This window comes from Hippocampus guttulatus, chromosome 14 (assembly GCF_054856545.1).
Source record: "Hippocampus guttulatus isolate MCC_2025c chromosome 14, RoL_Hgut_1.0, whole genome shotgun sequence".
Taxonomy (NCBI): domain Eukaryota; kingdom Metazoa; phylum Chordata; class Actinopteri; order Syngnathiformes; family Syngnathidae; genus Hippocampus; species Hippocampus guttulatus.
Genome location: NC_141274.1, coordinates 11,270,291 through 11,825,620, shown reverse-complemented (window position 1 = coordinate 11,825,620; position 555,330 = coordinate 11,270,291). Strand labels below are relative to the sequence as shown.

The 555,330-nt window shown below is 43.5% G+C and overlaps 45 protein-coding genes, 4 long non-coding RNA genes and 2 other non-coding genes across 84 annotated transcripts; 27 read left to right on the top strand and 24 right to left on the bottom strand.

The window, feature by feature from the left end:
* Positions 1 to 9,567: 9,567 nt before the first annotated feature.
* On the top strand, positions 9,568 to 13,579 carry camk2n2a (calcium/calmodulin-dependent protein kinase II inhibitor 2a). The gene is made up of 2 exons (XM_086129976.1): positions 9,568 to 9,992; positions 10,646 to 13,579. Exons 1-2 carry the CDS (start codon positions 9,824 to 9,826, stop codon positions 10,714 to 10,716), a joined length of 240 nt encoding a protein of 79 aa, XP_085986102.1. The 5' UTR covers positions 9,568 to 9,823; the 3' UTR covers positions 10,717 to 13,579.
* A 3,453-nt stretch (positions 13,580 to 17,032) lies between these two features.
* LOC147195110 (uncharacterized) lies at positions 17,033 to 24,179 on the top strand. The gene is made up of 3 exons (XR_015102908.1): positions 17,033 to 17,180; positions 21,726 to 21,837; positions 22,221 to 24,179. It is a non-coding gene; the product is annotated as an uncharacterized LOC147195110 (long non-coding RNA).
* A 37,545-nt stretch (positions 24,180 to 61,724) lies between these two features.
* crsp7 (cofactor required for Sp1 transcriptional activation, subunit 7) lies at positions 61,725 to 68,775 on the bottom strand. The gene is made up of 3 exons (XM_086129958.1): positions 68,329 to 68,775; positions 67,271 to 67,345; positions 61,725 to 65,694 (listed from the first exon to the last, which is right to left on the bottom strand). Exons 1-3 carry the CDS (start codon positions 68,398 to 68,400, stop codon positions 64,042 to 64,044), a joined length of 1,800 nt encoding a protein of 599 aa, XP_085986084.1. The 5' UTR covers positions 68,401 to 68,775; the 3' UTR covers positions 61,725 to 64,041.
* A 3,097-nt stretch (positions 68,776 to 71,872) lies between these two features.
* cnn2 (calponin 2) lies at positions 71,873 to 77,925 on the top strand. The gene is made up of 7 exons (XM_086129786.1): positions 71,873 to 72,041; positions 74,606 to 74,727; positions 74,802 to 74,868; positions 75,240 to 75,377; positions 75,672 to 75,788; positions 76,185 to 76,331; positions 76,624 to 77,925. Exons 1-7 carry the CDS (start codon positions 71,988 to 71,990, stop codon positions 76,921 to 76,923), a joined length of 945 nt encoding a protein of 314 aa, XP_085985912.1. The 5' UTR covers positions 71,873 to 71,987; the 3' UTR covers positions 76,924 to 77,925.
* A 524-nt stretch (positions 77,926 to 78,449) lies between these two features.
* Positions 78,450 to 80,514, top strand: myl12.2 (myosin, light chain 12, genome duplicate 2). The gene is made up of 3 exons (XM_086130032.1): positions 78,450 to 78,819; positions 78,882 to 79,043; positions 79,446 to 80,514. Exons 1-3 carry the CDS (start codon positions 78,636 to 78,638, stop codon positions 79,616 to 79,618), a joined length of 519 nt encoding a protein of 172 aa, XP_085986158.1. The 5' UTR covers positions 78,450 to 78,635; the 3' UTR covers positions 79,619 to 80,514.
* On the bottom strand, positions 79,209 to 82,977 carry bag1 (BCL2 associated athanogene 1). Of its 2 annotated transcripts, none has more exons than XM_086130030.1 (7): positions 82,838 to 82,977; positions 82,199 to 82,327; positions 82,048 to 82,130; positions 81,853 to 81,966; positions 81,512 to 81,619; positions 80,908 to 80,970; positions 79,209 to 80,824 (listed from the first exon to the last, which is right to left on the bottom strand). In XM_086130030.1, exons 1-7 carry the CDS (start codon positions 82,872 to 82,874, stop codon positions 80,720 to 80,722), a joined length of 639 nt encoding a protein of 212 aa, XP_085986156.1. In that variant the 5' UTR covers positions 82,875 to 82,977; the 3' UTR covers positions 79,209 to 80,719. The 2 variants fall into 2 exon arrangements, with proteins under 2 accessions (XP_085986156.1, XP_085986157.1); XM_086130031.1 differs by having other exon boundaries at positions 79,209 to 80,809.
* A 207-nt stretch (positions 82,978 to 83,184) lies between these two features.
* trnar-ucu (transfer RNA arginine (anticodon UCU)) lies at positions 83,185 to 83,277 on the top strand. Its single transcript has 2 exons — positions 83,185 to 83,221; positions 83,242 to 83,277. It is a non-coding gene; the product is annotated as a tRNA-Arg (tRNA).
* A 664-nt stretch (positions 83,278 to 83,941) lies between these two features.
* On the bottom strand, positions 83,942 to 86,262 carry LOC147195104 (charged multivesicular body protein 5-like). The gene is made up of 8 exons (XM_086130029.1): positions 86,090 to 86,262; positions 85,685 to 85,789; positions 85,554 to 85,600; positions 85,167 to 85,260; positions 85,001 to 85,072; positions 84,736 to 84,844; positions 84,363 to 84,478; positions 83,942 to 84,262 (listed from the first exon to the last, which is right to left on the bottom strand). The coding sequence occupies exons 1-8, from the start codon at positions 86,156 to 86,158 to the stop codon at positions 84,212 to 84,214; spliced, it is 663 nt and encodes a 220-aa protein (XP_085986155.1). The 5' UTR covers positions 86,159 to 86,262; the 3' UTR covers positions 83,942 to 84,211.
* A 950-nt stretch (positions 86,263 to 87,212) lies between these two features.
* Positions 87,213 to 91,642, bottom strand: oprk1 (opioid receptor, kappa 1). Its single transcript, XM_086130034.1, has 3 exons — positions 91,350 to 91,642; positions 90,357 to 90,709; positions 87,213 to 90,156 (listed from the first exon to the last, which is right to left on the bottom strand). The coding sequence occupies exons 1-3, from the start codon at positions 91,619 to 91,621 to the stop codon at positions 89,624 to 89,626; spliced, it is 1,158 nt and encodes a 385-aa protein (XP_085986160.1). The 5' UTR covers positions 91,622 to 91,642; the 3' UTR covers positions 87,213 to 89,623.
* A 4,482-nt stretch (positions 91,643 to 96,124) lies between these two features.
* atp6v1h (ATPase H+ transporting V1 subunit H) lies at positions 96,125 to 109,566 on the bottom strand. Of its 2 annotated transcripts, XM_086130027.1 has the most exons (14): positions 109,448 to 109,566; positions 108,565 to 108,726; positions 108,128 to 108,227; positions 107,950 to 108,039; positions 107,277 to 107,390; positions 105,151 to 105,255; positions 104,537 to 104,596; positions 103,546 to 103,643; positions 102,756 to 102,948; positions 99,975 to 100,153; positions 99,665 to 99,790; positions 98,400 to 98,501; positions 98,215 to 98,328; positions 96,125 to 96,394 (listed from the first exon to the last, which is right to left on the bottom strand). In XM_086130027.1, the coding sequence occupies exons 2-14, from the start codon at positions 108,666 to 108,668 to the stop codon at positions 96,325 to 96,327; spliced, it is 1,455 nt and encodes a 484-aa protein (XP_085986153.1). In that variant the 5' UTR covers positions 108,669 to 108,726; positions 109,448 to 109,566; the 3' UTR covers positions 96,125 to 96,324. The 2 variants fall into 2 exon arrangements, with proteins under 2 accessions (XP_085986153.1, XP_085986154.1); XM_086130028.1 differs by lacking the exon at positions 104,537 to 104,596.
* Positions 109,567 to 109,723: 157 nt separating this feature from the next.
* On the top strand, positions 109,724 to 119,137 carry rgs20 (regulator of G protein signaling 20). Of its 2 annotated transcripts, none has more exons than XM_086129448.1 (5): positions 109,724 to 110,083; positions 115,230 to 115,396; positions 116,131 to 116,205; positions 116,276 to 116,510; positions 116,745 to 119,137. In XM_086129448.1, the coding sequence occupies exons 1-5, from the start codon at positions 109,895 to 109,897 to the stop codon at positions 116,931 to 116,933; spliced, it is 855 nt and encodes a 284-aa protein (XP_085985574.1). In that variant the 5' UTR covers positions 109,724 to 109,894; the 3' UTR covers positions 116,934 to 119,137. The 2 variants fall into 2 exon arrangements, with proteins under 2 accessions (XP_085985574.1, XP_085985575.1); XM_086129449.1 differs by lacking the exon at positions 109,724 to 110,083 and adding an exon at positions 113,227 to 113,335.
* Positions 119,138 to 120,493: 1,356 nt separating this feature from the next.
* On the bottom strand, positions 120,494 to 125,367 carry tcea1 (transcription elongation factor A (SII), 1). Of its 2 annotated transcripts, none has more exons than XM_086129447.1 (10): positions 125,126 to 125,367; positions 124,678 to 124,740; positions 124,056 to 124,161; positions 123,564 to 123,660; positions 123,325 to 123,470; positions 122,759 to 122,815; positions 122,522 to 122,676; positions 121,933 to 122,079; positions 121,762 to 121,833; positions 120,494 to 121,053 (listed from the first exon to the last, which is right to left on the bottom strand). In XM_086129447.1, the coding sequence occupies exons 1-10, from the start codon at positions 125,198 to 125,200 to the stop codon at positions 121,045 to 121,047; spliced, it is 927 nt and encodes a 308-aa protein (XP_085985573.1). In that variant the 5' UTR covers positions 125,201 to 125,367; the 3' UTR covers positions 120,494 to 121,044. The 2 variants fall into 2 exon arrangements, with proteins under 2 accessions (XP_085985573.1, XP_085985572.1); XM_086129446.1 differs by having other exon boundaries at positions 123,325 to 123,473; positions 125,126 to 125,366.
* Positions 125,368 to 126,307: 940 nt separating this feature from the next.
* LOC147195099 (uncharacterized) lies at positions 126,308 to 135,384 on the top strand. The gene is made up of 4 exons (XM_086130120.1): positions 126,308 to 126,391; positions 127,119 to 127,796; positions 128,069 to 128,228; positions 128,947 to 135,384. The coding sequence occupies exons 2-4, from the start codon at positions 127,128 to 127,130 to the stop codon at positions 134,859 to 134,861; spliced, it is 6,744 nt and encodes a 2,247-aa protein (XP_085986246.1). The 5' UTR covers positions 126,308 to 126,391; positions 127,119 to 127,127; the 3' UTR covers positions 134,862 to 135,384.
* Positions 135,385 to 139,387: 4,003 nt separating this feature from the next.
* Positions 139,388 to 146,367, top strand: LOC147195097 (vimentin-like). Its single transcript, XM_086129465.1, has 9 exons — positions 139,388 to 139,990; positions 141,154 to 141,214; positions 143,458 to 143,553; positions 143,707 to 143,871; positions 144,401 to 144,526; positions 144,598 to 144,818; positions 145,738 to 145,781; positions 145,852 to 145,937; positions 146,010 to 146,367. The coding sequence occupies exons 1-9, from the start codon at positions 139,443 to 139,445 to the stop codon at positions 146,049 to 146,051; spliced, it is 1,389 nt and encodes a 462-aa protein (XP_085985591.1). The 5' UTR covers positions 139,388 to 139,442; the 3' UTR covers positions 146,052 to 146,367.
* LOC147195098 (uncharacterized) lies at positions 141,499 to 143,460 on the bottom strand. The gene is made up of 2 exons (XR_015102868.1): positions 142,943 to 143,460; positions 141,499 to 142,375 (listed from the first exon to the last, which is right to left on the bottom strand). It is a non-coding gene; the product is annotated as an uncharacterized LOC147195098 (long non-coding RNA).
* Positions 146,368 to 148,479: 2,112 nt separating the features above from the next.
* pde1cb (phosphodiesterase 1C, calmodulin-dependent b) lies at positions 148,480 to 214,328 on the top strand. 5 transcript variants are annotated; one of them, XM_086129334.1, is made up of 19 exons: positions 148,480 to 148,780; positions 161,766 to 161,816; positions 162,623 to 162,788; positions 175,316 to 175,342; positions 194,843 to 194,956; positions 196,208 to 196,390; positions 197,049 to 197,115; positions 197,280 to 197,396; positions 197,927 to 198,067; positions 201,225 to 201,325; positions 202,247 to 202,375; positions 203,034 to 203,135; positions 204,683 to 204,803; positions 206,447 to 206,528; positions 206,887 to 207,007; positions 208,428 to 208,603; positions 210,028 to 210,237; positions 210,532 to 210,594; positions 210,876 to 214,328. In XM_086129334.1, the coding sequence occupies exons 1-19, from the start codon at positions 148,537 to 148,539 to the stop codon at positions 210,893 to 210,895; spliced, it is 2,235 nt and encodes a 744-aa protein (XP_085985460.1). In that variant the 5' UTR covers positions 148,480 to 148,536; the 3' UTR covers positions 210,896 to 214,328. The 5 variants fall into 5 exon arrangements, with proteins under 5 accessions (XP_085985460.1, XP_085985462.1, XP_085985459.1 ...); XM_086129336.1 differs by lacking the exon at positions 175,316 to 175,342; XM_086129333.1 differs by lacking the exon at positions 210,876 to 214,328 and having other exon boundaries at positions 210,532 to 210,865.
* On the top strand, positions 176,896 to 179,112 carry LOC147195096 (uncharacterized). Its single transcript, XR_015102851.1, has 3 exons — positions 176,896 to 178,417; positions 178,844 to 178,900; positions 178,973 to 179,112. It is a non-coding gene; the product is annotated as an uncharacterized LOC147195096 (long non-coding RNA).
* A 270-nt stretch (positions 214,329 to 214,598) lies between the features above and the next one.
* On the top strand, positions 214,599 to 223,137 carry neurod6b (neuronal differentiation 6b). Of its 3 annotated transcripts, XM_086129180.1 has the most exons (4): positions 214,599 to 215,989; positions 217,473 to 217,559; positions 221,071 to 221,341; positions 221,508 to 223,137. In XM_086129180.1, exon 4 carries the CDS (start codon positions 221,516 to 221,518, stop codon positions 222,536 to 222,538), a length of 1,023 nt encoding a protein of 340 aa, XP_085985306.1. In that variant the 5' UTR covers positions 214,599 to 215,989; positions 217,473 to 217,559; positions 221,071 to 221,341; positions 221,508 to 221,515; the 3' UTR covers positions 222,539 to 223,137. The 3 variants fall into 3 exon arrangements, with proteins under 3 accessions (XP_085985306.1, XP_085985307.1, XP_085985308.1); XM_086129182.1 differs by lacking the exons at positions 214,599 to 215,989; positions 217,473 to 217,559 and adding an exon at positions 220,467 to 220,550; XM_086129181.1 differs by lacking the exons at positions 214,599 to 215,989; positions 217,473 to 217,559 and having other exon boundaries at positions 220,419 to 221,341.
* A 20,101-nt stretch (positions 223,138 to 243,238) lies between these two features.
* wls (Wnt ligand secretion mediator) lies at positions 243,239 to 258,182 on the bottom strand. The gene is made up of 12 exons (XM_086130191.1): positions 257,871 to 258,182; positions 254,277 to 254,549; positions 251,198 to 251,322; positions 250,905 to 251,066; positions 250,264 to 250,400; positions 248,459 to 248,627; positions 248,269 to 248,366; positions 247,987 to 248,050; positions 247,093 to 247,236; positions 245,936 to 246,019; positions 245,657 to 245,825; positions 243,239 to 244,027 (listed from the first exon to the last, which is right to left on the bottom strand). Exons 1-12 carry the CDS (start codon positions 257,974 to 257,976, stop codon positions 243,918 to 243,920), a joined length of 1,641 nt encoding a protein of 546 aa, XP_085986317.1. The 5' UTR covers positions 257,977 to 258,182; the 3' UTR covers positions 243,239 to 243,917.
* An 828-nt stretch (positions 258,183 to 259,010) lies between these two features.
* On the bottom strand, positions 259,011 to 273,526 carry scinlb (scinderin like b). The gene is made up of 17 exons (XM_086130190.1): positions 273,380 to 273,526; positions 271,101 to 271,288; positions 268,452 to 268,606; positions 266,531 to 266,692; positions 265,850 to 265,999; positions 264,764 to 264,853; positions 264,553 to 264,685; positions 264,301 to 264,389; positions 263,900 to 264,115; positions 263,427 to 263,548; positions 263,233 to 263,323; positions 262,346 to 262,516; positions 262,090 to 262,264; positions 261,181 to 261,296; positions 261,029 to 261,106; positions 260,858 to 260,918; positions 259,011 to 259,617 (listed from the first exon to the last, which is right to left on the bottom strand). Exons 2-17 carry the CDS (start codon positions 271,279 to 271,281, stop codon positions 259,457 to 259,459), a joined length of 2,151 nt encoding a protein of 716 aa, XP_085986316.1. The 5' UTR covers positions 271,282 to 271,288; positions 273,380 to 273,526; the 3' UTR covers positions 259,011 to 259,456.
* On the bottom strand, positions 273,423 to 289,284 carry ccdc18 (coiled-coil domain containing 18). 3 transcript variants are annotated; one of them, XM_086130189.1, is made up of 24 exons: positions 288,831 to 289,284; positions 288,423 to 288,576; positions 287,979 to 288,088; positions 287,678 to 287,806; positions 287,382 to 287,478; positions 287,007 to 287,128; positions 286,645 to 286,933; positions 286,419 to 286,506; positions 285,933 to 286,150; positions 285,699 to 285,809; positions 285,195 to 285,326; positions 284,811 to 284,924; positions 284,649 to 284,726; positions 283,873 to 283,989; positions 283,360 to 283,527; positions 282,439 to 282,581; positions 281,756 to 281,919; positions 280,907 to 281,120; positions 280,073 to 280,172; positions 279,861 to 279,992; positions 279,485 to 279,598; positions 279,248 to 279,385; positions 277,161 to 277,758; positions 273,423 to 273,564 (listed from the first exon to the last, which is right to left on the bottom strand). In XM_086130189.1, the coding sequence occupies exons 2-23, from the start codon at positions 288,552 to 288,554 to the stop codon at positions 277,174 to 277,176; spliced, it is 3,495 nt and encodes a 1,164-aa protein (XP_085986315.1). In that variant the 5' UTR covers positions 288,555 to 288,576; positions 288,831 to 289,284; the 3' UTR covers positions 273,423 to 273,564; positions 277,161 to 277,173. The 3 variants fall into 3 exon arrangements, 2 of the variants coding, with proteins under 2 accessions (XP_085986315.1, XP_085986314.1); XM_086130188.1 differs by lacking the exon at positions 273,423 to 273,564 and having other exon boundaries at positions 274,628 to 277,758; XR_015102948.1 differs by lacking the exon at positions 273,423 to 273,564 and having other exon boundaries at positions 277,610 to 277,758; positions 279,489 to 279,598.
* A 513-nt stretch (positions 289,285 to 289,797) lies between these two features.
* On the bottom strand, positions 289,798 to 298,723 carry mtf2 (metal response element binding transcription factor 2). Of its 3 annotated transcripts, XR_015102909.1 has the most exons (16): positions 298,521 to 298,723; positions 297,296 to 297,482; positions 296,670 to 296,751; positions 295,746 to 295,856; positions 295,577 to 295,677; positions 294,693 to 294,811; positions 294,490 to 294,585; positions 294,055 to 294,123; positions 293,267 to 293,390; positions 292,783 to 292,850; positions 292,523 to 292,684; positions 292,126 to 292,225; positions 291,920 to 291,978; positions 291,662 to 291,763; positions 290,456 to 291,417; positions 289,798 to 290,248 (listed from the first exon to the last, which is right to left on the bottom strand). XR_015102909.1 is itself a non-coding variant. In XM_086129886.1 (15 exons), the coding sequence occupies exons 1-15, from the start codon at positions 298,523 to 298,525 to the stop codon at positions 291,042 to 291,044; spliced, it is 1,761 nt and encodes a 586-aa protein (XP_085986012.1). In that variant the 5' UTR covers positions 298,526 to 298,723; the 3' UTR covers positions 289,798 to 291,041. The 3 variants fall into 3 exon arrangements, 2 of the variants coding, with proteins under 2 accessions (XP_085986012.1, XP_085986013.1); XM_086129886.1 differs by having other exon boundaries at positions 289,798 to 291,417; XM_086129887.1 differs by having other exon boundaries at positions 289,798 to 291,417; positions 294,693 to 294,808.
* Positions 298,724 to 299,537: 814 nt separating this feature from the next.
* dipk1aa (divergent protein kinase domain 1Aa) lies at positions 299,538 to 306,962 on the top strand. 2 transcript variants are annotated; one of them, XM_086129085.1, is made up of 7 exons: positions 299,539 to 299,654; positions 299,907 to 300,031; positions 302,731 to 302,865; positions 303,302 to 303,409; positions 303,851 to 304,027; positions 304,139 to 304,270; positions 304,451 to 306,962. In XM_086129085.1, the coding sequence occupies exons 2-7, from the start codon at positions 299,978 to 299,980 to the stop codon at positions 305,129 to 305,131; spliced, it is 1,287 nt and encodes a 428-aa protein (XP_085985211.1). In that variant the 5' UTR covers positions 299,539 to 299,654; positions 299,907 to 299,977; the 3' UTR covers positions 305,132 to 306,962. The 2 variants fall into 2 exon arrangements, with proteins under 2 accessions (XP_085985210.1, XP_085985211.1); XM_086129084.1 differs by having other exon boundaries at positions 299,538 to 300,031.
* A 257-nt stretch (positions 306,963 to 307,219) lies between these two features.
* Positions 307,220 to 310,508, bottom strand: rpl5a (ribosomal protein L5a). Its single transcript, XM_086129086.1, has 8 exons — positions 310,423 to 310,508; positions 310,093 to 310,162; positions 309,285 to 309,400; positions 309,077 to 309,211; positions 308,719 to 308,921; positions 307,924 to 308,101; positions 307,559 to 307,650; positions 307,220 to 307,381 (listed from the first exon to the last, which is right to left on the bottom strand). The coding sequence occupies exons 1-8, from the start codon at positions 310,423 to 310,425 to the stop codon at positions 307,279 to 307,281; spliced, it is 900 nt and encodes a 299-aa protein (XP_085985212.1). The 5' UTR covers positions 310,426 to 310,508; the 3' UTR covers positions 307,220 to 307,278.
* Positions 310,509 to 316,098: 5,590 nt separating this feature from the next.
* Positions 316,099 to 320,480, top strand: gfi1aa (growth factor independent 1A transcription repressor a). Of its 2 annotated transcripts, XM_086129373.1 has the most exons (6): positions 316,099 to 316,222; positions 316,321 to 316,497; positions 318,334 to 318,701; positions 319,079 to 319,216; positions 319,332 to 319,497; positions 320,095 to 320,480. In XM_086129373.1, exons 1-6 carry the CDS (start codon positions 316,111 to 316,113, stop codon positions 320,271 to 320,273), a joined length of 1,140 nt encoding a protein of 379 aa, XP_085985499.1. In that variant the 5' UTR covers positions 316,099 to 316,110; the 3' UTR covers positions 320,274 to 320,480. The 2 variants fall into 2 exon arrangements, with proteins under 2 accessions (XP_085985499.1, XP_085985498.1); XM_086129372.1 differs by having other exon boundaries at positions 319,079 to 319,497.
* A 1,100-nt stretch (positions 320,481 to 321,580) lies between these two features.
* Positions 321,581 to 329,218, bottom strand: rpap2 (RNA polymerase II associated protein 2). Its single transcript, XM_086128892.1, has 12 exons — positions 329,137 to 329,218; positions 329,022 to 329,067; positions 328,474 to 328,588; positions 328,230 to 328,328; positions 328,086 to 328,151; positions 327,897 to 327,985; positions 327,410 to 327,445; positions 325,926 to 326,874; positions 325,288 to 325,385; positions 325,094 to 325,174; positions 324,037 to 324,105; positions 321,581 to 321,807 (listed from the first exon to the last, which is right to left on the bottom strand). The coding sequence occupies exons 1-12, from the start codon at positions 329,177 to 329,179 to the stop codon at positions 321,663 to 321,665; spliced, it is 1,836 nt and encodes a 611-aa protein (XP_085985018.1). The 5' UTR covers positions 329,180 to 329,218; the 3' UTR covers positions 321,581 to 321,662.
* Positions 329,219 to 329,237: 19 nt separating this feature from the next.
* Positions 329,238 to 335,753, top strand: glmna (glomulin, FKBP associated protein a). The gene is made up of 19 exons (XM_086128889.1): positions 329,238 to 329,301; positions 329,532 to 329,609; positions 330,293 to 330,418; positions 330,695 to 330,808; positions 330,877 to 330,985; positions 331,144 to 331,438; positions 331,525 to 331,624; positions 332,022 to 332,203; positions 332,672 to 332,725; positions 332,977 to 333,007; positions 333,157 to 333,246; positions 333,347 to 333,388; positions 333,607 to 333,680; positions 333,924 to 334,008; positions 334,092 to 334,201; positions 334,394 to 334,457; positions 335,195 to 335,330; positions 335,393 to 335,463; positions 335,544 to 335,753. Exons 2-19 carry the CDS (start codon positions 329,571 to 329,573, stop codon positions 335,631 to 335,633), a joined length of 1,812 nt encoding a protein of 603 aa, XP_085985015.1. The 5' UTR covers positions 329,238 to 329,301; positions 329,532 to 329,570; the 3' UTR covers positions 335,634 to 335,753.
* Positions 335,754 to 335,812: 59 nt separating this feature from the next.
* On the bottom strand, positions 335,813 to 340,265 carry cdc7 (cell division cycle 7 homolog (S. cerevisiae)). Of its 2 annotated transcripts, XM_086128890.1 has the most exons (12): positions 340,007 to 340,264; positions 339,855 to 339,933; positions 339,483 to 339,569; positions 339,216 to 339,351; positions 339,012 to 339,105; positions 338,762 to 338,904; positions 338,359 to 338,671; positions 337,762 to 337,860; positions 337,401 to 337,564; positions 337,235 to 337,317; positions 336,619 to 336,768; positions 335,813 to 336,548 (listed from the first exon to the last, which is right to left on the bottom strand). In XM_086128890.1, exons 2-12 carry the CDS (start codon positions 339,931 to 339,933, stop codon positions 336,187 to 336,189), a joined length of 1,710 nt encoding a protein of 569 aa, XP_085985016.1. In that variant the 5' UTR covers positions 340,007 to 340,264; the 3' UTR covers positions 335,813 to 336,186. The 2 variants fall into 2 exon arrangements, with proteins under 2 accessions (XP_085985016.1, XP_085985017.1); XM_086128891.1 differs by having other exon boundaries at positions 339,855 to 340,265.
* A 99-nt stretch (positions 340,266 to 340,364) lies between these two features.
* Positions 340,365 to 350,929, bottom strand: hfm1 (helicase for meiosis 1). 2 transcript variants are annotated; one of them, XM_086128887.1, is made up of 37 exons: positions 350,633 to 350,929; positions 350,047 to 350,088; positions 349,648 to 349,718; positions 349,446 to 349,578; positions 349,145 to 349,296; positions 348,981 to 349,058; positions 348,662 to 348,817; positions 348,378 to 348,578; positions 348,198 to 348,286; positions 348,060 to 348,103; positions 347,839 to 347,940; positions 347,552 to 347,697; positions 347,356 to 347,450; positions 347,132 to 347,265; positions 346,986 to 347,033; positions 346,650 to 346,730; positions 346,429 to 346,520; positions 346,207 to 346,313; positions 345,880 to 345,927; positions 345,678 to 345,775; positions 345,459 to 345,593; positions 345,296 to 345,381; positions 344,102 to 344,185; positions 343,815 to 343,972; positions 343,630 to 343,733; positions 343,356 to 343,541; positions 343,215 to 343,280; positions 342,985 to 343,109; positions 342,741 to 342,820; positions 342,560 to 342,657; positions 342,405 to 342,482; positions 342,247 to 342,284; positions 341,997 to 342,180; positions 341,858 to 341,903; positions 341,498 to 341,570; positions 340,973 to 341,100; positions 340,365 to 340,863 (listed from the first exon to the last, which is right to left on the bottom strand). In XM_086128887.1, exons 1-37 carry the CDS (start codon positions 350,850 to 350,852, stop codon positions 340,809 to 340,811), a joined length of 3,861 nt encoding a protein of 1,286 aa, XP_085985013.1. In that variant the 5' UTR covers positions 350,853 to 350,929; the 3' UTR covers positions 340,365 to 340,808. The 2 variants fall into 2 exon arrangements, with proteins under 2 accessions (XP_085985013.1, XP_085985014.1); XM_086128888.1 differs by lacking the exons at positions 349,145 to 349,296; positions 349,648 to 349,718; positions 350,047 to 350,088; positions 350,633 to 350,929 and having other exon boundaries at positions 340,389 to 340,863.
* A 4,719-nt stretch (positions 350,930 to 355,648) lies between these two features.
* On the top strand, positions 355,649 to 362,009 carry znf644a (zinc finger protein 644a). Its single transcript, XM_086129009.1, has 5 exons — positions 355,649 to 358,061; positions 358,911 to 359,486; positions 359,847 to 359,972; positions 360,417 to 360,519; positions 361,150 to 362,009. Exons 1-5 carry the CDS (start codon positions 355,649 to 355,651, stop codon positions 361,352 to 361,354), a joined length of 3,423 nt encoding a protein of 1,140 aa, XP_085985135.1. The 3' UTR covers positions 361,355 to 362,009.
* On the bottom strand, positions 361,757 to 367,615 carry LOC147195081 (uncharacterized). 2 transcript variants are annotated; one of them, XM_086129010.1, is made up of 11 exons: positions 367,494 to 367,609; positions 367,074 to 367,201; positions 366,462 to 366,555; positions 365,155 to 365,635; positions 364,715 to 364,790; positions 364,353 to 364,419; positions 363,509 to 363,656; positions 362,851 to 362,911; positions 362,505 to 362,635; positions 362,322 to 362,411; positions 361,757 to 362,198 (listed from the first exon to the last, which is right to left on the bottom strand). In XM_086129010.1, exons 1-11 carry the CDS (start codon positions 367,595 to 367,597, stop codon positions 362,178 to 362,180), a joined length of 1,401 nt encoding a protein of 466 aa, XP_085985136.1. In that variant the 5' UTR covers positions 367,598 to 367,609; the 3' UTR covers positions 361,757 to 362,177. The 2 variants fall into 2 exon arrangements, with proteins under 2 accessions (XP_085985136.1, XP_085985137.1); XM_086129011.1 differs by lacking the exon at positions 366,462 to 366,555 and having other exon boundaries at positions 367,494 to 367,615.
* Positions 367,616 to 368,329: 714 nt separating this feature from the next.
* lrrc8da (leucine rich repeat containing 8 VRAC subunit Da) lies at positions 368,330 to 373,804 on the bottom strand. Its single transcript, XM_086129575.1, has 2 exons — positions 373,530 to 373,804; positions 368,330 to 372,375 (listed from the first exon to the last, which is right to left on the bottom strand). Exon 2 carries the CDS (start codon positions 372,371 to 372,373, stop codon positions 369,866 to 369,868), a length of 2,508 nt encoding a protein of 835 aa, XP_085985701.1. The 5' UTR covers positions 372,374 to 372,375; positions 373,530 to 373,804; the 3' UTR covers positions 368,330 to 369,865.
* An 816-nt stretch (positions 373,805 to 374,620) lies between these two features.
* Positions 374,621 to 378,101, top strand: gtf2b (general transcription factor IIB). The gene is made up of 7 exons (XM_086129576.1): positions 374,621 to 374,698; positions 375,522 to 375,634; positions 376,098 to 376,231; positions 376,456 to 376,602; positions 376,747 to 376,876; positions 377,186 to 377,467; positions 377,650 to 378,101. Exons 1-7 carry the CDS (start codon positions 374,682 to 374,684, stop codon positions 377,781 to 377,783), a joined length of 957 nt encoding a protein of 318 aa, XP_085985702.1. The 5' UTR covers positions 374,621 to 374,681; the 3' UTR covers positions 377,784 to 378,101.
* A 449-nt stretch (positions 378,102 to 378,550) lies between these two features.
* pkn2a (protein kinase N2a) lies at positions 378,551 to 403,150 on the bottom strand. Of its 3 annotated transcripts, none has more exons than XM_086128518.1 (23): positions 403,007 to 403,150; positions 395,948 to 396,112; positions 395,482 to 395,617; positions 392,114 to 392,268; positions 387,556 to 387,685; positions 387,316 to 387,461; positions 386,923 to 387,136; positions 386,297 to 386,482; positions 385,854 to 385,963; positions 385,606 to 385,749; positions 385,428 to 385,503; positions 385,148 to 385,304; positions 384,923 to 385,052; positions 384,669 to 384,826; positions 384,168 to 384,243; positions 383,936 to 384,027; positions 383,666 to 383,842; positions 382,105 to 382,167; positions 381,922 to 381,998; positions 381,524 to 381,666; positions 381,332 to 381,439; positions 380,872 to 380,952; positions 378,551 to 380,668 (listed from the first exon to the last, which is right to left on the bottom strand). In XM_086128518.1, the coding sequence occupies exons 1-23, from the start codon at positions 403,025 to 403,027 to the stop codon at positions 380,465 to 380,467; spliced, it is 2,949 nt and encodes a 982-aa protein (XP_085984644.1). In that variant the 5' UTR covers positions 403,028 to 403,150; the 3' UTR covers positions 378,551 to 380,464. The 3 variants fall into 3 exon arrangements, with proteins under 3 accessions (XP_085984644.1, XP_085984643.1, XP_085984645.1); XM_086128517.1 differs by lacking the exon at positions 403,007 to 403,150 and adding an exon at positions 398,848 to 399,091; XM_086128519.1 differs by lacking the exons at positions 395,482 to 395,617; positions 395,948 to 396,112; positions 403,007 to 403,150 and adding an exon at positions 393,323 to 393,784.
* Positions 394,375 to 412,299, top strand: LOC147195077 (uncharacterized). 2 transcript variants are annotated; one of them, XR_015102773.1, is made up of 6 exons: positions 394,375 to 394,626; positions 396,029 to 396,137; positions 402,990 to 403,145; positions 405,224 to 405,387; positions 405,464 to 405,593; positions 412,171 to 412,299. It is a non-coding gene; the product is annotated as an uncharacterized LOC147195077 (long non-coding RNA). The 2 variants fall into 2 exon arrangements; XR_015102774.1 differs by lacking the exon at positions 405,224 to 405,387 and having other exon boundaries at positions 394,377 to 394,626.
* Positions 407,248 to 431,591, bottom strand: hs2st1a (heparan sulfate 2-O-sulfotransferase 1a). 2 transcript variants are annotated; one of them, XM_086128521.1, is made up of 8 exons: positions 431,430 to 431,590; positions 431,151 to 431,260; positions 414,386 to 414,639; positions 414,151 to 414,236; positions 413,420 to 413,558; positions 413,238 to 413,335; positions 412,158 to 412,315; positions 407,248 to 409,507 (listed from the first exon to the last, which is right to left on the bottom strand). In XM_086128521.1, the coding sequence occupies exons 2-8, from the start codon at positions 431,254 to 431,256 to the stop codon at positions 409,284 to 409,286; spliced, it is 1,065 nt and encodes a 354-aa protein (XP_085984647.1). In that variant the 5' UTR covers positions 431,257 to 431,260; positions 431,430 to 431,590; the 3' UTR covers positions 407,248 to 409,283. The 2 variants fall into 2 exon arrangements, with proteins under 2 accessions (XP_085984647.1, XP_085984646.1); XM_086128520.1 differs by having other exon boundaries at positions 431,151 to 431,591.
* Positions 431,592 to 433,119: 1,528 nt separating this feature from the next.
* selenof (selenoprotein F) lies at positions 433,120 to 437,848 on the top strand. Its single transcript, XM_086130026.1, has 5 exons — positions 433,120 to 433,209; positions 433,943 to 434,110; positions 435,868 to 435,931; positions 436,749 to 436,798; positions 437,097 to 437,848. Exons 1-5 carry the CDS (start codon positions 433,162 to 433,164, stop codon positions 437,226 to 437,228), a joined length of 462 nt encoding a protein of 153 aa, XP_085986152.1. The 5' UTR covers positions 433,120 to 433,161; the 3' UTR covers positions 437,229 to 437,848.
* Positions 437,849 to 439,379: 1,531 nt separating this feature from the next.
* On the bottom strand, positions 439,380 to 440,265 carry LOC147195074 (transcription factor Sox-14). The gene has a single exon (XM_086129422.1). It carries the CDS (start codon positions 440,135 to 440,137, stop codon positions 439,469 to 439,471), a length of 669 nt encoding a protein of 222 aa, XP_085985548.1. The 5' UTR covers positions 440,138 to 440,265; the 3' UTR covers positions 439,380 to 439,468.
* Positions 440,266 to 445,250: 4,985 nt separating this feature from the next.
* trnap-ugg (transfer RNA proline (anticodon UGG)) lies at positions 445,251 to 445,322 on the bottom strand. Its single transcript has one exon. It is a non-coding gene; the product is annotated as a tRNA-Pro (tRNA).
* Positions 445,323 to 445,685: 363 nt separating this feature from the next.
* septin2 (septin 2) lies at positions 445,686 to 453,958 on the top strand. 2 transcript variants are annotated; one of them, XM_086128401.1, is made up of 13 exons: positions 445,686 to 445,849; positions 446,787 to 446,828; positions 447,558 to 447,672; positions 448,622 to 448,708; positions 448,807 to 448,930; positions 449,150 to 449,284; positions 449,407 to 449,524; positions 449,947 to 450,048; positions 450,164 to 450,309; positions 450,463 to 450,546; positions 452,522 to 452,582; positions 452,782 to 452,868; positions 453,074 to 453,958. In XM_086128401.1, the coding sequence occupies exons 2-12, from the start codon at positions 446,805 to 446,807 to the stop codon at positions 452,857 to 452,859; spliced, it is 1,074 nt and encodes a 357-aa protein (XP_085984527.1). In that variant the 5' UTR covers positions 445,686 to 445,849; positions 446,787 to 446,804; the 3' UTR covers positions 452,860 to 452,868; positions 453,074 to 453,958. The 2 variants fall into 2 exon arrangements, with proteins under 2 accessions (XP_085984527.1, XP_085984526.1); XM_086128400.1 differs by having other exon boundaries at positions 450,463 to 450,585.
* A 134-nt stretch (positions 453,959 to 454,092) lies between these two features.
* Positions 454,093 to 458,386, bottom strand: stk25b (serine/threonine kinase 25b). Of its 2 annotated transcripts, none has more exons than XM_086128398.1 (11): positions 457,952 to 458,386; positions 457,190 to 457,423; positions 457,057 to 457,113; positions 456,855 to 456,963; positions 456,464 to 456,621; positions 456,017 to 456,202; positions 455,450 to 455,595; positions 455,146 to 455,251; positions 454,982 to 455,053; positions 454,379 to 454,515; positions 454,093 to 454,307 (listed from the first exon to the last, which is right to left on the bottom strand). In XM_086128398.1, exons 1-11 carry the CDS (start codon positions 457,979 to 457,981, stop codon positions 454,268 to 454,270), a joined length of 1,275 nt encoding a protein of 424 aa, XP_085984524.1. In that variant the 5' UTR covers positions 457,982 to 458,386; the 3' UTR covers positions 454,093 to 454,267. The 2 variants fall into 2 exon arrangements, with proteins under 2 accessions (XP_085984524.1, XP_085984525.1); XM_086128399.1 differs by having other exon boundaries at positions 457,190 to 457,420; positions 457,952 to 458,385.
* LOC147195070 (mitochondrial fission factor homolog A-like) lies at positions 457,778 to 463,296 on the top strand. Of its 2 annotated transcripts, none has more exons than XM_086128403.1 (7): positions 457,778 to 457,927; positions 459,990 to 460,211; positions 460,347 to 460,522; positions 460,921 to 461,006; positions 461,119 to 461,289; positions 461,810 to 461,885; positions 462,097 to 463,296. In XM_086128403.1, exons 2-7 carry the CDS (start codon positions 459,995 to 459,997, stop codon positions 462,226 to 462,228), a joined length of 858 nt encoding a protein of 285 aa, XP_085984529.1. In that variant the 5' UTR covers positions 457,778 to 457,927; positions 459,990 to 459,994; the 3' UTR covers positions 462,229 to 463,296. The 2 variants fall into 2 exon arrangements, with proteins under 2 accessions (XP_085984529.1, XP_085984528.1); XM_086128402.1 differs by lacking the exon at positions 457,778 to 457,927 and adding an exon at positions 459,025 to 459,197.
* A 527-nt stretch (positions 463,297 to 463,823) lies between these two features.
* Positions 463,824 to 468,447, top strand: LOC147195069 (putative flap endonuclease 1 homolog). Of its 3 annotated transcripts, none has more exons than XM_086128450.1 (11): positions 463,824 to 463,935; positions 464,697 to 464,763; positions 464,895 to 464,997; positions 465,291 to 465,345; positions 465,825 to 465,886; positions 465,981 to 466,117; positions 466,403 to 466,463; positions 466,738 to 466,869; positions 466,951 to 467,096; positions 467,180 to 467,324; positions 467,703 to 468,447. In XM_086128450.1, exons 1-11 carry the CDS (start codon positions 463,854 to 463,856, stop codon positions 467,757 to 467,759), a joined length of 1,047 nt encoding a protein of 348 aa, XP_085984576.1. In that variant the 5' UTR covers positions 463,824 to 463,853; the 3' UTR covers positions 467,760 to 468,447. The 3 variants fall into 3 exon arrangements, with proteins under 3 accessions (XP_085984576.1, XP_085984575.1, XP_085984577.1); XM_086128449.1 differs by having other exon boundaries at positions 464,679 to 464,763; XM_086128451.1 differs by having other exon boundaries at positions 463,862 to 463,935; positions 464,250 to 464,763.
* A 683-nt stretch (positions 468,448 to 469,130) lies between these two features.
* agfg1b (ArfGAP with FG repeats 1b) lies at positions 469,131 to 478,926 on the top strand. Of its 4 annotated transcripts, none has more exons than XM_086128446.1 (12): positions 469,131 to 469,297; positions 471,455 to 471,548; positions 471,796 to 471,911; positions 472,654 to 472,792; positions 472,891 to 473,047; positions 473,155 to 473,262; positions 473,660 to 473,798; positions 474,458 to 474,537; positions 474,998 to 475,090; positions 475,630 to 475,791; positions 477,218 to 477,312; positions 477,834 to 478,926. In XM_086128446.1, exons 1-12 carry the CDS (start codon positions 469,131 to 469,133, stop codon positions 477,879 to 477,881), a joined length of 1,398 nt encoding a protein of 465 aa, XP_085984572.1. In that variant the 3' UTR covers positions 477,882 to 478,926. The 4 variants fall into 4 exon arrangements, with proteins under 4 accessions (XP_085984572.1, XP_085984571.1, XP_085984574.1 ...); XM_086128445.1 differs by having other exon boundaries at positions 473,152 to 473,262; XM_086128448.1 differs by lacking the exon at positions 473,155 to 473,262.
* A 102-nt stretch (positions 478,927 to 479,028) lies between these two features.
* On the top strand, positions 479,029 to 480,824 carry fbxo36b (F-box protein 36b). The gene is made up of 4 exons (XM_086128453.1): positions 479,029 to 479,246; positions 479,683 to 479,791; positions 480,042 to 480,214; positions 480,547 to 480,824. Exons 1-4 carry the CDS (start codon positions 479,151 to 479,153, stop codon positions 480,805 to 480,807), a joined length of 639 nt encoding a protein of 212 aa, XP_085984579.1. The 5' UTR covers positions 479,029 to 479,150; the 3' UTR covers positions 480,808 to 480,824.
* A 1,566-nt stretch (positions 480,825 to 482,390) lies between these two features.
* Positions 482,391 to 489,709, top strand: grk7a (G protein-coupled receptor kinase 7a). Its single transcript, XM_086128444.1, has 4 exons — positions 482,391 to 483,179; positions 484,440 to 484,895; positions 486,572 to 486,852; positions 487,767 to 489,709. Exons 1-4 carry the CDS (start codon positions 482,583 to 482,585, stop codon positions 488,104 to 488,106), a joined length of 1,674 nt encoding a protein of 557 aa, XP_085984570.1. The 5' UTR covers positions 482,391 to 482,582; the 3' UTR covers positions 488,107 to 489,709.
* Positions 489,710 to 496,527: 6,818 nt separating this feature from the next.
* On the bottom strand, positions 496,528 to 505,123 carry atp1b3a (ATPase Na+/K+ transporting subunit beta 3a). The gene is made up of 7 exons (XM_086129579.1): positions 504,553 to 505,123; positions 502,456 to 502,584; positions 502,141 to 502,239; positions 501,413 to 501,603; positions 500,760 to 500,810; positions 500,166 to 500,252; positions 496,528 to 499,489 (listed from the first exon to the last, which is right to left on the bottom strand). Exons 1-7 carry the CDS (start codon positions 504,662 to 504,664, stop codon positions 499,322 to 499,324), a joined length of 837 nt encoding a protein of 278 aa, XP_085985705.1. The 5' UTR covers positions 504,665 to 505,123; the 3' UTR covers positions 496,528 to 499,321.
* A 2,926-nt stretch (positions 505,124 to 508,049) lies between these two features.
* Positions 508,050 to 515,985, bottom strand: gk5 (glycerol kinase 5). The gene is made up of 17 exons (XM_086129601.1): positions 515,882 to 515,985; positions 515,404 to 515,692; positions 515,231 to 515,324; positions 515,074 to 515,149; positions 514,886 to 514,979; positions 514,356 to 514,487; positions 513,944 to 514,019; positions 513,751 to 513,812; positions 513,597 to 513,670; positions 513,209 to 513,269; positions 512,366 to 512,492; positions 512,184 to 512,288; positions 511,074 to 511,168; positions 510,579 to 510,682; positions 510,433 to 510,492; positions 510,076 to 510,209; positions 508,050 to 509,625 (listed from the first exon to the last, which is right to left on the bottom strand). The coding sequence occupies exons 2-17, from the start codon at positions 515,554 to 515,556 to the stop codon at positions 509,462 to 509,464; spliced, it is 1,611 nt and encodes a 536-aa protein (XP_085985727.1). The 5' UTR covers positions 515,557 to 515,692; positions 515,882 to 515,985; the 3' UTR covers positions 508,050 to 509,461.
* Positions 514,376 to 519,653, top strand: LOC147195063 (nucleolin-like). 3 transcript variants are annotated; one of them, XM_086129603.1, is made up of 12 exons: positions 514,376 to 514,499; positions 516,655 to 516,721; positions 516,911 to 516,982; positions 517,057 to 517,180; positions 517,265 to 517,428; positions 517,606 to 517,732; positions 517,832 to 517,989; positions 518,269 to 518,395; positions 518,516 to 518,649; positions 518,892 to 519,018; positions 519,096 to 519,256; positions 519,355 to 519,653. In XM_086129603.1, exons 3-12 carry the CDS (start codon positions 516,964 to 516,966, stop codon positions 519,360 to 519,362), a joined length of 1,149 nt encoding a protein of 382 aa, XP_085985729.1. In that variant the 5' UTR covers positions 514,376 to 514,499; positions 516,655 to 516,721; positions 516,911 to 516,963; the 3' UTR covers positions 519,363 to 519,653. The 3 variants fall into 3 exon arrangements, with proteins under 3 accessions (XP_085985729.1, XP_085985728.1, XP_085985730.1); XM_086129602.1 differs by lacking the exon at positions 514,376 to 514,499 and adding an exon at positions 516,004 to 516,100; XM_086129604.1 differs by lacking the exons at positions 514,376 to 514,499; positions 516,655 to 516,721 and adding an exon at positions 516,043 to 516,100.
* Positions 519,654 to 521,576: 1,923 nt separating this feature from the next.
* LOC147195062 (polyamine-transporting ATPase 13A3-like) lies at positions 521,577 to 538,147 on the top strand. Its single transcript, XM_086129961.1, has 32 exons — positions 521,577 to 521,671; positions 522,923 to 522,986; positions 523,138 to 523,311; positions 526,239 to 526,430; positions 526,554 to 526,624; positions 526,778 to 526,861; positions 527,311 to 527,380; positions 527,477 to 527,611; positions 528,008 to 528,080; positions 528,770 to 528,901; positions 528,986 to 529,153; positions 529,601 to 529,758; positions 530,171 to 530,359; positions 530,970 to 531,031; positions 531,275 to 531,413; positions 531,851 to 531,928; positions 532,041 to 532,191; positions 532,275 to 532,395; positions 533,195 to 533,319; positions 533,415 to 533,572; positions 533,715 to 533,828; positions 533,911 to 533,990; positions 534,094 to 534,136; positions 534,409 to 534,518; positions 534,690 to 534,786; positions 535,606 to 535,678; positions 535,795 to 535,966; positions 536,051 to 536,232; positions 536,639 to 536,727; positions 537,128 to 537,208; positions 537,437 to 537,526; positions 537,734 to 538,147. The coding sequence occupies exons 2-32, from the start codon at positions 522,936 to 522,938 to the stop codon at positions 537,914 to 537,916; spliced, it is 3,645 nt and encodes a 1,214-aa protein (XP_085986087.1). The 5' UTR covers positions 521,577 to 521,671; positions 522,923 to 522,935; the 3' UTR covers positions 537,917 to 538,147.
* A 5,596-nt stretch (positions 538,148 to 543,743) lies between these two features.
* LOC147195061 (transcription factor HES-1-like) lies at positions 543,744 to 546,258 on the top strand. Its single transcript, XM_086129387.1, has 4 exons — positions 543,744 to 544,276; positions 544,361 to 544,456; positions 544,554 to 544,641; positions 545,455 to 546,258. Exons 1-4 carry the CDS (start codon positions 544,184 to 544,186, stop codon positions 545,883 to 545,885), a joined length of 708 nt encoding a protein of 235 aa, XP_085985513.1. The 5' UTR covers positions 543,744 to 544,183; the 3' UTR covers positions 545,886 to 546,258.
* Positions 546,259 to 555,330: the final 9,072 nt, after the last annotated feature.

The following is a 555,330-nucleotide window of genomic DNA, read 5'->3' as shown; positions in this document are numbered from 1 at the left end:
AAGCCCAATAACGGTGATACATTTGACTGATTTGACTTACGATGTTGAGATAATACTTTAGCTCGTGTGTGAATGTAATTTGTGTGACAAGAAAAATCAGTAAAGATTGCTAGCGGGTAAATCAAATGACTTGTAGGTATTTCCCTATCAACTTTGACGACAGGTGGAAGTGTTTTAAGTATTCTGCTCATAAAACAAAATCAATCTTTTCAATGCTAGCCTTCAGTGTTTATTTGATCCCATAATACAAAGGGACGGAAAAAAACTTTTTAAAAAAACCCTCACACACGGTCCAAAATCCTGTTGCACTTACCCCAAAAAACTCTCACCCAAAAAAAAAAAACGAGTGAATGAAAAATGGTCATGAAAGTACATCCAATAGTTCGAGCGTGTTCCCCCCCCCCCCCCCCCCCTCCTTTGTGGTTTCTTTCTGACTTCCGGGTTGAGTGAACGCTGGCGCGTCTGGCTGCCGCTGCTCAACCCGTTCTGTGTTTTATTGTTTTTGTTCCTGATTGTAAAGTGTCCTTGCGTGTCTTGAAAGGCGCTTATAAATAAAATGTATTATTATTATTATTATTATCCCTGAAAACTCAAGATAGTTCCACATGAAAATGATTAAGTGAGAAATGAAATCGCTCTCCTCTCCTACCACTAGGTGGCAGCTTTTCTTCATATTAGAGTGAAACAACCTGTCAGGGAGAAGCCAATGGAGGCTTTCCAGCCGAGTCGCATTTAATTTATCTCCACTTTGAAACGCTCTTTAATTCCGTCTGATGGCTGACAAACAGTTTGGACGACGTGATTATTCTCTAATGTGGAGCAGCTTCACGGCCGTACACCGTAAATTCGTATTGACGGTGGCAGTGCGGGCGGTGGCAATTACCCAGTCAGCAAAGGCATCTGGCCCGGATTCAGCTTGAAGCTGGCACAGCTGGCCTTGAGTCGGCACTGGCATAATGCATGTGGGCCGAACACGGCCCAGGAGTGGCAAAGGAGGCACTGGCTTGACTCTGGCGAACCAGATGAGGGCCAGTTGTGGAGTGAAGTATTTGGGACAGAAATCAATTTACAACTGTGGCCCGTATATGGCCAGCCAGTATTGAGCCACCCTTAAATGCAGTTTCAGATTTATTTTTTCAACTGCACACCGATGCGGAATTCCATTCATCACAGACAGACACACACACACACACGCGCGCGCGCGCAAGGTTCAATCAGGCCCGCAGGATAATTTAAAAATGAAAAAAATGCATAAAAGACACAGAATTAATATTTTTAATAAGGTGCAATTCATTGAGTATCCGCTAAGGGACACTGTTTTGACCAGAGAAGAAGACAACAGCCACCTCAGTCCGACACTGAGACAGACCCATGACAGCAGACGCTATCAATAGCACTCTCACATTTACACATTTAATAGCACTCTCCTTAGTTTGTAAGGTGTAGGCAGGGATTACATTTAGATTTTATATGCACGTGTAAACTTCCTTTCTTTATAAATCTTGTTTAATCATAAAGTGCATTAGTATATGAAAGGACACTTTGATCCTCTCCTCTTTCATCTATAACTGCTTCAGACAACAAAGTGTATGCAGAAAAGTGGTGAAGATTGCACGACTGTCTGTGTCCTATGTGTTGTGTAGTGTTATTTTTGTGATTTTGACTTCAAAATGGCGCCGCGAGAGTGGCTGCCTTTCCAGCAGCTCCTATATTTTGTTGTTCTACTTCTTCCTTTCATAACTTTGCTGCTGTGAATTGGGAATTTCTCCATTGCGAGACTAATAAAGGTTTTTCTTATGTTATTTTTCAATACCAATCAGTGGGATCAGTTGCAATGCATATATGTAATGCATATATGTGAATGATAAAAGTAAATTGCACATTTGTTGAAGGAAATGTAAGGTGCTTCATGAAATGTTTTGTAAAAGATATAGTACGTTCATTAAATTTCAACATTTTCCAAATGTTCTCGTGCTTCTTTATACCAAAACAAAGGAAAGACATATTGTTTTGGTTGTTACTAGCAAAGTATGGTATCATTTTAATGGTCCGGCCCACTTGACATCTACTGAGGCCGTATGTGGCCCACCATGTGAAATGAGTTTGACACCAGTGATGTATAGTAAGGCGTTTTTAGCTGAAAAAATTACCATGTGTAGTAAGATGTTTTTAGCCGAAAAAAAATGACCATATATATAGTAAGGTGTTTTTAGCCGAAATAAACCCAGACCATGTATAGTAAGGCGTTTTTAGACGAAACAAACGATCATGTATACTAGGGCGTTTTTCGACCAAAAAAAGACAATGTATAGTTAGGCGTTTTTAGCCGAAAAAACCGACCATGTATAGTAAGGCGTTTTTCAATGAAAAAAACGACCATGTATAGTAAGGCGTTTTTAGCCGAAAAAAACGACCATGTATATATAGTAAGGCGTTTTTAGCCGAAACAAACGACCGAAAAAAACGACCACGAATAGTAAGGCGTTTTTAGCCAGAAAAAACGAGCATGTATAGTAAGGCGTTTTTAGCCCAAAAAAACGACTATATGTAGTCAGGCGTTTCTAGCCGAAAAAAACAACCATGAAAAAAACGACCATGTATAGTAAGGCGTTTTTAGCCGAAAAAAACGACCATGTATAGGGAGGCGTTTTTAGCCGAAAAAAACGACCATGTATAGGGAGGCGTTCTTAGCCGAAAAAACGACCATGTATAGTAAGGCGTTTTTAGCCGAAAAAAACGACCATGTATAGTAAGGCGTTTTTAGCCGAAAAAAACGACCATGTATAGTAAGGCGTTTTTAGCCGAAAAAAACAACCATGTATAGTAAGGCGTTTTTAGCCAAAAAAAACGACCATGTATAGTAAGGCGTTTTTAGCCGAAAAAAACGACCATGAATAGTAAGGAGTTTTTAGCTGAAAAAAACGACCATGTATAGTAAGGCGTTTTTAGCCGAAAAAAACGACCATGTATAGAAAGGCGTTTTTAGCCGAAAAAAACGACCATGAATAGTAAGGCGTTTTTAGCCGAAAAAAACGACCATGTATAGAAAAGGCGTTTTTAGCCGAAAAAAACGACCATGTATAGGAAGGCGTTTTTAGCCGAAAAAAAACAACAATGTATAGTAAGGCGTTTTTAGCCGAAAAAAAACGACCGAAAAAAACGACCACGTATAGTAAGCCGTTTTTAGCCGAAAAAAACGACCATGTATAGTAAGGCGTTTTTAGCCAAAAAAAACGACCATGAATAGTAAGGCGTTTTTAGCCCAAAAAAACGACCATATATAGTCAGGCGTTTTTAGCCGAAAAAACGACCATGTATAGTAAGGCGTTTTTAGCCCAAAAAACGACCATGAATAGTAAGGCGTTTTTAGCCGAAAAAAACGACCATGTATAGTAAGGCGTTTTTAGCCGAAAAAAAACAACCGAAAAAAACGACCATGTATAGGAAGGCGTTTTTAGCCGAAAAAAACGACCATGTATAGAAAGGCGTTTTTAGCTGAAAAAAACGACCATGTATAGTAAGGCGTTTTTAGCCCAAAAAAACGACCATGAATAGTAAGGCGTTTTTAGCCGAAAAAAAGACCATGTAGAGTAAGGCGTTTTTAGCCGAAAAAAACGACCAAGTATAGTAAGGCGTTTTTAGCCGAAAAAAACGACCATGTATAGTAAGCCGTTTTTAGCCGAAAAAAACAACCATGTATAGTAAGGCGTTTTTAGCCGAAAAAAACGACCATGTATATATAGAAAGGCGTTTTTAGCCGAAAAAAACGACCATGAATAGTAAGGCGTTTTTAGCCAAAAAAAACGACCATGTATAGTAAGGCGTTTTTAGCCGAAAAAAACGCCTTCCTATACATGGTCGTTTTTTTCGGCTAAAAATGCCTTAATATTCATGGTCTTTTTTTTGGCTAAAAACACCTTACTATACGTGGTCGGTTTTTTTCGGCTAAAAATGCCTTACTATACGTGGTCATTTTTTTCGTATAAAAACGCCTTACTATACTGTACATGGCCGTTGTTTTCGGCTCAAAACACCTTACTATTCGTGGTCGTTTTTTTCGTCGAAAAACGCCTTACTATTATACATGGTCGTTTTTTGGGGCTAAAAACGCCTTACTATACATGGTCGTTTTTTTCGGCTCAAAACACCTTACTATTCATGGTCGTTTTTTTCGTCGAAAAACGCTTTACTACACATGGTCGTTTTTTTCGTATAAAAACGCCTTACTATACATGGTCGGTTTTTTCGGCTCAAAACACCTTACTATTCATGGTCGTTTTTTTCGTCGAAAAACGCTTTACTACACATGGTCGTTTTTTTCATCGAAAAACGCCTTACTATATATACATGGTCATTTTTTTCTCGGCTAAAAACACCTTACTATACATGGTCGTTTTTTTTCGGCTAAAAACGTCTTCCTACACATGGTTGTTTTTTTCGGCTAAAAACGCCTTTCTATACATGGTTGTTTTTTTCGTCGAAAAACGCCTTACCATACATGGTAGTTTTTTTTGTCTAAAAACGGCTTACTTTACATGTCTTTTTTTTTGGCTAAAAACACCTTACTATACGTGGTCGTTTTTTTTCCGGCTAAAAACGCCTTACTATACATGGTCGTTTTTTTCAGCTCAAAACACCTTACTATTTATGGTAGTTTTTTTTCGGCTAGAAACGCCTTTCTATACATGGTTGTTTTTTTTCGTCGAAAAACGCCTTACCATACATGGTCGTTTTTTTTGTCTAAAAACGGCTTTTTTTACATGTCTTTTTTTTGGCTAAAAACACCTTACTATACGTGGTCGTTTTTTTCCCCGGCTAAAAACGGCTTACTATACATGGTCGTTTTTTTCAGCTCAAAACACCTTACTATTCATGGTCGTTTTTTTTCATCGAAAAACTCCTTACTACACATGGTCGTTTTTTTTCGTCGAAAAACGGTGGTCGTTTTTTTCAGCAAAAAACACCTTACTATACATGGTCGTTTTTATCGGCTAAAAACACCTTACTATACATGGTCTTTTTTTTTTTGTTAAAACGCCTTACTATTCATGGTCATTTTTTTTCGTCGAAAAATGCCTTACTATACATGGTCGTTTTTTTCGTCTAAAAACGGCTCATCGTTCACTTGTACCGTCTCATTCGCGACCGACATATCACTTGTGAAAATGTTGGTGATTGAACAGTCAGAGGTGCTGCCAAAAAGAACCCTTTCTGCACTGAAATACAATGAAATTAATTTTGATTCCGTTTGCTGCAATACAAACCGGATACTTCATACTTGACCATAAAGTTAATTTAAAACTTAGTACCTCAATTCAAAAACAAAATCTGACGTTGAAAAAAACATCGTTTTGTATTCGTAAGACTGAATATGAAAATAAACAGAATTTAATTTTCAGTGAGGATCAAATACAGCTTCAAAGAAAAAAAAGTCTATCGTTTCAAATTCAGATTGTACAATTCAGATTCAGTTATTCAATATGGGAGTAAAATATCAGAGTAAAATATACAAATCCATCCATTATCCGAGCCACTGACCTTCAATTCACGTCATTCAAATTCAGTATAAACTATTTAAAAGTTATTAAAGTTTAGTTTTTGGTGGCAAATATTCTGCCCCACAGCGTCACATCTAGTTTAGTTTTGGTTGTAAAGTGTCCTTGAGTGTCTTGAAAGACGCTTATAAATGAAATGTATTATTATTATTATTATTATAAGAAATTTCAGGGGTTATTTTTACTGACCATTCATTGTTCATGACATGTACAAATGTTTGTTTTCCTAACACACTGTCCATTCTTGTTTTCTTACAGTTCTTACAGGTGCTGTGAGACCTAACAGCCTAACATCTTGGGCCTTAGACCAGGAAATTGATGTCACAATCAAAAGATGGCTACATCTGGCTCCTGATGGGAATGGTGACAGGAAGGAGAGCATGAGAAGAAAAGAGGACATGGAGAGCGCAACAATTTGATGGACAGAAAAATACCGTTCAAGAGTAAGCTGCATCCCAAGTTGGACTTTGTGTTCACTGTTAAATAAAGAAAAGTGCATTTTCTAGTGTATGTGTAGTTATATGTGAGGTTCACAAATTATGACAATAAAGATATTTTTATAAGAGTCGTTTTTGAGACTTTTTATTTTATTTTAATGTGAGTCAAATATGGCTCATGAAAGATGTGGCTTAGTTGAGGTTAAATTCAGGCTGATATCATGAACCTGTTCTGGCCCAGCGTCGGGCCGGAGTAGGGCCAGATATGGTTTTACAATGCGGCTCAGATCTGGGCCGAATGCGGCCCACATCATGGATGCCAGACGTGGGCCACTGCAGGACCGTCATTCATTGAGGTATGTGGGCCGAGTGTACGTGCCGTGTCTGCCCCAGAGCTGGGCCAGACCAATTTTGCTGACTGGGTAATAAGTGTGCTCCTCTGGGCCATTTAGCTTGGTGGGAGATTAATTGCCGTTGGAAAAAGTTCTGGATTTGGATTTGTGCCGCAGAACAATAAACATTCGCGATGCCAGGCCATTAACAAACAAGCAAAGCATTTAATTTAAGATGGGAGTGATGACGACTTTAAGGACCTGTGACTGACAGGGCCCTTTTGGAAAAACGAATTTTTAATTTGCCTTGTATTATGGACGGATGGATGGATGGAGGGAGGGATGGATGGAGGCATGGATGGAGGGATGGAGGGATGATGTTATGTGTTTTCAGGTCAACATGACAAACCGTTGCTACAGATACGCAGAATGAGGTGGAAAAAAAATCACGCGTCATGCATTGTCAACTGGACTAAAATCACCATCACTGTGCGTGTGCTCGTGCGTCTGTGTGTGACAGTGCAGGGGCGGATGTTTGACAGCATCAGCAGACGCTTTGACAGAGTTGCCGCGTGCCTCTAGAGAATGACAGCGAGAGAGAGAAAGAGAGAGAGAGAGGCACCAAGGCATGCCTGCCAGTCTGATGCCAATTGCCGGTGTCAGCCATGTGGTGAGGGCGTGCGATGAGACGTGGGATGAGGTGACCTACTTTAAACACAAAACCTTTGTCAACAAACCGAGACGGCATTGGCCTCCCTCTAGGCCTTCACACTGGGCTTCATTTTGAAGAACATTGTAGAATTATCGAAGTGCCTTCTGGACACAAATGCTCCTGCTGCAAAGGAAATCACAGGCATGACTACAATAGTAGTGTTCCCCCTTGGAGTCACCTCACAAATTCCCCTGTTCACTCACAGAGTAAGAATGAATAAAAGTATTGCTTTTGGTGTCATCTTGGTGCCAAGGAAGTATGTTGCATTTAGTTTAAATGCTTCGTTTGGACAAAAGTAGTGCTTTCCCCCAATGTTGTGGCATCTTGGTGCCAAGGAACCCTGTTGAAGTGAGTTGAGGAGCATTCAGTAGTGCTTCGTCACCTTTTTAATGTCTATAAACTATGTTGAAGTGAGTTGAAGACCTTCATTTGGACAAAAGCAGTACACCTCCACCATTTTATGGCATCTAGAGGTAATTATGAATCTTTTGGAGATGAGGCCATCCATTCATGGCGGATTTTTACTATTCGCAGCAGGGCTCAGTCCCATCACGATGCAGCAATATTAGCCCATGCAAAGATTCATTGCCTTACAGTGAGTGTGACTTTTTTTTTGGTTTATGAAGGGCAATGATTCGGTGGTAGCTCCCCTACAAGATTTATGGTTCCATAGCGGGTTTCTTACTCCCGATGCTGAATTATTGTCACATTGTCACTAAGACCATTGATCATCGTGTGCCGTTGGGTGAATGAGGCAACTTTGTCAGAGAGTATCTTCAAAGTAGCAAAGTATTCGCAGCATGATAGCTTGCAGTTGCACACCACTTCACCCACCATAAGAAAGACCATTAGGGCCATTAGGAGTGGCTTTTTCTGTAAAAAAAAAATGCTTACCTCACTTGGTGATAATTCTACTGTGTCAGTTCCCCCCCCCCCCCCGAAACTCCTCCCCCATCCAACCCTGCAATGTAAGCCTATATAATGGCACATACTCTCAGGATTGAACTTGGCTCACCCTCTTGGCTTGTTATTGCTGGTTTTTTTCCTCAGCCTTTAGAACAGAAACGTTCGTGTACGTGTGTGTATGTGTGTGTGTGCGTGCGTGTGTGTGTGTGCGCGCGCACGCTAACACCTCAATAGAAAGGGGGGGAGACTTGGGTAGTGACTCAGCATGTCGGTGATTCATTTGGAATTGGAGGCAATGATTCGAGAGCACACACACACACACACATTCTTGTTCCTTGTCAGAGTTGTGCACTGCTGATTGAGTGAGTTGGATCATTACGTGTACTGCTTGCCAAAGTGGAAGCAGAGAAGCTGGGGAGTAAATCACAGAGACTCTGACTGAGTCCAATAAAAATGGAACTGACGTAGGTTTTTGTTTTCCAGAGCAGCAAAGGTACACAGGTGAGCAAGGATGCCTGTGGCACCAAGCAGGTCAACATCTTCCCTGCTCTCCTATGCACGGCATGCATCTCATACCGATGACATCATCACACCCGCCCCTTGTTTGAACCTGGCATGAATCAAGTGCTGGTTGGCAGCTGGAGGCTGGGGTTTGCTGTCCAAGTGGAGGCAATAGTGTGTCATCTCTGAGAGATATGGTGTATCATCAAAAAAAAAAAAAAAAAAGCATTGTGGTCTGAAATGTTGGTTAATGCATCTCTGAAGCAATCCCAAGATGCCGTGCCATCGGGGGGGGGGGGGGGGGGGGGCTATCTGCAGCATTGCCGTATAGGCATGACATCAGGGCTAGCAAACTGGACGGTGTTGAAGTGATATGATCTTCCAGCATCTTATTTCAGAAGCAAGCAGTGTTTGAATTGCCTCAAACTGACACTGAAAACACCGAACCAGTCCAACAGCATTCAACAAGTACCTGTACTATGGAAAACGAGAAAGGAAGGGTTACTATATGCTTCTTGACAGATCAGTTTTAAGTCCCATAATGGCCTTAGTAAGTTTGTTATTTTGTACAATTGAATGAATTCCGCATACTTGCAGCTCCGCATCCGTCGATTCACCTATTTGCTGACCCCGCCCCCCCCACACACACATTTTTAATCCATCCAACCATTTCCTCATGAAAAACAGATTAAGAGGCTGGAACGGATTAGTGGCATTTCCATTTATACCAATGGGGAACAAAGATTTGAGATACAAGTGTTTCGGGTTACATGGTCAGAAAAAAAAATTAAATGTGTATCTCAGGACACACCAGTATTTCCCCTGGAGTCTAACTGCAATAGGCTCTGGCCTACGTGCAACCCTAACATGGGCAAGCAGTATAGAAAATGGATGGATGGGTAAAATCATGAGCATAAATGCATCAGCATTGATTTGTTTTGACACAGCAAAGCCTCAACAGAACTGCTTGAAATCCTCCCTTTCCTTCTGCAGTTCCATTTCTCGCCTTTTGAAGGCACTGTTGCACCGCCACAACCCAGACTCACACGCACACGCACACACACAAACCCGGATGGATGAGTTCACAGCTCCGCCTGGGTTTCCTTTATGATCCCGGGATGTTCCTCCTCTCTCACTAGACATCAGCCAGCAACGGAGGAGAGCGCACACACGCACTCCACGTCCACGCATCTTCCAACTGCAGCTGCAAACGAGGGGCTACCCAACTCACATCTGCAATCGAACCTCGGGTCTTCCATCAGGACTTCCACCCCCCCTAAAACAAACAAACAAACAAATCCAATAGATCATCCCTGCCACGACGGGATCTAAGGCTTGCAAAAGAGGACAACGCGAACCTACTTGTTGCCGCCAGCCAACATGTCCGAGGTGCTGCCATACAACGAGGGGAAAATGAGCGGCTACGGGGCGGACAGCGAGGTCAGCCAAATGTCCTTTAGCTGCGGACTGCAGGACACAAGCGCCTTTTTCGCCGGCTCGCAGGGCAAGAGACCCCCGAAGCTCGGCCAGATCGGCAGAGCCAAGCGAGGTAAACGGGCGTCAGGTTGCTTTTTTTTTTGTTCGCGGTTCACATGCGATCTTGGAAAGCATTATAAATATTTGACCGATTTACTATTTGTCAAATGAATTACAAATACAAAAATCCAAGTGAACAAATGTGTTTACAATGTGGACCGGCAACATTTTAAACAAAACTGGCCATTTTTTAAATTTTTTGTCACGATCTTTATATGCGATTTTGTGATGCCTTCAGGAACAAGCATCATGTATTTTTTTTATTTTAACGTGGCCACTTGATTATCATACAATACAAGCGACCTCGTATTTGGGAACATGAGACCAGCTTTTTTTAATGTTGTCACGTAATTGTTTATCATGCTGTTTCCATTCGATCTCGTGATGCATTCAAGTTCCGGGAAATTTTGTCTTTAAATGTCACTTGGACTGTTTGTCAGATTCCTCACACGTGATGCATTTAAAGACCAGCCGAGTGTATTTATTGAGTGGCTGATTTTTTCATACTTATGCCTGTGATGCAGTCAACATTAAACTGGGGGAGTCCCATTGCAGTTGTTTTTAAGATTCCCTTCCCCATTTTATTGAAGCGTCTTGGAATCAATCATGATAATAATAAAAAAAAAAGATATAGCAAATAAAATGCAGTTTCTTCCCCCTCCACAGTGGTGATCGAAGACGACCGAATAGATGAGGTCCTCAAGGGGATGACAGACAAGTCGTCGCCCGGCGTTTAAAGACCCCCCCCCCCCCCCCATTGAGCGATGCCTTGCAGACTCTTTTCATTTTGATCACCCGATTTGAAGCACTTGTCGGCTGTGCATGTTCGAGGATTGCAGAGGGAGAAGTAGAAGAAGACGACGGCGACACAACGCATTGAGGATGACGACGATAGGGATGAAACGCGGCGGAGGAAAAGCGAGCTCAAGAGGAGGATGGAAGAGGAAGAGAGGAAAGATTCGTCGTGGAATATTGCTGGCAATCCTCCAAAACCGAGTACCGCTTTTTGTTTTCTTTTTCGAGAAGAAGAAAATCCCCCCCCCCACCAACGCCCCCCCCCGGCAGATACCGAGACGACGGCTGTGGGGTCTCGACATGCGCTGACTTTGTTCTGAAAGGTGATGGATGAACTTGTCATTATAACAAACACCACCACCCGCCGCTATGTCCTTGCCAACCCCCCCCCCCCCCAACCCTCCCCGCGCCAGACGCAAGCAAAAACAAGCGTCGGAATGAAACTCGACGTTGTGCAGTAGGCTCAGCTTGCAGATCGATTAGCAGCCCACCCCCCCTCACCCCTCACACTTCCTTGTCCATGGTGCATTCAGGGGAGCTGTCCTTTCAGCACCCCTCCAATGCATTCCTGTTGCTGCTCTACTGCTTTGGTATCCCCGCACCTCCTCCCCACTTTTGTTTTTCCCCAACAGACCAACAAAACTTTCAAGTCTCCTTCTTATTTAAAGGAGACCAGATTGTATGTAAAAAAACATTTATCCGAAGACGGTGCAATTTTTTCTGAAAGTGGAACGCCAATTGTTTTTTGGGCCGCGGGTTTTCTTTCTGGCTTTAGCGCTCCCAGTGGTTAAAGTGGCAGGTTCATGTAGCTGCACCTGCACATATCTTTGACGAAAATATAAACGCAACACTTGTTGAGGCAGTTGTTTTTTCTTTTTTATGCGCTCAACCGAAAGATGTAAGACTTATTCTATGAACGCAAAAAAAAAAAAAAAAGGCCGGTCGCTCTCAAAAATTGTTCACAAAGCTGTTTAAATTTAGTGAGCACTTCTCTTTTAATCCGGTCACCTGACATGTGTGGCATATCAAGATGCTAATTAGATGCACAGTTTTATTCAATTGGATTGGACGATTTTGGCAAAAAAGAAGCGCTTGCTCACAGATTTAGACCGATCTGGGAGACCATTTGAGAGAACCGCGCCTTTCGTATGCATAGAAAAAGTCTCGGATGTTTCGGTTCGGCTCCTGAAAAATGGAAGCAAAAACGAAATATTGCATTGCTATTTTTATTTTTTTTTGTTCAGCATATTTATGATTTATAATTATTTGCATTTGATCATGGAACAAACACGAACCAAATTGTGGAGAATGAAGACAATATCTAAAATAATACGCAGAACACGTATTCGTTCGTTACAGTGGTACCTCGAGTAACAACCGGTATACAAATGTTTCACGTTACAAAGCCATCGCTTGGTCCATTTATGTATTTATTTATTTAATTGTTGCACCTGAGTTGCGAGCAAGTTCACACAGGTGGGGGGGATGGAAATATTGAATAAAATTGAAAGCACCTATGAGGTGAGGTCATACACACTCACATGAAGTGGCAGTTCTCATCTGCCAAATGCAACTGCCCCCCCCCACCCCACCCCAACGTCAAAGTGTTGAGATGATATCAGCGTTCGTGAGGAACAAGGTCTATTTTCATATCCTCGCACCAAGACAAAAGATTATCTTAGGTCATCATTATTTTTTGTTTTTGGTTTTTTTTCTTCTTCCAATGGACTGTTAATGCCTTCGCATGTGGGCAAGGAGAGCCACTTCAAGGAACTGGGCAGTCAAACACAGAAATGCAAAATGAGCTCCCAAGGACCGGCAAACCTGACGTCAGCTCACAAGGCCCCGCCCCTTAAAAGCACACTTCCAACATTACGACAGTACTTCGTGTAAATGACACTTGACGTTCTCTTGTGTTATTTTATACATTGCAGCACCCTTTTTTGCATCAATGGCATTTTAATTTCATACAGTAGCTGAAAATTAATTTGATAAATGAATAAATTGAGTTACAGGCTTGCTCACTGAACACATTCAACTTGTAAGTCAAGGTGCCACTGTACTTTGGATATTTTTTCATTTTGCAATTAATGGTATTTTACGTCATGCATGAATACTCACTCCGGTGCCAACGCAGGTGCCACCACGCTTAGCCCCCCCACACCCTCACACCACCCCGGCACGCTTGTTTTTAAACAGAAAGGTCATATTTGTATTTTTATATCTAAATATTTGTTATTTAAATGATATGCTCGTATATGGTCTTACAGTTCATCAACAACAACAACAAAAAAAAAGTTTCTACTCGAGAGAGGACGCAGGGAACGAGACGCCGTTCATTTTTGCTCGACAGCTCTTATCGGAGCTTGGAGGTTTTTTAAAGACTAACTGAATGTGTCTGGGTTTTTGCACACATCGATGTTCAACTATTAGTAAGAAATTGTATACTGTGACTTGAGCTACGTTGATGAATTTGTTAGAAAATGGCAGTTTTAGAGTATATTGCACTGTTTACGAGTATGATCAAATAACGTCGTTATTTGACCCATTTTGAACATTTCAGTTTCTTTTTGTGTTTTTGTTCTTTTTTAAGTTGGTTTATTTTGTACTATCATTTTGAAGAAACTGGATATGGTTTGTTGTGCATGAATCCTTAATATTTTCAATAACGAAAAATCATTTTATGAAGCAAAAAATAAAAAATAAATCTACAAAAATGTCATGACATTCTAAGAATGAGTCATTGTATATTATGATGCCATTTTCACTGTATTTGGTGAACTAATAAATGGTGAAAGAATGAAATGGGATTGTGTCTGCTTTTTTTTCTTCCCGCAATATCAAATCATATTTCAGTCGCCAGCCAGATGCATTTCGGCAATCGCACGAGAAGGCAGAAGCAGCTACAGTGGAAATAAAAAGTCTACACACCCCTGTGCATTGATACATCTTTTCAAGGGGGGAAGTAAAATGATCAACGGAGCTAATTGGGTTGCAAAAGTCTGCACACCCACCTATAACTGGGATTTGACTGTTTTCAGACTGAACTGATCACTTCAAATAGCCCACACCAGGCACCATTTAAAGTGGCACTGATTAACCCAGAATAAAGTTCTGATGTTCTGCTAGGCTTCCTTTGCCATTTTCTTGGCCTTTTTCTTTTTTTTTAGACTGACTGCTATTTGGAACTGTTCATAATTCCCTCCACCTCTTCTATGGCCTCAGTTTCAGATAAGGGAAAACAAGCCCAAAGCATGCTTCCCTATGAATGTGGTGTTTTGACAGCGTTGGAAAAAATAAGAACGTTTGATTCATGTTTGTCCTCCTACAGAAACAAACAAACAAATCAAACACATTTTGAAAAAGCTCCAGGGAGCCACTAGGGCGGCGCTAAAGAGCAGGTTGCCAACCCCCCCCCCCGGTCTAGAGACTAAAAGTAGGGCTTCACACTTCTGGTCTATGACCTAATATCTTTCGTGAGGGAACTCATTAGGGCAGTGCCATCATATTCCATTATCAAGGCCGTGTTTGGTTATGATCTTTTTTTAAAACGATTAAATAATTATAAAGTGAAAAGAAGAGGGGAAAATTGCAGCAAGCTTTTGCTAGCCACATGAAAAGATGTGTGGGGGTAGAACGTGGCCTTGGGTGTTTCAACGGTTTTCCGTGTGGCCTATGCGCCACAAAATGTCTACGTTCCACGCGGTGTGTGGGTTTTCGAACAAACTGCAATGAAAACGAGAACAGACGTGTTTTCCTTTTTCCATTTTCACGTTCCTTGAATACATCGAACAACGGTTCCGAGCACTTGAGTGTTAGCTTGTACATTTCAAGTCCCGTCAAGCTTAAGCGAGCGCAACATGTGGTTGCCATCACCAAACAATTGGCGTGGGAAACCATCGTGTTGCCTGTTACCCATTTCCCTCCGGTATTCACATGTTTCCATTCCATTGACAAAGCACACTGGATTTTCCCATCGCTTTGTCAGACTTTTGTGGACAAAGACGAAGGGCATTTTTAGACTGTAAATTCAATTCTTATAGCAGAGGTCCCCAAGCCCCGGGCTGCGGACTGGTACCGGTCTGCGTGTCATTTGATACTGGGCCACACAAAAATAATAAATAACTCACATAACAACAACTTACTTTTTATTTATTTCGGGATCTGACAGATGTTTTATTCTGAAATTTTACCGGATTCTCTGTTACATCCGTCTATAGTATGTCACTCTTGACTCAGGTAAAGGCGCGCGCTTCTCGGTCACGTGATAGATTACCGCTAAAATGAAAGCCAGGAACTAGCAAAATGAGTAAAAAACAAAAGTCTTTGGAAAGTTTCTTTGGGAAGGTGCAAAGGCCCAGCCAGGAGACAGAAGAGCAGCCTACGATTTTCAAGAAAAAGAAGGCTACATTTCATTGACGCTATCAGGAGTCTTACTTAAAATACGGATTTATCTCAACGGGAGATTCCCACGCAACAAGCCCACTCTGCAGAATATGCGGCAATGGTGAGTCGTATTTTTCATGCACTTTTTTATTTGCCGTTTATCTTATTTTGAAGGCACTTTTAAACATTACCATAGCGACCAGAGTGTTGCAGCCAGATAGGACGTTCCTTGTGTCTTGATTCGTGTTTATGTTTTGAAAATACCACAGTTTTTATGCAGGTCATATCATATTATTTTGTTGTATTTATTTGTCACGCCTTAAAGTAAATATTGTCTGACATTAAACCGGTCCGTGGAGCAAAAAAGGTTGGGCACCACTATCTTATAAAGTGTTGAAATGTGTTTATAGCATATAGGAGCGGTACAGTTATTTAAAAAAAAAAAAAAAAGAGATGGCCACTTTATTGTTGACTTTTACCTATTGTAGGTCTGGGATGTTTGCTGTACACCATTTCAGTGGTTCATCAGCCGAGCATTGCCCCTTCTGGAAATGTTAAGCGTCACTGTAGTCCGTGGGGTCATGCCTCCAATATACACAAAAGCCTTTTCTCAGTTCTTGGCTGGAAGTGAGCGCAAGCTTGGATCTGATTCCACTTTAACCCCCCACTGGGCGAGCGGCCTTCCATTAATATTCCTCCCCCCAGTTACATAAGCACGGCATACAGTATATTATGCCATTATGCTGCCCCGAGGGAGAGACGGGCAGCTATGCGGCAATGTTTTGCTGCCGGTCCCCACTGCATCTAATGGCTTCCCATTTTGCGATCCGCTTCATGTTATCTACTCTCCTCGAGCAACCTACTACAAGGCCTGTGAGAACATTTGCAACCTCCAGGGCTGATTCTTGTGTAGTTGTGGGCACATTTAAATAGGATTTAAGTTAACATTGTACAGGTCATTCTTCTGGATCACAGACGGCAAGTTTGTCACTAATAATAGTCTGCTTCTTAGATTTGTTGTTGATAAAAAGGATGGGTGGGTGGGGGGGGCAGCGTGCTTATTGCTTGCATTTATTCAACGGCAGTAATCAGGAACCATTCTTACAGGATTTGTAAATAGGGTTTGTTAACACTTTACAATGACACAGTCAGCGAAGGATGAAAACAGAAAATGTATCCAATTGATGACTCTTATTATGTCTAAGTGGCTCCTTATCTGTTGTACCAGAAAAAAGAAAGGTTTACATTTAAGGAAAGAAATGAACTCACAGATGAAAAAAAAGTGAGCTGGAGCTATCACCTGATTTTTGGACTGGTCGCCAGCCTGGTTATTATAGTTCATGAAAAGTAGTGAAATAACTCTATGGGTAAATTAAAATGAAAAAAAAACCCCACACATTTGTTCCCGGAGTAAAATAAAAACAAGAGTGATTTAAAAAAAAAAAAAAAAAGAACTTAAACTACAGTTTTTACACAGTTTAAACGAGACATGTGACAGAGGAGGGTTAAAAAAACTTTTGGGTCGAGCATGCGATGGTTTCGTTTGACTGGTGTGAGTGCTAACACGCGCGCACGCAACGGAGGCACTCAGGCCAATCAATCGGGAGAGAAGCGGGGGGCAGCCGAGTGAGAAGAAGAGCGATGGAGTGAGCGAGGCATCGAGCTTGCGGTAGATTAGTGCTGTCGCTACCGCCCTTGGCCTGCAGAGCATGAAGGACAATTGGCAAAGGGGTGGGGTGGGGGGGTATTCAGTTTTTTCTTATTATATTCATTTTATATATACTGTACATAGGTCCTGTGGGAGGTCATAATTTCCTTAGATTTACTTCTGCCGTCTCATTTTAACCGTGTGCATACTTGTTTGTTTAGTATTTTTAAATTCCTCTTTTTACATCGGTTGAAGTCATTTTTTTTCTTTTTCTAAAAAAAACCTAACTCGACTCACAGGTCTTATATTCTTTATCCTCTGCGAGGAGCTGAGACAAGTTGAGAGGAACTGGCCATTCATTCGGCGCAAAAGGTGACAAAAACTCTAATTCTTTTTAACTATTATTTAATGAGGTCATTTCCGTTGTGTTTTTGTATTATTTTATTCTGTTTGCAAAAGTGTCCACACCCTCATGTACTGTAACTGGAATGTGGTTGTGTTTAGAATGAACATTCAAATTCACACTTGCCAGGAGTTAAAGAGCCTCTGATTTATCCCAAATAATTTTCAAATGTTCTAGTAGGTTTGTCCGGATCTATTTTTATTTATTTATTTTTTCATGATGTTGATTTTGACCAAAAAGTTCAACTTCGGTTTCTATCCGAAATCAGTTTTTTTTTTTTTATAGCACAAACATCTGCCATTTGAACAGGAGGGAGTAGACTTAATATCCACTGTATTTTTTTTGTTCAGCCTGGTATCGGTCCACAACCCGGTGGTTGGAGATCACTTCTTAAAATAAAGTGCACAAGGCCTACTCTGCCATTACATAATGCGAGTCCGGTCAAGTTAAACGTCTCTCAACCGCCCTCTGTCATTGTGCATCAGTCATCCCATCCCACCTCATCCCATCCCATCCCAAAGTTTCAAAACTGTATGTACAAATATGTGGAGGGAACGATGAAATCTAGATGAGGGATAAAAGCAAGAGGAACCGCAGTGCATGACTACAACTGCAGAATAAATACAAGTTGCATTGTTGGTCACTCTGTGGTTGTATCACCCCCCCAGGAGCAGTGACTTACATAATCCCCCCCCCACCCCCTCCTGGCAGTCCTGCCTGCCTTAATAGAGTCAAGCTGATTTTCAACCTTCAACGGCTTTGTGCCCATTTGTAACCATGGAAACCAGACAGTAGCCAAACTTTCCAGTGAACTCTTTGCAAAAAAAAATCTTTGAACTTTTTGGCTTGCAAAGGCTTGTTACTGGGGCGCTACCCTTAAATGTCCAGCGTTTGTGTCCTTGAGAACATTTTGGAAAACTTTAGAGCTCATTTTGTCATCTAGTGGAAGAGCATTTGATTGTTTGGATAGATAAATTAACACACACTGTTTTGTATTGTTAAATAATTTTGGGCGGTAAAAATAATTAACATGAGAACTTCCTGCGGTGTGCCAATTTGCTAGGGCACATGCCAGGGTTGAGATTCACTGATTTAAAGGTTTAAAGCACTGCAACATAGGTGCTATTTAGTATTAGCATGAAGCTAGCAGACTTACATGCTGAACCATGTGGTTGTTTTGAATACACATGGTGGAATTCTCTTTGTTTTATGTTTAGTTTGACAGTAAATTTCATTTGGAAGTTGTTCACGATCTGCCAAACTGCTTCTTGTTGCAAAGTGAGTTGAGCCACATACAACCATGTAAAGAAAAGCAGTATTTGGTTACAAATAGGCCCTCCCACTGTCATGTCAGACCCAGGGAAGAAAACAATACTTTTAGAGATATGATGTGATGGTCCTTTTATTGTTGTGTTCAGTCAATACATACCGGGGTGATGCACATTCCTCCACAAACTTCAACAACTGTTCATATCATCTTGAAAGGGGAGGAGAGCCGCATGAAAAATCACAGCCCGGTTTTAAAAATAGCCCGTAATTACATCTCGGTTGGGAATTAAAAATAAATGATTTCTCCTTTATTAATGCGCACCCTAGTCACCACACATCCTGTCCGTCTGTCTGCACTGTCTAAATACCAAAGCCGCCCCTGGAGACTTATTTCTCAAGCGCTCACAACTATTCTGTGTTTGCATGTGTGCGCGCGAGCCCGTAGGCTAGCATCAGGGGGGTGTGACAGGTGTGTCAGCCGCGGCATTCCTCCATATGCAGCGCTTGTCTGGAAGGCTGACAGACCATCACCGAAGCTTGAATAGGTGACTTTGTAAATTGTGAACTGCAGGGGTTAATAGTAATCATATATTTGTTACCAATGGTCAGAATTCATCAATCTACGAAACCACTGAAGTATCTCACTGAGCTGAGGCTTGCGAGTGTATGCGCACGTAGCAAATATTTCGTCAGGGTTCGTTCAAGGTTGCAAAGACGTTCGCAAACAGCTTTAACAGTCGCAAACAGTTTGCCGGGTTTCCGGAAAGGTTCCGGACAGAATTGGGATTCCACGATCATAGAGACAGAAAAAGTTTAAGACAAAGTACGACGAATGACACTGGTAACAAAGAACCAGGAAATGGCGAGAACAAATGCTGCAAAAGGCAAGGAACGAGAAAAACGTAAATTGCTTGTCAACTCAAAGGACAGGAGAATCCAATGCACAAGAATACAATCAGAACATACAACAAGAAAATACTTATATGAAAAATACTAGGAACTAACATGTTGAAAAGCTATGAGGGGGAAAAAAAATGTCAAGAACGTCTAGAAAATGTAAGCATTTGGGAGTCGTGAGCAAGGGTTAATAATCCGACAGCCAGTTGTCGGTGTGGCATGGCTTTTTAAGGCAGCTCGGTAACGAGGATGGTGAGTGTCAGGTGCGGCTCACGAGGATCATGAAAAGTTTTTCCTTGGCGCAAACATGCTCAAAATTTGACGGTTATAACAAACGCTGTTTGCGAGCATGAAAACAAGACAGCACCACAGAAAATAACGTTTGCACAGGCGCTGATGCTTGTACAGCTCATTTTCAGTCACAACATGATAACTCAGCTTTTTCGGGTGCATTTTTTTTTCCCAATTGGCAATCGAAAATGAAAAGAAAAAAACTCGGATTCATGTGTGGCCTCCACACTCATCTCACAGGAGCACGCTGGCCCCGCCCCCTACTCCGTCCTGGGCAGCACCAAGGGAGGAGACAAGCACGTGAATGCTTTCCACTCACATGATTTATCTGCACCGTGATGTAGCCTGAATATGAATTATTTACGCATCACTGTGGCAGGGAAAAAAAGTGAGGGGGGGGGGGTGTCAAATGAACGATGTCATGCACAAAAAAGGGACAGGGCCAGTTGGAAGGGGGGGTAGCGTTATGTCAACTAGAATTGACTGCACACATTTATTAGCTACGTTCCTTGCCAAAAGCGTAAGAACAGCGGCACTACTTCCTTTGTTGGTGTAGACGGAAAAAAAAAGGTTTTGACATCAGGAGATGAAGATGAATTCTATTTTCAGGTATTTGCATGATCGCATTATTTGTAACAACAGATTTTTCAAAACTAAACTATTGGAACATGTGAAATTACAATAGATTTAGTTTTGAGGGGTGAGATGGGGGGGGGGGGTTGCTCCCTGAAGTCTCCTGTTTAGCAGGCTAAATGCATGCTCAATAGGGTTTATGTCTGGAGATTGAATTGTGATTGATCAGTGTAACAGCAGTCTTATGTCATCAGCGGCTGGAAGCACGTCGACACTGAAGTACAGCAAACAAATGATTGGAGCGGTTATGACGGTTGTAAACTGACACACTGACACATTAGCACACCCCGTTTTGTTCTCACATTCAGCAAGCAAAAACAATGAAAATGTGCTCGGCGATGAGTACATTGAGTCATATTTTCACGCAACTTTGTTTCTGTGTACTGCCACTTTTCCACCCACACTTGAACAACCTAAGAAATTGTGTGTGTTTTCTTTTTTAAATCAAAGATCAAATATATGTGATGCTCTCATTCTGTGGCAAAAATGAGGCACCAAAGAGGGACAACCAAAAAAAAAAATCTCACTAGGACATTATCCACATGAATTAGCCCAATCTACGGGATGGATTTGACATGCACAACTTGCTTTGCCGAGACTGGCACATGCGACATTGTGGCCTTTCGTCAATTATTCAGCAAGGTGGTGGAAGCTTGTGTGCGGGTGAGCTGACCTGTCTTAGTGCACAGCAATGTGGGTAAGATGAGATCCTCATTAAAAATGACCCAGGAGGATTCCTTGGTCGTCCCGCTGCCATGTGACAACATTGAAATAAGGCAATTTGGGGAGTTCGAAATGTGAGCGACAGGTCACAAGTTTAATTCCATAAACCAGTGCTTCTCAAAGTGGATTTTAAAAATGTAGCAAAGTATAGTTTTTAAGATCAAGATTAAGATATCCTTTATTTGTCCCACACTGGGGAAATTTACAGTCTACAGCAGCAAGATTGTGGGTAGAAAGAAAAAAGAAGAAAAAAAACAAACACCGTTCAATCAAGTGCAATATAAATACAAAATGGATAAGTCGCAGTGCTATTTACAATTGTTTTTCACATCATCTAATTATTATTTATTTATTTTATTTTTTTATTCAGCAGCCGGTAGTTTTACTGTCAGTACTGACTTTTTTTTGGCAGCCCACGCATTCTAAAATGTTGCTCCTCATGAACGTCAAACTTGAAATTTTACCGTGAAATTTCTTCAAACTGGAGTTCCAATTGAAACAGGATCTAAAGAATAAAGTGAGACCAGTTTACCAGTTTTCAATGTCCCGCTGCTAATCTAATGGCAAATACGCCATTCTGTTCGGCTCCTGAATTTGCAAACCTGACTCTGCCTCACCGGCCACGAACCCTCGCCACATATCACGTCTGCGGGTGCACGCCTGTTTATATTTGACTCACTTTCCTCAAACGTGTGACGCAGTGAGACCAGGGGGTGAGGACAACAATGGGGGACTATCTCTGGACAGCAGACCCGCACGGCCCACAGCAGACTGTGCTTTAGAGATACCACGACGCCATAGAAAACACACACAGTGAGTCGTAAGGCTATTTGTCTTTGTACTTGAGAGTGCGCGCGCGGACACACGTGCACAAAAGCGCAGAGGTAGACGCCAACGGAGGAGGTGCAGGTGTTATTTGGGTCAAACTCTCATGTCGTATTTCATAAATCTGCCTCCTGTCTTCTTCGCGCTTGTTTACTGGTCAAACGTATCACGCCGGCCGCCCACCTCCCCTGAAGGAGCGCGCGCTCAGCATTAGCCGACTCGCTTTCTGTTTCACCTCACTCGTAGCCCGCGGCCAGGCATGTGCATGGCGGAAACGTGCTGAAGAGGGAGGGGAAAAAAAGGGAGGGGGGGGACGGGGGGGTGAGGTCTCTGCGAACCAAGCTTATCTCTTCTTCTGCTCTTCCCTTCAGGGCTTGCTCCAGCTTGCTTTGTTTTCTCTTCACTCCTGCCGAGAAGAGCAAACTGCATAGACGTCTACGAGGCCTCCTCGGCCCCGAAGATGATTTCTTTGGTGCGAGCGCACGTGTGAATTTGTGAGTAAGTGTCTCAGACATGTCCTGAAGTGAAATTGGAATTCATGTGCACAAGTGTAACAAGCATACATAATCCTGATCACGCTGATCCGCTGGGAGATTTATACACGTTGACACAGTGATGGATAACGGGGGGGTTGTTGGATTCCCACTCGCCTTCTCCTCTCCTCACCCAAGTCACACTTCATCTCTACTGCCCACCCACTGCACGAATCAATTATACATCTAAAACCTTCCCTCCTTTTCTTTTCCCCTCAACATCACGTCAGCCCTTGCCTTGCCGGGAACGAACAGGCAATGGAGAGTTGTCACAATATTAAGCACAATATAAATACAGTTTACTGCCTATACTTTTCTGATCTGACCTCAAGTTATATGAAGAGGTCTCTTTTGGCTGAAGATGACAAAGGAAAGGGGCAAAATACTGTCTGTCGATCAAATATGCCAAAAATCGCCATTTTCTTACACTACCTGGGCCACAACTTAGACCTGGTTTCTCCTGGTCCAAAGTCAAGTTGACTTTCTTTCATTAAATTGTCTTGCGGCATTGGCGTGCCAAAGAAAATGACCTCGGTCCGCCACAACGCCCGAGTGAGGCATAGCACGGTCTGCCACATTCGCAAACACAACAAAGTAGATTTGTTTTTGCAAAGAGGGCATCGTCATACGTGCATCTGGCTCACAAAGTTCAAGTCAAGATCGAGTCTTTCCTAACTTTTTGCCGACCAAGTCTCAAGTCATAAAATCAGCGATTTGAACTAACTGCAGTCCAAGCCATACTCCTCAAGTCCCCCAACTCTGAAAATGCACATGCGGGGAAGACCCTCCATTCCAACCCAGGCTAAACTTAACTCCTCCCTGACATACAAAGATGTTCCTCTCTCTTTGAAGATGTATCACTTTGATGTATTTGCTTGACACCAATTACTGCATTTTGTGGCCACATGCATCGCAAGCACAAAAATTCACAACTAGGGTGAGGGCTTTTCAGTGGACACCGTTGAATAAACTGCACAGAAAAACCCCATCAGACATGATCAGGGATTTATTTTCATTGAAGAATCATTAACCATTTGACCAAAATGTTCTAGCTTATTTGAAATCGAAGCGACATTGTATATATTTTGTCCCGTATTGAGCTCCCAATTACAGTTCTGAATATGTAATACATATGGCTCGTGATCACGTTCCGCAACGCTAAGACGCTAACCCTCCAGCTATCACCCGTGACTTCTCAGAGTGCAAGTTGTGTGGGCTTGTCAGCAGCACGCTGTGGAGGCGCACAACAACATCCAGTCTTTCAAGTTGCCGCATCCCTCTCCCACCCTTCGTACCACACGTTTCCATAGAGACAACCCCCCACCCCTCCCACACACGCACAAAAATACAAGTTTGGCGCCGGTCACGATAATGTATGTAGGTCAGAACAAGGGAGCGCTCCAAACAGTAACCACGGGCAGCAGAAGAGTGGAAGTCTCGCCTTCGTTAGCTCGGAAAGTTTTATTAACAAGCCGAGTTGAAATCCTTACAGTGGGGAGAAGCGGGAATGTGTCGAGCAGTGGCAAAAAAAAAAAAGAAAGTGTGCCGTCGCAGCCTAATTGGTGTGTAGGCTTCAGGTGGGTATTGAAGAGGGTAAAGGGGTTTGTATTTGAGGTCACTAAACGTAGCTCAGAATTGGGTCGAGGTGGTGCTTTTTTTCAACGTCAACAAAACTGAAAGCTTTGCCTGGGTCGGATCCGTCGAAATGAAAACGGGGAAGGCGTGGCTTCAGGCCATTCTCTCTCTCTCTCTCTCTCTCTCTCTCTCTCTCCTCAAAATAAATCAAAATACCCACATTGCTCCGTCACACTCAAGCAGAACGCTTATGGCGATCGGACACGGCAAGATGAAAAGGGTAGAAGGGGTTTTCATTTTATCAAAAATAACCGGCTTTTATCTGTGTTCCTTTGGTTATCTCACCCCCCCCCCTCTTACCCTCCCCCAAATTGCTGAAGCACTTTTCACACAGAGACACACTTCAAAACATCCACCCTCTCCCGGACTGGCAGGCTCCACATAACCTTCCCACACGCCCGTGTTCTGTTTGCGCGATTCTTGACTTCACGGTCAAAGCGGTGTCCAAATTTTGGACAATTATGCCGAATCCATTTAAATTCAGAAGCGTTTGCTATTCTTGGATGCTGAAAAGATGATGCGCAACTTGGAAAGTTGGAGGCGTTTGCTGTGGGCAGTCAGCAAAAGTGTAATTAATAATCTCATCGGGTGTTCGGAGCCACTGAAGGATCCCCAACGCACAAAAAGTGGAGCGGAATGTGAGCGGTTGGTACAGTGACACGTTTGGCACAGTTTCGCATCAGCATTTTCTGCTCCCCTTTGTGTGCGTGTGTGTGTGCACGTCTGTGACTACATGACCTTTCATTGCCACAAACACTTATTATATATATGTATGTATATGTAATTATCTAGTTCGGTCTTAGTCTTGCAAAATGTGGGTGTGATTAGTTTATTGTTGTCATGTTGTGTATGGCGGCCCAGTGGTCCAGTGGTTAGTGCGTCGACTTCACAGCGCGGGTCTATTTAGCCCACTGTACCTAAAAGAAAAAAAAAAAAGATAGGATAGCGATGACGGTGGAGCCACTCAAGGAGTACAGTTCAGAATTGTTCTGCCAAAAATACACCCCTGATGTTGCAAAAACCTCGCCTGCAGTCAAGCGGTGAGTCACACTCAATCTCAAAGCATCCAAAGATTAACTCCGGCTGTTTGTTTTACTCTTTGTTTTCGAGGCTTCATTGGAAACTCAAACAAACCACGCGTGTTGCCTAAGACATCAGCGTCCTTAACAAAGCTCACTTCATCAAACTCAGCCTTATGGGACCCCGAAATTGATTGAAATTGCAGGAGAAGGGGGTGGGGGGTAGGGACACCTTGGTTACACTAAATCTGAATCAGATTTAGGATAAAGAGCAGAAATGTTTGGTTCATACGCGGTATGCATTTTGATGCGACTTTCGCGAATTTACTTTTATGCTTGCGAGAGAAGCTGTAGTCGAAACCCTTGTACACAATGCTGCAGACTTCTCCAGATCAGTTTCCATAACAACCTGCTAAAAGACATTTAAAAAAGAAAAATCCCTTATCGAGGTTTAATAGTCTGCTCCAATCTGCGCTCCATTGATAAACATTTACATAACGCACATCTGCAACCTCTTCTAAATACTTGAGGTTTGTCTAAATCACTTTCCATGCATGTGTGTGTTCCCCGTGCGGCAATGAAAGACGGGAAGAGACAATTAGTGTCAATCTTTCTGCTGGACAGAACGCACTGCAGTCATTTAGGCCTGAGTGAAGGTTCAATACAGTCAGTAACCAGCAGTATGTTGTTTACACCAGAGGTCAGGCAAGGACTATTTCCTGGTGAATACGGCTTTTTAAAATAAACTGGGCCAACCTCGGTTTGTTTATTTGTCTAAATGTTTTCATCCATCTTCAAAATAAAGATGTCCTCGGCGCAACTTTACACCTTCGACTAAGAACCGCCACCTCAAATCCGAAACTGCTCATGCTTCCCCCCCCCTCGCCAGACGCTGAAAAATGTCAGAGCTGTACACTCCATGGCTACAAATGAACCACATTCCCCTTTTTTTTCTGACAGCGCAGTGTCCAAGGGGTAGCAGCTGATGTTTACGACACGAAGCTGTGATGCTATATTTTACACCCTACCCCCACAAAAAAAAAAATGGAGACATGCAACCCAAGGAGGAAAGGCAGATTGCATTCACTCAGCCTCACTGCAGAGTGAGTGATACGCTGGAGTCTGCCCTTGTCCTTGGCTGCAGTGCAGCAGATGGTGACAGAGCGGGTGAGGAAAGACTCCATTATGGCTTTGTAAAAAAAAAAAAAAAAAAAATGCACTATCATTGTGACTAGTTGGTGGAACCGTCGCACAAAGTAGATCATCTCTGTTGATAGGGGCCTGAATACTGAAGTTGATTGAGGTCAGGGGTCTCAAGTTCTGTCGTACCAATCTCATCCAAGCATGCCTTAATGGACCTTGCTTTGCGAACTGGGAATGCACTTTCCGAAATTGCTCCCAAGAGGTTGAAATGGATTGGCAAAATACAGAATACATGTTCAGAGGGAGTTGACAAAAATAGATTGCGTTGTACAGTTGGGGATGTCTGCCTTTATTTTAAGTGCAAGCACAAGTGTTCTCTTTTAACTCATTGAGTACCAGCCAATTCTGGACCAAGTCTGAAAAGACGTGTAAAAACGTCTTTGGGAGTGAATGAGTTAAAAGCAGACTGCAATGCCTTTTTTTTTTTTTAATTAAATCGCTGACATCAAAAATGTCGAGCACCTTCAACAGTATTTCTCCAATCTCACAGGGGAACAAAGGCCCATCAGCGCTGGTGAGTGAGACACTGCATGAACAATGGGGGGGGGGGGGGGGGGGGGGGGGGGAGAAACAAACAAAAAGCACCAGCAGCATCTAAATAAAGAACTTGGAAAAACAAAACCTACCTCACTCTCTTCTTTTTTTTTTTTTTTGATATCTGTGGCCCATCCAGTTAAATCACCGTGGTCAACAATCAAAGACCCACTGCTGGGAGCTGCATTGTCCAACCCAGAACTGTCACAAGCAATTTAGCAGTCACTCAATAAATTCGTCACTTGGGTTAAAAAAGAGCGAGATGCTATTTTGGAGTTATTTTTCACGATGCCAGTCCTGGGACAAAAGAGACGTGCTGTGCTACAAAGTAAGTCAGCTCACCTCCGTTTCACTCCCCTGTAGTGGGGGGAAGAAACAAAGTACAAATACTTTGTTATTGTACTCGAGTAGACATTTGGGTCTCTGAAAATAACAACCACTATGCTTTGTCTTAGTGATGTCAGTTTAGCTGAATGCTAACAAACAATGCCATCGACAGGCTAACAAGTAGCATTGTTACTGAGAAAATTCAACTTGTTCTTTTTTTTTTTTGGAATTATTACCTTGTTGCAGTGCAACAGTGTGATCCGGGTCAAATGGGCGCGCTTAAAGTGTTTGGTTTTTCTCAATATGTGTCCCAGATTTGGATCGACAGAGGAGCATTTAGAGTACTCGAGTTCTAACCGAGCTGAACACGTTGGACTTCCTCCCTCCCTCAGTCCCTCACAGTGCACGCGAGGAGCTTTGTTATCTTTTCTCCATTCCTAGATTGAAGGCAACAGAAAAAGAACTTTTATCTCCGCGTGCCGTTATTTCGAGCGAAGAATCCGGTGGCCCAAGGCAACAGAAAGTTTCAGCTTGTGAGAAAATAAATCGCCATATTAACTCATTCAGTACCAGCCAAATCTAGACCAAGTCTGAAAAGACGTTTAAAAACGTCGTTGGGAGTGAATGAGTTAAGAGGGGTGAAAGACTAATTTCCCTCAGAGGCCACATGGTAGTTATGATTTCCTCAGAGGACATTTATAACGGTGAAAATCATATACAGTAAATGTACCATCTAATCATACTTCATCATAAGATGCTGCTCCAATTAAATATTACAGTGGACAACTTACACTTTAGCTTCTTTTTTGAAGTGTGAAAAGATCCCAAACTTGGGGTATTGTCTTTCTTTTAACGCAATCTTTGCCCCTGGTTTGCGCTTACTGCTAATCTGCAAGTCGGCAAAATCTAAACGTTACAGTGAAAAATCCGCGATTGAATAGTAATCATATTGAAAAATCGGTGATCGTGAGATGGCAAAAACTGGACTGAGATATGGCGAGCGAAAAGTGCAATTTACGGACAGACTTTCTGCCAAACTGAAACAAACACACCAACTGAGCAAAAAATAAATAAAAAATCATGTAGACAAATTTGCTTTAGTGGACCACCCAAAAATTATGTGCGGGCCGGGTGCCTTATAAGATTTGTAGCGTATACATGTCATCCAATTAATCAATTTAAATGTTCTAAGTCAACCTTAAACTGTTTTATGACAGGTTGACAGCTGAAAGTGGGAAAGCATGATATTATCATGACTTCGCTCATTAAACGCAATGCAGTCCTCCGAACACGCAAAATAAAATGTGACGTATAATCGAAATCTTCACCTCGGCAAACATAGCGACTCAAAAAAAAAAAAAAGGAAACTTTCCCTCCTTAAACACCTTCCGTCTGCATTAAGGAGACAGGATACGCCGCACTGTCATCCAGTTTCCATGGTAACCGTTGCTATGGAAACAGGGCCTGGAAGAGACTCGGCGGAGAAGCGCGGCGAGGAGAGCGCGGCAAGGAAAATGGAAACCACGGAAGCTCGTTCATGCTTAACCCCTCGGTCATATCAAGCGGTAACACACTTCCTTGTATGACGGGCTGAAGGATACGTTTCGAGACAGATTCTCTGTCGCATGGGCGTCAAAACGAGGAGATGCACGAGCTCCCGAACATTTGAGTGAAGGAGGGAGTCGCCTCATTAGCATGCGTCTCACTCGTCTGGTGGCGATGTACAGCAAACATTACATAACCACCACCAAGGCTGCCCCAACAGCAAACATTGAGGATGTCTGTGTGCGTGCGTGTGTGTGTGTGTGTGTGTGTGTTTTCTGCAATATAAAGAGACCACATTATGAAGAGAAGAATAAAACATTTAAAAAATTGAGTTGGGCGGCCCGGTAGTCCAGTGGTTAGCACGTCGGCTTCACAGTGCAGAGGTACCGGGTTCGATTCCAGCTCCGGCTTCCCTGTGTGGAGTTTGCATGTTCTCCGGGTGCTCCGGTTTCCTCCCACATTCCAAAAACATGCATGTCAGGCTGTTTGGACGCTCTAAATTGTCCCTAGGTGTGAGTGTGGGCGTGGATGGTTGTTCGTCTCTGTGTGCCCTGCGATTGGCTGGCAACTGATTCAGGGTGTCCCCCGCCTACTGCCCGGAGATGGCTGGGATAGGCTCCGGCACCCCCCGCGACCCTAGTGAGGATCAAGCGGTTCGGAAAATGGATGGATGGAAAAATTGAGTTGTCACAAAAGCAAATAATGTTAGCATCCAAGTCACGCTTTCCACAAAGAGCTTGTTCGATCCGCTTTTTGGTCAGAAATCCGTCTTTTTGGTGAAAGCAAACAGATGCGCTCCTGCTGACTACTTCAAACTCAATTGGGCTTGAAATTCTAGCAACAAGTTGGAAGTTTTCTTTCACAGAGGAGCGAGGCCATAAATTGACGTCATCTTCCAAAGTAAAAATGTCAGCCCGACATTTGTACAAGGACAGAATCAGAACAGAACGGCTCTTTTTAGAGCTTAAGGAAGCGACTTGATGGCGCATCAAGAGTGTAATTGAACACTTAAGACCAAAGTGATTTTTTTTTTTAATCGCTAAAGATGCAAAACCTGCTGATGACTGCATATTTGACACCTTTTCTTGGACTCAATCTCTGTATTTATACCAAGCATATTTTCCCTTATGCAGACCAAAGTGTGTGTGTGTGTGTGTGTGTGTACACGCGTGTGTGTGCGAGAGAAGTGTTTTCCTGCCAACGCCTGCTGCCGACAGCTGCTGGATGCTACGCTGCTGGTAGGTGTCACTTAAATAAACAGCGAGCTTGTCAAGAAGTAGTTGTTATGATGCCAAAGCCGCCTGACCCACTGAATCAACAAACCTGTGAACAAATAGAAAGGCCTTAACATGATCATTGGAATTGGATTAGTGGTTCTTAACCTGGGTTGGATCGAACCCGAGGGGTTCGGTGAACCAGTCTCAGGGGTTCGACAGAGCCTCTGCCGTGGAGGTTAAGACACATCCGACTCAAGATGTCAATTAGTTATGACGCGCCCGCTTGGCCATCACTGGCTGCAGATGATCACATTACATTGCTTGGAATGTGGGAGGAAACCGGAGTACCCGGAGAAAACCCGCGCAGGCCCGAGGACGACATGCAAACTCCACACAGGAAGGCCGGAGCCAGGATTGAACCCACGACCTTTGCCCTGTGAGGTTGACTCACTAACCACTGGACCACCGGGCCGCCAATATTACGTCATACAGTTTAAAAATAATAATAATATATATACTGTATATATATATATATATATATATATATATATATATATACACTTAGGCCATGTAATTTTATTTTGTTTTTTCTGATTTAAATAAATGTGTTTTTTAATGTCTTGAATTGATCAAAAGAAATCTCATTTTTATTGTTCACTAATGTTTGGTGAATGTGCATATGAACCGGTTGGGTTCGGTACCTCTAACAAGGTTAAGAACCACTGACTTGGATTCAAATTTGAATCCATGAGAAGATTGAGACAATTTGGGAGCACTCTGTCTAAAAGCATTGCAGAGGTATCGGATCAGCGGTATCGCGACACCATGTGATCGGGACATCCCAAGTATATTCCAAGTTTGGCGAGCGGTGACTCCTCAAATGTCAGGCGAGTTTTCACTGTCGGATAAATGACATCAGGCAAATAGCTGTCGACACGTGTGGAGTCGTGACACTCGACGGCACGCGATGACATGCCTCGTTATTGATTTGATTTGTGTTCTCGTATGCTTGTGAGAAAGCACGTTTGCTCGTTAATGCATGCCTCGGCAACCGGGGGCCCAGATGTTCCGCGGTGGAATCCCTGCACAGCTGTCCGCGTGCGTTTGCGAGGCGGGATGTGCCACGCGGCACACTGCGAGGTGGATGAAGATTATCAGAGGAGAGCGGGGCGGTTGACAGAAGGCCGCAGAATATGAAAAGATGATGGATTTACCCCCGGTGAACGAGATGGAATCGAAATAGACGATCGGGGATGTGAGCTAGATGAGGAGAATAAGTGCGGACAGATGCGCGCGCACGCTCCTCGGGATGCTGTGCGGCAGAGAAGGGTTCACGCCAGATTATTAAGCACTTTTTCAAGGAGGTTAATCTATTCGGGAGACATAAAAACACATCAGCAGCTTTGCCGCTCGGCCTTGATGGAGTGGAGGTGAAGAAGAACACCACCACGTGGCCTCGCGTCCATTAGGATTTGTAATACACGGCGGGAATGGGTTAGCAATGCAAATTCATTCATTCATTTTGCGATCCACTTATCCTCACAAAGGACGTGGGGGGTGCTGGAGCCTATCCCAGCTGTTTTCGGGCAGCAGGCGGGGAACACCCTGAACCGGTCGCCAGCCAATCGCAGGGCACACACAGTCGAACAACCATCCATGCTCACACTCACACCAAGGGAACATTTCGAGTCTTCAATCAGCCTGCCACGCATGTTTTTGGAATGTGGGAGGAAACCGGAGTACCCGGAGAAAACCCACGCAGGCCCCGGGAGAACATGTAAACTCCACACCAGGAGGCAGGAGCTGGAACCGAACCCGGTACCTCTGCACTGTGAGGTCGACGGACTAACCACTGGACCACCGGGCCGCCCGCAATGCAAATTATGAGACGAATTAAAAGTAATCCAATCTGTTTGCGGTTCATGACGGAAAGTCGGTATGCCGAAATGTATTTCGCAACTCAGCTGTGAAGAGGGATGACAACGGACAGGTCACATGATCCGTTTGTACCCGCGTATCAGGAAACAGGTCTATTTCTGGCGAGAGGGGAGATCCTCCGGGGTCCAAATCAGCGGCCCCTCCTTGCCCCCGTCCATGCCTTCGGGTAGCAAATTGCTGTAAGCGGAGGCTGGCTGCCAGTAGCTCCAAGCAGGAAGGTCATTTTGGTCACTTGATATGGATTCGGCTTTGTCTTGTATGGATCGAAGCCAACATTCACTTCAAGCAGTTCGACGTTTTTTTGCTCTCGGACTTCCCTTTCAGATGTGAAGTGTATTTCATTCCAAGCCACGATCGGAAATGAGAAGTTCGCCGAGACTATCTCTGCGTTACCATTCTAGACTGACTGACTCCAGGTAATCTTGAAATTGTTGGAATTAAACACAAGCTAAAAATGGCAAAGCCCGCTGTAAAATCCAAATAAGAATCCGAATTTCTCCTCCACAAAATCATCAGGCAGTCACAATACAAAGCGGGGAAATAATTCCAGCTCTGTGGTTGCCCGTTATGTCAGAGTGATGTTTTTCATTAAATTGGATGAGGGAGTTTTCCATGCAACCGAATGCTGCCGCCGCACTCGGGAGTAATTATCCCCCCCCCCCCCTCCCTGACCCCCAAGTCTCGCATTAAAGCCAAAAGAAGACCAACAAAACATGAACAAATAGATGCGAGCACTACTCGAATGCCAGCCATTTTTTTCCGACCTCCTTCTGTTGAGATGAGGGCAAATGCGATAATATTGTACCGATTATCGAAACTATTAATTTAGTCGTCATCTACAGAAAAAAACAAAACACAATTGCATGTATTATTTTTATTCACTCGGGTTACCAGCGTTGCATTCCACTGTAGCGTTTGCGGCATTAAAAGGTGGCACATATTCTGGTGAGTGACATGGGTGTCAGCAAATGCCAATGGCTGTTCAATAAAATGATTAAATATGCATAATATGGTGCGCACGGTACTTGACCACTTGCGGCAGCAACAATACGTTCTCACAATATTAAATCAGGTAACAGCAACATGAAACATTCATCATTATTACTTGTTACTCCTAACTTTGAACAAGGCGCTGTATGTGCGCACTTGCACTAGAGAATATGTGAATATTTACCCGCTTTGCCATCCTATATTTCACACAGGCAGCAGATTTATGGACAGTGTATTTTTTTCCCCCATAATAAAAACAGCTCTTTTGTTTTATATTAAAAAAAGATCAGACCGGCCTGCTGAGTTATTTACTTCACTTCCAAGTTATTGCTGTCGAAAGCTCCTTTGAGCTATAAGCACATATGCACCGCCCTCCTTGCCCCCGCCGCACACACACATGCACACACAAACACACACACACTAATACACCATCTTACCATATTGTAATCTCTGTAAAAACATTTTGTTGCATGTGTTGCGAAAAGAAAATCTCCCAGCACTGTTGCTCCCATCAGTGGCTGTGGCTGTCCTTGCCAACCTGGGAGTATTTCATTATTTGTGTGTGTGTGTATGTGTGTGTGTGTTTAATGACAAGCTTTGTCTTGCAACTCAAAGCAAAAAAAAAAAAAAAAAAAGAGGAAAAACTGAAACTGAATTGGATCAAGCAACGGTCCGTAACTTGAAAAACATTTGACTGTTTTCCAAAACCTTCTCCTACAGTATTTGCTTCGCTTCAAAACTGATTAAACACTGCAAATTGTCCCTAAGCGTGAGTGTGAGCGCGGATGGTTGTTTGTCTGTGTGTTCCCTGCGACTGGCTGGCAAACCGGTTCAGGGTGTCCCCCGCCTACGGCCCGAAGACAGCTAGGATAGGCTCCAGCACACCCTGCGACCCTTGTGAGGATAAAGAAGATCGGAATATGGATGGATGGATTTTACTCACATTATAGAAAAAGATACATTCTGAAAAGACTGAGAACTACCCAGTTCTGAATTGTGGCTGTTTCATGATTCCACTTTCCTGATTTGTTTGGGTGTGGCAAAAATGGCACCCAGTGACGCGCTATACTGGAGCATCAGTGGCCCCACCGCCACTATGCAAGAACTTGAGCACCTTAGTAGTTAATCAGTACAGTTGATGACTTGGTTATAATTACAGGCCCATTTCTACCAATAGAGCGTGCAGTTAGCGAGCGACGCCTACACCCCGAAAATGTCCATCACGGTCCTGGAGTGGATTGTGTCACAGATTCCACTGTCCCCACGAAAAATGGAATCAATTGAGTTTCTCACTTTTTCTAGTCAAGTAATTATCTTTAGCAAACAGTCGAAGCTTTCAGGGTGAAAGGCAAAAGCAGGTTTTGATTTGCAATGATGACTCCATCGCATCGCATTATCATCTATAAAATGAAAGTTATTTTAATGAGCGCAATCTTTATATTTGTTCGAAGCGTGTATGCATTTTTTTGAGCCAGTGTGCAAATCCAAATACATAAAAAAAATGTAAAAAACAGAAAAAGATGCTGTGCCAGTATGAACATATTGCTCACGCAGTCTTTCATCCCTCCCTTGGATGTGGGCGCATGCGCGGAGACAAGTGCAATAATCCACGCTCTCGCCGGCTCACGTGTGCTCCACTGCTCTACTTTCCCCTTGCTGGAGCTGTGGGAGGGAAGGGCTGCTTGGGCAAAACTCACACCCACACCATCTCTGTCATGCACACACACACACACACACACACGCACACACAAATTATGACACGGTCACACACTCATACACACTCTCACAGAGAGTGCGCACATGTAGGTTGGAGATGCGCAGTGCGTGTATGAGCAGCCACACATGTAGAAAAAAAAAACGCACGACACGACAAAGGCGCTGATGTAAAAATAGACTTTTGCCCTTAATATTAATTACGCTTTAACCGATTCCCAGACTTCGCCCCAGGGGATTTCTGGGAAAATGCTGCAGCGTTAGCTCTCTTTCTTTTACCTCCGTACAGCACCAAATTAGTCAAAATGCATCAACGCTGTGTTTGTAGCAACAAACAACCAAAAGATCTTTAAGCATTATGTACAAAATAGTCTGCTACGAAGGCAAATGGAATATTCTGTGTGATTTAAAAAAAAATTCAATTATTATTATTATTATCACAAGATACATTTAGAAGACAGCGCGAGGTAAGCAGTGAAAGCAAATGTGTGAAACTAGACTCAAAGAGAATTAAGTGGATTAAGGTAATCCACTTTATCCGAGTACAAAAGGTTCAAACAGCAATGAAACGGGGCCAGCTTGTTTATCCATGTAGCCGGAGCCTTGGAAAAATGAAAAATATACGAGGTGTGTCAGAAAGGCTCCAGGGCCGGTGTTGTGTCAAACAAATACCAATTCCAATCAAGTTGGAACATTCTGTAAAACCTCAATAAAAACAGAATACAATGAGTTGCAAATCCTTTTCAACCAGCATTTCAGCGACTAAACGACCATGAAAAGGTATTTATTGTTCAAACTAATGAATAGCTTCACTCATTTTGATGTGGATGCCTGTAACACGTTCCAAAACTGTGTTACATTACCGCTTCTTTTAACAACACTCAGTATGCGTTTCGGGAGCAAAGAACACAAATTGTTGACGTTTTATTTATTTTTTTCCCCATTCTTGCCGGATGAAGTCACCTGCTCAACTTTTTCAACAGGAGACAGGTCTGGACTGCTGGCACTTTGTTAACCGCAGGTATCAGGTCAATAGGGAAGGATCTCGCAAAGGTGACCTCACAAATGAGTTGAAATACTTTCATGAAACATCCTGACATCGTGCGACTGGGTGTGCGAGTAATAAAAATGTTCCCATGGGCCCACGTCCAAGCTTTCAAGGACTGTCCACCGCGCAACCCACAGACAACCGATCAATGTCAATGAACGCCTTTTTCCCCTGTCTCTCTCTCTCTCTCTGCATTACACTGGCTGAAGATGATGTCATGGCACCATTATGTCTTGTGGGTGCCAACACTGTACTTAACAAGACAAAAATTGACCCTTGATGGTGTTTGACAAAAGTATTGGGCCACCGACATTGGACGTAAGTCTCTGTTCTATTTTACCCCAAAGATGTTTAGGAGCCAGCAAGTCTTTAAATTGTCAAATGTATTCCTTGAATATGTGTTCACCATCATAGTCTCATGGCTGCGCTGCTTTCAGCATGTGAACGCTAGATTAAAAAAAAAGAAAAAATTCTGCATCCAATCAGAAATCAGTCTCGATGTGTTGCCATGTCAAAATAACATGATCACACTCTTCAGAATCAGTAGTTCTGCAAATTAAATTTTAACTACGGTATCGATGACTGATCTGATTTCAAATTTGTCCTCACTCTCTCAATGGTGTAATTCACTCATGTAAATGCGTGAATTCAGGTTTTGTTTTGTTTTTGTTATGTTATTAGAAGGCGGCCCGGTGGGGCAGTGGTTAGCGCGTCGACCTCACAGTGCAGACGTACCGGGTTCAATCCCGGCTCTGGCCTTCCTGTGTGGCGTTTGCATGTTCTCCCCATGGCTGCGTGGATTTTGTCCGAGTATTTCGCTTTCCTCCCACCTTCCAAAAACATGCGTGGCGGGCTGATTGAACACTCCAAATTTGTCCCTAGGTGTGAGGGTAGGCGTGGATGTTTGTCTCTGTGTGCCCTACGATTGGTTGGCAACCGGTTCTGGTTGTCCCCCGCCTACTGCCCGAAGACAGCTGGGATAGGCTCCAGTACCCCCCGCGACCCTTGTGAGGATAAAGCGGACCGGAAAATGAATGAATGAATTCTTAGAACGAAAGTAAAGATTTTTAACTGCTGCAGTTGATGTACGTGGCGCGCATGTTTGCTATTATACTACGTTTTGTGGTTTCCAGAATTGCAATAGCGGTGGTATTAAGTGTTGAATTCGGTTGCGTAAATCCACGCAGAAAATGTCACGACTGAACCCAACCACCCGCTGAAGTTATTCCGACTTCCGCAAAGTTGGAAATACAGAATTGTCTTTCATGCCTTGTTAAGATGCGGAATGAAATGGCCAAGGCCAGCCCTTGAAAATGAAAGTTTATAAAGACAAAGTGAATGGCCAATGCCTAAGGGCAATCGGACTGAATGAATCACATTCATTTCATAATGAAGAGGGCTTGTGTCCTTGCATGATTCAGCATCCTTGCTCACGTCTACCATCATCTCACTGTACACTCTGAGCGATGTGAAAGACCAAATTTTGGCATGCGCCATCAAAGACTCCTTTAAGGACAATTAAAGTCTCCTCGCAAGCTGCCCACATGATCTCAGTCTCGTTTTTTTGGTCCCTTTAAAGCGCCACCCCCTCCCAAAAAGAAAAGTTAGTAATTAAAAGTGTTGATGATATCCAATGATAGTTTCCATAGCAACAGGAAGAGTGATTCACAGTCAGGCTGTGAGATAAATTTCACACCTCGGCGTGCCACCACCGCTAACGTGAGCTTCTATTTGCGTGTGCGCGTTAGCAACCGAGCTAAAAGCGAGTATGTGGGGACGCTTTGTCCTTCACAAGATTTTCAGCTCAGGAAAGGAAATGTGGACTGTTGCTCTTATCTATTCTCATGCGTGAGATGCAAATCTGGTTTTTGGACCAGAGTGCTTCTGTTTGCAAAAATGTTAAAAGCAGGTTTTAAATTAAAGCGGGCTCCCACTTAACTTCCCTCTCACATATACGAGCTGCTCGTTAGGCTGCTGTTTCCTTCGTTTTCTCTCCGTTTTTGCGCCGTCACACGTTTTTTTTTTGTCCTCTTTCTCTCGCCTCATCCCCTCTTGTTCCTGATGTTGAGACTCCCTCCTTTTTCTTTTTCTAACTCCCTTCACCACTCAGGGAGATTTTTCTCCCCTGTTGGGTGCCCTCCTCCACTTCCTCCCACTTCTCTCATATCTGTGTCAGTTCTTTTTATTTAAAAATAAATAAATACATTTTTAAAAAATGCTTGAACACAGCCTCAGCATTGCCGCAAAAACACACTGGAATCGTGACTGCGGCGCACATAAGCGAGAACACGGCATCTTACCGACACCATCTCATTGACGAGAGCAGGCGAGAGCGGACAAAAGTGGAAATGAGGAGTTCAAAAAGAAGTGTCAAAAAAGACGACGGAGAGAAGCGGGTGTCGACGAGAAAGGAGGAAGTTGACTCTCTCGCAAATTGCTCTGCACATCTTTTGAAAAGGGAGTCAAATCCACCCATGTGTCATCCCAACACACTGATCTTCCATTGAAACTCCATGCATGAGTGTTCACGGAAACATGCGATCCGTGTAATGACTTTGTGGATCAATAAGCTGCAGTATTAAAATGTTCCAATAATTCTTCAAAAAAAAATGTTGTATACAAATAAATAGTTGGAGTCAATGCTTATCTTTTGTTGAGCTGAATGGAATATTTCCAAAATTCAGTCTGGCAGTCATTCTGAATGTGACTCCTTGCGCCACATCCACAGATCTGCAGACTAATTCAATGTGTAATGTGAAATGGGAGTGTTGTGGAATTTTTGTAATGTGTAATTTGGCGGATCAGCAATGAAGTGCTGCTATGTTAATTTGACAAAATTTTAACAAGGCACTTGGGAACTTTTTTTTTTTAAATGAAAAGATGACCATATTTCCTTCAAGAAATTAGTCGAATAGGATGTACACAAAAGCCCAGCAACCACGGGGGGAACATGCAAATTCCACATAGGAAAGCCGAAGCCGGAATCGAACCCTGGACCTCTGCATTGTGAGGCAGACGTGCTAACCAATCGTGCGCCGTGCCGCCCCTATGAAAGCTCTTATAAAATATTCAAGCAAAAATGCAGCACCACACTTTCAGTATAACTGGCAAGAAGGTCATCATCCACTCGATTTATTCACTATGAATAAATATTAGCTGAACTTCTCCCCAGTAGAAGCCTCCAATAAAATGATTCACTCCATTTTGACCTTTTTTGCACTGTTGCTTTTACTGCAATTACATATTCAGGCATCGTACTTGAATCAGCCAAATGCAAGTGAACTTTCACACTTTCAGTTCAAACTAACACAGCGGCGCGGCGGCGAGTCACTCCTGCCGATTCGCAGCACGCGGGTCAACGAGCGCGTTTTGGCTGATGCCGGCGTTCCCTGTTATTGTGTCAAGGTCAAGCGTGGGGAAACACGGCGTTTGCCGCAGAGATTAGAGGTGCTCGGCGTCACGCGAGTCATCCGAGTGGATGTGAAGTGCCACTAACGGTGATTTTGATGCTGAGAGCCACTCACGCATCAATTCCATCACTGTGCTGCAGTGAAGTCACAGTGTGGCGCCTCAGGTTTTGGACTCCATGCATAAACAGTTTTTTTCCGAGTCATGGAATTACTTTAGCAGAGCATTTGCAGCATAAGAACACATTTGGATAGCAAGAGAATTAATTGGGGAAGGAAATAGTGTGTAAATATTGGAATATTTTAATCTTAAGGAAATGAACTCATATTCAAAGAAGTGGACTCGTAACCATGCCAGGGGTCACCACTCAAAGATCGAAGGCTCTATTTTTGTGACCGGGGGAAATCCAGCACAGCGTGTGGTATAACTGCACAGAGGCGGGTTAGACCCGATGCTGGTAATTTCGCAGGTGAGTACAGGGCAGCCGATCTGTGAGAGGAAGGGCTGCGCCGGTATGGGAGTGGTGACAGCCAAATTCAATCATGGCCAATCAAAGCGGCTCCTTGTTTTCTCTTGAAATGTAGCACATTCCCCTCCACATACTTGTGCCACCTAGTGGAATGATTTATAAAAAATTAATTCCATGAGAGCTTGATACCCTCTGTTCACTTATAGCTATGAATCACATACGGCGTATTAGACAAGCTGTGGTGCAGATAAAGGCACATAAGGATGATTCAAATGCTGCATATGTTTTTTCCGTGTGACGCATGATTAAAACAGCTCGCAAGCACAACTGCTCCGGTGGACGTGACGGGCGCAAATGCACTCTTTGATCGAGTCTCCATGGGGGGGCTAGTGGTGGGCACAAGCTGCTTGATTGGTGTCATGAGATTTGGAGGGACCTTGGCGAGGAGGAAGATGCAGCAAGGCACATTTAAGATCAGATGACTCACAGAAAGCGGAGGAAGGAGAGGTGGAGAGGGAAGAGTAGGAGGAGGAGGAAGAAAAGGCCGACGGGCAAGAGGAGGACGACATATTGTACATGATATTTATGTTATGAATGCTACTGGATGTGTTCATCTTCTATCCCGGAATGTTTTGATTCAAATATTGATCTCTGACGAGCGCGTGCTTTTGGTGGGACAAAATATACATCACCATAGAAATACATCAAATTCAATGTCACGCATCAATACTGTTGCTGGAAATCGCAGTTCACCGGCCACGGCCCCGCAAAATCACTTTTTTGTGGCCTCTCTTTTTTTGTGAATTTTTTCCTACTTCAGGTCTAAGAAGGGCTATTTATGATTTTGTTGTTTTTTTTCCCGATACAGGGGGTGAGACAGGTGGGGCTGTCACATCCATCGATATTGACACCTTGGCTGTAAACGTGCGGCGATGCTTGTTATCACTTTGACGCTTCTATTCATTGCCACCCTTTTTAATCACACGCCGGCGTGAGAGTGGGACTCTAACGCACACACGCGAATACACACTTTGAAGTATTTCTGCTCACATACGACAATAACGGGAAAGGAGAGTTGAGGCAGGAATAAAAACACACTCGAAATTTAGAGAAGATAGAGGGAATTATGAGCAGTGCCAAATAGCAGTCAGAAATGTCAGGAAAAGCTTACTAAGCCATCTGAAATGTATTTATTCACCTTGAGAGGCACTTTGAACAGCGGCAGGTGTGCGATGACTCCCAATGAACATGAGTTTGAATGTGATTCATGTTAATTCTTAGCACACTGCAGCTTATAAGCGGGGGTGCACACTTGTGCAAACACATGATTTCAGTTTAGATTTTACTTGCCCCCATACAACTTTTTTTTTTCAGTAGAGTTGCGCAGCAGATAGCTCCCAATAATGAAAAACATTTTGAAATGATTTATCTTTATAACAAAAAAACTGGCATTTGAAAAAGGGTGTGTAGACTTTTTAGACCCACTTTATGTCGTGAACAATATTCAAGTGCACGCTGGAAATAATGTGCAACATTTATACTGTCATCTACGAATCTAGTCAGTGAATGAGGACACTAAGGCGAGTTTGGATGCACGCTATATGCGGTACTCCCAGACCACCTCGGAACTCCGCTCATTGTTTCCAAAGGGATTTCCCAGATAACACTGCCGCATGTGTGCGCGTGTGTGTGTTTATCCCCGTGCTCCACAGGGAGGAAGGGGGAATCACATTTAGGCTCGTTCAAGCAGGTCGTCGCGACAATTTTGGTTGCCATGCACCCAAGGGTACTAAGCGTGTTTTATGTCTATGGCCTGCAAGCAAACGCAAACACGCACTATAACTCAACAGACGCTCCCTGCACAATTGTTTGGACATTCAATCGAAACCTTGATCAAAAATCTGGATAATGACACCGCAGAGATGTATTGCCAGGACAATGTGTATATTATTATAGTTGTAATTTGTAGCAATATAGAGCTGCATTGTGTCAAACTACGATCCTATAAAGTAACCAAAAACAGAGTACTGAATCGAGTGTGCATGTAATTAAAACAACATCTCCAGTGTACAGTATGTAAAATGTGCATGTAAAGCCTTTAGCTTCTCAGATGCCAGCATGGAAGTTAAGCCTCTTGATGGGCCAAGAGTGCATCATAACAGGATTACCTTGAGGAGAGAGACTCAAGTTAGAGGTGTCATATCGCCATTTGAAAATGCATCCCTGTGAAGAGATGGAAAATGTGAAAAGTTAGATCACTCACCACTTTGGCAACAACTAACTGGGGAACATCGACCTCCTCTGCCACAGTGTTTTTATTGGTTCAGGGGGTATTTGATTTAGTTTTCTCAAGTGTACCCTGCAAGTATTTTTTGGGTGAATATATTTTGTTCAGTCCATTCTGCTCCTCCTGCCTACCTGCTTTTTGCGGTCCTCAGCCTACCATCATGCAAAACGTGACATTAAAAAAAGTTTTGGAATTCAATAAAAAAGCTCCAATGAATGAGATCACTTTTTTGCAACATGTTAGAACTGCGTTCGATGAGCCCATTGAGCTATCAAATGCCCCCCCCTCCCCCCCACACAGCTGCTCGAAAGCCCATCTATGGTCAGTAGGTGGGTGGGGAACCCCTGCAAGCGAGCCAGTCATGTGAAATATCAAAGCTGCTATCTCTCAGGTCAGCCAAGCCAGCCGCAGTGGAAACTCCATGATGTCAGAGGCACACTGGGTATTTATGCCTGTCCAAGATTGCTTTAGGTCCATAGTAGAGGGGAGAGCGAGGAGGCCAGGGCTGATGAAAGATGATGTTCACATGCAACTAAGCTGCAAGGTGTGGACTTGCCCTCTGCTAAACTGATGCAACCAGTGCGAATGACAACAACTATACGATCAAACCCTCGGTTTGTATGCATGTAAATTGGTGAAGGTAAAACCGCACCTATCAACGGGGCTAATCGCGTTATTTATTTATTTTTTTTGAACAACAAAAACATGGCGTGATTGTCATGGAAGAAGATTGCTGCATAGAGAGAAAACGGGCGACAATAAAGGAGAGTGTAGATAGTTTGAGAGGGTATTGGCAATGATCAATCACCCCATTAACAGACTGCGCCCATGCATTTTGCCACCACACATGCTTTGTTTTGTAGTCAAGTATTATTGAAAAGTATGAATATTTGAAGGTGTATTTTTACCAAGGCTGTTTTTTTTAACACAAATAATTGTATTTTTATTCACTTCTATTAGAGAATGGGGCGTGATGAACCACCTAAGTGACACATGAGTCAAAGTAGTGCAGTGAAAAGAATAAGCAAATTGAGGATAAAGGGAAAAACAATGTCAAAATAAACAAATTATGGATTTTTTTTTGTTTTTATTTTAATCAAGAACGGGACAACTGCAAGACACAAAAGAAAGTTGAAGTAAAAAGCAGAGTTGACTGCATTGTGCTTTTAGTGCGGGCGTTTGATCCTCGAACAGCAACCCCAAATCTCTCATTTTAAACTTTTTCAAGGTATTTCAGTTGCTCCAGACAGGTTGCGTCAGCGACGAGGTCACATGAAATTCTCTCAAAAGCATCAAAATGAATTTCTGCCCCTTCAAAACGCAACCTCAGTTACACAACCAGGTATGCAAGATAATCAGAGACTGAATAATTAAGTGGGCCCTGTGACAGCGACTGCCTGAGTGTGTGTGTGTGTGTGAGTGTGTGTGTGTGTGTGTGTGTGTGTGTGTGTGTGTGTGTGTGCCTTTGAGGGTACATTTGGAAGGACTCCATTGTATGAATCACCCTCTGTGTAGTGCCTCAAGCTCGCCTTGGATCCAAAAAGAGCATGTCACAGAGACAAGGCTGGAATAAATGCCAATAAGAGAAAAGAGCTACATTTCTCTTTTTTTTTTTCACCAGCAAAGAAAGGTTTTGAAAGCCACCCACATTTGGATTGATGCGTTCTTGACTGGCAAATTTTGAAAAACTGAGAGTCAAACATTTGCAGCACTTCTCTATTTTGTGTTCCCCCCCCCCCCCCATTTGTGTGCTATTTCTATTTTTGTCGATGGCTAACATTGAAAAAAAAATGCATTGAAACACTAAGTTGGAATCTGTTGTCCTCGTGTGCGTGTGTGTGTGTGTGTGCGTGTGCGTGCGGTGCACGGAATCTGAAATCAACACAGCGCCGATCAATAAGCTTCTGGCAGAGTTGAGGCTCAATACTGGAGTCAAATGCACCGTGTTGGTTTCCAGTCCAAAGGAGATTTCGAATGCGCTGACGGGAAGGCCAATCTAAAAATGAAATGTTAGCTTGACATGGCCATCACTACTCTATTACGAGTTAAAATGGAAAAATATATGAAGTTAGTCTCCACTTTGCATAACAGCTTTCACTCTGGGTAGACTGAGGCCACCACACCACGTCGGCCAGGGACGCAGGGCTGGTCGATCTCGTTTTGGTTGAGTGAAAAGTAGTCCGTGTGTTTATGCCAGTTTTCGGTGATGAAGAGGAAGTCCGGGTTATTGTCGGTTATTAATTTGTGTCAGACGAGTGCTTTGTTGTTGAGTGAGCAGGTGTTAAAGAGTCAGTTTGAGGATGTTCTGATGTATGGGAGGCAGTGAGGAATGGGGGGAGTGGGCGGAGATTTTGTTTTGGCACTTTGAAATATTTTCTCTCATTATTGTAAGGGCGGACGGATCTGGCTGTGATGATGGACCGAATGGGGTAGATGGCAGCAAGAGGAGACAGTGACAGGGACAGTTGGGGCCTGTAGGGGGAGCCGTGGCAGGGGGACGTGCTGTGAAGTGGTAGAGTAGAGGAAGAGGAAGATGCGGGTGTGTGATTTGTAAAATTCTGTGGGGTGATGAACAGCGTGTTTGATGTTCTGCTGCCCAGCTTGTTGGGGTGAAAAAAGTCGGCCTTTAGGAGGGACGGATGGGCCCAGAATAAATTTAAATTGTCGATGAGGCCCAAGCTGTGCATCCTGCAGGGGGTTTGGAGCCAAGTGGTTTTTATCCATAGATCATTTCTCACTCATGTACTTTTGACAGGCCCTACTGACAGTTTTAACAAACATGTAAAAAGGACTTTAAAAAAAAAAAAACGTTTCACACCGCACGTTAAATTTTCCCCATAGTCATCACAGAACGTATGCTCATCCCAATTACCCTTTGAGGTCACACAATGTACACAAGGTACGATGCATACCATTTGCTTACACAGTTGTGTCAACAGCTTCCTCTTTGTCTCGCTGTCCTATTCATGACAAGCACTCGGAGTCGCTGACAGAGCTACCCTCGATGTATTTTTCCATCAAACCTTTTCCAACAAAGGCCGTGTGCCGCCGCACTCTCTGTCTAACTCGGGCTTTTTTTGTTTTTGGGGTTTTTTTTGAGTGGCAGTGTTTTCATCTAACAGTCAATCAATGAGGCAGCAGCCCAGGAAGGGCATGATTCAGCAAGAAACTGATTGTATCAACGTGTCCTTCATTTAATCTGTGATTAATTTAGGAATATAGCCTTCTTGCTTCAATGACGGACTATATGAGGCCACGCATCCGCATCGGGGTAACGCGATTGAAATGAATGAAAGGAAAAGATGCAGGCAAGTACAACAACTGATCTGCAAATTTGTCCGCATTTTATATTATCGGCACAATCGATGACTGTAGATCACAGATGACAATGAAGACAAAATTAAGGAGAGATTCTGGAGTCGAAAAATTGATCCAGACGTTGGTTGCTTAACGCCCGTCCTGTTTGTCCTTCAAGCTGCCAGCCACTAAAATGTCACTGGCTTTCCTGTCTGACCTTGGCGTGATCATCCAGTTTAACGGATGGGGGACGTTCCCGCTCTGGGAGCTTTCTGGGCGATCAAGCATATTGATCCGTACAAGAGGAAAAGATCTCGACTCTGCGCAGTGACATTGACACGGCCTGAACATCACAGTCAAGCAGCAAACCTTGGCTCCCCTTAAAAAAAAAATACTCACATGCCTTGAACCCGCACAGAAAGCATATTATTGGACTGCTGTAGTTAGCATTGCAAAAATGTCTGGTAGGATACGACGCTTGGTAATAGCTTGGGGCACTGCGAATGATGTGAGCGCGGCATCTTCTCATAAGGCTTGTCCCTGCTTGCCTTTAACCGGAAACGCTTGTGGCTCAACTACGTAACGATAAACCTAAAAAGTCCAACAGTCCCACAATTCTGGAGGAGTGTTTTGTTTCGTAAGTAGCTTTCCTTTTGCAAGACTTTTATATAAAGATCTTGACAAGGCCTAGCCGCTCGCATTATGTAATGCGGTACGAGAGGCCAACAGGCATAATGACTGGGCTCAGGACAAGACTAATTCCACTGGCATTCACCTCCACCTCAATTTGAACCAGACGTGGGAGCTGTTTTGCATTACTCAGTAAATTGCCTTTGCAACGACCAGCTCATCAAAATAAACTCGTGGATGACATAACAGTTAAGTGGGTATATGCAGACACGAGGTAAACAGGCGAGGGGCATTCTCTCAAACCGAAAACCTACCAGTGTTTTCTCGCTTGGTTCAAAAGCACTTTTCCACTAAGAACGGTTTGATTCCTATGTAAAAAGTATGCTTTTTTGGGGGTTTGTACTATTCCACTTTTCAGTAAACTTTCATTGAGTCTAGTCTTAGTTTTATGTAAACCATGCTTGAATAGGGCGGAGCTTCACCAACATTGGCATCCGTTGATTAGTTGGCAGAATTGTCACTTCCGTATTACAATGAAATACAACAATAAAATGGAAGTGTAAGAGTTTTTTTTTTTTTTTAAATAATTTATCGCTCAATGCTTTTAGATGTATAATCAAATGACTCGTGTGACTCTGCAAGGACTTGATTTACGTACATAGCGTGCAATCAAAGTAGTTTATCATGCTGAAGAGTCCAGCTTGTTCCTGTTCACAGGCTTGAAGTTAAGATACCGGCCTCAGGACGATACACCTGTGACACATACACAGCTGCTATCACACACCAAACTTCCGCAGTGTGTGTTTCCCTACCCGTTTCGACGTTTGTGTATTAGGACACTCCCTCAGACACATGTGTCAAACTCAAGGCCCGGGGGCCAGATCTGGCCCTATAATACAATAAAAAGGGGGAGACGAGCAAAGTGTTTCTTGAGCTATTCGGAGAATATATTGGAATACATTCGTTCAATCTCCTTGTGCACAAGTTAAAAGACAACTCTGCTTGACTCCTAGTCTCTCTTGTGTTTTAAAGTTTGTCCGATTGCCCGATAGACTTGACAGGAAGTAAAACAAAAGCTGCCATTTCCAAAATGAACTGAAGACGATTTAAGTTTGAGTAGCTGATGAATGGATTATGTCACCATGCAGCAATACAGAGATTATACTTGTGGGGTCGCGGGGAGTCTATGGAAACAAAGGGGAAACGTATCAAAAGCATACAAGATTTTACAAATGCAAGCCACAGCGAAGTGAACTGAACTGAAGCGTACCACTTGGTGGGAATGTGGCTTGACAAAAGCCTTTGAGCGTGATCTCCCACGTTGGTTCACAAATCTGCACATTAGCCTCGCATTCGCAAAACGGCGTCAAATCTTGCTACGCGCCTCTTTGTTGCAATGATTTGATACACGAATGCCCATTTGGAAGCGGCACAAGCCGACAGGTGGTCCAAAACAGTACAGTGAGTCTGCACTGACATGATCCTGTGTTTTGCAGCCTGCGCCAGTGAGCAGCTGACAGCAGCGGAGCTGCTCATAAAGAGTGAGTCAGCCTCTGAGACGGGGTGGTGAGATGAGGACGGTGATTAATGTTGCATGCTTTATTTCCCTCCACTGGTCCGCTTGCAATATTGCCAATGCGTTATCGCTACTTTCCGTCTTTCTTTGACAAGCTCGAATCATCCCACCTTGCAACGCCGTATTGACCGCTTCAGAGTAAACAAATTCTTTATGATTTGCGATTTGCTTTTGTCGTCGCTCAAAGGGTATGGGAGGGTTATGTCACAGGCTCTCGGAGAGGGTGTACAAACTCAACTCAGATGATGTTGTCAATCATGTTCAATCCATATTTAATTGAATGCACGTCAAAGATATTTAATGTTCAAACTTATAAACCTGATTGTGTTTTGCAAATAATCATTAATGTTGAATTTCATGGCTGGAACACGTTGCAAAAAAAAGGTGGCACAGGGTCTTGTTTACCACTGCGTTACATCACCCTTTTGACAACGTTTGAACTGAGGACACTAATTGTTGACGCTTTATAGGTGCAATTCTTTCCCATTCTTGCTCCATGTACAGCTTCAGCTGTTCAACAGTCTCTGTTGTCATATTTCACATTTCATCGTGCGCCACATATTTTGAATGGAAGACCGGTCTGGACTTTAGGCAGGCCAGTCTACTACCTGGACTCGTTTAGTATGACGCTATGCTGTTGTAAGAATGTGATTTGGCATTGTGTTGCTGAAATACGCACGGGCATCCGCGAGAAAGACGTTTGCTAGGATGGCAGCATGTTTCCCCCAAACCTGTATGTACCTTTCAGGATTAATGGTGTCCTCACAGATGTTACCCAAGTTATCCAGCCCCATACCATCACAGATGTTGGCTTTTGAACTTGGCGTCCATACGAGTCTGGATGTTTGGGGGGGGGTTTTCGCTTTGGCCCGGAGGAAATGACATCCACAATTTTCCAAAACAATTTGAAATGCGGACTCGTCAGACCACAGAACACTTTTGCACTTTGCATCAATCCATCTTAGATGAGCTCGGGCCCAGAGAAGCCGGCGTTGCGGCCATAAAATTCAAAGTCAAAGATCATTTGCTAAAAACAATACAGTTAATCCGTTTGAACTTTAAATATCTTGTCTTTGGAGCACATTCCATTAATATGATTTACAAATCATTGTATTTATTCAACACAATGTGCCAACGTCGTCGGAATTGTTTGTCAACAATTATGTCTGTCCTCACTGAGTCAAGACTATTTCCAATTTGGCGGGGACTTAATATCGCTCAGGCTGAGAGAGATGTCAGGCTTCCCTCTCAACACCATTTAATCTTCACCTTTTCAGGAAAATAAATACATGTGACTTTTCACCAAATGGTTTCAGGGGCAACCGCCAAACGAGAGGCCGTGGACACTCATGCAATAAAACATCAGGCTGTTTGAGAAGACCTGTCATGTGGGGAGAGCAGCCACACCTTCAATGCGGGCGGCTGCTGGAAAAAGGAAGGGAGGTATGAATGACATTCAATTTGGTGGCGAGCGAGTTATGTGAACGGCTGCCTTGGCGAATGAAGGAAACGGTGGAGGAATTTAGAATGCGGGATCCAAGTGAAAAGCAAAGGAACGGGCCAAGATAGACGTACAGGAGTGAGTTAATTGACCAGCGCAAAGATGAAGACGAGAGGCTGGAAGTGAGCCTGCGATCTGACGTCTGTGGAGTCTTTCTCTCACACTCGCTCCCTGATTCCTCTATTAGGCTGCAGCACGGACTCCGACTGCATTCTTAATGAGGGAGTTACCACGGGCCCAAAATGTCACCATACAGAACATCGAGCGCACTGAACGGCTAACGTGGGATGACTCACGCAGGCAAACAACATGGCGATTTCCAGAGGGGGGGGGTTTCGCTCATTCAAATATTTGATGAACTAGTATGAATGCGCACAACTAAGCCTGACTGACTCACGCACAGGCATATGACAACAATCTTCGTCATAGGACACACGCTCGGTACAACAAACACAGAAGGCGGCAAAACAAGAAATGACAGAATGTAACTAAAACCTTCTGTTCATTATTCAAGTAATTAGCAGGCGGTTCGAGTTGCTGTTTTAACCTTGCGAAATAGCATTTCATGGCAAGGCGGACAATCAAGTCATCAAGTAGTGATGTCATGGCATTGTTTCAAAGCAGTCACTACTGCTGTAACTTTTCCAGTGTACGAATACACAATCAGCTATTGTTGTTCCATTTATCAATATGTCTGTAACTCGGGATTATTTTGTCACTTTATGACCTTTAAAATTTGAGTTGTTGTTTGGTATGTTTGTTTTTTAATCCAATCTTTTTCAGGCGATACCTATCAGCTGAAAATTATATGATTTTGAGGCAGTTGGATGGGTGCAATTTTACCCTACAAAAAATAGTAAGAATTGGTTTCAAGCAATTCTGAAGGTGAGTTAAGAGGACAGTGCGCACAGCATGTTCCCTAACTCATTCACTCCCAAAGACGTTTTTAAACGTCTTTTCAGACTTGGTCTACAATTGGCTGGTACTGAATGAGTTAATGAAATATAGGTGATGCATGGATAGTGGAATGTTGCCCCTTCTTCTGGGCTGCGAAAGGCCACTGGCCATCTGTAGTTGTCACTTGACTGGGTAACGCAAAATAATGCCTCAATACTGTCTTAAGGCCATACCGCTGGAGCACAAAATCATCTGGGGACATTCCCAAAACCCATCCCCTAAACCTATTTAGTTTGAGTGAACTAGTGCTGGGAATGGCATTAGGAACAAGATTAAGACTTTTAATACGGATGGCAGTCTGTGAGGGAGGCACAGCTCAGAAAAATGAAGAATATAATGCTCAGCGTGGTGGGGGAGAGTCTGCTGCCAAAAAAAGTGGTTACATCATCGCAGGTCAACAAGGCAAAGTGTAATCATGACAGAGATGATCAAGTTGGGGATGTGGGGAAGACTCGAGGGGGGGTTCCAGATGTCTGCTCCTGAAGATGAAAATGCATTTGGCAGGCTTTTATGCTTGCACAGAGAGAACGTGAAAGGGGAAAAGGATGAGATAGGAGGTGCGTTATTGCATCCAATTGTACGAATCTAAATATTGCAGGTCAATTGCGATGACAATTAATTGTTGCATTGTGCCACACGACGACTGTTAGGACAGATGACAAGATAAAGTTTCCTCTTCCCAGCACCATTTACCGCCACTGCACCCCTCCCTTATGTACAGTAGATTGCATAACCTGCACCACACTTTTCTGGAAAGGAGGGGCGCGATGGATGGAGAGGAAACGACAGGAGGTGGAAAACGGGAAAAGCATTTACAGAACGTAGAAAAGAGAAAAGATATTGATATTTGGATGCAATGCCCTGTTTCTTCTGACCTTTTCACTCGTCTTAACTAGAGTCCAGATTAAAATGTTAACACTTACAGCAAAAGAAGCAAGAATACAGGTAGAACAGAGTCATAAAATGAAGGTACAATCCAACTTCAATTTACCCAATCGGTGGCAGAACGAGCTAGCGGTCAGTGATTTCTGTCACAAAACACAGACAATTTGTAACAGCAGCTCTGCTCTGATTTAAGACGCATACTTTCCAGTCAACCTCAGAGGTGGCAAGCATGTTGTGGCACGATATGGTACTACACCTGAGATGCGTAGTTTTAAATTAGGACTTGCTTACTATGTACTGTAAAAACCTACAACATCCAAAATGGCTTCATTGAGGGAGGCACAGTGTGGCCGAAAAGTTTTTTTTTTTAAAACATACAAATGCAACAATGCATATTTGAAAAAAAAACCAGCATGCTCGTCAGCATCTCGTGGCATCAGATAATTATGCAAGCGAGCACCCATCAGCCTTCACGTCGCTTCATGCAAGAGCAAAACCTTTAACAGGAAGTGCATTTAGCATCCCAAAACAATGCACAGTAGTCAAACGGGACTGGGGCTCTCGAGTTAGGAGCCGCGTCTTGTTAAGAGGAGGGTGTGTGGGGAGCAATTTGTGTGCGAGTGTGGGTTTGCGTGCGTGTAGGATTTAATCCGTATCGGAACACGAGGTTTGGAAAGACTCCCAATAACAGGATTTGTGAAAATCTGTAGTTAAAATGTTTGCTCCCAATCATTTCGTTTTTTTCATGCCACCTTTTTGTCCTCACTGGACCTAAACCTGCTAAAATATAGTTGATGAGCTCAAGGGGACAAACTGCATTTTACGGGCCATAAGGCGCACTTAAAATCCTTTCATTGTTTCAAAAATTGTAATGCGCTGCACCCTTTTGCTGTGGATGGATGACGACTTTTCTGTTTGTTAGCTTTAGTCAAATCTCTTCCTATTACGTTTGCGTTGTCATTTGCGGACTATTTCCAGATTCTGTGTCGAAGAATTATGGGAAATGTAGCCCTACTAGTCTCGTGCTGTGCTTTTCTGGCTGCGCCTTTCCAATGTTAAAATGTGACATACTGTAATATCATTGCGGTCTGTCGAACCGAGAATGAAACGTAAAGTTAAATTCTGTCCTATTTACTTTCACCTTCATATTTGGGGAAAAAACGCCCTCCCCCCAAAAAACCCAAAGACTTGCTTAAACTGGATATATATGCTGTGTTTTCTATGCTATTGCTAATTTGTTATATTTATTCCACAAAGATATTGCTAATGCAATATTTTATATTGCACTTATATTGAACTGTGTACAGTTCTTTTCTGAAACATTTATTTTGTGCAATGAAACACTTTTGGTTTTTTTTTTCTCCCCACCCCCCTCAATTTTGCTGCTGTAGACTGCAAATTTCCCCAGTGTGGGACAAATAAAGGTCATCTTATCTTATCTTAACATACAGAGCTTGTCTCTCAATGGAAGTTTATCACTTCGACATTCTAACTTGACATGAATTACTGTGCAGTACTACCGTCCTATTAAGACAGAGCTTTTATTGGGTGAGTACTACACATACAGTGTGAGTGTCTTGCACCAACATGGCATGTCAGTCTTTCCCACTCAATAGAGACACAACACGGGTACAAGAGCATACTGTTAACAGTAAAATAATCCCTTAAAGCTGTTTTTAAATTAACATTGTCTTGAGAGCGGGTTGTCATGACAACAGGCAGAGGATCAGACTCCGCAAAGGCAGCTCGGGTTCATCTCTCGGCGCTCTTAAACAACTTCAACGTGATTTAATACTGCAGGAATGCGAGGGAATGTCATAGAAAATGGAGTTGCCAAAAATCCAGAACTCAAACTCACATACCGCTGCCACCAGTATCACTTTCATTAGGATGAAAGCATTTTTACAGAGGCACACTCATGCTGACGTTTGTAACTCTCCAAGATGGCACCATGGCACCACTGGGGGTGCTCGGTTTTCGACAGAATTACATTCCTATGATGTGACCAAATCTGAAGATGCGCTAGTTTTTACGCCTCTCTGTGAAAATAGAGCCCCAAAGAGTCACTTCTCCTCTTTATTATGCTCACATCTTAAAAATCTGTGCTGCAACGCTTAAGTCAGGCGTCACAATGAACAGTTTGTGCCACAGATTTAATCAAGTAGCTTTGTTATTAATTTGCACGCTGTGTAGAAGTGAGGAACGGCCACGCCACCTCCTCCCTCACAATAGCCTTGTTATTATCGTAAGGCAATGAGTCAGTGATGGTGTACGTGTGTGCGTGTGTGTCTGTGTGTTTTGTCCCCACAATTCACCTGCACCAGGCCTCTGAGCAAGGGCATATAGTGTCATTGAGAGACAAACCGTGTGCTGGGAAAACAACACCAGTACGGCAAATCCAAAACCTCAGAAATACACAAACATCACTGCAGGTCGGAAGAAGCTTGATAATAATTGTCCCCGAACAAAGAAACTCCCACTGCGACACCAGACACCCAGTGACACACAAAACACACAGGCACTTTTGCGCCGTGCTCTGTTTATCAGGGCCGAGCCCATCCATCATCTGAAGCTGGTTGCCAAGGTAACCCTGTTATTATTCCAAGCACGGAGCTTTGCACAGGAAACCAAATGTGCGTGTGTGTGTGTACTTTGCCTGTGAGCCAGTTGGGAATCTCCCCTACCTGACTAACACACACATTCACACACACAGCTCTAAAAGGGACAATTCCATTAAGGTGTGGCTGTTCAAATTCTCCGTTCCCCTTCTTTGTCTCCTTCAATTTCCCGCCACCCTTCAATGCATTTCATTCACGTCAGAAAAGCCCCCCCCCCCCACTCCCCCCGTTCTTCCGACAAGACCCCATCCGCTCCCTCCATCTCTTATTTTTCATTCATATCCTGCAGCCCGCATACTCATTCACAAACACCACCACAACTTACAGCGGCAAAAAGCGGCGTGGACGGAAGCGGGAGGAGGTGGCGGGAGGTGGCACCCCTCCTGACTGCAGCACACTGAGGGCTCACCGAAAAGCCAAAACATCCAATCGGGAGGCACAGAGTTGTTGGGGAGGAATTGGGGCCTAATTTGAATTGATGATAGGACTCAAATTTGAAGCCCTTTTTGTCTTTACTTCATTCAGACATTCTTCACCACTGCCGCCATTAATTCAGCAATTCGGTTTCATATTCACAAAGTGGTTTGGTTTCGGTCAGGAGAGAACCAAAAACTTGGATCATGTCCATTTAAACAGTAACAAGCCAAGAAAATATAAGATGGGCTTTCTAAATGATGACTTGGATTAAAGTATAAGAAATGATTGTGCGTTGACACGACAGCGGCCACCTTTGCATTTGAAAACTTTCCTGTAAAGACGAGTAACGTGCATACCGGGCCTGTTTTGTCCTCCCAAACCATCTCATGAAGATCGTTTGCCATATAAACAGTTACAATAGAAGCTTAACAAAATACATACTGAAATCAACTGAGCGACAGTATTTGTTTTGAAACAAAGTTTAACCATTAGTCCAGGTGTCAGTTCTACAGTCGGATGATCAAACTGAGATGACTGTGTGATCTCGAAACATTACAGCTAAGCAGCAACTGCAGTAAAAAGAGTCGCCTTAAACAATGTCATAAACACCTCGGCTCCAGTTATTGCTGCTGAAGCCGGCTCGACGCTGGCAGCTGTTTCCCAAGTACACTGCTCCACTTTTTTTTTTAAAAAGGCGGAGGCGTAATCAGAATAGTGCGACTCAAAGTCAGTCCCACTTCCGGCATGTCAACTTGTCCGGTTAGGAAGCAATAATCATTGCGAATCATCTTCACAAACAACAGGTGGAAAGGAAGGAGATTCCCGTCTTATTTCGACATTCGCCGCTCGTGATAGCCTACATACTTTTTTTTTGCGAGTGCACCTTCTCCAGTATCCATACAAAACTTGGCAAGAAGGTTGACCACGTCTGCCAGCACAAAGTGAAGAGTGTTGAAGAGATACCAGGGCACAGGAATTTACACCAGACCGATGGTAACAAGCCAAAAGCAGGACCGACAACGCTGTCGGAGCTCGACGCATTGACCTCCAGCAGGCCACTTGTGGTCATGTTTCCGGCCAGGCTGTCATCAACAGACTCTGTGACGTTGGCATGAGGTCCACAATCGGGGTCTGGCCACTGTGCAACCAGATTGGCATTTGCCAGAGAACACCAGAAGTGGCAGATCGGCGACTGGCGCATTGTTGTCACAAATGGGAGCCGGCTCAAACCCAGGGAATGATTTAGTCAGATCCCAAGTAGCGGGCACTAAATCGTCTGTTGTTGGGCAACAGGTGTAAAAATGGCTGCAAAACTAAACAGTCGATGCAAGAGAAGAGGTAACAGTCGGAATGTTCCTCACAAACATGAGCACAGTTTATTTTTCCTCCGTTTATGGTGAGTTCACGTGTATATTACTCTTCAGACAAGTCATGAGTTCTCCTGGGATGACCGAAGGCCGTTTTATTAGGGAATTGCAGGCCAAGAGGACAGCAGACTGGCTTGTCGTCACTATGAAACGTCCCAACAGCTCATATTCCTTATTTCAAAGAGAGTTTTGGATGCCATGGAACATTTGAGAGAGCACTACAAGTGTAAAACGAAGTTTGAAGTGTTCGCGGGCGAGGCAAACAAACGTAGCAAAATCCATCGATTCGATTATTTTTGATATAGCAAGAGTCCTTCTTGTGACTTGCTCCAAGTCAGCCCTTCGATCATTCAGAAGTTCTGAAATTTTAGAAAATCAAGCCCTCGGAGTCAATAGTCCAAAAAAATAAAAAATAAAAAAAATCTCGTGAACTAAAAGCTCCTCCTAATTTCAGGTCAAAATGCAGGTTTTAATACAAAGTCCCCACAAAACCAAAGAAGAGTGCTGGAGTCAAAACCTCCAGGGAGCTTTTATGCAAGTACACGATGACGAAAGGAGGGAAGAATTTTCCGAGGTGTTAAATTGCTGCTGGTATGTTGTAATGTTCTTCATCAAATGCACGGTAGTCAAGAGACCCACATAGACACGGTTACAACAGATGGCTGTGTGATCTTTGGCGAATAAATGCTGCTTACATCACCCGTAGGACATGAAGGAACCTAAGAAGAAGCGGCGGGCCAAAGAAGTCAGGGGCTAAGCTTAAAACAGGAAGCAAGATATTTACACCATTTGTGCACATGCGCAGGTAAGCCTTCTGCCTGGGAGTGACGCATCCCGCACTGTGTACTGATTAGAAAATTAGAACACAGGAGGCAGCCTTACACACATCAAGGAGGACACTGACGAAACAGTGGCGGACGGCAGAGCCATTACATCGTTAGCCTCGGGGAGCGAGACTCGAACGCTGACCACCGCGAGACCACGTGCGGTGTGGGGTTCATTACGTCAGATCTTAAAGAAGGAGCTGTGATTGTGTGGCAGGCAGCAACAGGGTTTTTGTGTACGTGTGACACACACACACGCATAGGTCAGGTGGAGGGTCGCGGAAACGTTTGATGTGGCGACGCAAACACACACAGGCTTACCATGCAGCTGGCCCAGATCGTAATGACCATTGTTACGCAAAAATATGCCGCGTTATTATTATTATTAAAAAGTAGATGATGAACACGTTAGGTACTGTCGTATTTCTGTTAAGTCTACACAGAAGTGGCAAAAGTAGTCACGTACTCGGTATTTAAGTAAAAGTACAGATGCTAAAAAATGAGACTTCAGTAAAAGGAGAAGTCCTGATTCAAGTGCAGTGCTGAAGCAAAAGTTAGACAGACTTCGAAGTCCTGAAAACTAATTGAATTTAAAAAATGCGAACGAAACGCATCGAACCACAGTATTGTAACCCTGGTCAGAACACACCGGACCGTGTCAAAAATTTACGCTAACATAGCAACAAAGTCATTCACAAATTCAACTCAACTCAAACGTATTTATAGAACACTTTCAAACAGCCATCGCTGCACACAAAGCGCTGTACATGGAGCAACTAACATATACAACAGTAAAGCAACAAATCAGTAACAAAGACGGTAGAGAGCACCAAACAGAATAACTAAGATCAGAATTTGGGTCATGCTGAGAAATTCAAGTAAATATTTGTCTGAAAAACACTTTTAGGCTCTAAATGAACAACAGTAAGTGTGGCAATAACGCTGCGCACTCAAAATGCAGTGTGACGGAGTTTACAATCATAAAATGCTTCCTGGAATGTGTAACCCAACAAGGTTAATGTGTTATTTCGACTTTTACAGTCCCAGACAAGTGCATGCGTGGATGTATGAGGAGCCCACTGAACTCTTTCACACCGCCACTGCCCAGACTATCCTGGAAAACTGACCTCCATTTCAGATGGCAACAAAGATCTGTTTGCTTACTTCCCTTCCTAAAAAGTCTCGTGAACGTTTCATCTTTTTTTTTGTTTTGTTTTGTTCAACTCATCATAAACACGCCTGCAATTTGCCCTCCTCTTCCTTCCCCCTGCCAAGTCATATCGCGGTTCCCCACTCTGGTGACACTAATTCATTGTGTCGTCTTCTTCGACCCAATGGTCTCTCCAGATTTACGGCCTCGACAAGCGAGACTAGCCGTGAAATGCATGCGAGCCGGGCTGGCACTTATCCAACTTAGCGTGATGATATTTGAGTGCAGTTTAAGAGCTCCTCATGTTTGCGAGACACGTGAGCACGTCTTTACAGTAGGATTCCCCATATAGCTGCTGATGTGGACGGGCTGGAGAAGGAGCCCGCAAACACGTGCCGGTGACAGGAGCGTGTGATTTCACCATTTGCCCTCTGAGAGGAGAGCTCTCAGGAGATGAAAATAAAGGCTCACTCTTTGTTCTAATGAGTGGTGTACCGTGATGTTGCCTGCCACAGTGCATTGCAGATATATCAGCACCTAAGCCCACTCACGGCTCTGCTGTAGGTGAGTCTCAGATGAACATATCCGAGTTCTCATTTGAATTCAATTCCAATTTGGAAGCACCAAAAATATATATATATTTGGCCCTGGCATTTTGGCGGGCTAAGACCACAAAAAACATGCATTTGAAAAGCGGTATGTAGACTTTTTAAAGTCTATGTAGAGAGACCATGAAAAAAATGTTTGCTAGGCTTACTGCACCACATGTTGAACATTATTAAAACACTTCTTAAACATCCATCCATCCATCCATTTTCCGAACCGCTTGATCCTCACTAGGGTCGCGGGGGGTGCTGGAGCCTATCCCAGCCATCCCCGGGCAGTAGGCGGGGGACACCCTGAATCAGTTGCCAGCCAATCGCAGGGCACACAGAGACGAACAACCATCCACGCCCACACTCACACCTAGGGACAATTTAGAGCGTCCAATCAGCCTGACATGCATGTTTTTGGAATGTGGGAGGAAACCGGAGCACCCGGAGAAAACCCACGCAAGCCCGGGGAGAACATGCAAACTCCACACAGGGAGGCCGGAGCTGGAATCGAACCCGGTACCTCTGCACTGTGAAGCCGACGGATATAAAAGAGATAATACCGTCTGTTAGTGTGTCTGTGCCTTTAAGAGGCGGGGCCTGTTGAGGTGGCATTGCCCGCGGTCAACAAGACTTCTTGTGTGAGTGCGCTCATTGTGTTTGCGTGTTTCACTGATCTCCCGCTATTTGCCTTTGACTAAATTTGCTTGATTGATTCAAATGAGGAATTAATATATGTATTGTTTTCTGTACATTTTACTGCAAAGGAAGACACTAATGAAATTTTCTGAACATCTGTTTCTAAAGCAAGTATTGTATTGAGCAGAATGATGTTGGGTGGATTTGCGACATCGCTGAGGTCTGCGTAGCCATAGCTCAATTTAACTGACATCATGTTGCCCTTCTTCAGTCAGTAAACATTTGAGATTGAAGCAACAGCGCCTCTCCTGGAGACAGACAAGTAGTGCTCTCAATTTGACCGAAATTGTTTCCAAGGCACTTCAGCAATCAATTCCACTTTTACAAATCACAAGATGACCGCAGATGGACTCTACGCAGATTTGTGAGATAATGTGCGTGCAGGCGTCGCATTCCAACGTGTTTCTGGAAAGGGACCGCTGCACCTGTGCGGCGGAAGAGAACCTGCCGCAAAGTTTCATGGAAATCGGTTGTGTTTTTTGCGTAAACCCACTAAGGCGCTCGTTTACAAACATTTTGTATGTCCTACAGACATTTGTGACAGGTGAAGAGCAAGCAAATCCCCCTTTTCATTTCACCACAGCACATGCAGAAACAAAAGTACCCATTACTAAATACAATCATGGACCACCACAGTCCCCTATGCTTGTGTTGAGGTATGACAGGCAAATAACAAAGGAGTTTTAAATTAATCCATCAACTGTAGAGTATGTCGTTATGTTGAAGCCAACATTTTAGTACATGTGCTTGAAAACGTTTACCTTTGAATACAATGAAAGCGTGAGAAGCTAAGCTTTTCATAATCCACCAACGAACTCGATGGAAGAGCTGGATGGAAGAAAAATGTTTCAAATATCTTTTGGGAGCTTGTTTTTCAGTCGGAAAGTGGCTGGAGTTCTTTTTTAGGGATACACTGACACCTTGTGGCCAAATGCACAAGACACAAGAAACATGGAATAAGATAAGACAAACCTTTATTTGTCCCACACTGGGGAAATTTGTCTACAGCAGCAAAATGGGGGGGAGATAAGGCAAAGTAAAATATTTCAACCAACCGACCTCACGCGATCGACCCGCTACCGTACGTGCACGCATACACACACGCATGCCATGATGAGCAACAGAACATGAAGAAAACAGACAAATAAAAGAGCTTGTAAGTTTGTAAAAAGGAATCAGCGCCTACCTTAATCGAGACCTGACGCAGCAGCATGGGACGCACTTTGGCAGCGTCTTCAGTGCAACAACGTCACTATCGTAGCTCACGTGTACCGTTTTAAAATGCTTCTCTTGGCGCTCCAAATTCCCATTTTTTTGCCAGTGCCATCGGTAAATTGTACATCAAAAAACTTTGAATGAGAATAATAAATGTAAAAAAGTTATGAGGCAACATTTATGATCGCAAGCTACAATTGCAGACAGCTGATCGTTAACAACTTCCGGTGATGCAGGTCACGAGTCGCCATAGGTTAAAGGTTACCTGCTTTGTTAATTTATTTTAGTTTTTAAACATTTTTTGTGAACGTGACACTGAGAGGATGCTTAAGGTGCAGTCTGTACTAACACAAAAATATATAATATAGAGAGTGAGTACTTTCGCCACCTTCAAAGGTGTCACATTCCTTTTCTTTATTGACACTTCTATTTCGACACAGAATGTGACCACTTCGGCCACCACTGAAGAAGTAGAATCGGCACTTCTACTTTGACCGGTCTCTTATTTACACAAGTATGTGTACTTGAGTGTTTTTTGCCACCGCTGACAGAAGTCAAATCCGCACTTGTACTCGTCTCCATCCGTCTCTCTGTCGCTCTCCATATCTCTCTAGTTCATACTCTGTACTTTTCTTAAGTGGAGTATGAATGCCCCACCCACTCATTTAATTTGAGCCTCCTTATGCACACACATATCTGTACTTCTACTCAAGTACAGAGTGAGAGTACTTTTTTTAACCATCTCTGAAGGAGTCGAATCGTCGGCACTTCTACCTACCTGCACTACAACAGTGTCCTTTTTCTTCACGCAAGTATTTGTACTTCTTCCTATGGACAAAGTGTGAAGGCTTTTTCTATCCGCCCCCATGAAGGGGTTAAAAGAGGCAGTGATTTTGAGGCAGTTGGATCAGTACAGTTTTAGTGGTGTTGCGGCCACGGTCACCGATGTAGAGGCTTGAGTGGAGCCTCACTAATATTGGCATGTCAGGATGTTTCTGCACACGCGCAGCCGCTGGTGACGTCATCCAGGTGTGCGTGCACAGGGCTGACTCAGAGTAAACACCTGCCGGGAAAGTCATGAGCGGGTGTCTGCGAGTAGCAGACGTCAGCTCATTGACTAATAGAAGAGAGTGACACGCGAGCAACTTTATATCAGACTGTTGACATTTTGGAGGTGCTGAAAGCAGTTGGTAGACGTCAGCTTAAAAAAAAAACCTGAAGTTGTGGATCCCTTACTTGTGAGGCACAAGTACGAGTATAGTCTTATCCTAACTAGAAAAAGAAAAAAAAATCACTCCTTGTGCCACTTTTGGCCTACTAGTACACACTTCCATCTTACTACAAGGTTGAAACGAGTAGGCATGTTTCACAGACTAGGAGCCCCCTGGAGTCGACTAGTAGTTGTCCAACTATTGTGCCAGAGTTATCCTACTTGTGTAGAGAAATGCAATACAGTTGTGAGAAAAAACTTTTCTACAAGTGCACCAAGTACCAATGAGCACATGAGCAATACCTAAAAATTAGGCCAGTATCGGCCGAATACAGTACCGACACCTGCTATTGGTACACACCCATGCATCGGAAAATTCTACTCAATTCACATTAAAACTCTTCACAAAGAAGTGACATCCGATTCCACTAGTTAACAGAAAGTGGTTCATTTGTAGGACGAGTAGCACACGGTTGTCAACTTCTTCTGTTGTGGTTGCATGTACTTGTTAGAAATGTCAGTAGAGGAGTGAACAGGTTTACTAGGTCAAAGGTGGCACTAGTAGTGGTAAAAGACACAATAGTTCCGTTATCCATCGTCCAAATTGATTATCCTCACAAGGCTAGCGCACTGAAGTATCTTACTGGTGAGGACCAAGTGTGTACTGGGACGTAGACCTTTAGTGGGACAAAGGATCGAAGAGCCATATTGGGAGCTTATCTTTAGGTCACACTCCAAGGCCAACAGCGGCACTAGTAATGGAGGATTAAAAAAAAAACATTCTCTTCGTGCCATGAACTCTCTTACGAGTGGTGAGCATATTTCATCTGTGCTGTATGTTACACATTTGACAATAAGGTTGTACTTGATACTTGACACAAGCAAATGGAGCTGGATGCTGGCCATCAAATATTCCAACGGTTTTCCATACGTCCAAACGGAGCAAGCGCACCCCCTTGTGGACGAGTTCATAACACATTTCAGAATACTTCCAACATTCAACGTTGCTCCTTCAATCACATGACCGTAAATTGGCAGAATCCTACGGACACACAATCAAACGGCCGAGATGAAGAATTAGATCATTTTATTTGTCAAACAATTGAGAGATGTTAAACACTGAACAAAGACGCCCCAGTCAAAACTACAGAAAACATTCTGAACATTATCAATCTGGTGGAGCACTTTTATTGCCAGCTGTGGTGTGCACTTCTTCGCCTTCTGCGTTTGCAGCCTCACAAAAATTCTGTGTAACCGCCCGCCCCCAAAAACAAAAAAAACCCAAAACGGTGCATATACCAGCTTCACCCTGATCACAGGATTCAGAGCTCTCTTGACAAATAACCCGGCTGCAAGGTCAGGCCTTCGCAAGCGGAAGCAAATGCAGATTTTCAATTTAGCAAAGGCACATTGGTAGGGAAGAGTGAGCAAGTGCACCAGCCAAAGCGACGTGTGCAGGGATGATGGTGAAGGATGAGTGTAAAGGGAACACCAAATCAAAAATGCTCTGCCTCTGGGCTCTCTCGCCATGGACATTTTGTTTGGCTTGACAATTGACAAAATGCTTCAGGGAGTTGAAGTTACAATCTCAAAATCGGAATAAACCACCAGTACCTGTTTCGGGATGCATTGATTAAAGCCTATCTGGGGGGGATTTAAAAAAAAAAAAAAAAGAAAAGAAAAAAGTTTATGAGGCTCCCTATAAATACAGCGGTGCCTTGAGATCCTCATTCCCTGTTGCAATAAATGGAAATAGTTTTAATCTGTTGCAGGCCCACGATAGAGCCCCCCCCCTCCATCCCATATTTTAATGTGTATTTTAGTTAAGGGGGAAAAATAGCTCCCTGTAAAATTGTACTTAAAAACATACAATAATGACAAATGTCAAGAATGAATCCGTTTTTGTCACAGCTTCTGCTTGAGTTCTACGGTCATCGTGCTACTCCTTGTTGTGTGAGCCTGGATGCGACATACACACATTCATTTGGCTGCCACATCAAACTCAGCAGTCAAAGTAGTTGTTCTTCATGGGGGATAAAGACTATGCATCTACGTGCATTGGGTTAACATGTCAGATTTCAAAGGTTAGGCTATGTGGTTGTCTTCAACGCATGGAATTATTATTTAATTATGAGAGTAAACCGGTTGAAGACTTTTCTAAAAACAAATGACTAATTCTATCGGCCGAACTGCAGCTTGTTGTGAAGTGAGTCAAGTTCACAGCCACCATGCAGCGCTTGTATCAACTTTGCACTGAAAGCAAAAAAAAAAAAAAAACTATTTTAAAAGGGGGCATACGAGTCGTAAACCGGGTCACACGTATTTCAAGGCACCACCATACCTAAACTCGGAGCGATTCCGTAACCCGCAACATACAGTACTAACTTTGTGTCATTTCTGCATTTGTAGGTTCAGTAGAAATTCGGCAGTAGTTCGAATTTACAAACTTGAAAGCAAATTTCCAAAACACACTTATTTTCTAGTGTCGGAGACAACGCAGTAATGTGAAAAAGTATGGAATGTGTCGCCCAAAGAAAGTGACGATCAATTTAGACGCAAATAAGAAAAAAAAAGGAAACAAAAGAAAGTTCTTGAAACATGGTGGGAGTGACAACACTGCGACAGAAAGAAAAACAAAACCAAAAAGGGGGCCAGGGGGTATGGAAGAAAACCAGGATGTTTGGAAACATCACAAAGGAAGTCCTGTAAAATGTACAAGCCGAAATAAATAGATGTGTACATGACAAGAACTCTATAATTTACTCTTTTATAATTCACATAAAGCTTGTGGTAACCGCCAGTACTTGAGACGAGAGATGGGTTCATATTCTTGAACATAGTAGTAGATCGACACCAATACGACGGCCTGAAGGGGACAGCTCAACACCAGCCCACCCTCATACTGAACCTTAGATGGCAGAAGTCAAAAAAGGTCAGGGGGAAGGGAAAAAAAAACAAACATACAAAACAAAACAAAAAAAACAGCCGCAGTAACAACCCTGTGAGCCTCAAATCTCGGTGGCGTTTCCTGCTACTCGGCCTCATTTTGCCCTCTTGTCTGTCTTCTGCGCTTCGTAGCTGCAATTTCGGGGGCCTCCACCTTTACTGTGGCTTTCAGCTTGAAAAATAAACACAAAAGCAGCCCTTGGTATCACAAACTCAAACATTCTTTTTAATTTAATTTCTCATCTTTTTTTTTTTTTTTGGTACCAAAATCTCAATCACAGAAAGAGGAGGAGGCATGGGAGAGAGGAGGGAGCTGAGCAGGTCTGGACTTGGCCAAACAAGATACTACATGATCTCATCTACGTCGTTGGGAGATGGGCACGGGGGGAAAGGGAACAAAACAAAACAAAAAGAAACAAATGAGGAGCTGAAAAACAGCCCTCAGTCGAGGCAAACGTACGGCAGGATATTCAGCTTGCTTTCGTCCCCGTGAGGGTCCAACGATATGCACTCTGTCCAGTCATACCAGGTGTCGTTGGTGTCCAAACAGCCATTGACCCCGGGCCAGTGCCGGTTGTGTATCCTGTCCAGGTCCTCGCCCTCCACGTCCCGGCCGACGCCCGGCAACTCCGCCGCCGGGCTATCGGCCCGCAAAACGTGCGTTTGCCTCGACTCCTTCACTTGCCGCTCTTCCCTTTTCAGATACTGGGCCATGAAAAAGTGTGCGCTCGGGGCCTGCACCCCGGACGAGGTGAGCATGTTGCTCTGAAGGTTCAAGTAGGACTGGATGATTTCGTTTCTGGACAGCTCCTTCCAGTTTGTCTGGTGAAAAGGGTTGGGGGTGTGGGTGGGGGCGGGGGCGGGCCCCGCCGCCATGGCCGTGGCCTGCGGCGCAGCGACCTCAGTTCTCCGCCTGGGCTCGGGAGCGGGGGCTTCCTCCGACTGAGAAGGCTCTTTATGGATGAGGGGCTTGATCTGACGCGTGACGGGGTCGAACGTCAGCCTGCGTTCTTTTAACCGGACCGGCTTAGTGGGGTCCTCGATTTTCTGGCCGTCCAAGTTGACAGAGTAGTCTCGAGAGCGGTATTTCCTCCTCTTATGCTCCGAGGCGGAAGTCAGCGAGCCGTCCGCGTCCTCCCAGACGGCCGCGGCGGCGGGCCGGTGGACTTCCGAGTTGTGTTGCGGGCGAGGGGGCGCGGGCGAGAGCGAGGGGGATTCCAGTTTGGCGGCTAAGTCTTGCGGCGGGCAACGGGGGGGCACCTCCGGTGAGCTCGCCCAGTGCGCCGAGGACCTCTGGGAAGAGTGAGCGCCTTGGGCCAAGGGGGACGGGGGCCGGGTCAGAGGCGAAGGCGAATCGCCGGACGAAGGGCTGGGGAGCGACGCGGGCATTTGTGCGTGTGCCGCGGAGCGCTTGCTCGCGGCGTCCTGCTTTGTGCTCCTCGGACTGGTGGAAAGGCCCCGGGGGCTTCTGGCGGGATAGGGCCCGCCGCCCACCCCGCCGTCGTCCGCCCTGGCCTGCTGCTGCATGACGGCGACCTTGATTAAAGACGAAGTGCTCGGGAGTTTGGCCAAAGCGGGCGAGCTGGGCCGAGGCTTGACGGCATTGACGGGGATCCGGCCCATTTTCTCATTGTCGAGGTGCTCTATCCGAGATCGGTCGGGAGACGGGACGACCTCCTGGTCCGGCGGGGCGTCCGGGCTGCCCGCGATCCCGTTGCTGGGCGGCGGGGACGCAGAGTTGTCGTAGGGAGGCAACTTGGACATTTTCTCCGGCAGGTGCACGCCGCCGTCTCTGTGCTCCGCCCGGCGCTTGCGGCCGCCCGATTTTTCGGCCTTCGGCGAGTACGTGTTGTGAACGTCGTTTCGGACTTTCAACTCGGGGACTCCCTTCGCCGGCGGAGAGATGTCGGGCGGCGAGGCTTCCGTCCTGCAGGGGTGAGAGCTGCCATTGGTGGAGCCGGGAGCGCAGGCGACGGCGGGCCCGGGTTCGATCAGCTTTTGCCAGTTTCGCAACAGCTTCTTGGCCCGCTTGGCGAGGTCTTCGTCCTTGGTCTTCTTCCGTACATCGTTGATCAGCTTCCCAAGTCTGGTTTCCTATTGCAAATGGGCGTTAGGGAGACATCTGAACTCGCAATGACCACATTTCCACTGCACGGCTCAGCTTTCCTCACTTCGGTTCGGGGCGGCTGATTTTGCGCTTAAGAATCACGTTGCGTCAGTCGGAACGAGGCAAGCTAACAAGCAGTGTGAGGACAGACATCTCATGCATATTAGCGGTTGACTCTTCTCCATTTTTTTCTTTCCCTGCCCACCTACGATGCCGCGAGGTGGCACCAAAGCCCGGTCTCAATATGAATCGCGCCAAAGTAAGCAAGCTCTGGTTTAGCCTGGGTTGTTACGGAGAGTCTTGGCCACGTGTGCTTGCGCAGCCGTGTTACGCGATTAGGAAAACAAGTCATTAGTAATGCAGTGACTAATGACTTGGGCTGACGTTCTACCATGATTCCAAATAACTACATTTTTGGGATCACGGTTCATGGGATATTTACCGTGCGTGTCTCAGTTTTGAGTGGGCCTTCACTTGTCTCTCGCTTATCTACTCGCACGAGCGTGGACACTGTCGTCTCCTTCCCCCGCTTTTGCAGTTTGAAGTGTCGCAAAGAAACAAGATCGCCGTCCGAGCCAGGCTGGGCCATGTGGCTGAAAACTGTAGCGGGGGCTAAGTGTGTCATAGCAGCCAGTAACCGTCTTCTTTCTTGTCTTTTCACTTTTCCCAAATAAGGACCCGGCAAAAAAAAGGTCGAATTGGGGCCATTTGATTGGAATATTTCACCTTTAATACACGGCAAAGAAAAATTCAAAGAAACTGGTCATTCGAAAGATTCAATAAACTCCGTGGCCGATCATAGCGGTGGATAGAGATAATAGATTTGGATTCTTTTTTTTTACCCCATCGATTCTGATTTACCCACTGTTCCGCTGGACACGTTTATGTACAAAGCGTTCCCTTTCTCTGTTGGTCAAAAAGGGGTGATTTTAAGCCAACCTTTGTTCTTCTCCTGATGACTAAGAAACAGAAAAGGGTAGAAAAACATTCTTCCTGGTAGAGAGTCTCCTCTCTTTTGGTCCTTCAAAAGTGAAAAAAAAAAAACCCTCTCTCTAAAAAGGCTGATTGGGATTTCCGCTTTGAAAATTGCTGGCAGGGAATTCGGTTAATCGAGGCTTTGATCCACAATTGGGGGGTCAAGCACTCACTGGATTTCAGTGTCCGAAGCACCCACAAATAGCCGGCGGGGATGACTGCATTACTTCTAAACACCTAGCTGTTGGCCTCGGGTAAGTGGACACATTTTGTTCAGAGGCGACAGGCGGCGAAAGGACGCAAGAGAACATTATATGCAAGAGGGGCCGTATCAAATATATGCCTGTTTGTGACATTTCTAGCAGGGTATCAGCAGGACCGGTGAGCAACTACCAGTAGTTTTAAGTGACTCTTGATGGGACCGGACCGACTTGGAACGGCATTCGGGGCACTCGAACCCCAAAGTGCGTGGTTCTGCTTGTGGGAAAGTGTTCATCCCGACCGAGTACAGCCATGCCATGACGATTGGGCACTGTGCAGTAGGAAACGGGCAAAATTTTGCATTGAAAAAGTGTGCATTTCTCTCACCTCAAGTGCTTCTTTGGTGATAGGATACTTCTCAAGACAGGTAATCACCTCAAGTACAACCACCATGTTGCATATCTGCAATAAAAACAATGAGCATTTGTTACTCTTCAAAAATGGTGTGAATTAGCACACGTGTAGAATCGATTGCCATTTATTTTAGATAGGTGGACAGACAGGCTGAATTTCGGGGAAACTAATTTTACGGTAATAGCAGGGTGTGTAACGGGACAAATTAGCAACGACCAATGGACATTACCTTCAAAGTAATAATAGGGTCGTTGAAAAGTACTCGGCAATGTGTCAACCGAGAGAAGGGGGTAAAAGACTTGACTGAGGCAAACATGAAAGCGAACTAGCGTGTAAAGCAAGAGAAGGCGAACTAGCGTGTAAAGCAAGAGATGGCGAACTAGCGTGTAAAGCAAGAGGCAGTACGTCGTTTGTTAAAACGAAAGGAGACGTTTATTTTTTAGAAAACCAAAGCCAACCGGCGTGCGCGAAGATTTACCTGCGTTAACGTTAGCCGAGCGTGCTTAATGCTACCAAGTGGAGTCGGAAGAGTCGCTCTTGTCTAGCTAGCGTCCCCGAGCTACGAGTTCGCTAGCCGCAGCCGACGCTTGTTTAACGGGGAAACGCGAGCGTCTTGCGGTCGGCAGCCAAACTTTTGCCAGCTCGATGTATTTGGACGATGTTTCCGAAACGTTCGGGTTCACCGAGGGCGCGTCTATTAGTGTTATTCCGCCGTGATGCTAAAAAAATGCTACTTCCGAGCTTTGGTGTTAGGGCTAGCATGCTAACGGACTCGGAGGGTCTAATCAGGCGAGGTGGTCAGAGCCAGCCACTGTTGCTAAATTAGCTTCCGAGCTGTCAACTCGTCCCTTCAGTTTCGGACACATTCGCCATCGCCAGTGACAACCGACGACGGCGGGCCGCGCTGCTTTTCGAGCAAATGGCCACAAACTGCCGACGTGAGAGAGTTGGGAGCGTGTGCCGGATTGGCATGTAAACATGCTAACGTTAGCAGCTTCCAGCCCCGCGATAGCCGTTTTAGCTTGACTCACATTGCTCTGACTGTCGATGGCCTGCAGCAGCCGGTCCCTCATCTGCTGCGGGGTTGCCGAGACCGTTGTCATTGCCCGGAGGATGGAGGGAGGAATCCTCCAAAATGGCAACCGACAGACAATCGTGACTCAAACGCCGCCGCGGTGACTCAACGGACGTCCGCGCAGCATTTTTTCTCTGTCGCCTGGAAGGTAGACAAGTCAGTCTCCTCCTCCCCGGTTGGGATCATGTACGTGCTGCGCTGTGCTGTGTGGAGCACGGGAGGGTTGCTGCCTGCCTTGCCTTTCTCGGCGTGGTGGTGACTGGCGAGACTCACTACCAGCTGCGGGAGCTCTCGACGGCCTCGCGGTGCATGCTGGGCGCTCGCTTTCTCGCTCGCTCGTTCGCACGCACGCTCTGACGTCCGCGCCGCCGACGCCGAGGAAGCATCCGCACCACGCGTGCCCCCTCGTTCCCCGGCCTGCCTCCTTTGTGCGCCGCGCTACCCGGCCCCTCTTGCCCCACACCCCCATGTGGTTGAAGTACACGTTAAGTGGACGTCCCGAACAAGAGAAGTCACAGGTGGCAAAAAGATTCCGCGTTTACTTCAAAAGAGAGCCCGTGGCAAGACAACCGAGTTCAAGTTGAAGCACCGATCGGACTCCTCCAGAGGTGGCATTCGTGCTCAACACTGTCCTTAATGAGGCACCTCCTGGAATCTAGCGAATGAGCATTTGATTGTGCTGCCTGTCATTCTTTGTGATGCTATATTCCTGGAACCACCCATTAAATCGTTTAGGATGAATCTAATACAATAAATCAATGAACTCTATGTAACTGCAAAATTATGGATAGAATTTAAACTTATATAGCATTAATTTCGCCCAACACTCAGAACACAAGAAGGAACAAACCTAAGGGATTTTTGTGTCATTGTGCCTTTTAAGTCAACGTACTGAAAAATGTCTGGCGACGCCGCTGCCCCCGGATACGTTTTTGTAAGGCATACATAATTCATACCAATTAACTCAAAGTGGGTAACTACCGCCTACATCACGTCTTTTTTCAAATTCTGTGTGTGAAGTTATCAAAACAGTCCTTCTACTCTTACTCGTCTTTTTTCTTTCTTCACGCAAGTATGTGTGCCTAGTTTATACTTGTACAAAAGTAGAGTGGAAGTGCTTTGCCACCTGTGCTCGTGTCTTGTGAAGAAATATTCATGTCGCCTGTACTTTGGGAATTTCGGATGTGGCGCCGACATTACGTCAGCTCGGTAGCTCGATGCGCTTTTTTTTTTAAACAACAGTGAGTCAAAGTGGGTCTACTGAAGTCCAACTTTCTGGGAAGCTAAGCAGGGAGGCTGCCCCGGGCAACAGAGTCCGACCCTTCAGGAATTCGGGAAGTTTCCTTCCATATATGGACTTTTTCATATTAATCGGCACCGAACGAACGAAAGAGGGGGAAGGATTTGGGATCGATTGACGAAGAGTGCGTGCTAAGGCAAGATGGTACACCTTCTGCACGTGTCTACTTCATCGGCCTAATGTTCGGTGGCAAGTCCACGGAGCAGCAGGCTTTGACCGTTGTCATTATGAAGAAACAGTCCTCCTTCACGTCTTGCACTTCCCTTTATGAGGCTTCATCGGAGTGCAGATTTTCCTACTTCATCGTAGTACTTTGCTTTTTTGTTTATTTTTCTCCCACGGACAGTTACTCCACAGCAAGAAGTACAAGCAAGGAGAAAAGAGTGTGTACAAGACGGAGAATGTCCAAAATATGCGATCATTTCACATTTAAACAAAGAAGCGGAAGTCCAAAATGTCTCATACAAAGCGCAACTGTCTTAAATTACAAACGGTAACAAAATACAGTCAAAAACCAAACGACATATCTCGATGGCTTACTGATGGCCTCAACTGATGTTTAGCTAGTTAACAGCCAGGCCAGGACCGCCTCTAAAGCTACAAACACATTCAACGTCTCAGACACTGCAGTGTAGAACATCAGAATGGTGATGCAAAATAAACAAAAACATGACCTCCACCTCAAATATATTTGGATGTTACTTGCATTACCATCTCTCTCTCTCTCTCTTTATAAAGATAAAGACAGATAGATAGAGCTAAATTTGCTCTTGACCAGTTTGCGCAGCAGCGACTACCATGCACACATTAGAATTGATTTGAATCAAATCAGAGTAATACAAAAAAATAAAAATAAAATAGTATTGCAAGAAAATCAGTTTATTTTATTAGTTTTAAAAACCACCAGCAGCAATTTTAAATGTTTTTTTTTTGTGTGCGTGTTTCAGTATCATGGAGCCAAACAGCCAAATACAGTAAATATTCCCATCCCCGGAATTCTATAGAAAGGAATATCCTTCACCCGGAATAAAAACCTATGCATTAACATTTTGACTACGATATTACATGTTACCGGAAGTTGCGTATGCGGAAATTTCACTACCCGTTTTACTGTAATTGTGAATGATTTTAACTTTATTCACTTACGTCCTGTAGAACGCGGCACTAGCTTAAAAGCAGCACCCACTCGACACGACCGAAGAAACGTGTTCGCTTCGCCGTTTTCATTCATCAGATTCGAAACGAAGACGTGTAAGCGACTTTTTATTGGCGTGCGTTTTACTGTAATTGCGAAAGATTTTAACTTTATTCACTTACGTCGTGTAGATCATCGCATCGAAACGTAGAACTGTAACAACTGGAGCGGAGCAAGTGAAATGCGTACGTTTGAGCGAGGCTGGACACAAAGTTAAAAAGATCCAGCAGACACTTGGAGTCGGAAAGACGCAAATCTACGAAACTTTAAAAAACAAGGCATCGTTTCAACTGATGACAAGCCACCATCCAGCAAGGAAGCAATGCAAATGGCAACAAAAATCCTTCAGTATGCACAAGAATTACCAGACATCGGTGATCAACGGGACAGTTACTTGCAACTCGCAAGAAAACTGTATGACACGCAGGCAAACATTGTCATAAACCAAAGAATGCATCCAACAAAACAATCCAAAATACATATTTTTTTCCCAAGACAGAAAAAAATAAACATTAAAATACTGTACGTATTTTACTGTTGTGAGTTTTTCTTGGATACACCTGTATTGCAGTTTTTGTTATATAAACCGTTTTTGGACAGTATATTTTTGTATTTTATTGATTGTGTTGTTACATGTGCATTTTGTTCATAAAGGACATGTACCATGCTCATTTCCCAAATGAGGAATTTCTGTTATCAGGACAAATTGGACAGAGCAAACACGAGTCCGTACTAGAGAATATTTACTGTACATAACATAACAAATACAGAAGTAGTATCTCATTAAAAAAGTGGTTGAATTGGGCCAATCAAATAATATGATGCTCGATGATTATCTATTTTTCTTGTAAACAAAAATCATCAATTCAACGGTCCGGTTTTGTAGAACGGTGGTGCCTTCAGTGTCCTTTAGAAAAGCCACAAAGTGTAAGCATGGTGGGAATTCTCTTGTCTCTCCAAGTCTTACTCTTTGGATGAAGCCCTGAGAGCTTTCCAATTGGCGGTCGTCAAAGAGAAAAGGAAGCATTTCGTCCAGCCTCCGGACGCGGCCAAGTTATTTTCCTTACTTTTGAACTCGCCAACGGGTCATTTTCAACCGATTGACGCACAAAATCTCACGATGAGCTTCAACAGAGGTCCTTCTTACGGCTTAACCGCGGAAGTCAGAAACAAGGTACGTGAAGTTGTTGTTTGGCTGTCAAAACGAAATCGATGCAAGTCTCCTGAAAGTTTTTTTTTTTTGCATCTTTTTGCGCTCTTCTGGAGACACACGGCTGCGCAGCCTCCATTTTGATGCGCCACTTTAGCTGAGGTGGGTGGCAAACTAAAGTCGCCACAGCACCCCAAACTATTGGTAGATAAAAAATAAATAAAAATAAACCACTTTTAAAAAAACATCAAGTTACTCGCTAAAATCGATGCGCGAGTATGTTGCAATAATGTTTCGGCGAGTTTGAAAATGCCGCAACCATAAAAACAGTACTCTTAAAAAAAATCTAAACAAGTCGCGCAGGAGTTTGTACAAAGCAGACTTTGGGCGTTGTCGCTCTCTCACTCTCTCGCTCGCAAAGAAGTGTCCGTGTGGCAGATTTCAAATCACTCTCGAATATTTTCGAGCCTATGCACAAATTTGCACGTCCGCATTGCGACTCACATTATGAGCGCATCATGCGATTCGGCCATTAGACCGATTATAGTTTTCTTGTCATTAAGAGTTCATGGAAAGTTCTACCGTTTAACATTTAAAAGTCCAGCTCTTTACTTTTCCTGGTGAGCACATCATTTTACGACTACTTTATCGTGATTATTAATATTTGTTTCCTCGGCGATTGCATTTCAATGAGGACCTAGTGTGGAATGTGTCTCCCAAATGACCTCGCTTGTTCGAAACTTCTGGAGAAAAATAGTGCGTTTGTGTGGAGAAAGTGTGCTAAACCCGCCCCCGACCCCCACCCCGAGCATCCGGATCCACTTAAAATACCAAAGTCGATACCGGAGATAGCCACCCTGTGAGACGTTCTTATTGAATAGTACCAAGAATATGCACTTGCCATTTGAGAGAGAGAGAACAGACAGTCAGAGAAAAAAAGGGTGCCTAAAGTCATGCATGTTTGTAACGTACAGTGATTATTGAACACATAAATGCACAAAAAAAAACATCGCAAGCATAATCTTGTGTCTGTGTTGGATATGCGCCTTTATGAGGCCAGGCCTGGCGGACTGACATCTGTGTGAGTGTTGGAGTCTGAGCTGTGGCTGACAGCAGCTCCTGCTTTCGAGAACTCTTTGTGTTGATTAACCCCCAACCCCGTTCAATAAATTACCCCCCCCCCCCCGACCCCCCAAAAAAGGGCATTGCGGACTCTGGTTCTCCTTTTGCACATTTGAGGGCATCACTGTCAGTAAATACAGTGCCCCAACGTATGATTTACCCTGTTCAAAGGCACACCCAACACATGAATGCTACAGGAGAACATTTCTAAAGCCTCTCTCTCTCTCTCTCTCTCTCTCTCTGTTTTTATACATTAAAATGACACAAATTAATTTTTTTGGGGGGGGGTGGAATGGATTAATGTCAATTTCAATCATTTCAACTCCGCCCCTTAACTCATTCACTCCCAAAGACGTTTTTAAACGTCTTTTCAGACTTGGTCTAGAATTGGCTGGTACTGAATGAGTTAAACTGCCGATTAAGTGCTTCTAGTTTGATGCTTGATCCATCCAGAAGAGGAAATCCACTGACAGCCGCCGTTGTGCATGCGTGCATTGTTGACAGTATGTCGGAGAAAATGCATGTTTTGTCCTCCCCAAATATGCACAAAGCGGAAGACCTTTAAAGTGTGCTTGCAACCTTGAAGGGAGGAGGCCTGTCACTGCTGACTTTGGTATTTCCTGCCATCGGTGAGGTGAGGTAGCAGTCGTGCTTGTAAAATGTAAGCACTTCAACTCCTCCTCCTCCCTCTCGGCCTTCTTTTTGTTCAAGCCACTCTTGACAAGTTTCCAAGAGCATCCGATTGCTCTTAGGAGCCGCGTTGGTCGCATTCCTCACATTCCGCATGGCTCTGGAAATGGCATCGGGATCTGGAGGGCCCCTTGACAATACAGTAGCCAATGTTGGTTTTCTTGTCAGGGCCCACTCTCTCGTTTCCTTTGGGTCTCCGAGAGAGATCGACAGATTGCTTTATTGTCCTTCACGTCCGAGGTGGGGATGGGCAGAAGAAAAGGATAACCGGCTCAACGTTGCCAATGCTTCCCATGAATGGTTCTCTTGTGTCCTCGCGACAAGTTTCGATTCGACTTTGGGGAGGGTTTAGCTGTTTTGTAAACAGGATATCCTTTCGTGTGTGTGTGTGTGTAGTCAACGTCACATTTTTCGTCCTTTTTTTAGGGCCGCACAATTCATCAAATTGCAGTCGACTTCTCCATGTAGCAGAATGCAGTTTTGAAATTGCAAAGGCTGCCCAACTTTGCGTCGCGGATGTATATGTCATGTATTTCCCATGCGCAAGTTCAGTGCTTCGGTCCAAGTCTTATCGTAATCTCCTCAAAATATTTTTGAATTTCACAGACATAAACTGAACTTTTGTGTATCAAATGCATCTTCATGACCTTGCCCTCGCCTTGAATCAACATGGTGACAAGAACTATTTGAAATCAAGAGGGGAAGGGGGAGGGGAGGGGAGGTCACTAGGTAAGGATTTGCAATGGCCTCTTGACCCGTCCGTCTTTCTTGGACAGATTGCAATGAAATACGACCTCCAGAAGGAGGAGGAGCTGAGGATCTGGATCGAGGATCTGACCGGCGCCACCATCGGCTCCGACTTCCAGAACGGCCTCAAAAGTGGAGTCATTCTGTGCCAGTAAGCCAAGATGACTAAACCTCCCTGCCGTGGTCTTTTGCGACGCTTCTAAATACATTTCTGTTCTCACTCAGGCTGATTAACAAACTCCGACCTGGGTCTGTGAAAACAATCAACCACTCGTTGCGCAACTGGCACCAGGTGAGTGGCCGCATGATGAATTTTCGTATTCATGAGGGTGTGGAGATGTTAACTCATTCGCTCCCAAAGACGTTTTTAAACGTCTTTTCAGACTTGCTCTAGAATTGGCCGGTACTGAATGAGTTAATTGCGTTAATGACCTCACTGCGTCTTGTGTGAGGTCTATTGTATGTTAATACACAGCTGTAGCTTCTTGTAAAAGTCCATCAATTTGAAAAAAAGCAAATAACAGCAAAAACGTTTGCGGTGCCGAGATTGAATTTAGGACTGCTTTTGAGGCCTCCCCAAAATGGGCTCCAATGGCCCATCTTGCAGAGAGAAGCAGATTGCACAGTCCACGCTCACCTTCATCCTTTCCTTTTGACTCTCAGCTGGAGAACTTGACCAACTTCATAGCGGCGATCAAAGCCTACGGCCTGAAGCCCCACGACACCTTTGAAGCCAACGACCTTTTCGAGAATGGCAACAAGACGCAGTTGCAGACCACGCTGCTGGCGTTGGCCAGCATGGTAAGTGGCGCCGCTTTGCCAGCGTCTGTGTGCTGCCATTGTGACCCGCGCTCACTGGCGCGGGTCACAATGCACCTCCTTGAAATCAAATCAATGGATCATTTTTTAAATGAGTGAGTGCATATCAACATCAGCCGATGGACCTTACGTAATCATCCTTTTCAAGATGTGCCATTTGGGGGGGGGGGGGGGGCGACCGACACGCGAACAGCGCGACAATGACGAGTGATTCCCAACACGGCTGACGTCATAACTCGCCGAGTGATGCGCTGCGGCCTTGTCGTCTTTGTGCAGGCCAAGACCAACGGCGCCCAGTCACGGGTCGACATTGGCGTGAAATATGCAGACAAGCAGAAGCGGACGTTCGACGAGGAGAAGCTGAAGGCTGGGCAGTGTGTTATCGGCCTCCAGGTACACTTCATTTTGTCTTTAAGACCCCGACAACTGGTCGCCTATATTAACTCATTTCATGCCGAAATGTAAAAATACGTTTGCAAAAGCCCTCTAATTTAGTGCTAGAATGTATCAATATTGTTGGTTTTTAATGAATAAAGGGCCTCGTGCCGCTCCCCAGTCAGTGTGCTTTGTCCTTTCAAGTCGTTGGGACAACCTTTTGCCAAATGCGTTCGTCTGTTTCCCCGATGCCGTCGGGTCATCTTGACGTGTTGCTAAGCGGAGGCATTTCACGGTTCTACGCCAGTGGCCTAGATCAAGAAATAAACACGGATGCATTCCTTTGTGGCAAATGAGGATTTAAAAAACAAATTTTTTTTTTGAATTGAGGATTTTGGTGTTTGCCCTTTGTAGATGGGGACCAACAAGTGTGCCAGCCAGGCAGGTATGAACGCGTACGGCACCAGGAGGCATTTGTATGACCCCAAATGTCCAATGCTGCCCCCGAGGGACAACACCACCATCAGTCTTCAAATGGGAACCAACAAGGGGGCAAGCCAGGTATGGGCGGGGAATCATCCCACCACCATCGTAAATGACCGAGAATGTCCACAAGTGTGGCAGAATTTCACACTTAAAGAAAAAAAAAAAGTGCAAAGTGCCTCATGCAAAGCACAACTAACAGCCTGTCGGCGCTTTCCGACACAAGATATCACCGTGAGCTAATTTCACGCGGCCCACCCCACGAGCACACATTTGTCAACCGTCAATGAGCAACGCAGTCAAGAATATGGGGAGGGGGGGGGGGGCACCGGTGTACTTGAGGGGACTTACCGTTGCATTTTTGTTTTAGGCCGGGATGACCGCGCCGGGGACGAGACGCGCCATCTATGACCAGAAACTGGGCACGGACAAGTGTGACAACAGCACCATGTCCCTCCAGATGGGCTACAGCCAGGGAGCCAATCAGAGCGGCCAGAACTTTGGCCTGGGCCGGCAGATCTACGACGCCAAGTACTGTACCAAGGGCGGCGAGGTCGCAGAGGAAACTAATGGCGCCAGCGGAGCCTACATCCCAGACTACCAAGATGAGGGTTATCAGGGTTACCAAGAGGAGGAGCAGGTGTACAGGGAGGATGGGACGGATTACTAGAGGAAGACGCTGGCCGATGAGGTGTGCCCTGCGGAGAAAAAAAAAAGAAGAAAAAAAACACTCGAGGCAGATGTTTTTAGTTTTATATCCCAAGGATGCTGCATCTTCCCAGTGTCACCCATCTCCTTATAGTCGAGTTTCTCTTACCCCGTGATTGTTACACATATCAAAATGAACTGTATTCGTGTGATTTATTATTTTTTTTAATCTGGAGAGAGGCTCCAAAAGCTTTAGATGCTGTTTTGTATCCCTGGGAGTTATTGTTGGTGTGCCAAATGTCCTTTCCTCCAGTGCTTCATATCACAGGGAGATGTTAAGGACAGCGTATTTTTCTTGGAAATCAGTACCTTCGATTCAAACACCCACACATCCAAATTGAATTGCAGCGAATTTGACAGAGTTAGCCGACAAATCATAGCTTTTGCTCACACAGTTTGCCTTTTCTTATGTTATACGTATTACAGTACAGTCAACATTTGCATCGACTGCATAACCAGTCCAACTTGTTTGACAGAAGAAGGGGGCGGGGAGTTGACATTAATCAATCCCTGTTTTGAACAGTCCAAGTATGAATACTGGAAATGTTGTATCAAGTGAATCATTCCTTTTACATTGTTTATCGTGTAAACCAATTGCTCAATTCTGTTTTATTTATACAATATTTTGTGACTTTTTTTTTCTTTCCAACAATGACTCGTGAATTACATTTATAGTACCATGTTTGTTTGATATTTAACTCTGGCGTTTATTGCTGCCGATGGAAAAACAAATTGACCCATAAATTTAACCTGCTAATTTATGAAGTACACCTCGGGGTGGGTGGGGGGGGGGGACTACAACAGCTCCTAATTGGCTTTTAATGTTTTAGTTAATCTGAGAAAATATGAGCATCGTAGTCTCTGTTGCGGTATTATGCTGCTTTTTAGTTTTGTCTACGTGTACAGAATAAAGTAGAAGTGTAGTTGTTTTTGTTGATGTATTGTAATAAATATGTATTCATTATCTGGTGTAGTTGTGTTGCGGTGTCCCTGCAGATACTATGTCGTACTCTTCTATGATGCTCGTTCCTTTGTCCCATCTCATGAAACCGATAGAGAATGAAGGGAAGTTTGCAGGTTTCTCAGGGAGGACTAGCAAGACATTTTTGGTTCTTGTTTTGCACCTTACATTTCATGCTGTCACACTTTGACGACATTCAGATGATTGTTTTCAGTCATGACCGTTGAAATGTCTGCCGTGTGCCAGGTGTCATCGATAAGAACTTGGAGCTCTGGAACTAGACGGTCATGAATCTCTGACGGTGGAATCTCAATCTGTGTGGACGCTGAGCGTCGACCGCTCGGACGATGGGCGTCTCGAGCATTCAAATGAGACAAGTCATTGGTTAAATGCTGGTTTTGTCCCGCCCATTGGACGCTCAACGTATCAAGGAGTCTCTGTCCAGTGGGCGTGCAGAAGCTCAGTTTTTCTTCATGATGATTGGATGATCTCGCTGGGGGTGAATCCTTATTGATTGACAGCGAATGAGCCAATGATCTTATTATGGTGAAGGCATCCTTTCGGCGTTTAGGAAAAGGAACGGAGAGTAGAATTCATGTAAAAATAAACGGACACATTTTATGATGTAGGCCGAAATCGAGCTTCCTCTCCTTGACAGATCGGTGATATTTTGCGTTCCAGGAGGAGGCGGAGTGGACTTTAGAGTCGGCAACATGTCGAGCAAAAGGGCCAAGGGCAAGAACACTAAGAAGCGCCCTCAGCGCGCCACCTCCAATGTGTTTGCAATGTTCGACCAGTCCCAGATCCAGGAGTTCAAGGAGGCCTTCAACATGATTGACCAAAACAGGGACGGCTTCATCGACAAGGAGGACCTGCACGACATGTTGGCCTCTCTAGGTAGACCAGCAACACAAAAACAACAGGATTTTCTGACCAGTTACCACTTTGTTTTTCTTCAGGTAAAAACCCCACTGATGACTACCTAGAGGCCATGATGAACGAAGCCCCGGGTCCGATCAACTTCACCATGTTCCTCACCATGTTCGGGGAGAAGCTGAACGGCACCGACCCCGAGGACGTCATCCGAAATGCCTTTGCCTGCTTTGACGAGGAAGGCACCGGTGAGTGCCTTTTGAAGCCACGTGTCGAATGCTCTGACCGTGCTGCAAAAACAATTGGTACTGGACAGATGTGTTATTTTTTTAGTTTCAACTTCTTGGATCTTTGTTTCTCTGTTTATATGTTCGGGCCGCCCACCAGAAATCCCATCAAGGAGACAAGGAGAATTAGATGAGACAGCCTTTATTATAGTCCCAATGTACAGTAAAATTACCCACTTCATTTGTTCAGGTACAAATCTGATGTTCAGAAAATAGCTTTTTGTCAGTGTACAAAGGAGGGATAAAAAATAAAATGTGAAAAGTTGCCAGAATTTTAAGAAGGAAGTACAGTTTATGGAATATTGTACTGCTGTTACAATACATGACCGAGTGTAACAAGTGTGTCTCTTGTGGCGACGGCAGGAATGATCCAGGACGAACAGCTCCGTGAGCTGTTGACCACCATGGGCGACAGGTTCACGGACGAGGAAGTGGATGAGCTCTTCCGGGAGGCGCCCATCGACAAGAAGGGCAACTTCAACTACATGGCGTTCACGCGTATCCTCAAGCACGGCGCCAAGGACAAGGACAATTAGCCCCGGACCCGACCCACCGCCGCAGGAGTGCAAATTATCGTTGTGTGTTTTGTGTAGCCCGCCGTAAGGCTGTCATGTAGCTGCTTCCTGCTCATTTGCACATCACTAAGAGTATGTGTTCAAGTATTAAAAACTTGAATTTATGTAATGTATCTGTTAAAGACGGTGCATGTGTTACCGTGACTGATGATCATTAATTCGCGATCACCTCTTGATACAGTCGGCATTTAGCCAATAGAAGCGGAACATTGCCACATTGAAACAAACCACTGGTTATTTATTACTTTTTTTTTTACAGTCTTAAACTGCCAGCATCCTTTCTTGACTAAGACATGCATGCCATGTTCAATAACATTTGAATTGTCATGAAAGTGTTGAAAAAAAAATTTCATTGTTTGGTTCAGGTTTAGACAGTCACCTTCATAAAACGTCAGTTTTTAGTTGCATTTGCATTTTTTTCCCCAAACTGCTTCAACATCTGAATTTTATCTTGTTAAAAAAAATATGCACTCACTTCAACAAGTTAATGACTAATCTAAAAGTAAAAGGATGGACTCATTTTGTTTCAGCTGCAAACTGTTGCCCCTTTCAAACAAATCTGCAGTGAAATGTTTTTAAGTCATTTCAATTAAAAAAAAAAATTTGAATGCTGCAAAAAAAAAAAAAACAATGCTGTTTTAAGTTACATAACTCAATACAAGAGTAAAATAGGGACAATTTGAAATGAAATGAAGTAAAACTATGAACCGATTCCATGAATTGTTCAGATGATCCTGATAGGAAATATTCAAAATGTCTTCCATTTAATAAAAAAAAAAACAGGGACATGGATCGAATAGAAATTGCAGAATTGTGATTGTATTTGAAGTCTGCAAAATAAAACTAAAATGACTGAATTCCTTTCTTTTGTTATCTTTCTGTGACATTCTTTTAGGCAAGATTCCAACTCATACAAGCGTTAACTATCAATTCAGAGCTTTTAAATGTGTTTTAATAAAAAAACACCACAATAGTAATAAATAGAGATAATGCAGGTGCTTTCTGTACACAGCACAGTAGTTGCTCACAGAGCAATAACAACGGTATGAGTACAGGACGTCTTCAATCTGCCAGGGCCAGATTTTTAGACTGGATCTTTGTCAGGTGGTCTGATATGCAAGCCTCCATCTTGTCACACTGGGCCAATAAGTCCTGATGCGAGGACATCTTGTGAGCAACACCGTTTTTGGGTTTTTTTTATTTGCCAGAGTTTCATTGAATGGCAGAGGAAATGTGAGTCAAGCACTTACCTGCACCGTCTTCACAAGGCCCTTTTTCTTGTGCCGGCAGTCATTGAAGTTCTCCGGGACGTTCTGAGGGCAAAGGCACACATTTTAATCACTTTATTACACAATCTGAAAACCGAGCATAAAACAGTTATTTTATATTCTTCATCTTGAATAGTACTGTATTGCAGTTTATGTATTACACTGCCCCCTTGTGGCCAATATGTACGCACCAGAATATGAGCAGCACAGTGCCCATGGAATGAGCATGATGAACAAACTGTCTGATTCTTTACATTCCATTACGTTATGTCAATGTTATGTTTTATACGGTACAATCCTGCAGAGTGATGCTTTTCTTACAAAAAAAAAAAAAACACAAAAATTGGGTTGTACTTCATGGGGAGCTGTTACAGATTAATGGTATTTATCTTCATTTCACTACGGAAAGAAGATTTGAGATACAAGTGTTTTTAGTTATGGATATGGCCCGAAATAAACTCACATACCAAGGCAACACTGTACTACTGTTTTGTTTTTTTCCCCCATGGATTAAGATAAGATAAGATAAGAAAACCTTTATTAGTCTAGCAATGGAGAAATTCCCGATTAAGGTGAAAGAGATTACCAGAGCATCGATCTGCTCCAGGATCTTCATAAACTGTTCGGCTGCGACTTTCACACGATGGTCAAGTTTGCCCAGAGCGTCAGCCTGAAGATCTTTGGCCAGGAAGCCCTGTTAAAAAAATGTCACAAAGTATTTTATACAATCTTTTAGACCTGAGATCGGATCAACTGAAAATAACGTGACTAGTTATGAACCCATCGCAAAAAAAAAAATTCCACTCAAAGTCATATCTTAGGGTTTTGTCTTTATTTTGAGCAGAATATTCATACTCCTTGGTGTTTTTATGCTGACTTTGACATGAACAGAGCAAGAGGTATGCAGGAAAAGATAAACTAACGTACATTCTTCAGTCCAGTCAACTCCCCGTCAACCTTCTCCAACTTTTTTGCCATCTGCTCCACTGATTTTTCGATGTCTTTCAGCTTCTTCAGCTCAGCTTCCTCCTCGGGACTGTTCTGTTGGCAGAGTCCGCCTTCATACACGGTAACACACACACACACACACACACACACATATTCAAAGTTTTAAAGCCTCACCCTCTTTCCAATCATCATGAGCTTGCATCCGTCACTTATCCCGTAGCTGGACAGTGTCTGTTCCATGTCCTTCAGCGACTTCCCTGTAATGTCAGCAAAATTGCAATGAGGGAAACAATCGCACCGACAGCCGTCCAAAAACGACTCTTACCCTTGAAGATGAGCTTCTGAGAGGCTTGAGGGACTCCCGTGAGCTGTGTGAGACAATCTGACAGGTCTTTGACAGTGGGACTCTTGCCATCCTCCTGAGTGGTCACCTTGATATTGTGCTTCGTAGAACCTGGAATGGGGAATTATCAGGAATAACAAACGTCGATCCTTGCATCAATTTGTATAGCGTTTGTCCATATTAACACTTATAGCCTTAAAAAAACAACGCAAACATATTTGGGTAAAAATCACTAGTCACAACTTCAGAACTGTGAGGCAGACGTGACAATCACGAGTCGACCGTGGTGCCGGTGAGCCACACACTTTGCTGAAGCTGAATCCAATGACAAACACAAAGCAGCATGTGATCACTGTTGAAATGTACGCCCCTAAGTAAGCTTACACTGCAATTAACACGGCAAAGCAGCCTACTTGAATATGGCGGTCACTGCTCTAAAACATTGAGTAAAGCAGAATAACATTCACGCTTTGCTACAAGGCTTGTTATGCTCTTCTGTTTACCCCGATAGCAAGCACGCTAGCAAGCCATTTATTTCCGCCGACTGTAATTCACGTACGACATAAAACATAACAAATGTTATTCGAATATCTTCTGATAATTAGAAGGTTATAATATTACCGTAAGCGACTAACACGGTGATAGCTTGCGCCGACATGTTTAAATATCGCCGTTTACATTAATCGTGGCATGAATAACTATGCTAAAAGCTAATGGCAAGTTAACTGTTTCCGGGTAAAACCAGAAGCAGTTCATTTGACCGAATTAACGACAGGGTGATTTTATTTGAACAATACTTGAAACTGTGTTTCCGAAATGGTGTTCCTATGAACAATCCCATATTACAATAATAAATAAAATTGAATTAAATAATTCAATCGCATTTAAAAACACAATCCCAGAGCTAGACCTATGCAAACGTTCTTTTCTTTTTAGCGTGATTAAAATCTGATACAAAACGCAATAGTGGCTCTGTGGCGCAATGGATAGCGCATTGGACTTCTAGCACTCACACGGGGGAAGTGATTCAAAGGTTGTGGGTTCGAGTCCCACCAGAGTCGGGTTTTGGTAAACAGCTCTATTGTTAGTTCCCCGAAGCCTTTGGTCCGTTCACTTTTTGTTCAATGGGGAATGTGCGAGTAAACTTTACTTTGAGAAAACTGATTTTAGATACATTTAAAATGTTATACAGTACTTCGAAGACCTATTTTGTAAACTTGTATTATTCATAATTAGAATTAAACAAAATCCTAACACACACACATACACGCACGCACGCACACACACACATACATACACGCACACATGCGCGCGCGCACACACACACACACAGAAGAACTTTACTAACCAATTTAATAAAAGAAAAACTGCACATTTATAAACAGTACTTACTAACACGGTTTTTAGAATAAATATACCAATTACTTAATAAAATACACTTACAATACGGACTCTATATGTCACCGTATTTCTATTTTATCATTTAACTTCCAACGAACCAGTTGCAGAATCATTTTATGAAATCTAGAAATGGATAAGTGTATTTTGATAGAAGGCAATAAATATTATAGCATGTAAATGCAAGTTGAGCTACTGTAGATTCAAGAATGGAGCGATTCATATGGGACCCCCGGGGCAAACTGTGCCCACCCTTTCTCTAAGGTATTCCAATATATTTTGGTAATTTCTCCTCTAACTGAAAGAAGTGACACAGATGAGCTCTAATAACCAACAAATCAACATTTAATTCAAACATTCAATCTGCAGACACTCTCAATGCCCCTCACAAATCACAAAAACAATACAGTACTGAAAAATCAATACCTTCAATAACTTCCGAGCTTCCGATGAAATGATGATATTTGAATGGAATTAAAAACAAGTATGTTACAGTAGTAGTCACCAATCACATGTACTTCTGTTCATCTACAGTACATTAAAAAATAAGTAATAAATATTAAGTGGTTTCAGTTAAAGTGCAGCTGACACGTGCATTTAAGTGGCGGGAATTTGCGGGAGGCCAAACTCGTCCACCAAAACGCCGTCCTGCAATTGGAAGAAAGATATGAGTATCATTTGAAAAAAAACAACAACAAAAAACATAGAAATAATCTAAAAATGAATAGCAGACATTTGGTGTCTCGACCTTGTCTGTCTTGCTTTCTCCAGGCATGCCCTCAGGGATAGAGGGAGCGGCCGACGCATCGTCCAGGTAAGAGGTGTCTTCGTCTAGCAGGAGCTCATCACCGAGTGCGTCCAGCTCTGACAGCCCGCAAAAGCAACAGAATGTCCTTCACGACTTTCACATCAAATCTCCCGTGTCTACAGTGATTTTCCTCGCATCATCTTCCACGGAAATAACACAAGTATAGATGTTGTTTTTTCTTCACATTAAATTAGAAAAATATCCATTTTGACAAAACACGTCGAGTTATAAATTTACATTCAAAACCTTCAACGTTCGAACGTAAAATGGGTTGTCACACTGCACAAGTTGCTGAGCTGCTGCTTGAGCATACCTGCTTCCAAGTCATCCTCGTCAATATCGGGAGTGCCGTAGCTACGACTCATGGCCTCCTGAACCTCGTTGGCATCCTCCATCAGGTCCTCCAGTTGGTCCTGCAGGTCCTGAAAGATTATGTAGGCAGACATAAGATATGAATATTGGAAAATATGGATGGATGCATCCTTTATTTGTCCCACACTGGAGAAATCTACTGTCTACAGCAGCAAGATTGTGGGTAGAAAGAAGAAAGAAGAAAAAAAACAAACACTTTGACATACATCAATCTGGTCCACTTTGACTTCCTTGTAGGCCCTTTTCATTTCCTTGGCACTAATCTTCATGGCATCCACCTGGCCAAAGAACAACAAGGGCGATGTCCTCGTTTGCGAGGAAGGAAGAGCAAAGATTGCACAGCACGCATGCACAGAAGGCAGCAAATGTTACGGTCGACTTGGTGTCCTTGAGCGTCTGCAGGGTGTAGTTGGCCTGCTCCATGTTGAAAGACTGCTGAGCCAGCTGCTCTCGCTGACCCTCGTACCTGTGTGACAGCAAATAATAAGTACCGCGGTAAAAATGGGACTGGAATCTCTCCATGTGGCTCGTCGGTGCTGCTGTTTTGGTTCTCAGTGAGTTGTGAATTGAATTTTCAACTTTAGTTTCAATCCTAAATTTATATTTGCTTGTGTTTTATTTTAGAATTTAATTGTCTATTGCAGGGTGAATGTTCTGGGTTCTATACTGATATCGTTCTGGTCTCAGGAATTTATTTAAGGGCAACGTTCTCATTTTAAAGTGTCTGAGAGTGAAAGTGTACTTTCTGTGTGTACTCACATCTTCTTCTGTTTGAGCACTCGCATGGCCTTCTGTTTCACCATGTTCTACAACAACAAAAAAATGAAATAACGAAGACCGACCACGTCTGGTGAATTTAGTTCTGATTGATTTCGTTTAGTATTTTTCACCTTGGAGGGCCCATCCTTCAGCTTTTTCATCTGCTCCTTGTACTTAAAAAGCTCTGCGTCCAGCATGCTGATCTTCTTCTCGATAGACTCACCCCTGGCGTCCACCTGGAACGTCATATAACGTTAATTTACCCCCTCTCACCCATAATTTTATGGCTACTGGGACGCCTTGATTTAGACTAAAATGGCTCCCCCACTTTGAGCTACTGATTATCATCGGTCTTGATATAAGGGTGGCCAGAGCATGTTAAAAACAACCCAAACAACACATAAATAACAATGTTTTTCGATGTTGATTACACCGAATGCAATAAACAATTACAAATAGCATGGCGAGTTGTCGCCAGACGAGAAAAATAACGGAAAGTATAACAATAAACAACAAACATGTCTGGTACTACTCACATTGCCGATACACTCTGACAGATCTGGGGCAGGCGCTCTTGGTTTACTTCGACCGAATAGTCTGTTCATTGTTTTTACGTGGGGGAACGTTAATTTTACTTCCAAAACACAATATTGCCCGTTAAACGGGAAAGGATTTCTCCATTGAAGACACCCGGAAGTGAAAGGCGGGGATGAAAGGTTGCGATTGGTTTGTGTAAGAACAGCCAGCCAATGAGCGTTTATGTGAGTTTCGGTACTGCAGCCTATTGTCCCTTTGCTTCTGTTCCCTTTCGCTTTGTTTGACATCATAACAGCTGAAATGACATTCTTCTTTGCTGTTGGTGCATTTTTTTCAGACGAATATCATAAAGTTGCATTTTTAAAAAATATTTTCATCTTATTACGTGAAATAATTACTCATGCACACGTGTATTTGATATATTCTAGAGCTGAACTATGCACCAAAGTAAATAACAATTTAGCCGGCTGTTGGAGGAATTATATCTGGTGACAGTGAGCCCTGAAGCAGCACGGCAGGGCGATGGCCCTGGCTGTCACCCTCGAGAATTATTCTACCTCCATGGTGATACATCTCTGGGGGCTGCCATTTGGGCCAATAGCGCCCTCTGCTGTTGAAATAATTTGACGCGAAATTGCCATCACGGATCACCTATTTTCTGAGTTTGGTCATGTGACGTCCGCAACGCGCGCCTGAGGACAGTTGCTTCTAGAAATTCATTGTGTAATTAATAAAAACAAATACATAAAATGTGAATTAAAAATAAAGTAATAATCTTACATTTTGAAAATGTTGCTCTCGGTAAAAAAAGGTTCTACTCTGTTTTACAGGCAGTGTCAAAGGGGCTTTGGTGAACTTTTGTATTTGGTTTAGGATTAATTAAACACGTGTCATCATTATCACCATCATTGACTGAAGCACATCCTGACAGTTTCCTCCACAAGGCCAAATGACAGGGAGGGGTGAAAAAGTGTCTGAAAAGTGCTTTTCAGTCTGTAGCGTCGTCATGGAAACGCTGCGTCTTTGTGTCTCAGGTGAAGAGCAGCGTTGCTCGGTTATTGACGATGAACAAGCCGCGAGGTTAAAAGTCCACTTGGTGACCACGAAATGGGTGAAACAGTCTCGAGGGGCAAATTTATTGTTGCATATATGGCACAGTCACACATTGATACAGCAAAGAACAAAGAGTTTAATATATACAATCACAATTTATATTTTAATATGTCACAATATGACATATGAAGGATCAATTCTTTTTTTTTTACGATACAAACTGATGGGAGCATATTGATCTGGTCCTAGAAGCTCATATACAGCATGCATGAGACCATCCAGCAGTCATTTAAGTGCTTTAATGCAGACTCTTTCCATTTGTTTCATGCCCACCCTAACAACGCAAAACACTCAAAATGAGGGTAGTTCGAGCGTGGGTTTTTTTCTCCCTCTCTCCCTCCCCTGTGGTTTCTTTCTGACCTTCGGGTTGAGTGAACGCAGGCGCGTTTTGGCTGCCGCTGCTCAACCCGTATTGTTTTGTGTTTTTTGTTATTGTAAAGTGTCCTTGGGTGTCTTGAAAGGCGCTTATAAATAAAATGTATTATTATTATTATTATTACTCATATCTCAAATTCTCTTTGGCCCCCCTTTTACAAGTAACAGAGTGGTGAATCTGTTGCAAAATTGATATGTATGAATAAAACAATGCCTCATTTTGCTCTTAGCGCCGTTTTTGGAATCATTTCTGTGTTTGTCTGATTGTGTTCCTGATTACTCTTTTTTTTTTTGCAACCCTTTTCCCCAATGAAACAGTCTCGGAGATGTGAGTACCAGTATAGATTATTATTATTTTTTTTAATCGGCCTTGTACACGTGAATTCTGCCCAGCAACAAAGAAAAAAATGTATTTTGTACTTCCTCAAATTGTGTACTAAAACAACACATTTACTGAGCGGATGCCTTTATACTGTATTTACACACAAAAAGAATACTGATACCACAATCTAGCATAAATGTCTTTTTTTTCAGCCACGTCTGCTTTGCAGGTGCTGTATATTGCAGGAAAGAAATCAACTGGGACGCACGGTTCTACCAAGGGTCAGAGTGAAGCTAATTACAGCCACCATGTTATTTTTCCCAAGGTGAAATGGGGAGACACAAGTGATTAATTGAGGTGTTAAATCAACGGTGGTGTTTTGACCAGGATATTCGTCTATGTCACAACCAAGCCACCGTGGTGACATCACAATTGGTAGACCACCGTGGTTGATATCACAGCTTGTGAACCATCATTGCAGACCACGATAATGACATCACAAGTGGATTAACACGGGCGACATATTGAGCTGCAAACCGCCAGGCACATCTCCGGTATGACGACGTCACAATTAACGGACCACCATGGTTGATACTACAAGTGGCTGACCACCCTATGGAGTCATCACAAACAGACTGCCGGATGACATTACAAGTCGAACACTGCGGTGACATCATCACTATGGTGACCAAGGGGAGATTGAAGTTGCGGACCACCATGGTGGCATGACAAGTGGACCATCGTGTCTTGCGCCTGTAATGGGCAGCATTTTTCACAGCCCCACTTTGTTCAGCGGAGAGATCGGTGCTGTTGAACGGTCTGCGGCTGGATGGATGTAAGTCTTGAGGAGCCGACGATGAGAAGAAAGGAGCGTTAGCGCGGAGCGCCAATGCGGATTTGGAACTGGGAGTCGCGGCTTGGAGTTTGAAGCGGATTACGTGGGACAGGAGAAGTGAACTCATCTCTTTTCGTCAATGGACGCTACAGCTTCGTGTTTGCTTTCAAAACTTAGCTTGTAGCAGACGTGTGCACATTTTCAGCATGACGTCTCTGATCCACTGGTGAAAGGACACTTTGATCCTCTCCTCTTTCATCTAGAACTGCTTCAGACAACAAAGTGTATGCAGAAAAGTGGTGAAGATTGCATGACTGTGTCCTATGTGTTGTGTTGTGTTATTTTTGTTATTTTGACTTCAAAATGGCGCCGCGTGAGTGGCTGCCTTTCCAGCAGCTCCTATATTTTGTTGTTCTACTTCTTCCTTTCATAACTTTGCTGCTGTGAATTGAGAATTTCTCCATTGCGAGACTAATAAAGGTTTCTTATCTTATCTTAGTGACATCACAAGTTCCCGATCACCATAGGTGATCATTAGTGTGTCATGTCATCACAGGGGGACCGCTGCGGTGACATCACAATTGGTGATCCACCATGGCCACGCCGCCACCGAGGTGACTTCACAAGTGGACCACTGGTGACATCACCGGTTGTGGACCACCATGGTGACATGATGATCATGGTGTCATCACAAGCAGACCACAACGTGTCTACACAGGTTGTGGACCCCCAGAATGAGGTTAAGAAATGTCATCTATGCTGCATGTCATACGTAAGCATATTTGACAATAAAGATGACCTTGACCTTCAGACAGCGGTGGTGACTTGCGTCAAGCACAATTCGTTGGAGTCCTCGAGCCCCAGCACAGAGGACCTGTCCCCGGCTAGTCATACTGGCCTGGCCTGCCTGGGGTCTCCGCGGTTGTCCGGGGGACACGAGTGGTCCCTCAGAGTGCTCCTGACCCGGCTCACCCCCTGGCAATCCCTCCGGGAGCCGGGGCAGCAAAAGTCTCGGAAGCATCTCTTGAAGTTCTCGTCCAGGAATGCGTAGAGGATGGGGTTGAGACTGCTGTTGGTGTAGCCCAGCGCCACGCAGAAGAAGTAAGCGGCCATGACGGGCGTGGTCTCGGGCACGTGGGGCGACAGGGCCTTGACCAGGATGAAAATGTGGATGGGGGTCCAGCACACCACAAAGACAGCCACCACCACCAGAACCAGGCGGGTGATACGCCGCAAGTTGCGGTCCTTCTCGCGTGAGCCGGACAACAGGCGGACGCTCTTGAGGCGTAGGATCATCAGCGTGTAGCACATGCTGATGATGACGACGGGCACCACAAAGGCAAAGATGAACACGCAGATCTTCATCAGCGTGTCCCAGTAACTGTACGGCTCGGGGAACTGGAGAGTGCATTCTGTTGTCCCTGGTGGTCAGAAACAACAATATGAGTAGCTCCACATTTTGGAGATACTGTACGTGTCCCTGCCCTAACCAGCCGGTCAAATGTGGATCCTCAAACTTAAGGCGATGCATTTCCAAACCAGTATCGTATCTGCACATTTTCAGAAATACAAGTCCTCGCCCAATTCTCCAGTGAAAACAACAGCAACTTTGCAGACCTACCATTGTTGGTCTTGGTGCCACCCAGAATCATAGCAGGCATGCCGGCGGTGGACGACAGCACCCAGATGAGCACATTGATGACTTTGGCTTTGACAGGTGTGCGGAAGTCAAGGGCCTTGACAGGGTGGCACACGGCCACGTAACGGTCCACGCTCATCATGGTGAGCGTGAAGATGCTGGTGAACATGTTGTAGTAGTCAATTGAGATGAACACCTTGCACGCCACCTCACCAAAAGGCCACGAGCTGAGCAGGAAATCGGTGCTCTGGAAGGGTATGGTGGTGGTCACCAGTGCGTCCGCCACCGCTAGGTTCAGGATGTAGATGTTGGTGGCTGTCTTCATCTTTGTGTACCTGATGCGCACGTAAAGTAAACATACAATACTCGTACCGATTGCACTTTGTTGTTGTCGATCACCCTTTTTTTTCTTGTTAAGAAGTGTGTGTGTGTGTGTTGGGGATGCAACAATTGTTGCCTTCATAAATTGAGACTGAGCCCCCCCGTGACCATTTTGACTCTTTATCAACTTGAGCCAAAGTGTGTTGCACTGGTATAATAGTTTCGGATTCATGAAAGGGGTCATGTGTTGTTTTAATTGACTCTTTGTTTTAACGTTGTCATAATAAATCCCACTGAATTCCAATCCATGTTCTTGCTGCTATGAATGAAAAAGACATTTTGTTTTGTATAGTACAGTATAACCACACGTGGCCTGACCGACCTCGAAAACTGCATGGGCCTTTGATTTATTGTGAAGAATTCTTTGCGAACCTTTGGTGTTTGCACTTGAGCGCACGTGGTCTCCATTATTAATCTGATAAAACGTTACAAGACTGCCACCCAGTGGCTATGATGAAATGACACCCTATCCATTCGCCTTCTTTTTGGATCTCCGAATTGATGTCCAGCAATTCAAGTTTTCAAGAAAGCAGCAAGACTTTCATGATAACATTTTCTCATCCATGAAAACGTACAATTGTAAAATGAACTGACCTGATGATGACGTACATGACCAGGCAGTTGCCCACCAGGCCCACCACGAACACTAGCGAGTACACGGCCACGATGACCGGGTGAATGGGCGACATAGGCTCGGCGTCGTCGGCTTCCCCATCCCACGTCCCGTTCAAGGCGTCCAAGGACGAGGAGGAGGCGGCGGAAGTCGCCCAGGTGCACCCCGCAGCCGCCGGCTCTCCCTCCCCGTCCCAGGGACACATGCCCTCGGGCCCTCCTCCTCGGTGGATGTGCAACACGCTGGTATCCATGCGTTCTTGATCGCTGCTATTAAGACAAACAAACAAACACGCAGCCACCATGGCATTTATAGATGTTTACCACAATAAAAGCACCACAAGCTAAAAAAAAAAAATTGCAATTGAACATGAGCAAAAATATTCACCTGCAACCTATTTCTATGCGAATTCATTTGGAGGTGTGTCGCGTGTCGTTTATTGCATATTGACATGAAATGGATGCCAAATTCTCGACCTTGACCAGCAAAAAAATGATTCGTTTTAAAGACTTCTTTGACAGTATAGAAAGAAATTGCATGAGTTTTAAAGACATTGTGTAAACGTGGTCTCCGGTGTAATTTGATCGGACAGAGACAAAAGCCTTTTTCAAGACATGTTTGTGACATATAACATATTTTGAGCGACTAAAAGCAAAAATAGCGAGATATATTGCCATTCCTGCGATTTAAAAAAAGGGCGTTAAAATGCAAAATACAAGAAATACAACGAATTTGATTAAGATTACAATATTAAAGCCGTTATGGTGGAAAAGGTGCGCTCAACTGTTCGGCAATAAAGGTACAAACGCTTATTGGAGATATTTGCGGCAGTTCAAACAGCATGGATGTCGTAATTCTGCAATGATATCCGCATCTAAGAAAATCCTGTAGTGAGACCCCTGATGAGAATCTATGCAAAAAAAACCCGAGCATTTCATCCATTTTGGCGACAAAAAAGCAAAAACAATCTACTGAACAGGCACGACACCACAGTGACACACAGCATCAACACGAGCTTACCTTAATTGTCCCAGCTTCCTAAAAAGTTGATACAAATAACACAAAGCTGACAAAGAGTGATTGAAAACGCTAATGAAACGATTCGCAATAATGTTTGAGGCTTATTATTACTGTGGAGAAGAAACAGATGGAGTGAGCTTGGCTCATTGTGCAGCTTGCTTAAGCGCTGACGCTCCGGTGACGTCATCGCCGGCTTGACAACCAACCCACCTTTTATTAATATATTCTTACTTTTATAAACTGTTGCATATCAAGCCAGCGTAATACCGCCACATCAGGAAACATCTATATCACGTTATAAGGTGATAAATGTGAACTTTTAATGCCATAGGTTTCATGTTTTCACATGCCAAGTTTCACGTTTTGACGTGGTAAGATTCCCGCAGGAACGTGATAAATTCGGCTTCTGCATTTACCTTGACGAAATGAAGCAATTCTTTCCGGCTCAGGTCACTGGTGAGAATCCCTAACTTGTTTTTAACATCTTAAATCTTGTCAAACATTTTCAAACATTTGGCCTCGCTCTTTTTTTTTTTACAGGAGACTTTAGAGCAGGGGTGTCCAAAGTCGGTCCTCGCGGGCCGCTGTCCTGCCTGTTTTCCAGCTTTCCCAGGAGCAACACACCTGATTCAAATAATCAGGATTGTTCTAATGCTGCTTCAGAGCTGGCTGATGAGCTGATCATCTGAATCAGGTGTGTTGCAGCCCAGAGAGATGGAAAACAGGCAGGACAGTGGCCCTCCAGGACCGGAGCTGGACATGCCTGCTTTAGAGTGTTATAGTTTTATGTGTCTCACTGTGCTATTTTAGATAGCAGCCTTGGGACTATGGCTGAAAACTGTACCCAATATTGTGCAAAGTGAATTTACTTCCGACATTTTTTGCCTGCAGGCCACACAAACATAGTAAAGCACAATAAGCAATGAACAAAACCCTGACACGGCCACATAAAAGAATGATGTTGAGACTGTTAACTTGGTACAAGTTCTGCCACCTTGTAACAGCAGCAATCCTGTAAAGAAGAAAATAGCCAATAAGACTTGTTTTCTTCTTGCCAATGGGATGTTGATAATAAGCATTGATGAAACCAAACCTACTGTACCATTATCACGGTTGCTGTAGCTGTGTTAATGACGCTTGAAAAAAAAACGTGTGTCGATATTTTGTTTTTGTTTTCCTTTTAGGGATATGGCTAAAACCAAAAATACATTGCTGTTATGACGAGTTAGCTAGTGGCTAATGTCAGCTATATTTTAAAAGCAGGTCACATATTGTTCTTTGTTTTTGTTTCATTCACATGGGTAAAAATAACAATAGATGCTGCAGCTAAAATGATTAGCAGTAATGCTAGCGGCTTATATCAGTAAACTTATTTTCTTATATTCAACCATGTGCTATAAAAAATATCCACTGAGAAATAAAGAAGAGAAATAAACAGTTTGTGCATCATGTTCACTTGCCGTATGTACAAAAGCCAGTCGATGCTAGCGGCTGGCATTATCATCTTATCATCGTCGTCCAAGACTGGCAGTGTGCAATTTTGTCACTGAAATGAAAATATAATCAAAAGAGCTGTGTCCTCTGTTCAAATGTTCGCATGCAAAATGTACATTATGAACGCTTGCTGACAACCATGAGTTGACTAAATAGCAGTGAACATGTTTAGTAGTGATCCATTAGCCATCATGTTCTAGCACGGCGCGACCCTAGTGACGATAAATGGTTCAGAAAATGGATGGATATATTATGTAATAGTTTTAGATATTTTATTGTATATGTTTAAATAATTATATATATATATATATATATATATATATATATATGTGTGTGTATATTACAAGACATTTCTAATATGATTTTTTTTCCCCTTTTTGAAATAATTTCTGGAACCTGTGTTCTCCCCCCTCAACCTCATCTTGCATTCACCCAATGTAAAGCACACAAAACAAACATTCAAATAAACATTGCCTCGAATGTGTTAGGCTGCCCGAATGCATTATGAACTGTACCGGAGGAAGCGGACATAGCCGAGACAACGTGGGGACTTTGACTGAAAATAATAAAACATGTAACTGCTTTCATGTGACCCTGACCACCAAATGTTGGTACCATTAGAATAAAGCTACACTGGATGGGCACACCATCTGTTTGAGGGGCCAGAGTTCACCACTGTAAATAGCACTCGAAGAGCAGAGCGGCAGCCAGAATCTATGATTCTCTTGAACAATATTGACACTCTCTCAGTGTGTGTGCGCGTAGGCGCACCTTTCACACCTCAACGCATCAAGGATGAGCGCTGCAACAGGGAGCTGCTCGTCATTCTTTTTTTTTTGTGGTTATGATTGTATGATATTAAATTATTGTCAGTTTTATGTGTTGTGTTGTATTACGGTTAATATTTTTATGGGTGGTGTAAAATGCTTTATTACAGCTGCATCTGTTGTGAAAGCGTTATAAAGATGTATTGTATTGTTTAATGCCGAATACTGCTAAGATGGCCGACGCAGTGACAGGCATGCACTTGTAAACATGGCCGACGAAAAAAAAAAAGGCAATCAGCAAATTGACACCATTCAATTTAAATACAGGTTATACGTGATTTGGAAATCATTATATTCAGTTTTTATTTATATTTAAAGCAACGTCCTGAACTTCATTAGAATTGGGTTTGTGCATTGGTACCTCAAGATACGACTTTAATTCGTTCCGTGAACACGGTTGCAACTACAAGCATAATTGTATGAAGTCACACTAATCTGTTTACCTATTTGTATACATGTGTTGTTCCACCATTTGTGTCCAAATACCGCTTGCTTTAAGGATTGTAAAACTGCGACTATCGATGAAAAAGGTCAACAACTTTCATGTAATTATTGAGAATATAAAGATTGAAGCTTCCAATGTTCTTACCTGCCTGCCATGAAGTCCACGTTATTTTTTTCCTCAGAAATGAAACGCGTGAGACTTTGAGACCTCCTCCCTGGTGACCTTCAAAATACAAGCCTATATTTGATTATTATATTGGCTTTCCACACACACTTGGCTCGCATCTCGTCATCCTTGTCATTCAACAGCAACGCTAACCTTTCCAAAACACCTTTCTTTATTTTTCTCTTTTTATTACAACATGAGAAACAACTCTTTTGCATTTGAAGTGACATTTTAAAGTGAGACTTTTAATGAATCCTGGGCGAGACGAAATGGGCCTCCGTCATTGGGTGTGCGTAATTAAACTCCTATTACTTTTCCTCAGCATCCCTCTTCTTGACAGTTTTGTGACTTCAATTCCAGAGATGGACATTGGCATTGATCGGGGTTTGTTTTGATTTCCAATCATGTTAACTGACTATCTGGAGACCTTCATGGCAGTATCCGCAGCACACATTTGTTTGGGTCAGTTTGGATTTGGGACAGATTGACTAGCCACAGAGTTTGGATTTGTTTTTTTCCGAGACAAAAGACGATGTGTACAGTCGCATCACTTTACCCAAGCCTGCATTCATGCGGATTAGTTTAGATTTTCGCCAAATTCAAAGCGACTTTGGACATATTGCTCAGGTCTTTGCGTTATATATTGTAGCGGAAAGAGAACTTCACAACCTCCGTCGTGCTCCACACTCGAAATGCAGTTAAACCTAAGCTGACTGGGAAATTCATTCACCTTAAAAGGTAGCACCTCCTGTCGCCGTAGCAACAGCTCAAGTGCGGACAATGGAAGCGCCGAAGCACACAGAAGCGGCGTCCTTCATGGCCTTTATTGAGGGGGAAAAAGCAAAAAATCTGACATCTATAACAGGTAAGACTGAACGTTTTATACATTTAATTACAGATATCGCACAACACGACACAAGAGGCTAATTAGGAATGATGCCTTGCTTCATCATGTGAGTCGTTAAATAGAGAACACACACCCGCACGCACACACACAAGGACAATTCAGCTTCGAGCCGCCACAGCCGGAGCTTGTTGCTGGTCGCCGGACTGCAGCTGCCTGCCAAGGTACTCCCTGAGAAACAAAGCCATCCAACTAATTAGCAATCAGCATCAGAATTAACGCGGCAACTGAATTTCATTGGCCTCATGTGCCAGCAAGAAAGGGGTAGCCGAGTACGGTACGGTTAACAAGTTGACGAGTTGCACTCGACATTTAACGCACAGTTCCGCCAAACCAACAAAAATGTTTTTTTTTTAATGCACCACGAAACATGAAGTCGCTTACTGACACTTTGAACATGATGTCTATTTCCATTATTTCCCAATGGGAAACATTTTGGACATCATACGTTGCCCAACAGTCGATCCTTCAAACGCCTGCTATTTGAATGTATTCGATTTGATACCCCATCTGCCAGTCACCAGGTGTCGAACTTTATGCAATTTTTGAGAGCTGACTTCCTTTTGCTCTCTTCTTCCCGGCGAGTAACATTTGCATGAGTGGCTCGATGACATTCACCTCGCCGCCACTAGAAATATCAAATGTCTCGAGCGACCCTCAAGAAAGCCGAGGTTGGGGGAATGTCTCTGCTCTGGAAGATCTGGCATTTATCCGCCTCCATCCTACCTCTTGTTATGCTTCTGATACTTCCTGAGACCAAGGGGGAAATGACCGACTTCCCCCAGCGTGTGTGAAACTTTTGCAAATGACAAGTCCTGTATGCACCTCCACGCTTTACGGCTTTTCAATGGCATACAGTGGATATGAAAAATTATTTGAACAATGACCGGTCTATTTTTTGGCGTACGACTGTTGATTGACTTTGATAAACCCCAAAGAAAGCTCTGATGTTCTAATAGGCTTTTCCTGACAAACAGGGGGAACCATATTATTGCAGCTGTTTATTTTTTGCGTCTCTCGCTAAAATATTTCTTTTTTTTTGTCTGTGCCATTTTCGATGTAATCTATTTGTCAGGGGTTGGGGGGGAGATTTTTTTAAAAATGAATTATTCACACCTAGTTTTTTTGTTGGTGTTAACCACATGACAATTATCTGCACACGGGCATAGGGCACCATATTTTTTCTTTGTTTGTATTACCGCATAACCTATTCTTGTACTAACATGAAATAAGTCAAAATATACGGAGACCGAGGCATAGATAGTTTTTTTTAAAAAGGTCTTTCGACTCCCTTTTGTAAAGTGTGCTCGACGATGACTGTTGATGTGCTTTCTCTTCTCTGAAAATCCTTGTTTTTTTTTATACTTTCTATAATAACACCTTAGACGTTATATTTATACGTTCAATAAGAATTTTTTTTTCCAAGACACGTCACCCAGAGAAAGTGGGTCTCTCTGAGACTTTGAAAAGAAGAGCTTCAGGACACAGACAGATTGTCACAACAGACGCTTAAGTCCTGAATCTCAAAACAAACCAAACCTCCAGAAAGAAAAGACAGCTTAAGTCTTAAATCTTAGATATTGGTACGCTTGGCAAGCGGATCGACTTTGCACGGTGTGAGGCGATGCCACTATGTGTTTGATGATAGTAATCTGCAAATAAAGTGAAGCGCCCATCCATTTTTTTTTCCCTGTTCAATGATTGTAGGCACAGCTACAATTTTCAATGTAGAATCTTCTGCTCACACCATGGTGGGGTGACAACAATAGTAGCCGGTATTCATTAAAAGGTGTTATGACACCTTTTACTTTTGTAAAAGGTGCAATGGAGCCAAGCCACAAAAAGTGAATTGCGACACAGCGAAGGTACGAGTGTTGTGCACTCACACGACACGGGCCAGATTGACCAGTCTTTTGGTGTCAAGAAGGCATAAATCCGGCATAGATTGCCTGGTGTGAGTCTGCCCTGAATGGCTGTCAGTATGTTCGTACCAGTTATGGACCATGAGCTTCTGCACGGCCAGCAGGGCGTTGTAGCGCACAAGCTGGTCCTCGTGGTGCATGTGATTCATCACTAGCTGCTTCCCGCCAAGCTGCTCAATCACCCTGAAAGGCAAGAGGAAAAAAAAAAAGGTGAGGCCACAGGACGGGAAGGAAGGCTAAAGTCAACGTCTTACCGTTTGCCGCGCGGGTAGTGGCGCACGTACTCGCCCACATCATGGGCCGCCACTGCTATGACTTGAGGATCATCGGACACTTCCAGGAGCCTGGTTAAGATCCTGAAGGGGGAGAACAAGTACTTAACATTTGGCCACTCACCGATACCGAGTATGGATACTTGGAAATCCCATCATGCCTTGCAAACTTGATGAAAAAAATGATTTTGATGAAGTATTGTTCAAAAACCCAATTTTACTGAACGAGGAATAAATACATTTCACTCAACAATGACAATTCATTTCTTCTTATTTTGACATGACTGCTGTTACTATTTCTTCTATTTTACGTTTGACGCTCACCTTTTTTTTTTTTGCAGTGCTTTATTACAGCCGCAGTTTGCTTTTCAAAGTTAAAAATAAAATTAAGTTGAGAGGATGCAGGTAACACACATTTTATTACTGGTATCGTGTGTCCAAGTATCGGGAGTATTTTTAAGAGTACAATTACAGTTGTATGATACCAGTGCATCCCTATTCCGACCTTTTTACCCCCCTAACCCGTCTGAGGATGCCGGAGGGAGAGACTAACCACAGGTGCTCATTCAGAGAAGGGAATCATTAGGAGGCCAAACCAGAAACAAGAACAATGCAAATTGATGTTTTTATGACTCATATGAGAGTTTTTCCGAACAAATGCAGAAACACATAAAGCAAAAAGAGTAAAGATGGTTCTAAGAGATGAGCACCATGCGTTTTATTTGTTTGGAAAACAGCACTGGGTTCAATTTTCTCGACCAGACAAATCTGACACGCTTTCGAACTGCCCTGATACGCTGCTCTATTTTATACCAGAGGGCTATATTAAAATCATAACAGTACAAAACACGGGAGATGTGCTGCTCGTGCCAAGCAAGAGTCCATTAAAATTTGGTCAAAATCTGGATATAGCCGCGTCGAGTGGTATGAAATCTTCTTCCACTCCATTAAGCAGGAAGTAGCCTGCCAACTAAAAAACAGGTCTCGAACATACACAACATCGAACTTTTTTTTAAACACTTTCTTTAGAGCAGGCACACAAATGTCAGCTGGAATAGGCTCAAGTTCATCCGCAACGCCGCTGAGGACAAGCACTACAGAAAATGGATGCATGGAAAGACGAAGCACTCTATGGCTAATTGTAGATGAGAGCAGCTATTTGCAGAAATGGGCTACTTATATTTCAAACAGTCGCAGGACGAAAAAAACAAACCCCAAAAGGGTTCAGAGTATGCATTTGGCCTTACTTGAGCAGCTCATAATTCTTCTCATTGAGGCGAACGGCATTCTCCCGCCAGAACTTCTCAGACTTGTGCACCGGGCTCCATTCCAGGCGGCCTGATTTGAGTTCGGAGCTGTACTCGTCAAACGAGCTGTTTACATAAAATGGCAGAAGTATAGCAGAAGTGGGAGTTGTCACTTATGTGTAAGCCCCAAGTCAAGTCTGAACCTTCACGTTGCCAAAAAGTCCCAAATTACAGTGGCAAAACTCCAGCAAGTCCCCACTAAATTCTATCCTGACTTGGGTAAAGCAAAGTATAAGTCAAGTTATGGTACCTGAGATCCTGCACGCTTTCCCCGAGTCTCTCCAGCAGAAACTTGATGTCCTCCGTGATGTCCTCGTCATCGTACTTCTGCTGCTCGAGGTTCTCCAGCTGCTTCAGCACTTTACACTGGATCATAGCCAGCGCGTACTCCTGGCGGGTCTCCCTCTCCGACGACTTCTCCAGGAGATTCTGCCGGTGGACAAAAGCCCCGGGAATGAATAGATGCTCAGGCCACTGATGCATTGTGGGTGACATGGTAGCAATCTACACATGGAAACATTCACAAAGTACGTAGGTACATACTTATAATATACTAACAACGCACCAGAAAAAAACAAAACAGGTAACTATGTTGCTCATCAAAATGGCAGCGCTTAAAGCGTGTCAGCGGGCTGTTAGCCATCATCGTAAAAAATATATAATCCTGAAATATTTCACTCTGTGTGGTGAATATATATAACCGTATTTTCCACACTAAAAGGCGCACCGGATTATGAGGTGCACCTTCAATGAATGGCCTATTTTGTCTTTTTTTTTCCATACATTTGGCGCACCGCGTTGTAAGACGCAATCTACAATGCATCCACTAGATGGAGCGACGCTCAAGGAAACGCCAACAGAACGATCAGATGTCGGTAAAACTTATTTCATCAAGCAGCGACACAGTTCACTTAACCAATGACAAGTTATAACATTGACTCGTTAACGTTGAACTCTCTTGCCGCTGCTCTATTTCCGTGTTCAACTGCGCAACCCGATCGCCTTAAGTTTGAACTCTGCGTTGTCAGCATGTCTCGAGCAAGGAGCCATTTTGGGGTCAAAATATTACCGTAATAGCCATACACAAGGCGCATCGGATTTTAAGGAGTTGTTATAATTGTTGACTCACTGGTGGTATGAAAACTGGCTTCGGTAGAGAAACTGGATCGAACGGGATCCTTTCTACTGACTGAATATGATACAATACAGAACTGGAATGAAGGCGGTGGCCAGACAGCAGGACAGTTTTTGCCCGTACATGATGATGGGCCTTGCGGTCTCAGTCGGCTCATCCGCTAATGAGGACATTTGGGAGAATCAGCGATACATGCAGAGGAGCATTTGGATGGGAAGAATTCAGAGAGCCCTGCGGTCTCTCCACTCCCCTTCCCCCCAAAAATATATTTTTGTAAGGGAGAGACACAATGAGCTATCCTTCTGTTCACAACACACTGAGAAGAACATCTGCTCGGTCTCCATTTGCCGCCCGCCTTCGCTTTTAATGAGCCGCGGTACGTCAGTCATAATGCAAACATCCCTCGGTGTCTCTCTTGTGGATACATCGCTGAAAAGGAATCGAAGGCGTGATGGAAGTGCTGCTGCTTGTGTCATTGAGTGTTCACATCCAGCCATCAAATGCGGTTCGGCTCCAACTCCGTCACATAATCATGCGCTATTCATACCCGGCTTTTGTGCTTCGCGCGACAGGGTCGTCCGGACAAAGCTCGCAAATAAGCACGGCCTTTCCCATTCGGAAAAATTCAAAATGCAAGTCTTTCTTATTTAGCCTGTGATTTGATTTAGCGGGCAATCAACTTGCAGCATACTGATTTTTGAGCAGCCTTGTGATGCGGTGGACAGGCATTAATGAGAAAAAAAAAATCGAATGATTTGGAAGCAAACAACCTGTTGGGAGAATCCTCGGTTGAGAAACACAATCATTATTGTGGGAATGAGGCAGGACTGCCAATGAGGTGAAAGAGGAGAGATGCTATTTTAAAGTAGCCTCGGTGTTGGGGGAACGCACAGTCCGTTTAGCCCTCAGGCTTTATAACAGCACTCATCACCAAAAGAACACCATAACGACATTGAAGCGTGGTGGTTGGCGGCTGCATGCTTTGGGGCTGTTTGACTTCAGCTGCAGCTGGTGGCTTCGACAAGGTGGAAGGAATGAGGAGTCATTATTAATGCAAAACCTTCAGGATTTTGATCGGGGGCTCGTAGTCCGATGTTTTGCTCTTCGCTTTGGGTCATTATCCTGCTGCAAAACCCACGTCCTGACTTGCGACTGAGACCGTGCAGTTGACGTGCCTCGCTCGGTGCTGCCATTTTGATTAGCAACAGAGTTCAAATGCACTCAGCGCTCTAATGTTCATGTATAGCGGGGTCTATAAACTTTGCTTTTCTGAATGGAAAAATGATATTTTCATTATTAGAAGAAATCGCGTAGGTCATGTGGAATTTCTGACCCCCCCCCCCCCCAAAAAGGCACTAGGGTTCAAATTAGCCCGGTTTGAGATTATTATGTGTAATGAGTTGTTTTTGAGATTCAAGGCCATTGATGGACTTGAGTAATATACAGTACAATATATTGCATGTGGAAAGTAAGTGATTATGCATGCCATTGATTTTTTATTTGTGTGTGTGTTGTTGTTTAATGGTTGCATGCTTGGAGGGCAGAGCACAGCGGGCAGTCGAACCATTTGACTTGAATATATTTTGTCTTTTGCAAATTTTGGGGTATTTTTGCTCCCCGAAAACGGTTCGTCGTGAAATATTCATGGCCCATATGGAGCAATGACAGCAGGCAGCTGACCGAGCGGCGTGGCCACATAGATCGTATTTATGTATCTTTTATGGACTGGAATTTCTTTTATCGCCTTCCTCTGTTGTTTAATCGAATCATTTCAGTCTGCCTCCCCAGAGGCGATGAAGCACAAGACCCAATTACAAGTTAAAAGTGCTGCGTGAGACTTGAGGAATATTTCGTCACACTTTATGGAGGTGAAAAGTTGTGGATTGCCACACATACCCTGAAGGCGGCGAGAATGATCCGGGTGACCTTCTCCTTGACAGATTCCTGGAGGATGTCGGAGAGCGCGGGCACCACATTGTAGCGCCGCAGCTGCTCGCACAGCTGCGGGCTAAAGGCCAGGAGCCACACGCAGAAGATCATCTGGTACTGGAGCTGGAAGCCGCACTTGTTGCTCAGCACGGCCGTTATGCTGCAGAGAGAGAGAGGCGGAGGGGGATGAGCAACAAAAACAAATGCTGATGAGCCTTTTCTAATGGCCGAGGTCCGCGGCGCTGCGCCTCCATGCTGCCGGGCCCATTACGCCTAATGATGGAGCGGGAACACGATGTGCAGACAGGCCACATGGATTTGGACGCAAATGCAAATGAAACAGCGGGACTGCTGGCGGTCTTCGTAACGAAACTGAACTGGGATCAAGCCACAGAAACAGTGTCCGGCATATTTTATGACTGAAGGTCTACAGACAAATCAATGCTTGGGGTGTGCTTTGACATGCACTGTTGGACCTTCTGAAAACATTCGCTCGGTTTTGCCAGTCGTGCCCACTCAAGTGAATTTGCCACAGTTGGACTAAAATAAAGCTGTAGAAACATTTTAAGCAATCTTTATTGTCCATCAACACCATTCCAGCCGTCACTCATCGAGGAAGTGTTTCTTTTTGCATTTTACGGTGGTTAACTTATTTTTGCACTTGCATAACAGTTAAGAATGTCATAGCATCGGAGGAAAAAAAGTTGCCAATATAATCAAATAAAAGTTTTATGATGTCAAAATGGGCATCGCTCACCAGTTAACCCCGTCGGCCTCCACCCAGGCAAACCTGTACTCGTTGACCCTCAGCATCAGCTGAAGGCAGCCGGCCACGCACTGGACATACTGAGAGCTCTGCAGAGAAGAGAACAAACAGCAAACGTTTACCCGGGTTCTACATCGGGAGTCTACTCCGGGTGAATCGAGGAAGAGCTTTTTTTTGTTTTGTTAGAAAGTCAATACAGGTTGAGAGACACTGAGAAGCAAAAGGGGGAAAAAAGAGCACAGCGGAACCTCCACAAGTTAAACATTTGAATGCTCATGAGACTCCATCCCTGGATTCATACTCTTTTTTTTTTTTTTTTTTGCTCTGCTTATTTTGGAGGCTCCGCTGTACAAAAACTTCCACCACCGGCATCATGCAGTCTGTCAGTGTACTGTACATCCTTAGCACATGCATGAACAGGCGGCAGAGAGGAAGCATGGACCAAGAGTCCCATCACACCTGAGCGAGAATCACATCAATAGAGATCAGAAGAGGAAAAGGAAGACGCTCCTGTTAATTGGGTGAATAAAAGCAAAACCAGTCCAGCCAGGAGATGAGGACAGAAGGATGGCGGAGTGGAGGCCGCCCGGCTGTAAAACATTGGTTAAGAGACACATCTTGCGTGTGTTTCACAGAAGGCACTACTGGGGGGTGGGGAGGTTGGGGGTTGCGGTACAGTCATCGGCAGAAAAATCAACTGATGGATGCTGCTGCCGCTGCCACGCTAAGTGCTACTCCAATTCAAAATGTCATGCTCGTTGACGTGACTTTTTACAGCATGCACCGTTAAAAGCAACCAGCAGCAGCAAACATCATGCAGGCGACACAGAGGACCCCCAGCCGGGTTGCCGTAGACAGAGTCAACGCCCCTGCAATCTGGAATCGTTGATGGAGAGAGTGAGACCGTGGGATGGCGAAGAGGTGAAAGTCCCGAGGCGTGAGGAAGGCAGATTTTTTTTCGATGCACCTCGCTCATACTCACTTCACTGGGGGAAATGGTTCCTGCTCCCGAGCTTGTGTCCGGACCTGTACCGTGTAGGTTCTAAGAGATAAACAAAATCAACAAAAAAGAAGCAATCGATGGCATGGAGCCGAGTGTGCTGCTGAAAGCAGAAGTGAGAAGTAAATTATAAACAAGCTGAAAAAGGTCATCAACAGCCAATGCCGAGTAACATCCTGCTTCGTCTGATTGTGAGGGGAAAGTACAATTCCTATGAGGACACAAGCCCTTACAGGAACAGATACAGCACACAGCAATCATGGAAAAGACACAAAATGACTTTATGTGGAGCATATGCACCCCAGCCCCCACCCCCAAGTCAAAGTATGTTATAAATTCTGTTAAATACAGCCTACGCTGTGGAGATGAGGAAAAAGACATTTTCATTCATGCAATGCGTACTACTGGACTCATCACCTGTGCAGATTCTGATCAAATTGTTTGTTTGTTTTTCATTTCGTGATTAAATGAGGTGATATTGGCATATAACCACGTTAAATTCAGTTTGGAAAATGTCATGTTTTAAGCAGACAATATGATGAGCACTTGTACAATCCAATGGGATCCAATATTTTTCGTGATTTCGGTTCTCGGACCTGTGAGCTCAGCTGGCTTTTGATCCAGTTGAAATAGTAGTTCAGGTCACTCCCTTCCATCAGGTCCCGGCCCCAAGCGGCCAACTTGGCGATGATCCTCGCTGCCTGGGTGATCAGAGATCGAGATCAAGGGTGAGAGAAGACAAATATACACTACATGGAAAAACTACCTACAATCAAGTTATGTTGGTTGTTTTTTTTTTTTTTAAAGAGGGGTCCCAATAATTTTGACCACATGTGCAAATTAGCTAACATTGGCCGAATTGGCAATGGTAGATTTGCGGTTGCAGGATACATTGCACTTAACTTTGAACACTCTCTCACAAATTCTTTCCTACTTAGCTTGCTGCATCGCACGCCATTTCTGCAGGGAGTGCTGTGTGTATGCGGCTGCAGTAAAATGAGTCTGTGGGGGAAAAAAATTATCCCTGCCAAGCTTCGAAGTAAAGACTGTGCTTGCACCTTTCTCTGTAATCAAATCATTCAAGCCATTCCATTAAATGTTGCAGCGCTAGATCAATACAGAGTTGATGTGATCTACATACAGATTGGCTCAGAACAGACTTGAAACACATTAAAATCGCAACGGCTGCAAATCTTAGGTGAAAGCACTCCCGTGACAGAATAGACAATTAAATAGGGTCTAATTTATTCGACATTACATTGTGTACCTAATTATGACGCAAGTGATGCTTTTCTCAGGTTTTGGCAACTAGTGCATGCAAATGGGAACAAAGCATCATCTTCAAGTCGTCAAATGTCTGAGAATAATTTCACATTTTTCATCAAACCTCCCCATGATTATGGTATGTTTTCTTCCCAAAATAGAAGAAACGTGTTTTTGGTTCAAATGCACTGCTCCAAGTCTTGCATCCATTGAACTTGTGAAATTTTTTGGGACAGCTTGTGCTTGAATTTCTTTCCAGGATCTCAGAATAGCCTCCCAGAGCTGCTGTTTCACAACCTCATTGATCTTTTGCTACTGCCTCCTACCCTCATAACCATTTACTGAAGGATGCTACAAAGGTTCCTCAGTAGGGTTGATCATCAGGAGGTCATGGGGGGCCACACACAAGTGCCTCTTCTTGTATGCCCATAGCAGCCCATTGGTGCTTTCCTGCTGCATTGTCATGCATAGAGGTGACTTTGTTTTCCCAGTTCTGTTCTTAAAGGGCCGGTGTCATTTTATTTGAAGCTTTCTGCGGTTAACTCTCGGCGAATGGAACTCGGCCTATTGAGATGTTCAGGTGGTTCAATTGGAATTGCTTTTGATTTCAGCAAATGCCATCTTGTCATGCGAAAGATTCAACAAATGACTCTTCTCGGTTCTTCACAACCTATAAATCAATTTGCAATAGTGCATTTGAACAAAAACGACATTTTCATTTTTGAAACAATTGGGAGGTTTGTTGAAAAACATTCACATGATTCTCAAACGGATGATGACTTGGAAGATTATGCTGAGTTGCATTTTCATACACGAGTTATAAAAATTTGCGTGTGTGTGGGTGGGTGGGGGGGGGGGGGGTAAAAACATGGTTTGCATCATAATGTGGAAGGCGGTATCGAGGAGTGCCCACAATTAAATGAGCTCAATAAGAGAGGATCGCAGCCAGCGGAGTAAAGTGCGAGTCGCACTCAAGTCAACCCTGTCCAACTGGACTCCAGGAAGAATTGCGACGGTGTCTGCCAAAACCAATGGAGATACTAGTCAATGACATGAAATCTGATATGCGTCTCCTAAAACGTACGTGAAGCAAAACAGGCTACGGTGTCGGCATTTCATGAGACTCCAGCACATCCAGTTTCAATCATTAAAGCGTGTGCGGGATGGTGTTTCTAATGACTGTATGCCGTGGGCGTCTTATCTTAGCGCAGGCTGTGATCTCGCGGGGTGGTCCTTGGCCATTTCTAAAGGTTGCCAGGGTAACATCACATTAATGGCCTGTTTTTGACAAGAGGTTATGTTTAGTGAGGAATTATTAATGGCCGGATGATTAGGAAGGCTCAACGGTTTGATTCGGGCGGTGGTTAAAGGTTAATTTGCCACAAATGGCTGATAAAGACGTTTTGGATGAAGGCTGGCCTAGCAGGCTCTTGTTATCGAAGATAAACGACGAACTCACCATGTGGACGGTGAAGAGGTCCTGGCGATTCAGCATGGGGAGAAAATAGGACCAGGCCGTGTTCTTTGTCTTCTTTGCGTAGTCGAAGAAGATGCTTACCCTCTGATGATTCTCCTGCGCCACATTCAAGATTTTAATCAGCACCCATTTAATCTAGTCTGTAGTTTATGTTGAGAAGTATTTGGACAAATACGTTACTTCAATTGTTGAGAAGTATTTGGACAAATACGCTACTTCAATTGGATTCATATCACTGATATCGCCCTCAGTTTGATATCTTGAATGCTGATATCTCCATTGAGATACGATAACGATATATCGTCCAGCCATATCTGCCATATTAGTAGAAACAGTGCTTAACGTTTACCACACTTTATGTTCGAATTTAATTTATACAAAAATGTATTCAAATTATTCAAAGAATACCCCATAATAACAATGTAAAAATGTTTTGCTTTGGTTTTTTTTAGATTTGTGTAACTTTAAAAATTCCATGTAGCTAAGCATTCATAGTCTTATGTTTTCATGATGAATCTTGAGGAAAGTAATGAATTTATTCCATTTCAAAATAAGACGGTTGCATAACAGGACGTAAGGGCGGGGGGAATGAGGCACTATAAAGATTTTACGGATGAGATTGTTGAAATATTTTGTCCCTAGGTGCTCACAACACCTGCAGAGTGTCATCAATGAGGGTCAAGATGTACTGGACGGTCTGCTCTTTGGAGATGTGCGCCATCAAGTTCAGAAACGTCTTTGCACACTGTAAGGGAATAAAAAATTAAATAAAAATAACGAGAACCCCAAACGATACAGCACATGTGTGTCTTAAGTCGCGCAAACCCATATACCTGATGTCCTTCATTTGTCAGGATGACCTGCTTTTCCTCAGAGTTGGCCACCTCAAACTTCTTGATGAACTCACAGTCCTCTGCAGAGATCATCTGACTTCTTAAAAAAAAAAAGTGAGAAGTTGTCAAACATGGGAAGTTAGACAGACGAAAAGTGCAGCGGAACCTCCAAAGTCTCTGACACTTGAACACAAATGTTTGTCTGGGAAAATAATGCAAATTGACAATTATATTATATATGGATAGAGATATAATTGCATTTGACTTCGGATACTCTATTCTATTGTATGATAGACGATAGACTGAAACTTGTGCCGGAGGCCAATATTCGTGTGGCTGTCCGTCGCAATTCCAATAATAACAGAAAGAGTATGTGCGCCTCAAGACTGTGACTTTTTTGACCATTTATTGTAACTGTGTCAATGTGTGTGACTTACTGCAGGTATGACTGCCAGTTGACCAGATTAGCGCGAACCTCCGCTGCCTTGGCAGCGATGATGTTCGTGGGGACGGCGGCGTCCACGGCTCCGCGGATGTCCATCCTCAGCGGCTGCTAGATGCACTTTTTTTGTCGAGACAGAATATGAGGTAGACACCACCTGGATGGAAATGCCAAGGCAACACATATGAAGGCATTTTTTTGCTATTTTACTCTTCTGTAGGGTAAAACATTGCAGATTTTGAAAACACCAGTATGTAAAAACACACAACGAATTTGGTTGGGGATTCACAAAAGAAAAAGTCTTCCATTTCTCAATGAGCACATATAATCGCTTGGAAAGCCTCACCGTATTTAGAGGTTAGCTACTGTCAAGACTTTTCCCCAATACAGTATAGTTACTATGCCTTTAGTACTGCGTTAGCGTAGGGTAGTGAAAGAGTACATATTCCGACTTACGTACAGTACAGTATCTTTTTCGTCACCACGTCGTAGGCCGAGTACCACTTGTTCAGTGTCTCGTGTTACTGACCTCCTCATCGTATGTTATCGTTCGATGAGAGCCTCGCAGAAATTCAAATTAGCAAACATAAGAAAGCTAAAATACTAGTGTCAGCGTTTTACGTAGTTTGCCTTCACTTATTAAAGAACTAGATAAACGATATTCCATAAAGGAAAAGAACTGTGAAAAAGGGTTATTAGCGTACCGGCGAGGCAGTTAGCAAAACAAGCGAAGAATGCTGATCCCTAACATTCTCGTGCCAGGCCAGCCTAATTTGCGATACCAACAATAAATTGAGCACTCGGTGACATAATACAATATAATGGTGCAAAATATAATTCGAATCTTATCGGTTTAAAAAAAAAGATGCATCACTTACCCGACTAGCTCCTTTGCTCAGCTGACAGCGGTGACGTCAGATTGAATCACATGACTGGCAACTGCGAGTAGTCACGTGCGCAGCGGCAGAAGGACATACGATGAAAAAAAATGGTGCCGTTTTTGTTTTTAATTGCCTTCATAATTGATCTTAAATATACATTTTAGTATGAGATAGTTTTTTTTATTTGAAGGATAAAACTGAGACTATCGTACCGTGACGTAATCAAGTGTCACGTGAATCTCACTCGTCTTCCTCCTGCGTTAATCTGTCCCAACATTGTCCTAATCCCCATCTGCGCTCCATTTCCCCCACAAACACTTTCCTTCATTCAACCTCTCTTCCATCATCGCTCTGCACAGCAGTACGCATCCCGGCCTCAGACATGCCACGGGCAATGTGGATTTCCTATGATGACGAGAGGCGCGGGGGCCTCGCTCCGGGAGAATGCCGCGCCCTAGAGGGGCCGAGTGTTGGGAGGTCAGGCCCACGTCGGCACTGAGGGGGGTCAGACGTCGCCGCGCCCTCATGTGGCATCGTATACAGAGACTAACCCGGGCGTGCCGCCGAGGCATTGGCTGCGCCGTCACCTACAATGAACACGACCATGATGAGCAGGATATGGTGTGCCTTGAGGTACGCACCCATGACACGCGACCGGCCTACTCCCCTACCTACCTACCTTCCTCCAACCTATCTACCTTGCGACCCTCCAACAACCTACAACCAACAACAACCCCAACAAACCTATAACAGTGCCTACTGCCTACCAACAATATATACCTTGTTCCTTCAATACCCACTTACCATCAACCCACTCACCTTACCTTCCTATCTGCCTACCTGTCTACATACCAATTTACCACCCTACCCATCTACCCAACCACCACTTAATTCCTATAATACCTCCCCGCCTACAGACGACATACAATACATAATTACCTACCCAACTGCCTATAATAATGTACCCATACCTACAATTAATATCCATCAATATCTACCTAACAATTTATCTACCTATACTGTAGGTCCCTAGCTTCATATTTATCTACTCACCCACTTCAATACTCATCGACCCACTTTCGACCAATTTATTGACATTTTTACCCAATTTACCTATGATGTAATTAATTTATAGCTATCTGCGATTGGCTGGCAAACAGTTCAGGTGTCCCTGTTCTGTCAGTGCCTTAGCGGTAGCCTGGCTGGCAACTGTGGCTTCCCATCAAATGTCTATTTGTGGCGACTAAAGCACGTCTGACTGGAGGCTTAGGAAGATTAAAAGAGAAAGTTGTTGTGTCTCCAGATAGCTGATGTCATTTCCACAAGATGAGGTACACCTGCGCAATCTAATGGCAACACTGGACTGTATGGGCCATTTCGCTGGTGAATATGGAACACCAAAACATCCAAAGTTCGTGCTGTGATGGCTCCTCACTCATTCATAAAACAAATCATGTTTCCCCATTGAAACCAATGAATATGCCACTAATCCGTTGCAGCAGTTTAGTTATGAAGGAAGTGCCACATTTACAGTACTGACAAGTTCAATTATATGCAAGTAAAATGGCAACAAGAATTTAACTGCATCATACCCTCTCAAACTGAGCCCTACCATATTGAATCGAATTGTAATCCCACCGAATCCAAAGCGTTCCACTTCAAAATCCAACTGTCCTTGAATCATATTGCACCGTGTGTCGTGAAGATATGTACCAAATCAAGATGCACACTCCAAGTGAGTCATTTGACTTTATTATCATCTCATTCGGCTTTCCAATACAGCGGTAGTCCTCTTTACTCTTGTACACTTCCCATTACTGCCTGATTCAAGCTGCCGTGACCTTCTTCCTGTGAGACGCCAGTGCTAATCACTCACTGCCCAACTTCACCATCAAAAAATATATACAACATTCATTCTCTATAAGCCCATTCCCCCCAAACCTGGCAATCCTGCTTTCATCACACACTCACCGGTTTTCATTATTCTACACTCGGACCCAAATCCGCTCCAACACACACACACACACACACACACACACATAGGAGTCAGAGAGTATGGTGCACGGTCACGTGGCCAGTTTGTCGTCCGGCGTTGCGTAACGCCGTGAAGGGTCAAGTGTTAAATGAAGTGTTGTCGAGCAGGTCACATGTTCACGTCTCTGGGGGCCCAGATGCAACTACTGCATCTTGGCAGAAGGGACTTTTGAGTTTTTACAGCAGTAGCAATTTGGTCGACATGGCCACATGCTTCTAACATCATTCCAAACATCATTTTAACTATTCTGTGCATTAAAAAAAAAAGAAGTAAAGACACAGCAGTTGAGTGCCATCTGGTGCTTATGTACAGCAAAACATCAAGTCCAGCTGCAATTATAAACTACTGTACTCACTTGTATTCCAGTCTGTCACAGTGTTGTACAATACAATAGTATTCAGGGAGGGGAGGGGGAATCTTTTTACTATTTCCACACTAAATTCATGAAAATTGATCGATTTTATTATATTTTATGAGCATTGGTGTGTAACAGCTGCTCCGAGACTTGCATAGACACGCTTGTATTATTGTAATTTTTGGGATAAATTATGAAAATTGAATGATATCAAAATAAAGGTATATCTTTGTATTTATGTATGTTTTTATTTTTACGGTAGGGGTTCACATATATAAAATACCTTTAATAATTTATTTTTTAAAATATATTAGATGTTTTATAAATACCAACGTTTATTTAAAATGTAATAATATCTTATAAATATTTGGCACTGCATCAAAAACCCACATGGGCTCAGGAACATTTCAGAAAATTAATAGTTATTTGCGAATAACAATAACGTTTATCAGTTTGAACATTAAATGTCTAGTATATTCAATCGAATGTAGGTTTACATTATTTGCAAATCCTTGTTTTCTAGTTTTAGGTTTCCCATCCCGTTAGAGTAAAAATACGATGGAAAAGGCTTTTCAAATCAATAAATAATAGAGATGTACTGCGAACGACTCTAAAAGGGAGACATCGTTTCTGTACTTAATTTTACCTCTAGATGTCAGTGTTGCCCCTGCTTCGTCTCGGCTGTCAAAGGGCTTTGAGATTTGCACGTCACAACACGGACGCGCGCCCATTTCCCCCCCGAAGACTAATACAGTCAAATTTGAATATCGCTATACTACAATTACAAGCAAATTTACAACACTTTCGACTATTTTTTAAATATTTTTTTTCGTATATAATCTTACAATTAAATATACACTGCAATAATATGTGCAAAATATTGAAATGATCATGACATTGACACATATATAATTTACAACATGGTCATATTTTCATTGTTAATATTTTGATATTTTATAAAACAAACATTTTGTAACGTATAGAAATATAATAATAGCATTTTTGCATTTAAATTGTAGGTGTTATTTGAATTAATTTGTTTCAGTGTGTATTTTATTGCTTTGCTCTATAGAATTACTGTCATCACGTTTTTTTAAAGTCTATTAATCTATTATCTGTTAAGTTTTTTTCCTCAAGGGTTTTAACAAAGGAAAAACACGAATAAAGCAAAAAAAAAATCCCTCAAATGTATTTCTATTTATAAGTTGAGAAAAAGAGAACACATATAATTGTGCAGGGAGTCAAGTTAAGTTCACCAACGTACGAGCCGACGTACACTTTCTGAAACAGCTTTCGGCTGATCCGAGTCGAGAGAATGCGCATGCGCAGTGACTCGCAGCAGCCGGTCCGGGAGGAGGTGGAGGTGGCGAGGAGAGGGGAGCGGGGGGCAAAAGAAGAAGCGCTTTGAACATCGGATGTAATCAAGAGCGGCGTGTCCTTTTCTACATATTATCTGCTTTTTAACCGCTTGTCGCTGTGCATACATGGTGGAATTGTAAGTATGGCCCGTCCCGTGTGTGTGTGTGTGCGCGCGCTATGAATGGAGGATGCTGGATTGAAGAAGAGGAGGAGTGCGGAGGAGTGGGGGTATTATACCCCCCCCCCCCCACTCCGCTTTTTTTTTTTGCGGGGATTTGCGATTTAGAAAAGAATCATTTGCTTGCAATAATCAAACCAGAGTGCAGTGTGGTGGATACCCCCGCCAACCACCCCCTCCTCTTTTTCCCTCCTCTTCACCATTCAATCGGTTTTGGAGATCTGCACGCATACATTTTTTTCAAACAGAGAAAAGACGAAATCTTGTATCATCAGTTGCGTCAAAATACATACATCTATCTTTTCCGACAATCTATTCACCACCACCCCGCCCCCCTTGTGTCAGGTACGGTGTGTGTGTGTGTGTGTTACATAAATGATATGACAGGATTTGTTAGTACTGTCTGACCTGCTGATGACACCTTTTGTTGGCACATTAAGACCTTGCACTGCATGCATCTGCTAACACACACACACACATTAAAAATATTGACATCATTATTGATAAGATACAGTGGCGCGACACGAGTGCTGCAAGGTAGTAGCGAACTCCCTTCACCATAATCAAATATGTAACAATTCATCAAAAAAAGAGTCTGCCAGCTTGTTGATGCCGCTGCCAGTTGAAGTTTACTGTCAAACCAAACATAAGCAGTCATAAACAAAGAAAAGCATACTTTGCATAAACAAACACATAGTTTAGCCTTTCAGGCTGCTCGCTTCATGGCTTCACGCCAACGGTAATTAGCATTTATGTTGGGTGCTATAACAATTCAAGCAACGGATTGAACACAAATGCTGCGATTGGCTGGCAACCGGTTCACAGTGTACCCCGTCTACTGCCCGAAGACAGCTGGGATAGGCTCCGGCACTTCCCGCAACCCTTGTGATGATAAAGTGGATCAGAAAATGCACTGAACACAAACGATGCAGTAACACACGTACAAATGATGTAAAAGTACTTACGTTTATTCTTTATCATCTGCATAGATTGAAAATTATTCGTGCTGTACTGATGAGCTGAGAGAATTTGAAATGTCTCAATGAATAGCGGTGGCACGGATGTCGACTGGTTAGCACATCCGCCTCACAGTGTAGAGGTGCGGGGTTCAATTCCGGCCCCGGCCTTCCTGTGTAGAGTTTGCATGTTCTCCCCGTGCCTCCGTGGGTTTTCTCCGGGTACTCCGGTTCCCTCCCACTTTCCCAAAACATGAACTTCAAATACAATATTGGGATTTTTCAGTTTTTTGGTACAAAATCTTGACGCTCAAAACTTTTTGTATTTTCATTTTATTATTCAATTACATTTCAAGAATAGTTTTATATTTATTTTGAATGAACTGATTTCTTAAATCACTGTATTTTTCTAAGGGATAAGTAAATTAAAACAAGTAAAACTATTCTATTAATTTTGATCAGTTCAAAGAAACATGACATGTTTCTGCTTTTGGTTTTCCTCTAGGGAATCGATAAAGTTCAAAAAATACTGTATATGTCCGTAAAAATGCGATTTTGTAAATGATTATGAAATACAAACATATTTAATAATTTTGATTTCTTACAGGTAAGCTTTTGTTTCCATTTTTCCTGTTGGCGATTCATTGAAATAATGTAATAAATACTGTACATATACATACAATTATCTACTTTTACTTGCATGTGATATACATAACATGCATCAATTTTTATTGATTTATTTACTTTTTTTAATCGACAGTGCAAGTGAAAAGCCGTTCCGCTTTTTTTCCCCTCTTCTCTGTCCTCCACTCATTTGCGACATGAGCCAAAAGTCAAGACTAAAAGTGTCAATAATTGTGCTTCCCATAAAACGTCCTACTGTCCCCTCCCCGCAGCCCATGGGATCAGAGCCGATGGAGATGCGAAAGAGGCAGATGTCGGTGCAGCAGGAGTCGGCAGCGGGGGGGACTGCACCGGCCCACCAGGGCCAGCAGGGCCAGGCCAACCCGCGGGGGTCCAACGCCTGCTGCTTCTGTTGGTGCTGCTGCTGTAGCTGCTCCTGGTAGGCTCCTGCCCCCCCCCCCCCCCCACACACACACCAGTAGCAAATCATAAGGATCACAAAAATACCACGTTGAATGCCGTTTGCCTTTTTGACCCTCGGGGGCTGCGGTCACGGTATTTCTGCTTGGAACTGACGATGCACAGCGAACCTTAAAACAGCTCATCCAATTTTCGTCAATGGGCTTGTTGCAAACCCCACCGACCACGAGTAGTCCAGTATTGGGCCTTTTTGACCCTTTGGGGCCACCATACTTTCAGCTCATTTTCCAATGTTCATTTTGGGAAGCACTACGCTGATCTACTAACCCTCAATGTACAAAATGTTGTAAAAAGAAGCAAAAAAAAAAAAAGAACTAGCCTTACGTCATGTCAGGGCGGCCCGGTGTCCAGTGGTTAGCGCATCGATCTCACAGTGCACAGGTCGTGGGTTCAATTCTGGCTCCAGCCTCCCTGTGTGGAGTTTGCATGTTATCCCTGTGTGGGTTTTCTCCGGGTACTCCGGTTTTGTCCCACATTCCAAAAACATGTATGGCAGGCTGAGTGAACACTCTAAATTGTCCTTTGGCGTGAGTGTGAGCGTGGATAGTTGTTTGTCTGCGTGTGCCCTATGATTGGCTGGCAACCGGTTCAGGGGGTCCCCCGCCTACTGCCCGATAGGCTCCAGCACCCAGGATTAAGCGGATTGGAAAACGGATGGACGTCATGTCATACTTACATGTCTGTTGTTCTCAGGAACGAGGACAGAGACGAGAGAAACCGGAAGGCATCGTACGACGTCAAGGAAGAGACCGCGGACTGTGAAGATTGGTGGGTGGAAAGTCATCTCGTTGTTTGTCATCCGTGAAAGCGGCATCTTGATTTTTTGGGGTTTTTGCAGTCCTAGGCCCACGCTGGAGGAGGTGCACTCTTGGGCCCAGTCCTTTGACAAGCTCATGAGCTGCCCGGCCGGACGCAATTCCTTCCGTCAGTTCCTGCGCACCGAGTTCAGCGAGGAGAACATGCTCTTCTGGCTCGCCTGCCAAGAATTCGCCAAGGAGAGCAACAAGGGCGCCGTGGAGGAGAAGGCCCGGGTCATCTACGAGGACTACATCTCCATCCTCTCCCCGAAAGAGGTCTACCTACCTGCCACACTTTATCGTATGACTGATATCTGCGCAAATTGTCTCAATGTAAAATTATGAACACAACCAGGTTCCTGACCCTGTTGCTATTAGCGCCATGAAAGACATCATCATCTCCCACGATCATATCTTAATGTCGTAGCGATCTAATCGTATTGCCACAGCTACAGTACCCTCACAATTAAATGTTTTTTTTCTGAAGTGCTTGTTTTTCGTCCCACTCAGGTGAGCTTGGACTCCCGGGTGCGTGAATCCATCAACCGGAACATGCAGGAGCCCACCTCGCACACCTTTGATGATGCCCAGCTGCAGATCTACACACTCATGCAAAGAGACTCGTACCCACGATACATGAACTCCTCGGCATACAAAAACTTGCTCAACGCTCTGTCCGAGCAGTCGCCCGAATCATAAAAAAAAAAAAAAGACCTGTGATCCACTACCCTCTTTTTTTGGTGTGTAACCCCCCACCCCCACCCCCGCCCTCTCTCTAGTGTTCAGTGCAGGATTTACGCCGACCAAGCGGGCAGCCTCAACACTCGGGGACACTCAGGTCTCAGCATCTTGCGAGGGCTCCACATCACAAGTACTGCTCACACTCCAACATAGCGACACAACATTCCAAAGGAACTTCTCTTACTTTGACTCCTTTCTTTTCAAAGAACTAATCTATTTTAGTTGACAATTTAAAAAATGGTTTATGCTCAATGGACAGGAAGGGGTAAATGATTCCTACTTGATTATATATATATATATATATATATACACACACATTCTGAAGTATATATTATTTTAATAATCAATTTGTCTGTCAATTATTTTGTGTGTGTGAATATGTAAATAGTACAAATGGAACTATGGGTATTTTCTGTGGAGATATTGAACTGCGTGACAAGAATCAAGTTCAAAGGCAATGGCAACACACGAGCTCCACCTTGCAGGTAGCTTCCTCAGTGGGGGCTGGGGGGTGGGGATGGAGTGTGTAGCAGCCTTTGACCTTGGTTTCACCTTGCTTTTTATTTATTTTATTTTTAATAATCTAGTCTAACTCTTGGGTTTGCGTGACTTGGCAACTCCTTTTGTGTGACGTTAGTAATTGTGACTTTTTTTCTACTGTGTTTACTCGCCCAAACTCTTATTTTGGAATACAATTTAGATTAGGTTGAGAAAGTAATATAAAATATTGACGATTATTTTAGGCACCTTATTTACGATGAAATGTCAAACAGTGTTTTATCTCGTATCACTAAATAACTGTCATTGAGGACAGTGTAAGTTATGCTAACTAGAAAATGAAATGAAGACATTTCTTTAGCATCTCAAAAGTTTTAAATGTACAACTCATCTGACATTGAAGGATTATTTATTTCATTACCTTCCAATGAAGTTGGAGAAACAAGCTTTGTCGTAACTTACAAAATACACAAACAAAAGCAACCATTTCTAGTCAGACGCTATGCGACACTAGTATCCCAATTTGGACTGCGAGACAAAAGCATAAAAGCGACCTTTGCCGCATTACACTTCACTTTTTGGCTTTATATCACATCATTATAATTTTATGTTGCAAATGTTATACTATGTTGCGGGTTTTCGCTGTGATTATTTTTCTAAACTATTTCTGCAGAGCAATACGCGTGATAGGGCAGGAGGTAAGAGTGTGTAAAACGGAGATGTCCAAAGTTTGGGGAAAATGTCACACTAATAAAAGAAGCTCAAGTGCAACGTGCCGATTGTGACAGTCTTGAGTTCCATAACTGCACGTCTGCGCTAGAGTAAACTTCTTTGGACAATTAGGCTAGTAGTCTCAAATTGTGGTGATATGCGTTTTATTGTAGAGCAAGAATAAAATGGAGATATAAAATCTAAACAACGTTTTCGGTTAACAGTTAATGTTTCTTTTTAGCCAAAATAGGAAGAACCTGTTTTTCAGATATTTTTTTTTTGTGGAGATGCATTTTTGTAGGAGAGTGACAATCTGATAATTTATGACAAATTACTTCAGTTTCTTAAAACTCCACATTAATTTTTTTTTTTAAATATAAAGAAATGTTTTTTTCGCATTCGAAAAAAGTCACAAAATGAACATGATTTTTGAGAGTGTACTTTTTCTTAAATGATTCATTATATTTCCAACTGCTTGTGGACAATGTAAGACTGCATTGAACGACTGTTGACCTAATCAGATGGCAGTCGTACAGTGAACACGCCACTTCGCAAGTCAGCGGGCAGATTTGATACGATTGCTAGTCGTGGGTTGGCATTCACGGCAAGCATCCTTTTGTCGCTACGATCGAAGTTGCCAAGTGTCTGATGCTTTTGTGTGTTCCTTTTTGACTTTTGTTGCTTTCATGACCGTGTTGCTCGAAAGGATGGGCGGGTGGGTTGGGCGGTATGGGAAGTGCCTTGACATTCCGTTTGGGCGACATCTTTCTCACGGGCAAACTCTCGCTATAAAGGTGCTTTGTTCTATTTGTTGGACCCGAGCACAACAGCCAGCTGAGCGGAACAATGCCCCCCCCCCCCCGCATCGGTCGACCTCGATGCGTTTCCGATGTTTTTTTTTTTTTGTTGTTGTTGTGGCGACTACCAAACAAGATGTCGGGGGGGGGGGGGGGGGGGGGGGGGTTCCAACCCGGCTGGCTGATCGACGTCTTTGCCGAGTGCAGATCAACCTCAAACGCACCAAATTGCGGTTTTGGCGCGACGCCTATTAATTATAGTTTTTTTTCTTCTGTTTACGATATATGAAATGTGTTCATTTTTGCGCTGCGTTTACTGAGAGAAAAAGATGACCTTTTTAAATAATTAAAAAAACAAAACAAAACAATGTCAACGTTTACAGTGTATGGTTTTAGTTTTCAGGTTTTATGCTATTCTCCAAGAACATGATACCTTGTGGGCATTTTGATTGAGACAAAATAAAGCACAATGATTTTAAAACACTCTCAAATGTTTCTTTTGTAAAATGTGTTCTTAGTCTGGTGAAAAATCAATTGATCAGTCTCACGATATGTCTTTCTGAGTATTGATTATTTACATTTAGAAACAAATGTGAGTGCAGTGCCTGGTACTGTTGATTTGGTCTCAACTAGTTTGCTGTTTGAAGAGGAGTTACATGCACGTCTGACATGACTCTTTTGATCACGTACAAAGAACCAGGAGTTGAGAACATTCAGACTATCCCATATTTTAAAAACGAAGAAAAGTGATTTATTGGTGGTTTCACTGCCTCATCGTTTACGTTCACTATCCTCAGCTGCAACAGTTCAACGTTTACAAACTGTTAATAGTCCAGCCGCTACGATGATGCCACGACGTTGCCTCAAAACCTTTGCTTCGTGGCTGATTAGATACCGCTCAGAGCCAGCGGGGGGCATGTTTGCGCAGTCTCTGCAGCATTGACTTTCTCATGAGAGATGAACTCAACTCAACTTGGTTTCGTGGGACGGAAGGTCAAGAAGCTACAGCCACACTCTGACATGACTCTTTTGAGCAGCATGAGAGCCTCGGGGTACGGTTAATAAATATATAAAATACACTTGGGGATTAATTGATGGTTAATTTACCTCATGATTTATTCAAGTGCGTGTTTCTCAGCCCAAATTGAGTTGTTGTGGTGCTTCGACGCAAAATTGCCTCGACTCGGTTTTCAGAATATTCTGAGCTATATTCTGAGTATTCTTAAAATTAATTCAAAAGAAAACAGCATAAATTCTCCACCCTCATGTATTTATGACACAAGGACGGCATTGCTTCAATGTGGAGATCAGAACTTTAAGAGTGTTCATTTGTGACCTCTTTAAAATCACCCCCCCCCCCCCCCCCCCCCAAAAGATGAAATCTAACCTAGCATCCAAACAATTGAACTACCGGTACATCCATATACACCCCTTTGTGTTGCTGTCTTGCATTGTTCGAAATATAAATTGTCGGTTCACATTTCATAAAACAAAATTTGTAAATCAAGTCACTCGTATTTTAAGGCACAATTGTATTCATAATTGCTCAATATAATCCGGATTCAGTTTCATGTGATGCACTTGAATTCATCAAAATTGTCATCAAATCATAGGTTGTTTGTTTTATAATCAAATGGACTACACTTTATTGGGAAATTAAATAAACAATGCAGTGTTGTTGTGGAGGGAAAGCATAACAACACTGTCCAGCGTGTTAAATCTACATATATAAAAAAAATTGCTGATAAAAGAACGAGTCAAGCTTGATTGCATACATCTAAGTGGGGAAATGACTATTCACAATAGTAAAAGATTGCATTTTGACGGTGCTGGGAGGCAGAGAGGGTAGGGCTTACAATTAGCTCAAACTATGAACAGAAGAGTTTAGTCCATTCCAAAGCCAAGTGGCATTCTTTACAGTGTTTGGTGTACCGTCTGTACACCACATGATAAAAAAAGGAAAAGAAAAAAAATATTAAACGCTCCAATTTGCGGCCCATTGACATGATCTGGTCCGGGAATTTTGCTACTCAGCCAAGCGCCAAAGGAAGATGCCTGCACACTCAACAGAACTAAGACAAACACATCGAAAAAGTCCATATCATTGCAGCTGAAAATTTTCACGCACAAAATGAAACAAGCCACCAAAAAAAAAAAAAAAAAAAAAAAAAAAAAAAAAAAAAAACTCACATTTGTGTCAACAAATAAGTTTTGGCATTATTTAAATAAATAAAAAATTATGATAAATAAATAAAGGATTCATTGGCAATACAAATGATACCAATGAATAAGAACAACAAAAATATCCATAAATATCCCAAAAATCATTAGATGTGTTTTTCTATGTATACTTACTTCTCCAGAGATAGGCATGAAATAACAATTATGCGGGGTACTTGTGGACCAAATATTGGGGCTACTTTGTGCATTTTTCCCGTCTTCTGATCAAAGTACCGGTAAGTAAAAACTCGATCAAATATTTTTGACAAATTACCCTTCACGACTATCCTGTGGCGTGGGGTGCGTTAAGAGTGATTCCCCCCACACGCCTATCTGTTTGGAAAATGATTGGGGGCTGACAATCCGAAATGTGAAACTTGTGCGAGGCCAGCGGGACCTCCGTAGATTGTTGTCGAGTCTGACAGGTGCCGTATGCGATGTAAGCAAAAGTGGAGCGGCCATGCCATGCTACGGCTAAGCTAATAGCTAACAGCGGGGATTAAAAACAAAAAAACAAAAACAATTATCGTGCATCCCTTGTGTCTATTAAAGCAACATACCTTCCATCTATTTCCGCACTCATTGCAGAAGACAAACGTGGTCATGGGCTCATCAGCACTGCGAGTTTGAACCTGCGGAAAACGCAAACGGGAGCAATTGAACCGTGACCAGACGAAACGAGTCGAAGCGGCAAAAGCGGAGCGAAACCTATCGTGCTGATGCTAAGGTACCTGTGTGTAGGTGCAGCATTTGCCTTTGCATTTGCCACAGGTGAAGAGATCTGTCTGCGTGCCCCCCGTGGTGGCCATCTGGTGGTCTCTGACTGCCTCTTTGGTCAAGTTCTTCCTCATCTCTTTCAGCTCGTCACTGGCCATTTCCTGCGCGGAGGAGGAATAACAACATGAATGCAATGAATAGCCCTTTCCGAAGTGAGCTGGAAAATACACAAGGGGAGATGCGGAATCAGCGTAAAAAAAATCAATAAGTGTGCCTGCATCTGATTAAAACAATTAGCAAAAATGTGTTGAGCAGTGTCATTTATACATACGGTCGGTGCCTTTAAGTCGAATTTATTTCGTGACCGTGCTTGCAAATCAAAGCATTGAAATCATCTGTCCCCAATGAAATTAATGGAAAGGCCATTAATTGGTTGTGGCCCCCTTTCCAGAAAATAAAAAGTATGACCAAGGAAAAATTGCACTCAGACTATAAACCATGTTGAAAAGAGTTTAAAGTGAGTGGCGCTGTATGACAAATATGGAAAACAGTTTCACACACTGATCTGAGAACAATTAGGATCAATTTGGGTGGTGAATGCACCTCTGCGGTCATCTTGGCCATGCGCTCGGGGGTGACGCTTCCGCACAGCACCGTCCTCCTCAAGTTGGGATTCTTCATGTCCTTAAGGTTGGAGATTCGGCTGCGCACGCGATTCTTGTACTTCATGTCCGTGTTCTTAAACTCTTGGAATATGCGTGAGGAGCGGCGGTCAAGGAAAAACAACTCTGGATTGGCTTAATTTTTTTTTTAAAGCCACTTTTTCACGGCAAAGGATATATTCCTCAATCTGCGCCCCAAGCTCATCGCAGTCGGCACCGATGGCGATGTAGTCGTCTGTAAGGGAAGGGAGAAGTGACGGTCTGAATGGAATCAACAGAGGAATCTCCTACTACGAGTACCACTGCAACTACAACCGCTGCGGGTATGACTACCACTGTTAGAGCTACTAACGGAACTCTGCACGGCAGCTCGTGGCGTATTTCCAGCAGAAAATACGGAGGTGTATGAGCATCCGTTTTTTGTTTATTCCAAGTGACCGGGGTGCCATCTGGAGCAAAAATAACTTCCTTCTTTAAAATTGTACATAGGTCCATTCTATAGCACGGAGCTGGTGCTGAAATTGTGACTTTTTAAAGACGGAGGAATCCCCTCCTCCTGCAAACTCTGCGGGGTGCCGGCCATTAGGGTCAGCTTTTTATTTACAACACCAATGAGTCAGTACTACCACACACACACACACACACACACACACACACACACACACACACACACACACACACACACACACACACACGCACCACCGCTACTACAAATGGTAATGGCAGTAACACTAATCTTGATACCTCCGGCCTGGAGAGCGTTGGACAGCATTTCTCTGCACTTGATCCGTATGGAGTCAGCGGTGCCGGGAGCACGAGGGAAGGTGTTGATTAACGAATTGGTGGAGACGTCGGCATGCTCGCTCTTGCCGCTGGAGTTACTGCTGGAGCTGCTAACGTAAAGCAACACAGCAACGTCAATACGAACGCGCAAGGAAAGAAAACAAGCAGATAATAGGACTCAAGAGAGGACAGTTTGTTACCTTTCTTCCTTTGCCTCCGGACTTCCCTGCGAGGGAGATACGGGGGCCGTATCTTTCCTTTTGTCGTCTGAAGATTTGTCTCCACTGGCAGGCTCATCTGCAAATACCAAGACGGACAAATAACTTCGCAACAGGTGCGTGATGAAAGATTCCAATAGAAATCAGACAGCCAGAGATTGAATTCAAGGAGGTAAATTCTCACGATGATGCAAAGAAAGCTGCGGATCACTATCTGCAGTGGTGGATGTTAACAGTCGTTCTGCTGCTAACAGATACAGCAGTTGCTTAATTTAAGCCCAACTACAAACAAAGAGTTGTCTGCGATATAGATATGATTGAACATGAGCATCTATGTATCATTGAGTCAAAAGTGTAGTAAAATAGCTAATAGGAAGATGGTCAACGTGGTACTGTAGTGACTTCCCAGCAGCCGATCCAACATAAAAACAGCACGGGCCAAGGAGGTTGTTTTATAAATGGATGTTTACTTACCCAAAAGCTTCTTCCATGATTTAATCAAAGACTTGGCAAGGGATGTCACCTCCTCATCGGTACTCTGCTTTCGGATGGCGTTGACAGACATTCCAATTCTGGTCGACTGTGATGGAAAACCCAGACTTTTTTTATTTTTATATATATATAGCTAACAGCTAGCCTATATATATATATATATATATATATAGCTAACAGCTAGCCTATATATATATATATATATATATATATATATATATATATATATATATATGAGTTTTTTTTAAAGGATCCATAATTTGAATTTACAACGGTGCTTTGTGATAGATTGTAATTGCTGGCACTTCAATGGAGTATTATCATCATCTTTTATATGATTGCATTATTCATATAAAATAGCAGGCCATTCTTCAGGGAATGTCGTGTGATTGTTGTAAACACATACAACAGCGTAATTGTCTTTGTTTGTTTGGTTAACAGTAAAATTAAGATGCCTCTTTTGGAAGAAGTGTTCACTATTTACCAAACTGCTGCTGAGTGCAAGATTTCTGGGAATGTCACCTATTGTGAAAAACTCGCAAGTAGGCTCACTCGGATCTCAAGGCACCACCGTCTTGCACTACTTTGCGCTTTTTCAGGCTACCTGAAGTAGTTCCAGGGTCATCGGGACGTTGCGTAGCTCCTTGAGCAGGTCCAAAGCACCAGACTGTGAGGCAAAAACACAAGACAACTATTAAAAACGCAGTCACACATGTCGATATGCCACGAAGCTCCATTTGTCAACATTGCACCCCGTTGTGGGGGTTCGGTGACGGTTTGAGCGCCGTTGTTGTTGCTAGCGGCTAACAGCTAGCCTATAGTTTAGCATTAAAACATAACAGGTACATTAGCCCCTACCGAGGCGTCTTTTTAGCCATCGTTGGACGCTGAACGTTGAGCGAAAGGGTCCAACACTGGCGAAAAAGTCACCGTAGAGGATCGTTTTGTTGAAAGAGAGACACTTTTTTTCTTTCTAGCTAACCGTTTCCATCAGCGTCCGTTTAGCCTGGCTGGCATTCATTCACATCACATTGCATTGCAACGCCGCTCACCCCGTTTTTCTTCTGCGCCATTTTGTCCATTTTCTTGGCGATTCTAATGATCTCCTCCTCCTCCCGCTTGCCCATGGCGACAGGGAAGCCGAACACGAAGCGCGCTGAGAGAGGGCAGTGGAAAGACAAAGAAGGAAAAGGCAATCCCAGATGGGGAGCACGCCACTCCGATGAAAGCAGCGGCGCTCGAGCGGCGAGGCGGCGGATCCCCGAGCCTCCGCTGTGTAGCAGACCTGACTAATCGATGCCCCATGGACGAAGGGGGAGATAATCGAGACGGATAAACAAACCAACGACTCCGGAGTCCGAACGGCTTTTCTCAGTTTTGGTATAGTTACTCTTTTTTTTGGGGGGGGGGGGTAATATTTACAGTTGAGGTGTTTGATTAATGTTGTAGATTATTTGTAATATTTTAAAATAAACTAAATCATGGAAAACAGCACTCCTTATATTTTATAAATACTGTAATGGCTTAGTGGTGTAGCTATCATTATCTATCATTACTTATCCAGCACTTTCACAACAGTTGTAGCTGTAACAAAGCGCTTTAGACAACATTTGACATTGTTTGAGAACCACTGTTCCATAGTATCAATTAACTATGAAAGAAGGGCTTAGATTTTGCTTATAAATGTCGGTGACCCATTCATCAGGTGGTTTTATCCCATGCTCTGACTTTTTTTCTACCTCGAGCTAGTGCGCAAAAATCTTCCAGCTAATCCCTATTAGGCCTGAGAAATCTCCAATCTGATTATGCAGCCTACTTGTCAATGGTAACTGTTCAAGTCACCTCTGCTGTCTCCTGGTCAAGAGAGTGGGTTCCTGAATAGCATTGTTTGAGCTGAGAATAATGTTCACATCGCAAATTGCCCGTCTTAACTTTATGCTAGCTTTTTGTGGCCAGTGAGTCCAAAGATGAGATTTCTTTATTTTTATCGTGCTACATAATTGGGTAACTAAACCATCCCACCCTGCCAAAACAAGTATACAGTACATGTCAGACAATTTCTTTTGACATGATTCTATGCTTTGTGTTACCTTATACTGAGCAAAGATTAAGCAAATTGGCCGCTGTGCTGACAGTCTTAAAATACCCTTCGCACGCACACACACACACACACACACACACACACACACACACACACACACACACACACACACACACACACACACACACACACACACACACACACACACACGGCTGAGAGGCTTTCTCTGAAGCTCCGACAAGGACTAATATACACTCTTTCAAATGTGAGAAATAAGGTAAGATCTTTGCATTTATACCCGTGGTCATGTCAGTAGATGTCCTTGAGTACCTGAAGGCCTCTTTTGTACCACTTACCTTTTATTTGGTCTTTATTTGTTTGTTTCTTTTGAGGGTTGTTGAATTGGTCGAGGTAGCGGAGGTGGTTATCATTTCCAAGTCAGATGGGGTCGGCTTTAAAACACTACAGAGCAGTACTTCTCGCTTTTCACACCAAGTTCCACCTCCAAAAGTGAGAAGTTTCATTCCTAAAAAGTAAATATGAGGTTTATTGAAGATGCTCTAACATCTTTGAACAATAAAAATGCGCCAAAATAAAGGGAAAAGTACTTAAATAATGATTCAATTAAAATGCGTTGAACATAAAAGCACAGAAAAATTATTTCTATTGCGGCACAGTGGTCGACTGGTTAGCACGTCCGCCTCAGTGCAGAGTTTCCTGCGTAGGTTTTCTCTGAGTACTCCGGTTTCCTCACACATTCCAAAAACATGCTTGGTCGATTGGTCAAATGGTCTATCTATAGTATCTATCTATATCTATATCTATATCTATATCGATATCCATATACTGTATATCTATCTATCTATCTATCTATCTATCTATCTATCTATCTATCTATCTATCTATCTATCTATCTATCTATCTATCTATCTATCTATCTATCTATCTATCTATCTATCTATCTTATCATTTGAAATATCCCTTACTTTGTGTCTTCTCCACAGTCACTCACCATGAGCAACACACCCATCCAGGAGAAGCCCATCCAGGCAGGCTCTCCAGCCAGCGGGCCTATGCAACCCTCCCAATCAGTACAGCCGATGTTCGACCCCTCAGTGCCAAAGCGTTTATGCTTCTACAAAAGTGGCGATCATACGTTCGGCGGGCACCGCGTGGTTATCAATGCCCGCACCTTTAAGACCTTTGATGCCCTCCTGGATGCCCTTTCCAAAAAAGTGCCTCTTCCCTTTGGCGTGCGGACTATCACCACACCCCGAGGAACCCACCTGGTGAAGGGATTGGATGATTTACAAGATGGGGGATCCTACCTGTGCTCCGACCAGAAGCGAGTCAAGCCGGTTAATTTGGAGGAGGTAAACCGGCGGCAGGTGCCCTGGAACATGCCCAGAGCCTTCAGTGTGGGCCGGCGGAGGCGCCAGGGACTCCAGTTTGGTTCCCTCGGGATAGCAGACGATAGCAGCAGCAGGCCAGTGAAGGTGTCGGAACGAGTGGTCGTCAGGACGCCGAGGAGGCTGGTGGTCATCAAGAACAAGGATCCCGACGTGAGACGCACAATTGTGCTGCAGAAAAGGACAGCACCCACCTTTGATGCATTGCTGGACTACCTCTCGCAGATTCTTCAATTTCCAGTGCTCAAACTCTACTCTATTGACGGAAGAAGAGTGAGTACTTGACTAATTTAGATGTTGATGCTTGAAGGGAGTAATTAAGGCCCGACAACGAGACGAGTCTTTTGAGCTTGAAAACTCACCAATTTTTTAAACTTAATTTGACCTTCTTGATGCGATTGAACGCACACGGTTCAACAGAAAAAGACTCCTACCCTAACATGTTAATTTTAGTGGAGTCAGTATTATTCTGTTGCTGACTTGCTTGAGTTGTCACAACAGAGGCTGTTGGTGCTCATGTTGTAAAATATCTCCTTGTCTTGCAGATTGGAGGTCTCGCTGCTCTAATCTTGTGCTCTGGATTCCTAGTGGCAGGGGGCAATGAGCCTTTTAGGCTCGACAACCACAGTTTCCAAAGGACAAACCAGACGGCCCAGGCAATGTCCATGGAAACAGGACATCCATCCATGCTGCAGCATCAAGCTTGTAAGTGTTCAAGTTGGGCAAGTTGGTCATTTAAAAAAATAAAAATAAAAAAACAGCTGACACTAAGGCCACAGCACTGTTGTGCAGTCACAGTTGTCCTCACAACCAAGTCTTACTGTGTATCTTGTTTAAAGCCACATGCTAATCTCAGTATCAAGTAATCAACGCCTTCATTTGTAATGCAGATGTGTTAAAGAACACATTTTAGGTATCTTTTTTCCTAAAAAAAAAAGAAAAGTTCATTGGTGTCTTAATAATAGGAATACTGTGTGCTTTTGTCAAATATCCAGGGACGTGCTAGGAACAAAATTTGGCCCGGAAATAAATAATTGTTGACAGCAGCCGTCACTTACAGAAAAATAATTGATGATGACACAGTGTGTGTGTGTGGGGGGGGGGGGGCGTCATCTGTTGAAAAGTTGTTGTCGATGGGCCGTCATGTCCACTGTTGCATAACGGTGGTTCAGAGATGCATAGCAGTTCACTAACCAAAAAAGGAAGAAAACTAAAGATTTGGACTTTCACACCCAATAGGTAGGCAGGCACTCCAGAGAGTACACAAGTAATCAAAAAGCCAATTTTACATCATGACGTACATCTCTTTTAAATTAGAGCCCTCAGTAACCATCTTCCTTAAAATGTCATATAACTGAAGACAAAGTAGAATGACCTTACCACCTGAGTAATAATGATCTTTCCCATCTTTCTGTCCCTGAAGACAACCACAAATCAGCCTCCAGTGGAAGATGTTCCAGGAATTTTTCGTCCTCATCCGAGCAGTATATCATCAACGAGATTAACAAGTCTCGGAAAGGAAGTGCAAACAGTCACACTAGATCGCCTGAATTCAACCCGACTTGCATGGAGACATGCGGATCCGCCACAGCGGCCGGCCAGCGCAACGCTTGCCTTTTACCTCAGGACGACGACATCGAGAAATCCTTCCGGGTGAACCGAGACGGCAGCATGACCGTCGAGATGAAAGTGCGTCTTACCATCAAAGAGGAGGAAATGCTCCACTGGACTACCACAGTCAGCCGCTCCAGCCTTAGTAGGAGGACACTTGGTGCCTCAGTCGCCGAGTCAGGCAACAGCTCACCTGACTCAAACATCTATGTCGCCAAAGGAACCTCTCACTTATGTGAAGATGAGGCAAAAAAGGCCAACCAGCTTCCTGCAACTGAAGCAAAGCTCAGCTTTAATAACGTGGGAGAAGCAAGAAAAAGGTTAAGATGTGCCCAAACCCCAGGCTCTCATCGTGTAATGAAGGAGGCGTCTTTTGAGACAGTGAAGATGCTGACAGAATCTGGGGTCCAAGGGAGCACCCTTGGCCACTATTCATATTTGGAGAGGACTACTGAAGGAGACACAATGGAGGGATACTGCAGGGTCAGACACAGCAGCAGCAGCAGCAGCCAACCCGTCCCAAACCCTCGGAAAACTATTCTGAAAGGCAATACCACTTCCCTCCTGAAATCCTCAGGAGTAGCCGAGGTCCTCAAGATAGAAAATGATGGTACGGAGGTTCGGGAGACTGTGATGCGTATTTATGAGAGACAGGGCAGCTCCAACAATTGCCTTGCAAATGAGGGCGCAGATGATACACCTTTGCATCATTCCACTCCGGAACCTCAAAGCCACCAATCCACAGCCTCAGGGCCTTGTTCATCCAGCAATGACATTGATTTTAGCTTGCAGCAGCCTACTGCTGATTCACTCCAAAGACAGAAAGAGGAGATGTTGTCTTTGTCGTCAGAGCCAATGTCTCCAGCACTTGAGGTGGCAAACAGACCACCTTCAGTGCCTAAGAATGTCGCCAAAATAGAGAAAAACTCGCCAACTCCACTCCAGAAAAAGATAAAGACAAAAAAAAATTCCCAGTCAAGGTTAATGGATAAAAAGTATCAACAATCATCAGCAGACAAACACAATAGCGACACTCATACCGGAAAAAAAAGCCTCAGTTCGACAGAAAGTACACACCGAAGGCTGGGTGAAAAAATGCACACGAACACTTCAGCGAGACATGGAAGAGAATCAGAAACATTAGTTAGAACCTCAATCAGGGAAAAAAATAGGAATAAAGCAGCTTCTAAATATAACCACAATGTAAATACCCCATCTGTCAGGCCTCCCATGAAGAAGAATGTGTCTGATCTTTTAAAACTCCAACAATATTCAAGAAAAAAGACAAGCAGCAAGTACATAACCATGATTGACAACAAGCTGTCATCCACAGAGTTGGCTCAACAAAGTCTTTCAAAGATTTCCCTCAACCGGTCCCCCGCTGAAATCCAACAATACGTTGAGAACTGGTTGGAGGAGGTCATTCCAGACCCCGTGGTGTACATGGTCACCTCAGATGGACCAGAACCACCAACAAAGGTTTTATTTCAGATTGGTTGTGAGTCAGAAACTGAGGAAAAGACTGAAACAAAGGAAATAGAAGATTACTGTCAGACTCCCTCTGATAGTTTGAGGATGACAGCTTCTTGTCTCTCGGTCCCCCTCACGGCCAAAGAAGAGACACCGACAAATGTTTCGATGGCAAAGGTTGAACCCACTCACCAGCAAACTTGTGTATGGTCAAAAAACTCATCGGAATCAAACAATGAATCACCTTCATCTCAAATACACATTTTAAGCCCCAAAGCAAAGCTAAAACCGGTCTTGCAGGAAATTTGTTCGTCAATTCAGTCAATACAAATGACATCTGACCAATCAAGTAGTCCTCTTGATTTTTCATACCATGTGGCTTCGGTGTTTGGCTCTTCTTGTAAAAGCGTCCTCTCGTTTTTGTCGGTGATGGCTCTGAGAGATAGTCTAACGAGCGACAGCACAGATTCAATGAATGTCTCTGAAGCCATGCTCCTCTTGAAGTTCCTGCAGAACATTTCTGCCATCGAGGACCATGACGAGCAACGGGCAAGTTTGATTGATTTGCACAGTGGAGCGTCTCCCCAGTTCATGAAGTGCTGGATGGATTTCCAAACCTGGAGGGAAAAGCTGGAGACGGAATCACTCACTCCGAAATTTCAAGACACACAAGAATCAATTAGGGTTCAGGGTGTAATTGTTGACCAGCTAATGAAGGAGTTTAATATGCCGTATGACCTCAGAAGGGAGATTTCCTCAGCACTTCAACAGGCTCCTGGAGAAGAATGCACTGTTCTCGAGCCTGACAAAAACTACTTGGAATCAGCAGATGTGGAGCAGGTTGTGCAGGACCCAGACTTAAAACAATTCTGTGATAATGTTTGCATTCATGAAAGCACAAATGATAAGGGTGATCGCTCATCATGGGCTGGAGGGACGGAAGAAGAACCTCCTAAGGAAACAGGCTGCGAAAGTAAAGAACCAAACGTGTCATTGGTAGACACAGGGGAAATCCAAGTTCGAGAAGAAAATATAAAGGGTGCAGAGGATCACATAGAGGAGTCAAAGGAAGCTTTGGATGAAGGGGAGATGAAACAGAAAGGAAGTGAGGAGGGCACGGAGGAGGAAGCAGTGTTGAAAGAAGAGGGGGAAGAAGAGGAACTTTGCAAGGAAGGGACAAAGAACAAGGAAAGTGAGGAAAAAAGCAAAGTAGTTGAAGAAGCAGGTCATAAAAAGATAGGTGAACGCCAAGGAGCAAGACAAGATGGAGCAGAGACAGATTTGAGTAAAGGTAATGAGGAAGATGTGGTCGAAGAAGATGAAGACAATGGGACAGAGAAAATCACTAAGGAGAAGTCTCATCATGAAGATGTCAAGGAGAAAGGAGCAAGAGAACTTGTTGAGAAGAATGAAGAAATGGACAAAGAAGGGGAGGAGAATAATATAGAAGAGGAAAAGAAAGACAAAGATGATGCTGATGAAAATGTGGAAAAGGAAGCAACAGAGGTCTTAAGTTTTGACAACAAGGAGGGTAATGCAGACATGCCTGAACTTACTACAGACAAGCAACAAGTAGGTCTTGAAGAACAGTCAGAGAAGCTGGAAGAGAATAAGGAGGGCACTCGAGATATTAATCCAGAAGAATCTGTAGATCAAGTGGAGATGGTTGGCGGGATAAAGGATGAAACAGAAAGTGATTACAATTTAGGATGTTACCAAAAACCAAATCCAGTGGTAGAAGTTACAGCAAATGAACTCGATGAGGGCCTTAAAGCAGTGGCCAATGATAAGGAGGATGATGATAACATTGAGGAAAACATGGAAGCAGAAGGAACAGAAGTCCTAAATGAGGACAGCAATGAAAAGGATCATGTAGACATACCTGAACCTCTTCTGGAATGGGATCTGGTCAAACAGACAAAGAAGTTGGAGGAGGAGAGTCGAGACATTTGTGCAGAGGAAGAATCTTTAGACAAAGTGGCTGGTCGTACACGGGATGAAGTGGATAGTGAAGACATCTCAGGATGGTCCCTAGAACCAAACCCAGAGGTGGAAGGAATAGCAAGTGTCCCATTTGAGGGAAAACAGGATGATAATGTTGAGAAAAACATGGAGGAGGGAGGAACTGAGGTCTTAAGTGAAGACAAAAACCAGAAGGGTAATAATGATGCAGACATACACGACCCTACTACAGATGAGGAAAAAATTGATGAAATAGGACTGCTAGAGAAGCGAGAGAAGAATGAGAAGGACACTCGAGAAACGAGTCCAAAGGAAGTATTTGTAGACCAAGTGGAGATGCCTGATCGGCAACGAGCTGAAGCAGAGAGTGAGGATGACTTGGGATGCTCCCTGAAAGTAAATACAGAGGTAGAGGATACGGCAAGTCCTCATGAAGAAGGAAGTGAAGAAATTGAAGAAGTGCACGAGAAGGGGGATGATAGTGAAGATGAAAAGGACCAAGATAGAATTGTGGAAAATATGCAAACAGAAGGAACAGACGTCTTGAGTGAAATGAACAATGAGGAAGGTGTTCTTGCCATCCCTGAACCTGCTATGCACACGAAACAAGTAAATCTAAATGAGCAGACAGGGAAGCTTGAGGAGGAGGAGGAGGGCACTTATCCGAAGGAAGAATCTGGAGAGAAGGTGGAGGAGCCAAAGGAGACACCAACTGAAACAAAGAGTGAAAATGGCTTGGGGTTTCAAGAACCCAAACCAGAGGTTGAGGGTTCATCAAGTGCCCCCAGTGAGAGTTTTGAAGAAGTGGTCAACGAGAAAGATGTGGCTGTGGAGGATGAAGATCAGGAAAAGGATGACATTGAGGACAATATGGAAGGGGAAAGTACAGAGGTCTTAAGTGAGGACAACAACGTAAAGGGTTATGGTGATGATGTAGTTGTACCCGAACCTACTGCAGATGCGGAACAAGAAAATCTAACAGAACAGATAGAGAAGCTGGATGAGGAGGACACCTGTCCTGAGAAAGAGTCTGGAGAAGAAGACCTTACAGCCAGTATTCCTGACGAGACCTTAGGTACAAACCCGGAGAATGAGTCAGATGAGAAAGACAATTTAAACACGGGCCATGGCACCGAATCACCACTGGAGTATTTGTCTGATGAGCGCTTTGAGGAGAACAAGGCTCATGAAAACAAGGCAGAGATCCACCCTCACGATCGAAGGAACACCCTCAGCCACCCGGTGGAAATATCACAAGAACTCCTGGACTTTGTAAACTCTGCACTCCAGTCTTCCTCGCTCATATTTACGTATGACGATCACGGCAACATTAGAATAGAACCGGATCGTGCTCAAATCACAGAAATTAAGACTACCCTCCACCCAGCGATCCAAAGTGATTGCACATATGGTTCGAAATGCCTCCAGAGCCCGATCACCTCAGACTTATCAGACTACAGACCAGAAAGTTTCGAAAGCGGTCCATATCAAAGCCAAGACTCTGAGGCTATCACTTCAGAGAACAACGAAGATGCTTCGGAGAGCTTCCCAGAAGGCTTGACTGAAAGAACAAATCCGGAGTCAGCTACCTCCAAAATATCGAAAAGTCATTCCGAAGGTGGGAGTTTCTCTTCAAGTGATTCCCTTACAAAAGGATCAAGAGAGGTTTTATCTTGCTGCAAAAAGGGTGACAATGACCAATCCTCTCCGACAGAACAGAATCCGGAACCCGGTAACGGCATTTTGATTGACCGAGGTCGATGGTTACTCAAGGAAAACCATTTGATAAGGAATTCACCGCCAATCTCTGAGGGCATGTACAGATATTTGGACACTACCTCTGAAGACATGGGGAACTCCAGTGAGGAGTCCCAGACTCACAACATAAGACAGCACACGCTACTTGCAGCTATATCCTCATCTGATCTAGAAGAACTGGCCAAGCCTCAACCCCCAAGGTGCAGCTACTTCACCATGCCACACGGAAGCGACTCAGACCCATTCCCGGACGACACTAGCAACCAAAGTCGGAGCAAAGACACAAATTGTGCGAAAGGAAGAGGCTTCAGGGTGTCGCCTGTGACTGACACCTCCAAAACGTTAGCCAACAAAAATTGCAGCCTTTCATCTTTCGCATCGGTGGAGTTTAAAATAGTGGACAGAAAAGTGTACCCTGAGGGAGGAGAGTCCACGGCCGGGGTGGAAGCACGAGGGATCCCTGGTGACCGGCACCAGTCACAAGACTCCGCAGATGCAATAAATGTCAGGTGCGGACAGTATTGTCAAATTCTCTAACTGGTATAAGTTAGCGAGGTACACACATACGCATTTTTAACATTGTAGCTGGATTTTAAAATGTAAGGATTTGCGAGTGTAAATTTTTACCGGTCAAACAAACATTTATGTTGGCTAACCCTGAGCATTTTGGGAAGGAATAATTCATTCATAGGATAATGTTTCAGAGCCGTCCGACAAAATTACGCCGACGCTGACATTGATTGCAAGAAGGAAATTTTTTTCTCGAACATCTGTGTGGATCCCGCTTGACCTGTAATTCTTTCTCATCAATGACTAAATGAAAGTACCTCACATTTTATGTTCCTTCAATTGATTTTCTGCCAATACAAGAGGTGTTATAGTTTGCTCGTTTCATGTACTGTACGATACTGCCTTTTTTCCCCCAATGCACAATATAGTGAACAGTGGTTTATCAGACCATTTTCAACAATTTTTGAAGTGACTGAATTGTGACAAAATGCTGCACAAATATGTAAATAAGTCAATAAAATATTTTTCTATTTGTACACACTGAGATTTCTCAATTTGAACAGACTGTATTTTTTTTTTCCATATCAGAATACAAGATGAGTTATTGTAGAAATATAGTCTCCAGCAAATCCCGCGACACTGGGGAGGATAAGTAGTTCGGAGAATGGATGGATTGAATGACTACTGCCTTCAGCAACCTTTGAGGACTCATGACTTTCACAAGGTTAGTAGCTAGCGGACATGTGACTTTCATTTGTCTTTATTCCTGTTCATGAAAAACACTTCGCGGAAAAGTGAAAACATCTCGATGTAGAAAGGAAAATTTATTAACATTTTTTTCTGCCATAATAGAAAACTACAGCATTGGCCAAAGACAAAAATATTTGAATAATTGGAGAAATAGGGAAAAATCCTACCCCAAATTATAAAACGATACACAAAAATAATACAAAATATAATGCAAAAAACAGTCATTTCCGATGAAAAATACACAAGCATTCACTATGCAGTGTTGAAAATATTGAAAAAAAATACACGAATACTGTACTAGAAAAAATACTGGACAAAAATTCACCGTGAGCCAGAACCTCAGGACAGTGAGCCAGCTGTAACCACCACAACCACGCTGCCCTGAAAACATTTATTTGAATTGTGGCAGTATTTAGTATCTTCACACTTAACTGAAGGGCAGGGTGGGGGTGTCATCTGCAGTTGTCACCGGCTCAGGGTGGATGATGCTCCCTGATGCTGTCAGACACGTGCAATTGACATTTAACATGAGCACCAATTGGGAAGGTTAACCCATTTGGCGCTAGCGCTCATGCTAGCGCCTCCCTCACACACACCCATACTCACAAAAAAAACGGGGGCTGGCGTTCATTATAAAGTGACCCTTTTGGATTCCTTCCAAGGTTTTAGTCTGTCACTATGGTGATTTAGAGAAAAGCCCTCATTCATCTTTTGTTGTGACGGTCAAAAAAGTGGACCAGAGAAGCTCGAAATGAACACTCGTTTTCACTCTGACATGGGGGGAAAAAAACCCTTCACTTTCCTGTATAAAGATGAAAAAGAGGAATTCCTTGCCATAATTGTCCGTACATCACAAAAGCAAACCGTGTGGAGTGGCATGGCTCTTGGATTTACACCCTTTTAGATCCTCACTTTTAGATCCCCCCTCCCTCACTTTGAATGTGCTCTGTGCAGTTTCAACAATGTTGAGGGTGATCGCTATGACAAACCGGCACACGGGTGGGTGCTGATTTCCCATCATGGGAGATGAAACAAAGAGCGGCTTTTTGCAAGGCCCAAGGACTGCGGTTTTGAAGTCACATCGTGGAAGGGAAGTCAAATGTGACATTTCTTGCAGATCTTATGAGGTGGTACCATAGCCGAGCCGAACAATGGTGTTAAGTTTAACATTTGACTATCCAATGGCATTTTCAAAAGATACTGACGTCACTGGATTATTTGATTGAGTTATTATGTAAAAGCGCCTTTGCTGGATTCCGTGTGAAAGACAAACATGCGTTAAAATAGTTCTGTTCATTTTGCAGGATCTGTGTGTGAAAGATGCCTGCTAAAACTAGAAGGCTATGCTCCAGTGAATGAAAGGAACAAAAGTGGCACTCAATTGAGCACAGACCTCCCAATAGGCTGAGCTACAGGATACACACTGGCATCAGCTCTGTTTTGACTGAAGTTGTTTTGCAACGTCATGCATTATTCAATGCAAATGAGAGGAAAATGACATAAAGAAAAAAAATTATCTTCAGCAAATTCTTATTCTTAGTTTTATTATACATAAAACCAATTTGGACAGAATGGGATTGGACAAAAAAAAACAGGACAGTAAGGGGTAGTGAGGCACGCAGTGCTGTACCTAGTGTGAGAAGAATGCCACAAGTAACAAATAGGACAGGATAGGACAGCAAAGCGGTCGTGAGCCCGACAAAAGTACACTTTGTGAGAAAGGGTTGTGACAGGACAGCACAGGACAAGATGGAACTGGGCATGGGTAGGGAGCCAGGCAAAACGACATCCTGTGATGAAGACTGTGACATGGAGTGACGATTAAAGGACAAGAAAGGACAGTGGTAGTGTGCTAGGCAGCGCCCGGTGTGCAATGGACGAGGTTTTGGAGTGCCAATCACTCCTGTCAAGAATTTGAGTGCAAATGAGAGGACAGCCCACAGAGATAAGTCATTCCAAGGGGTGTGTATATTAATTCTAGAGTGGCCACAAGCCTGACAACTAAATCTCCTCAGCGAGTGTCTCAGGAGACCTGCCGGTGAATCAACACGCTGTTGCATTATTATCATGATTTTATTTTTCAAACAAGCAATACGAAACCCCAATTCCTGGCACAAGTGGGACAGATGCTTCATTAGGCGATGATTGAACAGTTCACAAAAACAATCTCCTTGGCAGAGGTGAACCCGTGATTCAATCCCGTGCGGAATGAAAACAATTTGGCCCAAACAGTGACAACGGCAAATATCGGTGGGGGCCCGACAAACAATAATTAGCGCCGACTGTCTGCATTCTGCTCGCTGACAAGTCAGCAATACACAATCCCTGCCTGGCTGCTTCATAAAGAGTCCTGGGAGCAGGAATTTTTACATCAACACATCCCCCCGACGTCCCCTCACTCCCTCCCTGCTTCCAAGTGAGTTGATCATGTGAATGTCCACTGTCACTTCCAGTGAAGGGGCTCCACTGTTTACTCACTTTGAGGCCCTTAGGCGGCAAATTTTTACTTCAGCGTTGTTCATTTTTCAACCACACTAACTATATCCACTCAAATACTAACACCGATATTGTTCGTCTTTGCACATAATAGACCAGTAGTTCTCAATTGCTGTCGCCCTGGGACCCGCATTTTTCAATTGTTGAACTCGGTATTCAAAAAAACATGCAAATTACAAGACATATTTTATTTTACAAAGTGAAAATAAACATGAATGTGCAGACAAGACGACTTGTACGCCCCAGATCACCTTTGATAGCTGCGCATTGCAAAACTCATTCATAACCCCCCCACACTTCAATTAATCCTGGAGGCTGTTTTCATGCTTCGGTGCTGCTGTTTGGGTTAGCAACAGAGTTGAAAATGGGCTCAAGCGATAAAATAGGAAACCACATAGGTGAACAGTAGCATTTCCAGTAGGAACGGAGGGATCTGTTTTTCCAAAACTAGGTTATTATTGTTAGAACGAAAACTAAAATTGAAAAAAACCTTTTCGTTCAGGAAATTTTAAAAACTACAAGTGCTTTCCAAAAAAACTGGGGTCTGAACTTGTTTGACAATATGTGTGTGCATGTTGAGTACATGTGGCAAACCATACATCAGTGCAATCATTTGCAAAACATTATTTTGGGCAAGACTGTGTTGACATTATTCCTCTTTCCTAATTTTACTGTCACTATAGGAGAAGTGAATCTTATGAACGAGCAGTTACTTTATTGCGAGCCAGTATTCTTTGCACATCGCCAGCAAAAACAATCTTCGTTAGTATAAGAATGGATGATAACTAAAATATGTTATTATTCCTTCGTTGGTCTTAGCCCGAGGGTGAACATCTCCAGCTAAGCAGTTTTATGGAATGCAACATCGTTAACAATAAGATTAGGCAGGCCGCACTTCCATCTAAATCAGCGGCTACCATTCACAATGATTTGAAGGTACTTGTGGAACATTTGAGTCATCCATTTGTTCCTTTCTTCCTTTGCACAAATTAAAAGTCCAGCAACTGAGGGACTCTAGCGCACAGACATTGCCAGAAGGCAAAAATGTGAAAAGGTTGCTTGAAAGAAGCGTTTGTGCGCCCAACAAACACGATGAAACTCAACAAAATTCCCCTTTGACTGGGATTAGATTTGTTCGTTTTGAATGCAAGATGAATAATTGAGGGTGGACCTCCATAAAGACCCAGAATGGAAAATGGGGCGGATGGCGGGGTGAGTGCTTGGACCTAAGACCTGATTGGACGCTTCCACTGTCGCTCCAAACACGCAGCTCATTTGCATAGGGACGAGACTATAATTAAGCAGGCGCGAGTCCGGTGACGTTGTCCGGACTTGCGAGCGGCACAGATCTCAACTTGCGGCATGTCTAGTTTCAGAGCAGCAACTTCTCAGTCCTCCTATAGGAAGATGTTCGGCGGGGATAGAACCGTGAGAAGCAGCTACTCCACCCGCCAATATTCCCCTCCCATGCGCACCACCCGGGTGTTGTCGTTCGGGGCGCCCGGGGGCGCCGGCGGCGGCGTCGTTTACGCCACCAAGACGCAGCGTCTGCGCAGCAGCAACGCCGCGGCCATGCCCCGGCTCGCCTCGGAGCAGCTGGACTTCACGCTGTCCGACGCCATCAACAGCGAGTTCATCGCCAACCGCACCAGCGAGAAGGCGCAGATGCAGTCGCTCAACGACCGCTTCGCCAGCTACATCGAGAAGGTGCGCTTCCTGGAGCAGCAGAATAAAATCCTGTTGGCCGAGCTGGAGCAGCTCCGCGGCAAGGGCACGTCGCGAGTCGGCGACCTGTACGAGGATCAGATGCGGGAGCTGAGGCGCCAGGTGGACCAGCTGACCAACGAGAAGGCCCGGGTGGAGGTGCACCGGGACAACCTGGCCGACGACATCGGGAGGCTCAGAGACAAGTAGGCTCACTCACACGGTCACTTCATTAGGTACACCGCCAAAACTCGAGCTGGGGGCCGCCGCGTGGTTCGGAAACTTTTTACACCTCAAATACTTTGGTTTGTGTTCTTCACGCTTCCTTCCAAGTTACCAAAACAAGTATGTAACGGGTAGTATAAGACGCTAAATTGTACTTTTGGGTGTGAATTTGAGTGCGAATAGTTCCTTTGTCTACATGTGCCCTGCAGTTGGTTGGCGACCAGTCCAGGGTGTATAACCTGCTTCTTGCCCAATCAACTGACCTTAGTGAGGATCAGTGGGAGGCAAAGCGGATAAATGAATGAACATTTTCACAATGCACTATCGGGAAAAATGGACCTTCATAATGATTCACTCAAGTTATTTAAAAATTGCACATTAACAAATGTTTTAATGTATGGACCTTAGAGTTAAACTTTAACAATTGTATTGCACTCGATTAAAAACAACTTCAAGAGGACTCTTAACACGATGCCGTTTGAACATTTAAATCATTGCTTCTGCGCGTACCGCTAGAGGGAGCTCGTGTAACATGAGCATTACACGTACCACACTTGGAGAAGCACCACCACAGTCTTAAAAAAACATTCCTATTTAAAGATATAGCAGACTCAAAAACGCTAGAATCGTTCAAACTTGTGCAATTCAATGAAAATGTATTCGTATTTTGTAGGTCCGAACACAACACCCCAAAACTCTTGCAGTGCCACCCCCTGGAGAGTGACCAAAAAACACCAGTTTGATCAGTTTCGCTGATCAACATAACGAGTTGCAAACTCAGCCACAGACCGAACACGTATGTCAAGTTACTACTGTAAACTGAAATATTGATGATCTTGTTACACCATACACATTTTAAAATACAGTCGCATAGGAGGCCCAAGTGTTCTTCAAAAAAGGAAGCAGAGGATTTCTATTTGCAGATAAAATGTCTGTGGCATTTTTAGTTTTGCCGGTTATTTTTTAAGTGAAGTCAAGACATTAAAGAAATCCAAGTTACTGGTATTTTCTCACCTAAGAAGCCAAAACACGTATTTCAACAAAACATTATGATGGCATTACATTTTGCAGGTGTACATAATGAAGTCTCCAGAGGCTTGAACATGTTCAAACTCCTTGCCTAATGTATCGTCTGTCATGTTAGGTTGCAGGATGAGATGTCCCTGAGGGAAGAGGCCGAGGCAAACATGCAGAGCTTCCGACAGGTAATAGTATGACCCCAACCATTGCACTCCTTGTTTTGAGTAAAAATTGATACACAAGTGTAATGTTGAGCCGTTCAACTTTCAAGGTTCCACTGGAAGGTGATTTAAAACCGATGCTGACATACTAAATGGTCACGAGTCTCCCATTCGTCTCTATGACTGTTTCCTTTCTCCCCAGCGAGACAGGAATGCGCCCCTGTGGTGGCACAACAGCGGATTGTAGCCATGATCCCAAACGGCCGCAGAGCAGGGCCCGCTAGGACAAGACAGGGTTGTATGCTTGGTTGGTTGGCTGGCTGGCACTAATGTGCTCAATCAGGCCTGCCAGGAGAGGAGATCTTTTTAAGTCTGACTGGTCACGCTGAATGAGACTTAAGCAACAACAGTGTGAGCGCAATGTGGTTATCAGAGCGAGAGGGCAAGCCACCGTGAGATATGTCCGCCGAGCAACGGAATCCGTTACGTGGATGGTGATTAATGTCAAGTCAATGGCATCATGCCGATGAGTCATGCGAGTAGCAGCGACGATATTAGTTAGCAGCTGTTTCAAACCGAAATGAAAATGGCAGACCTCCTGTTCAGTTTCATGTATGGGTCCCCAGACTTTTTTTGTACGTTCTGTTATGATTTACGTGTCCACCCAATTAGGAAGATTGTGTGCGGGAGGGGTTGGGGGTGTAATCTTTTTCATGGCGAATCCTTGAGATGATCATTAAACTTTGCCGCCGTGTGCCCTGCCCACATTTAAAGGCATCGGAAAATAATCGCTCATCTGTGTAGTATGGTATGTTATGGTAATGACTGATAATGCTTATGGAAATGAATTAAGCAAGAATGAAACAATGACGGCGGCACGGTGGGTTGCTAGTTAGCACGGCGGACTCAGAGTGCAGAGGTGGAGGGGTCGATTCCGGCGCCGGCCTTCCTGTGTGGAGTTTGCATGTTCCTCCCGTGCCTGCGTGGGTTTTTTCCCCGAGTACTCCGGTTTCCTCACACATTACAAAAACATGCATGGCGGGTTTATGGAACACTCTAAATTGTGCCAAGGTGTAGATGGTTGTTCGTCTTTGTGTGCCTCTGCGACTGGCTGGCAAACAGTTCAGGTTGTCCCCCGGCTACTGCCCGAAGACAGCTGGGATAGGCTCCAGTACACCCGCGACCCTTGTGAGAAAAAAACGGATTTGAAAATGGATGGATGAAACAATGACTCAAGCAAGTAGGCTACAGCTATCGATATACAATACTTTATTTCTGCAGCTCTCTGTTTATATATTTCTAAAAAAAAAATCGTGGAAATTACAATGTCCCACCACTTGTGAGCTGTTTTTAGAATGGGCCTTTGTGCTACTCATGTGGTCTTTTGGCGCTAACTGGTGCCCACGGGCACCGTACTGGTGACCCTGTTGTTGGTAATACTGATCATGGAAAAAAGATGATTTTGGTGTCTTTTACACAGCTGTGTGTAGACACTTTTACATCGACCTCTATATATAATGTTGGCAGTGGATTCTTGTGTGGGCAGTCCATGCACTATGTTTTATAAGAATGGCAGGAAGGAACTCGGTGTGTCATGCCAACAATGAGGCATTCGCCGCCTGCATGCTGGCCCGCTCAGTCAGGCAGACATTCACCCTCCTAGCCCCCCCGGCCCGTTTGGGATACCCGGGCTGAATAGCGCGCTTTGTTTGTAGCATTAGCGCCGAGCAAAGCCGCTTCATTTGCTGATACCTCATTTGACGACCTGCCAAAATGGGGAGGACAAAGCTTGGCAGTGTGACGTCACCAGGAGAACTACAAAACAAATAAATACAAATGAATAATCGTTCAAATATGTGTTGTGTTAAAAAAGTTCAAGCCGGTGTAAAATAATGCAGAATGTGAACATTGAATTCAGTGTTTCTGTCACATACCACAAGAGAGAGCCTGTGCACCACTACTGATACTAAGCGCATTTTGAGAATCACTGGAGAAGACCGTCAGACAAGGCTAAATGACACGTTTGCCGTTTGACCTTGACGCATGGGCTTGGCAGCCAAGTTTGATCACTCGCCATCAAAAGCAAAGGAACTCTTACAAAACTCAATTTCGGGAAGTCAGAGCTGGATCAAACATGTGTGTGATGAAAGTTACCACAATTATGAGGAGGAGCTAAAGGAGGCTGGAAAGCGTCCCGTGGTGCAAGATATAATTCATGTCACCTGAAAGCACACTTATGAGGTCAGCTTGTGGGTATCATGGTGCAGGATGTGGACAACGCTGCCCTCGCCAGACTGGACCTAGAGAGGAAGGTGGAATCTCTCCAGGACGAAATTGACTTCCTCAAGAAGCTGCATGATGAGGTAAGCCTCTTTTTTGCGTGGCAACTGAGGATATACTGCCCACGTACTCACAAGGGATCTCTTTTTTTAATCCGCTGAGGGGGTCAAAGCAATACAGGAATAGAAATTCATATGTGACATGAGCACATACTGGTTCCATGGCTTGCTTGACAGGAAATGCTGGAGCTGCAGAACCAGATCCACATGCAGCAGCATGTGCAGGTTGACATGGAAGTGGCTAAGCCAGACCTGACTGCCGCCCTGAGGGACGTCCGTTTGCAGTATGAGAACCTGGCCTCCAAAAACATCCAGGAGTCTGAGGATTGGTACAAGTCCAAGGTTAGGATTTTAGATCGCATCGCTGGAATGCATTCACGCACAAAAAGCAGCCTCCTCTTCTGTGTATAATTTATTTAATATTTGTTGTCGTTTTGCATTGTTGCACATCTCACACTAAAACAGTCAGAAATGGAATAATTTTGCAAGAGCAACGTTGTGTACAATATAGTACTCCTTCACTCTACCATGGTTCACTTATCATGGCTTCACTTCTTCGCGGCTAGTTTTATCATATTTACACGGCTAATTTGTCGCGATGTCACGGGATTTTCTGCCCAATATTTTTGCACACGGACTCTTACTGCAGAGCAATACGTGGAAGCCAGGAGGAAAATGTGCTTACAAGGCAAAGAATGTCCAAAGTTTTGGATCAGGTGGTATCAACTGCAGGTTTTACCCAAAAGTTAGCTTTTACCGCCCCCTGTGGAAACAAGGGAGTACTGCAGTTTAAAGTGCTCTCACTCTCTCACAAAGACCAAAAAGCACCTTTCATTGTTTCCTCTCTTTGTACTGGCTCATTTCCTCTCAGTTTGCCGATCTCACTGAAGCGGCCGCCCGCAACAACGAAGCTCTGAGGCTGGCCAAGCAGGAGGCCAACGACTACCGACGCCAGATTCAGGCTCTTACCTGTGAGGTGGATGCCCTCAAGGGAACCGTGAGTAGCCCGTCTATCGTTACCTTCAAGCTTACGATGGAAGCTCCGACGCTCGCTCGCTTTCTCCCCAGAACGAGTCGCTGGAGCGGCAGATGCGAGAGATGGAGGACAACTTCTCGGCGGAGACAACGGGCTATCAGGAATCGGTGGCGCGGCTGGAGGACGACATTCACAACATAAAGGATGAGATGGCTCGCCACCTGCGGGAGTACCAGGACCTCCTCAACGTCAAAATGGCCCTGGACATCGAGATCGCCACCTACAGGAAGCTGCTGGAAGGAGAGGAAAACAGGTGACTATGTTGAATTCACTGTATTGTGTTTTATTTTTTTGTTGTAGTTGTGCATATTTCATTTGTTATTTTGGGGCAAATATCTGAGTTTTTTCTTATATCTCTCCTTTAAAATAAAATAGTTGTGTATTCCTCCTGCAATATTTTGGGCTTTTTTTTTTTCAAATGTTTTGATATTTTTTTCCTCATAGTTTATATTTTGTAATATCTCACAGTATATTTTGTAATATTAAAAGTTGCAATTTCCCACCCTTGGATTAAGTAACGAAGGTCGTATGGTGTTGGTGTCATATTTTTGTCTTTGTCTATAAATCTTATTTTCAAAGCATTTGAATAATTTTCATGTTTTTTTGTTTTGGTTTGTGCATGTTTCTGTAAAACAGTATATCATTGTCCCTTTTTCAAATATTTGTGTATTTATTTCAAATAATTCTCTGGTCTTCCAATATCTGAATACATTTCAGCTAGTATGCTGGTATTTTGCGTGTAAAGTTGTATTAGTTTATCACATTTTTAATAATGTTGTTGGATTTCCTGTCAAATCTTTCTAATTTTCCCCTAAAACTTTGGCAATATTTTAAAAATGTTTCGAGTATTTGTTGGTGTTTGGTCAAATACTTTCATATGGTATTTTTTTTCAAAGATTTTTGTATTTTAGGTTGAATACAGTGGTGCCCTGAGATATGAGTTTAATTTGTTGAAATGAATGGAAATGTGATGAATCAGTTCCGATCTTCCATTGAAAAAGTCAGTGGAGCCACTCGTATCTCACGGCACAACTACATGATGTATTTTTCTAATTGGAAGCTTACTTCAACATTTTGCCAAAGCTAAATACACTTGTAACCAACCACGTCGACACAGCATGGCATCGAAGCAATCACTTGTGTATTCATACTGGCATTTACCTCATTTACAGAATCTCCACCCCAATGCCGAATTTTTCCTCCCTCAACCTGAGAGGTCGGTTTACCCTGACACATTTTTTCCACCATTCACATCGCTTCGATAATTAACATTGCATTCTTTACAGAAACCATGATCGATTACAAACCTCAAGTGGAAACCACAACCACCAAGAAGGTTCTCATCAAGACCATAGAGACCAGAGACGGTCAGGTACAAAACGCACGTTCTTCGTAATGACGTTGGAATGACGATTTACATGTACTCTAACGTGTCTCCGTTAAGGTGATCAACGAGTCAACCCAGAACCACGATGACATGGAGTAATAAGGCCACACACAACCGATACGCTGTTCACTGGCTCTGCACTCAATGACACTCTTAGCTTTGAAAAGTGCCTTTTATATGTCATGATTTGGTGGGCGAGTTAGTTTGAAACAATGTGTTGAGCTTCCATTTCTCTTCTCTTTTTTTTTGGTCTCAGACACAATAATTAACAATAAAAATAGCATTCCTGGACACACATAGTCATACAAAGCATCTCACTTGTAGTCAACCTTTTGCTAGATTCAGTTTGTACACAACCAAATGCTAAACGCGTCACCGTTGCCTTATCTTCAGCAATAAACTAATAAGACTGTGAGCGAGGTGTGATGCTTCGGGGGTGCACTTTCATTGTCAAATGCTAATAATGAATGAACTCGTCATCGAATGCGCTCACGTTTTCCCTAAGCAACTGTTCCTAATGGTTTCCTTCCTCATTAACACCTGTATCGTCCCCACAGTGTCAAGTCAAAATGTGTTAAACCACTAAATGATGAAGACTGCACGAAACATGTGAAAGCCTGCTGAAAAGTTAAACGAGCATTATAATTATCTCATGATTGGGGTTGGTTGGTCTTACAGTAGTGATTCCCAACCAGTGTGTCGTATTACTACTCATTAGTATCCATCCATCCATTTTCCGAACCGCTTAATCCTCACTAGGGTCGCGGGGGGTGCTGGAGCCTATCCCAGCCATCTTCGGGCAGTAGGCGGGGGACACCCTGAACCAGTTGCCAGCCAATCGCAGGGCACACAGAGACGAACAACCATGCACGCGCACACTCACACCTAGGGACAATTTAGAGTGTTCAATTAGCCTGCCATGCATGTTTTTGGAACGTGGGAGGAAACCGGAGCACCCGGAGAAAACCCACGCAGGCCCGGGGAGAACATGCAAACTCCACACAGGGAGGCCGGAGCTGGAATTGAACCCGGAACCTCTGCACTGTGAAGCCGACGTGCTAACCACTGGACTACCGGGCCGCCCGTTTACTCATTAGTAGTGTTGCGGAAATTATCCAATGTCACTTATTTGGATGAAAAGAGGAAATACATTGGTGCCTTGAGATACAAGTTAAATCCCGACCAGCCTGAAGATATCACCTATGTTATATGTTTAGCTTAAAACTTTGTATCATAGACAGGTCGACCTTGACTATTAGGTCTCTGTCCTGAACATCCGCTACTTCAAACAAAGAATGTAGTTTGAAGCTGGGGTCCTATTTCCCCTTGAGTGATTAACAGCCCCCCAAGTGTTTTCTTTTGCGTCTCCCACCTTGGGAAAGTTCCTGAAGGCTGTCAAGTTCCCTAGAGGAGGAACTCTTGTCTCGAGATTTATGGACCAGCAGATATGGTCTGTACTTTGTCAAAATGCCAAGATTGAACTACATTGACCTTTCTTTGTTTCTGATTTTTACATAAGGGGAAGGACTGCCCGCCCCTAATTAATATAATTAACATACTATGCCTATATGTACGTGTGACTGTAGTTGCTCGGGGCTTCCTGATGAAATCTGAGACTCACAGGAGCCCGAATCGATTCGTGTTGTGCCCTGAACGTTCAGTAAAACATCTTGCAAGAACTTCTCCATTTCCAGCCTCTGACTTTTGCACATCAACTCAGCCCGAATCAAACGAACATGCGGAGGACCTGGGGAAGTGGAGAACGGTCAAGGGATCCCGCCGTGTCGACAACAACACGCTTCCCCCTGTTTGATCATCCTCCAACAAGCCCCACCCGCATTTTGGGCTAAATCTGGTCGGCCCACGTGAAAATTGTGTTGTGTATGGGTCATCCAAACGTGTCCAAATTTAGTGTCCAAAAATAGTCATCGACAACTAGGTTGTGTTCTACCCCATTCAATGTGAAATAAAAAAAAATCAAATTATTTAGCTACCTATGATATTTTATTCATACATCTTTATTTGTATAGCGCTTTTTGTACTTTTCCAATGTTTCTGTCCAATTATAATATGTATTTTTGATCTCGATTTTCTTTCTCGGTATCGGAGAGACTGGTTTTATATCTGCGTGAATACAAATCTCAATTGAAGGCGAGCCAAGTCTCGCGATGTCTTCCGAAAACGAGACATGTCCTAATCAATAAACGTCAGTCTCCTACAACCCCACCTGTGGTCAAATAAAGTCGTGTTTAAGAATTGTCGCGTTCATGTAAACAATAACAGTAACCACCGCCGGATTAAAATGGCTCGCTTCCGGAGCGGGGTGCCCCCTTGAGAGCGGGGTTCGTTGACGGGGCAACTTTCTCCGCGAGTGACGCGTATGCGGTGGAAAAGCACACCGAGGGAGACGCCGTCATGACCCGAATGAACTCTCTTGTGCCTTGGTTGAAATAACGCTTCGCCGCCATTGAAGGAAAAATATCACACGCCGCGGGGTTGAAATAACATCTCAGGTGAAGACTTGGACCCCAAGTGTTTTAGCTAAAAGCGGGCATTCCCCTCCCCACCACCTCCCTCCCCGGCGATGGGCTCCGTGACTTCCGCCCTGACGAGGACACGCCACGCGCTGGTCAAAGTGGGCTCGGAGCCGGAGAGTCACGACCCGGAGAGGAGCCACTCGGCGCCTGAGTCTGCCAGGAAAAGGAGTCACAAGTCGCACAGCCAAGTCGCTCGGAACACTTCCCGGCAGTTGCTCGCGGAGGTCCTGAGCCGGCAGGACTCGGACGGAGCCAAGAAGTCAGCCGAGGTCCACCCGAACAAATCGAGCGGTGAGTACTTGGAACCACGTCCACCTGTTGCCCTCGAAAGCTCGACTCAAGATCCATCGCTCTCGAGCGGAGGAAGGCAAAGTCTTCATACTCATCATAATATTTTTATATGTTAGGCTTAATTTATTCACAATTCATCAATTACGTCATTGAATTTAAAATTTAGATGCCAAATTACTTTATTCACGTTTTATTTGATAAATAATGTTTGATGTACAGTGGTTCCTTGAGATACGAGTTTAATTTGTTACATGAGCGCACGCACACACACACTGATCTTATTAGTCTTTAAAGTTCTTTTCTTTTCTCTTCTTCTTTCTTTATATCACACCGACAACAGGTGTTTATTTTGTCCTAATTTGTGTGGTGCGATCGGATAATCTCACACATAAAGAATCTGTTCCATATTTTGTTGATTTTGATCACGAAATCTCCTGTTATCATGTGGTCTCCTCAAAATAAAGAAAAGTGGAAACGTATGGGCGCCAGTAAATGTTACACAAGTGTTTGACTGACTCCTTTGGAATTGGATAGTATATGAACCCAAATTAGAAGATGAGCCTTCTGGTATATTTCAATTTTGAATTGAATTGAAACATTTGTTTCCAAAGCTTCTAATAATGCTTCAATCAATTCCACACCGTTCAACGATGTGATGGGTAGGAAAAACAATAGTATTTATAAAAGGTCAAGTTCATTGTTTTTTTCTGTCTTTTTAAAAAAGTAAATGGAAGAGATCGCAGTGGAGTCCTGGTCGCCTCACAGAGTTTGGATACCGTTCAAGGTTTTGTCCTTAGCTCTGTCGGCGAGTGCTTGCTCCTGCAGGGTTCAGTTGTTTTTTCTTTTGTATGTACTGGACAGTATATCATGTAATCAGACTGGTCCTTGACCTGCTTGTTGTGTAAATTACCTTGATATAACATCTGTTGTGGATTGCCATTATGCAAATAAAATGGACTTGACCCATATTTGGGAATTTTGTGGAAACCTGATAACTATCCCTTGTGCCTTTCACCTCAAAGGTCGGTATGTAGCCCACGTTATGTGTTTTGGACTGTGCTGAATTGCACAATGGCATCATCTTTTCATTTGCAAAGACTGCTGGGATGATTTTAAAAAGGGCCAGCATTCTCTCTCTCTCCCTCTCTCTCTCTCTCTCTCTCTCAAGGAGGAAATGATGCTCGAGTACGCAGCACTTCCATGTTTTTGTTGGATACTCATCAGTTGAAGGTCATGCGGAGGTTTGTCTTCAAGCGAAAGCATCACAATTACTGAATGCCAAAACTGTTATCATGGAAACGGGAAAAGGAGCCTCTGGGGAGGGGGGGGACAAGGCCAAAGGCTCCTTTGCACTCCAATTGTCACTTTGTAAAAAAGAAAAAGAAAAAGAAAAGACATTCTTTCTAGACATTACACATTTTGGAGGGGCATTCTGTTCCTCCTGCACACAGCTGTTGTGTTATTTCCTGTGGATGTCTGGTTGCGTGCTTGCATCTGGGGATGAGAGCGAGTGGTCACATCAGAGGTATTATTTTGCATATTCTCCTTGAAAGTAGCGGTTCACTGGATGAATATCCCGCTCCTTTGAAGGCCAACCTCAATACATTCAACATATCTCCACTTGCGCTCGCCGCAGCTGTGTCCCTGAGACTTGAATAAGCACGACCGCCACTCTGCGCGCACTCTTGTATGCTTGTAAAGTTAGAGAAGGGAAGTTGAGCTGGTGTGCTACTGCTAACTTGAAAGGCGTCGATTATCCAAATTGTTGGGTTGCAATTGTCGGTTTAGGGTAATCTCTCTGTGAATCTTCTGAACCACTGTTTGCAGGAATTGTTGCATTGTATGGGATTTTGTGGATGCTAGGTATATCGGATTTTGACGTGTATAATCAACTTGAGCCAAAATATTGCAGTTTTGCGAGACTGCAATTAGAGCTCGAAAATGTAGTAACGGTAGTTTGACATGTTTGGGTGATTGTCTTTTTGCCAGTGAACACTATATAGAAGAATTTGGTACATGAGTAATCATAAAAATAAAATAAACAACCGAAGAGAGTTGTGGCTTGAGATAAGAGTGACCCAATGTAGGAGGTTTCATTAGATACGAGACAGCAATCAATTATTAAAAAATTCTTTAAAACATTTGTATGTACTTTCATTTATTTGCCTGGTCGTGCAAGCTCAAACTTGTAATATCAGCACTATAGCAACTGCACCCACCTCACAATAGAAGCATTTTGGCAAATAGTGAACAAATAATCTACAAATAGGCTTTAAGCTGAAGTTGACTGGCAAATCACACAAAACAAAGTCAGTTACCCTTTTTGGATGGAAAACAACCATAGCTGAGCCTTTCAGACTTCCATCTTAATGCTAATACTAATTAGTATCAAGCTTGCGGTTCTTTTAACCCTTTGACACGTGGATTGAAAACAAATGGTGCAGCAACATGGCTAATATTGCATTGCTCACATTCACATATCCCTTTTCCTTGGTGTAGAATGACTAATAAGTGCTGCACAGATGAGCTGAGCGAAGAGTGGAGGCGTTCTGAACCCCACCTACTAGACAGGACACAACTTACAGTGATTGGATGCTGCAACCGAGCAGGACTGCAGGCGGGCAAGATGGGCACAGCAGGATGAGCAGCATTCCAACACATAACATAAAACACGGACAGTCGTGCAGTCCTAACCATTTTTCCGTCACACGCTTTGTTGTTTGAAGCAGTTTGAGATGAAAGAGGAGAGAATCAAAGTGTCCTTTAACCAGTGGATCAGAGACGTCATGCTCAAAATGTGCACAGGTCGGCTACAAGCTATGTTTCAAAGTCAACAAGAAGCTGTAGCATCCATTGATGAAAAAAAGAGATTGGTTCACTTCTCCTGTCCCATGGAAATCCATTTCAATTCCAAGCGGCGACTCTCTGTTCCAAATATGCATAGGCGCTCTGCGCCAACGCACCACTCTCCTCATCCTCAACTTTAGCAGCCATCCATCCAGCCGCACCAACGCGGACTGTCCAACAGCGCCGACATCTCCACTGAACAAAACGGGGTTGTGATAAATGCTGCCCATTACAGGTGCAAAAAACACAAGCGCATTTCTATTCATTTCAGTTGGAAAAAATTATTTGAGACACGAGTGTTTTCAGGGAGGGACTGTCCTCCGAGACAAGTTTCTCCCATGGGAGACCTAATAAAAAGTCAAATCAAATCAAATCAGTGACAAGCGTCATTACGGAACACACTCGTATTTCAAAGCACTGCTGTGTGACAACATGTGTCCTTTCAATCGAAAATGATCTTGTCTTATTGATCCCTTCAACTTCTCCTCCACACTCTTAGGACCACCGCTCCTTGTTTACAACCCACTTGCTCGATTGCTGCTACCTCAAATGCACTTAAGGCCTCGAAGGGAAGACCTTTCCCCCGTATGATTCCAAAAATATAGTCTCTGCAGCGGCGTTTCCATGACTGTGTCAGAGCATAGTTTACCCTCCTGACTTTGCCCTCCCCTCAGACTGGTGAGGCTTGCGTGCTGAGGTGTCTTCTTCCTGACTCTGTGTCAGACAGTCCCTGTAGTCTCTTAATCATAATGGGGAAAGATGATTTGAAATTTCTTTCGTAACTAGAGGCAATATTTTCCCATTGAGGCGTTTTGTAACTTGAAAATTTCATAGGAAGAGGCGTTCGTAAGTAGAGGTACCACTGTATGGTAAATCATGTCACAGCCTCATACATTTGTTTTGCTTCCTGAATAAATTATATCTCGGCCTATAGCAGGGAAATGACTTTGATGATGACATATTGTATTTAGTCTGCAAGGACTTGAAAGATTGATATGGTCAAAGTCAAGTTGACACCGTGCCGAAATTGTGGTGCGGGACTTAATTGCCTCTGTGTGAGCCCAAAACAAATGATTTCAACAGATATACTGCAGTCTCCTTAAGTAGAGTCCCAGGGGTGTTTTGTTGAAAATGGAAAAAAATAAAACGCACTTGAATGGTTTGACGGAAAATCGAACATCACTCGGCAAGTCAGGCGTGGTAATAACACAAACAAAATTGTCAATGCACCACGACATTGGTACCTGTCCAGCTGAAAAACACCCCCCTCCCAGAAGTCTGGAAAAAGCATTTTGGTTTTCTGACTGGATTTAAATACTGTCCAATAAGTGGACACTCTGCTCCCAAAATGCCCTCAGAGGGCTAAAAAGCAGTGCAGGAGATGGAAGAAACCCATGGAGCAGCCCACCCTCTAGTGGCCAGATTGTTCCTTCAGGGGTTGATCAAGACCAAAAGCAACTATGAATGGTTACAGTAAGAAGTGGCAATCACCTCAAATGAAACGATGAAGCTCTTCTGATTCCGTTTTTTTTGTTGTTGTTTTGAACGCCGTTTTTTTGGACGTCGCATACCTGCGTGTTCTTAACATGTAGCATCTTCTGTGGAACTGTTACTGTTGTTGGTTAAAAATATCAAAATGAGCAGTTTGTGGTGGAAGCCTTTCTGGGGAAATGCTTCTGCTCATTAGCCAGACGGTTTTAGTGTCATCCAAACGTGACGGATTAAGTCCGCTGGGAAGGAAATGGGCCATGCTGTGGCAGACTCCCATTTCCAATCAACGTGTTTTATTTTGTGTGTGTGTGTTGGCCCAACGTTACTGGCCGACCCCCCTACCCACCCTTAAAATAAATAAATAAATCACTAGCCATCCTTGACAATTGCTGCTTGTCAGCCAGTTCCCTCAGGTTCCCAACATTACCTTTTTTTTTTTTTTAAAGTACCTCCTTAATGAGCATTTAGCATAGGAAAAGGAAGGTGCCGCTCTCTCTGTGTCTTAATTACAAGACTCTCACTGTGGTGACAGCGGCTTGGTGACCGAAAAGGCCCCGTATCAGTCCACAGTTTTGCAGAAACATCTAATGAGCTTGTTTTTGCTGTTTGATTGTATTATTGTCCTATTGTAAACATAATCGCTTAAAAAAAAAAACTACCAGTCAATTTCTGGATGAACTCACATGTTTGTACTTGGGACTCCAATAATGTTTTTCGAGTAACAACAATAATAAACCAGCCTTAGACGTGAGTTAATACATTTTAAAAGAGACAAATCACATTTGTTTGTGTTTTCCGAATGTTATTTCAAAAAAATAAAAATAAATAAATGAAATAATCTACACGAACTGCTCACTATGTACTGTCAAGTGCAAGGAAAATACACAAAAACTACCAGCCAGGGGATATACGTCATAATAAAGAAAAATGACCATACACAGCTTTAATAAACAAGAGTTTATGAGAGAACAGCACATGTATAATAACATGGGATTTATAGCTTTGTCTGAGCTGAAACACTTGGTTGAGCTGAAACATTGAAGTGGGACTGTAGATATGGTAAGAGAGCCACCCTGCCCACCCCCCCAAAAAATCCATTCTCAAATACTGTTTACATGTAAATTTTACACAGATCAGTTTTGCTGAGAGAAATTTCTTTTTAGGATTTTTTTCCCCAAAATTACATTTGGTGTTTGTCCTCATCTCTTGAGATTTTATTTTTTAAAATTCAATTATTTTGGTAAATGGTATTTCACAAAAACTGAAGGGTTTAGAAATTACATAACTTGTTTCATCTATGCCAAAAAAAAAAAACAGCAGGCAAGAAGAAAAAATTAAATAAATCAAAAGCTAAAACAAGCAGGTGTGTGTGTTTGTGTGTTTGCGCTAACAATTTCGATATGGGCTGAATGTGTTTCGTCACAGTCGTTCTGCTCATTGCCGCTGATGTCACAGAGGGGAAGTATCAACACTGTCTGTTCTGTACAAACACACAGTCTAATAAGTGCCGTGTGCCACACGAACCCCTTGTCACTGTCCTAGTGTAGTACATGAGCTGTGGCAGGAAGGCCCCGCCGTTGCCTAGAAACAGCAACGGTTGCCCTCTCTGTAATGACCCTTGCAAAAAAAAAAAAGGATCTTAACAAGGATTCGGCAGATGTACAGCAGCAGGCGACCCCTCTCTGAGCAACTTGCGTACAGCATGCTTTTCAAAACCTGGACCTAGGAATTAAAGACAATTAATGGGTCGAACTGCATGGTAGTAGATTAGCTATTATTTGGGTGCCCCTGCATCGATAGAGCATTTTTTTCCTGATTAATGTACTGTAGAAGTTCTAAAGTTTTGTTTCAATGCCATTGTCGTTGTCAGCCCAATATCGCCCAGATGGGTTTTGCGATTGTGTAAATGTAGGTGAGCTTCACATTCGGTGAAACCTTGAATATTTTGTCACATCCTGGTGCTAAGGAACTATGTTAAAGTGAGGGGAGGAGCTTTATTTCGTCAGGACATGTCCTCGTCTAACATTAAAAAAAAAACAAAAAAACGCTTTGCCACACACTGGGGTGTCCAAGCTTTTTCTGGGTGAGCATCAATGACTTGCGGATTTTCACATTTCCCAATTACAGTTAATTATCAAGGGAAACAACAAGGTAGTTTATTGTTCCTTATCGAGGAAAGTGAAGCCTCGCTGCTGTATTTGTATGATACATGCCTGCATAGTCACAGTTCAGATTTACTACACATCTTGCAGTTGACTAAAGCATGATGGAAAAAGAAAAAAAACAAAAAGGAGAGAGAGAGAGACACAGTCTCTTAGTTGAATGCATTATGCAATGCCCTCTGCAACTTCCAAAATGCATTGCATAATGCCAAATGCATAGGATTGGGAATATGCACAGGTCAATATACTGTCTACAATACACTAGTGCGTAGGCATCATCTGGTGTCTGTGGTCTTGTTTAATGTTATGATTATGACTCTATTGTTCCCCTCTGACATGTGTTAATGTTGTTTCATAGTTGCTTATCACTCACACGACACCAGGCACGGCTTCTACGCGGATGCTGCTTTCTCACTGAGAGCCCACCAAATTTGCCCTAAAAGAACAGCCATCGTTGACGGGGGTTCCTCGGTTTTCAACAAGGTTCCGTTCTTATAGAATGCTCAGGATCATTAACCTATGCTAACCCAGTACAGTAGTCAATTCAAAACTGCAGAAAATGAAAAACAACCAAATGAAAAAGAGGACGAGGTGGGGTGGAAGTTTTGTACAAAGAAATTTTCAATACTATATTGCGTGGATCACACTTGAAAATAGATTCTTAAAATAAAATAAAAAGGACTTTGGAGAATCAGTATTCTACTGGATGATTCTTAAAGGTGTATTTTCCGCATAACAGATCAATCTTTTTATTTTTCTTTACTCCACACTTTTCTGTTTGCGTGGGAGACCGAGTGCTGTTTTGGTTAAATGGACTCGGTGGCTCAGTCTTATCAATCAACGAAAGCTTCTCTGAACGGAGGTCATTATTTCATGACGTTTCTTGATAATTGTCTATATTTAGGGAGGTGTTTATCTCAAGTGGAATATGCACCGGATGACCCCGAACGTATATTTGAGAGAACGCAATGTCATACAAGTTCTCAGTTGAAGCGAATCATTTGGTTTTAGGCCCATACTAAATGACGACGTATATTTGGAACCTTGAAACGTGAATTCCTTAATATGAAGTGACATTAAAGAGATATCGCATGACTTATACCTTCTGCTATTAGCATCTCGGCTGAAAGGAAAAGTGCAAAGATGACACGGATTGGGGAGGGGGAAAAAAAAATTCTGGAGCTAAATGTCAGACGGTGTTAATAAGGAGAGCATTATATTCTTTGGTGATTCAGCGTGTGTGTGTATGTGTGTGCACATGTGCGCACTTTATTTAAAGCAAAGCTAGTTCAAACAAACACAAAAGGATGATATCTTCCAGATAGTAGTAGAAAAGTAATAAAGGAAGCCCTGTCCTTGCTCCGATGAGAATTCATTGTGGGTGGCCTTTTGTGTACCCTTACAAATACTGTATAACCATTGAAGCGGGAACACTGTGTATTCCACAAAACAGAGCTTTTGTGTGTGCGTGCGCGCACGTGCACGTCTGCTCATAATGGGCTTCGCCTTTCTGTGCCTGGATAAATAAAGCGTCTACAAAATGAAAAGGCAGGGGCATTGATTCAGTGACTCGCCGGGACTCCATACACATAATCAGTCCTGTTCTGTTTGCCATGACATCTTAACGTTTGACATCACTTGATACTATCTTTTTAAATATATATATTTTTAGACATTTTTAGCCAGCAAAACAAGAATAGATTTTGACAGAAGTTTGTCATGCCAACTCTGAGCCTACGACACTGAAAATTCTCCCTAGTAGGAAGAGTCATGTGCTTTAAAATATCTCTAGAGATGTCCTACCCCCTCGTCCGCCCACTATACACCTACCGTACCTCTTAGGGGGGAGAGAGAGAGCGCGAGAGAGAGAGAGAGAGAGTCAAGAGCCATAGGTTGAAATGAGCTTGTTGAGGTGTGAGGAAACGTCGAGAGAGAGGGAGGAAAATAAAGTCAGGGTGGGGTGGTGGAAATGGAGAGGAAGGTCTATGCCTGAAAAGGTGGTCACTGTCAGAGTTCCCTGCTAGCACTGAGCACCAAGTGCAGTCCGCCGACTGGTTTTTTTTTTTTTGTTTATTTTAGTTTTTTGTTTTTTATACTTCATGAACTGAGGGGGAAAATACTCAACAACTGAGAGAGCAGACTGAGAGCTGCCTGAGCGATGGAGGCAAACTCCAAGAAGCATCGCTTCCGAAAGGGTCGCAGCGCCACTTTCAGCATCGACGGCTTTAACATCACGATCGGTAAGACTTTGTGTGCATGTCACATCCGAGACCGGCCGCTCAACTTGGCGCATTACTCCAGTCGGCTTAAGTTGATGCTTGACGCTGCGCTGCGAGCCCTCCATGGAAACAAGTGAGCTTTCAAACTGCCGCTGACGTCACCTGGGATTCATGCTATTGTCCTGACAACCCGAGTGTGGATGAACTTATGTGCTTGGGGGAGAAAATAGCAGGAAACAAACAAAAACAGACAAACAAAACTGCTGTGATTAAATATGGTGTCAGTTCAAAAGGAAGATGTTTTGTCACACGCGGCACTTTAACTGTTGGTAAGCAGGGTCAACTTGCCTGTGTTTGTGGGGAGAAAAAAAAGTGTGTCAATATTCCAGGACTGGTGTTGGTCAAAGATTGTTGTTGGGTTTGTTGTTGTTTATTATTATTATTTTTTTCACTATGCGTTTTTCCATTCAACCAGAACGTCTACAAAGAGATCCTGTGGCGCTTGCTTCAGTCAGTGAGTGACAAGAGGCAAGAGCTGTGGCTGGAAAACTCGTGACTGCTTCACAGTGACAAGTATAAAAATTATTCGGGGAACAAGTACGCCAATTATTCCCATACAGAGTGAGAGGAGGAGGATTGTTATTATTTTTTTTCCCCTGGTCGGTTCCGAGACAGGGTGGCTGGGGGCAAGCAGGTGATGTGCTCGGGCACAAGGTCATGGTCTCCCTGGCGCTGGAGAATGACCCGCAGAGCCGTCTATCCAAACACCGGCATGAGGCCAGAGGTTCCCCGATGGCGTGTCGCGGCTGCCCGTTGGTATGGTGGTGGTGGTGGTGGTTTTTATGGGCCATTGATAAAAACATCGAGTCTAAATATTGTTCCAACATGACTGATGTTCATTGGGAGGTGTGCGCACGGCTCGCTCTCAGCAGCTCCGATCTGGACTCCATCCCTTGGCTGATTCCATTCAGCGCACATCATCATTGTGCGACTCCCTATTCAATATGGCAGCCACTCAGAGTGAAGGCGCTATGAAAAAGTGTCAATGCTAACGGCCGCCTACCTGAAATGTCCATGTTTTGCTTCTTTTTCTCAACGATTGTCAGCCCTGTAGCATTTCAAAATGTTATGCTCAGCCTGGCAACTTCTTGCGGCGTTGACATTTGAACTAGTATCCGGGGTGAGGTTCCGGGATCAACATGCGCTTTTGGTTTGCTTTAAGTTGAATGAGTGGAGAAGATTTGCAGGCTGCCATGAAAAGATTCAAAGCATCATCAAAAGAACATCGGGTATGATTTAGTGTGTCTGGACTCCATACACATTCCCTTAAGATGTGTCAACTTGCGTTCCCACATGGTTTTAGTCCAAAGAAAGTGGACATCGCGCTCACAGTTATGGTTGCAGTGACGTCACACCATCTGATCAGAGTCCGTAAATTATGATTTCATTTTTTTCATTTGCCACACCCACTCGTATGAATGTCCAAATGGCCATGTATTTGTGCACAGCACTCATGTTTATATACATATATATATATATATATATATATAAAATTGTTAAGCGGCACACTGTACCTACCAGTCACAGGGCACACAGGCAAATAAGCATTCACACTCGGACTCACAGTCATGGGTATGCAAGTCTGTTTTGCTCTTTTGGGAGTCTGCCTGGGGTGCCTGGATCAAACTCATGCAAGGATAGGGAAAACAAGTCTGCCCGTTCTCAGACTGAGAACACCAGAAATGTGAGGCATGTTTGTCAGCCATTAGCCCCCTGTACTACCTTAGTCTACATTCTGTATATTTGCTCAAATCAGAAAGGACCTCATCTTTTGGAGATTTGGTCAAAGATAACTCACGGTGAGCATGTAACATGCTCTCAAATAATCTCCAGGTATCCCGCTCAAGAGGCCATAAACACACCCCAGAGCGTTTATGGTCTTGTGAAAATGGACTTTCTGTTGACATTGGAGTAGATCTCAAAATCCGCTCTTGTCACATGTGGCCTATATTTCAATTCTGCGCTCTCGGAAAGCATGGACAGTTGCCATGGCAACCCAGGAGAATCACAATCAATGGCTTCGCAGGGTCAGGGTTCTCGGTGCACGCGGTTCGCCAATCACCTCCTCTGAAGCGTGACGGCGAAGCACCGCTCCCTCGTTGCCCCTCATGTCCAGTACGGTGTTAAATGTGGAGTCTCGCCACTGATGTTTGGACTCCCGTCTGTGGCGCTTTGTCGCGAGTCGAGCTTGTTAGCGTCGCAGTGCCTCTGTTGATGATACACTGCCATGTAAACACATTTGACCGTCACCGCTGGCCCATCACGGTAAAGAAAAACAGTTTTTTTTGTTTTGTGTGTTTCTGAGAATCATTTTTAATCTTTCACTTTTATGGGAGGGGGCGGGGGCTTAAGACCATGTCACTTTTCTTTTTCACATCTGAATATAACAAGTAGCGCTGTGTATGTACGTGCCCGTTTTTAACGTGTTCAAGTCGTAGAGAAGAGTTGTGTTAACTTCCCTGCTGAATTTGAACGAAAATACAAATTGCCAAGTATACAAAATGAGTTTTCCAAATCATGTCCACTCAACTGTCCGCGGTCAATCAAATAGCTCTCCAATGACCTGAAAAACAAATGCGAATTTGTCTAGCATCTTTATTATACCTCGAGCTATGAAGATTGATCAGATTAAATCCTCCGGTGACTGGAGTATATTTCACCGAGTCGTTTCGTGACTTCTCCGTGCCACAGGAACAAATGCTGTACAGCATGATGGAGCCCCTGTCTTCACACTGACTTTCAAGTCGGACAATTTAACCCTGCTTTTTATGATAGTTTTGTCAGAAACATCAAGTGACTTTGGTGGGGTCATTTCAACTTGGTGTCAGTCGTCATGTGTAAGTATGATCTACCACCACCTGGTTGTTGACCCTCTCCCCAAGGAGGGGATACTGCCCCCTCTTTCATCTGCTTTTCAACTGCAGATGGTCACATCCACCCAGGATTTACATCCTGCAGTCGGTCAAGCTAAGAGCCGGAGTTCACCAACGGAGGAAGCAACGGGGGGGAGCATCTGTCATCATTCGGATGCAATTTAATGGTAGGACTCGAGTCCAGGACTTCTGGTTTCAACCCAGTGGTAGTTGTTGAAAGCAGCGGGCAACCTGACAATTGCATTGTATACATTTGGGGAGCTTTCAAACCTGTATTTGCTTTACGTCACATTAGTTAATGGGTTTATAAAGATGGCGTGTTTGTTCCATGGTTAGGTTTCTTGTCATTTGGTTAGAAGAATAAATAAAAATTGTCATGCAACAATTAATCTTGTCCCACAGCGGTGTGCAGAAATGCAGAGCCACTCGAGATTTCAATCACTGTTAATGGTGAGAGGGAAGAAGCTGCTGGAATGTCTGCTGGTTTTGGTGCGCATGGTTCGATAGCGCTTACCCATAGGGAAAGCTGGAAGAGGTGGTGGGCAGGGTGTTGGGGGGGGGGGGGGGGTCCAATAGAATGTGCCATGCCCTTGTCTTGGTTCTTGCGGTGTCTTCGAGAGTGGGTATTGAGTCTTGAACTGACCTAGCATCTATGTTTTTAGCAGGTGGGAAAGAACCAGCAGTACCCAGAGAACATGAAAATTCTTATTCGAACCCAGATCCTCTCGACTGTGTAGAATATTATGGCTGATTCCACACATACACGAATGTCTTTAAAAACAAATTTAAACTTGTTTAAATACCTTCATTGGCTCTCAATACAAAACCTGTTGGATTTCACCTTTTTTTTTTAAACCTCTTTCTCTTAGGATCATGACACACACACACACCAAAAAAAACCCACATCTCACTGCCCCCTTGCCCTCAAAATGTTATACTCCTGTTCCAAAACACACTGAAATTGCCTGGAGATATGTTGTGATGAACCTGCCACTTCAGGTGCGTGTTGTCTTTGTAGAAAGCTGGCTGGCTCACTTTCCAGCGAGCCACATCACCATGGAAACTTAAGCTTCTGGCTTAAGATGTTCCGCAATGGGTTAAAATGTGGAAGAAAAAAAAGAGAACATTGTCGGGTAGCTAATTAGTTTTCCTCAATAACCTTTCACGATACGATCATTTAAACCAAAGTAAATGACACGGTCACTGCAATATTGCACAACTTTGTCAGTTTTCTGACACGTTTCATTATTTTCTTTCTTTCTTTCTTTTTTTTTCGTGCTCCCAAATGAGTTCTCGCAATTGGCTTCATCATTTTTGTTTTTCTTCTTTCCAGTGGCAAACGAAGATGGAGAAAGCTCGAGTCGACCACAGGCCAGTTTTGCACGTAAGTGTATGATCTGAACGCTCATTCATAAGCTGTCCACTACTGGGAAGGTGAAAACATCAATATGCTCAATCATGTGCAATCGATATACTTGAGCTACCAAGAGTGGAGCACATTAGGCAAGCCATCGTGCAAATTGTGATTCAAGAAACGTCATATGGTATGTGTGTTCCTAATAGGTCACTTTTTCAGGAAAAATTGCTAGCCCAGAATAGAAATCAATTAGGCAGCCATTGCCTAATTGATACAACACAAAAGTGTTGTATCTCCCTATTTGACCATTTTGGTAATAATGTAACTAGCATTAGAAATATAAAGAGTAACGTTGCACAATGGTGAATATGTCAATCTCTTTTTGACTATGCCAAATTGTTATTTCTGAAATATGGGCTCGCTGCGCCTTTTTTTATTTTTTGATATGCTCGGTCACATGTTATGTTGGAGATATGCAAACATTTTCATCATCGTGTCGGTATTTTTGTATCGTGGTGTGCCGTGAGATTTGTCTTGCATAAAATTATGGCCTCGACCCATTCAAGGTTGTGAAACACTGCTACAAACGCCATTCAAAATGAACAGATTTCCCATCCAAATTAGTTTTATGTTTAATACATGTCATTGTGGGACAAAATTGATGGAATCTAATGGGGGTTTTTTTTGGTGTCACTTTTGGCCGTGTTACATCACACACCCACACGATGGCAGCATTAGAATGAGACTCCGATCCCCTCAATGGACTGAGCTTGGGTGCCACTCACCAGTAAACAAATTAAGCCCACATCATGCATCTGTTATCGGAATTGCAGGCTCCAAGTCCCAAAGTGCTTTATGGAACGCCATCACAGCAGGAATGGGCATCAAAGGCAAAGAGCAAAAGCCCCCCAAGAATGACCCCCGGACTCCTGAGGAGATTCTGGCAGATGAGCTCCCCCTGACGGACGAGGCGGACGCCACTGAGAGGACTGCAATCAGGTTTGATGCTTACTGGATCTCTTGAGTGTGAGGCCAGCCATACTGATCAGGGTCTCAACACGCTTATTCCAAGTACACATCCATCAATTTTCCGTTTTGTATGGCACGTGTCCTTATTAATGTTAGGGCAAGAAGTGGGGTACACCTTGGACTCCTCACCAACCAATCAAAAGGGCACATGCTGTATTCATTCACATGTATGGACAATTTGTGTGTTCAATTAACCTAGCATGCCTGTTTTTGGGATGGAAGCTGGAGCTCCCGTGGAAAACCCTCGCAAGCTAGGCTAAACATACAAACCCAACATACGCTACCAGGAGTGTGAGACTTTTAAGATAACAAGAAAAATGTATTCATTCAGTGGGCCGGCCCTTCATCGTCCTTTTGTGCTGTTGGCTGCAGAACGCACTCCACTCCAATTTCCGAATGTAACTGTTTACTCTGCACTCCCTGGACTGGGCTCTGTTTTTCGGAGCACTTATGAATAAACTTAACATCACATTTGAACAATGCTCTGAGTTTCCAAACAGCTCTGAGTGAAGCGGCACACTCGGAACGTATTTCCAAACAAACCCACGATGAGGGGACTTGGAATTGGAGGATGTTGTGTTGTCTAATGGTTTTTGGAAAACAAACCACCCCCCTACCTTCCCCCGGAAGAAAAATAGCGAGAAAATCTGCAAAATGGCAAGGTTATAGATGAAAACCTGCGATGGAATGAAGCCGCATTAACTGAACCGCAAATAACAAGGGAGCGCCTTACACTGACATATCAGTTGAATACAATAATTGGATCCTGGCAAAATTGGATTGATTTTAAAATCCCTGCCTGAACAGTTTATGAGAGTCTGTTTTAAGTAATTCACTTGACCAAACCTCCGATGGGAAATCGACTCTGAAGGTTCCACTGTGTATTTTTTAGCAGTGCGCTGCTCCCTTATGTCAGTCATGTGACACTTGAGCACATTCACCGGAGTGATAATAGATACAGGAGAAGCGTACTTAGCGACTGTTTGGCTCTCATTTGCATCGGGTCAATGCACCATGGTCACCGTGTGCGCATTCAGTAAGTTTTCAATGCTGCTTGGCATTCTGTGCTCATTTTGTGTTGTTTTTTTTTTTTTTTTTTGAATTGATGTGCCACCATTTGAAGAAGAACTTTGCTCGCTGTATAAAGATAAGCAATCTGACATTTAATCCTTGCTGCACACGCACGCACGTACCCGCGCACGCGACTGTGCTAATTGCTATGTATGGACGCTGACCTCAAGGGATGCGGCCGAGATTGATTCCACCTTGATAACAAGGACTTCAAACAACCATTAACATAATGCCTTGTCACTTTTGCAATATTGAACTTCTTTTATCCGTCTGATTCCAATTAACCTTGATGGCTCCGGAGACGAAATTGCCGCAGGTGGCGCGACGCGGGTGTTTCCAGGCGCATGGTCGAAATGCATTTTGATGATTGTATGCAACATTTGAATTGGAGATGAGGTCATTTTGTTTCTTACCCTTCCAGTGCCTCTGTTTGTGTTTGCTCTCTCAAAATACAGGGCTATTGTTGAGGCCAATAATCGATGTCTCTGTGACACAAATACTCATTTCACTGGAAAAAAAAGAAGTTATTTTGTTGCTGAGACTGAGAATTGCTCTCGTATGATTTTAACTCCCCGTACCTCCAAAACTTGTGAACCTGGCCTCTTCTATCTCAAGGCCCCAGTGGAGTAGGGAGTGATTAAATGAGCACGGTATTATTATTTTTTTCAGTAATCCATATAGCGAAGTCACTGCCGTGTCACCTCCGAGGCCCGAGTTGTTTGTTTTCCTCTGGGGCAACGAGAATGAGTTTTTATGCAAGGTGGGAGTGTTGGCATGAACTACAGCTGGCAGGACAGGAGTATTAGCCTTTGACTTCCCCGAATTGAACAAAGTTAAAGGAGGGCTTGGAGGTGTGTATTGCACATTTGAAAAACTGCTGTTGCGCGAGCGGCTGAAAATGTCCTAAGAGTCGTTCGTCCTCGCCGCATGTTCAAGTGCATCAATGAGTCACCGTGAACAATATGGAGCCATTGGTGTCTTCGTACTCGCTGACTCATCTGCCCAACTGGTGTCATGCTCCTCTTGCCTTTTTATGTTTTTAAGAGCCGGGCAGTGACTCAGTGGCCTTTTGCCGAAGGTGAAAACGGGAGCGTTTGTCAATGGCGTTGGCGTATGTACTGTACCACGAGTGACCCGCAGTTTTGCGCACGGTATCATTCCTCAGCTTGTAACGACTGTGGGAGGCATTTAAAATGTCACTTTTTGATTCCAAAATGATAGCTTTGCCGCGTTGTCATTGTGTGGGTAAAACACAACCGTACATGAATAAGCATTTCATAAAATTAGTTTGTAGTTGAGTTCCGCCTACTTCCACTTCGGCACCTGCAGATTTGTTTTTTCTTTTTTTTTTTTCCCCCAACTCAATATTTTAAAAATAGTTTTATATTGATTTTTTCCCATAGTACAGCATGACTGGTTCTGTGACTTATACTCAGGTATGCCTTGTATATATTTAAGTTAGAGCTCGGACCAGCACCCAATATCCCCATTTCCTCATGTTGACGGCAACAGAGAAGTTCTGGTTGGATTCCACATTTGGATTCCACATTTCCACGTTTTTCTTACTTTCTTTCAACTTTGTAGTTTAAAACGTCTTCCCTTAACTAGAATCCTGCATCCCTTTGTGGCCTCTTGGCTTGTTATGGAGAAAAATCCCAACACGTACGTTTATGCACTTTACATTTGAACATATATGGTAGTGCAGTGTTGTTGTATTATTTTTTTTTGTGGTTACGCAAAAGAAAAGCACTTCTACGCCTGGCATTTTGGTCTTTCTCACAGTGAACCAAATCATGAGCTTAACACTGACATACATAATCAACCTCTCGCCGTACCATGACATCTTTCATTTTTCACCATCCTGGCCAACTTCATTCCATTCATGACCTCGTCCATCCTAGTTCCAGTTCATGTTTAGCTAGCTTTATACACACCTCCTTTAAAATGGACAAAAGTTTGCAACTTCTCATTCCAATTTGATTTCGACAACATCCAGTTTAGGGAGCAGACATTAGATTGAGTCGATTTGACATCATCATCAACATCCAATTCAAAGCATCGCGCCGTTGCAGACTTGAAATTCACACGGCCGCGCGTTTGACTTTCAAGCCTCGCATGGCTTCTGCGGTCAGTGCTGTGATTTATCTGCCTGCTAATTGGACCCCGCTCAGCGCAGTTGATTAAAGCGGCCACCTCTGTGGCAGCCCCCCGTTTCGTGGAACGGCCCCTCCTCTGTCTACCGCTGCTTTCATCGCAAGCCCTACGAAGCGGCTAATGAGCCTCCGCTGATGTGCGAGTGTGAGCGTGCGTGAGCGAGAGTGACCCGAGAGTGCTCGGACATCGACCGAATGCGGCGTCGCCTCGCAGTCGTGACGTTGTAACTGCCCGCCTGAGGCCGCATCATTTTGGCTTTGGCTTTTAATACATTTGCGCTGCATTAACGGGCCGCGTTGCCGTGCCGAGGTTGCCAAAACACCCACGCTTGCTATTGTGTTGTGTATATTACATAAATGTCATCAATGTTATTGGAAAAAGGCTTTTAACCTTTGCTTAAATCAATATGTTTGTCCCTTTTCAAGTAGCCCCTAAAGCCCTGCTAATTACATTTTGGTAACAGATTGAAAGTACACATCAGTAGAGCCTTTTTGAATTTTTTTTCAGACACCTCAGTTGGTAAACACGCCGTACGCAACACATTGGTTAGACGTAGACGGTAGTCTGTATGATAATGTTACTTTTGGATTTGTTCTCAAATGTAAAGGAAGCGTAAATCGCGTGAGACATGAGAAACTGAGAATCCAATTATAAGTTTGTGGATTTGATTTAGTTTCTTGCCCAAGTCCCAAGTTTGTTTTTGCTCCTGTCAACGGCACTTGGGCATCCAACATCCCTGGAAAGGAGGCACGACAGGTGAAGGTGTAATTCCGCCGGGAGCTTTGTCACTTTTACATGTTTGAGTTACCGCCAGCCGCTTGCCAAAGCCTTGACCCTGAAGTGAACTCCAGGAAACAGAAAATGGCCACGCGTCACCGCCCGGGAGAGCGTTAAGTGTTGACAACAGAGAGATGCGCCAGGAGGGGGATGCCCGGCTCAAAACCGACTACAATATAGGCAAATACCGACTGTTGCCTTTTACAGGTCCCGCTCAACAAGATTAAAGGGATAGAGAAAAGCACATGACCTCCATTTAAAGCGCCTGTACTCTTAGTGAAAGATGTCACGCTTGCAGTTTTTGCTGCCATCTTGGAGATGGCCATAATCAAACTCCTCCAAGCAACGTTAATCTGAGGACTGTGACACTAGCGTCAAACGAGCGCTGAATGTTCAAGGAGAGATTCTCCCAACCTTTTAATAACATTTCAAATCAAGGAAATGAAGTCACATATCCGTTTGTCCTCGTTGGGGGGGGGGGGACAAACTTGATTCAAAACGGACAGATTTGTGCAGTAAACGTTTTGTTATTCTTATACATCACAGGCAATTTGTTTCTCGCCTGAAGTGTGATTTGCTTGCATTGTTGCGACTGTAATTTGTCATCTCCATCCACCCTCAGCCTAAAAGTGCCAATAGGAATGAAATCTGCAGGGGATCACGGTACTCATTCGGACCCTGTCGCAATCGATGTTTCGTCTTCTGACGAATGAATGATCTTTTCGGTGGCCTCCACGTGCCACTAAACACACCGGCTTTTTGCCAGTTGAGTGTTGCTTTGAGACACGAGAGATTCGACGTAGGTCGTTTTCAAGACGAGAGCTGTCATCCGGCTAATTGTTTTTGCTATCGCGAGCGTGAACTTGGAGTATAGGGACGCAACTGAACTCCTCTTGCGGGAGTCGGCACTTTGCGTTGCATTTTTATGGATGGAAAAGCCTGATAATCATGAAGTTTTATTGGCTTGGATTGAAAAGGTCTCAAGGAACATTGAACAGGAACTTGTCCGTTTGTTATGGCCTGCTGGCGGCTTTAATTTTCATGATCATTTCGCAAATAAATTAGTCCAGTCGATGTTTGTTTTTTGGGGTATGTTGCCCCCCTGCGTTCTTTTGAAATAGAACATACAGTAGCTCGATGCTCATGCAACCTTGGACTCTTCCCCCCTCATCCAATGCAAAAAGAGAAGTGCTGCCTTGATGGGAAATGACGTTTTATGATGGATCGTGATACCAAAGTGTGACTATTACCGGCGCCCGCGATTGCTATTTCGATGCGTAGATATCCTTATCGACTTGCTTGGAAATCTTAATGAGATCTGAATTTTTTATGTACCTCCAAATGGCCGCCGTCGTTAATGTCGTGATTGCGATACAAAAGCTTGAAGGCGCCCGGGTGCTGCGACCAGAATAGCTTTAGCCCGAGTGCAGTGGTCACGATGACGAGCAAATCTTAGCCCGGCGGCATTTTGAGCCTTTGTCGTTGTCTTTTGAGCATTTCATTTTCGGACATCTTGATTGTTGTCTTTTTTGTAACCGGTTACTGTGACAGTTATTTAATTCTGAAGGCGAAAACAAATCATGTCAATTCCACTCTGTCATCATAACTCACTTGGATATTATGCCACATGGTGCCCTTCAAGGCCAGACTTTGATTCATCTGGCAATGTGAGTGCTTCACGTATACTTTAGTTCAGTTCAGTCTCCCTGTGACAGTATCATTTTTAACGTTAAGTTCCTTGAGAATATTTAATGTTATGGTCAAAGCCACAGGCAGAAATGTAACAACAACAACTTGTTAGCAAAGGTTTGAATGTAGCCTCATTTCACCCTCTCCCCCGCTTGCGTCTCTGCCCAAGCAAACGGCGCGATGTTAAAACTGTTTAACTCCCCATTGTGGCTGAACCGGGAAGTCTATTTATTAGTTCATGGACCAACAGTTGTGAATTTAGCTGTTTTTCGAAAAGAAGAACATTGTACACTTGCTCATGTGCATTCAAATTCATGTGCATGTTTACCTGTCATGGTTATAGTGCATTAAAAAAAAATCTAGATATCCCAACATTTTCGTGAGTAGTGTATTTGTGGAAATCCGTTTTATCAGATGCCAATGTCAGTGTGCTATATGACATCAACAGTTGGAAGACGCACTTCTGCCATCACAGCTCGCACTCAATTCAGAGAGCTGACCTTTCGGGACCTTCCAAGCTTTTTTCGACATAGCCGTTGTCATATTTACACATCCCTGCGACCTTGCGATCCAGTTCCCGGGTGTGCAAACCCGCCAACGGCAAACGGTGAAATTGCTGCGCCGTAGGTGTCGACGCTTTCCCCTCTCTCTGACCCGCAGTGTCCCGCCGGCCGCTGCGGGTCCCCCGACAGGACGTCATAGTTTCGCAAAAAGCCCAGATGAAGAGTGCATTTAGGCAAGAGAAAAAAATAAGACGGCAGAGCAGACACCGGCGCACCTTTGAAGAGAACACCGGCAGGCTTCTTGATGCCCGGCTGAACCTCTTGCACCAGAGCCATCACCGCAGATGAAAGTAAGAGACGCGTTTGAGGTGGTGCCCCGGCTTTATCCAGGCATCGTGCATCAAGTAATTGAAAGGCCGCAGAGTGTGGCAGGGGGGGGGGGGGGGGGGGCGCTGAGGAAGCGCTTGAGTCATTCTTGCAAGTTTCGGAAAAAAGAACGGAGCTTTTTCTGTACTTCTCATCTGGTTTGTTGCCAGAGACAAGAGGAAAATATACTCGTCTCGTCTTTTTTTTTTTCCTCGCATCGGAAATAATGTACAGTGAATACTGGACCATTTAGGTTTTGCTATTATTATTCGGCTGAGAGCAGTTTGAAATCTCATTTTATTGGAAAAATATTTGCCGATGTTACGTGTCAAACTACTGCTAGTAGTGAAATGAGTTGAGTCACCTACCGCCAGAAACTTCTCGCCGCTCAAGTTTGTGCTTGCACATCAAAGCAAAAAATAAAAAATAAAAAAATGGCAGATTGATGGTTTGAATCTAGAAAATTTCCTAAATCTCATCACATCTCAAGATCCCAATGTGGTCACTGTAAAATTGGTTATAATAAGCAACAACAGAACACTGAGCCCTCATCCCACTGCCCTAAATTTCCCCCATTGTGCTGTATTTGCAATCACTGTCAAAAGTGAGAAGAGAAGGGAGCGACATGATTTCGCGCCACAGTGCCGCTTGCGTTGGGGTTGCCCATGTGGCATGCGGAGATGCTCTCATTGCATCAACGTAATCTCGGTCAATTCAGTGTCAACGCCGCTGTCCGCATGCTATTTAATCCGGCTCTGCTCTTCGTTTAATATTCGACGTTGCAAATGTGTTACTCTATTCATATTTCAAAATATGTTTTTGTTTGTTTGTTTTTTGGTACATTTTGTATGGTTCCAACATCTGTGCTGCCGAAGGACTGGAATGTTTTCATATCTTCCTTTGACTGTGAGTTGTTGTTGTTGTTGTTGTCATCCTGTGAACATTTTCATCGTAATCCCGCTCATTCGTACCGTCATCCGCTCTTCTTTTATCCCCCCTCCCTCCTCGCTTGCCAGCGGATGAAACGCGCAACACGGTTTCTCATTATCAGCCTTGACTCCTCCCTCTTTGACTGCCGCCGTTCCTCCTCTCCCTCCCCCGGTGTGTGTGAAGAGCTCGGCAGTAGTGTGCATTAATCCCGGATTGCGCTGCCCTGCCGTCTGCGTCCCGTCATTGCTGAGCGAGCATGGCACGGCTCCAGGACCCCTGCGCTAGCGCGGGAGACGACGAGTGAGCCTCCCAGACAGTTGGGAAAGGCGCACGACTTCCACAGCTTTTAGAACTCTCTCACAGAATTGAGCAAGAGGTGACGGAAGAGATTAAAAAGGGGGGTGGGTGGGGGGGGAAGACGGAACCATGCCGGCCGGCGCATCACAGCTGAGGGCGCCAGTGTGAAAGAAGAAAGAGGCGACCCCGGGTCACACTTGGCTCATCTCGCTCCTCTCTCGCACGTGAGGGATTAAAGTTTTTCTTCTTCTCCGTTTATCTACCGTTGGCACGGGTGTTGTCACTCGTGCGTGCGTGTGTGCGTGCATGTGTGTGTCATGGAGTCTCCTACCAAAGAAATTGAGGAGTTTGAAAGCACAGCCCTTCAGTACCTGCAGCCGGAACAAATTGAGAAGATTTGGCTCAGGCTCAGAGGATTGTAAGTACAACCACTTTTACTCTTGTCAACAAGTGTGTGTGTGTGTGTGTGTGTGTGTGTGTGTGTGTGTGTGCGTGTGTGTGTGAGAGCGTGTGTCAGTTACGTTTGAATAATGCCAGACGGAGCTCACGAATCATAACAAACAATTGTGATGAATAACAGAGTGTGTTTAGGGTGACGCACCATAGGTAGGTTGGGGAGCGTGTCGGGATTTTAGGAAAAAGCTCGGAGACGTTGACGTGTTTTTATCGCCGGTCTGTGACGCTTAAACCTGCAGGAGGTTGAGCGATCCACAGATCTCGGATAGTCTCCTAAACCCTGAATCACATTAAAAATCCTCTGTTCCATTGCGCGCACTCATCATTCCACCTCTGAAGCCAGGCAATTCGTGGCATACCCTCACGCGTCTCGTTGCCACGCATTTTCACAAACGCGCTCTGAAAAAAGGAAGAAAAAAATGTTGGCTTTGACGGACAAAAGTCAAGGAGTGATTGTTTGAAGCGCCGGTCATGTCGAATGAAGAAATTAAGGTCACAAATGGTTGACGCCTTATTGACATATCAGCCAAGTATCAGGAATTTCCTCCATCAAGCTGGGCTTTTTACTCAACCACCCCGTGTTGAGGCTTCCCGCAAACATACCATCTTTTCACGACCATACGGCGCACCGTATTAAAAAGCGTAGTGTCAGTTACGGGTGCGATTTCAATATGTAACACGTACACAAGACGCATTGTATAGTTGAGGGCGGGCATAGTAAAACGTATGCTAGTTTAAAAAACATGGAAATATGCATGCACGCTAGCATATGGTTATTACAAAGGCAGCGGAGGCATAACTAAGCTCGGTTGTACTTTATTGAAGTATTTAGCAACGTCATGAAAATACGTAAATTAGATGCGTGATAGCGTCAATTTCTGCTGAAGCAAAACTTGAGACGGTTGTTCTGGCATTGCGGAATGCGCCATCTCTGTTAGGACTGCGAGACTGCTTCTGAATGAGATAAACTGCACACGCGAAAGGGCACACGTAGCGAGCGTCGGATGTTCAACTTGAAATCCCGGTCTTTCCTTTCTGCGATTCCCTCACAGACAATTGTCATCCAAACTTGGGAGCTGCAAAATCTTTCCATCTTGGTGCCTTTGCCACAAAACGGCAACAAAGACAAAAGCCAGCTTTAAGAGGCAGGGTGACAAGGCGCTCATGAAGGTCCGCTTTCCTGTTGAGCAGAATCAGGATCGTCAGCCGCTCTCCTATTGCGCAATGGTGACGCAGGAAGTATGAGTGACTGCCTGCTCGCTTCGCCCTCCTCTCCTTTTTGTGCCATTTTCTCCTTTGATGACACATAAAAGCAGAGACCTCAGAGCGTTGACGTTTTTACAAGATATTTTAAAACCCATCCCGTTTGCCAACCAATCGACACCTTTCCCGGCTCCCTAGAACTCGCCGGCGTTCTCTCCGCCCAAAATGAAGTGGCAATTAGCTTTTAATGTGCGCGAGTTCTCGTCATTGTGACCCACAAACGGGGAATGCTAAGCTTTTGTCATGCTACTGTGGCCTTGTCCTCAAGAGTTATCACGCTATCATTAAGGTTGGTTGCATTTGCTACTTTATTGCCATTCTGTGGTCAATTCCTTATTTCCTTTCAGCGACCTCTTCCAGCCGCTGCCACGTTGAGTTTTCTTGGCCGACTTCCGTTTTGTCGCCGTCCTAAATTTGCTATTACGACTGTCTGTCCTGTCCGGATGTTTGACACTGGATGGTCGGCCCCGATGATGATCCGCGTGGGTCCTCGGAGTGTTCTGGAGGCGCGTCAGACATCACAATAGTCTAGTGTCTGACGTAAGGGCGCACCAGATGTTGACGAGGTGTCAGTGGACTCAATGCACATGTGGACAGCGGTGTTATTGTTGAAACCACATAAACCAAGACAAGAGTCTAGAAGAAGACCAGCACTGAGAGGCACGGCCTGACAATTTGCTATTTTTGGTTACGGCTGATCTTAATATAGTTTCCCCAATGTTTGAGTCTGACACAAGAACGACTTCAACGATAATTGATTCAGAGCCCAAAGTGGTCTTAAAGGAGACATATTGTGTGTTTTCCCCTAAGTATCCCTATAAGTAGCTTTTTGTCAAAATATGGCACACTATTTTTATAATTATTATTTTTTTACTCTGGCACTCAACTGAGTTGTCCGTCCTATCTTAACGCTTTTAAAATTCTCTCATAGAGTCCTATCTTACGCTGGCCCCTCAACTACGGGGCCAGTGCCAAGTACAGCTTTCACGACAAGGACGACCAAGGGCAGAGCTACGGGGTTACGACAATTTATTACTCGAAAGCAATTGCGTTGTCAGCTGTGGAGGAACTGCTTGATCACCAAGCTGCTGTATTACCGGTACATTCCGTGCCTGGGGCGGATGCAGCGAACACATTCCCAAATACATAAAATTGAACCGAACATTGAAGTATGTGCAAGATTCTCACACAGGCGCTGCTTTTGGCCATAAATCACCGTCGGACACTCGTACGCAGACTCGCTGATGTCGCCCACTACCCAACTAAGCCCCGCCTTCTAAAGGCACATGTACGCTGACACTAAAGTACTGAGAGTACTTTTTAGAAGCTTGGAAAAAAAAAATTCTTTCTTCAAATACGTTGACATTGTGTTTAACAAGTGTGTCTTAAGTTAAAATGTAAATTGAAAAGAAGTTGCAATTCAATTTCAATGACTATACACCAATGGCGTGAGGGTATCCTCCACAAGAAACGCACTGTTCACTGCGCCAGCAATTGAAAGGTCAACGTGACTACATATGTCTCCTTTAAATCCAAGGCTCATCTCAACAATTGTGGTCGTGTGGCTGTTTTGTCATGTCTCCATGGCGACACGATGACATTTACTGTATGCACCGTAAGCTGCCATACGACGACGTGATTGGTACGCCTGTCATGACACCGAGTGTCCCAGAGGGCGCACCAATCACCCGTAGACGGTGAGCGCGTTGGCTTTCGACATTTTTTCTCCACAGTCAATTACAGCGTTCCCAGAGAGCACGTTGCGCTTTACTACTCCTCTATACTCCCCCCCCCCCCCCCGATCGACAAATAGCTCCTTTATGCTTCTGCATTGGTTCCAATGGATTTCCATAAATAAATTAATTTAGACGTCTGCCACGGATCGACCTCGCTGTCGCCTCCCCTGATTAAAGGAAATGAATGGGTTATTTAATCACTTCATCAAGAGTTCATCGCGGAAGGCTCCCTGAAGATAGAGGCGACTTTTGCCCTCGGTGGAAGACCACCGGATGACAGCGTCAAATAATCATTTGCAAACCTTACCCCCAAGAAATATATATACGACCAAAACATACTCATGACTTAAGATGAAATGTGTAAGTCCAGTCATTGGTGGGATTTCAACCCACATTTTGAAACTCGATGAGAAGGTTGAAGGCCGGGATGGTCATTTTTATTTCTTCCCGCTTACCCATCGTCTTCCCCTTCTTTAAGTATCATCTAACCTCTGTCACAACTCAAACAGGCTTTGCCACCATAAACACGACAGGGACCGTACTTTCATCCCTGTGGTTTTAATCGCTGGACGCAGGCCAGATAAGAGACCATTTTTTTTTCTTTCCTGTGGAGTTCCTCAGCTCCAGAATGAAGCGCTACCTTGAAGGATTGAGAAACAAATCACACTAAGTGCCGTCAATTGTGCCCGAGCAGCATTTCAATTCAAGCCCACGTTTTTTTTGGACTGAAGTGGGGACCCCTCCCCCACCCCTGCACTCCCCGATGACAAGTGCCTTAAGTGTGTGTTTGGATTCAGCTTTTAGAGGCACCGCTGTAGGCACCTGGCGAAGGCGTGGGTGTTTGTTTTCGGGCCAAATGTTAGCATGAGTGATAGTAGGTGTGTGTGGGCTCCCCGTTGTATGAAAGTAGGCAAGATGTCAGAGGGTGGAGTGGATGTGTGCACGCGTTTGTGTGAGCGAATGCTCATGTTTTATTCATGCCGTTCTCCTAAATTATCTGCCTAAGTAATTGCACTGTCGTTGAGTTTACTGTGTCTGCTTGACAAGCTGATGCTATTTCGGTGATATCGATAAATTACTCTCAATAAATGTCACACGGAATTGCTTTTGTGTTCTTAGCATTAACCCCCATTTGAAGTCTGTTGATTATTGCATTGTCATATCGATATCTTTTGTCATTTGCCTTAAGTAGAGGTACACTTAGAAGTACGTTTCAGTCAATCCAAATCTAATTTGGTGTTTATATCTCTGGCAGGCGCAAGTACAAGAAGACGTCCCAGAGGTAAGACTTGACGACGGAGCATTGGAATACCATCATCGCATTCCAGATGATTTGCCCTCCATCACTTTGTTACCAAGGAATGTCGGGGACCACAAAGAAAATATACGACTATAGATGCAACGTTACAGGCATCAAGCCATTATTTTAGATTTGAATAAAATTGTAGTGTCGGCCTGAAGAATAAAAAGCTTGCCATCCACCCTATTTTCTTTCGCTTAATGGGAGTCGGGTGACGGGGCAGCAGCTTCAGCAGGGAAGGCCACACTTCCCTCTCTCCACCCAGTTTGTCCAGTATTTCTGGCGGATCTCGAAACGTTCCCAGGCCGGCCCGAAAAGGCTCTTCGGCCTGTCCTGGGGTAGCCCCAGGGCCTCCCTATTGGTGGATGTGCCCGGAACACACCACCAGGGAGCATCTTAAACAGATAATCGAGCCACCTCATCTGGGTCCCCTGTAACTGAGGGAAAGAAATGTGGGGGGAAAAAATGTCCCTATTCCGTAGCACTCTATGATTGCAACAACAAGTGCAGTTAGAATAAAAAAGGGCCACGACATGTTTACCTGCTTACTGCGTGGCGTTTGTTTGCTCTTCCCATTCTTGCTTTGACCACCCCTATTCGTGCCGGGCTGTTACCTGAGTCAAATATATACGATCGCACTTGTATGAATGCTGAATCACTTTGTCTTAACCTACCCCCTTGTCTCCATTCAACACCCCCTTGTGATGGATGGCTCCTTGTTGGGCAGACATTCAAGAGACCGTATTTATCGAACAACCCCACCCATCCGTGACAAATAACTCTCATGCCACATTATCGACGCCGGGATGAAACGATCATTTATTTGCCCTCTGTTGGACATGCCCGGGGGGAAATCGGGCCCTCTATTAACTTGACTTAAATGCATTGTGTTACAAGCACAATTGTGAAGGCTTTAATTAATGCCACAGAATGAGCGGGTAATGATATGTAAGTGTCATTTATCAGGGCTGTCTTTTTTAGTGATGACAAACATGCCATCGGTGGCCATCATTCTTTTATTTTCGCTCGGGAACACAACTTCATGTCGGGCAAAGCATACACACAGTTGTTAGGAAATTCGGAGGTTTCGGCATTACACATAAAAGCTTTTCCCACTCATTTCAGTGGAGAACGATGATTTCAAATACGAATGTTTTTGAGTTACAGGCGTGGTCACGGAACAGAGTAGACGCGTATCCCAAGTCACCCACGCTTGGCCATCGCATGTGAAGTTACCAACTTATATTGTACATAGCATAACCATCCGACTGATATTCCATTGTTGTTTTGCTGCCGTTACAAATTGAATCTGCTGCCGGCTGCCATCTGTGGAGTGCGTTGGCACAAAACGCATTAAGCGAGTAAACAGGACATCGCAAGCAGCCCATAAAGCTGGCTGCAAACAAACCAAGGTTTGCGAGCCAGGGCACCACTCCGATTTCAAGGCGAGCCGTGGGATTGCTCGCGCCGTTAAGAGTAATTGAGCGACGCGGTGCTGGTCGGCACGGTCTGTGGTCTCACTCTCTCTCTTGGTGGCGGGAGGGGCGGGTGGTCGAGTTCCTGTGTGGAGGAGCGGCGTGATTGACAGCTCCGCATGTGTCCGTGTAATTACGGCCGGGCTAATTGGCAGAGAGGAACACTGGGACGTTGTCATTACCGACACACCAGGAAAGCCTCTCATGCAGACATAGAAAGAGAAAGAGAGAAGGAGAGAGAGCACTTCTTGCAGCGATGGAAAGAAAGAGATGGTGATTTGTGCGGGGTTCTATGTGGGTTGGGCGTTGGTGGAACAGAAACTGTTTATCGGTTGCTATTCTGGATCGCATTTGATCTCATGGTCACTGTTATTGTCACATGGGTTTATTATTTAACAGTTTTCAAAGCCCATGGAATTGTGTGTAATGCAGACCATGGCAGTCGAGTACAGTGCATTGTTATTATTTGTATTTATGTTTTTGCCCTTTATGAATCTAGATGAGGCTATTGAGACTGTCGGATCTACAGTATGTCCCACTGAGCGAAAAAGACGCTTTCTCATTGAGGCCGCTTTTATCCTGTCTGGAGGAAATCAAGACTTGGATGGCACTAAATTTCTTGACCTGGCTGCCCATCTTTAAAACTCATCTGATAACTCATTTTTATTCTTTGGCTTTTGACAGTGCATGAGACTTGATTTTTTTATGTTCATGGGGCTGACTAGAAGCGGCCTTTCCATTGACTCAGTACGGAAACGCTTCGCTGTTAACTCATTTACACCCTTTGACGTATAAATACGTCAATTTGCGCATAGCCGTTCCCTCCCCATGACGTATTAATACGTCAATCATGTGTTTTCATGGGGGAGGGTGCAAGAGAGTCCGATGCAACTTCTCACCACAGGATTAGGCTTGACGGCAATGTTAAATTGCAAAAAAATGGCCATCGGCTGGCAGTGGTGCAAAAATCAACCAGGATCACGCAGCAGAAGTAGTAGAAAGGGCGTACAGTGAAGGAGGGGCATATGTGGATAGTGGATTGGAACATTAGCAACTAGCAACGATGGAGAAAAGGAAATAACTAACTAAAAATGATTTTTTTTCGGTATAAAAGCGTCCTCGAAACAAAACAACAAAGGAGATGGTGTTTGTGTGGAAGAGAAAATGACGCTTCGGTCACTAATCGAAAGCGGCACCCGTCAAACGAACGTCGGCCTGCACAAACATGGCGTGCTACACGCAGCCCGCATAGCTCACGCCGAGTTTCGAGTTCATCTGATGAAGATGAACTTGCTCCACGTCAGCGATCATCGCTTGGCAGAGCATTTTGTGCCTCCCGATGCCCCACGTCGCCCACAAATCGTCTCCCCGGCGACTTCCAGCGATGCCGGCAAAGAGGCTGCATTGCTTCGCATGGCCGACGCCGGGCACACGTCAGCGATTCGTTGGAATCGTCTCGTAAAGACGACGGCGAAAACGATGAATTGGAGAGCGATTTGGATCCCGATGTCGGACGAATATGTGCCTTCGGACATAACGGAAAGCAGCTGAGAGTCCTCGCCAGAGCCGCTGGAACGAGGAGGTAACTGCTGACTAGCTTGCAAGTTCCCATTCAAAACTTCATCACTTCTTATGCCTCCTCAGTCACTTTTATGTACCGCTACATTCCCCGCTATACTATGAAGTTGCCAGTAACACTCATCATTTATGTACGGTTGATGCGTCTCGTAGATGTGGATGAAAATATGCGCCGTAAATGCGCTGAATTGCATGTCGCCATAGGTTTTCAAAAAACAAACAAACAAAAAAAAACAGGACACATTTGGTCCGCTCAGCTCTGCTAAAACCACTAGTGTTAAATTCATATTCCATTTAATTTCAAATTGGATGCTGAGCAACGTGGAATGAATGGTGTAAATAGCAGTGTGCGAGCATGTATGTGTGTGTGTGAGAGATGCTGAAATGTAAGTGGAAAGCAACAATAAAAAAAATAGAAAGTACATTACAGATTGTCCAACCAGAAGCCAAAAGATGACGACTCCTCGCTTTGGTGGTGGAAAGAAAGGTAAATAAAATGATTGTACCTCACTCTGCAGCAAGATATCTTTGCAACTTTTTATGTTTCTATAATTTATAGGTCATGCATCTGGACGTGGTGGGATGAATCGATGTGGTGACAAACTGGATGGAAGCCAAAAACCATCTTCTCCACAGCTGCACTTTTGTTCATAGTTCAATAGTTTTGTTGTGTGCAAATAAATTATTTTGCGACAAAAACATTATTTGTAATGTTCTTTTGTAGGAGGAACACATTATTGAGGTATTTGAGCTACCACAAAAGCAAAAAATAGTGTAAAACTTGAAATGATGCTTGAAATGCATGCTTTTACAAAAAGCTCATTTTCTCTGGATTTCTGCAGAAAATCGGCATTTTCCATCAAACTTAGCATTTTTCTAATGCTGATTGCCAACGAATGGAGAAAGCTAGAAACAAACTTTTTTTTCTGCTGAAAGAAGAGAGTCTCACCTTTCTTTTGACAGGTTGCATGTATATATAGCCATAGGACAGAAAATTCTGTGGGCCTTGCAAATCAGTCGAAATTCAGTAGATTGAGGGGGTTGCTCCAGTGAAAGGGGGTGGTATTCAATGAGTTAACCGCTGTTGATCGTTAAAAAGTTTCTGCAGTAAAAGAAGCAAAAGGGATAAAACAAATACAACCCCAAAAGTACTTTAAAATGCAGTCTGTCTGGACGTGATCGAAGACATCCATGAACAAGCTGAAACTGGTTGTCAAATCGAACAAATGACTGATGGTTAAAAGGTTTTATTTACATTTTTAAAAATTGCCTTTCAGATTTTATATTGGCGATAGTCTGGAGAAAAATGTTGCTCAGAGTGAACCTTTTTCAAGATATTTCCCCACCAGTCAACTTTGTGAATGGTTTTCTTTGTATGCTGCACACCAAATGACACGGTCGGTATGCTTTCAATAAAAGTGTTTTGACAGTACAGCCATGTTAGCTTGCAACCTGCGAGAGGGGTTTTGTATCTGCTCAGCCAGCCTCCACTGGGCTGCCAATGTCATTTCACAGTGGTGACAACTTTATTTTATTTTATTTTTAAACAGAGGCAGTCGTGACTCTGCTCTCTGGCATTTCCAGTCGGCCTCACTCCATCTTTGTAATTATGACTCTACGCGGGCAGCGATATATTGAGACGTGGAGGTGTGCGTTTCAGCGTGTGATTTTGTCTTTGACATTTGAGCCGACGCAATTGCGTCCGTGTCAAGTGGCGTCGAAACAAATGAAGCCAAGCGCCTTTCAAACAAAGTCAGATTGCAAGCCACGTTTTCATTTTGCTAGATTTATTTCCACTTCGATGTCCAATCGTGATGCTAATGTAGTCTGATTCCCAACCTCAATTGAGCCAAGGCAAAATATTTTCCATTAGAAAAAATCTCATAACAAATCAGATATGAAAGTTTAAATTGGCCAGTGCAATGTGTTATTACCAATCAATAAATACTCACACCCACTTTCTTTCTCTCGCTGTGGCAAATGTTTACACTGGATGACTAACATTTGTTTACTTATTGTTTACTTATTTTTACTTAAGACCACATAATGTGTTGTGTTGTGTTATTTTTGTTATTTTGACTTCAAACTGGCGCCGCGAGAGTGGCTGCCTTTCCAGCAGCTCCTATATTTTGTTGTTCTACTTCTTCCTTTCATAACTTTGCTGCTGTGAATTGGGAATTTCTCCGTTGCGAGACTAATAAAGGTTTAGAGAGAGATTGTGTCATCAGCAACGAGTATTAATTGTAATTTTCCCGATGTATTTGCGATATCGTTAAGGTAGATAAGAAAAGATTTCGGATCCAACACTGATCCTTGGAGTACGCCGCATTTTTTCGGTCAATCATCGGCAGTACCTATACACCAGCTTAGAAATAGTTGCCTGTTCTGCACAATGTGAAGAAAAACCTTAAAAAAAAAATAGCAACTTTTATTTCACCATGGAGCATTTCGCTTTTCAGCATGCGATTAGTATATAAATAGCAACAAGAGAGCACAATGAATAAATCAAGACGTTGACAGAGACGAGTGACGGGAGAGCAGGAAAGCAACTCACTGGGGAGAATTGAACTCTGGCTAATGTCAGTAATCAGGCAGAAAATCTTGCAGGCATTGGCTGCCTTCAAGAGCAGCCTATTAGATGCTATTACCCAATGCCTCTTGTGTCTCCTCGCCATTCGTCAGTCACCGCAGCTACCGAGGCTATTTACTGGAGAGTATTCATGAACACTGCCATGCTGTCTTGATTTCGTTCTCTCGTTGGAATTAGCTGGCAGCACCGGCCAATGCGGCAATTGTCGTAAAGCAAATAAGCGCTTGCCGTCAATTACTTGTGTTATAGACGATGATACGCGCCATTAACTAATGAGAGAATTCGCATGATGCGTATGTTTTTTTAAATTGAAATATATTCACCCTCTGCCCACTCGGCTGGATGACGTACCTTGAGTTATGTTTAATTTCTTCCGTGATCATGCTCGATAACTGTCATAACTGCAAATACTCATATCCCAAATCATGTTTTCCCATTGAAGCGATGGTAATATCCCTAATCCGTTCCAGCATTAACCTAAAAACACCAAAATTTGTTGTAACGTGTATTTTAGTGAAGAGAAATAGCACCCCAGTATATTGTACTTTCTGAAATACACAAACTAATACCATAATTACATATTTAAATTGAATATTTCAAAGTAAACCAAACCCGTCTTTGTCACGCCTACATCAGTTGGATGGCCATTACCCGGATTCGTTCTGGTGTTCCCATAGACTGTTGACTAAAATGCCTCAATTTATGAGCTGCCTTTTTGATTTATATTTTTGAAAGCGAGGTTCCCCAAGCAGGACAAGTTAGCAACTGCATCCTTGGAAAATGTGATACTGTGATGCCACGTTTTAGGCCATTGGAAATTATTATAAAATATTAATTAAAGACACCAGTGTGTCATTTATTCTCTTGTTCTATAAATTGCATGTGAGGCGCAAAGGAAAACCAGTTAAGGAAGCTCAAGACCTCAATTTCAACCATGACTGACATTGTCCTTTCTGCAATTGTGCTAATAAATAATGGAAGTGTTTGGGTCTTGCACTGAGTCCACATTATTTTTCTATTTTATTTTTAGCCCATGCGTAATAGTCTTACTGCGGTAAATGCTTTGATCTTCTTTTTTTTTCTGTTTGAACTCCTGAATGCTTTATTGTGGCGAAAAAACGTGTTTTCCCATGGCTCACAGGACTGATTAGAACTCCTGGCTGTTGTTTCTTTTGTCGCCTTTGTCTTTCTCCATTTCTTTCTTCCTCCTATTACCACGTCCCCGATCCTCTCCCCTACCACCTGATGATTACTGGGGTAATTGCCCTGTTCACACCAATCTCAGAGCTCCTGCTAATTATGTAGTTCCCCCTCCCTTAGTCCCCATTTATCCTCCTCCCCTTCATTTTATTTTCCCATATTTTCACACTGCATACTAGGTAGGTGAAAAGAGTGGCTGTGCCACAGAAAGCAAGGATTCTGGCTGGGAGTCAGTTGTGATATGTGACCTCTCAGGAGGTCTGGCCATCACTCATAATCTCATTTTTCATTCTAATATAATGATACGATGCATCGCAATATCGATATGTCCTTCCTCTAACATGGATGTTGAACCGCAACACTATTGATACTTGATGTTGGTGTATCAATACTGTTCCGGTAAGAGATAACAAATTAATACCTTTTCATATCAATGTTTTGTCCCACCCCAACTTGGCGAGATGGTGTGAAATTATATCATACGTTGAAATAAAGATATCTTGTTTCAGAGGTCATTTGGACAGCAACATAGTGGATACCAAACGTATCATAGCGATACTGTGCCATTAGCGATAATGATACCATTCATATATTCCAGGCTGGTGTCGCAATTTAGCACCCAAAGAGTGCACCGTCTTCCCACGCTTCAGTGCGTCTCTAAGTATGCACAAGTATTTGCAATCCCTCCCGCTGCTGATTGCTACCACGCTGATCATTTTCCCCTCTTTAGCCAGCCTCAGAAAGCATTATCGAGCCTAATGTATGCCGCCGTTCCCGTGATTGATTCTGAGGCTTTCAAGTGTTCATCCCCGAGTTTAGGCTATGCCCGGCGATAATAAAACATCACAGGCCGCGCTTGGTGCTGGTCCAGCTCTCTGAGCTTCCCCTTCCTGTCGCCTGCAGCAGATAATATTGCAGATTTATAGTGGAGATTGTCTCCTTAATCTGGTTGTTTATATCCGCCAACCCCTGCTTCTCCATCCCTTTACCACTGCAGGTCCCCGCTAGCTGTTTGTCCACAGTTTATTACCCCTGGAACACATGCAGATAGATGCAGGTGAAGGAATTAGGGTCAGAAGGATGAGTTTTTATTTGAGCAAAACCAAGAAATACCTGTTACGGATATAGTATTGGGGTGCTTGCAGTTCTTGTTTCGTATGCTGTGTGTGTGTGTGTGTGTGTGTGTGTGTGTGTGTGTGTGTGTGTGTGTGTGTGTGTGTGTGTGTGTGTGTGTGTGTGTGTGTGTGTGTGTGTGAGATGCCCGGCAGCCATCTGCTTGCATGTGTGTTTCCATTCAGCTATCTGTCAGCTCACCTCATTCATCTCCAGCTAGCCCAGTGCTTTCAGTCCTAGTCGGAGTCGCAGCTCCACATATAGTGTATTCAAATAGCTCGGCTTCTGTGCCTTCAAAATTGGATGAATGCATGCAAGAAGAACGCAGGAGGACTCTCTGATGCATTTTCATGCGATGGGGGGAAAAAAAAGCAAACTCACAGTCAGAAGACTTAGAATGGCTGCTTTATTCCTTGGTTTTATGTTCATCAAAAGCAAATAAGTGTCACTCTTATTTATACATTTCCTGGGCTTCCTTCCAAAAACAAACAAAAAAAAACCCCACACATTTGTACTGACCACTCATTTCATCGATTTTTAAGTGTCACGGTTTTTTTTTTTGGCAAGTGGAGGTCATGTTCTTTATTCCCAGACAAGACACTGTGCCTCCCACCCCACCAAACCCTAATTTCACTCCCAACCATAATCTCATCCTAATTTAACACCTCACATTGTAACCCAAACCCATAATCCGATTGGACCATCTACCTTCACCCTCACCTTAAACCTTAAAACACAACCATATGCCCCAGATACTTAAAAAAAGCCACTAACCCATTGAGGGGCCAACAATTGCGACTGTTGGGCATATATTCTTTATCCTCTATGAAGAATGACGAACATTAGCCGAGTCCCGAGGACAGTATATCTGTATGGTATTACCCTGAGTGGCCAAAGCCTGCACACCAGAATGAGCAGCCCAATGAGCATTGTAGGAGAAGGTTTTAAGGTTCCATTCATGGTGGCAGGCTGCCTTTTTGAGTGATTCTGGCCATGTAGCACAATAGATGTGGTCACTCTCCCGCCAATGCTTTACCTCTCCCAATCGCACGACGACGTGAAATTGGAGAGGAGGTCGTCAGCGTTCTCAACGACGCTCTCATCCCTTGTGCACGTTCCTGAAGAGTGTAATGAAGCGGTACGGAGACATACATGCAACATTTACTTTGGAGTCCTCTCTCGGGATCACCCCGTTATGAGTTCGCCTATCTCGCTCGTGTTGTGAGGAACGTTCCTCTACTTTGCAACGAAGCAATCATATTCAGTAGGATGGAAATATCTTGGCGGAGAACGTGACAAATGGGGCCCACTTGGCTCTGGCTCATTAGCTGAGTTTAATTTAGTGGCAATTTTGCAATTTCTGGAGTTAATTTATCTTTCTTTCCCCGAATATGTGAAGCTCCGAACAATAGCTCTTCTTCGCGCTCTAACTAACGCTCATTTTCATTAGCAGCATTAACTGAATTGTTGATGATGATTAAAAATGATTGCAGATTATTCTTCCGACCACGAAGAACTCCTGTACGATAATGTACAGACTAACAGCAGCAGTAACAAAAATAAGTTAGATACGTCGTAACACGTTAGGTTTTCTCCATTTAATTTAAGTAACTCTTTGGATGAATTGCACTTGTTTTTTGGCAGCATTTTTTTGATTTGATATGATTTTTGTTCAGTGCAAACACTGCTTTTACTCTATTACAGTTGGCTCCGTTCCGCTCACTGGATTTATTATAATTCATCTACTGTATAATTGTTTGCCAATCTGTTGTTTTTGATTTGGCAGAGAGCCTTGTGCACTGTGACATGAACGTTTAAAGGGAAAGTCAGCTCACCGCAGCACACCGCTTTTCAGCTTTTATTGATTTATTGGTGTGCACGTGTGTGCTCATGCGTGTGGCAGCTGCGTTTTGGCTCTTTTGCGTCTCACTCCGTTGGTTTTGCCACCTGAATCATCTTCATCACCTGAATCATGTCGTTTCGAATGGCTACGTCTGCTATCGCTGTTGCTCAGCCTAAGAGGATCAGCCTCAACTGTATATATGCTCATGTGCTGATGCACCTGCTGTCTTATCATTGCCCGTTCTCCACTACCTGGATCGCTGTTGTGGTTATCTGGTCGACTCACAAAACGCTGATCTTTTATTGCATCTCCAGGATCAGCATCAACGCGGTAATCTCATCGATTCCGCCGGTTTTATCTCACCGGTCCACAAATGTGGTTATCTTTAAGTAGCCGTTCAGTTTAGGCGGCCATTTGTTCTCTAACCTTGGCATATCAGGAGGTTTCCAGGCCTGTCTGTAGAAACACGTCTCTACTTAGCGGCTCCAGTTTAGTTCGATTAGCAACGGTGTGCGTGTATGCCCTTTATGCCTTTACTCACTTGTAGTGGTGCTTTCAATGATTCACATTTGGATTTTTGGTTTTCAACACTTAGAGATGCACCGATGACCCCTATGGAACATTTTAGGTAAGGATAGGAAGTGCAACTTTCAACCCCACGCCTACGCCGAAACAAACACAGTGGATCTCAGAATCTGGCTATTGGCCTTAAAGGCTCGCGAAAAGAAGAAATAAACCCGTATGGTTGCAAATGCACGTTCGGCGCCATTCAAGCAGCCTCCTTCTGGGTCTCGGGAGGAATCCTTTATCCCCTCAGCCCCCACTCAAAAAATACAATGTATTGTTACATTTCCAAAAAGAAAATATTTACACTCTCCTTCTTGTTATCATATTGTACCTCTTCAGACAGCAAATGTGAATGATTCAAATCCCGAGTTCTTAACAAATCAATTCATAATAATGCCCATTCAGAATATGTTTGTAGCCCAGCAGAGGGGGGCAAAAAAGTTCATAGTCAGTTTTCAGGGGACACAAGTGCACAACTAAACCAAACTAGTATGCATGATGGCAGTGGCAGGCTTTTTCAGCCAAATTTTCGATAATTCGATAACAATCTCTTTCCTTTTCTATTGAAATCGTTTTGCTCAGTTTAATGCTCCGTTTAATGATTCAGGTGCCAATTCTCCTCATATTTTTGGGCTCATACTATATCCATCTATCCATCCATTTTCCGATGCGCTTTATCCTCACAAGGGTCGCGGGGCGTGCTGGAGCCTATCCCAGCTGTCTTCGGGGTGTAGGCGGGGGGGACACCCTGAACCAGTTGCCAGCCAATCACAAGGCACACACAGACGAACAACCATCCGCGCTCACACTCACATCTACGGACAATTTTGAGTGTTCAATCTGCCTGCCATGCATGTTTTTGGAATGTGGGAGGAAACCGCAGTACCCGGAGAAAACCCACGCAGGGACGGGGAGAACATGCAAATTCCGCACAGGATGCACCTCTGCACTGTGAAGTCGACGTGCTAACCAGTTGACTACTGTGCCGCCCCTAATGGTATAAGTAGGAAGAAAAAAAATATCTCTCGGTTGCCATTTTTGATCTCGCTCATCTCATTGAATCACACGTCCTTTACTGTCGTTAGGATTTTCAAGTGCGCCATCATTTTACTGAGTTTTTTTTTTTTTTTAGCTTTGCCACAGTTGGAGCTTGACATGCCCTAATTTGCCTGACAGATTGTGATGGCAGGGAGAGAGGGGGGAAAAAAAAATGTTGAAATCATTATTACAGCATCAGAGTTTGGCAGTGACGACATCTGTTGTTGGCACCCAGTGCGACGCTTGCAAATCAACGTCCTGGAGCTACAAATGACATGGCCTTATGAAACGATATTTGGAATGGACTAAATGATCTTATCAAAATCATTACCGTTTGTCTTGTTCCACCTGGATCACGTTTGCGAATAGATTGCGACCACGCTGCATTTTTGACAAGAGGAGCATCCGTTTTCAAGCTAATAAAGTGGGTTGTCCTGAACTACAAGTGACCTGATGAGTTCTTTGATACACAAGCTGCCAATTATCAGATTTATTTACTTGTTTTCTTTTTGCTTTGACTCGTCACCTTACCTATTAAGATAGGTATAGTATCCTTAAAGCCTCTTGTAGTCCCCCCCAGGTGGGCAAGACACACACCCCAGAATGAGCATCACAATGTGCACCGAAGTAGCAAGTGTCATAAAAATGGTTTCGGTCTTTTAATTTCGTTCAATGATGTCATTACTGTATGTTTATGTAAAGTCTAATATTATAGAGTCCTGTTTTTCTTATTTAAAACACATTACAAAAATGTGATGGTCTTTTTTCGTTCTGTGTTTTTTTTTGGGGGGGAGGGGGCTGGACTTGATTAATGGCATACCGTTCATTTCAATGGGAAAAGAGGATTTGCGAAATGACTATTTTGAGTTGCAAGCGTGGTCATGAAACGAATTAAACTTGTCTCAAGGCACCACTGTGTGACATTTTGGTTTGCAGCGCTTACATCATGACACCTCTTTGACTTTGGACAACTGCCTGCCTCCTCGCCCCCGTTCCACCTGCCCTTCTTGGACTTGACTCACAAAATCATTTCACCTGTTATTCCCAAGGCTCTGCTCATTGTGGACTGCTGATTTTGAGAGTCTCAGGCCTTTAACCTCCTGAGAGGTTGGAGGTCACTTGTGAGTTGCAGGTGGATGATTGGGTTCATCTCATTACACCAGAAGAATGTGGAGGGCTTGGGTCTAGACTAACGATCCTTTAACGGGAGCGGCGTAATGGTGAATTGGTAGTTAGCGATTTGTTTTTGGCAGTACGAAGGCTAAATGTTGGCGCCTCCTTCAGTAGAGCGTGAAAATGTCTTGCAAATGAAAGCCGAGACATGTCTCAGGGCACGTGCTCGACTTTCTTTGCGTTGAATTCCGATCACTGAGAGTTATCATACCCACATTGCACTCAAATGATTTGCTTGAGGTTAATCGTGAGGCTTTTTTTTTTTGCAAATGAGAAACCAATTTCTACACTCTCATATGCCAAAAACAAAAACATTGTTGGATTTTTTTCTTGTTTTTTTTCTTTTTTTTTTAAAGCACTGTCGATCCTTCTCACTGAAACAGCGACACATGATTGATCTATTTGTCAACATCCTGTCAAAAAAAATTCCCTTTGCCATAACCCCCCCCCCCCCCCCCCCCACTCCTTCCCCTGCTTTCATGTTTTATTCTGTGAGATTACATAATTTGCAGACCAATGCGCATCGAGATTCTACTTTCAAGCGTGGACACAGATTGTAGTAGAATGCTGTTTGACAGGACAGCTCACGCCGTCGGTAATGCCCGCTGGACGCAAAGCAAAAGGCGGGATTTGTGAGATTATGGATGATGTTTGATTTTGTTTTGCGGCTCTTTACGGATTCAAATGAGCCCTTGCAAGCATCCGTTTCATGTGCTGTTGTGCTGACCTTAAAGGACAAAACATATGGTCGACATTTCAGCTTGCGTACCTTATGGGCAGTGACGGGTTGACGTGCCGGCGATGATATTTTGAAAAGCTATAAATAAGGTGCATGTGTATTAACTGATCTGTTCATCTTGTCCTAGTTTGAACAGTTGAAGGGACAGAAAGTGTGTTGCTAGGTCAATTAGTGCAGTCGGTTTGTTTTGTGTCAGGCCACTGAACTGGACTGATTACACGCTGAGCTATTCTCTCAATTCGGCTATTTATCATTTCCCATAATTTGACAGTCTGTTGCATTTGAATGGACCCCAGTTTCCCTCCGCTTGCTTTGCTAACTCGGTAAAAATGCCAATGAAAAAGAAATGAAAATGGGAAATGGGACTACAGAAAAGGTTTTTGGGATCACCGGAGCTGTGAAATGTCACAATTATAATAATATCAAAGGCATTGTTTCCTGTGCAATAAATGGTAAAGGAGGCCTAAGACGATAGAATTAGAATCATCTTGATTGGCCAAGTATGTAGAAGAAGCTTCCTCAGCAGCACCAGGAAGTACAGTACATCCTCTGCCGGGCCTTTTTCAGGATGGAGTTAATCTTGTCCTCCCACTTGATGTCCTGAGAGACTGTGTCTCTTCTTGTACAAGTCGGGGTCACAGATTCTTTGGCACTGATACGAAGGTGGCATCAACACTCGTTAAACACGATACCTTTGAGAGACTTTCTGCTTCACAAAATTATGCTTATGCGTGCTTCAAATGCTATGCTTGCTTCAAATGCTAGCTTGCTACATCTTAGCATGACGACCCTGACTGAATTTTTAGGTTAAATTTAAAGAAATTTTACTGTTCTATTTTATGGCGCTAGGTTTCAAATGAATCAATCTTACTATATTATACAATATAATAGAGCCGATGACAATTGCATAACTTTTGGCTGTTTTAATGGTAACACATACTTGGAAACACTGGAGTGGTTAATGAATAGCATCAGATTTTCGAACACAAATGTTGGGGCAACACTTGTAGAATGTTAATTTAACAATATTTACAGGCATACATTCTTTATCCTCTACAATGACCGACTAATATTATGATCGCTTACTGAGGAGCCGGGACCAGCTACATGTACAGTATATCCTTATGTCTGCATTATAATCTTCCCCAAGGTGGTCAAGGGGTGCAAATCTCTTAGTTGCCATCATCAACGTTTTCCTGACGTCAGTGTGCCCGCCGCAATTGTTATTGTGCCGGATCATGACGCAGTCCGACTGTGCACCGTTAAGCTCTCTGCTGCAAAACAAATGACTTTTCCCCCTGAAATGTCAAATTGCTCACTCGGATTAATACAAAAAAACCAAAACAAAAAAACAAGAGCCAAAGCTATGAAAGACGCTTGTAATAAAACATTGGCCGAATACCCTTTGCTGTCATTTTTGTGGCTGATGGCACTTTCATCCTTTTCAATCTCTCTGGATATTAAACCCAAACATAGTCAGGGTGCCGTCACAATTTATGGGGCCTTTCTTTCACATGGAAATGGCTGCAGAGCATATCATGACGGTAAAAGCTCCATCGGCCAAATGAACGTTTGGGCCTTTAAGAATGATGACTCGGCTGCTGCAAAATCAAACACAGAAGCGGTCCACTGCGTTGATCAACTCAAATTTCACAAAAGTAAATTTTCTTACAGCTTTGAAGCTTCACTCAGCAGATGTTTGTCGCAATGCTCGAGGTGTTCATCACCAGATTATTTTTTTCTCTGAGCCCTCTGAATATTTTCCAAAAATCATTGTCTTGTCAAATAATTCCTGTTTCTACATATGATATGCAGAGGGTGAAGGCTGAAACTGATTCATCCATTTCGGTTCATTCTAATGAGAAAAGATACTAGTGTTTTGAGTTATGAGCATGGTCGCAGACACAAATTTAATTTGTATCTCAAGGCATCACTCTACTGAGCAATCTTGTAAGTACAGTATTTGAATTTCCCGGCCTGTTTGCAACACTTCTCTACTGTGTCAAATTACATGACATTTCATTTTCGAGAGACTTTAACAGGGCATGACGCAAACACACATTCATTTGGCTTTTTTTTAAAAATAATATTTAAAGTGCCTTCGTCTTTGAACTCCTCTAGGTGCGTTTGATTGAGACATTGACATGAGTGGGCCGCGTTCAGCCGAGCACTGATCTTTTTTAAGGATTCTTCTGTCGCCCGCTGCTCTCGTCACGTCTGTCACGCGCCGCCTCCCACGGGAAAGGCTTTGTTTAGAAACGCGTATCGGAAATTTTCCAAGGAGTTGCCGCCATTGTTCAATAAAGCACACACACACAAAAATCATTCAATGAGAGCGGTGGAAGCGTTTTAGTCCACACAACAGCTGGTTCCCTCCCAAACTCAATTGTGGGTGCTACTTTATCAACTTGATTTACGTAACACAACTTGGGATGAGTTCCGTGTATCCATTTGGCTGACTAGCATTTTTCTGCTGATCACACAGCAACTTGAGATCAAATTACTGGTACATCTCTGCTGGTTCTCCACATCCGTCTAGCCTCAAATCACGTCGCAGCCGCAGGACCTCAGACATCATGTTTTCACAGTCCTCGTGCCGCTTATCTTATCACAAAACAGCTCTGCGTGTTCCCACGCTAATCTTCGCGGGTGATTATATTGACCCCAGGGCATTGATTACACACCGTTGAGCCAGGAATGTCATCGGAAAATGTAAGCGGCGATGCCGACATTCTGATTCCTCGCCTCCTTTTCTTTCCGCTCTGCTGAAAATGCTCTTGGAAAGGCTGAAAATGGCCTAATGTTATGGTTATGGGATGATTTGGGATCAATACAGCACATCACATATTTTATAATATCATACTGTATATATAATATAATATTAGGTATGAATTTGCCCACAGGTGAACATTTAGACCCCCCCAGCCAATGTTGATGAAGTCTTTGTGTCTCCCACCGTGGTGACGGTTCAGGGTGACAAATGTCCGAATAGTATGGCAAGCTCCAAGAGAAAGTGGAACAGAAAGGACTTCCGTGAAATAAAATGTTTGCTACATCCACTTTATATGTTCTGTTAAGAAAAAAAATGAGCAATTGATGTTGACATTTGGATTGATTTTTATCATATAAACAGCCTGTTGCAGGGCCGTTAAACATCATGGACTCTCCAGATTCTGTTCAGTCAAATTACTAATAAATAACTGAATACTAAATCTTAAGGTCAAGATTATTTGGAAATTGGCCTTCTTACCACATCGGTGAGTCATCAGTCGAAGTACCGCTGTATAAACAGTTTGATTCGTAAAATAACAGTTTCACAGTGCGGTGCGCTGAGGTCTTGTGAGATTTGTGAAACAATGCGCATACGGTATGCCGGGGACGTGTGTTTGTGAGCATCTGGCGTGCGACGCGTGATTAAAGCGCATCTTCAGAGGGTCAAGCGCTTCCAGGCCGCCGTGTCTGACCCCAGCTGTCAGAGCAAAATTGAGCAAAAACACACGCTCACACACTCTTAACGCGCACGCAGGTATACGCCGATGCGCACGGAATATTTTTTCAATATTGACATACCATGGATATAATTTCCGACCTATCGCATGACTTTTGAACTTTTTCAAATTGTTTATAGAGTGACTGTGTTTTTTCCGTGACGCCGATATAAGCAGGGGAGCTCTGCGGCACACAGCTGCTCCTAATAACCGTCATTAGCTAGCCAAAACCACACGTGCTGATGACGCTCCCTACATCCCAATCACTTCCTCATAACTCTTAAAATAGCCGCGCGGCGCAACACGGGAAGGCAGCTGTGAACAGCCATGAGATATGTAACTAAGCAGTATAAAACTTTTTTTTTTTTAAATATAAGAATCTAAGACTAGCATCTGTATTAAAGGAATGCTAGTGTAGCCGAATGATTTTGAATAGTTTCATTGTTATTGAAATGCAGCAAAGATGTGGATGCAATGGAATTAAAATGCGAGACGCTTAGATCGCACATGATATAGCCAAGGTCATTTTGTTTGCGAGCAAAAAGAACAGAATAAAGTGCTCCACGTGCAGGGACGAATAGGCATCAGGGTATGGTGGTTATTAGTTGGCATGTCTATTACGACAAGACACACAAAAAACTTTCAAGTAGCCGTGCTCGAAAACACTCGCCACTCAGGAAAGCTGACATTTTGGTGTGAGGCAGTCCTTTTATGCAACTTTTGGATCACTTTCAGGCATCCTTCGCAGACGAACTCGTCTTGGAAACTTTGTCAGGTGGCTCCCAAATTTCAATCACGTATACCGGAGAGAAGGGAGACGCTTTCTTTTGAAGGGTTAGAGATTTCATCATTGTTGAGAGCAGTTTCATGGCTCCCCACTATGAATCCTGATCCTCCGATTTCCTTCAAACTCTCCAGATTCTTCTCACACAAAATTCCATCGCTTAGATCCTGGTGAAAATAGATCCACTGTGGGTGTCCCATCCCACCCAAAACACAATTAGGCTGCTCCCAGAGAATTTGAGAAGATTAATAGCCATAAACAGTGCATTCAAAATTGGGCACATGTTCCAACATGTATTAAAAAAAGAAATTAAATAAAATTAGCTGTGAAACACACGGGCAGCAGCGATTTGGACCATTTCCCGCGGTTGCCATTGCGACCATATTGAAGTGTCCTTGAGGAAGATACTCAACCCCCAGTTGCTCCTGATGCTGCGTCATCGGTTGGTGAATGAGGTAACAGAGTGAAGCGTTTTGAGTCGCTGCGGTAGAAAAGCGCAGTACCAAGCGACAGCCCGTTTAAAGGGTCGTCACCAAAATGTAACAAATGGACCGTGTTTGGTGGCTATCGTAATCATTCACCACAAAGGGGGGAAACTCTCACAAGTGGACTACACAAGCGCCAGCTCTGACCTAAAGTGCGGCAGGGGGTCCTTACATCAAACGACACATCGAAACCGCAACTCTGTGTCTTCAAAGGATGCTTTCTTAGTCACTCTGTTTTCTCTGACCTTCACGTATTTCAGCCTGCAATCTGCTTTTTCAAGGTAAATTTGTTCACCCACTCGTGCCGGGTGAAACGATAAACGGATAAGAATCAGCCGCTGGCATCGGGTAAATGTTAAATGCAGTGGACAGTAAAGTGCTCTGACATCTCGGTCACGGATGCAGCATTCAACATATGCGTGTGAATCTGGTGACTGATTGTTTTAATTCTTTAGGCGGCCGAATTGGGAGAACTGTTGAATCCAGAAGCCTTCAATTAGGAGGCAAAAATACGGCCGCTGTCACGTTACCTGTAATCAATGAGAGCATCTGAAACCTTTCCGCTTAATAATTCAACAACACGCGTCGCCTGCAAGTCCTTTCACTATGAGCGATCACATGACCCCCTCCAGCGAAGCGTCAGCAATAGCCGGCCTGCTGCAGGAAGTCAAGTTTATTGTGCCTGTATTTGCCAGACCTTGAATATGCCAGACCCCGATGACCTTTGGCCGTAAATTAATTCGCAGTCATATAAAATGACATTGGTTTATTCAAGGTGCATTAATTCCATTCCAAAAGTATTTAACAGTGACCGCCCGACTGTCTTATCTAAACTTTGGTATTCTAAATCCACTCCTCAATAAAAGAGCAGCGTACTCACTGACATGCACTTCAACTGTCACTGCTGACAGCTGTGGAAGGACAAGCAAATTTTAAAGAGGTTAACGACGACCACTCCCATGAACTTGTCCGAGTCATCTACCTGGATCTGACACTTGCAGATGGAAGGCAGCTATATTTAATGCTGTTAATTACCCTGCGTTTGACCCGTCACTGCGTCGATGGCACTTGCACGTGCGGAACCGAGCGCGCCTGCTCCGCACCACGGGCTTCTATAAAAGTCCGTCCTCCACGGGCACTCGTCCTCACTGCCGCTATTTGTCTTCTCTTCCGGGTTCTCACCCGCCAGTGTCCACGTCACGCATGCTGCTCGCTCTGATTTTATCTTTCGACAGTGTCTACTTAATTCTAACTACTGTGTCTCAGACATGTATTATAGGTCATTGCTGCAAGGAAAAACAAGCGGCCGAGGCAAACCAGATGATAATGTTAGCCAGTGAATGGATCATGTCAACATGGCAGAGGAGTTAATCCACTTTGTGAACTGGTTTGTCCAATGTCTGTTTTAGATTAAGATGTCTGGTCAAACAGCTGGAGAGAGGGGAGGCTTCCCTTGCCGACCTCAAGAAGAACCTCGAGTATGCGGCGTCCGTGCTGGAGTCGGTCTACATCGAGGAGACGAGGTGAGCTTTGAAATCCGTGGCTGCATCGCCGTGCTTTTTGTTTTTATTCGCAGGCGGAGATGAACTGGTATGAACATTTCATAACCTGTGAGCAAAGTGGTAACGATGAGCAGCATTTTCACCATATTCCAAAAAGAGTTTAAGGCGGTCGTCATAACGTTGCTATGTGGAGAGTTTAATAAGAGCTGAAGCAATCATGCTCATATTACCAAAAGAAAAAAAAAAATATATATATATATATATATATAAACAAATAGAAGAGAGAATGAATCTTAAAATGCTTGAGAAATATGACACCAATATTGGACAAAAACCATGTTGACAATTATTAAAATAGACAAGTAGAAAAATACAAAATATTCAGGGGGAAAAAATAGCTACATCAGTCAGAAAGTAGAAAAAAAATTATAAGAAAAATGTTGTAAAATAAATCAAATATATGACACAAACAAGCACTAAGTTAAAAAAATACATTAAAAAATCTATCCAAATAAATACATGAAAATATTAGGAATGTCATGAGTATATTGGAGGGAAAAAGATCAAATATGAGATGGAACATGTAAAAAAAAAAAGCAAAATAATACATGTTTACATATAAAAATGAATGTAAAATAGTGGAATGGAAACTAGAACAATCACTGTGCGTAGGATTGTCAAAGACCCGTGAAATGCTGTCGGAATGATAAGCATACAAGAGTCAATAGTAATACTGAATATTTCATGACATTTTATTTTTTACCATTTATTCATTTCTTTATTTTGACTTATTTCGGGGAAAATGGTTTACTCCCCAATTTGAGGCAAGCCTAAGTGATAAGAATGATGTGTGGCCTGCGGGTCCAGAGTATGAAATATGTCCAGGATTATGAAATTATGTAAACCTCTCCGTCATGTGGATCCAAGCAGATTAGGGCCGGCGATAGCACGACCACCCGAGCCAGGATGGCGGATGATGAACCCAAAAGAGCGCAGGACTGCGCTGAGCACCTGTGTTGTGATGCGTTGCTGTGGCCTTGCCGTCACAAATTGCGCTCGGTTCGGAGGCTTTGACGGTACACGTCAAGCGAAACACGATCGAGCCAATGCTGTCACACAATTGGATTTGAGCGGGGCATCATGGCATTTTAAGAAGCAACGTTACGTAAGATGTGATGAAATTTGATGGGCATCGCGAGGATTTGGCCTTGATCCCCTTGTCAGACTGCCGCCAGCTGAATTTTCCCCTCCCCTCCCCTCTTCTCCTTTCAGGCGTTTGGTGGACACAGAGGATGAGCTCAGCGACATCCAGTCCGAGTCGGTACCGTCGGAGGTGCGTGACTGGCTGGCCTCCACCTTCACGCGACAGATGGGTTTGATGCTGCGACGTAATGAGGAGAAACCTCGTTTCCGAAGCATTGTCCATGCCGTCCAGGCGGGAATATTTGTGGAGAGGTAAAACTAAGTACGGTGTTCCCCGGCATTTACCTAATTCACTACGTGTAGATTCATATATTTGTGTTTCTTTTTTTTTTTTTAAATGGACCTACCTTCCATTATTGGTGGAAAATCACCTACCCCAACTGTGTCTAATTTCAAAATATTGCCTTTTCGTGATATCTTGGTGCTGAGGGAACAACAGTGGCGCCATGTGATATGAGTGACCCATCAACTGCGAGTCATGTATTGAAAACACCCAGTTGAATTTCAAAATTTCTGCTTCGTTCAATGCTAACAAACGATTACCTCACGATTAGCATCGGTAGTTGTCGTCTTCGAAGCGACAGTGAAGTTGAACAACAAAAGATGGTATTCTAGTATTATACTGCCACACTGTGGCCTGGGTAGGCACACCAGAAGGAGCAGCACAATCAGTTCGATTGCAGCATTAATATGTTATTGAACTGAATGTTATTGAAATTGGATGGCGACAAGAAAAACTGTTTGCAATCATCTGGCGACCTTTCTTTGGAATTTTTGCAACCTTTCACCAACCCTGACAACAAAAAAACCCCCACGAATTTGCTAACTCTCGCTCGGCGAAGGCGTGCGAGTGTTAGTTTGGGACCACTTGTGTTGACGCACAGCGGTGTGTTTTATCTCATCCAAACAGAATGTACCGACGCACCTCCAATTTGGTGGGACTCAGCTACCCGCCTTCCGTTATATCTGTGCTGAAGGTATGAACACGTGCCGTCCAAAATCAAGCACAAGCAGATCTGGAAAAACACCTTTTGCACACAGTACTACATGGCTGGAAATAAGTAAATAAGTAGAATTCATGTTGTTGCTGAAATTTATGACCAAAAGAGTACAACACCTTTTTTTTTCTTCTCCCACACAGAATGTTGACAAGTGGTCATTTGACGTCTTCGCTCTGAACGAAGCCAGTGGCGATCACGCACTTAAATTCATTTTTTACGAGTTGCTCACCAGATACGACCTCATCAGCCGTTTCAAGGTAAAGATACAGTCCAACCTGTTTGTAAGCATATTAAAAAAAAACAAAGGAAAGAAGACCCCAAAAAATGGAACAATGCTATAATACTAAAATGTATATATATTTTTAAATCAACAAACATTACATGGAGAAAACATGAAATTTACGAAACCTTAACAAGTACTTGTTAAAACAAAGCGCTTGGCCTGAATGTCAGCAATAAACATACACCTGAATTTACGCTCGGTGCTCACCCGATAAGACCTAACTTACCTTTTTGTCCTCACAATAATAATTACAAAAGTGACAGCCCGTTTACCATTTACCAAACCGCATGTGACAAAACGGCAGGTGCACTTTGTGCCATGTTTAACTGCTCTAATGGCATTTAGAGGCTTCAACGTGGGTGTAGAAAAAGACAAAAAAACACCATTAAAAAGCTTTGGAAACCTCCATTCAGTCATCACATGGAACCCCACCCCACCCCACCCCCCACCTCCCTTTCATTGCTGCTCACAGTTTTAATAATCTTTGTTTTCTTTGCCCTCCAGATCCCAATTTCTGCAGTTGTGTCATTTGTTGAGGCCTTGGAAGTTGGATACAACAAGCATAAAAACCCCTACCACAACTTGATACATGCTGCCGACGTTACACAGACTGTTCATTACTTATTACTCAAGACCGGCATGGTGGTGAGTATGTCTGAATTGATTCATTTATTGTGGCCTGTGACACCACGGGCAATGAATAACCCGTAGAGCATAAACACGCATCGAACATATACACAGTCATGTGTTATGTAAATGACTGTGCTCAGTAGTTAAATTATTCAAGTCAGACAAACTACCTTCACATGAGGCTCATCAATAGTATTAGCTCACACAAATCTAGAACATCGTATGTGGGTAAGCAAATTAAAAAAAAAAAAGTCCCTGGATATTTGTAATGCAAATGAAGCACCTGTGGAAATTGTAGAAAGTCACTACACACCATCATTTTGTGTGAGTTCATCTTAAAGCCTTCCATCACGGTCCCCCTTAGGAGTAAGAGCAACACCGCTGGATTAACCTTATTTACTTTTTCCTCAGCACAAGAAAAACCGCGCTTGCCTCTTTTCATTCCCAATTTCTATCCAGCCACCCCTCGCTTCCGCAGTGTTTTTCTTTCATCACCCTAATAAGATGGCCGTGACAGCCGCCGACACGCTGGCTTTTTCTGCGGGCCGCGCCTCGCGCAGGAAACCACATTACCGCTCTCACCACGGGGCTCCTGGGAGAGCCGCGCAAGAGCATTTGTCATTCCGCACGCCCTCCAGACTCCATTAAATCAACAATCAACAGGTCATTCATAAAGCTGGCCCACGAGCAAATACGCCAAGGGGACGACGCATTGGCCTTCTTGCTCCCTCTTGTTCCTCGCGGCCTTTCGCATCCCCCGCTGTTGATTAGTCAACCATATTACTTTTCTGCTTGGCTCTCGACGAAGGCGGACGCTTCTGCTCTGCTCCCTGCCCCCCCACCTTTTTTTTCCCTGCTCGCCACTTAGTGTTCTTGCGCTGTCTTTTTGTCCAACTTTTTTCCCTAGCCTCCTACCGTGTTTTCATCCGAAGAACTAACCATGGAATTAGTTGGCTGGTCTCTCGATGTAATTGACAAAAAAATTTCGACGGAAAGAGCGGGCAGTGGGGAGCCTGCTTGCCCTCCGGGGACACTTGCTGCCGGATACGCCCTGGATCCATGGAGAAAGTGGAGACCGGTGTGCCTGACAGTACTGTCCGTGGAGGACGTGGAAGACATCTACATTATTGGCCTTTTGATAACAGGTATGCTGCTGTTTGGTGTTGGCAGCTTGCTGTTCTATCGCAAAATTCAACCGACGGGAGCAGCTCTATTGGAAGTGAAGAAGCTGCCGGTCACTCTGGATGGCTTGGCGCGAATGTCCAACACTCAGACTCAAGCGGTGACTGAGCTCAACCGCAATATTGTTGCGGTTTGGAGCGACTCCGCGCGATCGATAATAGCATGGAGACGTTGGAATTGTCGCTTCGAAAAGGAATTGAGGATTGGCTGATCGGCGCCAGTGAGAGATACAGACCAAGGACTCAAGGCTGTCTGGAATTGTTGGCGGCCGTCTCTCCAAAACAAACAACGCTATCTGGCCTTTCCCCTGGATGGAAATACGCATGGAGTCTAGGGCCCCCCACCACCAACCCCCCTCCTTCTCGGCCATGGACTGATAAGCCGGGACTGTCTTCATGATAAGCAGACCTCGACGAAGCAGCTATGACCTGTACACGCATACACATACACAACTGGACAACCACACGCGCATACACATCCTTGTTATCACCGTCTTCATCGCTCCGATTCTTTTTCCCCCGTGACGTGGTTCGATGATGCGGAGCGCAACGGTGACCGTGCGGCTGGTCATCGTCAGCCGCGTTGCGGTTACCCTACCCTCCCCCGCCTCCCCCCCTTCCCATTCATCCCCCCCCCCCTTATACATGTTATGTCTTGTGACTTGTTGTAACTGTCTAATGCTTATTCATGTGCTAGGGTCTTTTTTATCCTGGACTTAAATTATCCTCCGAAGAGGATAGTTCGAGCGTGTGTTTTTTTTCCCTCTCCCTACCCAGCGTTTTTCCTTTCTGAATTCTGATTGTAATTTCCCCATTGCGGGACAAATAAAGCATATCTTATCTTATCTTATCTTATCTTATCTTATATCCAGCTGAGTTCTCTCCGCAGACATGCGTGCCACCAAAATACTCACTCATGGGTGTGTGTTTGTGTGTAACGCCAACATCCACATGAACGCTTCATGAAAGCTGACGCATGCACGCTCGCACGTCAAGGTGCAGTCGTAGTGTAGTCGCAAAGTAAGACAACGTGTAGCAGATGAAGGATATTCAGAAGCGATTCGATGTGCTATTTAGTATGAGAACAAAATAATCTTTTCGGAAAAGGACACGGGGCGGATATGAAATATGCAGGGCTCCGCCGTAGAGGTCCAGTCAATTTAAAATGTTGAAAAAAGTACTTAATGACTCAATTAATATTTATTGAGCATTGTGCCGAAATGAAAAACGGAGCCTTCTGAAAGATGACATGCAAACGCATCCTACTGAAAAGTTAAATACAACGCTGCTGTACTTGGGCAGTGATTTTTATTTTTTTTGCATCCTATTAATGAGAGACTGCGTACCACAAGTGGTGCTTGTACCACACTTTGAGGATCACTGGACTAGCTGACGGTCACAAAAACTTTATTTGTTGACATTGGCCCACAGTATAGTGGGTGGAGCCAGCTATGGCTCATTTGCATAAGGCTGTGCTGTGCAGTCATTTTTTTATGTTTGGGATATTTTGTGTTCAAAACGTGTTTGGAGCTAGTATTTTTAAATTGCGGGGGGTGAATAAGCATGTCTCCTTGTAAAATATGATGTTGAGATGACCAGAGGGCATTGTTTAAAGCTGGGTTTTTTTTTGTTTTTTTTAGGGGCAACTTTACTTTAAGGAGCCAGTCACTCAACTTGACGTTAAAATGACACTTTTAGTATTGAACTTGTCTTCTCTAAACTTTTCTTTTTGCTCCTCTGACCTTCCCCACATCTTCCCCCATCGCCCGTTTGTTTCCATTCATCCCAAACCGTAATGTATTCCCTCCTACACATCTTCATCACGCAACCTTCCTTGCTTTTCCATTCACTGCCTTCCCATTTCGCATCACTTAATTCCTGTCCATTATTCCCTCCCCTGCGCATTCTTTCTCATTGACGGCTGCCCTTTCCATTGCGCCGCCACCCCCGCCCATCACCTTCTTGTCTCCGCCCCTCGCCCCATCCACCAGCATTGGTTAACTGAGTTGGAGATCTTTGCCATGATCTTCGCAGCGGCCGTGCACGACTACGAGCACACGGGGACTACAAACAACTTCCACATTCAGACAAGGTAATGGATCATCAAATCAAAAGCGCTCAGCTCTCGACTCCGAGATCGATGCCCTCATTTACCGAGGCGAGAGGGGCCTTTACGCACGCGGGCGCTGCCGCGGCAATAACATGAGGACAAGAGACCAAATAGAGCTCCGCAGCTTGTAAAATAAAGACTTGTTTCACTGTGTAAGGGAGCAGGGAAGGACAGTCAAAGAAATGCGCTCGCTACTTGAACATTAAACTTTACGATTTTTTTTGATGGAGTCAAATGGGGATAACCACAAACTCCATAAGAAAAAAACAGTGACTCTAAAGTTACACAAATGCAGTGTTGTACCATAAAGTGATGTCATGCGCAAATGTAAACGTGCGGAGCGAAAATTGCTCCTCTCGTCAGATATTCTTGCACAATAGAAATCAAGAAATCGAATCAAAACAAGCTGCACTTGTGGAGAAGTTACAGCCATGGCGTGTCTTCGTTCCTCCCACCGTGTCATCATACACGAAGCAGCAAAAGAAATAGCCGACGATACAACTCGGCATCACTGTAACTTCCCTCAAAGGAGGCCTGGTATCCACCCCCTCGCACTACGAGATGAACCGATGGACTTTGAGATGAGCCACAAAGTCCGGGACATTACAGTAATTCACTGTCGGTGTGCCAAGGGATTTCTATTTCGGCAGCAAAGTAGTTTGGCCTGAATTGAAATCCATTACGTTTTCAGGCAATTTAATCTCATTGATATGAACATTAGACGAATCTAATTCCAGCATGGGCGATAAAATCCCCTCATCACCAAAAATTGAAAAATCCCCAACTAAATATCATCAAGGCCATCTCCCTAATTATGCCGAAAGAAAACGAGAAGCGATGACATGAGTTGGTCGCCGGCGGTCATGAACGACGTAATGGAGTCCTTGCTTGGCCTCCTCCCAGGTCCGACACGGCTATTCTGTACAACGACCGCTCGGTGTTGGAGAGCCACCACGTGAGCGCGGCCTACCGCCTGCTGCAGGACGACGATGAGATGAACATCCTGTACAACCTCTCCAAGGACGATTGGAGGTCAGAGCAAAGGAGAGGGGGGCTGAGTGACCCCAACGGGGGAATCAAATACAGTCCTGTCTTGACTTACGAGTGTCGCAATTTATACATTTTTCGACTGAAGAGCCGCCGCTTGTCGCAAACTACAGTAACCCTTTTTTGGGAAGGGGTGGGGGGGGGTCATAGGAAAAAAAAATTAAAATAGGGGATTTGGGAGGTGGCTTGGAGCGGAATAATCTCAGTTCAATTATCGCCACTGGGGAATATTCGATTTGAAATGAGGGTAAAGTGGCCACACAAGGCATTCAACTTGCAATTCAAGTTACCGCTGCAGCAAAAATAATATGAAGAAGCGATACAAAAGTTCAGGCCGGTGACCCCCGTGTGCACATTATGCATTCATCGTGAACCCGCTTTTTGTTCTGTGGGAAATGACAAGCGCTTTCAAGGTCCAACAGTTCTGCACACGGCGAAACTGTGATAATATATTAAAGAAGACAGCATCAATCCAATTTTCGTAGCATGAGTCCGGACCTGTCAAAGCAAGACATTTATAAATAGCTCTCAAAGTCTGTGCCGGCTGCCTGCTTTTTTTGTTCCGGCAAGCTTTTGATTCTTTTTATTTCCCCCCCCCCCCCCTAGGTGTGAGAGTTCATTTTGTCTTGTGTTTGTCTCACAGAGAGCTGCGCGCTCTGGTCGTGGAGATGGTGCTGGCCACCGACATGTCATGTCACTTCCAGCAGGTGAAGGCTATGAAGAACTTCCTGCAACAGCCCGAGGGGTCAGTCGACGTTTATGTTTTTCGTTCAATTTCCGTCATACGCCGCAGTCTCCACTTGGCCGCGGCATCCGGGCATTTGCTAGAGACCTTTATGTGCACTTTGCAGGGACTTTTGAGTTCAATACGATCACGTACTTTTGACTTCTCTTATTATCTCTAAGCTGGAGTCAAGCCAGGTAATCATTTGAGACAGCGAGACATCCCTCCGCTTGTGTAGCAGGTGTGACGATAAGAAAAAGTCAACGGGTGCGGAGGCGTAGGGGTGTACCTGTTGACCTTCGTGAAGCCATTTCCAAAAGTGCCCTGAATGCACCGATAGCAGATAGTTGACGGCTTTAGATTCGTGCGCCTGGATGTCCGTGCGTGCGTGCGTGCGAGCACCACACAAGAGCCGAAAGAGTGCTGACTGGAGGGTCTCCTTCCATCACATGCATACGAATGCTCAAGAGACTGAACGATGTAATGCTGAATGGACTGTAATGTAATTCGAGGGCGGCTTCGGCAGGCTTGACATTAATGGGATGAGGAGAGGAAATGCGAAGCGGTCTTTCTCACCCCCACCCCGTCCGTGTTTAACCTTCCGTATGTGTTTTTGTTAGTCGGCTCTCCATTTTGGTATCCGTGTGAATCCGTTTGTCAAGCGTGACTTGGTTTTAATGCCATCAGGCACCAGTGATGCCCGATAATGTGAAATCATCTTCACAGCGTATTGCAGTGAAACAGACAATTAGTCTTAAGCAGGTAATCACGTTAAATGGAAAATAAATTGGGATTTGTGGTTGAACACATCGCGGATGGAAGAAATGTTGTCGGATTTCCAGGTCTGGCCAATATTTTGGTCTTGCTTTAAAAACCGGACAGCGCAGGTCGTGGGTTTTCCGGCACTTTATGCATTTGTCTCCCCAATTTCCCCAGAGGCTCACCTCATGTTTTCTCACCCCCGTCTCTTATTGCCTTTATTCATCGAGTCCTCAGTTTGCCCGCCCGTCCACGTGACTTGAAAGAGCTTGAACCACCTTAGTTCAACAATAAATATTGTACACAGGGTCTGATGTGAATCAAAATGGGACAGGTGAAATGCCTAAAATCTGAATCCGTACCATGACACCACTATTGTATGCTCATAAGAAACAATAAACGCCCAAGTTGCTTTACCTATTTAATACGGATCCAATTCCGTGCGCATCATTTCGAGGGTCGTTGTAAAAAAAAATAAAACTAAAAAACACACACAACAGGGAAACTAAGTGACCCACACCAAACCTGTTGGGATCCTGCAAGCAATTAGCATACGCATTACAAAACACTCTCACTCTAATATTGGTCCTCTCGTTCCGACTCCGATACACAGTGTTCCATTTTCATCTCTTAAGGGCCATTATCTGTCAAATCCCCGATTGGCTGTCTTGTCTCTTCAGGTTTCTGCTTGTGTACTTTCTCTGGATTTTTTATTTTTATTTTTTTTTAACCACCGAATCTATTAGCTTATACCTGCTTATTAGTGCTTTGGTATATGACCGTGACACTCCATTTCTTGTTGTCTGTAGCATCGATAAGCCGAAAGCCCTGTCCTTACTGCTGCACACTGCCGACATCAGCCACCCAGCCAAAAGTTGGGACCTGCACCACCGTTGGACCACCTCTCTGCTGGAGGAGTTCTTCAGACAGGTGAGCATCAGCTGATCAGCAACACAGGTGCAGTGTTCATTCTTTCGGGGTAGGTGTTGCAATTTAAAAAAAAAAAAAAAAGTCAAAGTACAAGCAAAACACAGGCACAATTAGTCCTTTGATGCTTGCCGAGCTGGTTTCATGATGGTACAAACCGGAGATGAAAGGCATGAACATGTCACATCACGATGTTGTGAAAAGAAACGTGCCTGGGATTTGTTTTGAAAGTTTAAAATGCTTTAAAAAAAAATACACAAATACTGTTTTGCAAAAAGTGTGATATAGTGGGCCACCACCATTTTCTTTGTCACAAAAAAAAGAAGGGCAGCTGTAGAGGTCAAATGCGGTGTGCGAAACCATTAACTGTGATCAGTCACGCCCTTTTTTCCCATTATCAAGCACTGTTTTTGTCAGTATGGCCCCTTTTGTTATTGGGGTCGATTTTTTTTTTTTTGCCTCGTGAGAACGCCTTGTCAATAAACAGCTTCTGTGCGGCACCTCCTACCTCTCTATCTTCAGTGTTCAAGAAGGGAAAATGAAATGCATCTGTTCCCCAAAGGCAGTTGCCGGGCCGAGCCGCTCATCAAGCGGCGTTGAGCGGCGTAGCGAGGGCAGGGCCGAACATCCCTACATGGATGAAAGAGAGGAAATGTGCGTGACTGCAGCCAATCAAAAGTCCACCTTTTCCTTCGAACTTTGTTTTGCAAGTTGACGTCAACAGAATCTGCCAATGAATTCAAGAAAGTACGGCGATTCATCCAACAAACCCGTTGAATCATTTGAACAAGTAGCACCCAGGTGGAAAGCATGAAAATGCGAGCAGAGTTTGCACAGCTTGCGTTTCGCCGCAAATAATTCGCCGGCAACCACCGGACGAAAGAAGCCGTCAATTGTGCCGTCTTTTGATCAGTCACATTTGCAGGTAGCAATGATGCTAATGCCATAGCTACGATTTTAAATGATTATGTTTCGATTTTCAGGCGTATCCATTCTTCCTGAGGAGTACGTTTTTAGTTGGTCATTTATCGTTTTTCTTGTACTGTTGAAAAAAATCTATATTGATAAAATGGTTAAATACTCATTATCTCTATCTTTATTGTCCTTACCAATGCTTTAAAACTGGCAATTTGAAAGCGCTGCCCCATAATAGCAACAGCAGCCGTTTCTATATAATTATTATTCTTTTTATTATGATGATGATGATGCGACTACATACTGTCGCCAAATCCCTGGATTGCCCTCTTTCATGCAGTAAGTCACTCTGTTTAAATTGCCTCTGCTAAAGGGAGCTTTTCAAAAAATGAATGATCGAGACTTCCCTCCACCCATCAATGACACAAGAGTGCCTAAGTGGCTCGGCGACCGTAGCGATCAATTATGACATTGCGCAGCATTTGTCATGCAAGGACATAATTGATGACTTTGCGTCTAAAAAAAAATAATTAGATGCTGAAGTGTTGCTCACTAAAAGGCGTACTTGCATGTTCACATTAGATTTGTTTATTTATTTCAGGTTTGAAGTGATGTTCATTCAATATGTATTTTGGAGGGCCTCCAAATGAAATTTTGCCTGGGGGGCAAATTGGTCAGGGGCGGCCCTGAGCGAGAGCGTGGTTTCCACCAGCGACTCTTGTGTTTCCCAGGGGGACAAAGAAGCCGAGCTCGGCCTTTCCTTCTCGCCACTCTGCGACCGAAAGTCAACAATGGTGGCACAGTCCCAGATCGGTGAGTCGCAAGAGCACCGACGTAACAGAACATAGTGACCCTATGGACATAGCAAACGTGCATCGGTTTTGTTGTGCAACCGACGATGAGGGGAAAGAATCCAAAAGTGGCCTCTGTTGTATTGACGCCATGCCGGAATTAATCCCAAGGTGTGTCATCCACTTTAACAAATGAAAATCCTACCGCTAATAAATTCCCCCCCTGATTAGGAAAACAACAGGTGGTTTCATTGTAACACAATACAATAATGTAGAAGACAAAATCTCACGCAAAGCAGGTAATATTCAGAAATTGACAAATGTCCACGTAAAACCTGTTCACAACGAACCTGTGGACGTGCTGGCGTGTGCTTGCGCAGGTTTCATCGACTTCATCGTGGTGCCCACCTTCACCGTACTGAGCGACATGATGGAGCGCATCGTCACGCCGCTCATCGACGAGGCCTCGCACTCGGGGCTGGCGGGCTTCCGGCGCTCCAGGTGGGTTTTGTGCCAAAAGAGAGACGCCATTTCAGGGGGGGTCTCCGTGCATCGGCGCTGGATCTAATAGAAAGAAAACTGGAATCCGTTTCTGTTGTGTGGGATTGTCGTCGCCTTTCATTCAGCACAACCACATTCCATGAAAAATATTTTTGGGAGAATTCAATTGGCTGTTTGGGCGGCCTCATAGCTTTATCCCGAGCTTGCATTAAAATTGATTTTTGGCCCTTTTGGAAATGTGGGTGGCTTCAACCAGAACCTGTCTTACATTTCATTTAAAAAAAAAAAAAAAACTGTCGAACAAGAGGGCTAATGAAAAGGTTTATCTGTGTAAAAGTGAAGCCTCCCTTCAGCCTTCACATCAATACCAGCCTGCTTATCAGTGCGCTCAGCACCCGCCATTAGAATCACTCAGCCGGGGGCTGGGATTGCAACTTTGGCGGGCCCTCATATTGGAGCTAACCGAGCATAAATGTCACACAGCCGTGGCGATTTCTGCTCACCTGATGGGCTGAAGCGCCTCAGACCTCCCATCTTCCATCACGCCGCTTATTGCCGCTTTCACTTGTCTGTAACCATCTGGCCATTATCGCTCGCCTCTCATCGCTCAGATGGGCGCGTCAAGTCCAAAGTGAATCATCTCAACAAACGCCGGATGGATTGCTTTGCCTCGCGCATCTTCACACGTTCCCTTTCCCCGAAGGATGAATGCCGCCGACTTCAGTGACGTCCCCGTCTCCTCTAATCCCATCACAGAGCTGTCACATGATGGGACGCTGCTTTTTACTAATCTAATCTATTCCATCGATGTTGGAGGGGAGGCAAGGCACCGAAATCGATTTAAGTTTAAAGTTTATAGGAAATTATCTAAGTTCACACACTAGTCTTGTCACAATACAGAAATACCAACATTTTGAGCCCAATACTATATCTGCACTATATGGACCATTGGTTGCAATTAAGTAAAATAACAAAGTGATTTCACCCCCACCCCAACTCGTTTTTCTTGATATGTCAGGTTTTATAGATTGATAGAAAGCCCATATTTGTAATTATTCACATTGACTGCATTGATGGACGTTTGAAATGTCTGACTGCATTTGAATGCACCACACGTCTCGCACAGAACGCAGGTTATGTCATGTTTACACCCGGCGTGATGCCATCTGTTTGAACCACAAAAGCCAAAAGACAAATGCTCAATTACAAGCATCTGCCGGTTACACGGTACCAGTGATCAAAGAGTGATCAGCCTGCTTTTGCCTCGCACGCAAAATAAATACATTGCTGCGATTTAGGATAGCATTCGCTTGATAGTTGGAGACCCAATCAGCCAGATATTTATTTTGTGTTTTACAACATTACCTAACAGTATTTATTTATGATGCTCTGAGCTCTTCTCCTTTGTCTTTGCATGTAGTCTGAACAGTATTAGCTCGGAGGAGGCCAAGAGACACTGCGTGAAGAGCATGGCCTCCGACAGCTGCTCGTCAGGCCACAGCCCCCTGCTGGCCGTGGACATGAAAAACTTCAAGGCGCTATGGAACGAGGAGGTCCACCAGAACAGGGAGCGCTGGAAAGCGCATGCCACCAAAGGTACCCCACTTTTTTCCCACTAAATAAAAATCTTCACAACTGCAGCACTTTGGCAAATGAGCAGCTCTTCAAAAAAGGCTTGAAGCTCCAGTTTGAGGTTTACTGCCAAACTAAACATGAAACACAGAGAATTACACTTTATGTATTTGAAATGACCATGTAGTTGAGCCTTTCAGAACACTAGCTTAATGCTAGCATTAAATAGCATCTGTGCCAAATCCCTTGAAGCAACGGATTGGACACAAATGGTGCAACAACATGTAACATACTCAGCCATCTCTTCTTTATCCTCTGCAAAGAATGACTAATATTAATGCTGTACTGATGAACTGAGATGAGCTGAAGCATCGCAGTGATCAGTATATTTGCCTATGTTATATAGACCCCAGGTGGCCAAGGCAGACACACCAGACAAAGCACAATGGCAATTCAATTGATGCAGTGTAACCTTTTTTTTGTTTAGTGTCAATTCTGAACAAACTCAATTCCCATTTCAAGGCCCTACTGTACAAAACTTCCAGTCCACCTTGAAGAATTAATTGGGGTTTCCTGCATTGCATATTTAGTGTTTACCTGTGTAGCATCTGTGCACACCTACCCTATGCACGCACTCATTTTTTAAACTTGTTGCGGCTCCAAGGTTGGCATGAATACAAATTGTAAGCCTTATTTCCATTCATTTCTGTCTACTTCCCACTCATTAAAAATCAACCTGACATTTATTGGTTCCACCGCCGGCTGTTTGGTCTTCAACAATCTAATAAGACTTTGTCATTTGGATCAATAGCAGATTCATGATGAAAATAAATTATCCATCCATCCATTATCCGAACCGCTTCGTCCTTTCGATTGTCGCAGGCGTGCTGTAGCCTTTCCCAGCTGTTTTCGGGCAGGAGGCGGGGACACCCTGAACCGGTTGCCAGCCGATCGCAGGGCACACAGAGACAAACAACCATCCGCGCTCACTCTCACACCGAGGGACAATTTGGAGTGCTCAGTCAACCTGTCATGCATGTTTTTGGAATGTGGAATGAAACCGGAGCACCCAGAGAAAACCTACGCAGGCACGGGGAGAACATGCAAACTCCACACAGGAAGGCCAACAAATCGTAATTTTACTTTCAGGTCATGCGACGTGTGGCAGATGACATTTCCAAAGTACATGGAACGTCCTAATGCCCCGTTATGGTTCCCCCCCCCCCCCCCCAATTTTCCATTTGTGGACGAAATCAGAATTCAGAAAACGAGTCATGATCTGTTTTTTTTTCTTTTTCATTTTCTGTTTTGGGAATTAATATTGATAAAGCAAGTCACGTTTTGTTTTCTTCTTCCAGTTTTGCTTTGAAAAACAAATGAACGAATGAAACATGGATTCAACACGCTCCCTAACCTTCCGCTATGTCGTGTCCCATGTGAAACTTCAGAGGCGGAGGAGCGAGCCAAAAGGGAAGCGGAGGAGCGAGCCCAGCAGGAAGACGCTATGGAGCCTCAGGAAGACGACGCCGACTCGACCGAGCCCAAAGACAGCCAACAGGAAGTGGAAGACCAGGAGGCAGAGTCAAAGCCTTACGCTGATGATGCGGCCCCACCGCCGCCTGGGGGCGTCGCACATATGAGTCCCTCGCTGCAGAACGGTACGTTTGTCTTTTAGACTGGGTGAAGCAGCATGTGGCTTATTTCCCAGGTTTGTGATCGCCATTTTGAGTACAAGAACTGTCAAAGGCATTTCGATTCATTTCGATGGGGAAAGTTGACTTGAGATATGTGTTCGGAGTTATGAGCATGGTCACCAAACGTGTTCAAATTGTCTTTCAAGGCGCCACTGCAATCTATATGGTTATCTGTCAGTCCCTTTCCTGCATCTAATCATCTTGAGTCTTCATCCAAATAAGAGGACATTTAATAAGATGGATCTTTTGATGGCTTAGGAGAGTTGCTCGAAGGCGCAGACTCTCCGGGAAGTGGAGAGACCAAAAACACGGCGATCGATGGTGAGTTGACGTCAACAACCACAAACCACGATTTCAAATGTTGAAGTATGCCAGAACCTCCAAACATCCCTAAAGTGCGACAATTTGCTGTTGCGCTGAAATTCCTCTTGTTTCTGGTATACACGGTATAATAAAAAATACGAAATCCAAACTCGGAACAGATTGTGTTGAATGTGCAAAGCTGCTGTTTATTTTTAGTATTTAATTTATTTGCTGAGCTTTATAATTCATGGATGCGACATCTATTGCTCCTCATGTTTTGCATTTTGTCTTGCACATAGCCGAGGTGTCTATGGAATGAGGGGGGGCGGGGCTTGGAACGCCAGAGAGGGAGGAATCCAATCAGTCGGACTTTGTCGCCCCCTGCTGGAATCTAACAAACTGACTGACACCTTCACTTTAAGCGTTTTCCTTTTGACTTTTTCTTTCGACTGTACATATTTCACCACGCTCCTGGTTTTGTCCCCTCTTAAGTTGGATAGCAAAACAGCTTTTCATTTCTAGTTCTCTATTGTTTCAGGCTCTGTGAAATGTATATTGAATCTGCAATGGGGGAGAAATGTTTTTAATTTAAATGGCTCTTATTGCTAATACAACCGATCATGTAAAACGTTTTTTGTTTTTGATTTTAAAACAATGTGGCTCACGTTTTTTAGCGTTTTTGTTCTTCTTGATGCCTTCTCGTGTTTTGAGCCGTTGCAAAGCGTCTCCTTTAGCTGTCCTGCCCCCCTCCCCACCCCGATCTGTGACTATAGGATGCAAATATTGCTGATTGTGCATATGTAAAATAACGAAACCTGCGCTTTAGCTCTTATTGTACATGTATACTTGCGGTTAAGCGCGAGACAAATGGTAGTATTTGCATTCCCTCATTAAAATATAATAGTGCACTTGTGCAATATTATTTGGGTAATAGTGCCAAGATGTTGGCATGTAATGTGCTTCTTAAAAAAATAGATACAAAAAGGGAGAAATCTAGAATAAAAAAGAAACATCTAGTAATGAGTGAGAACTTTATGGATTATATTCTTTTTTTTAAACCTTTTTAACCTCTTCTGTTCGACATGTATTATTTTTTTTTTAATAATAGGGCAACGTCACGTGCTGTGAAAAGTTACTTTTCTCTCGATCTGCCTGTGTGCCTCTTACTGTACATGTAACTGCACCTGTAGGAACCAGATGTCATTGTTCCTGCAACCTGCAAACTTTTTGTGCTGTAACAGTTCTCGTCCTCTTTGCCTTCGGTTCCATTGGCCAGTGGTTTTGACTTTTATTTTCATTTATTTAGTGGCTCACCTATTTTTATTTTCAAAATGTATTGTTTTCCTCTTTCCTATTTTATGAAAACTTTTTTTTCCACATTAAAAAAAAAGTATTATTTTTTTCATATTTAAAAAGTCATTTCACTTTGTTAAATTTATTGTAAGTGTTTTCTGGGGGGAGAGGGGTTCACATTTTCCAAATTGTATATTCAATAATAATAATGTCGTGGTTTGCTTTGTGAATTGATGTATTTGTTCTTTTTCCTTTTTTGTTCAGTATATTTATGATTGTAAAGGCTCCAGACTGCTCTGAAACTTTGACATGGTGCCCCTAAAATTTGAAGTTCATTTTTCATCTACTCACAAATGTGCAACCAGTACATTTGCCCCTTTATCAGAAATATAGTGAAAATTAATGGAAATGTGAATATTTACTTGGCAAGTCGATTTACAATGCGTGTCCCTAAATTTTCCACTTGCGCCCATAAAACGTCAAGTTTCGGAGCTATTGTGTTCCAGGTTTAAATAATAAGAACAATTATTATTATTATAATTTTTTTAAAAACAGGTAGTCTGGAGCTCTGAATACATAAATGATAGTAGTTTTATATAATTAGTTGTTTTATAAGTCTATCCCCATTTTTGCATGATTTTCCTTTTTTTTTGTTTTATCCCACGTTCAGTTAATTTAATTTATTCTATATTAGGATGAAAGGTCACTATTTCCCCTGTTTAATTTTTTTTTTTTGCTTTTTACAATTATTCATTTCATTCATTTCTTAAAATGTGTTACTTTTTCTCTCCCCCCCCCTCCAATTTTTTCTGATGTTTATGCTTTTTTTAATACCACATTCAGTTAATTTTTAATTTTGTCCAGTCACTTTCCCATTTTATTATTGTTTTGCCTTGTTGTATCTGTTTATTGTTTCACTTTTTTTCCACAATAATCCAAATTCCCCCATGTTTTACCTTTTTTTTCTCTTTTGTCACATTTTCTTCCACATTTTGTCCAAGATATATTCCCCTATATTTTTTCATTCTCTTAAAACATTTGGGGGAGCTTTTTTGTCATGTTGCCGTGACCTGTTTGGAAACTTTCTCGTGCTGTAACGTCTTTTTCCATTTCGTTTTTATTTTAGTTTTTGTAGCTTTTGCGTGAGTGTGTTGTATCATTTCCTCCATGTGTTGAGAACAAACATTTGTCAGGTAGCCTGTTTCCTGCCTGTTTCCTGCTTTCACATGCTCTTGCTGTATGGCATATTTAGTAGGCGTCGTCAGCGTCCTAGTCGGATTTCTTCTCCACGTGGTGTTTTTGTAACAATTTGTCCCCCCCCCCCTTAGACGACTGATATCAAACATCTCGAGGTCAGATGGATGTAAAAAAAAAAAAAAAAGAAAACAAACACAACAATGCCGGAAAATACTTAATGTGTATTTCTGATCTCCTCACTGTGACCTGCTCTGATTGCAACTGCGTGTGAATGAGTGTGTGCATTGGGGCGTGCTTGCCTTTAGAGAGATATGGTGGACTGTTGAACGTTTCAGATATTTCTAACCTTTTTAAGGCCCAATAGGGATATGTTGTGCCATTCCTTTGTTTTTGTTTTTTTTATTATTTGCAAATCATATTCATTGTTAAATACAGGTTGGATATTCATTTGCAACATCATTGTCAATGGCAACACAACATTCAACATGCAATGATGCCGAAGAGTGCCCCGGTTTATAAGCTTTTCGAAACAAGCTGTCACTTAGACAATTGTTTTTCTTTGACTTGCGAGCGTAAACTTGAAATGCGACTACTGTATGTTATGGTGGCAGGGAACACTCCAACTGAACATAAAACAAAGAAAAATCCACCTTGTGCATTTAAAGTAGCCACTTTGCTCTCACAAGGTCTTAACTTAATGCTAACATTCTGTCATGCGAATTGCCATTAACGGGCTCGCGTCGATATTTGCAGACGGCTAATCTAATCGGACTCAAGGCATATATTTTTTTCTCTCTGAAAAATGACGATGGACCTGAGGAGTTGTGAAACGATTTTCTTTATTTGTGTTTGTATGATTGTATCCAAAGTCGTGGCAAACAAATCACTTGGGCGATTGCTCGTATCTTGGAGACCCTGTAATTCGTGCCACTCGTATCTCGAGGCACCACTGTTTGAATTTACATTACATGCGACAGGAAAAAAATTCAGATGCAACGTCTAACCATTTTTTGAAGTTGTAGTATCCAGGGCTTCTCGAGGCGGAAACTATTTATGGCAGTGATGTTTGATTGTTTATTGATTTCAAAATCACAAGATGGATGGCAAACAGTCCACCAAATCCTCGATGGAATGACCGAGAGTGAGTGTGACAATGTATGCATGCAGGTGTGCGTGTGTCACTGTTTCACCGCGGCCGCGTGTGTGTGCGCCACCATGCTATGTGACTGCACAGCTGTATCAATAAAGTGGACTCAAAGGGCTCAGATCCTGTCAGCATGTCTTCATTCATGACGTTGCGGTCTTGCTCAGGGGGACGTGAGAGGACTCCGCTGCTCCGGCAGGTAAGATATGCCCTCAGTCGAAAATGTCATTTCATCCGATTTCATAACCTCTTTGAGCGTTTTTCCGATGTAACTTGGAAACTTAAAGCGCCCACCCAGATGTCACCGTTGCATTTAAAAAGACGTTTCTGTCATAAATCTGGTCAGCCACGGCCCCCTTCTATCGGTGAAGTTGCCCGTCTCCGATTCTGAAGCGTACTTGGGCAGTCATGATTTTTGCAAGCCACTAGAGGGAGCCAACGTAGCACCGGTGGTACGTGGACCGCACCTCGACAATCCCGAACCCTCGCGAGGTAAGACGCGCACCGCAACACTCCGTCGTGGTCGGCATGCGGATGTGCGGAGATGGCGGAGGGCGACAAGCAGAAGGCCAATGTTAATTCAATTACACGCCAGCTGTTCCCCTAAAAGCCCGTGTTTGCACTGGAGCCCACGTCTTCTATTCGGCCAGGAGCCCCTCGCAGCAGTCGAAGGCTGCCAGGATGCCACCACTTCTTCTTCTCTCTTCCTCCTCTTTTTCTTCTTTGGGCTTGCGGCTGATTTACGGAGTCTTTGTTTTGCACCATTACTCTATTTAATAGTCAATCTGCTCGCAAGTGAGATGTGCAAATGAGCTTGTACGCTTCTTTCCAGACGTGCGCGCGCGCAGCGTGTTCGTGTACGTGTGTGTGTGTGCGTGTGTGTGTGTGAGAGAGAGAAAAAAAATAAAGGCGCGCGCGCACACAAACACACACACACTTCTGTTATATGGATGTGAGTTCACTCGCTTTATCTATTGCACGCTTAATAAAGCAAACACATATTTCACACTTGGTGTTGCTGTTTTACATGTGCAATTGCGCTGCGACCATCCAGCCGTGAGAGTGTGTGTGTGCGTGCGTGCGTGTGTGTGTGTGTGTGTTGGTATTTGTGCTCCACCCCACCTCCTGTCCCGAACTCGGCTCGCATGCATCTCCCGTTTTCTGGAGGATGGCGAGGTGTCCTCGGCCAGTCTGTCCTTCTGTTGCTCTTTTGTATGTGTGTGTATGTGTTCTGGTCTTTCTATCAACTTGTGTGACCGGCCTTGACAATAAATACCCCGTTTCATACGACGGTGGTGCCACGTATTCCCAATTTCTTGGTTTTCAGGCCGAGTCGTCGTTTTCTTGCGCAACACGAAAGTAGACGATTGAAGTCCATATGTCCGAAATAGGCGTCACGTGAGTAATAATTAAATTAGCAGTAAGTGATGGAGGCTGTGTGTGTGTGTGTGTGTGTGTGTGTGTGTGTGTGTGTGTGTGTGTGTGTGTGTGTGTGTGTGTGTGTGTGTGTGTGTGTGTGTGTGTGTGTGTGCCTGAGCGCGTCATTGAGACTTGGCTCCGGTGTTAAAGAGGCGAGCTCATCTCGACCAAGTGGGGGGAACGAGGAAGTGCTTCTGTGGCCAGACGAGCATTTACTTCCTGGAAGCTTTTCAGGATGGAGACCGGGTTTGCCTGCCAATTATCCTCCACTTCCACCCCCCCCCCCCCCCCGCCCTCAATTCAACTTGGTACCATGCAGACGTCGTGTTGGACGACGGCAGATGTCTCCTGACGATCCATGTAAGATCTCACTTCTTGTTTCCCGTTTGATGGAGTGCACAATTCCCTGTGATCACATTGATTGATTGATCCTTCAGCTTTTCTCACTTCTCCTATCCTTGGAAGGACATCGCATTCGTCTCCCTTTTTCAGCCAATCTTGTCTTAGAACTATCTTATATATATATATATATATATATATATATCTTCTCTACCGCAGTCTTCCTGTCACTGGGTTCTGTTACAATAGTATTATTAGATTGAGTTGATATTGCTAGGGGGACAGCTTTGGGTGTGGAAACAGGAAGTGACGTGTTCTCTGATGTAACCAGACTAAGTAATGTACCTGTACTTTACAAGAGTTATGCTAATAAAAATTAAGTAAGCAAGATGCTTTAACCGTCCACTCTGTATGGTCAGTGAGAACGGAACAGTGTGAAAACAGTTTCAACCCAGCTGCTCATGAGTGGATTGATTTGTTGTTTCCGGACAAACATCAGGTTTTATTTTTATGTTGTGAAAAAAGCGTGATCTGATTTTTGTCATTAAAAACAAGTTTTGTTTGTTTTCCGCAGGAAAATAAGAGCAAAAGGAATTATGTTAGCAAAAAAAAAAAGTTGAGCTTTTTTTGTTCGCTGTTTCTGTGCCAAAGCAATAAAAGTGTCACTTTGCCGCCATCTTGTGGCATCTTAGTGCTAAGGAACTACAGTATAATGAAGTGAGTTGAGGATCTTCATCTATAACGTATTGCTCAACTGGAATCTTATGATATCTTGATGCCAAGAAAATACGTTCAAGTGAGTCATACGAAGCTTCATTTAGACGGCAGTAGTGCCGCCACCAGCACAAACCTTTTCGGAGGTTTGTGGATTTCTTTTTTTTCTCGATATGCACCCCAAATATTTTCCAAAAAGTCATCGACCAGGATCATGATTATGACTATAACCAATGTACGGATTGGTGAAAGCGCACTTTTGTCACATGACGTGTCCTCAGTCTTTTGGGCGTTTTGTTTAATTGCGATCGATGTGGAGCTGTTCGAACCTTGCGGGCACCACGTCGCTGGTGTTGGCTAAATGCGTCGAAAGGCAGATGGCACAATGTCACGTGGAGAAATTTCCAACCAGGCCACACTGCGGAATTCTTAATAGATGCTAAATTTGATGCAGACGTTCTTCAACTTGATATTTTCAGCGTGTTGATGAGAGCATCGTTATACTGTCGATTACATTTTCGATTAATTGATGATTGATTTCAAAGGGAAAAAACGGAGGTCATCTTCACATTATTTCCTCACATTTATGTTTCCAGTCAGTTCATTTTTTTTCGTAAAAATGGATGAATACAAAAACGTTCATGGCAGTCAATAAATCGATTGATCGTCAAATGGAACATCGACTGTAAGCAGTGTTGCGCCAAAGTTGTTGCACAGGTTGCAAGGCTGTGTGACGTGACTTCATTAGTGGCCTCCCATTAAAAAGCTCACTCGATGTCACATTTTGTAGCCGAAAAAGAGGAAGAGGAGAAAGACAGGGACACTTGATGAGAAGAAGAAGGGGATCGTCACATCAACAACCGAGAGTGTCGATGAGGTGAGACAACGCCTGTCAATCATCTCTGCGTCAGGTCTTGAGAAAAAAAATTGCCATTAAAAAAAACAAAGTTAAGTTCAAGTCATTCCTGGGGCCCTTGAAAATGTGATTGAGGATGTTGTTTTATGGATTTGCTTTAGTCCCAGCAAATATTCCAGTTTTACTTCGACCGCCAATATGGCAACCTCAAGTAACCATTCAACATGTGAAAGAGCGATTCCATAGAAGCTACTTCAATCTTATGTGGTGGGGTCGCAGCACATTTCAATACTTTGTACATGCCGAAAACAATATAACACAACACAAAACAAAACGATACAGGTTACAACAATTTCTATTGTTTATGGGCTGGATTGGATTAATGGCATTTCCATTCATTTCAGTGGCAAACGACGATTTGAGATACAAGCGAGATCACCGAATGACTTCCACTCACATCTCAGTGCGCCACTGTTTTTGTACACAAACTATTAAAAATCCAATTTTCCAGAGTATGTCTCCTCTCAGCTCTGCACATGTTTATTACACATTTATGTTGTCGTCACTGCAATTCCTCATCAACTTTATGGAATCTGTACATAAAGCTAATTACCAAAAACTCACTTAAATATGGGAAGCTGACACCTTTGAGCAAAAAAAAAGTATTTATCTTGTCGCTCGGCGAAGCGACAGATTGAGTGCGTGCGAACAGATTGCTTTCGCTTTGGGGGGAGGGAAAAAAAAGAAAAAGAGGATGGCGCACCCCCGGCAACATCTCACACGTCTTGTGACAAACATCTTTACATTCTACATTTTCAACAACACATCCATTATGCATGACGCCAGCCTGCAAACACCCACGGAAATACCTGACCGCCATCTCCTCCATTGTCATATAGAAATTGTGTGTGCGCGCGCGTTTGTGAGTGGGAGGTGTGGCCAGCCCGAGTGCCGCAGCATATGGCGCTTCTAATTGGCTAGAACAGCACAGCTGGACGACACCGGTGCAGTGCAAGCCGTGACCCTTCGCTAATCATTCCCGCAAGACTCGATGCTCCTCCCCCTCGCCACAGCCGCCACCGCGCCAGTGGGTGGCTCGGTGACAGGGTGTAGTAAGGCAACCGGCGCTAAAAAAACGACTCCAGTACTTCACAAAATGGAATTGTTGACATTCTTTCCCCTCTTTCTTTGATTGAGGAGAAACGAAGGCTACTGTACGACTGCCTTGCTATGTTAGCATTGCCATCGATGCTAAGTTAGCATAGACGTCGATGCTAACGACACGGTCTTGAGTTTTCTGAGGTGCCCGTTGAAATTAAGCCACACACTAAAAATAACATGTAAAATGTGGAATGTTATTATTATTATTGATGGTATTTGATGGCTGTCAGACTGTATTGCCGTTGTGTTCCACTGTTAATCCAAAGATAGGCATTTGAACTGACTCTTACATTTCGATCGCATTCCAAACACCGATCGGAGTTTTCTATGACATCGTGCGCAAACCACTGCTCAAGTGTCAGCTTTAATGATAGAAAACCAAAAAAAACATTCCCTATTTTTTTTTCTCTCTTGGCGTTTTTTGCTGAGTTGATCACTCCGCCGCGCCGCCTCCCTTCGGCGCTGACATCCATTGAGTAAACCGCGGCGTAAAAGCTGATAATGTGATAATTAAAAGCGCTGACAGGCGGGAAGGCGTCATCGACAAGCGCCACCCCCTCCCCAAGTGTGACACCTCCTAAAAGCGGCGCCGTCACTTTTGCAGAGATTGACGGCCGACCTGGCACCCGAGAACACGGTCCGGCGGCCAAAAAAAAAGATCAGTCTCTCACGCTCTCTTCCCCCCTCTTCTTGAACACACCGTGATTTATTACCTGAGCAGACAAGAGAACTAATTAGCGGAGTAATTAATTAATATGGATTTGCATATTTGCATTTGCAATTAGTGCAGTCGACTGATTAGTCCGAGACGGGGAGTCGGACTCATCGGATGCTCCTGAAACACACACACACACACACACACACACACACGCATTGTATTTGTATGAAGGTATGTCTTTTGTGCTCATGTCTTGTAATGTCCAATACAGCAAGATTGATATTGGGCTTTAATTGATTCTCCTTGTAACAAGGTCATTGGCTGGCATACGTGTGCATGTGTGTGTGTGCGTGAATGTGTGTGTGTACGTGTGTATGTGTGTTCCGCATAACTGAGGAGCGCATGCAGCCATATCAAGTGCCAGCTGTGCCCCCGGTGTGGCGTTGGCAGCCTGCCATCGGCCCTTTGTTTTTTTCTTGCATATATTTCTATCCTCGGGGTGCACTTACTGTTTGGAGCCCCGGTATCAAACACACCCCTTCATCATCATCATCTTACCGCATGCTGAAATCGACTCTCTAATGTGACTCGCATCAGAATTTTAGCTGAAAATCGTACAGAAAAAGTGAAGCACGGTCGAAGGGCTCGTTTATGTCCTGCTGGGAGACATACTAGTGGTGCCTTGAGATTGGGGTGACCCGACTTGTGAGTTTTTCCGGATAAAAGCCATCGTTCGACTGTTTTGTTTTGTTCTTCTGACTGAGCCTTTCATCTGCTAGCTGCTAATGCATGCAAAACGCTCACGTAAGCCTTTAAGCAACTAGTATTTGAACACAACACATTTAGACACACATTCAATATACTTTCCAATAGTATACTCACAGTCATACATTCTTTATCCTCAGCAAGGAGCTGAAACATGAATATTGCAAAGATGTGCATGTGCAATATAATCCATCTGTCTGATACTGCTCCAAGGTGACCAAGGCTGTGTGACAAAACACACACACATGGGTCATTTCTATATGATACACATTATAAGTCAATATGATAGACTCAACCAATACAACAATTTTATTCCATCTACTTCTTCCGTTTCCACAACTACGTGAAACTGAATGCATTAATTGTTTCTGAAATCGATCTTACAGTGTTTCTTGGCAGAATCCTCAACGATCCTCAGCTTAACGCAGGTACGTTTATGCGATGACCTTCGCGTTGGAATTTTATGACTCCAAGTTAGCGTCGCTCAAAACTCAATGCAGCTCTGCTTACCTTTTGCCTGTGACATAATAGCATAAGGGACAGCTGAACCCAAAAATTCTGCCTCGATAGCTTACAACAAACACATTGTAAGTTTTCAGGTGTGCTTTTGTGGTGCAATGTGCACCTTGCTCGGGGTAGAGTGTACAAGATCTATACAAGAGTTAACAGAATCCCTAAAGTTATTCTACTTGAATTTGTCCTTCTAATGACGGATGTGCAGTGACACCCAAGAAACGATACGATTTGTATTTCTTTTTTGCTCTGACTTCCAAGTGCAAACTGAGATAGAGTATTTCATTCCCAAGGTGCTTCACTTTGCAGTGTAAAAGTTGCTTTTTCACATGAACATGGGCGAACGTACCTGCATACCTGTTGACAATGCACACGTGCATGAAATTTATGCCTCTTGCTTGTGATCTTCTCCCCCCCCCCCCCCCGCTCTTGCAGTGCAGGAGGGTCCCCAGGGACCCGCCGAGCACGTGGTCCGCACTGCCATGAGACGTCAGCGGCAGATGGCACCATCGCCGCCATGCATACCGGCTGCTGGCACCAGTGGCAGACAGTCCTGCAAGAAGACGACGAGGAGGAGGAGGAGCAGAGGAGGAGAGTGTGGAGGGCTCGGTGTGCTCTTGTCATTATTGTTGTCATCTTTTTAGGGGGTGCGGGAGCGAGAGGTTTGGGAGCATGCAGGCTACGCGTTGACCCCCCTCCCTGCATGGTGAGTTGCATTTTGTGTTCAACTTGTACTTTTTGTCATCCATAAAAAAAAGTTGGAATGCCTTTAGGGGTGCAACTGTGGCTGTCAATAAGTTTTGTCGAGGGTGGCATTACAGGACAATTAAGTAAAAACCTTTTTTTTAAATGTAATGTTTTTACTGTTTCAGCGGGAACTATGTTGACTCTGCCATTCGACGACGCGCACGCGATGTGTGAGCCCCGCTTCGGCGCCGGTTACCCACGCGGAGGTGCCTCCGAGGACCGAGCCTCCCCTCGCCCTCCCCGCCACCTCCACGATGACGACGAAGACGACGACGAGCCGTGCAGGTCCGCCGGGGACGACGCCGCCTCCTCGGACCGGGACTACGAGCAGGACGACGGTGGCCTCCTGCCGCACAAGAAGCGCGGGCCCCGGAAGAAGAAGGCCACGAAGGAGCCGCACGACCGCTCCAGGATGCGGCGGCAGGAGGCCAACGCCCGGGAGAGGAGCCGCATGCACGGCCTCAACGCCGCCTTGGAGAGCCTCCGCAAAGTGGTGCCCTGCTACTCCAAAACGCAAAAGCTGTCCAAAATCGAGACCCTGCGCCTGGCCAAGAACTACATCTGGGCTTTGTCCGAGACCCTCAGCGCCGGCAAGAGACCCGACCTGCTGGCCTTTGTGCAGACCCTCTGCAAAGGATTATCGCAGCCCACCACCAACCTGGTGGCGGGCTGTCTGCAGCTCAACGCCCGGAACTTCCTCACCGACCACAACGGGGAGGTGGTGTTCTCCGGGCGGCCTGCGTACGACCCGCTGTACTCGTCGTCCGCCTACCCGGGCTCCGAGGCGAGCGCCCCCGCCGGGCACGGCGGCTGCGGCCCGTCGGACCCGGCCAAGCCGTTCCGTCACTACGGCTATTCGGGCGCCTACGAGCCGTCCTACGCGTCCGCGGAGGCCGGCAGCCCGCACTTTGAGAGCCAGCTGAGTCCGCCCGTCAACCTCAACGGCATTTTCGCCTTCAAGCAAGACGAGCCGCCGGACTACGGCAGGGGGGGACACCACTACGGGGTGCGCTACTGCGGCGCGAGCGGACGCGCGGCCCTGGCGCACGGCTCCATGTATCGGGTGGCCCCGGAGGGCCGCTACCCGTACGACCTGCACGTCCGCGGCCAGTCCTTCCAAGCGCAGGGGGATCTCAACGCCTCCTACCACAATTAACATGCACAAACTCTCAGTTTTACACCCGCAAACAAAAATGCTTCTTCTAATTCCCCTCAGATCAACTACGTCAAAAGTCTGCGCTTGGACGCCGAAGCGCAACAAACTCCAGACACAAGTCAGTTTAACAAAAAAAAACAAAAAAAAAACGGCCCGAACCAGACCGTCATTCGGCGACGAGGCTTATTTGTATGGATTTAAATGTCATTTGGGGGGGCATCGGATTTTGATGAATTTGGATTGAGCAATAAAATGGCAAAGAAGCTATGCAACGCAATCGGTCAAAATGACATCACAACGGTCAAAGCATTTCATCGAATTTGTTCCCATGGGAGTATACAGAACAATTCAAAATACGAGTGTGGGAGTAAATTGTGTTTTAATCGGGTGAATGTAAATTATTATTATTTATTTGGACATATTTATTGACAGCCATGGATAAGAGGGTCTATGATAGAATTATTGTACATTTCAAAACCGCGTTATGTGAAAGATTTTGTTCTGTTGTCATTTATTGGCTTGAGAGGGGGGTTATTATTATTATTATTATTGTCATGTGTCACATGCCTTAAAAAGGGACCACCATTAATATGGAATGCACATGGTTTATTTATTTCTTTGCGGGGGGGGGGTGAACTTTTTACGCACAATGTCAGAAACTTTTTTTGGGGGGGGGGGCTAAATTGTGCCAACTCGTTATGGATCGAAATCTTCGTCATGTTCGTGTTCTGTGATGAGCTTGTGTCATTGATCACAGTTGAATTAATAAATGAATTATAGGAGGGAAATCAAATGTGACTTATTTAGAGAGGGGTCCAAACATTTGTTTTAGTATAAATCCACTCGTGGGGAGGGGGGGGGGGGATTGTGCACTTCTAGACAGGCTCGATCCCTGCCCTTGGATGAGTTGGCGTTGTTGGATCGGGGCCAGGCTGACCAGACTGTGCAGTCCAGTTTTCCCAGTTTGAAGTTGGCATCACACCAAAAGGTAATCATTGTTTTGTCACATTTTAAATCTCAAATGCGCATTTGTCGTGTGTAAATGCAAAACTCCAAAGAAAGATTTCGCTGGACGTCTTTTTTTTTTTTTTTTTTGCAGACGAACAGGCGTGATCTTGATTTTTAAAACAATCAACAAACACCACATAAGAAGTCTTCATAAAGTTCTACTCGTGGTTTTGGGTTTGAAAATCTGAAATGATAATTTTACTGTACATATATAGGCCTTACAGTACAGTATTCTTTCCTTATTTGTATTTCATCGATGCTTTTGACGAGAATTGACCTGCCATCTGCCACCTGTTATATTTGATGTTAATATTTTCAATCGATATTTAATTCAAACGTAACATAACACCCATTTTCATTCGTCTTATTTTCATTTTTTGCTTTATTTCCGCCGTCATTTAAAACTAAAATCGAATTGTCTCCGTGTTAGGCATGCACCTTCTGAAATCACAAAGATATTGACAATGACAATATCGATATATTTATGATTATTTTGACAAGTCGCAAGACGCTACAAACACACCCACACAATTATGTTATGTATGAGGCCATATTGATGCTAAGTGACCACCTTTGGAATTTTAAACACGAGGTAATCGCCCTATATCGTAATATTATGATTATGACTAAACAATATCTGAAATATTTTCCCGCAGAAGTTTTATCAAGCAAATATTAGCAACTAAGCTGTCATCATTGGCACCGCACTCATTTCGGGGCAGACGCATTATCTGTCATGTTTTATTTATTGATTTTCCTATTTAGAGAAATCTGCAATCAAATACACATGAAAAAGGGTTCAAAGTAGCCTAGCTTTGAAAACAACAACAACGAATCAATAAAAGTGACTCGTTTGATACAATGGACGATTTGGATGAGAAAACGTGTTTCCCCCCCCCCCCCCCCCCCCCCCCTTACGCTCATTTCCGCTTCTGTCATCATTAAAAGCGGTGATCCCTCGGGGGTCCTGAGCATCTCTTTAGCCCCCCCCCCCCCCCCCAACTCCTACTCCACACGAACATTCGTCCCATTCTTGTGCCACCCCGTCTGGTTTGTTTTTATGTGTTTGGACAAGGGGATGTGCAGCTTTGAGTCCTTCGAGGTGGGGTCGTTAAAGTGGGTTGGCTGGCTGCGTGCTGGGGGGGGGGGGGGGGTTTCGACGCGCCCACGTGGTCCGTGAGCAAGCCAGCGACAGTTTAACACGGGGTCAAACGTGTACCGGTAACCCCCCCCCCCCCCTTTCCCTCCTCCCACCCATACGTTCACATACTCATTATACACGCGGCATCTGGCCCACTAGTGTCGCCGCACGATGACAAACACACTCGATATATTGTTTGTGTGCATCAATACTATAAGGCACAAGAATAGTCGAACGCTTCAAATTGATCGAATTGCGGCAAAGATGAAAGTGAAATAATAAGCCAAAGAGGGTGGAGAGGGGAATCTAGAATGGGATGAGAGAGAAAAAAAGAGTGTATAGAATAAAGGAAAGATGGAGGGGAAGAAGGAAGAGATGAAGAGGATGGAAGGAAAGGAGAAAAGGTGGTCGGAGTTGAGGAAACCTAGAGCGGTTTGGATGAATGGAGAGAGGAATGAAAGAAATGTTGGAAGTCATGGCGGAAAGACGTAAAAGAAAGGATTGAAGGAGTGATGGATGGAAGGAAGAGACCCAAGAACGTAAAGGACAGGTTGATGCATGGAAGGATGGAAACAAAGATGAAAAGAAAGGAAGGAAGGAAGGAAGAAACGAAGGGAGATTTTTATGGACTCCACCAGGCCAACACACACGCAGGACCAAACCTGGATTTCAACTCAGATCCATTTTGATGGGTTGGCAGAGAGGTGTGCTCGAAATTATGGTTTGCAACCATAACGACAAAACCTAACCTAGACTAGGGACCCTAACCCTGGTTTGAAACTCTATTTGGAAACCCTTATCGTTGAATTGATGACATTAAAGAAGTAAGTGTGAATGTATTGTTTAGATGTGCATTGTGTTTAATTAATGAGGGCAGGCTGACTGGATTGATTGACGTCGCCAGCATCAACCTATCATTCGTCAAGAGTGTTTATTGTTTCACTGTGATCAGTAGTTAACTTCTTTTTACATTTAAAACATACGCCCTGTTACTTGGGAAAAAAATAGGCTCGTTTTACCCTGGAACACAATATTCCTCTTTTTCATTATTTCCTAAGGCAATCAAATACATCGATAGAATTTATTAGTAGTCCAAAAATTGTATTTTATTTTATTTTTTAAATTTTGAGTTGCTTTAAAATTCTTGATGATATCCCTTTTTGTATCTAGATTATACCCTTTGGGATTACATTTTTAAAAAACTTGAAGATTTTTGTTTTGTAAACCAATTAAGGCCACAGAGAACAGCTTCTCATTTGCGATGCCAACCTGGCTGCAGATGGCGGAAAATAACAAAGCACAAATAAAATAAAATACAAAAACAGATTCAGCAAACAGTAAAATCGACACGCGCACACACACACAAACACACGCACGCACGCGCGCGCGCGCGCACACACACACACACACACACACACACACACACATGTCGGAATGACCAGAATCAGGTGTCGTAATCACTTGGCCTGGCCACAGGTGTATAAAAGCAAGCAGCCTGTTTTGACACACGTTTTTGAGAGAATGGCTCATCCTCAATGGCAGGTGTGCTAGTTCCTATCTCAGCTGGCTTTGAGTGAGAGGTTGGATACACTCTGGACTGGTCGCCAGCCATTTGTAGGGCGCATAAGGTTAAAAAAAAACGTTCACTCTCACATTTACGCTTGGAGACATCTTAGAGTCTGAAATTAACTGTTGTCAGATTGTGGGAAGAAGTTGGAGTACTTGGATCAAAGCCGCGCAGGTAAGGGAGAAAGAAGATCATGCAAACGTCACACGGGAGGTGAGGCGGCTGTGCTCGCTAGTCAGCCACCGTGAATGCTGGCACTTTTTTTTTTTTTTTTGCTCAGCAAAAGTTCTGAATTCTTCTGTTCTCTTCTGAAGAATGCAATCAAATGAAGTGGGCCAAAGTCAAAGTTTTGGGGTGACAGTTTGAAACTCGCACATTTCATTTCTATTACAAATTTCATGTGGCCTTTTCCTGAAACATACATGGAATCCCAAGCTTTAACGCGCAAGGCTGCATTCACAATAGAATAATTTTTGTTGTTGTTGCTGTTGTTGTGGCATTCTCAGGCCTTCATAGCCTCAAATGTTGTTCCTTGTCAACAAGGGTCCTCAAAATTCCGTCTTTCCCCAAGCCCCAGATGGCGATGGTGGCAGGACGGGGACACATTTCCCCCATTAAATTCCTAATAATCATTTGGAATCGCGGATGGGAGGGGGAGGTGTGTGTGTGTGTGGTAGATGGCATGGAAGTGAGGATGGGGCTGGTGGGTGAGTGGAGTAGAGGGATTTGGTGGTTTAATTAGACAGATTTAAGGAGATGAACCCCCCATGCCACCAGGCCTTTCCTCTTCCTCCTCCAAATGTGTGGATGCATGTGTGAAAAAAATGAAACATATGAGTGTGTGCGTGTGCGTGTGTGCGCGCGTGTCAGGTCATTGTGGCGCCGTGTAAAGGCGCTTCGACGCCATGCCGGGATCTCATTAAGGTGTCAGATTGGTGGATGAGCCTTTCTGGCATCCGAGCCGAACGGCACTCGGCAAGCACCTTGTCTGGGTTTGGCGACGCTGGCGTGGGCCTGCTTGGATGGTGGCGAGCATTGATTATCATATTTGGTCAGATTAGATGATAATGAGGCTGAAATGATGGTGCTTGGACAGGGGAGTGGAAGGTGAAGCTACGTGTGGATTATTTCCCTGCGCACTTCGTTTACAGGTGTTCGGGGGAGAGGATGGTGAGAAAGAGTCATCACTGTACTCACGCTAGATACGTACATTTAAAAAAGTGTAGGGGAAAGCATGACTCCTGGACTCGGAGGCATTCTTGGGTAATTTTTGGGGGGAATGCTCAAGTATGCCCAAACCCCAATTCCAGCACCCATAAAATTTGAGTGTTTTCGCCCCCCCCCCCCCGTTTTTTTTGTTTGTTTTTTTTACTGCATCCCATTTTTGAACAAGTTATAACCACCCAATGCTTGGTTGACTTGAAACTGACTATTTTAGGAACAAAAATACATCATTGCCTTCGCATTCCAGTAGACTCTGCCATGTGTTATCCCCCCCACCCCCCCCCCCCCCCATTTCTAATGATACTGAAGGCATTGCATATCCATCGAAGGCCGTAAATCTCGGCTTCCCGATTGCCGATTCGTGGCAAAAATGGTGGCGCAAGTGAGAGAAAAAAAAAAGTGGAGTGTCACGGAGCCGCACATCCATTTCGATTTTGGAAATGAGAAATGACCCAACATTAAACATGTAAGAACAAGTGTAGGAACTTTCCTGGACTAATCACACAGGAGTCATTAGCTCCATAATTAACTCCATATTCGCGCAGAGAAAGAATCCATTCGTAACATCCACTCTTCTTTTGTGCGCCGATGACGTATCGTTCCCTAATCACGCCACCCTCGGATGAAGAAGATTCTCCTTCGCCCGTTCAATATATCAATTGCATATTTATCACATAGCCGGCATGTCAGCGTTCACAGTACAGTACAGTACCGGCAGTTTGCCTGGAGCATAATGCAGAGCAACAAACGTCCCGTGTACAAGATGTCTCTGCCGTGGTCTCTCCCTTTAGTATTCATCTCCACTGTGCGCCGCCGCCAATCTGTCCCATACTGCCTTTCAAGCATTTCCTGTGGGACTCATGCTGTGTTCACCCACGCACGCACACGAAGCGCAGAGGGAAAGTGAGCTGTCTGCTGAGGGTTGGATTGTTGGTGCCGGTCCAAAAATGTGTCACGGGGGACACGCGTGGCCTGCTGGAGGCTGGGATTCTGTCGCTAATGGGCCCCGCAGCCGTCAGCACCACCTGGGGATACATGCATGCAAGACGCCATGCGTGGATGGAGGGATGGATGGGGGGGGGGGGGGGGGTTGAGGAGGGAGAGAAAGACACAACAAACTGGAATAACAAATGGTGAGATGAGATTCGGCAATCGATAGCTACCTAGCTAGCTATCTTGCTAGCTATCTTGCTATCAAGCTAGGTATCCATCTAGCTAGCGATCTATCTCGCTATCTAGCTCGCTATCGAGGCATCCATCTAGCGACCTATCTAGCTATCCAACTAGCTAGCTAGCGATCCATCTAGCTAGTTAGATAGATCTACTATCCATCTACTGTATCTGCCCATTTGTCAGTGTTTGTCTTTCATTTGTCACTTGTCCATCCCACCATCAATAGCATGAATCCATCTGTCATCATCGATCCATCCAATCATTCTTCAGGATCAGTAGTGGTGATCCAGCTGTCCATTCATCTTTTTGTCAATCGTATCGATCAGTCAGTCCTTCCGTATATCTGTCGAGCCTTCATCATCCGGCCATCAATCAGTGAATAGTATGTCTCTATCCCGCCATCTGTACATAAATTCATCCAGCCAGCAACCTGACCATCGATCCACCTTCCTTCCATCCCACCAGTCAGAGTATTATCTGTCCATCCCTCTGTCCATTCTTTCATCTCTATGACCATCGTATCTTGCATCTAGAGCACTTGTGAACGTAATAGTCTCAATATGCAAATGAGGATCCATCTCAAGGCAGACTTTGCAAAACTCCATTCGACATCAAAGGAGTTGTTTGCATGCAATATGTTGTTTGAACTTGTGGAACTAATGCGTTTAGCAGAAAAAGTCAATGTTGCTTCCTGGCTGCCATGAAAGGCGGCTTATAAAAACATGGAAAAAGAAGAAAAAGAAGAAGAAGTGAAGGCATAAACAGGCGGGGCAGGTGTTGACGATGCAAATGAAACGCATGACAGATGGCGAGCCTCGCGATTGCTCACTGTGCAGATAATGGATGGAGGTAATCAAATTCCTCCGAGGCTTTGGGACTTTTCTTTGCAACTTGCCCATCAACTGCGCCATCAAACGCTGCCGTCGTCAAATGAAGTCCCCCCACCCAAGCCCCAACATCTCCCCCCACCACAAAAGATACCCGACAAAGAACTCACAAGATGTTTTCTTATCAGCGAGAATTTAGCTGGTAAATTCTACAAATTCTGAACATCGCTGCACTTCTGAGGAGTGTGCATCCCACAAATGTGCCAGACATGCGGCACTTGTGTCAAAACAGAGGAACAAACATACGACACCATAATTCGTTGAGAATCAGAATTACACCTTGTGTGTTTAAAACAAACACATTTCACATATCAGACTGCTATCTTAATGTTAACTCCAACTAGCATTTTTAGCCCAAAAAACGGCCATATATAGTAAGGCCTTTTTAGCCCGAAAAAAACGACATAGTACAGTAAGGCGTTTCTAGCCCGAAAAAAACGACATAGTATAGTAAGGCGTTTTTAGCCGAAAAAAAACAATAAGTATAGTAAGGCGTTTTTAGCCGAAAAAACGACCATGTAAAGTAAGGCGTTTTGAGCCGAAAAAAAAACGACCATGTAGAGTAAGAAGTTTTCAGCCCAAAAAACGACCATGTATAGTAAGGCGTTTTTAGCCGAAAAAACGACGATAAATAGTAAGGCGTTTTTAGCCGAAAAAAACGACCGAAGAAAACCGACCATGTATAGTAAGGAATTTTTTGGCCGAAAAAAACGACCATGTATAGTTAGGCGTTTTTAGCCGAAAAAAACGACCGAAGAAAACCGACCATGTATACTAAGGAATTTTTTGGCCGAAAAAAACGACCATGTATAGTTAGGCGTTTTTAGCCCATAAAAACGACCATGTATAGTAAGGCGTTTTTAGCCGAAAAAAACGACCATGTATAGGAAGGCGTTTTTAAACGAAAAAAATGACCATGTATAGTAAGGCGTTTTTAGCCGAAAAAAATGACTGTGTATAGTAAGGCGTTTTTAGCCGAAAAAAACGACCATTTTTAGTAAGGCGTTTTTAGCCGGAAAAAAACGACTGAAAAAACGACCATGTATAGTAAGGCGGTTTTAGCCCAAAAAACGACCATGTATAGTAAGGCGTTTTTAGCCGAAAAAACGACGATAAATAGTAAGGCGTTTTTAGCCGAAAAAAACGACCGAAGAAAACCGACCATGTATAGTAAGGAATTTTTTGGCCGAAAAAAACGACCATGTATAGTTAGGCGTTTTTAGCCGAAAAAAACGACCGAAGAAAACCGACCATGTATACTAAGGAATTTTTTGGCCGAAAAAAACGACCATGTATAGTTAGGCGTTTTTAGCCCATAAAAACGACCATGTATAGTAAGGCGTTTTTAGCCGAAAAAAACGACCATGTATAGGAAGGCGTTTTTAAACGAAAAAAATGACTATGTATAGTAAGGCGTTTTTAGCCGAAAAAAATGACTATGTATAGTAAGGCGTTTTTAGCCGAAGAAAATGACCGAAAAAACGACCATATATAGTAAGGCGGTTTTAGCCCAAAAAACGACCATGTATAGTAAGGCGTTTTTAGCCGAAAAAAACGACAATAGTAAGGCGTTTTTAGCCGAAAAAAACGACCGAAAAAAACGACCATGTATAGTTAGGCGTTTTTAGCCGAAAAAAACGACAATAAATAGTAAGGCATTTTTAGCCGAAAAAAATGACCATGTATAGTAAGGCGATTTTGGCCGAAAAAAAACGACCATGTATAGTAAGGCGTTTTAAGCTGAAAAAAACGACCATGTATAGTAAGGCGTTTTTAGCTGAAATAAAACGACCATGTATAGTAAGGCGTTTTTAGCCGAAAAAAACGACCATGTATAGTTAGGCGTTTTTAGCCCAAAAAAATGACCGAAAAAAATGACAATGTATATATAAGGCATTTTTAGCCGAAAAAAACGACCATGTATAGTAAGGCGTTTTTAGCCGAAAAAAAACGACCATGTATAGTTAGGCGTTTTTAGCCCAAATAAACGACCGAAATAAAACGACAATGTATAAAGTAAGGCATTTTTAGCCGAAAAAAAACGACCATGTATAGTAAGGCGTTTTTAGCCGAAAAAAAACGACCGAAAAAACGACCATGTATATATAGTAAGGCGTTTTAGCCGAAAAAAACGACCGAAAAAACGACCATTTATAGTAAGGCGTTTTTAGCTGAAAAAAACGACCATGTATAGTAAGGCGTTTTTAGACGAAAAAAACGACCATTTATCGTAAGGCCTTTTTAGCCGAGAAGAAACGACCATCTATATAGTAAGGCGTTTTTAGCCCAAAAAACGACCGAAAAAACGACCATGTATAGTAAGACGTTTTTAGCCGAGAAAAAAAAATGACCATGTATAGTAAGGCGTTTTTAGCCGAAAAAAACGACCGAAAATATGACGGTGTATAGTAAGCCGTTTTTAGCCGAAAAAAACGACCATGTATAGTAAGGCGTTTTTAGCCGAAAAAAAACGACCATGTAAAGTAAGGCGTTTTTAGCCGGAAAAAACGGCCATGTATAGTAAGGCGTTTTTAGCAGAAAAAACAACCATGTATAGTAAGGCGTTTTTAGGCCGAAAAAAACGACATAGTATAGTAAGGCGTTTTTAGGCCGAAAAAAAAGACATCGTATAGTAAGGCGTTTTTAGCTTAAAAAAACGACCATGTATAGTAAGGCGTTTTTAGCCCGAAAAAAAGACCATTTATAGTAAGGCGTTTTTAGCCGAAAAAAACGACCATGTATAGTAAGGCGTTTTTAGACGAAAAAAAAGACCATTTATCGTAAGGCTTTTTTAGGCCGAAAAAAACGACATAGTATAGTAAGGCGTTTTTAGCCCGAAAAAAACTACCATGTATAGTAAAGCGTTTTTAGGCCGAAAAAAATAATACTAAATGTACTAATAATACTAAAAACGGCTTACTATACTTGGTCGTTTTTTTCGGCTAAAAATGCCTTACTATACATGAGTATTTTTTTTCTGTCGTTTTTTTCGGCTAAAAACGCCTTACTATACATGGTCGTTTTTTTCGGGCTAAAAACGTCTTACCATACATGGTAGTTTTTTACGCCTAAAACGCCTTACTATATATACTATGTCGTTTTTTCGGCCTAAAAACGCCTTACTATACTATGTCGTGTTTTTTTTCGGGCTAAAAACGCCTTACTATACTATGTCATTTTTTTCGGGCTAAAAACGCCTTACTATACTATGTCGTTTTTTTGGGTAAAAAAAACGCCTTACTATACATGGCCGGTCTTTTTTCGGGCTAAAAACGCCTTACTATATAATACTATGTCATTTTTTTCGGCCTAAAAACGTCTTACCATACATGGTAGTTTTTTACGCCTAAAAACGCCTTACTTTATGTACTGTCATTTTTTTCGGCCTAAAAACGCATTACTATACTATGTCGTTTTTTTCGGCCTAAAAACGCTTTACTATGTCATTTTTTTCGGGCTAAAAACCCCTTACTATACTATGTCGCTTTTTTCGGGCTAAAAACGCCTTACTATATACTATGTCGTTTTTTTTCGGCCTAAAAACGCCTTACTATATATACTATGTTGTTTTTTTCGGGCTAAAAACGCCTTACTGTACTATGTCGTTTTTTTCGGGCTAAAAACACCTTACTATACTATGTCGTTTTTTTCGGGTTAAAAACGCCTTACTATACTATGTCGCTTTTTTCGGGCTAAAAACGCCTTACTATATACTATGTCGTTTTTTTCGGCCTAAAAACGCCTTACTATACTATGTCATTTTTTTCCGGCTAAAAGCACCTTACTATACATACTATGTCGTTTTTTGGGCAAAAAACGCCTTACTATACATGGTCGTTTTTTTCAGCCTAAAAACGCTTTACTATAGTATGTAGTTTTTTTCGGCCTAAAAACGCCTTACTATACGATGTCGTTTTTTTCAGCCTAAAAACGCCTTACTATACTATGTCGTTTTTTTTTGGGCTAAAAACGCTTTACTATACATGGTAGTTTTTTTCGGGCTAAAAACGCCTTACTATATTATGTCGTTTTTTTAAGGCTAAAAACGCCTTACTATACTATGTTGCTTTTTTCGGGCTAAAAACGCCTTACTATATACTATGTCGTTCTTTTCGGCCTAAAAACGCCTTACTATATATACTATGTCATTTTTTTGGGCAAAAAACGCCTTACTATACATGGTAGTTTTTTTTCGGGCTAAAAACGCCTTACTATACTATGTCGTTTTTTTCGGACTAAAAAAGCCTTACTATACTATGTCTTTTTTTCGGGCTAAAAACGCCTTACTATACTATGTCGTTTTTTTAAGCTAAAAACGCCTTACTATACGATGTCGTTTTTTTCGGGCTAAAAACGCCTTACTATACTATGACGGTTTTTTCGGGCTAAAAAGGCCTTACTATACTATGTCGTTTTTTTTCGGGCTAAAAACGCTTTACTATACATGGTAGTTTTTTTCGGGCTAAAAACGCCTTACTATATTATGTCGTTTTTTTAAAGGCTAAAAACGCCTTACTATACTATGTTGCTTTTTTCGGGCTAAAAACGCCTTACTATATACTATGTCGTTCTTTTCGGCCTAAAAACGCCTTACTATATATACTATGTCATTTTTTTGGGCAAAAAACGCCTTACTATACATGGTCGTTTTTTTCGGCCTAAAAACGCTTTACTATACATGGTAGTTTTTTTTCGGGCTAAAAACGCCTTACTATACTATGTCTTTTTTTCGGGCTAAAAACGCCTTACTATACTATGTCGTTTTTTTAAGCTAAAAACGCCTTACTATACGATGTCGTTTTTTTCGGGCTAAAAACGCCTTACTATACTATAACGTTTTTTTCGGCCTAAAAACGCCTTACTATACTATGTCGTTTTTTTCGGGCTAGAAACGCCTTACTGTACTATGTCGTTTTTTTCGGGCTAAAAAGGCCTTACTATACTATGTCGTTTTTTTCGGGCTAAAAACGCCTTACTATACATGGTCGTTTTTTTGGCTAAAAAAGTCTTACTATACATGGTCGTTTTATTCGGCCAAAAATGTCTTACGATTCATGGTCGTTTTTTGGGTTAAAAACGCCTTACTATACATGGTCGTTTTTTTCGGCTAAAAACGCCTTACTCTACATGGTCGTTTTTTCGGTCGGTTTTTTTTCCGGCTAAAAACGCCTTACTATACATGGTCGTTTATTTCGGCTAAAAACGCCATACTATACATGGTCGTTTTTTTTCGGCCAACAACGGCTTACTATACATGGTCGTTTTTTTCGGCTCAAACGCCTTACTATACATGGTCGTTGTTTTTCGACTAAAAACATCTTACTATACATGGTCGTTTTTTTCGGCTAAAAACGCCTTACTATACATGGTTGTTTTTTTGGCTAAAAACGCCTTACTATACATGGTCGTTTTTTTCCGTCGTTTTTTTCGGCTAAAAACGCCTTACTATACATGGTCGTTTATTTCGGCTAAAACGCCATACTATACATGGTCGTTTTTTTCGGCTCAAACGCCTTACTATACATGGTCGTTTTTTTCGACTAAAAACATCTTACTATACATGGTTGTTTCTTTCGGCTAAAAACTCCTTACTATATACATGGTTGTTTTTTTCGGCTAAAAACGCCTTACTATACATGGTCGTTTTTTTCCGTCGTTTTTTTCGGCTAAAAACGCCTTGCTATACATGGTCTTTTTTTTTTTCGGCTAAAAACGCCTTACTATACATGGTCGTTTTTTCTGTCGTTTTTTTCGGCTAAAAACGCCTTACTATACATGGTCGTTTTTTTCGGCTAAAAATGCCTTACTATACATGGTCGTTTTTTTCGGCTAAAAACGCCTTACTATACATGGTCGTTTTTTTGGCTAAAAAAGTCTTACTATACATGGCCGTCGGTTTTTTCGGCTAAAAACGCCTTACTATACATGGTCGTTTATTTCGGCTAAAAACGCCATACTATACATGGTCGTTTTTTTCGGCCAACAACGGCTTACTATACATGGTCGTTTTTTTCGGCTCAAACGCCTTACTATACATGGTCGTTTTTTTTGACTAAAAACATCTTACTATACATGGTCGTTTTTTTCGGCTAAAAACGCCTTACTATACATGGTTGTTTTTTTCGGCTAAAAACGCCTTACTATACATGGTCGTTTTTTTCCGTCGTTTTTTTCGGCTAAAAACGCCTTACTATACATGGTCGTTTTTTCTGTCGTTTTTTTCGGCTAAAAACGCCTTACTATACATGGTCGTTTTTTTCGGCTAAAAATGCCTTACTATACATGGTCGTTTTTTTCAGCTAAAAACGCCTTACGATACTTGGTCGTTTTTTTCGGCTAAAAATGCCTTACTAAACATGGTCGTTTTTTTGGGCTAAAAACGCCTTACTATACATGGTCGTTTTTTGGGGCTAAAAACGCCTTACTATACATGGTCGGGGTTTTTTGGGCTAAAAACGCCTTATTATTTATGGTCGTTTTTTTTCGGTCATTTTTTTTCTGACTTTTGGGTTGAGTGAACGCTGGCGCGTTTTGGCTGCCGCTGCTCAACCCGTATTATTTTGTGTTTTTTGTTATTGTAAAGTGTCCTTGGGTGTCTTGAAAGGCGCTTATAAATAAAATCTATTATTATTATTATTATTATTACTATGCATGGTCGTTTTTTTCGGCTAAAAACGCCTGACTATACATGGTCGTTTTTTCGGCTAAAAACGCCTTACTATACATGGTCGTTTTTTTGGCTAAAAAACTCTTACTCTACATGGTCGTTTTATTCGGCCAAAAATGTCTTACTATTCATGGTCGTTTTTTGGGTTAAAAACGCCTTTCTATACATGGTCGTTTTTTTCGGCTAAAAACGCCTTACTATACATGGTCGTTTTTTTCCGCTAAAAACGCCTTACTATCCATGGTCGGTTTTTTTCGGTCGTTTTTTTCGGCTAAAAACGGCTTACTATACATGGTCGTTTTTTTCGGCTAAAAACGCCTTAGTATACTTGGTTGTTTTTTTCGGCTAAAAATGCCTTACTATACATGGTCGGGTTTTTTCCGGTCGTTTTTTCCGGCTAAAAACGCCTTACTATACATGGTCGTGTTTTTCGGCTAAAAACGGCTTACTATACATGGTCATTTTTTCGGCTAAAAACGCCTTACTATACATGGTCGTTTTTTTGGCTAAAAAAGTCTTACTATACATGGTCGTTTTATTCGGCCAAAAATGTCTTACTATTCATGGTCGTTTTTTGGGTTAAAAACGCCTTACTATACATGGTCGTTTTTTTCGGCTAAAAACGCCTTACTCTACATGGTTGTTTTTTCGGTCTGTTTTTTTTTCGGCTAAAAACGCCTTACTATACATGGTCGTTTTTTTCCGCTAAAAACGCCTTACTATCCATGGTCGGTTTTTTTCGGTCGTTTTTTTCGGCTAAAAACGGCTTATTATACATGGTCGTTTTTTTCGGCTAAAAACGCCTTACTATATATGGTCCTTTTTTTCGGCTAAAAACGCCTTACTATACATGGTCGTTTTTTTTTAGGCTAAAAACGCCTTACTATACATGGTCGTTTTTTTCGGCTAAAAACGCCTTCCTATACATGGTCGTTTTTTTCAGCTAAAAACGCCTTACTATACATGGTTGTTTTTTCGGTCGTTTTTTTCGGCTAAAAACGCCTTACTATACATGGTCTTTTTTTTCGGCTAAAAACGCCTTACTATACATGGTCGTTTTTTTCGGCTAAAAACGCCTTACTACATATCGTCGTTTTTTTCAGCTAAAAACGCCTGACTATACATGGTCGTTTTTTTCGGCTAAAAACGCCTTACTATACAGTACATGGTCATTTTTTTCAGGCTAAAAACGCCTTACTATACTATGTCGTTTTTTTCGGGCTAAAAACGCTTTACTATACATGGTGGGTTTTTTCGGGCTAAAGACGCCTTACTATACGATGTCGTTTTTTTCGGGCTAACAACGCCTTACTATGTCGTTTTTTTCGGGCTAAAAACGCTTTACTATACATGGTAGTTTTTTTCGGGCTAAAAACGCCTTACTATATTATGTCGTTTTTTTAAGGCTAAAAACGCCTTACTATACTATGTCGTTTTTTTCGGCCTAAAAACGCCTTACTATACTATGTCGGTTTTTTGGGCAAAAAACGCCTTACTATACTATGTCGTTTTTTTTCGGCCTAAAAACGCCTTACTATATATATGGTCGTTTTTTTCGGCTAAAAACGCCTTAGTATACTTGGTTGTTTTTTTCGGCTAAAAATGCCTTACTATACATGGTCGGTTTTTTTCCGGTCGTTTTTTCCGGCTAAAAACGCCTTACTATACATGGTCGTGTTTTTCGGCTAAAAACGGCTTACTATACATGGTCATTTTTTTCGGCTAAAAACGTCTTACTATACATGGTCGTTTTTTCGGTCGTTTTTTTCAGCTAAAAACGCCTTGCTATACATGGTCGTTTATTTCGGCTAAAAACGCCATACTATACATGGTCGTTTTTTTCGGCCAACAACGGCTTACTATACATGGTCGTTTTTTTCGGCTAAAAACGCCTTACTATACATGGTCGTTTTTTTTCGGCTAAAAACGCCTTACTATACATGGTCGTTTTTTTCGGTCGTTTTTTTTCGGCTCAATCGCCTTACTATACATGGTCGTTTTTTTCGACTAAAAACATCTTACTATACATGGTCGTTTTTTTCGGCTAAAAACGCCTTACTATACATGGTTGTTTTTTTCGGCTAAAAACGCCTTACTATACATGGTCGTTTTTTTCCGTCGTTTTTTTCGGCTAAAAACGCCTTGCTATACATGGTCTTTTTTTTCCGGCTAAAAACGCCTTACTATACATGGTCGTTTTTTCTGTCGTTTTTTTCAGCTAAAAACGCCTTACTATACATGGTTGTTTTTTTCGGCTAAAAACGCCTTACTATACATGGTCGTTTTTTTCGGCTAAAAACGCCTTACGATACTTGGTCGTTTTTTTCGGCTAAAAATGCCTTACTATACATGGTCGTTTTTTTGGGCTAAAAACGCCTTACTATACATGGTCGTTTTTTGGGGCTAAAAACGCCTTACTATACATGGTCGTTTTTTTCAGCTAAAAACGCCTTCCTTTACATGGTCGTTTTTTTCGGCTAAAAATGCCCTACTATACATGGTCGTTTTTTTCGGCTAAAAACGCCTGACTATACATGGTCATTTTATTCGGCCAAAAATGTCTTACTATTCATGGTCGTTTTTTGGGTTAAAAACGCCTTACTATACATGGTCGTTTTTTTCGGCTAAAAACGCTTTACTCTACATGGTCGTTTTTTCGGTCTTTTTTTTTTTCGGCTAAAAACGCCTTACTATACATGGTCGTTTTTTTCGGCTAAAAACGCCTTACTATCCATGGTCGGTTTTTTTCGGTCGTTTTTTTCGGCTAAAAACGGCTTACTATACATGGTCGTTTTTTTCGGCTAAAAACGCCTTACTATACATGGTCTTTTTTTTAGGCTAAAAACGCCTTACTATACATGGTCGTTTTTTTCGGTCGTTTTTTTCGGCTAAAAACGCCTTACTATACATGGTCTTTTTTTTCGGCTAAAAACGCCTTACTATCCATGGTCGGTTTTTTTCGGTCGTTTTTTTCGGCTAAAAACGCCTTACTATACATGGTCGTTTTTTTCGGCTAAAAACGCCTTACTATACATGGTCTTTTTTTTAGGCTAAAAACGCCTTACTATACATGGTTGTTTTTTTCGGTTAAAAACGCCTTACTATACATGGTCGTTTTTTCGGTCGTTTTTTTCGGCTAAAAACGCCTTACTATACATGGTCTTTTTTTTTCGGCTAAAAACGCCTTACTACATATCGTCGGTTTTTTTGGCCGTTTTTTTCGGCTTAAAGCGCCTGACTATACATGGCCGTTTTTTTTCGGCTAAAAACCCCTTACTGTACATGGTCCGAGCATTCTGTTGAGTCTTCCACCGCCGGCCTCGACATCAGCGACGTGACAGCCGCTTGACATCCAGGTGAAATCTGAAGGTCAGTTTAATGGCCCGCTTGAGCGTTTCCGCTCGTCTCGCTTCGCCAAAAGCCTCCAAATAAACGAGTCACAGACGACGCCATAAATGAGTCAAACACATCATTAAAAAAAAAAAAAAAAATTCCACCAAGCGTGAAATCTGGGACGTTCCACGGCCATCTCGGGTGCAACGGACCGCATTCACACTTTTTTTTGCAGCCGTGCTCACAGTTTCCAGCGCGGCGTCACGCCGACTATCGCAGGGGCAAAGTGAGGAAAGAAAAGTTGTGAGGTGATGCTATTTTCCTCTGAAATATGTCTACATTTTGTGTGTATGAACGTGTTAATTGCAAGTGCCAAATCTCAGGACGGCCGTGCACCATATTGCTCTTGTTGAAGGTGCAAAAAAAGAAAAAAAAAAGAAAAGTGAGCCGCGTTCCTTTTTGTTTTGAGTGCCTCGAGGAAGGCGTTCACGGAGCACTGGCGGCTCGTTGGCAGTGAGGCTTTGCCAAGCAGCTGCGTAGTCATCACACGCACACTCGCCTCAAAAAAAAAGCATCCACGATGACCGTCACAAACATCTTTTCAGAACCTTCTGCCTTACACCTCAAATCAACTACTCTTGAAACCCAAATTTGTCATTGTATATTTTGTCTTTTTTCTTTTTTTTTTAAACTTTTCTTTTGATGGCGGCATGGACACCCGCAGCGGCTCCTCTTGTCTTGTTTTGTGTTGAGAGTGAAGAAATTGTATCTGTGCTGTATGTTTCACATATAGTACATTTGACAATAAAGTCAATCCACTCCAATCCAAAACCTCAATTTCGAAGACGAAATCCACGCAATCCTTAATGTGCAAGCTTAACCCTTTAGAAAAGATCCCGTACTGCAAATAAGACAAAGCCCAATGTCGCAGTCAGAGGCCTGCGCTAGCCAGTTATCGTGTGGAAAAGTCTCCCCGCAAATTCCTCCTGATCAAAACAAAAGCCCTGCACCGCGTGGCATCGACGAGACATGAGAAAGGTGCACAGGGGCCCAGCGCGGTGGCCCCTCGCAGTGGTGCCCTCTCACGGCTGACGGAGCGCCACTGTCCTTGGGCGGCGGCTGCCAGGCTGCCAGGCTGCCAGTCTGTTCCGTCACACCTTGCCGCCTTTAAAGATTGCCCCGCAGAGCCACAGAGAAGGAGAGGAGTGTGTGTGTGTGTGTGTGTGTGTGTGTGTGTGTGTGTGTGTGTGTGTGTGTGTGTGTGTGTGTGTGGTTGCCCATGGGTAGCCCACGGGGTGGGAGGGGCTGGTGGGGGTGTGGTGGGTGCTCAGGTTTTTAACAAGCTGGCAGCCCGGGAGAGTTTACGAGGCAGGATGGGTGCCAAGAAGGACGTGGCGGCGGGCGACGCGGGGGTCAGCCTGTGTCACATTGAGCTTCGTGGGCATGAATATGTAGGGGGTGGGGGGGGGGGCAAAGAGGTGGAGGGGAGGCAGCTGGGCCTCCGATTGGGGTGCGCGGCCAACAAACGGCCACGTCAAATCAATTCATCCGGCTCACGTGTTAAGTCAACGAGCGGCGCATGCACGCCGTTACGCGCCGCGCGCGCCACTCCCTCAGTAATGCGCGCAAATGGCGCTGGATGGCAGAATGTAAATGAGCTGGTTATTACACAGCAACGTTCATCAAGCTGAGCTGAAAAGACTTCAATGGCCCTGATGAATATGCATGCAAATTTGTTAATTAAGTTAATTATTCTGCTGAAAATTCATTTGTCTTCCCAAGGACGTTCCCGCGATGATTTTTTTAACACATTGCCATTAGTTATGCACGCCGCCGTGGAAAATCACTCGGCGGCTCACCTTTCACAAAGTTACGGCCCCCCGCCTAAAAAAGGAGGTTGAGCACCGACGAAGGAGGAAGAGGAGGAGGAAGAAGGCAGGTAGGAAAGGACGCCATGTCAGGCCGCTTGAAAAGCGGTCACGAGTAGACAGCAGCTGGTGCAGCCCGAGGACAAGGAGGGCTTAGCCAAAAAAGGCCCAGTCCGCAGAATAGCTCTGTGAGCTGGAGGGGGGGGGGGGGGGGGGGGGGGTTGGCGCCAATGCCAGGAAAATGTTTGTACACACATTAACACATTATTGCGCACAAAGAACAGTAAAGCTCAAAAAGCAGCACAAACGCATCTGGGGTTGTTGTGCGCACGACGCGGCTTTACGTCATGCTAGCCTAGGCTACGCAGGCCTGTGTTATGATGAGACCCGCACCCGTACAAATGTTCTAAATGATATGATGGGATATATTACATTTTGCTCTGTAATGCTGGATTGCACATTACATGTGTTGTGCTGAGTTATAGCGCTTCACGTTAACATTAGCCTAGTAGCCTGTCATTTGTAACTTTCTTTCAAAATAGCGACAGAAGACAACGATACCACAAGCATGTGGTGGTCATGGCCCCGCCCCTTTATTTTGGTGCAACGCCCCTGGTTGGAAAGACGTTTGGCAAGGAATAGTTAAAAGTGAGGAACATTGCATGTCTGGAAAAAAAAAAAAAAAGAAATAAATTAACGGTGAGGAAAAAAAAAAGAAAAACAATAGCCAGATGGGGACATTTTCTATGCAGGATGCCGTGTTTGATCCATCACATAAGCAATCTTACAAGAGATGCCTAAGCCTACCGGCCATGTCCAGATGTTTGATTCGTTAATTAAGTCTCCATGGTAGTTAATCGCTGTAGTTAGGTTGTTTTTTTTTTGGTGCGATTACAGAAGGGAGGTGGACGAGGACGACCCTGAAATAAAGACGCGTTTGTCTGCGTGCATGTTTGATGCAGAGGCTATTACATCTATAGGCTGGACCAAATGTTCCCCCAAAGTAGGAATTTGAGCGAAGCTCACATGCAACTTTTTCTGTCAATCAACTCATCGCCACATCAAGGCTTCCTTCATAAGACATGTTTCCCTCCAGTGGTGAAATGTGCAACTGCACCTTCAATATAATTTGCTTGCTGCAGTCAACGCGCCGGATACCCTCCAGGCCCACCTGAGATGAGGGAAAGTCTGCTGTTGCGATGGTTTGATTGTATTTGTCATTAAATCACGCCTTTAAAGTATTCCTTTACGCCTTTTATCATTCACTTGAAAAAGTTACTACAATATAATTCCCCAAATTAGAGGCGGGGTGTGCTGGCGAAACCAAATTGAGCTGTCTAAAAAGTGGACCGCTGTCGTTTTTAAGAGTAGATTTAGTTCATGTACTACGTTCATTGCACGGGTCGTAAAGTCATTCGCGTGTTATTTATTAATTGGATCCTTTTTTTTTTGTCATTTGAGCATGTTCGAGATTCTGTGGGTTCCAACTTCCTGTTGCACAAACTAACTTGACAGACGCCAACAAATTAAAAACAGTTCAGCTGTGAGACTCGGGGTGGCGCTATGTGCTCATAAATGTAAATTCATGGACCCGAATCCCAAACATTTCGGGAATTTTAGAAGTCGCTAATCATTGTATTAATTTTCTGTGAGTGTGATGGTAGTGATGGGGTGAGTACATGTACTTTTTTAATTCTACACACACTTTAAACTTGGAGGCACATCAGAATTAGTGATGAGATTCCAGATTTAAAATTGTCAGTTGGAAATGGGTCCAGCTAACCTTGTAATGTAGTTAAATGCAGTTGAAAAATGGATGCATACACTAAAGGTTAAGTAAAATTACTTTTATTTAAATTACAATAGAAAGCAAAAAACAGGACATTTAATAAGACTACTGGCAACTTCTAAACTCAACGTGGTAGAGCATGATACATGTTTTTGCAATTGGGGAAAAAAACCACTATAAAAATAGATTTGTGGTCTGTACATTTTCCCCCCAATAATATTTTTAAAAATACTTTTATAACGTAACGTGTGTCACATGATGTACTTTCCAAGGAAGAGATTAGTGACGGGTTAGATGGCCTTCACCATGAACATTACAGGCTAGAAATCGGAGTGACAGCATTGCGTCCAGAAAAAAAGAGAAATGATGCAGTCCATTCCCATCCAATTTTAGGCCTCGACTTTAAAACCGCAGCGCAAACCAGACTAAATGTAACATTTTGAGCAAATACATTGATCTACGAAGCAGCTTTCAAGTACCCGACTTGGTGTCAAAAGTGTTGTGCAACATTTTAAAAACACAATAGTATCAGCAAGTATGAAATGTATCCCCCATGAAATGAAAAGGACTTATTGACAGTTCGTGCAAGGTGGATTGTTGCTGGTGCGTCAGGGGTGAAGGGTATAAAAGAGAAGAGAAAAAAAAAACGTGTAACTTATGTACAGTATGTCCTTGGGAAAGGGGGCCGTTGGAACAGTAGGTAACGTCAATGCGGGCGGGGTCTACTCTTGGGCTTCTTTTCCAGTCATCTTGTAGATCTCGGTGGGACCGTCAACGTGAGTGATGGTCGTCGTCAGCTGGATGTCTTCACCACCGTTTGCAGCGGCATCTCCTGCAAAAAAATGGACACGGCCTCTATTATGGCAGGGCTTACGCAAACTTTGTGCGTCCGTGGATCAGCTACTCGCAAGAGATTTTTCCAAGATCCTCCTCGTAATCCTAATGGCAATTAAAAGTAACTATCGCGTGTGCTCGTACATGTCACTGAAATCACAACGTTGCCTGTCTTACGGTGGGGGCGGGTCATAAAGTTAGGATCATCATTTCTAAAGGAAAAGGGTTTTAATTAGGGATGGTCGAGTGCCGATACCTGGTGGAGGCTGCTGATACCAGCCACCAATACTTTATGCAAAAATAAATCGGTACAAATACAACATCGAGTTTGTTCACTTCAGCAGAAGTTGGCGCTAAACATCCCGGCAACGTATAAACTAAGAGCACGTTTCACACCGAGCAATGCTGAGCATTTTTTTTTTTTTTGCGGGTTGTGTATCTGGATTTGTCATTCGCCTATTTCAAGACGAGACCCGCCCGACTCGACATCTGACTGGCTAATGGCTGTTGAATTTGGCCGATACCATTGGTGGATGAATAACTTTTGATGAGCTGCGGCGTGGAGGCACTTAAGCAGGACATGCGCATTTTTGGACAAGACCCACCGCTACATCTTATGCCGGGAATCTGGCACAGCGCCGGACGATGTTAAGTCATGCAATTAAGGCCTTGGTGTTTGATTTGTGGACTCGATGCCTTTTAATCTGTTTTATGGATCTGCAGGAACCTTGTTACAAGGACATCGAAGATGTTTTTCTCCATTTAAGTTTTCTAAGGGTTTTTTTTTTCCTCCCCATGGAGGTTTGTCAGATGTATTTCTTGATAGATTGACAAAACATATCAGAGATTTGTCATACGTGATGACACATCATCACGTATGACAAATTATTCTGTACACCTCCACACTATGTGTTGCGAACCGTTTTGAGGATCAGCTTTACGGGTCAGGCGCAGTCTTGCCTTTTTGTATCTCGCTGCCGGTGACTCGACAGAACTGAAGGCGAGGTTGAATTAAATCAACACGGCAGTTGAGACTCGATGCCTTTTTGGGAAAGCCTCCAAAACCGTCAAACAATCCAACTTGTCTCTGACACAGAATCCTGAGAGATGAATGGTTTTCATTACGTCCGAAAACCCTTTTTTTCCACCGTTGCCTTTCCGGCTGGAAGGAAAGCCACTCCAATCCGACTTTCCAGCCAAAAAAAAGTCTCAGGGAATTCCCCACCAAATAATTCATCTTGCCAACGTTGGCCGTTTTAAAGACCCCAGACAAAGTGGAGAGAGTTTTCGGCTTTGAATTTACTCGTTGTCAAATGAATCAACGGTGTCCAGTCCACTCCGCGGTCTAAATTCCTGTTTATGCTTGCTAAAACCTTCACAAAGCTTCTGATGAAATGAAAACAGCTTTGTGGGGCTTATATTCCAGAAACTTCCACAAGCTTGCATATTATAAGTATAACGTTGGAGCATTATTGAACATAATATAATCTGCCTGCGAAACAACTGTAATGAAAATTCCCAAAAAACAATAGCTCCGCCCACCCACCAAATGCAATACAATACAAAACAACAAGGGAACGAGGACGTAAGCATGCGGAGCGCCGATTCGTCAAGAAATGTACATGACCTGTGATACACTGTCCACTTGACTGGTCGTCTCCGTATCGCTTGTGAGAGGGGGCGTACAAGAACATGATGGCGAATACGTAGAGGTTCCACATGCCGTAGATGCCCGTGAAGAAGGCGCTGTTCACCTCCACGGTGTGTTCCCCCCAGTGCCAGTGACCCTCATTCACCTGGACAAAGATGGACGGGCAAGCACAAAAGAGTACGTTCCTTTCAACTGCTCCAAAAACGGAGAAAAGAAACTACTCGCAAAAAAAAATTTAAAAAAGGTGACACCCACCTGACTGATGATGAAGAAGATGACAGTCATGGCGGCACAAGCCAACGTGACCAACATGAGGAATTTGAACCTAAAAATCAAACCCTGGAAGACACGGTCTGTTAGAGGAATCTATGAGCAAAATTGTATCATGTTTAAAGTTTCATTTCTTTGGGCACATCGAAGCGTTTGGGTGCGTATCCAGCACCCCCCAAATGCCTGCACACAAAGGCGCCGGCCATCTGGCTGTTGAAGTCCACAATTAGCACGTCAATACAGGTGGGCGATCACGGGGGAGAGGGCGAAACTCGGTCACAAAAGGGAAATGAATAATTCGGGAACAGCGGTTGAGCAACAAAAGACGAGTTGAGAACAGCCGTCGCGCCCAGGCGACATTGGCCATCCGCAAAGTCTGCAACATGTTAATTCGATGTAGACCAGACAGAAAAGGCGCCAATGTACTGATGGTTCAAGTTTGAAACACAGGTAACCAATCACTACAGAGGGGCCGGACCGTGGGTGCGGTATGCAAATATCGGGGGCAGTGTTTTCCTTGTATGTTACAATAAAAGCCTGAATTGGCGGGAAGGGAGCTCGAGTGTGATCGCGGAGCAACTAACCGTCGTTCGCTCTCAGGGATCCGCTTCCGCCGATATTGAAGACAATTTTCCTGTGCGCCGAGTCATTTCTTTAACTTTGTCCGAGAAAATCTCTGACATGGTCACATTAAAAATTCCGATTGAAAAGCTCATGACTTGCTCGGAGCGAATGAAGAGACAAATCCATCCATCCATCCATTTTCCGAACCGCTTGATCCTCACTAGGGTCGCGGGGGGTGCTGGAGCCTATCCCAGCCGTCTTCGGGCAGTAGGCGGGGTCACCCTGAATCAGTTGCCAGCCAATCGCAGGGCACACAGAGACGAACAACCATTCACGCCCACACTCACACCTAGGGACAATTTAGAGCGTCCAATCAGCCTGCCATGCATGTTTTTGGAATGTGGGAGGAAACCGGAGCACCCGGAGAAAACCCATGCAGGCCCGGGGAGAACATGCAAACTCCACACAGGGAGGCCGGAGCTGGAATCGAACCCGGTACCTCTGCACTGCGAAGCCGACGTGCTAACCACTGGACTACCGGGCCGCCCGAAGAGACAAATGATACCACAAATACGCGCCTCATAGTGCAGGCGTCTCGCCTTGGACATGGCGGGCAGTGAAGTCCTCTTCCCACTGATGTTGCGAAAGACTTGGAAAACCATGAAGCAGAGGAAGAGGAAGTAGAGGCAAGCGCAGATCCCGGCCACGATGATGAAAGCCATCTGAGCGAGCGGCAGTCAAGGAAATAACATCTCTAGAACTTCCAAATGTTATCATCCAATAGACAGATTGGGGAGTAACAGAATACATGTACCGCCGTTAGGTATTCAAAATACACCCCCTCAAAAAAGTAGCTATTTCGCTGAGGACAGAGGACGAGAAGTTTTTTTGTTTTTTTTTAAATGACGGACTAAGCAAGTCCCTAACCGGCTTATGTACCGTCAACCAATTTCACTAACGACAAATAGAAACACGCCCAGACTGTGTTAATGCGTGTAATCCGCCAGTCCACGACTTCAGATCGAATGCGACGTGCCGCATGTCTCGCGCGTGTTCAACTTGTTTGCATGCTTCAAGCAGACAAGTTTTTATCCATCGAAAGATTAGAGATCGACAAAAGACTAGAAAGGAGTGATGTTCTAGTGCTATTTTTTTTTATGTTAATTCTCTGCCTGGCAAGCTCTGAAATAAACAAACCGAAAAATAAAAAAAAATGTATCCATCCCGGCCGGGTTGGTGACAACATATGGCATTACTGAATTATTCCTCCCCTTATTAGTCAAGGGAACCACAAGAAGCCATGAAAAATGTAGTGTACCTTCAAAAAGCAAAGTTGGGTCCTTTTATCATGTACATATTCTTGAGATGTAGGTGACCGACTGTATTTCCAAGCCCAAATATGGCTTGGGAGTCACTATGAAGCCAAAACGGGATTTGATGTTGGCCACAGATGGCGCGCAAAAAAAGGATACGGCCAGCTCAGTGCCAACATCCGATGCCCAGATGCTGTAGAAGGGGTTGGTCAACTGGACGCCTCTGGTGACACAAAACAAAGCGGTGCATTTATTTATGAACACAACACAAAGCAGATGGTAGGGAAGAAATTTCATCTGTGCTGTATGTTACACATACAGTACATTTGACAATAAAGTTTATCCAATCCAATAGTAAATGGTCATCTGTGGTTGGTAAATAAATAAATAAATGAATGAATGAATGAATGCAATTTGAACAGAAACAAAAACACTTCTCACCTCTCGCACATGTCAAAGATAAAGAGACAGAAAGACCCAAACACGATGGGCCCGACTTGCTTCCAATACACTGAGAAACGATTCCTCTCAGTCTGGTCCTGAGAAAAGGGAGCAAAATAGATTTGTTCAAGTTGACAGGTCAGCGAACAAGAAAAAAAAAAAAAAAGTGAACAGGTGCCCAGCACAATACCATGAGGTGCTCCCCGCAGAAGATGATCCAGAAAGAAAGCAACATGGAGTAGAAGATGCCTTGTCGAATGTCTCCAAAAAGCAACATCCAGGTCCAGTTGAAGCCAATAGAGAACCACTCCACTGGGATGTTGATGAACGTCATGGAGATACCCAGAGCAAAGATCACCCTGCAAGAGCAAAATTTTTTAAAAAAAAGCTATGTATGTCATAACAGGGTAGTATATGTTGATTTTTCGTCAGGGTTCGTTCAAGGTCGCAAAGACGCTCGTCAACACTTTCAATGGTCACAAACTGTTTTTCTTGACCCCTAAAAATTTGGAACATGACGTTGTTCCCCCGTTCGGTGGAATACGACCTTTAGACTCGCTGTGAAATCCTAAAAAGGTAAGAGTGAGACCGAATAGAAGTTGTTTTTCCCAGTGGGCCCAGCAGGTCCCTGCATGCCAGCAGCAGATGAAAGAAGGTTGCAAAATAAAGAAGCGAGCAAAACAGAGTCAATGCAGCATTTGAATTCCATTGTGAATAGACGAGTATCTATGAAGCCAGATTAATCCGCTCTCAGAAATCTTTACATGATAGGAAGCAACACACACACATAAAACACTCTCACACGACCACAGGACAGGACTGGAAATACTTTCAGAAATATTTAAATAAGCACCAGGACATTCAAAGGTCGGCTGTTTTGGCTAAAATAAAAGCTGGAAATAAGGGAATCAAAGTACAATAGTAGAAAAGTATGAAACGTTTCTAAATCGTTCACCTCCAGACTCAACTGTGCAGTTCAACTTTTATGACGTGAACAAGTGAAACCTCACTCGGGTGGTATGCAAGGAATGTGCCCTGCGCAAAGCCAACAGAGTGAAGAGCATTCATTGTGTGTGTGTGTGTTACCATCAAGGTTAAAAGAGTGTTTTGGACACATGAAGTGAAGGAGAGGAAAATCCCCATGGAAAGAAATGGCGAACAAAAAAAGTGCACTTTCCAAACAGAATGTTACATTGAATTCACATACTATCCAAAAAAAAAAAAAAAAAAAGTGTACAAGTGCTCCTTCCTAAGAGCCTTCTCCTCACGTTGGAAAAAAAAAGGACCTGTGCGCCGCAGAGGGAGATTTGAGTGCGTCGCTTTTGCGAGCAGATTTTGTAACGCGTTTCACGCTTGGCGAGGCTCTCCCTGTAGCATAGCATACTGCCTCTTAGCAATGTCTTCCCAGCACGGCAGGGGTTCCACCAACACTCGATCCGGAGTTCTCAGCTTGAAATCCAACTATCTGTCCATTAGTGCCTTATTTATTTTTATTTTTTTTGCATTATGTTTGTTGTGAGGAAACATTATTTTTAACAATACCGGTGGTAAATAAGTGACGTTTCTTCAGGTTTATCAATTCATATCAAATGAAATGTTGCACAATGGGCAAAAAGGAGGCGACAGTCTCTCTCTCTCTCACTCTGTGAATAAGTCAACCATCATCTTGATGAGCAACCCTTTGTCTGCTCAACACCTCGCTAATGCAGTTAAGCGATACGAACACCCCTCGCATGCGTCTTATCTTGCCGACCTCGAGTGTGCAGTTTTCATGACCCACTTGCAAATTTCATTCATAGTTAATATCCACCCTAATGCAGCGCCACAGCGGCTTGTGACGAAACGATTCGTTCGTACGCTCCGGCTGCAGTAGTGCGCGCGCCCCCCCCCCCCCCCCCCGCTGTGCCTTCTTCGTCTTGTCAAGCTTATTTAAGCAAACACCAAGCCTTTAATGTATGACATCACATTGCTAGACTCTGCAGCGCGCGGCCTTACTTCTCCAGCAGCACCGGGGGTCTCGTCATGAGCGTGATGCGCCTCCAGTACCAGATCATGATGATGAGGATGCTGGGCGTCAGGAACGTCTTCATGGCAAACCAAACCTTTGTGAAGCCTCCATTTTGGTGGATTCCCTTGGAACAGAAAACAGGACGCGCTAAAACTCACACGTTGTCGAAACAATCCTCTTGGCATAACAATCAGACACCTGCGCACGTGTCCTTGTGTGTCTCAAATCGGGGGTGCGGGACAGTTATACATCTATGTCACCTTGCGAATGCAACCAAAATTGTTGAGTGTAATCATTAGCAACGTGTTGGCATAACAAACAGGCACCCGAGTATGTGGCCTTGTGGGGGTCTTCAAGGCTAGGACACAGTCATATGTAACCTTGTGAATTCCATGACACAAGAGAATAATTTATATAGCGCGAGGGTAAATCATAAGATAAGAATAATATAATATAAAATATCGCCGTTACATTCCAATGAAGCGTCATTGATTGAATTTAGCAGGAGAACCTTCGAAAATGCCAGCTCATCTGCCGCCGAAGTTTGCCATCATCACACAAGAACAACGGGAGCGCTACGACAAACGTTGAGGATGCTCGCACTTCGGCGAGCGAGAGGTCAACTTACAACCAGGCGAACGTCCTTTATTTCGCCGATGCCCACGTTGATCTTCTTGCGCTCATTGACAGGCAGACGGATGTTGAGGAGGTAGTACTTATGGGCCACGCTGCCGACCTCCATGAAGGGCAGAAGGTCACACTCATAGTAGCGGCCCTCGTTTTCAAACGTCTGAAGGGTGCAAACAATGTGTGGTTAAAACGCACATTTGAGAGCCAAGTTCATGTCTAAGCAGGGCAGCAATCAGCCGCAATTTTCAAAAAAAATAATCAATAAAATGTGAATCATCATTGTTTCCACACCTTGAAAGTGGTGAAATTGCAGTTGAGCTTCCGTTGTTCAAAAGAGTGAGCCATCTCAGTCCACTCACTAACGGTATCGTCTCTGTAGGCCAGGCCCACGTCAACGGTGACCATCGCTCCATCCTCTAGAGAACAAGAAGAAGAGACCATTTTCATCAAAGAAGGTCATTTGGAAAACAGTTCACTGAATTTAAATTAAAAGAAAGAAAGAAGAAATGCATTCATTGCTGTGCGTGTACTATTTGAATTCCCGATTTAACTTTTCAGTCTTGAGAGTGATGAGGTCACGGTGACAGACGGCCGTGGCCTTTTTTTCACCGACGGGGAGAAAAGCCCCACCAGACCAAAATGTTCCTTTTCAGCTCATACCTAATGGCATACTAATGTATTCAGAGAGGCTGAAGTAGCGAGGACGACGATGTGCGTTCGGCGCTTTTGGGCACGGCCACATTTCTACCCAAAATCTGGATCGGGGGATTCCAGAAAGCTTAAATCTTCAATTTGTGTGGTTTTTGTTAATTTTTTTTTCACAACCCCCCCGCCCCCCAAAAAAGGACTGTATTAGTCTTTGGTCGCCTCACATGAATGAGACAACGAGCTCAATAAATAATCAATAATATTTTGAATGCATAGTACATCCATTGAGGTTACTTCTCAAGTGATACAACAACACAGCTTTGGACCCGATGACGAATCCAAGTGGTCTCTCCTCCACCCTGCACGAGAGCCTCTTGTGCCGTTATGAAACGAGGTGAAATAGAGAGAGAGAGAGAGAGAAAACCCCAGTAACCCTTGCTTAAAACGAAAGGCGAAAATACAGGAAGGGAAGAGGGAGTCGGATAAGAGCCGACGGCAGCAGACGTCTCCCTAATGCTCGACACAGCCATTAGTCTGCCACTCTGCCTCAGATGTGAGCTAACTTCACGCAGCATTCCGCTCCGACCCAGTGGCCATCGCCACGGAAACTAAGCCTCCTCAACAGCTGTGTTATTGCTGGAGCTCGGCCAAGGGGCGCCGCAGGTGGGTGGAACTCTTAATGAGGGTAAAGCTGCACTTTGCTACAAACACAGCGAGCCAGAGATGGTCGGCGACCAAGGGATGGGCCGCCCAACGCTACCTTCATCATCTTGGCCAAAGTGAAACATTCATTATTATTTAGAGAAGACGACATATGGCCCACCACACACCGTGCGACACAGCCTAACCCAATCACTGCACACACACACAAAAGATCAATTTAATATAAAAAAAAAAAACACTCGCACCGTGAGCGACTGAGTTCTTCATACCTACAGAGATAATATAACGATCAGGTGTATCTGGTTTTGAGGTTCCACACACAGTATATTGGAATGTATTACTTCCAGAAAGCCATAAAAACATAGCGTGATTGTCAAGGAAGAAGCAAGCAGGTTTTCTTGTGTGGCCAGTTGCAAACAATTATTTAAATGACAAGCCGTGAAAATTTCTGGGGGATGGAAAAACAGTGCCTTTTTTTTTTTATGTGATGTTTTCGGGCGCGGTGAAATGGGGTCATGTCATTTCATTTGATTTGAAAAGGGAACAAATTGAACTTGGAAGTCAAGGCACTGTCGATTTAGCTTTCCCAATCGTTCATATTTCGAAATCAAGCTCCTATTTTTCTGACAATTATTTCTTTGAGTCCTAGGAAGGCACCATCTCTTTCCAGGCTGACCTCGCTCCATAAACATTTCATATTGTGGCGCAGAATCATCCAAAAGGCTCTTCGGTGCATTCCAGAAACATCCGTCTGAGCTCCAGTTGAATGGCAGACGGTAAACAAACCCCACTTTGCTTACAGACTTCCACCAAGGCAGAGAATGTCGGCACATTAATTGTGCCGAGGAGCTGCCCGTTACTCTGACAAGACTATTTAGACAAGCAAGGCCAGAGAGGATGGCTCGTAAATTATTACAACACAAGCATTTAAACTTTCTTTTTTCTCCACAAAGCTGTCGCCCTACGACTATTTTATCACTCAGCAATCGCAGCAATGACCGACAACGATGGCTGCTTGGTGTGTTCAAAGGATGTTCTCGTCCTGGAACTACGACAGTATGTATGATGAGAGAGGATTCAAAGATGTTGGGGGGGGGGGGGGGGGGGGTTGCACATTTTCAACACCCAGCACTGCATTGGTCAGGGTTTTGTGTACAGCTGTGAGCTAATGACATTTTTTCCCACTCAAGAGCAGCATACGAATTTATGGGTTTCCACAAATCAGCGCAGAGTATAAATAAAAACCTGAGTTATTAACTCATTTAGTACCAGCTAATTCTAGACCAAGTCTGAAAAGACGTTTAAAAACGTCTTTGGGAGTGAATGAGTTAAAAAGCAGCGTGCCCAATTGTTACAAAGCGACAGCGTCGTGACACCCGCTGAACTCCATCACAAGAGCAGTGACGTCGAGTTTACACTAAACAGCAGGAAGACCGAAGAGAAAGAAAAATATGGCAACTGTCAACAACCAGTGTGCTCAAATCCAAATGACCACAACAATTTAGACTCATAAAAGCGACAAATCAAACACGTTGCGTGCAAAAGTCTCCGTCTCTGTGGCAGGCGGAGTGTTAGGATGCTTTTCATTGCTCAAAAGGCAAGAAGCTGGAAAACCGATTCAGTCCATTTCCCTCTTGGTTCCCTTCATGCCTGTCAGTCGGGTGTCAAGCCCATGCTAACCCTCGCCCCCTCCCCCGCCCTTGCCACTATTGCTACCTTCCAGTGTAAAAGGAATGGAATCATCTAGAAAAAAAAAAAGGATTTGAGTCTGTTCTTGAACACTCAACCACAACAGACTCAGCAGAGACGGTTGATTCCGGCAGTCGCACGGCCGAACTCTTGAATTCATTATGCAAAGCGGCAAGGGATGTAAATTTTTCAGAGGCCAGCTCAGTCTCAACGCGTCGCTGCAAATATTTGCCAGGAGTTTGGGGAAATTAGGAAACAGGATGGAGGCTAACACATTGACACCCCATAAGAAAACGCAAATGCGACAAAGAGAGAGCGGCGGTTGTCGTAGTCCATGGATCATGAAATCATCCGGGATGGCGTTTCTCACCGATCTGATTGTACATTTTGAAGGCGATGTCAAACTGCAAGATGACCAGCATGAACTGGAACCAGGGGCTCATCTCCTTGTACGGCATAGGAATGTGGACAGCAAACACAATGTTGTTGGCCTCGATCATCTTGGCCGGGGCCTCGTCAAAGGAGCGGATCTTGTCGCATTGATTGGGACCCCAAGGCATGAACCACTTTGCTTCCTGCCGGTGCTTGACGGTGTCCACGCATTTGGTGGCCAGGTAGTGTACTGCCGTGGTGGGCCTGGGAGCTGGTGAGACACGGAAAAAGGAGACACGTGGGATTTTTAAGGCGAGTCACAAAGCAAGAGATGCACTTCCAACATTACATGGACGGGGGTGAGATCACGACAGCAACCCTGAGGGACAGTCAAAAGGTTACGTTTGAGTCCAAATGCTTCACTTCCTTCTCCCACTTCCAGACGCAATGTGAAACATTCCCCGTTACACCCATTCAAGTGCCCACACAGCGAGACGCAGGCGCTTTGCGTTTATTGCTCTGAACGGCACTTGGGAAATGCCCGTTCTTTGTCATGAGAACACACAGTAACATGAAAAAAAACATAGGAATCAAGTGTTATGTTGTAGCTTCAAGGCAAAAAGCAAAACATTGCATCACTCCGGCGACTACACTTTAAAGGTCCGCGAACGACAGGCATGTGGAAGGGCAACATTTGTTGAACATATTTCTGGTGCACTCTCACTTCTAATTTTAGGTCCAGTGAACCCCGATTGCCTTTGGGGGGGGGTCCTATTTGAAAGGTACAATGTACATAAAGGAACACTGCCCGATACCTGAATATAGGTGGCAACGTTAGCATACAGCTAATTACTGCCTTCCTTTGCGGTATGATACGGCAAATACAGTGCCTCTGAGCCATTTTCATTGTATTTGTTTTTATTTTCGCTGTGTACCAATTTGTGCTAGGCAGAGCCTTCATACCATCGTCAGAATCTTCTGGGTTTGGGATTGTAATGCAAAAAAAGACACAAGAATCCAACTGACCACAGATGACCAAATGCATATTTTCGAGAGCACAACACCATGAAGGCAGTTGCCCCCGTCAGGCCGTTTTCAAATTTGCAGAAGTGATCTAAACACCGATACTACTTCACCAGCGTGACGTAAATTCTGGGCAGGTAGAGCAAACACTTGACAACCGTTTGCTACAAGGTATGGTCTGAAAAATTGACAGTTAAAAGTCTTCTAGATGCTAACTAGAGACCAAATGTCATGTTGTTCAGAGAATGCCAAATCGAATTCTAGGCTAATACCGAACAGCTACAGATGCGGGCACCGCTATTTTCAAAGACAAACGCCACAACAATAAGACCAAACTAAATCAAATCCAGTTATCTGAATCCCCTTGGACTTCAATTGTGTAGTGACCCCCCGAGGCCAGCGGCTGCTTCGGAGTGCACGACAGTGTGTCCAGAATAATGGCCATCCCCGCAGCCCACCAACCCCATGCCACGCTCTCTGCATTTGTTGGAAAACAGGGCCGTGGGTTGGGGGGGGGGGGGGGCTTAATTGTCCCCGGTGCCCCCGGGCCACCAAGCACACACAAAGGAATCCGGCTTCATTAAAACCATCTTAGCCAGACGAGAACCAAACGAGCTAATTTGTCAGCGAGAGGGATGTTTCCAGATGAAACTTGTACAGGAAAGCCCTTCTTCACTTCAACTTTGGTGCGCGTGCGTGGGCGGATTTAAAGAAATTTGACAGCGAACCTAACGCAGCCCCCAGGAAGACGGGATCTAACGTTGACAGCTGTGTGCCTGTCCCTGTACCTCGGCGCAGCTCAAAGTAGAGGGAAAACACAAATGCGCTGCCTGCGAGGCTACTGGGATTTTGGGAGAGTGAGGATCTACACAAGGGGGAGGGGGGGGGTAGCGGAAGGTAGAGATGCTGCCCGCGGCCTGCACAGCAGACAGACGTGACATGATGGAGGAGGGGTGAAGAGCAGAGGGGGAATTTGGATCAAAGAATAGAAAAGCTAGAAACAGCTGGCTGTAATTCCGTAGCGGTTCATGATAGCAATCGAGTGGAAATACTTTATATGGTCAAATTGTCATATTTTGTTCTTTAATGTGTGATGTTTTTGAAACTAATGGATATGAGAGTCATGGGTTTGGTAGGAATTTTTTGGGTTTTTTTTTTTTTTTTTTTTTTTAAATATGAGCAGCAGCAATCGACTTCTTGAGCCAGCCAGGAATCACGTCAAATGCTTACACCAGAAATTCTTGCTTTTCATCAAGACGTGAAAAATGGCAAATGGCAACATGCAAGGATTGCAACTCATACATGAGACAGTCATAACAATTATGCCATCAAAGTCCATCCGTTATAATGATAGCCACAAAGACAAGTAAGAGTAGTGAAGTACGCGACCTTCACAGGTGAGCTCATCAACAGCTGGTCAAACATGAATTGAGCGTCATGGCAGTAATGCTTTTAATTAAGAAGACAATAAAATAACAGACTAGATGGAGACTGGTTTGTGATCGATCATTAACCAAACCATGTTATTCTGTGTTTGCTTCCAAAGTGGCTACTAGGTGAAGATTTCGAAAAGTTGTGACTCAAAAAGATTGTTTGACTTGAGTAACAATTTGCTCAGCCCAAGTAATGAAGCAACTTGCTTGAAATCTAGGGAGAACTCGACCCGACTTGCTTGATTTTTGACAGAGTAATTTGAGACTTAACTTAAAATATGAGGGTTAAGACTTGACACTTCCACGATTCACTATATCACAAAGAATGAACGACCACAACCCAGTCCAAATACTGAAACGTCGCTCCAAGATCAAAGTACAAGCAAATGTTTTATTTTGATTCAACGCAAAGATAATTAGACAGCTTTCATGGATTACAGAAAAAAAGATATGTATTGGTGAGAAACTAAACTTTTGAGCATTTGAACAATTGTGTGTAAACTATTAATCAATTATTGAAAATTGATTCATTTTGATAATAGATTAATTGTCGATTAATCGTTGTACCGCGAGTATTTTTTTCAGGCTATCGTGAGCTAATATGGCCTTTGAATCTCACAATGTTGGCACAGCGATGCGGACAAGTTATGATCACAAAATATGATCCTACGATATTTCAGAGTCTGTGGTTTTTCACGCTTTCTATCGTACAACAGTTGATGATGTCAGTATTTTTACTTTTCCCATTCTTTTTACTCAAGTATCGGTATATGTACTTCTACAAGTGCAGAGTGAATACCTTTGCCACCTCTACCCTGTGAATTCAATTTTTTTAAGTATTGAACTAATTCGTGGCGTGGAAGAGAAAAATCACCGCGATGCATTGCAGCGATTTTAGCTCAAAGTTCCGTGTAATGTTTCAAGGCCAGGCTGAAGAAGGTGAACATAGAGCGCGTACAATCCTTTCTTTGTCACAAAAAAGATTCGTGTTAACACCACCGTGGAAGCACGTTGACAACTTACTAACTTTTCGGTTTTGTCGTTCAGCATTCGACACTGAAAAAGGTACGAGATCGCGAAACAAACAGATAAAAGTGAGCGATAAGGAGGTAGGAGGAGGGGAAGGAAAAACTTACCAATTAACCCACCGACCATGAAAGCGAACGCCTGGAACAAAAGCAGTATAACTCCCACTATCACCAACTTTTTGGTACTCATGTTCTCGATAATTGCCCCCGCCATCGTGATGGAGTCAAAAATGGACAATGTGGCTCCTCAAAAGACACAAAATCGTTGCATCCGCGACCAGTGTGGGAAGGCAAGAAAGTGGTGGCTCCCTTCTGCCGCACAGGCTTCAGCCTTTCAACTTCGACGGAAGAAAAAGAGGAACAAAAAAAAAACTGTGATCACATGACCGAACGGCGCTCGGCTTTAGTTTATCCCCCCCAGTAAGCAGCAGGGAGGCGGGGAGAGGTGCCGGGGGGGCTCCGCCGCATTACTTTATGCAGGTTAGCATGCCACTGGATGCCTTTCATAGCGCCCCTGTTGTGTCGCTCCTATTTAAAGAAGCTTGTTCATGTTTTTTTTGTACTTGATGACCCGCTCCACATCCCATTGACGACCTTCAACGACAAGTTTGTGTGCGAGGCGATTCCTGTCCATCACCATAAATTCATTTTTTTTCAGGATTCAGATGTACAGGTTTATGTCTGTGGAACCCGTCCTAAAATGTTCACTGAAAAACGCCTCTATTTACATTTTGTGTTCTCCTGTTGAAACGCTCAAAGATGACACAAGATGGCACCAAACTCCTGTCTAATAGGAACATAGATTTGCGCCCCGCCCACTTAAAACAGTTTTGGAATTGCCAATAGCAGGGATGGGCAATTGGCAGCCCGCGGTCCACATTGTGAATGCCCGTTGATTAATAAAAAAAATTTTTTTTAAAGGATCTCCTGACTCAGCACCCGCCAATGTGCATATTCACTTTTTTTTCCAATATTTAAAGAAATATTTCTTTGGGTTTTTTTCTGGAGGGGGTAGGCTAAATTTTTCCTTGCAAATGTGGCATTTTGCATCATGTATTAGCATCTAGCAAACTAGAAAAAAATTAATGATTACATTGATTAATCAACTTCGACAACAGCAAAAAATAGCGATGGTCATTCAGACTAGTGGATGACATGAGCACATTCCGTTTTCCTTGGATTAATGAGGTGAGAGATTCTTCTCTTTGACTGCCCACGTTCCGATTCGTTCTATACACGTACAACGTGTTTGAACTCATAAGAGTTTTATTTCAAAGCCTTCCACGAGAGCATTTCATGGACACACTGCTAAATTGTGGCATGTGTGCATGCATATACTTAGACACGTTTCACAGCAGGATAAAAATGCGGCATGCAACTTCTAGTAAGGGCAACACTCCAGTACTAACAAAAACCACAACAGTGTGGTCATGGATTAAATGGTGTGTATGGAGATAAAAAGCATGTTGATATTAAGTAGGTGCACACAGCTGTCTAAAATGTCTCGCATATTGAGCTTTTTTTTTTTTTTTTAATGATAGAAGGTGGCAAAATGAGGACGGCGTGGATGCTATCACCCTTAAAATCAGATTACTGCTTTGCTTTCGGCATTTATGGATTAGAGGTCAAATAAGCAAAATGGCAACTGGCGCTAAATAGGTGCAAAGTTGGCGAAAGACTTTGGAGTTTGGTATTCAGAAGTGAGTGCAGATTCTGTCCAAAGGATCTGTCTCCCACATCTTGGGGTCCCAGGCGTGGAACCAGCCGGTGAAAGTTGGCGGTTCCGCTCCTTGTTTGATGGTGGTTGTGGGCAGCCCCTTTCGGCCGGTCGGGTCTGAATCCAAATAGTCCCGTGCTGGAGGAGTTGGGTGGGAAAATGGGAATGTGATTAAAAATAAACTAACATTGCGACAAACATCTTTCTGAACATTTCTGTTTATGGCTGCCTCTCCAGCAGCGCATCTTGCTGCTGTAGACTGTAAATGTCCCCATTGTGGGACAAATAAAGGTATCTTAATCTTAAAGTATATCCAACTGCAAAGACAAAGAAGGAATGATACGCGGACCCAATTCTAATATTCTTCTGCTTGGCAAATGGGTGGATAAGAGCAAGAAAGTGAATCGACATAACATTTACGTCGCAAGCAATGTCTCTCCACCTACGGGGCAAGACTGAAAAACAACATTTGAAGGCCTTTTCAGTCCCCGAGGGAGCACTCCAGTAATAAGCAAACATCTCTGAAAGGAGAAGCCCTGCTTGGACTCGGGAAGAAAAAAAATAAAGTGCGACTCTCCAACCTACTGAGCTACAATCCAAGATCTGGATGAAAAAAAAGCTGATTTACAAAGATAATAACATTACGTTTTGAATAACACTGTCAAAGAGATAATTCCGTTTTTTTCTTATTGTGGCAGTAGTTTGCAATGGTGTACAAGTGATATAAGAGTTTCTCCTATGTAATTACTCAAAAATAGATGGAACAAAAATATGTATTAAAGACACCTGCTAATATGACATAACCTTGGATCCGAAGCGCTCTCGTGACCCCATTTTTGTTTTCATAACACCACACTTGTATGTCAAGGTACCACTGTGTTATCCCTAACAGAGTGTCTGCAAGCGAAAAGCCACACTCAGTGTCATCCAGTGACACATTGCTGACGTCTCTCGAAAAGTGCGCTCATAAGCATCGCTGCCCTTGAGCTAAAGAGAGTAAAAGGGCCATCCGCATTGTTACCGCTCAAAAGGCCATCATGTGATTGTGTGGAAAGTGCCAATGGCGCATCCCTTGCACCATTCAAGCTCAAAGGTTTTAAGAATCATTAGGCACAGTCATTGTTCATTTTTAAACGATGATTTGTGTGGGTGTATGCAGCCTAATGTTGACATAGTCAACATAATATTGACAAATGGGTTGGAATACAAAGTTAATAATAAAAGGAATTTTCAGGAAAAATTATTAGGATCACAGAAAACCACATCTGTATCTCTAAGAGGCGATAGGCCAAAAATAACGTAAGCGCTCAAACACGTCCACTCTATTGTATGTATGATGCGCTCGGTTACTAATCCTTCCACTTTTTGTGCAACCAACCTAATTTGGGAGCTCCCGTCCTTTCCTGTGCATTAGCTTCATTGCCGATCCAAAGGAAGAGCTGCGTAGAACACAGAAACACAGTATGTCACCAAGACCATTTGTAAAATCTATACTAATAAGGATACAAGTGGGAACGCTCCAAAAATGACCAAATAATGGACATCTTACTTGAGCCCATGTATCCAGAATCATAACATCATCCGTGGCCAAGTCAGACTGTGTAAAATCTCCGGGCACTTCTTCAACCTGAGAAAAAATACAGTAAGGCGTAGACTGAAGTATGTGCGCTATTCTCGCAACCGTTTCATGAGTTCACGTACAATGAGTCTTCCAGTTTTGTTGGAGCAACCAAACAGACGCGGTGGCTTGATCACGTTCTTCAGAGTCTTGGATGTCTGGTATCCCTTTTTGCCACCCAGAGAGGACCAGAAGACGTCTGTGAGGAAGAGCAGTTTGCACTCAACACAATCGCACACTCAGTCCTTCAATATGTTGGTAATAATGTTTACCAGTTTAGCAGTTTTATTCTTCTCATTTACTTAGCACTGATCTACAGTCATGGCCTACTTCTCATTAGTAGAATACAATAAGAGATCTATACAACTAGCTAGCTAGCTACCTGTTTGGCTAGCTAGCTATCTCTTGTATTTATTGATCCACAGTATTCAGCAGAACCGGTATTTTAATTTTAAATAATATATATCACCGACAATCAGGTAAATTTAATCGTGGCAGCCAAAATTGTGAGCATGGTTTTGATTAGATTAACTGTGCGTGTGTGAGTGTTTGTGTGGGTGCGTGTCTCTCTCTCTCTCTCTCTCTCTCTCTCTTTCTCTGTCTATTGAGTCAAAACGTCTGACTTTGGACATTATTAGATTGTGCAAGTGTACTGCATGCAGTGACTACTCCTGAATATAATGAAACGTCACCATTCTATTAGAAACTTTGTAACCGGTATTTGCAAAATTCAGCAACTCTTTGAACTTTTTAGGGAAACACTATCCTCCATTATTCACTTAAAAATACAACATGTGTAAAAATATTGCTCTGAGGCATCTTGGGCCAAGCAACTATGATGAAATGAGGTGAGGTGCTTCATTTAGCCAGAGAAAAAAATAATGCTTTGCTTCCCTCTTGTGGTATCCGTAGGGAATTCTAAAACATGGATGACATCAATTCTCTGTGGATTCTTTTAGTATCTTGTCGATTGATAAACAGAGGAAACCCACCTGGCTCTTTTCCCTCAGAAACATGACTGGCGCTTCCTCCAATGAAGCCCACCACGTGCTTGGCGGCCTCCTTCTCGTTGTCGCTGGCGCCCGCGCCTCGCCACACAAACAGAGCGCTCGGGGACTTCAGCACAAACACGTCGTTGCTGTTCAGGTTGGAAGCCGAAACATCAACCTGAGGGAACAAATGAAGGCCCGTGAGAGGTGGGGATCTTTTTTCATTGGGTTGAATCACTCAAATAAAAGCCATCTTCACCTCCACAGCCCGGGTAGCGTGGGAGGTGCTCTGGCGGATGTGGAAGAGGCGAGTGCTGCCAGTTTGGGTCTGTCCACCTTTACGTGACGTTCCCCCGCTGTGGATGATCATGGGTTTGCCCTTGAACAGGCTCATCAGGTGGGGGGGCTCCTGGCCCTGAGTCACTCTCACCTGTCGATCACAAGAACTTGTTTGCACCAGAATTCAATTATTGGAAGCTACTGAAACATTTTGCACAGTTAAAAAAATATCCTTAAATGGTGGAAATGTAATCCACCGAATTCACTCAAAATGTCGGTAAAATGGTTGTTTCAAAAGCGACAGTTCTAAAGGATTAAATGCAAATGTGTGCTTAAAACGTGTGTTTCAAAGTTGTAGTGTATCACATAAAAAAAAAAGTATTAAAAAAACAAAACAAAACACTATCATGATGCAAAGTTTGAGCGTTTAACTCAGGGAGCCCACGTACCATTCTGAGAATCACTGGAGAATCTCATTATTATTATTTGATTCATTTATGGATACTTTCCTTTCAGTATATCTACCGTAATCAGTTTTCCATTGATCCGAAATGTGTGCAATGAATGATTCAAAATAATCATGGTACGAAGACTTGCAGTTTCAGGGCAGAGGTTAGAATTGGTTGAATGACGCCCTCTGTCGACCATTTAAAGGTGTTGTATAATTTTATGAAAGGAATTGTAGTTGAGAGAAGTCACGTGCAGTTCTATCTCTCACCTTTACATATATTTTTGATTTCTCAGTCAACCTTGGCTCCAATTTCTACTCTCTATTCCTCATATCATCATGCTGACCGTCAGGACCGTACACAGATTGATCAGTAGAAACGAGCTAAAGATACGCGGTATGCGTCGACAAGCTTGAACCTGAACCGGTGATCCTCCCAGTGAGTCATCCAGCTTCACGGTGAGGAACGCTGAAGCAACCAGTTCGTCCTGCGTAGCCTTCAGCCCCTGCCTGACAAAGTCACACAGATATCACCGGAATACATTTTTGTAGTTTAGCCAAAAGTCAAACAACAAAAAACAAGTCAAGAACTAGCAGCTCCATATACGCATACCATGTGTATATGACTTGTCCTGTCTTGTAGGTGTAGAGGATAAGGTAACAGTCTCCACCATAGAAGTGACCGTAGAATGCGGGATCCACAGGAACCGTTTCACCATTCTCTACACGCCAAATCTAAAAACCACACCAGATTTGGGAGGTAGAAGAGTTGGATTTGCCCAACAGATAAAAATGGTAGCACTGAAAAATATATTTGCTGAAGATACTGCTGATGGAAATAATAAGAGGAGGGGCCCCAGAGAGTACCCCTGGGGCACACCAGCAATGCTGACTGTTGGCTGACACTCTCATTGAATATGTTGCACTCGTGTGAATTCAGTTGTCAGTGTCATGGAACGGCATGATGATGATGATGATGGTTTTTGATTCAGCTTTTAGATTAGCTCTCATTATACAGTGCTGCAGTGCGCAGGTGCGCAGGTGTACTTGCGGTTGTTGTATGACAATGCAACACGCCTGTTTTACCTGGAATTTGCCCTTGCCATCGTCTACCATGCCATGCTGAGCTGCCATGGCCCTATTGGAGTGCAGGCTGGATGCGTCGAAGGGCACCTGGTCCACTTTAGCAATGCGGCCAATCGAGTAGGCCTGACTCGGCCCGGTGGTCTCGTCTTTGTCCTTCCAGTCGCTGAAGAACTGCTTGAACAGGATGGTCTCAGATCCCGCGGGAAGTACTTGGAGCTGCGAGTAGAAACAAGAAAAGTATGACCCTTTTTGTGGGCTAGATGTGCGGCTCAACTACAGAGGGTACCTTGACTTACAAGTACCCTAGTTTACGAGTCAAGGCACCACTGAACAGGTAGATATACTGTCGTAGAAGAGCGCTAACATCATGTGACAGAATATAATGAATCTCTGACATGTACCTGACACCTGCTGCTGTATCCTTTGTCTTTAATAAACTTTTGGCCTGCAGACATGGCCGCTTTACGCTCTGACATGTTGGCTTTTGGACCTGATTGAAGGCAACGACGATGAGACAAACACATATCCACTTCATGAGATACACTTGCACAATTTAATCAGGTCCGATCAAAAGCACACACTCGGAAACTCCAACTTGCATTCACAACGTAAACTTGTAATATTAGTTCCGTGAAATGAGATGACTTGATTACCTTTCCAAACAAATATGTTCTTGTCCGCTCCATTATCCAGAATGTAACACTCCTCGGGTGACAGCATGGACTGCTTGAAGGGGCTGGACGGCGCCACGACAGACAACTTCATGGAACCTGAGGCATCAGAGATCTGAAAAGCAAAGGGACATTCAGATCCAATCGCTGCCATCACAATTTGAAAAAATAAGAATAAAAAAAAGGTTCTCACCATGTAGAGAGAGCCCTTCTTCCTGTTGCTGGCGTCCACTTTCTCGTCATCAGGACTGCTTGGTGCAATGGCAGTTTTGGGTCCCAACACCTACCGGAACAAGAGGAGTTGAACACGGTCAATTTGTGTGTTTTTACAATGAGATACAATGTAGTGTGCACTGTCAGAATTAATATTGCAATTGGAATTTACAACAAAGGAACAAAGCACGTATCGCTCAAATGAGTCAAACATCAAAAAAAAAAAATAATAATAATAATAACATCATGAATTGTTGAATTAAAATGTTTTGGGGCATAAATGTAATAATTGGAGCCGAACTCAATAAATGTAACAAATACTTGTGTAAATGAATTGAATTGAAAAGTGAAATACAACTGAGCTGTACTTAGCCAGTGATTCTTTGGCTGACCACTTGAGGGAGCTGGTGTCCCACGGGCCACCGCTTACCACACTTTGAGAATCACTAAGTGAAATAATGTGCTCACAAGGCTACTACATTTTGAAAATAACCTTTTAGCGAGCTCTGCGAGAAATTATAACGCATGGTAAAATCGGCGTGGTGCAAGCATTTTTTATTTTGAAATTAATTTTTTTTTAAAAAGGGAATATCTGAAAAATCAGATAATCGGATGGTCTACAAAAAAAAATCCAGTCAAAACATTTTTGAAATCAGCGTCAAAAATTATTTTCGGGAAACATAAAGCCACCTTGGAATAGAATTTGCTGTTGACCGGTGACGCTGTCACAATTTTTAGCTGCCTTGTATATTTTCTAAACTATAAGGGGGGGGGGGGGGGGGGGGGGGGAATCCGCCCCTTTTGTATCCTCTCATTAGTCTTCTGTGGACTTGACCGTCCTCCCTTCAAGTGTTTACAAGGCCGAGAGTTGGCCCCAGTTTGGCCCACCAGCAGCTCATTACAAACGCCAGCATTGTGTGCGTTTGTTCCCACGCTGGCTCTCTCGCCGGACGTGACACGCATCGTGACAACGTACAAGCTTCTGCTCGCGGGAGAACGACCAGTTTTGGGGCTCAAGTGCGTGGCTGAGAAAAAGAAACAGTGCGTGCGTGAGCGTCGCCATCACCTCCGTGAACGCCTGCGTCTCTTGGCCCTCGTCCTCCATGTGCAGCTTGGCCCGCCCGTTCCTCTCGTTGTCTCGGATGTGGATGGCCACGTGGCAGGCCTTCAGCCTCTCGTAGCGGTTACACTCACTGCCGCACCACTGGTAGATGTCCTGCCGACGCCACACAAACGACATTGAAACATATTTTGGGTTGCATTCATTTTGCAGTTCCCTCGGAATTGGTGAAATATAAATGGTTTAGTAAAAATGAATGAATGTTGTGAACGGGGTGGCCCGGTGGACTAGTGGTTAACGCGTCGGCCTCACAGTGTGGAGGCACAGGGTTTGATTCCGGCTCCGGCCTTCCTGTGTGGCGTTTGCATATTCTCCCCATGCTTGCGTGGGTTTTTTCCGGGTATTTCTATGGTCGTCTGTCTATGTGTGCCCTGCGATTGGCTGGCGACTAGTTCTGGGTGTCCCTCACCTACTGCCCGAAGACAGCAGAGATCGACGCCAGCGCACCCACGGCCCTCGTGAGGATAAGCGGCTCAAATGTGACCATCAAAACCAGCAAAAAGGTTTTCCCTCCCCGGGTTGAAGTACTTTTGGGGGAAAGCGAGTATATTTGGAGCATGTTTTACAATTTGTGTCGTGTCCAAGCGTACGAACGTCAACGAATCCAAAGGAAGTCCGAGGCCTCACCTTTCCCAGGTCAAGAATGAAACAGTCCCCCTTGTTGAAGCTGGCCCAGGCCAGCTCCACCTCCCTGGCTCTGATGGCCCTGCGGCCCTTGACGTGAAGCAGCCGTTTCACGTTGGCGTCGTTGGTCACCACGTGTTGAAAACCCGACGCCACGCCACCTTTCTGTGGGGATGCGAATAGACTGTTAGCCATCTGACATCCAGTCGCGGATTCGACCGAAGCGTGTGTGTGTGAATTAGAGTGTGGATAACTGGGGGCCGAACTGCACACGACCGGGCTGGAGGTTTGTTGAGTTGGAAGATTTCACGAAACAAACAACTGAGACTGACATGAATGTTACACAACACGGTGAAACACCAATGACCAAACAGCTGTCAGACAAAAAAGACATTGCCTGCAAAGCTGCCAATCATCAAATAGCCTCAGGGAGGGAGGAGGGGAGCAGGGGGGGCGGAACCTGTGTTGTACCTTGCAAGTGGAACTGTCTCGCAAAGCGCCGTCCTTTGAGAAGCCGTGAAGCAAAAACGTGCATGTTTACAAGTCATGCAAAACGGAATCACAACAAACCAACAGCGGACATGCGGCGTGCTCATTCGTCGGGGGGGATGGAGACAAAAGAACGGGCCCTTGAGTTCATGAGAGGACAAACAACATTTCTTCTGGTGGAGGAACAGAGTGACCGTTTGTCTCCGGGGTCTCGCCACAATCTGGAGGAGTGACTCGAAAATGAAAACCACATTCAGGCTGCTCGCCCGCTTCTCAAGAGCCGCGCCGTAAAATGTTCCATGGCAACAATGTGGCTCTGTGTTTGTTCTGATTGTTTCCCGAAAGACGCGCCAAAACTATGAGCGGAATGGAACTACATCGTCCTCTACCAACGAAAATAGACCACTCTTAGTCTTAAAAAAAAAGGAAAAACAAGTAAACATAGCTAAGCAAATAATATGTATTTTAAAAAAATCTCAAAATGATTGTAGATGTACAATCCCTTCACCGATGTTATTAAGAGTGGGCATGACCACATTTCTCACATTTTAAGTCGCCTAAGGCTTTATGTAAATTAGCCTAGAAGGATTTGCATGCCTGCTCTCGTGTTTAACCAACAACAAATGTCTTTTTTTATTCATTTATTTTTTATAAATCTTACAACATCATGTCCTTTTTTGGCCAACGTTCTTGCAGAGAGAACGAGCATTTGCTGGGATAATTACAGCCAGTCAAAGTTACAGGAGGAAGTTTGGGGTTTTGAGGCAACAACTCGAAACAGATGGGCAGCGCAGAAGCGCCCTTCCAACATGTTAGCAGCCTCAGTCACGGACACGGACACGCCCTGGCATGGAAATACAGACGAGAGAAAGTCGCCGTCGGTGAACTTTAGACTCATCGGCGTCGCTCGACGCGACAGAGTGCGTTACGGGCTGACAATCATTAAACCGCGGGCATCGTTTTCCGTGACGGGGTTATTTACGCACAGCTATTTCCATTCAAGTTACCCATTACAAAGTGCCGTTTTTAATCCGCCCACCTCTCATCTTGCTAGGAGAATTTTCTTTTTAATACAAACATCATCCTCAACTATTTATCTGATGACTTTTTATGGCTTGACCTGTGCAGAAAAGAATTTCTAACCAGCCATGAGGTCAACCCTCTGTTAAGGAAAGAAAATCTCACAGTGGTCACAGAAAAATAACTTGATTGAAAATAATTTGAGCATGGCGACACCTTCAACCAAGATGTGGCCTCTCATTAGCATCACGGGTGTTTTAAAACTTGGAAACAGTCCGTTGGCCTATTTAAAGGGTGACAAATAGCCACTGTGCTGTTGGGTGACATGATGTGTACTACACTAAACTTCGATGAGAGGAAGAAAGTAGAGAGAGAGTGCGTTGTCTTGGGACATGACAAAGAAATCTTTACTCACCTTGTACGTGATGCCCGACTTGAAGTAGCCCAGGAAGGTGTTGGATTCGCTGCTCTGCATCTCCCGGAATTGCACCGGCTTCCCACCCAGGAAGTCGTCCAGCTGAGTGGCGAAGATGGCTGCCGCGCCGCTCTCGTCCTGCGAGCACTCGTCACCTGGAAAGAAGTCACAGTGGTAGAATGGCAAACATCGTGAAGTAATTGATGAAAGGTTTGTAATTGCCTAGTTATGCCACAAGATGGCAGCAAAGCACATGTTTGCTATCAGACAAGGCTATGACCTGACTAAATTGAGCTCCTCCTCTCCCTTTGACATAGTTCCTTGGCCAAAGCCGTTTTTTTTTGTTTGTTTTAGACATGGCTTTGGTCTGGAAAAAAAAAATCTGTTGATTAACGAATGTCATTAAATGTTCCTCTTTGAAATGAATTGAAATGCCATCAATACGGTTACATTACTCTACATACTGTAGTATTCATGTGTTGGAGGTGTGCCTTGAAGGGGTGTGGCCTTATGTGTGACATCATGAGTAAATGAATCCGCGTGCGAGCATCTGGACGTGAGTTGTGGTCGACAGCAGTTCGGTGCGAGCGCTTCCATTTAGGGTTGTTCAGTAAAGTGCTGATAACGCGTCTGTGACTTGGGGCTCCCCTTGCCTCCATGCCCTTGGCATCGCGGTACCACAATTGCTCCGTTTTATTTCCCTCGTTCATATTTCTTCGCGTCGCTGCTCCGTGATCGACTTGAGTGATGTTGTGAGCATGCAGCGGTGTCCTTATGGCAGCTCTGAGTCAGGCACGGAAAGGCTGACTCACTTCAACCACAGCTGCTGGATACATCGCGAAGCAAATCCAATTTTCCCTCAACTCCACAACATTCCAAATCACTAAAAAGATGGAGGGATTTATTTTGGAATCGTGTAATATCGCCTGCGGTGGCAAACAAGAATAAATACTTCATTACTCTACTTTTGTTGATTTCTTTTCTTTTCTTTGGTACTTAATACTCTGTAGTTTTTACTGTGTTTTGTCAAAACAGGTGTATTACTGTTTTCTGCCCCAGTCACTAATCTCCGCCTTCATGGTCGCAAATAAAATAATCTTTCAGGTCAAAGTATATTCATCCTTTTATGCGCCAATAATGATAACCTGATTACATGATAAGTTGTCCACTGTAGTAACGGCTGTCCCTGAAAGGGTTTAAAAATGCTATTTACTTTTGTACTTTACTACATCTCAAAGTCTGCACCTTTTTTATAGTCGTTCAATCACAGCTTTTTATTTGTTTGTTTATTTTAACCCAAGCACACATATATCTACTTGTACTTTACAGTGCAAGTACTTTTGCCAACTCGGATTCTTGCAACTCCAACATGTTGGTTGCATAGGCCAGCAAACAAGTATCAACTGGTTCTCGTCTCCCGTGGCTCATTGGAGTATTCCCGATGCGCCTCGGTCTGATTTTACCGACATTACAAAGGGGCATGAGAAAAGATCATGTTGATGGCAGATGTCAGGTCAGTTTGAATATGAAGAGAACTGAGACTGAGTTTAAAAAAAAAAAAAAGATGGAAGTGTGGATTGTCACAAACAGCTGCAACTTTCCGAGTTCTCCAACTGAGGTACTTGTGGTACATATTTCACCAGTGACAGTGTCCGCCTGATCTGTTTTACAAGCACAGAGGAACCGCGCGTGTTATGTAATGTTCGCGTTGCACATGAAGCCTCGCAGTACTGCGGCGCTCCAAGTCTGAAGCAGGACTGCACGGAAATTGAAAGAAAAACGGAAACTTTTTCCTCAGCTCCTGCAATTCCTTTTAATTTCCATTATCTTATATTACTTTCATTTTAGGATTAATAAGCACCAATATGTGCTACGAGAACAAAGTAGCACTGCACTGACATTAAAAAGATTGTTTCTTAAATAAACACGCATACGAGAAAGTGGCACAAAAACCCAGGAGATAAATAACAAAATAAAAATCATTCATCCGCGTGTTTATGTGGGAGATAAGACAAGCTTGAACCATGGGAGAAAATGTTACAGTTGGAAAACGGATGTGCAAGACTTTAGGGCCACAAAAATGTTTGAATAATTATTTTTGGAAGGAATCTCCTTTTCTACTTGTGTGTGTGTGTACTGTATGTTTAAACTTTTTTTTACGATGTATTACAGGTTATGGTTACTTTTTTTTTAATAGAATACAAATAACATTTGAAAAAAAATACATAAAGACCAAGAGGTAAATGGCTAAATAAAACTACCGAAGTCAAATAAAAATGAGAAACTTGTGCAGTGTTTGCTAACTGAGTTGCTGTTCTGAGAAAAAGAAAAAAACCCCCACAAGATTTCACAGCGCAGCAGGAAGTTTCTCTGTGGTAACAGAACAAGCAATATGCGAACAAACAAAGTCAAATGAGATCACATTCTTTAATCAGGCCCACTGAGCATTTGCGTGATCAGGAGTCCTGTTTCCTGCCGTTCTTTTTTTTTTTCCTAACACGGGTTAAATACCGACAATGTGTGAATGGGGATTGGTGGGGGAAATCGACCTATGTGTTCACTTTAAAAATCAAATATTGCACGAACGTTTCCTGCTGTAGATGAAAGCGGGTGTGTTCTGTTGCGTGTTGTGGTGCATCTCAATCTTACCGATCCACATGTGTATGTTGTACGAAGGCGCAGAGGTGGCGAAGAGCAGCAAGTAGGCATCGCCGCTGTAGAAGTTTCCGTGCAGAGCCTTCGGAACTGGCTTCAGATCCAAGTTCTCGATGCGCCACACCTGCAGGCCTGGCTGCTTCCCTGCGTTTGTGAACTCCTTATGGGACACCATGATGACTCTAAGGGGGGAGATGAGGCAAAGCAGGATGTTCAATGAAAGATTTTGCATTGCAAAGTAGCACTGTGGCAACTCCCTTGCCAGGCACATTCAAGCACAAAGGAGTGACTGTAGCAAACTCTGGCGAGAACCCATGAAAAGCATAGTGGGCTTAGTGTTGTGGAAAAACTTCATGATCACATCAACAAACTTGTGAAACAAAGTTACTTGGATGTGCTGCATTACCATAATAGCACCTCACACCTCAAACAATTCCTCGGCTCCCAAGCACCACCGCAGTAGCAGAACAGAAGTGAGAGTTCATCAAAAAGAAGGTGGAGGGTTTATTTCTCCAAATAAATGTGTTCCAGTCCAGTAGAGAAACGGTGATCTGTCCTGCCACCAGTGATGCAAATGGATGCAGATTACTTGCTGCCCAACCCCACCCGGATTACACAAAATCCAGATTACAAATGATTTGGAGGCCGTTGGATTATTACTGAAGATTTTTTTTTTTTAAACATCATCACATACAAACTCTTGCCTGTCCCCTTTTTGAGAAAATTCTAACTCTTGCATTTTGAAAGAACATCTCAAACAGTAGTTTGATTGCACAGCTCGGGTTACAGATACAGGAAAACGTTTGGGAGAGTAGCTGGAACAGGGCTGATCGATACGCTCTGAAGCGAGCACTCAGCTTGGTTTTTCTGGAGGACTGCATTAAGAGTTCATTATCAATATGAGCCCGCCACGTCATCATATTGAGCTGCATTAAGATCACTAACCAGTTCAGGGTGTACCCCGCCTACGGCCCAAAGACGGCTGGGATAGGCTTCAACACGCAAGCCTCATGTTGAAAAAGCGCTTCAGTTAATGGATGCATGGACTATCACCACAAAGAAGTGAGAATGTCCTTGTTTACCAAACTATTCAAGACTAACATTAATGTTAGGAGTTATTTGTATTTTGTATGCACATTATACTTACTTCAAGGCCAAAATTTGCATCTTGCGCACACGCGACACCTAATTTGTGACCACAAATGAGTATTTTGTGACCACTAAATGCTCATTTGTGGCTATAAAATAGGTATAATGTACACCTGAAATATTAATTTGGGGGTTTACGGTGATTATCATAAACAACTCAGGATGTCTTGGGAAACAAATGGAGCGGACCTTGGCTGTAAACGGCAAGCCACAATCTCTTCATCTTCCCTTTCTAAGTAAGGTGCGCTTCATTTTATTACGCAACTATACAGGAATTAAAAGATTCATTTGCACTTTTTGTGTGCATTAGACCTACTTCTAGATCACAAATTGGGATTTCATGTATGTGCATGTTATACCTAATTCGTGGCCTCAATTTTTTATTTGGCGGATATTTAATACAAATTCGTAAGCAAGAAAAAATGGGTATAATGTGTAAACATACTACTTATTGGTGGGTTTAATGTTATTCCAGTGAATTTGGCTCATCCACAAAAAGTTCCACCCACATTTGCTCGAACACACCTCAGCGTCGTTTATTACTATTTAATTTGTGTGCATGTTATACCTTATTCATGGGCACAAATTAATGTTTTGTGGTAAAGTTAAATGCTAATTTGTGGTCTCGAGAAAATTATAATGTGGGCACGAGATTCCAAGGTGTGCCAAAACTCCAGGTCAACAAATGGAGCGCGCCTTCAAGGGACACTCCAATACGACGGAGTGTTATCCTGTGTAGACGGTACGCTTCATTTGGTTACCCAAATGTCCAGAAACGACACTAAATCACTCCTCGTAAAACGGCACAGAAGGCAACAGCGACATCATTGTTGGTGGTTTGATTTCCATCAGGAATCTCACAGCGATTTACGAGACCAATCAGAACTCTGCAGCGAGCCGCTTTTATTACTACGGACCGATTGCTCCTATGTTACATAACCTCGTTCTTTGGATTTACGCTCCCTTCTTCTTTTTTTTTCATCTAGTCAATGGTTTAAAAGTAAAAAGGAGCAACCAAAATTAGTACTTGCAAGAACAGACTTTCATGTGGAAAGACAAAACCAATATTTGCAATGGCTGACAAGAGAAAAAGACCACAATAAATGTACAAATAAAGGACTTACAATCGGACAGGATGGAACGAAGAACAGCAGCGTTGCCGGGAGGCTGCAGATGTGGGAGTGAACGGGATTCAGACGCCCAAGTGTCTGTGTGTGTGCGTGTATGTGTTTGTGTGTCAAGGAGGGGGAATAGTGAGCAGTCGCGATGGAGGTTGTCCGTCTGAAAACTCGACGCTCTGATTGGTTGACTGCAGAAAGACAAAACAAACATCCAGATGTTGTTTTATTAAAACACACACGGGGCCTGCGTTTAATAAAGTGAATGATGGCAGATGGTGGCAACTTCCTGCTCTTTTTCCCGGATATAAAATGTGTTCAAACAGGGAGGGTACAAAGTTCACTTTAAACACAGAGTAGCAATGTTAGCACGGCGGCTATTTGCCTCTGAGCTTAAAGAGGTTGTGTGAGTGCCTTAAAGTAGGAATATGCGCGGCAATACTTTATCTTTACAAAAGTAATTCTAATATCCATCCATCCATCCATTTTCCGAACCGCTTCATCCTCACTCGGGTCGCGGGGGGTGCTGGAGCCGATCCCAGCCGTCTTCGGGCAGTAGGCAGGGACACCTTGAATCAGTCGCCAGCCAATCGCAGGTAATTCTAATAAAGGTTGGGAAACACTGCTCGCTTTCCACTTTATGGACCACACTCATTTGTATCCCCTAAACCTGGACTTCCAACCAGTGTGTCCCACGTATCTAATTTCACTGAAATAGTTCCCAAAAATAATTATTAAATACAATCATATAATAGTACATTGTGCTATATAAAAACATACTGTAATGACAGTATTGAACAGAATGTTTTTGCCACTTTTTTTTTTGCTTCACTTTGACTTTGCTACCTAGGGGCATCATAATATTATAAAGACATATGGAAGCACATGAACCCGGTAAAAAAAAAACTACCCAAGAAGCTGCAGTAATATTAGTGATTCTTTGCAGTTGATCAAGAGTATTGTTCTATTATCTGTCTACACATGTTTCCACCATTAGAGTTCAAATATCTGTTGCGTAACAGGTTATAACATATAAATAGCATATTGTAGATGCTATCTGTTAGCCCATCTATGGCGTTTTGCAGTATGTTGGCATGAAGCAAAACTGTCTCATCTGCAATTCAAAACAGTTCCAAGGTGTTTGCCAAAATATCCCAAGGCCAAGCATAAGATGACTTGCGACACCCTAATTCTTGTCTTGCTGAAATGAGCCTGAGCCAGCAAAATGCCAAACGGAAAGCAAAACCCACTGACGCCAGTCTAAACATTTATTGTCCAGTTGGGCACTCAGGCTCAGCTTTGAGCAGACAAATCCTCATTGAAACACGTGTGTGGGGTTCGTATACATTATTGACACAAGCGGTGTGTTTACATTGGACAGAAACAAAGCCATATAGGGAGGAACAATAAAAGAAGCCCAAATTCAAGTGGGTGTGTGCACAAAACCAACAAGCTGCAGGTGGAAAACAAAAATAAACGCCCCCCCCCCCCAAAAAAAGTTTTACTCACAACAGGTCACATTAATAGAGGTTTTAAAATGATGGCGAGTCTTGGTCTCTCTTTTTTCACAAAAAAAAAAGGCATTTGAACATGTACTGAGGTTATTTGTTGATGTCAGAATGCCTAACTGGCGCTAAAGTGGCAGCGTGGCAAACTCATTGAACAGGAAGTGACAGCAGGCCCCACTGGCAGGCCGGAGATAGCTGATGGTGCACATCCTCGGCCACAATGGATTACAATCTCACCGTAACAGGCTAGTCTGGGACACAAATGAGAAAAGGGACATCGGGGAGAATTGGTGGAGCCCCGCTTTGATAAATTAGAACAAAAATAATTGCAGATTTGTTACCGACCATATAATTTAACAACATGTAGCATTTTAAGGTTTTTTTTTTGGGGCTTGGATTAAATGGAATTTTCTTTCAATTTCCTCCTTTAGATTTTGTTTGCACTCTATCGGTTATACTGTAGTATGATTACAAGTGCCTATTTATCTTTTTGAGAAAGGGTCTTTGGACCCTGGAATAGTGCACACAACAATCTCCATAAAAAGGCACGGCGAGTTTATCCATTCTTCAACGTCATCATGGTAACCACTTCCGCCTTTTATGCATGGCGCTCGATTTGATTCAAAAGGGAAGAAGGGCAGCAGTGACCTTTCAACAAAGCTACGTCTGAGGTTGCTCATCCAGTGTATCCAAGCATCCACTGAAATAAGATTTGAATATTACTTGAAGTTTAAAAAAAAAAAAACTTGTTTAAACATTAGTTTAAATGTATGCAAAACAAGCTCCGGGGAGTGTGTTCACTCTGATAACGTTTGCACAGCAGCTTGGTGATAATTTACTCTGTGAAAGCGGAAATGGAACTGTCAAGTATGGCATGGAGGGCAAAAAAAACCCCCAAATTCTGCCAGTAAAACATTCAAACAGAACAGATTATTACATCAGTGGTGCAGTTGTAAACAGCAGTTAAAAAAAAACAGTGGTGGGAATTAGTAACCAAGTACAAATGTTTCATGACGACACTTCAATAGATTCTTCAGATATATGTACTTGAGTATTGCGCCGCAGCTATTGCATATCCTTACAATCGAGTAGTTTACCGATGAGCCCATTGAGTAATTGATTAAAAACTGATTGTGAATTCATAAACACGCTCACAGGCATGTGAGATGCAGGTATTATTTTTGTCCATCTGGATTCCACAGAACCAACTCTGACTTTTGGTGTATATGGCTTTAAACAACGGAGCGTCTTGTGAGTGACGTGGGCGCCATGAATGGGCGCATAGACTTGGCTGGTGGCTCGCGCAATGGAAAACTATGTTCAATCAGCTAACATTAGCTTGTTTAAACGATTGTAGATGTGCTGCTCAGGGACATGAAATCCTTAGAGTGTACAAATAATACGAAGACGTGACCACAAGCCTCATGTTTTATGAAAGTACATCAATGCTGGAAATGATCTGGCTGAGTCGAGCTTTGTGCGTCGACGACAGCACTTTCATCCGCCCTCAACTAATCCCTGCACAGCTGCAGTTCCAGCTTGGCAACTTTGACAGCCAGACTGTTCTCCAAACATGCCCAGCAGCGACACTTGTCCATCTCGTTTGTCCAGTCGTGGAGAGAAAAAAAATGAGACTACGAGGGTGACCGTTTGCAAAACCTTTCAAGTGTGGAAAAAACAAAAACAAAACAAAATACTATACACCGAGAGGTATCATGAGCTGCCTCAATCATCTGCACATACCAAAGCTAAATATATACAAGGATTCAAGCCAAGCCAAAATAAATAAAAGCCATGTGCTCGGAAAATGGAGACGAATACTCAAAGTAGAATACGAAACGTGCAACGCAGTGTTAAAAAAAAAAAGGAAATTGAACTGAGGAACTAGAGCATCGAGTGACGGCATTGAAGCAAGACACGCAATCAACCACATCCTCAGTCTACAAGGCTCTTAACATGCTACAAAATCCATTTTCTAATCTGCTTGTCCTCACAAGGGCCACGAGCATGCTGCAGCCCATTTTTATTGAGATTTCATCCATTATTTGACCAGTGGCACAGTTAGTGAATGGGTGGTGCCATTGCAGAAGCTAAAACGTGTTTGTAATCTGCATTAATAGGGGAAATGCACACTGTAAATGTTGTAACTGATAAAAACATCATTCGTTATTTGGCTATTAAATAACAGCGTCAGACCACAGTTTTTGCATCAACTCAAAGGATTCCCTATGGTCCCTTAAATGGTTCTTCTCGAGTTTCTATCAGAGCGGCGCGGTTACCTGGAGGCTACGTTCACTCCGCAACGACCCCGGGGAGCTCCGCAAGGACGGACGGATCCTCCTGATTGGCTAAAGTCTGATTGACGAATCGCAACATTCCCTTCAATGAGCTCATGTGCTCATCCGGGGTGTCCGCCCCGACCCGCTCGTCGTCTCCCTCCTCCGTGATGGTCCACTCTGAACTGGCGCTGGTGTCTCCCGGCATGTAGGCGAGGGGGTCAAAGGAGAGGTCACAGCTCGACGGCGGCTCGGTGCTGCTGAGCGCCTGCCAGCTGCGGTCCACCGAGTCCGAGTCGGACGAATCCCACGGCTGCTGACTCAGCGCTTCCTTCAGAGTCGCCTTGAGGCTCGGGGGGAGATCGAGGGACAGGTCGTTGCTACAGCGTTGTCCACTCTGACTCTGCTCTAACTGAGTTTGGAGATGAGCGGCTTGGGCCTTGGTGCGGTCCAACTCCATCTTAGTCTGCTCCAGCTGGCTTTTGGCCTGGTCCAGCTGGATCTCCTGCTGCCGGAGCTTCGAGGTGAGCTTCTCCTGCGAGGATGACATGTGCGAGGACGCTTTGAGGAGTTGACCTCGGGTCTGTTGCAGGGACTCCAGCTGACCAGGAAAAAAAAAAAAAAAAAACCCCAAAAAGACATATTAGCTTGGAGTGCAATTGAGAACGCTCTTGGCTTCCGACTTAACACTTCCTACACACACAAAAAAATGTTAGGCTAAGTGAAGACTCTGTCTCAGTGATCGTCAAAGCGTGGTACAGGTTACCATTGGTGGGACTCTAGTGGTCTGCAAAAGAATCTCCAAGTAAGAAAAAACCCAAGTAGTGTACAGGTGTATTTAAGTTTTCATGTTTATACGTTACATGACATGAAAATCCACCTACAAACATTCCGTCGCTGAGAAAAAAAAACCCTTGTGGCAGCCTAATGTAGTAGAAATGAGAGGGGAAAGGAGAAATGCAACAAACAAAAAAGGAACATGCATCGAAAAAAAGGAAACAAAAGCAGACAGAAATGTTCAATATTACACAATAAGGAGGAATTAAGAACTATCAGAGGCTGTCACCACATAATAATAATCATTGTGTCCCAACTGATGCAAACAGTCAAACTGAAGAGATGTTTTTTTTTCAGTAATTATTATGCAGACCCAAATAAGGTAATGAGACATCAGCTGCAAAATGCAACAAGACGAAGCTCTGGCGCAAATAGCGCAAAACCGGCAGCAATTGTCCAAGGCAAATTTTAGGTACCGGTATTTACTTTTTAAATAACTGCCTATTGTAATAGTTTAAAGCATAAATGTTTGACAAACTCCCCAAAATATTTAACATCATTCCAAACTCATCTTGCATTAACCTTAAAAACAAACGGCTTATGTACTGTTTGATTTACATGCTTGATTCTTAAGTGTCGCATTGTACCGTTAGCGTGGCACAGGTTCCCTCTAGTGGTACAGGTACAGTCATTGACCAAAATATTTGAACTTTGCATGCGTTGGTCATTAAGATAAGATAAGATATCCTTTATTTGTCCCACACTGGGGAAATTTACAGCCTCCAGCAGCAAGAATGTGGGTAGAAAGAAGAAAAAACAAACAAACACCGTTCAATTAAGTGCAATATAAATACAAAATGGATAAATCGCAGTGCTATTTACAATTGCTTTTCACATCATGTAATTATTATTATTATTATTGTTATTATTTTTATTCAGCAGCCTGACAGCAGTTGGTAGGAACGAGCGTCGTAGTTGGAGAGTGAATCATTTTCTTAAGTAAAAATTGGGTGTGAAAAGTTTGAGAACCGCTGATTTAAACGAAAGGCACCGGAAGTGCACGTTCACTTCCATTGACAACCCATGTGAAGCTTCACTCCTCTCCAACATAGGAAGCTTTTCTCACTTTCATGACGTATCACTTCACCACATCACCCCTTGATACCAATTCCGATTCAGTTTGTTTTGCGGCATCACACCAACCAAATGTGCCAATGTGAAAAGTGAAGCGTAAGCAAAGGTGTCAAATTGTTTGCACTTGTCGCTAATAGATCCAAAATAATACAAACACACGTGCAGATTTTAGCGTGTACCTCCTTGTCGTGTTGATTCCGCTCCCGATCCAGCTCCTGCTCCAAAGTAGCGACCGCATTCTGCAATTTGGCCTCAGATTGCCGCCAGCGCGTCTCCTTCAAAGCCAGCTCCTCCTCTGCGTGTCGCAGCTTCCCGTCCTGCACACGTAGACGCACGTCAGGAACCGCAACGAGCAATCCGTGCCGTGCGAAAAGCCGTCACACGCAAACATAGGACTCGTCTGAGTGGCGTTTTACCAACTCGTTCTCTTGCAGCTTGATGGAGTCCAGTTGTGACGTGAGAGCTTTGCAGTGACGCTGAGCTTTTTCAAGTTCCCGCAGTAACGTCTCCAGTTGCTGCTGATGGGATTCCTGAAACACGCCGGCATTCGTATTTGAAAGCTCAGGAGCGCCGCGGGAAATGTTCACCTCAAAATACGTCGGGATTTGGGCTTTCTGGTGGATTTTCAGGATGAACTTGAAATGACCTCTCGACTTATGAATGCACATGACCATTGGTTCAAACACAACTCGCTGATCTCCGACAAGGAGCTGAATGGCGGGATTCCTAACCAAAAGATCACAATCCACCCTGGAAGCGGAACTCTTTGTGCCATCTAACCCTACCGCTGACCTTAGTTTCCCCGAGCTCCCTCTGAACATCTCTTCGCTCTTCCTCTCTGGCCTCCAGACTTTGCTGCAGTGCCTGCACCTTGATCTCCATCTCCTGCTTGTGCTCCCGGATGGCCACATCCAGCTGACCCAGCTGGGGAAAATGTAAAAAAACAAAACAAAAGTGTAGTCTTTAAAATACTCCTAAGGGGCACACGGAGGTTGATTTTGTACCAGAGTTGCTCTTTGCTGGAGCTCCCCCTGTCTTTCCTTTAGTGCACAGTCCATGTCTAAAACCTCATGAGTCCTCTCTTCTAACTCCCTCTGGGTCTCACTGTGAACACGAACACACACACACACACACACACACACACACACACACACACACACACGCGCGCGCACTCGTTACCTTATCATTAAGGTCATCATAATGTGTAATTATGAACATTAGTAAAGGTTTCTAATCAAACATTTTACAGTTGTTCAATTGTTATGTGTGATGTACACACCAAGCAAGAATGAAAATGCGAAAGCAGATTCTAGATTTTTGTGGCATTTTTTTAAGGAACAAGGGTTGTTGATGGCGATTTTTATTTTTTATGGCTCTACTTATGTTCCCACAGTAAACCTTCAGGGTGTGAACACCAATGAGCGGAAGTCTTGTGGTCATACAGTGAACTCTTTATCTTATTAGCGCGTGTTCCCTTTGGGTGCTTGGTGTACAGTAGCTGCAGGCAGTGGGTTACAAAACAGTTTTATCTGTGGAACAGTGCGTACCATCTTGAAGCGGCAAATGATTACATCACCAGAGGAATGCATAATCCATGCAATTGGCGCATTTGTCATTTCTGAATCACAGGATTTCTTTCACCTCAAAGATTCACGGATGACACGCAGACACGCGCGTCGTTTCAGCACAGTCGGTACACTCTCGGTATAAAAGTAAAAAAATAAATTCTCATTCGGTCAAAGAACAAAGCCTTCAAACGCAGATGAGACCAAGACAGATCTCAGCGTGCGTGACTCAGTCACTTCCGTAGAAGAGTTCACGAGTGAGCGTAACCTCACCTAAGACGTATGCTCAGTTTTTCCACCTCCACTTGCCGCTCTTCGGCAATGGTTTGGGTCCTCTGCAGGACGTCTTGAAGCAAGCGGAGCTGCGCCAGAGTCTCGGCCAGCTCCTCCCGCACCGCGTGCAGCTGGCCCTCGAGATGCTGAACCTTCTGGACGCAGTTGTGTTGGTCTGCCTCGCAGCGATGGAGCTTCTCCTCCAAGTCCACCACTAAAGACGGGAGACAGGAACTGTGAACGGGCTGAAGCGGAATGGGGGGGGGGGGGGGGACAATCCGTACTATATCTGGCAAATCGGTGGATGACGCTGATTCTTTTTATGGTTTTAACAGTACAACTCAATGGTACCTTGATTTACAAGTTATTTTGTGAGCAAGCCTAATTCGATCCTGTCAAATAAATTTTCCTGATTTAAATGCAGTGAAATGACACTTAGCCACCATAGTGCCACTTTTTTGTAGCATTGACTTGTAAAATATTGATGTGTAAAACATAAAAGAGAATGTTAAAAAAAATAAGTTTTACGGGTGTAACTGAGCCAAAAATCACACACACACTGTAGTAGTGGTGTGTAGATGCGTGCTCACGCAACAGACATAAGAAGCTGTTACTCCAACTCACATTGGCCGTTTACTCCGGTGTTCGTTGAGTGTTAGCGCCTGCGCCATGCTCCTTGCAAATGTCTTCATTTTGTATTTGTGTCTTTGACTGTTTGTCCTATTTTAAGGAACAGCTGAGGGTGCATTTGGGACCCGAGGTTCTCCTTACTCACACGTGAGGACCACGATGGCATAACTGAAGCTTCTTCACAAGACAAATTTTGTCTTCAGTCTTTTTTTGGCTTACCCAAGTCATTCTTGTTTTCAAGCAGGCTCCTTGTTTGCCGCAGGTTCTTGTCCATGACGCCGATCTGAGTTGTCTTGATGGTGACGTCCTTCCGCAGACTCTGCAGCTCCGACTCCTTCGACTTGAGCTCCACTTGGTAGTTTTTCACATCCGTGGTCACTTGGCTTTGAGAATATGACAAACAGACAAACTTCTTGTCATTCGTGATTTCGTTTCACAGTTATGTGCAGTATTTGACAATTGAAAAAAAAAAAATCACTCAACAGACACTGGATAAAATGCAAGTCTTGTTCACCTCACCTTATCATGAGCGCACCACCCATTTCTGATACAGAGAACGGCTGCAATTGTGAGCAATGTGGCAAAAAGGCTTCAAGTTACATGAAAGAAAAAAAATAGCCAAAGAGCTTTTCCTCTGAGCCATTCAAGCATGAAGAAAGAAATGGCTTTCAAACGAGGCGCACGCTCTTATATGCGCACACGTCGATGGATGCGAAAGGCAGAGCGAGAGGCTTGTGTCACGCCTACTGCTGGTTGTGGCGTAATCATAAGACGCCGAGATGATCAAAAGGAACATCATGTGACTCATGATGGGGGTGCGGGGGGGGGGGGGGATAAGGAAAAGAAGCGGTTGATGAAATTGTTCTGCATATCGACTCGTGTGCCCGCACTGCTGTCCTTACTTGAGCGCCTCAGCCAGCTTCGTGTTCTTTTCCTTCACGTCATGCAGGTCTTTGTCTTTCTCCACATCGTCTTCCCATCTGGTCCTCACTTCGTCCTGCAGAGCGGCTCGAGCTCGCTCCACCTGATGCTCTAAAGTGGACACCTACATTTTTTTTAAAGAACGAAGTTTAGATAATATTGCTATTTAAAATGAATTCTATCACCATCACCGATGCCTTTCCGATTGTTTGATTAGGTGTTTCCGGTCGCCACTCATCCGATCAGAAATCTACGCTTGTTCTTGTGTCCCCGCAAAGCTTAGCGCACTGAATGGACAACACTGTTCTCCATTTGTTGACAGCAAAGTTGCAAACAAAAAAATTCTTCTCTGCTATTTATGGAATCACAAGATTCAACTGCACAAGGTCCACATGCTACATTAGCGCCTAGATCGTCGATTTAGCAAATCAGACCACAATCACCGCAGGTCATAATTTTATGAGTTACTCTTATGTCATCAAATATTTGGCACAAATCATTGCGCATGAGGTGCCTCGGCTTTTCTAGACATAAGTATACGCTGTCTTTTCAAAATCGTTTCTCCACAAAATCAATCGGGTATAAAGTTGTCGGTGAAACATGGAAAATGGCGTGACGGGCCAAAAAAGTCCATCACACAGATCAAACTGGCGAAAAAATTCCTATGCCACTTTTCCTCACTTGGGTTCGGGGCATGCGGGAGCCCAGCCCACGAGAACTGTGGCTCTCCTTTCCTATATGGGAAGGCATTCGAATACTACCGGTATGTATACTGTAAAAACCCATAAAAAAACGATCACACATCTGCGAAGTGTCAGGCGTGCGCAAAAATGGTGCCAGCAAAGTTTGACAGCTAAGTTTGCATTCGACAGTTTGTAAGCAAGCAACCTCCTTGCACCCACCTGTTGCTGCAGCTGACTCTGGCTCTCCTCCAGTTCGGCGATGCGGGCCGTGCTCTCAGTCAGCATCGTCTGCTGCTGTTGCAGAGAAAGCTGAAGCTGCAGGTTTTGCTCACTGGAAGTCTGAGCCACCCGAGTGGCGTCGTGAAGCTTTTCCTGCTGCGAACGCACCTGAGGAGGGGAGAATAAACAGCGGGAATGAGTGACTAAAAAGACCAAAGCATCAGAGATTCGGAACTGAGCTTTCTTCGCGAACACTAACCTGGAAGGAGAAAAACAAGAGGATGAGAAGAAAAAAAAGTTAATAATCAACTTTACCAGCTCATTACTTTACAACACCATTTTCCAACCTTTATTGAGTCAAGGCACACACCATATGTGGGTATTTCATCAGAAAAATCTCATGGCATGGACCAGGTAAAAATATTCAATCATAATCGCAACGTTGATTGTCAAAGAAAAAAAATCAATTCGATCATTTTTGAAAATCATTCAGCCCGAGCGGCGATTGCGAACCTGGTCTTTGGATCTCTGCAACTCAGACTCGTAGCTCTTGCGCATCTCCTCCATCTGCTGAAGATGCCGAGTCAGCTCCTCTCGGCAGCCTGATAGGGACGACTGGAGCGCACTTATCTAAAACACACACACACACACACAAAGAAAAAGTCCAACTCACCACTTGCAGAATTAGCAAATTTTAGAAAGAGGCATCAGATGGGAAAATTGGCTTTTCAATTGTCTGTACAGAAATAGTGTCGACCCATGAAGTGTGAAATTAAACAATCCAAGTAAGTCAGTCTCGGGACTCGGGAGGGATGAACATCTCATGCCCTGCAGGGAGGCTCGGAGTCTCCAGATGTTTTCAGCAACTCCACAAAAAGTCTTTGTTGCTTTTCTTTTTTAATAGTCACTTAAAGAGGTTGGAAAAGTTGCTAAATTTAATAACAAAGTCATTGGTAATAAATAGCTTCTTGATGAGTTGCGTGCCATAACTCCGCCCCGGTTGTCATGGTGATAAAAACTGTCCTTGGCATTTATATTGTGTACAACACCGCCCCCAAGTGGGACAAATGTATATTAAGGGTCAGATATTTTTATTAACACAACAAATGCACATCAGGCCTCCTGTGAGTGATAAATGTTGTGGCAAATAAATTGTGTGTTCATTAAAGAAAAGTGATCTGCCACGATTAGTATAAAAGCAAAACTGGCAGTTGTGCAGTCTCCACCTTGAAACCACTTCATGCACTTCAGTATCAGGGTCACATGTTGCAGAATGTTAGTCCACTGACCTTGGTGGCAGACTCAGCTGCCTGCTCCTTTAAACTCTGGAGCAGCTCCTCATTGTGTCTCGCTTCAATTTGCTTCTCCTGGAGCCAAAACCAAACGGGTGCCCTCATTCACAACTTATTCAAATCTTACGTTCAATATAGTTTGCTCGACAGGGGTCCTACCTGTGTCAGCTCTTCAACGGAGGCTTGCGCCCCATCGCGTTCTTTCTGGAGAGAAGTCAGCTCCTGCTTCGCCTCGAACAGCCGAGAATGAGCTTCGTCCACAGACAGCTGCAGCTGCAAACGTGAGAAGATAGCCACTTGACAATTATTTTAGTTTTGCTTATATGACATGGTTATAATGCGATCAAAAATATTGCATTTGGTCACTGACACCCAAGTGAAAAATACAAAAATGAACACCCCAGGCACTATTCATTCTATCATGATTCCAATCTGCAATGAGTGTACGGTACATACAATGAATCCGGTATACAACGTTTGATGTTGAAGAATATTAATAAATAAACAAATAGATAAATAAGCATAGACGTAAATTCAAGTCACCACGTCAATTCTGTGCTTCTGCTCGGTGCATTGCTGACTATGTGATTGTTTGGTCTTCTCCAAAGATTGTTGGTACTCTCTTTGCTTTTTGCTCATCAGAGTTTGGTAGTGTTGAAGAGCGCTGGTCTTCTCCTGTATTAAATACAAGAAGAAATAAAAACATATAACAAGGAATAAAAAAAAAATATTTACACCTATGGATGGTAAAAATCAAAATAAAATACGGCTCCCACTAGCTTAATGCTAACACTGAATGGAAATCCCCAAAGATCTGGACAACGGATATTAGAACACAAATGGTGACAGACATCACCATGTGGAAAAACAACTCATATTACTTAATCTTATTGAGTCAATAAGATGAGTTGAGACTCTTCTTTGTTTGTATGTATGGCTTTGAATTCAGTTGTTTTGAGTTACAAGCATGGTGAAGGGAACAAATCAAACTTTCATCTCAAAGCACCACTGCACCGTGTAGGCATAGGAGGCGGGTTGGTTTTATACCTGAAGCTGGTTATCCAGTTCTGTATTCTTCAACGCAGCCTGAGCGTAGGCGGACGTTTTCTGCTCTAACTGTTTTTCCAGCGCCGCAACTCGAGCACTCTTCCTCTTCAGCTGAGTTGAAATCAAGAACAATGCAAAAATCTTTGACAAGCTCGAGATCCAAACAGTGAAAGCACTTGTAAGGTCGGAAACTGAAGGTGTCAATGTTAGAATGAGAAAAAAATTGTTTGTTACCTCTTTCTCTGAGGCCGCGGCTTGGTTGGCTTTGTCCATCAGATCCCTCTGGAGGTTCTGGTAATGAGAAGCACTTTGGGCCAAGGAGCTCTGCAGGGACAAAATCTCCTCCTGGGCTCGGCTCAGGCGGTCCTGAAGCCTCTCGACCAGGCTGCGTTGTTTCATCCGCTCGGCCTCCTTCACCTGAAGAACTTGTAATAGATGCTGGTAGCCTTCACCTGAGGAGAAAAAATAAAAAATAAACTACAAATCACTAGAAAGGCTGCTGCTGATTATATGAAGGTCACATTGATGGTTTATTTCGTTGAGCTGAGATTTTTTTTTTTTAACTGTGTACTTCATGGGATTTTCTAATGGATCATGAGTCTGCTTAAAAAAAGTATGATTGATTGATTAGTGTCGAGATTTCTCAAGTGTATTCTTCTAGTACAAATCAGATGTTGGCAAGAAGCGTATCTCAACATGCGGTTGAGGGGCTCACTGTACCGGGTTTCAGGTTCAGCGTTTGTGCAGTTGTTGAATAGTCCAGTGGGGGCAAAATGCAGGGCCTGACACACAATGGTCCAACAGCATCCTGGTATAAAGAAAGAAATCACATGACATCGTCGGAGGCAGAAAAGATTATTTTGGCTTTATGAAGCATATTCAACAAATGAGTTATGAACCACTGATAAGGAAAATCAGGTGAGGCCGAAAGCAACGATCTCCCGACCTCTCTGAGATGCAGGAGAGATAAAATGGCCTCCAGGCTGGTGGCCTCTGCTTGGCTCTGCTGGGTTGCTCTGCGGCTCTGGGCCAAGCACAGCTCCTGGTTCTTCGTCACGACGCGCAGGTCTTCCACTTCTTTGCGCAGAGAACCCAGCTCCCTGCACTCAGCGCTGCGCTCCGTCAGATGCCTGCGGAGGTCTGAGCTCCGCCGCTCGGCATCCTCCAGCTGGGCCTGGAGGTCCGAATACTCAGCGGCGGAAGTCTTTGTCCGCCTCGCGTCCTCCTTTAGCTGGCTGCAAGGCCCGACAGTTATGACGAGTTAGCAAAACTCATGATAGGAACAAAGAGAGCGGCGTTCGTGCAAACCTGATTGTATGACTTTGATCGCCTTTTTCTCTCTCCAGCGCGATGCACTTTTGTTCCAACTCTTCTTTTTCACGATCGCGCTCGATCAGACTGTCTTTTAATTTGATTTCATTCTCAGTCGCCTAGAAAGCGCACGGAAGAACTGTTTTTGTTGCTCTGCGCAAGGGATAGCCAAACTTTTATTTTTCTACTGAAGGCAACAAACAGAACGATGGAAAGAAGGGTCAACGTCACCTTCAGTTAAGGAAACATGCAAAAAAAATAAATAAAATAAAATAATAAATCACATTACTGCCAAGCAGTGAAACATTTAATTAAAAAAGTGTCTAAATCTGAGCTTGGTGTTATCGTGTATCTGACTAAAGTATAAATTACCTTTTGAAGTTTACTGGCAATGGTGGCCTTGTACTCTTTGAAAGCTTCTTTGAGCTTCTCTGCATTTTCGAGGGCTTGGTTTCTTTGTTGTTCCGCCCTGTTATAAATTGGACAAAATGCATCAAATACTTGACAAATATCTTTCGTCTCCATTGTGTTTTGAATCACATAAACTAATAACTGCATTTTCGGCACAATTACATTCAACCTAATGCCAAACCCGTGAAATACAATCACATGACATCATAAAATTGCAGCAGTATTAAATCCAAGGTCTTTGCAAAAGGCCCTATTACCGTTTGGCCAGAGCCGTCTTGGTTGCCAGCTCTTCTCTCAGAGCGCTTAGTTTCTCAGTCAGAGTTGTTATCATGATGTCACTGTGTGCTGCTTCCTCCTGACAACGCTCTGCCCTCAGCTCTGCTGCCCTAAGAAACACAAAGACGGACTTTTAGGCTTTTAGGATAGTCAAAGGGAGGCGTGACAAGAATTCATGACATACTTTTACTGAGCCCTCCAATATGCTTTCATATTTCCATGTAACATGTCAACACTCCACAAATGTCAATTCACATTGTCAGCTCATCCGTCACGACTTACTTTAGTTCTTTGGCTTTGGTCTTGACCGCTGTTTCAAGATGCAACATTTGCTCTTTCATCATGACCGATACGTTGTTAACAGACCACCCATTTGAGCATCGCAGGTGGTCCTGGAAAAGAAAATGTCCAGTATTACATATTAAGTTGTTCGGCATAACAATTTATATCATGCATATGATATAAAACATTTGTCATTTGATCAGAGAATATTGGTTAAATTGTGTTTTTGTTTTATGATAAAAAATATATTTGTATTCATGTCACTGCTAATTACACATATACCTCCACGTTCATTTTGTAATTAATCATCAATATCCACTGAATGCATTACATGCAAACAGCTGATTCGTTTCGCTTCCAACAGCAACTGTATGTACAAAACAGATACTAGATTGGCAAATTAAATTCTGTCTTTTAAACGCCCCTGTTTCAAGGCTGTATTACCCGAGAGCTGGAGGATAGGAGTTCATACGGTGTAGCATCCAGGTCAGTGATGATTTGAACATCCTGCATGGCAAGACGGGCATTCTCTTGGCGTGCGTATCCCATTTTTCGCTTCACAGAAACAGACTCCATCTCGTGGACGGCACGAAGCGGACTGGATAAGGAGAGACATAAACGCTCAATAAAGGTTAGGAAACATTTGTGCAAAGGATCAAGAATGAGATTTTCAAAAAGGACGACTTTAGACAGACACAAAATCTTATACAGAATAAAAAACAACGTGATCAAATCTAGCATTTTACAAACAAAATTGAAGTGTCGAACAATGGCATTTATAGGTACGAAGTTCGTGCAACTTAATACAACAATACAGCGATAAATTGCTGGCTGGCGACATCGTGAACTCACCCAGTTGCTGCCCTTCAAGTCTAGGCAAAATTCATCAAAAGAGTTCAGTCTGATCAATCTTCGTCATTAACATTCTGCACCATAATTGGTTAAATGCAACCAGATGTGTGAACAACGACTTTTACGGTGGTAAATGATCGGCTTTACTGTTATTTGTTGGACACTTTTATGAATAAACGATACATGTCAACGAATTGGTAGCCTGTTAGTAGGCAAATGTAAACAACGATGGTTGCTCATCAACAGGTCGCTAGCCGAGAGATATAACGTAGCTGCGGTCTCTTAAAAGTAAAACCAACCATTCAACCACCTTGGCTATGTACATAAATTGTACAATAGCTTGGTGTATGTTGTTTTCATATATTTTTTAAACGGTCTCATTTGAATTCATCTATTAATTCCTTATTAATCGATGTCTTAGCATTAGCCAAATAGCCACCAAAAACTTGAACGAATTGTCTCCGCCCATGTTTTATAAAAACGGTTCCGGATTGGTTGGAAGCTAACGACAATGATTGGTGGAAGCGTTTCATTAAATAGCCAATCGCATTCGCGGTCACTGATCGTAAGGATTTGGTATGAACAGCCTGCCAATTAAGTGAAAAATAATAAATAAAACGTTTTTATACGTATTCCTCAAATCATCTGTACACCCCCCCCCCACACACACACACACTCACAAACAATCGGTTCTATGGGGCTGTTATTGTTGCAAAAGCAGTTTAGAAATGTGTACGTATTTCAATCCACAAATGCATAAATGAATCCGAAGCGTAAGCACAGTCAAAGGCGTAACATGAATCTACAAATGCGTGACTAATCACAAATGTGTTCCCTGTAAAAATATATACACGCTCCAGTCGACTCCACTCAAATTTTCTACCGTAACATGGCATATCCTAAGAGTGGAAATGAATGTTTAAGAGAGGCTAACCTATTAACAGCAAAAAATAGTCCTGTATAAAAATCACTGATGCAGCACTTTTATTTTTTATCAAACAAGGAAAAACTCAATAGGTCCTTTAAGATTTAAATCACACCACTTAACATTTGTATTTAGCCGTCAAAAAGCTTGGGGGAGTCTAAAATTAAGCACAATGTGTATACGTATTTTTTAGAATGGTCTTGCATACAAAGAGTCTACCGAACAAATTTTGTTGCTTTTTTTTTTAAAGTATAGAAGTATAGAGGGACGTTATAACTCTGCAAACACTGTACAAAAATAAATGTTATCCAAGTGGACACAAAGGTTCACGGTGCAACATCAGTGGCAAAACAAAACTTCCCCTTATTCTCTCCCAGATTGGCAACAAGCTACATTCCACGGGAGAAAAAAAATGTAGTTTTATACTCAGCTGGTTTGAAATTGACAAGCATATTATCTGAACTTTAAAATAAAACACCATATCTTTGAAAGCCTACAGGTGCAGTGCATTGAACAGTTTTATGCATAACTGAAGGCTTGTTGTAAACATTCCAAGCAACGACAAGAAAAAAAAAAGCTAAAGAGCAAAGAGATACAAATATGCCAAAGCCTCATATATACCAACAACAACCGGTAAGATATGTTTGCATGTTTTATATTCACAGTGAACAGCACTGAACCAGTAGGCTTTACAGAAAGCTTCATAACACTCCGGTCTAAACTGAAAAGGTACATATTACGTGAACCGAATAGCATAATTGCCAGAGTCATTTCTAAAGAATAAAATAATTCCAATATGCTTGCAAAAAAATAGTTTTACATATAAAAGTAAATTCTTAATGTCTGTGTACATTCTCGGTCATCCAGGTCATTGAAGCAATTGGGATTCTTCACGTTGGTTGAATTTTTTCCATCTTTTCTGAAAAATGACTTCTGACAATTATGCTGTAGGGATAACCGCAATTAATGCTGTGATTACAGGCCGAGTGTACAGTAAAGACAACTCTACGGAGGGCCAAGAATGCCAAAATTAAATACCCCAATGAAATAGATGTGTTATGAAATACAGTATTTCGGTATTTATCCATTTCAATATGTATTTTAGATATCACTTCAATATTTCAAAATGAGAAATTGTGACTTAATTAGATGTCGAAATAAATGCGTATGGACAAAATAAGATTTGAAATACTGGTACCAAAAACAAATACTGACATAAGTATTTCATAGCACGTATTTGATGATTTAATTTGTGCACTCTTGGTCCTCCACACACCACGTCCAGTCTAGGAGGCAGTGACGCCTTCCCACTGAATAAGGTACTGCACCTTGCCGTCCAAGGTAACCCTTCGGGCAAGGACTTTGTATTTCTCCCCGCAAGCCAGCCTTCCCGCCGCTCCGAAATAGGTGCTGATTGAGCTCTTGAGGTGAGACAGCTGGCTGTTGGGGTCCATGCCGTGAACTATGTCTACAGAGTGCAGTCCCGGGAGCGGAGTTTCAACATCGGCGCCGGAAGGGTTCGGGTCTGCTGGGCTTGGGGGAAGGATTTCAGGGTTGGGTGGTGGCAAGGGCCGCCGAGGCCGCCCGCGCTTTCTTTTTAAAGGTGGAGAGGAAAGAGGCATGGTGGAAGTAGTCGATTGGGTCTTGCTGGAGCTGCACAGGCTGCGGAGTTGTTGGATACGAATACTGAATGGTTAGTTTGAATCGGTGTTTCCCAAGCCTTTATGAATCCATGGCACGCATTTCAAAATTCTCGCATTCTATCACCGGTTGAAACAAAAAGTACAGTAGGGTGCAATGACTGATAAATGACCTCAATCCTCAAGTAAGTTGTCAATATGCAAATTCACCAAACACCCTCTTGTCCTGCCCATCCCCGAGACTACAGGTTACACAGCTTGCCTACCTGGACGGCCTTGAGAGGCTAGTTGAGGTAGTTTCTGTGGTGCTAAGGGCACCGATAGACTCCACATCTGAGGTTCGAGATGACAGTAAAGAGCGGTCACTCCTGGAGCATCAAGCAAAAGAGACGAGAAACTTAGACAGAAATGCAACATTTGGACAAAAGAGTCACTCGAGTATTCGTCATCAAACATATTGTGCGACTGCTTCCGACAGCACATTTTAAAGGACGTTATCGTAATTGTGCAGGATATTCCCTTACTTGAGAGAAGAAAAGCGATCCAGTGAGTGGGATTCTAGTGGTGCGGGCTTTCTTAGTTCCTGTCAAACAATAAAAAGAGGTTGTCATTTCTTGTATTCAAAAATTTTCCTCCAGAGGCACCGACACCATAAAGAAATATTTACCTCTCTCTGTAAAACTATGTGCACACCCAGTTCCCGCCCGCTAAAACATACAAATGTACACACCTGGGACAGGAGTTCACTGGAACATCTGCGTTTCGCCTGGCGCTCCAGTGAACGTGTTACTTGCTTCGTCTTTTTGGACTTCTTCGGTGTCCTGTAGGTACTGCAAGTAATGTAGCAGTTCAGTTCACCGCTCAGGGAGTTGCTGACAGACCGACGCAGGAAGCTGCCCAAGTTTCAATGCAAGATGAAGTACCGATTTGTTCTTGAATGCTGCTCAGCTACTATTGATGTTAAAGGTACAGTGCGTGATATTTAGTGCCGCCTTGTGGTGAACAAATAGAATACAACGACCTGAGCTTGAACAATGCGGTGCTTCAAGAGAAACCACACGTCGCGAGTCGACAATAAATTTCCTCACAAAGATGGTGAAAATCTTAATTTGAAACTAGCATCTTGCCTCATGCTGGATGATGTTTTGTTTGAGTTGACAGTGATCCCATTCGAGGGGTGCTCCATCAGTCTTCTAGTTGGATGGTCTCCAATGGGAGGAGTGGGAGGGAATCGAACCCTCAGCCCAAACAAGTGCTTCTTCTTCTTGACCTCTTTTCCTGACATGAACCTAGCAGTGACAAAAAAAAAAGTAACATTTACTTTTCGGCCTTTGAAATGAAGGCCGTAGCAAAGAAAACATATTTATGACACATGTTTAGAACCTACTTGGTTGTGTTGCTGTTTAAGGCCTCAAGAACACACGCAAATCGCATTGATCTTGGCGTACCGGCAAGCTGTTGACGTTACACCAAAGACAATCAAGATTTAAAAAGTTGTGGCACACATCACGCACATTCTAAAGGTCAAACAATGGACACTTGATGACGTGTGGACACCATTTATTTATTAATGATGTTAAAAATATGGAAGTGACATCAGGACAAACGTTTTTTTAATTATTAAGCTGCGACCTGTGATTTCATGTCGCAATTTTTGCACTTTTGAAAAGTCTAATTTGAGTGCCCTGAAAGACGCTGACAAATAAAATTAATAATAATTATAGTACTCAAAAAAAAAAATCACTGTAGGGGAATAAAACGTTTTAAAACCAACAGCTGTCAGTCACCTTTCTCCCTTTAAATTTCTCAGACACACACATCAAAAAAAGGTTAACTTGCTATTTAATCAGATGGTCCATCATTTTAAATACCTCCCCAAGCTGCAGCAGGTCCCAGTTGTTGTTGATGTAAGTCATCAGGTCCATCTCAGAATCAAAGTACTTCTTCTTGTGGATCATTGTCAGGTTGTAGAGGCTCAGGTGTGTCACATCCTCCCTGCAGCATTTTGTAGCATTAGGTGGCGCTCGATCATATGCGTGACAGAGGAAACTCCAGCGTGTGGAATTATTTACCCACTGAGGTATAACATATAATATCAGAAGGGGTGACCACATATGCACGCTTATTGAGAGAGAAAAAAAAAAGAAGCTAGAATGGCACCCGTGGGTGTAAAAAAAAATCATGCTTGAAAACGGGAGTGGCTATTATAATCCTGTATGGCAAGGCAGGAAACAGGCGTTTGCATTAGGTACAGCTACAGCTGTTGTGAAACTGCTGCACGCATGTACTCTCAATAGTGAGTGAAAAAAAAAAGCATCAAAGGCTAAGTTATGCATGAAGTCTTTTTTAAATGAGAACTTTCATTTCTTAGAAAATCGCTTTCTGACTTTCGGGTTGAGTGAACGCTGGCGCGTTTTGGCTGCCGCTGCTCAACCCGTATTGTTTTGTGTTTTTTGTTATTGTAAAGTGTCCTTGGGTGTCTTGAAAGGCGCTTATAAATAAAATCTACTACTACTACTACTATCTAAATACAAATGTATTGACGCACATGATTATAAATTCCATTTTGGGGGTCGCATTTGAAGCTATTCCTTTTCCAACCAGTAGATGGCAATAAAGCAACAGGATTTGTTTGTACGACCGTGAAGCAGGAGTTTACCATCCAAGAGGCAGTCGGCTCAGATACTCCGGTCCGCCGTTGCAAACGGAGCAGATGAAAAGATAAAATCTGAAAGGAGAAAGGAAAAGCAAACGCTGTGTTAGACATACCGCCCAGGCGGTCGGTATGTATAAAAACGTATCCGGATAAAAGTTCATATTGTTGACAAGAGTCTATTTTTACACGGCGTTGAACGTGACGACACAACACAAGCCGGTCTATCGGTTTATCACTCAAAACCAGTTCGACAAGGTTCTCAAGGTGGTGGTTTGTTAGCCAGAAGGAATATCCAAAAGCATTGAAGATTTTTTTTTTTGAGGTGCGGCTCTGCAATTTCCTTGCAAGTCAACCACACCGCTACATTTCCATGCGTTCTCAACTACAATTATTGTGCAGGGCCAGTCAATTAGAAAACCGTTCAGAAAATCTTCTCACCTGTCTCCATAGAGCATTGGCATGGGTAAGCAATGGAGGCAGGCTTCATGGAACCACTGCTCACAACTATTGCACTGCAGCATCTTCAGGTACCAGCTATATAAGCACGAGAACACAATAAAGAGAAGCTGATTGGTTGGGGACCCTGCGATGACAAATGATTGGGGGGTTGGGGGGTTCTCCCATCTTGTTAGGTCACTCACTTTCCTGGCCCTCCACAGTAGCAGTAGCACTGTTGCATGTTGGTCCGGTGGTCTTCATCCCACACCAGTTCTTCCGGGGAGTACGGGAAGGACAGCTCCATGGCTTGTGTCTCCTCCTGCTTTTAAGAAGAAAAAAAATTTTGAAATTATTCTTCACGTGGCTTCCGTGATTTTGTCATTTCTTGTACCGTACTTGAAAAGTGACTGAATGCATTACGCCAAGGTATGACAGTGTTCCACTGCCATGTTGCAGTTCATCCTTAGGCAACATCACTGAAACGCAAATTTAAGCTTTACATTTTTTTTTTAAGTTTCAAACGTATACAGTACACATGGGCAAGTCTGAATTTGGAGTGAAGGCACCTTCAGTGCGGTCGCACGCTGTGCCATAATATGCCACACAGCAATGATCTCTACTGGAGGGATGCAGCGTAATAAGAGCAAGAAGAGGCAGAGAAGGTCCTCAAGCGAGCTTCAGTAATCATCAATCGGACAGAGCGTAGTGAGTATTGCAAGTCCAAACTGTGGTCTGATGTTTGTACGCGTTGCTGCTTTGCGTGTGTTAAAATAGCACTTGTTTGAAGGTTTATAATTACTAAAGGCTTTATTCAAACTTCCATTAATCAATCGATGGAGTTACATGTTAGCATTAAAAAGGCTGACAAGCTTGAGATGAGATTGTGAGGTTTAGTAATCTAATCAAACAACATTTTAACACGAGTCTCTCGAGGTTGCGGATTTTCAACTATTGCGAGGAGTGTGGAAAGCATCCCCAATGATAAACATGGTTCACTGTCCTGAACCCTGCGACCCCGATAACATGACAAGCCGTCCACTGTAGTGACCGCTGTCCCCGAAAGGGTTCAATTAAAAACAAGCCGCACCTTTGGGAAAGAAGTGATCTGACATTCAGAGCAAAGCCATTTGTCGTCTGAGTCAATAACAGCAGCATCAATGATGGGCGAGTGGCACAGCTGGTGGTAGCCTGAGTGACGACAAGCACATTAGCGGGATCGGTTAACACCAACCGGGTCGTTCCAATGTAAGGCATACCTTGCCCACACTTGTCACAAATGACAATCTCATTGGGCTCCTCCGAAGTTTCATCCTGACATATGGAGCACGCGATATCGTCACACTCGTCATCTTCCTCATCTTCGTCCCCTAAAATGGACAAAAAGACCAGAGATTTTTCAAGCCAAACATTTGCCTTGCCCCCCCCCTGCCCCCGGTTAAATATACAAATCTATATATACAATATTTTCTCTGTCGCTAAATAAGGTAGTTACTATCTAATGTGAGATGTGTGGTCAACAGTTATCTCCCTGCTGAGGTTAAGTCTTCGCAACCGACAGAAGGAGATGGATTATATCGCTAGTCGTAACCCAGAAAGTGGAGTCGGGGGGGATGTCAGCCAGCTAACTCGATCACAAAAATTGGTTGAGACAAAAGAAATTCTGCTTCCAAACTGCAATTAATACTTTTATCGCGATATTTGTGACAGCCCGGAAACAATGTTTGGCCACTTTGTGTTTACTGCACCGATTTCCAGGAGCAATAACTCAAAAATTAACAAGATGCTCAAGGTTTGGGATGGCTTTAAAATAAACAAGGACAAAAATGAAGTTTTACGTAATGACTGGAACATTTTATTTTGTTGTTGTTGCTTTTTAAGAAAACTGGCAGCCATGTCAGAGTACATTCTCTCACTATTTTACGACAGCAAAGCGTCTTCCACTAAATTGTCCTGACCACTGAAACCCGTCTCTATTAATGTTAAAATGTCTCCAGCTAACTTAGCTTAGCATGGCTAGCTCCTTCACTAAGCAGTGATCACGTGTGAGGAAAAAAAAAAGGGGGACATCATTATGGTTTGAAACAAAAACTAAATAAAGAGCAAGCGAGCGCGACAGGTGCAGATGCATCGTTACCCGTGTTGTCCATCTCAAAACACAAAAGTCATTTTCTCCCGCTTACCTGTCTGAATATCTTTCCAGAGAACCCAAGATTTGGATCGATCCTCAAACACCACAAAGCATCGCTGCTTGTCACGATCGATCTGCAAGAGTCAAGAAAAATGATTCCATCAATTGAGTCTTTTTTTAGGGGAATTTTTTTACCAAAACGCTCTGGAAAGAATTGCACTGCAAGGTATTGAAATTGTCAGCAGATGTGTAAAAACTGGGACCCAATACGCGACGAGAAAAAATTAAATAAAATAAATCACGGGTATAACAGTTTTGAACACACATGTGGTGTGTAGCCACATGACAAAGCCAACACATCACACCTGAACCGATTTCACTCGTGAATATACAGCAGCTCCTCGCTTGTCTTCTCATTTATTATTTGGGTGTTTAACTGTCTCATTCGATAAACAACTGAAAGGGCATTGGCAAATGTGGCTCCCCTTGCCAGGGCATGCAATAACTCCATTGCTACATTTTGCTTTTCACTTCAGTTGAGCAGAGTCGAATCTGAATTTCAAATTTTAGCTTGCAACATAGAAAAATATATATAAATAGATGTCGCTTAGCTCGGAGAAATTCAGGAGTTGGGACACGAGTAAGTCATGGTGCCGCTGTCCTTCCTTGCACACTGACCTTAGCGATGGTCCCCAAGTAGATCAAGCCATCCGACCACCGGGCCAAGACGTCCTGTCCCTCGGTGAACCTGCCCTGTTCTCCATAGGCCACCCTCTCTTGGCTCGTGGGGGACAAGGGAACAGCCTGCTGCCGTGAGGAGTGGGATCGCTGATGCACGGACAGTTGACTCAGAACACCCGAGTCTCTGGGGGTGGGACGTGACATGTGGGGTGGGGGTGGGGGTGTCACGTGGATTTGCAGAAACATTAGCAATAGGAACATTGGGGATGTTTGAAGAGGTTATAAGCAATTTAATTTCGTAAAATATAAAGGTATGGACAGTTACGAATGTCTCTTTAATACAATAATATACACTATTCTGCACTGAAATACATAGATTTTTCAGTTATCAGTATTTGAGTAATTATTTTTCGCATTACTTTTTTTTTTTTTTTTTTTTTTACTCCTTGCTTTTGAACAGATATCTGTAGTTTTCTTCCTTGTCAAAATATGTTTGGTACTTTTTCTACCTCAGCGGATGATGACAAAATCCCAGATGTTACGATATTGATTGACAGCTTAAAATCTTGGTGACTTCAAGAAAAAAAAAGAGATTGCAGTGAAATGGAGGAATGTGAACCAGGGAAGATTTCCACAGATTTTCCTTGTCTGTTCATAACATCTAATAACATAATTATCAGGTGACATCACAGCCATTTGGTAGTGGTTCATATATTTTAAACAATTGGCTTTGTGCCTCAAGGAAATATCAAATGGAAACACGTTTTGTATTGAGAGTTAAAGACAATTCATATTAGGTTCAATGGCAAGTAGCATTTTAGGGGGATTCACTGGGGAAGTAAAAAAAAGGCACATTCGTTTCAAATTGAAAGGAGTCGAATCAGTACTTATACTTTAGCCTGAGGTTTTTGACAGCTAATCAAGCAGACTGTGCGTACTTTTGTAGAGAAGCGTTTTAAAAGATTCGTTTCTTCTGTCGGTGTCCTTCCGGGACAGTCCCTTTGTTTGGATGGCTATGCTCAACCGCATGTTAAATATGATAACTAGCCAGCTAGAGGTGACATGGAGGAAGCAAAATGAAAAGATTCGAAATGTTTTCGTAATAAATCCACGAAGCGAAGACTTTTAGCCAGGCCGCCAGGCCGCCAGGCCACCAGACCAGTGACTCGGCCCCCCCACCCCCCGGCCCTCCCCCCATCACAGCAAAACATGACAACAATACCTCATTCGGGCACCTCCGCTTCTACAGCTCACGAGAGTAAACAAAGTCGGTGTTTGCGTGTGGCTCTCGTGCTTCTCGGGTCGCCTGGGATTTTTACAACAAACAAGAGTGGCTAAAACGTGTCGACTTTGCGCCGTTCTCAGAAAATAACAAACGGTTCATTTACCCCGAGCATGTTCGCCATTTTGGTTTCCCGCTGACGGCTCGGCAAGTGCATTGTGGGAAGTGAAGAGCTTTAACGGCCACCTCGCTCTCTGATCCGTTTTCATTTTTCTTTGGGGACATAGAAAACGACTAGTGGACGTGTCGACGCGCTTTTGCTTTTTGGCGGTTGGCATAAACTGGCATATTTATGATAATTAAATGTATCGTGGAGTATTCATTTAGTCTGTCTGTACTATTGATTTATTTCTTTAGATAGTACACAACACATCTGTATTTATACAGCGCTTTAACAAAAGCTGCAGCTGTTAACAAAGTCCTTTACCGGACGGCTAACATAAAATAATAAAATACGGTACTATAACAATTTAACATAAGGCATGGACAATCATGCAATCGTAATCACTGGTCCTGCATTCGCCTTGTCGTTTGAAGCAGTTCTAGATGAAAGAAGCGAGACTCAAATGTCCTTTCATTTGTGATGCTTATTATTTTGATATTTTCCCTTCTCTTCCCACACGATCAGGGGCGTGTAGAGGGCATGTAGTACAGTATGTTTTAAATATAAAGGAATATTTCTTTACAATGCTGTGTTTTATGTTTGGGCTTTATTATGTACAGCACCTTGTTAGATTTGCAGTTGTTTTGTGCTCTAGGAATAAAGTTGAGTATCCTAAAGTTGAGCTGCTTTGTTTTTGACCCAATAGCTGGAGTTTAATCTCTGTACGTTCTCAATGTGAGTCCATTAAACAGTTGTACTTGGGGGAGAAAAAAATACCAGCTTTGAATTTTAACATTACCTTTAGCGGAAGTGCTGTCGATAAGTTTTACTTTTATTTTGAAAGACAGCGGAAAATAATTCACGCATGCAAACAGCTTCAAACTGACACGACACTCAATTTTATGACAGTTTTTTCGTATACCAGCCACTGGAAAATGCACAATGGCGTACACGTTTTGAATCGATTTCAGGTAGACTACAAACTGCCTTTTTTTAAAAATTGTTCCGTAAACACCGCGCCTGCGCACCGACCCGAGTCGGTGCTGCTGTTTTCTGCTTTTGGGTCGAGCGGGTGGGAAACTTGGGTTTCCTTGCAAAAAACAGCTGCCGGAGCCAAGCTGCCAATGTGCAGACAGACATCGCATCGCACCGCACACGGTGACTGAAGCAACATTATTCATATAATAACCCGTTCATTCATTTCTATTCGTTGTGCATGCGAGGCGAGACGCTCGATCCTGCGGTGGCTGATCGTGACTGATGTTCTCCAGTTTTGAGATGATCTATTTTTGTGATGGCGAAGGGGCTGTTTCCACGGGCCTGGGTGAAGAAGTCATTCTATTTCCAGGTAAGACAGCTTGCTGTATATTTGGATGTGTGTGTGCGTGTGTATGTGCTTTGAAGGAGAAGCAGAAGCGTGTGTCATAAATCACATAAGGCTGACAGCTGGCGGTAAACGAGCTTTTCCTCGGTTTTATAAGACCTGAGGAATGCCGATGAAAAACTGTCCCCTTGACCCAAAAAGCTTCAACGATCACATGCGAGATTGAGTTTGTTTAACCACAGCGTCTGTCAGTGCAGGGACTGAGGCACGCCAGTATTCAGATTTTATTAAAAATAAAAAAATAAAAACAGCGAGGGTTGGAAGCTGCATTGTAAGCATTTTTTTACAGCAAAAGGTAAACGAGCTGTGTCACAAAACATCAAGGACTTCTGACACAAAAGACATATTTCAAACCCAAATTACATGCTATGTTTTCACGATCAACCGGCGCGTTTGCTTTGTTCAGTGCACGAGAAGAGGTGAGAGTTGTGGCAGGACAACTGGTGCCTGCTCACTACGCATCTGACAGTTCCCGGCCGAGAACAACATAGTCTTGCTAGAGCAACACCACACCCCCGACCCTCCCTACACGGGACCCATTTTGAAAACGACGGGGTTGCGGAGGAGCCTGTATGTATGAATGCTTCCAGGAGGGCCAGAGAATGCTGATAAAGTGTTTGTGTCTTTAGCCCTTTTTACGTTGCATTTAGCAGGGTCGCAACGCGCCGCCGTCAAACTCATTCATTGTGGAAGAGACAGGGAACACTGAGTGAAGCGTTGCTGTGCGGTGCCCCGAATTGAAAAATGTTGTACACAAGAGCAGTGGCGTGACGTCAGACAAGCACCTCCAACTGGAGAGATGCTGCCAGAGGGATATATTGGTGGACTCATGCTCCACTTTCCATTGAGCAAAGTCAGGGTGTTATTTTTTATTTTATTTTTTGCAACAATGAAAGATGCATCTGTGTGGTCTAACCAGTGACAAAATCTACATTTTTACTACCTGCTATGCTGCTACCTCAGAACCTCCAAATACGGGCAACTGCTTTGCCCTCATCGTAATCCAGTGCAACTTGTTTTTTGACCCTCGCCCCCGGAACATTTCTGACACCTCTCGTATGCTAGTCTTAAGGCAGAGGTTCTCGAAATTTAGGTTCCAGGGACTAGTTGCCTAGGAAATCCCCCCCCCCCAAGTACCACCCATCATATTGCCGTTAACCCAGTTAAACACAACTCACATCGGCATCAACAAATGGTGCAGCAATTTTTAAAAATGCCTATTTTCAAGCAAAATTGAGAACAAATCCATCTGGGGCGGACATTCAGTTGTACGTTGGAACCTCATCGGGTCAACAAGCAACAGGTTGCCTGGCAACATCTGAACATAATGCCGATGGCCTCTTGCCTTTGCTGCAGTCCGGCGCGAAACACTCATGAGGATTAACATGGCTAGTTCCTAAATACCGAATGATTTGTGATGTGTTTTTGCATATTTGCTTGAGGGTTTTTTTTTCATAGAGGGCAGCACGGCGGTCGAGTGCTTAGCACGTTTGCCTCATCGTTTTGAGGTTCTAAAATGTCCATCCAGAATGTTTCCAGTAAATTTACACTCCGGATGGGTTTGTCAAAAGTGCGCTTACGTCATTTTATGATTGCTTTTTGGTATTCCTGCATTTTATTGGTTTTGTTCCCGAAATTCTTATTTTTTGATTTTAGTTTCCTGTCTCCAGTGCTCGGGGGGTGAGGAACATTTTTTGTTTTTGTTTTCATATCAGGGTCCATCAGATTGAATGGCAAATCTACTCACTGTCTGAACCAAAGTAGGTCAAAGTGTGGTTGTAGTGTGATATCTTCTCCGGTGATACCGTCGCTCCCCTCGGGCCCACCGTTTCTTCATGACACGCTCATCTTTTCAAGTCTGAGTTTTTCAAGTCGCCAACCGAAAGTGCTCTTCTGGAGCTATGTGGGTCAAATGGATGAAAGGCGAGGAAGGAAATCTGGTGTCGCTCAATCTTTTCCTTTTCATGAATGTTGCTGCCCTCATGACACTTTGACAACAGGTCATGTGCTTGTAATCCGTAACCAAGTGGATTAGAAGGACCCAGACTTGAGTTGTTAATACAGTTAACGTTTCCCAAACCCTTTTATTTTTTATTTATTTTTCTTCTTTTTTTCAGCTCAAGAACAAAATTAGAAATGTACTTCCTCTCACAGCCTCTCTCAAATAATAAAACACTGCCTGACTGGGCACATCTTGTGTTGAGATTTGGGAACCAAGTTGAATTTTTAAAAATTGCATTGTACTGTAAAGTGCTCGAACAACCACATTTTGGCCCTCATGGAAGCTACGGAATGTTGGCGACAGCAAGTTGGACCACTTTTTGCTAAATAGTATATGCATTGACCTATATTTAAAAACCACTATTATAATACGGTATTTGTTCCATGAAATTGCAGTTATCAACAGCAGTCTATTCATTTTGTAGCAATTCACTTGGCTTAGGTTTAAGGGCTCCTTTTCTTTTTTTTTTGGTGAAGAGAAAAACTCTTACCAAGCTGACAGTTTCGGCTATCACTTTTTCGCCGGAGCTGTCACCGCTTCCTTGTGACGTGTCTTTAAAAAAATTGCCTTGACTTAAGAGTGACTTGGCTTATGAATTTTTAAGATCCGAGCTGCGAGCAAAAATTGTAGTTACGCAATTGCTCTCGTATTCTCTCCGCAGGCTCGCATTTACTTTGTGAGGGTGAAGTACTTGTTCCTCACCTGGCTGACGGTGTTGGTGGGGAGCTGGGTACTCTACGTGCAATACTCGGCCTACACGGAGCTGTGCCGAGGACACCAATGCAAAACTGCCATTGTGAGTTATCGATCAGCTCGGGCTCGTTGTGGGAGTCACATTGATTTTTGGAATGAACACACCGCGATGTCGCGATAGTCTGTCGATGTTCTTACGCAATATATTGGCCGGTTCTCCGGCTGATAGTTGTTGTTTTATTGGCCTCTCGCTAATTTGCGCATAGAACGGTAATTGCAGTTTAACGCATGTATTAATTTTGGAGCTGCTGGTGAAAAATTCCCATCGTATCGTAACTTTTAACTGGCCCAAAGCTCAGATAGGAAAGCGGTAAATCAATAAACTGCCTTCATCCACACGTTTGTTGACGCGAGCGGGTGCCGAGTTCTTTCATGCTTCCGACAAACGCAATTTGATGCCAGTCGACCTCTTTGTGGTCTTTGCGACCTGTCAGTGACTGAACGTGATATCCGACTCGTGTATTGTCTTTGCCTTCAAGTGTGACAAATACAGGCGAGGAATCATTGACGGCTCGGCCTGCAGTAGCCTGTGTGATAAAGACACATTCTACATGAGCAGATGTCTGTCAACACTGCCAAACAACCAGGTAGGAAACCATCTGCAGCGTTTTCCTTTATCGGGCCACAAGTAGGGACTTACATTTACAATTCAAATTCTTATATTTGTTCCAAGAAATCGTATTCATTCGTGTCCCACAGCTGATTCGCTTCATTTCATCGAATTTCTCTCGGCTGCACTGCTTCCGATATGTGGATCTTGGATTCCTTTGTCCAATCAGATTTTAGCTTCTATTTGTTGGCGCGTTAATCTAATCTGCCAAAGGCTTTCAGAATCAGAAATGCCAACCCAAGTGAATTAAACTATATTAGATTTGGACTGTTTCTTTAACCAATCGGATTTCACATTCCTCCCATACAGTCACGCCAGCATTTTTTGCATCATATGTTTGGTTAGTCAGAGCAAAGCTGTTCGGCACAGCACCGGCACCCCATTCGCCATTAAAATCGGCAATCTCGCTCTTTGCCAGGTGTACACGGGAAGTTGGGGAGATCACGAAGGAATCGTTCGCTGCCATTTGGGGGAAGTGACACACTACGAGATGGGCGAGGAGCCGGAGCCGCACAGGGAGGCGCCTGTTTTCGAGACCCCCACCAAAGGGACGTCGGTGGAGAAGTTCCGAGAGATGGTCTTTCATCATGTCAAGGTAAACAAATGAAACAAACACATATGCAAAGCTCTATATGTACAGCTAGTAAATTCTCTCACTTGACACCCTGCGTGTATGTGTGTGTGTGTGTGTGTGTAACCTTTCTAGTCCAAGCTCGGAGATCAGGCTAACCTCGGCGGTCTGGTGAGCGTGATCCTGTCGGTGGCGGACGGCAACAAAGACGGAAAAGTGTCACTTCCAGAAGCTCGCTCCACGTGGGCCCTCCTGCAGATTGACGAGGTCAAATATTGCAATATTTCCTGGGTGGCGCGGAGCAGCGGTGGCAACTGGCAAAACCGCAAATACTTTGTTACCGTACAGAATAAAATTGGAATAGTTTGGCCGCCTCTGTCCTGAAGTTGGCGCTTGAATGATTTTTGCGAGTCGACAGTGCGCGTTTAGCCGCTGCTCTTCTCTCAGGTGCTTTTGGGCCTGCTGCTTCAGGAGCGCGGTCACACCCCTCGCCTCCTGGGCTACTGCGGCGACCTCTACATGACGGAAAGGGTCCCCCACGGGCCCCTGTACGGTTTCTCCATACCTTGGCCGCTGGTGTCCTGGGTCCCCGGCGGCCTACGGCGCACCGCGGACCAGTGGTTCGCTCCGTCGTGGCCTCGCAAAGCCAAGATCTCCATGGGCCTCCTGGAGCTGGTGGAGGACGTCTTCCACGGCACGTACGGCAGCTTCCTCATCTGCGACCTGGCGGCGGCTCGCTTCGGCTACACCGACGGCCACGAGCTGCGCCTCACCGACACCCGGGCCGTGGTGCCGGAAAGCCAGTTCCGGCGGGGCATGCGGGCGCTGCGCTGCGAGACGGACGCCGAATGCGTGTACGGGGCCGACTGCCGGACGTCGTGCGACGCCGCCGAGAAGCGCTGCAGGGAGGAGCCCGTCCGGCCCAATTTGGCCAAAGCGTGCGGTACGCTGAAGGACTACCTGCTGCACGGGGCGCCGTCTGCTCTGCGGGAGGAGCTGGAGAGGCAGCTGTACGCCTGCATGGCCCTCAAGGGCGACGCCGGCCAGCTGAACATGGAGCACTCGCTGCTACTCAACAACTTGAAGGCTCTGCTGTGGAGACAGATCTCGCACACCAAGGACTCGTGAGCCGGTCGTGGTCTCGTCTGACATCGCTGTGATACGACATGTCAACAAGAGCACATTTCACGTGACACTAATCAAACAAAAACAATCGGGATATCGGTCCTTGGGACTTGAATTTACGTTTCGGGTGAACTGAAAATTCACTAACTTGTTATCATGGAACTTCATTTGACCTCTCCACTTTTGAGCGCGTGCATGTCAAAGTGTTCAATCGCAAAGAGCTGAACAGAGGAATTCACGACACATCGGCTTGGGTGAGATGGGATTTTTTTTGGGGGGGGCGGGGGGTTGTCTTTTGTGCTTTGCTTTCTTTTGTAGTTACTCAAATTACTTGATGAATAATTTCAACACCAAATTTTGTTTTTGACAAACACTTGGAGCAGAGCTAGCTGTTCTCGGTTAAGGAGCTGAAGAGGAAAATTCACAACTGGGGGTGGGACTATGACTTTTCATCTTAATTTGTTCCCATCATTTTTGCACAACTTTGTTTTTTCTGATAAGGCGCCGAACAGAAAACCTCACAACACATAAAACATGGTCATATGTTTTCTTCAGCTGTTTATGGAATCAAATTATTCTAATTGATTTCCGTAGTAAATCGTTTCAAACTTAATTTGGCACAACACAATTTGCTGAACAAGAAACTGAACAAAGAATTCTATTGATCATTTCCAGCCCTGGTTTTGTTTCTGCAGTTCTTGCGCAAGGAGCCGAACGACTACAGAGACTGGACAGTGTTGTCACTCGGCTCCTTGTGCAAAAAAACGAAACGTTGAACAGTTGGAGCTCAGTGAAAGTCAATTCAGTTCACCGGTAAAGGTTATCGTGCATTTTAGATTCCTCCTTATAATTCACCCCAAAGTCCAATTCTCCTCGATCTAATGGGTTGGTCTTTATAATTAACTTCAGTCCCACCTGAATCTTAATCCTGACATCCTTGACAATTGCGTTCAAATTTACTATATGGATCTTTATTTTTATTAACTTCCTGTCGGTGAAATAATGGAAGGACCCCATTTAATGTATTGACTTTTGTATGTTTTGTTTTTGAGCGACGTATTCAGATGCTGGAACTAAGCATGGATTAGTTGTGAACCTTCGCCCCCCCGTTCCTTGTTACATTGTCAAAAACCCCAAAATCCCATGATGGGTTTTGTTCCAAATTTGGAAGCCCACCTGAAGACTCTTCATTGTCACATTCTCAACGGATTTCAGTGCCCAGAGTGGGACATTTTGGGCATTGCTAAGCAACTGACTTGTCATTCTACGATCAAGAAGCACAATCGTTCACTCGTGAGACAAGAAGGCTTTTTCCTCTCGAGCCTTGGGCCGTCATTTTTGTCCAGTGTTTGTGTTACACATGAACTCAAATATTAATGATCAGAGCTGTATAGTTAGTCGTGAATGTTAGCCACTTTTTTTTCATCTCGAAAAAGAATGACGGATTGCGCTGCCTCATTTCCGGGTTTGGCCTATCAAGGTGCCGTGAAACACATGCTGAAATAGTCTGATGAATGTTTGAAGCGAAGCTCTTTTTCGCACTGTATAAAAAATAAAAAAAAAGCACACGGTCTCTTGCCGATGAATTTTTGAAAACTTGTCGTGAGCTCTAGAGAAAAGCTGAAGGAACGCTCAATGCTGCTGTGCGGACCGAGAGGTTTCGGCAGAAAAACGCACGCATGATTTTGCACAACTGAGAAAACAGTGCGCACACTTTTGCTGTCTTTCACCACATGCCTCGTTTCCTTTTTTTTTTTTTTGAGTCACCGAAGTGGGACACGGAAAGGGGTGAAATCTGAGGTTGAAGCATGAATAAAGCATAACTGAAATACAATGACGGTGCTCGCTTTCTTACCAGAGAACTGTTGTGAATTTTGCCGTCCAAGTCGTGTGAAGACAAAAACTGAAAAGCCGACAATTTGGGCAAGTGCGGTTTCAAAAGTATCTCATTTAGTTCACAAAAGTTATTGTGCATTTTTCACCTAAGAGTCAACTATCCCGAACATTTTGTGAGCCGTGTACGTGTCACATGAGCAAATGTGCAAACGTGCCATCGATATTGCACAAAGTCTCCGGCGACAAAGACTGAAGTTGCTTTTGGAATACATTTTATTTGTCTGTGATGCGCGGGGGTGCGCCGGACCGGGCGGCTAACCGTCCGCGGCCTCTCGCTCTTGCGCTCGTAAGAAGCTGGCCTTTTTCTGGGCGACGCGGTCCTTCCTTTGTGCCAGGGACATTTTGGCGCGGTTCCATCTGCCCAAGAGAGGAGCAGAGTGGCACCGTGAACATTGGACGGAAGGATGACCGACGACAAATATTGATGGACTAATTGTACATTCGATACAATGTCACAAGCCGAAGTTTTGTGCGAGACGTGCAACTTTTGTCACTTGATTTGAAGGGAAATAATACTTATACAAACAACCGCACCTCTTCTTGTCGAGGACTTCTTTCTTGGGTTTCTTTTCGTGAGCAGGGTTCACTCTGATGGCGGCGTGTCCTTTTTTGTACATTTCCTCTACCTGAAAAGTGAGGGGGAAAAAAAAATAAATAAAAATACTCTTCGTGTCATGACATTGTGTGCCAGAACTACAGACGAGCATCGTGCTTCTCTCAGCCCCGTCTTGAAAGGACAGTAAACATCAGCCGCCGCAAACGAAGGACCAGCTACGTTTTGCTCAGCGCGTTTTGGATCATCACAGAGAAGCATGAGAACCGCCGTTATGTCATAAGAAGCAGGCCTACGTGCGGTTTGAGTGGACGGCGCAAGAGTAAAACTTCGTCCACCGTCGTACCGTGTCCGGCGTGACGGCGCTCTTAATGAAGCGCGAAAACTGCCTCTTGTAGGCGTCCTCGTCCTCCTCCATTAGGTAAGACATGTAGTTGGCCACGTTCATGCCCATGATGTGCTTCCGATGCACCTCGGCGTTAAACTCTTTGCTCTCCGCGTCGTACCCGGGGAAACGTTTCAGGCTGCGGACGACAGGCAGACCAGACCTCAGCGGCTCATTCGCAGTCAAGGATTATGTCACACATAATGAAAAGACATCAAGTGATTAGGTAACCACATTGGCAAGAGCAAAGAGAGAGCATTTGTGGTTCATGTTTTTAGACCAAATGAGCGATAGCAGATGATTGGTGATTCATAAGCCAATTTCAAACAAAGTATCCTTGTTTATGTGACCGCACAGCATGTCAGTAGGATTTTGTGATGTTCGGATTCGATATGACAACGACATTTTCTTTCCACCTGTTCAAAATCACTATTTCACCTTTTGAGACAGCTTTTGTGTTGTGTGGCATTTGATTTTTCAAAGGTCAAACACGTGCCTTTGCCCAATAAAGCCCGTAAAACAATGACTTCATTGATCACATCAGGCGGGCTGGTTCTGCTGCTTCTCTCAGCCCCGTCTTGAAAGGACAATAAACATCAGCCGACGCAAACGAAGGACCAACTACGTTTTGCTCAGCGTGCTTGGGATCATCATCAAGATGCAGAGAACCACCTCACACAAACTGGACGGAGCAAAAGTTACCACGTAAAGAATCTTTCAGTTGGAAAGATGTCCAGAAAGTCGTGTACCACTGACCTGTGAGGAATGGCCAGCCCTCCATCAAGCGCGCCTTTCAGCGCTCCGAAAACTTTGTTCCCCGTGGTGGTTCTAGCCAGCCCCGCATCCAGGTAGCAGGTGAAGGCGCCTGGCTGACCGTCCACGCTCTCCACGTTGAACTCGTCGCCCGTCACCTCCACCTGACCCTCGTACACCTGATCCATGCCGAACTTGTGCAATAGCTGAGGCAAAGAAAACACCCCTCAGAACGGTTCTTCTCAGACTGGGCTCCTACTCCCTTGTAATAAACGACGTCATATTTATTGATTTTTAGGAGTTCTGTAAAATAAGCGTGAATGATAAAACAAGAGTAAGGAACATGTGCTTTAGCTCTTACCCGGCGGGCAAGCAGCAGTCCAGTGCAGTAGGCGGCGGCATAGTTTGTGAGACCTACAGCGATGCCATATTTGGGCAGCTCGTGAGAGTACGCGGCACACACAATGTGGTCTCCCTCAATCTTTGCATAGGCAATCTGTTAAGAAATATAATCAATTAAAGGAGTCATCAGAGTACATGTGACCGACTCAGATCTTCCCGCAGCTGACCTGGCAGCAGATATCCCTGTTGGACAAGCGGACGATCAGACGGTACTTGGGTGTGTTGTACTTATTCTTGTCCTGGACAACCAGTCGTTTGCGAGCATAGTAGTCCGTTTTGCCCTCTGGAACACAGAATAGTTACTTTGACACAATACAAATACAGTTGGAGTGCATTAGTGGACATGCCATATGTAAAGGCTATCTTATCTTACATTGTCAAGTTTAGTTTTGAATTCTTTGTAAGTGGATTTTTTTTCTTTAAATATCAAAGTATTTAGTATCTCCAGCCAATTTAGATGGGATCCTCATTATTTCACTATACATGTTAATAATTGAGATACCAGGTGAGATGGTAGTTGCTTCTCTCAGCCCTAGTCTTGAAAGGACAATACACATCAGCCGATGCGCAAAAATAAAATAATAATTCTATACTTCATTTGAGGTACTTTACCCCCCAATAACTTTTTACTTTTCCTCCATACATTTGAAAACATATCTGCAATTTCTACTCCTCACTTTGTCAAGAGGCTTTTTAGACACTGTTTTGATTTAGCAAACTGCTATTTGTGTTTAAGTAAGTAAATATTTTATGAGGATATTGTTTGTTCTTCAACTACAGATAATTTTGCGTGCCAATACCATAACCGGTTTTGCATATGAACTATATTCTTATAATTTTGTATTAAGGACATGTCAGGGTCTGCATTTTTTTATTGTATATATATTTTTTCTTTTACTTGAGTAAAAGGGTTGAATCGTTTATTTAGCTGCTATTTTTTAACATAAGTATCAACACTGCTGCATAAATGTTTACCTCTCCTTCGCCTGAATTTGACTTCATATCTCTTGAAATAAGCCTTGTTCTTCACCACTTTCACGAAACCCTGAAAAGACACGAAGCGTTCAAATGTCTGTTAGGAAGCCCCAAAATGCCACGTCATGTTTACATGATTTTGTAAAGATTATATTTGGTCAACTTGAGGTTCGTCGGCGACGAAAACCGCCACGCTGGAACTAAACGCCGCGGCATTTATCAGACGCCATCCGACCGTCAAAACACTGCAAACGGTCCTCTAACAGGAAAAAACAACACGTATACATACACAACGGATGAAAACATTCGAAATCATGAACGTTTACTCACCATTATAGAGGGTTTTTTCACTCTTTCGCCGCCGATTCAATAACAGTATTTGGAACTCTTAAACGGAAATTATCCAGTTCTTTAGAACAGCATCGGCACGTAAGCGCCCCCTAGAGCATTGGAGGCATGATGACAAACCAACAGAGGGCAGCACAATACAAACATACTCACTATTCGTGTTCAGATTTGTTTTTAATCCTCCCTGTAGAAAAGAAAAAAAAATTGACGAAAAAATGACTAAATTGTCACCCAAAAATGAACCAGACACGATTTGCAAAAAGACAAATAAAACTCACAACAGCAACAGGATACAAATATTCAGGTACACCAAAATAGTTGTAAGAATGTTCGTATTTATACAGAAAAATAAAGGTGTACCAATGTCTGGGGACTGTATTGTATAGCATTAATCCTCCATACTGTATTGATTATATTTCATAAATCATTTAACTAGCTTACGAGCAGATCAATTTGTAAATTACATTTTCCTAGTATGGCCTGCTTAGTATTGGCTATTATGTTTAAAGAAAGGTCCTCACTAATACCATTTTGCATCAATGTAGATTGATTGATGACAAGCAGCACTACATAAGTGTATTTCTCTACAACTGCAATAAAGGCAACATTGAAAGCCTCAAATCTCTGTACACATTTAGAACTGTCTGACTCGTAGGGTGATTGATTCTGCAAGTGTGACTCACACAAGAGGAGTAAGTGAGGAGCTAAAGTTTAGCAAGGGTGGTTTAAATAGAACAACATGAGCAACAGAAAGAGGAAATATTACATGTCTCACACCGTGGACCCACCTCTTCCTAGACATCAGACACTCAAACACCCATCTAAGTCATGGTTGCGAGGGACCCGTGTGAATGTTATTGCACAAATGCCACACTTCATTTTGAATGGGAAAGTCATGTGTTTTTACAGTATACATACTTACTGTAACTGGAAAAACTGTTTTCAACAAACATTTTTTTCAATATATAGTTTCAAATGGAATGGCCTGCACTTTCTCCACACCTGAATCCTTTTGAAAACCTGTGGGCCGTGTAGAGGCTCCAAACTCTGCATGCACCCCAGAATCTCAATGACCGAAGGGCTGCCTTTCAAGAAAAGTGGGATGCCAGGCCTTAGCAGACAATAAGTCGACTTGTAAACATGAAATGTCATCGTCAAGCTGTAATTGATGCTTAAGGGCACATGACAAGTTACTGAGACGTTGACATTTTTGGTTGTGGTGTACCTTTGTTGTTAACACTTGTTTCAATGAATTGTTTGAGATGATGAAATCACCAGTGCAACCTTCTACTTAAATGTCCTACTTTCATTATATACACTGTATGTTTCCATAAAAACAACCAGCAAAATCTGAAATGAAATCTAAACTAGACGGACAGCCAGCAAAGGGAGACCAGAAGAGGATTTATGTGCTCCCTCTAATGTGTTCCAGTTAAGAGACCAGCAGCAACAGTTTGAACCAAATCGATATGTTTGCAGGCTGACTCCAGAGTAAAGTGTATCAACAAGTGCAACTAACAGATATTTCAAGCCCACCTCTGCGTTGCACAAAAATCTTTTCTTAATCTAAATGATGAACTCTGAAGGGTGAGTTGACAAAAAAAATACAACCAAAAAGCAGAAGCAAAATCTTCTGCTTTACAGTTCCAGTCAGATAAAATATCTCAGTGTCACTCTCTGGTGTTCTCAGAGAGCGATAAGAAAAGTCAAAAGTCACTCTTCACAAAACATTCAAGCTTGCTTTCTGCAGAACTGATTTCACAACGAGGAGAAAGCAAATGTCCAGTCATCTGAGTGCCATACATTTCAGCGGTTACACAGTAAACGGTGTGATGTGATGCTGAGTCGATGTCTCGGTCAGCACTCCCAATAGACATATTGGGAGCATTTGTGTGTGTGTGTGTGTGTGAAAGTAGTGCGCTAATTAACATAAGAACAGACAGATATGAATCATGTGATCATAAAATGTCAAATATTTTCTTCACTTTTGTTTGAAGAATTAAAAAAAATGAGCTTTAACTGTTTCGGTCACACTGAAATTAATTAAATTAAAAAATTGAACACTGATGTTATCCTGTGGGTATGGTTTGTATTTGGGAGCGGTTGCTAATTCGAGTGAGTACCACGGTTGAACTTTTTGGCCACTCTTCCAAAATGTTATGTTTTGCAAACGCAACACTGCCTAACGGCAAAAGAACTAATGGGGCCCTTGATTGACGTGGAAGGAATTCGGAACATTTCCAAAGAGCAGTCAGTGTTTGCGGAAAAAAACAAAACGTTAAGCTTGTTAGAAAGCAAAAAAAAAGTCAGGAAAAGTCTATTAGAACATCTGAACTTATGCTAATAAGTGAAATTGTCTCAGAGGCAGATTAAATGACAGCAGGTGTACGCTGGCATCCATGGAAAAACTTTCAAATATAAATTATTGACATCTATGGCAACAATATCAGTTAGCGGAACAAAGATCCTGGCCTTAACGCTTGCTTTTCTTACATGTCGAATACAGAAAAGAAACACCTGTACAAACATATGAATGAGCCCCAGCCATGAACTCTGACCTTCCAAAAGACATGCACAGAGACACACAATGACCAGGAAGTCGTGCGCAGCTTTCTTCACATCCACACTCCAACGTTCCCTGGATGAGGTCCGAAGCGGGGGTGGATTTACAACCAGAAACGGGCTGCTTGCAAACAAGGGGGACCTGCTGATCACAGTGATGGATGACTGGGGCTGATTTGTGGACTGTTTAAATCATAAATCCCAGTATCCAGTTTGGTGTGGAGTGTTTCTTCCGTTGTTCACACTTTCAAGGGTATGACCTGAGTTTCAGCATCGCTGTGTTATATAATCCAAGAGCAGAGGCTGCAAGAGTACTCACACGGTGTACTTAAGTCAAAGTACTGGTACTTGTGTAAAACAACTGGTTTATTTAAGTGAAAGTGAAAAGGCATAGTCCCTGAAATGCACTTAAATGGCAAAAGATACCAATCAATTGTTAATTAGATACATTCACTTGTTTGTTTTTGATTTTTACATGCAGGCTTCCTGTTCTGTCTGCCTCCCTTGGTTGTTGTTTTGTTTATGTGCCTCAGGACGGGTTGTAACTGGGAAAGTAAATTTCTGGTGTGTTCTACATACCTGGCCAACAAATCGGATTCTGAGACACAATCATATGTTTTCTTTCTGCTTTATAACTCATAACTTATGCTCACAGTCATTTATTCTTTATCGTCTGCCAAGAACAACTCATATTACTCAGTATAGTAAATCTGTATGTCTGTCCTATATTGACCCCGGGTGGGGCGAAGAATTGGTATTTTGTTACCCCCCCCCCCCACACACACAACTGTCCAAGACCCAATGCCGTCAAATCAGTAACAAAAAGCAAAGAAATGACATGCGGTACGATTTGGTGTGAGAGCAGGCGAAAAAATAAACAAGGTGTCAGACCAGCTCCTGTGTGAAGGAAGAACAAGAGTCTTGTGGTGTAGCGGCATCCAGAAAATCATATTCACTGCGTTCACACTCTGCTCCTATCTGCGGGTTGCACTCGAGCCCCCTCCAAGGTGAAGTTGGTTAAAAATGGTGGCACGTGAAATTGTATTCGTTCATTCTCAACAGTCGATTGGCTTCATTTTGGAGCATTTCTTTTACCTGCATTTCTTCCAGCGAGTTATATTTTGTGTCAACAATTTCTGTTCTGACTCAAATCAGAATGGAGCGGTCATGTAGAGATGGTTTACGAGGGGCCGGGTTGGGGGGTGGGGGGGTGTTGTCACTCTGCGGTTAGGCTGCAGGAGCAAAGGAACCTGTGAGGGGATGAGATAGCGATTTGTGGTTTGCACCGAGATGCAGGACAAACGGACTCAACAAAGCCTCCGACCAAGGAGAATCAGTTTGACAGTTCAGGCTTTGGGGTCGTAAATCCATCCGTATGTTTATGAAAAATCAGTTTATTTAGTTGGATTGCACGGCTTGAAATTTATTGCCTTGAAATTTTGAGTTCACGCAACTTTTTTTTTAAACAGTGTATATGCTTTAGTCATTTACAAAACAGTCGAGTGTTATTTTATTTAAAAAGAGAAAAAAACATGAAACATTTTTTTGGGTGCAAGCGTATTGTGAGGAACCGATTGATTGCATTTGCATCCATTTTAATGGTGAAAACTGATTTGTGATATTTTGAGTTACAAACGTGGTCACGTAATGAATTCAACTCATAAATGAAGGCGCCACTGTAAAACTTTTTTCCTGAGATGGACGAATTAGTTTGAGAAATGGCACTGTGCCAAGTTGCCTCGAATGACATCATCAAAAGATGGCAATGTCATTCAGCAACTTTTTAGGAACAAATCCATGTTTTGTACACAGATGAGGGCGGCTGGTGTGTGTGTGAGTGTATGTGTGTGTGTGTGTGTGCTTGTCAGCTGCAGTATCAGCGACACTGTGAGTATGGGGCCATGTGCTCTAAAGTGTGATGCCTATATCACACTCGCTTCAGCTGCATCAAACAACCTCCGTTCCCACACGGAACACAAATCCACACCACTTTGACCTTGGCTATATGGCCCAAATCTTTGATAGGATTTGAAACTGACAGATTTCCTAGCAGATGTCGTGTTGCGGTTTCGTATTTATGTCCCATTTACAATCGGCAAGGTACACCAATGCACCCCCCAAGCCCCACCCGCCCCCCATGTCATCACGGGCAGACTAATTGAGTGCATGCAGGTAGGGGGTTTTCATGCTGTAAAACAATCAGGCTGAAGTCAGTGGTAAGCTGAAGCAGAGCAACTGTAAAGTTACACCTGAAGTCTCCACCAGCAGGCTGTTGTGGAAGGCTGCTGGCCGGCCGGCTCATTAACGGGATCGGCTTACAAGCAGCCGAACAAAAAGGCCTCTGTATGTATCAACCTGCCTCGGTCACCCACGATACACACGCAAGCTCATTTTAGGTCTGATTGTATTCACGTCAGTTACTCTCTATTTGTCTTAGCGTCGTCTTATCTTTCATTTCTGCCAAGAGGGCCGAAGAAATGTCAACGTACTGGCAAAACGAAAATTACATTACAAGTAAAGTCAACTTGGTAGGTCTTGCAGTCTAAGTGTAAAACAGTGGAAATAACGACATCCCTAAGTGATCCCCAAATTGTGACTGTAGTTTACACACAAATAAAAACACATTAGTTGTGAGTGATCTCATTGTGCAGGTGTACTTAATGTTGTGACCACCATGTGCATTTCACAACAGGGCGTTTTGTAAATCAAACACAAAAAAAAAAGTCAACCCGAGCCTTTGGCATATGGTGGCAGTAATAGTACAGCACGGCAAATAAATGACATCATGTACATACTGAGGATTAATAGCTGTGTAAATACTGTTCCAAATGTAATGGCTCTGAGTATACATCTCCGTTGATTTTGATTTAGTTAATCATGAGTAAATATATCTGTGCGTATTTTCTAACTTTGGGGGGGGGGGGGGGGGGGGTCAACTTGCTCCGCAACACCTGGCAAGCACTGCGGTCTTGCTGCGCATGCGTAATGGTTCAAAGAGAGGGGGGGGGGGGGAACATCCTAACCCCACGTGGCTGGAGAGCGAAGAAGCGCTCGAGTCAAGTGAGAGGCAGTGACAAGTACACAGAGAGTTGACTCACTTTAAGCACCATGCCGAGGTCTTTCCTGGTGAAGAGTAAGCGGGCCCACAGCTACCACCAGCCCCGATACGTGGATGACATCTCCATCGGCCTGGATACGCTTCTGGCTCACATAAGCGCAGGTTGGTCATGCGTAAATACGCACGCACTCACGCACCGAATGAAGGAGATTTTTAAAAACACATTTTTTAAAAACAGTTTCTTCTGTTACAAACCTAAGAGACAAAATGTCAAGTGGACTCGAGTTTGGAGGCCGTGACCACGGACAGGCTGTCCCCGGGGCCCCAGGTCCTCTCCCGGGGTTCTCTGCCGTCCAGTTCCCCGCGGAGTTGCGGAGCGAGCGACCGAGCCTCGGACTGTGATTTGTGGCGTCCTCCGTCCCCGTCCTCCTCTCCAGGTTTATTTTCAAAATTTCTTGAGGTTTCCGTAACGTACAGCCCGACGCTATTGCCATATTTACTGTACTATGAAAACTTTGACTAACGTTTGACATGGAGGTGAGGATCAACTGTTAAAAGTTTGCATTTTCCATTTTAAAACACAAAAATAACAGAGAATTTCACATTAAAAAAGAAAAAAATAATTCAATCAGCCAAATTAATTGTCATTTTACAAAGACATCCAAAAAGAACCACTTTACGTCCGTTTTGATCTCATTTCGACTTTCACATTTATCATGTTTGTATTGTGACCCGCCAAAATTAACTATCACGCAAATTTTTTTTTTGGTTTGGACTAATGTTTTTTTTGCCACTGAAAGTCGTAAAATAAAAGTATTATTTTCGTTAATTTTACTCATCGGATTTGTGTCTACTATATACGTCAATAAGAACTTAAATAAGTAAATAATATATATAATAGGTTGTACAATATTCTCGGGGTTACACTAATGTTTTCTTTTATGCCATTAAGTTATATTTAATGTAATGGGGTTTTTTTTCATTTAACTCACGAGACTATTATCCATCTAAATTAAAATGAAATGTATGGAATGGCCAGTTGAAGACTGTGTAATTTTTTTATATGATATAAACATTATGGATAAAAAGGAGATTTGTAGACGCCTTCATAAAATCACAATCCTTTTAAGATATCCTTTATTTGTCCCACACTGGGGAAATTAAGTTAATTGTATTTTTAAAAAACCCCATCAAACTCACATATTTTCACATTCAGATACATATCCGTGTAATGTATTGCATTTTTAGAACATGCAAACAGCCAACATTGAATAATTTCGCTTCCATATCAAAAGTTAGTAAAAGCTGATTTGGTTTCGCTATATGCATCATTCCAGAATTGGAGAATTTAGACTACAGATTTGATATATTAAGATATCTTTTCTTGAAAATATGAGCAACACAGTTGCATAAATTTGAGTCACACACTCCCTTACTGCTCAAAAAAAATGGGGAAAAAAATAGAAAATAGAAGAGATGACTTACGTTAGTCTACCCGTGGTCAGTGCAATTAACTTGATCACGTAATATCTGCTGAGCCATGTAGCTCTTTTTTTTTCTTTTCCACAAGATGGCTAAAAAGGTTTTCGTAACAGTCGGTGTAGCGTGTATGTTGACAGGCACAACTCCGGAGTATAATCTGTGATAAAAATATATACAGTGCCTGACATTTTTGTCATATTCAGGAGGTGAAGGGACCTTTCCTCAAGTATATGCCCCCTCGAGTCCCGGCAGGATGCCCCTTCCACATGCACGCTAACCTCTTATTGATCCACCGATCAATGCGCAACAGCGGGTGTTGTTCAACATTTTGCGTATCATGATTAATTGCGGCTCCTTCTTGTGTGCGCAACTTGACCACGGGAGAGCAATATGTCACAGCCACAAAGACACAAATACGAGTTTCACAATTACAGTGAGCCAGTCAGTGAGACGTGCAGTAATGTTCGTATTTTTTTTTGCAGAGGATAAATAATATATGCCACTAAGTATTGTTATATTATCCGTTGACATGTTGCTGGTTGGTTGTGTTCAAATATCCGCCGTTTAAATGAAGGGTTATAACACTGCTACGTAGATATGCCCATCTATTGCATTTCCCACTATGTGATAATATTGAACTAGCGAGTAAACATGATTGCTGCCATATGGCTCTTGTGTCTCACATTTCCACTTGTGAGGCAAAGCAAAATCATCTGAATGACTGCTTGTACCTCGACAAACTTGTAAGTAGGCTCACTTGCATTTCAAGGCACCATTTGATCGCATTCCAGATTCGGAAGAATGCTCCACACCGACTGCGGAGGACGGCCAACACTTCAACATGTCCCTCTTCCCCGCTTACCCCTGGTGGTCCTACACCTCGTCGGACCTGAGGCACGCCGGCCCGGTTCCGTACCACCGACGCCTGGATCAGCTGGACCTGCAGCAGAGCCGCGCCGAGCCTCGGACCAAAGGATGCTATCAGGACTGCTCGGCTCCGATCCAAATCCAACAAATGTGCGGGAGGAGGAATGCTGACATGTTTGGGGACTTCCAGGAGAAGCCACGTGGGACTGAAATGATCAAGAGTGAAGAGGAGTTTATGTGCGTCAACCAGCTGGACCCTGGTGAAGCCTATAAGTGCATCAAGTGTTACAAGGTAATGTTACACTACCTGCCATGATAGCTAGCTACCCAGCTAGAGAGAGAGATAAGCAAGCTAAGTCGCTAGCTAGCTAGCGAGATAGATGAGATTGAACGGATTTGTTGACTAGTCGACTTTACTACTCTGCATCAACCTTTAATCAACGATGCCATCGATCAATCGACTTTCGGCACATAACATTGAATAGAAAATAAATCTGAAGTCATATATATATACATATACACAGTATATATACACATACATATGGAGAGAGATTTAATATTAAATATATACAGTATATATTTTTAATACAGAAATGAAACAAATTAATGACCCGTGGACAATCTTGACGCCACAATGTGAAAAAAGTAGTCAATCATTTGTGCCAAAAGGTGTTCTCCACACCCCACGGCCTGGAGGTCCATGTCAGGCGGTCACACAGCGGAACACGTCCTTTCGAGTGCGGGATTTGCGGCAAAACCTTTGGCCATGCGGTCAGCCTGGACCAACACAGGGCGATACACTCGCAGGTATGTGCGCTATACATCTCGATCATAGCGCAAAGATTGGGGGACCCCGATAGCCGTCACGTTGCGTTTAAAGCGACGCTTGCACGTAAAAATCCAAACATGCTTGCGTGTACAGGAGAGGAGCTTCAGCTGCAAAATCTGCGGGAAAAGCTTCAAGCGCTCGTCCACGCTCTCCACGCACCTTCTCATCCACTCGGACACGCGGCCGTATCCGTGTCAATACTGCGGGAAGAGGTTCCATCAGAAGTCAGACATGAAAAAGCATACGTTCATCCACACAGGTGAGAGACGGACAAGAAGGAAATCAATTGAGCATTTATCCCATGTGCTTGAAATCCACCTTAAGGTTCTCGTGCTAGTACACGCTTTGTTCTAGCTAGTAGGACAACTTTGACATGCTAGTATACAACCACATGTTACTAGCAAAACTGAAATACAATAGTTGACATTGGTGTGCTACCAGGGAGCCGCAATTCTGCACACTAGTAAAATTAAAAGTACAATTGTTTTCCATTGACTAGTGCCTTTTTTGACCGACTATTTCACAATTAAATCCCACTGTCAAACTACTGTGCAGCACTAGTAACACTACTTGGACCGAGCAGCGGGCATCTATCACGCACAAGTAGACTTGTGGACACTACTAGTAGAACCACAATGCCTGCTTGTACGTAGTTTAGGATCACACGTAACATTTAGTCGCGCTATTGGTATGCCAAAGTTGTTCCACTAGTGTTCAGAAATGAGAAATGTCACAGTCGTGAAAAAAGATGACTAGTAAAACACAGTCATTCTGCAGAACCGTGTTACCAGTGAGTACAAAACCTACGAGTACCCCAGCAAGATGTTTGAGTGACGCGTTTGCCTTTTCGGCGCAGGCGAGAAACCGCACAAGTGCCAAGTGTGCGGCAAGGCCTTCAGCCAGAGCTCCAACCTGATCACGCACAGCCGGAAACACACGGGATTCAAGCCTTTCGCTTGCGACCTCTGCGGCAAAGGCTTCCAGAGAAAAGTGGACCTGAGGAGGCACAAGGAGACCCAACATGGACTCAAATAATCCTTTCCCTTTCAGAGCCTTAATTGCACTTTTTTTTTCTACGTTGTTTTTTGTTTTTGCTAGATGGACGCATAAAAACACAATTGTGCTGTTGACTATTTATTCTTATTTAGCCTGGCAAGACTGCACTGGGTTCTGTTATTTCCATGATGTACATGTATTTGTCATGCTATATTATGCTTGTATCCTTGAAATAAATTATTTCTTCAAGATTTCAAATTTATGGATTATGTTTTTTTGGGGGTTTTTTTTGCCTTCTTAGATTGGAATGCATTTTGCTTCGCTAACCCTTTATTGAGCAAGTACACAAACCATCAACTTGCCAAACAGTTCAACATGGTTGCTTTGCGCGCAATGAGACACTCAAAAGAGGCTGCGCCAGTGCCAAGGCCCAGTCCAAGTTTTCAATTGTGGATAAAGAGAGATAATAATAATAATAATAATAAACTGTAACTGGCCTAGTTAAGTCATTGCATTATTAAAAAAGAGGCAGAGATGTGTTAAACTATGTGAGCCATCAATCATATCACCAATCTCCCTAACTAAGTCATATCACTTTTACCAAACAGAAGAAAAAAAAAACACATTTTGGTGTGAGTGCCATCTGGTCAAAATCAAATACCAGACCCATATAACAAATGCAATTAGAGTGTCATAAAGGAGCCTGTAAAGGAAGTCTGCTGGACTAGCGTCACTTTTATGACCGATATGAAATATGCTCCAGTTGTCCACATCACGGCGTTTTTACTGGGAAATCTTGGGTGTGATTTGTTTGGACACGCATGCAAGATTCCAAGCTCCAAAAGTTTCAAGGTTGTGATTTGCGCACGTCCCACCTGGGATTTTTGTCGCGAATGCTGCTGACCTTTCATGTACGTTCAATAACTTTAAAAACAATTGTTAAAATGATGTAATCAATCACATGTGCAAAAGTCATATGCATCATATTCGTCAGAGAGGCCGATTATTAAATGTAATAACTTGTGCAGACGGCTAAAGATAAGCTTTGCTTGTCGAAGCTGACTGGAACAAGTTTGGCTCATACCAACCGACCCGTGGAAACATTCTGACGCCATCGAGGGCCAGCGCTGCGGTCCTGCGGGGATGAATTTCAAATTGGACTGGTTAATGAAATATTCCTGATGCAAACATAGTTTACATGGACCAGCACCGGCAATTCTCAAGGCCCTTGCCAGATTCCAATAACATGGCAACCCAGAGGCTGAAATTGGATCGGCTCAAAAATCTGAACATACACGTACTGTAACAGAAGAAAAAACACAAAATAATACTTGAATAAACAAAAATATAATCAATACCTTTATTTGGTTCAATTACAGAAACCATGACACAGTAAGTGGCCATTCCCTGAATTGGAATGTGAGTCAGTCAGTGCGGTGGGGGTTTAAATGCCTGGAGCAGGTTCAAGAGGTCTTGCTGCTGTAGGCCCAGTTCCTCCATCAGGGTGTTTACGTACGAGATTGACGACGGCGTCTTCAAGGCTTCGGCAACCACTGGAGACACATACGACAACCTGGGTGGGGGGAGTAGAAGATTTAATTCTTTAAGAATTGTCTTGAATTAAATGTAGCAATATTTTAGGCATCAGTCTGAAAACTATGATGCAAACTACCAAAACGAACAAAAATATTAAAAATATATATATATTGTCACAGTGACAATAAAAACTGAGCGTTATCTATTTTTTTTTTTAGACCGCTTTTGTTTTGAATCTTAACGTGGCTAATGTGGGTAAAGGATGACAATGATTCAGCGTCGATCAACTCTAATTGGACACTTGCACCCCCCCCCCCCCCACCACCACCATCCCTAGTTGTCTACGTATGTGCGTGGAGTTCAGTTTATCTGTGGTTCTCCTCAGGTTCCCGTGTTGCAAAGGTGGTGGGGGGGAGCATCTATTATTCAACCGACTTGGAACAAAAGAGGCCAGACGAGCTCCACAGCTGCTGGGCAGCAGATAGAGAAGCGCAACACGCCAAATTATTCATGGCGTAGAAATAGTAGCTTGGATTTGAATGGCGACTGATGAAATCATGCGCTGCCACTGGCACCGGTTCCGATACAAGTGTGCTCTGCAAAATGAAAAGAAAAGGCAGCAGTCCATCGAAATGGAGATGCATCCAACGGATATCGAGAAAGGATGACCAGTGAGCCGTACCCGCCAGAAGTCTTGCAGTACTACTGCCATTGGAGGGCTGAAAAGAAAACTTGGAAGTGTTCTGTCAGAGAACGCGCGATCTCGCCGGCAGCTAATCAGAGCCCACGAAGATGAATCAGAATCAGAATCGAATGAAGCTGCTTAAAGGTTCATTATTTTATACAGCAGGACCGAGCCCAGCTGTCAAGCGGAAACGAATAAGTGACGTCCTTCAAAAAAAAGGTTAGAATTGTCAGATGTCAGGCAAAGCACTCCTCTTATCTAAACAAAGCTCCTCAATTCACTTCAATAGTTCCTTGGGCAACAAAATGCTCCAAGGTTGTTGCAAAGCACTACTTTTGTCTCAATGTTCATTTTTTTTCAAATCAGGTCAAGGCACAACGGTATTTCGAGTTCACAAAAACACAAATATTTTGTCCACGACTGAAATAACTAGGACGTTGTTATGCGGGTGAGCTCGGACGTTGACGTGAGCCACTTGGGTCTCATAAATCAGAGCCGGTTGAAATCAGGGGAACCTTTTCCTAAGTGCCAGTTTGACGTGAATGTGTATGTGTGTGTTTTAACATGAGAGGTGAACAGGCCTGCTTGTGCGCTTTCCGTCCTCCTTCACGGATCTGGAGTGGTACAATCTGGGTGAGATAAGGCCACAAAGCGCCAGTGTGTACTCAGATGGGAGGAGCACGGAACTGTCCGTGAACTGCCGTCGCCACGATCGCACGCGCGTTCACCCCCCGCACGCCATATGGTGCGGCCGAGAAAATATCACATGCACGGTGATGCCAAGGCGCAGCGCAGGAGATTGATAACTTGCTTGCTTTTGTTTGTATGCAAAGCCGCGCACAAAAAGTACACGATGGCAACATTTGCTACCGTGCCCATGTGCACGATGGCACTTTGTCATTCTTTTTCTAGTTTGTCCCACTGAGCTTTCTTCACACCAAAGTCATTTTATGCCTTTCATGAGCCTTTCGTTGTGCACTGGGAAGTAAAAAGAGCATTCCCCAAACTGTTCCCACAAAGTTGAAAACATAAATTTGTCTGAAAAGTCATGACAAGAAAAAGGAAAGTGTGTAAATACAGTGTGTCCCAATACTTTTGGGAACGTGGTGAGGCTGCATATATGGAATAATTTTAGACTTGAACATTTTATCGACTTGAATCGATTATTGGAAAAAATATATATTTTGCATTATTAAACACTGTCGTGTACATGTCATGATTAAAGGCACACGCCTCACATTTTCACTGGCGTATCCGCGACTGTTGAGTGTGTATGGCTTTAAAAGGCGGGGCCCGGCCTGGTGAGTGATGTGGGTGTCAGCGAATGAGAATGTGGAGTTAGCTGGCTGTTAAGTGGCTCACCAATTAGCCACTTTTGGCCTGAGTTGCGGCCATCGGCATTTCGTGAAGGAAAATGCCTACTACGTATTTGTTTCTTATTGTTTGCTCACTGAAGTTCCCAAACTGGACGTTCCCTGTCTTTCATGGACTGTATGATTGCAAATTATTTCGCCAACACCCACACTACAGCAAGGGGAGCACAGTTGGGGCGCCGCTGATTTAAGTCGAAGTCGCACTTACAGATGGAGAAGCGCTACGGCGATGAGGGTCCACTCTGGAGGTTTGTGGATGATGTTGGTGTTGGTAAACCTGTGATATTCGAAAAACAAAACAAAGAACAGGCAAAGTCAGTCCCCCAATATGACACCTTGCTGTCTTTGCAAGGGCAAAAGCCCACACTCAGGCTTGTCGTGGATATAACTCTCACGGATAAATAGTTAGAGGAAGTGGCACAAACACGGCTTTGCTGTACAAGGTGGCATGATGTATGTTTGTCTGGCAACAACGCATATCCTTTGGGTTTTTTGTTCAAGTGTGTCCGCGGGGCCTCTCGGCAGAAAACAAAAGAATTCCTGGAAGCCAAACTTCTCTTAAATCACCGACACGGTGATTTAATAGCAAACCTGTTGAAAACGACTTTGACGGCCAACGGGGACAAAGTATGGATTTGTTTGTAACATTCATTCCTTCATTTCCCACCGGTGATCCGATCAAGATGTGCATCCATTTTCCACGGCACGTATTCTCATTAGCCGATCCGAGCTGACTTTGGGGAAGGAACGTGGCATACGCTGGACTGGTCGCCGGTCAATACTAATAAGCATTCATACTGACATTCACAACACGACAGGATGGACAACTGAGAGTCTTCGTTAAACCAGAACCTCAGCATGTTTTTAAAATTGCGACTTTCTCCTCCTTTCTATGGATTAGGCATCACTTCCTTGTTTTTGACCATTGGCGTTGCTTTGAGTCAGCCGGGCGATTCGGCAATGTTGCCCAATTTGATGATCAGATTTATTCCTTCTTTTTTGCCTTGCGTACACAACTTGAAATGCTATTTCATTAATGTATGTCACATCACCTCTTAATACTCTGACAGGTTGTAGTGACAAGAATATGAGCATTATTATTAATTCTTTTTTTTTTTCATCTCAATGAGCCGAGTTGTATTGCTTGCAATTTAGCAGAGCATCCCGTAAGATGAGGAACGAGGTGGCATCGGTTGCTGCCGTGAAACCTGAATCCGTCCCAATGGAATTGTGTGTGCGCGTCTCTGTGGGTGTGTTGCGCTGACCTGAATGTCCTGACCAGGTTGTTGAGGTCACTGGTGATGTCACTCAGGGTGAGACTCAGCGGACCCACAATGTTTCTAAGACTGCATATCAAAAAGGTCAGAAATGCCAACGCATCGAGTAAATCCACAAATCCAAGCCTTTTTTTTTCACCACAAATACGTGCAGAATAAAATTATGAGGATTGTGGACACACCAGCTGGCGAGCTTCTCCACTGCAATTCGCTTCTGGATGAGGTGCTGAGCTTTGGAGTCAACCAGTGGCAGAGCCGGAGAGTCACTTGTGCGCTGGTCCTAGAAGTGAGACAAACACGTGACACTTTTTTTTTTTTTTTAAATCATAAAATCGTAAAATGTTTTGCTGATGAAAGTGTTTTTTGTTTTTTTTAATCAGTGTTTTAAAATGTGTCGCTGATGAAAATAGTGGGAGCATAATAAGACACGGTGGTACACATAGGCAAAGTTGGGGGACTGAGTTGAGAGGAGTTACATTTAATTCACAAATTTTGGGACTTGCTTGGCTTGAAGTCAGGAAATGCTCGACTTTGGTTTGGTATTTTTGAGACCGACTTTGACTTGAACTAATTGAGATTACAATGCTTGCCTGTTTTCATTTGAAAAGCAGGATTTTCAATATAGTGGACTCATTTCTCCCAAAGTAAGTTGGGACTTGCTTGAAACTTGGAGGTTAAGACTCGTGACCAAGCTCGAAAAATCGCTGAAACGTCAGTGGCCCTACTTGCCTCTCTCCCAAGTCTTAAGTGCTACCAATTGGTTTCTTTAGCGCTCCCTTGTGGCGACTAACTTTCATTCATCTTTCTCCACATCACTCACCTCGTTTCCATTCACCATTTGTGGTTCCTCAGGCATAATCCAGGTGCCTTTGTAAAACTCTCTGACTTTGAGCACCATCTGCTGGGTTTCCCTTTTGAGAGCCTCATAGTCTGGAACCGCCGCTGTGGCTCTCCGCTCTGCTCCTCCACTGCCCTCGGTCACATCATCCTCAAGGTCATCTTCATCCAGTTCCTCGTCTTCCTCCTCCTCTTCTTCTTTCAGGTATGTAGAGGGAGAGCCAAGCGTACGGTCAGCGCCGTGCAAGAATTTAAGGCTCTCGTCTGTGAGCCATTCGTTCAGAGTCGCTCTCAAGGATTCAAGGAGACTGTGTCCAATCGGGTTGTGTTTTGCTTCGGGGGTGCGGTTCTTGAGAAGACCCCGTAATCCCGTCACCCCTCGCTTGCTCACCCCCACCTGGATGATGTTGAGGCTCGGCCGACTGTCTGCGCTTAACTCGGACGGAGAGCGACCCTGCGGTGAACCGGTTTCTCTCGAGTGAGTTGATTCAGTCATGGGAGAGGCTGGAATTGGCGATGCCGTGTGGAGGCTGCATGAAATCAGTTGGCCCATCACCTCTTCCACTTTGGCTTCCTCGCGCGATTCTTCACGGTTGGTCTCAAAAGACTCGTCCCGTCTCATTGCGTCTTCCTTTTCTGCTCTCAGCTTTTGTTGACACCGTCTCCTCTCTGCCTCGCCCCGTCCAACTCCCTCACCTTCATTTTTACGTCTTGGCCGGTCACCCCAGTGCACCCTGGATCTGCGTTCCCGGGAGACCACGCTGGAAATGAAGTCCTGCTCCCGTTCGTCATCGCTGCTGTAGTCGTCGTCGTCGCAGCCGGCTGTGAAGCAACGCTCCTGACGGTCCTCACGTTGAATGCTCAGCGGTTGTTCAATATCCTCCTCCTGGAGGCACTTGGCTGTCATACACACCTCCTCACCAGAACCTCCGCTGGACACAAGAGTTCGTATATTTGATGCTGATTTACATTATTTCACAATAGTGCGTGCACCCCTCACACTTTTGTAAATATTTATTTTCTTGGGACTACGCTTAATAAATGACATTTTGCTCCACTGTTAAGTAGTCAGTATTACAGTCTAATTAGCTTTACTACTTAGACAGACCTGCTCCTTATTTACAACTGAGTCTTCTGACACTAATGGATCACATGACCCCGGCAGGGAAAATGATTGGCCCAATTAGGGCATTTTCACTGAGGGGTGTGCGCATTTTTGTTGTCAGCAGTGAATGGCTTTGTGTTGAGTTATTTTGAGTTGACTGGAAATGTCCACTATGACACAAGCTGTACAGTGTACACCAACTACTTAACATTGAAACAAACATTTCTTCAATGTTGTCCCATGAATTTTTTTTTTTTAAAAAGTACAAAATGTGAGGGCTGTGCACACTTTTATGAGATACTGAAAAGAAAAGAAAAAAAAACTGTATGACGGAATGTTATCACTGAAGCCAAAATACATACATGTCTACTTTCTTCCTCAGCTTGATTTCTGGGCGTCTGCAAGAAGATTCAATGATTTTCACTTCATCATTCTGCACATTTACTTTATCATACTGCACTTTTACTCTCTACTTGGGAATATTACTGCCAAGAACAAAATGATACAATCAAGAGAATAATGTGGAACTTGAGTACAAAATGCTTATTTGTGGCCACAGAGTAGGCATAATGTGCACAGGAAATACTAATTTGTAGTTTTAATATCATTCGGACATACCGGTAACTAAATGAAGTGATCTTTTGAAGTGTTTCTCAGAAATATTTTCAAATAATAGAAGCAGAAACTAAGATTGCTGGTCTGGTATGTCTACATTTGTGATGAAACGACGACATTAATTTGATTTTGTTTCTCCATTGTAGTTATGGTTTTTTTATGTGGCCCTAATATAAAGGCATTTCAAAATGTCAAGTCACAGTTGTGTTTCAAATTGGAGTTAGCCACACATACCGCTCATCCTGTCTGAGCCAAAGTGGTGCCTTTGATATCTGCAGCTCAAATTCTTTGGATGCTTTATAGCAAAGGTTACTGCAAAAACACTACATGGAGAGAAAGGCACATAAAAAAATCATGTTCAGATGCAACATGTACTATATAGCTCCTACATTATTCTATTCTGCCATATGTAGCAGCAGTCACCTTGCGCTCTGTGATGTCATACACCCTATTAGTCTTCGTCGAGATTTTGTACTGTTGCTTTGGGATCTGTAAGATAAACACATTCAAGTATGACACCTATACAGTCCATTTGGTAATAAACATATGATCAACGGATGCAGATACCTTTCCCAGTTTATTGGAACATAAAGGATAACCACACAATTTGGTGATGAATCTTTCCTCCACAGCATCTCTGTAATTAGCACTGGTGATAAACTTGGCCTGTATGTAGAAAACAATAACATATTAAGAAATATGAGTTTGAAATATAGTATTCCAGTAAAGTATAAACACCTTGGAACCATAGAATAGGTACTCATGACTTTAAAGTCGGAGGTAAGGGCAAAGAGAGTTGGACTGAACTCACACAGTCAAGCAAGAAGTCCTCACACACGCTGTCCTCGAGCAGACGCTCCACCACTTGCAAGGCTTTCTTCTCCAATTCCTGTCTTTCCCTCAACGTCTCCCGGATCGCTTCTCTCCTGAGAAACACGAATACAAGCATTACATTACAGTAACAAAGGTAAACGAATGATAAAACAACACACACGCTTATGAATTTTATTAGTTTCATAAATCCTGTCTGAGCTGAAAAAACACAAATGTATTAACTGCCTTTTTTGCACTCTGCAAGAGAAAAAAAACATTTTGTTCGTTGTGCCAATTAATCGAGGCATTGCGCGCAACTGACAGGCATTTAAAAAATAATAAATAAATAAATCGGTACTTCTACTTAACAAAGTCAGAGTGCGAGTACTTTAGCCCCAAGTTACCAACAACGGACTTCCCTTAACTTCCACCATCGCAACCGCATACATTTAGAGTTTTATAATGTCTATATAAACCTGGTTGGCTCAAAAAGGGCTTAGCAATACTGTCACTCTAACACACAAATTAAAAGACTTTATGAAAAACCTCCTTGCTTCTTCTTCTTCACACAGCAGCTTGGCGTATTTTCCCCCTGCCACGACAAACAAACATCACGGTGAACGAAGGATTATTAATTTGACAAAACAAACTCTTTAAGTACCTTTTTTAGTCGCTTTCGAGACAATTCTTTCTTCCGACTCCATGTTGTTCCTGTTTGTGACGATTTCAACTACGACCTTTGACGTCACATAAATACGGCAAGTCGGATGAGCCAAATGTTCATTCCCGACCCGGCGTGGTCTCTCTTTTGGTACTATATATTCAGGTTTGTTTCTTTTGATTGTAAAATTTTAACTACGCAATTGCTTGTATGTATATATTTCAATATAAGATAAGAAAATTATTTAGATATGTGGTTTTGTGAGATTAATTGCTAAGCTAATGATGTGTCAAAGCTAGCACTGACTCGTCTGTTTACTGTTTACCAGTTAACTACAGTATAGTGTTAATGTCATTACGTATGATTCACACAAGTATTGTTCCTACGTTGTTCAGCATTTAGTGTTTCAGGAGTGCCGTGTGAGGACAAAAGGAATGGCTCTCGATCAGTTCTGTGATGTGGTGCAAAGATGCGTAAGTCCAAACTGTTTTTTTTTCTTCTTCAACAAAAATTGCACATTTTCATTCAATTCTAATGAGGTTATCCGTTCCATAATCCCGTGCAGTGTTTTGCAGCCTTTATTGTGCCACGGCTCATGTTTGACTTATGAATCATGGCACACTACATCACCAAACAGAAATGTCACAAATACTGTATGTCGACTGGCATAGAAAGAAACAAATATACATTATTTCATCCATCCATCTTCCGAACCGCTTGATCCTCACTAGGGTCGCGGGGGGTGCTGGAGCCTATCCCAGCTGTCTTCGGGCAGTAGGCGGGGGACACCCTGAATCGGTTGCCAGCCAATCGCAGGGCACACAGAGACGAACAACCATCCACGCTCACATTCACACCTAGGGACAATTTAGAGCGTTCAATCAGCCTGCCATGCATGTTTTTGGAATGTGGGAGGAAACCGGAGTACCCGGAGAAAACCCACGCAGGCCCGGGGAGAACATGCAAACTCCACACAGGGAGGCCGGAGCTGGAATTGAACCTCTGCACTGTGAAGTCGACGTGCTAACCACTGGACTACCGGGCCGCCCTTATACATTATTTGTAGGAAATAAATACAAATTTTCTGTCCAATTAATTGAAATGATTAAAGTTCAATATGATATGCTTTTCATCCATTTTTGTTTCTCCCATCTAGCAAGCGCTCCAAGCTGACAGCTACACCACCGACGATCACGATGTCTTTATGATCGCTGGTCGGTCATGCATCGAGGAGGGACACAGTGCTCAAATGCTCAGTATTGTCCTGGATGACACAAATCAGGTACCTCAACAGCTTTGTGGGAAGAACCAACTATTACTAGCGCTTAGATGGGGACCTTCTCTGCCCGTTCCTTCTTCTATTACGGTGCATGTCTTCGAGTAGACGTCAGAGCCGGCTGGTGTTTAACGGCTTATGTGGCTGCCGCGCTGAAAGGTGTAACTTCAAATTCAGATGTAGACTGTAAAAAACAAAAAGAGATATAGCGGTACTCTGTTGGGCAGCACCTTTATTCTTTTTAGCCTGAATGTTACCATGAAAATATCTCCTCCTGTGTAGGAACTGGTGAGATGCATGGGGTGGAACCTGCTGCCTCCTCTGGTTCAGGTTCTGTTGAAGAAGGACGACAAGAACCTTCCTCACTGTCTGGCCATTTTCAATCACCTACTTGAGGTTAAACTATATTCAATTGTGCCTTTTGTGTTTGAACAGATGTTAATTTACAAGTTGTTCAATTTCAGACGTGCAGACCTAAAGAGCTGCTGATTGGTTTATTGGAGCAGTTGGAGCAGGAGGAACCTGTCGCCATAGCGGAGAGCCTCCATCTGCTGTTGAAGCCTTTACAGAGAGGTTAGGGGTTTCATCAGCTGCTGCACTGTCTGTTTCAATCTTTTCCTGGTCTTTATTGCGCCAAAGCACATATTTTACACCGGAAAAATCTCTCAGCACCCCACCAAACAAATGTCACAGAAATTCATTGTCATAACATTGTGTCTCGATCCCGTCAGTGCTGCTGCGTCTGGGCAGCCGTAAGGCGTCGTCTTTGGGCATGGCTTTGTCCTCCGCCCTGGAGCAGGTTGCCAAACTGCCTATGCCTCATACCAAAGAGCAGGAGGAAGACGACATCTTTCTGCTTGGTCGCTGCTGCTCTGACCTGACTGCCTTTGTCAAGCCCTTTGTCCAAGAGGCTGAACGGGAGCTCCGTAAAGGCCACAGCAAAGCGAGTGCGAGCTCCGAAAAGTCGGCCAAACTTGACGGGGTGTCACTGGATCAAGAGGAGCTGAGGACAGAGCTTCTGAAGTTGTGAGTGATGAGGTTGAGGTTTCCATTTCTTAACCGCGCGTTGACCCCTCATCTCAGATTGAATGGCCTTTCTGTCCGTCTTGCAGCTGTATGAGTACTTTGAGTCGTCCGCTTCTGGAGGTGCAACTCAATGATCCTGACGCTCTGGCTTTGTCTCCTCTGAGGGATTTGGCCACTGAGATTTTGGTATGACAGTCTCCAGCCTCATTTGAATGTTCGTCCATTCATTTTCCACTATCATTCTGGTCCTGTATTCAATGGAGTATATCCGAGTCTATTTTGTGCAAGAAGCAAGGTAAAATAGACAGACAACTATTGACACTCACAAGTGACGATAATGTAGACGGTAGAGGCGTCCGTGCCGCTAACATGCATGCCCACTCCAGCTATCCCACTTCAATAAACTATTCCTAAAATTCTGGAAAAATATATTCAGGTGTAAATATTGTCTGTTTACTCTTTGCAACACAAAAAGACAGCTGTGATGGGCTCCAGCTAATTAAGGAAAAAAAAAAAAAGCGCGATGAAAGATGGCTGGGTGAACTTTCCATCTGAGGGTTGCTTTTGTGTGTGTGTCTTACAGAACAACCTCAATGCTATCGGAGAGTCGACGCCGAGCCTCGTGTATCAGCCTCACTCCAAGAGAAAAGAGGCGGCGGGCTTTTTAGAGGAGGAAGTGCGCTATCCTAAAGAGTCGCTAGCTAGCCTGGCTCACCTGGTGTTCGTTCATCACCTTGCTGCAGACACCTTCCCCTGTGTCTTTGAGTAAGACCCTCAAGTCTTCAGATTGGACTCAACTTGACTATTTACCCGTACCAAGTAACCGATAGCAACGCACTAACAATGCGCTCATGAGAGACTGCGCTAGGTTATGTTGCGGTTCAAACAAGAACAACGTACTGTCGGCCATGCATGCCGTTTACTTGCTGTTAGTAGAATGGCCACAAGATCGTGCCTAAAGTATTAACGGACAATATCGGAAGCCTTTGCGAGTACCCGACACACTGAAATAAGGCCGGAATTGGCCCGATCTCGATAGGTGGTATTAGTACTCTCCCATTCCTGAAATTTCACCTGAAAGCCAACCATCCCTAACTTTTGAAACTAATGATACTGATATTTGTTGCAATGTATATTGACAAGTTGCAATGCTTCTGGGACAATGATGGGGCAATTTTGTGTACAAAAAAAGAGCACTGTACCTCCTTACTTATACGCTGCTCTGTCTTGCAGTCCTGTGTTCTGTCTTCGGTGCAATATGGATCACGTCAGCCTCCTGCTGTCCAGGTGAATGCATTCCACCACTCCTTAAATAGTGCTGGACCATCTTCAAATCTGTCGTCTGTTCAAAACACATCTTTCAACATCTGGTGTTAGAAACGTACTTCATGAGAAGTATTTGAACTAATAAACCCACCTGATTGACAGCAGCGGTTGGTAGAAATTGTCTACATTATATGTGGACAATTTCTGGATTATCTTCAAGTTTCTCCTCATGTTGATTGATGTTTTTTTTTTGTTTTGTTTTATTTTTTTAGAAGTGCAGACTTGAAGATTCAGAAAGGACTGGTAAGTCATTTCCTTTATTGCTTTCTGAAACCCAATGTGGTGTTTACACGAATAATAATTTTTTAAAAAAGTACATAGCCATATGTTCAATCCGCGCAATTAAAACAAATGTAGCCGGTTGATGTAATTATGTGTATGCTGTGCCATAGGAGCTTTATGAAAAGTGTCTTGTGCGCGTGGAGGATCACAGTTTGCCCTCGGAACTGCTGGAAATCAAGACATTCCTCACTGTGCCTCAGGTCACCTAATTTTTTTTTTAAAAAACGCTAAAAAAAAAATTTGCACCTCTGATTTTTGCCAGTACATGCCATGAATTTTTTTAATGTGCTTTGTTTGTAGAACTTAACCAAGGTCATGACCATATGTCCAAGACACGATTTGGTGAGTGGATCATTTGCCAATTGCATCATTCAACCATTTTATGAGCTACACTTTCAGTCATAGTGAGAAGCCCCAACAGGAGTTGTCACAAATCTTTGGAAAGAGAGCCAGTCTGTTGCAGTAAATGCACAGCCCCCTGTAGCTCTTTTGTATCCAATTGAATACTGAACGTTGTGGCTTCTATGCGTTAACATCAATCCCATGCTGTTCAATCACAGAGACGCAAAGGCTTGAAAGTGTTCCAGCTAAGCATCGACAAGTTCAATCTTGAAGCCAAGTACAATTTTTTCAAGTAGGTTGCACCTCCATGCCTGAAAAGTCACATCACTATGTCGATACCGTGCATCCATAAAGTATTCTGAGTGCTTCACTTTCCCCACATTTTAAGTAGCAGCTCTTTTCCAAAATGGGTTAAATGGATCCCCCCCCCCCCCTCAGAATTCACAACACCTCATAATAGTGAAGCACTGTGAATAATTTCCAGTTGCACTGTGTATCAGACTACAACCTTTTAACCTAGTCAGCTCATTTTCAGGTTCATGCTGAAAACAAGTCATCACTCCGGGGTCGAAGGCTACATCATCAAAAACATCCGAAGTCAGATCGATTTGGCCTTGCGGGTGAGGCGGCTCTTTTGACGTCACCGCGGGCGTCATTTGGTGTTCTTTCTCTCATCGCGTTTGTCTTTTGCACTTGTATGCAGCCCGGAAACGCTAACATCTGGTTTGAGGGATTTCGCTTGCCCCCTCTGCTGCAATTGGTCTTCATTCTCGCCGACGGCCCTGAAACCGACCTGCTGCAGTACTTGGACAGGTGAGGTCCACATACCGGTGCGCTCGTTCTCCTCACTCGGAAGACGTTTAGTGCATGAGTAGAACAGCATGGGCAGACTAAGAGAATGTCTTACGAGCAGCGTTTTTCCTCCACTAGTCTATTTTTATGTCAAGGTCTCTTTTTGGGACTTGTTGAACTTTTTCGACCGTGTCCCCCCCCCCCCCCCCCCAGAATCATGGAGGCTCTGAATTTGCTGCGTTACCTCATCATCAGAGACAAAGTGACAGAGAACAAGGTGAGCTTCGGTATTACAACATTCTGCGACTTTTATCGTCATATTAGCGCAGGGGTGGGCAATTATTTTTTGGATAGGGCCACATGAGAACCAGAAAATATTATGGAGGGCCGGATCAAAAGGGTGAACTAAATTCGACATAATATTAATTGGATTTCTTTATTTAAAAAGCAGTATTTTGCATTTTTTGGCAAGTTTTTCAGACTTTAAGAGTACATTATTCCGTCGTATCGAACGGGATTTGCTTGACTTGGCGCTACTGCGGGCTTCCGTATCGTCTCCCCATTCCTCTCTATGCTCTGCAACTTCAAGTAACTGTGCCACCTGGCGTTGAAATGCCCGTCATTACAAGTCCAAATGAAATGAATGCAGTCGTTGACATCGAACCTTGTGTACCAACCTTCGGCGGGCCGGATTAAAAAGACAAATGGGCCGGATTTGGCGCGCGGGCCGTAGTTTGCCCACCCCTGCATTAGCGCCTCACTTCGGCTTTTTACACCAAATGCTGCCGAATACCTGACTCTCCAAATACCACCATCATGACCAAAATTCATAAACAATAGTGAAGGTGTTGATGGCAAAACTACTATGCACAGTTGAAACATTAAACTTTCCTTAAATGCAAGAAGAGGTGAAAAAAACCCCCAGGAACTCCCATTTCCATACGAATACAATTTTTTTTGGTGCTTATTTTACATTCTCATGAATGCGTCTCATATGATGTATCAATTTCACAGACAGGGATCTGGACAGCGCTGTATAAAATAGAAGATGTGTTCTTGAAGCCCCTACGTGTTGGAATTAACATGTCGAGAGCCCACTACGAGAGGGAGCTCAGCACCACCACCACGGAGAACAAGAATAATGTCAAAGGTCAGTCCAACACACGTAATTCCTATTAAGTTATTGTAATTCGACTGTACCTTCCTCTCCAGAAACATCTGTCATTTCCGTGTCCGTCGGTGACGAGAAGCTGCCGAGCATGACATCAGAGTCTCAGATTCAGGTGGGCGGCTCATGTTCTGGGTTGAATTGTACTCTGAAGAGCTTTGTGATGACGTCAGCATAATTCATGTTCCCCACCAGGCCCTCCATTCAGCCCTGCACACCTTTGACATGATGGAGAGCGTACTGGTACGAATAGAGGAGCTCACAGAAGTGAAGAGCTCCATTTAAACTTTTGCATCTCTTTCATTTCACTCGTGGAAATGAAACATTTCTGTACAATGCAGTGATCTTAGTACTCAGATATTTTTTTAAATAATTAAATCATGGCCATTTGGAACAATTTTGAAAGTATTAGTTTGTAAATGTGTCGCGTCACTGTGCACGCAGGACAATACATAGCACCAATATTGGGTTTTTTTCTCTTGTTTTATTAGAGAAGTCCACTAAAAGTCTGATTCTTCTACACCATAGCTGCCACCAAAATTAGAAATCTCCACCTCTCCGACTTTCTGTAACGCTTCCAGTCTCTGCTGAAACCTGCGGATGACACTGTAAACTCAGTGGCTGCTTTCCTCTGAGAAAATGTTCAGAATTTACAGATTCAGATGGGTTTATCAACAGCAGTACTGGAAGAGTCACAGAAAGGCATTAAGGTTTAGACATGGTCTCGTGAAATTTACCTGAAAATGGGATCCTCCTGAAATGTGACCCCAAAGCCCAATAGCTTGAACGTTTTGTGAATAGTACTAGAACTCGAACGACGGGGCAGGGGCGGGGGGGTTTACAAGTGTTTAAAGAGCGGGTGCTCCAGGGCCTGTGCTGCTGTAACTCTGCTGGTCGGGTTGAGATCCAGTAAGTGGTCCAGTAGGTCGTAGGCCTCATCGGGAACTGCGTCCCACCCCCGTTCATCTTGGACCAGGCAGTCGTGATGAGGGGAGGCATTCGGGGTTTGGTCCTGGCTTTTCGGGAGCATTGGAGGAGTCTCACAAGCTTGGTTTTGAGGTTGGTGATCTGGAGCTTTACAATCAAATGTGGTTTTACTGATCGGCTTGACGACTTCATCCGCCCTGCGTCCTCTGAGCATCTCGCAGAGGACTCTGAGGTCCATTCGGGGAAGCTCCCGACTGCACAGCACCGTCTTGCCTGGACAGAGCGGGTGATGATTAACGATGATGGTGGCTCAAGCCGCAATTATAATCGTGTCGAAACACACCGAATGCCTTGGCTGCTCGTACGGTCTCTCTGGAGCCCCGTATCGTCATGATCTGAGCGAGAGCCACCATGTCGTCGCTGGCTTTGAAGAACGGGTAGCGTCCGCTGAGCAGGGAGAGGAAGATCACTCCGGCTGACCACACGTCAATGGCTGAGTGCAGGAGAAAACACATTTGTTTAAAATATGCTGGAACCTACAGCTACCATACAGTGGGGGAAATCATCATTTGCGCCACTGCTGAAATTTTGCTTGGTGTGTGTCAGTACATCCTCCCCCCGGATACACGTTTCTTAATGTACCGAATATTCGACATTCTGTTGAAAAATAAAATAGATGGTCTTGAAAAAGAAAAATAACTGTTTTTAGTTACAAAATACATTTTGAGCTGCAATTTTAATACACATGCCCAATCTCTGTGTGCCCTGCGATTGGCAACCAGTTCAGGGTGTCCCTCGCCTACTGCCCTAAAACAGCTGTAAGAGGCTCCAGCACGCCCCGCAACCCTTGTGAGGATAAGCAGCTCAGCTAACGGACAGACGGATGGATGGATGGATACTTGCTTCAGCAGGGCTTTGTTCCTATGACTCAATTTCTAATTCCTGTTCAAGAGACCTACCCGTCCCTTGATTCGGGCACTTGGTGAGGACCTCTGGTGCACGGAAACCTGGCGTTCCTGCCCTGGGAGCCACCTGCTGCTTCCTTTGGAGGCACAAGAGGAGCAGGTCACGTACTGTATTTGAAAATAAAAAGCACCGTAAAACCGCAAACATTCAGCCCTTTACCTTGACAGGCAGACATTGCAGACGCGGTCCGTCTGGAAGCAGTTACAAGTGAGAGGTTGATGACCACCTCTCTGAGCTTTCTGACTCCTGACCATGGCTGGTCCCCCTCGGGCCGAAGGGAACCTTGAACTGGAGAGCTCCCCTCTTTTCATGGGTTTTATCAGCTGAAGAAAAGAGGAAAACATGAATATCACAAAGCATGTCGGATTTCAGTTGTAGTTTAGAGCAATGTGGAACTAATCCAAAGGTTTCCTTGTTTTTCTGGATTTAAAGATTGACACAATTTTTCCTAATGAGGAAAAAAATAGCAAAATGATTGAAAATGGATGGATGCTGAAAACGGACTTGGCAAAAGGCTTACGTGTGCCTTCGTTTCGTGTTCGGTGGCGGCTGAATCGCAGCTGTTCAGGTTCTTCTCACTAAACACGGGCCTTGGTGCTTTGCGTGAACCGGCCAAATCCTGGAGACAACAAACACTGATGAGATTAGTGGGGGAAAAAAATCAGTTCAGAAAAACAGGACAGTAAATAATCAGAGGGGGTTGTTTGGAATCATTCACTCATTCCGTACATTCCCTATGCACTATATGGTAATTAAAAATGAGGATTAGCTCACTCAGAACAAGGTTAATTTTTAATGTGCTAATATAACGACAGTTGTATGCTTCACCGTATTTTGTCCGAATATTTTGTTCGTTTCTACTCAGTTTTCAAGGAGTTGGATGACTGCAGTGTATGATGGTACCAATTTAGAAATCAAGTGAAGCACCTGTGTCAAAATGTCTCAGCAGTTCCTTCAGCTGACAGACAGCTACATTGCATTTCTAGTGACCATCATTTGTTCACTTCTCTTCAGGGCGCATTGTGATACACTGAAGACACCAAAATAGTGGAAAGGGAGAAAAGACAGCCAGCCCTGCAATCACCAGGAAGGAAAGTGCTAATTTCGGCGCAGACACCTTTGTGTGCTTTGTGCGAGAGATAGAGGCCTCCGCTGTGCTCGTGACAGATCGTGTTTTTTGGATCCCCACTTTCCGAGCAGCCGAGGAGGTGGTGGAGGAAGAGGAGGAGGAAGGTAGGTGAGCTGTGGATGGCGGTGGAGGCAGTGACATGGGGGCTGTGTTGGTGGTCTGTGGTCTACGTGGCGCTTTGTCTCGTCTTTCTTTAAAGCCTCCGGCTTTCTGTGCTGACAATTTGTGTCTGACCACCTTGAGCAGCTCAATTTGAGTGTCGGCCGTTCCCTGAGCCAGGCCGAAGTCCACCAGGGCAAAACTGCGCACAGAGATTGTTTAAATGTATTTGCAATGATGCCTTGAGATACAGGGTTACAAGATACGAGTGTTTTGTGTTGTTTCTACTCACGTCTTGGCCTTCCTGTTGTAGAGGAAGTTGTTTGGTTTGATATCTCGATGGATTATACCAAATTGATGAATGTGTCTGAGTGCCTTCAACAGGTGATAGATGTAAAGACGGACCTCTTCAAAGCTCAATGAGCCGATGATGTCCTGGTTGAAACATTTTAATGTCAACGATTTGAAAAGAAACTGTGCTTTTCGGTGAAAAATAAGGGGATTTCAGTGACACCAAACCTTTGAAAGGTATTGTTTCTTACCACGATTGCTTGATGTTCCATATAAGGCATGACAATCACGACTTGATCCTCCTTCCTGAAGCAGTATTCCACACCGATCACATTCTCTCTGCCCCTGCAAAAATAAAGGGGGTCAAGTCTGTTTTCAAGCAACGGGTAATTAAAACGAATAAAATAAAACGACAAGTCAGTGAAAACTGAATCTTCAAATTGAAATAAACAAACCCAGCAACAGTGAGACATTGGAGCTCGGCAGCAATGCGAGTTGGATGGCTGGTAGGGATGAGGTGCTTGAGGGCAAACACCTCTCTGCGACCATCCAGCATCCGAGCCTCACCAAGGTAGACGGAGCTGAATGTCCCTGGTGTGCAAGTTATAAAGACACATCAGCAACGGGCCAAATAAAAGTGATAATAGCATTAAAGCAAATTATGAATGTTAATGTACAGTATAACAAGAAACATGACACAAATGATCCAACAAACGGGGCACCTTCTCCGATTTTCTCTATGATACGAAAAGTCTTGGCAAGCTGAGGAACCGCCTTGTAGAGCGCTCCAATGTCCGAATCCACATCCCCTGGAGGAAAACACCAAACATAATTTGTAGGGTTGTGGCAAAAGATTCTTCAGTGAACATTAACGTGCATGTTAATCATGTGTGAGAAAGCCAGAGCACCCGAGGAAAACCCAAACCGGACATGCAAACTCCACACATATCGGAACCATAAAGGCTAAATTTGTGATTCTAAATTGGTGGGCCAGGGAGCTGGAACCGGGAGCGAGTTAACGTGGAAGCCAGTGGAAGCATATTTCATAGGAGCCTACACCTCCATTGGGTTAAACCTACAACACTTCAACTCACTTGAGATCTTTTTCTTGTTTCCAGACTTGAGACAGCCGTCCGTTGCAAACGTTTCCGTGCATACGACCGAAGAATCCATCTAAGAGTCAGGTAGAGAAAAGTGAGACTCGACATAAGACGACGAACGTAAAATTCAGTAAAAATAAACTCACCTCATGCGTTCGACGTAAAATGCGGCGTTTTCCAGAGTATACACAAATGTATTATACACTTTCGAAAGTCTGGAGGGACGAAGTTGACTTATAAAATTTAAGCATAACGCGTGTGAATACAGGAAATATAAAAGTTTCACACGTACGACGGGCGACTGCCTTTTCCGCCAACAAAATACCCGCTAAAATGACGTCAAACCAAGGATATCTCGCGATAGACATGACATACCGTGGGAACAGCGGGAGTACCTCATGGCTACGCTCACGCATAAATTAACGAAATTCGGTCCGGGACATTAAAATCATGCTTACTTGGTTCAACATAAAAACGATAAACATTATAAACAAATTCTAAATCGTCCCAAGGTGTGACTGGAGGTTCGTCTATGTGTGCCCTTATGAGGATAAGCAGATCAGATAATGGATGATGAGCTTGTCCAGTGAACCCATGATGATTCTCTTTAAAAGTCACTGAAACAAATAATAATACTGTCACAACGTCGTGTCTCTAAAATAAATAGCTTTAATGAAGAAATACATGTTCTCTTCTTGAGGAGCAGACATAAGCGCAAACTTCAATTCAGACCGTAACATTCTTAGCCCTTAGCCTCCCATCAATTTAAACATTCAATCATACCACCCTTTCATTTATATATTAAGCCTGTACTACCTACCATCACCTGAGGAAACAAATGAACGATGACATATAACACACAAAATTGTATCTGGGAAATCAACAACAACGTCCCACAACATCCATCAATGGGAAAGAAATTTTTTCCCATTTTGTCATCCAGACGTTCTAAAATATACCATCAAATATTCCAAGAAAAGCTTCCTCTTCTTTGCTGTCGGTCCTGAAACATAAGGCAGGCATTCGGCACAATTAAATTACATGGAAATCATGTAAAAAATTTGCAAGAAAAACAACTGAAGCTGAAGCCTTGTTATGAAATGAGCCTTTACATGCTGTTGTCACTCGCAATGGTGTCAAGCGAGAAGAAATTGAATCTTTGAGTTGGTGGGGCCACACAGCTTGAATTTGTTCTTTCTGGTGATTTTGTTGCAATCCCTGTACCAAACACGCTTGCATCCTGCACATGAAGACAACGATGAATCGAGTCCACAACATGCCAATTCTATTTATAGCGAGCAGAATGAAGATGTCATTGAAATGCATACAAGTGGTCTTCTTATATTTACAACTGCTTGTATGTAGATAACAGTACTTCCTGAGTGCCGGAGGTAGCACTGCTCAGATAAAACAATGTTGACATGAAGTGCAATGACCAAATGAAAACTAATAGAATGAACAAAACCAAAATCTATGTACAAAATTAGAACAAACAGCTACTGATACTACTAAACCGCATGCGGTATTATTGTTCATCTACACGTGATTCAACGTTAAACAAAATTGAGCGCACCCTATTCAGTTATCAATATGTCACAGGCTGTAGTTAGTTTCTCTGTATGTTAACCATCGCATACCTTTGTTTGGCTCATCTGTCTGGCTGTAAAAGGTGAGGATTCAGGAATGTTGAAAATATTTTGGGAAATTGACCTGAGGGAAAAAAACGTGAAAAATAAAAAGTGAAAAATAAAAAGTCAACAAAAGTAAAATAAAATAAAAAAACAAAAAATATATATACAGTATATATAGAAAATTAATTTTTAACTAAAGTTTCCCCATGAACTGAGCTCTAATCCGATACGGATAATACAATTTGTGACAACATAAATACTTTGCAGCTGCACTCAAGCTTGGTTAATAGTTTGAATATTTGCCGGTAAAAACAAAACGTAAAGTTACGCATTTGCCGTGCATGTAAGTGATGTTCTTGACCCTACCTCAGTGCCATGGGAGTGGGGTGACATGGTGATTTGGCCACATAACCTGCATATACAAACAGGAATGTCATTCAACTAAGTTTATTGAAAACAAAACAGGCACATCATATGACGGAAACTCACACGTGAAAGAGATTACCTGTTTTGGTGCATTCAGCTGACTGCCTTTGAGTCAGTGATGTGTCACTGGCATGAACCGGTGTCTCCTCATCAAAGTCGCTCCAGTCATCCCAATCGTTTCCGAGGTCAAAGCTAACACTTGGTATTTGGGACAATGCCTCATCGTTGTCGCGCGTGCTCTGATTTGACACTCGCCAGGGTCTCTGTGGGGAAATCCGTGCTTGATGGAGTCATGCTGAGTTCATGTGCGCTTTGGGGATTTTACTCACAGCAGCATGTGATCCGGCATTTCTCCACCCGACAGAAGCTGAATATGAATTAAAACAAATTACAGGCAGAATTAATTTGAGATGAGCGTTGTCTCTGTTGGCCTGAAATGTGGAAATGGCCATTTATGAGCTAGAACTGAGTGTTGGGATGGGATGACCTTGGTTGGTGGGAGGAGCAACATTAGCTTGGATTGGCTCCTCCACTGCTGTGTGCATGTCCATAAATAGGACATCATCTAAAGAGGGTGTACATCAGATACAAAAAAAAAAAGGATCGTCACCGAACAAAGACTTTAAGGAGGAGAATTGGTACCGTTGTCAAAGTCATCCATATGGTACGGATACTGCAAAGAACTTTCTGCGGTTCGATCCATCATCACAACGGAAGCGTTGTGGTGGTATGCGTCATCGCTTCAAACAAGAGAGGTGTAACCAGTGAAATTAAACATGGTTTTTAGATTTCATTATTGTTGATTGCTGCACCACGGGATTACCTGGACAAGGTGTGTAAATTCTTAGCTTTGTATGAAAACTGCTGCATGTTGACACCCACAGAGTGCTCCGTCATTTTCATCTAACGAGTAGACAAACACAAATATTCAAGCGGGACTCAAATCTTAACACCCCAAAAAATCATACATTTTTCTCTGATCAGTATCAATTGCTGTATCCGCTTATGAGCCAGCAAAAATAAACTCGCGTTGCGTTGTCTCCTCTGCCATGTTCCTATCATCTCACCTTGAGTCGTTTGACCGGCGTGGGTGCAAGTGCGTCGCACCTGCTCCTCAGGTCGCTCAAATAGGAAGAAAAACATGCAGCTTTGCTTGCCGGCCTCTTGCGGGCCACAGTTACACCAGTTTTACCTTGGAAGCAGATGAGAGATGCTCAGTAGAAATTGGAAGACCAAATAATGTTTGTGTCTGTGTGCACAAAGACGGTCTTGTCAAAAGATGACTGATTATATTTACAACAGTCATGGCCACACTGGTCCTTATTCTTGCAGAGGTGGTTGCACTGTCTTTTCTGTCCTCCAACTAATCACATTGAAGTCAATGAAACAGGGGTTACTTTTTGACATTTTCACCAATCCAGACGCTTGGAGTTCGTACCTTGCTCTGTGGAAGATGTTATGTTTTCCTGAAGAGGTGCAGCTTTGATAGCAGAGTGAGGTTTTGCTCCTGACTGCTGCGGCGTCTCTCCAGCAGAATCATGAGACATGCTCCTCAGGTTATCCGTTTCAAACGAGCGTGCTCCTGCGTAGTATACATTGAATTTCTGCTGGATGTCTAGGCCAACTGTCCAAGAGGGAAAATAGAAAAAAACAATCCGGTCGTTGATTGTACATACTTTGGAACATGATCTTGAAATGAAACATCATTTTACCATATTCCGAGCTGATGAGATTAACACTGATCTCATCTCCCTTCGAGGCCTTCACCACTTCAATCTTCTTTGACCAGCTATTGCTCTTCAGCAGCATCAGGTCACTGGGCAAAAAAAGATCAAGGTTGGTTTTTTTTAAAAATTATTATTACACAATCAATATCGGTTTGTCAAACATCCCCTACGTGATTTTTTGCTGGAAGACACAATTGTTGTCGGAGTCTCCGATGACCAGAGAAACGTAGTGATTGCCTGCAGCTGTTCTCTTGGTCAGCAGGAGTTCTCGGTTTTGGAGGTTCACCATCACCACAATCTCAGCGATATCGCAGCCGTACCTCGGCAGCTGCGAAATACAGTCACGACATGAAAGGAAATTGTGAATGATAGACGACTGTATCTCCAAAGAAAACTTGCATTGGATTTTTTCATCGTCCTAAAACTCTTCACAGACCACTCTACCAAAGCCGTTTACCTGTTCCAAGGTGATCGCATACTTTGGGAGGTGCACGACAAATTCCTTGATTTGGTTTCCAAATGGTGGATGTCTGTTGAGAATCTGCAGAAAACATATGTTGTGATATCATTTACGTCACAGTATCAAATATGTATGACCGTGCCAGCCAAATGTCTTGTCTGATGACTAGCTTTGTTTTTTTTCTGACCCTCTTTGACTGCAGTCAATATTACTTGTAAAATGTTAACTACTACCGAAGGACACAGAACTAAATGCAAAGCTCTGCGAGTTTGTTTTCACTTTAATTCATACTTCAGGCTTGCTGGAGGTCTGTGTTCTAATTAGTGGTCGACTAGAAATATGCAGTACAGTGGGATCATTACGGCTTTGCCAAAACAACAAATCTAAGATTTTTGCACAAGACGGCTGGAGATACAAAATATATTCGCCTGCGACTTCGTTAGAAAACTTATTAAAAATATTTTTAACAAATTAGCAGAGGATGGTTTCGATCCATCGACCTCTGGGTTATGGGCCCAGCACGCTTCCGCTGCGCCACTCTGCTTTCCGAAAAACATACACCAGTCGCCGTCAATTTCTATGATATGCGTTACGTGAGCCCAGCGATAAACCTTACTGAATCAAATGCCCGAGGTTTCTACCCGGGTTCTGCTGTGTACACAAGGAACGTTGGCAGACTCCCATCAGTGGTCACCATAGTGAATCGCTCGCATTATTTATTTAATTGTTTTTACGCCGGATGGACTTCCTGCCGCACAATATTATCCAGGGTCCCACATCGTTTTGCTCCATTGTCTGCGGTGTCGCAACATCTGACTAGGAAACGAACTCGATCCCGATTGTCAGTGTAGTGAGATAGGATGTAATGTCAAATGAACAACAAACTATAGTCATCGCACCGTGCTGTGCAGTAAAACAAATTTCTCAAGCTGCAAATTTCTCAAGCAGTAAAAAAAAATCTCATGGGACCCCACGAAACGGAATAGACCAATTCAGTGAAATTGGACATTGCACTCCACTAGTATCAACTGACACCACACAATACCAACGACAGTACCCTTTTAGACACTTGCCTATGAAATGCATTGAAAACAAGAAGTTACTTTTGCCTGAGTCTGTGAATTTAATAAAACTATCTTGTACCAAAAAAAACAAAAAAAAAAACGTATGTTCTTTAAGGAGAAGACTGACCAGCTCAATCTCCCTCGGGTGGGTTTGCTCTATCTTGCTGAATGTAGTAAGTCCAGCATTCACCATAGCAGTTGACAGAGTTTGGCCTGAAACACAGTATTCAACGTTTCACATGGACTGTTTGGCGCAAGTACAATGCCATTTGTTTTTGTGGCAGTCTCACCTATCTTGTCAACCTGTTTAGAGACATACGCAGAGTTCTCCCAGAGTTTTGCTCTGAAACATTTGGCCAAGATCAGGGAGTTGAGCAGAATACTGAAGCCCATTTTGGAATGCTGATTCAGGTATTCAGAAAGGCCTGGTTGGAGTCAAAACAAATTTAAAATTGGAGTCTGTTTTGAAAGCCCAAACACATTTGTCATCTCTGCTTTTGCTGACGTACACTTGCTGATGCGCATGCCGTTCCTGAATATTTTTGCTGTATCCTGTGTGAGGCCAAAATCTTGAAGTGAGATGGACCCCAAATGAGCTTGAATCAAGCTGTAAGGCAATAAAACCACAAGCTTGGAATACATTTCAAAGCAGGTACTCCATTTCCTCTTTATCAGACACAATTTTGCCAAAGGGAAAATAAAATCACCCACCAGTTCACTTTCATATCATTGCTTTTGATCTTTCCATCCATCGGAAACCTGAGAAATATATGCAAGTTCATCAGACCTAAATTTGAACCTATGTCCCAAAAGAAATATCGTCGCTATCAGGTGAAAAAAATTATATGTCTAAATGTGGTCAATTACATATAGTGAAAACAAATCAATACTATTTGTCTGTCGCCAGGTCATCTGTTATTTCTACAAGTTATTAACCAAAACAAACAAACAAACAAAAAAACTGAAAGTGACTATATTGAAATGACGACGCATTAATCAACAGATAACACGATGAATAATAATTGTCGATGACGAGACCTAATGGTTGTTCTGTTCTTGTCCCGGTTTAAGGTATTCAAGGGCCTCTTCTCGGTCACTCTCAGCTGAATGTCACTGAACTCTTGGCTCTTTGACACCAGCTCAATCTGTACAATGAGACGTATCAGATTGAGAACTGAAACAACGGGAATTCAATCCAAATCAAAATACCCGGCGTCCATTTGGACTGTAACTGCTGGTTAGCTTGCTCGCGTCACCTACTAGGTCACACAGATTCTCTGTGCCGGATACGTTGCTAAACTGCAGCATGGTGTTGAAGGCAATACAGTACCTTGCCATTAACCGGCCAGCCTCTGAAAACATAACAAAACATTTAGGGCATCCTGAGTAAATTGAAGCCGGAACATCTCAGACAAACACAAATTCATGAAAGAGAAACTTATGTAACAACCTCATCAAACCCATGAAAGGTGCTTTGCTACCTGTGGGTTTAATATTGATGTCCTCATCCATCGTGATCGCATTGATAGAGGACAGAGAGTTGAGATTCTTCAGACAGAGTTCTAAGATAGCAGAGGAGTCACACATTTTTACATTAACATTGGGAGCTTGGAGTCCACGTCGAAGATCGAAGCGTGCAAAGTACTGCAAGCAGACCTCCCCACTCGTAAAGTGGGCCCGGGTCAATCACAGATCACCACTGTGAAGTGGAAAATTGGAGACCGCCTTTCGACGCGATCGTTCGTGTCCGTGTGTGACACAAATGGGGGAGGATGTCTCATACCCAAGCGGCCATTAAAAATGAAGGAAAAGCCTACCTTGGAGTTTTGCCTCAATTCCACATTTGCCGATGGCAGCAGAGAAGCCTGAAAGGGTGATTCACAAATGGCTTTGCATGGGTATTGAAATTAGAACCGCGAGGACCACACTCTCCTCATGGTGAGACTTTCTAAATCGAGCTAACCATAGTGTTCTGGGTTCTTCAGCGCTCGGATGTACAGGAAGGTGGAGCGTATCCAGTCCAGAGCCATGTTGACATCGCTGATGGTTTGGAGAACTATCTCGGCATTCAGGTGCTCCACCAGGTGACCGTGCAAACTGTCCACAACATATTTAGTGCTCCGTGCTGTATCAGATTTTCCCGTGCATCCCTGCCCTTTTTTGACACACTCTGAGAAAATCCAATACCTGCTCTCGATAATCTCAATCCCATTCATGAGTTTCATATGCTTGTCTTTGGTTTGCATCTTGGTCATGATCACTGCAGTGGCAGATGTGTCAAACTAAGACAAGAATATTAAATCATTAGCGAGCAGAATTTTATTTTATGACATTTAAAAAAAAATTCTTACTAGTAAATTTGAGTGACTAATTCTGACATTACCTGTGGTCTTCCAGCCCGGCCAATCATCTGCAGCAGGTCCACCTCACTGTACTCTTCACAGGAGCCTGCGACATACTGCATGGTGGACTTGATCACCACCAGGTGAGCAGGCAGGTTCACTCCCATGGCCAGAGTGCGTGTGGTAACTACACGTTTAAAACACAGATAGACAGACAGACAACCACACAGTACACAAGTATCACCAAAAGTAATGCTACACGGAGCAATTGTCTGAAAATGTGTCAGAAAGATGCACAGGATCATGTGTCACACACAGCCAGTCTTACACAGGACGGGCAGGTCTCCGAAAGTGAAGGCCTTTTCTATCACTTTTCTGTCGGAGGCATCCACTCCGGCGTGGTGGTAACCAACTCCCAGCATCACCAGATCTACACAGCAAATAAAACACCGTTATCAACGTCAATCTGTTCGCCAGCTTCCCACTGAATTACATTACCACATATTAGCTGAAGCCCACATCATTGTATATGACACCCCCCAAACTCACCTTTCAATTTGGAATCCAGAAGGGACTGCGCATATTTCATCAACCTGCAAGAAGATGAAGAGATGATAGATTCCCAAAGCTTTTTATCTTGAATCTGTTCCATGCAAGAGTTTGACATTCATGCTGTTGAGTAGACACCTTTGCTTGTGCTCAGGGACCATAACAAAGCGCGCTTCCTTCGCTAAAACGGCAGCTGACTGCTGGGTTCCTTTTCTGGTGGAGCAAAACTTTGGAAGAAGATGATTGTTGGCGCGGGGGTTAGCAAGAACAATACGATTTCAACAAGACTACATGATTTTACTTTTAGAGTGGACGCACCACTAAAGTGGGCTTGTGGTCAGAGTAAGTCTGTATGATATTGGCCATCTTGTAATTGAGCGATAAGTCGAACTTGAACTCGGTTTGGTTTGGGTTACAGGGGAATCCTAACACCACTTTCCTCAACTTCACTGGGCGGTGGCTCTCATCCAATGCCAGATACGAGGCAGGACCCTTCTCATTGGACAGCCAGTCTGCTACCTAAACACAGCGAGACAATACAGGGACTAGTAATCAAACTCAGACTTTAGCTACAAATGAGAATCGAATCCCAGTGTCCGTACATCGGAAATATTGGGTATGGTGGCTGACACAGCCACAAATCTCATCGAGATGTCAGTGTTTTGATTCTGGATTGTCCTGTAGGCATGTACGGCCTTCATCCTGCTAACCACAACTTCGAGAGTGGCACCACGGGTTGCATCCTTCACGACATGAACCTGGAAGAAAAAAAAAAAAAAAGAAAAGATCCTCTTTATTGATTTCATGGAAACATTTGCTTCCTGGGATGCTGGCATTCAGACACTAAAAATGAACGTTGTGTGTACCAAAAAGGACGTTTGTGTCACACACCGGGGCTTAATATTTAATAATCGCACTGACCTCATCTATAAGGAAGAGTCTGACCAATTGCAGCAGACAGTTGTCCTTCCACCTCCTGGTCATGCTGTCCCATTTTTCCTGGAGAAGGAATAGATCGTTATAAGACGGACTCAGGGAAGGGAGCCTTTTGCACCACTCCCCCACCACCCTTTCACTGCACACACTGGAGTGGTCAAGATGATGTGCGAGTCCTGAATTTCAAACAAGTCGTCGATCTCGGTGTCGCCCGTCAACTCCTTGCAGTTCAGCCCCAGAGGAACAAACTTCTTTGTCCAGTTCTCAAAGCACTGACTACAGAGAGCTTTGATGGGGGCCACTGGCAAGCAAAAACAATCAAACATAAAAACGCACTGATTGAAATAAATGATCTCATGAAGCCAATACCGACTGTTTTCTTTCCCCCTCACAATTTGTGTGAATTCTGTTTGACGTGTAAACCTGAAACGAGATCTACCGAAAACTCACTATATACAACTTTGACGCCTCTCCAGGGCTCGGAGGTCTCCATCAACAGGTGAATGATGGCTAATTCAAACAGGACAGTTTTACCAGATCCGGTAGGAGCACATGCCACAAAGTTCTTGTCTGTGTAAAGAATCTGAGAAGAACAAATTATAAAAGTCAGTTCTCTCAAATTCGAAAAGGACTCAATTTAAAGATTGCTTACGTCGTCTAGAGCTTTAGACTGGATGTAGTTGAAAAAGGGGAACTCGCTGAAGACTTGTCGGAACTTAGCTGCTGTTCGCATTGGATCAGGAACTGAAAATGTATTTGTGAAAACCAAAGCATAAAATATTTCATTTTAAAGGCTCTTCAAGGTGATTTCGGAGATTTGTTTCAAAATACATTCCAGATTGCTTGAAGAAGAAAGACTGAGAGTTATGTTGTACTCAATTGTGGAAATAAAGTGTTAAACTGTTTTTCAACCATTCAGTTTTTGGTCATGGCAAAAATAGCATCACGTGACGCATTTTGGAGTTCGGCGTGAGTGTGTCAAATTCAGAAGACATTGATTTCCACTTTACATGGTCTTTTATAATTGTGGTTTACTATAAAAAAAGGATACGGATTTCCGAGACTGGTCGCAAAATGTCAGCTCCTGAAGTCCCTACAAAGCACACAATCCAGCCATTAAAATTTTCTGTACCTTTTCAGTACTTTATTGTATACACTGTATGTATTGTGAAATTTTTGTTTGGTGGTGTGTAATGAGATTTTTTTTAAAAAAAGTAAATTTATATAAGGTGGGATAGGCTCCGGCACCCCCCGCGAGCATTGTGAGGATAAAGCGGATCAGAAATGGATGGATGGATGGATGGGTATATGCGACAATAAAGTTGTATTTGATACTTGATACTTGATTTGATGGCTCAATCAAGGTTGGGACACACTGGTAAACATATTTTCTCTTTCTACCCGCTGTTCCTTTCTACCACCTAGTGGTTAGCACGTTCACCTACAGCTAGACAGTCAATGGAGGAGCTCACCCCAGTTCACGTCATTGCAACCCAAGCACATCGTGCTAGCTGCTGCCATGGCTGCACATTTGCATGGTGGTTAGCCGCAACCTTATTTTGAGGCTACATAGTGATCAGTCGGAATGTTCTTCTGAGGTGCGTTTTTTTTTAAAGTGTGGCATTGCAGTGCAGCACCTTGGATGTGGAGCGGCTGGGGCGCGGCGGGTGGAAGCAAGGCTCTCATTGTGCCCTTGTCCTGCCTTTCTACACGGGCCGCCTGCTGGGGGGGATTGACGCTCATTGCAGATGAGACCAGATGAGGGGGGAGGAGTGAGGCTGGCTGGAATGGGGAAGGAGGAGCGGCTTGGCCAAATGTCACCCTCGGTGGCTGAAAAGGAGGAGGTGCTGTTGCCATGCCAACCAGACTGAGAAAATTTTGCGGTCCGGATGCTGCGTGACTACGACAGAGGTCGTTTGCGTTTGACGAGTCACCTCCGCACTTCGACACGGGAACCTTGAACAAGCTGTTGGAGGCGGGAGCACAGCAGAGCAAAAAGATGAAGACTTAGCTGCAGTCCAGTGTGGAGGTTATTTTAAAAGCAGGCTTCCAGTAATATTAGTAAGCTGAAGATTGAGCCGCCTCCGGAAATACACCAGTGAAAACACCAAAACACTGTGCCGGCAGTTACAGAATGTAATTTAATTGGTCCAAAAAGGATTATTTATTGACTACACATTGTTCAACTATCTCTTCCAGCGACATACGTATAGTGACAGGAGGAACGAATAAAGGCTCTTCCGCCACCACCCTACCACCCCACATCAGCGTTGTTTCAGTTATATGGTGATACCTTGAGATACGATGAGTGACCCGACTAATACGAGATGCCGTTTGGCACATTTTTTTTACTCGAGTAAAACATTGAGTTGTGAGCATTGTATGGCAGCAGGGAGCTCAACTCACTCTGCAACAAAAATCATTTTGGCATCGTGAAAAATCCTGAAACAAAGAGGCTTCAGACTTGCCTTCTCTGCAGAGGTGGTCCTTTTCGGTCATCCACAGATAAATACTTCATGCAGATGGTTCCTCGATCAGTATCATGCCCACCTTCATCAATGCTAGTCTGACTGGGACCATGACAGAGGTCCCTAAAACCTTCACCTCCCCAAAGGCCTTCGGGTCTACAGTCGCTGTGGGCGCTGTCTTGGATCTCTTCATTTTCCCTCTCAATGAGATTGTTTGACAGTCTTTGTTGGAGACCTGTGAATTTAGAGCTGTTAGAAGAACTGAATTGTACTGCAGTTATTATGTGAATGCTTCTTACAACGGTTTTTATCGCAATTTGTTTGTAAGGCAAAGAGAGAGGTGTTCTTTCTGAGAGTTAAGTGAAAAAGGATACACCCTAATCCAGAACAGAACATACTGTACAAGGTAGTGAGCGACTCTGCCTCTTCCTGCAAAACCTGAGTGGCGGGAATCTGGGAAAGAGATGGCGGTGCTTCCACTTGCCATGGACTGACCACTCGTTTCAGTGGCTTTCTGTTGATTACAAACCAAAAGGGGCACAATATTAAATGAAATAAAAGGGATGAGAGCGAGTTGCAGGGCTTTCTGGTTGTACTCACACTTTGTGGACGATAGGTTTCTCAAAAAAGAGATTGTCCAAGGACAAGGTGCAGTCATCTGAGTCCAGCATCTTATTCATTAGTGCAGTACTTTTCAACCTTTGAGCCAAAGCGGATTTGATATGAGAAAAATCTCACAGTACACCAAGAGAAATGACACCAAAATATATATACTGAACACTGAAATAATGATGCTCTTGTCTCAATTTACTGAAAATCTGAGACTGTTTAGTTGAACACAATAGCTGTTAGTGTTGTAATGATGAACAAGTGCATCCATAGCTTAACTCAGGGGGCTCCAAGTCTGACCAGCCTGTTTTGTGTGTTTCCCTATTCCAACATAACTGATTTAAATGTTCAGCTCCTCTGCAAGCTTTACACAAGCCTGTTAAGGATCGCTAATTTGAATGAGGCATGTTGGAGCTAGTCAATCATTTAAAACAGGCTGTATGGGGGCTCCAGGGGACCGGATTTGGAGACCCCTGGGTTAATTGTAGCTTCAGCCATCTAGCATAGTGTAATGATAAGTGCAATTGTCAGAAAAAAATAATTTACAGGTCTAGTGACATGCTAAAATTATTGTTTATCTACAGTAAATATTTACATAATGCAAATGTTGCGTGTGATTTACTCTGGTGGTGATCTGCGGCTTGTGTTGAGTATAAGGACCCAATTAGATTCAACAATATTTGTGTAAATTTGACAGTAAAGCGTTCCCTTTTTAAGTTACAATATTCAAACTTTTAAAAATAGCCTCATAATTAGCAGAACTACATATTTCCATTTTATTTAATCGTAATTTGACATCTGAATCTGTGTGAACAGGTGCTACTTAAATTAGGCGTTACTCTCGCGCCTGTCTTTTCGCACAATGTATTATTCATATATTAACAACTGTCACGATTTATTTGAATGAGACGTTACATGTTTGTAAAATATATTACACAAAGATATACCTGTATATCCTTGCTAAAAAATAATAAATGAAATACTTCATGTTTTTTATGAGACACTAAACGTTCTTTATTACTGGCGCGATAATTTTCAGAGCAGACTGAAAAGGAGCTGTTAGCGTTGATAATTGCGAGCAATAATATAAGCCAAGTAGAGTAGTGCGGAACGTCTATAGTTAGCATATTATTTAAAAATTAGACGTATTAGGAACAAACTATTTAATTCTTAAGTACAAAACATTTTCCTCCTCAAATGTCATTTTCTGATTACTCTACCTCTGTTCAAAAATGGTTTCCTTCGATGGTATAATTATCCGAATGTGACCGAGAGATTTTAGTAGTCGCCAGTCTTGCCAGTCTGAACAGGACGAACTTCAAATCCCTGTCCAACTCATTAATTGTCACCTTAATATTTTTAATGAGCAGGCAGTGGAATTTTATTTACTATATTATTGGCATAATTTGGGAAATTGGTTAAATAATTGGAAGCAGGTTTTTTTTTCTGATGGCGTAAATCAGGCACATTTAGGACTGCAATTGAAAGGCCTAAATGTAAATTAAAATGACTAAATAATGGGATTCGTTTAAGTTCCACTAATTAAACGTGACTAAAAGAGAGAGAGACACAGACGCTCAACACGGGTACACTGACAACCATCAATGCAGCACAGCAACAAAGACCATCCTATGCTCATAAACTATGACAGAACAAAATTTATATACACAATCAAATGATTTTATTTTGTTTTATGAGGAAAAACACAGCTACAAACCGAGATTCGCGCCAATTAAACCAATGTGTATTTATGAGTCATCAAGCTACTGTACCAAAATTTCACCCAAAGGGAAAGGCTCATTAACTCCTTTTTATGCCTCCTATTTGGAACAAACCATTCGTACGTCTCGCAGGGGTGCACGCACTGACTCGTAGTATTGCGTGACTAAATTAAACGCGACGGTAATTCCACTCACTTTTATTCAGATTTTCTAAATTCGTTTCCCACTGTTATAAACGCCAAAAATGGTGAACGTTTTGGCTTTATTGCTTGGCAGACAGACGTATTCTACCCAATTTTCAAAAAATGATCTGTGCCACACCAGACCACCACGGAAAATGGCGACTGTGAAGTAGATGGAAGACGAAAGTCAGAAATTATCAAATGCACGATATTCCTCGTCTCCGATCTCCATCCACACCGTTGAGGGGTAATGTGTGCCTGTTTTTTTGTCTCCCAACATTCCCGCGTTACCCGTGTCGAATGTGGCGAGTGGTGTTTTGTCATTAGCTCTAGTTTAGCCTAGGTAATGAGGTTTTGGGGGGGTTGGGAGGGGGTATGGAGCAGCCTTGTTGGAAATGGTCTGCAGCTCATTGCCAAGCAGCATCCAACAATACATACGAATATTACAGCTAAAGATGACGTGTCTTCTAAAAAACAAAACGATGCGAATCAGCCAAGCTGTTCTGGAGACGTATCTCATCTACATTATAAGCCGGTATACATCTATAAACTACTGTGACGCAAGTTTCAATTTTACACACAATGCACAGGCTTTTAGCGAAATAAATTGATGATGTAATTTAGCCCTTCACAATTTTGCCTGCAACTTTTCAGCGTTTTTGTGTGTGTGTGTGTGTGTCTCACTTAGTTGTTATGACACATTTATTGCCCCTCAATTCCCATACCTCTCTGGCCCCGACCTGGTGTTCTTCAGGAAATGGTTACAATTAAATATTCACGCCATGGTCATTTATGCTGTATTAGCTTGTAAGCTGGTTTTTAAATCATTAAACCAGCTGATGTTGGACCAGTAACTCTTGAATAACCTGATTTCATTTCTGCCCAGAGACATCAGTACTGTACTTGGTTTAAAAAAAAGTGGTTGTAAAAAAAAATGTTCATTTAAGTCGGTGTTTCCCAACCTTTATTGAGCAAAGACTATGGAAAACAAAAACAAACATCAGAAAAAAAATGTCACAAAGGCTACATTGACATTGCAAATTATGATGCTCAAATGGGATTTTCTTTTGTTAAATTAAAATCTTCGTTCGTTGTTCACATTACAGATACAAATACTATTTTTAATGTGAACCGATTGCATCCATGAAAATGATGCATGCGCACAAATCACAATATCGAGTCACGCCTGCACGCAAACACAACATCACTCGGCACAGTCCCTCGCAAGTCTCAGTCTGACCCATTTGTGGCAATTTCAAGGAGTTTGTGCTTGAAGGGATGTTGTACTGACCTTAAAGGCAAATGGTTTTTTTTAATTTTATTTTTTATTAAACACAAAATTCTGCTTTCATGAAGGATTACAGAAATCAGAGAATAATTACTGCTGAGAGGCTGAAATAAATTATAAAACATTTATGCAATTATTAAAACATTTGTAGATTACATTGATAATTGAGTAGTTGTTGATTATTCAATTAATTTTAACGCCTCTAACTCGTGACATACAGGTTTTAAAATCGCACTAAAGCGTCAAACCAGTAATCGGCCAAGGAGCGACGGGCTTACAGGCAATTTGAAAGACATCTGTCTGGAATTGTTCATGGAATAGCATCGATGTTGTCACGATTTTAAAAATTCTGAATTTATTTGACGTATTTTACTTCCTTTAGGTCATGGCAACTGAAATGTCATGTCTGTCTGGTGTCGATGGAGATGACAATGATGCAGATCCTGACATCGCTGCCCTCATCCTTCTGCAAGACTCTGTGAAAATGACAGAAGACTCAACCGCTTGCAATGAATCTTTTTACACACCTTCCTGCAAGCAATCCGGTGTCCTGGATGTTCTGTCCAACGCTGAGATGTTGTCTCCAGTCGGCTTGGGAAACGGACTGTCTTTCCATGAGGCGATTCAGGACGATGAACTCCACAGCCTGACCATGGAGAAAGAGGAGGAAAAAAGCATCACCCAGTTAAAAAACGTGCATGAAATTGACACTGCTGGAATTTGGGGCTTCGATCGAGAATCAGCTGAGGAATCATCCGTTGACTTGAGTAGTAGCAGTGAGCTCAAGTGGGACCCTCGTCGAGAGTTTGTGCACTTTGTGTGGGAGAATCACGACCATGATTCCTCTGGTGACAAGCCGAAAAAGGAAGTGCATCCTCTAAATAGCCAGAGTAGAAGAAAACGGAAAATGGACATGGTCACCATGACGGATCCCTCGGAGGATGTCTGCCCTGGTTTGACTCACAAGTTATCCGAGAATTTTTCCGACAAAGGCCACTTGGACTCCATTTCTCTGAACGTCCAAGAGTCGAGGACTTTCTCCAAGCTGCACGCATCCCAGGCGGAGAATGTTCCCAGTTATCCCAATGGAGCCGTGAAAGCTATCAAGCAAGTTCGCTGCGGCGCAACCGGGAGACATTCCCAAGAGGACAACCGGAGTCGTGACCTTTCGACCCCGCTCACGCTAAATTCCCATTCTGAAGAGAAAGCGTCTTGTTATTCCTGCTCAAAATGTCAGCTCACTTTCCAGAGGCGCTCTCATTTGCAACGCCATCTGAAAAGTCACGACGACCTGCCAAATAATTTGCCAAAGACGTTTATCTGCCGAGAATGCGGAGAGTCCTTCAGTCAAAGTACCGTACTCATCGAGCACGTCAACATGCACCATGAAAAACGATCGGCGCTACCCGACAACCTGAAAGAATGGACGGAGGACGATGCAAAGCTTTTCTGCCCTCAGTGCTCGTTCAGAACAAGCTGCCCCAACGCGTTCGTTCAGCACGCAAAAACCCACGCGAAAGAAAAGAAAAACTTTAAATGTGACAAATGCAACTTCAGGGCGGTGAGTTGGCACGATCTTCGGGGACACATCATCCTGCACTCGCAACAAGCGGTTCGAAAGCAAACGCGGTCCAATCAATACGATATTTTCTCTTGTAACATTTGTCCTTACAAAGCTTTGAGCAAAACCATTTTTAAAAATCACCTCTGGCGCCGCCACCAGCTGGATTTGAAAGAATACGACATCGAGCAGTTTGGAAACGTAAGCGAGCGACCGGCCGGAGAGCGTCGCCTTCCTCCTTACGCGGCCGTAGAAGACGCGGAATTGACGTCGGAAATCATGATCAAGGGACAGGTCTCGTCCAAACGAGCTTCTCCCGCACAGTCGAACGACATTTCAGATTTATTCCAAAGTCATGACATCAAGAGAGGTTTCAAGTCCCAACTCACTCAATCCAAATTGGACAAATCCATTAACGTTTTGCTCTCTCGACAAAAGCGCGTTCAGAATAGCGTTGAACAGAGGAAGTCTGCTCACGATACAACCAATGGGAAGAAAGATTACAAACAGGTAACACCCGATCGGGAAGACGTGATTTTACCTCCAAACGGCTTCTCGGGGTCCTCCTACGAGGCCGACAGAGTTCCGAACAGAGACAGTTTGCCCAAGCGCACCCAATATCTATCGCCCGTTAAGAAGTCTCCATCCAAAAGAAAGATGTCCACACCGTACCGCAACACCTCTGACCAAGAGTCATGCTTCGTCTTGCCAAAACCTTTGCCGAGCCCGACGGGGCTAAACCAAGGAGACCCGCAAGAAGACAAAAAAGACATTCCCCATGTTAAAGAAGAAGACGATCTTGAAAAGGGTGTCCGTCAAGAAGATCACAACGTCATCTATACGTACAGCAGACGAATGTCAATACGTGGTGCCCTGCAGGCATCGAAGCGACTCTTTGAAAAAGTGAAGAATGAGGAGCGGGACGCAAACGAGCCGACGATAAAAGAAGAATGCGTCGAAACCGAAGTGTTCCAAGAAACCTTTGATTCGCACCCAATGTCGTCAGTTGAGTCCTGTGCGGGTGAAATGCCAAAGTTGGACTCGGACTGCAAGAACTGTCCGTACTGCCCGGCCGTCTTCCAGTCGGGGGTGGGCTTGTCCAATCACGTGAGAGGACATCTCCATCGAGTCGGACTGACCTACACGGCGCGCCACGTTCTGACTCCCGAGAAAGTGGCCTGTGAAGACAGGCCGAAAATTCGACGGAAGATTACGGTGCTACGGAAAATGAAAAAAGGTATTCCCGATGTATTCTGTTGGGTTGATTCAATGACAAAATGTAATGATTAAAAACCAAAGCCAAGTTCATGGGAGGGGGGGGGGTGGCTTTACTCCCGCTCTATGAAATGCTGTGGGCGTGTCCACTGAAGAAACCACACCTTCCTCAACTCCCAATAAAATACCACGGCCATGACGCGAAATATAGATGCCACCTTGTCTAGCATCTTTTTTTGTGCTACGGGTAGACCAAATGCGAGCTGAGCATTTCTGCCAGCGTGTCCATATTTAGTCACTGCGGGTTGATCGGGCGCAGTCGCAGATGAAGCGCAAATTTTATGTCGTCGCCCCTTTTGCCCGTGGCTTGCGATTGTGGCGTGGCTGCCGGCGACGATAATGTACACAGTTTCACGCGGCAGCAGCACAAGACCAAGCAGACACAATCTCGGGACAATATCATTGCGGTCTAGAGGCGCACAACACAGCCAGCTTCCAATCGCTAGCAGGACCGAGCCAATAAGTAGCAAGCTTGGAGAATGGGGAGACAGATAGTTGGCGCATATGGAGAGTGTATCGACTTATTTACAGCTGACAAAGTGTCAGTCAAAATAGCATTTAGCAGCCTTTTTTTTTTTTTTTTTTTGTCGTCGTCATCGGAGGAGGAACCCGTCCTCCTGCGTTAAGCAACCCTCCATGTAGTTTCCCCGCGAACAAAAGCACATGGAGCAAGCATTATGCACGGTAACGCTACATCGCCAAAACTGTCCTCAGTCTATGCACGTGTTCATAAATGATGTATCAAGTCTTTAGGAACACATATTTATATTGTTGGGTCTTTTAACGGTTGCCATTTGTCGTCTTGTTGCAGTCTTGCAGTTGGCGCCCGATTCCGAGGAGACCGAGACCGATATCCACTCCTGTCCGTTATGTGGGGACATATTTGATAATAGGAAAGGACAGTCCAACCACATACGCGGTCACCTCAAAAAGATCGGCCGAGCTCATTTGTCAAAGAACAAATCCCCATTAATTGTACTCAAGGAATTGATGCGCAACAAGAAGGAGTACTCGAGGGCCGTCGACATTCTAGGAAAGAGACGGAATCATTTCCATTACGGAGCAAATCATTTCACGCCATCCGCTTTTGAATTCCCCCAAGATGACTCCGACTCAAGTGCGTGCGCCGACGTGAAACCACTCATGCCTCCATTTTCAGTTTGGGAAACGGACTCTGACAGAAAGCAACCACTGACAAAGGTCGAGGAAGAGGATATACTGACAGACACGAGCGCATTAATAGGAATTCTGAAGAAGAGAAAGTGCCAGGAAGACAGCAAACCCAAGTCAGCGGTGCCCATATCAAGGTACTCGGTTGCCGTCTCCTCCGATGCTGAACAAAGTTCAGGACCGAGAGTCGCGTCTTCGCTGCCGATCGCGATATCAGGCAAGTAAACGCCACAATGAAAATCCTCATTGCCTCCATTTTCAAGCATGCGTGCAACAGCTCGATTTTTCACATCACATCAAGGTTTTTCCTGCAGTGTGGAAAAAAAAAAAGAATATAGCGAGCCCATTAAGGAGATATGTTTTCAAAAGGAATAGAAAAGTCAAGTCAGAAAACAAGGTCCAATACAGATCCCTGAAAAAATTAAGTGAATGAAGTCTTTGTCATGTGTGACATTCCACCCTTGCCAAATATGACTCATCACCATATTTCCCAAATAAAATGGAGCCTTTCTATTTTGCAAAAAGTGAATTGTCGCGGTTTAGCTGCGTCGTTGATCCGCGCCTGTGCCTTTTACAGAAAAAGGGGAATTTAACCGCAAGGTGTGCGTCCACTGCAAAGCAACTTTCCACAGTGGCGTCAGCCTGTCGAACCACCTGCGGGCGTGCGTCAAGCGGAAAAGAATCGCCTTGCTCGAGGGAAGCGGTAAGCACTAATTGATGGACCGTCGGTCTAAATTTATCTTCAAAGTCTACATGCGTCAAATAAATATCAATGATAAAACAGGAAGGGCAGTATGGTTGTATTGAATTCGTGCCAGGAAGAATCGGACAACGGCAAAATGAATTGAATTGAATAAAGCTGTTACTTGATTTTACATTCAGCCAACCGCTATTAAATAAGATTAAGAAATACAATAAAAGAAGTACTCACCCTTGGATGAAGTCTCACGAGATTCCTGAAGTCAAGTTACATCAAGCAGGATGACGCTTTGAGGTCCAAGTTTCGAGGCATGATTTTTTTTCCCCGGATCATTCTGGAGTGAGTTGCTTTAAAAAGGCACTTTGAAATCAATCCAAAATACGCGAGCCTCCCTATTCTCGTCCTTTTTTTTTTTTTTATGTCTTCACGTTAAATGGTTTCTTTCAGAGTTTGACTGTAAAACGAGAAGGCAGCGTTTAAGGCCAAGCTCAAAGAAGAAGGTGCTTCCGTTCACGCAAACTCCGGAGGAAGCCTACCGACTCACATGCAGGTAAATGTATTTGCTCATAAAGGTACTTTTTTGTGTCTTCGTGGGGGCCAGGACAGGGTTTTCTGTTCAAGGACCACATTTGATTCGGAGGGGCCAGGTCATTCGTAGGTGAGGTATATTTTTTTATCATCATTAAAATGTGGATGTATAGTAAGTTTTAAAAAATGTGGATGTAAAGATGTACTGAGGTTGGCTTTTCAGTTTGTCGTCTTCAATTTAAATTCATTCCAATTTACCTTGAGCATTCCAATCGCTTAGCAGGCGTCCATGTTGTTGTCATACCGGAACGAGAAGTACTTCCTACTTCCATGTCTGAGAATAATGGGAAATGTAGTCCTACTCGCCTCATGCTCCAGTGAGGCCCAATGCAAGATGAGTGTTTGTTGGCTCCTTTCTTAGGTTTGAATGTGGGTGGGACTGCCAGGTAAATGACTCAGCCAGCTTCCAATAGATGCCTGGGACAGTGCAAAAAGCCTTGGATGATAACATTGACTTGTTTCCAGCTGTTGAACTGTCAACCAAGATAGCATTTAGCATTAGCCAAAGTAATAGCGCAACCATCAGAGTGACTGTAAATACTCCGATTTTAAAATGGAGCTGTTGATGTTTTTTTTTTTTTTGTGGTTGCAGGTTCTGCGACCTGGTCTTCCAGGGTCCCCTGTCTGTCCAAGAGGACTGGGTCAAGCATTTACAGAGACACATAATGAACACCGGTGTTCCCCACACTGGGCTGGCCATGGTGGAGGTCACTTCGCTACCCGCCGCCGACTTGGCGTCATGCGTCAAGACAGACCCGGAGAGCTCGCACCAGATCGCCGCACATGATGCCTCCTAAAGACAACAGGCACCTTTTTTTGGGGGGGGGGGGTAGATTTTCACTAGACTGTATGTGTATGTACATTTTTCACTTTTTTTAGTCAAACACAAGTACTTGCCAAAAGTACACTTGTCTTTACGAACGTCACTTAACGCCAATTATTTTGGATCTTGCCCTTTTTCTGTTTTCTCTTCAACCATTTTGGAGTACACTTCCAAAACGGGACAGTTTTGTTTCATGCAGTGCGTGTCTTTTCAAGACAACTTTTACCTCAATATTTTTTCAACATCTGAGAGCACCTCTACTGTATCAATTTATAAAATATGAAGAGAAAAAAAAGCGATGTTTTCTACTCCAACCTTAAAAATCCAGTGTCACTTTTTTATGGAAGAGAATTTGAGTATTTCAACAATCTGGAAATTCTAAAGTGACAGGAAGAAAATGCTTTATTTTTATTTTTAAAGTACTTAAGTTCCTGTTTCTAATTGAACCATGTTAAAATTTCTTAAGGAACATCCAGTTGCTGTTCACACACATGACACATCGTTGACGATATTTAGTGATGAAACAGAGTTTTTAAATAATTTGATTTTCAAATGTACTATATCACAAATACAAGGTTTAAAACAGTTGTGTTCTAAATAAAAAAAATGCACAAGTGGACTTTACCTCATTGATGGTATTTTTTTTTTTCTCATCGAGGTTGGCTCAGGCAGATGAAAAGCAATCTGTGATTTAATTCTACAGCTCTGACGTGTGTTGTTATGGTGAAAGGGAAGTGAGTTTGTTGTTAACTTTTGGCGAATAGCACCAGGTTTCATTTATCTTTCAAGGGCTGTTTTCATTCGAATTGGCTGAAACCCTGAGAAAAAATAAACAAAAAAAACCCATGAGTTAGGTTGGTAAGAAAATTGCAGTGATGAAACATGAATGAGTGCACATCAATGATTTGGATAATGTGATTAATTAATATAAAAAAAAATACCTTCACAAAATTTTCAAACTGAGGCTGCAACTCTTTCATGATGGTATCCGCTTTGGCAAGTGAAGCGCGTCGCTGTTGCGCTTCAAATTCCTTCAAAAAAATCAACAAAATAGGCAGCATTTGATGAGCAAAAGGTCACATTCAGCAATCGGGTCCCAAGATGAAGACGGATTGTTTAGTTACTTTGTTGTTGGAGAGGTGTTCCGGAGAGGTGATGTGATTCTGTACAGCCACCGCCGCCGTGGATACCAGCACCTGGCACGCCGCGCAGTGGAACAATGACACCTTTGTCATGTGGTCGTTCTCCTGCAGAGCTAATCAGGCAAAAGAAAAAAAAACTATTGGAAGAATGTGGGAAATTATCCAACATCAATTCTCTGGTCTGGAAATCATGTATTTACGACTAATAACATATCTTTGTTCATCGATCTATGACTGTGATGTTTGTTACTTTTTGGTTGAGTGCCGTGTCGTTTGGGAAACACTGGTTTGAAAGTAGGGTATTTAATCCCGCCAAGTTCAATCATACCTTGAAGAGTGCTGTAATCAATGGCTCGGCTGCACTTGATGCTTTTATACAGCATAACATCCTGCAAATATATATTCGGAAAAAAAAAGACGAAAAATGAAATCAGACACTAAATAGTGAGAACACTGACAGGTAACAGCGTGACTAACAACTTGCATCTATATACCGTATTTTCCACATTAAAAGGCGCACCGGATTATGAGGCACACCTTCAATGAATGTCCTGTTTTGTCATTTTTTTCATACATTGGGCGCACCGCATTATAAGACGCAATCTACAATGCATCCACTAGATGGAGCGACGCTCAAGGAAACGCCACCGGAACGATCAGATGTCAGTAAAACTTATTTAATAAAGCAGCGACACAGCTCACTTAACCAAAAGCAATTTATAACATTGACTCGCTAACGTTGAACTCTCTTGCCGCTGCTCTATTTCCGTGTTCAACTGCGTAACCGATCGCCTTAAGTTTGAACTCTGCGTTGTCAGCATGTCTCGAGCAAGGAGCCATTTTGGGGTCGAAATATTAACGTAATGACCATACACAAGGCGCATCAGATTTTAAGGCACGCTGTGAGCTTTTAAGAAAATGGAAGGCTTTTGGGTGCGCCATTTAGTGCGGAAAATACGGTAATGACAGTTAACAGCCTGAATGACCTGCAGGAAGGCGATGGTCATATCGTCATAGTTATTCTGCTCCTGGATGTGCTCCATGGTGTCCCAGTGAATTTTGCTTTGCAAATGTTTCTCCAGCTCCTGCCCATTGCTGACTTCAACATCACACAGGTCACAGTTGATAGTGATCCTGCAAAAGACAATACGTATTGTAAAGCAAAATATTACAAGGCGTTTGTGAAACCACCTTGTCCTGTTGGGAGACATTTTCCATTAACAAAAAAAAACAAAAAACAAATAGAGGGAAATAGATGAGGCCGGGAGTAGTGTGAGATGTTCTACTTGTAGATTTTGCTGCTAAAGTAACAGTTGTATTGATTTAGTTGGTTTAAAATAATCACAGGAGCAACGCTAATTCCGTTAGTCCATCTGTGGCATTTCCCACTGCATGCCATCTTGAAGCAGGAACGCTTGAGAGTAATTTGGAGAGCTTCTAGATATCTGCTGAGTTAAACATGGCTAATTCGGGTCGGGCAGAATACATACAAGTACGAGAGAAAACAAAAACTGCCAATTTTACTGTGGCAAAGAAGGGAATGTGCGGTCAACAGCACAAGGTTAGACAGAAGCAAAACTGCCTGTGCCGCAACAACAAAAATATGTTGCGTTTTGGGGATGAGCGGAGCAGACCTCAATACTGATCCAAATGCATCAAGGACTCTGATTAACACTTTAAAACGGAGTCCATCAAATATTTCACGACCAGTCACAACGGTTTTGGTGTGTCAGAACGAAGCAAAGAATAGACGAGAACTCGCAATTGAGAACATCGACAGCAAGCCACATCTTTGGCTTCACACAATGGAGAAATGTTGGTGTTACTCACTGGTCCATTTGTACAGATTTTCGCATTTGTCTTTTTGTTCTTGGCATCCCTGTATTGTGCTCTGGTTCTGCAATGGAGAAAAAAAATGGACACAATGTTTGGGACGCCAATGGTGCAGTGCACATATAGCTTCACACGAGTCTTCAATTAAATTTTTTTTGGTCAAGAAAATGTCTGCTCTATGTTCACAGATGCGAAAATGAAGCTGAGCAAGAAGAGAACACGGTCCTTACTATGAAACATGGAGGAGGCTCTGTTAGGTTCTGGGGCTGCTATGCTACATCAGGCACAGGGTGTATTGAATGTGTGCAGATGATATTATGTATGGCATGCTTTTTTGTAAAGATAAAACTGGTATTCACCTGCTTCTAAGGGGTCCTCCTTAATTTCATAGTCCTGCTGCAACGGGGGTGAGGATAATCTAACACGAGGGATCATCTGCGGAGGTGAAAACAAGGCATTTGGTTTTGACAATCCTCGTGTTATCAGCACTTTCAAGCGGAAAACAGGGTGCGCAAAAAAGGGCAGAGCCATCTTTGGGCATAGAGGTTCACTCCAGTCCTGTGGCTGGCGGTCATGGGAACTGGGGGTGGGGGGGATCCATCTGAATCTGCCCCAATGCAAAACGAGTATAACGATCAAGTGCTTCAAGATCCTAGCTAGCCATCGCACCCTCCTTTTTTTTTTTTTTTTTTAAATAGTTACTTGGTTGATTTGGGTGTGCAACGGTTAATGACAGCAATAAAGGGTGAAATACCAACTTAAATGATTTTGACTAATTGGCGGGACTTCTTTCCCATACCGGGCTTCTGTACTCAGGCGTGCTCATCTCTTCTCCGTTGGTCCTCTTTCCTCCGTAAGGCGGAGCGTATCGTAGGCTAGATGAGCCGTCACTACGGCTGTTGGGACTAAAAGATCTTCGACTACGTCCGTATTGCAGGAACTCCGTCGATTTCATGTCCGGGCTGGAGGACCGTCGCTCAGACAGCCGACAACGACCCAGATTGCTCTCTGGGCCGAAGTCATGTACGTCCAAGGATCGGTCCGACATCCACGTGGGGGAATCACGGCCGCTTCTGTCCGGAGACGTACATTGCCACTCGAGGTCGCCGTTCTGCTCGCGTGGGGAGCTTTGCCAGTCATGGTTGTCGTCCTGCTCGGGGAGGGAGTGTTGCCACTCGGGCTTGTCATCCTGCTCGGGCGGGGAGTCACAGCTTATCTCGCAGAAGTTGACTTTGGGAAAGTCTTCCATAGGAGGATCGATGGGGTCGTAAATATCAGTCCTGAAGGTGACAAAGGGAGGATGTTTTGCTTTGAATTGCGAGCAAAATTTTGAAATGCGAGCACAGTATTTAGTGAACTCAACTCACTTCACAACGAGCTGCTGTTTGGCAGACAGTGAATACATCTTTCAAAAAAAAAAAAAAAAGGCATCAGGATGTGTCTTGCCCCTCCCAGTTAAAATTTTGATGTAAATGTTGTGCATTTAAAACAGCAACATAGTTTTGGCTTAATAAAGTGTAATTAGCGTCATGCTAACCAACAATGCAAAACAAACAGGTTAAGAAATTGCTTCAGTGTTGCAGCGCGACAACAGATGTATGAACACATCCGGTGGCGCAACACATGTAGACAGACAATATAACTATGCTCCAACGCATATACTCTTTATCCCTTGCGAAAAATGACTTTTTTTTTTTTTGTTACAGCATCTTACTGAGTCAGTTGTGAAATGTTGGGCGTATTTGATGACCCCCCCCCCCCAGGTGACCAAGTAGGCACAGCACAAAGTCCATCATATACACGTTAGCACCCCGCGTGTGTGTGTGTGTGTGTGTGTTTTACTGCATTACAAAAAACACGTCATTTCTTCAGTTACATGTTAAATATCACAACAACATTGATATCACGATATTCAAAACCCATATCTAATACTGCATATATATATATATATATATATATATATATATATGCACCAGGAATATTTTTCCTGAATATTTTGGTCAAATTTCCATTTTGTATGATTAAAAAGGCAATTGACTTTGGCGGTTCTGTTGTATTTGGTGTAACCAGTCATTTATATTGGTCTAATGAACGCGTGGATCTGACCTTTCATCACTGCTCTGCCTCTGTGATGCCTCTTCAGGATTTTCTGGCTCGATGAGTTTGAAAGAAGACTTCCATTTACCGGCAGTTGTTTGCACTACAAGTCAAATTAAACGAGAAAGTATTATCTTGACTCAGTGACATTAATTGTGCTAACTGCAATCTGTGATTGCAGACCCTACGGTAAACAACAACTTATGGTCACTTTTATGGCATCTTTTTAAGAATAGTCAACATCCATCCATTATCCGAGCCGCTGATCCTCATGAGGGTCACGGGCGTGCTGGAACCTATCCCAGATGTCTACGGGGAGCCGGAGGGGTACACTCTGAACTGGTTGCCAGCCAATTACAGGGCACACAGAGACAAACAACCACTCACACTCACAATCACATCGAGGGACAATTTAGAATGTTCCATTAAGCCACCATGCATGTTTTTGGAATGCGGGAGGAAACCGGAGTACCTGGAAATGAATCTCGTAGTGTGCTTTATTAATTTACCTTGAGCAGTTTCTGCGTGGCTGCGAACTCTGCACTTCAACATTTTGAACTTGTTGAGACATTTCTCATGTGCTGGCCTGACACCACAACAAAAGTCATTTTGAATGTTTACCTCGCTGAGTCTGCAGCTGAGCAACCCTTGCTCCTGTCACCACAGCAGATGACGCGATTGTGCCCTTGGGCTCGGCTTTGTCTCTCGTTGGAATATGCATCATGCTTGCTCTTAAGTCCTCGGGCACTCTGACAAGTGGTACAGTTAAAACAATAAGTGACATACCACAATAATGGGGTAAATGTACGAAGCTCAGCACGGCTTGTCGTTTCGTCAACGCTAAGTACAACTCATATCAAGCTAGCAGCAAAGCTTGTTGGCTTTAGCCACACAACTCCAGGCATGAACGCACAACCCCTTCACTTTGCTTTCATCATGTCAGGTTAAACAATAAATGAACATACTAGTGGGTACGTCGTTTTTGCCCAGAACAAAACATAGGCTAGCCCACTGCTAACTGTTACTTGAGTACAAAATTACCTGCTCCTCCATTGTTGTTCACTGAACCAGCTAACTCGTTTCCGAGTCCCCGTAGCTGCTAACTGTGAAGTGTTGCTATAAATAACGTTTTTGTCGGGGTTCATGGTTTGATTTTTTTTTGGGGGGGGGGGGGGGGGGTTGACAACAGAAATACAAATGATCGAGTGTGGACCGAAGTGGCCAACCCCTCAAGTTTCCCCTAATCAACCAGTAGGTGGTGCTACAGTACGTTTGACTCGTAATAACGGACAGTCGGTCCTCGGGTTACGACGGAGTACCGTTTCTGCGGCGTATACTGTAATAACTGTCAGTATATATTTTCAAAAAAGTTGAATTTTCAAAGTGGGTGTATTTATTGATGTTGGACACAGATGTATCTCTCAAGAGCCACATAAAATTGAAAAGATTTGTGTTTCACCAGGAAAAAAAGATTTCTCGCTTTTTTCCATTTTTTTAGTTAACCAGCAGTACATGGTTTGTTTTAACCTAAAACACTGATTTCCGACCAAACGTGGATCAAATGGACTTTTAGTGAAACATATCAAGTAGAACGGTGACGTTCACAGTCATGTTTTTTCCCGCTTTTGTGACACCTCAAAACTATGACGGAGGAGTATTTGATGGCAAAATTCACATGAAAGTAATCCACTTTAAACCATGCTGGAGTACGCCAGCTCGAGCTGAACTACAGTTTCTTTGTGACACGATGTTTCTATTTCACTCCACGAAGTGTCCATCTTGTCTCGCTATCACGATACTTAGACGGTGATATTATTTATCTACTATCTATAAAATTCTTCACGATCAAGACTTAAAATGATGAACTACAACATGAATTTATCCTTTCATTGTTTTTTTATTGAGCCATAAAAGCTGTGAACATTCGAGCACAGGACACTGAGGTGATACAGCAACTGCGGATGAATACATTCATCGAGAGTATACCACAGAAAATACATTTGGGGGGGAAGCAATCAGCGTTGATGTCAATGTAGAATAAGAAGTCAAAGTAGATGTGTACATGATGACATTTCAAAGTATGGTGAAAACGTGTTAAAGGTGTTGCCTGTCTCGGAAAACAGATTCTGAGAACATTCATGGATTTCTTTAGGCAAGTGAACTGTATACTGTATATCTAAAACGTAGTGGATCAAGGTAAAATCTAGTGATTTACTTAGTTGTGGAATTGCTACTTTCTTGATGGCATTCATCAAATAAACACCACTAACAACGTTAGTCATGAAAGGAGCAGAAACTATTCAAGTAGTGAGCACAACGAACAAGGGACAAGGTGTGTTTTTTTCTAGTGGGGTGTAGGGTCTGTGGAGAATAAAGTAAAAGCACTTGGAGAGAGAAAAAAAAACATTCCCCGACGCAAATCTTCATCCACGCAATTGTTCCTGAGGGGCTAAAATACCTAAGGTCTACATGAATTATAAAAAAAAAAAAGAAAACAGGTCTGGAATGATCAGAAAATGAAAATGGTTCTTGCAAAACAAAGATTTGATTAAATGACAGGTGTACACATTCATTCTGTTTAACAATGAGCAATTAAGATAAACATCATCATGAAATAAAGCATTCATTGCCCAGCCCTTGGGTGCTTGGTGATTTAAACATTGTCAAAGTGGGTTCGCGAGCCAGTTTAGGTGTCCGCAAAATAATTTGCATCATTTACCCCACCCCCCACCCCCGAAAAACACTGAATAACACCTGAATAAAAGGTTTATGGCAGGAGTTAAGTCCCATTTTAATTATTAGTTATATTTTTGAAATTCACTTGGTAAAATATATTTTTTGTTCCTTCTTAAACTGGAAAATTTGCCATATAAAAATCCATATTATGTGTTTGTAATCGGCACTCATACCAATGCTATAATTACTTAGGATTTCCGTACAGTAGACTACGTAGTACTCATCAGTCAAGCAATACATTCATCGTTTAGGCCTAAATGCGCGTGCACACAAAATCTGCGCATTAATGCACAAATGGCGAACCTCGAATATGCGGGAGTTGACACTGAACGAGACTAATTCCGAACACTGCTTATAACTTTTGATTCTGAAAATTTCATCTTTATTCTTTTAAAGTGCCAGACATTCTTTTCTTGAGGGGCAACATGTCCTCCAAAGCCATGTCTTATTTAAAAATAATAATAATAATCTATATAGCTTTGGCGCTATCTTGTGTCATTCATCGGCAATTACAAACCATTCGGATCGGCGTCAGTTCCTCTGATTTTCGCAATCATGTATCGGAAGTTCACAGTCGGTGAAGTGGTAATGTTTAGTTGGTGTTAGGAGTTTGAAAGGTTTTTTTGGGGAGGGGGGCAAATTCTGCCTGGACCTCAAAGGTTTGTGAACCCCTCCGGCTATAAGACACTCGTACTGGCGATGGTGCTGTCTCGGCTGATGCTCTCCCTGATTTCCACAGGCAGAGTCATATAGAGGTGATCCTCCACCAAGAACTCACTTCTGAGCAGCCGGCGGCAGTTGCCGAGCTGCGTGGGCAGCTTTTCCAGACTGTTGCCTTTCAGCTCCAGATGACTGAGCAGAACCAGCTCGCCCACGGCCTCCGACAGTTCCCGAAGGTCGTTGTGGCCCAAGCAAAGCACCCTCAGCTTGGTGCACCTGAACAGATTCTTGGGCAAGGTCTCCAGCTTGTTGGACGTGACGTCCAGGTGCAGCAGATCCAGCAGGAAACCGACATCTGGCGGGAGCGCCTGGATATAGTTGTGGGCCAAATCCAAGTATTGCAGTTTGGGGAGCTTGAACAATGCCGACGGCAGGGCCTGCAGCTTATTGTGCGAGAGGTGGAGAGCCTCCAGAGACTTGCCCTGGACGATGGAGGACGGGATCGCTGCGATTTTGTTGTGCCACAATTTGAGACAGGTCAGCCTCTTGAGGTGCTGGAGACTGACGATCTCCTCGATGGTGCGGATGTTGTTGGACTTCAGATCGAGCTCCTGCAAGTTGAGCAAGCTGAAAATCGCATGGGGAATCTTCTCCAGCTCACAACTGTGCAATTCCAGGTCAATGAGGTTGGTCATTTTTTTCAGAGTATTCAGTCCGAAGAGCTTTGTGCCGTCGTTGTGCACCATTAATTTCACCAGGTGCTGCGCCACGTCGGTGAGGTTGGCGGGCAATTTCGGGAGGTTGCTCTTCAGGCACAATGTCTTTAAATGCCTCAAATCCCGCATGGATTCCAGGCCGACCATCCTGTTATTTTCGGAGCTCAGGTTGCCGATGATGTAAAGCTGTCGCAAATTCCTCAGCAGGAACACCCACGTCGGGATCTCGGCGACGTCTGTGAAACTGATGTGAAGGCTGTGAAGATGATCGCGGAGGAACGCAAACCCGGTCTGCTCCACTTTGGCGGGGCACTCGTAGAGGTGCAGTTCCCTCAGACTGGTCATCTGAGAAACGTTAGCCGTGAATCTGACTTCGGGAATCTTCTCCAGCTTGAGCACCTCCAAGTCGGTGAGGTCAAAGACCACGTTTGGAAGGCCAAAGAGATTCTTAAGGTGCAGCTCCTGCTGATCTTGCGCGTTCCGAGTCACGCACTTCCTCGCTTTCTTGAAGTTCCACTCGTGATTGAGGCTGATCTCCCGCAGCTTGTTCTCGCTCACCTCAGAGAGGAAGACGCCGAAGCGCTTGGAGTACAGCTGGTCGTATTGGTCCACCATGTGTAAGAGGAACGCAAAGTCATTTTTGACATCAGGAATGTCACTAAAGCTGCTCTCTTCCCTGACTTTCTCAAAGGAATACTCTTTCAGAGGTCCCCGAAATACCCAAAAGATGGAGTACAGACACACCATTCCGTACATTATCATGAGAGCGATGTAACAAATGAGCACTTTGTCTAACATGAACGCCATGTTATGCGTACAGAAGAACTTTCCGTACCCGACCAGCGCTTTGACATCGGTCTCGCAGATGTGTATGAAATTAATTTTCACCAAAAAGCTGGATGTGTAGGACAGCATGGAAATGAATGTGGCCGTTTTGAAAATAGTCTGAGCTGCGTAAAACCTGTAGATGAAATCGTTGTCCTCCACGTGGGCCCGGAACTTGCGCACTTTTTCGAACAGGGCTTTGGCCTGCTCCCCATCCTTTTTATCCAAGATGGGCATCGTGGCCGTCGGAGCTTCGGCAATGGGATTATCTGCGGAGACCACACCTTCGAGCATCGGCGAGGTCGAGATGGAACTTGAACCTTGCTCGTTGCCCTCTAAAGACGCATTCTGCTGCGCTAAGGAGGTGCCGCTCAACCTCTGCTTGTTCTTCTCCGACTCTTCGCAAGCCGTTTCAGACACGGCCTTAGTGGTCCAGGGAGATTCGAAGCAGCGACACAGAATCGAGACAAAGTGTTCTATTTTTGAGCTTGTCTTGGGAAATTTGAACCAGAAGTTGCTGCTGACCATAAGGATGATAGTGTTGATCAGGATGAGGTAGGGGAAGAATTTGGAATACCAGGGCAAGACAAGGTGGTAGCACATTTGGTTGATGAACACATACTGCTGAAAATCCAAATTGGTCATGATTCCCAGTGCTTGAGGGTGATTACGACATTTCTCTCTGCCCCTATCGGCACTTTGGTAGAGGGTCTGGGCATTTGCAACAGCTTTCTCTGACATGTCTTTGGCATTCATCGCGGCAGCTACTTGCTGTGCGCTCTCATTTCTGGAGTGCTCCTGTGAGTCCTCCATGAAAGGAAGGCAAGCGAGCTGGTCCTTGGTGATCTGCATGGTCATGGCAAAGAGGGCCAACATGAGCATGACCAAGCTCAGGTAGTCCATGAAGACATCCCACCATGGCTTCAAGATGCGGTACGTTGGATGGACATCATTTAAGGACGCAAACTCCGTCACTGTGAACATTACTGCAACAAGAGGGAGGAGAATCAATGAATCGCGTACTCGTTATGACAAGACATAATTATTGAAGAAACTATACTGTGTGATTTCGTCGTTGCAGGCTGTGCACGAAATCAATGGTGACTCAGTGTGAGATGTGAATTGGCCATTAAAAATGAATGCAGGATCAGAATTTGGGGGATTTGAGTGGCAATCAATCAAAGCATTGTCTCGTGTGTACGAGTGTCACGGGAAGTCTGAATTACCTAGGAGGCCATCAAACACAACACAGACTAGTACATCGTCTATCAACAGTGATTGTTGAGGTTAGTTAATTTAACCATGTTAACGTTGACCAAAATCTGCCAAATTGGTACGCTATCTATCTGGAACGTGTTAAATAGAAACCAAAGACAAATACCCCCATTAGTTCGTTTCGTGGTAACAGTGGTTGCTGGTTGTTGCAAACAAGAGCGTTAAATGTGACGTCACGACACACTTTAAGTGATGACGTACGCACACGAAATTTGTTCAGCGCATTTGGGACGGAGATGCGGGGTGTTTTTTGTACGTCGTCACGATATGAGCGCGACACGTCTTATATCTCGCTTCTTTGTGTCTGCGCGCGTGTGGTCTTGGGGGGAGGGGGGCAGTGGAAAAACGACACATTAATTCTAGTGTCTTCTTCTCAGTCTTGGATTCCAGACTTTTTTTGTGACGTCGATCATTTTTAGCAGTAAATGATCGTAATTGGTACCAAGAGAGCCAAGAAAATAAATTATTTTTTTCTGGTACTGAGATAACTTAAAACTGAAGGTGCGTTCAAATAAAACCAACGTTTGCGTGCACAAACCCATTCGCTGATGACAACACTTACGTATACAGTCCCTTGTGACATAGTACATCCATGAGTTTATATTATTAAATAAGTAGAGGAACAATCTGTATAAAGAACAGAATAGCTAGGGTTTTTTTTCCTTGTTATCAGGGAAGACTTCCCCACCTTTTTAGGATGAACTGGCTGACTTTTCCCTCTTGCGCTTAGACGCAAATGATGCCTGCAGTCAGGTTACTTGTTTACTTTGTTCTATAATGTGGTGTGCGCAGCAAAAAATGTATACTTATTAACGAACAAGTACTAATGATTACAAATAGACTTAAGACTGTATTCATCACTTACTGCTGCCGCGGCTTTAAAGGACCCGGGTTATTCCTTACTCAACCTGCGTTCGCGTTCCCCATTTCGCCAATTTTGCGGTTCACACGACATTTGTCGGCGAAAGTGGGGAATACATCCATCAAGTGTTCGTTCCCCGGTGAGCAGAGCCCCGTAGAAGCCTGTTGGTCCCGGACAATGTGTGCAGACAAACAAAAGAAGAGGATTGGGGCAGGTGAATGAGAAACAAGAGAAGGCTGATCCAACATGGAAGCGCTGTTGTGCTTTGCTCTCCCTGTGATTGGACGATGAAAAGGAAGCTACTTCCTGAAGACGCCGCTTGCCTGCTAACTTTACCTCATGCGGCGTTCACGTCAAAACGGGAAAAACAATGTCACACAGACACCGGCTAACAGTTCGAATACCAGCGGTTCTCTGTGAGTAAGTACCAAAGGTCCACGCAACATTTAATCACATTTTCGAAAGGTTCAGTACAAATACCATCTTTGGAAATAATCACAGAATTAAATGTTCAGACTGTGAATACTGTGAGAGTGGCTCAGAGTAATAACATTTCGTATAGTAACTCCTTAAATTGGGATTTAAATTGGATTGACAAATTCGAGGGATTTCTACCCATACTGCATGGGGTGTAATTAATTTAGTCCAGTTATATATATTCTTTAATTGTCATTTATTTAATTATAAGTTTTTTTTCTTTCCTCCTTTTTTTTCTGTTTTACTACTTGTCTACTTATTTTCTGTTTTGCTATGCTTTTTATTCAATATCTTGGACCAGCATGCAAAAGGAACCCTGGTCTGTATAAAGTGGCCCAAGTTGAAAAATTCTAGTTCGAAAACAGTATTTATTACACTATTACAGTATTATGATATTTTCCACAGATTAATCGTTGTATGAGTAAATTAAGATACTTATTTGGGCATGTATACTTTCAGTAAAAAGGAAAATGAAATATAATTTCCTTAATTACCGTAAAACGTATGTATTGGCTCAAGAATTTGGATAACCTATATCGACAGTCATTTCCTTTGGTTTTATTTGCGGTCATTTGTGCTCGTAGCTCGCCGTACCAAAAACGCCACGTGATCTAAAATCTATAAATACCAGTACCTCCACACCAAGCAGTTTGTTTCTTTGACACATATGCTTGCGCTATGGCGTCGACAAGCCGGTGAGTATGGCGCTCATTATTTGTCACAAATAGCTTGACGACATTACCACCTTCGTTTGTGACACGCGGGCTATTTAAAGCTACAGAATACAAAGACACGACACAACCGCATTTTTAATCACCTTCGCGCCCCTCGATGAGGTAGCATCTTGTTAGTTAGCATTGCGTGCTAGCTCGCCGGTCACAATGCCCACATGCTGTTTTTTCATTAGCATTCAGTTTGTAATCTAAGGCAAATTACTGATTATAATTTGTCACTAATGTTACATTATAACCCCCCCCCCCAAATACTATATAATGCCAGCTCGCTAGCCGCGTGGCTAGCCCAGCATCTGCCCTCTTTCCCACTGACCGTCTTTCGCAGTGTCATCACATTCATTGAAAATTTTTTTGTTTTGTATTTAGGGTATGGGTGTCAAACTTTTTCCCCGAAGCCACTTCACATTGTACTTATCTATAATTAAACATGCGGGCACGCCTAAAATGACGGATCGCTACGTACCTCGTTCAGTTACAGTAAGCGAACAAAACTGCCAACGTGTTGTCGATATTTGTATCTCGATGTAGGGTTCACATTTTTAACACCAGTCAAAGTGGCTGGTGACTAAATTTACCAAAATGCTACAAAACAATAAACGTGAAGATTTACAGTAAATATACAATAAATCGAATCGGTGATCGAGTAATGTTTTTTTTTTCGAACCTTCTAAATGACACGGCGTATTTGCGACGTCCTTCAGTGAATGGGGCCTTTTGTTAAGTATGACCAAGTTCATTGAGTCATATTTTTGCATCTTTCTACTCATTCCTTTTACTTTCACAGTGGAGATGGATCGACCCTTCCCAGAGTTCAGTGTCCCAACCACCCCGATGCCATCCTGGTGGAGGACTACAGAGCAGGGGATATGATTTGCCCCGAGTGCGGCCTGGTCGTGGGTGAGCATAACCGCACACGTTCATTTTGCAAAGGGGTCCGCAAGAGCCAAGCCAACATGTTAACTTCATAGTCACTAATGTACAGTGGTCGCAAATCCCTGGCATTTTTCCACACGATAGTACATGTCCCAGTCCGTGCAGATGTTACTCAAGCAAGTAATTGGGTAATAGATTGAACTGCAACACCGTAAAGCCTTTTGAAGGGCTCACAATAAACTGCAATCTGAAGGTGACTTATTGCCACAAGCCATTTGTGACATACACAACGCAGTCTGTGATGCAACCTGCAAGTTAGAGCTGGAGCAGAAGGCAGCTCTCTTTAATGAGCCTCCTGAGCACACGGACCTTAACCAAGAGGGAGATGATGATGATGCAAGGGACTATGTGTGTGTGTTATCCAACAGGATTCCCCTTCAGAGTTTCCGTCCTAGTTGTAAGTGTCGTCTTTTTTTTTCCCCCTCAGGCGATCGTGTGATCGACGTTGGCTCAGAGTGGAGGACGTTTTCCAACGAGAAGGCTCTCAAAGATCCATCCAGAGTGGGAGACGCCCAGAACCCGCTGCTGAATGGAGGAGACCTCACCACCATGATCAGCAAGGTCAACTTGAAAATGATCACTTTTGACCCTGACAAAATATGTCTTTGTTATTACTATTAAGCCTTTTCTTTTTTTCAACACATGTTAGTTAGGTGTAATTGATGTTTGGACTAGCGGGATCAATTTGCCTGTAAGGTGTCCCCACACCACAATTCTCTTTGGTTGTGGAAGCGATGCACGCTGTAGCAACATCGAAAGTCGAAATGCTTTCTTTTCACCAACAGGGAACGGGCGCCGCGAGTTTTGACGAGTTTGGCAACTCCAAGTACCAGAACCGCCGCACCATGAGCAGCTCGGACCGCGCCATGCTCAACGCCTTCAAAGAGATCACCACCATGGCGGATCGAATCAACCTGCCAAGAAACATTATAGTAAGTGGCCCGCTACAAAGATTTAGACACTAAAGCTATTGTGGTACAGTTTGGGAGACCTCAGTGTTCTACTCTCGCGGCTCCCAAAATTGTTTTGTGCGATGGACCGCTTTTCTGATATCTTCCATGCGTTTTCGCCCGCAGGATAGAACCAACAACCTATTCAAACAAGTTTATGAACAGAAGAGCCTGAAGGGCCGAGCGAACGACGCCATCGCATCGGCCTGCCTCTACATCGCCTGCAGACAAGAAGGTGTCCCCAGAACATTTAAAGGTCAGACCACAAGCGGCGCTCTTTACGACTTGTTTCGAATTGAGGATCCAAGTGTGAGCCACTCAAAGATTCTCGGGCAGGGGTGGGCAACTTAAACCATGGCGTGGGCCGTGATTTTTCATCAGTGCTCAACCAGATGTATGACAAGAATGCCATTTTACTTATTGACCAAATATGTGCATGTTTATTTTCTTTTTTTGGAACCAAAGTATCACAGTACGAAGATCCAGTCTTCGTAAACAGTTTTAATTAACAATAATAAATGCATACTGTCACAGTTTGATTTTTTTTTTTTTTGTACCTCCACAGAGATCTGCGCCGTGTCCCGCATCTCCAAGAAGGAGATCGGCCGCTGTTTCAAACTGATCCTGAAGGCCCTGGAGACCAGCGTGGACCTCATCACCACCGGAGACTTCATGTCCCGCTTCTGCTCCAACCTGGGCCTGCCCAAGCAGGTGCAGATGGCCGCCACCTACATAGCCATGAAGGCTGTCGAGCTGGACCTGGTGCCCGGCAGGAGTCCCATCTCCGTGGCCGCCGCCGCCATCTACATGGCCTCGCAGGCCTCTGCTGAGAAGAAGACACAGAAAGGTGACGCGCTGCTCGTGGCATCGTACCAGCCGTTCACAATTAGTGATGGGCAGAACAATGACATGCGTTTCCACTAGATGGCAGAATGCTCAATTGTTTTGACATTTTTGTTTGGTGGTGTGCAGAGATTTTTCCGATGTGCAATCTGACGGTCCACCGCTTATTTTCATGCGCAATTACAGAAATCGGGGACATCGCCGGTGTTGCAGACGTGACCATCCGACAGTCGTATCGGCTCATCTACCCTCGTGCCGCAGAACTGTTCCCTCCGGACTTCAAATTCGACACACCTGTCGACAAGCTGCCCCAACTGTGAAAAAATCTCCTTCACCCCCACCCCAGCAGCGACACTACCGCGTCCGCTACTTCCACCATTGTTCTTCTTTTGTCGTTGGTTTTGTCTCGAAGATTTCAAGCCCTTGTCAAGGCACCCTTACAGCAGAAAGATGGACACACATTCCAATGATCACCAGAGAAGAACTCTCCTGACCGGATGGACATGTTCAAGTGGGGGAAATGCTTGCCATTTTAGGCTGCTTTCATACTGTACACACATTTTTGTAGGAAAATGATCTGCTTATATTTTGTTAGTTTGTTTGAACTGTAATTTAAAAAATAAAAACCTTTCATTGGAGATGAGATTTGGTAAAGTCAGTTTTCACACAATGTCGGTTAATTCACCAAATCCCGGAAATAATCCAACGAAACGGATTGTATCTTTGTTCAACCATCCATGCCAACAACATATAACAGCCGGAACAATTCAATGCGTTTCCACGAGGTGGCAGAAGGTGCGATTAACCTGTGCCGTTCATACAACAAAATAAGGCTGCACTTCTCATTTTTTTGAATCAAAGTATTCTGAGTATACCATTGCGTAATCAGACAAAAATTGCTTTTGTATCGTTAACCAGAAGGTTCAACTGTCATCGAATCATCAGCTAGGAATTGTTTTTGTGCGTAAATTTAGAAAAGCGGGATTTTTCAATGGCAAAATGTGCCTTTTCTCAAGAGAGGTTGGGCAACAGAAGAAAAACACGTTCAAGAGTGATGAGATGTAATATACAAATATATATATATATATAAATCCACTATTAGGTTTAATTTGTGCATTCATGGTAGACACAATGACTGGAAAAAAAAACACCAGGGTGAAGAGCATCAGTCGTGACCTGATTATATATAGCTGTACCATCCATCAAGTTTCTGTTCTGATTAACATACACAGCTGAGTAAAAAAAAACAAACTACAATTTCTTATTTCCATTGATAAATTTAGTGCTTTTCAGCTTCATTGCGTATGTGTGCATATACTGTATGTATATATATATATATATATATATATATAGTATTCAAACAGGTTTCTAATTCATAGGTCTTCAGGATTTATGTACAATATAGTGTATAAAAAAAACTAACTTTCATGAAGAGCTGTCACTTCAACACTAATTTGGTGGCATAGCTGCAAGTCACAGTAACTGAGGCAACAAGAAATATGTCAGACTGATCTCAGCTAACCCAGTATTACAAAATCAACCTCGTATGAATCGTATGTGGCTGAAAGCAGGGATTCTCAAACTTTTTGGGCCAGGGAGAATTGTGCCCCCCCAAGACCCCGCTCATATTGCTGACACCAATTAAACCCCAAACTACCACACCCCTAAAAACAATAGGGAGTTAAAGAGTTGCCTGTTTGTGAGGACTAAAAAAGGCATGGAGTATTTGTTCCAATCTTTTTCGAAAGGAGGGTGCAGGGGGGTGACATCGTGATAATAAAGTAGCATTTTTTTTCAAGGTGACAAAAGTCGCAATCTTTACAATAAGACAATGTTATCCTAATAGCAAAATCAGCTATGTCATTTTTAATGTACCATCACAATCCAAATAAATCATCAATGGACTTGCTAAATAAAAATTTCTTAGTGTCAATCTACAAAAGGTTGAACCATGGCAATTGGACTTTTTTTTCCCCTCAGAATTTTTCAAAAACATTCATAAATGACTGGCAGGAATGCTATAAGGCTAACAAATTTTTTGGGGATTAAAAATTGTGATCTTGTGAGAATACTACCGGTATATAGCCATATTTTCGTGATATAAAATTGTAACGTGCTATTAAACAAAAGTTTAACAAGAATGCCATATTTAAACATTTCAATTTAAAAAGCATTCATATTACATCAGTTTTTTTTATTCCTGAAGACATCTTTATTCTGTCAAAAATAGGACTATATTCTCTAAAAATACTGTAGGTCTTTTTTTTCTTTAAAAAATGGACTATTCCTAGAATCGCGTTATTTCAGATTTATGTGAAAATACAGCAATTATATCAGAGCTTTTAACTGGTCCAAAGCTTAAGGTAGGGAGGAGTAGTTTGTATGTACTTTTTTTGATGCGACAATTTATTGCGACTTATTTTGCAGACCCACAGTGCGAGAACCACCGGCCCGAAGGCTTCTAATGCTTTCATTTCAAATATTTTAATTCCAAAACTGTTTTTTTTATAGTATGTGTCATAACACTGGATGGACAGGTGCTGAATTCAGATGTGAGTCTGTATGAAAATGACAAAAAAAAAAAAAAAGTTCAACTGGACAAAAAAATAGTAGTCAAGATGTGTTGTTGGGCTTCAGTGATATTTTTAAAAAAAATGACTGAATGCCAGTTTCAAGAGAGATCATAATTCTTGAGCATGAAAACGAGGCAATAAAATATTTGACTGAAGAAACTGTACATATTCAAAACAAAAAAACACGAATGAGTGTCAGTGAATGATCGGGACTGCCGTCTCCAGTCTCGGAGTTCGTATGAAAAACATTCTCAGTGGTCAGACAGCATGCTCCATCCTCCTTTAGTTTCTCAAAGTTTTTTCTCGTTTAAAAAAAAATAATTCTTCATGATTTTTTTTTTCAAAGTGGGATTCCTCAGGGAAGCGTCTTGGATCCCTCAAACCTTTTTTGTAGAGAAAAGTTATGAGTGGCGTTGTCACTTGTGGCGCTAACACCAGTCGGCGATGTAATCAAAGTCGGAGAACATGCTCTGCTCGTCCGAATTGAGCATCCGCGGCTCCCTGGGTGGGGTCAGGATGGGCGCCTCTGAGGTGAATTCATCGTCAAAGTTGCTGACGTCGTTTGCGCCCTGGATGGTCGGCACAAATGGGGGCTTCACTTTCTTGGACAGGAGGCCGTTCCAGTCCATGTTCTGTACGCACACATGGAGAACGAGACAGGGCAGTCAGATTTGTATATCTTGGTCCTAGATCATTCCACAAAGTCCATCACAGATCCCTAAAGAGTGATTAGGGATCAATGCGTGATTGATTCCAGACAGACAGAGTTTTCGTGGACTTTTTGAGTGCACTTAATTCAAAGGAGACATTGGTGCATTTTAATTGAGCTCCTCACCCTGAAGAATAAGTGTTTCTTGACTTCCTCGGCGTCCCTTTCTCCTGCTCCAAGACGACGCTCGGGGCTTCTTCTTAAAAGCTGAAGACAGACGTCGGTAGATAATAGGAAATATGAAGAAAAATGTCCAAAAAGGTATCGCATATTAGGGCTGTACGAGCAATTGCGTTTGCAACATGACAGCGATATGACAAAACATGATTTGCTAGTTGCAAAGGATGCAATTTGAGCAGAGGCAGAGTTGTCAATGCTGTAATTTATGTTGTTAGTTTTCAGTCTCACGAAGCCTTGAGGCGAATAACTCCTTCTTTTTCGCCTCATGAGATAAAAAACAAAACAAAACAAAACAAAAACAAACTTGGGTCCACTACTTGAGCAGTGACCAATGAAAACAAATCCATGCGGACACTCCGATTTTGTCTACCGGAGCTGCTGTCCACCAATTGGTTGACCAACGTACCCTCCTCATGATGGAGATGGCTTCCGTGGAAAGGAATCTTGGGTAGCGGACTTCGTCGTTGACGATGCTGTCAAATACCTCCTCCTCGTCATCGCCGGGGAACGGCGACTGAAGGAGAGAAAATCGAGATGCCTTGAAGAGGGCGCCGAGATCAAGTGAAGCATGGTGGGGACCAAACAGACACACACTCACCTCCCCCACCAGCATCTCAAAAATGAGCACTCCCAGCCCCCACCAGTCCACGGCGCGGGTGTACGACGTTTCAGTCAAGACCTCGGGGGCCAAAAACTCGGGTGTTCCGCAGAAAGTGCTGGTTCTGTCCCTGAAGCCCATTCCTGATGAAAACAAGTACCGTTGTAACATAGTATATAAACGAATGGACTTTTGACACCAATTACTCCTTTCCCATTTAGCCGTGGCTTTGGTGCCATCCTGTGGCATGTTAGAGCATTATAGAAAGAACAGCTTTTTTGTAAATACGTTTTTTTGTCATTGTTGCAGCTCGTGTATTGTATTCTGGTTGAATTGTATCGCATCCGAAGCTTCAAATGCGGCCCCTTAGCACACGCTTTCATTTCGGTTCCTTTCACCTTCTTTGCAAAGGCCAAAATCGGCAATCTTCACATAACCTTCAGTGTCCAGGAGCAGGTTGTCCAGCTTCAGGTCTCTGCCAAACAACAAACAAGTATTCATGGTCATCTTTTTAACAAAACACCCAGTACAGGACAACTACATTTAGGAAATAAGTCACCCTCCACCCCCAAAGGGCTCACCTGTACACAATTTTGTGGTCATGTAAATACTGTAATCCCAACACAACACAGGCCGCATAAAATCTGGAAAAAACAAAAAGTCTCCTTCAGTTAAATTCACTACGCTGGCGACAAAAGGTACCGTATTTTCACGACTATAAGGGGCCATTAAAAGTCTTAAATTTTCTCCAAAATGGACAGGATGCCTTATGATGCGGAGCGTCTTGTGTATGCACTGAGTTCTGAGACCTGACTGACAGCCAACACGCTGTTTATATAGAGAAAAGGCGGAAGTGAGTGTGGACAGCCATGCGGCAAAGAAGTCGGCCAATCAGTGAAGGGTGGGCGTGTATTTATATATACATATATGGAGAGAGAGAGAGAGAGAGAAAAGGCGGACGTGAGTGAGGACAGGCATGCGGCGAAGAAGTCCGCCAATGAGTGAAGGGTGGGCGTGTAAGTGGACGCTAAAGGGACGCCCCAAGCAGGTACCAACACCTGTATAAAGTGTGGCTATGTGCATTATTAGAAAAAAACAACTTCGGTTTTGGTTTCTAAGAACCCCCGAAAATAGATTCTACAAAGAGACACGCCTACGAAGCTCAGTTCAAACTTCAAGCCATCGGTTATGCTTTTGGCATGCGTGCCCATCTCACAGCAGCGGTGAAAAACCAAGTCAAGCAAATGAACTCTGAGCTTGCCGTCATTCCCGGAGGCTTGACTAAAGAACTCTAACCGCTGGACATCGGCATCAACCGGGCGTTCAAAGTAAAGTTGCGAGCGGCATGGGAACAATGGATGATCGATGGCAAACACAACTTTACAAAGAGTGAGAGGCAGCGCCGGCCGGGCGAGTTACGCCACAATTTGCCAATGGATTGTGGCTGCTTGGACGAATGTGTCTGCTTGCACTGTTGTTCGAGCTTTTGGCAAAGCCGGCATCATTTCTGTGGAGCCACATGGCAATGAGAGTGACTCTGACAACGAGAGGGAACCCGGCGTTTTTGATGGATTACCGGTACTTGCGCAATTGTTCAATTCTGATACAGAAGATGAGGACTTTGATGGATTTCTGGATGATGATTGATCGAAAAACGTGAGTACATTGTACGATGGCTGAATAAAATACAACCGAACTCAGTTTTGCTTCCGTTGCTTTTTTAAAAACGTGTTTTTAGCGTGTATCCGTATGTCTTGGCATGCTACCGTATGCTTCAAGCTAACATGTTTTTAGCATGCGCGCATGCATGCCCTATGTTTAAGCTGGCGTATGTTTTACCACTGTAAAACTGCGCCCAATAATACAGTGCGTTTTGTCTATGTGTCAAATACAGAAATAGCACCCGTTAATGAGACTGCGCCCAACAATACGGTGCGCCGAATGGTCGTGAAAATACGGTACCATAAAATGTACTTTTAATAGCTTGTGTATACATGGGTGTGTCTCTGTGGCGCCTGCACACCGATCAAGATTAAAAATGGACCACGAGTAAATCTTTTATGACATGAACCAATGGTGGCTACGACCGAGCACCATTCATTCATTCATTGACAGTTTGACAACGATTTCACGTCAGCTTACATGGCCCGCGGTTCGGAGAAGACGTCGGCATGGATGTGCATCATCAAATCGCCTCCCGCAGCGTACTCCATGACAAAGCACACATGCTCCTGCGTCTGGAAGCACGCAAACAAGTTGACCAGGAACGGGTGGCGCACGCTGTTGACCGTCTCAAAGATCCGCTTCTCGCACATCAGACTGGAAGAAGAAGACGACGACAACAAGGTTAGCGATGTGTGTGATGCGCTAACTTTTAGCGTGGCATGGCTTTTGTTGTTTGTTGGCCGTTACCTGTCGACTTCGTCGCGTGCCACAATGTCGCCTTTCTTCAGAGCTTTGATGGCGAACATTTCGCCTGTACTTTTATACTCGGCTAACAATACCTGCAAAATCCAGAGAGGCTTCAGACAAGCTGTCGAAGATGCCTTTAAACTACATCACACATTCAGTAGGGACAGGCACAAAACTCTGTACCACGATATTATCGTTTACAGTTCTTTAAAGGATATGACATGAAACTCACTTTTCCAAAGTGGCCGCGTCCAAGGACTGCAACACATTTGAAGTCTTTGAGACTGAAGTGAAACTGCTCCTCTTCCCTGTAAAACACATTTGAGCCAGCGTTACGACAGCGGTGACCGCCAGGGGGTGCTGTTTATACACTAGTGTGAAATACGAGTCGCGCAGGTGACAAAAATCGAGATATTTCAATCCATCCATTCTTTTGGAGCTTTTCCCAGCTGACTTTGGGGTGCGAGGTGGGGTACGTGCTGGACGGGTTGCCAGCCAATCACACGGCACATGCAGACAACCATTCACACTGACAACTATTGATGTCAGAATTGAGATTTTTCAATTGAACTTCGAGACAGACACGGTTAAACCGTCCCCAGCTGTTACATTCAACAGAATAGTTTTATTCACACATCCTTTGAAATTCAAACTCCATTGGGAGTCATATGTTGGTAGCCAACTTGAATTAAACCCCGGATTATTTCCCCCCGGAGAGAAATTCCAGGTCAACCTTATCTCTGCATCTTTTGGGTAGGCCGTGAGCTCCAGGTCCGGATGCTGAAGCTCAGTCTCCGCCACCAGGTCCAGATCAGGCTTCACCGTCACGCTGTTCCTCTTGTTCAGGAAGTCGAATGAGGCGAGCGCGTCTTGGAGGGACGAACCGAAAGGCTGAACATGAAGTGGAATTAAGTCAGTGATTCTGACAGCTTGAAGTCTAAAATGTAAATCATTCACCGCCGCACGAGAAAACTCCTGATTCAATACCTGCACTTCCTCCTTGTCAGGCAGCATGTCGTGGGGCTCCGGTGGTTGTCGTATGCTGTCGGGCGCGGGGTAGAACTTCGGTCCTGGGGTCGGCTCCCTGTCAAAGTCCAGCTTGGTCACCAGTGGATCGCTGCAGAAAGAATCCAGGTCAGAAGTGTTCAGAGTCAAGCCCGAAGAAGCAGGTCATGTCTCGTTCACGTGGCAGGAAACGGTGCTTTCACTTGCCTGCTGGGTGTGGGTGAACCCGGGATGCTGCTGGATCCGGTCTCAGCCGCCTGCGGACTGAAGGAGTTGGTGCTCACAGTCGGAATGGCTCTTCTCACCAGCCGGCCCCACGTAGCGATGTTGATGTTCATTTGGGGGGCTCGCAGGAAAGTCTTACCTGAATACATGGGGGGAATTCATCGTTTGATCAGCAAAATGGGGAAAAAAAGGCCAATGCTAGGGGAAAGAAATGAGCCATCAAATCCTTTCCAAAAAGCAAAGTGAAACTTGGCCCGCTCACCTTGCTGCTTCGAGAAAATCTTCTTTTGTCTTTGCAACTTTGGTCGTCTCTCGATGACGGGATTAAAAAACGTTACCTAAATAAAGACACATGATCATGAAGAGCAGTCATGGTTGAGCAAGCATATCAATGGACATTTTTTAGATTTGAGAGTGAATTGGACCACGCGTGCACAAACCTCAGCAAAGAGCATGCCCTGCGGCTCCAGGTACAAACACATGCCATGCCGCTGGTTGTCCAGGAAGTCCTCAAGACGCAGGAACTTGACTGCGCAAAGTGAGCGCCAGTCACGCCAGTATACCGAGATCTCCAGCTCGCGGGACTACAAAGGCATGGCAATTGGTCATCAAAACGTTTGGACCACGTATGCCCACATATCATCCAAAAGCAGCGATGAACGTGTTTTCAAGTGCTTGCGTTTGTTACCCGGTCCAGCTCCAATGTAAACTTGTGGTCCCAGGCCTGGTTGCTGACCGGCCTCCAGCTGGTTTGACCGACAACCGTGTTGTCCAACTTCAAAACTGCACTAATCTCATCTGAGGAAACACACCCGCTACTTAACAAGCGCTGGCCTTGCTTGACGTCATCAATTACAGTGGTATCTTGACTTATGAGTTTACTTTATCCGTTGCACGGTAGTGTTTAAAAAAAATACAACTTCCTCATAAGAGAATCCGTGTGACTTTGAGTGTCCACGGATTTAAAAGGTGCGGCCTGACCCGGTGAGTGATGTGGGTGTCAACGAGACTGCTTGCTGTCAACTGGCTAACCCATGAAAAGTCATAAGTTGTGGCACTCATAAGTCAAAATATCACTGCAAATCCCTTTCATCGGTACGTGTTATTGTCTATCCGATTGAACGGACTTACTCGAGAGCTCCTCGCTTTTCGTCATGTTCCGCGAACTGAGGCTGCGGTTTCGGTTGGCTCTGCTTATGAAGGATGAACGCGTTTCACTCGGGCTCCAGCCAGGCAGCGGGACAGATGCGGCTTTGGAGCGGCCGGGAACGTTTTCCAGCAGGTCTTGACAGCCCATGAGCCTGACATCTAAGGTGCCTGGTAGTGCGGGGCGACGACAACAACACACAATCTCTGTCATAAGGTGTTGCGTAATCCAGTTACAAGTGGGTTTAGACTATTGCTGAAAACACACAGGAATTTATTTTTCGCTCAAACGTTAATCAAGTGCGTTTTATGTGCTACAACACGGTATGTACGGTACTCACAAAAAGGTTTTGGTCTTGGGGCTTTCATGTGAAATTTGAGGATGGCCCGAAAATGTGCTAATTTGACCATATCCATCTGTTTTAGCACAAGCATTAGTTGTATTTAGCTTTGAAGCACAAAATATTTGCATCTCATGTGCTACTATTTTTTGGGGTGATTTCCTTTTTAGAACGACTTGTAATAGATGATATTTGGCATCAGTTTTGGCAGAGGTCTGAAATTTCCCCAACCCAAAACACATTTGAATCTAAATCATGTCCCGGCGGTACCTGTCAGCGCGGCGGGCTTGGTCACCGTGCTGTACTGGTTCTGCGTGGAGATGATGCTGGATCGCGGGCTGAGGACCGGCGTGGATAGGAGCGACAGCTCTTCCACGATGCTGCTGTTGCGCGGGTGGTTCTTCGGCAGCTCGCTGAGGCGCTGCTCCAAGGAGTAGCGGAGGAGGTCGAGCTTCTGGCTGGATTCGTTAAAGCGAGCCTGGGCCTGAATTGGGGGAGAAAAGGACACGATCTGGAGATTCATCAGATAAGACAGAAATATCCCATGAACAGCAGGGCTTTCGGGTACCGTTTTAAAACCACGAGGAATGAAAGCAGATTGTTTATCTTTGCCATCCATAATGTACTTTGAATGATTGACGATCTGGAAATATAGTGTTGTACCTCTAAATGTGCTCTCTTTTCTGTGACTTTTCCTGTGCCAAGAAGTTTCATAACGTTCTTGGCTCCCTCCGCCACGGCAGACTCTATCCTGGCATGGTGACACAACTCCTCCACCCGAAGGTCCAAAGGGCTGATGATGGCCTTGTCTTGTGGACAATGAAGAACTTGGCTCTCTTACAAAGTTTTTTTTTTTTTTTTATTGTTACGACTAAGATCATTTCGCACAAAGTACATCTTTACCAATCACGTCGTTGTTCTCAAAGCTCAACTCGTTGGCCTGGCTTGCCTTGAGGATCTGCATTCTGATGAACTCGATCTTCATCTTGCTGTCCTGAAGCAACTGCTGCGCCGTTGCCAGCAGCTTGCGATCCTAGGAGCAAAAACAGACCGTTCATCTCCGTTAGGAAGGACCTGCTCACGACAACGGCAAAACGCCACTCAAACATTGCGAGCCTAATTGATCAGACTCTGCTAGGGGGGAGAAGAAAAAAAAAGTGCGGAACAAATTATTACGAATCTGTGATCACCGGTAAATGACGATTTGCCAAAACAACAGGCGTGTCACTGTGTGCGTAATCACTGGCCTTTCTTAAAAACACACAGACACACTTGAGAATTCCTCTGAACTCCAGGTCACTGATGGCGGCGCCCGGAGGAAAAGGACTCTCTCCAACAGGAATTTCCTCTCTGACATCATGACAGGAATATTTCCAAGTGGAAGCTGGCTCTGTGCTTCTGTCTGTCTGTCAGGCTGATGACAAAACTGTGTGACCTTGCAAAGTCGCAGACAGCAGAGTAGGGGTGGGTAAAAATAGCCATTTATCAATGATTTGGAATACTTTGCCAATTCAGCAACTTCCCCCACCCAACAATGTCGATTCAGAAAAATCACAGAATCGATTGACCTCCTGGCCAGTGAGGGGCGCTTTGACTGTGTTTCACGTTGTGTAGACAGAAACAATATTCAACATCAACAACAAGGGTGGCTGAAGCAAGTAGCAGTAGCGTGAAGCGAGCGCCTTCTATTAAATCTGACACATGCGGTCATTTTGAATTCCCCTAAAAATCCGGAACACAGCAAATCAAGAGCAATGAGGTCTCTTGGCAGGCAAAATTTAAAAAAATTTGCAATCACGCAACAAACTAGTGCAACCACAAAGTAGATGCAACTCAAAAAAAAAAAAAAAAAAAAAAAAGATTGGCCTGCATACTGTCGCCAAGCTCTGACCGTGCACATTACGCAAAACCAACATGAAAACAAGTCCAAAGTTGCCATCCCAAAGCTGTGAAGACGGCAATTTTGGAGTCATTGATGTCAGCAAAGAGAGTGTTTTTTACATTTGATGCTTAGACTTCCAGAGCCCGTGGGGGAAAAAAAAAACTCCCTTTAAAATTCAAGATTTGTTTCCAAGGTGATCATCCTTCCATAAATTCTCCACATACTCAACTAACTCGAACCATTAACTCTTCATTCACACAAATTTATACAAAAAAAATTGCTTTCTCTACTTCACAATCCATATCAAGAGCAACGAGACCTTGGCTTTGTAACGAGCAGGTGGCTTGACTGCTGTGAATCAAATCCACACCAGCTAATTTATAGCTTCTTGTGTCGCTTTGAGCATGATGACAGAAGCAACAATGCCCGTCAATGCTTCGTGAACAAACAGCTGTGAACATGACACACCATGTTGTCAGTCCGTTTCCTCCTCCCGCAGAGAAACACTCAAAGCAAAACCACTGTCATTCCGCCATCTGCAAAGTGCAAGTCTGTGTGTTGTTTGTTTTCAATTCCGGGAAACAATCAGCTTTCACGGCACTCGGTGTGTTTCGTGATTGACGAGTCCATGCTGATTACGTGGTGACATTAACATAGAGCTTGCAGCCATGAAACTAAAGTAAATTCACTTACGATATCAAGCTTTCATTCATTCACTCTGAGACTGACCCTTGTTTTTGTACATTGAGGTTATTTATATCTTTGACACGCCTCTGCACATTCATTTTTGAAAATCAATCATTCAATTAGGTTCAATAAAGATGGGGATTTTATTGAATAAAACCATGATATTTTTTTGTTTTTGTTTTTTATTTCTATAACTTTTAACATCTTTTTATTTGCCCTCTTTAGTCCACGTTCTCTCTCAGTAGTGGTTTTTGCCTGGCGTTCTGTAAAGAACCGATCCGAGGACGTTTGCTTTTGTCCGCTTTTAACAATCCTTCGAAAACGTCTGAGGCAAACATCAGCATAGTGGGCGATTGCCCGACTGGCGAACACTTTTTCTGGATGATTCACATTTACGTAAAAACTATCGGAACGCCTCATGGCCCGAGGGGCAAATGATGAGGCCCGCTGCATAGACACATAACCATCTATCTATAGGGGTGTTCACACGGCACACATTTGCTCCGGCGCTGCACCGATGTATTTTGTTGCGATATATTTTGCACCGCAGCAAATTGTGTGGAGCGTTCACACGTACAAAGCCGCTGAGCGTGTCTGCACCGGCACAGCGTCGGTGCAGCCCCACTTGCGTTCACACGGCAGTTTCTGCAGCGGAGCAAAACGACAGAAAACAAATGAGCTGTCGTGTTGGTTCTTTTTAAAACGTATACACAACTCAAGCGACTACTGGACAGGCACGTCCTTCTCCTTCTCGGTCTCCGTGCCTTCTGCTCGAGAGTGACCGCCCCCGAAAAAGTAAATCAACGATGACTTCAATGACACTCAGAAAAGCAAACACATCATGCGCCAAACAGAAAATCAAGAGAGGAAATCACTAAATAAATTATATGGGGGGCGGGGGGTTGTGAACACACAACAAAGGAACAAACTACCGTATTTTCACGACTATAAGGCGCCATTAAAAGTCTAAAATTTTCTCCAAAATGGACAGGACGCCTTATGATGCGGAGCGTCTTGTTTATGCGCTGAGTTCCAAAACCTGACTGACAGCCGACACACTGTTTATATAGAGAAAAGGCGGAAGTGACTGTGGACTGGCATGCGGCAAAGAAGTCGGCCAATCAGTGAAGGGTGGGCGTGTATATATACATATATGGAGAGAAAGAGCGAGAAAAGGCAGACGTGAGTGACAGGCATGCGGGGAAGAAGTCCGCCAATCAGTGAAGGGTGGGCGTGTAAGTGGACGCTAAAGGGACGCCAAGAGCAGGTACCAACACCTGTATAGAGTGTGGCTATGTGCATTGTTGCAAAGCAACTTCGGTTTTGGTTTCTAAGAACCCCCGAAAATAAATTCTACAAAGAGACACGCCTACGAAGCTCAGTTCAAACTTCAAGCCATCGGTTATGCTTTTGGCATGCGTGCCCATCTCACAGCAGCGGTGAAAAACCAAGTCAAGCAAATGAACACTGAGCTTGCTGTTATTCCCGGAGGCTTGACTAAAGAAGTCCAACCGCTGGACATCGGCATCAACCGGGCGTTCAAAGTAAAGTTGCGAACGGCATGGGAACAATGAATGATCGATGGCAAACACAACTTTACAAAGAGTGAGAGGCAGCGCCGGGCGAGTTACGCCACAATTTGCGAATGGATTGTGGCTGCTTGGACGAACGTGTCTGCTTGCACTGTTGTTCGAATTTTTAGCAAAGCCGGCATCATTTCTGTGGAGCCACATGGCAATGAGAGTGACTGACAACGAGAGGGAACACAGCGTTTTTGATGGATTACCGGTACTTGCACAATTGTTCAATTCTGATACAGAGGATGAGGACTTTGATGGATTTCTGGGTGATGATTGATCGAAAAACGTGAGTACATTGTACGATGGCTAAATAAAATACAACGGAACTCAGTTTTCCATTGCCTTTTTAAAAACGTGTTTTTAGCTTGTATCTGTATGTCTTGGCATGCTACCGTATGCTACAAGCTAACGTGTTTTTAGCGTGCGCGCATGCATGCCGTATGTTTAAGCTGGCGTATGTTTTACCACTTTAAAATTGCGCCCAATAATACAGTGCGTTTTGTCTATGTGTAAAATACAGAAATAGCACCCATTAATGAGACTGCGCCCAACCATACGGTGCGTCGAATGGTCGTGAAAATACGGTACACTAACAACTCCGAGACAGTCCAGTCTCCTACAAAAGGAAAGATGTTACCAGCCAAGTCTTGTGTCATTATTAAACAAACACAAGACGGAAGTCCGACAGAGCACGAAAGCAACGCATTTTCGCCGTACGTACGCTTTACAAGCATTTGCTCTGGAGCAAATTTAACCCAGTTGCGTTCACACGTGCAAATTTACATCGGTGCTGCTTCGCAAACGAGCATTTGCTCCGGAGCAAATTTTTAAACCACCTCCCTGAGGTGGATCAAATTTGGTCCGGTGTAAGCCTTTTTCCGGGGCTACGCCGGAGCTAATTTGCACGTGTGAACGCTCTACTGGGGCAGCCCCGGCGTAGCACCGGACCAAATCTTGCCGTGTGAACACCCCTTATGATGATGATGATGCTGCCCAGTGATAGCCAATGGCAGAGCAGCTATAAGCATGTTGCGTTCAGGAAACTTGGAGCTGCGAGTAGCAGGCCTTTCGTATCTTGAAATGTCTTTCGTAACAAGAGGCAATATTTTCCTGTTGAGACGTTTCGTAACTTTCAACGTCGAGGTGCCGCTGTATTTGAAATCTACAGATCTAAAAATAAGCAAACGTTGTTAACCAACAATGTGAGGTGTTAATGTGGTTTGAGTCTGAGAGGGAGCGGTTTCATATTTTCTGTGAGGCGGCTACAACTCTTGTACAGTTTTATGTAGCTTTAGGTATTGACGAAGCCTACCTTCGATGGCCCATTGGAGTACATCTGAATCATGTTCTCCGCCCCCTGTTTGACCTTGAGCTCGATGTCGTTTTGTCTTTTCAAGGCGGCCAGGCGGCTGCTGCTCGTGCACATTCGGCTCTCGCTGTTTGGGGTATCTGGGGTCAGGGGGCATTCTGAGGGGAAAGAGACAAAAGCAAGAGTCAGGGCATTTGCCGGACAAGCACTGCTACAGGATACGATTGCTGCTGGAGTTTGTTACAAATAGACTTGAAACTGAACTCTGTCTGTATCTTCTATTTTTGGAACGCAGCCATGTTGAGGTTAGCTAAACAATCCTGCAGCCCAGCACAATTACTTATAAGGTTGCTTACAGAAAACCTGTCAGGTAGCAGCTTCAGGAAGGTCAACGGAGTATAATTAGTTATGACAGGACTTCATTTGTTCAAGGAACAAAGACAACACTGCTGCAATAACATTGGGATTTATACCAGAAGGAAGACAAATTTCAAATTTCAAAATGTGCCATAAACAATAACGTCAGAGGGTGAAATGTTTTTTTTAAACACACTTGTTTGAATCACGACCGGAACTTTGAACAGACCAATTCCTAAGTGCAATGATACATCGGGTGAAAATGTTTCTCGAACAATCTGGGAACAATAGAAAAATGTGTTTTCAGTGGTGCATTTGAAAAAGGCATGAAACCCTTTTTTTTTCCCCCACACACACTTATAGACACACACACAGACAAGTAAACCGGCCTGACTTCTCCAGACATGAATTGCAAGTTCAGGTTCTGCGTCCATTGCATCATAGTACAATTCCTCCATAAAAGGAGCCCCCCCCCCCCCCCTTCAAAACTGCTATTTAGCTGGTTTTCTCCGTAAAAACACCAAGTCATGATACTGGACATGTTTTTAACAGAAATGATCGTTAAGTGGTTTGAGTACATCAAAGGAACCCATTTGGTCCTTAAAACTGAAGATCCAAATCAATTAACAGATGACCCTGAATAAACAAAGAGTCCTTAACGTTACTCGGGAAAACTTTGCCTTGAGTTCAGAAAATTTCAAGTGTACGCTCTGGTTTGTCAGTGACTTCACCTTCGTATCAAACAGGGCCTTTTGATGTATTACCTCCCTCATTCCGTTTGATTTCCTGGCATCCGGTAAAGTCAGCCAATACTAAATCGGTGTGATGCGAACCTTGAAGACAAATGCCAAAAACCTGACAAGCACGTGCAGAAGTGATGGCCAAGCCATGTTGCTCAAGCTTGGGTGTTTCTCTCTTTCTGGGAGTGGAGGTGGGGTGGATTTGGTCAAGGCTAAATCAAGTTGAGAATTTCCTCCCCCTGGTTCAGCCTCCGCTGGACGGGAGGACAACACACTGAGCTCCTGAATAGCTGCGGGGATGATGTCACCGCTGGAAAGCTGACAAGGGCAACCCTCCCCTCGGTTTCCGATGGGAATGCAAAGAGAAAGTGGGAAGGAATGATACCTCAACAATGACATCACAGCAAGAGCTCCTCCGCGACTGATGGCAGCTACGTTAACATATGGAATCATAGCGCCCTCCGTAATAATTCGCCCACCTGGTTGAGATGTGTTAAAAGTCTTCAAATAAATACAGAAGCATGCGATCATCCTGGAAATTGTAGAAATGGCTCACAAGACACAGAATCAAGCTCCTCCCGTGGCCATCTCTGGTCCCAGACCTAAACAGCATTGAAGAGTGAGCTAAAGAGCGGGCAGGTAAAGGAGCCAGCTCATTGGATGATTTACACAGATTGATGAATGCTGGAAGATTAATCTTTAGGCGCTGTTTCGGTTGGCAAAATTCATTGTTTTGATTTACAAGTTCTGAATTCGACTCCCAACTCAAGGCTCAAGTGTGGTGGAAAAGGGTCTGATGTGTGCCGTGAATGACAGTGACCCGGTTTGTGATCTAAACCCAGCAGGGAAGATAAGCGTACGCCCCTCCGCACTCGCAGCCTTGCCAGGCAACAAAACGCACCCGTTTCTGCATCCTTGTAGAGTCACAGGCACTGTTTCTGATTCATTTGAGAAACAAGCATTGACCGCATATCATCCCATGACTGCGGAGCCGAGACGCATTCAATTCCCAGCTCTCCCATCATTGCGCCGCGGTCAGCGACATTCCGGTGGTGACGTGTCACACCGAAAGAAAGAAAGACCTTGTTCATCAGACACAGGGTCACAGAGTCGTGTTCCCACTCAAGATAACCATTCACCGCAACAACACTGCTTCCCTCCCCCCAAAACACACGGCCCCCCCTTCGTTTATTTCCTAACGTCAACTCAACCGGGGGAGATTGTCAACATCATCGAGCAGACAAACAGCATTCCTTCACTTCCTTTCAAGCGATCACTCGCCTCCGGTCTACAGTCTCACGGGTCTGCCGGCGTAAAGCGGTGGCGCTGAACAAACGCCGCTGCCGTCCGTGGTGGGCTCGTTGGGAGTTTCGCCGTTGTTGACAGAGGCACGGGAGGCAGCTTTCAACAGCTTTGGAGGTGAACAAATCGTCATCTCATTGTGACTGTCGGTGGAATGTGGAATGCAACAATGTCAGTCTCTCGAGAGTGAGTCACCTCCGAAGGCTGACTGGGGCTGTGCGTGCATGTGTATGTGCTGAGGTTGACGCCGCCGTGTTCTGACACAACGCTGCCAGAATTATTTATTATGTGATACTTGGCGTCCAAGTACCCAGTAATAAGGGACACTTTGTTGCGAATGAAATAACAGAGTAGCTACACTCTTAAGCAACAAGATAAGTCAAAGCACAACATTGTGTAAACGACAAAAACCAACGAGAGCGGTGCCTGGAGATATAAGCTTCATTCGTTACACAACCATGCTCGTATCTCAAAACATCTTTCCCTATTGAAATGAATGGAAACGCCATTGATCTGTTCCAGCCCACCCCCATGTGTTTTTTTTTTTTAAATAAGGAAAATCACACTCTATAATATTGTAATTTATGAAAATAGGTTTTCATGGACAAAGAAATAAGTAATAAAAGAATTAAACTGTGCACCATGATTAATTCATTAATTTGTTATTTTACAGACATGCATATAGAATGGCTACGAATACACGTGAGCTATTGGAGAGATATCTGAGCAGGGGCTGCGCTAGCGCGCGTGCACACACTCACACACACGCACCAAAAATAATAATAATCCTCCCCACGGTTGCTCAGGGGCAACTTGGATGAACTCAAGAAGCTACAATTAACATGCTGCTCTCGCAGCCACAAGGCCAATTTGACGCATTTTGCGCAGGTTTTGAGCTGATCAGCTCCTAAATAGTGATTGTGTAAAAGTCTGGTAATTATTTGCACAGAGAGGGAACACTACTTTGTTTACCTTGCAGTTCTTCAGGGTCTTTCACGACAATGTGGGCGTTGAGCTCCTGTAGCTCCTGGTGAAGCTCCTCAACCTTCTTGTTCGATTTTTTCAGCATATTGTCGACATAAGCAAGGCTCTTCTTGTCTGTTGTGACCTGAGGAGAATTAGCAAGAGTCCAGTCGTGACAAAGTCGACAGGTTATCATGTACACCACACTTGATATATACAGTCACAGAAAGTTCCTGATCTTTGAAATTTAAGGATAACCTTTATAGGTGAATTTATTTTGACCCTAAACTCTTCAATTGGCATGCCCACCTGTTTAATTTTTTATTTTTTTGTAGTTTTCCAACAAGGGGCAGAGTGGGAAAATCCACTGCATCTCAAAAGCCTAATTTGTCTCACGTTTTGGTAGTAGTTTATATTTTTAGTTGTGTTATACGTCTATGCAGAGCTTGTCGCCAGTGACGGACGGGAAGAGTACCTTGCGCAGGTTCTCTGCCCCTTCTTTGATCTTAAGCTCCTTTCGGATCTCACGCCGAATCTGCTCCTTGATCTCTTCCAGTTTCTGTTGGACCATGGTGTCTGACAGGTCCAGATTGTTGCCAAGGCCCAGCCGCTCTGACACCAGGTGGCCCCTGGCATCCCCCTACAAGAGGAGCGAGGAGAAGGACGTGAGTGGCAATAAATAGATCAATTCATTGGTCTGGGTCTCTAGTTTTGCAATTCAAAATAGTAGCAGAGGAAACTGAGCAAAACAGACCACAGCGAGCGCATCAATTGAACTGAGAGATGTTGACACGCAAGAATAATGAAGACGAAAACAGCTATGTCTCTTGTATTAACATCTCAGCATGCGGCTATTGGCACCACAACAATGTAATGTCGGCTGAGAAAGTAGTTCAGTGAACCCCCTTTTATCGTGGGGGGGGATACGTTCCATCCAGACCCACCTGTACTAGGTCAACATATGCTAAAAAAGGCAAGACCATAGAAAAAAGACATTTCCGAAGGTTTTTCCCTCTCCCTCATGGCTGAACAAATTGCCATTTATTCAAGCAGGCTTGTTATAGCATTGCCGTGCTCGCAAGCTCGCGGGTGTAAATTTAACAATGAGATGCGGGGGATTAGCTGAAGTACTAGGCACAGGTCTCTTTGCCAGACCATGACGTACAAGCGAAGCACCTCCATGTGGGGGAGTGCAAACCATACGAGTTGCCTTGTCCCCCCCTGCGCACTATAACCAGTTCTACCCGGCGCGACTCTAACATACAAGTAACTTGTTCCAAACACTTTCTGAATACCTTGAGATAAGCCGTTGTGACGAAGGAGAAAGGATCGTGGAAAAGACCGACAAGCATGTATCAGATCAAACTTGAGGGTCACACCCCCATAACCGTCAACATGAATATTATGCTGTCAAATGAGCATTTTCAGTCACTGGTGACTATTCTAGACGCCTCCACATCGGCGAGAGAAGGATTAGGAGGCACTTCCTATCCAGTGTCAGAGGTCATCATGAAAACAGCGGTGACGTGCTACGAGTCGATCCCATTATACCGAGGCTGCAAACAAGGCTTATTTTCACTCATGACTGATTTGAGAATTAGGCCTTTCATAGCTAATCAAAGTAGTGCTTCAAATATTGGAAGAATTAAACACAGTCGAACCACAAATACTTTTCCGAAATTTGGCTGCTTACCGGGACCCACATTTCCTTAAATACTGTATGTCATGAAATGCAACCACAAAAACGTACAGTGCTATGACCAAATGTAAAAACGACAGTTGATTAATTAACCAGACGGGAATAAAAGTCTGCAACATTTCCAAGCATAACTTACTCAACTTAAAATGAATACTTCATTTAAAGTGGTGCATCGAGATGCGAGCCTTTGACTTGCAAGGAAAAATTCGAGACACAAGTGCTGTATGGTGGCAGTGAGCTCAACTCACTTCAAATAGTCAAAAAAGACAACAAAAAAAGGGTTCTTCATGCTATTTAAAGCCACTCTGAGTTGAGATTTACTTTCAAAATGAACAAAATTAATAATAATAATAATCCATCCATCCATCCATTTTCCGAACCGCTCAATCCTCACTAGGGTCGCGGGGGGTGCTGGAGCCTATCCCAGCCGTCTTCGGGCAGTAGGCGGGGGACACCCTGAACCAGTTGCCAGCCAATCGCAGGGCACACAGAGACGAACAACCATGCACGCTCACACACACACCTAGGGACAATTTAGAGCGTCCAATCAGCCTGCCATGCATGTTTTTTGGAATATGGGAGGAAACCGGAGTACCCGGAGAAAACCCACGCAGGCCCGGGGAGAACATGCAAACTCCACACAGGGAGGCCGGAGCTGGAATTGAACCCGGTACCTCTGCACTGTGAAGCCGACGTGCTAACCACTGGACTACCGGGCCGCCTAATAATAATAATAATAATAATAATAATAATACAGGTAATAATTAAAATTGTGTGTTTTAAATACATCATCGCTTTTCCTTATGGTGCAGATAAAGTTATGTCTGTTTACCATTTAGGAGAGTCCATTTAGCTTAATGCCTACAATCCAAAACGTCATAGAAGGACTAACAATCAGCATCTTTGCAACAGTTTTAAAACCCTTGAAACCAGTGGTCCCCAACATTTTTTTTTTTGCATCACAGACTACTTTCGAACAAGTCCATGCTTTTCATGGATTATGTTTACTTCAACTTGCAAACCAAAGTTCCACATTTGGACAGACACCATCATATATTCTTTACCCACTTCGAAAACATCTATTATAACTACGGGTTGCTGAGAACTGTCTCCATATAACAGCATACTGTATCCGTTTGTCTGTATTACATGGCGGCCGCCATAAAGTGCAGCTCAACATCCATTGAATTGAAGCGCTACGACTGGCAAAAAAAAAAAATCTTTGCATTCTTATGAACTGCAACAATATTGGAACAAATAAAACCTTATCTCAAGGCAGCACCGTGTCATTTTATTATTTAAAAAAAACACGAAGTTTCAATCGCTCTGACTTCAGATCAAACATTTTTGTTTGGTATCATTACTTGGGAAGAAAAAAAATTAATGCGCACATTTCATCATCATTTCATCGGCTGAACTGAGTTTATACTAAGAAAAAAAAAGCATACAGTCTCACATTGACTGTCACAAATTCTTATAGAGGTGCAGTGAAGAACAAATTAATATATATGAGAAGAATTTGAGGAACACTTTTTTTCTTCATGTATTGCGCAAGTATCGCATCGGGATTCAAAGCACTCAGATTTGGAGTCGGGTGATTTAAAAAAATAAAAAGGTGTGATCGGGACATCTCTCGCTTGTACAAAGGCACATTTGTCAAAATGTTGTAACCTTACCAGAATATCATCAGCTTCAGCCAATTCCATCTCGAGATCTGCTGACCAAACCATCCCAGGCAGGTTTGGACAAGTTAACCGGTCGTCAAAAGAGCCCCACTGAAGTTCTGCCATCCCAAAGCGCGAAGAGGACGTTGACTAAAAAGCGGAGAACGCCGCAGGCAGAGGCTCAATTCAAAGCCACTCTCATTCATTCACTCCACCAGATTTTCTACTCTCGTCTCATTTTGGCTCTCTCACACGCGCCGGTGACATAAACTGGGGAAGATAAACCGTCTGAGCGGAGACGGCCAAATCCCTATTAGCTTCTCATTCGGTGAGGTCAGAGCAGCCCGGAATGGGACCTAATCTCACTCCGGTGGCTAAAATTAACCCGAGTTAAAAACGTAACATTGGCCATCCACCATGCCCTCCCACGCTGATGCGCTACAGCAGAGGAACAAACATTATAAACAACTATTTAAACAACACCCAGACGATAACAATTCACTCTGGTGATAAGAGCGCCCCGTTCAAAGCGCAGCACAAATGAAGTTGCTTCTTCAAAACAAGTAAGAATGAGCAATGGCTCATTCGCCACATGTTCACATCTTGCGTTTCACAAATTCATCCTTTGAAAACTTTTCTCGATGAAACTTATCTTCAGCTATTTGCAGACAAACTAACGTAGTCACGTTTATACTTTGACTGAAACGCTCCAAGTCGACGTACGTGCACTGTGCCTGGATGGCGTTTTGGGGATCCACATACACTGTGTTACATTGTATAACATTTTATTAATCCACAAACAAGATGGTGACAGTCAAAGAAGACGCTGTTGGGTCTGGCGGGCGCATTATGCAGCGGAGGGAAAAGTATAAGCCGGGCAGCAGAGCCGAGCAACGGCTAAGCTAATGGCTAGCCACTCAAATGTATAATACAATATTGTATATTATTGTGAATGTAATAGACGGGATTATATCAGTTGTTTTTGCAGATATAGATTACTGCATATGACTGACTGCTGTGATAGTCTACATGTGTTGCGGCACCGCTTGAGTTGAGATATCTGTTGCTTAAAGGGGAAATTTTGAGGTTGACTTCCCCTTTAAAATTAAGTTAATTTATTTCTGAGACTAGATCTGCAATAGGATTCCAAACGAGGACACTATGTTAATTCTTATTTTTATTTATAATCACGTAATTACGACCATCCTGTCATTGATGTTAGTTTTGTTCATGCATTTATGTACCACAACTGAGCGTAGAAATGAACAGCCACGATGGCTTGTATATTGGAAAACTCGTAAATCAATGTACCACACTATTATGTATGACAATGTTGATCAAATATGTATTGGTATGCAGGTATAATATTCCTAAATGTTTGGCAAAAGTGGCAAACCAAACAAATTCAAAAATTTCTGGAAATTATTCACATCCAGAGAAATTAAGGTTTTAAAATGCCCACAAATATATCTTTCATTGTATTTAATGCATGTTTAGGGGTACAATATACACACAGCAAATCACAAAGCGTTACTGTCGGAGTCTATCAGCACACGCACACGGTGAAAACAATACCAGCCACATGCAGTCGCAGCTGTTGAAAATATACCGCAATAACTGACCCAAGGCAGCCACCAAGGGTAAACCGAACGATTGCGCTCTTACAAAAGGTCAACAACTGTTACATGCACGTGTCCAACTTCGACAGATCTTTTAAAGCACATGAGGAGACTGGTAGGCTTAGGGCAATATTAGGTCCGAGACTAAGTTGTTCATAAAATCTGGAAATCTCAACGTCCTACAACAAGCGCTTCATTCAAACAATAGTACAATGGAAAAGTTGAGGCCATTATCCTGCTCCTGCTCCCCGCGCCTTCCCTTCTGCATGATCCCTATCCGAGTCGCCTTCCAGCCCACGGTCAGCTCTCGTATGGCCACAAAACACAGAGAGATACATATATCTAGTCACCTATAGGTCATGAACCATATTAATGGTCAGCCATGTGTTAAATTTGGACAAGGGTTTAATATGAAGACAGAGAGCAGGAGCAGCCTTGTCACTTTGATAAATTAAACGGTCCATTCAAAGAATTTATCTATTTATAACATTATATCTAGTTTATGAGGTGAACCGAGGATGGGAAACCGCTGTTCGGTGTGATGAAGTGTAATGTAAACTGCAATCAAAAGCATGAACATACGCTTAAATAAAAAGCTCTCTCAGTGTCACAACCGAGCATTATATTACCTCTTATTTCTGTGCTTAATTTACGGTGCTTCAAGTGTTCAGATGGAGACGTCACATATCTGCCTTGTGTTACAGGCTACAATAAAGTCAAATGTGTGGAAATTTACTTTAAATTTAAACTATTAGAAAAACATGCAGTTAGGTGTTAAAATGTCACTCGTGACAAGTCGTTACTCAAATGTTAAATTGGAATGAAACTTGGGCCATGTTCAAGAAACTTGTTTTTTTTTTTTTAACAAATGATCAAAATGGATATTGTGTATCGTGTAATTGACAGTAAAAAAAATAGTTACTTTGTAGAGTCTGTAGTTGTTTACTTTAGCTAAGTAAAGTCAAAACCAGAGGCAGGTTAACACCCAGAATATGTTACAGTCACACTAACCCATCATCACCACCTGTTGGCCCAGTTTCTGCAACAGTAGCCTTAAAGGGGAAGTCCACCCAAACATTTTCCTGACAATAATATGTTTTACGCGCCCCCACTAATCTAAACACTTAATATTGTGTTTGTGGAATATGAGTTAAGGAGCAAAAATCCACCCGTCTTTCTTTATCTAAGGGGCAGCCATTTTGCCTCTTGCTGCTGACCGAAAATGACATCACAGTTGCTTGAAGCTCAGGTAAACTCCACAAACAGAACATTAATCAGAATATCGTGCTTAGACTCGTGGGGCTGCATTGCACATGTTATTGTTGAGGAAATTTGGGGGTGCAACTTCCCTTTTGAGTTCTATGAAACAGTCATAGCAACAACCTAGTGGTCTCCGAACACCTTAGGTCAAGTCAAGTCAATATAGAAGAGTCTCAACGGGCTTTCACGTGCCCATATCTGACAAATATTAACGAGATCCCCTGATTTTATGAACCGCACAGAAAAAAAAAATGCAGCCGGAGTATTCTCAGAATTTGATATATCATCCTTTATTGGTACGCGACAGCTGCAGTTTATTATTCTGGGAAAGTCACCTCGAGAGTGACGTCACTCAAGTGAAACCACATTCAGTCGTGACTCATGGCTTTTTGTTTTACGAAATAATACAATAGAGGGAGGGAATACCTATGAAACACACTGCTAGGCGGCGTAAAAGAGGCAACAACGTGCAATTTTCATGTGCAGTCGGTGTGTTGCTGTCACACCTTGACAGGGTACATGTCCATGTGGCGTGTACGATTGACATTGCAAAGAAAAGACAAGTGCACATGATATTGCCAGTTATATTAAATCTAGCAAATACAGAAGGTAAAACGTGTCTTAAGGTTGGCAAAGTCATGTAAACCAAGGTTTACTCCCCACCGTTGGAGGGGAGTAGTGACCTTTCGACAAGTGACATGTATGTGTGTTGTGTACTATTTGGTGGCAAAGATAAGACAAGTTCACGATATTGTCACCAATGAAACTATAGCAAATATAAAGACAGGAAAACACGACTCGGTGTTGGAAATATTCTTATAAGTGAATGATTAACCACACTGGAGGGAACTAATGACTCTCTCGTAAGTGACACGTCCATGTGTTGTGTACAATTTGCGTGGCAAAGACAAGTTGACGATATTGTCAATAATGCTATATATAGCAAATAGGGAAAACATTAAGGTTAGCAAGATCCCTGCACGTTGACGTTAAACCACCACTCGAGTGGAAGTAGTTAACCTCGTGGCTATGATAGGAATATAACGTCACCAGTTAGAAAACGTGGGACATTTTATGGATTAGTAGTAAAGTTTGGATTATTGTTTCCCAGGCCTCAAATCCTAGGATCATTGCCCACCACCAGACAAACTTTTGTGGGCGCACCTCACACTCATACTTCTCGGCTTCGTCGAGAAAGCCCCAGTGAAGTCAAACTTTGCCCCCCACTTTCTGTCCCAATCCCCGAGTAACTTATTTTCACTTTTTCGTCAACAGTTGTCAACTTTTCCTACCTGCAAGGAGTCGGCGGCCATCTTGCTTGTCGCCTTTGAATCAAATCCTACGGGGAGAGAGGAGGGGAGGTGGAACTCCGAAAACAAGTTTCTTTTTTGGACGTTTCCAGGCACAAACGTCGATTTTCGGTCATCTCGGGTAAGATAAACTCCCCATGGTTGTCTTGTTTCGCGCCCGCCCGCGCCGCTGTGCTCGCTACTTGCAAAAAAAAAAAAAAAATTAAGTGAAGACTAAAGGCTATCCCAGTGTAGTTGGAGAAAGAGGCGGTGGTTAAGGGTGGAAGCGTCCGCCCAGAGAAGCCGAGTCACCGCCAACAAGTACCGACCACCTCCAAACTCATCTCACTCAATCACTCACGTTCCCAAAAAGTAAGAATTATACACAGGAGCCCCCGTGCTAATCACGTCCACACATTCGAAACTTAACACGAACATCGGGGACGAGGAGGGCCCTGTTGGACCAACATTTTTGCTTGAATTTAGTACACAAAGCAGTGATTCCCAACCACTGTGCACATTGGTGCAGACATTCAAATTCACTTATCGGATCCAAATATGATCAATTTATATTCAGTGTTGCAATTAGTGTTCCAACTTCCACCAGAACAATTAAATCCACTTATCCACTGCATGGCATAAACTGCACCAAACGCAGTGTTTCCCAACTTCTCCTGCGCCAAGGAACATACATTAAGATGTCACGACACAGTACCAAAAAAAAAAGTTCCAAACCGTATATGAAGCGATGCCTTGAGATACAAGTTTAACTCGTTCCGCGGCCGCGCTCGAACCTCAAAAACCCATGTATCTCAGATCATCTTTGCCCACTGAAATGAATGGAAATTCCATTAATCCATTAACAAAAAAAATTGTAGTTTTTTTTAAATCTGGAAAAAAAATGTTTTTCAATATTTTCTCATCCATCAGATTTTTTTCTGTAAATATTTCACATTTTCCCCTCTGCTTCTTGGAAAAAGTATATTGGCTGTTCAACGTTGTTTGAAGAACCTGGTTTCTGAGTTTGGTCATGTGACATTCGAAAGCCGAGCCGTGGTAGGTCGTAACCTGAGCCCTGAGCAACTGTGATGGATAAAAATGGGTGAATTTTGCTGCTTAATTGATATTTCTTAAACGCAATATTTATCAGAATAACGTGTTTAGATTACTGGGGCAGCATAGAACATACTGTATCTTTAAGAACATTTTTGACTCGACTTCCCATTGAAACTATTTGCCTTTGTTCAATATTGTTATACTGCCGATAAAAATGTGCTTCCCCCCGCCCCCAACAGCTATTTTACCCAGTTTAGTTCCTAGCAACAGTTGCCATTCACACTGTTAAATGAATAGATTATTTGTTAGCAACTCATGATTATTCCAAATAGATAACAATGGCGTCGTAAAAAAGACAAACGTTGTGCTGTCTCGTGTAGCAGTGGCGAGTAAATAAGTATAAATTGACTGCATGGTTTGCATATTTCATTAATCCCTCCTAGAATTAGTTTGGAACGCTAAAAGAATGGGGGTTCTTTGTATTCAATCTTTTTCTTTGTTAAATTGATTTGCATTCACTCAACATTTGCTTTATTAGTACTGTAAATCCAACATTTTTATACCAAGGATATCAGCATTTAAAAAAAAAAATCGATATTCTTGAATGTACGTCATAAAATATGTAGTTGAAATAATTACCGGTATAATATATCACTTATACTGCACGTCCCTTTGTTTGCAAAAGAATACTTTTTCTACCTTGCCTTGTAAAAATATCACACCTGGATTGTGTCCACTTTGTGAGCATGATCTTGACGAACGGCTGTTACATCATAATGATGACATGATTCATGGTGCATCCTGTCCGGAGCACCTGTCCCCCCCATCAGCCTCTGACGATGGTCACCGTGGATACATGACAACACAGCACACATTATCATAGGCTTGAATGGATGCACAAGGTAAATACATTTCACCCGACAAGACCTCGCTGGGTTTTTTTTTCTTCTAATTTTCATTAAAAGGGCAATGTTCAGTTTATGAGACCACAATGATGTTGTTGTTCGCATCATTACAAAGAGCTTCCAGCCAGGACATGTGAGGTCTGTTTCGTAGCGAATTAGATAGCGCAGAGGCTAGTTAGTCTTCTCGTCGAGGTGTGACATGTCATGCAGCAGCCCCAGAGGACACGACTCAAACTCTTGTCCTTTGGTTTCGTCATAGCAACTCCTTCTGATCCAGCTGGCTTGGCAACTCCAAAGTAAACTCTCTTGTTTGGCGCAACTGTCACACTGCAGACGTCAGCGGGTTGAACAGCATCTGCATTACTGTACAATCCATTCAACTGTTTTTCACCAACGCCATCCACTGATGAATTTGGGTGTCTGGTATGAGTCCTGATAGCCTTTCTTTGCATCTGTGAGTTACTCAGTTGCAGTATGATTTCTTGTCTTGCTCCTGCAGGGCTGGCTGTGAATGTTTGGTGACGGCCAGAGGGGCTGTGGGTGCGCACTGACAACCATGCTTGAGTCTGCCTGCTCCTGAACAGATGTGGCTATATCACAGTGTGGGAACGTGTGCGTGTGTGAATAAGGTATCCATTCTGAAGTGCTTTGAGTGTGTCCTGAAAAACGCGATATAAACCTGATGTATTATTACGAAGAAAATTTTGACTTGACTTCCACTTTAATGTCAATTGTACAAATATACATTTATTGATAACATGTCACATGCAGTTTAAGAGCGAGCTAGTGTCGGAGGAACAGGATAAGCAATGTGCATGTCACTTATGACTAAGATTAAGCTTGTGCAAAACAGTTACGTGAGGGATTTAAGTCTACAAGCAACGAGTGCAATCATGTTCTCCACTGCCACTTTGGTCCGTGGATGTTTGCCTCCAATAAAATGGATTATTGCTTGGGATAAGAGTAATATAATGATTGGTTAGTTTCATGGAGCCGGCAGGAAACTGCTGTTGCTCCAGCAAAGTTATGAATGCTCTGTCTTAAGCTGAAAATGTGCGGTTTTCCAGGCGGCTTCAGGCAGCTTTTGGAATCCTCCCCGTGACATTGTGGCGACCCGGGGGTTTTCAGGAATTTCAATCATATGTCGCCACTCCAAATGCCGCCAAACACGTTCTGTAAAGGTGTAAATTCCCACCGTATTTCAAAGAGGTTGACATGGCATGCCGAGGACGCAAATATATAAGATCATATAATCAAAAGATGTTTGAGGGTGAAATGTTGTTTCATGGCGACCGCATATGTGACAGTTTTGGGGGAAATGGAATTTCAGCCTCAAACATTCTGGATGCAAATTCACATTTCACTTTCTCAAAACAATGCGGCGTGCAAATTTGGGCGAAAAGCATCACCCATGATGGAAAACAGATGAGAGTGACGGATGGACATTACAGCATTTGTGTGTCATAAGGCCAAAACCGGGAAGCTCTTACGGGACTACAGTATGAGATTAAGGGGGATGAGTCCAACTATTGATGACTGGCCAGGGATTATATGAGCTCAGATAAGTGAAGGGCTTTGGCCTTGTAAACTTTCGCTCATATCGTTTTACTCTTCTCATCTTCAAACTTTTTGTATGTGATTGTGTGTGTGTGTGTGTGGGGGGGGGGGGGGGGTTCATAGAGAATCATAAAAAAAAAAATCCTTCAACATTCCAAAAGCATGCATGGCATGGCAAAATTCTCCCTCGGTGTGAATGTGAGCGCGGATGGTTGTTCGTTTCTGTGTGCCCTGCGATTGGCTGGCCACGGGTTCAGTGTGTCCCCCCGCCAACTACCCTAAAACAGCTGGGATAAGCTCCAGCACCCCCCCCCCCCCCGACCCTTGTGAGGACAAGGGGAGTGGAAATGGATGGATGGATAATACAAAATAATGCATGTCAGCAAGATTTACGAGTATATTACATCAAAACAAATCAAGATGTTAGTCATTCACTGTGATTCGAACTTTAATGAAAACAAATGCCTGTTGTCTGTCTCCTTCTATCGGTCACCGGTTGTGAATCTTTCCAGTCTTTATCTCTCCGCCTCGAAAAGTCATTTTTATTCAATATCCTTGAAATCCATTTTAAGGTACCGTCTATTCTCTTTGACCTCACTGTTAAGACAATTCAGGGGCACTATCAAAGTGACTAGGGCAGACGAGTAGTGTGTCTTATACTAGTTTTTTTTCCCTCTACTGCTGCCACCATTGGCCTCCTTGTACGACTTTACACTGGACATCAAATAAGTGTTCAAACGACTTTTTAATATCTTCGATACCCAGCCTGTGTTCCGCAGACTAAGGCACAAAATAACCAAAAGCTTTAAAGAAAAAAAATACAGCCATGTTTTTTTATTTTATATCGGACACAGCTGCAGCATTGTTTTGGGCAGAATGAAGACACGCACACGCACGCACGCACACACACACACACACACACACACACACACACACACACACACACACACACACAAAAAACCCTTCATCTATTTGTATTCAAATTATTCAATGAGTCGTCAATGAGTCGTGATTACAGCTCCCAAAAAGGTGTCAGTTAGTCCTTAGGCCATTGGCATTGCAGCATAACAAACAAATAAAATCAGTTATATACATAAGGACAACTTACTGAATAATTACAAAAACACAGACTTGTTTTAATTAAATATATATATATATATATGTAAACCAAGCTAATTTCAAACAGGAAGCAGTGACATAGCGAAAATCTCCTATTTACAGCAAGCAGCATCTTCATTGCGTTCCTTCATACGCGCTTGTAATTTAAAAAAGCACATGGAAAGAAGCGGCGAGGCTAGAAAGATGCACTTGCCAGCGCGAACCAGAACACACAGTATAAAACATACACACCTATTATTATTATTTTATATATTTTTTACATTTCATAAAAACCTCAAACATCTTTGTTCAAGTCCAAATACTACAGCTCGATCAATTTTTCACTGGAGGTTTGATCAAAGCAGGGTACACGTCGTCCCCAAAAGACAATATAGTGAAGCTCCACCTAGTCGTGGTTTGCTATTCACGAACTCAACTCTTTGTGTTTTTATTTTCTGTGGAACCTGTTCTGTTATTTGCTGGAAAAATCATCCATTCATGTTTTTTTTAAACGTTGCAAGATGCCACAAGATGCCGCCAAAGCGTACAAGCACCTCAACTTGCAAGTTTGAGTTACCCCCGCGACCCCCAAAAAAAACAGAACAATGAAGGTAATATTCAGCAACTCACTTTTAGCAGGTTGGTGAAAGAGTCAAATGCACAAATTCAAAATGAGAACACCCGCAAGAAGCTGCTGTATGCCACAACTCACGCCCATACGATCACACACAGACTAACCAGCCAACCTTACTCACTAGGCCACGCACTTTAAAGGCACACATTCAACACACGAATACTACAGTACAGTAGTTATACTTCATAAAAGTAGTTTATTCCTGCCCATTCTCTTTCATCATGTTTGATGACCTGTTTTTTTAAAAAATATGACCCAGTGCTAATTTTCTCAATGTTGTTCACGCAAACAACTGCAACTTGTATGCCAAGCGACCGCTGTAACCAATTTAAAGTTCAGCATTCACCAAATTATTCGTTGAGAAACGGAGAGCACAACTAGTCTGTTTTTGTGCTTAGGCCATTTGCCGCCATCTTGTGGCATCTTGGTGCCAAGGAACTGTGTTGAAGTGGCATTAAGAGTTTCGTTTAGACAAAAATAGTCCTTTGTTGCCAACTTAGGGCAACTTTAGGCAATCATAAACTGGCATTAAGCACTCAGGGATCTGTCCCTATCTCACGGCAAAAAGCGGGGGTTCACTGTACTGTTTTTTTTTTGTTTTTGTTTGTTGTTTTTTTTTTTCCCCAAATCATCTCGAAAATATACGATGTAGTCGGGCTGCGAATGATGGCCCACAAAATCACGGGGCAATTTCGTAGCTCAAATCGCTAAACACAACCAAACAGCACATTGTCATGTCCTGCCTGAGGCCCCCCCCCCCCCCCCCCGCCCTGGCCGGCCCTCTGAAATGGAAGTGAAAGGAAGCCGCCGACCTGCAGGGATGGGGGCGGAACACGAGCTCGCCCCCCCTCCAGCCTCCCTCCCATTTGTGAGCAACACCAACTGTTTGCAGTTTGACGGCATATGCCATCACAAGTAGTCAACTCGTTTTAACTCCCATCGCATTTCCGCCAGGGGACACCTGGATGTCTCGCCCTTGTGTCATCCTCATCTCTCCCCCAAACTGCTCCGAGGATACGTCCCACCCTTCTTAGTTTTTGGGGTAGATCTTCTCATAGAAGAAATTTTGCGCCAACATGTAGAGTTCGCCATCCTTTTCCCGCACCGCATGGGCCCTGACAAACTGGAACTGCTCCAGGGCAAACTCGTAGAACTCGTTCTCCATCTTCCAGATGGCCGACTGCTGCAGTTTGGCCGTGGACTCCCTGGTGGGTGGCTTCTTCTCGCTGGTCTTCCTCAAGTGGGATTTCTTCCCTGTCATCACAAGAGGGAGGGACGGAGAATCAAGGCTCACCGTGAGATATAAAATATAATTACACTAAATAGCACAGAAACAGTACAAAATTCTCCTTTACAAAAACAATAATGCTCATTGGCCGACGTTGGCACACAGGTATTATTTTAATCGACTACATGTCATGGTAAAAACCTGTTGCGGTTCATGAAATTAAATACATTCATTATGCTAACGAGAAGAACGATGAGGAGGAGCTCCAGACAATATGGGAGTGATTTATGCCCCAATCATATGAGAGTTTTCTTTTTTCTTTCACCCAAAGCTAGTTGGAGTAATACATACTAAAGAGTACTTCTCGCAGATATTGTGTGCTCTAAAAATGAATTAATTAAAAAAAATAATCCATTTATACAGTAATCCTCTGCTGTGCGTGGGTGGGAAAGTCCCAATTCCCGCTGCTAATTGTGGAAAACTAAGTCCAGAACGAGACGATTAAAACAAATTACTGATAAGTAAACACTTGAATAATATTTCTAACTCATCTCATAACATTAGCCTGAAAGGTTTACAACACTCGTGCTCAAATGCCAGTTTTGTGTGATATCCAAAAATGAGACCAAGGTAAATCATTTCAGAACCCTTTCCACCATGAATGTGACCTTTTCAAGAGGCAAGTTTAAAAAAATAAACGTGCACAGCCTCATAATGGGGAATGTGACTGCATTCAGGAGTAACTCATCTCATGTTAAATGGGAGTCGGCACAGACTTAACGCCATTTAAAGTGCCTCTGATCAACCGCAATTCCATTTCAGATGTTTTAGTAGGCTTCTCCTGACATTTGTTTTTTTCTTTTTTTGCTTTCTAGCAGAAGCCTGAAGGTTTTCTGCTCGAACTGACTCCTTTTTTTCCCCCCCAAATCTACAGGTATATATCATGTAATTCATTCCACCTTGTTTAAAGTCCCAGTTCCAGCTGAAGAAATCATCCCAAAAGCATAATGCTGTCACAAGCGAGCTTGATTGTTGGTATGGTGTTCTTTTGGTGATAAGTGCTGTTGTGTTGAGTAAGGGAATTACCATCGGTTCCAATCAGCAGTTATAATGTTTGCACACAATCGAGCTTCTGCTACAAAGCAAAAAACAAAACAAAAAAAAAAACCATCAAGAAAGACCAACACAAACAGTTGAAATTTATTTAGGGTTCATCAGGTGGTGGCAAGTGTGTGCCTTGTTAAGTCTGAAACCACAACCCAGTTCTCAGGAGATGTGCAATCACATAACTTCGAAGTTGACTCATTTCCATGGCTTCTGAAGTCTGAGCATATATGCGTGAGTCCTAAAAATAGAAGAATGCTGATCGGTCGTGGTGAAATGAGGCTTAGCAAGTGCATAGGGAAAACGCCAGGTTTCACTGAGTGATTGGTAATTGCTGGGATCTGCTCAGACACTAATTAAGCGTGATTGAACAAGGAGGCAGGAATAAGGTCGAGCGCATAAAGCAGACTTTTGCCATCTTTTTTTTTTTTTTTGCCTTTAATCTCGCTTCACTCTATTCTCTGATGTCATTCCTCTTCGGTGATTACACGAAGGGAGAAAAGGTTTCTATTTGGATGCTGCTTAAAATTTAGTGGAGCCGAGGTGATGTGAGGCTGCAGCGCTCCCGGTGATCGCATCCATCACAAGACTCACGTGAGAGGACTGGAGAATAGAAGGTTATATTACCAGATGTAAAAACCGACCTTCATAATTAGTCACGTTATTAACAAGACTTCACACCCTGACAAGGGAATATATTTTTAGAGGTGTACACAACAGCCTCTGGTACCTCATCAATATGGCTACATGAAGAGGGAGTGGGTGGGTGGGTGGGGCTGTTCAGTGGTGCCTTGCCTCACAAGCTAAATTCTTTCTCTGATCAAGCTTTTAACTCACTATGAACATACATGAATATTTTTGTGACACATTTTTAATAAATATTGGTAAAAAGCTTAGAAAACGTATTTCAGAATGTGGCGGCCCGGTGGACCAGTGGTTAGCGTGTCGACCTCACAGTGCAGAGGTCCTGGGTTCAATAACCCGGCTCCAGCCTTCCTATGTGGAGTTTGCATGTTCTCCCCATGCCTGCGTGGGTTTTCTCCGGGTATTCCAGTTTCCTCCCACATTCCAAAAACATGCCTGGCTGATTGAACACTCCAAATTGTCCCTATGTGTGAGTGTGAGCGTGGATGGTTGTTCGTTTCTGTGTGCCCTGCGATTGGCTGGCAACCGGTTCAGGGTGTCCCCCCGCCTCCTGCCCGAAGACAGCTGGGATAGGTTCATTTTGTATTTGTGTGTTTGACTGAGGAAGTGTATCGATAAGCTTCAGAGATAGTCAGAAAATGCTATAATAAAGCCAATGATGATATTACCTCGCCGCTCTTTCATCATTTTCCAAAAGTCAATCCTCAATTTGCCATTTGGCAGCTGCAAAATGCTGTTGACAATGCTGCTTTGTTGAGAGTGTTCAATATGTGAGCGGGATTTAATTTTAGCAGGGCTTGCCATCATTCATCCTGGCTGCAGTCTTTGAAACGAATCAGTACATACGTTGGCGTGACGCGCGAGTGGACGTGGCGTAATCAATTTCATTGGGCCAACAAAAGGACGGTTAGCCAGTTTGACGCGCACCTGTTTTGTACAGATCGGTGGCCCCTTTGAAGAAGCGTGGCAGAGCGGCCTCCAGCATCATGACAAAGTCCTCCAGCTCTTCCGTCACGCCGACCAACATGTACTCGTTCACCAGGTTGTATTTCGCCTGCTCCAGAGCCCAATGGCTACCCACATTCCTGCCAAAGACAAGCGTTGGCATTTTTAATCCCACGTGGACACAGGAAATGCTCACAGGACAAGATAAGGGAATGGAGGACAGATAACGCAAGGAAGGATTAGGACAAAAAGGAAGGATAAAGACCGAAATATTCTGTGGAGGTGTAATTTTTTTTTGTTTAAAAAAAAGAGCTTATGAAACAAAAAAATGGGAGCTGTTTGATCTCTGTGATGGAAATAGTGGGCTAAATTCACTCCACACAAAGGCTGACACGATGAAAAATCAACTCTAATCCACATTAAACAGCTCAACTCAATGCAATTTCTTTTTACCAGATTTTTTTTGGCCTTAGAGCATGTCGTTAGCCGACAGGCATACAAACTTTATAATTGCTGAATGAATTTTTGAACGTTTTTGTCAAAACAAGAATTGCACAACACATTTAACGAGAGTCCACTTGCCTTGATTCAATCTTTGCAGATTACCGTTACCTGGATAATGATCGCAATTTATTTAATGAGTTATCAGCGTATGGCTAGATTATGTAAATATTGAGTTTTATGCACAATTTCTTTTAGTTTATCTGTTCCAATCATTTTACTCACCCTAAAAATGTGTTGTTTTGTCATAAATAATCAAGATAAATAAAAGATGAAATCTTGATTTGACTCATCTTTCGATGTCAGACCCAAATATTTTTAGTTGACAGAAAAGAAGGAAAAAAAAGGAATTGGCCTCTGCTCGTTTCAATTCTTTTTGGCGCGGAGTCTGTGTGGTCAAATAGAACTCGCCGATACAAAAATGTCTCATTAGGATTCCCTTCCCATTAAAATGGAATGCAGACAAAATTTGGCAGTAGTTGTCCTTTTAGTTTTCATGTTGCGAACCAACGGTCACTTTGTTTGGTCTTGCCTTTATGGGGTGTCATTGGCATCACTCACCAGCATTCAGAGTAGTGGCCGCAGAAAAAGGGAATCTGGAGCCAAAGCTTCTCCGGGGCGCAGTCGGAGCCGCCGGCTGATACACATTCATCAAATGTCTGAAACGGGGCAAAAAGATGAAATTAATACATTCATTGTCGGTCTCATGAATATGTGCAGGTTTGTCTTTGTTGGACTGAGACCTTTTTGTCTCCTTGTTTCCTGCGCCTCAAGCCGGGTCGGTAGTCATCTCCGAAACGCAAAAAGTAGTAATAGGAAACCAGCCTTTCAATGGGGTCTCTGATCACGTTTATGTAGATTGGCTTGATCTTCACCCCGAACCTGAAAAAGTGACTCTATTGGGTTAAAATTTGATTTTGAAAAATGGAACACACGGTGGCGATGTATTCTGGGCTTATTAATAAAAAAATACATTCAATCTAAATAAAGAGTGATCAACCATTTTAAATACTTTACATGGATTTACTTTAATTTGTGTTCATTTATCTCACTGACTAATTGGTTCATTGATTTATGATCATATATTATAATAAATTACAAAAATATCAGTGAATGATTTTATTTACTAAAATAATTGCACAATTCATCACAAATTCTTTCTACATTATACAATACAAAATTCCATCAAATACACGATGACGTTATATTACGTTATAAAAATTATTTTACATCGTTAACACACCCATTTAAAAACTATAATAAGGAACATATTGACTTATTCACACTATTTATTTTGCCTGCTATAAAATCTGAATTTGTGCGGCTCAGTAGAGAATATCTTATGTTGCCTTGCTTATCTGCCAGTTGAAAAAAAAAAATCCACTTGTGCCCTTGAGCACCAAAGTTTCCCTCCCCTGTGCAGTTACAGAGCGCTTGATCACCACAAGGAGGAGTCAAGTGCACACGTTCTTACTTGGTGAAGTCCAGGAAGGAGATGTGGCCGTGGTAGAAAGCTGGCTTCATCTCTCTCCATTCTGTCACATTTTTCACAAACCGCACCTGAACCAAGAAAAATGCAACTATCAGTTGAGAAACCTTCTTTTTCCTGTTTTTATTTATATTGCACACAACATCCCAAGCACCTCGGAATTCGGCTTTGTGCTTAAGTGCAGAGTGTGAGTACTTAGAAAAAGGCAATAGATGATGACCTGGTCCTGTATGGACATGATGGGATTGTTCTTGGTGGTGTTGATGTGCAGGACGTGGTAGTGGTTCTTCCCGCATAGGTCGTAGGCGATGTTGGTGAAGGAAGTGCTCGCCGTCTTGGGAACGCGGTTGTAGATGATGACCACGTCGTCGTCGCTCTCGGACACAGACGCCCACGAGGAGTCCCGCTCCCGCAAGCCGTCTTGGGTGTGTCGCTGCTCGATCTCCCGTACCTCGTGCCGAGCAATGGCCCGCTCTGGAAGGATGACACAAATACAGAAAAAAAAGTCACAAAAAGATAGACATTAGTAAGTGCCTTTGGAATGATGTAGATTTCTGCATTCATAAACCATGTGTAACTTGACGACCTGCTAAATTGCCTCTGGATGCCACAAGATGGCGCCGAGTTTGCAGAGGCCACAAGATGGCGCCGAGTTTGCACTACTCCTTTTTGTACAAGGCAGACCGCGGGTGAGTTTGTCGCAAATCACGGTTGTGGAGGGGACACGGTCAGTGAAAACAGACAATGGATAAAATACATGACTGTATTTTTAGTACTTTGTAAACAAATAATGACAATTCAATCGAAATTGGATCATTTCTCAGAGTGCACCTGATGATCTGTATGCGAGAGTGAATTTGTGCAGTTCATTTAAAGTTGTGTTTTTAAAAATATATTAAACATGAAACAAATTAGTTTCATTTTCAAATGTAACTGTACAGGGTTCCATTCCTCACTTGAGTAAAACCTGGTGTTTTAACGTGGCGGAGTTAACTTCTATAGCCACTGAACCATTTCCTTTTCTTTCCCCTCGTCAAACCAGATGCGGTTCGTTCTTATTTTAGTTTGAATATCTCATTCGAACAGTGTAGGTTAGTTTGCCTTGATTTACTCCGCCAGGATTTATCTACTGGGGTTGGGAAGAAATGATAAAAAGCTGCGAGACGAGAGCCGGAGGTGACAGGCCGAGGGTGAGAGGTTGGCAGTTTGACTGGAAGGTGACAGTTATTTGAAAGCTAGCGGACGTAGGACGGCACATCAATTCACTGCAAATGAGCAGGGTGGAAGGTTGGTGTGTGTGTAAACTGGAGTAGTGTGAAAAGATGGCACACAAAAGCGGGCTCTTGCCTTTGTTGCCTGCAGGCATCTCTTCATCTGAATTCATGGCAGACTGACTGCTGTTGACAATGCTCAGAGAAGCTTGCAGGAAGGACGACTGAGAGGATTGTGCGTGCACGCACGTGTGTGTGTGAGAGAGAGTGCGAGAGATCGAGAGAGAAGAGGCAGCACGTTACGGGAGCCCCTAGTATCCGTGGGAGCTCATAGCTGTCACAGCCGTGCCACCTTGATATCAGAGGTCCTCTAACTTCTTGGGTCCTTGAATTTCTGACAGGCAAGAAATTTTTTTTCAATAAAAAAAAAGCAACTTTTTAAAAAAATAAATTCCACAATGTTGACATTTTTTGGTACTTCCTCGTATATTTGCAGTTCATTTCTGAAACACCCGAAGATGCCACAAAAACCCCGGCTAAAAAGCGAAGTCGTAATTGGTGTAAAGGAAGTGCAATTGAAGTGATACTGTGTCTGTTTTCAAATGAAGGCAGTAAAGGTCTTTTGACACGGCACTTTGTTTTTTGTGGCATACATCGTGAGATAGGATGCTGGATGGCGTAGGACAACAGTGGCCCAGTGCGAGCTTGCCCATATTTGGCACTGCTTGCTAAGCAACTGAACAGGAAGTGGCCCGGTTCCTTTTTATGCTGCTTTGGAGATAAAGCCGGTTGCAGTTGACAATATGTATTTGTCACTGTTACAACAGAAAGGCTTTGTTAATAACGCGGGAGATGAGGAGACGTGGCATAAGTGAAGCATGTTTGTCTATGCTATATTTTATTTTAAGCTATAATTTTTTTAATTTTTAAACATGTTAAATTCAAACCTTTCAACCACTTTCCAGCAATCTGATACATTCCGTCAATGTGCCTTACGTCAGTTGTCTTGTGACCTAAAGCTCAGGACACCGGGATGCCGCATGTATTACTCCTCCATTTTCTCAGCAAATAATGGAAGATAAGTGCCCACCACCTCAGAGAAAAATTCAAGTCTTAGGTGAATTTGGAAATGCCCAACTACGACGATGTGGCCGTTCACTGTACTCAAGTGAAGGACAGATAGCTGAAAAATTCATTGCTGTAAAAAAAAAATATATATATATATACACACACACACACAGTAAGGGCGGCCCGGTAGTCCAGTGGTTAGCACGTCGGCTTCACAGTGCAGAGGTACCGGGTTCAATTCCAGCTCCGGCCTCCCTGTGTGGAGTTTGCATGTTCTCCCCGGGCCTGCGTGGGTTTTCTCCGGGTGCTCCGGTTTCCTCCCACATTCCAAAAACATGCATGGCAGGCTGATTGGACGCTCTAAATTGTCCCTAGGTGTGGTTTTGGGCGTGAATGGTTGTTCGTCTCTGTGCCCTGCGATTGGCTGGCAACTGATTCAGGGTGTCCCCGCCTACTGCCCGAAGACGGCTGGGATAGGCTCCAGCACCCCCCGCGACCCTAGTGAGGATCAAGCGGTTCGGAAATGGATGGATGGATGGATATATACAGTATACTGTATATATATACACTGTATATTTTTTTAAATCCATATTTGTACCTAGCCTACTTCCTACGACTGAACAAATATCACCCTTTCCCCTTGTCTTCCACCTGCCTGTGCAGCTATATATGCTGCCCCAGATCAAAGTTGTATTTAGTTACAGATGGAGCCGCATTGCTCCCGTGTCTGGCGCACGCGTGGAATTGCGGCAGGTGGCCACAAAATGGTGTCTGGCAGAAGGTAACAATTGTAATGGACTCGCTCATTCACACGGCAGCCAACATCGGTAGCAGTGACAACAAACACTTGCGATGGTTGAACTTTACGACCTGGGGCTCACATGTCCTTTCTAGGATTCTTTTTATGAGCGGGGTGCTAGGAAAACTGGCTGTGCTATTCAAAAGAATCGCGGTGAGTCAAAGCTGCGACAATGTGGGCCATAAATATTAGATGGCAGTCGAGCACCAGGCATCTCAAGGCTTTTAAGTGGAATAACATTAAAACGCTTTGATAGCGTGTTGGCTTCACATTCATCATCATGTGAAGCCTGTGGAGAAGTCTTAGCATTTTTTTTCCCCGATGGCCAGCAAAAAGGGAAACCCTGCACTGCAAAATCTAATCAAGATCAAATATCTCAAATCAAGGCAAACTCTGCTTGTAAGCGATTTTGTTTTTGAATAAGAGCATTTCACTTGCTTCAAGCACTTAGTTCTTTCAATTTTTTTAGAAGCTATTTAGACTTTTAAGGAGATGTTATTGGTTATGAATATGCTTAGGTTAAAATAACACAAACCGCAATTCTATAAGTGTACGTTTTCCAACGGGTAGGCCTGGAAGAGGGTCTCACCCAGCTTGTCTTATTCTGGTTCATAAAGTACTATAAAGATTCCTGTGGATGACAGCGTTGCATCGCTTTGGATTTCAGATCAGCACAGCTTTTGAGTAGAAGATTAGGGTGTGATTCATAGGTTGTAACATTGATTATGAGGGCGATACAAACTGCTGCAACTATGTGTTCAGAAATGTCTGGCATCATATGAATCAATGCAAAAATGTTGCTTAAAATTTTTACGACGATATAAATCCATGTGCTGGACAAATTTGTATTCAGCCTCATTGTATTGTATCACGAGGGGAATGTTCACATTCATTAGATGCATAATGAATTGGATTTTGTTTCATTCTGACTGCTGGTCTTGATTGACAAACAGGTGACCATGCATATTAACACTAACTTAGCCTTTTGGAAGGCTCAGGGGTGCTTAGGGGGCCTCCAGACTTTTCTGAAGAACAATTACAAAAGCTCGGGGGGGCAATCGTGTCCCTACCAACAACGTCCAAACTATGCTAAGAGGCCCACGAAAGCTCTCGCTAAAGACACCGTGTGTTTTTTGCCAAATTTCCAAACAGTCCACGGGAACAAAGACTGCCTCCTCAGGCTTTGTAGAAGACGCCCCATTCATTACTCGACGACTTGGCACAAACCTCCATATCAGGGGGTTGCACACATACACACAAAAACGAGCTTAGCGCTCCCATCTGAGGTCATTTAATTAGAGGACAAAAGCCCGAATTACTATGGCCACACAGCGGGCCTCCTTTCATGGCACTTTTCTGCCACTTCCTCCCCTCGAGCCGTCTCTGTGCATTAAAAGCCAATTATGAAGCGTGAATCCAACACGGGTCTTAAACACTGTGACAAGTACAAGCCTATTACCCTGCCGGTTTTCATTCTCACCCGCCGACAGCAGCGAGACAGAGTGCTTGTGGTCGAACATATTTACTGAGGCCATTTCGCAGCCGATTAGAGACAACCATTTGGAGTCATCATTCATATTTTGCCACCGGATGTGGAAAAAAAAAAAAAAGGGATGGTCCCGTCATGTACTATCGCTGTTGCGTCACTCGTGATGGGATACTAAAAGTGAGGGAGACGGGATGATGCTTGAACTAAGCAGATCATAAATCCATCATGGCCGCCTCTTTGCCTCAACCCAGGGGAGGGTTAGCCACTTGAACCGAGGCCTTGGGTTAGGTGGGTAATAGAGATTGGCTATCAGCGCACTGACTGAGGTGCACAGCTTTTGCCGTTCTGCTCGGATGCCGCTGGATTGCAAAATCAATGACGGATGACGGAGAGAAGTCCCGGCCGGCCGTCTGGTGGCTTTATCCCCCCCAAAAATGCAGTTCATCGACTGCTGCTGTGGATCCCTCCGCACAAGCTTGAACGGTTATACGACAGGCAAGATAAAAAATTGGGATAAACGTTTATTGTTTAAGTTACTGTCATGAGGGGTTTGGTCATAAGAAAATTCTTACAGTATCACTCTTATTTATGACAAATGAGAATTTGAAAATTTGGTCGAGATTTTAGCAAGCATCATGATAGTTGCCATGTTTGATGCCATGTTTGATTTGCTTTCGCGGGCCACATAAAATAATGAGGCGGGCCAGATCTGGCCCCCGGGCCTTAAGTTTGATACCTGCGGGTTAGATGAACCACAATATAGTGAGAGAGCACTTTCCTATGTAAAAATCGACTGGCTGACTTCATCAAAAAATGACTTTTTCCTGTTGACAGAGGATGATGCGGCATGCTACGACCGAGGCCGTTTTGGTGGAGAACGCATTCCTCCATCTTCGGTAATAGCAGAGACAAAGCTGGTCCTGTCAGAGCCGACAGACAACATCCTTTGAGTGTTCAAGTGGTTGCCGGTTCGGGCCTGTTACTCATTTGAGGGTCATGGAGGACAAAGATGCTACTGTGCACATTTTTGTAATGGGCTGTTTTTCGTGAGAAGACTCCAAAGATGGATGGTTGAGCTAAGTTGCTGTGCACAGTTCATGAACTACAGCCCCACAAAATGCTGCATTGATGAATTTGCGAATGCTAAACTATGAATATGCAGGGGCTCGCTGTACTGTAATGCCCTCACACGTGGGCAAGGAGAACCGCGGCCACAATGCGCTCGCAGCTGTTTATTGAATGGGACAAAATAAGAACACTCTCTAGGCCACGCCCCTTAAATGTCATTTAAATGTGGAAAATCGATTTGACAGAGGAGTGAAGTGAGTTACGATCTTGGTGGTAGTACCATTCAACTCCCAAATCGAGGTACTGTATTCAGGATGAACCACGAGCGGTTGCACCAAAGGGCACGCTAAGTACGAGCCAGGCACATGCGGACCATCAATAATTGCTGGTGCAAATTCAAGACATGCTTCTTGACTCATGATAAGAATCCCGGTGAGGCGGCGGAGATGATAATCATCGCGGTTACAACTGCCACACTCGCCTTGAATACATCTTGTGTGCCATTCAAGCCAGCACTGCTGTCTGAAAAGGTGATAGTGTTTGGGAAAACAGAAAGAGTGTGTGCTTGTGTGTATATGTGTGTGTGTGTGTGTGTGTGTGTGTGTGTGTGTGTGTCCTCAAATTCCAGGCCGCAAGTTGACGTGACGGGAAGAGAAGAAGGCCACATTGAGCCTTGCTCATGAGAAACAAGATGAGATTATGAAGCAATTTACACAGATGGCAGATTCTATCGCTCCCCGGGCTCGCTAAGTAAAGGCGGGCGCGACAGGTTGCGAGGCAGGACGGGCTCAATGCAACGCTGCCAGAGACTCGCCGTGACTAAGCGGCAGAATTTAGCCAGCACTTTCGGGAGACATTTGCGCTTCAAAGGATGGGGAAACGATCAGGCTAACTCCCGTTGAGTGATGAGCTATTAGATGGAGGCGGAAGCGACGGTATTGTCACAGCCTGGAGCATCCTCGCACTTGAAGAGGAAGAACCAAAGAAAACATTGAGGGGAGTTGGGGGGGGTTGCTACTTTGGAATTTAATAGGGACTTCATCTGCCTTTTAATACTACTAACTATCACATCATAGTGATGTTGGAACTATCAACACTGTACAAAAACACAAATAGGAGAGGCAAACAAAAGAACACAAGCCGAAGTTGAGCTGGTGGAAGTAAAACGTCAGACAAAACCTACCCTAAAAAAAAACCAACAACTAAAAAATGTAACTCCCGTCGATATTGCATTTTAAAAGACGCTCAGCTAAAATATGGGGATGGAAAACGACATTCATTTACGAACATGACACAATGTTCTTACCCTGATAGCATGTCATGCCTATGTCATTTTTGAAGGTTTTTGATCAACAAGAAAAATGATCACTAATGTATTATAGCTATGGGATCATTTTTTTACTTCTCTTTTTGAAGAAAGATCATTCCGAGAAGTTGTTGCAATGAAATAACATCAGAGACTTATAACTGAGATAATAAACCCTACATCGCCCCCCCACCCCCACTAGCTTCTTAATTGATACTAACGTCACCAAAAATTGGGCTGTCTGCTTTCGTCTTTGAACATTCCAAATAGCATTTAGCTTGTAAATGTAGGTCAGCACTTCTGACGGTGTTGAGGACAGCAAGAGAAGACAAATGAAACACGCTGTAAAGCAGTTGTCATCTTTCATCGCGGCTCCGCTTTCCTCTAAATAAACATTATTTGCAGAATAACTGCGGTAGTAAGGTACACCCCTCCCCTCACCTCCTACCATAATGTATGTGATGTTCCCTCTTCATTGGCTGCCTCTCAGCCCAGTAAGACATGATTAATAATGCATCCGCAGGAGTCAGGGGGAAAACACGGCACTCTTTTAGAACGAGCAGACACCGGCTATTCATTGAGTTAATGATGAGCGGGAGAGACGGGCTACCGCGGCGGAGAATGGACACGCGGCAGAATGAGAATCCACTTGTAGAGAACACGGTCACAACAATAGCACTTCACCGGTGATCATGGCCTCATCTCTTGCCGTCTCGCTTTTGGCCTCTTTTCAGATTGAATATCGCCGGTGCAGCCTTCTCATAAAGGTGCTGCGGAGTGTGTTTAGCCCGTAGCACTAATACAGGATCAATTTGCACTCCCAAGGCGCTAATTGGCTGAACCGAGGCCTCCTTTTCCATTAACTCAAACCGATGTGGGGTCATTGTGGGTATTATTATAACCGTACTGTTCATAACAATTATAATCATTTATTTAGGAATTACAGATTACAATATCCTGGAAAAATAAATAAATCGTGTTACCAATACATCGGGTTTTGAGATATGTTCATCTTTTTGTTTTCAAGTTTGATCTAATAAAAGCCTGCGCAATATGGATTTTACCATGCCTCGTCATTTATAGCTAGGACGTTTCACCCCAACATTTTAGCTGTCTGTCTGTCTAGCTAGCTAGCTAGTTAGTTATCTAAGAACAATTTGGAGAAAAGCGTTCTTCTGAGCTGTTTTCCTGATAGAACAGTAGTTAAGTGTCCCAATACTTTTAGCCAGAGAGCATAATTTTCATATTCAAGACTTGAGAGGATCAGTCTTGCCAATTCCTAAGCAAGATTATTTTACGCATAGACCGCCAAATGGAGATTGTCGTAATATTGATCCAGGGACAGAGCCAATATAATCCGAATTAGTTTATGGAAGAAAAAAAAACAGCTCTGGCTACGAGTGGCTTCAGTGGTGGAACAGAAATCGATGGAAGGCAGAAAAAAAAATTGTAATACAAACAAGTGGGTGGAGGCGGGGCAAAGGGCCACCTCAATCATGGGAGTGGAGGGGACAAAACATTGCCATCGAGGATCTGGAGTAGAAGTGTTACAGAAAACAGCTTTCAGGCACTTATTGGACGAACCTGGGTAAAGTGGAACGTTTCGATCTTTCTGGTGAAATCGCTCAAGGGAAAAAAAGCTTCAGGCCTGCTTTCATTATTTCATCTCGTGTGAGAGTTTGTCATTTTCTCTCGTCGTGCCCTGAAAAGGTGTCTGCATGTGTGGCCGTGACAATTCAAATTGTCTCTTTCATGTCCATCCCAACACCCCTTTTCTCCAGTCGCAACTCCTTTGGGAGTATGCATCTTATTTTGGAATCCCGTAGACAGGATGTTTTTAGATACTCATCCATTGAGCTGAGTCAAACACAAGAAGTTCAACATGTTACGAGTCTTGAGCCGTCGCTTGGTCCATTTCTGGCTTTGGACGTCAATTCCCGTCAACAGCGTACTGTGAATACTGTATTACAAACCAAGATGTTGACAACTACTGATCCCACGGGAGCTCCATGAGAGCGTTGTCATTTGGGGAAGTTGATATCAGACGCGGCTTTATCTCCATGAGGAGCTGATTGAGGTGGAAGAGGGGAGGAGAAAAAGCAAACTCGGCAGGGAGGAAATGTGGGAACAGACACCTGCTGTCGCGTGTTTACAACAGCGAGCCTCATCATCTGTCAAAAAGCCGCAGGCTTCGACGGCACGGTGTGAGTTTCACCGAGTTCAAAATTGATCCTGTAGCTTTGGCCTTCATTAAAAACGGACTGTGGAGATTCAGCATGTGTTTTCGAAAAAAGCTAGTAAAAACAGGAACGTTTTCATAAACAAACTGAAAACACAGGAGAGTGACCCCCGTCCATTGCCGGGTTGCTATTCGCCAATTCACTGACCATCCGAGTCAGATCGATGTTTTATTTTGAATATTAGGCAACCAAAACAAAAAGTCATGAAGTTGACTGAACTAACATAAAGTTCATTTGAAATGTCAGTGTTTCCCTGACCACAGGATAGAACTGAACCTTGGCTAACAAGTTCAATAGAGTCCGTGACCATGCTTGTGACTGCAGTTATTTATTTCTCAAGTAAACTTTTCCCACTCAATTGAATGAAACTGCCATTAACGTGTTCCAGCGTCCCTCAAATAATAAAATTTATTTGAACGAAAGCTCTCCAGCACAGTATTTTACTGTAAAAAAACACTCAATTTAATAGTTTTTCACAAATCGATACCATTGGTCACTCCACATGTGAGTCTGTCGTTAATTATTGGCCAAAGGGTTGATGATGGCTTGCACGTTTTGATGATGCAATCCTAATGGATGAACAAACGCTGTTTATTGGGATTCCTGAAAAATGACCAAGTCAGCGAAGTCAGAATAGACATCATTAAAAAAAAAAAAAGCGATCTCTTGTCAGTAAAATTTTTGCTCGAAATATAGAGAAAAACGATGAATCTTGAAACAATTTTATCATGTCAAAAAATAAAAAATAAAAAATTCAAAAACACCGTGTCAGCCGAAAAAAAGAGGAAGGGAAAAATTCACTTCAGCACTGAAGATCCAGTCTCACCCCTGGCATCTTTTTCTCACGTTCTACGACAACTATATATTTTTTCAACTATCAGCTGTCACTCTAGCTTTCCGCCATGTGCGTGCCGTAAATGCAGGCCTGTGGGATTTTGGTGCAAGGTGAGAGGAGTCCAATGTTGTAGAGGACGGTTAGCTTAGTGAGCTGCCACCTCGGGCCAAAAGTGACATCAGCAAGATGATTGAGGGAGAAGTTGATGGTGGTGGGGAGGAAAGGGGGCGTGCGTCGAGTTGGGGCGATGCCAGCTAAGAGCAGTGACGGCTACTATTAGAGAGAGGGTGTCGCAGAAGGGTGGGGGAGGCAAGCTGTCCGTAACACTCTGATTAGCCTGTCCGTCATCCTGCTGCAGGAGCCGGCGAATGCAGCAGAAGTGCACTTGCTGCATTGTGCACCACATTGCACAAAAGCACACGCCCCGCTAGACAAAGAGCGGGCCAGTGACCGTAAATCATCCGTGTCAAACTTGTTTTCATCGCGAGCCACAGCATAGGTAAGGATACCCTCAGGGGGTCAGTTACAGCAGTGAAGTCAAATACAGTGTTCCCCTGCTATATTGCGGTCCATTTTTTACGCCCACGTGATCGTTTTTAATGTGTTTTTTTTTTTAAACAGTGTACTTGTACTTGCTTTTCAGCTGTTTATTGAACACCAGGAGAACGTCAAAACACATGAAACCAATATAGGCAGGAGCTGCTGTTAGCCACAGCTCACAACCAGATACTCACACACAGATTCGCCGATGTCACATGCCACCCCACTGGACCCCGCCTCTTCTAGGCACACACAGACACTACGATACAGTTCATATAGTATTTTCTTATTATCTTTTTCATTCTTTAAAGTTTCTTTTTGTGTATTCAAATATGTTCACAGTGACAGTGTGTTTAATATGATTAAATGTGTTATTGGCTTGCGGGATGTGAAAAAGGATATACAGTTGAGCCTTGCCATTCGCAGGCGATAGGGGCCGGGCTGGCCTGCAAACAGCAAAAATCCGTGTATAACTGATGCAGTTAGGGTGACATTTCACATTGGGTAGAGTAAGGGAAAAAAACCAAAAATGTAACTGCTCTTAAAATTAAAACCAAATTTAAAAATGAGATCTTTTCTTTTTAGAAAAAAAGTCAACGTCCGTATTTTTGTGAGATATTTTTAAAGACATTAACAGACCAGTGCAACAGTTACAGTCTGACCAATCTAAATTATTATGCTATAAAAACATTATTAATGTCTTTTTTTAATGCTTTATCTTGATCTGAACAGCCATGGAGAGACTATTTAAATGCCTCTGGAAGTTACATTTACACTGGACTATTTAGTTGTTTGTTTTTTTTAACATGTGGCTAGCTGTAGCGTCTGCTAGCCAGTAGCTTAGCTGCATGGTAGTTGTTCATAGAGGTGGGAACCCCTCTTACCTAATATCTTCTACATGGGAACCATAATAATCATCCCATCATGTTCCACAACTGCCCCTGCATTTGGTTATGAATTTTATGTCTAGTTTTAACCCTAACAGAAGTCAAGTAAAAATTGAGGTTGATTTTGGAATACACATAAAACGCAAAGGATGGCCGGTGGATCGTTAGTTCGACACCAGCGCCGTGACTCCTCAGCTCGCCGAATCAAAGCCAGCTTCTAACAAAAACTGCAGGAGCCAGACGTGACCGTTAACCCGCCGTCGTGTCGCAGATCCGTCGGCCACAGCGACGCCCATCGCCACGGTGGGCTCCCCTCCATTAGCAGCTCCACTGGTATGTTTCAGAAGAGTGACAGAGCTAATCTGGGCGACTGGCTGCTTAAAGTAGCAAATGTCAACATGCAGAGAGGAAGCAAATGACTCGTGCCGGCTTTACAGCCCTCGAGGAAGACGTGAGGTGTCACGCAGAGGTCAAAGCAAACTGAAGCAATGGAGTCTTGCGATATTAGCGACTAGAGAAAACTGAAAGTGCAGCTGCAGAAAGTAAGGGTGAATCAGTTTGAATCAGAGGGTGAAACAGTTTGAAGTGGTTGAGATACTTGGAATGAGGGGGTTAATATTTATCATCTCCCTTCAATTTTGGAATTGATTTGCCGAAACGTAGGAATTGTGTTCAAAAGTTGTGTCATGAATGAGCTGAACAGTTGGAAGTTGGAATGCTCCTCATTGGTTGTGAAATGTGGAAGGAGCCAATGAAGATTTAAAATAGCTCTTCATTTGGGAATTTTGGGGAGCTTGAACAGTGAGGAGGTGGAATGGTTTGAATCCGTTGAGAAATGTGGGAGGAGGAGATAAACGTCAAAGTCAAATATCCCGTCCATTTGGGAATTTTATTGTGCAAATGTGGCAATTTGGAGAATGTGATCGTTTCATATATGTCTTGAATGAACTCAATCAAGTTTCAAGTTGGCATGGTTCGAATCAGATGAGAAATGTGGAAATATGTCAAACTGATTTTGTAAATTGACTGTGGCTCTCCTTTCCTAAATGCAAGTGCATATATATGATGTCTTGTAGTATACGTTGATGCTCGGTGACATTTTTTTTGTTTGATGGTGTGTCATCACATTTTTCTAATGTAAAATGTGCCTTGGCTCAATAACGGTTGGGGGGTGGGGGGGGACACTTTTTTGTTGTATTTTTTTTTAAATCACAGGGCTCACTGGAGGCAGCAATGCCTGACCAATTTTCTTTTCCAGAAAATTTCTGCCTCAGGTCTGATGGCGTGACGACGGTAGCCAGCATAACGAAGTCCAATTCCAACCCAAGCCCTTGCCCAGCGGACTGTGACCAAAAAAAAAAAAAAAAAAAGCTTTCTCGTCTTGTGTTGCCTCTACGGACGGTCACTGCACTGAATTTACACACAACTCATCGCAAGGAGGACACAAGATGCGCAGTTCCACGCAAGAGAATGGAAATTGTCTTTCATTGTGGCAGAAGAGTGAAAGGAGTTTAAAAAGCGCCCATGGCGAGGAAGAAAGCCACAAGAGTTTTGACGAAGCCACGCGGGGGCAAGAGTCATCTGTTCTCATTACAAGTTTAGAAAGGTCAGAGGGTGATGGCTTCATAAGCAATGACTCATTTCCCACAACTCCCGAAATATCAAGAATATACAAACGCATTCTTAGACATGGTGAAATGTGGTGACTATACGTATTGTCTTTGTCATTGGAGCTGTACCGCATTGCCATTTGTTGCCGTTATCTTCAGAGTATTTTCCAACAAAGCGATAAATTCTCTGAACAGAAAGTATAAGCAGAAACATTTTCACATTTTTCTTTTGCTGGACAAAAAAAGGAGCAGGGTGGAAGGCAAGTGGCGCTCAACGTGGCTCATGACATGCTGCTCATTTGAACGTGATTTATCCACAAGTCGAAAATTTTTGACCTGAGGTATGTGCACCCAAACTGTGGATGCTTCGCCTTGCCTGAGCCTATACAAGTGTAGATTAGGAATCAAGAGCATGGAACAGATGTAGTTATGAACTTAATTTATATTCATGTATTCACACTTATGTACGTGAGAGATGAAATTAGAAAACAAAAGCAAAACTTGTAAATAATGTTATTTCGGTTTGCGTTTTCTATAAGCTTTGGGGAGTGGGGGGGTCAACGAAAATGGAAGTTGAGACTGGTATCAAGCTGCTGTCGGCCACAACTCGCACCTTGACACTCACGCGCAGACAAAACTGTTCTGATGTCACTCATAAGACCACGCCCCTTAAAGGCACACGTCGAAGACAAATACTGCAGTAGATACAGTAATTAGATAGAATTAAAAGACTAGTTTATTGCTTAACATTCATTATAATTGATTGTTTTAAAAAAATACATTTGACTTTATTAGAAATAATGCCATTTCAGTTCATTTCTATGAACTTGAAGTCCAGATGACAGGTTATGCCCCAAAACAAACTTTTGTGTCCCCTTCTTAGCTACTGCACTGCAGCACTGACTTGTGTGAATCTTTTTCCAAGCCGTGCTAAGCTTCAAAATAAAGTGCCTGACCCCGAGTTAGTATTAAAGCAAGCACAAGACCCGCAGTAAGTGGCCACCGAGCATGCTGTTCGTCGCCGCAAAGTCAGTCTGTGTTGGCGACGAGGTAGCTGAGAAGCAGCCGCAGAGGACTACTGTCAGAATAATGGATGACGCCCACAGCAGGAGGCACAACTGCATGGCGGCGTCATTGTAATGCAGGAGACTCCTCGGCCAAACCTCGGGAGCGTGATTAGCTCGGAAGCAAATTGCTGCTTGTCTGCCCTGCGGGGAAGGCTATAATGGGTGGAAATGGTGCAACCTGCGTGGCCGCCAACCGGACCGCACGCTGGGAACAGCGAAAAAATGGGTCGTTGCAACCCGGGCGGATTTTTTGATCCTGAATTGATGCCGATAGCCATCAGACTCGATTGCGATATTTGTTCCATGAAATATAACAATACCCAAAGGCGATTCTTTATCCTCTGCAAAGAGCAAAAACCGTGTTTTTTTAAACATTTTTTATCTTGAGGGGAAGTTGGGACGGATTCATTGCATTTCCATTCATTACAATGGAGAAAGATGATTTAAGATATGAGTATCAAGGAACAAATACAGCCAGTATCTCAAGGCAACACTCTATTAGCAATGGGGCAGTTTCTTGAAACTAGACACATTTCAATTTTTTTCCCTCACAGGGCCAGTGGCTGGCCCTCATTGACATCAACCTCTGATTGGTTTGTCAAAGAAAATTTGCTGGTGGTGGGGTGGGGTTGTAGCTATTTGACAAATACTGACTCTAAACTTTGCACTGCACTTTTATACGATGGGCAGTCAGTGGGAAGGCCGTTTCCGTGCCATGTTTGTGTGCCTTGGGCATTTCAAGTTGTTCAATAGTAAACAAACTACCTTATTCTAAGTCTGCATCCAAAAAGAAAAAAAACAAGAATTCGCAATTACCATGTGATCTGTTTGGTCAATGGTTCAATGTTTAAATGATAAAAAGAGCACACCTGTGCCATGACCTGCGACAACCTTGCCCCTCAGGCAAGCTTATGGAATAATTGAAAAGCTGGCAAAAGGTACCCTGAACTGGCAGCCAAAGCTTTGGGGTGTCTGCTGTTCCTTCAAATCCGCCACAGTGGAGGCATCAGAGAGATAATCCTGCAGTGTCCCAGATCTTTATTGGGACTGACTGGACCCCTAATGGGAGGTGGGAAGGAGATTTCAACGCGGTGTCTGCTCCCTTTCAATTGGGTGTCCGTGAAATGATGACATTGATAGCGTCGATACAAAAATAACTACTAACTAAACGATCGGTCGATAATGTTCATCAACTGTTGTGCCTGACCGAAAGAGTCTCCAAACAGATTCTCCAAAAGCAGACCTCTTAGGAGCGACACTTCTGCCATCTTCTCTCCCTTCCACTCTGATCTGATATGTGATTTTGAAAGGAGATACCTGTACACCTTTTCTCTTACGCAACATACAGAAACACATACCCCCCCTTCCCACGCTTTAAACCTAACACAGCAAGCAAGTGTCATTTGCCAACATATGATACTTTTCATTAGCATAGCATAGCATTAGCAACATCAAGATGGGGCAGAGTCTGAAACCGGGGATCGAGCGCCGTGCTTTCCAACTGACAGTCATGTATATCCCCGCTGTAACTTTCTGAGATATGTTTTCATATAACCCGTGTCATCTCTGCCACAGCAGGGGAGTCATCATCTGCTTGGCGGCATGCTGTTCCGAGTCATACTCTTCGATGGCACAAGAAGTGACAAAGTGGGGCCGTTTTCTTCCCATAGAACAGCGGAAGCAGTTTTGAGTGGACTTGGAATTCCCCACTCGATCTTCAACAAGAGCAATGTAACTGCAATCCAAAGTGTCGAGATTTCTGCAACACTGCCGGTGTTCTGGGCTCATCAGAGCCGCAGATACAGCAGCCGACTGCTCTAGATTGCGGGCTGGCATGTCCAAAGAGCTGTTCCGTCGCGTGACAACACACATAAAAAAAAAGTAAAACTCTAAATTGTCCATCGGTGTGATTGAGGTTGTGACTCGTTGTGACTTGTCATTTGTCAGGGTGTACCCCGCCTACTGCCCAAAGTCAGATGGGATAATCTCCAGCATGCGCGCGACCCTCGGTGAAACAAAGCGGTTCGGAAAATGGATTGATGGATGGATAGCCATCAAACGTACTTTTTTTTTCTACTGTAGATTTGATTAAAATCAATTCTGACTCCTCCTCAATGCTTCAAAACAATTTTAATATTTCCAAGTGTTCTGTATATGTATATATTTTGCTGATGGGACAATGTAATTCACCGCATGGGATAAATAAAGATCTATCCATGTAGAGTTGATATACAAAGTATACACACCACTTTTTGACTACCAGGGTTTTGTGATTTTAAAAAATAAGACAAAGAGAAATCATGTCAAAACTTTTCCCACCATTATTATGACTTGTAAACAATAGTTGAAAAAAATATATTTTTGAGAGGGAAAGTAAAAAGAAACACCCGGGATAATAGAAGGATAAATGTGGATGTCCAGCCACTCTTATATCTCAGCTTAGAATTAACAAATCACATTCAAACTCATGTTAAATGTAAGTCAGCACATTTGTGCCACGATTTAAAGTGCCTCTGAATAACACAAAATAAAGTTTAGTTGTTCTAGTAGGCTTTTGCTGATATTTCTGTCTTCACTTCTTAGAAACAAAGCCATAGCCCGCGGAGAGCATCCTCAGAATCAGAGGAGTGCCCCTATATGTAAGTGTTTTCCCCCCGATTGATATTAAATTAATGCTGGATAAAATTAAGTGATCTATGTATCGATCGAGCGATCGTAAAAAAAAAAGAATAAAGACTAGTATGTACAGCGGAAAGAGAGCGTGCTTTCTTGAGCTGCTGCGCAAATTGCGCGCCCTTACAACCTCGTATGATAGGCGCATCTTGGTGGTACAGCACAGCACCTCGTTTTTTGTCGGGTACTTACCGAGTTTTCCTCGTGACTCCTCCAGTTTCTGAATCTGGTTCTCCAGGAAGAACATGGCCACGGCGAACGCCAGCAAAGCCAGCATCTGCAACTTAGGCGGCATCATGACTCTGAGCAGCCCCATCAAATGATCCGGAGAAGGAGTCGGTCAGTCCATGCCCAGTGAGGGGAGACAAGAGGGGGTGGGTAAGAGGAGACACCGAAGACGCGCACAGACAACCGGCGAGCACAAAGCGCCAGGGCGCGTGGATACTTAAATCTACATTTGATGCAAAATACCCAGTCTTTGTTATTCCATTATTTGCATGGCAATGTTTGAGGCTTGTGAAAGGTTTTCACGCAGCGTCTATACGTCGTCTGTACTAGAGCTCCCGGGTGTCCTGTCTTTACTTGCACGGTTCCACGGTTCACATTGTCAGTAGCACACAGACCATTGGACAGTAACAAGAAGCCCCCCATAGACGTCAAACTATACCGATAGAACTACTCAGGTCGGAGACGTACAGAGTATAGTGGCGACATGTTGGATGTGGCAAAGAGGTGCGATGGACCGGTGAAATTGCTTCATTCATTTGCCTCATTTATTCAAGTGCTGCTTGAATATGTGACGATAGTTTGAAATTCAAATACAGTAAATCAGTTTTCATACTGATTACAGGAATGTTTCATGCAGCACTTTTCCCAGAAAGGACTCATAAAATAATTTCAAAGACCGATCTCATGGGATTGAGTGTGAACAATGACTTTTGGTGGCATTTCTTGCATGATTTTGCAGATAACTGACTTTCTGGCTCCTACTATAAGTCCTGTGCATAAACAGTGCTGTGTTTATGCACTAAACAAGCAAGTCTTTCCTATTCAACAAAATTGTCCCGAAGTGAGATTGCTTATTTGTCAAATGTTCTCATATTGTGGTTTTGTGAAGATAGAGTGCCGAGAAAGCAGTGGTAAACAATCTGAAAGAAAGGCTTTTCTGCTATAACCTCTCCAGTGATGACCATTCTTATATTTTTATTAAGATAACATAAAATCACTGACTCGTGACTAACAGTGCATCAGAATCAGCGGTTAGGACCTGGTCACTGTAGATCAGGCATGTCCAGCTCTGGTCCTGGAGGGCCACTGTCCTGCCTGTTTTTCATCTCTCTGGGCTGCAACACACCTGATTCAGATGATCAGCTCATCAGCCAGCTCTGAAGCAGCATTAGAACAATTCTGATTATTTGAAACAGGTGTGTTGCTCCTGGGAAAGTTGGAAAACAGGCAGGACAGCGGCCCTTGAGGACCGACTTTGGACACTCCTGCTGTAGATAGATTCAAAATGTAATATCATTTTATTAGTTATCGTCACATTGTCACATAGTAAACACTTATGAAAACGTTTGAAAAAATACATATAAACATCAGATTAAGAAACGCTCATGCTATTTTTCCTAAATAGTTTAGTGTGTGCGTGAATGAGAAGCATTAGTTTTGAGTCGTTTTTGCAGTTTGCTGCGCGATCGAGACATCCATGATGGTGGGTGCGCTGACGTATTGCAGCAACGGGCGATATAACTGAAGGCGGTGTCGAGGTTTATTGAATTTCTGTGCACTTCACGGTGAAGCAGTCTTTCTATTCGTCAGCTACAGTTGTCTGTACACACCGGATTGGACAAATGTAACCAACGAGTGTAAATGCCGACCCATAGGAGTGCTGTTTTCTTTCCGAGCCTCTTAAACCACACGGGTAAATTATGAGCGAAGAAAAAGTAAGAAGACTGTCCCTCTCTGCGCCTAATCCACGACTATATTTCATATTACCGGTAAATAAAAATAACTAAATCACAAAAAAAATCCTTTACAGTGTTCACATTATTATATGTACGAATTATTTAAGTGGTGTTTTTTCCCGTGAAACTATATTAGCCAAACCTAATTCAATGAATTCTTTTTTATCAGGCATAACATGGAATACTGTTTAGTTTAACTGAGGGCTGCGTCATTGTAGTTTTTTCCGGCACTCTCCAAAATGTCGGGAGAAGTGTATCTTCTGTGGCTTCTTTCGCTTTTAAAAACGGTGAGTTGAACGCGGTAACATGAAAGATGACATTATATCGTTGTTCTTAATTGCTAAATACGTTCAGTGTTGGTGGATTGCCCAGTTTAGTATTACATTGATCGTTTTATGTCGCATCCTGTGGTTGCCGGGGCGCACAAATGACGTGGCTTATTGACTCAAAATCTCGAAAACTGTTGTTGGTAATTCGGTGAATCTGTGCAAATCTTGTGATTTCGTACGAGAAAGATGTCCAGTGCTTTAAGATCGAGTTATTTAACCGAGAAACGTCAAACTTAGGTCTTCAAGACAATTAAAGTGGTTGTCAAATCGTGTTGGAAACATCGTTTGGCAATGAGGAAGCGAGCACAAATTACCGTAGTTTAAAGGACAAAAAATAACTAAACGACACCGGCGTGGTGACAGAGTAAATGATATAACTAGATAGTTTAGAAGCAAATCTGCAAATTGGGAATTTCTCCATTGTGAGACAAATAAAGGTTTTCTTATCTTAATATTCTCAGTATATAAATCAAATTTCCTATTGAAAATAATGACATCACCATTAATCCGTTTCAGCACCCCGCAAAACACCACCTTTTTTTTTAGAAGAATAGAAGTACGTTGTCTAAATAAGTTACACAATCGATTTAGAAAGAAATAAACATATTTTATAAAGTTTTATTATGGTGCATAATGATGTACTGTATTCCTTTTAAAATATTCCGTTTCATCTTGTGCTTCCTCCTTCCAGCTGTCAGCGTATGGCTCCGAGTTGACTTCGGAGGCTTGCAGGGATGTGGGCTTCTCCAGCAACCTGCTGTGCAGTTCCTGTGACCTGCTCGGGGAGTTCGGCCTCACCAAGCTGCAGCCAGACTGCAGGCACTGCTGCCAGCAGGAAGCCCAGTTGGAATCGCGGAAGGTGACTATGCTACAGTTCCTCCAACTAACAAATAAACAGGAAATGGCAACTCAGGGCAAATTTGAATTTTACATCTTTGATATTTTTAAGGAATAAGTACATTTCGATCAACAAATCAGCTCACATATCAGTTTTTATTGCATATGTATATAAAATGAAGCCCATATATAGTTTCCTGTGCTTTTTTTTCTCCTCTATTCACGGCACGGGTTGGTCCGTATTAGCAGTTAAATTTCAGTTAAATGGACAACATACATGCAAACATTATTTTCATATCTGTGAAAAATATATTTTCTATTATTTCTTTGGAAGTTGATGCACATTCATGCTTGGGGTGGTGAAACGTGCTGGATGAAAAAAAAAACGCTTCAAAGCTTGTTTGGTATCGGGAGAAATGAAACAAATCCCAGAAGGGGGTGGAGAAAAAAAAGCTCAACTTGTTTTGAATAATTGATTTTTCTTCAAGCCAAAGATCTTGGGAATCTTTTGAGATTTGATTTGAAGGCCTGTATCGCCCAGGCCGAAGACTGCGCTGCTGTGTTATCTAAAGTCGGTCTAATTTCTGCAAGCACACCTTCCAGATGAAGGGCAAAACATATGGTCCCTATTAAGATAATTAACGAGTTGCACACTCGTCAACAGACCCGAGGAAAAGATTGAACATCACCAGGCTGCCTTGGATGTATGTTTTTGTCCCTGGCTGCAAGGCTGGAGGCGTACCTTTTTAATGGCTGCATGGAGGTTCTACTTGGCTGCTTTTAATGAGGAAGTTATACTCTTAATGTCTTTAACTATTTAAAGCGTAGAGGCACAGGCTGTGTAACGAGTCATCTTTTGAAATGGGGACAAGTCTTGAATACCCAAATGGTGTGTTCTTAGCTCTAATCTTTCTCTCTGTAACGCTTCCATGGATGGTGGCTTGAAAGGCGTGAACGTTTGGATTTGAACAATTTCACAAAAATGCTTGCGCAAGAAAACACCTTTGTAACTTTCGCCACTCACAAAAACGGAGGCTTTAAGTGTTTTCGGGTGAAATTGCAGCTTGAGCCCAAAACGCACTGGACTGAACACCCGTTTTTCACGCGAGATCTGTTACAGATGTGAAAAACTGCAATTAAAAAAAAAAAAGCTTTTTCAAGATCGTTCTACCTCCTTTCTGCGTTTTTCAAAAACAATTAAAAATGCCGTGTTGTATCAGATGAGCTTTCACCCTAAAAATTCAATTTGCCGGGTATAAAGTGAGATTCACCCAGCCAAGCTGTACCAATGAAGTTTGTATTGTTCATGGTTGTATTTTCTAATAATACCTAACTATGTTTATAAGGTCATAATGTACTAAATAGTGTAGCGTGCGGTTGCTCATCCCCAAATGCAATGTGAGGTTTCACAACAAAAATTACGTTTCCGGGTGTAAAACAAGGTCCAGTCTGCCCTTTCGGGAGTCGTGTCATTTGCCATATGTAGAAAAACATCAAGTTTGTCCTCTGCAAAGAGGCAGCTGTGAGTCTCCCAATTTCCTCCCAACTTTCTTCACAATGCCACCGGAGGTTTGATGACAAAGCGACCATCTGTTGACTCGGTTGCATGTTCAGCCGCTCAGCTTAATGACTGCAAGCAGTCGCCAGGAGACGCCCGCAGGCCAGCCATGCTGCCACCGGCAGGGCCGCCCGGCTCTTATCTCCGTGTGTGGGCAGTGCTGTGTGCGCGCGCTTCTCCTCATAAACCACCAGCTCATGTTGTATTTTCTTGACCGACAGCTCTACGCTGGGGCCATCCTGGAGGTGTGCGGATGAAAATTGGGGAGGTTCCCCCAAGTCCAAGGTGAGTTCTCTTTCGAAACGTTTCAGTGTCATACACACAGTGCCGTGAAAAACTATTTGCCCCCTTCCTGATTTCTGTGTAAATTAAATTGCCATTTGGAAACTGCAGTTTTTTCCCCCTTGGGTTGTCTCTGTGTGCTATTAAAATTGGTTTGATGAACTGAAGCCATTGTGTGAGATAAATATGCAAAGAACACAGAAATCGGGAAGGAGGCCAATAGTTTTTCACGGCGCTGTAATCATATGTGAAGATTTGATGAAAAGCAGAGGAAGATGTCTTAACTCAGATGAAGTATCAATCATTTGTTGCTGAGGATAAAGAATATATCCCTGTGAGTTTTGTTGTAGGCTCCCTGCATTTTTTCATGACGACCACTTATATTCAGATGCACGTTTTAAAAATGTCTATAATAAACGTGATGTCGACGCTATTCGCGTTAGCCCGGTTCGTATTTTGTGTTAGCATCAAGCTAGGTGGTCTTGAATACCTCTTGCTTGCTTTTCAACCCCCAACTTGGAAGGTATTTGTTGTGGAAGAGGACCACCCACAGTCGACTCAATAACATTGTGCTCCGTTCCCTGATCGTCAACTGCATCTGATTTCAAGACGGAACAGCTTGTGTCTCTTTGTGGGCCATTTGGCCACCGTTTGTTGACCTCAGCTGGAGCCGTCCCGTGTGCTCAACTGTCTCTTCGAGATGCGACCTTTTCAGGGGGCTTCGCTGCTGTCATCAATGAAATTCCTCAGTCCTAAAATAGAATGACGAATAGATACGTGTTTGACTGACCCTTATTGATATTTTTTTAAATCTCTGCAGCTTTTGTCAAGGGTGACAAGCCGAAAATGTTCAAGGGTCTTCAGATCAAGGTGAGTGTTGATGACAAACGGTCACTTTTCACACTAAAATAGTCATGCCCCCATAGTAGGGACTGCTGCAAATAGAGAAAAAATATCAGCAATTGGCACCCCCCAAAATATGATAGCTTAAACTAGAAATACATCACAAACTATGATCCCACTTTACCCATGATAAGTAAATTTGCAAATAGGCGAGGAACACTGAAATCCTTTGGTAGAAACCAAGTTCCTGAGACTATTCTATGCATCTTTATTTTTGGGTTGCTGACATTTTTTTTTTTTTTCTTCACCACCTACACTCTCTCAGTACGTGCGAGGCTCCGATCCTGTACTCAAGCTTTTGGACGATAACGGGAACATCACCGAGGAACTCAGCATCCTCAAGTGGAACACGGACAGCGTGGAAGAGTTTTTGAGTGAAAAATTAGAGCGGGTATAAACACGGGTTTCAAATAATTTTTTACAGCTAGAGGGACAGTTTAAAAACGTACACTCAAACCTTGATGGTTTACATCACTCATTTTGCCATATTGTTTTTTGAGAATTCTGCCAGCCTTTTTTTCTCCCCCTAAGTGAAAACAGTTGGATTCGAAAACTAAAAGTAGTGGCATGAATTCAGATGAGATTTAAAAAAGAATGTGTGAAATGTAAATTTTTAGTTATGTGGATTGAATTTAGCATTCTTACATTGCTGCTAAATTCTGTTTAGTCACAGATCCATGAACAAAACTGAAAGCATCACCGTGTGTTCTTTAGCTTTTCCTGTTTCTGATTTTCTTGTACACTTATTTTTATAATGCTTGAATTGCAGGTAGCTAGACAAGAGTTGTCGAAAGAAGGAATGATTCCTAATTTCTGTCTACAGTACAGGGTGTAGTCACGGGGCACGTTTATGAAGAGCTCACCGTAAACCAGTTTTGGGAAGTGCGCTCTGATGGGTTTTGTGTTCCTCAGCTTCATCAAAGTCTCAGTGGAAATTGGAATTGTTATGGATGGTCGTCTTTTGAAACGCACGATTGAAGAGTTGAATAAGCAACAATAAAACACAGAAGTCTTTCAGTTTTGTGTCTTTTGGACTCGTGTAATTTAGACCAGTGATCGTCAAAGTGCAAAACTGCCACTACTGGTCTGCAGGCTCCCTCTGGTGGTACATACAAAAAAAATGACAATTGAATTTTCACGCGTGAACATTTTCTTGATATACAGTCGTACATTTTTTAAATTCAGTTACGTCATAATAGTCGCTGTCGCGTAATGACGTCAATTGGGAAAAGTGGAGGTGACGCTGTTCTTTCCATCGGTTAATTTTGAGACCGCTGCTTTGTAGATGAGCTGAGAGCCAAAGAGATCCAAAATTCAAAGGATATGAAGATACAAGGACTCGTTTTTGTCCGACCAACAAACATTTCCGAGTGACCTGGCATTTCGTTCTTCGCCTGCTCTACGCCATCACTGGTTCAAACTTACAACTTTCCGCAGATGGCTTTATTGAGACAGTTTCAGATTCCGAATAAGGATTATCATGTCAATTGAATGAACAATTTGACATTATTATTCAAATAATTAAAAGGACCAAGCAGAGACACGAAACAACAACAGTCCTTGCTTTAAAGCGCCTCTCTCGCTTTAAAGCATACTCATGTACAGTATACTGTATTGTATGTATTTGGCAGTGATGGGAAGTAACAAAGTACAAACACCTTGTTAGAGTACTTACAGTAAGTACCATTTTCATATATCTGTACATGACTTGAATATTATTTTTTGCACAGTGGCTTAATACGTATTAACGTTAAAGCAAAACAAGGGGGGGGGTAACGCTATTTTCGCGAGCACATTGCTATTTTTTCTTGATTTAGTACAGTAGTTTAGATTAGTTTACAGTAGTTGATTTAAGCAATTGTGATATGAGCGTAATGATTTGTTGACGAATATCTTAAGATGTCAACTATGTATATCATTATGCATAAACATTTATTTTGACTTGTAGTGGCACTGAATTTTATTTTTGTATTTTGCGCGGCACGTATTCACGTGTGTGATTTTCTGTCACCTGCCTTGTGCACTTCAACCGTCAAAACAAAACGTATCCCGTGTGATATTGACAAATAAATGGTTCAGTCAAGGAAAATGTTTTTTTTTTTCCTTGACTGATTTTTTATTTACATTTTATTTTTGTCAAGTGGTTTCACGAAATGAAATTCTCTGGATCCAGATACATTTTTAATAGACATTACATCTTATTAAAAAAATCGATGATTTTATTTTTTGCAACCACTTGCCGAATTAAAATTGAGTAAATTCGTCACATTTTCCGCACAAGTCTTTTTCAGTGTTCAGAATGATCAATAAAGGGTTAATTTTAATTGTCTGAAAATTATGCAATGTTTCAGGCTTTGCGGAGTTTCATGTTAAGTTCGTGGAACTGTCGGCACAAATATTCAGACGTCAGTCGTTCATTTTTCAGAAACAAAATATTTGTAATTCGTGTTAATGGATGGATGTTTAATGTTGCGCCACTGTGTCAACCAAATTTGGGCTGTGGCGACCCCTGATGGGACGAGCTGAACGTCACATCAACAGCAAATATTTCCCACGCGGTCCAAAAATGCATTGACGAACCATCCCATGTGTTCACCGAGTATTTTCATCTCAATTCGTGGTGTCCCTGCAGTCCATTTACGCACTGGCTCCAGGTGCTGCGTACGCGTCCAAGCCGCTCTTGCTCATCCCTCCCGGGAGTAGAATGTAAGCCACCTGGGGCTGCACACCGGTCGCCGACCACGCTCCACAGTTGCACGGCACCACGTAGGGGCTACCGTGCGACGCATGGGTGTGCTGTCCAAGGCAAGCCAAACCCCCGACCACAGCACCGGAGTGGTACCCGAAGGCGGGCGAGCTATAGCCGCGCAAAGGGGGCTGGAACTCGGCCATCCGACGTAGATGTCTCACGGGCGACGGCGCCATCAGAGTGGGGGGTTTATCCCCGTGGATGAGAAGGGGCGAGTCCACGGAGAATCCCTTCAAGGGCTCCACATGTGGGAAAGCGAGGCGCACCGCCTGGGGGGGATTTTTGGGTTTGCGCCGGGGTCTGTACTTGTAGTCCGGGTGTTCTCGCATGTGTTGAGCCCGAAGCCTTTTGGCCTCGTCAATGTAAGGACGCTTCTCGGAATCGCTGAGTTTTTTCCATTCGGCGCCCAGCCTCTTGCTTATTTCCGAGTTGTGCATCTTTGGGTTGTCCTGAGCCATCTTGCGCCTCTGGCCCCTGGACCACACCATGAACGCGTTCATCGGTCTCTTGATGTGGTCTAGTGGTTTGGGCATTTCCAAATCCGACCACACATTCATTTAAAACAATTCAGGTCAACTTTTCCACAAAAAAAAAGGAGAGAGAAGGGGAAAACACGTCATGGGCTTCTTTTAGGGCGTAATAAATCCGCAGTAAATGTTTTCTGTGAGCCTGGATTGTTTGAATGACAAGTGTCGAGCCTCGTTGCAAGTTGGAAGCTTGTTATGGAAGAGACCAAGCATGTCAAGCTCTCATCTGTACTCCACTGTCACGGTGGGCCAAGCCAATGAGAAGATGAGAGCACAGTAATCCCCCCACCCGCCACCCCCTCAAAAATGAATACAACATTTCTAAGACACCCCTCTTTCCCCCTCCCTTTTGACACTTTTAAAGCCTAACAAAATCTCTGATGGGACACATGCACTGGAAAAAAAATCATACAATGAATGACCACTCGACATGGGCCAAAATATTTCGTAGGCCGACATTGTGATGCCATTTATGACAAGAGCTTTTACAAATATGCCTCTAGAAAAGTATTTCACGTGTAATAGCTTGTTCTACATTTAAATACGGCGCTGCATTGAGATGCGAGTTTATTTTGTTCAGTGACCATACTGATATCTCCAAACAAAATCTCTTTCACCATCGAAATGAATGGAAATTCCATTAATCCGTTTCAGCCTGCCAAAGCAAATAAAGAAAATAGTACTCTATATTGTACTTGGAAAGGAACAACAAATTTACATAAAATATAACCGTTTGTGCATCACGAATACTGAAATTCATTGGAGCTCCTTCTGGTGTGCACAACCTCACCACCAGGAGGCAGTCTAATACAGTTATACAGACGCAACGGATGGCAATGTTTTTCGCATGGATAAAGAATACATGTCTGTGAGTGTTGTTATATTGCCTGTCTACATGTGTTACTGCACTGTTTAAGGTGTCCACTGCCATCCATCCATTATCTGATCAGCTTATCTTCACAAGGGTCGCAGATGTGCTCAAGACCATCACATCTGTCCCAGGGCAGTTAGGTGGGATACACCCTGAACTGATTGCCAGCCAATCGCAGGGCACACATTGACATATAACCATTCACACTCACAATCACACCTAGGGACAATTTAGAGTGTTCCATTAATCTGCCATGTATGTTTTTGGAATGCGGGAGGAAACCGGAGTACCTGGAGAAAACCCACACAGGCACGGGTAGAACATGTAAACTACACACAGAAAGGCCAGAGCCCGGAATCGAACACTGGCCCTCCGGACCCTGAGGCGGACGTCCAAACCAGTCGAGCACGTGTGCATTGCATCGGTGCTATTTTTTAGCCCATCTAGGGCATTTCTCATGAGTTGGTTTTAAGTCTTTGAAAACTTCTGTATAAATCAATTTAAAGTCTTTCCCACCATGCATTGCCGGTTTCCTGTATTCTACTAGGCAACAACTCTGAGAAGCTTAACCCCCCCTCCACCTCAACTCCTGCTAAATCAATATTAATCACAGCCATCATTTACTGGTCCTGAGAGTCTATATTGATTTATTTGAACCATTTTCATAATCATGATACCTTATCTGATCAAATATAAGCTTTAACCTCCTTGTATGTTATTGAAATGACATTGATGGAGAAATGTTTGAATTAGCAATGAAGTCAAACTGTCAGAAATTCAGCACACTACCTTGACGTTGGAGTGGAATTTGCCAAAGACATTCTGAAAATTGTTGAGAATCACCGTAGGTACTCTGGCATCTTGTTTGCTGTCATGAGATATTTTCTATGTCAAATACAGTGCCTTGGCTCAATAAAGGTCAGGAAACATCGCAGTAGGACGTCTTTCTTTCACTTTCTCCCCTAAATCAAAAGCCAGTGTTTCGGAAAGATCCAGCGGTGCAGCTTCACAGCAGAACAGTTGTGATAAGACCTTTTCAGCAGAAGGGCGGCGGGGATAAAGTGATGGACAGCGGGGGTCACCCAACTGATCCGTTTCCTCATTGCCAGGCTCTTGTCTACTGATGCTGGAGGTTCCGAATCGCATCATCAGCGCATCTAAACACTGACCATTCTCACACTGTTTTTAGACACCCGCTGAGATGAAACAAATATGAAAACATATGTAAAGAAAATATATATTTTTTTCAAAATGGTATTTATCATTAAAACCATCACTACAATGCAAAAACACAATAAAACAGCACACGACTGTGCCAATTCTCCATGTGGAGCACAAAAGCGATAAACATGTAAATAGAGCACATCATCGCACACCAGAGCCGCGGATTATTGAGCAACTGGTGCAATTCATGCAACAGGTATTTGAACGCCAACGTAGCAACACATATAGACGAGCAGTGTAGCAATACTCAGAGGCATATATTCTTTATCCTCTGCAAAAATCAATACCAATACTGCAGCTTGCTGAGTCATTTACAGTAGTTGCAAAGCTCTTCTTTTTATTGAGTCTGTATGTGCGTATTATCTTTCTGTCCCCGATGGCCAAGTCGTGTACACCTGTTGTTGCCAAATTTGATTCACATGGCAACACACAGATGCTGAAATCTGATTGGACGGAGAAAAAAAATCTCATCCATACACGAACTAGAAGCAGCCAAAAGAAATGCTACAAAATGAATCGCACTATAATGAATACAGTTTCATGGAACAAATATAATAATTTAGGTTTGAAATGTAGGCCAATGCTTCTAATAGTGTTTAAGCCAGCAGCTCGAACTATAAATTGGACTATGTGCTACTGTGTATTTGGTCTGACTTCTAAGAAAGGGCAGCAGGGAAGGGCGGCGTCGGGGGTGTTGTTGCTTGAAATGGGTAATAAGAAAAAGTGCCAGCCGCACAAAATGTCGGTAGTAATCCGGTTATCCGCAGGCTCTCAAGATACTGGCCCATCTCCTTGGGAAGTCTGTCTTTTCTTCTTATGTCAAAACTGTCGTCCATGCACTCAGGTGGATTATGGAGTCACGGTGGAGAAAGAAACGGACAGGTAACTGGGCTTTGAATTTGTTGTGATTTTTTTGTTTTGTTTTGTTTTGTTTTCTGATGAATCAGGCAAACATGCTTTTAGGGTAAGGGCGAAGTTGTTCTTTGAAAAAAACTCTCCTTATCAGCTGGCCCAAAAAGTTCAATAACGCCCCGTGATTTATGTGCACTCTCGAAAATGAATAAAATCACTTCTACTTTACAATAGATGCCATCTTTTTCTGTTAATGAACCAAGGCAAAACTTTCTAGATAACTGAAAAGTTCCATCATAGTTGCACGTAATTCTTTTGGTGTTCCCGCTCCTCAAATAATCAAATCCAATCCCCAGAAATGCATTCATGGCTAACAAGGCTCTTTTTTGACACTCCTGAGTCGTCCATTAGGCAATATTTTAGGAGGAAAATCCCCAAAGATTTGCAGTGCTCTTAGGGAGGGATTTCACTAAACCATGTACTTATTCTCGTGATACTTAAGAAAAGTCAAGGTTTTTTAATAGCTTTCCTCCTGACACTTTGACAGTGGAATATGCTTTGGTTGACCCTGCGGCGGTAGACAGAGATGGGGGGGAGTGGAAAATAGATCTTTAGCCAACAAATCATTTCATAAGACCTCCAAATTAATACGCTTCCTCCAGGGCTGGGAGGATAAACCTGAGCGCTATGTTACCGCGCTGGTCCCTATCAGCTTGTTTGCAACACAAGCAAAGTCAGCAGTCAATGATGTACATTTACAAGCGACTTTTGTGCCAACACAGCAGCAGATTAAAAATATGTTATAGCGTAAATCAAGTGCTGTTTGGAAAGTGGACAGTATTGGCTACGATAGATGGGAAGGTTGTGTAAATAGACCTCTCTCACCCCCCCCCCTAAAAAATTTAAAATAACTCTCTCACATGTCAAAGAACCATTTCCGAATCTCATGCCCCAAAAAGGGTCACACATGCACCGAGAAAACTCTCTTGCAGATCAAAAGGCTCTCACACACAACCGAAACCCTCTCACATTTGAAAAATCTCTTACACCCCAAAAGGCCCTCACCCCCCCCCCAAAAAAAAATCAAATCCCCATGGGGGCCGCCGTCAATGTTGAATCCTGCCTTTGCACACAACCTACAGCAAAAAAATGTACGCACACCACAAACCAGAAACCCAGAGACAACACCAGAAACAAAACAACAACAGTCACAGATCACCCCAAAAAATCTCATGCATACCGAAAAACAATTCTAACCTGGCAACAAAAAAGTCACTGAGAATAAAAACTTTCAAACACAGGAAAAAAACTCACACCCATCAGAAAAACTCACTCGCATAAAAAAGTCTCTTACAAACACATCAAGTCAGTTCATATTCACCAAAATATCCTCACATTATACGGCACCTCATAATTATCAGTTATCAACATGTGTGCTACATAATTCAAGAATAGGACCCCTTTGCCCCTGTTATAAGTGGCTGGCCTTAAGACATTCTAGAAATGTAAAATCACATCTGAAGTCATCACACGAAGCCACCATACAAATGACAGAGCCCAGAGCAACTAAGAAGCTTATGGAAATAACGTTATTCCCCCGTGTGCTCAAGATATGCTTGCTGCAACAGCAAAGGGAATAGACTGCTATTTACCAACTTATCTCATGGCTCTTATGGAGGCCAGAGGGAGAAAAACACAGATAGACAGCCAGAAAGGCTTTACACAACATATTTGCCATTCGACTGAGCCCCAGAGCTGGAATAAAGTATTAGTGCTGCTGATAGAAGAACGAGGTGGTCTAACTACCATTCGGTCCTCCAAACTGTTCTACTCGGACGTGTCAAACCATATTTAATCAACTGAATGTTGAAATGTAAATAGCACTGTGAAAACATCACAGCATACAGTAGTCTTGTGTAAGAGGTGCTCCGCTACAGCCTGGAGTGGTGGCCAGACAGTCACAGGAAACATACAGGAGACAACCATCCACAGCCGCATTTTGAGTCATCAAATCAAACTAACATGTATCTTTTGGAATGTGGGAGGAACTGGAGTACCTACAGAAAAACAACACAAGCTCGGGGAACACATGCAAACTCCACGCTGGAACGCCAGCATGCTTCTTCGAATTCAGAACTGTTAAGCGAGCTGTGTATTATTAGTGCAAAATTGAAGAAATAAGCAAGAAAGAACAAAGGGCTCGTCCGGGATTTGAACCCGGGACCTCTCGCACCCAAAGCGAGAATCATACCCCTAGACCAACGAGCCACGTTGTAATATCAACACTTTTTATTTATTAATCATAAACATCATAACGTAAATATCGCTCTAGCAGTAAAAAAAACACTGGCTGAAATAGACTGCTGACAGTTAAAAAATCATGGACTTTTTTTTATCATGACAGTCTTTATCATGATTGTTGTTATTGTTATGGTGTTGGTCGTTGGCTGCTAAATAAAATCAGTGCCAGAAATGGACCTCTGACAGTAAAAAAAAGATAGGATTCTTTTTTCTTTTTTTATGGGCAGGAATGGGCTTCCATAAATAAGGCCCCCTCACGGATCCTTGACTTTTCCACATTTGATATGGCGGTGACGTCGACGTACGTATCCAATGCTTTTGCCGCCTCGGTCACGCGGTGCATTGTGGTCCGTCGGTATGTTTGCTTGAAGGAAGCCGTGTGCACCGGAATCTGAAGAATTTGAGGTGTCCGCCAAGCTAAACTGTTCTTCTCCATCGTTGCTTCTTGCTCCTCTCTAATTTTTCCGTAATCAATTTCCTAGCGGACGCTTAAGGTAATGTTTAATCTTTAAATAAGATCATCACTTTTTAGAAAATTATTCACATAAAACTTGACTCGGCTCGCTGTAGCTAGTTGGCTAAAATTAGCGTCGTGAGTTAAACACACCAGAAGCTAATCAGCTATTTAATGAGAAAGTTATCCATAATGCTACGAATGCTAAGATAACCGCATTGATTTTCACCTCTCCATCAGCTTTTGGGGATGAGACCAGGATTCAAATGTTTTATTTTTTCGCGGCCGTCACCCATCAGCCACGTTCCACACCCACTTGAGCATTTACCGTTATAAAGATAGCGTCTACAGTACAAATAGTGCAAATTTCCGCACGTGAAAACGATTGTTAAATTACGTGTACCTTGTATACTGTTAAATCCAGTTATTGAAGTCTGGAACTATCAATTGTTTGGTCTAATAATGACTTGGCTGGCTTTCCTGTATGACTTTTAAGCTTTGAAGTACAGTCGAAAAACAATCAGCGTTTTTTGCGGGAGTCACCGTCTAGAGTACAACCTTTAAGAGTAGAAACATTGATTTATTTTCATACTATTTCATCGAGCTTACCAACACCAAACGTGTCGCTTTTACATGTATTGAATGCCAGAAGAGTTATTCGTCAATGTTTAGACCGAAACTGCGAAATTCGACGTGAAACTACTTTGACAGCGAGTAATAATAGCCGACAAAGCATAACACAAGCTGTAATGTAGCTCACACAGGAAACGAAGCAGATCAAGTTTTTTATTGTTGTGTCGGGTGACATTTGAGCTCTCTCACAAAGCAAACCAGACTTCCTGTCTCTCACACTACCAAGGCTTGGAAGCATTCAGGCATGAGAATTTAGCACTACAATTGCCATTACAAAAAGGATTTGCAAAGGCATTGAAGTTTTTTGGGGGGGAGGCGATGAAACGTGTTGTCTGTCCTTCCAGGAGCAGTGAGGAAAAATCATGTCGCACGGTGACAAAATGAAGGTAAGTCACAAGATCAGTCACATGACATACTTCACACCTTTATATGCATTAATTTTGTGATTGCTTATAATGCCGAGGTTTGAGGAAGTCCATAAGTCTCAAATCTTACCTTCAAGTTTCAAGCAAGTCCCAAATTACTGTGGCAAAAGTCAAAACCCTGCAAAATTTCAAGCAAGTCACTAGTCAAGCGTGTGTATTTGCATGTGTGTTTCCGTTGTCAACGTTGACTTGCAGTCTCTTAAGCATTCACGATGACAACTTGACAAAATTCTACCAAAGTCAGGTTGCAACAATAATGTTAACAGGTCTATCAATATCTTAATCACTTAGAATTTTCTGTGGGGGGGAAAAAAACCCCACGAACTGCACTTCTTTAGCACTGAACTTTTCTAGATGCAATATAAATGAATGTATAAAATATGCACGTCTAGAAAAAAAATATATAGCCTACTGACTGACCGAAATGAAGATGGTCAAAGTTGTTTGGCATCGTTGTCGCTTATCTTTTGTTAGTTTTAGTCAAGCAAGTCCTAGATGGATGACATAAATATTTAGTGTTGTGACGACTTTTTGGGCAATGCGCTGGAAGGAGGTGTGGTGGTAGTAGTGTGCAAGCATCCATCTTTTGCCACTCATTAACAGAGATTTAGCCAGTAACAACTACCTCATATCTCACAAATCACCAATTAAGCTTCTTTGTTGCTTGTACGTTGGTTTTTCTTTCTACAGCAAGGCCAGTTCACTAACCCTGAGACACCAGGGTATGTGGGATTCGCCAACCTGCCCAATCAGGTTCATCGCAAGTCCGTCAAAAAGGGCTTTGAGTTCACGCTTATGGTTGTCGGTAGGTTTCTGACCCTGTCTTCATAATGTTCAGATTTTGCGCTCAATGGTATTTGCTTTCATTCATTTGACATGGGATTATTTTATTTCTGGAAAAAAAAATACTCCACAGCAAAACGCTGCTGTGTTGAGCGTTTCTTAATGCATAAGTGTAACGTGTGTGCATTGGAAGTGGCATATCAGTGTAGTTGTTCAGCTGCAGTCTGCAACCGTGTAAACTACTGATGGGAGGGCTGTGACTCACCCCCACCTCCTCTTGAGAAAGGGGGAGGGTGGAAGCTCTCGGCACACTGCTCATCCTTTTTTTCCCCCTTTAAAATAAACCCGGAGTGGAATGTGGCTTGTGTGCCTGCAGGGATTGTGACAGACAGTGAACGAAGCCAATGGCACCAATTTTGTGCAATCACTCATATAAGCTTCCACATTGAATGAGGGCGCCCTCTGTTAGCGTGCACTTGATTTATTCAGTGCTAAACAATACATTGCTGTCGTTATTGCTAGTCTTTTTTATTTATTTTTTTGCAAACTGATTCGTTAACCCCCCCCCGAAGTTGATCTGGACATCCTTTGAGATCCAGGCGGTTAGGAAAATCCAAAACTTGTCGGCGTTACATGTTAAAGTAGGAAACCACACGGGTGATTGTAGATGCTTCCAATCAGGTCCAACAAATGCACGCATGTTCTTCATACACAAGCTCTCAGAATAATCGGTCATCATGTGATGCTGACAGGTTACTAATCAAAATACATCCACGCTTCAGGTATAGCGGGATTAATCATCCGATAGCTCCCGCAAAGAAACAGTGAAGTCAAATTTAGCATCGTGTCAATAGGTGTCCTCAAATGTATCTTTTTTGTTGTTGTTGTTACTATCTGCACAACTGGTTTGCACCAAGTCCAGGGATGACTTAGTTGTTTGTGTGGGTATTTAATTTTGTTTGTGGCAAAAGGTGAATCTGGACTTGGGAAATCCACCCTGATCAACAGCCTGTTCCTGACTGACCTCTATCCCGAGAGGATCATCCCGGGGGCAGCAGGTAGAACGCCAGCACGGACGGGGACACACATACACACACACACACGTTGTCATGTTGCTGAGCTTCATGCGGTCGCCTTCCCGTCCTTCTCCAAACAGAGAAAATCGAGAGGACGGTTCAGATCGAGGCATCCACCGTGGAAATCGAGGAGCGGGGCGTGAAGTTGCGTCTCACTGTGGTCGACACTCCGGGATACGGAGACGCCATCAATAGCCAGGACTGGTATGAAATTCGGCTTGCACAACTTCAGGGCGGTCGCACCCGAAATGTCACAAATTGTGATTTTTTGAGAAGAATGAACAGTCGGACATGAGATGAAAGATGAAACGAAGTGAACTTGTCAAGGCTGTCGTGCATTTTAGGTTCATCCTACACTTCTGGAATTCACAGGCAGCTACTACGGGAGCAGGAAATATAACCTTTTTTTTTTTCTTGGACCAGTTTCAGCACCATCATCAGCTACATTGACGATCAATTCGAACGCTACCTCCACGATGAGAGCGGTCTAAATCGCCGCCACATCGTCGACAACAGAGTTCACTGCTGCTTCTATTTCATCTCTCCGCTCGGCCACGGGTGAGTCCGGCCGGCAACCCCCCCTACCCCCCCCCCCTTTTTTGCTTAACAGAACAGCGTTCATCGCTAAATATTCTGCCCTCTTTTTACTGACGTGCCCGCTTGTTTCCTGCTCCTCCCAGCTTGAAACCCCTGGACGTTCAGTTCATGAAGGCCATCCACAATAAGGTCAATGTGGTTCCTGTCATCGCCAAGGCGGACACGCTCACCCTCAGAGAGAGAGAGAGACTCAAGCGCAGAGTGAGCGCTATTCATCGTTAGCTTGCCGGTTCCCACGATCATGTGCTTAAGTCTTCGGGCATCTCACCCGATCATTTTGTTCATCTCTGCAGTTGCCTTCCTCACCGCAGCCCATGATTCAGATTTTGGGACAGATTCCCGACCAAAATGAAAGTAGAAAATCGTTTTATCGACAAACAGGAAGTAGACGTATTTGCTTTAGTGGGCCACATAAAATGTTGCCGTATTGCGGGTCCGTGATGGGTGTACTGGGGTGTAGCGGAGAATTACTCGACTTCTCTAAGTTAGTCTAGGTCCCAGCTCAAATCGGCGCAATTTTCAGAAAAGCCACTTTGTTGAACCTGAGGACCAGGAACTGCACCCGTCCTCAAATGCTGCGACAAATCGCTCAATCCTCATCTTTTATGCATGACTTTGCTCAGATCCTTGATGAAATTGATGAACAAGGTATCAAGATTTACCACCTGCCCGACGCCGAGTCGGATGAGGATGAAGACTTTAAAGAGCAAACCAGGATCCTCAAGGTAAACCGGGGTTTCGGCGATGATCCCGATGAACGTGTGTGTCATAAACAAAAGCGCCAAGGAGTGTGTTCTTTAGCCGCCACGTGCCCTGATACGAGTGGGCGCTCTTTCCCAGGCTAGCATCCCTTTTGCGGTGGTGGGCTCCAACCAGCAGATTGAGGCCAAGGGGAAGAAGGTGCGGGGCCGCCTGTACCCCTGGGGAGTGGTGGAGGTGGAGAACCCCGAGCACAACGACTTCCTCAAGCTGCGCACGATGCTGATGTGAGCGCGGCCGCCTCTCACAAATCCTCTTTAAAACATGCCCGATTGCGAGAACAAAAGCGGGGACGCTCAAAAGGCTGTCCCAAATGTTTTTCAATCCGTCCTAATTTGTTGAGATGTACCCGTATGTCAGCATTTTCCCCAACTCTGCAGAACCCATATGCAGGATCTACAGGAAGTGACCCAGGACCTGCACTACGAGAACTTCCGCTCGGATCGCCTGAAGCGCAGCGGCAGGTTGTCCTCCCATGGTTACGTTCTGCCTCTTTCCCCTGCGTACGTACGACCTGTCTGTCCGCTTGCTTCACTGCACCCCCCCAAGCCCCCACCCTCCAGCCTCAGAAAAAAACAAACAAAACACTGTTATATTTACATTGCGATATCATAAAACACACTCACGAAATTGACATTTAGCTCCACACATAGACACAAATATTGAAGAACTGTCGGTTTCTATTTATGTATAAAATACTTCTTAACCTTCATGATATTTCCTGTAGTGTCAGTTGTAGTTCTAACTCGTCGTTTTGCATGTCTGCCGCGCTGGCAAGGAGGAAGTCCAACAGCTGATCCATTGAGAGTGGGCGTCACGCGACATCTGGGCCGGGCTTTTACTCAACAGTATTTTATCTTCTTCAATTGATTGTAAATAAGGAGGAAATGTTAGCAAAATTAAGCATTTAGCAAATAGGTTTCCCATTTTTAAATTAATTGGTGAATTGACATGACATTTGACGTGGTGAAATTGCAACACCCGTGCTGTTTTGGGGGTTTACAAATATTTGGGTAATTTATTACAATTAAAATGAAATTTATGTCAAATTTAAAAAAACGAATTGCTTTTAAATATATAAATGAGCAATTCTACATAAAATTCAAAATAATTATCAGTATTTTTCCAGTTATAGTTTTTGACACAATTGTCTAATTTAAATCAATAAAAATCCGAATGGATTCTTTAATGACAATAATTTCAAAACATTTTACCAAAAAATAAAAATAGTAGATTAATCCATTTAAAATTGTATTCATATATAGATGGCTAGCTTGGTACAATTTTTTTTGGCAATCCTTGGTGTCTGTGGTTAGTTGCTGCTTTGTCAAAAGCGCGCGAATTGCAGCGGATTTGTGGAGGATTGCCACGGTGGTCTTTTTAACAAATCCTCCTCCTCAAAATAGCCCCCAAAAGTTGTTTTCAGTTGTCCGCTCGAAAGCCAATCCAGGATGACTGACTGATTTTACTGGTCTTCGCCATCTGCGCTATGGTGGCCTTCTGCTCTTGATTTGTCCAATGCCGTGAGTCGACTATTGGAGGTACTGTTTTTGTGCAGTTTATCTTCCAAGTGGGGGAGGTCTTGCTGTTCCCCCACCATCCCCCTGACTTTCACACCTCCCCACTGCCTTTCTTCCAACCTCCCTGCTTTCATCTTTTTTGTAGATAGATGCTCACTTTCCAATCGCAGACAACTTGACTAACCCCCTTTTTCCCAATTTTCTCAATGTGGCTTTTCTCATGTTTGCTTCGTAAATCGCTGCACTCCTGCCATATAACTCTCACACAGAATCAAATTTCCTAACCAATGCACATCACTTCCACTAAAAACTTGACACAATTGGATTATTCCCCCCCCCCCTTTTTTTTTTTTGGTTTATTCACATGATCACAAAAAGGAAGAAGAATGGCTTTTGGATGAAATTTCAGAATGAAGGAATGTCCACTTGTATGTCTCTCGGTGACTCCACCCATGTCTGACAGTCGAAGATCAGTCGCCGCTGCTGTCACAGTGGACAGAAGAAGTCTACCCCCCAACCCCCGTTCAAATGCCAGGTTTTCGCGATATTGAAAATTAGACTAAGATAAATCATTTCGAAACTTTTTCGACCATGACTGTGAGTTGTAACCTGCACAACCTGGTTGAAAAATCGTTTTTGAGTGTGGAAGTTAAATTATAGTCCCCCCCCCCTTTTCTAGCTTCCGCCCAGGGTTTGAACAGGGCATGTAGACTCTCGACTGAATTACTGAAACATTGAACATTTTAGACCCGCAAGAGAAGTTTAGCAAAGTTAAAAATTTAAAAGTTCGATTTGAGGTTCTTCCTGAGATTTCACCCAGAAGCCGAATAACACTATCGATTTGTGAGTAGTTACACAATAGAAGAAAAGAAACCAAGTAACATTTCAGTAATGGTGTCCTACTGTGTGACTGCTGCAGAAAGGGTCCCGAACCGGAGGAAATGGACAAGGATATGATTTTGCAAGAGAAGGAGGCGGAGGTGGGTGGTGCCAACTCAAACTGTGTATTGGTCAATCTCAGACATGTTCAATTTTCAGTTGTTGGTTTTCGTACTGAAAGTCTCCATGGGTTTAGATAGCGTAAAATTAGCAAATCCGTAGTTGGCCATCAGCTGAAAACCACGTGATCGGACCCGAATTCCAATATCCTTGTTTGTCTGTACAATGTTGCATGTCCAGTTGAGACGCATGCAGGAGATGATCGCCAAGATGCAGGCCCAGATGCAGAAGCAGGGTGATGGAGAGGGAGACGTTTGAAAAGATGAAGTGAGTGAGATCCCTTTGCAACTCTTATTTCGTGGCCGCAAGTGAGTCTTTCATCTGCATGCGATTTTGTGGCCACAAATTAGTGTTCACGCTCATACTGTATCGATATGCTGTGGCTGCAGTTAAATTCCCCTCGCCCATGTCATGGTTGGGACTCCGTACAGAAGTGTTGATTTTTGGGTTGTTTTTCACTTTTGTATTGAAGGTTATTTGTGGCATCACTCGACTTTGATGGGAGACAAAGGAGGACAGCTTGAGGACAGCATCCATGTGCTTCTTGTTCATTCAGTCCCACTTGGGATCAGGTTTGCTGATAAATATAGTAAAGTATATTCAAACAGTGTTAAAATGAATAAGTATATATCCTCAGTTTTATTCTTACACTCCACCGCCCCTTCACATTTGCCAGTCATCATCAAACGACCCTTGAATTTAAAGTGGGATCTACAGTTTCACAAAAACCATCTTACCCCTTTTTTTTTCCCATTGACAAATTTGACATAGGGTGGCTAAATTCTTCCAAGGTGTTTGTACCTAAATGTTAAAATCCTGCTAATATTTTCTCTGAAAGAGCTTCACAGAGCCAGAAACAACACTTGTAATTGTCTGAATATTTTTCTGTGAGGGTGAAGAAGTACTTTGTTTACCCCAAGTAAAAAAAAAAGTGTGCCATGAACTGTTACTGATGTTGTTACCCTCATCCATGCTATGTTACCTCCATACATTTGAAGTTGTCTTTTTTGTTAAGTTGGCATGGAAGGAGTGGCCAAAGTCGTTTTGAGTTGGACAAACGGTTACAAGTTTAGAAATGAAGACATTGTTCATTACACTCCTTTGTTAGGTGAAGGCTTTTCATTTGTACTGTTCGGTGAAATCATGCCCCAGTGAGAGCCAAATAAGTTGACAAATTCAAGGCAAAAACTTTTCACGTTTCACGTTCAAGGTGATCTGTCAGTCATTCATGCCAATTCTTCCCTCACCAGCCAAACTGTGAACTCCAACATTCCTCTTTGAGCTGTTTTTATCCACTATTAATGCACCAAATATTGTTCTTGATGTACAATGTTGTAATAAAAGTTTTATTCTCAAATGTGTTTTGGATTTCGTGTTCCTGTTGGAAAAGAAGTCATTTGTTTTCATTCAATTTATTACGTTTCAGTCTAACAGGTATACCCAACGTGCTAACTTCCATGGCTTTTTTTTGGTCTTAAATACTCTTCGCTCTCAAAGAAAAAACTGTAAAAATATTTATTAACTACGTAAAAGATCTCTGGGGAGGGGGGGTGGGGATGAGGACTGGGCAGGTTGTAAAAGCAGGAGAGGTGGGTTGGGTGGGGGCTGCTGAGGTCCTTGTCTGATTTGTTGGTTGGGGGGAGGGTTAAACATTCATGTTGTGTTTTCATCGCGAAGATGGTGTGGTGTTTCCGTTTAAAGAAAACCTGAGGGAAGACAGCGCAGGCGTGTTAGAACACAAGAGGTTCTTATGAGATCCCGCATGTTGACGCTCTACCTGCACACACTCTCCATCATATGTGTGACGAGGCGGTCGGAGATGCCCGGACAGGATTCTTCTGCCAGGTTGAAGGCATTCTCCAGCTCCTCGATGGCGCCGACTCCGCCGCCACTCGCTCGCCGCTTCTCCTTCAGCTGAGGGCGGAGTGAGTGGATGGGATCGGGAAAGAAAGAGTCGACATCTCAGGTGCAGTGAAGCCTTCATTTGGGGTTACAATCCAATCTCAATTCTATTTACTTGTATGTCAAATCATTTTTTTTCTCGGTTGAAATAAATTGAAAAGTACTATCCATTTTAGCGTCCCAAAAATACTACCATTTTGTTGATTATGGTCAGTGCTATAACACGATTAGAGATCAGCCCATGTAAGGATTGCCCAATCAGAGAAAAGGGGTCATCCTAATTTCTTTTAAAATTTGGATATAAAAGTCCATATTTTGCTCATTGTGCTTCAGTCTCTCCCGGGAGATGCTCACCAATTTGATCTTCTGCCCGTGAGACTAAATTCATGGTGATCAGACCAGCTCAGACTTGAAATTCACTTGTTAAAATTCTCCCCGATACGGGTCCCACAAAGTCATGAACCCTGCGACGACGTACCTCTCTGAAAATAGGCGTGACCAAGGCTGACAAGCACTGCGACTTGGGTTGCCTTTTCACAGAATCTCCTGACTGGAAAGAGATGAATGTCAATCAAGAAAAAAAATATTATTTCTCAACACAGATTTTTGTGTACATTTAATTGGTGTGTGTGCATCTCTTGCCTCTGAGTCAGTATGTGCGTAGCCCTTCTGTAACTTATTCAAAGAGTTTGGTCTGACTGTGGGGAAGGTCCACATGGGGCACGAATCCACATCACCATCAGCATCCCTGCAGAAACAAATGAAAATGACCTCAACTTACTGAAAACGAATAAACTAAAAAAAAAACGTAACACACACAAAATGCCCCTATTAACTGATTTTGTTAAGAACTCTGTCCACAGCCCCAGGCTGACACGGGCTAATTATTGTGTGTCCAATCAGCGGGTTAAGTTAGAGTGCACCGTAGCGCGCGGCAAAGACCCACATATCAGAGTCGTCCGAGCTGGACTCCTCCCCGTGACCCTCGGACCTCCAGCGGCGGTAGCGGTCGATCAGTTCAGTCAGGTAGGCCGTCTTCTTGGTGTACCGTGTGATGAACTTGTGCTTCAGCAGCTCTTTGGCTGTCGGCCGCTAAGGCAGACACAAGGCCAAGAAACAGGCGAGTCTAAAAATAAAGAAACCTACGGCGAGCTAACCGTGTGGAACTGAGCTCCTATCTGCTCGCTACTCTCTATTATTGCTTGCACAATATTTCTGTATTCGTTTGTCAGAGAGAATCGATCACGTCACATTTTTGGCTTCTCTACTCACCTCTGAAAACGACACCGAAGCCACCACAAATGGAAACTGACCACTGAGAACTCTCGACGTGACTTCAAATTTTGGAATGAATCATAATGAATATGGGCGGAGCCTGTGCAAGGATCTGCACCAACCAACCAAGCAATTTCACCCTAACACTGAGATCTCGGAGTAAAACTGGTATCTAACCTCGGGTTGGTTAGAAAAAAAAATGCAAGTGCATCAATTTAAAAAAAAAAATGTTACTCACAAAACGGGGGTCTTTATTGAGACAAGCCTCCACAAACTCTTTAAAGGGCTTGCTGTAGGCACCTTCCAAGGTGGGGGGAGTGTTTTTGGGAATAAGGAAGAGGACCCTCATGGGGTGTAAATCCGAGTTGGGGGGTTCGCCTTTGGCCAGTTCAATGGCTGTGATTCCAAGTGACCAAATGTCAGCCTGACAAAAACGCAAAGGCACAAAGGAATCAAAGTTAGTGATGCAAAAGGAATGAAGACACACGCTGCAGATATTAAAAAGTTAGGTGCGACCTGCTCGTTGAAAAGAAACGAGCACGGGACTCACACTAATAACTACAGCTGAGATTTTCATGACTTTCCTCTCTATGCTGTTTCCATTTGTGCTCTCGGTGAAACTGATCCGATGGTGAAAAAAAACAAACAGTGTTCACATGTCCATCCGTCGCAGCGGCAGCCTGACCTTGAAGTCATACGCCGACTGCTTGATGACCTCAGGCGCCATCCAGAAGGGTGTGCCCACAAACGTGTTCCTCTTAATCTGAGTGTCAGTCAACTGTCCCGCCACCCCGAAATCAGCCAGCTTCACTTCGCCCTGCTCGGACAGCAGCACGTTGGCAGCTGGAGAAAGTACAGAGAGAAATAGTTACAAGCAGATCGAGGCACCACTGTACATTTTTCTGTGTTCAAATGCAACGCGTTCAGTCATTGTGTCTCAATCCATTTTATTGTGTTTTAACACAGTTAGGGGGGATGAAAGTGTTTGAAAATCGGATTTTCACCCATAGAAAGTGTGTGTGGATTTCGTATCCCTGCGATAAATGGGCCTTCAAAGTATGACATTTTTTTCTAACCTTTAATGTCTCTGTGAATTTTCCTTTCAGAGTGCAAATACTCCAGCCCCTTGAGGATTTCCCGCAATATCGTGGCAATGTATGTCTCTTCAAGAGGTCCTGGACGCAGCTGTTTAGGAGCAAAACAGGTTTGCTCATAGGTAAGAATTTATTTTTTTTCCTGCATTTGTGAAAGGTGCGCGACAATCGGACGTGACATTACCAGATCCAGGGCAGATCCTCCACCTAAATACTCCATGATAATCCACAGCTTGGTTCCCTGATTGGGCAAAACAAAGACAAGATGTGTCAAAGCATTCGTGTGGGGGAGACACGGTTTTGAATGATCATCTCACCTTGAGGTACGAGCCATAATACTTGGTCACAAAGGGACTATCACACTGGCTCAGTACTGTGATTTCCTGCTGAATGTCTTCAATCTCGTCCTCCGCCTCCTCTAAATCGATGATTTTAATAGCCACCACCTCCTTGGTGCGGTCGTTGATGCCTTTGTAGACCTCCCCAAAGGATCCCTTGCCAATGCGCTCTTGCTTGGTGAAATACTCCTCAGGATCCAACCGGGAATTCTGCTCCAGTGACATCATACAAATTACATTTTATATGTCCGTTTAATGTGTCCGTATGTGTGCGCAAGGTTAATCGCATAGGTCGAATACAGTGGCAACTAAGTTAATAAAAGTCACTATGGGCGTCTCTTGCTGAGAAGCACTGACACAAATCTAAAGAGGTCTGATTTACATCATCTGTGCAACAGCATTTTAAAAAATGGTCTGAATATTATAATGTATATAGGACAAATAACACATCTTTGTTCATCTATCTGTGCCAGCGATTTATCGAGACAGACAGAACAATAAAATGCTCTTCCACTAGGTGGCAGAAGATACAATTGACCTGTGTATCCACTTTTTGTGATATTTGTTTTGGGTGGTGTGCAGTGAGATATTTTCGAGTGTAAAATGTGTGCCTTTGCTCAACACGAAACGATGGAATAATACTGGACATGTTTCGTCATCCCACGACCACCCACCTAATAATGAAAACCTCGTCTTGCAGCGTTTGAATATACTACGGTATATAAATTTTGGTTTAAGTACCTGGTTTTGCATGTCTCGTAGGTGTGCCATCTCTTCTCCAGGTTGAATGTCACTCTTTCCGGGGTTGTCAATGTGTCCTTTTCAGATGGTGTGCTCCCCCCCCCCTTTGTACTTTGTTCTTTTCCTCGACTCCCCTTGGCGCTGTCTAGGAAGCTAGCTTAGGTGGCTAGCCAACAAGATAAAGAGGAGGCAGCCTTCTGCTTCTTTTAACAGGGCTGTCACTCCGAGCACCGTCTTCGGGGCCTCCGAGCCCACCCGGAGAGCCAACAGCCCTGCGACACGCCGAGTTAACGACAGAGACACTCCATTTATATCCGTGGCGGTGGGCGAACAGAAAATTAGCCCTCCCGCGTTTGGTATTTTTAATTCATTTCACGAAGTCCCGTTGTTCAACAGCTTGAGGACAAAATAATGGCCCTGACGCATGGACGCATGCGCGTTTGTGGCGAAAGTCGGGGGAATTGTGGGAATTGTAGGTGATTGTAATGTAAATTCGAGATACAATACAATACATGCTGATTTATATAGCGCTTTCACAACAGCGGCAGCTGTAACAAAGCGCTTACACAAGGAACCCCCAATTGACTCAGTTTACCTCTTTCTCCCTACAAGGGGGAGATTTTTCCAATAACTGCTTCATAATTAACTAATTTAAAATAACTACCAGGTATACCCTTAAATGCCAGAGTAATTAAAAACACCCAATTTCCAATTACACTCAAAATGATACAAGAACAAATTCCCCCCTTTTCAGACAAAAATCCCTTGTCATTTTCTGATAATCTGTTTTTTTTAATAAAAACGTCTAATTTTTACCAAGAAAAAAAGATTCACTGGCGTGGTAAAAAGTCATGATTTTATGAGAATAATATTGCATTTATACTTTACACATACACATGGTAAAAAGGCGAAAGGGCGAGGGCAGAGAAAAAAAATGTCAAGTTCCGGGTGAACATAAAAAATGACATGCAACAGTGCTGCCTAAGAATATGAATACCAGACACTGTATTTCGTGTTTTACTATCATTTTTATCGTAAATAATAGTGTAGTGAATTTGATTCCTGCCACTAGGTCCGCCCCGCCGCGCAGCGCTTGCTAAGAAATCAAGCACGACCATTTAAAAAGGGCGTTCGTTTCAGTTGCTTTCTATTCCGGGTGACGCTTATACGCTTCTTAGCTTTTCGAAACGAGCCGCTTTACATTTCGACCAATGAGTATTTAAAACTCCCGCATCACCTACAAAAGGTACGTCGTCGTTGTGCTTTAGGTCGAGTCAAGAGGCTCATAAAGCCAACGTTTTGGATCCGCCGCCACAGCAAGTCCCCCAAAAACGGTCGTTATACGTACCGCTTGCCTTAACTTGACGTATGGGGAAACATAACGTCATTTTTCTGTGTGTGTGTGTGAACAGCCAACAGTCACAAATAACCTTCATATGTACACTTTTGATTGGTTGACGTTTAAATCCGTTCTCAGACGTCGAGGTCATTGTGTCAGCAGCTTATCCTCCGTTTTAGTGCTATGTAATTTGATGCAGAAAAACGTGAATGATCTTTAAATCGTCCCTCATGCTTAATATCTATTATCTTAACATTTGGTTGATTGGGCTGAGCTCCAGTGCTCATGATATTGTTTGTATCTCTGTTGTTAATCTGTAAAAATAGTAACGAATGAATCTGGCTCATCATATCTGCAGAATGAGACTCAGCCCAAATAATATGAATTTATTCAGGCGTGCACCAATCCAATTGGACACTTTGGCCAACCTTACACAAGCAGTAATTCGCCAGATGATTTCTTTGATTGCTCTACCGTTACACTGGCACTTCTAGAGCTCAATTTTCTTTTTGGGAGGGGGGAAAGGTTGGGGACAAGCATGTTCAAGAAAAAACACTAGCTGAGCATGAAGTTATCTTTGTGACCGCCGTTGACGCCACTCACTTTCTTTGTGTGATACACAGCACCCCCCATTTTGTGTGTCTTAATTTGTGTACGTACAATATAATTACAAATGTGTATTTCCATTTTCCTCCGCAGGCTGCATGAGTGGGCCATCGTTCACCTCACCCCCTGCCGAGGTGGCGCAGATGAACCGTATGCACTATGAGTTGGAGTACACGGAGGGCATCAGCCAGCGCATGCGAATCCCGGAGACCCTCAAGGTGACCTCGGAAAACCAAACCGGTTCTCTGCCACCGCAGGAAATCCTGCACACTCATTCAGCTCTGATGCAGGTTCCTGAAAGAATTGTCGTAGCAGGTGAGGTGGTACCTGATTTACATGATAGCTTTCGGTGACTCTTTCAGTATCTCTGTTGCAACCTGCCGGCAACACTGTAAACTGAGTGACTCTTCATTTCTGGATTCCTTTTTTTTTTTGCGATCTGCTGCACAGCCGGTGATGGGGATCCACAGTTCTCTTGTCCCAGAGACTTAGACCTAATTCAGTCCATCCCTGCCGTGGAGCTCCTGGACATGAAGGCACCACCGCGTGTCCTCACGCTGTCAGAACAGCCGCTGGACTCGCTGGAAACTCAGCAAATGAGCAAGAGCAACCCCAGCAGTCACTTGGTAAGTCAAATCTAAATGGTAAATGGGCTGCCACTTGCACAGCGCTTTTCTACCTTTGATACTGAAAGCGTTTTTTTTTAAATTTTATTTTAAATACTACATTTAGACCACAGGTATCAAACTGAAGGCCCAAGGGCCACATCCAGCCCACCACACGTCTCCTTTTTCCTCTTTGATTTATTGTTTGGACAGTACACAATTATCCTTTGTAGGAAATTAAAACTATGCTTAGTATTGTTCAATATACAAAAACAGGATATGCTGGTATCGTAGTCATTTTGACACCCAGCTCCTTTTTTTGTTTTGTGTAAGTAGCATTACACAATGCAACCCTAACCTCGTTTTTGTGCCTTGCCTCCCTAAAAGTTGGGAAACACATGATTGTGTATCATTGACAGGCTCATTCACGATCACGAAGGGAACGCAGTGCCAGTGAATTCATATCTGGTCGCCATAGCAGTCAGATTATCAGAGGTGACGTAAGGTGAGGACATTGTTTTTGACACTGCTTCTGCCGTTTTCTGTTTCTTATTCTCTTAATGACTTCGAAAATCTCCCCGCCTCTTTATTGTTTCTCTCCACTTACTCTCTGGCAGTGTAACACCCTCGCCTTCTGCCCCGGCAGTCCGCATGTGCCCTCCTCTGTGTTCACCCGAGGATGCAAACATCAACTTGTTCACAGCGGCCGGCTTCATGGCTTACATCCAGTCCACCACGCGCCGGGCCTACCAACAGGTCCTTGAATTCCTGGATGACAGCCACCGCCGGTGACTTTTTGTTGTTGTTGTTTTTTGTTTCCTGCCATTTGCCCTTTGATTCATTCCTAAAAATGTATTCCTATATCTATCCATTTTTTTTATACTTGTTGTCCTCAGAAGAGTCAGGTAAGCTGGAGTCTCCCAGTACACTATCTGATCCTGTTCTTTTGCTGCTCTGTAGTTTCGATTTTTGGCCAGTTTTTTTTCGATACATTTTTGTGTCTGTGCAAATGCAAAACTTTAATGTCAATGTCAAGCTCTCGTTGGCTGCGTGCATCTGAACTGTGTTTTTACGCTGTAATCGCATTGGCGGATATCTGTTCGAGTGGTTCCTTGAGACACGAGTTGAATTCATTCTGAGATCATGCTTGTCACTTAAAACACTCATGTCAAAACAGCTTTCTTTAGTGAAATCAATGAAGCACCAGCCCCCCCTGCGCCCCTCTCCAAAAAAAAAAAAATTGTAACGTGTTTTTACTCAATGGATATTTTGCTGCTCCTTCTTTTGTGTCTTGTCGTCATCGCGCAGGACACACCTCGACCTTGCCTTGGAAATGAATCCAGACGAGTCCGGTTTAGTGGACGCCTCCTCGTTACGCCGACAGGTATGTGCACTTTTCCTCCTGCCGTACATGCCATGTCCCGCATACACGCAACTCACACAAAGTTCATCAGATTAAGTTTGTGAATTTTCAGGATGAATTGAAAATGCACTGGAACCTTGACAGGGGGAACAAAAACAATTTCCCAGGATCCAGGCCTTTTGTAAGTGCATCGCAGTCATAAAGCCAATTTCCATTTGTGTGATCTTTTCAGATTGTGAAACTTAACCGCCGTCTGCAAATGCTGGAGGAAGAAAATAAAGAACGGTCGAAGCGAGAGGTGCTCCTGTATTCTGCGACCGTTGCGTTCTGGCTTATCAACACCTGGGTTTGGTTCCGCCGCTAAATTAAAAAGAGAGGACCACCCAAAACACACGGAGCCAAAGCATTGTCTTGTTACTGACAACATCGGGGTTCGCTTTTAAATTCCAAAGGCAACCATTGGAATCAACTGAATTCCCTCCCACGCTTTTATGGGAAATGATTGAAATTGAGATTTCAAAATGTACATACTACATCCTGTACAAACACCTGTGCTGCTTTTCCTTTGTGTTTTCTAGTTAATATTATTTTTCAAGGCTGGGAAGAGTGGTTATGTTGCATATATCCAAGTAGAAATATTTGGATCCCTTTTACCCAGCGATACCTATGTGCAGTAGGATTATTGTACACGAGATATTTTTTCTTTGCGAGTCGTTTACACTGTTCAGTCAAATACTGCATTTCACGGCTGTCTATTTCTTTTTAATCTAATCATGACCATAAATTGGAAACAAAATGAGATTTTACTTTGGCAAGGAATGCTTTGGGAACCCGGTCCAGAGGTGGAGCTACAATAAATAAATAAATACTCGCAAGTGTCAAAGTGTAAAGGGAAAAAAAAAAAGAATAAAATAAGGATGCCATAAGAGTCATGCTGAATGTTCGTTGTGTTTTAACAAACATCTATGTACAGTAAAGAAATAGTGTGTCGTTGAATTACTGCTTTTGTTTTGTTATTTGTCTTATTTTTTTCCCTTTTAACTTTTTGGTAATTACATGACTTGTTCGTGGGTGTGATGTCAAATATTCTCTTCAGAGGTTTGAGACACCTTGAATTGTTGGAACTTGCTTTCCAAACATTGACCTTGTATTTTCCCCATTTTTTTTCTCTTTACAGTCGTCATAGAGCTGTTGCTTCTGGAAGAGTGATCTAGAGAAGTTTTTGTAAAGTGTGGATGTAAAATATTTATGCCTGTATTTATTGTTGCAGATCCATTAATATAGATTGCGTATATATATATATATTTATATATATATATATATATAAAATAATGTCCTCAAACTATGTGTCCAACATGTTTATTTTTGTAAAATCCCAATACATTCGTTGTTGGTAAATAGTTGTTGCTTTAATAAATGGCTGTAATTACCATTTAGGTGTATTCTTGTTGCTATTAAATGTTCTGTAAAGCGCTTTGTTGCAGCTGTTGTGAAAGCGCAACACAAGTCAAGATTTATTAGATTCTATTAAATTCTTCATTACTTGTTTTTGTGCAATGTTGCTCTCTACTGTTCGAAATGAGCATTACGGGGAGGAGAGTCCTGAACTTCCTGGGTACCGGGCAAAATCCTCACTTTATCACGGCGGCATTTCAAGATTATGCACAACACGAATACAAATATCATTCTTCTAATATCATTTTAGTATTGTGTTAGTGATCGACTGCAACGTGTTACGATTTTCGTAAACGATCGGATCAGGTCACTGTCGGAGGAACGAATCTTCGTCGGAAAAAGAGAACACGTGCATTCACTGATTTTCAGCGAATACAATATATATATATATATATATATATATATATATATATATATATATATATATATATACACATAGCATAAATAAAATGATGTACTAAATTTTAAAAAACTTTTCCTGGCATTACCAGAAGTGACGTCACATTGCAAATTGGTTGGTGGGATGGTGCCAAAATGGGGATCCTTAAACTGGCAGATTTGATTCGATTGGAAGCTCCCGGTGCGATTTCCCACAAAGAAATCAGTGACTATACAGGTAAACACTCAAAGCCCACTTTTGATCGCTCCGCGTGGTTTTTTTCCCGATACTCTTGCGTCATTGTTGTTAGCCACCAGCTAACTTAGAAACTTTCCCTCGCTGAGTTAAGGTTGCAGAGTTGTGATTCGTGACTTTTATTTATTACATTTACGAAACCACAATTCAAAAGCAGTATCTCTTTTTCAATGAGTAATTTTCATTTATTATTATTATAGTTTTTTTGTCAGATTCTAGTTATTTCTGTACCCACTATGGGTTTTTCTTCATTAACAGGTATGTACCAGCAATTTTGTCCGTGTGTATGTTTCTAGCCACGATTGGACTACGACCCTTCGCTGTTTCGACGAGAATTAGAATGTAAACAGTCCTTCGTACTGTTCGGTTTGGACATCACGAGACCAAGATGCTACCTAAGTGATCAACAGTAGTTCTCTCGATTTATCGATTGCAACAGAGATGCAGCGAGACTGGAAAAAGAAAAACAAATCGTAGAAGTGGCCTTCCTTTGAAATTTTAATGGTTCGCACAGCAGTCATGAATTTTGAGAAAAGTACTTCAAACGTGAACAGCTGGACATTCGAAAGTTTAGAAAAGGGCATGCTAGAGTTAATACTGTATTTTAGAAATATGTCCAATGCCATCAATGTGATTGTATGCTCATTAGTTGTCAATATCTGCACTCCAAAATAGTTCCCTATATCGTAGCAGTAAGAGTTTAGTAATCAATAAATTCCGTTTAGTTTCTGCTTACTCCACAGGCAAGGTAATTGCATTGGATACATCAATTGTGATGAACCAGTTCCGTACAGCAGCACCATCACTCAAGTACGTTCCTTGAAGACGGAATATCTTACACACTGTGGAAGAACAATCTGATGGAGTGTGCTCTTGATGCAGTTTTATTTAAAGCAATACAGTACATGGCAATGCGTGCTTTATGTCTGTTCTGTCTGCAGTCCGCTGACCGGTCTGTTCTTTCGCACGCTGACTTTCCTAGAACACGAGATAAAGCCTGTGTTTGTGTTTGATGGAAGGCCTCCAGGAGAAAAGCTGGCTATTGTAAGTTATGCAGCTGTGTGTTGTCATTCAAGTTACTGCTCAACAATTATTGGGACGTTAATTGTGATTTCAAATTTTCTCATAACAATTATAACATAAAAATTAAACAAAAAAATGTAACGTGCCAAAGAGACACGGTGTGTATGCAAGGTCCTACAGTGTGAAAGCAAAGCACCGCAAATGCCCCCCCCCAACCCCTGAGTTTCTCAAGTCAAGCGTGTGACATATGCAAATCTGAATGAACTGAACTAAATAAATCGGTCCTGTAAGACAGTTGTGTTTTTTTCCTGCAGCTTCAGAAACGAGCCGAGGCAGCCGGTTGGCGCTCCCCCAACCATTTGGGCACAGGTACAAAAACACAACTTTCCGAGTACCTGAGTACCACTTGACCTACATTTCCAACCTAAATTCTAATATTTGTTCCATGGAATTGTATTGATTAATTCCCAATGCTCTGTTCTCTTTATTTCTTAGCGTTGCTCTTTGCTTCACTGCTTCCAGTACGTGCATGTGGATGTTCCATGTTTTTCATCCAATCAGATTTCAGCGTCTATGTGTTGCCATATCCAACTACTCTGCCTAGCCCAAGGGCCTCGAGAATCTGTAGTATAGGCTCATGAAATTTGATCGACATTAGCAACGTGGGTGTTTCGTTCAACAATCAAATTACAGATGACGTCAGCATTGACGTTGGTCACAATAATGATCTCAAGGATAGGTTCTCACTGAAGGCCGGGGTACCAAATGCATGGCCCGCCACTGGGATATGCTCTAACCCGATTATATATTTTTTATCTTCTCAAGCGACATGTTTGTCCTCCATCCAGCATCACCCCAGACCAAAGACTGTGTCCATCTCCTGAAGCTTCTGGGTGTGCCTGTGATCCAAGTATGAACATCGTCATTCCGTTTTCTTTATTTTATTTTTTCTCTTGACTCTGTCACGTAAAGCATCTTGTCCCTTACTCGTTGGCTCGTTGCAGGCTCCGGGAGATGCTGAGGCCTTTTGCGCTTGGCTGGTGCGACAGGGGGCTGCGGAATCTGTGGCATCGGAGGACATGGACACGTTGCCGTTTGGAGCGCATGTTCTGATTCGTCAACTGAATGCAAAGAAAGACAGGTACAGAGGGGACAGACGGGCTGCTTTTTAAAGGAAGATTCCATTCGCTGTTAGCAACTCTCAGCAATTTTCTTGAAAGTCACGGACATTTTTGGACTAAACCTAAAAAAGATATTCTTCGCTCTTTGTTGTGTCACTTACACAAAATTGAGCAGTGTGTCTGGCTACCGTACTTTTGTCCCTGTAGGGATCACAATGAAATCAAGTGGAAACAGTAACGACACAATGGCTTGCATATCATAAAGTGTACTTAAAATCTTTATTTATTTATTTATTTTTTTACAGTGATATTGTGGAATATTCTTTACCTAAATTGTTGGAGAAGCTCCAACTAACTCACAAAGAGGTAAGGGATTACACTGGTACTTTGACTTGTGCGCGCCCCATTTGAGGAATTTTTCAAATTAAAAGTGGCCGCTTTATAAATATTTGAAATGATGATAATTGTTATTTTGCTTGATGTTGCGTACAAAAACTTGAGTGCATCAGATATGCCACCGATTGAATGAAGTGAAAACAAATGGTGCAATTCAAGTCGCCTCATGCTTTTACATGTTGGCAAGGAAAACCACAACTTTCCGTGCGCTGCTTATGATTCATCGCTTCTTTTGCTTTCCTAGTTTGTTGACCTGTGCATCTTGCTGGGATGCGACTACTGTGACAAAATAGCTGGTTTAGGTCCAAAGAGAGCTCTGAGACTCATCCAAAAGTACCGCACTATTGAAAATGTCGTCTTGCACATCAACAGAAAGGTGCGACCTCGTCAACCCCCCCTCCGCCCGCCCGCCCCCGGTGAGTTATTTCTAACATTTTGATCCCGCAATGCACCACAGACCCATCCGGTACCAGATAATTGGAAATACGAAGACGCGCGGAAGTTATTTGTGGAAACGCCACACGCAGAAGTACCCGAGTTGATTTGGACTGAGCCGGACGAAGAAGCCTTGGTTGGGTTTTTCTGCAAGTGCACACATGTCAAGTATGTACCTGCCATGGTATTTTGCACACAGTTTTCTCCCCTTTTCAAGAATTGTCACTCGATGGCTGCGTTTGTGTTCTTAGAGAAGAACGAGTCCGTCGGCGCATGGAGAGATTCCGACAGATGCGCGAGAGTACGAGAAAGCAGAGGGAGGAGGCGATGGCAGCGGGACAAGGGAGGCAAACTCGGATAGATGAATTTTTCAGAGTTCTTCGAAAGAGGAAGCAGGTGAACTTCCAGATCACATTATCGCTTATTTAAATGTATCATCGAATGAATAACAAAAAGCTACATTTCAGGAATCTGAGAGCAGGGAAAATATAGAATTGAAGAGACCATTCAAACCAGTTTTACTTAAAAAAATATTTAGATGGTAAAGTCCGTTGCAAATGTATACAGTCAACCTACTAAAAACTGTTGTGCTCAGGCCAAAGCGATCTCCAGTATTGTATAAAGCGATTCTTTCCGTGAATAGAGTAGATCTAAATGACAAAAAAGTAGTGTAACTTCTACCATAGATTAGAAGCAGAGAGCAATGTAGTTGAAATTGAACAATTGTGTATGAATATCTCTGCCCCTACAATTCTTCGCTCTTTCCTCCTCCAGCCTGTGGAAGCTGCGGAAAGTGGAAACGGCAAGAGAAAGAAACCAAAACTGAAATGAAGCCATCCAATGTGGATGGGAGTTGTTTGGACATCTGTCTGCCTTTACAGAACTCTCACAATCATGTGAAACCCATTTTTTGTTGTTGTTTTTTATCACAACAAAAGGTTGTGCTTCATTTCTCATGTGAAAGTCACATTTTTCCAACAAATTATTATTATTTTTGTGCCTTTCAAGGCAGCCATTACATTTATATTTTTCAATTACTGTGCTGTTTGAAATGCTTTCTAAATGGTTCTCGATTATGTCGGTCTTTTGACCTACATAATAGTTAATTGCTGAGTGGTCTTGTTTAATATGGGACTGGTTTTCTTGCCTGAGTGGCAAAATGCCTCAGAGTGTACATTTTGAAGTCCAGCATCATCTCGCCATCAAGAAGGGCAGAGCAAGTAGTGGCTCACTATGAAAGAGGCCAGTGTGAGTGCTGTCAGAGTTGCCAAGGCCAAAAGAAACAGGGGACGTCTCATCTCAAGGTATTCAACTAGCACCTGTTGTCTAATGTGTGCCAAGGCGCAGACCACAGACTTGAATTATGTTGGGGGATTTATTTTATTTTATTCCCCCCCCAAAAGAGTTCAATGAAGCTGTTGTAATCTGTGTCAACAAAAATGTTTTTTCAAAATACTCATCGAGTTGGCCTATACATTGTTTAACTACTGGCAGGCAAATTAAAACCGTTTTCAAGCAATTTCTTCGTTCGTGTTGGTATTGTTTGTTTGTTTGTTTATTGAACATAAAACATATATACAGTAATAATTTGACAGAAAATAAGGTAGATAAAAAAAGAAAGAAATCAATCTTCATACAACACAGTTATTATGTTCAAGGGAGTAGGAAGAAGTAAAAAACTTATCTAGTCCTACCCCGGTAAATACGTTAGAGTAACGTGGTTCGCATTCACTCATGTACCGTGAAATAAATAATTACATGTGCTGCGGGAAATGATCCAATTTCACTGAATTCACTTTTTTTAAGCACAAATACAAACCCAATTTCAATGAAGTTGGTACTACAACTTAGTGTTTACTATTTAATAAAGAAAAGGTTGTACTAAAAAAAAGATCGCAGTATGTCTGTATATTTGTCTGTTTGTTTGTTTAGTCAAAAAAACTGCACTTTCAAGCGTCCCATCGTTGTTCTTTTCGAACTTGACATTGTGATATAATTCTGCCCTGCGGGTGGCGCTTTGACTGGTGAAGCCGGTCGCTTTGTGAACTTATTTTCCCACAGAAGAAGAATTTTGTCAGTCGCCCTTCCTAGCTCTCAGTAAGGCGACTGCTTGCAGCCTGCCCGTCTCTCTCCCTTCCTCCCCACCCGATTGCCTGTCTGCCCGGCCGCTGCCGTCCAACGCGGCCACCTGTATATTCCACAATGGCGACCAGCGCAAAGCGAAAGCAAGAGGAGACTCATTTAAAGATGCTCCGGGAAATGACTAGCCTTCCCGCGAATAGGAAATGCTTCGACTGTGATCAGCGCGGCCCGACCTATGTCAACATGACAGTGGGCTCCTTCGTCTGCACCACCTGCTCCGGCATCTTGTAAGTCCGATTCTCATTTTTGTCGTCCACCCGGTGAGGACGAGGCGTTTGCCGGGAGGAGAAGGGGAAAGCCGGGAGCACCGCTGGAGGCTGACTTGGCGGTTCCGTTAGCACGTATGCTAGCGTTCCAGTCAAGTCGAGACGCGTTCAGTCCCAGGCCGTGGTCGTGTGGCCGGCTCCGTAGAAATTGAAATGAAGCTTGGACTGGAGTGTTTAAAGGGACATTTAATCTGAAACAAATGTCGAAGTGGATTAGTGGAACATGATCTCGTGGGTGTTGTTTGTGTGTGTCCCGGTAAGGGACGAAGTCGTTGACAGAGGTGGCGAAAGCACCCCGACCCCGTACTTAGCACCAATTACATTTTTGTCTTAAAGTAAAACAGCGAAGACACTCAAATGTACACAAGTAAAAACTATTTTATTGTCCATCACATATAGGTGGCAAAAACACTCAAGCTGTCCTTAGTCGAAGTTCTGTATCGATATTTTTGTAGAAAACCGTCAAAATATAAATACTGATTGAACTCTTGTAGTCAAAGAAAAGTACAGACAAAAAATCTATTTGCATACAGATGTATAAATGACTTTCTTTTCTTCACTGTGAGTTATTTTGATTAGAAAAGTACACATATTTGTTTTCAAATGTTTGGAATACAAGTGAAAAATTGTTGAAAGTGGGCCACTTCTCACACACACCCCAAAAAGCCCCCAAACATTTGGGGAAATAACCCTCGTTCTGTCATAGATGGCAGACTACCTTACATAAATGTTTTTACAAATCCTTTTCCTCATTCAATGAGGCGAAAAGGGAACTGCAAAGTTGCGTTGACCAGCATTCTCAAATCCTTCCACACTTTTTGCTCAGCGTGGATTCCGGCCTCACCTCTCTAGTACAGTACCACCAGTGTTGTTTTTAAATCCCTTCCTGAAGGCTTTTTTTTTTCCTACCAGGACTTTACTACTCCTCCACCAGACTACTGGGAACTGTCCGCAGCCTCAAGTCTCCCCAACAGCTTTTTAGCAAGCTTTGTGTGGGAGAGAGGGTTTACAGTATTCGTTTTCGTTCAGCAATCCATCCAACATTGCCAAAAAATACTCTCTCTTTCTCTGCCGCGCGCTTTCTGGTCTCTCTTTCACACGCATACACATATTCAACGTTAGCTGATACAAATGCCACGGGGAGCTTTGTCAGTAAATGAAACATATGGCTTAGCTTTCGAGTTGTAACGCGGCATTGAACGCGAGATGCCGGGAAATATATGCTTCCTGTCACACCGCAGAACGCATCCATGTTTTGATACGCCCTGTTACATACTGTCGGCTGTAGCTGTGCGCACCGCGTTTTACAACGGCGGATGAGATTACACCTCCACACTGTAACTGGCAAATATTTTTACAGTGTAGAAATCTCGCAAGGCATCCACGGCAGTCGTGGCCTCTCACTTTTCTTCTTAAGCTCTCCCTGCTAATGGTGGATTTCATTGGAGAAGAACTTAATTCATTGGTGGCAGATGCCGTTGAGTGCAGTGCGGTCAGTGGATGACCCTTTCCCAACAATAAAAATTCTGCTGACTCGTCTGAGTCCTCTGTTGGAATTTTCTTTACATCCTGTCTTTGTTTGGTATATACGCTACTCTATGCTTGCTTGTACACGACACCGATGTCCTTTTCTCTTGTGAGAAAATTGACCCACTGGTCACCCCAGGTAGTTTCAAATGAATGTCACCATCTTCACCATCGTGTCTCTTGCGGTAGTCAGGTGGCTTGTCCAAGTCTTCAAATGCAAATCTTGGAGTGTAATTTTGTGTTGTGGGGTTAGGTTTATTCTTCTGGTTTATCTGTTAAATGATCGACGTATCAGTGTCACATTCTAGTAATGATAATGGCTTGTGCGTTTTAACCCGAGCGTGAGGACAAAGAACATTTCAAACTTGGTTTTATGGAGGCTCCACACATGAAGCTTTCCGAGTGATTTACTCGTGATCATTCAGCTTTGGTTTGAATTCAAGGAATGCCGTCAATGCACGCCGCGGTATTTTTCGTCTTTGCTGCTGTCACGCGGGCGCACACACAGGCACACACCAATACACACACACGCCCTTGGGTTGCATCTGGCCTCTCATATATTTTAGCTAACCAAATCCCCCCCCTCCACAGGCGAGGCCTGAACCCCCCACACAGAGTGAAGTCGATTTCTATGACTACTTTCACACAGCAAGAAATTGAGTTCCTACAGAAACACAGCAATGAGGTAACACACACACTTGCGCAACATTGTCAAACATCTTTGAATAGTTATGACGCTCTGGCTTTAATTATGAAGTCACGTTTTGGCATTTTTTGTCAACTTTATTGGAATTCCTTCTCTTGACCCCTCCGACCCTCCCATTTTTTTGTCATCCCCTCCTCTTCCCGACTACTTTGTCTCACCTCTCTCTCGGACACCCCCTCCCCTCCCTCCCTCTTCATTCCTCTAAATCCCCCTCCACCCGCTATAGGTTTGTAAACACATCTGGTTGGGCCTCTATGATGACAGGACGTCAGTTGTTCCAGATTTCCGGGAGCCACAGAAAGTGAAAGAGTTCCTCCAGGAAAAATATGAAAAGAAAAGATGGTATCCCGAATTTATTGTTAGCAGGTTTTTTTTTTAACATATTCTCACATGAAACTGTGATTTGGTTGTTTGCAGCCACTATTATACTGTTATATTGACGCCATTAAGTAGAAATAATGCACCTTTGTTCTCATTTCTGCATCGAGTACCTAGGCCTTCAGTGAGGTTTTATTCGGCTTCATCCATCTCTTAAATTCGTATTGTTTTGTGTTTTTTGTTATTGTAAAGTGTCCTTGGGTGTCTTGAAAGGCGCTTCTAAATAAAATGTATTATTATTATATTATTATATTAAATTCGCTGCGGTGATAGAAACTCTCAAGACTACAGTGCTATTCACGGGAGAGAGCAACCAGCAACAAGTCCCATTGCTCATATACCGGTAGTTGAAATTACATGAGCCAGCTCAACCGATTCCGAAGGTCTAGGGGAGATGATATCGACTTGGCAACTCAGTCTGAAATCTGATTGGGACCAAAAAAATAAATAAAAATTAACATCCACATCCTGGAAGCAGTGCTCCAAAATGAAGAGGAGAGACCGTTAGAAATTAATGATGACAATTTCATACAACAATTTTCAGAATTCAGATTGTAAATGTAGCTCAGCGTTGAGGTCAGCAGAGAAGGCCGCTGCTCGAATCCAAAGATTTTTTTGGGGCATTTAAACTCCAGTGTTCGCCTTCACTCATGAGAATGAAACTTCAAAATCTTATTTTTATTTTTAAATCTCCCTGAATTTGAAGGTATGTGCCTCCAGACCAGGCAAGGTCAGTCATAAGTGTCCAGGCGTCTGTGTCTGGCTCCTCCGCCAGCAGCACTGGCAGCACCCCGGAAGTGCAGCCTCTCAAGACTTTACAGCTCAACAAGACACCCCTTCGTCAAGTAAGCAAATGCGCACTGAAACCCGCCCTTCAACCTCTTTCGAAATATAATTTTGGAGGGGGAAAATGTACTTTTGACCGTTTATACCTTCTGCCCAGTCCCCGGGGTTGGGGCGCTCCCAGGCTCACATCACAGCCCAAGAGAAAAAGTTTGACTTGCTGTCGGACTTGGGTGGTGACATCTTTGCCGCCCCGCCTGCCCAAGCGGTCCCCACCACCAACTTTGCCAACTTTGCACATTTTCCAAGCCAATCAGGTAAACAAAACAAACACAAAAGAAAAAAAACAACCTACACCCTGTCATCATTCCATCCCATGACTCTTTCATTCCTCATCCCATTTCCCCTTTGTGGTTGGCAGCAGCAACTCAGGGTAACCCAGACAGCAACTTTGCCAACTTCGATGCATTCGGGAACACCGCAATTCCTTCCCATCTGAGCACGTCACCCCCCTCAAAGTCCTTTTCCACAGGTACCCTAACCCTTCCATTTCCACCAGTTTGTCCACATTTACTCATCTCACACTTTCATTTTTTTTTAATATTCATATATGTGGAGTTATATATTGGGGTCTATATACTGTACACGGGTATCAGGTTGCACTCCGGTTTACTCTGACCAACTGGTTTCATATCCACACGGTGATAGTGGTGGCGAAGTTTTGGTTCTTGTGGTGCATCCGCGACAGTCGTGGTCTGCCACGTTTGCCCACCGCTGTCATCGATGGCCTAAAACGGGGCAGCCGTGGCCGCTGGCAACAGCGTAAACGCAGCCCAGACAATGTGAAAGCTTCGACCTAACTCACTGTGTAACTATAGAGCATGTCTGAAAAATGTCTATAATGCGTCTCTAAAACACGATTTAAACAGGAGGAGGCGTGCCAATTCCGTCCAGGTCAAGTGCTCTCCCCATCCAGTCCCAAAGTGGAAGCTGCACAGAGGATCGCTACGCCGCTCTGGCCGAGTTGGACAACAAGCTAAGCTCCTCGATAGGCAACAATGTGCAAGGGTGAGACACGAGTGGACATCTATTTTCGCACACATTTTTTTTCCCTCTTTATGGAAGCAACTCTCATGTTCAAAATACTTGGTCTTGTATACATTTGGGTAATGATTTCATTATTTTGTTTACAAGAAGGCAGATAACTATTTCAAGTACAAAGTACAATCCTTCACTAATTTTATGATTGCAGCACGTTCAAACAAAGCTGGGACTTTGCAACAACAACAACAAAAAAGGTACATACAGGTTTTGGAGAAACATATGCTGCTATTCCTCTTTTTCATCGACGCTGCGTTAAGAACCGTGAAACACGGCAGCCGAGACCCCGTGGCTCAAAAAAAGGGTGATGCAATACAATGACAAACATGACCCTGTCCCAGCTTTTTTTTAATGTGTTGCAGCCATAAAATTATTGTTTTAAAAAGTGAATGATTTGCTAAAAACAATCAAGTTTGTCTATTTGGTAATGAAATATCTTGTCTTTCTAGTGTCTACACATAAATCTAGGTTGAACACGATTTGCAAAGGACCGTATTCTGTTTTTATTGATGTTTAACACAACATCCCAACTTCATTGGAATTGGGTTTGAATTAGTGAAAACAAAAGATGGACATGTCGGACTTTTGAATGGCAGGAATGTAATAATGCAGGCTTGTCGTGACAGGAATTTATTTGGTCCAGTACTTGGCTCATCTCCAGCCCAGAATGCCCCTGTTCTACCCAGCATGCAGCCCGGCTTTGGAGGTAACCGCTTTCAGAGTGATGCTTTTTGGTGTGCGAATAATTGTTTCAGTCTCGTAATATGTGAGCCAGTCTGGCGAAAAGAGTCTGCAGGTCGCAAGGATTAGTTATGAGGAGATGACAAAAATAGTAGACTGACATGTCTTCAAAAAATCCTCTCCTTGATATTCATTTCCCAAACGTTCGAATTGTGGTTGAAGTGAATGAAAGTAAGCGATTAGTCGACAATGTGCATCATTTTTACACCGAGGGTGGCGGGGGTGCTGGAGCCTCTCCCAGCAGTCGGCGGGGGACACCCTGAACCGGTTGCCAGCCAATCACAGGGCACACAGAGACGAACACCCAATATACTGTATATCTCAAGCTTCAGTTTCAAATCGATCTTCAGATTTAGCATTTAGTCAGAGCCGCTCACACATGTTGTTTCAAGATTGGCTTTTTTAAGACGGAGCCTTCCATTTAGGTGTTCCTTCCACAAATCCCTTCGTTGCCGCGGCTGTTGCCTCAGAGATGGCCACCAACCCCTTCCAGGCCAATGGCAGAGCTCCAGCTTCAGGTGTGTGCATGTTTCTGTCCGTGTTTTAAAAAAAAAAAAAAAAAAAAAAAAAAAAATTTAAACCACACATCACATTTTTTCCTTGGGTTGTGATTCTCAGTTGGGGTTCGGTCAGGCCAAGTATGTAACACATACGGCCCATTTCTGTATGTGTGTGTCTATATTTCAAATTAATTTCACCCACGGAAAATTGGTAAATGAAATTGCTTTTTTAAATTCATGAAATAATGAGTAGCGAATTTATTCATGGTAAATTGTAAGATGAAAAATCTCTCAACGCATTCTTAAAGTGTCCCGATTAAACTACTACAGTGTGTCATTGACAGACACACTTCAACTTTTTCTTTGTTTTGTTTTTTTAAATCCCTCATTTCTGAGTGACCTGGCCCATCTGTCCATTTTCAAAATTCAACCGTGGCCCTCGAGCGCAAAAGTTTGCCCATCCCTCAGTTGATGTTCAAGCAAGCTTCAATAATTGCCCGTGTTCTCAGAACTGTTTCCTCCCTGTGGTGTGTCTTTGTTGCGTATGTGTGTTGTAGCCGCCTCATTTGGTACTGGCTCTATGAGCATGCCGGCTGGCTTTGGGAATTCGTCTTCATACTGCCTCCCGACCAGTTTCAGCGGAAACTTCCAGCAGCAATTCCCTGGCCAGGCCCCCATCCCTTACTCTCAGCCGGGGGCCTACCACCCTCAGTCCAATGGTTAGTGGCCTCCCGCATCCCCGTGTCCTTTTGTGTACCCGCTTTTTCTACCCACGCAGCACCTGCCGATGATTTCCGCTGCACGCCTTTCTCAGGCACTTTATAATTTTTTTTTCCTTTCTGAGCATGATGGCTATTTGCCTTGCAAATTGTCGCTTCTGCATGCAGGGAACGAAAAGTCACAGATTGTCACGGGCAGCTGCTGTGCTGTGATTTGAAGTTGCAGATCGGTTGTCAGTTCACTGAGGGATTATTATTGATATCAAGGGTTCTTTTTGAGCCAAGGGGGCCCCAAAATATTCATGACCCGGTGTACCAGAAAGGAATCGGCCAAATTCAATGTTATTCAATATTTTTTAAGACTGCAACAGTGTGTTTCTGAAAAGATGAGAAAGATGGATCAGGTACAGCGCAAGAGTCGGACCCGCTTTAAGTTCCTTTTTTTTTTTTTAGTGTGTATTAAATATATAAGTCATAAAGTTGCACCCCAGTATTCTTGTTGTGGGACCTTTTTGTACCTATATTGTTGTATTAGAGTGTCGTGAAATTTCATTGCACGAATGTGTAATGACAATAAAGCAATCCAATCCAATAATATGGTGCAGATCTTAATAAAGTCTTGGATATACGGAGTTTCAACCGTAATCTATGTATAAATAAGAATGATTACGATAATGATGATGAAAACGGTGAAACGTTACAAGGAAACCATGTAAAATCCGAAAAAGAGAATTGGAAAAAGTTATTGTCTTTAAAATAAAAGAAATAATAATGAAGGGCTGTCAGATTCATTGTTTTATTTTGTTTTGTTTTTTTATGCGCTATTCCCCAAATGTGCTGCCGATAATGCGCGTTTTTAAAATGATGCAACATTAATGGAAGCCAGGGTATTTTGTGGAGCTCCAAGACACGTCTTACGGACCCCCGCTGATCTGGGGAACCCTGCTTGAGAACCCCTATGTACTGTAATTGTCTACCAAAGGCCCAATGAACAAACTTGGCATTTCCTTTAAAGGGCAAGTCAAGTCAAACGTTTTCTTGTTAACAGTAAGAAGTTCTATGTGCCCCTTCTAGGCGGAACAAAGCGTTTGATTGGTCGTTATGTGAGCCCTTGGCGCTGTGATGTCATTTGCAGTCAACAGCAAAGTGGCCGCCCGTGAGATGGATTTAAAAAAAAAAACGGCTGCATTTTGCTGCTTAATCCGCATTATTCATCATAATATTGTAGTAGGGCCACAAAACATATTGCCGACAACATTTTGAACTTGACTTCCCTTTAAATCCCCGGTCCACTCCTAAATACAATTTGGCATGTTGGGGTTTGTTCCGCTCTCACTTCTTCCGTACTGTTTCACTCGCTCCTTATCGAACAATTATTTGTGAAGTGTTCTAAAGTTGAAGGATTGTGCTGGTCTTTCTCCCCGAGGCCCTGCATTCCCAGTCTACGGTCCAACCAAGCCCTCCGTAACGCCGTTCGGTCAGCCCATGGCTGGTCCTGGAGCATCCAGTAACCCCTTCATGGTGAGCGTGCAGTCTCAAGTTACCGTTATGCCCCTTGTGACAGAAACTGGACCTGTCATTCTCATATCACCTCCACAAATAATTTTTTTGTCACTTCTACCTCAGTCCATTTTTCGGGTATTTGTATGAGTAAGCATTTTACTTTTCCTCACTTTATTTGACATGTGTCTGCACGCTCTGCTCACGACTTGGGTCAAAATAGGCTCGTCACTTCTTTCAGCTTCTGCAAATGACGACGAAATTGAGGTCGTGTCAATTGCGGTTGAGATCTTGAGAAGCAAACTATTCTCCTTCCGTGGCCTAATTTAACACCGTTCCAATCTTCCAATCCAAGAATGAATGGTTGTAAATGTCCCCTTGGGTCAGACTAAACATCTGTATCGTCTATTTCTTTTAGGTGAGCTTTTTTATGCGCTCTATGCTCACTTGATGTAATACAATGAACGAAAAGTAATTTTCAGCAGTTTTTTCCCCCCCAAACCAGGAGAGCAGTATAACACCTGTGAACCTTGTCATTGCAGGCGGGAGCCCCCACCGGGCCATCCAGCTCAACCAACCCGTTCCTGTAGCACAACTCCCAGTCCTCACCACTAGAGGGCAGCATGCAGCACATTAGTCGACACACCGTTCCGTCACGCTATTTTAGTGGCACTACATTTCTTTCCACACAAAAAGAAAACGTTTACACTATGAAGGAGAACAAAGGACTTTATTTCAGACAAAGGGACTGTTAGCTTAAAAATTTTGGGACTATATACAGTACATTATTTTCTATTCTTGTTATTTGTTTATGCCTGTATGCTGTGTGCATATCATCATTTGTAATCATATTGACGTCTGATGTATAATGAGGACCGTGTTGGCAGAGGTGAGTAGTCACACCTTGTGTAAAAACCACTACACACTATTTTCAGGGGAGGGTTTACAATGTCTCATCCGTCACCTGGGTTTGACCCAATCGTAGACATGCAAGTACAGTATTTCATTTCAAAAAGGGATTTGTTTTTATTATTCTAGCATGAATGCAACTAAACTGGCACTTAGGCCCAAATTGTCCATGAATAGCCTTCGCAACCAGAAATACACTTGCCTATAAACAAAAGAAGCTTGCATAAACTTTATAAATCCACACAGGTTGGTTGGCCTACTGTGTTGCCGATAGCAAAAAAAAAAAAAAAGTGCAGCCAAAGGTCTTTAGTTGGAAATTAAAGCTAGATCTTGTGTGTAATCCAACCGTGGCAAGTGGACATGAGCACAAACGCAGTAAAGCATCACGAACATTTGGAGCAAGTGTGCAAAATGTTCCAATTCATCGCTCAGCGTTGGAGCGTTTCCGATGAGCAGGCCTCCACAATGTTCACGATGTGTGAACCGTGTTCATGCGAGATTCCTCAGTGTGGGTCCCACTGCATTCAGCTCTGAGTTTACGCTCAATTTAGGCCTTGCTTTGTTCTTGGTTTACTTGGACTCCAGACATGTCTTAGGGTCGCAATTGTGCCGCGCGTGACTAACAAATAAATGTCCTGTTTTTCTTGTCTTTACAAGAATAGCTCAGTCATTGTGTACATATATAAATATATGTATAAATAAATTAAAAGATTTTTAAATACTGCATATCTGGATGGTTATTTCAGCGAGAATCAACGGTACAGGGAGTTGTCAAGATGCATATTGTGCATGTGGGGGGGGGGGACGGACCAATGAGCCAATAAAAGAAACAAATGAGTCCGCACAGAGGGAATAGTCACGTGGTGTGAGTGATGCGTACAGAGTGCACCGTGCGTTACGTGCCAGAAGTCATTGAGCGCGGTTACTATGGAAACGGATAAAAAAAACTCATGGCGTCCCTGTTGACAGATCCGCTGTTTGAAATCTCAGGACGGGGTCCCTCAACAAATAAAAACTACTATAATTGTGTCGTTACTAAGAACGACGTAAGTATACGCACTTAAATGGCCATTGTCGAAAGTTTTCTGGCTTTTGACATCCTTTTCGGTCAGCGAGCGCCGAGTGCAATTTACCACTTAGCCGTTACCGGTAGCCATTCTCGCTTACCAGCTCCCGTTCTCGTATCTATAAAATTGATAATTGTATTCTTTAATTTAACCCCTCGGAGCGGGACAGTATTAATTTGATAGTTTTCTGAAGTCGACAAAATCATTTAGTCTGGCAATTTACATAAAATACATCCATAGTCATCGAGAGAATCATGCAACAAAATAAAAATGCCACAAAAACTATATACAGGACTGAAATAATGATGACCTCCTCTCAATTTACTACCAAATGTGCCTGTGTGAAATCTGGCAACGGTTGGGAATTACTGTACTCTGGTGTCCCTTGACTGTACAATCCTTGTAATACACACAGGTAATTTGGAGATGGTGGATGATATCTCCCCGAGCTGTATACAGGCTTTCAAAGCCCGGTCAATTGATCATGTCACACGAGGACTTCCTGGATGACAACAAACTACAAAGTAAGGACTTTGTACAATATAAGGAATTAACCATTTGTATTGAGTTAATTGCCCTCATATGGAACTCTCCGTTATAAATTGTTAGATTCAAGATCCGCCTCTATAAGCATAAGTGGTGTAACGTAATGTATCAGGGAATACGTACTATTATAAGAATAGCATACGTAATTTATAGCACATGTAGACATAGTCTAAGTGGCTTTAATGTCCGCCTAATTTGTCTTGACAAAAATATCTTGCTCCATTGAAGATGACATCCGCACGATCTTTGGCTATGGTGCCTTGCAGTACACCAAGGCTCTATGCCAAGGCCAGTTTGATTACCTGGCACGTCTCCCTGACTCTTTACTTCTGCAAATCGTCAACCATCTGGAGATAGAAGATGTGGGTCAACTAGGGCGAACTTCGCGCAGGTTCAGACAGGTGAGTATTCCCATTGCACAAAAATAAAAATGCGCCTCAGTGTTCAATAAAAGCAGATTTTTTTTTTACCTGTCCACTGGAATTTAATAAATACGGTGAAAACTAGAAATAGAAAAACATGTGCAATAGTCCCTGTTGATCTCACCTTTTTCGCACTCCCCGTATAATGCAGATTTTTTTTTTCTGTGAAATGTCATTTTTTTATGTCGTGAAATATTTTTACAGCGTGTTGAAAAAGTGTGTTTAAATAAGTTTGAAAGTGTGCGGGGAAGGGTATCTTTGGCCTTTTGAATTTACAGTGTTGTGTTGTACTTCTCAACTCTGTTCGTTAGTTATGTGGCTCAGAGGAGTTCTGGGAGCAGGCAGTTCGGCGCTGCTGCAAAACAGTTTCCCCCGAGGTTCCCGCGCTGGCGCAAGAAGTGGGTTGGCGTAGCATCTTTTTCACCAACAAATTGCAGCTGCAGAAACTCATCAGCCGCCGCCGGCTGAGGGCCGAGGAGGAGAAGACCGAGCTGACTCCAGAGAAAAGGTCAGAGACATCTCGTTCCGCCCTAAAACCAGTCGCTGAGGTGGAACACACAATGGAAGGATGAGAGCACAAAAAATAAAATAAAAAAATTAAACAATTCCATATTTTGCCTCCTGTTGTATTATTTTGATTTGCCACTAATATAACTTGCTTCCATTATTTCTTTTAAGTATTCCCATTCTTTGGTTGTATTATTCAAATCGTTTGTTGAGCCCTTGCTAAGAGATCATTATCCATCTGAATATTACCACCAAAAATAAATTTGAACAAATACAGCAATAGAAGGCCAACAATATCACCAACTTCTCCCCCAAATTAGTGTTGCCTGTGCCGTCAAAATGGCCATGTAGGATGTTTCCAATCAAATTTTTCAATATTTACATTTTTTTCCAGAAATAAAAAAATTAGGCTGATTTAATGTTGATTCATTGATTTAGTTTTCTTCAAATTGTGTTTGTTGCTGGCGACCACTCCCCAGCTCCTTGAGTGGACAGATTGAGTCATTAAAAGGATAGACCATGTAACGACCATGTACTCTAGATACTCGAGAGGCTCTGGCCCTCTTAACCTTTACTTGCTCGTCAATCCACACTAATCCCTCCAAGGTTAAAAGGCTCATGCCTCTCGCACATCAAACATCTCATAGCAAGTGGTGAAAATAGCGCCAGACGCTTCTGGGTTGTCGTCGTCGTCTGAACCTCAGCTCAGTCTCCCGCTCAATCGCCGACATGTTTGCCCACATATGACTCGCGCCTGCGGCATAATCCATTAATTGCCGATGGAGCTCCAATGACAATTCGTGGCTCAGCAGAGATTCTCTCATCGCGGTTCCTAGTGGGGCCTCGTACAGTGACTTGTGAGCGTGAAGATTAACCCTCTGACCCCTTGGTAGTGCTGGAAGCCTTGCCCCTGTTTCATCCACTCAGGGGTCTTAAACCCTTACCGAGTCTGTGATCCATTTACAACATGACGTTTGACATGTTTGATATTTATGGCACATTGAATCTTGTGTTAAATGGGAGTCAGCACACAGCTGCCACCATTTAAAAGTTCTAGTAGGCTTTTTTTTAGGGAGGGGGTGGCTGAAGGTTTGGTGCGAACAGACTGCTATTTTGAACTGTTCATAATTCCCTCCGCCTCGTTCGTCTCAGGTTACAGGTGAAGAAAAGAGCCCCAAGGCTTGATGCTGTCACCACCGCGCTTCAATAAAGGCCTCATGTTCTTGAGTGGTGAGCAGTGTTGTGATTTCACCTCGTCGAAATTATGGCCAACCCACGTGCGTCGGGGAGACTTTGTAATGGTCAAAACAACAGATCGAAACCGGAGTTCAGACCATTCAGAGATTCCCTCAACCATTTGGTACAATTTGATCGACCGGAAACTGGTTGTTCAAATTTCCTATCGTCAGTCAAGGAAATAGTTGACCAGAAAAGAAATATTCCCAATGGAACAAGCGAGTGCCCCGTCAAGGATCCCTACGAGTGACCGCCGAACATCATGAACAGATCTAGAGCCCCGCAAAGCTTCTTAGGGCATAGCCCGCTTACGATTCCCTTTCTGTGCACAGCATCCTCAAATAGACCACACAAAGATACTTAAGCCAAAATCCCTCCCTGGTATTTAATTCTAAATGAGTAATTACTGGGTGTGTCAGTGTGTTTTACGTTTGCAGGTAGGCCGGGTGAAGGAGCTCATTCGTTCCCCGGCTTTTGAGAGTCCCGCAACCCCGTGAAGTCCTCCGACACGCCGCACCGTTCGCAAGAGGGTTTTCCCCTTGGGAGTTGTTGAAGAAGCCAGCCGCGTAAGGGGGGGCGGGGGCGACCACCTACAACTGCCAAGATGTGTGACATGGGGGGACTGGATAACCTGGTGGCCAACACGGCCTACCTCAAAGCCCAGGGTGGCGATGACAAGGAGATGAAAAAACGCCGCCGGAGCTTGTCTCTGCCCAAGCCGGACCAATGTGCTGCGGCGCGATCCTCCATCGATAAGGATTTCACATCCATCTGTGAATGGCAGCCTATCGGCAAAAGGTTTTTCCGTCAGTTCCTGGCAACCAATGCCCAGTATAAGCTCGCAGGCGATTTCTTAGACGAGCTCTACGACTGGGATCTGGCCGAAGGCGCGGTCAAAGACAAGACGCGTCAGAACATCATCAACAAGTTTTGCAAAGCCGACTCCAAGAACTTCTTGTCCTTTCTCACCGGGGAGGCGGCTGACAAATGCAAAGCGGTGACAGATTCCAACTTCAATGAGGTGATGAAAAGCAAAGTCCAGGAAGGCGTGAGAGAGTATTTGAAGGGAAAACCCTTTACAGATTACCAGACCAGTCCATTATTTGATAAATTTCTCCAGTGGAAGGAGTATGAGAAGCAGCCCATCAGCGACAAGTACTTCTATGAGTTCAGGACTCTGGGAAAAGGGGGCTTCGGTGAGGTAAGAATAGATCTTTGTGACATATTGTCTGTATGTTTGATAAAATGATCTCTTCAAATTGTTCAGACTCTGTGAATATGATCCTCAGCAAGATTTAACCCCCCCCCCCCCACACACACACACATTATGTTGACATGAAAGATTTTACTGTGAGTAGAAATATGAAGACTCCTCACATCGCTGATGTGATATTAATACATAGCAACTTGTTTTCATCAAGTCGTGAGGCGCTCGCAAACCTCATGGTTCAATCTTAGAAACCTACTTTTCAGTATAAATGGCACAACATAGTATTCGCTATAAATGGCAGATGATCAAGTAGTGAGTCTTGGGGAATCCCTTACTGGCGACTGAACGTTATTTATAAAATAGTGATGGAGAAAGTAGAAAGGACATGTATTAATCATCGTACTCAACACACATCTCCCATTGAGAGCAGTACATATTTCTAATTTTTAAAAAAAATGGATAATAAAGTTTGTTAAATGTGTGAGGAGGTCGTCCTGCTGTACATTGCTCCATGTACAGCACTTTGTATGCAGCGATGGCTGTTTGAAAGTGCTCTATAAATACTGTTGACTTGACTTGACTCATGAGCTCAAGTGACAAAAGCTTGTTTATGATAAGCTGTGATTGAAAATCTTAATATTTTGGATTAAAACGACACATTGTTAGGTGCTGATGATGGCTAATCGTAAATTTGAAGCGACGGTGTTATTTATTATGCAGTCTGAATGACACATGACCGAGGACAGATCCTTGGGGAACTCCTTTATTCAGTATCATGCTCAGTGGACCTCTTGGCAGTAAATCTTGCTGTGCAATATTGTTTTGATTGCAAGGCTCTGGCTGTCGAAAACGTTTCACCGATCAATAACCTAAATGAGAGAAGTTGTGTGGATTACCACTCTGGCTGAACCCATTCTCAACATTAAAAGTGCGCCATTGTTTTCATTTCAAAGGACACCTATGTTGAACATTTCTGAAAATGTCTGCCACCAGGCTTCAAGGCTTGTAAACGAGCAGGTTGACTTATTGAATTGATAAAAGTACCACTGCACCCTGAAATGTAGTTTTCGACTAAATGTAAGTCTAATTGGTGACACAAAGTCACGGATGTTAGCTCAAATATGGACTTTTTGCATCATAGAGCTACGATACATTTTGGGAAATTCCAAAAGCCAACGGTTCAATGCAGGTGGAGTTGAAGGTTGCTTCTGTGGCAGCTTGAATCCATTTTTATTTTATTTCTTTTTGCAGGTATGCGCTGTCCAGGTGAAAAACACAGGCCAGATGTACGCCTGCAAGAAGTTGTGTAAAAAGCGTCTGAAGAAAAAGGGTGGCGAGAAGATGGCCCTTTTGGAGAAAAAGATCTTGGAGAAGGTCAACAGTCTTTTCCTGGTCAACTTGGCCTATGCTTACGACACCAAGACTCACCTGTGCCTTGTCATGACCTTGATGAACGGAGGAGACCTCAAGTACCACATCTACAATATAGGCTATGACGGCAAGGGTGTGGACAAGGGCATTGAGATGAAGCGCATCGTTCACTACACGGCCCAGATCACCACCGGTATTCTTCACCTGCATGCCATGAATATCATTTATCGTGACATGAAGCCCGAGAACGTGTTGCTGGACAGCGTTGGCCAGTGTCGACTTTCAGATTTGGGTCTGGCCATCGAGATTGCCCCTGGCAAAACCGTCTCCCAGATGGTGAGTAGTGCTCATTCTTGACACAAATCCAGCCTTGCTCCCAAAATTGCGAGAGACCGAGAGCAGAGCGAAGGCATGGCAACCCTCGTAAAGTGCTAAGTGATTCCTCACAAGCGGCATCGAGCTTCCGGTGCTCAGCTCTCATTAGGTAAGGAGAGGTGTCATTAGCTCGTCGCTAAAACTGAACCCAGGTTCTTGGGCAGGTTGTCAATCTGGGTGGGTTTTGTTACTGTAAATCCGGACGGGGATTACAGGACCGCTTAAATACCTGCGGTCTGTATTCATGATGTAACTCATCCTTTTGTGATCAGATTAGAGCGAAGGCATTTTCGGGGCATCTTGGAATATCTTTGAGTCAGTATGTAACCGTTCGTCGCTGTGTTGCAAACCTCCACGTCCTTACCCATAACCCTTGAAAATCTACTTTCACCACTAGCTAGCTTTTTTTTAGGAAAAACAACAAACCTTTTTTTAACAATTTGGGAAGAGAATCAATATTTTGGATGTTGGGTGGGAGTGAGTTCCAGAGTTTGGGGGCAGAGCGGCTGAAAACTCTGCACCCCATCCTGCTGAGACGGGCAGAAGGTACAAAGAGGTGGAGGGAGGATGAAGACCTGAGGGAACGAGAGGGAATGGAAATTTGAAGAAGGTCAGACAGATGGGGGGGGGGGGGCAAGGTTATGGCTTTAAATGTATAGAGGAGTATTTACTGTTTTCTTTAAAAAAAGTTATATTTTAGTAAAGAATTAGTCCAGTCCAAACCCTTCTTCTTCCAACAGGAGGAACACTATTTTTGATTGACAAACTCCAAAAGTGCCGAAAGATGACCAATTGTGAAACCGGGTATCTTTAGGCCTTGTACTTGCCGTAGCAAGGAGTAATCCCTCGACTCTTTTGAACGTCCAGTAATCTCATTATCCAGTTCTCTGATGCTCCTCAGCCAGCTAAAGTGACTGCACTAACCTCATATGGCAAGGCTGGCTTTGGTCCCCCTGAATCCTCTTAACGGGCATTATACAGTCTGTCCCTGATCAGATTGACAGAAAAGTAAGAGTAGAAATTTTCAGGCAAGGTGACTTGAAATTTATAGCGAGTGAGTTGAAACATCTCTTGTCTTCTACGCTCTCAATGGATCACCTAAAAACTCCCAAAGAAGTTGATAATAACGCTACACGTGCCCGGTACATAACATGCCACACTCGGGTTTTGGCATTTAGTATCTTGCCAGCCTAGAGTCGGACAGCTTTCGACCGATTTCTTGTCATGATGTTCAATCGCATCAATCGGTCACGAGAGGCTCCGCGTCGCCTTTTTACGTGTCCCACCTCACAGTTCCCCCAGCGGCCCAGAAATAGTTGGAAGGTATGTAAGAGGCCGGCGAACTCTCTCAGCGTGTAGACGCACATGACTCTTGACAGGTAGTAGGCTTAGCATTAGGATTAAGATCCTGGCTCGAGACTGCAGGTCAAGTCGTGCAGGATGAGGGGAGGAGGGGCCCTCGGGGGTGGGGAGGGGTGACACCAGGGCCGGTAGAGAGGAACTAAGCTAAAGGTGAAAGTGAACATGGCCGTAGAACTCTTTGAAGGCCCATACATCCCAATTGAATCGTTTATTTGTGAAGACCCAAGCCCATCCGTCATGTTCCTTCTTCCCTTTCCCCTGTTGTCCTTCCACAGGCTGGTACCGGAGCATACATGGCCCCGGAGCTTCTGAGCAAAACTGCATACAGGACGTCAGTGGACTGGTGGGCGCTGGGCTGCAGCATCTACGAGATGGTGGCCGGCTACACGCCTTTCAAAGGACCCGAGAGTAAAAAGGAGAAGGTGGAGAAGGAGGAGGTGCAGCGTCGTATTCTCAACGAGGAACCCAAGTGGGAGCACAAGTGCTTCGATGCCACCACAAAAGACATCATCCAGCTGTTCCTCAAGAAGAAAATGGACGAGCGTCTCGGCATGAAGTGAGACTTACTCGAGCACGGTCGTTCGCGACCGCACTATACCGAGAGCATAAAAAAATTACTTTTTTTGTATAGCATAAGAATAAAAATACCCATCAAACATGCTTTAAACCACCCAAGGCACATATTTTACATTATGAAAAAAAGTGGATATTCTCATTAATTATTTACCTTTAGTGGAAGAAGTTCGAATTGTTTCACCTCTTTTAGTTAAAAAGAAAAAGATGCATTCTTTGAAGTCAGGAAATCATTTTCAGACCAATTGAACGAAATGGGATCATTTCCACCAGTACATTGGTTGGGAATCAATTCTTTAAACGCATTTAAATGGATTGAAACATACTTTTTTAAAACATACATTATAAATGTATTTGAGCACAGAAAAAAATTAATCAATAAAAACTGAGAAAAAACAAAAAAGCAGAGCTCTCCTTAGACTCACCATTAAATTAGTTACTAGGCCTGTATTAATCAAAAATGAGTTTTTATCCCTATAGAGGACATAGCTTGCATCCGTCCGGCTTCTCGCATCTGCAAAAAACAGAATTATTCATCAAAACACACATGAAGACAAGGCTGCGGATTTGAAATTGTGTCATCATAGAGACCAGCCCTTTTCAACGCTATGGATTGATCAATAATTCTGAAAAAAGTATCAGGCCCACATTAGGACTGACCAAAAGTATGATTTGTGAGAAAAAAAAATTGAAATGGGGCAAATGTGGAGATTTCACAAGGTGTCTCCCGGATGCCACTGTAACAGTTGTGCATAAATATTGGAACAACAACCCCAAAACAGTACTTATAATTAATTAAATGATATTGCACATACATATAAAAGCAATTACCTGAATCTTTCCCCCCCCACAATTTTTATATATTTTTAACGGTACGTTTCTTTCCCATTTGTTTAGGGACAACATGGAGGATCCCAGGAAGCATCCGTGGTTCAAGAGCATAAACTTTGCCCGTCTGGAGGCCGGCCTGGTGCCGCCCCCGTGGACGCCCAAGCCCAATGTGGTCTACGCCAAGGACACAGACGACATCGCCGAGTTCTCCGAAATCAAAGGCATCGAGTTTGACGCCAAAGATGACAAATTCTTCAAGGAGTTCAGCACGGGTGCCGTGTCAATACAGTGGCAGCAGGAGATGATCGAAACGGGACTGTTCGACGAGCTCAACGATCCCAATAGGAAAGAGGGCAGCGGAAATGTGGATGATGAAAAGAAGTCCGGCACTTGTATTTTGCTGTAAGAAGACTCCTCCTTCATTTTTCACATCGCGTGCACACTTTTAACATGTCCAAATATAGATCATTTTTCAGGGGGGGCGGGGGGGGGGCGACGACAAATGTATATGTTAGTCTTCAAGTTCTCAGGATGAGATCTACTGGCCCTGACATTATGAAATGACGATCTCTGGCGGTCACGAAAATCCTGTCAGAAGAATGACAAAACATTCAAAAAAAGCAAAGTAAGGACGCCAAAGAAATCTACTTAAGTACAGAATTAACTACAAACTCAATGCCAATGAAGTTGGAATGTTGTGCTTTCTTATTTTTATTTATTTATTTCTACTATTACAAGAACGCCATCTTGGACCCCCCCCCCCCCCCCCGCACCCCCATAAAAACAGAAATCATGCGCAGCCAATATTTAATTGAATACACTATAAAGACAAAATATTTCACGTTCAAACTGATAAACATTATTGTTTGGATGTGATGATTGGGTAAAAAAAATCAAATCGTTTTTTCGGACAGTCCAGACTTGTCTGCCATTGGAAATATGTGGCGCGTTACGAAGCGTAAATAAAATACGACAACGGAGGCTGTCGAACAGCTGAAGCTTTTTTGGAAGCGTGTGCCAGCCATAACATTCTAAATTAAAGATTATTTGCCAAAAAGAAACAAATTCATCCGTTTGAATGTAAAATATCTCGTTTTTGTCTTGCATTCCACTTAACATGATTTGCAACTGATTGTATTCTGTTTTTATTTTATGTTGGAAACAACGTTAACGCAACGTCATTGGAATTAGGTTTGTAAGGATTTGTAGGTTTTTGCTCCACCACTAAAACCGACACGTCATTCCGGATGGTCTGGTAGACGTCAAAGTTGAAGCCTTCCCTGGCAGGCCGTCATCATTCTGCCATCGTAAGGACATACACACACACACACACACAATGAAAAGTGCTTTTTTTAATGACTGTAGTCGGTGTGCAGTTCAGTCTCAAACCTCTGACCTCTTTCTTGAAACTTCTATGAAAGCAAAAAAAAAAGAAGCGTAAATATTGTACATAGGGTACATCGATATATCTCTATATCCTGAGTGAGGAGCGGTGTAAGTGGTTTAGTACCTCCTATTTTGGTGCTATGAGGCAAATCCATGAAATAATAGTAATGTATGGATATTATTATACCCGAGAATGGGAAGGACGGGTGGAGAGGGACATTTTTGAGGAATTGGGTAATGAATTCTGGAATGTTCTGTTCTTTGCAAATAACTCAAACCAGATGCGGAGAAGATATCCATTTGCAGCATCATCCACAGTCTTTTGTGTTAGCAAAAATTCCACAAGATTGATAATTAGACTTAAAATGATACACTAAAATGCTACCAAGTTCTCCCGAGAACAGCCGGTGGTATTTCAAGGGAGTATGAATGTTTCTGAGGGTCCTTATTTTGCTGAAGGCTTTTGACATTCCTCAATTTTGAGCTTGCGTTTTTACCATTAATGTTGAAAGGCTAAATGTACGTGATTGTAAATATAACACGAGAGAAGTTTTAACAGGATATGTAGAAGACAGATGTAAGGTTGAAATTTCATGAAATAAAGTGCAAAATGTCTTTTGAAATGTGTGTTGTCTGTTTTCGTCGCTCAGAGTGGTCCAATTAAAAAAAAAAAAGAATAACAATGAAGAAAAACTGAAGTAAGAGGGGAACCCACTTATCTTGTGCTTATGAAATATGCAAAAAATCACTTTGGTATTCTGGAGGTCAACATATGCTAAGCAGTTAAACGTCATTAACGACATAGTATAGTTGCCTGATTCATTTTAAACTGTTAAAATATAAATGTTTAAAAAGTACAGTACTTGCTAAAAAATGTTTCCTTGTTTTCCAAAAAATGTTCAAATTTGACTTTTGCTACATAGGCTCGTGACATACTACAAAACCTTAGTGATTCACAACAAAACTTAAAAAAAACAAATTCATATTTAACTCTGAATTACTACAGTATTTTAAAATTAAAATTTGTGCCATCCATTGACTGTATTTACGTGTTTTTAAAATGTTGCCATTTCCTCCCTTAGTTGAAGTAGAGCAAATAGTAAAACCTAATCATAACGAGCTGGCTGCATCTGTGCTTCAGGCCTGCCCTGGTTGACAAGTTCAAGTCTTAGCTGGTAACTGGATAACCGCTGTTATCCTTTTGCCTTCTTTGTATAAATCATCCTCAAATCCTTTAAGGTTCTAAAGCGTCCCGTGCAACTGCCAGGAGGTCCATCGGCTAAGAAAGTGGATTCAGTAAAAAGAAGTACAGTTTAGCCTGATTTGTAATATTTGTTATCAATGACTTACGAAGTACAATGGCATCTAAATTGGGGGTTTAAGCAAAAAATGTATACAGTATATAAAAATTAGAAAAGAAATATTGCCGTCTAATGGTGAACTAGTAGAATGCAACGAAGCGAACTGTAAGCATGTTCATGTAGCGGGGCCAGTAAAAAACTTACTGTACTGTACTAGAATTACACAAAATTTGTGAAATGATAAATACCTGACGTGTTCTTTTACTATATCCTCCATTATCTAAAGGTGGAACAAAAAAAATTACATGTTCCCTAACTTCAATAATTAATGTGGCACAGCCTCTTAACAACTCGCGCCTTTGACTCTCCCCGCTTTCGCTTGATGTCCATGGGGAGGTAAACATATTTAGAGCTGCGAAAAAAATGGTTTTAATTTCCAAGTACAAGTATTTTAGTACATTACTGTGCCATATAATTTATGTAGGGGTGTAGATCTGTTTATTATTTTGGTAATGTCCCAATTACATAGCCATTCTAACCCGCTGTTATACCACCCGTCCACAAGGTGTCGCGGGAGCTCTAGGGTTGATTGGCAACACAGGAAGCCTGTAACACATTCTTGGTGCTGCTGAGTAAAAAACTACTTTCAAGCTCATAAACGGACTGGTCTCTTCATATCAAAACTACATGGTGTCAGAAGTGGGATTCTTCAAAAAGTCTGCAGGGTCCACGAAGACAGTCTGTGCTGGTGGTGAGCAAAAAGGACGAGATTTTACCTCCGTGAAAAGGTGGTAATTGCGGACGGATTTCGGCGGCCTGATCCTCTCATCTTCGACAGCAATGTCGCTGAAAACTGGCGTAAATTCGAGCAAGAATATGATATATTCATAGCCGCAGCACACAGTGACAAAAATGCTAAAACAAAGGCCTACATACTCCTCAATCTGGCGGGACCGGAGGCCATTGAAAGAGAGAGATCGTTCACATATGCCCCAGCACTTGTGTCAGACCAAGGCGTGGAAATAACCGCAGCGGAGCCACGGGAAGATCCGACATGTTTGAAAAGGAAGTTCAAAGAAATATGCAACCCAGAAACAAATATCATAATGGAGAGGCACAGTTTCAACGTGAGACAACAAAAGCCAGGAGAAACGATTGAATCTTATTGTGAGTACATTACGCAACATGGCAAAAACGTGTAATTTTGGAGCATTGCAAAATGAGCTAATCCGAGACCGATTAGTGTGTGGAATTAACAGTGATAGCATCAGACGTTCACTTCTCAAAGAAACTGAGCTGACACTTGCCAAAGCAGTGCGCATTTGTCATATAAACGAGCCCACTGACCAACATAGCAAAGTGCTAGCTGCTCCAAAACACGTGGCATCAACAAGTGTGGACACTGTACAAATAAAGCGCAGCCACACATTTAAAAAGACTCACAACTTCAAAAAGAAACAAGACAAAATGGCGACTGAAATCTCAAATTGCAGAAATTGCGGTGGTTCACATGCAGCCATACGTGACCAGTGCCCAGCTTTTGGACAACAATGTCACACATGCAAGAAGCCAAATCACTTCAAGAGCCAGTGCAGGTTCGCAAAAGCACACGCAAGAGGCAGACAAGTAAATCAAATATCAACTGATGATTCAGACAGCGACGAAACATTCACTATCGAGCACCTAACACTGGAGGGCGAGAATAGTCACAAAAAAGAAGGCTATTGTTCTGTTGCAGTCGGGGAGAAGATGCTAAAGCTCAAAGTGGACACGGGTGCGAAGTGTAACGTGATTTCTCTGAACACCTGCAAGGACATGTTTCAGCGTGAGAAAATACAGCCACAAGACAAGCAGATCAATCTAATCGCTTTTGGAGGAACAAAGATCAAGTCTGCAGGCACGATCACTCTCAAATGCAAATTAGGAGAAAAGAGCTATGACCTAATTTTCCAAGTTGTGAAACAAAATGTGCAGTCTATCGTGGGACTCAAGGACAGTGTGAATATGAAACTAGTTAGTTTCAGCAAAGAAGTTTTTCACATCGATGCAATTCCAAATGAAAGCTTTGAGGAGAAAGTATTTAAAGAGTACAAAGATCTATTCAAAGATGAGCTTGGGGAATTACCAGTGACCTACTCGATGAAGCTCGCATCTGATGCAGTTCCAGTCATCAACTCCCCACGACGAGTTTTAGCCTGAGTTTGACTTGACTTGACTTTTGTTCCAGTGCCAATGCAACAAAAGGTGAAAAGTGAACTCCAAAGAATGCAAAAATTTGGTGTGATCGAACCAGTTGACGTACCTACTGAATGGGTGTCGAACATGGTAGCCACTCATAAGAAAGAGGTTGACGATGTGCGTCTATGCATCGACCCGAGGGAGTTAAACAAGTCGTTAATGAGACAACACCATCCCATGCGTACAGTTGAAGAGGTTGCAGCACAAATGCCCGAGGCAATCGTATTTTCTGTCCTGGACACGAAGAGTTCATTTTGGCAAATAAAGCTAGATCATGCCTCGTCCCTGCTCACAACATTTGCCACACCTTTTGGTAGATTCAAATTTCTGAGAATGCCATTTGGGATTAACACAGCTTCCGAAGTTTTTCAAAAGGCCATGGAACAAATCTTTACAGGTTATCCATGTGCAGTGATTGTCGATGATATCCTTGTCGGAGGAAAAGGGATTGAAGAGCATGACCGCAACCTCAGGAAAGTCCTAGATCGTGCAAGACAAGTCAAACTCAGGCTAAATCCCAAGAAATGCAAATTCAGATTGAAAGAGGTGGGTTATGTTGGACATGTTTTCACAGACAAAGGACTGAAAGCTGACCCATCGAAAATTGCGGCGATCGAAGACATGCCCCCACCTGAAGACAAGGTTTCTCTCCAGCGGTTCCTAGGAATGATTAACTATCTAGGGAAGTTCATTCCAAACTTGAGTGAACTGTCAGCGCCACTGCGCCAGCTGCTTCACAAAGACATTGTATGGAGCTGGACGCATCATCAACAAGAGGCGTTCATCAGAATCAAAGCATGCATCACAAGCCCACCAGTGCTTCAGTACTATGACATGAAGAAGGCAGTGACCCTCACCTGCGATGCATCTCAGTACGGCCTGGGAGCTGCATGCCTACAAGATGACAAACCAGTTGCCTATGCATCACGAACTTTGACAGAGACGGAGGAAGTATGCGCAGATCGAGAAAGAGCTTCTCGCTGTTGTGTTTGCGTGTTACAAGTTCTATGACTACATCTACGGAAAACCAGTGTTGATTGAAACCGACCACCAACCATTGGTCACCATCCACAACAAGCCCTTTCACACGATTCCAGCGCGATTGCAAAGAATGATGCTCAGACTACAGAAGTTCAACCTAACACTCGTTTACAAGAAGGGTAAACATCTCTACATTGCGGACACACTTTCTCGCACACCAAGGCTGAACACTCCCCCATCAAAAGAGGAGCAGCGCAATTTTGAAGTCATGATGCTCCAACTTATTTCACCCAAACGTCGACAAGAGCTGGCAGGACACACAAAGACCGACCCAGTTCTTCAGACACTGACGCGCTACATCCTACAAGGTTGGCCCACACGGGTAAGCTGTGTACCTGAAGCAATCAGACCATTCTTTAGCTTTCGAGAAGAACTGACTGTTGAAAACGAGATTGTTATGAAAAATAACAGAGCCGTTGTTCCAGCTGTTCTGCAGGAAGTGTACTTGCAGGAACTACACAAAGGACATCCAGGCATGGAGTCTACGAAAAGAAGGGCAAGAGACACTGTTTTCTGGCTCACAATCAACTCTGACATAGAGGACCAAGTAAAGTCATGCAGTGTTTGCAACAGCCTCAAGCCGCACCAACAAAAGCAACCACTGAAACTTCACAAAGTTCCAGATCTACCATGGTCCACCACAGCTACAGACCTATTTGAATGGGACAACAACAACTACCTCGTACTCGTGGATTCCTACTCCGGATGGTTCGAAGTGGACAAACTGGAAAACATGACATCGATGTGTGTCATCAAGAAACTCAAACGGCAGTTTGCAGTGCACGGAATACCTCAGAAACTATATTCTGACAATGGGACTCAGTTCACCAGTCAAAGCTTTCGTGATTTTTCTGAGTCATGGGAGTTTGAACACGTTACGAGCAGCCCTGAGTTCCCTCAGTCAAATGGTCTCAGCGAGAGAGCTGTTCGTAGTGCGAAAAGACTACTGGAAACAACAAGGAGAGATGGAACCGATTTCTACCTAAATCTATTATATCTGCGAAATACACCCAGAGACAGTATCCTTGGATCTCCAGCTCAGAGACTGTTTTCAAGAAGAACACGGTCAACTTTACCTGTCTGCAAGAAGTTACTCAAGCCAATCCCAATAGCCACCAAAACTGTCACGGCTCATCTCACAAAGAAGCGCAAAGCTCAAAAACAGTATTATGACAAGACCAGCAAGCCACTCACTCCATTGAAGACAAATCAAGTAGTGAGACTTCAAACACAAAAAGGACATGACAAAATCGCTGTTGTACGTCAAGTTTGCAACGAGCCTCGTTCATACATGGTCGAGTCAGATGGAAAGCAATGCAGACGTACAAGACAACATCTACTACCAGTGAAGGAACAACTACCAGAACAAGTCCCTGTACAGTCCAATGGAATGAACAATCAACGCATGGACAAATCAGAGACTGTTGAAAAGGGAAGAGACACTCTTGAAAGGACTGACATTGTTACACCAACAAAGGACAAAACCCGGAATGAACAAGAAACCACCAATCAAACTGAGAAACAAGATACAAGCCCAGTACAAAACAATGCTGATGTATACCGTACCAGAAGTGGCAGAGTATCAAAACCGAATCGTAAATATTTTGAGTGAGATTCTTTTTCTGTTCCTGAAACTGTTGCTAATTTGAATCAGCCACTTATTAGCCTTTATGTGTGTAAAGAAAAAAAAAAGATTTAAAAGGAGGGATGTAGATCTGTTTATTATTTTGGTAATGTCCCAATTACATAGCCATTCTAACCCGCTGTTATACCACCCGTCCACAAGGTGTCGCGGGAGCTCTAGGGTTGATTGGCAACACAGGAAGCTTGTAACACATTCTTGGTGCTGCTGATTAAAAAACTACTTTCAAGCTCATAAACGGACTGGTCTCTTCATATCAAAACTACAGGGGCAAGCTGTATCACTCTAATTGACGGGAGGACATTGTTCACCCGCTACTTTGGTCAGGTAAGTTGTGTTAAGTGTCAGCCCTTTTTCTCATGATGTCCATGCGCAGGGGCACGCTGTACCACTGTAATTGACGGGAGGCCATTGTTTTCTGCTATGTCCGTCAGGCTTTGTGATTGAGACGATTAAACGCAGCCGATACAAGAAATTCTTAAAACAACGCAGTCGGACACTACCGGTTACATGTATTTTGAAGCACGCGCACTACGGTGTCTCAAAGAGGCCATACTTTGCAAGCTTCTTACAGGCGAACTACAACTTTTTTTCAGCTGAAGTTTCAGCAAAATGTAACAATTGACTTCGAGTATCCCCTCAAGTGACGGAGTAACTGAATGGATTTGTTACACAAGCTATCGTCATCATGTTGAGGCACTATTTTCGCTCTCGCGTATCCTGAGCAGAAAGATGGCATCCTCCTGTAGGGGAGGCGCACTCTAGGAAATATAATTAGCGATTGCTTAATTTAAATGTCACTATCTCCAAGAATGTGGGTCAATGTGGTAATACTGTGGTTTTGCTCATTAAGAGAGCGTGCCTGGGAGGAAATCGATTTTGACTCTAGCGGCCTCATGTGGCAGTAATGGCACAACAATCATGTCAGGCAACATATAGTGTCTCACCGTTGTAATCATTTAAGGGTTCTTGTGCAATGGGTGCAACGGTTTCCTGAATGATTCCAGTTCCGTAAAAAAGAAAAAAAAAGAACTTTGTTACATTCCTTCTTTGCTCCGTCAAGAATGTCACTGATGTTGTAGTAGTTCACTCGCCCGAATTCCGTGCAGCCAGCATGGGTTTATGTGGGTGTGAATGGCTGTCTGTCTCTATATATATATACCCCATCCCTTGCCCAAAGGGATAGTTACTTAAAAAAAAACTCCCAAAAAACAAGATATGCCAATGTGCTCTTTTTTTTTCTTCAAAATCACTTTTATTCCACAATTTATTTCGTCAGGTCTTAAGGCACCCCGAGAAGATGTTACAAGTTGTTCTTTCAAATGTGGGCTCCTTTAAAGACTGTGTAAACATAGCTTGGAATAAGATCATTTCCTGTAAATCTTTGCTTAAATTATTTCTTTACAGTCCACAGACATTGTGTTTTGTGCCAAAAATACAGTGTGTGAATTCAGTAAATATGGTCGATAGTGTTTACAGTATATTATATACATTGAGCAAGAGTAATAGACAATCAGATCAACGGGCTGAAGAAGCGAGAAAACTAACAAACAATCTTTGAGACCCGGATAGATATACAGATCACGTAGAGATATACAGTACATACTTACAGTGAATGCTGACCTTTTTTTTTTCCCCCCTCCATTCTCCTCTCCGACTTCCAAGCAATTTACGGTGTACTTAGTGTGTGTGCGTTTTGTCTCCTCAGCTTGCATCTGTGGGAAGCCGTTTGAGCATTGATCCCATATCCCTCACATCCAACCTAACGTCCACTTAGTCGTCTGCACTTCGCCTTCACTGGTAAGACAACTCGACACACTTACTCGTGATTTTGATATCCGCTACCGGTGCCACTTTCAGTCCTACTACGACACCATCAAACCTTACTATTAAGCTACTGTGCTGCACTAGTAACACTATTAGAGCCAACTGGTCAGCACGAGTAACCGCCTATGCCCTGTTAGTAGCACCAAAATGTCCTATGGCTGTTTTGACTGATGATGTAACTCATTGTGCGTATGTTTGTGCTCGTCTCAGCAAAATACCCCGTTGTTCTGTGTTGTGGTTGCCACAAAATAATTCATACTCGTTAGACTTCTATACGAGTGTGAATTGCTTCAGTGACTCTTTGACGATGATGTCTAACTAGCTGCTTGGCCTTACCACTGTATTTATTACGTCAGGTTTTGCAGACTTTGTGGTATCTTTTGGAAAGCAAAATGTCCCCGCAAAACACTCAGCGTCTCCTTTTCCTGAACGGGCTGAGAATTAGCGCATACGCGTCTTGCGGTGTCTCATGCACATGCGCGCTCACTACAAGGTCTTTCTACCCAAAGATTGTTTTGACGCTTTGTTACTGTTAAAAATTAAGAAAAAAAAAGATCTGAGCTATTTTATCCAATATTAATTAGTTGAAAATTTCATGATCGGCTCTGACTTCTGACCACATGATTGGATCAGGAAAACTCGTGTTACTTGTAAGGCGGTCATTGAGTTGTCTTACGACTTGAGGCCAAAGAGCGTGCTGGTATGTGGACCTTAAACGGGATATCGAGGACATCAAGGGGAATCGGTCAAACAGCTTTTCATGGCATCAATATGCAGCATCTAACCCGCTCTCCCTTTTGTGAGGAGGAGGAGGAGGAGGAGGAGAGACAGAGCGAGACAATTGATCTCATCCTGAAGGGCTCACCCACATGTCGGCTATTGCAATGGCGACATGACCGCACAGGAAGACAGACAGACAGACAGACATGCAGACAGACAGCACGAGACTAGGTTGCGGCAACGCGGGCCACAACACAAAGATCTATCTATCTATTTTTTTCCTAAATAAGGTTCACTATGTATTTATATGCAGAAAGGGAATTTTGTCCATATACATAGGAATACAGTGGCTATATTAGATTGATTATCAGCATATGGAGTCTTTGTGGTGTGATCTGTGACACTTCTGGTCCAAAAAAATATATATATACTGGAAATGAGTTGCTGGGCTTCCACACCATCTCACAAGATAAGGATCCTCCAATCATCTCGGAGGGCCAGGTTTGATGCTGTTGTTTGTGTACCGTCCAGCTATGGGGACATGAAAACAAACAACACGGCTCTCTTCCCAGTATGAAGGAAGGTCGACAGTCCAGAGATGTCAAACTCAAAGTTGGTCTACTTCATGTTTCATGCTAAATGAATTCGTTTGATTTTTGCAGAAAATCTGGACCAAAGTTGCAATTTTTCTCTTCCATTTTGGGAGATTGGGCTTTTGGATGAAATTTCAGGATGAACCTAAAATGCTCTCGAACCTTTTCAGCTGACCTGCAGTATACGGGTCTGGTCAAGTGGGGCTTTCGAACACTGAATTGTATACATTCCTACATGAAAATTAAGATCACCTGTAAAGGTTGTGGCGCGTTTTAGATCCATCCAGCAATTTTGCCCAAAAGCAGAATATCACTTTTTTTTTATTTTTTATGAGTTGTGTCTATACAGTACAGTAACAATAACAACAGAATGATTAGCTTTTCATAGCCATGCTGTTTCTTCAAGTGAAACCCAAATTGAGTTTGACACCGCTGATTCTACACAATATGAAAAAGTTGCATCAGCAATAACACGGCGGCTCCAAATGGCTTACTTGCATTGGCTATTAAGTCAGCTAATCACATCGAAATGAAACCATAACAGGGGGAAGGGGAGGGATGACGTGTGCAACAGGTGGCAGGGATGGTTCAGGAGCACAGCCTATGTCTTGTTCTCTAGGGATCTTTTGCAGAGGTCGGCAAGGAATCTCAAAGGAAAGAAGGGTCATTAACATCATCAACGCAACATTTGCAAGTGGCTCTCCGACGACAGGCCAGACTAATCTCAGCCCGAATGCTGTCTTGAGAGGGATTTGACACTTCCTTCCTTAGCGAGTGTGTGCAGCCTCTGCACCGGGGGTGGGAGGCTGCTGTTGGGCGTGGGGTGGGGTGGGGGTGGGGGGCTTCCCTTTTGACCGTCCATTTTCCTCCTTTTTACTCCACCACCTTGACCCTGAAAGTGACGCGACCCAGGAACTTATCCCTCTCGTCGTTATTGCGCAGGTTGGAGCCCTCTACCCGGCATTCCACCGACAGCTCCTTGTTGTAGTCCTCCTTGTTGAGCAGCAACTTGACAGCAACCAGAGGCTGAACATAATTCACCTGGAACGTACGAGAGACACAGTCAACTGTGGCTCCGCGGTTGGAAAATTACCAAGTACAGTACAAATACGTCCTTGCTGTACTAAAGTAGATCTTTCGCTGCTACCTTGACTCACAAGTTGGATTCATTTCATGACCGAGGTGACTCACTTTACTCATACAGTGGTACCTTGACGTATCAGGGCCCCCCCGTTTGTGAGCTGTTTAAAAATTTGATGGCTCTACTTTTGTAACCACGTTTGAAAAGCTACATTTACACCATGATCCCTATTGCAGTCTGATTTCAGGCCACAGTGGATGAAACGGGACGGTCGAGAGATGCCTGGTGTTTTTTTAAGCATTTATTGAGTGGTAGTATGTCGCCCCCCGCGCAGACGCCGACTCGGCAACGGAGCTTCATTCAACTCTGCTCCAAAGCTTCTGACTGTCCACGTTTAGAGCCAGGATAGACTGTGACAAAAGTGAATGCGGTTCAAGGAAGTTGGTTCAATGCCCGGAGTGAGTAATCTGTATCTTCTGCAGATTTCCCGGTGGGCCGGGCTACTATATATATGTCACTCGGAGCCATTACTCCAGCTCACACATTAATTTCCTCCATTTTGAAATCAGCAAATACAGCGCCAGCGCATCCACGATACCGCAATCCAAATATCACCGTCTCATGAGACACACTCACATGTGCTTTCTTGCCATAGTAGGGGAAGTACATCTTGTCAATGCGTCCCTTGCGGGGGAAGTACTGCATCTGAACAGGGTTGTCTTTCTGCAAGAGGAGAATACACGTTAGCGACGCACGCCTTATACAAAGTTCCATCCGACAAGAACACGAAGCGATGACCCACTTTTGTTAGTGTGGAGTTTGTCATGAAGTGGAAAGCATGGTGTGCTGTGTTGTCATTTGCTATTTGCGGCGCACATTATGCGGATTGCACTAAGAATGGCTTGAAAATGGCACAGGGGTGAGTTTGGGCGTCATTGTGACTTGACTGCGCAGTCATTCTTATTCTTAATACCAATACTGGCCTAACATTCCCGATACGTGACATACCATCTTACCCTAAATTCGCCACTGACAGCATGCAGAAGAAAGTCAATAAGAAACAAAACAGACAGACAGACAGACAGAAAGGAGGGGGGGAAATGAAATCAAGATCAACAAAACTACGTCTTGGCGCTGTTCTGTTCATCACAGCTTTTTTTTTAATAAAAGAAATGAAAAAGACGAAAAATACACATACAAGTATGTCTATTTGGGAGGGGAAAAGTTTACTTTGACGGTGCAGTTGACGTAGGGGTCCCCGAGAGGCTTCAGGCCAATGATCTAGAAGGTGAGCAGAGAAACCAATTCAAACGAAAGCAGACATGAATCTGGCCTAAACACGATCACAACATTTATAACCTAAATGCTAATATTTGGTCCATGAAATTGTATCAATTGATTCGCAAAAATCGATCCTTTTCATTTTGTCTCTATGCTGCACTGCTTCTGGTACATGTATGATTATGGATTTTTTAATTATTTTTTTTGGTCCAATCAGATTTCAGCCTCTACATGTTGCTATGGCAATCTAATTTGCCCAGAACCTTCAAAATCAATAGTGCTGGACCATGAAATGACATTTATATTAGCAAACAGACCGATTTCAAATTTGTCCTCACTGGGGCATCTATCTGGCCCACAACATCTGATCGATTGGTTGGTCAGAGCCAAACGGCTCGACAAACAAAACGAATCTGTGGCGAACTGCACAAATTAATTCATTCAGCCTCTCTGGTGAGTAAATTTGATTATTTATGTTTTTATCACGTTATTAGATAGCTAGTTATTGATTCTGAACTGAAGCGGTGCTTTTAAAACGCAAGGCCCGCCACTCAATGATTCATGATGTTTATAGAAGGGGAAAGAGTTGTGGTTTTGGTCACCCTGTTGAGTTTCAGGAGCACGCACGGCCTTCCCTCAGAGTAGCCAAAGTTAATGTCGGACAGGCCGGAGCAGAGACTCAGGTAGCCGCGCCTGAAGCGACAGACTTTCTTTTCCAGTTCATCCTCCTGCAGGAAATACTCCCCTTCGGGGCAGTCCAGATACTTCTCCTGTTCGGTGTCATTGTAACCCTCTGAAAGGAGGAGAGGTGGACGCAGGTCAGAGGTCAATAATGGTAATGATCTTCCTGCACTTAACACGCTACCAAGGTGCCACCCCCCCCATGTCAGGTCTCCCACTAACATAGGCGGTGATTTCTTTTTTACAAAAAGATTGGGATATGTCACTTGACAAGAATATCAATAACATTCGGAATCCATCAAGGCGGAACGGCGGTAGACTAGTTAGCACGTCCGCCTCACAGTGCAGAGGTCCAGGGTTCGATTCCGGCTCCCGGCCTTTCTGTGTGGCGTTTGCATGTTCTCCCCGTGCCTACGTGGTTTTTCTCCGGGTACTCCGGTTTCGTCCCACATTCCAAAAACAAGGCAGGTTAATAGAAAACTGTCCCACAGCGTGATTGTGAGAGCGGATGGTTGTTGGTCTATGTGTGCCCTGCGATTGGCTGGCGACCAGTTCAGGGCGTATGCACCCACCGCGACCCGTGTGAGAAATAAGTGAATTACAAAATGGATGGTTGGATAGATAGACAGGAATCCATCACGGCTCTCACTTTGCAGGAAGTTCTCCAGGTTTTCCACGTATGGCGCATAATTCAGGGGATCGGATTTGCTGAATGTGATGTCCAGAGAGTTGGGAAGAACGACCAATCCTAGAACGAAGGAGGAAGCGAGTTGGGAGGTGAAGGAATCAGCTGCCAATCAGGTCGATGTGAATAATACTGTAAAGCCAAATCTGCATTGTAGTCCATTTACTACGATGGTATCTCATGACATGACTAATCAAGTATGAATAATGAATGGAGGTCCCTTGGCGATGAGCTTGAAAGGTTTACCGTAGTGCACGTCAGGACGGAGGAGACACTAACCTGGGAAGGGAACGCGGTCTCTGTACCTGGGTATGTTCTCATCCAGAGTGAGCAGCATCACCCACATGGTCAGGGCGAACATACCAGCCAGGAAGCAGTAGAACACCAAGTAGAACAACAAGATGAGGGCTAAAAGGGGGCCCAAGTGGAAACCAAAATACACACAAAAAAGGTGATGGAGCAATTAATACCTGCCACAAAAACACAAAATTACATTTTCCTTGTCATTTCTCCTTTGAAGACTCCATCCCTGTAAGGGAAAGCATTTCTGATCGAAAGAGAGGAAATGCTGGCTACTGTTCGTGAATATGGGAGCCGGCTTTCATCTTTCGGGAGGAGACTGCAGCACTCGGCATAGAATGTTCTCCGCTGCGAGTGAAAAAAAAAAGCCACACGGCAAAAAAGAAAAGAAATGTAATGTAAGTCATGAAATTAGCGGCATACCTTGGTGCTTTGAGATATGTTCGTAATTCAAAACACGGTCTCAAATCATATTTCCCCAGTTAAATGATTTGAAACGCTCTCAATAAAGGCCGTTCCAGCCTCCCCCCCAAAAAAGCTTGAGCTGTGAGTGACTTGACTTACGGGTTTTTCAAGAAACGAGTTGCTTTGACTTGCAAATACGGATTGAAGATAACCAGCGCCGTATTGTGGCAATGGACTCAACGAGCTTTACAAAAAGCAGTTGTTGGCCCAATTGTGGAAAAATTCGTCGAAAAAGAGCCTTCAATCTGTTTATTGCCAGTCCCACTTCAAATATCTTGTCAAACCAAATGTGAAACAAACAGAGTTGTATTTCAGGCATCCACATGGCTAGCTTTTCAGTCTACTCATTTAACGCTAATGCTAAATAGCTTCTGTGTAGCCGTGCAAAAACCCCTTGAAGCAATAGATTGAACACAAACAGGCAGACTGACAGTATAACAGTACTCACGGGCGTATATTCTTTATCCTCTGCGTGGAACGTTTCATATTAGTGCCGTAGTGATGAGCAGAGAGAGAGACCATCTCCATGTACATTATTTCTGTCTGTCTGTCTTACAATGCCCCCAGGTGGCTAAAGCGTTCACACCAGAAGGAAGCACCACAATAGCCATGAAATTGACACAAAGGGTGACGACTCACTTAATTATTTGATGACTGTGTCTTCTTCTGAAGTACAACGTTACGGAATGCGACAATTATTGGGGGTAGGCGGGCGTAGGCCGGAAAGGCCTTTGCGATGCAAGTCTTTTGATTGTGGTCATGGAATGAATTCAAGTGGTATTTCAAGGCACCGCTGTATTTCCTATTGTGGGCTGAACTTATTCATAACCAGTTCAACATTCTAAATGACAGGTCATAATAAAAATACTTGAAGCAAGTGAAAGGCTCCGACACAAGACTGGCTGGGGAGAAGAAATATCTCTACACTGCAATAATAGGGAATCCAAAGTAAGGGGGGCAGTAATTAAATGATAAATATATTACTTATTTTAAACAAAAATCCAACCGTGCCGGCCTCATGCTTCTACACCCCCCCCCCCCCTGTTTTCCATCATTCCTCCCCAGCCATATCCCACAATGCTTAGTGCACGAAGCGGGTTGGTGGGATGGAAGAAGCGAGGAACAAGAAGAGAGGGAATCCCATTTGACCTTGACAGGCATGCTAATGTGGGCGGCCATGCAACTGCAATGGAGCATCCCACTGCACAGCAGCACAAGGGGGTGTGTGGGGGGGCTGCATGACGGCCCCCGCTCTGCAGCCTATAGGAGCTGGATGCTGTGTTACTACCTCTACCCCTGACCATCATTACATAAAAGCATCTTCGAGTTGCATACTGAGGACCAACACTCCTCACATCTTATTCTCATTCATGCACACAAAGGGAAAAGATTAGAATTGAAATCCTGATTATGTGGTCATGACTCATTCCTGCATCCTTGCATGTATAGATATGCACCTCATCATGGTGCAGGCTTCTCTTTTACGCCTTCATAGGCCTATGATGGTCCTTCACATCCCCACTCCCCATTTTCTTTTCAGAGGCTCATGTCTTTTAATGCAGCATAAGCACATGTCGAATTCAGAAAGAAATGCAATAGGGTTATTCTTACCCCAGCTCCCGGCCGTGCGCCCCAGAACCTCTCCGGTCCTCGGGTTATAGAAGGAGTCCTTCCAGCTGGATGCCTCCGTCTTGTTAGCCGGTTTATCCTCCGTGCTCGCCATGGTGGGATTCTCTTCAAAGAGGTCGCGAGAGGGTTAGAAGAAAAATCCCCAAAATATGGGGGGTTACTTTGTCGGTGCAAAAAAAAAAAAAAAAAAAAAAAAAAAATGCACAAAAGCGCACAGCAGGTGATGTAATGAGGCGACGAAGCCGGCGAGTGGTCGGATCAATGGTTGAGAAGGTGTGGGCGGTGTAGAAAGAGGGGAGCAGGCAGGCACAAGGAAGGAAAGGAAGGAAGGAAGGACGGAAGGCTCGGGTACTGGAACATTAAAAAAAAAAAAAAAAGTCCAGTGACGTCGACAAATGCCCCTCGGTGCCAGCTGATGTGGAGGAAGGATGCACATTGGTTGCCGGAGCATGAGACGCGCACCAATTACAAATTTAGGACGCGCAATATTGCTTTCTTATTATCGCTTTCTGCTCCATCCGCGATTTGTGGCCGTGCATCTGCTTCCCACGGTTAATATTGCACAATGTGTTGAAAGGAACGGTTGTGGTTTTGTGTGTCACCCCCCCACCACCCCCCACCCTTTCCCTTTCTCTCCCACACGATTGTGCGTTATGGCTCGCAAGCGCACATTCCGGCATACAGACAACGCTCAGCCGGCATGTTTCTTGTTGGATGCTATTCGTGTATGAATGAGCATATACTGTAGAGATATTTGGGGCATTTGCCAAACCTTGTTGCCATAGCAATAAACATGCTTAAGCCACAGAGAGGAAGAAAGAGGGACAGGGACATAAATAGACCTGATTGTTTTTTTTCTTTTCTTGAATTAACTGTAAAATAGCAAACCATGTGATTCTGTATTTGGTGAAAGGCCGTGCACAATTTGGTGCCTTTAAGCTCCAGCGATAAGTTGTCATTCCCAAAAAGCAGAGAGAAAATATGCCATTGATCATTGTTGTGTGCTGTGTTTGTATGTGTTGCTGCTCCATGTTGGAGTTAACCCGCAGTGGCAGTGTGAATGCGAGTGTGAAAGGTTGTCTGTCTGACGAACAGTCCAGGGTGTCGTCTACCTGGGATCGGCTCCAGCTTCCTGCAGCCTTGAAACAGGGCAAGCCGTATTGTAAATGGATGGACGGATCTATGCTAATTTGGGCTTGCCTGTCTATGGCGTCTCACATTATATGTTAGCATGAAGCTATCAGACATTTGTTAGATCCTATAATTATATGATTTGAGAGAACATTTTGGTGTTTAAATATACAACGTTTTCTCCTCTTTTGCTTTATGTGTCAGTTTTACATTCAACTTCAACTGGGGGTGACAAACAACTTGAAGCAAGCTCACCGTGCTTCTTTTTGGAGAACAATGCACGCCGGCGAGTTAGAACAGTTCCATCCATCCATCCATTTTCCGAACCGCTTGATCCTCATCAGGGTCGCGGGGGGTGCTGGAGCCCATCCCAGCCGTCTTCGGGCAGTAGGCGGGGGACACCCCGAATCGGTTGCCAGCCAATCGCAGGGCACACAGAGACGAACAACCATCCACGCTCACATCCACACCTAGGGACAATTTTTAGAGCGTTCAATCAGCCTGCCATGCATGTTTTTGGAATGTGGGAGGAAACCGGAGTACCCGGAGAAAACCCACGCAGGCCCGGGGAGAACATGCAAACTCCACACAGGAAGGCCGGAGCTGGAATCGAACCCGGTACCTCTGCACTGTGAAGTCGACGTGCTAACCACTGGACTACCGGGCCGCCAGTTAGAACAGTTGCTTTATTAATTTTAAATGTGTTTAAAGTATTTTGCAGGGACAAAACGATACATATGAATGTATTATATGGTAGCTAAAGTGTATTACAAAGTTTCGGCAAGTGCCAGTGAATCTGGAATGTATCCCCCGTGATTTAAACAGGGGCCTGAATAAAATGTACTGACAAATATATGACTCTTTTTTTTTAACGCCACCCTTCGGAAATATCCCCCCCTCCCCCAAGCGATGGAGGTATCTTACATCTCAAAAGTGTAAGAGGATGAGACGATGACAAACGGACAAAAGGTGAACTTCCAGCCCTATGTGACGCTCCTTTATCAACCAGCGCGTCAGGCAAAGACAAGGGGATTGTCGTGGGGGTGGGAGCGGGGCAAGGATTATATAATACCCCATGATGCAGGATACAGCTCATATTCGGGAGATGGCGGGGGGGGGGGTGTTGGGTGGTGGGTCAGGCTCGTGGTGGTGGTGCATCCAGTTTGTGTTGTCAGATTGAATTTGTTGCAAGGAAGGGTCCTCCCCTCCACAACTCAGACAATGCGGCACGGCAATCATTAGTGTGAGAGCAGGCAGCACTGATTCATGGGCTCGTTGTGCCTGCCTCGCTTGCACGTTTGGCTCGCTGTATGCTGCGCTCAGTGAGGAGCATGAGATTGACAGCCGGGTGAGAGGAAGGAGTGGGGTGGTAGCTGATAAGATTTGGAGGAATGGGGAGCTCAGGGCAGCTACACTGGAGAAATATGTGTGATGTACACTGTGCTCTCTCTCTCACACAAACCTCCCATTGTTAAGGACCCCTCCTTCCCCCTTTTTATTCCAGTGCACTCAATTAGCGCCCCCTTCACCATACCAGCACCATGAGCAAGAACACCCCCCCCCATTTGTTCTCACTCTCTCCATCCGCAAGCTGCCATAGCAACCCTCACAGTGAGCGTGCTGACATCAATGGCAAGCGCTTTCTACACTCATCTACAGCCGGTATGTCTTGTAATCCCCCCGCCCCCTGTCCCCCCAATCTCTATCTTGCTTACCCAGAATCACACAACTGCATCAACTTGGAATCTTTTTCAAGTGAAATCAGTGAGTCAGCACGTGGTCATCCACCATGTCATCGCGGGTAGAACAAATACTCACACCTCACACTGTCATACAAATAAAAAGACCCAGGTGAAATTGGAATTAAAGTGAACCCCTGTATATTCACATTTTGAGGGTGTGAGGGGGGTAACTTGCGTTATTCACTGAAAAACACCTCTTTCCAATTTTTGCACTCAGGCCAATACCATGTCGAATATAAAATGATTGTTTTGGCGCCATCTTGTGGCCAAGCAACTGAATAAGGCGGGAGCTTCATTTAATCAGGCCATATGAGATTTTATGTGTGTGAGGTTCTTTGGTGATTGAGGTGATTTTTTTGGCGAATGGAAGATCTGCGTTTGATACATTTTTTGTTGGGCGTTTCAGTGTCGTTTTCTTTTTTAATTGATCTGTTGTGTTTTTAGTCAGGGGTGTAATTGTGATTTTATTTGAGCCATTTTTTTTTCCACTGAGTGTGAGCTTTTGTTATCAATTTTTTTTTTTTTTGCATATTGCAATTTGTGTTTTTAGAGGTAAACATTTTTAGCCAAGACAGCACGTCATACGGTTATAGTGCACCATAAAAATTTGATTTAAAAATCTTTTATTTAGCGTGAAACAAAAATACATTTTTTTTAGTTACATTTCTATTTAAAAAGCAACAACATTAGACAGGCGAACGAGTGTGTCTGCAAGGGCGTGCGAGGTCAGCGTCAGGCTGGCTTGTTGCGTTTGAAAGCACAATAACGCAGCCAAATGCAGACACGCTCAAGCGGCCGGCTCCCAGCAGCCCTAAACTCTGTCAAAGCGCACATACATTGAGTCACATTCTGCTTTTAAATTATTAACAGAAGGCAGGAAATGGCTTCCAAAGCCTCCATCACCCTGCTAAGCCTTATGGGCAGGCACGTTACCTAATTCGCTTGCAGGTTTGGGTCCAAATATTAAAAATTTCTTGTGCTGGTCTATGGCAAGCTGTTTGAGCATTTCTTTGATATCCTTAATATCCATCTGAAAGTGTACTAGTATGCTCATTGATCTCTGTAAGGCAATTCAGCGCACTATTAACTTTTTTCACAACTCGTGTCACTTTTGGACTAATGCCAACGAATGCAGTTTTGCCTCACTGATAACATGTCGTTGTTGCGCGAGTGGTAGTCGATCGAGGGGGAAAAAAAAAAACGTGACCTTAAGATGGATATCAAATAAATGCTCAAACTGGCCTCACTTCCAGCCAACCCAGGTTGTATAGACACTCACAGACAAAAGGCACAAGAAGAAATCACTATTAGATTCGAGCAAAAATTAAACACCACATATAGAAAACAAGATGTTGTTTTTCTTTCCTTTGTAAGAAATTGACCAACCGTTGGGAGGTTTTCTGCATTGCTGTCATTGGTCACAAGTGGAAATGTATTTTGCCTCGGGTGGACGGCACTGGCGGGAGGGGTGACTTTCTAATTTGTGTAATGACACAGAGGTGCTTTGATGTGAGGTTCCTGTAGTCATTGGCTACAAAAAAAAAGATCTATCAAGTGACTGATGAAAATTGAGGTGAACAGAGTGCATGGTAATATCTCTGATACAGGAAGTTTGGTCAGAAAATCAAGCGCACCTTGATTACAATTTAGTGTTTTGCTGCCACAAATTTGTATTTTGTGCGCACATTCTAACTATATTGTGGTCATGTTTTTTTTCCCCCCCTCCGATGGCACGTTTGGGGCTCCCTAAGGTTAAAACAGGAAAGTGCCTCATATTAGCACCCCCGTTTGGGGAAAACAGGCAAGTCTGAGTTCATTTCGATTAAATACTGTAACCTGAGGTGTCACTTGTGTGATGTGATAATCACATCTTTGTGAGCTTAACAGTTATTGTGTGGTCGCCAAATGGGCCCTCTCACGCTTTCAAGTATTTCCGGACATAATGGCAGAGCACAATCAGACTTCCTCAAAGAGCGGCTCAGGTTTCAGTCTCTTTCGTCCAGTGAGAGGATTCCGTGTCATGGTTGCTTGTACCAATGCATGGAGCGTCGGAGAGCTCGTTCCCATCTCTGGAGATTGGGCCCGTACTCTGAACCAGCACAGTCACCGGACGCTCCTTTGGGGCAAAAGATGTCACCTGCACTGTGCAGCTTTGTCAGCTCCTCACAAGTTTGCCAGTAGCCTGCAAGGGACAGGAGATGGAAAAAGACACAATTATATCAGGGCCGATATTTATCTAGAACAAAGTGACAGTGAGGACTTGGTGGTCCGTCCAAGCATTCTTTTGTTCTAGCCATTACATTGTGCATGGGTTTGAATAAGAGTGTGAATGCCAGTTTGTCTGCGTTGACCCCCGCCTCTTTCTTATCCACTGGGATAGGTCGTACTTAGTCATGGTCCTAATGAGGACAACTGCTATGGAAATTGACCTTGAAGTGCAACTCTCTCTCATTCCATCTGCACTTTTATCAGTCTCTTTGCCGCACTGATGAAAAATTAAAGTGCCACTCGAAGCACTTTACATTCACGTAGCCTATTAAGTGTGAATTCATACTACGGGTATTTCAGATGGTCTAATGTTAGTTGTTTGTCCCTCCCCCCCCCCATTACGATTCCAACCTCACAAACTTACCCACACCAAGACCGGCTACAAAGGCAGCGCCCAAGCAGGACATTTCATGGTGCCGGCATCGTTCTAGCTTTCTACCAAACAGGTTTGCGGTGAGCTGCATGATGAAATGATTTGAGGAAACCCCGCCGTCCACCCTGGGAGGAAAATAGAAAGGGAAAATGCAGTCAGCCACAATGCGGTTTACTGAGCCGTAATCAGAGAAACGCAGCCATCGTTCATTGCCACTAATATGGAACGTGCATTCGCAGAACCCCAACTCTCTGGCACACCCTGTTTTCTGGAGCTACTCCAAATCTGTTGACGGGATATCGGCTCGGTGAGATGGAATAAGCAGAAGGCGCCCTAAATGAACTCTACCTGATCTTTGTGATGCGAATGTTGGTCTCTCTGAGCATGGTCTCATAAAGCTGCTTGTTTCTGTCAGAAATGCACACAAGAGAGAGAATGTTAGCTCTGTTCAGCACAAAACAATGTGACCCCTTCAAATAAATAAAAAATATTACCTGAAGGCAATAGACTCCAAAATGGCACGGACCAGGTGACATTTAGTGGTGGAAGGCTTGAGGCCCATGAAGGAAGCACAAGCTTTCGGGTCGTTCAGAGGAGCCTTTGAGCATGTACAGTAATGTTACATTTCAATAGGAGGCGATAAACGGCTAACGTGAATCTACTGGTATGCGGTTTCTTTTCACAATGGCAGTGTACAGAATTACTCTTGAGGGAGCTTTGAATGAGTCAACAATTCCGCACACAGCCAATGCAATACTTTTATCCGCTAACACCATACAGTACTTTGGATATTAATATATACATGATGCACACTTACAAAGGCCCCTTCAGAAAGGTAGCAGAGAAAAACAAAAAGATCGCCAAAAATGTTACACGGGTAAATGGATTGGAAAAGCTGGAGACGAGAATCCATTATCAGACATGCCCGAACATCTCGCGCAATATAAAAAGGTCCGGCAAACGTTCTCACATTTAAACTGTGCACGTACCTGCAGGCCACTGAAAGACGGGACGAAACACACACCATTTGAGTCATTCACGCTGTACGCCATAGGGCTGGTATGCTCCACTTTGGAGACGAGATCTGCAACAGCAAAAAAAAACACAAAAAAAACGTTTGCCGTATGCAATGGTGGATTTCTCAACTGGGGGCTGTTGTACTTATTTGAACTGTAGGCCCCGTTGTTGTTGTGATTTCCCTCAAGGGACTGGTTAGAATGGTGAAAAGGCATGCAAGTATAATCGACGATACGCCAAAGTCACTGTTTGGAACATCACTTTGAGTCCTGTTTGCTACGTTAAGGTAACAAAATCATCCAAAAGGATATTTACTTTTGAACACAAGCCGGGGAAAAACTATGGCAAGCATACAGGCCGGTGGGCGTTGAGTTTGTTGTGCTCAAGACAGTTTGATGTTGAGGAATGCCAAAAGTTGTTTGTCAGGAATGTCTGCACAATTGATTTGGAACCACGCCTAACCACGAGGGTGGTATGATGGCATTCAGATGCGATGACAACTGCACTACGCTTGGCCCCGCTTGAGGTTAGAGCAGAGTTGCCGGGATATATAACACAAGCGACAACGTAACCCAAAGTCGTACTCCATCGCTAACCCGCAATGATGCGGTAGTAAAGTGAAAATTACAGGAAATAATCTGTATTAAAAAAAAACTTCCAGGGCCATAAATATAAAACAACCAAGTTATGTTTGTAACCTCTAAAGTTAATACACCAGGTCAGTCATTAACAGAGGACGTCTTTTATTATATGCCAAAGTGTTTGAATATGTGACTTGACCATTACACCAACAGGAAGTGAATATAGAAGGAAAAAGTCTGGTCTCCCTGATTTTGCATTTATGAGATCTTCCATTTATAAGAATGTGCCTGTGGGAATAACGAAGCTTTATCAATGCATCAGCACGTGTAACTGCACATTCACTACAGTAGGGGGCAGTGGCACTCTCACTGTCAGAGTGTGTACAGGAAGTAGTAGCTCTAAAGTGTACTTTTTTTTTCCTTGCACTGAGCATACACTGTACTGAGAAGGAGATTTGAAGTGCAGTGATGACTGCAATTTCCAATTTTCTCCTCACTCACCAATGGCCTGTGCCCATTTGATGGCGGTGCCAGTATCTGCTGCGTTACCCTCAGCCAGATACACCACTTCTGGGCCAAGTTTCCATCCCACCAGTGGATAGAGACCTACAGAGAAGACCCACATATGCTTGTCACAGACCTGGCATGACGATCCAGCGCATTGACCCCCCCTTTTACTTTACCATTTACGGACGTGTGAGGTGTGCTGCCGGTGTTGATGTCCATGAAGGTACCTGTTCCCATGGTGATCTTCACATCACCCACATTGTAGCAGCACTCTCCAAACATGGCGGCCTGTTGGTCCGCCATCTACAGTGTGAAGGATTTCATAATAAGCAAAGAAGTGTATCTATCAAAGGTGTTAATCTGTGGAATAATCTCGAAACGGACCTGAAAATGAGTAAATCGCTTGCTGAGTTAAAAAACAAATTCAAAAAAATAGTACAAACAACCTACATCAATCAGAGTTAAAATGATAAATTCAAAACATTAAATATAATGATAAATCAGAACTAAGTTGATAAATAGAGAAAGGTATATAAATATCCATTATGAATTTAAGAGAAAATTGACACAAGAGTGTCAGGGTGTGGAAGTATATAATCCCGATACAAACCAAAAGTTGTAAAAATATCACGGTTAAGGGTAAAGTATGAGCCTTAATGGAGACTTCTTTCTTCTTACTTTTCTGATTGATATAAAAATGATTTATTAGATACAATCACATAACGGGGTAGGACTAGATAAGTTTTTTACTTCTTCCTACTCCCTTGAACATAATAACTGTGTTGAATGAAGATTGATTTCTTTCTTTTTACTTTTTTTATCTACCTTATTTTCTGTCAAATTATTACTGTATATATGTTTTATGTTCAATAAACAAACAAACAAACAAACAAAAACAAAATAATGCTTGGATCATTGGCAAGCTAACACAACGAGGACATTAAAGACACTGACATGACAAGTCATATCGTATTGACATAAAGATGAAAGAAATGGCGACGGGTCTGATGCCAACTCACCAATGACATGATAGGAATGGGTACTCCAAAGATGGACGGGTCAGTGGAACCAAATGCATATCTGGTGAGAGACAGAGAGAGAGAGAGAGAGAGAGAGAGACATTATGTGCGTCTGTGTGAAGAAGCAACTGAAAGGCAAAATAAGCATCTTAAGTTGCGTTTAATTTGAGCAAAGGCAACAAGTGCAATAATACAGCCAACTCTGGAGTCTGACCCCAGTCTAAGATCATCAATGATGAATTATAATATAGAGCGTATCCCATTTAATAATGTGGAAAGCCACAGCTGATAGTCTGAAGCGGCTAATGTATGTACATGGCTAAATTGAGCTCTTGCGGCTTTTAAGCGGGCGTGTTTTGTAGACCGGAAAATATGGTAGTTTACGCACCCTGTATTTTCTACTTTGGGGAAAATAGAGATCGGCAGGGAGACCAGAGAGCAGAGCATCTGACTCCAACACATCTGTGAAGAGAGAACCGTCTCATGAGTACCAAACAACTTGATCCCAAAATGAAACTAACACTTGTCATTGTGCATCAGACCTGATAGGAATCAAAAATTCCTGTTGAACTTGCATTCGAGTAGTCTGTGGCATGAATCAGTCCTGGAAGAGATCAGGTGACACCAAGAGACGATTGTTGCTTTTTGGTTTCAGGCTGTGATCGTTTGATACATTTGTTAAGAAATGTGTTATGCATTTGGTTAGATTTCACAAGGGGAGTGGGACAAACCTACCTTTTGTGAGTTTGAACAAGAGCCAGGTGTCGATTGTCCCAAAACAGCAGTTGCCTTCGGCCACAGCTTGAGTAACCTAAAAAAAAGGAGGGGCGGGGGGGCGCCAACAGGTGAATACATTTACGTAAATGTCATTTCATGTGCATTTCCATTTACACACAATATTTATTTGGGGTTTTACATGACCAGTAAAATACATTTAACCTTATAGGCCCATCCTCTCAAGTATGTGGTTACCCCAGTGCAACACTTGGAATATTCTATCGGTACTTAAAAAAAAAAAAAGGCAACAATTATCAATATCAACTGATACAAAATACTTACATCGGTACACATTTTTCAGCCATGTCGCTCAGCCCGTTGTGTTTTCTATGTAGTGTGTCATTCTTTTAACTCTCTCACACACACTCACCTGTTTGTTGTGTTTCAGGACCCAAACAAGGCGGAAGGTGACATGTTGAGTGGAGAAGACAATCAGACTTGCCGCAAGTGACCGCTTCTGCCTGGTCACGAAGTGCAGCACTTTCATCACACCGTGGATCGCCTGAAGGCAGAGGTAGCTAAATACTCACACGATGTACTATACTAGTACTTATACTGAAAAAAAAAGGCTTTGCTAAAAGTAGACTTGCAAATTTAGTACTTATTTTCAGTAAGTAAAAAAGTACAGCCTCTTTAACGTACTTAATTACAAAAGTAAGAAGACATTGATTTTGTCAATTATACAAAGTACCTATTTTGATAACTTGGCACAACAACATAAAAACAGCAGACAAAATACAGTAGTTTCCCGCTTATTAACTTGCATAATAGTGACCATACAGAGAAGACCCCCCCCCCCCACCCAAAACACTGGACTTGTATTATAAGATTTTGGACTCTCTAGTTATTAATAATACAATAAAATACAGATTGAAAAACCCAATCCAGAATGACACTCACTTTCAAGGTGCATGATCCGTTCCAGGATGTGACCAAGTCTGCTGCTCTCTGGTCCTGCCAGCTGATGAAATTATGGAAAGGAATGCCAGTTCTTCTGTGAAAGGGAAAGGAGGGATGTTAAACAAACCCAGTAGAAAAGTAAACAAAGTGAGGCCGCAAGTATTGTACAAATTCTCAGTTTATATCACCTGTCCCACGTTGTGAAGGTAGCTCGCTGGGTAGAGATGCCCAAAGCTTCCATTTGATACATTTGTACTCCGGCATCTATATTTTGTAAAACAGGATTCCAGTATGATTATGACCTATTCCCTCTATTCGACTGGGGATGTGAAAGACCAAGAGTACCTTTGACGGCCCCCTTCACCACAAACATGAAGCTTTTCCAAAGTGCCTCTGGGTCAAGTTCCACATACCCTTCCTCTGGATATAACGGGACCACCTAAATAAAGAAAACAATATTACCAGGAGTGCATGAAATGTCAAGCTTGACTGTAGCAGGAGGAAAGTGGATACTGTACCTCTTGACGGCACGAGCCACGAATTTCTGCCTTCTTGTCGTATACGTGGCATCGGATCGAAGTCGTGCCCACGTCCACAGACAAAATAAATCGTTCCTTTTTCAAACCATTCCTCTGAGTCCCCATCGTAGGTAACTGGGTATCCTTTTTCATATGTCACATGGGGGTTGTTTACAGCAAGACTCCATCGCGCGGGTGCGAATGATCGCCGAATTGTATTGGGTCGCTGAGGCAGTGACACAACCTTCGGACTTTGGTCATCCTGTCCCAATTGCAAACATCCACGCAGCTTCGCAAACGATACAAAACGACATTTTAGCGGCTAGACAAGAATACACACCATGTTGCAATACAATGAGCCCCGTCCTTCGGGCACAGGAATCTCTTTCTAACGCAAACTATCAGTCTAAAACTCACACCATGAATAAATAATGAAAAATGAAATGAAAATGAAAAAATAATCTAGTAAAACACTCACAAATTAAAACGATAGAATGTAGTGCTACTTAATGCTGGTGGTAAGGATTTGTAGAAAGCAAAAACGTGTTTGAATCGCAAAAAAAAAAAAACCAAAACAAACCTCTCCCGCCCTTGAGGGCACCCGTAGTTAGTAATCACCTCATGATCTTGCGCATGCGCATCAGGAAAAGTTAGCTTGCGCACACGTGTGTCAGCGTCCACTACAAAAATGACGAAGGTAAATAATAGACTCGCTTTCTCACCAAAAATGAATAAATCATGATGCTCAGTCCAAAAAAAAAAAAACCCCGAGTCTGTTGTTGCGTGTTTCCTGTATTTGTACGGAGACATTATTTCCGTTCTGTTTTGCCATCAACTACTGTAATTAAAATAGACTGCTAATGTATTCATTCGCTTGCTTGTATTTTGAAAACACCCGAGTGTTTGTGGTTCTAAAGTCATAAGTGTGTACTCTAGCACCTTTTAGATCAAGAATATCTCAAGACGCCACCAAACAAAAATGTGGATACGCTCGTCTATTTTGTACCTTCTGTTACCTAACGAAAGAGCATCTAATCGTTCTGCCTGTCATACGTTGCCGACATAGGTCGTTGAACAAAGATGCATTAGTAATATTTAAGACCAACTCAGTGAAATTGATCAATTTCCTGTGAGACACCTGAAGTAAAGTAAAGACTTTCTCACGGCACAGTCACACTGGTTGTTTGGAAATCATCGGCATAGCGCATATACTCCTGTCATACAGTCATACTTTTGGTGTCTGTTATGCAGGGCACAACAACGCGAGAGATACCGAGCAAAGTTCTTGAGAATAACGTTGACGACACCAGTGCCACAAGTGAGTAAAGAAGTTTAAGGACAGAATAAGAAGACGTTTTCTGGATGAAGTTTAAGGACAGAAAGTCATTTCAAACTATTGATTACTGCTGGCTTTTAAGCAACTTGTGTAGGCTCACAGGATACTACACAGTCATCCAACACACCATCCATCCTAACTTTGAGCAAATGTCACGTTGATCCATTTCAGGAAAACAGAGACGCAAAGCAGAATCTATTGGTCAAACGTCACCTCCCAAGAAAATGAAACTCATCAACGACGGTATGGACTTTTGACAGAGACACTTTTATTTTTTTCTGGAAACTTTCTCTGAATTGTTTTATGTATTTTTATAGGTCATTGTGTTTTTGTTGGCAACTTAAACAACTCCAAAACATTTGAAGAAGTCACTCAATCATTGGAAAAATACTTCATGACACAGAGTCTTGTAGTACAAGACATCAGATTAGCTAAATCCAGGTCAGTATATCTTTTTACGTGACATAACATGACCATAAAATTAGTTGCTGCAGGATTGTGTTATGATGATGTGGTTGTTTTCAGGAAACATGCATTTTTGGATTTGGCCTCTAACATGGATGTGACTAAAGCTTTGTCACTGGATGGAGCAATGATTCTCGGTCAGCCGCTGACTATCGCTAAAGCAAAGGTCAAAACTGTGGACAGTTTGAAAAAGAAGGCGAAGGGTCCAAAGCCTGACAAGAAAGGTAAGAAAGACTTTGTACTGTTGCGCTTCTGTGCCCAAAGCCTTAGAGGGTGCTGTTGGTTAATTTGAAAACAAAACATACCGGGATTCCCCTTTTCTCCTTTTTAAACTTGATTTGATGAAAAATAGTCTCTGAAACTAAGTCCAGAAACATTCACTTTTTGTTTTTACTCATCAGCTAAGGATGGAAGATGTTTGTTTTTGAAGAATGTCCCTTATAATGCAACAAGAAGAGTCATCCGGGAGATTTTTCCGAAAGCAATTAAAATCAGGTTTCCTGATCAGGCTGACCATCCAAGCAGAGGGTGAGGTTTTTTTTTTCAACCCTTCAAATAATAATAATAATTACAGTCAAAGTTTCAAGCTTCTTGTTCTCAATACAAAGTGAACTTTATCTTCAACAGCATCGCATTTTTAGAGTTTAAAAATGAAGCTGTTGCAAGTAAAATAAGGAAGCGCAAACAAGGAGCCAAGATCCAAGATCGGCTACTCATCATTGATCCTGTCGGAGTTGCCCGCAAAAGCGACAACAAAAATGTCGACACCAAACCAACCAAGAAAGGTAATTGCTGTGGAGTCCCTGAAATGTCTTTTTAAATTTTATTTTATTTTTTTGCATCAAGCTAATGACTCTTTTGTTCTCTGTATCGCTGATGCATCCTGCTGATGACACTGTAAACTCAGTGGCCACTTGGTTGCAACAGAGATGCAGAGAGACTGCAAGAGTCACAGAAAGATATATAAATAAATGGACTTCAACCGTAGTTTGTGTGTATGATGTATTTTTATCACCCCAAAAATTGTGTGTGTGTGTGTGTGTGTGTGTCCTTTTTTATTTTAGTTGAAGTATCTCCAACCACACTTTTTGTCAGCAACCTGCCTTTCAACGTGAAGGAAATGAACGTAAAAAATGTCTTTAAGAAATCTGTCACTATCACGCTACCAAAGAAGGATGGCAAAGCAAGTGGGTACGTGTGCACTATTGCGCTCTCGCTCTCTCTCGCTGTCTCATCCATATTTATCTCTCTCATCTGTCTGTATCTCTTTTGAAAATTAATGGTGGCATCTGATATCACATTTACCCACAGTTACGCATTTGTGAAGTTTGCCAACGGGGAAGATGCTGAAAAAGCCTTGGCCGCCACCAAAAACGCGACTATCCGAAAAAGGCCCATAAGAGTCCAGTTCTGTAAAATTAAAGAAAAGCAAGAAATTGGAAAAGGTATTTGGTGTTACAGAGATGACGTGTAGGCTTTTATTGACAATTTTTTTCCCCCTGCCATGTGGACCTATTCAGATATGGGTACAAAACTGTATTTCTGTTCATGTTTGTGACATTGAATACATGTCTCTCCAAACAAAAAGGTAAACAATGACACATCTGTAGATATGCCACATTAGAGGTGCATAGACCATTAAGGAAAAAGTGAACACGACGGTTCTGTCTGTTCCTTTCTCTCTCAGAGGAGTCAACAAAACTAATTGTAAGGGGACTTAGCAGTGAGACAACCACGGAGATTCTCAAAGGTGCTTTCGAGGGCTGTCTCAGTGCAAGAGTTGCAACAGATAAAGTGACAGGAAAGTCCAGAAGGTAGGTTGCATCGACTACATCGTGTGACATGTCTGAGTCTGTGCGTCATTTATTTATTTATTTTTTAATTTGGTTAGGTTTGGGTTTGTGGAGTATCAAAGTAAAGAAATGTGTACAGCTGCCAAAGAGGCAATGGTGGACAGCAAGATTAACGGAAGCAAAGTCAACATGTGTTATGCAAGATCCAACTCGAAAAGAGGCAAGTGGGCCCCCGGCAGACTGGGAGTAAACAAAAGAGGTAAACAGACTCTGTTTCGGCATGCATTGTTTCTCTTCTGTATTTGTCACGGATGAAATTCTCAAACGGGTTCATAAAGCTCTGTTGAAATCTTTCAGGACAATGACGTGGAGCTGCCGGGATGCTCTGTGCCGTTAAAAAAGTGGGAAAGGAAGCTGATCTAATAACTGGGCTGGAAAAGCAAAAGCAAAGGAAATGTTTCTGCATCAGATATTTTTCCTCCTAAATAACTATGAATGAATAATTTGTACTTTGTATGACCTTGTGATGTAATTCTTTTTCAAATTTTTTTTTTCGCCACCTGTCATAGCTTTTTTGGAACGTGTCGCAATTCATAAAATTCAAGCTGAACGATTGTTTGCTAAAAACAATAAAGTTTATCAGCTTGAACATGAAATATCGTGCCTTTGTAGTGTATTCACTTCAACATACAGTAGATTGAACATGATTTTCAAAAGCATTCTGTTTTTATTTATGTTGCCTACAATGTCCCAATTTCATTGGAATTGGGTTTCTGCGTGCCAATTTTTTTTTTAATCGTTCAAATTTGGCAGGTTGACTCTGGTGTGTCAAATTTTGAAGATATTTATTTTCACTTTCCAGCGACTTTAATTGTTCTGCCTGTCATTGTCACTTTACATTTGTTGCAAGTGAAAAAAAAAAACAACAATTACATGAAACAGGATCATTCCCGGTGACACAATTGATGATCTCTGATGACACAATGTTTAGAAATCTCTGTACTCCTCCACCGGTTTTTATTCCGAGTGGTTCAAGTGAAGTGGCGCAGCGCAGGTTCCTGGTAATATTTCAGTACTCCACTTAATTTTTCAACTGGTTTGTTTGGGTGTTTAGCAAGTCTGTATCCTGCGTGGATGTAGCTGGAGCCGAAGAACCCCCCCGACCTGTCTGATGTGCCCTCTTAGTTTCGTCTCGGATCCTCAACAGCCTGCTTGTCCAGCTTTTTGCATTAGTCTCAGAACAGCAACAAAGTGGGGATGATTCATCTGATTCATGATTGATGATGATTCATCCATTTGTATTTTGTTTAACACTGCACTTTGCAAAATGCACAATGCATAGGCTGTAAAACAAGCTCAAAAATGACATTTTGATATATTCTCAAGTACGGCCTGTATTTCCTATATTTTTAATAGTACTCATTTTCCCCAAGTATTTTCCTCAGCAATTGCAGAGAGAAGAAGCTCTTTGAATGTCTGCTGCTTTTGGTGTGCATGGTTCAATTGCACTTACTTGAAGGGAGTAGCCGGAAGAGGTGGTGGGCAGGGTGTGGGGGGTCCTGTAGGATTTTCCGTGCCTTTATCTCGGTTCTTGCAACGTGCAAGTCCTCGAGAGCGAGTAGGGCGCTACCAATGATTTTTTACAGCAGTCCTAACTGTCCGTTGCAGTTGGATTTTGTCTTTTTTTTTGTGTGTGTAAGCCCCGAACCAGACTGAGATGAAGGAACTTTGATTCGATGACTGATGTGTAGAACTGTCTCAGCAGGCCGTGCTTCCTCAGCAGCCTCGGGAAGTACAGTACATCCTCTGTTGGGCCTTTTTCAGGATGGAGTTATTGTTGGACTCCCACCTCATGTCCTTAGAGACTGCGATCTAAAGGCCTTTAATCCTCCAGTGGCATAAGAGGAAGGAGACTCGCCTTTATCGACAGGAGAAGGCGTGCGAGTGACTTGGATTGGATTCTGGTCAAGGTAAGTCAATTGAACTCTAATTAAAACGTTTTGGGGCATTTAGGAGTTAAAAGAACAGCAGGTAGCCAGCTGCGCTCTCCCGTTGTACTGAACAGTTCAATCGATTGGCAAATAGGTGCACGTGAGTCTAAATACTGTATGTGTGAGACTCCTTATGATGTAGATTCGCTGATAGATGTTGCACTCCATTTAACATTTTAATCAAATTGGATTTTTCATCTGTTGGACAATGACGTGTTTTTTTTTTTGGGGCGTGGGGGGCATCGATGAGTAATAGCGCGTTTGTTTGACTATAGTGTATGTATTTTCATGTTTTAGTTGTGGTGGTGGAAGTAGTTGTAGTATTTGAGGTCAGCAATCAGTAACATCAAGACTTCATTGACTTTGAAAATCAGTGAGTTTAATTACCTGATGCTGATCAGATTTTTATCAGAGATTTGGAGGAGGCTTATTCGATATCTGTTTGGATGCATTGTTTTCTCTCTTCTCGACCGTGACGCGAATTGTGGCACCACAGGAGAGAGAGAAAAATCCGGATTTGTGTCTCTTGAAGCATGCAGTGTAAATCCAACCTTAGAGGTGTGTCCTGCTCATTAAGAAAGGCAAATAACCGCAGACGTTTGCCAGAAGAGAAATGTGGAGCAACAGGTACGCTCATTCAATTCTGTGTATGGAAAAAGGAGTCCTCTCTGGCCAAATAACCGGTATGTAAACGTTTAGTGATTACAACGTATGCATTTTTGTTGACCACTTGTATCTCGTATTCGTAGCCACTCGATGTTGACGTTTGTGAAGTCGTTTTACGCACAGTTCTGCTCGTTTGCGCATGCCGGGCGTTTCACGTGTTCACCGATTGGATACGCGTTGCTTGAAATTGAAATAAATCAGGCAGCGGAACTGCAAGTGAGTGCGTGGATCTCTGCAGACGCGTCGAGAGAAGCACCGTGTTGCTAACAAAGCACTAATTCATAATAACGATCAAGTGTCAACAGGAGAGGTAGGTAGACACGAAATGTACTCAAGTAAGAGTTCCTGTTCCTTTTTTGTGACTCCATAAAAGTAGTGCAAGTCATTACTCGACAAATAATAATTAAAAAAAAACATAAATGGCAAAGACTTTTTTTTAAAGCGTTAGGAAAAAAATACTCAAGCACTGAGTGCCACGTGAGTCACTTAATTCGGATTTTTTAAAATCAGGGCATGAACCTTCAATTAGACGAAAAAAAAATCTAAATTGACCATCATTATCACTTCAACTAAAGCAACGAGACATTAAATATTGATAAAATCACATTGATTAGGGGAAAATGAGCCACAAGGAATTGTCCCTGATAAATACGTAGTGCAAGCAATAATAGATTATAATGAAAGTAGAGAGCAGACTGTAGCTGTGGCTGTTTCTTTTTTTTTAATATTGTGCTCCTGGGATAATGTTGGTGATTAGTTTGAATGCATTATTAGTTATTGATTTTATATAATTTTATTTTTCAGTATCGTATGGTTTGACATGGTCAGTCAAAAAATATTTATTGTTAAATTAAGGATTTAATGTTATTTTTGAATTTCAGATGCACTTTAAATCTTTTCTGTTCCAGTTACTAAAGCTATTATTTGTTGTAAGTTGGTCCATACTTCTTTCTTTTTTATTCTCTTACACGTTAATAAGGATACAGTGTTATGCAAAGGTGTACTTATAACAATTTTATAGACAAATAATACTATTTATAGTCGTGCGGGTCGGGGGGGGGCAAGATGTTTTACTCTTCCTTGGGGGGGGGGGGCATGACAGAAAATAATTGAGAACCACTGACCTAATGCAGTACTTCAGTCCTGATGACAGGAAATATTTAAAATATTGAGAGAACCATTTGCATAGAAGGGATTCAAATGAAAAAAAAAACGTGCATGTTGCTTGAAATCCTGTACTTATATAGCAGCTCGTCTTTTCGTTACAGCTCTTTTGTCAGCATGGAGACCAGAGAAATGACGTTAATAAATCAAGACCTGGAAGATGAGATGGTAATTATCCCCATCTATTTATCCATAGGGACCGAAAACACTAGGGCTGAAATAAGGGTGCCTGGGCTCTCTCTGAGAGAATCCCCTTGGAAGTAACTTGATGTCATAGCTCGGAGTTAAATGTGTAAAATGTCTTCATTTGGCCACACAGGAGGTGTGGGGTTACCGGCCCTGCCTGTGGAAAATGATCCTGGTGGGCGTCGGTGCCGTTTGCTCTGGCGGTCTCCTGCTGCTGCTGCTCTACTGGCTGCCCGAGTGGGGGGTCAAAGCCACCTGCACGCTCAGCTCACTGAGGGAAGCGCACACTTTGCTACTCCGGACGACGGTACGCTTGGACAAAGTTTGAACGCTTTCCGTGCGTCGCCTGTGCAGATGTCGTTGCCACGCTCGCTGTCACACTTTCCTCCGCGTCTTACTGCTTCTACAAAGCACATCAGAGCGCGATAGGCACAAGCAAGGTCGGAACGTAGGCCGGTCAGTGTGTGGTACATCAGCATGCTCAAATGTGGCCGTGTGAGCATGCCAGCTTCAAGTCCAGACAAGCTCATTTGAAGTGCGATGCCACAGGGACTTACAGTGAAGTCCAGAAGTATTTGTACCTGAACCTCTTGCCCCTCATCAAGTCCTTTGATGTTTTGGGCCATTCAGGATCCCCTAATCAGTTTGGTCGCCTCTTTGTTGAAACTGGCAGACAAAGTGGTACTTGAAGCGCGCCGCACACCGACTGATGTGGCCCAACGCGAGTGAATAGTGACAAAAAATTACAATTGACGATTCACATCCACACACCAGGTGATTGACCCTCACGCAAAGCAGTGGGGAAGCAATGTATTGAGACGTCACACAGTCTTGAACTTTGTATTTAACTGCTGCATCATATGGAAGTAGAGTTTGCATTTGAATTGAATGCAATACAGACTTTTTTTTAACAAAGACATTTTTAACACTTTGTGTTTTTACCGTCAAAAATGTTCCGTCAAAAAATTCTGTGCCAATAATTCAATGTCTTAGTACATTCAATTTGAATGATACAGTTCATCAGTTGCAAAGAATCTCTCTTCTTACGCTGTCAATGACTATATATGCTTCAAATGCACACTATGCCAATATTTTCATGTTACTATGATCAGCGCATGGGGTGCGGTTGTCGACGGGTTAGACTGTGCCATGAGATGACATCATATGAAAGAAACCCTTAAGTGACCCAGGCAGCCTAAGAAGCCGCTTAGGCTTCTCATATGCTTGGCCTACCCCGCCGTAATAATCCCAAAGCCAATTTAATATTCCTACTATGTATTTTTTTATTTTGGAATGGTTTCAAATCTAAATAATCTGATTTCCTCAGTTTAGCCGGTTTGGGTTGAGCACCACTTGATGACTTTGAATCTTTCATTCATTCTCAACTCAACTCAACTGTATTTATAGAGCACTTTCAAACAGCCATCGCTGCATACAAAGTGCTGTACATGGAGCAATTTAACATATACAATAAACAGTCAAATAAATCGGAAATAAAGACGGTAGAAAGCACCAAACAGTTAAACCAAGAACATCATTCATTGATGGTAGCTGAAAATTTCTGCGGGCCAAGTGAGTCATAGGTAAAGTATGCAAGGATGACAGATTTACCTGAGGCCTCTCAATCATATCGGAGCTTCTAATTTTCCTGAAGGTAGAGAGGAGTTAGGTAAGTGTTGTGTCTGTCTGTTTTATTGGCATACCTCCCCTCTTACGTAGGTATTCAGTTAAATGGATAAAAGTCAAGTCAAAAATCTTCTTTGTAGGAATATGTTCAATGCGTTCCGATGGTCTAAACGTGGTATTCTGAATAATATTGCCTTTGTGGTCGGTCCGGAGGAATCATCGAAATTTTAATATAATTTTGGCTTCTCTTGATCTTTAAAACATTATAATCGAAGGGAAAAAAAAGTTCCCGACGGTGTGAAAGTATCCTGAATGCACCACGTTGCATGCGGACCAAGTGATGAGCGTGCTTTAAGCTATTTAATGACGCCCAGTTGGAATTTTACAGTAAAAGTAAACGCGCAACATTTCTTCAAATAATAAATATTCCCGCACAAATGCTGTGGAAATACATACACAAAGGTAAGATCATACCAACCTCTTTAGCAATTGACTTTTTCTCAGCTTCACATCCATCTTTCAATCATTTTCTGTCATGCTCATCCTCATGATAATCACGGGAGAGCTATTGTAACGCAGAGTTCGATTTCCACGCCTACACACACACTCGAGCAGTTTTACAATAAAACTCTTCAGCTAATTTTTTTGACATGCCGTCACATGCTTTTCCGGACTGCCCTCAATCGCATCATTAACAGCTGACGCACACGCACACGCACACAACCGGGATCAATCATACAGGCAGCAGATGCAAGGCATGCAGGTCAGGGCAGGGCCGAAAAAATGTTCAGCAAACCAGTTTGCAAGAGGCGAGGAAAAAAAAAAAAACGTGCACACATCCGAAACAAGCCATGTATATAGGGTGCCGTTTGTGAAGCGGTTCACATTTGGCTTCAACGTTGGGAGAAAAAAAAAGGTGTTTTGAGGAGTCGCTTGGTTTCAACATTTGCAAGAATACAAAAGTAGTGAATCGAAATCTAAATGTTAAATCCGAGTCCTAATCTAAACGTTAGATGTAAATTTCAAGAGAGAAACCAAATGTTCACTTAAATTTATACATTTAGATTTAAACGTGTAGGTTTACATTTGGCATTTAGAGTTCTGTTTAACATTTGGATTTAAGTTTAACATTTAACTGTATATTAATCATTTAGATTTAAATTTAACATTTAGATTTAACATAAGGATCCTTCTTCTTATTATTATTAGGTGTAATATTTAATATATATCAAAGCTTGCCACTATGTACACATGTAAGTAAGTGTCTCAAATTAAAATAGTTTTCCCCAAGTTAATGTCCCAAAATTATGAAAACAAACACTTGGTTTCTGGGGAAACTACTGACTTTTTTTCCAGGGTGAGGGGGGCGGGGGGATCCTGTTCATATATATCATATTACAGTATTTAATGTTTTACTGTGAATAAAAAAATGTACCCAACGCTACATACAATTTGTTGTTGTGATCCTATTATGATGTTGATACTGAAATTAGTGTCATCAAAGGGGCTGCTAAGTGTCATTATTGACAGCACTTTGCTACACCATCTGCTGGATAAAATATATTTGAGCCAAAATGGGAAGCAAATTCCTTTTCATTGCTTTCACAGGATGATTTCCGACAGTGGGCTCGTGCCAAAGTACATGTGATGTTGGCTCCAGGGAAGACCCCCTTTGATAGTGTGGAGCATCAGTCCACAGCTCACTTACTGAACGGACATGACCACCGCTACCACCAAAGCCTCATTGCTGACCAGAAGGAACCAAACGGGAAATTCTACCCCGGACAGTCTGCTAACATTGTGAGAGCTGTACAGATTTATTTATTTTTTAAAAACAAAATAGCCACATTGTTTTTGTGCCTCTTATCAATAGGTTTTGATATAATGACCCCTATTTCCCCTTTCCCTCTGTCCACTTCATAGGTCCACTACTTTACTTTCCACAGCATCAGATACTACTGGAATGAAGGCACGCAGGACTTTGAAATATTTAAGTATGAGTCCCGTAAAACACCGTCCTATTACTGGTCCTATTTGATCAAAAATCAGGAAAATTGAAATGGTTAAAAAAAAAAACACCGTTTAATGTCAGAGCTCCGCAAATCAGTGCTGCAGGATGCAAAAATAACATTCAAGTGACTTTTTAGGGGCTTGGAGGACACCAAGGTGAGCTGCGCCGACATTCACAGAGACCACAGCTATGGACTCACCGCCACAATACGAGACCACAGGTACCAGCATTTGACATTTAGATTTTCTTTCGACTATTATTTTTAATAATAATAATAAAAAGAGGGAAGTGTGTCCGAGGTGATGAGGGAGAGAGTTCAGAGGGAATCGGCGGTGGGGGTGGCGATAGAGAAGGCTCTGTCTCCCCGGGTGCGGTGCTTGGTGCGAATGGGAGGGGTGAGGCACGGGCAGACCAAATTAGTTTCCGCCCACAAAAAGAATGCCGTATTCTCCCTTCACATTCCATTGATTACTTAGACATGTAAATGTGTCACGATGGAGGGACTTTACATTGTAGAATATTTCAAATATCTTTCTCACTACGATGGCGTTGTTGAAATTTAAGACGGCTTTGTCGACGCCAAGTTGTTTTTATTCCCTTAAGAGCCGTTCTCATAAGAAATCCTTCCAACATGTTGTTGAATCAGCTCCACTGCTCGTTTGTCAACAGGGCTTTGTTTTTCGGCAAGAATGAGATTGACGTACAAGTGCCATCTTTATTCAGACTCTTTATAAAAGAGGTACGTTTCTGAGATGAGAAAATAACATTTGTTTCCATTTTTTTTGTAGCTTCTTTTGTTCTTTAACAGTCATTTATTTTCTCTTCTTCCCTCAAGGTCTTGAACCCATTTTACATCTTCCAGCTCTTCGCCATTGTTCTGTGGGCTGTTCAGGCCTATTTCCATTATTCCCTCAGCGTGTTATTTTTTTCTTTAATTTTAATAGCTGCCTCTTTGTACAGCATAAGAAAGGTGAGCAAAAGCGAACCATACCCTTTCCCTCTTACGTTCTGCTATTCCTACAAAAAAAAATGTAGACACGGTCCCTTTTTCTGCAAATTTGGGTGTTTATATTTTTGCCTCAAAAAATTGGCTACATCGTTTGAAATTTCAACACAAATCCACAACAAGAAATTCCTGCCAAATGTTATCCAATGGGAACAAAATCGGTTGTGCCGCGTACGTAAACTATGATGTCAAAGCAGATTTAATTTGGTCCAATCGATGTTACGTCCAGCGGTTCAACTTTACATGGACATGTCATGTGGCATTTGTAGCAGTCATCTTTGTCCTTTCTCAACTGTCTGTTGCCCTGATCTGTTTTTAATCGTTGCATCCTTCAATCTCTTGCCACCACTCTCATTCCAGCAATATGCGATATTGCATAACTTGGTGGTCGCACACAGTATGATGCGAGTTTCGGTCTGCAGAAGAAGCAAAGGCACGTGTTCCGTTTCATGCCCTCATGAAAGTGTGTTTTTAAATACGTTGGTAGCTTGACTTAGGAGTGTCCCTAGTTTTTGGAGTTATGAGCTGGAGCTCAGTCGATTTATTATATATTTTTTGGCCAAAATTTGAGTTTTGAGTAAGCTCCGGATACCCCGCCGCTTGAGTGAAGGAAAAAGAAAAATGGAGCCATTAAGTCCCAGTAATGCCCAGCCATGTGTGCAAGGAGAGTCGCCCCTGCACTTTGAGTTTGTAATTGAACGGGACAACCAGTCAATCGCACAAACACAAAATGCAAACACTTCCAAGAAGCTGCTGTCATCCATCACTCACGGCCAAACGCTCACGCGCAGATTAACCGAGTCCCGTTCTTGATGCCACTCACTAGACCACGGCCCTTAAAGGCACACATGCAACATGCGAATACTACAGTCTGTATAGCAAAGATTTTATAAACCCAATTTATTTCGATATTTTCTCTTTTTTTATTATATGGCTGGAAATGGGTTAGTGGCATTTCAATTCATTTCAAAACGTTTTTCATACCCGTGTAAATTTAGTCACGGAGCGAATCAAGTCAAGGTACCAATGTCTTAGTAACGTTCCCTTTAATAGGCTCTGCAGTGTGATGATTATCATTAATGATCAGTGTCCTTTTTTTTTTTCTTCCAAACTTAATCCCAGATGTTGAACAGGTCATGTCGACTGAGCTGGTGCCCGGTGATGTCATCACGATTCCAGCCAATGGGATGATCATGCCCTGTGACGCCGTGCTTATCCGTGGCACCTGCATTGTGAACGAGAGCATGTTGACAGGTTGACCGTTCGCGTTCGCAATTCCTCTTTTTCTATTCAGGGGTTGGAAATCCTGTGAAAAATGAATCCTGTTTGGTTCACTAGGAGAGAGCGTACCTGTTACCAAGACCAGTTTGCCGAGTTCGGGCGATGACGCAGAGAGGATCTACTCCACCGAGGAACACAAGCGACACACCCTCTTCTGCGGCTCACATGTCATCCAAAGCCGTTACTATGCTGGCAAGCCGGTGAAGGTGGTCGTGGTCAGAACAGGTGAGGACAGCGGTTCACACGGGTGGAAAGTTTCTGGAACATTTCCATGAAGTATGCCTGGGAATTCTGGACGTATCCCTATTTGGAAAGTTTCAATGCCAAGAAGGTGAATTCATTGGCCTTCATGGCATTTGATGGCAAATTGAGAGGAATTTGGTCAAATGTGACACATATGAGGACATTAGTGTTCCCTAAATGGCGTGTGTGCGGTGTTAAAACTGCTAGCAAGATTTGAATAAAGCCTCACCTCACTAGTTTTTTTATTCTGATGGGCCCTTGAGTACCGTAGGCCCCTGGGTAGAGCCCAGGTAGGCCCGTTGGTCGAGGCAGGACTGCTAATGATAAATGACCTTTATGCAAAGATGTGACCAAAAAAAAAAATGTTTTTTGTTCAACCGTTTTGCCTTCCTAATGCTAATACACTCGTCGTCTTCCATCATCCAACAGGCTTTTGTACAGAAAAGGGCCAGCTGGTGCGCTCCATCCTCTACCCTAAGCCCACCAACTTCAAACTGCACCGTGATGCCACACAGTTCCTCATGTGCATGGTGGTGTTGGCAGTGCTCGGTTTCTTCTACGCCATCGTTGTCGACGTCATATTGGGGGTATCGCTTCTCAAATTGATCAGCTACACACTTGGCCACCGGGACGCGACATGTCATTCCGGGTGGCGGAAGCCTTGGCGTTCAACAAACCCTTCTTGTCACCTCGGCCGAGGTGGAGTGATTGCGAAAACGGAGCATTGAGCCTCATCATCCGCTGATTCATTTTGATATTTTGAAGGAAATCGGGGGAAAAAAAATCCTAAGCCATTTGTGGTGTACAGTATCTGGCGGTGGAACCACAAACACCAACAGATTTTTGTCATTTGTCAGCGGGAGTCGGTTACTTTTAAGCCACCCGGAACCAATGTGGCGCCTGTTGTTTAAAAACACGATGAAAGCATCCGTGCAGTTAAGAGTCCATTAAATGATGGCCGTAATGTTACTAGTTGCTTTTTTTTTGCATCCTACGTAGGTTTCTGCTGAGGCCGTCATCTACGACGCTCTGAACATCACTCTTATTGCCGTGCCCCCGATCATACCGGTGGCGCTGACTGCCGGACTGATGCACGCCCAGCGCCGCATGAAGCGACTCGGCATCTTTTGCATCAGTCCGCAGAGGATCAACATCTCCGGTCAGCTCAACCTGGTCTGCTTTGACAAGGTGGGTCGAATCCACAGCTCGCATTTCGTTTGCGTTCACTTTTATGTGCGCTACAAAATTGAGAAATGAAGAAGCCCTTCAACCAAAAAGGCCAGTTTGATTGATTCAACTCGAGCAACCTTGACGAGATCCGGCGCAGAATTTGTCAAGTTAGCGGCATGTAACCCGCATGTCCCTGCTTCTCACTTTATGACAACATCAGGTCTTAAGCAAGTACGGACACGCCGTAATCCTTTTCGGAAGGGATTTCTATATGGCACTTTTGGAGAAACCAGTCAGGGTGGGAAGATGGTGACTAATGCGTCATGTAAAAATTGACAAAACCACAGCGGCGTCATCAGTAATTTTATCTTTGTCATTTTGGAGTGTGAACTGCTTTACCAATAAGTGCTTTTAGGCAAGGCAAGGCGGTTTTATTTATATTGCACAAAAATACACAAGTCAACTCAATGTGCTTGACAGAAGCGCTCATTAAATCATGTCAATAAACCTTTGATGTTTTCTTCTGTTAATGGAACTCGGATGTGGCATTTTGATCTTTTTTTTTTTTTAAATGTCTAACAAATGGGTATCAACCTAATTTGAATTCCTTACTCTCTACTTTTATCAGACGGGCACTCTCACGGAAGACTGTTTGGACCTGTGGGGTGTTCAGAGGGCTGAAGATGGCATGTGAGTATCTTTCACTATGCCGCTAGCGACAAAATGGTCGCTAGCGGGCTTTGGGGTCGTGACATTGAAACGCGTGCGCAATATTTATGTGCACCAGAATCATTTTCTGAAAACATCAGTGACCCAATGCCATTAGTAACCACCAACACTGGATCCGCTTCAATAAAAGCATCTTATCATTTTATTCTTTTCAAGTTTGAACAAACGGACTGAATGATGAGAAATGTCTTCCTTGTCCGACAGTTTTTTAGCTCCAGACACTCGGATATCAACGGAGACTTCTTTTGCCGCCTGCATGGCAACTTGCCACTCCTTGATCACCATAGACGGCAAACTCTGTGGGGACCCCTTAGACGTCAAGGTGTTCGGCGCCACCGGCTCGGTAAGGAGCGCCGAGTGCGTTTCTCTTCCCAGGAGTCTGCTTTCACGATGGTTACACGATACTTTGTGCGATAGGCTACATGTTTTAAAGGCCAAGTCAAGTCCAAATTTGTCTTTACAAGAACATGTTCGATGCGTCCCCGCGAGTCCAAATACAGCGCTTATATTGATATTTTAGATGTATATTTATTGAAATACTTTTTGTCTTCTACTTTCTCCCTTTCATAATTTTGCTGCTGTAAATTGGGAATTTCTGCATTGTGAGACAAATGAAAGTTTTCTTGTTATATCATTTTTAGACTAGTGGGGGTGCGTCAAGAATATTTTTGACTTGACTTTGAAATAGAATTTCCAATTTTTGCTGTTAGAAACATTTTCAGAAGTGTGTAGCTCGCTTCATAGTTTTTCGCGTGATCATCCAACATTTCGTTTCTTCAGATTCTTGAGGAGGCAACCGAATACCAGGCTGCGCTTTACAATGCCAGAATTTCCACTGTTGTTCAATTTCCGGATCAGGTAAACCTTCAACTCCATGACTTTACCAAGTGACCGAGCGTCTATTTTTCTGTTGCTCCTGTCTGCCCGTCGGAGAAACGTACGACTCCTTAAAGACTTTCTTTCCTTTCAGTCGGGTGAGTTTGGCATTGTGCGGCAGTTCCCCTTCTCCTCGGCGCTGCAGAGAATGAGCGTGGTGGTCAGGCAGCTGGGACAAAACCACTTTGACGCCTACTTGAAAGGAGCACCGGAGACGGTGTCCAATCTCTGCAAACCGCACACAGGTCAGACACGTGGAAGAACCCATAAATGTACGGCACTCACAAATGACAAGACAAGCCTGCTGTGCTAACGTTTGTCTCCGCAGTCCCGCAGAATTTCAAAGAGACACTCGAGACTTACACGCGGCAGGGGTTCAGGGTTATCGCTCTGGCACATCACCGACTGGACTCCGAACTCCCCTGGCTTCAAGTCCAGAGCCTCAGCCGGTACGCATTCATCTTCTACTTAAAGTCCATCACTATTCTAGCCCAGTTCAAGGTAGCAAAGACAAAAAGATGGGTGAATTCGTTTTTCAGGGGGCAGGCAATGTACCGGTATTGCGTTTTCGCTCAACATTGACGTACGCGACCATTCAAAAGTTTGGAAGCACTTTGAAATGTCCCTCCTTTTGATAGAAAAGTAGATATTGTTTTTCCAATTATGCTAACATTTGGAATGCACTCAGAATATTATTAATGTGCTAAAAACAGCATCTTTAAAAAAAAAAAAAAAGAACATTTCGAAGTGAGCCCCAAGCTTTTGGATGACTTGGATATTTACAAAAGTGTGTTTTGGGACCCCGCTGACTTTTGAATGGTCGCGGATGTATTTTGACCGGATGAACTCCTCATCTCAAACTGTCGTGCAAACTCTATGGGCACCAACATTTACAGGTGGCATTGTGCATTCCTCCATCATTTACAATTATTGCAGAGTTACTGGGACATCCCACCCGAGAGTACAAAGACAAAGCGTGTGACGGAAAAGTGGTTAGGACTACACGACCGTCCGTGTTTTATGTTATGTGTTGTGTTTATTATTTTACTTTATGGTAACTGTTTTGTTAAGCGCTTTGTTACAGCTGCCGCTGTTGTGAAAGCGTTATATAAATCAGCATTTATTGTATTGTATTCTTTGAACTGCCAAGGTCTCTACCTGGATTTATTGACATCAGAAGATTTTTTTTTTCCCACTAAGAATATGAGCAAGTGTGTGTGTGTGTGTGTGTGTGATTGGCCTTAACAGAGAGCAGATAGAGACCAACATGGACTTCCTTGGTTTAATCATCATGCAGAACAAAATCAAAGAACAGACCGCCGGAGTTTTGCTGGATTTGCGACAAGCCAACATTCGAACTTTAATGGTTACAGGTAAGCGCTCTTTGGAGGCCCTCCCACGGCGGATACGTTTTCAAGTGCAGCTAATGAGCTCCTTGTTGCTTGCCATCGCGTTTGTGTGCCGTTAGGTGACAACATGTTGACAGCAATATCGGTGGCTCGAGACTGCGGAATGATTCGAGGCCACGAGAAAGTCATTATTGCCGATGCCGTGCCTCCTAATGATCAAAACCCAGCCACCATAACGTGGCGCTACTCCGAGAACCCGGTTCTGAAAAGCAATCAGGTCAGACCGAAAGAATGTTCCATAAACAAAAAAAATAAATAATAATAATATATACTGACTGACGGGTGATGTTTTGTGAGTCTCCAACGAATTAGATCTCCTGTTTTTGTGTGTGCTTCGTTCCCTCTTTGCTGCCATTCAGACAACCAAGATCAATTTTGGATTGCATAGTGAGAAAGACCCTGGCTATCACTTCGCTGTGAGCGGCCAAGCCTTCAATGTCATCACTGAGCACTTTTCACACCTCGTCCCAAAGGTAAGAAAACATTTGCTGTTGTGTCTTGCCAAGGACAACGACCGGATGTCATTCTTTGTCTCTCCTCTTCGGGGCGCCAAAGTTCCTCCTGAGAGCCACCGTCTTTGCCCGCATGACTCCAGACCAGAAGACTCAGCTGGTGCAAGCCCTGCAGAGCATCGAGTCAGATTATTTACAGGCTATTTTCTCCAGGCTATGTGTTTTCTTCATATGATTTTAGTGTATCATGTTATCTTTGTTGCCTTTTTTTTTTTTTTTTGCGCAGTTACACTGTCGGGATGTGTGGAGACGGCGCGAATGACTGTGGGGTAAGTTTATGTTGATCTTTTCACGATTTTTCTGTGGAGTCTTACACAGTTGGTACCTTGACTTACGAATTCAATTCATTCCGTGACCAAGCATGTCATTCAATTTACTTGCAGCGGTCACCCGCTTTGGTCGGTTTTATGCCAACGGGCCCCCGGTTCGTTGGTACCTTGGCGTAACTCAAGTGTTCTTTCAATCATTTGGGTGAAAATGTTTCATGCTGATGTGAGTTGGTGAGTTCCTTCTGTTGAGCTTTTGTTTCTGTCTCTTCCAGGCACTGAAGAAAGCTCACAGCGGGGTGTCTCTTTCTGATCTGGAGGCCTCTGTGGCTTCCCCCTTCACCTCTTCTATCCCAAACATCTCCTGCATTACCAACCTCATCAGGTAGCGTCAAGTTGGAAAAGAGGCAGTTGATCTTTGTCAGTGTCGTGCGGAGAATTGGGACGTTTGAGTTTCGTTTTCAGTTGCGTCGAATCTCGCTGTTGTCGTGCATGCCGGTGATAGTGGAACTTTTTGGGATTTTCAAGATTCCGACGGTTCCCTCACTGTCCGCAGGCAAGGCCGCGCTGCTCTTGTCACCACTTTCTGCGTGTTCAAATTCATGTCGCTCTTCAGCCTCATCCTCTTCTGCGGAGTCATTCTGCTTTACACGGTAACTACTCTGAAATCTATTGATTTGTCAATTCTTTGACAGTTTTCAATTCTAGTCACGTAAAAGACTCTTTACAAGACATGGCGATAATGTGTGTGGGAAACAAGCAAAGGTATGAACAGGAATTTTTTTTTAGCTTGGTTATTGACCCGTTTTATTTTTATTTGTATGAATTAGGGGCCCATACCTTGCCCATTCGGTCACCGACTGTCCAAAGGCTTTATATGTGTCTCTCTGACATTACAATGAAACTTCACCACCCGTCAGCAGCATTTCCACGTACTTATGGTGACCAGGAAGCGCCGATCACAAGCGCTACAGTCATCGCAATAATGGGCCATGTGTTGTGTTATTTTGATTATGTTGCTTGTATTGGGTTTATGAAAAAAAAGGGAATGCAAAGACACACCCTCCTTCAAAGTATCCCGTGGTTGGGTTGCGCACACGTCAGTGGCGCTAACTTCCGGATCCAAAACGAAATTTAATTTCACGCTTAAAGTCATTTCTCCTGAGAATTCCACGATATGGAAATTAGAGTCACATTCGACTTGACACAATCACGTTGCTTTGGTGGTTGCGCGCTCATTTCCAAGGTTCGCATGGTGGGTGTGTCGGAAGCCAAGACGAGAGAATGGCCGTGCCTCCGTAGTGTGTAACGAAGGCGCGTAAGGAATTTACCGGTACTTAAGCGCGAATGGGAGTATTATGCTCTTATGTGCAGCCGCGCTGGGTGGCGTCCAAGCACGTGGCGCCACTGCGAGGGCAGATCCCGAGTTGTGTTTTGCTTGCTTGATGCTTACTCTGTTACCTCCTCTTTAGGTTGTCAGCAATTTTGGAGACTGGCAGTACCTTTTAACTGACACTGTAATGCTTTCTCTAATCATCTTTACCAGTAAGTCGTCGACAAAGATCCGCCAGCCCAATACGCATTTGCATTTTGCTTTGATGTCAGGTAAAATGATCCAACGAAGGTTCCTGATTTCTCCGCCGCTTTGTTTTGCTGTACAGTGAGTCTGAACCCAGCGTGGAAAAAGTTGTCGCGACGCACCCCCCCAACCAGTCTGATGTCCATCCCGGTGCTCTGCTCAATTATATTTCAGATGCTCAACTGCCTACTCTTTCAGATTTTTACTTTCTTCTTAGTGCAGCAACAGAGTTGGTATCGGACTCCTCAGGAAATGTGAGTAGCGCTGCCTTGTACCCTGTTCAAGCTTTTTTTTCCTGCGATGTTATTAAGATATACAAACTTTCTCCTCCGTCGCAGTCGCTGCAATGACTCCAGATTCAGTGACACCTGCGGCCTCAACAAAACCGAAGCCGGAGCCCTCTATATCATCACCAATTATGAAAACACCTCCCTCTTCTACGTTTCTGCTTTCCAGTACTTGATTGTCGCCATTGTCTTTGCGAAAGGAAAACCCTTCAGACAGCCGAGCTATAAAAACTGTAAGACTGTGTGCAAGGAATAGAGATTGTTGTCGACATTGAATATGCTGCTTTCGTTTGTCACTCGATTTCTCCCCGCATCATTTTTCATGTTTGTACAAATCACAGCGAGCCTGTTTCAAGAGCAGCATTTCCCCAATTTTTGTTGAGCTTCTACACATGCACATTAGAACAATTTGCCGGCATACTAATTAATACGCACGTAAAGTAGCCTATAAATACTGAAATAAGGATCTCGAGTCTATTTCCTCAGAAATGGACTTGGCGTCAAATATTTTTTGTTGAACACAAAGCTCTTATTCTGTATTGTGAATGGCAACAGGTGGATGCACGTGTTGATTGTACCTTCTGCTATCTAGTGGAACTGTTGAGTCTGACTAATTTGTTCTGTTTTTGGAAATTTCAGGGTCATTCGTGTTAACCTGCACTGTTCTGTATGCTTTTATCCTGTTCATCATGCTGAATCCCATCCCTGCTGTTGATGAGCTGATGGAGGTGAACTTTGTTTATTTATTGAGAAACCGACTCTACCCACCCGGATACATGTCTAACTATCAGTGGTGCCACATGCGTTTGTTACCTTGACCTTCAGTGGGGACTCACTTTGACTCAGTGGGCCTCTTGTATCACCGCTATCACATAGCAATTACAGAAAAGTAAAAGTAGACCACGGGTCTATGAAGTGTGGGGCTCCCCAGGGGTCAATCCTGGGACCCTTATTCAACACAATGTATAGCTTTTCTGGCAAACTCTTCCTCAAAAATAATATATTTTTTAAGTAGGTCCAAGACAACATTAATATTTCTTCCCATCACGATAACCGTAGGATGCTGTATAAATGTCATTGACTGGCAGAAATTCTAAGTGCTCATCCTGTTACTCTTCCTTCGCTCAGATTGCGACCGTTCCCTACGACTGGCGCATCACACTCCTCATCATTATTTTAGCGCATGCTGTTCTGTCTTTCATCCTGGAGGTATGCTCACACTCTCACATCTCCCTCAGGACGACTTCGTTATTCCAATTTTTTTTTTTTTGGGGGGGGGGGAATACCAAATTGCATTCTGTTTGCACAGTGCCTGTTCCTTGAGTATTTTGCACTTTCTAAACAATTGAGTCCTACGTACAAATATTTCTGATTGTGCATTCCTGGGTTTGCGACTCGATAAGGTGGAGTCCTCTGACAGCCGCAAATGTTTCCTAGAATCTGATCCTTGACGCTCTATGGAAGTTTTTTCCAACCAAGCCGGGTGTAAAGTGGACCAGCAAACGACACGCTGCTAATACAACACAGGTTGGCAGGATTTTGATTTGATCTATAATGCTCTTGCCGACTCTTACAGTCACGCATTGTTCTGTTGGTATTATTTGTACACATATACTCACCAGCCATTGCATCAGATGCACTCGGCCCTTTGAAATTACGATGTACTTTCACATCTTGACACCTCTTTGTCCTCTTGCCTTTTGTGTTCCGCCGTCATGTTGAACCTGATCTCAGTTGGCGAAGGAATTTTGGGGCCTGGCCTTCCTCTCCAGGATGTTCTCTCACAAAAACCGGCCCCCGAAGACGAAATACAAATATCTGGCTCTGAAGCTCCAGAAGGAGGTTGACTGGCCTCCCGCACCCTCCACCATCACCTATGCCGGCACAACTCAGTACCACATATCGATGCCATTTTGACACCAACGCTGACAAGAATATCCTCCAACAGTGGCCTCACTTGGTGCTTTAGATTGCTTCAGGTTTTTTTTTTCTTAGAGATGGATAGACAGTAGAAAGGGAAAAAAGTACATCGAACTGAACATTGAAGGACTTTGGAAGCCGTTTTTGGAGTACATCTGTGATTTCAGGCTCTCCCAGAAGCCGAGACTTGATTTTGACTTTTTACATTAAAGAACATTTGTAACAATTTCTGAGGAGATTGCACTTGTTTTGTGAAGAAAACTGGTTGTAGAAGGCAACAGCAGGAGGGATAGACACGACTTTGTTTTGAGATCAAATGATTGTCGATGAATGCAAACAAACTGTGATGAAGGTAGCAAGTCGACACGCTGTACTTAGATGTGTTTAAAAAAAAAAGAAAAAAAAAGACAGCTACATGTAGGCGGCCCGGTGGTCCAGTGGTTAGCGCGTTGACCTCACAGTGCCGAGGTGCTGGGTTCAATTCCAACTCCACATGAAGTCACTCTTCTTGGGGGGCTGACCTGGGTGACACATTTTTCAGCCATCGCCGACTGATCGTTTATGGACTTTCCCAGCCTCCTCGCAGGCTGGCATATGGGCGCTAAAGGGCGGCAGCGCGGAGGAGACGGAGGGCTATCATTTCATGTGGAGATCAGGGCCAATGTATGCAGTGAATGGGTGGATTTAGGGGGGATGAAAGTGGGGAGGGGGTATTCAGTTGTACCAAAAAGAAAAGATTCTCCCACAGATCAGGGAAGAGCCTTTTGGGAATATTCATGATGAGGATGCATCATGAATTGTGATGTGTCTTGCGTGGATCATCTTTTCCGTAAACACCGACGTGTACAAAGTGGAGATATGTTTGCCGTGTCGTTTGGAGGATAGTGTTGCCTCTTCACAAAGCAAGTGTTTTTTGGGGGGGGGTTTTGTGCCCTCCGCAGTATTCCTTTTGTATCTGGAGAGCAACAGATGGAGGCCAGTGGAAAGATATAAAGAAGCCAAAACACACAGCCTTTCTTTCACACAGCAAGCCACCCCCTGGAAAAGATTTTCTCAAGCTTGTGCTATTTCAAACATTTTGAACTTCATCTTTCTTCTCTTTGGCCCATGCGGGTTTTTTTTGGTCTGAAAGCTGTGCACTTTCAAGATTTGAGACAATGCCCACAGTCTTTATTTACAGCACCTCCGGCAGTGCTTTCAGGGCTTTTTTTCATGCTTTTTTTTTTTTAACTTGCTCGTGCACGTCTTTTCGACTTCAGTCTGGGTGGGTGCTCGTAAGGCGCTCGTCCAGATTAATAGTCGGCACACAAGGCCAACCCGACGCTCACTTACGCTCGTCTTCATTTTACCGAAGACACAAAGACGACCTCGTCCGCTGAAAGGTCCGTGACCCACCAGAAGGCCGCGAAACCCTTGAGCATGCGTTCCTTTTCCGTGGACCTTCTCGCATCCCCTTTCTTTATCGGTGCCTGAATGGGCTCTGTGGTTGGTCAATAAATTCAGTGATTCAGGGGGTGGACAGTTGCAGCCGTGTTAACATTTGTTCACAGTCTTGTCGAAGGGACACGCCCCGCCCCCTGGCTCTTTGTCTCTTCTGGTCCCGCAACAGGTTAGAAGTCAATGGAGGGCCTTGTGCGGAGGTGGCAGGGGCACGGATGGAGCCGCCTCTCACATGGCGTTCACACAGGGGGTGTACCGGCTCACATCACTGTCACGCTTGTTACTGTGGGGCCACACACTATTCCGAGCTCGCCTCCGCGGCTCTCCCCCGGGGGCCCCGTACGATGTTTTAAACAAACTGCCGGTTTATCGTTGGGGTAAGGTGATCCGCACTCAGAAGTTTGGCGGACTGTGTCTCACGATCTCAGTTTACTTATCGGGCTGGCAATAAAATAAGGCCAGGCCTTCAGCGCTCTCAGTGATGCCTACACTGGACGTGAACTTTAGTGTAGCGTTGATGTGCCATTGTCCGCTAGCTTAAAATGTGAAATGCGCGAAATGGGCTAACATCCTGCGCAGACAGACAGAAGCTTAAACCAGTTCGGATTCACAGCAGGTGTACCGTGTGTGTTTACAATGCGCCTGTTGTGGACACACACACGCTCGCTTGGTATAGAAAATACTACGTAGATGCTAATGTTAGTTGTTTGTGTGCATTTGAGTTGACCCACCGTTTCGTTGTTCGATTCAAAATGCCAACGATTCCGGGATAATCGTAATATTAGTCCTACTTCTAACTAAAAATGTCGAGACTTGATGTCCAAGCAGATCCGACCGACACGATTGCCTCATGCATCACTGGCCAAAATCAATGTGCCTTTGTCAACTTAAATGTTGGGAAACACGGATTTTACAGACTTTACTGAAATAAAGTACAGAGACGGCCGGCCGCGGATAGAGCAAAATAAGCAACGCGAACAGAGGCGGGATCTCGGTGACAGAAAACTAGGAACAGAAATAGACAAACAAAACCTCGAGAGGGATTTAGAGCCATGAGGTCTGACTGTCATGAGAAGATGAGCGTTACCATGGCCACCCAAGAGCCACCCAGGAAGCATGCGAGCTCTGGAGCCGGGGACCCGGGGCCTGGCGCTTGTGGATCACATGCGCTAACCAGGGATTATGTGCATAAGTGATGAGCGCTAAGCCGGCAGGTGAAGAAGGGAAAGAGGGCGCCGCCGCTGTGGGCAGCTCGCCGTTGAGAGCCGGGGACTTTTTCCCAAGTGAGTCTGATCTCCCGTGTGAAGGGGACTCAGCCAGAGGTCCTCCAGTGCTGAAAGGGCATCCCCCTGGGCCGCATTCAATGCCTAAGTGGCCAAAACGCTGGTCTTGTGAGCCATCTTGACGGCCATGAATGAGCCATCTTCACTTTCATAAATCCTAACGCAAACACTCTCGTGGCTCTCGGCCTAAGCGCGGCGAAGGATAAGCACCGCGTGCCGGTTAGCTGCGGGTCCTCTCTCGAGAGCGGGTTACTCACGCCAAAATAGAAGAGGCAATTCCATGTGGATGCATTGAAAAGAGAAAGAAATACAGCAGACGCAATCGGTTGAGCTTTCTAATGAATTGTTGGCGACATAAATTCCATCAAATTTGCTTGTTTAAAATAAACTGAAGGTTCTGTCTTTTTCAACTCTAAATCTGATCATAAGCAATATGTGAGCCATCTCAGGCAACTTGACTTTTCTCTACCATCGTTTTATGTGGACTGAATCTCCTCATTCAAGTCACACAAGTGAAAATAACAGGGACAGGAAAGTCTCCAGTCTTCAAGGTCGTCTAAACTTACAATTTGAGTTCATAAATAACATCAATCAGTAGGACGTTTTGGTTTAAAAAAAAATAATTTACAGTTCATTTTATCATGTATTGATACAATTTATTTTCTGGGGATGCGACATTATTGTGATTCTTATTCTACAAAAAAGCCAAATAAAAAATTCAGGCCAGACCAGTGTCTAATCTGCCAAAAATCTGAGTTGCTCCCCTCCAAACCGTTGGGAGTTCTAATGCTGCAGTGTATTTCGAATCAACATCCTGTATTAAACATGAGGCATATCAGGTTCATAGGTTACTCTATTGCAGTGACTCTCCGTGGGCGTACTGGAATGCATTTGAACCTCGTCGGAACAAAAGCCCTTCATTCCCATGCAGCAAAGACAGAAAAGCACATTTAATCAACCTCTCCCGGCACCTTTTCAAGACGATCGTATCCCTGAACATATTAACATGTAAATACACTTTACTGAAATGCAAATAATCGACATGGTAACTAGTCCTTTAAACCTCTGAATGCGGTGGAGGAACACTTTCATGTCGGGGTTTTTAAAAATTAAACGCGGGGCCTCTCTTTAAACTCTGTAAAAAAAACGTTTTCCAATGTGAGGAAGGATGAGGCGATGACTTGAGCTCCTTTCAAACGGCTTCACTAAGACTGCTCTCTGAGCTGATGATCTAAATACTGACCGGCGACTTGGCAGATGGGCGGGCTGTCGTGCTGTAACCGAGAAAAGAAATAGCATTTATTCTGTGCGCTCCTTTTCCATTCCCTGTGAGGAACTGGTCCGACTCGCAATACGCTGACTTGATGTTGACAAACAAGAGCACGGATGAGTCTCCTCACCCCCCCCCCCCCCCCCCTCCGTTGCCCCTTATGCACACTTTACTGCCGTCTAAACAGGCCCACCAAAAACTGCACCTCAGACTTCTCTTATCTCCTGCATGGTTTAATCTAACACCACCGCCCATTTTTTTTTTTTTTATACATTCCTACTGGCGCTAAATTCGATCATATTTTGGATTTAACCCGTTGCCATGACAGTCAGTTATTTCCCATCCCTGATCCCTCGCTGACGGCTCCATTGATATGGGCTCCCCTCCCCTTTCCCTGCTCCTTTTTTTTTTTTCTTCAAATAAAACAAAGCGCAAAGTGAATGCGCTCTGAGGTAGGTAAATGTATTCAGTGACATCAGCCGGGATGATTCCATTCCGCCGGATTCCTGTACCACTTGTTTCCAGTCTTGTCTGGGGGCTGGACACTCTGTTGGGCTCATTGTCCCCGGTGTATTCCATACAGAACCGCAATTAATGGAGGCCTTGTCTAAGACTTGTGGAGCAGAAACTGCTGCTCGGGAGGGGGACAAAAGACGGGGAGAGCCAGCTCTGAGAGTTGCTACGGGTGGGCCCCCCTCGCCTATTTAAAGGGAATTCAAAGGGGGGGAAGGAGAGAGTGGCGCGCTGGATGAGTTGTTTAAGTGATGCCGCTGTCTGTAGCCTCCCCTCCTGTCCGGGGATGTTTTCATGCCAGTAGTTAAAAGGGGTCCCTCGCCGCATTTCATGATGAGCGTGTTCATTTGCCTGCCAACAAGCTCGTGTCTGGGCAGAGGTGATAGTGGAGCGTGTCCTTTGCAGACCAGGTGAATGGCGAAGAGAGACGTACTGTAACTGGCAAGAGGGTCGTACGTGACGACAATTTTGGAGAAACGATTTGGGAGAATCATACGCTGCCGTCCAAGCAATGTCTTTTTCATAGACGCCGCTGCTTCTTTCAGCAAGACGATGCCCAACCACATTCTGCACGTGTTACAACAGCGTTAAAGAATGCGGGTACTAGACTGGCCAGCCAGCAGTCCAGACCTGTCTCCCATTGAAAATTTGTGGCACATTGAGAAGCGTAAAATATGACAACGCAGACCACGGTCTGTTGAACTATTGAAGCTGCACATCAAGCAAGAAGGGGAAAGAATCCACCTACAAAGCTTCAACAATTAGTGCCCCCCCCCCCCCCCAGTTCCCAAACGTTTATTGAATTTTGATCAAAGACAAGATGATGTAACACAGTGCTAAATATGACCTTGTCCCATCTTTTCGGCAACATGTTGCACCCTTATAATTTGAACCTTTTCAAATAAATCAAGTCTGCCTCCCACCACCTCCTCACTTCTCCATCGTCGACGTCTACACGTCGACTTTGCTCGGGGTAAGTTAGTGTTCAGTTGTACGTACTGTGGTGCTTGTTCACGTACAGCAATTCCTCCGTGGACCCGATCACTGAGAGGTGTGATTGGGACAGGGCAGTTTTGAATGCCTGACTTCCTGTTTTTGGTGAAGTGATGTCCGTTTTTCGGCACGCCTATTGTATCAATGCTAAATTGGCCTGGCCCAAAATGTCATTCGTGCCAGTTTCCCTCATTGAATATACCGTATATTTGTTTGGCATTAGCATCGAACTTTTTGTCGCCCCATTTGCTCTGTCAGTGGGCTCTCAACAAAGCTGTTGTGAAGTTGTCATTAAAAAGTCGTTATCATTGTCACAGATTTTTTTTTTTTTTGTCAGATTACGTTTTGCATTGTACTGTCACACAAGTCGTGTATTGATGCCTCGATTACCTTTACTGCTACGGAATATTAGCCATAACTTTGTTAAAATAGGACTTGAAGCATGACATTTTAAAAAAAAACAGAAAAAAAAAAGGATCTTTTCGTGAATTGAATTTGATGAGAACTGGCGGTATAAAGTGTAGTGTAAGGAAATGGAGTGTGGTCTGAAAAGCTCTCATTGGTCCTCTTGAGTGAGCTGCCGCACGAGCCGCTCGCGTGCGGCCCCTCCGCTTCTATAAATAGACCCGCAGGCTCTGTTGATGTAGTGGCACTTTGGCCGGCAACGGACGTTTGTCACCGTCAAACCGCTCGGAGCTTTGCCAGGGGAAGGCGGGACCCGTTTTCTTTCTCTCTCCTGGAGTGGAAAGGGAACACATGTGAAAGATGCCGGCCGGTACTTTGGAACGAACGACTTCATCCGCGCCCTGTGAGAGCTCCGCCGTGGAAAGTGCGCGGAGTCAGACGACGGGCAGAAAGGTCAGCAGCTCAATACGACTATTCTTTGCCTTTCGGTGACCGATTTCATGATTTGAAAATGTGTATCTATGTGTCACTTTCAAGTCTTCCAAACCTATTATGGAAAAGCGAAGGCGGGCGCGAATCAACGAGAGTCTGGGTCACCTAAAGACGCTCATCTTGGACGCACTCAAGAAAGATGTAAGACCACGCACGCCGTTATGATGCAATGTCTGCCGTATACACGTCAGATTACGAAAATGATTACTCTTAAAAACTAATAATAAAATGGCTTTAGAGCTCCAGACACTCCAAACTGGAGAAGGCGGATATCCTTGAGATGACCGTGAAGCACCTCAGGAACCTGCAACGATTCCAGATGACAGGTAAATGATTTCTTTTTGTGAAATATCATCGATTTATGCACCCATCCAGTGTTGAGTAGTTAAACAGCTGATCTGTCTCTAATTGCCTACTGAGACGTTTTGTGTGTGTTGCTATTCTAAAAAAAAAAAAAACACTTACCATGAGTGAGCTGCATCTAACTTGTTGCTATTGATTGTTTTTTTTTTTAAATATCACCTGCATTGTTGTATATTTGGAAATGACAATTTTAACATAAGTAAGTAAATAAATAGTAGAGCAAAAAGTCAGTATTGAAGCACATGACCAACCAGCCATGGCCTTTGTGGAGACTTGACAGCAGGCGCACCAATGTGGAAATGATTTCCCCTCAAATGTGGAGAGGGCGTTTGCGTGCAGTTTGATTTTCACTTCTGATACCGCTTAGTCAATTCGTCATCTCTTGCATGACTCGCGCCGACAAGAGCTTGGAAAAAGAGTTTTTAGATGCTGATGTAACCACAGCGTGGGTGTGAGCACGAACAGTGACGCTGACCACTGGCGCTGGCGACGCGTGTCATTATAATGAATGACAGCGCACTTATTACCATTTTTTTAAGCATATGAACCCGTTTGGGGACGACGGTCACAACAGTGGACAGGTTATCATGTTATCGGGTTACAGGTTATCATTATTGGTGCATGAAAGGGTTAAATTAGCGATTTTATATGACTTCTGGGGGCGGAGTTGTGTTGAAGTGAGCGCGCAAGCGTATATGCTAGCAACATAAGGTGGAATACACTCAAACATGACGGCGTTTGTAGCAACGATGTGATCTTGGTGCTTTCCTCCACAGCCGCCGCGACCGCCGACCCGTCCGTCCTGGGGAAATACCGTGCCGGTTTCAGTGAGTGCGTGGGCGAGGTCACCCGTTACCTGTCCACGTGTGACGAGGTCAACTCTGAGGCCAGGACGCGCCTGCTCAGCCACCTGGCGGCCCGCGTCTCCCAAATGTACGCGGTCAACTTCTACACGCCTCACTCGGGCCCGCTCGGACAAACTGCCATCAACGCCCCTCGGGTTCCCTGCAAAAACGTCACGCAGACACGACCGCCGGCAGACACGCTGAATCTCCACGGCAGCTGTAAGGTGGTCCCTACTCCCGATGGACATTTTGCATTTCTGGTTCCCAGTGCGGCTCTCGCACCTTTGGGCGCACAAGGCAGCTATTACGTGCCCCCCGGTGCGCCTCCGCTCACTTCAGACTCTGTCTGGAGACCATGGTAGAGTGGCAAGGCAAAACTGGACTATTGCATCATTTGACTTACTTTTTATCCTTTTTGTACGTGTACTGGAGAGAATAACGTTGACATTTTTGTTTTTTTTTCACCTGAGAGAAAGTTGACTGACTTGATGTCATCAGAGCCGTTTCAGTGTTACATGGTCGTTTTTTTTCCGGCTAAAAACGCCTTACTATACATGGTTGTTTTTTTCGGTGAAAACGCTTTACTATACATGGTCGTTTTTTTCGGCTAAAGATTTCTGCTAAAAACGCCTGACTATACATGGTGATTTTTTTCGGCTAAAATTTTCTGCTAAAAATGCCTTACTATACATGGTCATCTTTTTCGACTAAAAACGCCTTACTGTACATGGTCGTTTTTTTTTGTCAATAAATGCCTTACTATACATGGCCGTTTTTCTCGGTTAAAAATTTCGGCTAAAAACGCCTTACTATACATGGTCGTTTTTTTCGGCGAAAAACGCCTTACTATACATGGTCGTTTTTTTCGGCTAAAAACGCCTTACTATACATGGTCGGTTTTTCGGCGAAAAATGCCTTACTATACATGGTGGTTTTTCTCGGCGAAAAATGCCTTACTATACATGGTGGTTTTTCTCGGCGAAAAATGCCTTACTATACATGGTGGTTTTTTTCGGCTAAAAACGCCTTACTATAGATGGTCGTTTTTTTTTCGGCCAAAAACGCCTTACTATACATGGTCGTTTTTTTGGCTAAAAACGCCTTACTATACATGGTCGTTTTTTTCGTTTTTTTCGGCGAAGAACACCTTACTATACATGGTCGTTTTTTTCGGTTAAAAACGTCTTACTATACATGGTTGTTTTTTCGGCTAAAAACGCCTTACTATACATGGCCGTTTTTCTCGGTTAAAAATTTCGGCTAAAAACGCCTTACTATACATGGTCGTTTTTTTCGGCGAAAAACGCCTTACTATACATGGTCGTTTTTTTCGGCTAAAAACGCCTTACTATACATGGTCGGTTTTTCGGCGAAAAATGCCTTACTATACATGGTGGTTTTTCTCGGCGAAAAATGCCTTACTATACATGGTGGTTTTTCTCGGCGAAAAATGCCTTACTATACATGGTGGTTTTTTTCGGCTAAAAACGCCTTACTATAGATGGTCGGTTTTTTTTCGGCCAAAAACGCCTTACTATACATGGTCGTTTTTTGGGCTAAAAACGCCTTACTATACATGGTCGTTTTTTTCGTTTTTTTCGGCGAAGAACACCTTACTATACATGGTCGTTTTTTTCGGTTAAAAACGTCTTACTATACATGGTTGTTTTTTCGGCTAAAAACGCCTTACTATACATGGTCGTTTTTTTTCGGTTAAAAACTTCGGCTAAAAACGCCTTACTAAAAATGGTCATTTTTTTTCGGCCAAAAACGCCTTACTATACATGGTCATTTTTTTCCAGCGAAAAACGCCTTACTATACATAGTCGGGGGTTTTTTCGGCTAAAAACGCCTTACTATACATGGTCGTTTTATTCGGCTAAAAACGCCTTACTATACATAGTCGTTTTTTTCGGCTAAAAACACCTTACTATACATGGTCATCTTTTTCGACTAAAAACACCTTACTGTACATGGTCGCTTTTTTCAAGTATAGTAAGGCGTTTTTAGCCGAAAAAAACGACCATGTATAGCAAGGCGTTTTTCGCCAAAAAAAACGAACATGTATAGGAAGGCGTTTTTAGCCGAAAAAAACGACCATGTATAGTAAGACATTTTTAGCCGAAAAACGCCTTACTATACATGGTCGTTTTTTTCGGCTAAAGATTTCTGCTAAAAACGCCTGACTATACATGGTGATTTTTTTCGGCTAAAATTTTCTGCTAAAAATGCCTTACTATACATGGTCATCTTTTTCGACTAAAAACGCCTTACTGTACATGGTCGTTTTTTTTTGTCAATAAATGCCTTACTATACATGGCCGTTTTTCTCGGTTAAAAATTTCGGCTAAAAACGCCTTACTATACATGGTCGTTTTTTTCGGCGAAAAACGCCTTACTATACATGGTCGTTTTTTTCGGCTAAAAACGCCTTACTATACATGGTCGGTTTTTCGGCGAAAAATGCCTTACTATACATGGTGGTTTTTCTCGGCGAAAAATGCCTTACTATACATGGTGGTTTTTCTCGGCGAAAAATGCCTTACTATACATGGTGGTTTTTTTCGGCTAAAAACGCCTTACTATAGATGGTCGTTTTTTTTTCGGCCAAAAACGCCTTACTATACATGGTCGTTTTTTTGGCTAAAAACGCCTTACTATACATGGTCGTTTTTTTCGTTTTTTTCGGCGAAGAACACCTTACTATACATGGTCGTTTTTTTCGGTTAAAAACGTCTTACTATACATGGTTGTTTTTTCGGCTAAAAACGCCTTACTATACATGGCCGTTTTTCTCGGTTAAAAATTTCGGCTAAAAACGCCTTACTATACATGGTCGTTTTTTTCGGCGAAAAACGCCTTACTATACATGGTCGTTTTTTTCGGCTAAAAACGCCTTACTATACATGGTCGGTTTTTCGGCGAAAAATGCCTTACTATACATGGTGGTTTTTCTCGGCGAAAAATGCCTTACTATACATGGTGGTTTTTCTCGGCGAAAAATGCCTTACTATACATGGTGGTTTTTTTCGGCTAAAAACGCCTTACTATAGATGGTCGGTTTTTTTTCGGCCAAAAACGCCTTACTATACATGGTCGTTTTTTTGGCTAAAAACGCCTTACTATATACATGGTCGTTTTTTTGGCTAAAAACGCCTTACTATACTTGGTCGTTTTTTTCGGTTAAAAACGTCTTACTATACATGGTTGTTTTTTCGGTCGTTTTTTTCGGCTAAAAACACCTTACTATACATGGTCGTTTTTTTCGGCAAAAAACGCCTTACTATACATGGTCGTTTTTTTTCGGCTAAAAATGTCTTACTATACATGGTCGTTTTTTTTCGGCTAAAAAAGCCTTACTATACATGGTCGTTTTTTTTCGTTTTTTCGGCGAAGAACACCTTACTATACATGGTCGTTTTTTTCAGTTAAAAATTTCGGCTAAAAACGCCTTACTATAAATAGTCGTTTTTTTCGGCTAAAAACGCCTTACTATATATACATGGTCGTTTTTTTTTCAGCGAAAAATGCCTTACTATACATGGTCGTTTTTTTCAGCTAAAAACGCCTTACTATACATGGTCGTTTTTTTCCAGCGAAAAACGTCTTACTATACATAGTCGGGGTTTTTATACATGGTCGTTTTTTTCGGCTAAAAACGCCTTACTATACATGGTCGTTTTTTTCAGCGAAAAACGCCTTACTATACATGGTCGTTTTTTTCGGCTAAAAATGCCTTACTATACATGGTCGGGTTTTTTTCGGTTAAAAACGCCTTACTATACATGGTCGTTTTTTTCCGGCTAAAAACGCCTTACTATACTTGGTCGTTATTTTTTTCGGCTAAAAACGCCTTACGCCATGGTCGTTTTTTTCGGTCGAAAACGCCTTACTATACATGGTCGTTTTTTCTGTCCAAAAATGCCTTCGTATACATGCTCTTTTTTTTTCGGCGAAAAACGCCTTACGATACAAAAAATGACTTCATTAAGACTTACTTATCATGTTGGTGAAAGAAAGAAGGGATATGGTTGCAACCTCTGGGGATTGAACACCCAACCGCGAGTTTGGGACATGGTTTCTCTACCCCTTAGCCACACCTTCACATAACTTCTTGTTTGTTTTGTGTTGTCTTCAATAAAGCTGCAAATGGTGGTTAAAGAAAGATGAGACTTATTGCAAACACTGGGAATCAAACACCCAACCGCTGAATTTGGGACTTCAGATTTCTACCACTGAGCTAACCCACCACGATGAACTTTGGGTTGTTTTGTGTTTTTACTCAAATAAGTTGTATAGGGTGGTTAAAGAGTAGACATTGTTGCAACAACCAGGGATTGAACACTCAACCTCTGGTTTGGAACTCCATCACTCTACCACTGAGCCAAAGCACCACATAGAGCAGTGGAGTTGTTTCTTTATTAATCATGGTCGTTTTTTTCGGCTAAAACCGCCTTACTATACATGGTTGTTTTTTTTCAGCTAAAAACGGCTTACTATACATGGTCGTTTTTTTCGGCTAAAAACGCCTTACTATACATGGTCGCTTTTTTCGGCGAAAAACGCCTTACTATACATGGTCGTTTTTTTCGGCTAAAAACACCTTACTATACATGGTCGTTTTTTTCAGAGAAAAACGCCTTACTATAAATAGTCATTTTTTTGGGCAAAAAATGCCTTACTATACATGGTCGTTTTCTTTGGCTAAAAACGCCTGACTATACATGGTTGTTTTTTTCGGTTAAAAACATCTTACCATACTTGGTTGTTTTTTCGGTCGTTTTTTTCGGCTAAAAACGCCTTACTATACATGGTAGTTTTTTTCGGCAAAAAACGCCTTACTATACATGGTCGTTTTTTTCGGCTAAAAATGTCTTACTATACATGGTGGGGTTTTTTTGGCTAAAAACGCCTTACTATACATGGTCTTTTTTTTTGGGCTAAAAACGCCTTACTATACATGGTCGTTTTTTTCGGCTAAAAACGCCTTACTATACATGGTCGGTTTTTTGGGCGAAAAATGCCTTACTATACATGGTTGTTTTTTTTCGGCTAAAAACGCCTACTATACATGGTCGTTTTTTTTTCAGCGAAAAACGCCTTACTATACATAGTTTTTTTTTTCGGCTAAAAACACCTTACTATACATGGTCATTTTTTTCAGCGAACAACGTCTTACTATACATGGTCGCTTTTTTCGACGAAAAACGCCTTACTATACATGGTCGTTTTATTTTCAGCGAAAAACGCCTTACTATACATAGTTTTTTTTTTCGGCTAAAAACACCTTACTATACATGGTCGTTTTTTTCAGCGAAAAACGTCTTACTATATATGGTTGTTGTTTTTTCAGCGAAAAACGCCTTACTATACATAGTCTTTTTTTTCGGCTAAAAACGCCTTACTATACATGCTCGTTTTTTTTCGGCGAAAAACGCCTTGCTATACATGGTCGTTTTTTTTTCGGTTAAAGATTTCGGCTAAAAATGCCTTACTATACATGGTCGTTTTTTTCGGCTAAATTTTTCAGACCAACAAGGTGCAAAATATTTCAGACGACATTGCTCCATTTCGGAATCTGCACAGCGCGTTCGAACTTCAACTCTGCCTGCTAATGTGCACTTTGTCATAAAACAAGTTCCCCCTGAACCTTTGAGAAGACCCCCAAAGTACAAAAACAAAGGTGGGCCCCTCAGAGGCCGAATGGCTCCTCCTCCCGTGACCCTCTCCATCTTCATAATGGGCCTTCCCCTTGTTTGCCCAGGAAGAGGTTTGATCGGCGGAGAGGAATGAGGCTGAGCATGCTGTCACTTTCACTCCCGAGTGATATTGTCGGCAGCTCCCCGAGGTTCCGCTTTGAAAGATTTCGTCGGCGCCTCTGCGGCAGGCTCTGCTCTTCAGATCGGAGAAGCTGTGAGGTCGCGACAGGTTGCCTCCATCATCAGAGAACCCGCCGCGGCGTCGCATGGGGCATCGTCAACAGATGATGGCCACTCTTGGGAATGTTTGCAGGGTTGGACCCCCCCTGCTGTCTTTTGTCTTATTGTGTCTTATCCTTTCTCGCTACCCCCCCCCCCCCCCCCCCTCGGGTGCACCATTTTCCCAAATGTTGCAAAGAGAAGAGGTGTAAACATTTGTCGCTGGGCTGGTCTGGTCCCTTTTGCCGTCCGCAGTGATTGATGGCTCACCAACAAAGTGACAACGGTCACACACACCGGAAACTCCTCTGCCTTTGCCGTGGCGGATGAATTGGCGCGGTATTGTCTGAAGGGGTTGTTATGGCGCTCGATAGGGGGTCGACGTCGCGAGTCGTGCCTGAGGCGAAGGAATGAATCGGGCTCTCGATATCAATGGTGAATGCCCTTTGTCCCTTTTTGATTTAGAAAGTTGTTTTGGAAAACACTCACAACATTCCAGTGGAAGTGGCGCTTCCACGTGCATGAATCAAGGATCAGCCTGACACCAGAACATTGGGAGACAAAAATTGATCACTCTGGACTCACACCGAGGGCATAATGGCCAGCACATTAAAAGGGAGTCACGCTGGTGATTCATCACAAGTCGGCTCGTCTTCAAAGGGAATGCCGGATGTCAGCGAGCTCTTGTTTGCACTTCTTGGCCGGATGCCCACCAAAGCTGATCAACAAGTGGAGAGACATCCCATCAAAAGAGATACTTGCCTTGCTGTTTGAAACACTGGCAATCCAGTTGTGCCCTGCCTGCTGGCAACCGGTTCAGGGTGTCCCCAAGATGGCTGGGAGAGGCTCCAGCACGCCCACGACCCTCGTGAGAAAAAAACTGATTAGAAAATGGAAGGATAAATCACCACAATGCAATCTGAAATAGTTGTCAGTCATTGCACATAATCTTTAACTGCCATCACCGATAATGTATTTAGAAACAAATCTCAAAATTCACTTTTAACTCAGTTGATTGCAAAGACTGTGAAAAGCATCCACCACGAACAGAAGGAGGCTTGTGATTTCCTCATGTTAGGGCACTTGAGTGTCATTGAGCCAATTGAGCACATCTCCCGAACCCTAACCCTAACCCAAACCCCAAACCCAGATCCCAAACCCTAAACCTAACCCCAACCCCAATCCTAACCCCTAAATCTAACCCTTACCCCGAAACCCTAACCTCTAACCCTAACGCTAACCCTAATGCTAACCCTAACCTTAACCCAAACCCCAAACCCCAGACCCCAAACCCTAAACCTAACCCCAACCCCAATCCTAACCCGTAAATCGAACCCTTACCCCTTACCCCTAAACCCTAACCTCTAACCCCTAACCCTAATGCTAACCCTAATGCTAACCCTAACCCCAAACCCTAAACCCCAATCCTAACCCGTAAATATAACTCTAACCGTAAACCCTAACCTCTAACCCTAACCCTAATGCTAACCCTAACCCTATGCCTACTCCTAACCCTAACCCCTAAACCTAACCCCAACCCCAATCCTAACCCCTAAATCTAACCCTTACCCCTAAACCGTAACCTCTAACCCTAACGCTAACCCTAATGCTAACCCTAATCCTAAACCTAACCCTAAACCCAAACCTTAACCCTTATCCCTAAACACTAACCCTAACCCTAAGGCCTCTCTCTCAAAGGCCTCTTGAGAATTCACTCCTAATTGGAGAACGACCACTAAAATGCACCGAAGGACTTGCATGAATGATAAAATCCATCTGGGAAGCTGGAAACAATCCGAGGGCGGCTGCATTAGAGTGGGTCTTGAGAGGGGCCTTGGGTATCATCGGACCCAATTCATCCGTGATAATTGTAATGTGACGATAAGGAGCTTATAGCCTCTTGTTATCCTCAAGACAAAGGGCGATGTGCCAGAATGCCATTCTGATGACAACTCTGCATCCACTTAACACCCACATCAGGTCAGCTGTTGTTAATTTGGTCACTAACGCCAATGCAGCCACCCCTCCTCCCCCCCGAACTCGGGGGTCAACATGCATTGAAGGCTAAATGTTGACCCCTTGTTTGTAAGCAAGGCTCACATTGAAAGTGCCAAAAAAATAGCCGTTTGTTTTCTTGAGAAGTTTGGGTCACGTTATCACGGAGGCGGCGTGTCACCCTCAAGAGGATCTAATTGTCACCTGTTGGCATCTTAACAGCTGGTGTTGGTTGTCATTTCACAAGTGACTGAACATGTTTAAGCAAAAGTATGATATCATAAGAGTGCAATTTCTTTGATTAAAAATACATTGTTGTTTTTTATGGAATGACATTGTTTACTTTTGCCATAAGTACACAAGTTGAATCAATACTTTTATTTTGGTGGACTAGAGTACAGAGTCTGAGCACTTTTGCCACCTTTGCCTTTTTCGCATTCAGATTTTTTTTTCTCTGTCCAGAATGCACTTTCATTCATGTAAAATTGTCTAAAATTATGATTGATGTTACCAATTATGGTTCCTTGACAGATAAAGGCTTGGGTATACATTGAGAACCTCAGCTAAATTTCACTCAAAATCTATGAGGGCTGGCAGTATTCTTGCCTTGGGCACTGAGGCTCGTATGACCTCTTTGTGCCCTTGTCACCTCTCTCCCCACTGGACGCCCTAAACTCTGTGGGAACCTCCTCCTTCGACTCCTCGATGCTTTGTGTTCCTTTGGACATTGTTTGTCCCACCAGATAAAGTGTCCTTCCCTCTTTTCTTTCCCCTTCCCTTCGAAAGGGCAGTTGTGCGGTGCACTAACTGCTCACTGAGCAGGTTCTGACCAGGAGGTAAACGCTTGCTTTTCATTCGACATCACAGGACACCTCATGGGACCTGCTGCCGCAGGTCATTTGGTGACAACCGCTGATGGATGCTGACAGGTCATTTGGCACTGACGATAACTCTATTGACCTCTGAATTCATCCACACACACACACACATACATACATACATACATACATACATACATACATATATATATATATTTATTTTTTTTCGATTAAATGTTTGGGATAAAATCGGTATGGAAAATTTTCAACATAAAATGTAATCAATTTATGTGACCAAAACCACGAATTAAAATAGAAATAAATGAAATGACTTATTTTGATTTATTACACAATTAATTAACTCATTCACTCCCAAAGACGTTTTTAAACGTCTTTTCAGACTTGGTCCAGAATTGGCTGGTACTGAAAGAGTTAATAGTATTTTAAACACATTTGATTGTTGTATTTTTTTATGAATGATTTTTATAAAATAAAATGTGGACAAAAAACCCTCTATTTTAATCCCAGTTTATTTTCATTGAAATGAATGTCTAAAAAGATTGAATGTCGAGTGTCCTCTTGAGCTCCGCATCTCTGGTCAAGTGAGGATTACGTCCTCTCGGGGTCAAGCCTTCACACTTTGGAAGTAAGACAGCCAAGCGCTTTTTGTCATGGGAATTGGGATGTCATTTCGCTGGACCGAGGACCCAATCAACCCGCTGACCTTTGGCCCTTATTAACCACTGGGTTAGCATGCGGTATTGAAGGTGTAGCCATCTGTGTGCCTTGTTGTGTCCAGGCTTGTCTCCTACTCCCTGCGCCTTTATATCCCCTCTCTGCATTTTGAAGCACCGGGCTGCGGCGGGGTGTTTCATGGAATGATGAGTGGCCAATTGGATCATCTTTTGAAAATATTTCAATGTAAGAACATTCCCGCTGAAGGGAATTTTCTAACACAGGAAATTACCCAGTTTTTCTTAACACATTTGAAAATGATTTCTTTCCTCCAAGTAGTGTAGTGTAAATGTGTTCAACTCTCTAGTGAGAAACGGAACAATGAAGTGCTCTTCCACTAG

Excerpts from the sequence above, each read along its gene's own strand:
- LOC147195081 (XM_086129010.1), bottom strand. The coding sequence starts at position 367,597 with ATGAACCCCGACAAAAACGTTATTTATAGCAACACTTCACAGTTAGCA. Across the intron at positions 362,636-362,850 it reads TGATTACAGCACTCTTCAAG|CTCTGCAGGAGAACGACCAC; the intron begins GTATGATTGAAC and ends TTGCCTGATTAG. Across the intron at positions 362,412-362,504 it reads AACACCTCTCCAACAACAAA|GAATTTGAAGCGCAACAGCG; the intron begins GTAACTAAACAA and ends ATTTTTTTGAAG.
- znf644a (XM_086129009.1), top strand. The coding sequence starts at position 355,649 with ATGGCAACTGAAATGTCATGTCTGTCTGGTGTCGATGGAGATGACAAT. Across the intron at positions 359,487-359,846 it reads GCTGCCGATCGCGATATCAG|AAAAAGGGGAATTTAACCGC; the intron begins GCAAGTAAACGC and ends TGCCTTTTACAG. Across the intron at positions 359,973-360,416 it reads CGCCTTGCTCGAGGGAAGCG|AGTTTGACTGTAAAACGAGA; the intron begins GTAAGCACTAAT and ends GGTTTCTTTCAG.
- wls (XM_086130191.1), bottom strand. The coding sequence starts at position 257,976 with ATGGCGGGGGCAATTATCGAGAACATGAGTACCAAAAAGTTGGTGATA. Across the intron at positions 254,550-257,870 it reads CATGGTCGGTGGGTTAATTG|CTCCCAGGCCCACCACGGCA; the intron begins GTAAGTTTTTCC and ends GTGTCTCACCAG. Across the intron at positions 250,401-250,904 it reads TAAAGGACGTTCGCCTGGTT|GGAATCCACCAAAATGGAGG; the intron begins GTAAGTTGACCT and ends TTCTGTTCCAAG.
- septin2 (XM_086128400.1), top strand. The coding sequence starts at position 446,805 with ATGTCGCACGGTGACAAAATGAAG. Across the intron at positions 447,673-448,621 it reads GTTCACGCTTATGGTTGTCG|GTGAATCTGGACTTGGGAAA; the intron begins GTAGGTTTCTGA and ends TTGTGGCAAAAG. Across the intron at positions 448,709-448,806 it reads GATCATCCCGGGGGCAGCAG|AGAAAATCGAGAGGACGGTT; the intron begins GTAGAACGCCAG and ends TTCTCCAAACAG.
- bag1 (XM_086130030.1), bottom strand. The coding sequence starts at position 82,874 with ATGTCGGCGCAAGCTATCACCGTGTTAGTCGCTTACG. Across the intron at positions 81,967-82,047 it reads TCATGATGATTGGAAAGAGG|AACAGTCCCGAGGAGGAAGC; the intron begins GTGAGGCTTTAA and ends CTCTGCCAACAG. Across the intron at positions 80,825-80,907 it reads GCCTTGTGAAGACGGTGCAG|ATGTCCTCGCATCAGGACTT; the intron begins GTAAGTGCTTGA and ends GTTGCTCACAAG.
- agfg1b (XM_086128445.1), top strand. The coding sequence starts at position 469,131 with ATGGCGACCAGCGCAAAGCGAAAGCAAGAGGAGACTCATTTAAAGATG. Across the intron at positions 473,799-474,457 it reads ATAGGCAACAATGTGCAAGG|GAATTTATTTGGTCCAGTAC; the intron begins GTGAGACACGAG and ends TTGTCGTGACAG. Across the intron at positions 475,091-475,629 it reads TGGCAGAGCTCCAGCTTCAG|CCGCCTCATTTGGTACTGGC; the intron begins GTGTGTGCATGT and ends TGTGTGTTGTAG.
- LOC147195061 (XM_086129387.1), top strand. The coding sequence starts at position 544,184 with ATGCCGGCCGGTACTTTGGAACGAACGACTTCATCCGCGCCCTGTGAG. Across the intron at positions 544,457-544,553 it reads TGGACGCACTCAAGAAAGAT|AGCTCCAGACACTCCAAACT; the intron begins GTAAGACCACGC and ends AAATGGCTTTAG. Across the intron at positions 544,642-545,454 it reads GCAACGATTCCAGATGACAG|CCGCCGCGACCGCCGACCCG; the intron begins GTAAATGATTTC and ends TTTCCTCCACAG.
- LOC147195063 (XM_086129602.1), top strand. Across the intron at positions 517,990-518,268 it reads CACCAAACCAACCAAGAAAG|TTGAAGTATCTCCAACCACA; the intron begins GTAATTGCTGTG and ends TTTTTATTTTAG. Across the intron at positions 518,650-518,891 it reads AAAGCAAGAAATTGGAAAAG|AGGAGTCAACAAAACTAATT; the intron begins GTATTTGGTGTT and ends TTTCTCTCTCAG.
- LOC147195070 (XM_086128403.1), top strand. The coding sequence starts at position 459,995 with ATGAGTGGGCCATCGTTCACCTCACCCCCTGCCGAGGTGGCGCAGATG. Across the intron at positions 461,007-461,118 it reads ATTATCAGAGGTGACGTAAG|TGTAACACCCTCGCCTTCTG; the intron begins GTGAGGACATTG and ends ACTCTCTGGCAG. Across the intron at positions 461,290-461,809 it reads CTGGATGACAGCCACCGCCG|GACACACCTCGACCTTGCCT; the intron begins GTGACTTTTTGT and ends GTCATCGCGCAG.
- oprk1 (XM_086130034.1), bottom strand. The coding sequence starts at position 91,621 with ATGGATACCAGCGTGTTGCACATCCACCGAGGAGGAGGGCCCGAGGGC. Across the intron at positions 90,710-91,349 it reads GTCATGTACGTCATCATCAG|GTACACAAAGATGAAGACAG; the intron begins GTCAGTTCATTT and ends CGTGCGCATCAG. Across the intron at positions 90,157-90,356 it reads TGGCACCAAGACCAACAATG|GGACAACAGAATGCACTCTC; the intron begins GTAGGTCTGCAA and ends TCTGACCACCAG.
- gtf2b (XM_086129576.1), top strand. Across the intron at positions 376,603-376,746 it reads ACCTGCCAAGAAACATTATA|GATAGAACCAACAACCTATT; the intron begins GTAAGTGGCCCG and ends TTTCGCCCGCAG. Across the intron at positions 377,468-377,649 it reads TGAGAAGAAGACACAGAAAG|AAATCGGGGACATCGCCGGT; the intron begins GTGACGCGCTGC and ends GCGCAATTACAG.
- atp6v1h (XM_086130027.1), bottom strand. The coding sequence starts at position 108,668 with ATGGACATCCGCGGAGCCGTGGACGCCGCCGTCCCCACGAACATCATC. Across the intron at positions 105,256-107,276 it reads ACCTCTTCACCGTCCACATG|GCAGCGAGGATCATCGCCAA; the intron begins GTGAGTTCGTCG and ends CTGATCACCCAG. Across the intron at positions 98,329-98,399 it reads CACTACCCGCGCGGCAAACG|GGTGATTGAGCAGCTTGGCG; the intron begins GTAAGACGTTGA and ends CTTGCCTTTCAG.
- pkn2a (XM_086128517.1), bottom strand. The coding sequence starts at position 398,961 with ATGGCAGAACTTCAGTGGGGCTCTTTTGACGACCGGTTAACTTGTCCA. Across the intron at positions 383,843-383,935 it reads GCACGCGACGAAGTCGACAG|TCTGATGTGCGAGAAGCGGA; the intron begins GTAACGGCCAAC and ends TTCTTCTTCCAG. Across the intron at positions 380,953-381,331 it reads CCATCTCCATCATGAGGAGG|CTTTTAAGAAGAAGCCCCGA; the intron begins GTACGTTGGTCA and ends GTCTGTCTTCAG.
- LOC147195097 (XM_086129465.1), top strand. The coding sequence starts at position 139,443 with ATGTCTAGTTTCAGAGCAGCAACTTCTCAGTCCTCCTATAGGAAGATG. Across the intron at positions 141,215-143,457 it reads ACATGCAGAGCTTCCGACAG|GATGTGGACAACGCTGCCCT; the intron begins GTAATAGTATGA and ends ATCATGGTGCAG. Across the intron at positions 144,527-144,597 it reads TGGATGCCCTCAAGGGAACC|AACGAGTCGCTGGAGCGGCA; the intron begins GTGAGTAGCCCG and ends CTTTCTCCCCAG.
- cnn2 (XM_086129786.1), top strand. The coding sequence starts at position 71,988 with ATGAGCTTCAACAGAGGTCCTTCTTACGGCTTAACCGCGGAAGTCAGA. Across the intron at positions 74,728-74,801 it reads AGTGGAGTCATTCTGTGCCA|GCTGATTAACAAACTCCGAC; the intron begins GTAAGCCAAGAT and ends GTTCTCACTCAG. Across the intron at positions 75,789-76,184 it reads AGTGTGTTATCGGCCTCCAG|ATGGGGACCAACAAGTGTGC; the intron begins GTACACTTCATT and ends TGCCCTTTGTAG.
- hs2st1a (XM_086128520.1), bottom strand. The coding sequence starts at position 431,274 with ATGGGGCTGCTCAGAGTCATGATGCCGCCTAAGTTGCAGATGCTGGCT. Across the intron at positions 412,316-413,237 it reads GGCCACTACTCTGAATGCTG|GAATGTGGGTAGCCATTGGG; the intron begins GTGAGTGATGCC and ends TGTCTTTGGCAG. Across the intron at positions 409,508-412,157 it reads CACCGATCTGTACAAAACAG|GGAAGAAATCCCACTTGAGG; the intron begins GTGCGCGTCAAA and ends TTGTGATGACAG.
- gk5 (XM_086129601.1), bottom strand. The coding sequence starts at position 515,556 with ATGAAAAAGGATACCCAGTTACCTACGATGGGGACTCAGAGGAATGGT. Across the intron at positions 515,150-515,230 it reads GGTGAAGGGGGCCGTCAAAG|ATGCCGGAGTACAAATGTAT; the intron begins GTACTCTTGGTC and ends TACAAAATATAG. Across the intron at positions 513,671-513,750 it reads GAATTTTTGATTCCTATCAG|ATGTGTTGGAGTCAGATGCT; the intron begins GTCTGATGCACA and ends CTCTCTTCACAG.
- stk25b (XM_086128398.1), bottom strand. The coding sequence starts at position 457,981 with ATGGCACACCTACGAGACATGCAAAACCAG. Across the intron at positions 457,114-457,189 it reads ATTATGGCTCGTACCTCAAG|GGAACCAAGCTGTGGATTAT; the intron begins GTGAGATGATCA and ends TTGCCCAATCAG. Across the intron at positions 454,308-454,378 it reads ATGATGGAGAGTGTGTGCAG|GTTTTCTTTAAACGGAAACA; the intron begins GTAGAGCGTCAA and ends GTCTTCCCTCAG.
- fbxo36b (XM_086128453.1), top strand. The coding sequence starts at position 479,151 with ATGGCGTCCCTGTTGACAGATCCGCTGTTTGAAATCTCAGGACGGGGT. Across the intron at positions 479,792-480,041 it reads GGATGACAACAAACTACAAA|ATGACATCCGCACGATCTTT; the intron begins GTAAGGACTTTG and ends GCTCCATTGAAG. Across the intron at positions 480,215-480,546 it reads CTTCGCGCAGGTTCAGACAG|TTATGTGGCTCAGAGGAGTT; the intron begins GTGAGTATTCCC and ends TCTGTTCGTTAG.
- LOC147195099 (XM_086130120.1), top strand. The coding sequence starts at position 127,128 with ATGAGCAACACACCCATCCAGGAGAAGCCCATCCAGGCAGGCTCTCCA. Across the intron at positions 127,797-128,068 it reads ACTCTATTGACGGAAGAAGA|ATTGGAGGTCTCGCTGCTCT; the intron begins GTGAGTACTTGA and ends CTTGTCTTGCAG. Across the intron at positions 128,229-128,946 it reads CATGCTGCAGCATCAAGCTT|ACAACCACAAATCAGCCTCC; the intron begins GTAAGTGTTCAA and ends CTGTCCCTGAAG.
- neurod6b (XM_086129180.1), top strand. The coding sequence starts at position 221,516 with ATGTTGACTCTGCCATTCGACGACGCGCACGCGATGTGTGAGCCCCGC.
- LOC147195069 (XM_086128449.1), top strand. The coding sequence starts at position 463,854 with ATGGGGATCCTTAAACTGGCAGATTTGATTCGATTGGAAGCTCCCGGT. Across the intron at positions 465,346-465,824 it reads CCCCAACCATTTGGGCACAG|CATCACCCCAGACCAAAGAC; the intron begins GTACAAAAACAC and ends TCCTCCATCCAG. Across the intron at positions 465,887-465,980 it reads TGGGTGTGCCTGTGATCCAA|GCTCCGGGAGATGCTGAGGC; the intron begins GTATGAACATCG and ends GGCTCGTTGCAG.
- scinlb (XM_086130190.1), bottom strand. The coding sequence starts at position 271,281 with ATGGTGTCCCATAAGGAGTTCACAAACGCAGGGAAGCAGCCAGGCCTG. Across the intron at positions 266,693-268,451 it reads AGTCGGGCATCACGTACAAG|AAAGGTGGCGTGGCGTCGGG; the intron begins GTGAGTAAAGAT and ends GCATCCCCACAG. Across the intron at positions 263,549-263,899 it reads ATGGCAAGGGCAAATTCCAG|ATTTGGCGTGTAGAGAATGG; the intron begins GTAAAACAGGCG and ends TGTGGTTTTTAG.
- rpap2 (XM_086128892.1), bottom strand. The coding sequence starts at position 329,179 with ATGGAGTCGGAAGAAAGAATTGTCTCGAAAGCGACTAAAAAAG. Across the intron at positions 328,329-328,473 it reads AGGACTTCTTGCTTGACTGT|GCCAAGTTTATCACCAGTGC; the intron begins GTGAGTTCAGTC and ends TTCTACATACAG. Across the intron at positions 325,175-325,287 it reads GTGGAGAAGCTCGCCAGCTG|TCTTAGAAACATTGTGGGTC; the intron begins GTGTGTCCACAA and ends TTTGATATGCAG.
- gfi1aa (XM_086129372.1), top strand. The coding sequence starts at position 316,111 with ATGCCGAGGTCTTTCCTGGTGAAGAGTAAGCGGGCCCACAGCTACCAC. Across the intron at positions 318,702-319,078 it reads AGTGCATCAAGTGTTACAAG|GTGTTCTCCACACCCCACGG; the intron begins GTAATGTTACAC and ends TTGTGCCAAAAG. Across the intron at positions 319,498-320,094 it reads GCATACGTTCATCCACACAG|GCGAGAAACCGCACAAGTGC; the intron begins GTGAGAGACGGA and ends TTTTCGGCGCAG.
- mtf2 (XM_086129886.1), bottom strand. Across the intron at positions 295,857-296,669 it reads CTGGAAAGATATTCAGACAG|GGGACGAAGATGAGGAAGAT; the intron begins GTAAGCGGGAGA and ends TGTCCATTTTAG. Across the intron at positions 291,418-291,661 it reads AGCCTCTCAAGGCCGTCCAG|CCTGTGCAGCTCCAGCAAGA; the intron begins GTAGGCAAGCTG and ends ACAACTCCGCAG.
- camk2n2a (XM_086129976.1), top strand. The coding sequence starts at position 9,824 with ATGTCCGAGGTGCTGCCATACAACGAGGGGAAAATGAGCGGCTACGGG. Across the intron at positions 9,993-10,645 it reads GATCGGCAGAGCCAAGCGAG|TGGTGATCGAAGACGACCGA; the intron begins GTAAACGGGCGT and ends CCCCCTCCACAG.
- rgs20 (XM_086129448.1), top strand. The coding sequence starts at position 109,895 with ATGCCGCGCCCTAGAGGGGCCGAGTGTTGGGAGGTCAGGCCCACGTCG. Across the intron at positions 116,206-116,275 it reads ACCGCGGACTGTGAAGATTG|TCCTAGGCCCACGCTGGAGG; the intron begins GTGGGTGGAAAG and ends GGGTTTTTGCAG. Across the intron at positions 116,511-116,744 it reads CCATCCTCTCCCCGAAAGAG|GTGAGCTTGGACTCCCGGGT; the intron begins GTCTACCTACCT and ends CGTCCCACTCAG.
- myl12.2 (XM_086130032.1), top strand. The coding sequence starts at position 78,636 with ATGTCGAGCAAAAGGGCCAAGGGCAAGAACACTAAGAAGCGCCCTCAG. Across the intron at positions 78,820-78,881 it reads CGACATGTTGGCCTCTCTAG|GTAAAAACCCCACTGATGAC; the intron begins GTAGACCAGCAA and ends GTTTTTCTTCAG. Across the intron at positions 79,044-79,445 it reads CTTTGACGAGGAAGGCACCG|GAATGATCCAGGACGAACAG; the intron begins GTGAGTGCCTTT and ends TGGCGACGGCAG.
- dipk1aa (XM_086129084.1), top strand. The coding sequence starts at position 299,978 with ATGGCGAAGGGGCTGTTTCCACGGGCCTGGGTGAAGAAGTCATTCTAT. Across the intron at positions 304,028-304,138 it reads TGGTCTTTCATCATGTCAAG|TCCAAGCTCGGAGATCAGGC; the intron begins GTAAACAAATGA and ends TAACCTTTCTAG. Across the intron at positions 304,271-304,450 it reads CCCTCCTGCAGATTGACGAG|GTGCTTTTGGGCCTGCTGCT; the intron begins GTCAAATATTGC and ends CTCTTCTCTCAG.
- rpl5a (XM_086129086.1), bottom strand. Across the intron at positions 307,651-307,923 it reads GCGCCGTCACGCCGGACACG|GTAGAGGAAATGTACAAAAA; the intron begins GTACGACGGTGG and ends CTCACTTTTCAG. Across the intron at positions 307,382-307,558 it reads GAAGTCCTCGACAAGAAGAG|ATGGAACCGCGCCAAAATGT; the intron begins GTGCGGTTGTTT and ends TCTCTTGGGCAG.
- ccdc18 (XM_086130189.1), bottom strand. The coding sequence starts at position 288,554 with ATGGAGTCTGTTTCTGTGAAGCGAAAAATGGGATACGCACGCCAAGAG. Across the intron at positions 284,727-284,810 it reads CCGTTGAAGAGCTGACACAG|GAGAAGCAAATTGAAGCGAG; the intron begins GTAGGACCCCTG and ends TTTTGGCTCCAG. Across the intron at positions 281,121-281,755 it reads TGAAAACAAGAATGACTTGG|TGGTGGACTTGGAGGAGAAG; the intron begins GTAAGCCAAAAA and ends TCCCGTCTTTAG.
- hfm1 (XM_086128887.1), bottom strand. The coding sequence starts at position 350,852 with ATGGCAACAGCACCTCCTCCTTTTCAGCCACCGAGGGTGACATTTGGC. Across the intron at positions 347,941-348,059 it reads TCTGGATTCCAAATTGAAAG|ATCTGGTGATGCTGGGAGTT; the intron begins GTGAGTTTGGGG and ends TTTGCTGTGTAG. Across the intron at positions 342,285-342,404 it reads TGCTCCTCCCACCAACCAAG|CTTCTGTCGGGTGGAGAAAT; the intron begins GTCATCCCATCC and ends ATTCATATTCAG.
- pde1cb (XM_086129333.1), top strand. The coding sequence starts at position 148,537 with ATGGGCTCCGTGACTTCCGCCCTGACGAGGACACGCCACGCGCTGGTC. Across the intron at positions 148,781-161,765 it reads CCACCCGAACAAATCGAGCG|TGGCAAACGAAGATGGAGAA; the intron begins GTGAGTACTTGG and ends TCTTCTTTCCAG. Across the intron at positions 207,008-208,427 it reads GCGGGCTTCCGGCGCTCCAG|TCTGAACAGTATTAGCTCGG; the intron begins GTGGGTTTTGTG and ends CTTTGCATGTAG.
- lrrc8da (XM_086129575.1), bottom strand. The coding sequence starts at position 372,373 with ATGTTCACAGTGACGGAGTTTGCGTCCTTAAATGATGTCCATCCAACG.
- cdc7 (XM_086128891.1), bottom strand. The coding sequence starts at position 339,933 with ATGGATTCTTCGGTCGTATGCACGGAAACGTTTGCAACGGACGGCTGT. Across the intron at positions 339,570-339,854 it reads AAACAAGAAAAAGATCTCAA|GGGATGTGGATTCGGACATT; the intron begins GTGAGTTGAAGT and ends GTTTTCCTCCAG. Across the intron at positions 339,106-339,215 it reads CAATGTCTCACTGTTGCTGG|GGGCAGAGAGAATGTGATCG; the intron begins GTTTGTTTATTT and ends TTATTTTTGCAG.
- LOC147195074 (XM_086129422.1), bottom strand. The coding sequence starts at position 440,137 with ATGAATGTGTGGTCGGATTTGGAAATGCCCAAACCACTAGACCACATC.
- tcea1 (XM_086129446.1), bottom strand. The coding sequence starts at position 125,200 with ATGGGCAAGCGGGAGGAGGAGGAGATCATTAGAATCGCCAAGAAAATG. Across the intron at positions 124,162-124,677 it reads TGACCCTGGAACTACTTCAG|TCGACCAGAATTGGAATGTC; the intron begins GTAGCCTGAAAA and ends TTTCCATCACAG. Across the intron at positions 122,816-123,324 it reads CAACGCTCTCCAGGCCGGAG|ACGACTACATCGCCATCGGT; the intron begins GTATCAAGATTA and ends CTTCCCTTACAG.
- crsp7 (XM_086129958.1), bottom strand. The coding sequence starts at position 68,400 with ATGACAACGGTCTCGGCAACCCCGCAGCAGATGAGGGACCGGCTGCTG. Across the intron at positions 67,346-68,328 it reads CCATCGACAGTCAGAGCAAT|ATATGCAACATGGTGGTTGT; the intron begins GTGAGTCAAGCT and ends TTTTTATTGCAG. Across the intron at positions 65,695-67,270 it reads TCACCAAAGAAGCACTTGAG|GAAACCAGACTTGGGAAGCT; the intron begins GTGAGAGAAATG and ends CATTTGCAATAG.
- atp1b3a (XM_086129579.1), bottom strand. The coding sequence starts at position 504,664 with ATGGCGAGCACGGAGGATAAACCGGCTAACAAGACGGAGGCATCCAGC. Across the intron at positions 500,253-500,759 it reads ACGTCAACTGCACCGTCAAA|AAAGACAACCCTGTTCAGAT; the intron begins GTAAACTTTTCC and ends CTCCTCTTGCAG. Across the intron at positions 499,490-500,165 it reads ACTATGGCAAGAAAGCACAT|GTGAATTATGTTCAGCCTCT; the intron begins GTGAGTGTGTCT and ends CGTACGTTCCAG.
- LOC147195062 (XM_086129961.1), top strand. The coding sequence starts at position 522,936 with ATGGAGACCAGAGAAATGACGTTAATAAATCAAGACCTGGAAGATGAG. Across the intron at positions 526,625-526,777 it reads CAGGACTTTGAAATATTTAA|GGGCTTGGAGGACACCAAGG; the intron begins GTATGAGTCCCG and ends GTGACTTTTTAG. Across the intron at positions 532,396-533,194 it reads CAAGTCCAGAGCCTCAGCCG|AGAGCAGATAGAGACCAACA; the intron begins GTACGCATTCAT and ends TGGCCTTAACAG.
- LOC147195104 (XM_086130029.1), bottom strand. The coding sequence starts at position 86,158 with ATGAACAGACTATTCGGTCGAAGTAAACCAAGAGCGCCTGCCCCAGAT. Across the intron at positions 85,261-85,553 it reads GTGCTCAAACAGAAGAAGAT|GTACGAGGGTCAGCGAGAGC; the intron begins GTGAGTACACAC and ends GCTGTCACACAG. Across the intron at positions 84,263-84,362 it reads GAGAAAGCAAGACAGACAAG|GACGGCGTTTTGGTGGACGA; the intron begins GTCGAGACACCA and ends TTCCAATTGCAG.
- glmna (XM_086128889.1), top strand. The coding sequence starts at position 329,571 with ATGGCTCTCGATCAGTTCTGTGATGTGGTGCAAAGATGC. Across the intron at positions 333,247-333,346 it reads CATTCCTCACTGTGCCTCAG|AACTTAACCAAGGTCATGAC; the intron begins GTCACCTAATTT and ends CTTTGTTTGTAG. Across the intron at positions 335,464-335,543 it reads CATCAGAGTCTCAGATTCAG|GCCCTCCATTCAGCCCTGCA; the intron begins GTGGGCGGCTCA and ends GTTCCCCACCAG.
- grk7a (XM_086128444.1), top strand. The coding sequence starts at position 482,583 with ATGTGTGACATGGGGGGACTGGATAACCTGGTGGCCAACACGGCCTAC. Across the intron at positions 483,180-484,439 it reads GAAAAGGGGGCTTCGGTGAG|GTATGCGCTGTCCAGGTGAA; the intron begins GTAAGAATAGAT and ends TTCTTTTTGCAG. Across the intron at positions 484,896-486,571 it reads GCAAAACCGTCTCCCAGATG|GCTGGTACCGGAGCATACAT; the intron begins GTGAGTAGTGCT and ends GTCCTTCCACAG.